Below are 467,254 nucleotides of genomic sequence, written 5' to 3' on the forward strand. Positions count from 1 at the left end.
ACCCAGACAACCATTTGTAATGAAGCTTTTATTTACTCAAAGCTTGATGTGACCTTTGGGTATACACAAAGCAATTAGCAGAAGTAAGGAGATTAATTTTAAATTAGAAAAGTGTTTGAAATAGTGGGACTGAAGGATGTCTGACGCATTAGTGTCTAAGTTTTTTAAAGGATTTGAAAACTTGATGAAACTGTAGAAGGATCTCTTAAAAACTGTGGGAAAGGTTGAGAAAGCCCTGCAGAATGAATCTGAAGGATACTAGCCTGGGTAAAATAGTAAAAGGAAGATCAGAAGGTGACTTGGGTTATGTGTGGGTGTCTTATTGTAGGGGAAACAACTGCAAGATGGGGCTCTTGGAAGTAGGTGAAATTGGTATTAGGAGAAGAGGTAGATGTGCAAACTGGGAAAAATAAAATCTGAAAATAACCGTGCTGCCAATAAGCCATTGTGAAAGATTGAATCACAGTAAATCACACATTGCTGGCTGGGTTCACTCCAAGACTAACCAGATGAAATTCCAGTGTGGATATGCAGCCAGACTAGATGATTTAATGGACTGTTTCCCGGCCTTGTGGATGAACGTATGTGTTCATGTTACCTGTTTTCCTAAGGAAAAAAAAAGAATGTGTTTCTTCTGATAGACATTTCCTCATCCTGCAGTCTCACCTAAGCATAATTTTCACCAACCTCTTCAAAGTGTTGTTCACACAGTTCTGTAAGGCCCAGGCCAGATCTCACTCTTGGCCCTTCTTCCAGCTCAGAACATGACTCTGATGTGTCACTTCCAGAGCTTCATTGCAAAGATCAAGACCTCCTTGGAGGATGGCAAAAGAATAAGCATCTAAAGGCACAAACCCATACAATATGCATCTAGAGAGACAATTCCTCACTTTCTCGGGCAAGCAGCAATATTTATCAACAGCCAGCCAGCCAGCCAGGGTTTCCACAGTTCTAAGTTTTGACCCATGGCAACCTTGTATCACAGCTTCCCAGAAACCCAGCAATGAAAAGCCATCTCGCCTTTGCTAATAGCAGTAACCCTACTGATGATGTCTCATAAATATAAAGTAAAATAGATTTTCTTACATCTCATATTTTCTTTTTTTCATATATCTAAAAATAATCCCTGAAACCCCCCATTTAAAGTGTTTCTTGGGAAATAACAAAAAACCCCAAGACACCTTGTAGTTGGTTATAAACAGACAATGGGAAAATCCTACACTTGACTAATTGTAGTACTGTGGCTAGGCTTTGTGTTTGGGGATTTCTCAAAGTTTAACTTCTGCACGAGTGAGCTCAAAGCCAAACTGAAAGTGAAAGTCAGTCTCTGCTTGGAGCCATGCTGAGCCAACCACCGGTGAGCTGGGTGAATCTGCAATTCTGCTTCTGACCCACACCAAGACAATCAAACAAGTATTTTTGGAGCTGGCTTGAAAAAGAAACTTGAAAGGAGCTTGATTTCTTAAGAACAGCTGCTCAAAATCTTATTTTTGGCAGGCTGCTGGGAACTTTGGTCCTGAAATTGGAAGAAGTGTAAGAAGTTGTCTCACATTTTGAATAGCTGGCGTTCAGCTGAAGAAATGCTATTTTTTTCAGTGAAAGAATTTTATGTTCAGTTAAACTTTTCATAATGCAGAAGTAATTTTTAGAACAGTTTCAATCTTCCCTTCATTTCGTGAAGAGACAAACCTCACCTGTTTTTCCTCAGCAAATGTCCCGCTTTGGCCCTGCTGGAGGCTCACATATGGATAGGTGGCTGGGGGAGCAGCACAGTCAAGTGGCTGCAGCTTTGTCCTCAGCACCTGGCTCATCAACCTGGACCTGCTAATGGGCATGTCACTGCCCCCAGGGGATCTGCCCACATCCTAACTTCAGAGAGCCTGCTTAGGACACAACTCTCCAGGCTGTTATGCTTAGGTTATAAAAACATTTCCCAGGAAACTGGTAACAGGTTCCTCACATGAAAAGCTGGAACCTTCTCCTTGCACAGACCTCAGGTACCTGTTGTTCCAGGCAGAAACCTGGTCCCTGTGTCACCTGGGGTGCTCTCATTTGGCTGAGCCCAGGCCCTGTGCTGTAATAAGCAAGGTCAATAATAACCATGCTGATGGTGAGATCAACAACAGCAGAGTCAATCAAGCATGCCCACCCTCGGACCACAAACTCAGCCTTTCTCTATATACATAACATACTGACGCAGAAACTCTTCCCTAACAAAGCAGTCAATTGACTCTTTGTAGAATCACAGAATCACCGAGGTTGGAAAATACCTCCAAGATCATTGAGTCCAACCCTTGACCTGATACTGCCAAGCCCACCACAAAACCATGGCCCCAAGTGCCCCATCTACACATCTTTTAATTACCTCCAGAGATGGGGACTGCACCACCTCCCTGGGCAGCCTGTTCCAGTGCTTGGCAACCTTTCAATGAATCTAGCACTTAAACATTCATCAATGAGTTTCAAATCAGCCATTTGATGTTTCTAGATATACATGAAGGGCTCAAGGTTTCAGAAGCGCAACTTGCATTACATCTGTGCTCACCTTGGGGAAATCATTGATATCCACTGCTCTTCCCCACTGGAGTTCAGCCATGGGCAGCTTTCCTTCTCCAGCACTACTTTTCTGGTTCAATTTCTCCACTTAGACCCTGGTAATACAGTCTCTGGTTCAGATGCTATCTGATGAGCAGATCCTTTGAAACAAATGGAAATGAGAGAGACATAATCTCTCTAATTTGAAGAAACTTTGAAATATAATCATTCAGGAAGACACTAAAGGCAGAAAGGGAATTTCCCTGGACAGTCTTAGTGTGAGAGGGGCTGCTAGCATAACTCCAGGGAAGTTCACAGCACAAAAAAGATTAAGTTCAACATTTAAATGCATATCATCTGCTTTACATATCATAAATGTTTCTCTAGCCCATTTGCTGGGTAAAATGCTAATTTCAGGATCCCAGCTCTTGGGTTTTTTTGTAAGCTTCACAGGAAAGAGGAAAATGGAGGAGACCAGGCACCCTGAGGGGAACAATGGTTTTAAAGATTTTTGTCCTCTCAAAAAAAATGCATCAGGAATCTAGGACATGGTAGACCATTATTCAGAAAATGCTGCCACTATAAACAGGTGCCAGCTGGATACATTGCAATCTAGTGTGTAAATCAATCTGACTAGTGACCCTTAGCAAAGCTTTTGCCCAGTGGACCAGGACAGCTCCATTGTAGTAACAGAAGGAAAGGCTTTCTGTACCCTAGCAGGCACAGAATGTGTTATGAAGTATGATGTTCCTGGCACCTGCTGTTTGTTTTTTGGTTGGGTTTTGGGGTTATTTTGTTTTTTCCTCTAACTGTTCTGCAGGCATACATCTAAACTCTGTGTAGCTCATACATGCAGTAAAAATGATGGCATCCTCCTGCCCAGGTAACTGTGCTGCATATTTAGAAAACCACCACTACAAATCAGACTAATTTTCCTTTTCCTGTCAGTATTGGAGAAAAGGACTTTGATCATTTTACAGCACACAAAGAATTTGATTTGATTCTTAGAAAGATTCTTTCCTTGACTAAAATTTTAAGCCTAAGCTCCAAATTCTTAGGGAAGAAAATATACCAGCTTTTCTGAAAGACTTGCTGCTACAGTCTTAAACTGCAAAGACCCCTGAACAGCCTTTCTCTTCTCACAGGCAAAACATCCAGCCCGCCCACAGGTCAGTCAGACCACTGCATTCACTGACTTTTTACTCTCCTCCTACATTCTACAAGTTAGTACTTCTTTGTAAAGCCCACACTTCTTAAATTAGTCAGAGGATGAATTAATTTATCAGTCTGAAGGGGTGGGAAATAGCAAAGGCTGCACCTACTGATTCAGCCTCAATTGCAGTATTTGTCATACTAATGGTCAAAGAGCATCTTCTGCTTCCCATCAATGCTCTTCATGTCTGCTGAGAAGTGACTTATCAGAGAGAGATGACTGAAAAAGAACAGAAAGACATAAATGCATAAATGCATTCTTATTAATTTCTTCTTAAAACCAGCTCAGATGTAGTTTTTCATTTCCATTGTTTAGAGTAATTAAAAAGTTTCAGTTATTGTTCAGTTATTGTATTACTGTATCAGATGCCCTTCCTATGAGACATTTCCCTAGAAGGCACCCAAAGGCAAAATTCCTAAAATCAATTTGCAATGCCACTTTTGTGATACCATGGTATAGGTCTGTGTTTTGGTTTTTTGTTTGTTTGTTTGTTTGTTTTGTTTTGTTTTTCCCTGAGAAACACAAGAAAGAGCAGCAGTCTTTCCTAGTTCTTTGGGGTTGTTTGGTGATGGGAGTTTTTTTCCCATTAAGTTTTTTTCCTGATAGGTCTACTGGAAATTGAAAATCTTTAAGTCTTTATTTTTATTGGCTGCTTCTCAGGTGGCTGAGGGAATTCTCAGGTGGAAGTGAATGGCAACACAGCTGTCACTCAAAGAAGAAAGGCTGTGCCTTTAATGGAAATGTTTTTGTCTACCTTTGTTAGCAGACAGCACAAAAAAGTATCATTTAAAGGTGCCTTTGAGGGAGAAATAGGGTAATTAAACAAAGAATGTTGAGTGTAGGCCCATTCAAGCATTTTTCATCTTGCTTTTGTTGCATGAAAAGACTAATGCATTAAAAGAACACATTAATTCACTTAGTGAATGTCCTCGTTCTTTAACATGACTGTATGCTGCTTTACAGAGAACAACCAAGGTAAGGATCTTTCTGGGTATGGCAGAGAGAACAGAGTGCTGAGAAAAGTAGAGGCTCTGGCACAAAAAGGCTCTTCTCCCTTCAAGGGCAGCAAGCTCACAGTCCCACTGCCAAGGCATAATGCAAAAGGGCAGCATATGTGGGACAGCTTGCATGGATTACACAAAAGTTTGTAGAGTGATTCTACTTTGGAGGGTAGAAGGTGCCCAGAAGAATGCTCTGACTCCCTACCAGCAATCTTTCCTTTGAACTTTCTGCTCTTCTGCTCATAGGGACAGAAGGTGATGCACTGGTAAAACTGGAATTGTTACCAGTGTACTATTATTCCAACTCTTTATAGGAAAACAGTCTTTAATTAAATAAGAAACTAAATCAGCCTACTCCTGTATGCTTTTCTCAAGAGTATATAAAAGTAATAAACTAGAGGCTTGGAAGAAAAACATTCTTATAAAGGTCTGCAACTATTTCTGTAACAAGTAGCTTCATTTGCCATTAGAGAGAGAAATCTGAATTAGGTGAATAATTCAGGAGAATAATCCAGCCTGCTTATTTCCTACATTCTTATGTTTTTATGTACACTAGTTTTCTCCAACAGAATGGCCCAAGCTGAAAACTCAACTGTGTTCAAGGCTTCTATGAGCCGCTGAATATTGGGGTGTGGAGGTTTGCTGTGGTCATCAGTAGGGGCTTACCACCACCACACATCTTCACAGGTCTTGGTTTCAATCACAACTACAAGCAGAAGTTCCAAAATAACCCAAGAAAGGAAGTTCCCCAAGTTGTTTTTAAAATCAGGAAGTAGAAGGATGCTACTAAAGCCTCCAGAGTTAATACAAATGCTAGTCTCATTCACAGGATATGCCATTCTTAATGAATGCTTCTGTAACTCAGACTTTTTGGGCTTCCCCATCCTTGAGTATATTTTAGAGACAATGTAAGGAGACTGTGTTTGTCTGTTCAGAAAACCACAGCCCCGAGGATCAGACTGCCATGAAGAAGCTTCAGATTAGGCATTGCCTGGGATTTGCTCTGCAGACACCTCAACACAGTCAGCATGGAGAAAGGGCAGGGTAGTCCCCTTAAACAGACACTGGATGCTCAGAACTAGTATTGATGTGAATTGTAAATGTAGTCTGCCAATCTGCCCAGGATGTCCTTATTTTTTTCCTCCCAGTACAAATGACAGAATCATGTAAGCACACAAACCCTGCCTACCTGTGTATATGGATGTCTGGGATTGATTTGTTGGGATTGATCCTGTTAGTTTTTGCCTTACACAGTACGTTTTTATCAGGAAATAAAGGTAATACTCAGAGAGACTCTGGCCAGCCACCTCAAAATGTAGGTTTTCTTGGTCAGTTTGGGATAATTTAGAACACCATCAGCTCAGAGTAGTGGCCAGGATGTTGTCTGTTGCAGTTGCTGTGCATCCAGTGTTGTCTGATAGCCATGGAAAACCTTCCTAAGGCTGGGAGCACTGTCTGCACTTCCCAGCACAGAGTACACAGGCTGATGGCAGCTGGTGCCTTGAGAACCAGTTAGAGCTCCCTGACCTTCCTCCTTGCCCCAGACATTCGGGACCTGGCTTCAACATCTTCTAGGTTAGAAAATATTTGCAAAAGATTAAGTTTCCTACTCTGAAAAGAAGATTTGTTTGTTTGATCACTTTTGCTCTGCCTCTGATGATGCCTCATACTGCAAAGAAAGCAGAATCATGGAGAGGTCTGTGAGCTGGCTGGCAGTGGTCCTGGGGACCAGCCAGGATCTGGGGAGATCTGGAGAAGAATGAAGCTACCTCAGGTCATGTCTTTCTCACCTTGCCTTGCAAAACCCATATTCTCCCTCTGTCTTTTGTCCTGGAAGTGGGGAGGATGGCAGAGGTGCTGCTGTTCTAACATTGCAATCAAATGAGGCTCTCATCTGATGGGACACTGAGGCACCTCAGGAACATGGCCCAGTGACTTGGACTGATAAATGATGTTCAGCATATTTTATGTACAATCTAGATAAGTGTTATGTCACAGAAGAGTTATTTGTATTTATGCTGATGGATACAGGTGTTAGTGTGTATGTGTGTATGCGTGTGTGTGTGTGTGTTTTTGAGTTTCTGAAGGTCTACAAAGGAAGTCATCTGTGAAAAGGTTGAAATCCCCCAAGAGAAAAATGTGAAAAAAAAAAAAAAAAAGCTTGAAGTCACCCAAGGTGGTATTGACAAATAACTGTTTCCCAGGCGTCCAAGAGAATTTTTGCCTTGTTTTGGGCTGACCGAAGGCTAGTGAGTGAGGCATGATTGTGACAACCATTCTTCTCTGTGTTACCAAGTAATCTGAAACCTTTCTCACACTTTTTCAAATGTATTGTGGTTTGTAATCACAAACCTAAGTCAGTCAGCTGCTGAGGCTGATAGAAGCAATGGTCATCTCAGCACTGGGGGAAGACCGAGTGAGGCAATGATGACCAGCATGTCTCAGAAAACAGAGAATTCTGGTCGTGGGAATGATCAGTTCAGCAAATTTCTCAAACAACAAAATGCACACAGTTGCTTTTCAAGAGAAAAACACAAGTCAGGCTTGACTGGCTACAAAGTAAAAGCAAAAGCTCAGTAAAAAGAAGTTGAGTGTATCTGAGTTGTAGAAACCTTTCATGCTTGCATCTGAGTTGTAGAAAACTTTCATGCTTGCACAACAAGGCACTGGGTGTTGAGGCAAGAGACCGACCAGCTCACACAGATCTTATGATGCTGTCTGTCCCGTGAACCAGGTTTGCAGAGAAAATCCCTCTGATGTGCCTTTGAGACAGTTACTCAGAGATCAGCTGCCATGGCCCTGGTGGAAGGCTTTCTCTGGCCCTCACTTTGTATCATTCTGAATGCTTAAACTTTTGCTCTTAGGAGCAGCCTTAATGAGAGAAATGGACAAAAAACCCAGTCTCAGCAAGGTGAATGAACCTGGGCAAACTCTTACCTATCTGTACTCTCTTGTAGATTGTTGCAAGTCTAAAAGTTACTACAACTGGTCATATTAAAGGGACTGTTTGTTCCTGCTTCCTTGTTAGTTCATTGCATGGAAGCAGACCCCACTTGTAATTTTATCAGCCTCCCACACACAAACCTCTCAGATCCTCTCTGAGGAGGAGGATGATGTGAAGAAATGTCACCAGTGATTACTTTTTGAGTGCACAGTGGGCTGGAACATCCTCTCACTGGCACCTGCTATTATGTAGCCTTCACAGGAGGCCCTTGCTGACATGTGCAGTCCCATCTGCCAATCTGCCTCTGCTCTCACTCCTTTTTTTGCCTGCTTTCTGCTTGGTCTGGAGGCATAAACCCAGCTCCTGTCCCGAGAGTGTTTTGCACGCTGTGTCCTGGGCAAAGCTGAGATCTGGACCCAGCTTAGGGCATCTCCAATGGAATGGCAGGCTAAGGCAACTATTACAAAACCATCAGGAGAAATGAGACATGGGAATCCCAGGCTTCTTTTGTCATAAAGGAGGCATGAGAATGGTATGGACTCATGTTGCTGAAGGGAACCTAGGCAGGTAAATGAGATGCACTTCAGGGCACAAAAGAGCAGAGTGAGAGCTTCTGCTGGGAAGAGGAGTTTAAGAGCAAGGTACTACTGTTGAGTACTGTGAGCAGTATGGGTGGAAGGAAAATGGTGGCGTTATTTCCTAATTGTCTTTGACAACATTTGGTACTTTCTACCTCCCCATTAGCTTAGTGGGCTTGAAGAAAATAATGCAAAGATATTTGCATCACTCTGTCTTCAGGCCTCTTCTACAGAGAGCTGCAGTCAGCAGGGACCACAAAGGTTTGCTACTAGCTGCTCTTCAACTGAAGTGTAACCATTCTAGGAGGTGTTGAGAGAAGTGTGAGCATACATGCACTCTCCCATAGGATAGCTGGTAAGCAGGATTCAGGTTAGCCAGCATTAATGGGGTGAGGCTCAGTGACAGCTGGGGAGTCTGTAGGACAAATCAGCCATGATGTGTGCAATGCCACTATCCGTAGTCAGATGATACACTAGGATGGCTTCTTGGTTTTCTCTGCCCTTCTGTTATTATTTTGTATTATACGGGAAGATCCCAACACCTCCTGAATTCCTGCAAGATCTTAATGGGATTTGTATTTTACACTTTGCAGTGTAACACTGTTCATGAAAGAAAATTATACCTTCCTCATTTTTCTGGGGTCATGTGTATCCTTTTTTTAATGCAAGGCTTGTGAAGAAGGAATGGTTCCTGCCTGTGCACAAGATTATTAGCATGCCAAAGTCCTGTTAAAGGCTTATACATATGGTATGATGGTGAGGATGTGCCAGAGGATAGCAGTGATTCAGTGCCCACTTACAGTAAAGGATATTGTACTAAGAGAACCTCTCACTGTGGCCCCATAAGTTAGTCCAAGGCAGAGTTCATTCAGAACATCTACTCTAGGGACAATGAAATCTCTCCATTCATAAGATTTTGTCTGGAACTAGATCTTTGAATCATACTCATTTTTTTAGAGACTAGTCATTGACTGAAAGCATTATTTACAGCCATTCATCTCTGAATCCCAGCTTTGCGATGTTTTTGTGCCATATTTCTGTGACAACTCAAATCAAAACCTAGATGCTGAGCCACATCCCTTTTCTATCTGTGTCCCTAGACCTAGAATTCCAGGCAAGCACCCTGATATTAAATCCATCTTCTATATTATCTGGTGCAGTCTAGGTCATGGTTATATGGGTTTTTTTTATATCTATTTTCTATAGAGGTGATTTGGGGGCTGTATCAGGTAGACTCCCTGTACCTTTCACTGGTACTGAAAATCAAAAGGATCAAATGGAAAGCACTGCCTAAATGCAGGTTAGTTTTATCTCAGCCATGCTTAGTGCACAGTAGTCATGAAGAAGAGCAAACTGCAAGGAATAATACCTCAGGCTGCTGGAGTCTGCCTGACCTCTCCCTGACACTAACCTCATCCAAAATTTGCCAAGGCAGTTAGATTCTCAGCTCCTGTTTTAATTCAGGGTGAGTGGGTGATTAAAAAGGCAATAGGTCCCTAAGCACCTTTGAGGATTTGGTCTTTGGCTCCACTTCCTCACCAGAATCCCTAGTGGTAACTCCCCAGCACAAGGATTCCCACAGCCACCAAGGCCAGCTCCAGCCTGCTCCCACTGAGATGGTGTGGAAGCTGGGGAAAAGGAGATAAAATCCCACCAGTGGGCATGTGCTGTTTCCATACCCTCTTCTCTTCCAAGGAACAGGGACCAGGATGATACCCATACCATACAAAGCAGAGCGCTCAGACATGTATCATTGTGAAACCCCCATTCTGTGGTTCCTAATGGAAATTCCCCATTTTGAGAACAGAAGTTCACTAAAAATAATAGACTATTTCGTGACAGCAGGCTTTTATAAGTGCTCTCTCAAACAGCCACAATCCAAAAAGAGAGGCCTTGGATTTTTTCCCATTTTCTGTGGAAACTTATCCCTGTTTAATTTTGAACACCACCTAAACAAAATGGTGGTATTTTTATACCTGGGATGCCTGGAGAGCCAGGCTGTAGGAATGGGGCCCTATTTGGTTATTCCTACACAAGTACAGAAACAGCCACACAAACCACCGTGAGAGAAGGCAGTTTTGGCGGGAAAATTCATTCTGCAAGACTGGTGGTGTCTTGCACATTAAGAAAAAGAGAACAAACAAAAACTGAATTTTGAGGAACTAAAACTTGGATCTGCTAAGCAATTGTAAAGAATAAAAAAGAGAAGGAAGAGAGGAGAACAACCAGTGTCTGACTGTAATTTCCTTTTAATGAATTATCTCTGTATAAGAAATTAGGCAACTACTTTCAAGCTGATGAAACTTTTTGATTTTTTTTTCAGTAAGTACAACATCATCCAGCATTTAGAAACTAAACTGGAAAATACAGGCATGAGGGTTTTTTCTTATTTTCATTAAAATCACTTTATCTACACAGAACACTGGCCAAACCACATCCAAATTTCTCTAAGGTAAGCCAAGAAAAAACACTGGTTGACCAAAGAGAGGATATTGTTCCCATTTGTTATTGGATTCTTCCCCTGCTCTAAAAAATAAGCAATCTCTGGGGTATAAAATGGGCCTTGTCTCTCGACCAAGTACATTTTCAGTGTACTGAAAATGAAAGAGCAGAATTTCAAGCTCTTAAGGGATACATTAGCCCAAATGCAATGATTTTCATTGGTTCATGATAAGAGTAGAGGAAAGGGACAAACCTACTAATTACAAGGAGAAAGCAGTGATTTCTGCCTTGGTACCAAAAGTATTTAGTTCATCCTCCTGCCCAGAATTTCAGCTAAGCACTTTTCTGTGCACTTTTCAGCAAAGTGATGAACTGCATCAAATACTTTGGCATACTGAGCATCTCAACCTTCACAAGATGGTGTCACAGTGGTGGAAAGGAGTGTTCACTGGCTTGTCATTGGGATGCAGAGTAAGCAGTCAACCTCCATACATATATCCATCCAGTCACTGTCCCAGTGATTTTTTGAAGATTAAATATGAATTTTATGGAATTTGCAGCTACCTCTTACCTTCAGCACTTCTATGTTGAATATATAAGGCAAGGACCTTCTTAGGAACTTGGAGATAAAGTAGTTGCAATTACTTCAGTGCCATGCAGCTCTTTCCAAGCTTGCATTGAGGGAAGCAACTCCTGATAGAGCATGTAGACATCAGGTGACACCATTTCCACTATCAGCCTGAGGATGAAAGCATAGCCTCTGCTCTGACCATGCTGGAGCCCCCATGTCAGATCCCCTGCCAGAGGCCAGGCAAAGAGAGGGGAGTTCATGCTCAGAATGTTTCTAATTACACAATCCAGACAAAATGGCTGGTTCAGTCACCATATTGAATGTTTATTTCATTGGTAGATGATAATATGTTGCCACATTTTCATATATTATCCTACCATAAGCTTCATGCTTAAAACAAATGTGTATGTGACATGGCCAGAAGGTGACTGCTACATTCTGATGTGGCAAGTAAAACTGCAAAGACCTTGGAGGGACAAGCTCTTGTCCCAACAAATAGTGCCCAGACAAAAATGTAATTTTCTCATGAGTGATGCACTTCAAAACATGCTTTTATTTGTCAAAGGTTTGCCAGTAGGGCTAAAATTAAGGTCTTCTCTTTGCTGTATAATGCATAGGAGGCAGGAGAGGGAATACTGAACTATTTACAGGCTTCTCCTGGATGTACCAGTTTTCAACAAAAGATACCAAAGCACGTTATGCAGTAGAGTGACCTTTTATTTTCAGCCCATTATTAATAAGAAACTGAGGCAGAAAGAAAGCAGGCTACCTTTCAGATGTTGCATGGAAAATCAAAGGGCAAACCGAAGCATCTCCCAGAGTTCACCTATAAAATTCCAACACGAAGATGCAATTACAGTCTTTGGTTAGTCTGAAAATTCCCTAATAGGGGGATTACTGTGTTGTAGCTTGTTTACATTTAGGGGTTGATTTCTGAGTGCTGAGTAAGCATATTCCATTGTTAATGTAATGACTTTTTCCATGCTTGTGACGTTCATTAGGACTGTTCCTTTAAGGCCAGAATGAAAATATTATCTGCATTGTTTATTCATGTCAGTCTCACAGTTATGATAGGTTTATGTTGCAGCACACTCTCATCCAAAGAAAACTGTGAGAACGCTTGGTTCTGGAAGCAAACAGAACCAGGGAGGAGGGAGGAGGAACAACCACTGGGACATAAGAAAGGCCTTGCAAACTCCTCTTCCAGCAATCCAGCTCTCCTAAAACAGCCCAGACAGGTGTCAATTACTATGATATGTTGTATCTTCAAACATTGTTTTGCTGAGTATAGCACTGGAGGTGGTAATGTAATGATTCCAAAAGGTTAAATTTGAAAGATAAACTCTGGAGATTTTTGTATAATGCAATGATAGCCACTTTGCCCTGCCACGTACTAAATGGAAGAAGAACTCCCTGACACATGTACCATCATCTTCAGTTTGGCATAACTTACAGGCTAATGAGTGTTCATGTTTGTTCTCTGAATACTAAGTTTAATTAAGTTATACAAGGAAAATATCAGTTCACAGTGTTGCACAAGTAGAACTAAGATTCTGTAGTAAATATGGTATCTAGCTTACTCAAATGTTACAGCAGTTGCTGAACTGTACATCTTTTGGCTTAGCATTTTGAGATCTTTTGGTGCCTAAAGGAAAGAGGATTTCATCTCTCTTTGAAAAGACCCTTCTTGAGGTACTTCTAATCTTTTCTTAACAAGTAACTGATCAATGGATCTGGTAAAATTCAGAGCATTTCTTCTCAGCTTGTCCTGAGAGTGAAGACAGACATTTCTTTTCAGACCTGAGGAATGGTTTTGTAGCTGTATCATTTGGCTTGGTTAAAGATATATCCTCCCCTCACAAAATTTCTTGCTATTTCTCAGTAAAGCAGTGTGTGACTGTAAGAACACACAAAGGGACTGCTTTCAGAGAAAAAAATCCCAAAGAAACATCCTCTGCTGAGTGGGAGAAAAGGTAAAGCTCAAACACAGCACAAACAAACCTTTAAAAGGAAATGGAAATGGAGAACAAATTCTTCTTTTCAAGCCTCCACCATCACTGAACAGGAAAATGAACATTGTGGCATGCAGGGTACCTTCTCTACATACTCCTTAGTGTCATCTCTGTGCAGTGACTGCAGGACTGGAAGCAAATGCAGGGTCCAGAGCAGGCACACACAGGCAGAATGAGTAAAGGCAGTGTAACAGCACCTGGTTTGCATGTCAGCAGCACAAATTAATGGCTGACTTTGCAGGAACGCAGGCCTGAAGGGAACAGCCTGACCTTCAAGCTGGGCCCTCTCCAGCAATGGGTCCAACAGCTGAACTCAAAAGTTTTTGTCTTCCTCTGACTCCACTCTCCCAAGGGGGAGATCCCAGCTCCTGCTTGCCCTGCAGGGTGGGAATTTCTCCCTTTTTCCTGGCCTGGAAGTGTCACTGTGCTTTTGCAGATGTGAAGGTGAGGACGTGGCTGCCCTGGCTCTGGGTGCAGCAGCCCTCAGTGCCCTCCAGTTGTGCTGGTTGGGGCTGGTGCCTGAGGCCAGCCTGGCCTGCCCTGGGGGCACCTCCACTCCCTGCACGGCCCTTCCTCCCAGAGACCTCGTGATGATCTGCAGCAGGAGGCAGAGCCCGTGCCATGAGAAGCATTTGCTCTCAGAAATCCTCATAAGGTAGTCATGCTTTAAAATGGGATAGCAGTACAGAAGTGGAGTGTTTATTTAAAACACTAACGGGGCAGCTGTTGCTAGTAGCAACAATATGGCAATCACCAGCTAATATGGAGATGTTTGTTTCAAATTTATCATCTTGAGTTTGATGGGTGGCCAAAACTTCACAGAACATTTTATTTTGCAGTGTGTGGATGTGCAAGGACAAGGACAGCACATGTCAACAAATAATCCTTTCGAAGCATGGGGTCAAATGTGCTCAGGGGAGTTCAGCTGTAGTTAGCAGAGTTGTCCCTGGAAAGATTTGCTTTGCCTGACACTGCTTTTGCCTGGAGAATGAAATCTAGATGTGTGCTCATAAAAGTTCCTATTCTTGGTGGATTTAGCGGTGTTGAGGACCTGGTTACTGGCAGTTGTACTTATTACTTAGGAAGCAGGTGACAACACAGGAATGACAAACTCACAAGGGCAAAACAATGATGAAGAGCTTGGGGATGCTCCCATCAAACCCCTGGGGCTCAGAGCAAGCCAGCTGGAGAGAAATGATGGGCAAAATCCAACTACTGGTTGTTTCTCCTGGGCACCTATAATAACAGCTGTATTCATGGCACTTGCAATGCTTGGAGCCAGGGCAGTGGTAAGGTCTTGCATTGCCAAGCCTGCCTTTCTTTTCTAGTTTCTGTATCAACGGGACACACGTACAATGAAACCCCAAATTATACTTTGACCAGGTTTTCTTGGTCTTATTCCAGACTGGCTCCTAGGCCAGTGCCCGTCTATAGATCATAATAAATGTGAAAGTGAGATGACTTATGCCTGAAAAATCACATGCAAGTTAGAATTCAATGTCAAATCCAGCTTCTTTTTTGTTTCCCTTAATTCACATTTTGAGATCTGAGATAATTTTGATGCTGAAATTCAATGCAAAACAGAAGGTGCAGAAACAAGATATATACAAGCCTATGTTTAAAAAAATCTAAAAGAAAATATTAGTGTTAATCCTGAAAAGTAAAATCAAGATTTGCACTGCTCTGTATTTGGTAGGAAGCATAATTGGTCCCTGATGGCAAATGAGCTTGGCAAAAAGTCCTATCTCATTTTCTGATTTGCAAATTAAGAGCATAAAGAAGCAAATTAGGTGAAAAACCTGCTGGAGTAACAAAAGAAAAAGTAAGCATATCACTTTTCAATATTGTTTGAGTACCTTCAACCAGAGATTTTGAAAAGAATAGATTTCAGACTGAATTATACATGCTCTCTACTATTTTCGTGTAAGTAAGCAAAAGTTTAGCTCTGCATCTGCTCAGTCAGAAACAACGGGCAACTTCAATTCGCTGATTCCTTTGGGCTAGTCACCTCAGGGAACCTAAGGAATGAGTAATTCCCAAGTGCCACAGAGATACAAAAGCAAGCTGAATGCAGAAGAGCCAAACAGCAGCACAGACCCTTTGGGAAAATGGCCCATATGCACCTGCCCTGCACAATTGAAAAAGCATCCAGTGGACCCAGTCACCTGAGGATGAGTAAAAACCTTTAGAGCTGCCAACTTAGTCTTGGGGGAAGCACCCATGAAAGAATAAACAAACCATACTGCAAAGCAAATGCAACCAAAATGGTGTCATGGGAAGGGCATAGAATACACCCTGTGCTGTATTTATAGAGTTATTTTTGATTTGTAGCCTTTTCCCATGCAGTAGTAGCACAGTGTATAGAAGGGTGGTGCAATCTAACCCCCACTGCAATCTAATCTTGATATCTAATTTGGAATAGAAATCAGCTGAACAGAGCTGGGAAAAACTGACAGTGCGTTTCACTTTCCAAAGGCAGGTTTAGCATGAGCCCAGACTCTACCTGACTAAACCTGTAGGAGTTCAGCACCGGCTGGGTTGATGGTTTCTGCTCTGAATTGTTACAGGTAGGAAGCAGAGACTGATCTGATCAAAGGTCTGTCTGATCTCTTTTCTGTGATCAAACCCTGAACCATGTCTATGCATCCCACAACAGACTCTGGAGAGTGGTAGGAAATCAGAGCTGCCTTCAGAAGGCATCTATAAATGTGGCCTCTTTCCAGGAACGCAGTTGCCACCTTGTTCTTTGAGCTCGTGGACAGCTTGTACAGAGCTTTCCCTTCCAAAAAACAACCAACCCAACAGCTTTCTGGGTTTGGCACAACTGCTTTCCTTATTTTGGTAAATGTTCCTATTGCTCCCTGGGGAGACTGCAGCTGTGGCAGTGAAGACAAAATGGGAATACAATCCCTTTTCCACATGGAGAGGCACTGATGAAGGCACTGCTCTATATGGGCTTGAAAGGATCCCTGCTCCAGGCTCATTCCACCGTACCCTCCTCACAGCTATGCTCCCACTGCATCCTTGCTGGTATGATAACAGGGCAAAGGTGAGTTTCAGGATTCATTCACACAGTCCCTCCTTCCTAAAAGCCATGCTGTCAAACATTTGCAAAAGTAAGAGAAATAAACAACAGTGAGCTGTGGCTGGGGTTTTCCCATTTGTGGTTTGATAAGGAGAGAAGGAAACAGTCTTCAGTCACAGCAGATTTATTCTTTATTTCTTTTTTCACTGTAAACTCCTGGCTTCTTTCTCATGCCAATCAGTGTTGCTCTTTCATTGCTATTGTCTAAAGTCCCTCACATAGCCACAGTGTAAGAGAGAAAAGAGGAGAGAATGCCTAGCTTGACTGGCGCTCACACAAAGGGGACAATCACCAAAAATCACCATTGGTCCATGTTTGCAGCAAGTGCTACATAAGCCTTCTCTCCAAACACTGGCTGGGCTGAGGGCTTGGGAGTGGACCACAAAAGCAGCCATGGTCTAGGGGGAGAAAGGGGCTGGCTGGGATCAGCCAGTGGAAGCAGAGGCATCAAACTGTTGTCCTGGAAAATGGTTCACACCTCAAGGGGCAAATACAGTCCTTAAGAGGGCTGGATCCACCCAGGCTTGTCTGCTCTGCAGGACCTCCCTGCTCCTGCTTTCTTTCCAGTGAATGTAGAACACCTCAGGAGAACTGAGGGAAGCATCCTGGTGCACAGCAGGGGAAGAGCTTCTACACAGGCTAGTCCTACAAAACCCTTGCAAATCCACTGCCTCTCCCAAGCCTTGATCTTTGTGTAAACATCCAGTGTTTTTGAGGGACGGTGCAATCACTTAGTCAGGGATTGACTGGGAGAAACACATTGACTGCAAACAACTCCAGGTGTACCCCAGGCACCTGCCATCTGTTCTCCTTGCCCCAGGGCAGTGGCTCTGGTACAACAAACACATTGCTCTGATGTATCGTGCTGTAAGATCTGTACCAAACTGAGGGAGGAGTGGACCACAGCAAAAGTTTCAAGTCTGCAAAGCAGAACTGGGAGGTAGAGATGGAATCAGCCTCCTCAGGGAGAGAAGTTGTTCATATAAGGGAACTTAACATGTGAACACCTCATATGACAGGCCTCTTCTGTTAATATTCAGGGTGGAGACTGGCTTTGGGGCCTACACCCGTGTTGCCTTTTCCACGCTGATGGGGAAGCTGTGAAGCTGCTCTGACAAGTAGGTGTGAGAGCAGCTCTTCTGACCCTGGAAGCTTGCACACAGCTCTGTGGTGCTTGGCAGGAAGCAGCACGTGCTTGCTTACTGCTTTTCACAAAAACTGCCAAGATTCCCTCTGTGTTGCCATACAATTATTCTGCCAAACCATTGCATTTTAGGATCCCTGCTTATTTGTAATAAAATAGGCTGCTTCAAAGTAATTTTGGCATGACTTAAGTGTTTGTGACACACACCATAAAAGAGCTATTAAATAAAGAATGATATAAGGAGGGTAAAAAAATAAAATTGTTTTTCATATGGGCAGGCCTATACACACACCTTCCACATACAACAGCCATTATATCCCCACAACTGTTAATGGATAAGAACTAATTGATAGAGATACAGCAGTGTGTGCCAGTGGACAGCCTGGTGATGTGCTACCAATACATCACCCATTACCGTATTGTCCCCTGGGAAACACAAAGCCCAATGCTCTGTGTACAGCTGGTGCCAGAATTGAAATCTGAGCTTCTGGCCTGGTTAAGCACCACCCATTAAACTCACAAGTCACACATTTTCCAGATCAACCCTATGTCTTAATCATGGAACAGACTGAGCTCAGACATACTTGTCTGTGCAGAGTGCTGGAAGTGAGGGGAAAGCAGAATTGAACTGCATAGGACCCCTCCAAGATGCTTAACAGACAGGTATGTTTGGATATACATTTAACAAATGTAATGCAAAATAGATCTTTCTTGTTGAGGAATCCCACTGAAACTATCAGCAGTGATGCTGCAGCTGCCAAGGATCCTTAAAAGAAATTCTCAGGAGAAAGTGACATAGGATGACAATATTTCTGCAAGCATGTGCAGCAGCCCATGGAATTTAGTTGAGAAATTACAAATGTCATGGGACTGATAATTAACAAAAAAATCAGCTAGAGCAATGAGTAAAAAAATCAGTGGTAAATGCACAGGGCTGCAGACTAGTTGATTGATATTGCTGTAAGTTTCAGCCCTAAACAAGTCACCAGACCAGTGCCACTACAATAGCATGGAAATGATGGGCCTCAGGAGGACTTAAAAGGTGACCTATAGCAACTCCTCCCACAAAAACAGAGCAAGTCTCCATTTGCTCTTCTGGACACATCTCTATCAAACCAAAAGTGAATTTGTGCTTTGGATTTCTGCCAGAATCAAACCAAGATCACCCCTCTGTTCCTTTTCCATTCTGCATGAAACAGGGTCAGTAGTACCCTGGCTGGGTCTGATGTGGCTACACAAAGAGGCTTTGAGGGTGAATTCAGCAGCAGATGTAGCCATTACGTGCATCTGCAAAGAGCTGTGCTAAGACAGCCCCATCCTCTGCACATGTGAAACAGAGCATCCACGAGGGAAGCAGCAGAAAGGCCACAGTTTTACAAGGGTGCTTTCCACCTAAATCCACTACTGAAGAATTCCCAATCTTGACTCTCAGCCTTAATTCCTCCTTTTCATAAGATCAGTAGACTGGCACCCAGAACAGGGCTGTAATTTACCTCAGTCAATAAATCAATAGAAATAATATCATATGTTTAACATCAAATCTTAATGAATTTTCATAATGGCCTGGTAGAGCGAGTGCTGTATTCCTGATATGCTCAAGCTGGGGGGCAGTCAGCAACAGAATGGTACAAGCAGAGGTAGATTTTTCCTAGATTTTTTTTTTATCTCTTTGGTTGAATCAAATTTTAATATGTGCACACAAATATGTCTTACTGAGATTTATTTTAAACAAGACTTTTTAATTACATATTGTCATACATTACTAAATTACTACATAACACCACTTTGTCTATAAATGTCCAGTAACTAGATTCTCAAGAACTACTTAGTACTGACAAAATGTGTGTCTACATCTGCTTGTAGACAATAAACTGTTGCAACTAGCTTTAAAAAAGTTATAAAGAAACATTTCTCTGAATCTTGTCTATTCCATCGCCCCATTGTTTTCACTGCTCTTAGTGTAGCTTGATCTGGCAGTGCATTTTAGAACTGCCAAATCTAATGAGTCTGAGCAAAGGACAGACTGTACCCACTGCCCTTTAATGGTAAAGAGAAGCTGCCCACACTGCAGCCCCCTCTGCACATCTCACCTCATGCTGGTGATGATAGCTGGAACCTTTACCTGGCAAGTGTCTCATCTTTTCCATCCATAATAGCTACCAGAATTTCTTTTTTTTTTCTTTAAGGGGGGGGAAAACCCAGAAAAGCATCTCCTCTAAAAGGAAAGAGGAAGCCAGAAATTCGGTAGTGTCTCGGTCCTGCCCCATGATGCTTCTTCCTGCCTGTGAATTTCCACCTGCCCCTTCTGCATATATAAGGCAGTACACGCAGTATGCACTGTTTAGTCGCTGCCTCTGTCCAAAGGATTAGTAGCAGTGGGGAGTGATGCTGTTTCTCCTTTCCTCTGCAGTTCACGGGAGGTGAAGGAGCTCTGGCTGGATTCACTTCTTGGGTAAGTACTGCCTTTGAAAAAATCTGTGGCATCATGGTTGAAGTCAGTGGAGAGCTTCAGATGCAGCTGCACAGAGATGTACAAAAAAGTACATGGGGGAGAGGTGCACCCACTAAGCATAGCTCATGGGCAGAGCTGACGGAGTTGCTCAGCCTCGGGTGCGCAGATTAATGACCATACATAGCTGTCACCACTTGCTCACTTTTTGCATGGATTAAAAATGGAAAACTGCTTTTATTTTGTTTGAATCAGGAGGCAGATAGGGCAGCAGGGCTGAATGACCTTCCGGAGAAGGGCTTTATAGTTTCCTTGTGTGGGAGATCTTGCTGGTTCAGGATCATACACGCTAGATTGGCTTGCAGAGGAGAAAGCCAAGCAGGGTGCAGTTTTACAAGACTCTTTGTCCATTCCCTGTTCAACAAACAGGCAAACAAAAGGACTGAAGGAAACCAGACTGTCCAGAGCTCCTCCAATCAAACTCCTAATGAAAGTGTTAAGCAGCTGTAATACTGTGAGTATCTTAATTATTTCAGCTCTGTCAACCTAGTGACTTTGAAAAGCTCTGATTTCCAAACCTTGGGATTCAGTTACTCAAAGTGTCTTTGTTTTCTTGCCTAGTCAAAGACACTCAATGCTGGGAACATGGAGAGTCTGATTGAGTGCCAGACAGAGGTAAGCAGCCCTTACATTTTCCTGGATCCTTCGTGGGTACTGTGTGAGATACCTTAGCAAAGTGGGGGTGACTCCTCCAGCAGCCGCTGGCTGCCTACCCTCACCCAGGAACGGGCAGAGCTCTTCAAAGGCACCTCTGTGCCGCACTGAGCAGAGGGAGCAGGGCATTTCTGTGGGCAGTCTGTGCATTCCCCTGGCTCACCAGGAGTTTTGCTCAGGGATTTTGAAGGCTTCAAAGCCATCAAGGCTCCCCAGAGGAGTTTGGGAGGAAATTTCCAGTGCCGGGGAGGACACAAAAAAGGAGGCTGTGTCCGACTATGGCTTCTCTGGATCAAAAGTGCAGCTTGACACAGCTCAGGGTTGTGACCTGCCAGCATGACTGGGGTGTCTGGCTGCAGAGTTTAACACAGACCCCTCTACCAGGCTGCGAGGCAGTGTCAGTCCTGGGCTGAGGCACACCTTTAGCAGGTGTTGGGCTTGTCTGGTTATTCCTCAGAGCCTCCCCAGATTTCTGAGGAGCTGCAGCAATTTGCTGGTGGTTCTCACTACTGTGGCAGCTCTGTAACCTAGCATATTTTTTGCAGGCTGATGCCAAGAAGTGTCCTCTGTCAGTCCCAGCAGATACTGAAGACAGACTCTGCCTCTCCAACGGTGAGTTTCAAAAACAAACTGAGGAACTGCCTTCTTATATAACGTTTGCAAGCGGGCACTTGTGCAAAACCACCCGAAACTGCCTGCTCCCCCTCCTGGAGGGCAAGCCACAGTTCGCACCCAGGAGAGGGCTTAAGCCCTGGAATGCCACTCATTTGCAAGCTGCTTCTTTCCTATATGCTCACTGGCAGAGTGCTGAGTGCCAGAGGTCTTGTATTCCCGTCCCCTGGTAGCAATAGGAAGTAAATGTGTTTCTTTCTCACTCAAGCATCGCCTTTGAGGTGTGGCAGTTCAAGTGAGTACTGAGTACTGTAGCAGATGTTGCACACCACAATAAATAAACCCTCTTGGCAGCAGCACCAACACTTGTTTTTCCTCACCATACAAAACCTCAGCAGCTGTAAACAACCCAGAGCAGACCATTAATAGGGCAGGGTCACATTTGGAGCAAACAATCAGATCAGTTTTTAAGAGTATCAGAAACGAATATTTTAAATTACACTATAATGTTAGGTGACTTTCTCAAATTTTTTTAACCCCTACCTACCAAGAGCTTATGCTAAATCACAAACAGAGGTCCTAAGAATTTCTCATCTGGGTAAGACAACTTAATTTTGGAGTAGAAGGCATGACATTAATTGCAAATTTGCAGAAGGCAAATCCTTTAGAAATCTTTTTCACAAAAGGTTCCTTCTCTCACTGTTTGTGAAAGGGGAAAAAAGGCACACCCCACCCCAATACAACTATCCTCTTAAAATTCCTGGCCCTCCTCTTGATGAAGCAGATGCAAAACCCATGCTAAGAGATTTCTAATCGTGAAGCCAGTGAGCACTTTGATGCTCCCATCCTCTGGAGCAAGTATGTTCCTCTGGCGGGGGGGCAAGCACCAGCTCTAGGAGCATTGTCATTAGAGCTGGCTGCAGAGCTGGCAGAGCTGGATCCACATGTTTTCCTTTCAGGCTGTGAAAGAGGTCAAAAACTAGAAGCCCCTACTTCTACTGCTGCCCTAAGGCAGGGGCACAACCAGAGCATGTAGTGAAAATTGTTGTCTTTGCCAGCTGCTGAAGCGGTATATCTGCCTCAGAGTTATCAGAGAAACTACTGCAATATCAAAAATCTCTATAAATGTTCTGTGCCTTGTATGTTCCCACTCTCTAAGAAGAAACAGTGACTAGAATGTAAAAAGCACCCAACCCAAAACAGGAAAGGTGGTGGCCTTAGGGCTATGGCCACAGTTTTACAGTTTAGGCAGTTGTTTCCCTAGTAACCACTTAGTTGTCTTTCAGTTTCCCCCAGTTTGGTTTGTTTCAACATACATCCCTGCACTGCACAAAAATGAAAGACCACATAGTGCTCTGGGTTTTGGGGTTTTTTTTAATTTTTAATTTTTAAATTGATCTTTTGTTTCCCTTTTACTTGCAGCAGATGGAACAAAGAAAAGAAAGAAGGTGATATCGCAGTCATTTACTCTGAGACAAAGCCTTACCAAAAGAAATTCCTCAGGACAGCTAGACTTGGGTGGCAAAATCCCTCTGTTTGGCCATCCTCTGGCACATATCTGTGGGGAAGATGACACACTGCCCCAGCCAGTCCAGGTAAGGAGGTACCATTATAGTGGAACTGTTTACAAAGGCCTGAAGTGTCAGGACAAGGGGGAAATGTCTTCAAACTGACAGACAGCAGGGTTAGATTGGACATTGGGAAAAAATTCTTAGCTGTGAGGGTAATGAGGTCAACCAGAGAAACTGTGGCTGCCCCATCTCTAGAAGTGCTCCAGGCCAGGTTGGATGGGACTTGGAGTAACTGAGTCTAATGAAAGGTGTCCCTGCCTATGGCAGGGGGTTAGAATAAGACAATCTTTAAGGTCCCTTTCAGCCCAAACCATTCTATGATTCTGTGATACCTCTGACTTAAATGTCAGGCAGGATACCCAGTACTTCTGCTGCATCATCCAAGAAATGATACTGGTGTTTCCCAACACACACACCCCTGATAAGCCCAGGGCCCATCCCAGATGTAGAAAGAGTCAGATCTGAGGGTTTTGCCCAGCCTTCACTGGAAGTAACTTGGAATGTAGAGAATCCAGGACCAGGAATGAAAGATCTGCTTCTTAATATAATCATCCGTGATTTTAAATAAGTAATTTAAATAAATCTTTCAGAATCATAAACTTCCAAGGATTTCTGTATTTCCATGCAAAACAAGCATTCAGCTATGGACTGTCACAAAAAAATACCTAAACAATAACTTCTGAATAAAAATGGTCTCGTAACAGTTCTTCCACTGAACTGGCTTTCCCAATAGACATGCATTTGTCTCTGCTAAGTAATATTTGCCTGGCTTGTGAGAGAGGGAATGTGAACTTAGATTTAAGCCATCCCTTGCTGCCTTCTAAAAGTCAGCAAGGATGGCTCCAGTGAAGTTAGTGGAATTCATCAGTTCAAAAAGAAGGTGGATTAAGGGAAAATCAAGACTACTTCCCATGTAATGTACTTGGAACAAGAACTAGATACTGAACTAACCACAGTACAGTGTACCTCCAGACAATTTTTCTTCCATTTCTAAATACTCATCTGCTAACTTCCTTCATCCATGTAACTGTTCTTCCATTCCTGATTTTTTCCCTGCAGGATCTCCTAGCCATATTATATATGAAAGGACCTTCTACTGAAGGGATATTCAGAAAAACTGCCAATGAGAAAGCACGAAAGGAGTTGAAGGAGGACCTAAACAAAGGCGGGAATGTTGATCTGAAAAGCAAATCTGTGCACCTGCTGGCAGTGGTTTTGAAGGTGAGTAATTCTGAGCTACACTGGAGGGAAGACATTGCTAATATGCACAGGATCAATCCAGTGCTCTGAGCTAATCTAGGTGGGACTCTTGGCCAAAGCCAGAACTAAGCCAGACTGAATTCTTCAAGCTTAGGGAAATTTGGCCTTTTCTATCTGATTGTCAGTCCTACTTGTTAGGCTGCTGATTTCCTGAGGGAACTCACTTTGTTCTCTTGCTCAGCATCCTCCCAGTGAGCAATAGTGAGATTTGTGAGCGAAGGAAAAACAACTGAAAGCTGGATCCTGTTACTACACAAGTGCAAGTGCACTTGTGCATTGTACTTCTCTGTCAGTGCTGATGGTCAGGTAGCTCAAGTCAGCCTGCTAGAGCCCAGGTGACAGTAATACCCTCTCTGTGCTCGGGGATAGTGTCAAAACTTCATCTAAATCTCTTGGCCTTGCAGGATTTTCTCCGAAATATTCCCTCCAAACTCCTATCAGCTGACCTCTATGAGAAATGGATGCAAGCTCTAGAGAAGCCAAGCAACCAAGAAAAAATTGAAGAATTGAAAGAGTAAGTTTTTCAACCAGGAAATTTTGCAACCAGTGCCAATGTAATGGAGCAGCTGGTAGAGGCCAACAGTGTCTTTCAAAATCAAGAGTCTCACTTAAAAGCCTGTCATTTGTATCAGCTTGCTATTGCTTCACGGGGCTTGGTTTAGAGGGCTCCAGCAGCAGCACTTCCTGAAGTCACTTCAGATTGCTTTATGAAACCACCAATGCAGGAACAGGGCAGAGGCTGCAGTGCCTCAGCTAACACAGTCACGGTGCTGTGGGATAGGCACTGACACGGGGCCTCCACAGCTGCTGGGGGTGAGCTCGGGCACATGGAGACCACCACCGTGTTTTGCTCTTCAGGAACAGTAGCTGTGGGGACTGACTGGGAGTGCTTTGAAAGCCCCATAGCACAACCATAGGCATTGGGAAGCCTCCAGGGACATCTCTTGGCATCATTCCATCTATTCCAGGACATGTGTTGTTCAGTGTTGCCTTTCAGTCAAGACCTTGTCATTCAAGGTCTCATAATTATAAATAACCCCACACTCAGCTGCAGATGGGGATTTCTGAAAGATACAGAGAGCACACACATGCCCCTTTCTGGAGGAAGTGGTATCACTCTAAGTTTAATTGAGACTTGCTCAACTCAAGAAGCAGAGGCCTCTGCACCATCAACTAACGTGACATTTTGTTTGTGTTCCCACAGGGTGGCTGACAAGCTGCCGAGACCAAACCTCGTCTTGCTCAAGCTCTTGCTCTCTCTGCTCCACCACATCAGCCAAAATGCTGAGACCAACAGGATGGACTCCAGCAACCTGGCCATCTGCATTGGCCCAAATCTGCTGAGCCCAGGCACGGACAGCGCGCTCCCGCTGGAAGTGCAGAAGGAGATGAACGACAAGGTGCGCTGGACTCACCGAGCAGCCGCTCCCTCGGGGCAACTGAGAGCCATCCATAGGGATCCATCCCACGGCCATGGCAGCAGCTGAACACAGCAGCACCCCTGGGCCTTGGGGGTGCTGAGCAAAGCAGCAGCTGCCCTGCAGCCCCCACAGTCACAGCACAGCTCCTGCAGCCTTTGCACATGGAGGGCCAGGGGCACCCGTGGCCATTGTCACCCCTGGGCCTCGGGCAGCAAGGCCAAAGCTGTGGCTGATGGTGTTTTGTCTGTATTGTTTGCAGCATTGGGCCTTATTCCCCATGGGGGACTCACCCTTAGGCCTCAAGCCAGGATTTTGGCAGAAGCCACTGTGCTCTGTGCTGTCCTTCCTACAAAGATAGCAGACAGGTTGGGGAAAGAATTTTCAATCTGTCTTGACTGAAATGGGCTGTTTTGTGTGTGCAGGTGACAGTGCTGGTGGAGTTCCTCATAAACAACTGCATGGAAATATTTGAGGGGGACATCGCCTTCCCTGCCTGTGCCTTGGCTGAGGAGTCACCAGAGCACACAGACAGCTCCACAGGTATGAGAAGGGGCTGGGGATATCACCAACTGGGGCTGCTGGGCCAAATTATTGAATTTGATATGTGAATATATCTGTGGAAATACAGAGGGTTCAAGATTGTTGAAGCCCTCTTCTGAACTCTCTATGTGTATTTCTCTTTCATCCTCAGGTGGTCAGCGAAAACTAATGTCTGCTTTCTCCCCACAGAACAACTCTGTGCAGCTCATCAGAATGACTCTGCCTATGACAGCCCAGATCCTGAAGCAGAAGGCAGCCCCTGTACCCCTGAAATGGAGCAGGCCAAAGGGAGGAGTGCTACTGTGAGCAGAAGATATCCAACAAATGTCTCTGCCCCTTCCCTGACTAATTTCAGAAATGACATCAGCATAATGGACAGGAGGTACTCAGAGTCAGACCTGTCCTTCCAGAACTGCCTTGATGACACAATAAGGAAACAAAGGCTAAACAAAAGTGAGGACAATTTTCCAGTTCAGCAGAAACTGCTATGGATGGAGGCACTGGAGGAACGTCTTGCAGGCTTACCTTCACAATTATCAACTGACTCCCTACCCAAAACATCCTCCAGTTGCTCCCTGGAGAGCTCTGATGGCTCAGTTTTCACCAGCTCCCCCATAGTTTCACCCTCTAGTCCCAAAAAAACCTTTTTAAATAGGCCTCAGTCCTTTTCCACCAAGGCCACTGAAGATGGCAGTACACCTAGCAGAGAGATCAAAAAGCATTCCATGTCATTCTCTTTTGCAAACCGCAGGAAAACACTAATAAAAACCCAGAGCTGGGGGCCTGGAAAACCCATGTTTTTTCAGAGGGACAGTTTCACAAAGAAAGAAGATCAGTTCTCCTGTAGAATTGTCCAGGAGGGCAGCTGTAATGATGACAAGCAATTGCCTGTGGAATATCAGCAAAGGCCCCGTCTCAGGTCGGTTGATGAAGTGTTCAGAGAGGTAGACCAGAAAAACCCTAGAAGACCACCCTCTTATGAAGAGGCTGTTAAAAACTGCCTGGCTGCTAAAGTTCCCTCTCAAAATCTCACGGTTCAGACTCTGAGATTAGCAGCGTCAAACCAGGATGTTTTGCTGCCTTATCCATGCAGCCACAGTGCACAGGACACAGCACATATGGATCTGAGGGATCTACGCAGTGCCAGAATTTCTGCAACAAAGGATTCTGACCTGGAAACTGAAACCTTCAGCATCACCGTAGGAGTAAACTCCCGTGTAAATTTACCCGTGACCCCAGGAGTCTACCGGATGAGAGCCATGTCTGAGTCTTGTCAAAAGAACAAACTTGAATATGTGGCTCGGAGGTGTAGCCAGCCGGTTTTTGAGGTAGAGCAGATCCAGTATGCTAAGGAGTCCTATGTATAAAAGGCCTGTCCTTCCTCTTTGCACTGTACAAAGTAAATATTGTAAAAATAGACATCTTGCTAATCATTTGTAGGATTTTACTTTCAAGAGATAAAGAATAAGCTAGCTCTGCATAAACTTTTTTTTCTGAAGTGTCAGTCAGCTTGACATGTCACATCCTTTCACCACAAGAGTTGTTGCTGGTGAAGACCTGTGTATATTATGTAAAAATATAAGTTAGCATGCTGTACATAAGCTGTTGTGTGGGAAGAGTAGTTAGCAGATGATAAACAGTGTTGTGTTTGTTTTCCTCAAATGACAATTACAAGGTTGGCAGGTCCAGAATTTGTCTCACCTTCTTCTTGTTTTCTGTATGGTCACAGACCCTGTACCATTTTCCATGTGTATGTTGCCAGGCTGATGCAGTGCTCTGCTGATATTTTGCATTAAACGTGGGTTGGCAGTTGCCTTAATGGGGGAAGAGCTATTCTGTCATCTAGGTCACTTCAGCGCTCTTCCCTGTACCTGCTGCCATTTCATCTTCCTGCTTGCTGGTGATAGGAATGATCTGACCACTATGCAGCATAGTGTTGTACACTGAGCCTGGGGTTAGAGCCCTATGAGGTCATCATGGGAAAGTATGAAGTAACCCTCATGTGTCCTGAGGTGCTTTTAGACTAAATAAACTGGACAGGCAAAGAAAGGAAAAGCAAGAAAGAAAGCAAGAAGGAAAAAAGAAACCAAAACTCCTACAAGGAAATATTCTGGATTCCAGCTTTAAATAGTTATAGTTAATTGGAAAAAAAAAAAAAAGACAAAAAAGAAAATAGCAGGTGTTCTTATAAACTTGTAAAAATGACTGGAAGTGCAATGTGCTTTTATGGGTCAGCATAGCCTTAAACCAGAAACAGGGAGACATTTTTCGCCTGTGTAACTTCACTACAATAAAAAAATTTTCTGCATGAATGCTTAAGTGTCCATTGTCTGATTTTAAAATACCCAGGCCCTACTTGTACTGTACCTCCTTTTCTACAGGTACTGCAGGTCTGCTTGAATGATGTGGCATAGCTGAGTAGCAGGAAGCAAAGTAAATGACCAGCAGTATCACTGCTATTGTTGTAAGAGGCTGCAGGCTACAAATCCCTCTCTGACAGGAAAACAACTTATACTACCATGTAAGAGCAGCTAAGCTGCAAAGAGGTGATGCTGCTCCAAAAGTGAAACACATTAAAAATGGCATGCCATCTTCTCAGGACTTATGTTTTCCAGGTGTAGGTGTTCCCAGGACACAGAGAAGAGGGAAGGTGGCTGCCTGACCTGATAGAAGAAATTATGAGAAGGACCATATTGGTAGGCTGCAACTAGAGAAATCATCACTTCTCTCAGCCACCTGAACAGTGGCACTCTGCTTCCAAGCAAGCTGAGAGAGGGCTCTGATGCAAAAGGTGTTTACCTTTTTCTAGAATCTGCATCTCCTGAGTCACAGAACCAGTGAGGCTTTAAATCCTCCTGTACAACCCTACTGCCCAAGCAGGGTCAAATAAAACAGGTTGTCCAGGATTGTGTCCAGACAGTTTTTGAATATTTCTACAGATGGAGGCTCTACAACATCTCTGGGCATTCTATTCCTGTGTTTGACCAGACTTACAGAGAAAAAGTGTCTCCTTGAATTCAGATGGAATTTGATTGTATTTCAATTTGTGCCTATTGCTTCTCGTTCTATGTTAAGTGGAATTATATTTTTCTTGTGTAAAAAACACAGTTGTCTTACCCACACGGCACAAGTATGAAGAGATAGTCCATGTGCAGTGAAAAGGCTCAGAAGCCACAAAACAGAAAACACAAACCTTGAAATGTAATCAAAACCCAATACAGCTCCTTCTTTGTTAAGTGACTCGTTCTTTTTTGACTGTGAGAAGACTAAGTCGCCCAAGGAGATGCCTGCTTTGTAGCCACACCAGAAAACCCAGGGTGAATAAGCCCAGTCACTTCACTAGAGATGAGGAAAGTCTCTAGGTCTAAGGTGTCCTAAGGCATATATGACAATCCCACTCAGAAAGCTTACCTGAGCTTAAATATTCAGTATAGATGAGTCTAAATCTTCCAGCTTCTGGATAAGAAGGACCATTTGGAAAAGATCACCTTCAATTGGTGAAGGAAAAAGAAGAGAGAGAAGCTCTACAAATTGTAAACAAAAAAGGACTAAGGTGAAGGAGTTGTATAGAAGAGTGGCCTAGTCCCTCTCATCCTGCTCTTCCATTTCTTGAGGTCCAGGGAACACCATGATTAAAGAAAATGGGAATGCAAACAGACCCCAAAAGATACTTACCTCCTCATTGACAGATAACTTTTGACTTCCTTCATCCCTTCAGACTTGACTGTTTAGTCAGCATTATTTTCATGTCATGTCTCTCCACAGAAGTGATTTTTCTTCTATACAGGCAGATAAGAGATCTCAAAAGACTAGAATGACACAGGAAGTAGAGAACTTTGCTTTAGCACTTACTTATCTGCCTTTGGTTGAGAAAACCATTTAATCATGCTACCAGTCCACCCTACCGCATCCTAGGATCCAGACCAATTATCCAGGACTCCAAGAGTAAGGTCCTTTAACTCCTATATCCAACAAGTGGGTTATCTGTTTTACAAGTGCCGTGCCAAAGCTGCCTTTGACTCCTCAGCCAGAAAGTTCAAACACCCATTTACAACTGGGTCAACTGGAGATGGATTTTGGAAGAAGAGTTGAATGATGGCAGCCAGCCTCCCACTCTCCACAAGTTTCTCCATCATCAGTATTGCACCACTTGCTTCACACACAGCATTTTCTAATTAAATTTCATGACGACACTCCAAACGTGAATTTGGAGGTAGGACTGGAAGAGGGGGAAAAAGCAATATTAAAGCAGGAAATCCAAGCCATTGCTTTGTTAGGCAATGCTGGAATTAAGGCTAGTGATGCAGCTTGAATTCAGTCCCTTATGTTTGCATCCCACTGTTGTCTTCAAACACATGGTGCACTCTGTTCTTCCCCACAGGATTTTTCCTTACCTGCACTGGTAAGGAAAAAAGGTTGTCCAGCAAAGGAGAAAACTTTAATTCTGGCATTCCCCAGTACAGTTTGCCTAGCAGACATCCAGGTTTTGGACATACAGCTATGTCTCATTTGCTAGGATTTGAAAGAACAAACAGAAGACCAAAGGAGTTCCTCACAGAGTACCTCTTTCCATGTTGTGCACCCAGAAGTTGCAAATTCGTTCCCTGCCACTTGAATTAGGATGGCAACTTAACAGAAAAGGGATGATGGTACCAACTCTATGTCCAAACATTGGCGAGGATTGAGAGAAACATCATGCCTGCAGGTTTCACAAACATTCAGACTGCAGGAATTCAAATACTCAGGTGCAGAATGCAAATGTAGACACATACATTTATTTATCTGTATGCAAGGCTTATATTTATGTAAGCTTGTGCTTTATCTTCTGCACAGTCTGCAGAAAATGAGGCATAGGCTCTCTGTGTCCCATTTCTCTGGATTCTTGGAACTGAATTGAGTGCAGGTAGAACGCAGTTGTCTGAAATAAGGTGTCCCTTCAGGTCATTTGGATATCTTAGGACCACAGGAATTTCCTAAGACATCAAAAGTGGATACAAATCCTGATACTTAGGTTGTAAAATCCTTTCCCAAAGTCTTCTCTGTCTGTGATGTGAGCTTAGACTCCCACCTGACACATACATGATACATTTATACCTTGAATGTAGGTCTCTATAATCTAGGGCTGACATTTTTGCTGCCACCAGAGAAATAGTAACATTTGGGATTTTAGGCACCATCTAAGCCTTCAAAAGAAGCCTTCTTGAACTTAAGCTCTCATGCTTACCTCCCACCCCAGAGTTTGGTGTTTTCTGCTCCATCCCACCATAGAAAACTATGACTCAGACCTTTATCTTTTCCATCCCTACCCCTTATCTCTGCCTCATTTTCATTCCCTCTCCATTCCCAGCCTCCATTCCTGATCTCATCCAGCTATTTCTCTTTTAATTGAACAAGCTCCAATCTTTGATTTGCTCTCAAAGTCACAATTTCATTTCCTGTCCATCCCTTGACCCACTTTTTTCAGTCAGCCAGTTTCAGTTTACCCCTTCCAATTCTCCCACATTTTCCTGTCTTACCTGCACTGGTTGTTATTGCAATAAGTCCCATCAAAACTCGTCTAGCCTCAGTCCCACCCACATGCTCCACCTTGTTTTAGTCTCTGAAAATACAGAGAATCAGAATGAGAGAAGGAAAATCCCAGGAAGCTACAAGAAAAAAAAAATACAGAATTCATAAAGTCCAGTGATGACCTCAATTCACAGCTGTAACCATAGAAAGCCTCAGGATGAACCTTCCATGGCTTAGAGGTCCTTGAATTTTTGGGATTTCAGCAAGTGGTCTGCACATCTCTTGTTGTATGGAAATATGGGCTGTCAGCTAGGATGGAAGGACATTTGGAACTAGGTTAAGTTGAAATAAGGAGTCAAAATAATCTGTTGCCCCTGTGCTTCATGAAAGCAATGCATCAACTATGATGTAAGGGATATTTTCAGTAATTCGCTCATATTCTCTGAGAAGAGGCATTGTTAGGAATTTTTTTTCTGCCTCTGCAAGCACAGTCTTGGGGGAGAAGCCCTCTCAGGGTCTGACCTCTTCTCAGAGCTATTATCTGAAGGGCACTTATTTCTGGGAACTGTGAAAACTAAAGAGATAATGAATTCACACCTGAGGAAAAACAACTTCTAGTTACTTAGCAATGATGCACAAGAGAATTGTTACTGCCATGGTCACTTTCTGTGATAGCTGCCTTGACATAACCTAAGAACCAGTGGTTCTGTTCCAGACACAGTCACAGAACAGAACCACTGCTCTACGTAAGATCTTTCTTCTGCCTCTTCCTTCCATGATTACTACCTGTGTATCCCAGGCACAAGATGCCACACTGATGTAATGTTTGCTGATACAAACCCATGGCAAAAATATTAGTGAACAGAATTTCACCAACCTTGTTGCCCACACTTTGTATTTCATATTTACCTCCTTACAACATGAACAGTTGGCTTTCCCTTTTGTGTGTGTGCATTTGGCTCTTCAGAGTTCCTGAAACTGTATCCAGTTTGATGAAATAGGATTTGAAATCTTCTTCTTTGGGCATCATGTAATTGATGGACAAGACTGCATACCCTGCATTGACAGGGAATGTAGAGCATCCTGTTGATCACACAGAACTCTGTTGCTTTTGAAACTGAACCACTCCATAGGATGTGACTGTGGTCCACAATTCTGACACTTATAACAAAGCCAAAAACTTTGGAATTTTTTTTTTTTTTTTTGTAATGGGATTATATCTCTTCAGTCTTTTGCTTAGAACTAGATCTCTAATTTCTTCTATCACTAAAGCCAAAATGAATAGTTTAGGGATTCTGCTTGGGTAATGTACACTTTAATGTTAAAAAGCTAATACTGATGTTAAAAGCTAATAATAAAATTACTGCTTCATAGCTCAGTTCCATATTGTAGGGAACTCCACACAGTTTTTATGTATGGTTCCTCTTATAATATTGCTATCAAATGTCTCCAATTACAGCATGAAGTAGTATCACAGATGATAAAACCCCATCTGTGCTGTTTTTTATCTGGGAATAGGAGTTCTTATTTCTGTACTGACTGTTCTGGTTTTGGTGCTGATACATCACAGGAGACCTGTGATGGTGGTTTGCTACAGCACCACACCAGATTATTCCATAAACTGCAAGTGACAATTTCAGCTTCCCATTGTACCCAGGCAGGTCTCTTAACCTGAGAAGAGAATATTACTTTTTATTACAGTGAGGCCACTTGGCCATCACAGGGGTGAACTCTGAACAAACAAGAACATGATGCTACTCTGGTAGCAATGTGGCAGACCACAGTGAGTGTGGCTATCGTGTGTTTCCAGGAGGACAATTTCTGACTACAGGAAAAGGAAACCCACCTTCAGTAGGCTTTCTGGTTACATTTTTCTCTGAATTTTGTTAGCAGTCACTCCTTATCACATGTGTCATCAGAACAGAGTGAAAACTTCAGAGGACCTTCTGAAAGCTAAAAATTCAGAAAAGGGAGCAATTTTTAAATAAAAAATTGACAATGATAGAGAAAAAGATCCATGGGAAAAGGGCAACCACTGTCGGAGAAGTGATGGAATGCTCATATGGACAGATGACTATCATATAGGTAGCTGCCTGCAAGTCTCTGTGGATGCTAGGTAAAAAATTGCTTTTTCTGCCTCCCTGCTATCCAGAAATGCTAGTTATCTTATAATATTTTTCTATAAATAAATTGATTTTATTGTTTCAATCAGTCTTTATCATTCACTGTGATAAATACAACAATTTAAATCTCACTTCTGACTGAAACCCATTCCAAGTTCTACCTCTTCTTCTACAAAGGGAGAGGAAAACAGATTATTTTGTTCCTAACCTGAGGTGGCAGCACATAAATCTGAACAAATGGTTCACAAACTCTAAACACGGCTGACTCCATTGAGCTCTGCTTCCTCTGCTAGGTAATAATATGAAAAGATTTTTGTGAAGGGTTTCACACTTTCTAAACAAAACATGCTCTTCAGCCAACGAGTCTATTTACAGAACTGATCCAACGGCTGCTCAAAACTCTTCCTTCCTACAACCCACAAACCTCCCACCAACTTCCTTGACAAATGCAACAGTTCATGTTCAAGCCCTGCACCTTCAGTATCCCACAGGTTATGCTGAAAATTATAAAACTGTATTTAAAAAAAATAAATTTAAAGCCAAATCCAAGTTTCCAAGTCAGGTGATCAGAGAAGATGTTCTTATAACACATTAGGGATTTTTCTGGTTTTCCACATGCTTGCTGCACAGTCTTGGGCCATGCAAGTCTCTCCACCATGAAGATTTAGCAAGGGCACCTGTGCAGCTGTGCCTGTGATTCACCTACCAGATTTCTTCAGCACAACTGGGACCAGGTGAGAAAGCAACCACATTATCATTCAACAACTTTGCAGGGCTGTACTCTGAGGCATACACAATGTTACACAATACAATACAGAGATGCACACCCATCTTGTGAGCTACAGACACCATGGCATTTGAGAAGTCCTTGGGTGTGAGAAAGAGCACAGCAGCCACTATTTCTCCACAGGTCATCAGGAGGATGATTTTGAGATGAAGACCAGAGACTTGTAGTTAGGAAGTTCAACATCTGGATCTGCTTTTTCCAAAAGGCCTCCTACCCAGTGCAGTTTTGGACTGTGCAGTTTATCTCAAATTAAGCATGGGTGATACTGATCTGCCTCCCAGAGATGTTAAGAAGGGCAACTTATATCAAGATGAAAAAACACCATGACTACAATGAAGGACCAACAGAAGCAGATCTGTCTTGTTTCTTACTCTGCAAGTTTAGTGCAGTTGTACCATTGCCCTCAATACAGGGAGATGCAAAATAAGGAGGCAGAGCTTCCTGAGGTGAAAAGATGGAGAGGGAGAGGGCTGTTCAAGGCAGGAAGAGGTGAGAAGGGGCTGGAGCAGGATAGCAGCACACAGTCTATTTGAGCTTAAATAGGAAGGTCGCCAACAATTGATTTTCCATTTGATAGTCTAATGAATGATAGTTTAAAATTCAGTGTGCTCCACTCTCTAAGGTACTTTATCACCCTTTCATAATTTTTCTAGTCACTCTCTCTGAAAGCACATGGTAGCAAAGAATGCAGCCTGAAGAGCAGGCACACTGAAAAACAAAGGTTGTGGGGAACGTGGAGGAAAAGCAACCTAGGGAAAATGGTGCTGCAAGTCAGAGGGTGAATTGTAGGGGAAACAGCCTTGTAAATTTTGGCTGGGAACCATGATTAATAAGTTCTGTTTTTTCACTTGTGTTGGAGAAATTAAGGTCTTGAGAACTGAAACTTTCCAGTCCTGCCCAACCCCACAAACTCAGAACCAGAGTCAAGAGGAAGCTGTGCTGCTACACAGAAAAGGAAGCTCAATAATTTGGGTTGAAGATATGAGGGATAGGATCTCCTTTCTTCTCTATTAATGTTTATGTATTACTATTTACAACCCTTATTAAAAAATATTGATGGCACCAGCAGAACTCAAGTTTACATCCGGTATTTATTTTTCATGCTGTGTCTCTCATCTGGGAGTCAATACTCCAGGATGGCACATTATAATTTTTTTAAGCTGAGTATCTCCCTGTTGGGACCAGGCCTGTTTATCTTTGATGCTCTGAGCCCAGCACCCCTGAACAGCAGCAAAGACACCATTGGCTGGCAGACACCAGCGATACAATACTGACACAGTATTTGCTAATTCTCTTTGATCATGTCACTGCAGCAAGTTGAAACAGGTTTCAGGGCACTTCTATTAATTGTTCTCTCACAGCATCAGGACAAACAGTACATACACACCCCACTTGGGCTCTGTGATTTTTTCATCCTTGCAGTCACACTGACTGCATGTCTGTGCTCTTTGTGTTTCCATCAGACATCTCAGGGCATGGATTAGCAGTGGTATGATGATTTCTGGTATTTTCAAGGCTATTTCAAGCATCTTTATCCCTGGAGATTTTCAAAAGCTGGCAGGGGAAGGCCCCGACCAATCTGATCTACCTTTGAATTTGTTCTGGCTTAGGCAAGAGGGTTACACTAGAGAGCTCCAGAGTCCTTTTCAGTTTAGATTGCTCTGTGATTTTTGATGTCTACTTGAAAGCAATGGCATTTTGGCCTCAATCAGAATTGCTTCCAAGACTGGGTAGATCCACGTCTTTAACTGCAGGCTCAAGGGGATAAGACTCACAGATTAAAGTTCCATTTCAGGACCATGGAGAACCAAATCTAACCCAAATTTCATATAATTACACAGTTTTACACCAGGGAAGCATTCCTGTGATTTTATAAGCAGCCATGGTTCTCCTCCAGACAGAAGGAGGACCAATGCTCTAGCAAGGCATTATGCCTCTCCCTGTCCTTTTGGACAATTAAGCATTATGCCTAGATCCATAAACCTCCTTCCTTTCTTAATTTTGAAATGCTGCAGAAAGTTAAGGTGGTGGAAACTGGACTCAGCTAGTCTGCTCAGCATTGTATTGTGTAATGAATTGTGGCAGAAGGTCTCCCAGTCTAGCAGCATCCAAGCTAGGGCCCCAGGAAGACCCAGGCTCGGCACTGCAGATCCCTCATATTGTATTTCAAGCTGTCATTCACTAGTTACAGATGCATCCCGAGTGCTGCAGAAAGAGTGGGTGTACATCTTCTGTTACTACACACTGACACCTTCACATTTGCTTTGCTGTGAATAAACTTGCTTCACATCCAAAAAAAGAAAGCCAAGGGCATGCCATAAGGCATGGCAGAATGCCAGGAAATTCTTATGAAAACAAACAAAAACCTAAGTATGTTCAAAGCCTTTTAACAGACCCACAGCAAACCTGGAAGGAGATAAAGCCCTCGTTCTGCAGCTTTCAAGTCAGCTGAAGGCACTTCAAAAGACCTTTCTTAGCTGCCATATGGGAGATGGGCTGATTTATTCCTTGCTAGCTAGGCCCATTTCCGAGGCAGCACCTCTGGCACTGTGATTGTGCAGGGCCAAGACAAACCTCCACAGAATATGTGAAAAAGCCATTGATACTGTAAGATCCAGAAAGCAACAAATGGCAGGAATCTGATTATAATCAATGTGGTTTTGCATCCTGCTCCACTCAGTCTTGTGATGACACAAAGTGTTCCAGAACTCACCATGTATTTTTAGAAAAAAAAAACCAACCAAAAAACAAACAAAACAAAACAAAAAAAACCAAACCCCCCCCAAAACCCCGCAAAAGCCACACTAAAAAACCAAACCAAACAAAACCAACCAACCAAATCAATTCCAAAGAACAAAAAAACAAACAATCAAACCCCAAAAACTCAAACAACAACAACAAAACAGCATAAAACAGGGCAAGGGAGAAAAGCTGCTTTTTTTTTCTGGGAATGGGTCTGTCACTTATAAACCTGCAGAGACCTTTGCACTGAACTGGTAACTCAGGAGGCAGCAGTGTTTCACAGAGATAAAGAGGAGAGTTGCTGCCATTCAACCAATGAACACATCAGGTGAATGAGAAATTCCCCCAGAAAGTGAGACACCAGCTGGGACCAGCCTAACAAAATGAACTTGTGATGCAACATCTTCATCTTCACAAGATTTGTGGGCAATAAGGAACAGGCAACTCCTCAGGAATCTTTGCTCCAGTGGTAACAGGCTGTTTTCTTTTTGTCTTCCTATCCAGTCCATTCCAGCCAAATTTCTAAGGTTATTCATCAAGCACATTCTGGACAGCTTTAGACTGACATTTTTTAGGCTATGCTGCAGCTGTTTTTCACATGAAGAGAAACACCAGATCCATAACAATCCTGGAAAGATCTACCCAGATTTCAAGTTGCCAGTCTAAAAGCAGTAGAGCCAACTCTACGACCAAACTTAAATTTTCAGCAAATATGAGTCTGGTCTCCAAAATCAAAGGATTGTATTGGTTCAGATCAAATTTAAGGACCGTAGTTCTCTGACTTGGTTGGACTGAGAACCCATTCATTAACTTTGCTTGCCCAGACACAAGCAAATATTGAAGGACTACCTCAATAGGGTTTTTTGTTTGTTTGTTGTTTCTTGAGGGTCCTTTTGTTTTGTTTGTTTGGTTTGTAGTTCAGGGTGGGTTTCTCAAACTCGTTTTTCAAATAGTTTCTCCTGCTCCACAGCTTTCCCCATGCCTTTGAGGCCTCCTGTGAAGTACTCGGGGCTGCAGTGGAGCACAGATGTCTCAGCAGTAAGATAACTGAGCTGAAATAAATAGAATTTAAAATAAGAATTTAAAATAAGAATTATATTTAAACCAAAGGATTCAGAAACAAAGGGTATGGGCTATTTTATATGCTAAGTCTTGTTAAAGGAATCCCTACCCACACAGGTTAAAAAAAGGGCTCTCACTGTTTCAGTAACCCTTCAAAGCTTTCATGTTTCTCTTAATGGAAATTTTTCACAGAGGCTGAAAACGGGTGCTCATGAGTTTGCCCTGGCAGGGAGCGCAGCTCACCACGGGTGGGACAGCACACTGAGGACTCACCTCATCTTCCCTCTGCCATCATAGCACACCTTTACAGGATCCAAATCTCCTGCTTACGTGGAAAACACAAATTTGGGGTGCAGCTGTTCGAGCCGGTGCTTCCAGGACGCCGGTACTGAAGCCACCACCACGCCACCCAACAGGGTTCCGCGTCCCCCCACGCCAGTGCCAGGGCACCCCGCGTGTCCCTGGGGAGCTGCGAGTCCCGGGGAGCTGTTCGGAGGCGGCGGGAGGACGGTGACACCTCGCGGTCCGACGCCCTCATTGCCCCGGCCGGGCGGGCCCGCCGCGCTGCCGAGCGAGCTCGGAGCCGCTGTGGGTGACGGCGGCGCTTTCCCGGGCCCGGCACGGCCCCAGGCCCGGGCTATGTCCCGGCAGGAACAGCTCCGTGAGGGGCGAGGGCCGCGCACCGCAAAGGGAAGGCTCCGGCGTGGCCTGCCGCTTTCCAGTACCGGAGAGCCGACAGGAGGGGGGCTTATTACAAGGGCATGTAGTGACAGGACAAGGGGGAATGCATTCAAACTGGAAGAGGGTAGATTTGGATTAGATACTAGGCAGGCATTGTCTGCTGGGACGGTGGTGGGGCACTGTAGCAGGTTGCCCAGAGAGGCTGTGAATTCGCCACCCTGAAAGTGTTCGAGGTCGGGCAGGACGGGGTTTTGAGCACCCTGCTCTGGTGGGCCGTGTCCCTGCCCACGGGCGATCCTTAAGGAGCCTCCCAGCCCCGGCCGTTCCGCGACGCCCCGCGAGCCCGCGGCCGCCGGCCCGCGCACGCGCGGCGCGTTGCCCGGGAGACGGACGCCGTTAGCGCTCCCTCAGGCGCGCCCGCGGCGCGGAGCCGGAGCCGCAGCATGGAGCCCACCGTGGGGCCCGTGCAAGCGGCCGCCGACGGGCCCTACAGCTACTCCAGCCAGCCCCGCTCCCTGCCTCCCCGGCCCAAGTACCGAGAGCAGTCCAATGGCTCCGAGACGTGAGTGCCGGTGTCCGGCAGGCCGCTGCCCCGCTGCCTTCCTCGCCTTCCCCCGGGCCCAGCGCCCTTCCCCGCTTTGCCTTTCTCCCGCGGGCCGGGGGAAGCCGCAAGCGGCGCTGTGTGTGCTGTGCCGCAGGGAGAAGGTGCGCTACGGCAACATCATGGTCGACCCGAGGGTGGTGCGCGGAAACGTCCTGTCCTCCCGTCCGACCCCACCGCAGGTACGGGGGTTCGCTAAAGTGCATCACGCTACGGTTTTGTTGGAAAGCCATAGGTAGGGCGGCGAAGCTGTTCCTCATCTATAATGAAGCTGTAATTGAACTTCCAATGTTTCACGTAAGTCACAGGCTCTCCAGTTAAACCAGCCTGTGACAGTTATTAGCTCTTCTTTAAAACACTCGGTTTCATACGAACTTCTGCAGTTCTGATTTTTTTACCCCCCATTACATACTTGATGACTTTATTTTCTTTCTCTGTTTCTTTAGGGTAGTGGTCCTGAGCACAAGTCATTACTCGATAATCTTTTATCATATGCAAGGTGTCATCAGGGGGAATTGCAGCTCTTGGGAAGTTGACTTGTGGCATAGACTTTGGTTTATCCTACCACAGAAGCAGAGCTAAATGGTCCAGCTGTATGCAAAAGCTGCTTGTGAGGATGCCAAAGTATTTTTTTTTTTTTTGGTATTACTGCTATATCCTGATATAATAGTAAATCATAGAATCTTAGAATGGTTTGGGTTGAAAGGGACCCTGAAGATCATCTAGTTCCAACCCCCTGCCCTGGGCAGGGACAACTTCCACTGGTCCAGGTTGCTCGGAATTCCACCCACATGTGATACTTTGTTTTCAGAGAATATTTCTACATAGATAATTTGATCATATAGGAATTTAAAGCAGTATATTTTAAAAGCTACTGTTTGAAAATAGCTTTGTGTTGTTCAGTAGCCATTTCTTAGAGTGAATTTTACGTAAGTTTTGTTTAAGAAGTTCAAAGCTGATCTTTATCTCAATCTATAAGTAGAATACTGAATTTAAATGTTATTATGAGTTTCTTTTGTTTCATTAGCAGTAATTGGTCTATTATATAGACCAATTATATATTAGTCTAATTTTTATCTAGCAAACAATTCTGTTCATAATATGATAACTGGACTTAAGTCCATTTGACCTCTCAAAATTTGAAAACATACCATTTTAATATACTTTATCTAACAAAGTTCTGTATACAATATTCACTTTCAAATAAGAAAATAATTAATTATTACTCTTAGCATGAGATGCCGTTATTATGTGCCTGTAGGCAGCTAGCATAACTTAATCATTTTGTGCCATACAGTCTTTAAGTCTGTGAAAATTTAGGGCCAGGACCCAGGAAAGTAAATCCAAAATACTAGATAGCTATCATTAAGATCAAAGAGCAACCTTCATTTTTCTGTAGAGGCAATTGAATATCATTTTCAAGTATAAAGTGTGTTGTGTTTTGTGGGTATCTTCCTTCTTCACCCAGGCTCAGAGTACCGAGCCCCTTGCCATTGAGGTTAAAAGGCCGAGGAGAGTATCGAATTCGAAACACATCCCGGTCAGAAGGCTCACGCTGGAGCAAATTCGGCCAGGAACGCCGGAGCCTGTGGCAGGCAGAGTACATGTTCACGTGCAGACAGGTAAAAGGCTGCATTTTTTTTATATCTGTCTGAAAACAAAAGCTTGTTGATCTATATTTACTTGCTAAATTGGTGATGAAGTTGATAGAATCACACAGTTTAAAATCACGGAATGCTGGAATCAGAGGTTCTATACTTGTCTAATTAGTGACATTTTCCCAGAAGGTCTATTTTTCAGTGTACATTCTTGAATACTAGTCAAGACTGCTTCATTTACTCTTTCCATTTTCAGTATTATTAGAGAAATTTCATATATGCTTAAAATGGAAAGTTTTAAAACTTTTGCTTAAGGTGAACTACTGTTTTTGGAATCACTTCTATGAAGTGCACCTGACATTACAGAGAACACAGCATCAGATGGCCTTTGCAGCAAATTGACCTATGTTTTGAGAGGCCTTTTTTCTAACTTTATAGAAAGCATTTTATTGCACTCTTTGGATGTAATTCAGAATATAGAGTCATCTAAAACAGTTGAAAGCTAAAATGAAAGGAATCCCATGTTGTGTATTCATTGTGCTTTTGTTTCTAGAACTGTATTTGGAAGAGATTAGTGATCGGATAATAGAGGTTGATGGAGAGTGTCAAACAGATGAATTTTTGGACAGACCTCCCACTCCACTCTTCATACCAGCCAAATCAGGAAAAGATGTGGCCACTCAAATAGAAACAGGAGAGGTATGAAATCAGGTCCACAAGTGCTGTCAAAATATCTCTTCCATCCAAAACACATTGCTGATACAAAATTGAAGTAGAAACAGAAAGAAACTAATCCTCACAGAACATGCCAAAAAAGCCCCCACAAACCACCCAAACCCAACTCACCAAGGTTTGCTTTGAGGTTGAGTGCAAAATCAAGGAAGTTGTGCTGCCGTGTGCACTGGTTCTGCTGCTTTCAGCTGTGATACAGTGTTGAGAAATGATCTCTTCTGTAAAACATGTCCAGCCCAAGAAGGGACTGGGAACACAGAAGTACAGTCTAGGCAAGTGCTCAGCTTCTCCCTGGCAGTCCCCACAGGGGCTGTGGGAGGCTGTGTGGTGTCTCAGGCCAGCCCACTCAGGCCATCCCACCCATCGCACCCCCAGCAGCACTCATGATTCTCTGTGCCTTAGCTGACACTGGTCCCCCACCTCCACTTCCCCAGCCTGACTTCAGTACAAGGGCTTTGTTCATCCTGCTTTTCTCCTTGCCAATCCTTGTTAAGAGTAATTGTGATCAAGAGACATTTCTCTCTGTTTCTCTGACTCTCATCCTCAGTTGTTTGACTTTGATATCGAAGTTAAGCCGATCCTGGAGGTGTTGGTTGGAAAAACAGTTGAGCAGGCTTTGCTGGAAGTCATGGAAGAAGAGGAGCTGTCCCAGCTGTGGTCACATCAGCGTGCCTTTGCAGAGCTGCGTAGTGCAGAGTTTGCTGAGTTACAGCGCTTGGAAGAGCAGGACAGGCGGATCAGAGAGGAGAAGGTAGGACTTCCTAAGGGACTTCCTGTCAGAAGGGAGAAAAACATTTCCAGTACTGAACAACAGCCTGTGATATAAGCTGGGTATGCCCAAAAGGGTACTGTCAGCTTTGACATGCCTTAAAGCATTTTGATGACATACAGCTGCACTCTGCCACTTGCTCTCATACAACAGCACCACACTGTTGTGTTTATTGGGAGCTGTCATGCTTGAGTGACTTGGTCAAAAGGTCAAAACTAACAGCATTTTCTTCTGTACCTGGTATAGCTGTTTCTTAAGCCTTTTCGTTGTAATAAGTGCTAAACAAATAGTCAGAGTGCTTGGAAGTAAGAGAGACACCTCCTGGTCTTTCACACACAATGCATGCTCTACTCTGTGTGCACATCTCAAGATTGCAAAGTATCATGCCAAATTAGTAATCTTTAGTAAATAGGAATAAACAGAGAAGGCAAGTGTTAATTACTTACTATTTATCAGCCGTGTATAATTGTGTTTTATAATGGTTTTCTGAACCAATTTGAGTTTTAATATTTTGGTATTTGCAATATTATATAATACTGGAAGATTAAATGTTTGGGAAATACTTATCTGAACTTCATCCTATTCCAAGGCAAATAACCAGCTTGATCTGCAATAATAAAGCAAAAAGTCATGAGATTAATATATATTAAGGCATCAGAGAAGGGTTTCATTTGGCCAGCTGTGATGCCCTTATTTTACAGACTTGTCAAATTGAAAAAAAGGAATACTACAGAAATGTGTTTCTTTGTAATTTGGTCTAATTGATAAAGTACAAACTTGCTTTCAAGCACTCTTTCATGTGAGGAATTTCAGTGGAAGTTAGAGGCTGCAAATACCAGGTAGAGATCATACTATCTTTGCTATTCATGGGACACACACTGTGATAATTCTTCAAAATCTGGATCAAAGGAGTCACAGCTAAAGGCCTCTAAGTTTTACATGCATAATTGCCTTGACAGGAACGTCGCAGGCTGGAGCACCTGGAAAAGCTGCGGAAACAGAAAGAGACTGCAGAGAAAATTGCAGCTCGGGCATTTGCTCAGCGTTACCTGGCTGATCTCATTCCCTCAGTCTTCAACAATCTTCATGACAGTGGATTTTTTTATGACCCTATAGAAAGAGGTTTGTTTTGTTTTTTTCTTTTTAAATATGTGGGCAAAGTTATATAAAGCTCAAAACAACCACGAAACACAGCATATTATCCTATTATTTAGAATAATGTCATAAGACTATTCATTTACATTTGTGGCTGAACACAAAAAACATTATTGCTCATCTGTACAAATAGTGAAGAATAAGCAAGAGCTGGCAGTGTGACAATGAGAAGAGCTACTTTGGAGCTAGACAGAAATAAATGGATGGTTAGGATTGGGAGAGAGATCCAAACTGAAGTACATGTATTTTTATAGATCAGACAAAGAAATCAGTATGTCATTCTGAATATTTTTTAATGATTATCAGAGCAAGTGAAAAATTAGTCAATTGGAACTGAAAACTGAAAATAATTTTGGAATTGTATATCAGTGACTTCCAAGCCCTTAGAATCAGCAGCATTTCTTATGAGTTATCTTGCTACACCTCACTTATCAGTCTCCACAGACCACAGCTTGGGAATGGTTGCACTCTCTCCAGGGTAAATCATGAGATCAGTGCAGAAACTGAGTGTGTTTTGCAACCAGGGCAGGCTTTGGGATTACAGTGTTCAAAAAGTATCATTTGAGAAGTACATAAGTGACCAATAGCTCCTTAGTCAGAGAGAACAAATGCCTTCAGCAGACCAGAAGCCAAATGTCTTTGGAAAGCAAGGCAGGAAATGTTATTCTTCTGACTTGTTCAGGATAGTTATTTGGATCTCACTAGAACATGGCTGTGTATCTCATCTGTGCTGAGCCCTTCAAGGGTGCCAGACCTCTTTGAAAATAACTGCAGTTGAGAGGACTCTGAATCTATAATGATCATGAACCTCAGTAAGAGAAGCTGGAGATAAGAAAGAATAACATCTGAGAGATTTCATGTGATTCTTACAGAACAAGTGCCTTTTGGCTGGGTGTGGGGTGTCATCCCTTAATTGTTGTAGCAAATAAAAAACAGCCACCAAGTCCTGTTGGTCATCCTTTATAAAGTGACATTTTCCCTTTGTTTCTTCCTCCTAAATTCCGACAGATATTGAGACAGAATTCCTTCCATGGCTGATGTCAGAAGTGGAAGAAGAACTACAGAAGAAGGTCCTGGGAAGAATAATGCTTGACTGTAAGTTACCAAATCCTGGAATGTAATCCAGGCTGCCTGATGTTCTTGATTGTTTTTTTGCTGGTCAGAACAAATGTCACGTTTATATGGTCACTGTGGGTTAAGGTAGGAAGTGTCATTTTAGGAAAAACTCCATGTTTTTTTGTGTTGAGAGTTTTGTTTGCTTGCATTTGTTTGTTGGTTTGGTTTGGTTTTTTTACTATATTAACATGTTTTAATGTTGGAAAATTACTACTACAGACAACTAGGTAACTGATTTTCAGCTGAAATAATGGAAGTGTCAGTCATGTAGCACTATCCACTCTCTTCTGACTTTATACTGTTTGAGGTTTGTTAATGCTGGGAGATACAACACCTATGTCAGGAAGAGAATGGTTAAAGAACATAATTTTTTTGGCTATAAAGCTTCTACTTCCTCTGTGTTACACTGCTGTAGTGTTCTCTGTAGTGCACCTGATTGTGCCAGTGGGAACAGAAAAGCCCAGCTTGTGTATTGCCACATGTATACCATGAAAGCGTCTTAATTTGTTGTGTAAGCTCATGGAGCTATGGATTATTTTCCTACATTAAAAGGAGAATGATGGTGAGCCATGGTTGACTGAGAAGTGAGGTGACCAATATTTTTCATCAAAACAAGGGCTTACCTCCTTATCAATCAATAATAATGTCCTTGCTTTTGAAATAGATTGAAATATCAGTCTTCTTTGGCTAGTTCAAGGTAAATATTTGGGCTCTTTTATTAGTTTAGAGGCTGTAGTTGAAAAACCTGAAAAACCTGGATTCTGTCTTGTGTAGGAACACAAAAGTATGGTATATCTGTGCTCAGCAATGTGCTCCTAGATCAAACCACTTTTTTACACTTGCATAACATCTTCATTCCTATAGTTTTCCTCTTGCTGGGATTTTGGGTTTGTATTACAAGTATGTTTGCTTCCTTTGGTTTATTTTTAGTTTAATTAGGACCCTGAATTTTACTTGTTAAGGTATAATATGATTTGGACAATTAAAGCTGGTGTGTTATGTATTTTATGCTGATTCATGTACACTCAAGGATCACTTCTTAATGTAGCTCTTCAGAAGGAAGGGGAGTGTCTCTTCTTTAAGAAAAAAATATTGTATGTGACTACTGAATAAACATCCTAAGGAGAATGTTGCTGCAGGATATAATAATGATAAGAATATCTATTGTATTCTTGTTAAATCTGTTTAAACTTTTAACCAGATACCATTGTCTTGCTCCAGTCCTTAGATATTTCTTCATTTTCAGAGTTATTTCAGGGTTATTTCCCTGAATATTCCCTGGATTTATAGGCCAGTAATATATACAAAAAAAATCTCAAATTATAGGGTTTTTCTTCTGTGGTTGTAAATGGTGGCTATCTCTGTTTCAGCTTTGATTCGTACGGTGGTAGAAAAGCGCTTAGATGAATTTAGCCGTCCACCTCCACCTGCTCCACCTGCTGAAGAGCCTGGGGAAACAGATGCAGCTCCCAAGATGTCTGGTGAGGAGGATGATGCTGACCAACCTGTTGCTGAGGAAGAAGAGACTGACCAACCTGAGGAAGGTGCTGAGGAAGAACCTTCAGATTCCAGTTAGAAGAATAAGGTCAAGAAGGAGCAGCAGATTTGGAAACTGAGTAACAAACAGGCAAGTCATCAAGTAAATGGAGACCAGTGGCTTAGAAATAAGGAATTAATTCCTATCTATTTACAGGTATTGTGCCCTAGCCATTCTGAAGGGTGAACCTAAGCAACAGTAGAGCATTAAAACATGTTTTCCATATGCTGGAGTTGCTGATTTCAGGCTGCTAGAATCAACAGAGAAGTTACAAGTGCAACGAATGGCACAGAAATTCTGTCTCCTTTTACACAATCCAATCCATCAAAAGTTGAAAATGCTGTCCCACACCCTGTGCTAGAAGGTCATGAGAAGGATGTTGAGAGCATCATAATAATCTTTGTAAATGCTTTGATAATGTTCTTGGAACAATATTTCCTTACTTTCCTTGTTTTGAAAGGTAGTTACTACAGCAATTAAATAAATTGCTTTTGACTCATGTTAGTCTTTTCTTTCCTCACAAACTTGAATGGACATCTCAGCAGGTAATAGAGCCGAAGCAGCTGTTCCTCAGCCTTGCCAAGTTCAGATTTACCTGCCCGTGGGAGTTTCTGCCTGTGCAAAATCCTCCTCAGCATCCTCTTAGAACCCCTCCTGGAGGTGAGGGGCTGGAGCTACACGCTGAGTCCTGTCTCGGTTTTCTTTGTAATCGTCCTTTCCTGCCGGTTCACTGGAAGCGGTACCAGACATGACTGACAAAACGTGCCTTCACTAACATGTGTAGTTAGTTAGTTGTCCGTCCACAGGCCAGTTCCTCAGGTGGGGCCGTCCCCCTCACAGAAGTACACCTGTGCTACATTGCAGCAGCACCGTGCCTTGCTGGGTCAGTGTTGCCAGCAGCAGCTGTCCCCGTCAGGCACAGGGCCGCAGGGTGGACAGCTCTGCACGCACGGGGCCCGGGGAGTGCACGGGGCTCTGCAGCTCCTGGGGGCGTCAGTGCAGCAGGGAGCCGAGGGAGGCCGGAGGGAGCGGGCGCTGCAGGCACTAGAGGGCAGGACAGCCCGCGGCAATCCGCATGGAGAAGCGCCGGGAAGGACACTGCTGGTGTCACCTTTTCTCATTGCACACCCTGCGCTCGTGACGCCCGTCGGAACTTCCCTCCTCTGCTGAACCCCAATGGCGTCGAACTTTTGCAAAATTTACTCATTTATAGCATGAGAAGCCAATACTTGAATCACCCAGTGCAGTCCACACCGGCTCATAGAACGACAGAGCAGTTTGAGTTGGAAGGGGCCTTTTAGATCATCGGGTGCAATCCCACGCCTGCCCTGAGCGGGGACATCTTTAAGTAGGTCAGGTTGCTCAAAGCCCCATCCAGCCTGGTGGTAACGGAGAAGGTGGAATCATCTCCTCAGGGCTGACCCGTGACAGTACAAGAAACAGACACTGGTTCCTTCAGGGGAGGTGCACGCCAGCTGGGGTGCGAGTCTGACACCGAATCCCAAGTAAAGGGAGCAAAACCGGGACGTGCGTGCAGGACATTCTAAATGTTGTGAGTTGCCTTCCTGGGAAGTTGCTAACCACCAGCAGCGCAGGTCAGGACGTTCTGTGGATCCTCTCAAGCACGGGCAACTCCGCGGCTACGGCAGAGACGGTATCGACAGCCGCGGCACCCGCACTCCCCTGAGAAGGAGCTTCCCGCTATCGCCGCCGCATAGCGAGCGCCGGGCACCGGCGGCGGGGCCGCATCCCCGGGCCGTCCCCGCACTCCGCCCGGGGCTCACCCCCCGCCCGTCCCGGCGCTCCGCAGGGGCGGAGCGGGCAGGGGAGGCGGCGCGGCCGCCCCTCGTCCCGGCCCTCCCCCGGCCCGCCCGCCGCCGCCCCGCCGCCAGGCGTCTCCCGGGGCCGGGCAGCGCCGCGGGGACGGGAGGAGCCGCCGCTGCCGCCGCTGCGCTCCCCGGCCCGGCGCTGGGGGAGCGGGCGGCGCTGGGGGAGCTGGGCCATGAGGTGAGCGGGACCGGCGTGCGGGGCCGGGCCGGGGCGCTCCGCCGTCCCGCAGCCGTGCCGGGGCGCTCGGGGGAGCGGGGGGCCCGCTCCGGGCGGGGCGCTGGGGGGCGGGCGCCGAGCACCGCGGCTGTCGGACCGGGCCCGCCGCCGCAGGAAAACTGTGCCACAATGTGTCCGCCTTCAGGAGGAAAGTTTCGTCTTTACTTATTTGTTTTCCACTTGCCCCCCTCGACTTTCCTCACGCCCCGGGCGCCGTGCAGGCTCTCCCGCTTGTCCGCCCGCAGCGCCGCGCACCGGAGCCCCGGGATGGGCGTCCGCTCCGGCCCCTGTTGCCTCTGGGCACAGAAAGGCCGCAGGACCGCGAATTTGGAGGAGGAGGGGACATCTCCTCATCTCTCCTTGGTGTCTCTCTGCAGCCCGCAGCCCTCACGGCGCTTTCAGGGCAGGGCGTGGGGCGGCGGGCGGTGCGGTGACCTGCGGGCGGCGGTGGCACCCCCGTGACGCGAGACACGGGTCGTGGTCCGGGAGGGAGGTTTATTCCCGCGTGGAAAAACAACTGCGGCTCCAAAGGTGCGCCCGCCGCTCGCACACGGGTCTCGACGGCTCCATCAAACCCCCGCCGACAGAAGCCGCCGCAGCAGGGTTTACACAGTTCTCCATCTCTCTTCAGGAGGCTGACAGCTTGCCGAGGTCAAGCCTTGAGCTGTCATTGACTCCTGCGGGACATACAACTTTGTAAAATTTTTTTAAAATTTTTTATTGTGTGGAAGAGGGATTTACTATATTTACTACTTTCTACTACGTAGGATTTGTTTTTTTCTTAAAGCACTTAACTTGGTTAAAATTTAACTTTCAGTTATTTATTTTTTTCTCTATTAGAAGTTTCTGTCCCTTAGTCAAATGACAATTCATTTCTGAGAAAGGGGAATATTGGACAGCCAAACTTTTCTCTGGTGGCTGTTGCTTCCTGTCTGACTTTAACACAACAAGTATGTCCCACCTTGCAATGCATGGCCAGTAAGGCAAACTGTTTTTGTAGAAGGTATTTAAAGTAGCTGATGAAGAGCAAAAGTACTAGCTGCCTTTAAAGTGTGAGTTAAAACACAATCTTCCCACCTCAGCTGATGTTTTTAATTTATAAAGCATTATATAGGACAGAATCCAAACCATGTTTTTGCGTACATTATATATCTACATGCATGTTTGTGGCCACTTTGACTAACATGATGAAGATCTTCATGAATAAATAGAAATGACATATATGTCCTATTTCCAGGAATCAGTAGGAGAGGATGTGCCTGGCATTATTACCAGGAGATTAGCAATCCAGCTCTGACAGAACAGGGAAGAGGTTTCCAATCTGAACACTCAGATTGGATTGCATTGCAGTCACAAAATTAACGTCAGCAGGTATAACCTGATTCTTCTTGGTTGTCCCAAAGCTTAGCAGAAAATCTGGCTCTTTAAGTCTGAGATACCTTGTTACATGCAGCAGCACAAGGTGTCAAGCAGTCCTGTCCCTTCTTGGCGCTTTGCAGGAGTGTCCCTTTTTTATTGTGAGGTCTTCAGTATGCCATTGACCCTGCAACATCTCTCTGTGCTCTGACCCTTCATCGGGGAGAAATAAAGATGCTGTCATTGGGAATTTCCCTTCCCTGGTCTTCCCGTCCCTGTTGTTGTTTGGAGAAGCAGCTCAAGGAGCACTGCTCCGCCTCTGTGCGTGGGGAGTGGTCACACAGCGCAGCGCAAAATGGGGCTGTAGGGAGCAGGTGGCTCTGGGTGGAACACAGGGACTTGTGCTCAACAGAGGTACAGGTACAGTCACAGGACTGGTGACAAACTGTGCTTTTATTCCTCGATATTGTGTGTGCTTGCTGCCCTGGTGCCACTGTATCTGCAGTATAGTTTCCACCATTAGGGTGTTACTTGCCCTGAATTATAAGTCAAAGCAGTTAAAATCTCATTTGCAAACCTAATGGGAGCTGAAATAGGTCCTGGAGTACTATCTGAAACAGATCCTGGGGTACTATAACTGTGTAATGTGCTGACTGCCGCTGCTTTTTGAATTGCTCAGTGCTCTGACATGCAAATAGAAGCTGGTTGTTCTGATCATGCAGATGCTGAAAATTGATAATAGGATTATTTGTGTAAGAAGCAGAAGATGGGATGAGCAGAAATAAAAGAGAAATAAGATTAGAAGGACTGTACCAGTCCCTCTGGACCTGTGTATAAGAGTGGGAACAATAGTGGGAGGTTTGCAGAGTTTGGTACAAAAAAATCACATAAATACAAGAAAGTAATTATTTATTTCATAAAAGGATCCATTAAATCATGTAGTTTATTCTCTAAGTTTAACCAGGGCAGGTCACAAATTCATGGTCTCTAAAGTCAATAACTTCTATTTCCTCTAATTTCTATAATTTTCTCTGCATCAAGAACCTCCTGTTGTGAAGTTCTGTGAGCACTTGCATGTCCTTTTTCAGTGCTCAGTGGAAAGGAAGCATCATAAGATAATTCCCCTCCCCTTGACTATTGAGACACATTTAATCTACCGTGTATTGCCAGGGCTGGGACCTGATCTGCTGTCTCTCCCTCAAATTCCTAATTTCTTGAGTGATGATTAAAGCCCAAAAAACATTGAATCTCACCCTGCCCATAAGGGAACACACGCACTATACTTAAGGCAGTCATTGTAAGTTTGATGTGTTTGAGCACTTGACTTTACACCTAACTTTATGAATCTAAATCATCCTCTTCAGTAAGAGCAGCCTGGCCCACAAGATGTTTTCAAAGCTAGAGTATTGCCAGCTAGTTCCCTACTGGCCCCTCTGAGCTTTTATTTTAAGATGTTCCTGCTTTCACAGATAAGCATGAAGCCAACAAGACACCAAGGGATCAGCAGTCACACACTTCTACTTCAGCCTGTGCCACCTTGCAGGCGGCTGCATCTTTTAATTTTCACAACCCAGAGGAATCTGTTTGTTCTTTTCTTGTGTTGTGTGGAAAGAAATAGGAAATCTCTTTGATTGATGCCAAGGATACTGCTGTTTTGTGATAACTAGCAGGAAATAACAAGAGTTAGGACAGAAAGAAGGTCAGTTGACTTGAATTCTGTGTGGGAAAATCTTGAAAGTTGATAATAAAATTTAATTGCACACATATCCTGGAGATAGTCAAATAAATATTTTGCTTCTAATTTTGCTGGTTTTGCTGATTTATCTCTATGTTCCAATGCATTCTTCTGTATATGGGCTATTTGCAATTTGCTGTGAGAGAGTGTTTTGGGTTTCAGATGTCTCTGACATGACAATCCAAAGGAAGAGCTATTTCCAGTGGACTTTACTGTCTCTATGTTTCTCACATTTCCTCTTTTTCTGCTTGTACTGATTGATCTTCTGTAAAATGGCATGAGTTTCAGTGCTAAATAAGGATCAAGGATGCCTTTGTAAACTAGTTCTGTCTTGGAGGACCGAGTAGATCTGCTTTTATCTTTCTGTGTCTTGCACCTAGAGCACTATTTCAGAAGCTGTTTCACAAACAACTTGGGATAGAAAAATATAAGCTTAGGAAAGCACTTAGGAAAATATTAGTGTAGCAGTATTTAACCTGTGCTAACATGCACAACACCAAGGAAATGTAGTGCATTGAGCAATATTAAATTTTGCTCTTCCACTCACTCTCTTGTATCCAGGTTTCTGTTGCTATTAATGGTGTTGAGGGACTCTTGAGGAGAAGCAAGGATGTCTTCTGCATGAGTGACACTTGTCTTTCAGAGAGAACCACAACAGCACAGTCCCATGTGGTTTTTTTTTGGTCATAAACTGTCACTGCAATTTTGTTGGTGTACTTTAGCTGGAATGTTATTTCAATCACTGCAGCTGTAAAATGTGATGGACAGCTTTGGTTTGTCCTGTCCTGCAGAAATAAGTAACTTTAGATTCAGTATGGCTTTTTTAAAGATTACAATAAAAGTGCTGTAAAATTGAGCAACAAACAAGTTGTTTATATGGCATTACAATTCTATTTCACCAGTGCCTTGATAGGTTGATGCTCAAAGAAGACACCAAGTGTCTAATCATTATATTGTCCTGCAATAATAAGCGGTGGAAGGACTGGTGAAGCACATATCAAAGACATAACTAAAGTAGTTCAATGCTTATTTTGTCCCTGAAGAGGTAGAAATTACTTCTTTTCCAGGTGCAATTTCCTCTAGAGTCATTGTCACAGTTATGGCATGCAGAGAACCAAGAGGATTTTGAAAGGAAGGGAAGTAGAGGTGCTAAATAAAGATCTGCAAAGAGGGAGTAAGCAAAAGGCAGAGGGAAGATAGTAAAATGCTGGCAAGTATTAGCTGAGGAAAAAAGTTACCAAAAACATAACTGATGTTTGATTGGCATAACAAAAGAGAAACTTGTAGATAAAAGTACAAAACCCTCAGAGATATGTTTTGTAATCACAAGTTCTATTTCAATTCAATTTTCATTTAGTCTTAGCAACCAGCTTAACTTTCTGTGCAGAGAGGCAGCCTCTGTAATGCTCCAGAAATAGTCCATACAGCTCTAGGATGCTTTGTGACTTCTGTTTGTTTTTTTTTTTAAATGTGCTGAGAGACACAAAAAGACATTAAACCCTTTAAAAGTGGTTAAGATAATCCAAGAAGACGTAACAGAATCTTTTTCTGCTTCAACTGAACTTAGGTATCACTTAGCAATCACCCATATTAATTAGGAAAGTGATCTCTCACAGTAAGAAAGAGCAGCAGATTATTTGCCTGCTGAAACACTATTTTTTTTGTATTCTCAGGGCTCACCCAAGAAAAGACCAGAGCTGCTGGTCAGAATGAGTCCAAATGCACTAAGACAAAATCACTCCTCCCTCTTACAGTGGAGGAAATTTCAGAAATTTGAAAACTAGCACATGAAGTATCCTGAGTAGGTGCATCATCATTTGCTTCCTGTAAACCTGGCAGCCAGACAGCCCTTCCTCATCCCAGTGGTGCCAGGCACTGGAAGGAGATCACTCAGTGTTGGTCCTCAGTGATGGATGCCAATGAAAGTAAGAAAAAATGTGTCAGGTGAGAATTTCCACAGTTAGGCTGTTAGACCCCAGATGAAGATGAATTAAATTTCTCTTGTCCAGAAAAGGGCAACAAAGCTGGTGAAGGGTCTGGAGCACAAGTCTTACGAGGAGCGGTTGAGGTTGTTTAGACTGGAGAAAAGGAGGCTCAAGGGAGAGTCTCCACAGCTGCTTTAGCCCACTGGGGGTTGGTCTCTTCTCCCAGGCAACAGCAACAACGAGGACATTGTCTCAAGCTGGCCCATGAGAGTTTTAGGTTGGACATTTGGAAGGAATTCTTCACAGAAAAGGTGATTAGACATTGGTATGGGCTGCCTAGGGAGATGGTGGAGTCACTGTGCCTGGAGGTGTTTAATAAAAAGCTGAATGTGGCACTTAGTGCCATGGTCTAGTGGACATGGTGGTGTTTGGTCATGTTGCACTCAATGATCAGAGCTCTTTTCTCACCTAGCTGATTCTGTGATTCTGTAACTAACAATTTCAGCAAAATGTAGCACAGCCTGGAGCACCAAGTCATCACAAGCCAGTGAAACTGATACAAGTCTGCAAAATGTTTTGGTTTCAGTTAACTCAGGGTATTCAGGCAAAAATAAGTTCACTGGAAATATTTTGACTTGTTCATGACTCACTTGTTTTTACAAATCTAACACTCCTTTCCTCATGAAGCAAGTAAATATGCAGGCAAAGCAAACACATTTACTATAATATCTGTGATACCAAAATTCTGTAGTTCTGAAAGGTATTCTCAGCCTGCCCTTATTCGAAACCATTTGAGGGGGTCAGGGAGGTGCTCATGTGGTGACAGTCACTATGTCCTGGCTTGGAAACATGTTGCTTTGGATTTCTAGTTTTGCTTAGAACAAAGGATTGGCGAGGCATTTTGTGTCTCTTGGGGGTTGCAGATGGATTGTAATGATATTCTTGTCACTGGTTGTGCCCAACAGGGCTTCTGGACCTTGTTACTTCTCACATAGCAGCTGCCAGGGACAAGAATAATTTTCACACTTGGAAATCATCTTTACTTGACTTGTGCACATTTACATGCTGCTCTTCTCTCTGAAATACTCTTAGTGTAATTGATAGAAGGAATTGTCTCCCTTTTAAATCATTGCATTTGCAGATTTTTCACTGAGTCTGTGGAGAGCTCTGGCTAATAAAATGCATCCTAATTTTTAAGCATTTGTTGAATGAAAAGAGGAAAGGCTGCCCTGGCCTAAACAGAGAGACTGACAAGATAGAAAACAAAGCAGGGATAAATGGGAGATTAAATTGCTTTCCACCCTTTGTCTTTCTCTAATAGAAAAGATAAGGCTTGAATATTTTTTCCTTTAAATTGTTCTTATTGTTTCAACAATTTGTCAGTGTTCATGCCTGAATCTCAGAACACTTCAAGTCTTTGCAGGCTTCTGGACCTATACAGCAAATATTTACAGATTTGTAGAACTCTAACAAAAATAAAATACTGAATTACAGAGTGTATACTGCGATGCTAGAGGTCATCAAAGTGACATGATTGAGAAGGGGTTGTGGTCTCAGTCCTTTCAAAAATAAAATTACCAGATTTTTGCTATATTTTTCATACCACTTTTCTCAACATCAAAAATCTCAGCATTATAAAATAATTTTAAAATAAGATATTACAAAAATGAGTACAGACTTCTAAAACTAACAGAAAACAGAGAATATAAATAAGATTGTTTCATATATTTTTTACCCAAATCAAAAAAAGCAGTTCATTAAATAGTTGAGACAATGTAGGGTCTTTTTTGATCTGTAAAAATATCAGCAGGATATATTACTTTGAAAATTTTTATTTGTCAAATTCACTAATTTTTTCAACTGTATAAGTTCTGAATTATCTTTGTGGTCAGTGATTTGCACTGATAACTTTGTAAATTTATTAAGTAATCATCTAATTTAGAAAAACCCATAGTCAGGTTATAATTTTTAATATTAAATTCTAGCCTGATAGCAAAAATGGTCGCACATCTACTGAGGTGTTGTAGTTGCTATCCTACTTTTAATAATATATTTGAGTCCCAGAATCTGAAATTGCATTACATTTTAATTTGAATATCATGTGTTTTGATAAGGATATTCTTCCAAAGTTGAATCCACAAAGTTTATCAAACAACTTAAGACAGCATAATTGTGGAGAGTGTGACCTGTGCCTAAGTTTGTCTCAGCAGAGCACTGACTCTTGAATCATATGGGTTCTCCCAATGTGAATATGGTTAGCAAGTCATTAGCAACCATTTATTAGAGATCTGTTAGCTTGTTATTGAGATTGCAGTAAATGTTGGAGATTAGAATGTCATGGTGCAACAAGGAAAATGCACTTTGGTAGCTGTTGACAGAAAACATCCAAGTATTTGACAGTGGGCACTTTTAGATAACCCTAAGTTCTTCCACTTGCAGACCTCACATGCTGTATAAACATCTGACAGAGTATGTTCATGTAGGTTTTTGTAAATTACTAACCCAGCCTTCTGGTAACTTGGGGTGAGCATCTGAGTTGTTTCAAGTTACTTTTCATTAACTCACAGAACCATACTAAATGGATGTTTCAAAAGTCAGAGCTGGAGTAAGAGGTCATGCAACTCAGTGAAGGAATGAAGACAAGTGCCCTCTCAGTGAATTTTAATAAAAGGTTGGAGATCATTTAGCTTGTTTTTTTCTAAATTATTGTAACTTTTCTATGTCAAGATCACTTTTAAATGAAGAAATGGTGTTCTTTGCCTCTGTTGTTGGAGTACATGGAGAAGTTAATCAGGTTCCAAGGCTGTCTCTGAAAAACTGGCATACAGACAAGTGACTGCAATAAAAATGCCAAACTGCTGAAATACAAGGTGTATTTTATATCAGCCTGCACTTGGCATTCATTAATCTGTGGTGCACCCTATTCCAAGCTCTTTATTTGGTACTGGCAGGGGATTTAACAGTGACTTGTTTATGTTTTTGTCATTCTGTGGAGGTAGTGGCTCTTCCTTTACTTTCAGTCTCCACATCATTGACCTTGTTATCCTGTTTCCATAATTCCTTTCATATTCTCTTTCACTGAAAAAAGAGCCTTGTGTAGAGAAGAGACAGTCTCCTTTAATTTATTCAAGTTTCAGTTTTGCTGGACAAAACAGTAGAACAACATTGCCCTGCAGGATGAAATTTTAAATGAGCATGAACACTGTGTGTGTAATGCCACTTTTTTTTGGCTTCTTGTTTGGCTTCTTGTTATGTGCAAGAAGTGGCACAGAATTTCAGACAGGTTTGTATACCATGCAATTCCAGGTCTGCAAGTCCAGACCTCAGAAGGGCAGGAGTCCAGTTATAACTCTGTGTGACCAGTTGTCAGTATGGGAGAACAAAAGGTTCAATTAATCTTTAGTTGACAGTGGGGAGCAACATTTTATCTCCTTTTTATCTGAGAAAGAGGTTACTGGGCTGAGTATGAATTGTCTGCATTTATCTCTGCTTTTATTCAACAATAATCTGTGAGCCACAATTTGCAGATCTTTGGAATTATTAAATGGCTTGATAACCAAAGGAAAAATTAAGGAAACAGCCAAGTAATATTTAGGAACATGTGTAGCTTTCATTATTAAAGCATATATGCACCATTTGGAGGATTTGGTTATTATTAGAGCAGTGCATTCTAGGCACTGCTATGAAAATATAACCCCTAAAACAAACATACTTTTTAAGAAAAGGCAATAAGAAATCTCTCCTCGAGTTACAGTTTAGTTCCAATAGAATCAGTCCCTGACAATTAATGTGATGGCTAATTTCAGTAAATTAGTTCTAATAATTACCCCTTGCCTCTGTGCCATTTGAAGTGGCAGCTTGCATTTCCCATGCAGTATCCTGCTCCAGCCAGTCCACGTGTGAGAGCAGGAGGGAAGGGATGTGGGTGGTTTGGCTGCCGAGTTTGCCACTGACAGGTCCAGCTGCTGTCCAAAGGAAATCTGAGCTTGCAGGTTGAAGCAAGCAAACAAATGGAGCAATGTGACAGGCAGCTGTTACCCAGTGCAAGTCTTGTAGTGTTAATTGAAACAAATCAGCTCCTGCTGTCTCTGCCTCCAGTATTAAGTTCTCAGTGAAAACTTTGCCTATGCTTCAAAGTTATAAGGATGTACTTGTGTTATCATTGCCTACTTCTGGCAGCTCAAGCAAATCTCTGAAGTATAGAGCCTTTGGGAGTGGAGAGGAAAAAGAAAACATTTTTACTAGCCAAGAAGCTGTTAACAAACAGTGAGGCATATTGTGGAAGAGCATTACTTATGCTTTGCCACATAATTTAGGTATAGGGACATCCAGCTTTTATGAAGCAACTAAAGAGACTAAGCTGCTAAACCCCTTAGAATCACTGTAAAGATCACTTTGCATCTAAAATAACCGAAAAATACCAATATTCTTGACCCAAAATCTTTTTCAGATGAATCTTCCTCCCTTTCTGAATGAAGTCATTTCACAGCATTGAAATTTAAAACTACTGAAAGTGTATGAGCGTGAGCAAAACAGAGAAGTGAAATTTGACCAAATAATTTGTGAGTGTTTTTATAACATAGCAGCAACATTACACATTGCATCACCTTGTTGCAATAGTGCTTAGGTTGCATATGTTGTAGATAATGTGCAAGATTATGAGCATTTTGAGGGTGGGAGGTTTTAGATTACCATAATCTAAGCAAGATGTGTGAGGTAAGGTGTTGGCTTCTAGATGATAAATCTGTTTTTATGATTTCCTGAAATTTACTGACATTGCCAAAGTACCGACTAAAAGCCTATCCCCCGCTCTGGTCACGGGAGTGACTTTTGCGCCGTGTGGGAACTTGTCTGTTTGTCTGTCTCTGCTGTGGGTTTTGCTCACCACATTTGGAAAGTTTTCAGCTGCTAGTGTGTGTTATTTGTATCAAACTTATGAAAGAAGTGAGTGTTAAACCCTAGGTTTTTGTCAAACCTTTTTTGAAGCCACAGACTTGTTGACTCTTTGGGGACAGCTGCTTGAGGGTGATTGCAGGAAAGGGACAGGAAATCTTCCTGCTGACCAGTCTGTCCAGCAGAGGAGTGGCAGTGCCCTTCCTGAAATAAGTGTTGGGATGCAGCCTTGAAGTGATGAAAAGTTTAGCTAAGGTATTGAGGGAGAACAGGAAAATGTGCTTTTTCATGTGACCTTGTACAAGTGGGTTTGGTGTTTATTTTATGCTGGGGTTCAGTCCTGAGTTTCAGCCAGTAGACCAGAGTCCTCTCCAAGGGCTCATTGAAATGGAAATGGTTTTGCCCTGCTGCTGTGGAATGCAAATTATTTTAGGAATGTTCCTGGGTCTTGAGGCTTTCTAAAGCTCACACTTACAAGATTTATTTTTTTTTTTAGCTCATTTTATCCAATTCTCATAGGAAAATAAGGATCCAGAAAGATGATTGGTGCCTTGATCCTGACCCAGCAAAATATGAAGTGTAGGTTTGTCTTCATGTGTACAAATAGTTCCCTTCAAGTTAGTGGTGGGAAAACATGGGAAATGCAGAATTGCTTTGCTGGATCGCAGTCAAAATTCTGAGTGCTTTGCAAAGCCAAAAAACAAGAGCAGCCCTCAGTAAGGCAGGCTGGCATGAGATGCTGTTTGGTATCTTTTCCTAGGAGTTTGTCTCCCTTTTGTTACTGTCTCTTTTAAAAACAATCTATATAATAGCTTTTCTTGTTATCAGGGCACTGGAGATGGGCAAAGACTTGTGTTTGATGTCTTGTCTGCCACAGATCTTCTGCGGACCAAAATAGACCAGTGTCAAGTGATACAGGCTTGGAAAATATGGTGAGAGACAGTGCCATATTTCAGAACAGGAAGAATTCACTTTGAAACATGGAGTGGGATTTGTTAATCTTTGTGTTTCTGGTATCAGGGCACAGGATATAAGGTGTATTTACATTTAATGAAAATTGGGGTTTTTTTGCTTTAAACTGAAAACAGACTTGGATAGATGAGTTGCCTGTGTGTGGACCATATTTGCTGATGCTACATGTTGAAGTGATCATAAGCTGGTTAGGGTATTGATTGGTTGGTGGAGGGAAGTAAGGCGGGATTTTTTAATGTATCCAGATTTAATGCTTGGTATAGCTTTGCAGAAATATTAGCCGAGGGATCCAAAAATTTTCAACAGGATGACTCTTGAAGTCACTGGGAACTGACAGGGCTCTTAGTTGCTTGCATACCACTGCATTTAATCTGTGGAGATGTGTATATAGTTATAAAGTTTCCTTCAGCAGCAGTTTATGTACTTGTTTAGTACATAAACTTGTTTAACTTCAGTACAGTTTATGTACTTGTATAGTGTTTGTGTGTCTGTAAACACAATTTAAAACATTATCATGAAGGTATACAAAATATCCTTAGTTAATACATTAGAGAAAATATCCTTGAGCACATGACTTTTGTCCATTCACAGTCTGCCTCATGATTTTGTACAGTTCTTTTACCTCTGCATAGTCCTTTGTAAAAGAGAAAGACATTACGTTTATAACATTGGGTTTTCCTTATTTTTTACACTCACAAATGAGACTTAGGGGCCTTCTGCAATATTAGTGAGTCAAATTTCTGGATTGTGGACACAAGCTTTCATATGTTGTACTTCACAACCTTTTTTGCTTGATCAAGGGAAAAGATGCAGAATCCTGTACATAAAGAAAAATATGATTGCAAATCAGTTTTTCTCTTTTGCAATTATGAAATAATACCATGACTTGAAAAAAAAACCCAAGTAATTATAAAAGTACAAATTATACTATTTTATGTTGTAAATAAAGTGATTTATAATTTCATCTATTTTCCTAGTGAGAGACTCTACATATGATAGACTAAAAATGCACAGAATATTACTGTTGATCAGTGACATCAAACAAACATAAATCATATGTTTGAGGGGTTGGACTTAGCATGGACTAAATCCTGATATGGAGGTACATGTGGGACTAACACAAACTTGAGAAAATCTATGTGGGTTTCTTTACATGAAAATTTTGGCCGTGCATATAATCTTTCCTTGCTAGTACTCTGTCAATCTTAAGCAATTTCTACATCATTATTATTGTCTTTCTTGTTCATGAATTTGGGAGAAGACAAACTATGTCAGCAGTTAGCCCAGCACAAGCACTAGCAGTAGCCAAAAGAACACAAGCAGGGACATCAGTGGAATGCTAACGCTGTGTGATAGATTCTTTGTCTCCTGAAGGTGTTTTCTTCTGAGGGTTGCAACCTGAGTCATCAGGTGTGCTGAAAGTTAAACCCCCACAACTGATTTCTGTGGTGGTGGAAGGAGAGTCCTTCCTGATTTAATCTCAGTGTAAGTAGGTTAAGTGTGGTTTTCCTGTCACTTCTTTGCTTGTGCATTTTAGACATCTGCAACTCTATTACTTACCATAGATGTCTTGAAAAAATACATTTTCTTGTGTTTTACCTTTACTCAGTTAAAATATGATAAAAAGGTACTTAGATAACAATGTCACTTACATGAGGCAGTTGTGAATCTATAAATGGCTTGTGCTGGGCATTTTTCTGAGTATCCAAGGGATAGCAGTGCCCCTTTTCAGCTGCATGAGTAAGGTGGACAGATGACTTCACATGGTGAGATTAGTCTTTTGGTGACTGGTTAATTAATGTTCCTCTTTGGTGGGCAGCATGAAACTGAGGTGCATTTGGGGGCTGTATAACGTCAGATCACTACAAAGGGTGTGCCTGTGTTGACAGTTGTCTTTGTTTTTGGACATTCTTTTCATGTGGAAAGCAATGTAAGGAATTCTGTAATAACCTCTGAGGACTTGGTGGGGGACAGAAGCTGACTGGTCCCAAACAGCCATGTTTCAACTCACAGTGGGTTCATAATTCAGAGGCTCTGATTCAAGTCTTTGTCTCTGCATGGCACAGATCTCTTTTGCAGGCAGCGTGTTCTCTTGTTATCTACAGATGGCATCGTGTTGCAAGCACAAGGTATCACCCCACAGTGTGAAAGCTTTTCCTGTTGCTGCCACTTTTGTCTCTTCCCATATCTGGGCCTGCTTTTCCCTTGGCTTTCTGTGGTATGATGCCAGGGAAGATAGATGTACATCTTCTGAAAGAGAGGTCAGTGCAAGAGCTCTGTCACATGAGCCCATGTGAGAATCCTTGGGTGTTACATGCAGGGCAGCTGTCTCAAACAGCAAGTTGTGGTCTTAGGCTGCAGAGATTGCAAAGGTGCCTCACACAGCACTTTCCTGGCTTCCCTTGCCGTGGAGTTTGTCATCTCTGGTAAAGATGAGCTTCAAGGTCAGGGAAACAAGTGTTTTTTGATGAAACCTTGTCATCCTCCTGGAACTCTGCCGTGACCTGCAGCAGCTGGAGAAGGTGGAGTCTTTGCTGCCCTTCTTGCTGGCTCCCAGTGTGAACACTGGTTAGCAAGGAAGTTATCAAGGTCATTGCTGGCAGCCTTCATGGATGTCTTGTGCATCATGAACAGCCCCATGGGTCCTGTGCAGGCTGGTTTTCCTTACTGTGCATTTCCTTGTGGACTTCACCTTTCCTCTGGTGTAGCAGTGACTTTGATCCTCATTGTAGATCCTCCTCATGGTTCCATACTTCAAAACTGCTGCCTATTTTCATTGCTTCCATGTCTTCTGCACCAGAACAGAGCAAGTAACAGGCATTTTATTTCCCAGTGTGGGCTCTGGAAATATCAGGACTGTCCCTTGAGACTGGATCACCATTATATGTATCTGAGTCATACATGCCCACAGTGTGCCCACTACAATCACGTATAAAACATAAAATGCATGGACTGAATTTTTGCCAATGGTGGAGCAACTGAAAATAACCCAATCCCTAAAATCCTGTCTCCTACACAAAATACACTGTGACACGTCCTTCTAAGCAGTGCAGAACCCATCCCCACTTCCTCTAATGGGTGCAAACCACTTTCCACCACCACAAAGCATTGAACTTCTCATCATTCAAAGTGCCTGTAATCACTGCTTTGCTATCTTTTTACTGTTAACTATCTATTATATTTAACCCATCAAGTCTTCCTCAGCCTAAATGAATAAGTTATTTTCCTGATACCTGAAAGCCTGTAAAAACCTCATTAAGCTTTGCCTCACATTTTCTAGGCTGCAATTTTCATGTATGGGAAACATCCCCCACCCAGCTTGTCTTCCTCTTCTGCCCATTCATTGATGAGAAAGGAGGCTACTTAAGAGCAACTGCAAACAACTTATTTTGGCTGTGTGGGCAGCACAGCAAATTTGGGCAGTGTGGCTCATGGCCAGGCACCTGAGTTTACATGTGGCCAGAAACTGCCTGGCACCGTGCCTCCTTGGCACAGTATCTATGGCTGGCACAGCTCTGTGTGTCTTGGAGCCCCCTGGGTCAGAGGGCAGTACACTGCACAAGGGGAGCCCTCATACCCTTGAAGAAGGAGAGGGATTTACAGTATGGTTTTGTGCAGCTAGGATGATGGGCAGCTCTGGGTCCCTGTTGAGGATAACTGCAGGTAAGAGCTGACATAGCTTATGGAAGAGCTTGTAGTTCTGCTTAAACTCCCCTGCCCCTGCAAATGCAGGTCAAGCTTTGTTGTACTTATCTTCACCCTGTCAGAAAGAAAGTCTGAACCAGCTGTTGGGAGAGGAGCAGTTCCTTGTGGTGGTGTGCCTGCTGTTCTTCTGTCCTGAGAGTGGGTTGTGTTGCAGTGACTGGGATGCCCTCACAGAGGTGCTCCCTCTTGGTCTGTAGTTTCTGTGCCCTTCCCAAGGGCTGGGCTTGGGCACTCGGGGTTGCTGTTGCTAACACTGTTTCATCATAGAAATGTACAGGGGGAAGAATTTCTCAGGCATCAGTGGCCTGTGGAGAAAAACGTTTTGGTGATTTACCTCCAAAATGACATCATAGAACAACTCAGCCAAAACTTAATTGGAATGTTCATGGACCACAGTGTCACTGTAACAATGGAGGATATGTGGGGGCCAGAGAGGGCATGGACTGAGGCTGCACTTCCTCATGGCAGGCCAGTGCTGCACACCAGATGTGTGACAATGAAGCTATACTACTGACTCAAACCATATGGACAGGAAGAGCTTGTGTTTTGGTGGTTTACCAGGTAATTACCCTGCAGATTGAACGCCAACACAATTAAATAATTTTATCACAAATCTAGTTATTGAGTAGGGGAAATGAAATCTCTATTAGTTGATGGCACTGCTTTGACAGTGATAACATGTAGCCTGCTGTTTCTGGGGATGACAGAGGCTGGTGTGTGTACAGTCACATATGGATGCCATTAAAGTCCACTGTTCCCCCTGCAAGGGCTATATTTTTAGAAATTAACACCCCAGACAAGAGTCTTGCTCTCAGCCAGAATGGCATGAAACTGCAGAGTAGATTTTTTTCAGAAATAAAGTCTTTTCTGGGTGATGGAAATCAGACTAGGACACTTGCTGCTTAGGAAGCCTGCTGTCAGGATGCCTATTTTATCTGGAAAGAGGACTCACTGATGTCCCTCTAGCATGTGGGCCCCTTTACTTCTGCTTCTCTCAGCACAACTCAGTTCTTGCTACCAGCCCAAGTTAATTTGGAAGTATCTTAGTAACTATCGTTGTGTTTTTAAAAATGAAGATTTTTTGGACCCATTTCAGTCCGTAACAAAATACAGTTGTCTTCATCAGAGTCATGTTTTCATAGAATAATAGAATAATCTAGGTTGGAAAAGACCCTTCAGATCATTGGTCCAACAAGTAACCTAGCACTGCCATGTCTCTAAGCACCATATCTGCATTTTTTTAGAAAAAATCCACAGAAATGGGGACACTTCTCATGGCAGCCTGTTCTAGTGCTTGGCAACTCTTTTGATGAAGACTTTTCTCATAATATCTAGCCTAAACCTCTCATGGCACATCTTGAGGCTGTTTCCTCTTGTCCTGTCCCTTGTTACTTGCGAGAAGAAACTCACCCCACCTGGCTACAACCTCCTTTCAGGTGTTGTATAGAGTCATAAGGTTTACTCCATACAACAGAACTTCCTTTCCCCGTAGCTTCCTTTTCTCCAGGCTAAACAAAGCCAGTTCCCTCAGCAGCTCCACACAAGCTCTGTGCTCCAGACTCTTCACCAGTTCTCTTGCCCTGAACTCACTCCAGCCTCTCAATATCTTTCTTGCAGTGAGGGGCCCAGAACTGATCATGGGATTTGGGGTGCAGCCTCACCAGTGCCGAGTACAGGGGGACAATCCCTGCCCTGCTCCTGCTGGCCACACCATTGCTGATCCAGGCCAGGATGCCATCGGCCTTCTTGGCCACCTGGGCACAGCTGGCTCATGCTCAGCTGCTGTTTTCCAGCACCCCCAGGTCCTTTTCTGCCAGGGCACTTTCCAGCCACTCTTCCCCAGCCTGTAGCACTGCCTGGGGCTGTTGTGACACAAGGGCAGGACCCAGCACTGGGCCTTATTGAACCTTTCATTCACCCTGATTCATACACACACACACACCTTTAAACACTGCCTTAAACACTGCCTGATTTATACAGGACATAAAATGGCATACACTGATGTGATTTGTATTGTTATTTGTGGGTCCCCTTACTAATACAGACATTATTATTTCTGTAGCTCCAAGTAGCCTTATTCAGTCATTGGGATACCCGTGTGTTGGGGATTGCTCAGACAGCTACAGAAAACTCAGATTCTACTCCTGTGGTCAAAAACCAGCTGATGAATGGGAAGGGAACAAAATGAATGAGTTCAGCAAAATCCAAAAGCCTCCAGAAGTCCTTCAAGAGAGCAATTAACATGTCTTGCCTTATATTTGGTTAATATTCTTTTTGACTCTGCAAGGGTTGGGACTGTTAGAAATATGAGGCCTAAACACAGAATAGCGTGCAATGGGGTAAAATACACGATGCTTGAAAAGTCTATTGTAATTGATGCCTGGAAAATACATAATAATAAATGTTAATGAAGATGTGGAATACAGTGAACTGCTCTTAATTAAAATGCATTACATTAAGATTGTCAGTTTACATGGTCTGTGAAATGAAGTGAAATCAGTTTTTCTTCTCCTCTAAAAACTGAAGTTTTTCCTTTTTAGATTTCTGTAGCTATGTTCTTATTTCCTAAAGAACTAAAAGACTATGCATATGATTATTAGCATGAGATATAAACATGAATAGCCCTAGTTCAGAAAACTGATAATTCTTTTTTCATTTATTTTGTGTAGGTTTCCTTTGCCTGATCTGTAAACATGTCCACAGACCTGCTGTGTAAGTACATTTCCATCATCCCACAGTGATTTTTTCGTACCATATGTTTTTATCGGATTCCCAGATGTACTTATGATTGATGTCTTTTATCTGAAGTATAAAGTCTGCTTTTACATTTGCGTTTCTTCTGGGACATCTGTGAAACAATATTACCATTATAATCAATGAGATTATTCTTGGAGTAAAGCATGACTTAATGTGAGTAAAATTGAAAAAATCTGGCCCAAGTATAAGAACAGACTGGTTCATTGAGATTTAAAACTGTAATTCTCTCTAAAAGGTTTTATCTATCTTTGGCACAAATACCATCCCAGATTACTGCAGAGTGATGTGCTCGGGGTTTTTTAATCATCTTGGGAATTTAACTCCTGTGCTTCCAAGGCATCATTATCCCAGTCACATCCAAATCTCCTGCTGTATCACTATAATTTGTTCTTCTTCTTAACAAACAAGTGCTATATCCTTATGCTTTGCTGTCGTGACTGCCATGGAAGGTTTTGCTCACGTTTCCCAGATACTTGCACTCTCTCACTCCAGCTTAAGTTATCTGAAGCATTAGGCACATTTTTTTTCTGCTTGTTGATGATCTGATCTACATGCTTTCTTTTGGAGTCCCTCCAGTGCCTCAGCTGCCTTTTTTTATCATTGCCTCCAAGGGCTGCCCAGCTGCTCACTGTGCAATATAAGAGATGGAAATTTCAGACACACGTTTTATCATTCTTCGGTACTTCCTTAGATGAGCAAGGAAAACAGGATTGGAGGTTTATTCATTGAAACTGCAATCAGTTAATAAATATAAAACCATCAGTGGCTTAATGGAAGGTAGCAATTATGTGTGGAGATCAAGTTATTTGTTAAAATGTATTTTTAAAGTTTTTACTGTGAAATGGAAATTTCGAGGCATGCTTAAATGCCATTTAGATACAGAGAGAACTCTAAAACAAGGAATGTAATATGCCTGACTGTATTGTATTCAACAGGCAAAACTATCATCAGGAATGAAATATTAAAGAAAGCAGAGGGCAGGGTGACTGCACGGGGGTCGTGGTCAAGACTCCTCAGCTGTACTCCGATGCTTGTCTCTTTTAGGAATTTTATCCACTGGCAGTTTCATTTTTCTTTTATTCAGCTCAGCAACAGTGCCTTTCTCGTGTTCCCCCAATGACCAGGGAGCTAGAGAAGTTGTCACCTGCGTAGAGGCAGAAGGAGTTGGGTGTGCTCTGCTCAAAGAAGAGGAGGCTCAAAGGGATCAAGTCATGGTCTTGCAGTACAGAAACGTGGTTATGGAAAAGGAGTTAGAAGCAGCCTTTCCCCAGGCATGCACTGTGACAGGACAAGAGGCGATGGCCACAAGCTGGAGGAGGTGCTTGTGCATGCAAGGGGCATTTTCAGTGGGGGATCAATCAAACATTGGAATGGGCTGCTCAGGGAAGTGGTGGAGTTGCCCACACCAGAAGTTTTCAAGATACAGCTTGACAAGGCCCTGGGTAATGCTATTAAAGGACCTGCATTCAGCAAGAGTCTCAGCTAGTTGATCATTGCAGGTCTCCTGCAACTTCAGTAATTCTGCAGTTCTGTATTTCCTTGTGTTCTCAGCTGTCTTCTGTGCAGTGAGCCGTCATCCCTACCAGCTGTCCCTGGTCTTCTCAGTATTGTACTGCTTGTGCTGTGCCAGATCCTGTGATACTTGCTTATGTTAGTGGGATAGACATTTGTCTTCTCACTTGGAGACCTGTTAGTGGCCTGGAGGCAGTGCCAGTGCTGAGGGAACTCTCCAGGTTCCAGCTGGTGGGTGTTTGTAACAGCCTGGTAGTGCCTCCGTAAAACATCAGTGCACAGAGAATGCTAAAGAGTGACATGGCAAATCTCTTCAGGTGTGAATTGACTTCAGAGCTTTATGTCTGTCTGTATATAAATAAATATTTCAGGGCCAGCCTGTGAGCTCCGTACTAGCATATAATAACAAGCAACAAACACTAGGGTGTGAGGGATAATATCTACCAGACTGTGTACCAGTTAAGGAATTTGGATATAACCAAACTGTTTGTAGGGGCAAAGAGAAGGAGATGAGGAGCATTTAGACTTGTGGAGATGGTGCCAGGTGGTTTCAGCACCAGGTCTCTGGCTCTTACTGTTTAGCAATAGATGTGAAACCTAACCACCAGTCCTTAAGCTTGATCATGACATTGTCTTTTTGTTGAATACAAAGTCAAATTTTAGCATTAAAAATCTTGTTCGAGGTTACAGGAATGAAGACAAGATGTATAATGAAAAAAAGTAAAAATTCTACGTAAACTGGAACGAACCCCTTTAAATTCCTTAGAAGAAACCCCACTGCAGTCTAGGGCAAATTGCACAAAGAAAATATCATGGTTGCACAATACGAGGGCTGCTGCAGCTAGACCTTAAACTCCAGCAGCTAAGTCTTCAAGCTTGTGGAAATAAATCAGAAAAGCCAGCATTCCAGAGAAGTTTCAGCACAATGAATTTGAGGTAGCAAACATTTCTTCGGTTTAGATGGAGAAGCTAAGGAAATAAAAGACGTTTATGAAGAGTCTGTCAGCTACTGCGGTTCGGCTGGTCGGGGAAGCAGCAGACTTCCCTTGGAGCTTGTTTTTCTTTTTATCCTTGGATGAGCTGGTGTGCAGTACATTATGCTGCCTGAATGTGGGGTTTGTCACGGTTAGCGCCGGGGCTGCCCCAGGAATGCAGGAAGGCGATGGGCGTGAATGGAGCGTGCAGCGCTCGGTGGGGACCGAGCCCACTCCTCAGGAAACCTGTTGCTGCTCCTCTCAGCCCAGCCAGCCAAAGCCAGGCAGGAAAGGAGGTGGGTCTTTGATCTCTTTGTTGTAGCTGCTCCCTGGGAATTTGCTGAAATCAATGCCCTGTTTTCCTGAAGAAATGAATGGCTATGCCTAACTAGCTTTGTGAAGCGCTGGGGAATTCACTGCTTCTGTTTATTGACAGCTGAAAAGGAGCACATGGTCCTGAATGGGTCCTCCTGGCGAAACAAAACAGAGCAGAGTTAGACTTAGTTGAATACAGGGGCATTTGGAAAAGTCTGCCGAAGGAGGATGACATGGTTCCTTACACCCTGGACTAGCATAGCCTGACTTTTTACTAAAATTTCCATTTAAAATAAGGTAAGGTTTGTTTTGATTTCCCATATGTAGTGCGATTATGAAATGTTTGCAGTTCTGTTCTTGAGTGCAAAACCAATGTTTGAGTTGTATTCTGTCATGGGAAATACCTAAGTAACTCTTGTGCTGTTTCTAGCCTCTGTGTGAGTTCATTTGTTCTTTATCTAGTGGTGATTAATGAATATGAAAAGTAATAGAAAATCAGTATTTGGGTCTTCCAGTCAGGTCCTGAACATCAATCATTCATGCACGCTATGATATGTAATTTTTTGTACCTTTGAAAATCAGCTGAGTTGCATCAGATGATTACTTAACTGGTACAGACTGCTGTGTCAATACTTACACACAGGGCAGTGACTAACAAGAGACCCTGTCTGGCAGACAATCTGAGAATCTCAAAATCCTTTGAAATGTATTTCCAAACCTCTGTTTCCACGTGTGGACTTCGGGCAAGAGGCAGACTGACCACTATGCTTGCTGCTGGCTTTAGGTGCACGTGGGTTTTATGTAAAGACAGAAAAGAATAGCGAGAGGAGGATGATGATGAAGAAGCAGTATTTTCATTGTGCAAGCTCAGAACAGTTTATTAGACCAAGGGCATTTAGTGTGTAATTCATATGTAAATTTTCTACTGAAAACAAGAGAACCAATTGCCAGAGTTTCTACATTAGTTTCTGTGGTGAGTGAAGGAAAAGATTTCTGGGCTCATGCAGATACAACTTCCAGGTGTGGCCCAATTATGATAGCAGGAAAAACCTTAAGTAATGTCACTTCTTCCTTTGTTATTTTAAGTGTGAGGGCAAGCTCAGAGCAGAATAATTGCTGCCATGCAGCCTTGTTCTTACATGGCAGTAGGAATTGCTGGGGTTTTGTTGCAAACCCCATTAAAATTGTCCGTGTGTGGGTGCAGTAGTTTGAAAACTCTCAAGTTGTCCCCTCATTTTGAGAGAAATGCTTGGGAAGTTTCATGTTTTGTTGTAATAATTTGTGTTCCTCAGTCTGGCATTTTTTTCTCCGAGTGATTTTGAGCTAGTATTCTTAACTAGTTTTGTTGCATTTTGTGCTTTTCCCAGCAGATAACTTGTCTGTTTTTCTTGGAAGAGTTTGGGCTCCATATGCAAACATGCTTCCTTTAGATTACTTTGTGGTCCTTAAAACGAAAATACATTGCTTAACTGTAGAGCATCAACATGTTTGCTTGTAGCTTCTACTGTTAAGTTTCCAAGATTTTCAGAGAGAAAAAACAAAAAAAAAAAAAAGCATATACGTTTATAATTTTGACTAAGATGTGGAAACACTGAACTCAGTCAGGCACATATCAAAGTTTGTAGGCTCTGTTGTCATTCTTGTTATCCAAATGTGTCAAGACTATTTTTTGACCTCACTTAAGTGTATTTATGCATGATAGGCATTGGAAGCCATTAAAATGTAAAGCTAAAGCTAATATAAAGTTAACATTTAAGTTGGACATGAGATATATTTGTAGGTCCTTTTAGTGCTGTAATCTAGATGTGTTATGAAAACACTGACCAGTGTGGGCTCCTGGGTACTTGTGGAGTGGTGCAAATAGAAAGGAATTGCAGTTGCGGAAAGCGCAGTTGATCGGGGCTTTTTTAGTTGGTGTAATGGGGAAGCAAGTGGGTGATTCATGTGTGACACGGAAGGTGGCACTTGTTCCCTGTTCCCTGGGCGATAAGACAAGGCAGAGTGTGTTATGTTTGACGTACTGGACTGGAAGGTGCTTAGGCAGATGTGAGTGGGGAGGTGCGTAGGGATGTTCTGGCAGGACAGTTGTCCCTTCGCCTCTTCCAACATCTTTATAAAACATGAAATTGTTTTTACCTGTTGGCAGAGTTGAAGGGAAAGAAGTATAAAATGTTGGATTTCTAACCAACAAATAAAATATACCAAATACAAGGTGAGATATGTACTCATACACAGCTTTAAGTAAATATGTATGTTAAATAACCAGAGTTATGTAAATACGTATCTGAGGAATGGTGCATTTCTCCCAAGGTGATGCCTTTAACATCTGTTCATCTTGTTCTTTGAGCTAGGAAAGTATGAAAACAGGAACAAATTCTTTGCAACTTTGCATTGCAAGATTGTTTCTTAGATTCATGTAAGAATTTATTTGTGTGTGTGCGTGTAACTTTTGCAAAGTTTTTTTTAAAACTACAGATTAATCAGAAATCTATAAAAAGTGAATTTTATTTGATCTCAAACTAAGATGACTCTCAGCAGAATAAATATAGCTGTATGGAGATACTTTATAATCTGAGTGGAGAGCTTAATCTATAGAAAAAATCTGCAATTTTTTTAAATCCACAAATTTTTGCAACTCTTATGCAATTCTCTTATAATAATATATAATCATCTACTTTGTATTTCTGTGTCTTACAGGGCTGTTCTTGTGCCTCAGGAGAATAGTTATTGTAAGGAAAATGTACTACACTGCTGTCTAATTTGTTGCTGCCAATCTTATCAGCCTTTTTTAGTCGGTCTGTTGAAGAAGTGCAGGTAGAGATAATTTCTTTATTACAATATCAGTCAAGACATTAGCTAATTATCATATGGTTCCCCATAAAAATATTTTTTGTAGGAAAAAAATAAATGTTGGATCTTAGGAAAAAGAAAATGAGTAAATGGAAACACAGGCATGATACTTGCACATGTGAGTATTTTTTCACAGAGATAAATTTTTGTCTCTGTTCAGCAGCAGAGCTTCTCAATGCCTATGTGTTTTTTTTTAAAGAAATCACTTCATGCCTTAAAAGAGGAAAATAATTTAACAGGGTCATAAAGGCTAAGGATGAGAGTGTCCTACCCATGTTGTTCCCAGAGAGGCTGGGAATCAAGCATGCTTTTCCTGTTGGAAATGAAGCAAGGAATAACAGAAGTTGTCTGTTATGAAGGGGATGCATAGTAGGAACTAAAGCTGTTCTGCTAAGCTGTTAATGATCCTTCATTTACAAAAGCCAATTCTTTTAAAAGATGACTCCTTCATTTTGGTATTTTAGATATATACTTTAGGGTTCATTGAGAAGAAAAAAAAACCAACTTTTTTTCTCTTGGGTGAGTGGGAATATCAGCAGGAAGTTTGGATGGCTCACTGAGGAAGTTAACTAATTTTCCAGTTTTAATAATAGCTTCTACTGAATGTAATATGGACTGGAGTATTCTTTTAGGACTCCAAGGTCTCAGCCCTGATCAGTCCTAAGTGTCTATGTGTTCACTTCTCCACATGGACTTCTTTCTTCCATAATGTGGCTACTTGCACATCACTGGAGCCATGTGCACAGACTAATACCTGCAGAAGTGGGTCCTGGGGTGCCAGCACTGCACTTTGATTCCCAGTAGCTGTACTTGCTTCATGTTGTTGTATGTGCCTCTAAAGACATCAGCTTCTGCAGCCACGGGATGAATGTGGTATCTCTACACTCTGCATGCCATGCTTCCTCTTTGCATTCTACAGTAAACTCATGTTACCTGCTCCAAAGTGGAAATATGTCCCAGCTGCTAATGTCTTTGCTGGTAAAGTTCCCTCAAGTCCATGTTGAAAGTCACCAATGGAAAATAAAGAATTGATTTGGGCTGGTTTCCTTATGAGAGGTAGCTTTTTCACCAAGTTTTCCACCAGTCTCTTCAATGCAACATCTGGATTTGCTGGCCACTGACAACCAAGTTCAATGAAGGAGCAAGAGACCCAGTCTGGGGTTCCCTTTTAAGGGAATGTTGCAAGGCTTGGAAATATTTCAACTAATCGAAACTAAGCTTTAGTTATTACAATTGCTGCACTTCCTTTATCAGAGTTCAAACTGTGGTGTTGACCTGCCATCAATAAACCTGCTGACAGTATTAGTGCACTTAATGTGGTGTGTGTGTGGCTGTGTGGATGTGTATTTATACATATATGCATTTAGGAAGATCTATTATATGAGGTTTTTTCTGCTATTACAAAGGTGGACGATTCTGGTGTCTGTGTTAAACTGCCACAGTAGCATTCACATTTTCCACTAAAACACCTCACACTAAAATAAATCAACTGTCCTGCCAAAAAATCTCTCCAAAAGGAAAGTGCTTGAGATAGATAAAGTGCTTCTGCTGTGGTAGGTAGAATTTGTGGTGTGAGAGATGCAGTTTAGGGGGTCCAACATGCAGCCCAGGAGCCACAGGGTGCCTATGAGCAGTTTGAATATGACTCTCCTGGTGGCTGTCTCTGTTTCTGTGACAGGGGGATTTTAGTCTTGCCATCTACAGTATAGAAGCAGGGCAGTTTGGACAGTGCCAGTGAAGACCTAAAGCAAGCAGAAGGTGTCACAGACAAGGAGCCACAGCCTTGCACCAGGCTGGACTGCTGCTGGCTGCTGGGGAAGAGTTGCAGAGTGCAACAGAAAAGCTTCCCTCTCAGAGAGCTTTTTGCTGGGCATTTCATAGGACCATGCTATGCTGGCTCAGGTTCTTCCTCACAAAAAGTAGTAGTTGTTTCTGTGAATTTGCTGTTAACCTCCTTCCCTGTTTCTGGATCGAATTTTATATGACTTCATGCCAAGACAGTGGAGGGAGAGGGAGAGAAGGAAAAAAAACCGCTGGAAAATCCAACTGGATTTTTCAATATGATTGTTTGAAATGTGCTCAGCTTTCAGCAGAACGAGAAGTCTCTTTGTTTGCACTGATTAGAAGCTATTACATGTAAACTACGGGAGGTGACTTCACTTGAACTGTGCTCATTTATGTGTATGGGTTCTGATAACAACCAAACCCCATGTGGTGTACTGGAAATGGGACACCTAAGTTTTATCCCAAGAATAACTAGAAAATGATTATTTTTTAAATTAGCTTTCAATCAATCAATGCATTTTTTGACCTCAGGTCATTTTTAGATGAATGAACATACCAAGAGCTTTGGTAAACAAGTTGATCAGACTACAGTGAAGTTTGTACCTACATACTTTCCCTCCTGTTTGGTTTGTTGGGGCTTTTTTTCTCCTTTAGTTTTGCAGGAAAGACGTGTTAAGCCTTTTCAGGTGTTCAGGCAGTGAAGGTAACTTTTTTCTGTGGAGTTTGTAAGATGCAGCAGAGCACAGGTGTGCTTTTGCTGCACAGCCTTCATGGGAACATGCCAGAACTGCTGAATTCCATAGCCCAGCTGTGCTCCTTGAGGTTTCTCTATCTGTTTTGCTCCTCAGATTTGCTAGACAAAACGAGCACAGTAGAAAGCCTCATTGGGATTGGTGTGAGACTGACTTTTTACTGAAAGCTGTTTAAATTCCTCTGGGCTATGCCTGTTGTAGTACTTCATGCCCACCAGGTGAAAGACTTACTGTTCCCAGATGAGCTTGATTATCGTCGTGATTGCTCCCTATTAGGAACGAGTAATGAATCATAGTGTTTGTTATCTTGTATGTGTTTGTATAACAAATTGTTCTGCAGCTTGGAGGAATTTACATATTGGAACTTGTGCCAGAAGAATGGACATGTGCTTTGTGTGAGGTTTCTTTACAGTCAGATAAGTGCTGAGCCACCCTTCTAGAGGCATTCTTCCATAAGAGCAGCTGGTCAGGATCATAGTGCTGTGAGGAAGGAGCAGGTGCCTTGACTGATGATCTCCCACTGCTGAAAACCCAAGGGTGTAACTCTTCTTCCAAATCTTCATTCTTCTTGGGAGCAAAGACAAGCACAGGGAGGATGGAGGTGAGGTGAGGGAAGGTGTCACAGCACATCAGAGGCTGGGTCAGGGTGCTTGAGGGGCAGGTTCACCTGCAGTGCTGGGTTTTAGGGAATCAGCTTGACTTGCAGGTCTGACTGAATGTATGGGGTGGGGTGGCAGTGAGGCATGTTTGCTGTTCTCTTTCTCTGTTTCTGTCTCCAAATATAGTAACTCCTTTTTAAAGTTTTACATTTTAGTAGAGTGAGGTCATGTTCCCATGACTATCTTTAATGTTCAGAATGATTTCTGGGATGTTTGCAAACCACCTACTGTTCTCCTTCCCAGGGAGGGGGCCGCAAGAGCAGTAGGCATTTACGTGCAGGGTGCCACTAATGCCTGAGCAGGACCAGGACTCCTCCACCCTTCACCTTTGTCTCAGGAGCTCCCATCCTCTCACCAGAAACCCTTGGCATGGCAGCACAAGGCCTTGCTAAGGGGCCAGTATTGCCCCAGCAGCGTGTCCACAGTTTCTGTGCTGGTGGTGCCACCAGGTAGGGGCTGCAAGGCTTCAGGGTTTCTGTGTGTCAAAGACAGAGGGACTCTGCTTGAAATCTAAAGTTTCCTCTCAAGCACACAGGAGTAAAAATCTGCCTCCCTTTTTTTTTTTTTTTTTTCATTTTCTTGTCAGGATGGTGTTATTTTTGGGTGCCAGGTTGTGGAAAACACTGCACCTGCTTTCCAAATAATACAGTGTCATGCACAGAAGTGCAAGTCTTTATTCAGGTGAATGATTATGATTGCAAAGTCAGCCTGTAGTGGGCTTTCTTGATTTATGTATTTTTTCTTTTTTTCCATGCAGAGCTGAGCAGTTGTACGTCTCTGCTAATACAAGGTTTTGTTGTATGACATAGAAAAGAGATGAAAAGGAGACATTGAGGAAATGTTCACCTGTTTTGATTCTGGACTAGGGATCAGTTTTTCCAGTTAACAAGTAAAGATCATTCTGTAGACAATTTAGCATAATAAAATATCAGAAGTTAATGGGATTTGAATACAATTATTCTGAATTCTGGTAATTATGACAAGTTCTATTTTGCTTCAATATAAATAGAAACAATTATTAATCAGTTAAAAGCTTTGTTTTGCACATCCAACTTAGGCTATAAGGCTTCTTTCATAAACTTTTTTTCAGAGAAAATGTGTGTCAGTGGCCCACAATAATGGGAAAATAACTGTTTGCTAATTGAGTACTTTGAATTTTTTGCCAAATAAATTGTGGAACAAGGATTTCAAGTTTTCCAGCACAGAGTGCTGCAGAACAGACCTCGGGCTGGAAACCTTCGTACACCTTTGGCTAAGAGAACCAAGACTGGCCTGTGCAATGTACTTCAGAAAATATCCAGGAGGTGTTTTTGCAGCGTTCCTCTCTGTGAAGGCTGAACAAGGCTAACGGAGTGCTACAGTTTTACTCTGGAATAAATTACTGTTGTTTGCTATGCAAATCTTATGATTGTAATTAGGCTAGGATTTCAACTGCTTGTGTACACTGATCTTTGTTCCCTCTGCGCATGGGAGCTAATTCTAATGCTGCAAAACAGCACAGCACATGCCAAGGTCTGCTCAGCCTCTGATCATTTCTCACAGGGTGCATTTGCTCCAAGTGGACAACTGAAAAGAAATTATTTACCTCTGCCTTCACAGGGGACGTAATTGCACCGCAGGCATCTTGTGGGCCGCTGAAATGTTCAGGTACTGTAGAGTCTCACTTGAAAGCAGGGGTGGGAGGAAAAGGCAGGGAGGAGGTCCTGATAGGCATCTAGTTTTTAGCAAACTGGGTTTAAGAAGCGACGTTCTGCTGCTGACTGGCTGAGGCTCGGGTGGCATGTGTGAGCTGTCAGGACAGTGATTGCAGTTCCTGGCATGGCTATGTATAGCTCCCGTTATCTGTGCAGCGGGGCTCTGTGGAACCGCAGCCCGTGGCTGCTCGCCCACACTAATGAGCTCTCCCCGAGGCCGGGCCTGTGCCTCTGGGGGTGGGTGGCACAGTGCTCCAGCCCTGCTGCTGTTTTGGAAACCAGTTTGTTGACTGTGCTGCCCAGCTTGCCCAAGCTGCCGTGCCGGCTTGGCTACTGTTGGCTGCGGGAGCTTGTCCCAGTGCAGGGTGGTGGCCCCAGAGCTGTGTGGAGGACGAGGCAGGCTGGCAGCTGGGGCTGCAGCAAAGGAGAAGTGTCACCAAGACCTGGACTGGGGCGAAGCACCAGCATGGTGAGGCCGGTACAGGTGAGCCACACTCACAGCCACCAGTGTCCAGCCAGCTCATGGGGTGGGAGCGCATCCTGCGGGCAGCGGGTCTCAGTTTTGTGATGGCCCAAAGAGCAGGGGAAAGCCAGGGGGTGGCTGCTGCCAACCATGCCTCCCAATATGTGGCAGAAGTGGGAGCAGAGGCATTCAGGTGCAGGGGTACCAGCTGGGGGTGTTGGGGAGATGTACCCACCCTTCCCTTAGCCCCTCCATGGTTTGTCTGTGTGATTGAGGTGGTGGCTGCGCTCCTGCAACCTGGTCAGAGCCTGCACCTGCTCCAGGGTTGGGCTCTTCTGTATACCTGCCTCCCCTCTGCTGCAGGATGTCCAGCAAAATAAAAATCTTAACTGCAAGATCTATTAGCTTGTGCAGTTTTATATACAGATAGATAAAAAGGCATTATTTGGAGTTTTTTCAGAATCATTGAGAGGACAGAGGAAGAATGAGGAAGTACCCTCTAGGGGACAATATAGCATTGTTTTTCTAAGGATGTAGTAAATGACACGGTCTAGTTTTTAACAGCTTGTAACTCCTGTAAATCTTGTTTATTTCTTTTTGCTGCCTACTCATCTAAATCACAACAAAGCAAAAGAATAGTGGCAGTTTTACTTTACTTTTCTTGCATGTTTGCACATGACCTCGAATCCATTAATTTTATTTGTGTAAATACAATTTAAGGGAGCAAGGAAACTGAAAAAGTGTCGAGGTATTAACGTGCCTAGCAAAAAGCAGAAGAAATATTCTTTGCAGAAAGTAATTTTTCTGACCAAGTGTTTTTCATTTCTAGTGCTAGTACAACAAAGTGTGTGTTGTTTCCATAGCTGGATGAACCCCTATTTCAGAACAGGTTTGAGTGTGTTCTGAAGCTATTGTTGAAAAAATATATTTTACTTAATTAGCCAAGTTAAAAAGTGGCATAAAATCTGTGTGAGCTTTACAAACTCTGTGCTGTGGCTCTATGTACACTCCTTTGTCAATGGCATCTGTAATTTAGCATTGAAGCATAAAGGATCGTTACTTGGCCTGTAATTGTCTCTGAGAAGGAATGTGAACTTGACAGTTTTGCACTGTTAGTTTGGGGGAGAGAAATTACAAAGATCGCAGTTTCCTTCAGTAGCTCTTAAAGTTATTCTATTTGCAGTGTTCTAATCCTGTTTTTCTGGTACACCTGGCAATTTTTAGAATACAGTAAATTTGCACTCAGGGTACTAAGATGTTGGTATGGTGTCAGAAATGCTTGTAGTGAATGTAAATCCTGTATGCCTGTTATTTAATAACTTAAGTCATTCTAGATATCTTCATGACCTGTATACATAGAAAACCTTAGACGAAGTGTTGGACAGCTCTGGATATTTCACAGAATTGCTGAATATTCGAGTTGGAAGGGACCCACAAGTGTGATCAAGTCAAACTCTTAGGTGTACAGGGACTGAACGCACAGCCTTGGTGTTGTTGGCACCATGCTCTAACCAACTGAGCTAATCTCATATTTCAAGGTGCTGGGCAGCTGTGCCAGGTCAGAATCCCAGGCCATGCTGGCTATTGAGGTGCTCAGTAGTGCTTCCAGCTCTGCAGGTAGTTTGGTGCAGGGCTGGCTGATGTTTTTGTGCTGCTGCTGCTGCTGCTGCTGCTGAGGTGTGCTGTGGGGCTGCTCAGCATGGAGACCCTTGCTCAACACCCGGTTAGATGCAAAGTGGTTCCTGAATTTAGAGGAGAGCCTCTCTACTGCCCATGTGTGAATCATTTCAGACCTTATGTCCTGGATCTGGAGGACCAAGGTGGGTTAGCTGATGGAGAATTTGGAAGCTGATTCAAGGGATGTCCTTTTCCCGCTGCTTTCCCTTTCCAGCTTTCCTGGGAGCTGCCCACCCTGGAGCCTCGGAGGTGGGCACTGCCTTGGGGCAGCTGGAAGGTTTGCTCAGGAGCTTGCTAGTGATGAATCACAGAGGAATGGCATAGATTGATAAGGTCGTGTACTTATGATTAGACACATCCTTCCTCCAACAGCGGTTCTTTGTCTCCATTTTGCTTTTGGTAATGTGTTTCGGCCGTTTGCATACAATGACTCTCCAAGCAGGAGCTGTTTGACTTGAGACAAAGTCACTATTATTCCAAGCAAGCTCAGGAAGCCCTCATAATTTTGTTGCCCTCAGAAGGGTGAATTTATTTAAAAGCCAATTAAGTTAAGTCACCAAGGAAATATTTTTATTTTCTTGCAGCCTTGCAGCTGTAAAGGGCTTTTGGGTACATAAACAAATGTATAACAAGAAAAATATACCTGGCAGCTACATTGTTGGGCTTTTTGTGCATTTTAAGTGATGGCTGTAGGGGGCATGTTCTTTATCTGTAGCACTAGCAAAAACAAGTAATTTGATTAATTTTGAGCTATTCACAGTGCAGGTGGGTAGCCTGGAAGGCACGGAAGAAGAAATTATTGAAATTATTATTCCACATTAGTCCACAAATTATTGAAATTATTATTCCACATTAGTCCACAAATTATTGAAAAATACTGACTATTGTAGTGCTTACAGCCTGCCCAACACACAAGTCTATCTATGTCCTCAGCTGGAGTTGATGGAGAGCCCAAAGCAGTAGGTAGGAACACTTTAGGCTTATCTGGGGAGATTTTGGACTAGACTCTCAAGGTGCATGATTTAGTCGAGTGCCTGCTTGTGTTTACAAACAGAAACCTTTTTGGGGTACCCTGAATATGACATTTCTGGTGCTGCTGTCCTTTTTCCAAGCCCATCTCTGATGTCTCCCCCGGCAGTGTCTCCTGAGCCCTTGATGCCCCTTGGTTATGATCCCCTGCCTGTGATGAAGCCTCACCTCTCCTGCTGCAGTGTTCCCTTGGGCTCTCCTGGCTGTTCTGGCTCCCCTCCTCTGCTCTGTATTGTCACTTACTGAATAGACTTGCTCAGCAGAGTTTTCAGAAGGAAAACAAAATGAGGTAGTCATGGATGACCAATATCAGCTTTTCTTTTTAACTCAGTCGTAAAGCATTGTTGGCTCACTGGTTTGGCTTCTACTGTCTATAAAAAGGTTTTGTGCAACAAGTCCCCTTTTTCCCATCGCCCTGTGTGACACCAGTGCTGAGATGACCTTCTGCTGGAAAGTCTCATTGCTCAGTTTTGTCACTGCTCTGTATGAGTTTCCCTGGCAACCAGTTTGAGCTGCACTGAACCAAAAATATCTCACTGTGCTGGGGGAAAGTCAGTTTGCAGACGTGTATTTCTCTTTAATGGGTTCTCTGGATGGTCCATGTGTTCAGCCTGCAGATGTCATTATTGGGAACCAACAGCTGGGAGATGCAGTGTGCCCCTTTTCCTTCCTTCCACAGGCAGAGCAGCCTATGAGGAGGCTGCCCTTGCATGATTGTCAACTGAGCTGTGGCTGTAGGACCCATCATACTCATTTCTCATGGTACCCTGAGGGTCTCATCTTCTGCTGAGAATGGTCTGTGCAGCAGACACAAAGTCTTTCTTGCATTCCTTGGATCTCTGCAAATTTCAGAATTTCTTAGTCACAGAATGGGTAAGGTTGGAAGGGATCAGCCTTACCTAGGTTATTGCTAACAACTTTGTCCACATTTCTGTATAAATACATTCATCTTTACAGCTGGGCAGGCACTGAAGTCCAGTTTTGCTCCCATCCTAGTCTCTAAAGGCACCTGAATGAGAATATGTATAAATCTTTGGAGGTCGAGACGCACCAGTTTGCTCAGGAGAGAATGCACAAACTGGAGGTGTTATTTTAAACCTTCCCTGTTTAGTTTTGATTTGCAGATAATCTTTTCACTACCTAATGTAGAAGACTGATGTGAAGAAAAGCATTCGTAATTCCAGATGTGTTCTCAAGATGACAAAATTAGAAGAGACAGAATTGGAAAGCAGTTGGTCATTTTTAGTAACAGGTTCCCTTTTCTGGATTTGTAGGGTGTGAGGATTGCGGTAAAAGCCTTATAGGAGAGTGCAAACTCCACGGACCACTCATCAGGGCTAAAGATAGGGTCATTCCCAGCCGGGCCCGCCTCACCCTACCTCACTACCTCACTCTGCGAGTCTTGGAGCTGAGAGCTGGAAACCAGCAGAGTAAGTACTTTAGCTCTTTTTCCCACATTTGAGAAAAAAGGAGACAAAGACACTGGCCTGTTTTCATGAGTAACTCAAGGCATAATCATTGGGCATTTGTGTTATGAAGACTGTTTTCAGCTGAGCACAGCTAAAGCTCACAGTCAGCCACTGTTTTTTGTGACTGGTTTCTGGTAACAGACACATCAACTGATGGCAGGACATTAGCCAGAGCTGGTGTGACATTTAGCTGTGAACAACCAGTTAGCTCTGTTCAGTCAGTCCAAGTTTAATGAATGCTGAATTTGTATTTAATAATAACAACCATGCACTACTACTTTTTTTTCTCTTTTCCCCAAGCATGCAAAACAGGAAAGAGTATTCAATGAAAGGTCAGAAACAAAATGGTAAATGACATCCCTTATCCACCCCCTGCAAACTCCAGAGATCACAGGGGGGTAATTTACCTTTTGCAGCATTTTCAGTTCATATTGTGGAAAGACTGTTGTTTCCTTGTGAAAGCAAAGCAGTTTGAATGCCCAAACATGAACAAAGGAACGATGTTCTTAGTGTGCAAATTTGCCACAGCTACCTGTGTATAATTAGTCCTGCCTAGATTGCTTTTCAGACAGAGAATGACAAGATGCCTACGCTGTCACTCCATTGATCTGGCAATGGAATAACCAGAATGATTAAGAAGGCTAATACTGTGTTTTTATAGATTCTTTCCACTCTTATTGGGAGAGAACAACCTCCCAAATTATGCCAAAAGGCAGAGAACTACAACAACATGGGTTTGTAGATTGAGAAGTATCAACACGTTTGTGTTGCATACTCAGTTTAACATCCTGTCATGGATTTTTGGTAGTTTTTTATTCAATGTAGTTCCCATAAAAAAAATCAGTACCTATTTACATCCTTTTTAGATTCTTCACCTTAGAATTATTTAGTGGGCTTATTTGTCTAGAAAAAGAATCCATGTGTTCTGCACTATTTTGTCTCTGTTTTCACAACTGTAAGCATACAAGAAATAGTTTGTGATGTCTGTACTAATATTAGACTGCTCTTTGTTTTCTTCACAGTCCTTGGTGTATTTGCAAAGAAAGTAATACAGAAGAGAACACAATTTGGCCCTTATGTTGGTCAACTGTCCACAAAACTGACCTGCTATGATGAGAGCAGACTAGTCCTGCAGGTAAAAACCCATTGCCTTTCTATGGAGTGCATGTGTCTTTAGCAGCTCATACTTATTTAGGTATTTTAATCAGTCAATTTGCCATCTGATCTAGTTCATTATTTGTACTTTTGATGTGTAAGTATGAGTGTAAATCACATTATTAGGCAGTACAGAATAACCTGAAGTACCCAAGTGTTCCTGTATACTGTGTTTTCTAGAAGTTTGGTTTCCTGCTTTCTAGTTTTACCATCTCTAGGGTGTTAAGCCTATCAGTCTGATAGCTCTTGATAAGCTTTTCAGGGAGCATGGCTACTGAACTTTCTTCCCAGGTAACACAAAAGGATTTGTGCTTTGCACCATACCACTGGGAGGTTTGAGTTTGTGCACTGAGTTAGTGAGAGTGACAGAAATATGCACTGAGGCACTGGCTTAGTAGGGAGAAACAGATAGGGAAACACTTCTTAATTATTATAAATGCTATTGTTATTAATTAGTAATAATTGTTAATTTATATGTAGACTTTGATGCACAGTGCACTACCTCAGTTTGTTTAATCAGATTGTTATTTAGGGCTGGTACCTTCTGTTGCTGCACACATAGGTACTGACTGTTGCACCTGGACCATGACACTATTACTTGTACTTTATCCAGCAAAAATCATGGCCTCTCAGGACTAGCCCAGCTTAGACAAATGTACATGGACATTCTTTCCCACAGGAATTCCTTGGGAGTTGGTTGATTGCAGTCCTCTGGGCCCCAGTCTTTGCATTTTGCTGTCAAGGTCGTGGCTGAGCACGACTCTGTGTCATACAATGAACCCATGGTCAAGCCACAGCCTGTGTCAGGACTTCCCAACAGATCATGGCTCTTCCAGAGTTTGCAGTTCCTATCAGGCCCTCTCACCCCCAAACAGAGAGGCACCAGCAGCAGCTGTCCTGTGACACACTCTGTGTCTTCATTTGAGCTTTCTCCAGAGGCCTGGGGCTGGAAAACGCTGTGTTGTGAGGAAATACTTCTGAACTTTAGTTTGAGAGCTTCAAAGCAGTAACAACTTCAGTAGTTGCTGTAAACTTGATTTGCACATGGAAATCATGGGAATTATCTGCCAGGAAAATAATGCTGTCCTTCTATGGGATTTTCATAGCATGTGAACACCAGAAAAGGTTTGTTCTTCTCTATTACTAAATATCTTCAGTCTTTTGATTAGACACCGAAAATGTACTTCTCTAACAATGGATGGATGAGCTAAGCACCCAGTTCCTTCCTTTTCACCAAGCCATTGTAAACCACACCCTATCCTCTATCAGTCAGCACCATTTGCTTAAAAGTATACAGTGATAAGCACAGCTCTGGCTGATGAATGGACTGTTTCTTCAGAAGAGGAGATTAGAGTCCCAGATTTCCTACATGACAGCAGTAGCTGCCTTGACTTCTCCCTAGCATGAGTATGTGACCAAACTTGTCCAACAGGCAGGTGCTTTCATCAGAAACATGATGAAGTTAGATAAAATAGTTCCCAGAAGCAATGAAAATGCAACTTTTTTTTTGCAGTTACTTGCTCAGTTATGTGGTTAGTAGAAAAAATACAAACTGTGCTGATATCAGTTATGCAGCTTTGTCTGTCCATGTTTGAGACATTTTTGCAGAAAAGCAATAGTCTTGTTTGAGGTCGGTAGTTTTTGCCTCATAGGGGCATTCTCTTGGAGGGGAATCTAGGAAGAATGAAGTAAAGGAAAAAGATCATTCTGGCACAATTGTTCATTTGTATTTACTTTTGCATTGTTAAGAGGAAAAAGAGAAGACTGTTAAAATGCCATTATGTTATATGTTACCTCTCTGGACTTATTAACACAAGCTATACAATTGTTCCATGCAAAATGTGGTAGCACTGAGGCTTGAGATTATCGAGTGCTCAGGAAGTAGATTAAGGCATAAAGCTTATCTTTCTACCTGCCTGCACTTAGTTCTTAATATTATCTTTATATAACATAAAAATGATGAACTATAAATGGAAAATACATACAAAGGTCTACAGTTATTTTAGTAGCAGGGTGCTCAGCAGGTATCCTTTCTTCACTTTCTTTTGCACTCAGTGTTCATTAAGAGTGATCTATTTCTAAACAACCATGATTTCAAGGGACATATGACCAAGACAAGATAGATAACTGATTGCAAATTAAAGAAAACTAATGTGTCTTTATACAGGACTTGGTTTTATCATATTAGTCCTGTTCCCCCCACTTTGTTTCAGGTGTTGAAAGATGGAGGGAAGTACTTTCTGGACACTCCCAATGAGGACTGTGGAAACTGGATGATGTTTGTCCGGCTAGCCCGGAACCAAGAGGAACAGACTCTTGTGGCTTATCAGCACTGTGGAGAAGTCTACTTCACAACAGTCAAGGTAGTTAAACCTACATTGCTCCACTGTCATCCAAAAGGAAATTTATAGACAAAGGTTCTGAAGGATTAACTCTTTTACAATGACAGATTGATTCTATTCTGCTAACTGGATCATTACTTACATACCACCTTTAATGTCATTTAATCTGTAGTAAAGAAAGCAGTGTATGGGGTTTGTCAGGAAAAGGTGTTGTGTACTTGCTGCTGTGGGTAGTGAAGAAACTGAGCTGAGGGAAGATAAAAAGCATTCCTGCTGATAATGTTTGAACTAAATGCTCTTTAATGCCAGGAAGGTGTATATAGTGGGATTATTTGGCATTATTACATTCTACAGTACTTCATTCTGGAAATAACAAAAAAATTCCTTTCTCTATTACATTTCTGGACACAAATTGTTTTCTGAGCACATTGCCCTGTGCTCAGGAACAAGGTGTTGAGTGAATCTTCATGTACAATTTTCCTTGCTCCTTAAATCTGAAGACTTAACTGCAAAACTTAGACTACTGCAATGTTGCCATGAAATGATCAGTTTATGTAAGAGATTCTGAACTGCATCTTTGTTTGAAAAGAGAGAACAAGGTACTCTATGTTTATAAATGAGACTAGAACATACAGTCTTGGTTTTTATTGTTTTGGCCATTTTCTTAGGCAGAGTTGGTTTCAATCAGAAGTAACTCTTTTGCACACTTGGGAAAAAGAAATCTATCTGTTGAACATAATGCTTGTATATCATTGTGAGCAACATAAAAATTAAAAAAGAAAATAATATTAGTGAAAAGTAGTTACTATGAATTAAAATCCAGTGTTTCAGTTTCATATCCAAGATTGGCACATATTTCTGTGGCATAGTAGTATTTACATTTTTTATTCCATTTTTGTTTCTCCACCTGCACAGTGAGAAAAATATTTACTGTATAGTGGTGATGAGAGAATAACATTTCATACCTTGAAGTCTTTTATAACAGTATGGAGCATAGTTGATTCTAGAATTAATATCAACATAATTATTAAGAAAAAAAAGAAAAATATAAAATAGATATACTACCCTGAGACATATTTAGGTTGTGTTTGAGATTCTCATGCAGTCCATATTATTTGAGATTTCAGCTTGATTTGAAATGCATTATATGCTTGTAAAATTGACAGGATTACTAATACTATATTTGGGAAGCATGAACTTTTCCAAGAAGTAGTTGTTATAAACTAGTAACTTAAAATTTCCAGAATAATTTAAATTCTATTGAACCAGCTCTCTGCTGACTTCAGCAGAACTCTGCACATTGGCATTAATGAAGAGTTGCCTCCTATACACTGACACAAAGAGTGTCCTAGGATGATGCATGTGGAACCTTTGCTGTGCTGTGGGTCATAGGGCATTATTTGCATTTTATTTCTCCCAAGTCCCGGTATCGTTCGGGGTGCTGTGGCATCCAGCAGATTTTGTCCTGGTCAGTGAATGCGATGGCCTTGTGCTACACTTAGGCACACCCTGCTGGTCATGCTGTGAGGCTGGCTTAGGGCTCATTCTGAAGATACTTTCTCAAAACATTTTTAGTAAAGTAGATTAAGATAGGAGTAGGATTGGCTCCTTTCCCCACTATTTTACAAAGAAATGAGGTTTCAGTGACATGAAAGTACAGCTACTAAAGCAGATGTGTAAGTGGCATTCTGACACCACCATTAGCTTACTTTCTGACCTAATCACTGCAATCCTTAGAAATAAATGCTTTAAAAGATATGGAACTGTGGAGAAATAAAAATAATCCATGACTGCTCTTGGTCTGATCCCAGGAGAGTCTCATGTGTGCACTGCAGTTTTCTTATTGTCACTGGTGGCACAGAGTAAGACTACTTGTAGTGGATTTGCATATTGATATTTAATGTCAGTTTTACTGAGATTAGAGCTTTTGAATTACTTGACTGTTTCACACACTGATGCACTTGCTCTCCCTTCAAAGTCACATTGACCAGTTCTCAGCTTTCCATTAAGGAAATGGCTGCTGGTCCAGGAATGCTGGGCAGAAAGCAGTGACAGTGTCATGCTGTGCAGTTTTTTTTTGTGGGTATCAGTCTCAGCTGTCACAGGCCAAGCTCCCAGACATCCTTAAACATTTGTCTCACAATGCATGATGAGCCTCCTCCTTAATGGCTCTGCCTCATGTCCTTAATTGAGTGGAGAATTCAGGACAGACCATTTTTATTTAGGCCAGGTATTATCAAAATGTACACCCAACCCACAGGGGTTGTAGTTGGCAGGCAGGTTTGTGCCTGGGAATACAAAATTCAGTTTTCAGCATTAAACTCACAATTAACCCCTCACCTGTCTGCATTCACAATCTACATTGTCTTTTGCCTACTATGCTTATCCCACACCAATATTACAGAATAAGTGGATTTTATGATGGAATAAGACTCGGCTGCTCTCTTTCTAGGCTAGTTTGCCTTTTTTTTTTTTTTTTTTTTTTTGGTGGCACATGTTTATCTTAGTTAAAATAAAAATACAAGTACAGTGGTGCAGTTTGGCTCTACCCTTCTTGCAGCAATGATAGTGTTTATTATAGATGAAGAGAATTGTGTACAGGGTCAGGGAGTCATATAAATCATGTTTAGTTCTCTCCTTTGCGTTTAAAGAACTAATAGATCTTTAGCCAGCGAGTGTAACCATGCCTCTCCTTTTCTCTCTGCTATATTATTGACTGAAAGTATTTGTCAGAAGAGGTCATAGTCCAGTCCAAGGAGAGATTTGGGCAAGCATGACTGGATGGGAGACTGCAGATTATGGGCTCCTTTAATCCTGTGGGGGAAGGCTTCAGTGGAAGGAGGGCAGAGTTACAGTAAAGCACGCTCACAGCAAGCCAGGCACATCAGAGCCAGCCCGGGGAAGGTGCCAATTTGCCTTGCAGTGCACATATTGATCAGCTCTGCACCCATGCTCAGCAGAACATGTCCAGGAGGCATCCAACATCTTGTGCATTCACAAGGCATTTTTCCTTTGCCTGTACCCTGTAGTTAAGTGTTGTGTCCAGAGGGCTTCCAGACATCAAGGAATGGCCATGGGATATTTCTTGGAAAGACCGATGGATGTCTCAACATCACAGGCAAATGTATCTCATTGAGCAAAGGTTATGAGCATTGAGGCATACCTCCTGCTACAGGGCCCCCCTGCCTCTAAACTCTGTGCATACACAATTCCACTTTTAGAAACAGAAAATGTCAATCAAGAAAGCAGGCAGTAATGCTCAAAAAGTGCTTGAATCTTGAAACTAAGTTACCAATAATTTAAACAGAGTCAAAAATGCAGTTTGGATAAGGACAAAACACTGCACACCCCTGCCCCTCCTGTTTTTCTTATTGTTTGGTTTAGGAAAATTGACACAAGTAAACATGTGCTGGTTTTTTCCATTCACAGCCAATTGAACCCCACACAGAATTGAAAGTATGGTATGCTGCCGATTATGCCAAATTTATGGAAGCTTCTGCAGTCTTCATTAAAGAAGAATCAGATGTCTCTCCTTTGCCTCCAGTAGCAGTAAGTACCTCTACTCTGCATTGAAGCCATCACTAGACATAGTAAATTATGGTTTATTTACATGTTTTCTTTGTTTGTATAACTCTAGTGATGCAAGTGTAGGCCACAGAGTGCTTTTAGCAATTTTAGCTAAGCAGCTGCCCAGAGAAAGGCTGCTCTTCCTGTCCTGTGTTTGTAATCCAATGGAGCCATCAGATACAGTCAGAAGTAAATGGCACCACTTGATGTATTGGAAAGACTTAGGATGGGCACTAATTTTTGGATAACCAAGCTGTCAAGCCTCAGAGTTTTTTCACCATTTCTCATTCTTTTGCTCTGACTGATTGGCCAGAGTACCCACTAATTATTTCAGTCTTTCCTGTTCAGTAACCCTTCTCTACTAATTCAAATACCTTCCCCTCTGTATCATAGCAGAAATCCTTAAACAGATAGGAGAAGTTTGTTAAGTGTTGAAAACAGGGCTGTGGAAATCAATACTGAATCTAGAAAGAATGTGAAACAAATGAACCAGGAATACAAATGAACCAGGAATTCATGTTCCAAGAAGGCTTGTGAGGTGTTCAGAATATTCCCCAGAAGGAAGGTGAGGGAGAGCCACAGCATCAGGCACGAGCATTAGCGGAGAGGAGAGCTCAGTTTACTTATGAGAAAAACAACTTATGAGAAAAGGTAGATGAAGTTGAGGAGGTACATGGTCATGCATTAATTGGAAGTATATTTCATCAGTGATAGGAGTTTTTTGGTAATTGTTTTTCATCTGAATGTTTATAATGTCAGTATTTAAAGTGAATTCAACTGAATCCAGTAGAGCTCTTATTTCCATGGAAGTAATACTTCCAAATAATACCCTGTCTGGAAAAAAAAAAAAAGCTTTAAGTCACGATAGGCTTGAGATCCCTAAACCTAAGGTGTTTCTTATCCAGTTAATGGAAGTCTAATGCCAAATGTCAAGCTAAGTGAGGAAGCCTCTCCTGGAGTCATTGACCATTGCTGTGTGGTAAAACATGGAGTCAGCACAAGACACAAGGAAATCTGTATGGCTAAACTACATTTTTGTACAGAAACCCATTCAATTTTTGTGTGGCTGGAATAGCAGATAAACTATGTCAGTCCAAGGATAAAAGTACAATTTACAACTGTTTATGAGTAATTTCATAAATGCAACAAATGTAGAGACTTTGAAATTCAGTAAGCACAGATAAACAACGGTGAAGAACTCAGGACTGTTACAGTAAATGCTAAACAAAAACATATGAACCAGTATTTAGCCAGCCTTACCTTACCTTTGAGTTTTTACTCCTAGACACAATCTATTGCCAGTCGAACAACTCGGTGGTAGCACATGGAAGTAAATACCACCAGGAGACAATGATGGGTCTTAGAAAACCACAGGAGAAGTTGAGTGAGAAGAATATGACCCTTCCTTAGAATGTTTAGTAAGAAAGACCTGTCTCTGTTCTCATTGCAGAAAGAGCCTGTAGACTCTTGGATATGCTCCAGCTGTGGAAGCACTTTTGCAACTTTTGCTCTGCTGGAATCTCACCAGTGCATCCATAAGGACCGAGTCCTTCCTACAAGGTTCAGACCACCAAATAAATTGGGACCTGTAAAAGCAAAGAACAAGCTCAAAGGGAAACTGAGAGGAGCATCATTAGGCAAAAGCATTACTCAATGCTTTGGGACCATTTCCTGTTCCTCTGCTGCAAAGTTCAGCTGTGCCAGCTCAGGAAGCACTTGTGGTGCTCTCGTGAGGTTTATACCTAAATGGAGAAATGGTCGGTCTTCACTGCTGAAGGGAAAAGAAGTGAAGCAGCCAGATAGTTTTCCCTGCCGACTCTGCGGGAAGATTTTTGATTCCATTGACAAACTCACGGTCCACACTTATGCGCACAAAGGGGAGCGTCCCTACAAGTGTTCCCAGCACGGATGCACAAAAGCCTTCATTTCCAAATATAAACTGCTCAGGTACAGCTCTGAAGGCATTCCTTTGCTACTGGGGGTGTGTGTGTGTGGGGTGGGGGGGGAAGACATCTTTTTCCTTTGGGTTGTTCCAGTGACAGTCAATCCCTGAGGTTCAGTTTTTATTATTACTGGTTTTGGTAGAATTGGAGACTAGTCTCCCTTAATTATGGTGGCTACTCAAAAAGATTATGTTGAGCAGTTTTAAGCTGCTCTGTACTTGATGATTAACACCTTCCTTCCCGCCTACGAAATTTAGGCTTTTACTAATAACCTGAGAAGTAGTGAGAATGCCTTCCTTCAAGAATTCCAGTGTTTTCAAGTTCTGAGGCTGCTAGAGTAAATGTACTAGAATAAATGTGAACACAAATAACTTTTTTTGTATCCGTGTTTTGTTTCTTTTCCTCTTAGGCACTCGGCCACTCATTCTCCCCAGAAATCTCACCAGTGTGGCTACTGTGAAAAGACCTTTCACAGGAAAGACCATCTAAAGAATCACCTTCAGACTCATGACCCCAACAAGATGGCCTTCAAGTGTGAAGAGTGTGGCAAGAAGTACAGCACCAAGCTAGGCTACAAGAGACACTTGGCTCTTCATGCTGCCACCAGCGGGGACCTCACCTGTAGGGTGTGTGCCCAAGAGTTTGGTGGTACCGAGGTTCTGTTGGAGCACCTCAAAAGTCATGCAGGGAAGCCGACTGGCAACATGAAGGAAAAGAAACATAAGTGTGACCACTGCGAGCGTCACTTCTATACCCGCAAGGATGTGCGACGCCACATGGTGGTTCACACAGGCTGCAAGGACTTCCTGTGCCAGTTCTGTGCCCAGAGGTTCGGGCGGAAGGACCACTTGACACGCCACACTAGGAAGACTCATCCCCAAGAACTGCTGAAGAGCAGGTTGCAGAACGGTGACTCAGTGGGTCTCCTTGACCAACTCTTTTCATACAGACTGAAGGAAGATGCCAGCATGCTGTCCCCTCTTCCTGAAAGGGTCCCTGTGCCAAATGGGATTGTGAATAGTTCAGAAACAGAGGAATACAACTGTTCACATCTTCATTCCCAGTCAAGCTTACAAACTGCTCTTCCTCTTGAGTCTTCTCCTCACTTGCAAAGGATGGGCTGTGCAGACAGCCTCCCAGCTGTCCCTCCCGCACCATGTTCAGCAGCTGTCCCTGTCAACCTGAACCTTCATCAGCCTAACAAATACGACCTTAGTTCTACCTCATTTGCCGCAGGAGCCCTCAAGAATCTGCCAATAAAAGTGGATGTTAAAGGTTACAATGTGCATCTTCTTGAGGACCTGCCGTTACCAGAACCTCAGTCTCTCCACAAAATCAGTATGGAAGAAGCTTCCTCAGGGCCTGTAGGGGATACTAACAAGTACCCAGTGCACAAAGAGACAGAGGCAGCAGCTGAAACTGCAAGCCTGCCTTTCATGGATCTCACTCATTTGATGGGCTTCTGGCAGCTCCCACCAGGTGACAACCAGAACACTATTGGGGACATCACAATGGCGTTTGGCTCAGAGGAACCATCACACAGGCTGAATGGCCTTGGCCAACAGCAAGGTCTTCAGCTAGCAGCTGGTGGGATGGCCATAAACCAGCTGCACCATCTTCCTCGCTCCTTTCCATCCACTACAAATTCTGTAACATTGCCTCACTTTCACCATGCCTTCAAGTAACAATCATCCTGTGTGGGTTTTTTCCTTTTTGTTTTTTAAGACTGTGCTTCTTACTTAAATCTGTTAGGACCGGGGTGTTTTTGTTTTGTTTTGAAGAAAAGCTGCCCCAGATGTTTTCAAAGCACGTTATGAACATGGTAGTTAAATTCAGGATGTTAATAAACAAGAAGCTCTATTTTTCATACTGTTAGTTTTTTAGCATATGACAACAGTAGAACTAACATGTTTCCCTCAGCTCCCTCTATATTTTTGTTTCTTTTCATGCAAACAACTGAATAACTATCTTCAGTGACAGCAAAGTATCATAACAGGCACAATAAAACTATGGCTGCTGCAATAGGAGAAATATGGTTAGGGTGATTGGGAAGAGGGGGGAAATCACAAAGAAATCAATTTAATGAGCCATAAATCACAGCAAATTTGTACACATGGCAAATGTAACAAACAATTTATCAACATCAGATAGATTTCTATTAAGCACTTAATTAATGAAATTTATTAATCCTTAATTTAAATCAGAATCATTCCAAGAGTAAATCTTACGTCCTTGTTTCACTTTCTTCAATGATGTTTATCACTATTATGTTAAACTAGATTTTGTTTTCCGGCAGTTCAGCTGTGTGCCTTTTTCCTGGGGCTGGAAATAACCACCACTTCTGAATGGCTGTGTAAGAACTGCAGTCTTGGATACATGCAGTTCTCAGAATGAGAAGTGAATTGTCTCAAGTTAGAACAAAACATTAATTTTCATTTAGAGCCGGATCTGTCAAGACATCAGACATTTCTCTTTCTCTCTCTTTCTCTCTCTCTCTGTTTCTAGTAAAGCATTTGAACATTTGCTTAAATTTAAGCTTATGGTATCCCATTGGGTCAACAGCTTGATTAATTCAACACTTAATAAAAAATAATGCATCCTACCTAAGGGGCCTTTATTCACCTTTTGTTGATAAAAATGGCCATTGTTTAGTTGGAGAAATGATTAATAATTGCAACCATCTGAAAATATGGGCTTTCACAGAAATCCAGCCCTGGTGCAGGGGAGCCTGTGCTCAAGTGGTACCCCTATGGAGCCAGGGACAGGTCCATGCACAGAGGGGCTGTGGTGCTGAGCTGACACTGGGCCCTGTTCAAAACCAGGTTCTGAACCTGCCTGACGAGTGTCAGCTGAAATTAGTGGGCATGATAATGGTTGAAGCCATTTTACTCATGGGGGTTCTGCTCAGAAACATCAGGACTGCTGCAGTTGGACTCCAGCCTTTGTTTATTGCAGACCAGAGCCATGGGGAATTCTGGTTGTTTCCTGGGGTAAATTGTCCATGAACAGTTCCTGTGGACAGTGGGTTGGTGTGACAGTCCTGTGCATGCATGGTGTGACAGTACCTGATGCATGAACAAGCAGAAATTGTAAAGATCACATTTTTCAGTAATGACATTATTGAACAAAGAAACAAACTCTTCACAATTTAGTTTGTTGCCTAACAAACTAGTTGCAAAAAAATAATAATGGTTTTAGTGGATGGCTCAGTTACTAATGGATTCTGTTTCATCTGAAACAGACTCAGAATTTCTGAATCTGAGTAAATTCTCAAACCCCAAGAACTACTGTTGTGTTAAATCCAAAGAGAGTTCGTAGTACCAATGGCCATTACTAATATAACATGGAGCAAGCATGTTCTCCTCTCCCTCATTAATCGCAGGAATAGTTCCAGAGAGCTTCAAATAAAAAATAATTCTTAAATTATTGATGTTTTGCTGTTACTGAGCTACAGATCATTGTAGTTGTACAATGTCATTGAATATTCTTACAAGTTGATCGGTACTTGGATTAAGGATTGTCTTATTGCAGCTCATGAAAGAATATGTTCTGCAGATGCAGTGCTGAGGGGATTTTTTGTCATGAAAATTTTTGGCATAAGACAAACCAAAAGGAATTTTAAGGTCCTTCCTGTAATGACAACTGCAGGAGGCAAACAGGTACTTCATAGTCATGTCCAGTGAGTCGTTATTTAAATTATGAGTTCCAGAATAGGGAAAAGGTTGCAAACAGTGTTACATGCACATTCTATAGCTAGGCTTGTATTTTCATCTGGACTCGGAAAGAGGTGTGTGTGTATATTCACTTAACTGTATTTTTTTCCTTGTTTGTGCAAATTGTATTCGCTTGGCTTCAAGCAAGCTTATGTACTTGTAAAAAAACACAAAAAAACTAAATTACAACAAAAAATTCTTTGCTACAAAAAAAAAATTGTAGCACTGCCTGATCATACACATTTTGTCATTTTGGTTTGTGCTTTCATAAGGGTTGTCAGTAATTACCTAAATACTTGTCCTTGAATTTAAATGTAATGTTTAGAAGCAAACATTATGCAGACACTGAGCACGTTCTTCCAGTTGATCTTTTAGCCCTGGAGCATGGTACCTGAGATCTGGGCTGCCAACAGAGGTGCTGCTGCCTGATTTCAGCCTCTTCCAAAATATGGAAAGATGATAAGCATTCCTTACCAATGCATATGTAACTACAGATTAAAGACCGTCTCATTCAAATAAAAAGAAAATAACCACTTCTGATGCATTTTAAAATACTTTAAAAGCACACAGCCACGGTGTCTGCAAGTAAAGCACAGAAGCAAACCTTAAATGTGCAATGCTGCTTAAACCCATCAGCCCATTCAATTTTCTTTTTCCAGATTCTTGGCATCATAGATGTAGCAGAAGGTGATGATGTCCCCATGACAAAGAAAGGCAAAAAGTTTCCAAAAGTTATGTTGTCAAAAAATAGTTTTGTTTTAAAATTCTTGCAACTCAAGAGACGTGAGATACCCCCGAGTCATCTAATACTGTAAGCAGGACTGGACCTTCTGAATGTGTTTGTGAGGGAGACCTCTGTAAACATTTCTCAGAGGCCATCAGTGGCTGAGGCTCGGGCTGCAGGACACCTCTGGTGGCACTGCCTTTGGCTCCTGCAGGGCTGTGACAGCTCCAGTGTGGGGAGAGCAGCCCCACGTCCTCTGTGGGTACGGTGGGGGAAGGCAGCAGCCCCAGCACGGACCAGTCCTCCTCCAAAGGTGAGAAGGGCATGTAAGGGCAGAGAGCTGCCATGGCCATGGCACAGCAGGTAAGGGACCTGGGAGATCTTAGGATATTTTACCTCACATTCAAATAGAGATAAAAATACTCTTTTATCTGAGCTCTGCTTGAAAACCTGTAGAAGCAGAGCAGTGTGTGGTGAATAAACAACAGAATTACTATAATCAAATCTTACTGTAAAAGAACAAAATTTAGTAAACATTTGGTCTCATAAAAAGAGTATTCTTTTTATGAAAGAAGAAAAAAGACCGGAACCTGCTGAAATAATGTCAAGAAGCTAAAATTATACTACATGGAACAAAAGACTGCATCCTCTATGTAATCCCAAGTTGATCCATTGCTAAGTTCCCATCCTCTATCAGAAACCAAGTTCATTTCTTTTTCCTTCAGTTTTATTAATGAACTTTTCCTGTTAGAACTTTCCATTTCCTTAGTCAATGTTTGCTGTTAGTTTCAGAAAATTTTTCATAGCCAGTCTGAACTGGGGTGGTACATTCCATATATTAATAATTGGTTCATTTCTAGTGGAATGTTTAAAATGCTTTTCCTCAATACACCATTCCTGCCCTTATACATAAATATATATATATTTTTTTTGTAAGATACTGGAAACAAAGCTATGAAATCCTACACTTCTGTAAACAGACAGAAAATAATGGGGACACACACACAGCAGCAAATACAGTAAAACTTGCTCTAAATTTGAAGATTCATTTATTTGGTTGTTAAAGAAAGCAACTGTGGAAACATTGCACAGTATGGTTTGGAATGGGTTTGGGTTTTTTTCCCTCTTCTTTGAAAGAAAGGCTAAGCAGCACTGCTTTAATATATTGGGGCTACTGTCATGCCTGCCTTTTCTAGCTCTAGGAGTTGCAGTTGCTTCAGTGTCATCCTTTCTGTATCCATCTAATCATTATTAGCTAGAGTCTAAGTAGTTCAATTAAACTGTTTAAAATATGGTATTTATTACTGCTATGTCCAACTACTTTTCATCTTAATTTACTTAATGAGCATTTAATAGGTAAGAAAATTCCTTATGGATTTTAATTGAAAGCCTTACTGAAAATTACTGGGCTAAAAAGCCCCTACTTGTTGCATCACTGAAACTTTATGGAAGGTGATCCAAGGCTGACAGTGGATCAAGTGACCAAAAAAATAAGAAGGGATATACCTCTACAACATTTCTGTCTTGCTGATGAATTTTTAAAAGCAATTGAAGTGCTTAATGCAAGAATGAGATTAGGTTTTAGTCTGAAATCAAAGTGCTTTGAAGAGATGCACAGCACACATGGCCATTTCTCATGTATCAATCACTATCATTTATTGCTTACTGGAAGACTGTATTAAATATTCACATGAAGTTCCACAATGTCCACTTGTCTTGTTCAATATATCAAAGCATTAGGGCAAAGAAAAAGACAATCACATGGTACTGCATCTTCCTGCATTTTGTTAAAACCATTGAATGAACTGCTGGTAATGTCCACCCCTCTAGGCAATCATTTAATTAAATCTTGGCAGCAGATGCAAATAATCTCACAACTTTAAACAGGATAGCATAGTAAGATTTGTAGCCTAGAGAGAAAAAGCCCCAGTCAAACCTGAGCCAATGAATTACAGTTTGGTAATTTTATTGGTAACTGTAGCACTTCAGGGGGAAGTGGTGCTGAAAAACTGCTTTGCTTAGGATCTTCTGCTTTCCAGCAGAAAGCCTTAACACATCCTTGCCGACCCATCACTCTTATCTTCTGTTGTCCGCTTGTGGTCTAGAAGCAGCAACAAGCCATATACTTGCTATTTCTTATTACAGAAAGAGCTTTTATATTTTACTCTATTTTCTCCAAGAAGATTAAACCTGTATTTGTGGGAAGGTGATGGAGCAGCTCATCCAGGAAACCATTTCCAGGCACATTAGGGATGAGACCATTCATTTGCACCACTCAAAGCCAGTTTCTCACATCTCCTTTCTCAGCTAAAAAAGGCTCGTGGATAGCTCTGAAAATGATTTCTCACCTGCCCAAAGTGCTCTGTAAAGCACTTGGCAAAGCTCAAGTGCTACAGAAAATGCAGCAGCAGTTGCCAACACCCAGCACCTGCAAGCTCACCTAGACCAGTCTTTTTCACAGTTCCACTGCCCTCTATTTCAGATGTGAGTGTGGATGTCTGTCCCTGGGACGCACTGGGGGCAGTGGCTGTCCCAGACCTCTGCAACTACAACCCCAGTGACACCTGGACTAGCCACTATCCCCGGGGAAAGGAGGTGTCAAGCCCCAGGTTTCAGAATTCAGTGACTAAACGTTGAGAATGGTGATGGTATCAATAAATCCCTGCTGGTGGGTGCAAGACCCTGTGTGACAACCAGAGGAGTTACTATGCTGTTAACATGGTCCCAGGTGACACCACAGGGTACTGAGGGCAGTTTTACTGTGGTGTCAGGAGGTGGGTAGAGCTGACATTGGCACTGTGGGCTGGACACTCCCCTGCCCATTGCAGTCTCCCCCACAGCTGAGGGATCCAGCCACTGACCAGCAGCAACCAAGGACAGTAAAACTGCACACAGAGGAACCTGCAACAGCTCTGACTGTGAGTCTCTGCAACTGACTGTTCTGTGCACATTCCTTTCATCCCATGCTCCAAGGACTCTCACAAGCGTCTCTCCCAGGCTCAAAATATCTTGCCAGCTACAGGGAATCATTCTTGGCTATATTTCCTGCTAAGGACTCATGTTCTGCAGCTGTATGTATTTCAGAGGGGTGCAAGATGCTGACCATCTGAGCCATCCTCTTGAGCAACTGCACCACAACCACTTGAACATGGGCTGGAAGGGCTTCTTCCTGCTCTGACATGGCTTGGCAACCCCGTTGGGACCCCCAGTGACTGCATGGTCTGAGGAGCAGGAGCACCAAACATCATGGTCTGGGAAACAAAACATTAAGGAGAAGGAAGAACCTCCACACTGTCATCCTGACATAGCTGTTACTGAAATGAATGCTTGCATCTTCCACACGTGGACAATGGGAGAACATTGCACAAGATCTGCTGGAGAGGTTTGCAGTATTGAGAGGCAAATCCTCTCGAGCAGAGCACAGTCACTGCCTACTTGGGATGGGGCTGTTCCAAATCAAAGAACGTTCAACGCCAAAATTAGTATTCTCAGCAGCCTACACTGGGGCCCTGAGGAGCTCTGCTGCAGGTTTCAGTGAAATTGATTACTTCAATTAATACAAAGGAGCTCAAACTGCAAACACTGCAACAGGATATTCTATATAACCAAAGCAAACAAGTTCTTTTTGCATTACAATATTGAAATAAAAAGTAATAATAATTTCTTACCCAGTCTTTCCTGAGGATCTTCTCCCAGCAGATACACTCCTAGATTTTTTTGTTTTCTTCAGTGTTTCTGAAGAGGCCTCTGCAGATCATTATTTTTGGAATTTACTTGCCATAAAACATAATAATCTACATAAATTCTCAAACCTTAGAAATATAGGGATCAAAGATACTGATACAAGGAGCAGTGTGTATTATAATTCACAGGTTATACTACAAATAACCTTTAAAATAACTTTAAAAAAACTCTTCTAAACATAGACTGATACAGGTCATGATTACCAGTAGCAATGGTTCCTATAAAACACATTATGTGGTATCCTGCTTAGAGGGAACTATTTTAGGAAGTGGTGATGTTAATTTTAAAGCTAAATCTTCAAGGGCATTTGGAAAAAAAAACCATACACAAAGCTTTTTATCTCATCCAAATGGACTTAAGGTAAAAAGGATGGAATAAATCTCAAAGTTGAAGAGCAAAGGTTATGGAGTTCTTTATGGGCAAAAAGAACTTCAAAGCCAGACTCTGTATTTTAGGTCTATATAGATACTTCTGCTTGAGGGCCTCTAACTCCTGAGGTCCCTCTTGAGGAGCCAAATGAAAATCTCTGTGCATACAGTCCACACAAGGGATCAAGATAATGACCAGCAAAGCCATTAGATTCCAACAACATCCCCTTGGAATCTTTGTCTTTTCTCAGTTATAGCAAGTGTTGTGCAGAAATAAGTTCAGGATTTCATGTCAAGACTTGCAAAAAAAAGCCCAGCAAAAAAAGTCAAACTTTATAATTCTACATTATTCTATCAAAAAACAGGATTCCAAAGCCTAGGATCTGCTTTAAAAAATGTCTCCCCCACCTCAAATACCTCAGGGTTTGTTATAAGAAACACATAAATATGACTAAATGAACTCTTTGCCTGGCTTTTGTTTCTCTTTTTGTATTCTCTCCAGAAGTGCTAACACAGCAGGTGTTAATGTTGGAGTTTTTCTCTCCATCAATCGTTGCTTGTCCTAGTAAAACAAGATGCACAGTCATCACTCAACTCTAGCACCGAGCTTATGGGCCCTAGTGAAAACTCTCCAAATTGCTGTTGATGCAGTGCTAGGAAGGAACAGGCCAAAGGCCCACCCTCTCACATTTGCAAGCCATTTTTCCTGCTCTCAATAGGTGGAAGAGTAACAAGATTTTTCAACATATTTAAAAAAATAATCCAAACCCCCCTAAACAGCAGTACTCTCTTAAGGGAACTGCTTATATTATTCTCTTATCTATAAGAAAACAGGATCTCACTTCAAGACACTGATGGTTAGCTCTACTTTTCTGATTCCCCCAAGGGGCTCTGCCCTTTGGTCTTGTGTCTAGTGACTAGGGAATAGCAAACCTTCCAACAGGAGGGAGCCCTAAAGAACAGTAAGAGCTTTCTCAAAGCACTGCAAAAGCTGCCAGGTATCTCATTCTCTACTATTCCAGCTGTTACCCTGGAATATAACTGCAGAAGAGTCTGAAGAAGTTGTTGTCCCAAGTTTTTTGTACTGTCATATTCTGTCACTTTTTTGATCAGAAAAAGAGCTCCAGTTATGGGCAGCTCCCAGATGATATTCAGCACGTGTTCTAAGAATTTATCAACTTCTCTGGAATTTCAATTCTTATATTAATATAGGCCTTTACTGGCCCACAAATTACAGTTTAGCAAATCTGCTTCCAGGACAAGACAAGTGTGACTGTGTTTGCTTACCAAAGCTTGTCTGACGGAGATTGCAGCATAGCCAACAGCTTGCTTCCCAAAAAACTCCATGTCCCTCTGTCGGGGAGCCTCAGCAAACCTTTGAGAGCATAATAGACATTGAATATATAGACTGACAGAAAGACAGGAACAGCTTGTGTCACAGTTTATACACTACAGGAGAGGAATTCCCCTGCTTTTCTGGAACACTCAAGATGCAGTTCAACATCTGGTCCCACCAGCAGGTGCCCATGATGAATTCCCACCAGCTGCCAGAGTACAAACTTAGCAGAACTACAAAACCTTCCTCTAGAAAAACACTTGAGACAGTAAAATGAATGCTTATGGTATCAACCCTGCAAACAGTAATTGCTTTCAGGAATAAATCCTGGGGATTAATAAAAGCAGATTTTATTATCTTTGTCCTAGTCCTACCCCTTCCCAACCTCACAATTAACTAGTCTGAGCAGAGCTCCTCAAGAAGCGTGTGAATATCCAGGCCTCTGGCTGCAGGGAGTGTCTGAGCCCAGTGTCGGGTGCTGCAGGACAGTGGGGAAGAGACCTGCATGCCCAGAGACCTGCTCAGCCTGTGGCAGAGTTAAAGAGGAGGTGAGGAGGCTGAGAAGTATCAGAGAGTGCAAAAGAGATGTAGACTCATAGGATTCCACCCTTCCAGCCCTGAGAGAAATGCAGCGGATGGAAGATCAGCAGGAGTCTGAGGAACTCCACCTCTCTTGCTATCAAGATGAAGGAGGAGACTTAAAAGCAGGGAAATGGAAACAGGTCCCTGCCCAGGGAGGCAGAAGAATTCCCTGTTGGCTTCCCTTGCCTTCCATGGGGCCCTTACAGAAGAGGTGTGAAGCCTTGGATCCCGAGGGTCAGGCAGACAGCAGTGGAGAAGCAGCTCTGTCTGGGGGTGTCCCAGATCCGTGCAGACAAACAGAGGGACAGACAGCCAGATAACAACTACAGGGAACAAAAGAAGGGTGGATGTTGTGGGTGCCCTGCTCCTGAGGGGAGCTAAGTGTCCTGTATGTCAACCAGACTTAGACCATGGGGAAATCTGCTCCTTGCTAGAGCCTGGGTAAGGGATATTACTTGGAGGCTCTCTGGACTAAGTCAGCACACAGATTACTACACACCAGTGACTGTCCAGGTGGGCAGTGACAAGGACATTTGGTCATAGGTTGGAATCTATGAACTCAGAGGTTTTTTCCAGTCTAATTGATCCTGTGATTTAGCAAAACACTGCTGCAGCAGTTGTGTCCCATCAGCTGAGGCACATCCAAGAGCCAGGTTTCTGGGTGTGAAGCAGCCTTGTGAAGAACATGAAGTGGTGCTTTCTAAAATCTCTTTTGGCAGTATTGCTGTCCTGATTCTGCTAAAAGCTCTTCAGCAGCTGTTATGGCAGGTACAATCCAACTCATTGCAATAAACAATCAGTGTTCAGGGTCACTGCAATCACATTCAGCCATTACCCTGCCCTTGATGCTCTCAGACCATTCCTCTGTGTCCAGTGCCTTTCACAAAAGCAACTCAAGCGTCCTTACCTTAATACTAAAGATACAGTGTGTTTATAAATTATTTCTCTCAGTAACAATACTGAAAATATGGCCCAAGCAGCCACGAAAAACCTGCTCCAAACCAGTAGCATGGGCAAAATGGTTCTGAGCACAGGGGAGGGGATGATGAGACAGGGCAGATTCAGGGGGGCAGTGGGGATGCCTGGAACTTCAGGGAAGAATGGGGAGTTTTGGGCTCTATCTGGAGGAGGATCAGATAAAAACTAAGTCTTCCTCTCCTTCCCACAATCCATGTACTTTCTCACCAGTCCTGTAGTATAGGATATACACCCCCACTAGAACTCTCAGCAATTTGTCCTTCCTAAAAAGCAATTCTCCAATTTCTTTCTCCACAACTACTGCTGCTCTTGCACAGCTTGGTTTCCTCCAAGAGGGAGAAGGAAAGGGAGGGTCTGCTCTTAGAGTTGGTAAAGTAAGACAGAAATAACAGAGTCATTAAAGCAGCAGTGGAAATTCAGAGAGGAGCTTGACCCTAATCAAGGAAGGAAGACGTGTCCTGCTGCTTATATTGCATTGCTGTCATCTAGGAGAGGAGAGAGGCTGGAATCATGGCAGCTGCTTTTGCTATCAGTAATGGATTCCTGCTCCAGAGGGGAGCCCAAAGAGCCCCCCTTCTCCCTTCTGCCCTCTGCCTTCCTAAGGCAGGCAGGACTACACTGACACCCTTCTCAAGATTGCTCCTACATTTTATAAGCCACACTATCATGAGATATTGTCCGTGTGTGCATCTTTTTGGAGCTGTGACTTTTAACACAGGGAGCTCTGGGCAGAGGCTGAACTTGGTATTAAGTAGTAAACCAGACCTGTCCTTTTCTAAAAGCCTTTCCCTGCCTGCAAAGCTGGCTGGAGAAAGGGGCAGTGGAAAAGGCACCCTGTGAGAGTGGGGAAGCCTGTGTACACTACTTATTTTGATTTGAGAAAGGATTTATTTCACCCTCTGTTATAGGATAGTACAGCTATCCTGACTCTCCTCCTGAAGTGTTAATATCAGACATTTGCTGCCTTTAAATTCAAAATGTACGGTTAGTATTGTCTTCCATTGCCTCTGCCTTGCATCCTTACTCAATTCAAGCCAAAAAATAGAGCTGAAAATCAGAGTTTATGGAGAGAATTAATATTGTGCCAAGGGTGCAAAGCCGAATCCTATCTGTGGTTAATAAGATGTCACTGCCTTATCAAAGATCAGTACAAGAACCACAATAAGAAAGCAGACCACAAATCTGGATTGGTGCTTGGTGGGGGAGAAGGTGGAAGGTGGCCTCCTTCACAGTTTGTGTGACCTGCTTGGCTGATTGAACAGTATTAAGAAATACTCATAAGGCTGCTTCCAGTTAGATTTCTTCCCTGGCTGTTTCTGCAATAGAAACAGGAAAAGGCACAAACTACACTTCCCTCTTGCAAGGGACAGAAATATCTTAGAGCAAGGGTTCTTTTATTTTTATTTTTTTTTCTGAGGGAAAGAGAAAACATTAGAAACAAAAGAAATTTTCATTTTTTGAAAGGCGTAGGGAAGCTGGTTCAGCCCTTCACTGTCTATTGCCAACACCAGAAGAAGGACAAAATAAACCAATGCACTCCAACAAAATACCATGGTCATGGCAGACCTAAGAGCACTTAGGAAGAACCAGAAAAGACATTATTAGAAAAGACACCTTCCCTTCTCCCTTTGTCACATTCTTTTAACTTTAAACCTTTGTGCATTTCTCTTTCCTGCCACAACCGATTTTAAAGGACATTTTACAACAGCAGTCGAACAAATCAGTAGTGAATTGGCATCTCTGGATAAAATAATATCCATGCATGTCCATGTGTATTCACCTCCTCCCTTGCAAAATTACTTGTTCCAGTAAGAGCTTAAGCATCCTTTCCCTCCATCTCTGGTAAATAAGTTCAGCTCAAACACATTTTTAATCCTTCAGTAAAATGGCAGTGAATCTCTGCAACTTCATCTCTGAAAGGGCAGCTCTCAGATTCAACCTTGGGCATACATGCATCATTGAATCATACTCTCTTTCAGATTTAGGTGAAGAGAAATCTATTAGAGATTCACATTGTCTTTAAAAATATATATTTGAACATTTACTCGAAGAGCAGAGACACTTATGTGCCCAGGGCAGACGTGATATCTACTGATTTGGCTCTTCATATTGTCAAACACTAACAGCACAGGGAGGGGGAGGAAAGAATTTGGCACCCAGTCAAGCACATATGTGACACTCATCCACAACATCCAGGCTTTGTCCTTGGAGGAAACAATAATGTTACTGGATGAAAGACTTCATATGGAGATAACACACAAACACACTACAGTTTTAACTATACCCTTTGCAGGGGCTGCTTCTTCACAGTGGTGATTTCTCTTTCCTATACTCTCTGTCTCAAAATGCTGAAGGGCTTGCACTTCCTGTTGAAGGCTTCCTTGGAACACTGGATCAGCTGGGATGCAAAGAAAAACTTTTGCTTATGGGTTGGAGTGATGCTTTGTTAATAGTACTTTCTTACCCAGGCTTTAAAATAACTTCTATCCAGGAGCAGGGAGCTGCAGCAGTATTTGTTTTGGGTTCAGTTTAACTCCTGAAGGATTTCATCAAAACTTTCAAAAGCTGTCCAAGTAAAGCTGTGGTTCAACACAAATAAGAAATAAAGGCTATTTCCAGTTTATTCTGCTCAGGAACAGACTGGAGAGCAGTCCAAATGTTGATGTGCAGACAAGAACAGATTGGGTCTGTGAACAGGAGCTGTCCCATTGGACTCTCCCCACACACACCTGTTTTTCTTTCTTTCTTAATTAAGGTGGAGACCAGTCTGATCCTGCTCAAAGGGCCAATATTTTCATTATTAGTTCTCTGAGTTTAGATGTATTCCAGAGTGGGGTGTCCCCTGACAAACAGCAGTGGTGCCCATCCCACCAACATCACTGAGAGAGCCACAGCCCCAGGCTGAATGGGAGCGGGAGCAGCTTCTCACCAGCACCTGTACCACCTGACAAAACAGAAGGAAAGCTAGGGATAGCACCTGCAGCTGGAAGCACTGGAAATTTTAGGTAGATATTATATCCACTGCCAAATTTGTATAAGGGCCATGCCTCACAACAAATGAGGTTGTAAGGTTCAGACATGTCTTGGATTTTAGCATCACTCTCACTCTTCCGCAACAGGACAGGCAATGCCCTTTGTAAGGAACACCATGGAAGCAAGGACCAAACTAAAGCCTCTTTCCTGTACTGTGAATTGCATGAGTCCATCCACAGCTGGTAAGTTAAAGGTCCTGTTTGTATCTTATTTTGCTTACTCACCCTTTCTTGTTCTCAGTTATTCTCTTGATCTTCTTAATAATTTCTCTATGCTGTCCACTCTTTTTCCATAGTAATTAAGTGGATACTCAAGCAAGGCATTTTGGTTACAGCTCAGCTGGACTAGAACACTCCTCATTCTACAAATGCACTCACTTCCAAATCCTCATTTCCCTTTGAACCTTCTACTCCTATGACTCAGGTCCTTACCTTCTGTTTCTAGACATTTTTGACAGCAAACTTGAGAGGAATATTCCTCTGCAGTACTGGAAGTGCAGCAGACACCTGTGCCCTGCTCACTGAGGAGCAAACCAGTCCTGCATCACCAGGGCACGGAGAGCCACTGCAGGAGTTGGATCTCACACCAGTCATGGTGACACAAAACTTCTCACCTCTCTCATAACACACAGCTCTTTCTTTTCAAACTATTTTGCTAGATAAAACCATTATGCTCTCCACAAATCTTGAGATACCAAACATGGGACTAAGGCAAAGTTATTGCACCTTTGTCTTGGTTCTTGCAGTCACTCGGATTTCAGTGTATTTTTTGTTTTGTTTTGTTTGGGGTTTTTCTTTGCCAGATCAGGTTTTAGCCCTATTGTAGGGCTGATCTGATCTACCACAGAGACACAGGATCAGTGACACAAACTGAAGAACGGAGGGGTATGTGCAGAGCCCCACCCCTTGCAGAAAACCCCTGCATTTGGGTTGTGCCAGGCAAACTGTGCAGTCACGCATTCAGTTTGTAATCCAGGGATCAGGGAGGTCAAGGGGAATCTTTTCATTCACTTCAGCAGGCTTTGGAACAGAGCCTGGTACCCACACTATGCTGTCAAAGGGACTAGTTATCAGATGGTTTATTAGTCTATTTTTTCCAAGAAGACTGAAATAACAAATTCAGCCTAAAACCCTGGAACAAAAAAGGAAGCTGTAGGTTAGTAATTTATGCCTCACCAAGAGAAAATACATTCTTTTAAATTCAGTGTACAGTAAACATGCTTTGGACAAGCAGGTAAATTAAGACAGTGCAAGACTGAAGATGAATTCACAGTGTGTCTGTGCACAATAAATCCTCTAATCAAGTTCACTAATGGAAGCAGTTACTAGATAATTTGCTGTTTAAATTTGTTCAACTCACTTCTCTACCAGCAGTCACCTCCTCCTTCCTCAGCGCTCATTACTCATTTCAGCTAAATGCATTGAAATTCCCATTAAAAAGGAGGAGTTTTTACCACAAACTATGCAAAGTGTTTTCCATGGGTTGTAGAAGGAGCCAGACCTTGACTTCAGGCAGCTGTGCAAAATGCAAAGCATGCAAGAGCCTCAGTTAGACAGCACAGGATGTCATGACCGTGGCAGAGTTGGCACTTGGACAGGGCTCTTGCTGGAACAGCACTTCATTGTCAGAAAGGGGCATCTCCACAGGATTACAGAATATCCTGAACTGGAAAGGACCCAAGAACTATCAAATCCAACTCTCCTGTTGCATACCAGGGTTCCCTTTTGCAGAACTCCCTCCTCATGTATCCAGCTCCAACAAAGCACAAGCTCTCCTTTGCTATGACAGGCAGCATTCTGTTTTCCACATGACTGCTCAGGTATGTGCTTTCACAATGACATCACAGTTGGCTGAGGAGATGGTGGAACAATACTTACGTTCATCACTGCCTAAATTCAGGGCAGGTGAGCTGCACCCACTCAGATTTATGGTTTGGATGTCAGCTAGTGGATACCCAGTAATGGCTCAGGTAGAAAGTGCCATGCAAAGTGTGGCATGATCTTCATTACTAAGGTGGAATGCTTCCATGATATGCTAAACAGCATTCCAAGATGATCTTATTTTGTAGATGTTAAATTTGTTGAGATTTGCATTTAAATCACTTTTTTTTTTTTTTTAAGTAAGTGTTAAAGTTACATGGAAAGTAGTTTCAGGCCCTTCTAACTCCAAAGACAATCACTCATTTCAGAGCAGGGACATGACTTCTATAAAAAAAAAACAGCCTTTAGAAAAACTTCAGGAAAAAGTCCTTTTCATTTGACTTGCAACCTACAGAGGTACTTCATTAAATTAACTTCTGTAAGGACTTCTCATGGAAGTGTTCTTTACCTCCTCTTGCTAAAACAAAAGAAATCCTTGTCTTGCTAAGCAGATGAGTGACTTCTTTTGTTTTTTACCTTTTCCTTGGGATTTTACCACACTCCAAATCACTGTTAAGGTTACTGCAGTGTTTCACTGATTACAAGCGAAGAGGAACAAAGCAATTCTGAAATCTGTTTGACTCCTTTCCTATTGCCTCTGATTAAATGTCTTTCCTCTTTTGTTTCCAAGTCACAGCTGTGTCTGTCCTTAATCCAGACTCCACTCTTCGTTTCAAGTGCCTTCCTCTGCCTCCCCCACCTCTTTATTCTGTTCTCATTCCCTCTAGTTGTTTGTTTGTTTTCCCTTTTGTTTTTATTTTAAAGGACTTTAGGTATAAGCACAGTACCACTGAATCAGTGATGAGAAATCTAGCACAGAATGTGTGCACTGGTTTAGTCAGACTGTCCTTTTTGGTAAACCACAAAATCACATTCCACCCCAAAGCACTGAACAGCATGTTACTTACTTGTTCCATTGAACTTATTTCCTGGTATCTGACTCACCTCAACAGACTTGCTTCTCAGATTTCCTTTTCTGTTTTGCTGTCAGGAGTCATGAGTACTGGGTGGTCAGTGTTCCAGTTACCACAGTCAGTGATTACACAATTAGCAATTAAGACACAGGCAGATTCCACTTAAGCTTGTCAAACACATGAAAACTAGTACAGGCATCAGTTAATGGAAAATGCTGAAACTTTTTCTAATCTTACAGATTATTTCTATTGATTCTGTTAACAGACAATTCTAGAAAATGAAGGCTTAATCTAGATGTGTATACTGTACATGACACTTTAGCTTTCTGAGCAGTGATCAAGACTTGCAGATTCAGATGCCTCTTTATTCCCTTCTCCATAATCAAAATATAAGAGCTTTCTTCCAATAAAAACAAGTATTTTGAATTTTCTGTACATTAAAAGTCTTTATCAGTCCCTGTTAACTTGTCTCCATCTAGTATTCACACACCTATGGAAGGAATATTGAAGATGCTTTGAATGCACCAGCAGTCAGGCCACTGCACTGATGTACTGCTGACCATGTCCCTTCCAGTAAAAGGGTTAACTTCTCACATAGAGGATTGTCTGTAACATACAGACATGAACCTGAGGGGGATTTTATAAATACAGAAGGATTCAGGACTGACTACTAATCCTATTGATTTCACTCACATTATGAACCAGTCACTATCAAAATAATTCATGTTCACAGTACAAACATTCAAGTTCACACCAAACCTACAGACTTTGGCCCTCAGCTCATCTTTAGAAGTTTTTACAATTGTAGTGGGTATTAAGTTTGTATTCCAATTAAACCAAGTTAAATACAAGACCTGAGGAAGGGTATTCCAGAAACACCAAGATGGTGACTATCTGCCACACACTTTTTATCCAAGCATCTGCTGCATGTTTGCCATCCTACTCAGACTGAGTAATTCCAGCAAAGCCAATTCCAATGGCAACATTAAGGGTCACTGACTACTGTAACTGCAACACTCCTTGGGACAGATTTTATTTGCCAGGAAATGCAAAACTCGGGTTAGGTAACAGTGATGTCTAACTGCAGAACAGCTTTTCAGACACCTTTGTTTACAAAAGGGACCCATCATAGTACCAAAACAATAAATAATCCACCCAAAAAAAAAGAACCACGGAGGAGTGGGTGTAAACTCCTTGACTTATAAAACTGTATCATATCAAGCTACTATATTCAACCATCAGTATAAGAGAAAAGACATAAATGAAAATACTGTTTTGTAAATTGAAATAATTTAATAGAAGAATCTAATCAGATCAAATCTGTAGGATTCTGCTGATTTGTTGAATACATTCAACAAATATATATAACTCTGTTCAGTGATAACTTGTAAGAAAAATATTCGTAATTTTAATACATTTCTACTGTAATGAAACTTTGCAGCTATTGCAATGTCACTCATTACAGAACAGATATCACCAATACATTATTTTATATAGAATTTCACTTCAGAAAAAATGACAAATTACTGGGTCTTGTTATAGTGAGATTTGAACAATCCCCTTTGAGCAGGACTGGCAAAGGTGTGAGTTAGCAGTTCCCTTCTCAACACAAATGAAAAAATAGGGATATTTCCACAATAAGTTTCTCAGTTTCATCAGGACAGCTTCAGACCTTGCACATTTTGTTTCAGATTGAGCAACTCTTTCTCTTGTCTCGTTTTCTCCTGTTTAAAGGCCAGCTTGTTGGCTTTCTTCTCCATTCGGCGTTCCTGTACATAGGAATGATGAGAAATTTACAAAATAGGAACTAACATGCAAAATCAAACTATTCCCATTGACTCTCCTAGATCATGAAAATAAGAGCAATCTGGACAAAAGTATTATTTATGGCACTAATTATTGGTAGCCAAATTAATACATGTACAACCAGGATAAACATCTTTAGTTAGCTGAAGCTTCTAATATGCTTCTAATGGCAATTTCTGTTCCTACATAAGACAGCTAGGATTTCACTGTGACCAATGAGGATTTTCCACATTTTTTTCAGATATGATGTTTCAGATCACACAAAGTGAAAAGTAACTATTTTCTTTGCTACTCTAGATTGCAAGGAAATCTGATGTTCCTCCAGCAGTTGTATCTGCAGTAGTGGCCACAGACCTAAAGTTTTGATACTGGAAATCAGAAAGACAAAAGTGTGATGTTAAAAAAAAAATCTACTGGAAAGAAAATTAAGAAGTAATAACTAGTACTTTGAGACCATCAAGATTCTCCCATTACCTTCAGACATGACAAGTGAGTTTTAAACAAAGTTTTTAAGACAGAATTCAGGTAACACAGAATGCTCTGCATAGTTTTATTTGCAGTCAGGTGTACCTTTCTCTCCTCCTTGATTGCCTGTTTCCTGGCTTTGCGATCCTCTCTGCTCTCAGCTTTGGAACGGGGCTGTGTTGATGCTTTTGGCAGGTCACTGCCATTTATCATTTGCATGCGCTCCACCTGCCTAGCAGTGAGACCTTTCTGAGACAGGACGTGTAGGGGAATTCCAGTCTTCTGAGAAATCTTGATTGGTTTGGGCTGAAATAGAGAGTGCATAGGAATTAGTGGCCCCTAGCTTTCTCTTCAGGAAGTGCACATGGCACTGCCTTATCAGTGTAAAAACTTCAAATCCAGATTTAACAGTAATAAATGTTAAGCATCCTCATACTATTTAACTCCCCCACAAAAACACACATTAATCCCAAAGTAAGAAATAAAAACATCTGTGACAAAATCTGGCCTTCCAGAATAAGAAAAACATTTTCCCCTTCTATTTAAATATTACTGAAAAAATAAAGAACTCAAGCAGTCACTTAATATTCCTTTTTAAGTTTGCAAAAAAAAGATTTAATTTCAAATTTGGGGATACCAAGCTATGCTCTAATGATGGGGAACATATGGAAGACCAAAGAACTAGAATAAACTGTTCCAGACCATAGAAAAATAAACCTGAGCAAGTATGTGGCTGTGAGACACAGATTACACAAATCTCACAGATAACAAAGGAAATTCCTCACTGTTTCTGCCTAGCTATTACAGAAACTTTTAAGTGACTCAGTTTTCCTTAGAATAAGAAAAAATATATCCAAATTCCTCTTTAGTGAAGAAATAATGCCAGAGCCCTCCCCAACCCTCATTTCTGCTCCCTGTCTTTTAAAACACATACCCATTGAAAAAACAAACACATTTATCTCAAGTTTTCCCAGTGTTATTAATCAGAGTAAGTTTAACAATTTTACCTTTGATGGCTCCTTAATAAGTGTTGGGTGATTATATAAGTTTGAATAGGTACCTAAGTCGCAAAGAAAAAAGAAAGTAGTTAAGAAAGGCTTGCAAATAGCAATTATGAATTCTACTGCTACTTAGGTTTTGGGAATTTCTCCTGTTGTGCTCAGAGAATAAATCATTTTACCTGAAGCACTGCCAGGGAAGTTCTGAAATCACCTATCATTTACCTTGAAATCCTAAGAAAAAATAAGCAAACTCTAAAATACTTACTCAAAATGGATTCACAATCCCACTTTTCTTTTGGCTCCTCTATAACTACAGTTACTATTTCTTCCTTTTCCTCCTCACTTTCTTCATTGACAAGAGAGTCCAAATCTTCATCAGGTTCAAGAGCATCCAGTTTCACACAACTTTTTCAAAGTTCAGAAAACAAAAAAATATGTTTTATCTCTTATTGAAAATGTATAATTATTTAAGCCCAGACTCCCTTAAGTCAAGCCCCAGACCCAATAAAGCTACTTCCAATGAAATTTGCAGCAAAAATGAAGTTTCCATAAGTAAGTCTCCTCAAAATAAACTAAAAACATTAGGACAAAGACACAGTCAACAAAAGAAGTATTTCTGCTTTTCAAGAGGATGATTGCCTCTAAGATACTGCTTACATTAAGTTCAACACAACTATATAAAAGGAGCATAACCTACTCAAACCAACAAAATTCCTCCACTTAATTTTATCATGCAAATGGATGCATGATAAAATGCATGCAAAAGCAGCTGCTTTTATTGTGGGATGCAATCTTTTGAGTACATGAACTTGAAACAACACACCCAAAACCTCCATGTAAACAGAGGATTACAGAACTACTTATGTGAAGCAGTACTTCTGAGAATACATACTTCTTTGCTTTCTCTCTGTAGTAATCATCCAGGACTTCCTGCAGCCGAGTATTGTCTGTGTTAATGTAGCCTTCTAACTCCACGTTATCTAATGCTCCAATCTCATCTTCATCAAATTGTTCATAAAACTAAAATAAAGAAGTGGGTATCTGTAATTAGACCACATTTGTCATGCAACTTCTTGACAGCTTAAAGAAGAACCTCACATTTCTTTTTATTTGCCTCTTTTTCCTCTCCCCTTGCATTTGCTGAACAACTGCCAAACACATCTGTCCTTCTTACTGTCCGTGCTCTTTCCACACAGAACTCTACAAAGTTATCTTATAATAATATAAAAACCAGCTTCTAGAAAACGTTTTTTATTCTGATGCATTATTTCAATCTATGCCTTAAGAAGCCTGTTACTGCTCAGGACAAAAGTTACACCCTATTTCCATGCTTGGTTTGTGAATGAGCCTCTCAGACAAAAGTGTAACACTAATTATGAATGCTCATACAGTCATTGGAGTAATTTTGTTTACTTCCCATCAGTGCTAGGCCTTGCAATAGCAATTAACACTACAGCCTAGGTGACACAAGCCTCTAAATGTACCCAGGATTAAATGCAGAATACATGCAGAGAGCAGTAGCTTGATGCCCTGACTGCTAAAATCACTAAAATCTGCACAGGTACACAGGACACTGTGTGATGAAAAAAATCAACAGACAAAGAAGCATTTATCACTCTTCACAGTTACACTCTTGAGCAGCCTCACCTTCTCAAATCTGTCATCCAACAGGGTTAACTGCTCATTCCGTCGTATCACGGAAGATGTCATAGAATATTCTGTGAAACGACTCCTGGTTTCTTCTTGCATAAAAAGGAATTCTTTAGCCTGTCCATTAACCTCACCATCTGACAAAGCACCTTCTGAATCATAGTCTTTATCAGTACTGCAGCTATCTTTCTCATCACTATCATCTTCCATATCTTCCCATTCATCTTCATCCTCAGCATCTGGTCCCCTGAACAGAAGCACAAAATAGTTTTAGAATAACACATGGACCTTTACATAGCTCTGGCCCATGCTGGGTTATCTGAAACAAATTGGCAAAAACAGATTTAAATCTTGAGTGAGACACTTGTCTGAGAGCTGAAAGCATTGCTAGCTGGACCATGCATCTGTGCACTGAGACTGAAGTTATTTTTATATTCAGCTGTACATGTCAAAGCAGAAAAATATCAGCTGCATTTTTGACTATTAAAACAAGCAAAAATTCTTACTGTTCATGAAATTATGAGAATGATACCACACCTAAGCAGATAAAATTCAGTGGGGTATCATATAAAGCATTTGTAAAGGGTTCAGAAACACCCATTAGCCTTCATCAACACTATTACTGATGTATTTTACATGTAATAGATGACAATGATTTAAACAGTTCAAGAACACTATTATTCCAAATACTGCATATAATCCATAAGCTCAAAGTAACAAATGAATCCCACTTCTTGGATAATGTAATAAATTTCATTTTGCAAGCTGCCATCCAAGCAACACAAGGTAATACTTTTTTCAACACACCAAAGTATTGAAGTTGAAATCTGAAACCACTGTGGCTTCCTACACCACCACATCCAGTAGTAAATAGCATCTCTCCTATTTACATAACAAATATTTCAACAAAGCTCTATCTACCGCTTCTGTGGTTTATTTGCTTGCAGAACAAAATCATCTTCCAGGATATTTTCTGGATTGTCAAAGTCAAAATCATCATCAAGAGCTGCAACAATATCGGGGTCAAAATCTAGCCGTGGTCCTAGAAAGTTGAAAAAATGAAATGTAAATATTTACATTTCTCTGACATTACAAAGCTACTTTCCTGGATAAAAACCAACCCAGCTGGACTGTTAATTTGCAGTAAGGAAAGCTTAAACTAAAGAAACACAAAACTCCTCAAGAATATTTGTAGATCTGATAGAAGCCAGGGCATGCCACCAATCTCTTGTCAATTTTTATCACTCAGAAAAAAAAACATTTCCTAGAGGTCTTCCATAAATGCATTTTAATACAGAATAATGTAAAAGAAAAAAATATCCAGATCAAAACACCACATGATCAGCTACCAGCACTAGCTCCAACCCTAAAATTCCCTATATTACAAAAGGTTAAAAAGTGTTTCTCTGCTGCAATTAACAGAATTGTCTTCAGCATCCTTCTGTCAGGACAGAGAGAACTGCTACAATTGCTTACTGTTAAGAAATATGGAGATAGCTGTGGAGTCAATGTCCAGTGCAAATGTGGACACATAACAAAAACCTACCTCACAGCATGTAACACTGAAATAACACTAATGAAGGGGTGTAAACACTACTCAGCATTTGAAGAGAAACTGAGTGAGAATCCAGTTCCAGACTCGGATTCAAAAATACAGAATAATAAATTAATAGTATTATCTACAGTTTCCCCCTGTTATTAGTTTGTATTTGCTATGCCATAGTAAGAGATCATGGATTCACCCTCTCCAAGCAAAGCTAAAGAACTCTCATTAGTCAATCACAGAATTAAGTCTCAAATTGAAACATGGGTCTCTGAAAGATCATTCCTCATGTCTGCTGCTGAGCCTGTTCTAAGCCAAAATAAAAATGACATCACAATAGAAGCCCTAATTACCATCTATTTCCTAGATGGCAACTCACATCACAAAAAGGTGAAAAATACCTGAAACAGGAGCAGCTTTATTTAGCAAGCCCACATCCTCTTCAAACTCTGTGGCAAATACTGAGGAAGGCAACTTAATGGATGGAGCCTTAGAAAAAGAAACAGAAAAACAGGATCATAATGTATTTGTTCTCAGCTTCTTATTTGAGCTCACATTAACAAAAATCATGCAGACACTCCTGTGACCAAAAGAAACTCTGTTAGTGCCACTTAAATGTTACAAGTGCTGCATTATCTACACCAAATTTCCAGAGCTATACGATAGCTGCATAAACTGCTAGCAGCATCAATTCTCATATTGTCAGTATTCTCCAGGTACAGGAACAGTATTTTTTGCATCTCTAAAGCTTTTTAGAGAATAGTTGTACAGCAGTCACATGGAAATTGTAAAATGTTTTTGGCTTGTTTTGGAGAGCACTAGCACAGATTTGAATTCACCTCTTTATTGAAAGTCTTGTTAAAAGCTTCACAACATGCACATCTATCCTAACTTTAAACCTTATGTAGTCTCACCAAGCTGTACCTGAAAGGTACCTCTGACTAAGACTATTGGTTTTGACTAAAATGACAATATTTGATTAAATCAAACACCCTCAGCTATAAGTGACTGGCAATGGCATGCTTCACTGCTTTAAAGCATTTACTGTTTTTCCACTCCAATGTGATCCAGCATTGTGAACTTCTGCAAGTTATGCCAGCAATTGAAAAGTTTGCTTTTATTCTGTCTGGCTTCTATTACATTTCCCTTTAAAAACATGGTGTGCTGATAATACAACCTGGCATATTCATAACTGCCAGAGCATTCAGAAGTTCTAAAAAACCTTAAAAACAAATGCCCATCCCAGAAAAACACAACTGGTTCAAACAAACCCCTTTGCAAGCCATCTCTGTAGAAAAAACGTTTTTTGTGGGTACCTGAAGTGTTTTAACACTGTCCTAGCAAAACAATGTTCATCAGTAAATGCCAGCTTGTCAGCTTCTGAGTTTGTTTGTAGGAAAGTCAAGTTGGTTATGGATCAAAAGGATCCTTACACATAAATATAAATATATATACACACACACAATGAAAGTGTCTAGAAAATGTTAATGCTCCAAAGAACAGTGTTACCATCAGCAAAAACACTACTTACTGAAATTCTCTGAATTTCATCCTCTATGTGCCCCTCACTTGTGATGACAATTCTGCTTTGCTGTCCCTGCACAGATGGGACAAGCTCAGAGGGACCAGAGGCTTCTTTGAGGTGCTGCAAATAGTCATAGTCATCATCAAAGAAGACACCATACTTGCGCTGCTCTTCTCTTCTCCGCTCCTCATGCCCCTAGGAAGAGGGAGGAGAAGAAAATAATCAAAAAGAATACACTTAGTTACTTAAGTCCATGTAAAACTTACTAGCAAAAACAAAAGCAACACATCTACTGAGTGTCTGACTGTGTAGTCCTCTCTCCACTCCTTACCCTAATCCACAGCCAATTAGAATGTTGTAATCAGCTGGTTCCATGTCTGGGTGCTGTCTGAGCAAGACCTTTCCAACAATGCCTGTTTTATCACAGTGAGTCAGGCAAGTTTCCTTGTTGCTTCTTTAATACATTTACACCTCAAATGCCAGTTAAGTCATTCTTCAACGATCAGGTAATAACTCATAACTATGAAATTCCCTACAACATCCCTTTTTCAATAAGCTGAACTAAATACTACCTTCTCTCAGGCTGTTTTTGAACTGTATAATTGCATACCAACTTTTTTTCTCCAAGGTGTTTCTTATCTGAATGAACCTCAGTATTAAAAGCGAGTATTTACTTTCTGTGTGGGCAGCAGAACTCTCTGGGGTGCAGTATCATCAGCAGCAAGAGGATCCCTCTGGCTTCGGTGCACCAAGTGAAATGTTACTGCTTTCTTCTTCTCTATGAAGGGCTTTTTCTTCTTGTGAGGCTGAAAAAAGGAAATTTGGTTAACTGTTAACAAAAAATTAAATATTAAATGCACCTTAAGAGAATTTGTAGTGGGCTGTATTCGTTTTAAGGCAATGCCTTACTAACAAATGCTTGAAGACCGGCGGGAGCTTAACTTACCTCCCCACACGCACAACAAATATTTCGTATGTTCTAACAGCAAACACAGCTTATTCAGCTGCAAAATGGCAATGCATGGAACAGTACTTATCTGATAACAGCACACACAGTTTAACATACAGCCCTAGAAGAGAATTCTGCAACGCACTTCATCCAAGAAACACGGGAAACTGATAAGGAGATTCATCTAGACACACCTTGCTTCGTGCTTTGGATAGCTGCGCCTAGAGCAGCAGTCCCACTCCAGCCATGAGGGCCATCGGCAGCACCCCTAGCCAGGCACAGCTCCAATATCGGCACACACCGGCGGGCTGGATCAACAAACCCACCCAGTATTCCAAGCGGCTGAACGCCTTTCCTGCGAGTTACCACACCTGACCTGGAAAACACTTCCAGCAAGGCTTCCGGCTTTACTCACCTAACAAACCGCGCTACAGCCGATATAGGATACCCGGGGGCGGCCCTATCGCTCTAACCTTGTTCCCCAGGCAATTGCGCGTACAGAGCACGGCACACTCACCATGGCGCTGTCCCCCGGCCGCTCCCGCTGCACCGAACCCCGCTCGCTCCCACGCGGGCCAGGCGTCAGCGCTCCCGGGCTGTGCCCTCCATCTTGGGAAACACCAGTGACCAACGGGGGGAACCAGATAAGCCGCCAGTCCGGCCAGGTTTGTAAGATTTTGTTTCCCAGTTAAAAAAAAAAAACAACAAAACAACGAGACTTCTCTCAGACGTAAATAGTATTTTGATAAAAGAGAGGCTCAGTGGATGTTCGTCGGAGACACATTTTCCCAGTTCTCCCCTCAAAATTGTGGGAATGGTTCGGGCCGCCAGCGCTCCCAATGGCAGAGCGCGGCGCAGGCGGCCGTGGGGCAGCGCGCGTGCGCAGCAGCCGGGGCGGGCTGAGGGGACGGGCCGGTTGTGGTGACGGGCGGGCTGTGGGGGCTCAGTCTGAAGGACCGGTGGTAAATGACGCGTGTTGGTATTAACAGTGTTTTGCCATGTTTGAGTTATTATTTCGGACGAGAAATGGCTGGGGGAACTGGGCCTGTTCAGAGAAGAGACGACCAAAGTGGGGGACGTCATCAATGTCCATAAGTATCTGAAGGGAGGGTGTCAAAATTTTGGAGCCAGGCTCTGCTTGATAGTGCCCAGCAACAGGACAAGAGGAGACAGACAGAAACTGATGCACGGGAAGTTTTACCTGAGCATAAGGACGAATCTCTTTACTGTGCGGGTGATCACGCAGTGGAATAGATTGTCCAGAGAGGCTGTGGAGTCTCCCTCACTGGAAATACCCAAGAGCCGCCCGGACGCAGTGGAGTGCCATGTGCCTTGGGGTAGTAGCACTGCGTGGGCAGGGAGGTTGGAGCAGATGTTCCACTGTGGTCCTTTCCAACCTGAACCATTCTGCAGTATGACACTGTAGCTGTATAAATGTTACCTACACCATGTAGCGGGGCTGGGCAGAAACGTGGGCACTCACGTACAGGCTCCTTGCTGAGAAAAAGAAAAGTATGCTGGGTATTTTAAAACCTGCTTTGTTACTTTTCAGAGGAAAGTATAAAACAGAGAGGAGCAGTTTTTCCCCATGTGTTTACAGGCGACTAAAACAGTAACAAGCTAAGAAGAGGTTTTCACTGAAAATTCAGAAAAGTTGTCCACACTATGTGTATATGGATGCAGCTAAATATATATGCATTCATTTACCTAAAGTATTAGCTTTACTCATATTTGGGTGGATTTCACTGGTTTTCAGTAGGTGTCACTAGAGCTCCGAAAGAACCCAGATTTTCACTCTTCTGGCTGTTTTCTGGAGTCCTGAATCTTTACCCACTTTCATCACACCACTCTTGCAGAAGTGCACAATCTGATTTGATCCAGTCCATCAGCTGAAATAACTCCCGTACTCGGAGGATTCAGTTTATCTCTGCCTATATCTGTGCAAAGGCTGGACTTTCCTCTGCCTTGCAGCAGGTCTGTAGTGCCAACCCAGCGACAGCTGGAATAGCAGAGCTGGATTTTCGCAGAGTAATTAAAAACAGAGTCACTCAGCTGTTGAAAACACAGTACTTAGCATTTGTTTGTGGGGTAATGATGTAGATTAGATTACTCCTTATTGCTTCCAAGTTCCTGGCATACCTCTCTGGCATCCACAGAAGTGCATGTACATAGACTTGGTGACAGGATTACACTTCACAATCCCCTGAACCTGGCACCTCCATATCTGGTGCTGGCAGTACTGTCATTCCACACACCCCAAATCTGGTATAGGAGCATTGTGTCAGTTTGGATTTGGGAAACATTAACTTTTACTCTCAGCTGTTTCCTACGTGTAAGTTTGCCTGTTAAGTCTCTGTTTTCTGTTTTTCTTTAATTTACATCCTTCCCCTGAATTTCCTGGTTAGATTCCAGGTATTTAGGGGGAAGGATATGTATTATTTGTTCACACAGAGATTAAGACAGGTTCCTCCCCATATCCCAGAAGATTGCTAATGTATACTAACAGCAATATATCTCTATACTTCAGTAATACATCTGGGGATGAGTTTGAATCATGGATTAGCAACAATAGGCACCACATTGCCTCTTTTGTTGATACCTGAGGGTGAGTCATCTCCTGATTTATATCAAAGTTCAATATTTAGTATTACATGTATATAACTGTGTATGAGAGGGTGTCTCGGAGACTCTGCTGAAGCTTCTATTTCAGCCAAGCCTTACAAGGCCATCCATCCCACTGCACTCTCTCACTCTCAGATTCTTTGCAGAGACTGCTAACAGAGCTCAGCAAAGAGCATCTACAGAGACTGAGGGGGTAAGTGCTCTGGTCACTAACTACTCCTTTTATGCTTGCAGAAGAAAAATGGTCAGTATTGAAACAGTGTCACTGTCAAGGCAGCCACTTAAAAGATAATATGCTGGAAGCACCTCCTTAACATAATCATCAACTTGCCTTCTGTGTGAGGAAATTTATGTTCATTTTTGTTCTCTTAGTTCTTGCAAAGAAGAAATTATTTCAAAGTAATTAAAACCAAAAGTTATTGTCAGTCACTTTGCAAGTTAAAAGATAGGCAGATGCACTGCTGTCTAGGCTAAACCCTCAGCTGTGCAGATCAGTTTTGTTCCTCTGCAGCAGGTGTATTTCCACTGTAAATTTGCTGTCAGTGAAACTGCCAAGAAACACTTCTTGCTGATAAAAAAGGGGAAACTGGGAGCACAGGGAGCTGGGAGCTCCAAACCATTGAGCTACAACCCTAACTTTGTATTTTTAAACCAAGTATCACGTCTTTCAACACACCTCTCCACGAATACACCACACACAGGGAATTTACCACATGTGTTTGAAGGACTGCCAGAAAACAAAGGAAGGTTTCAGGAAAATTCTTTCATTTCACTTCCACAAGGAGGAAATTTAATTTGGCTTCTGGAGGCTCTCTGAATTTAACTCTACTATGTGTGCCCATGTACATGCTAGAGATTCAAGAAGAAAATATTTTCAGTAAAGATTTTCTGAACAATTTTCTAGAGGCAATTTTTAAAATTTTCTATTTCTGTATATTCATTCATATATATCTATAGTTCAAAGAGCTAAACAATTGTCTAAAGTGCTTGGAACTGTGCACAGCAGAGTATCCTACAGTACTGTACAACTAGGCAGCACACTCTCAGTTTCCTTGTTTAATACAAACACCATAAAACAAGCATAACATATGTACTGTATATACCCCCCAATACATTCTTTATGTTTTTCAGGTGATGATACTGGACTATATTTGTGTGTGTGTGTATATATATATATATATGTATATATATTACATTACAGATAAAACCTCAAGAAGTAGCTATCATTAATTTGTAACAGTTACTGGCATTCACAGGTATCACAGACCTGTATAAAATGCAGTATCAGATCTGCCACTTCTTCAGAGTTACCATATTCAATCACACTGAACCAAGTAGCATTAATTTTAAAATTGTAACAAAAAATCCGCTCTGCGTAAGCTGAAAAGTTGTCGGTGTTGATTCTCCACAGCCTTCCATCTTTTGAAAGTAATGAAACATGTGGAAGTACATTTTAGATGGACAGCAATTCTAAGCTGATAATGTTTCAGATACATTTTTTGTAGTTACCAGTAACTATTTAGTTACCAGTAACTATTGAGCAATGGGGAACCAAGGTTTGAAAATTTTTTTGCCTTACTTGACTTGAAAATGGGAACATTTAATCAAAAATCAAAGGAAGTTACAGAATAATTTTTCACTATTTTTCACCGAAGTAATAGAAAAAATAAAGTCTAAGAACTGGCCCAGTGTGTATGAATGGGTGACACTCTGTATGCAAAATTTTATTTGCAATGAATTGACGTGACAATTCCTATGCAGGTGATTGTGGCTGCCTTAGAGTCTCTTCAGCAAGTAAGAATCTTGTGGCTGTACTGGACCCTTGGAAGACCATCCTGGAGCTCAGCAGCCTGCACTGCTGTGGATGTGTGATCAAGCTGTCCTTACTGGGGTCATGTCCATGAGGGTTTGCTTGGAAGAGGCAGCAGTGCAGTGATTCCTACTGCTGAGCCTGTCCTGGTGTACTGCAGCTCTGCCAGAGAAACACAGCTTTGTGATCTCCCAGCCTTTAAGGTGCAGCTGGGGCCAAAGCAGAGCACACAGACCTTGCCATGATTTACTGTTTGAGCTATTGTGCCACAGAAAACACTGGGAAGGGACACAAACCTACCAGCTTTGTCAGCTCCTGTGTGCACAACAGTGTCTGTGCTCTGCAATCTTCTTGTGCCTCTCCCAGATTTGCAGTTCGGTTGTTAATGGAATTCTTGTTTTTGTGTTTTTTTTTGTTTTGTTTTTTTTTTTTTTTAAGGAAAGCCCCTCTTCCCCCCAAAACTTAAGAGCTGTCTAAACACTTGCAGGCAATTAAGCATGTGCCATCTTCACACCCTTCCCCCGCTGCCCATGCAGTCGAATGCCGGTTCAAACAAGCCATTGATATTTTTGTTTCAAATCACACCAGCTAAAATAATAATTATCTGAAACACAGTATTCCTTTAATTCCAAAATTTGTACAAGTTTACAAATCAGTATGCTACCACACAAAGTAGTGAGTGTATGGAAGATATGTTTAGCAATGTTTTAACATTTTGCTATATCATAACAATGTTCAAATATTGTTAAATTTGACATAGTATTGCAAGATTTTTTTAATATAAAGAATTTATGCTTGAACAAGAAGATACAGATAATACCATTGCTTTCTTTGTTTCTATCCAGTGCAATATGTAGCTTCTATAAAATATTGGTGAAATGCTGTATCTAGTTCATATGAGCTTTATTTCCATTAAAATCTTGAAATGGGAACACAAAGTAAAACAAGACCTTATTAGAGTTTATAAATATAAACCTGTTTGAACATTACAGCAAATATATGTTAATTTCACTTCATTTCTCCCTTTCTCTGTATAGATACAGTTCCATAAGTTTTGGTGGGGTTATTTTTCAGATTTCTGTTAAATAGAAGTTTTAAGCTATACTGTGGGCTGCTTTTTTTTTTTTTTTTTTTTTTTTTTTTTTTTTTTTTAATTTGACCTTCAAAATATTTTTGTATCATCCTTATAAAATCTTTCAGAATATATAGTTTTTCTTTTCATCATAATCTATGCCCCATCAGTGAATATTGCACTGATCTTGGTATAATAAGACTACAGCTAGCAACAATAGCGGAACTAAATGTGGAAGATCCTAAAGGCAGGAGGCAAGTTTATCCACACTTGCTTTTTCACCCTGAGTATATTTTCAGTTTAGTTTACAATGGTGCAGGTCTTAACTCCTGAAGATCATTAAAACCAGAGGACATGAAAGTGTTAAACACACGGTTCATGTGCACCTGTCAGTCTCATGCAAATGCAGGCATTCAGCTTGGTTTTGTCATTGAAGCATTAAACAGACATGAAGACATGGGCCAATATTCTGGTCTCTGTTTAGGATGCCAGCAGTGCTCACACAGGCCTGTGCTGCCAGGTACCCAGGTGACAGAGTGGCTCTCTCTACCCTGACTCCAAGCCCTGCCAGCTGCAGACAGTCAGGGAGTTTTGCTTGATTCCCAGGCTGCCAGACTGGACTAGATGTTTTTAGCCTGTTGCTGGCTGGATCTTTTTGCACTTTGTGATGATACAAAATCGGGGGTCAGACTGAGTTTATAGTCAGGTTAAGCAACTGTTAATTTGAAACAAACTCTCTCATATTATTAATTATAGGTCTGAGTTTGAAGCATCTCTGCAGGAAACCAAGCATTCACTTCACCTGGAAGGAGGGGTCTAATTTCTATAATATCAGGGATACTTAATCCCTTTGTTTCAAAGCTTTCATTTGGTTTTCTAGTTAAAACATGGGTGCTTATCTGATGTGGTTTTTCCATGTCAGCACTGAGGCTGTGGTGCTTCTCTAAGAGGTGCTCAGGTTGGCCAAAGCAGATGGTGGTGTGAAGTCCACCACAGTAAGGGTGGTGGAATACACAACTGTAGGTAAATGATAAACCCAACAAATAAATGCAGTCTGTAGAACTACAAATGGCCAAGAATATTTTCAGTGACTTTGAAGAGATCTATCTTCTGGTCCTAACATGTTTCAAATCACCAGTTGAAATGGTATTAGCTTAAATAATCATTAGCTTTTTTTTTTTTTTTTTTTATACTTGTTGAGTCAACATATATAGCACAATTAAAAAAAAATCCAGATAGACTGTATCTGAGTTACAAAGACTAATATGTGTTACCTGAAAGAGGAGAGAGATGAGACACTCTAGAACCATTTCAATTTTTTATGTGAAGAAGAAATAAGGATTTGATTAAGTACCCATTCTTTTGCACCCACAGCCACATACTATGATGTGTGATTATACTGATAAATATTATATGTGAGATAATTTCAGAAGCCACTTCAAGCTGCTCATTTTCTCTTTCTGTGGATGTAGACATACCTGACTCTGTGGGAACACAGGTATCCTGTGTGTAAGGTTTGTCATGTCTTGTGCATGACTTTTAAATGATTCATCCAACTTGATAAAAATTATCATACTGATCCCTCTTAGCCAACTGGGCTCTACTATACTTTGCATGAAAAGTGCTATTTTTTCTTTGCCTGTTTAACATCTTTTTATTTTTAACTCTAGGATTATTAACTCATTAATTTCTCAGGATTACCCTTGTAGAAGGCATGCAGCACCAAAGCAGGTATATGGTGTAGTATTTCCAATGGGTTGTTGATGCAACTGGAAAACATTTGAACTTATCAATACAGACAACTAGGAGAGGCAGCAGAAATTGCTTCAGGCTTCTTGAAGCAAACTTGCTTCACTGCACATGGTGACATACCAAATTCTCATTATTTTTTTTTGCATGGACAACGCTTTACAGCTATTGTTTTTCTGCCAAAAAATTCTGCCACAAAATTCTAAATTTCTAAATTCAATTTTTCAATTTTAAAATTTAATTTCAAAATTCTAAATTCTAAGTTCTAAATTTTGTATTTAGAATACAAAAATAGTACATACAATTCTGTGTCTCTGTGTAGCTAAAATACACTATGGATAGTTTGAAGTTCTAATTCTGCTACATCTTATAATAATGTTATGTAGTATACTACATAAGATTTTACATAAGTTCCCATAAAGGTAACTCTTTTTGTCCAGTTACATAAATGTGTTTAATTAGTTCACTGAACTGTAGGCCACACTATGCATCTGATTATTACCAAAATAGTAAGAAATTAAAAATTATTTCAGCATCTCTACCAAGGCTAGAGTCCTGCAACTAGAAATGGCTTGGAGGGAATACTTTAAAAAAACCCCTCCAACCCCAGAAGGAAGATAGGAAAAGCCTAAGTGATACCTCACCTATACATCCTTATTTTTTATGACATAACTTCAGCTTGAAGAAGTCTGAGCCAGAAGTTGTATCCTCATCTTTGTGTTATTACTCTTAAAACAATAAGGTTGGGACGTGACTTTCCATCCATGGTCTAGGCCTAGTATAGAGGAATGTCTTCTTTGAAAGTCAATTTTTTCACTTCATCCTAAGAGTTTAACAAGTTTTAGTTTGCTTGTGTAAGCATCACCTTGGCATGGTAGTGGAGCTACTGTCTTATATAAAATATTTATAGTCTGACCTTACCTTTGCCCGAGTTATTCTGCCTGTGTAACAGCTGTCTTTCTGCCTTCAGTATCTTGGCTGCTTTCAAATGTTTCAATGGGATTAATGCAACACTGAGATCTATTTCATTGCTCCTCTCATTTCCTTTGAAGTGAAATACTGTGCTTTATACTTCAAAGTCAATATAGTAGACCTTTATATGATTTTGGACACACATTCCTACATCACACATTGGCAACATCAGCAAAAAAAAAAAAAAGTTTAGGCAGAACTATTCTAGTGTAACTTTTGAGTTTACTCTTCAAATTTTAAAAATAAAAATTAGCATTCTACCAGAATTGCTGACAAACCTAATGCCCTGCTAATTCCTGTATGATTTAGTGCCAAAGAATACATTTTCACTGCTTCCTTGATGTCAGAGTGGTGTTTCTATATTTATAAAATGATGGACTTTCCAGAAGCTTATTGTCTGCAAATGGAATCCTAATGGCTCTTACTGATTCCATTAAAAAAGGAAGGTTCTGCTTCCTTTTCTTTCCTACAAGCATGTAGATGGATTTTTTTATTTGGTTATTGATATTTTGTAGCTTGTACATCATTAGATTTTTACCAAAGTGTAATGGATCCTAAAAGTCATTTAAATTTTACCTTTTTTAAAAAAGCTTTTCCAATGTCTTTAAAAATAATAGAGTGACAGAGAGTGGCAGCTGTTGGAAAGCACTCTTCTGTTACTAGAAGTGTTCTTCATTAAAATAATCCACCTCATTTATGCAAACCTGGTCTTGTTGTAAATAGCTCTAAAGAGGGATATCTAATTTTAGCCACCAAATTGCCTTCCTGCCTTCAGGCTGACATCTCTAACAACAACCTTCAATTTTATAAACTGAACACATTCCACAAGAATCTATCAGAGGATCTGAGGTAAAAATCACATCTACACAGATCTTTTATTGCCAGAAAAAGAAATACTTACACTTCATAATTAAAAACTGAACAGGACACATAAAAGACAAAAATAAATTGTAATATGTACACACATTAGAAAGGATAAATAGCAAATATATTGTAATACTGCATTAAATGTATGCATATGTGAATTCCAGGACCCCTCCCCACAGTTGTGTACACTAATTCAAAGGATAAATAAGTGCTAATATAGGACAGAGAATTTCTTAGTGTAAACAATGCCACAGGCTTTTTAATAGGCCTTTGGGCCAATTTAGAAAAACCATGTATTGCCTTTCACACTCCATACCACTTAATTTTAATAGTATTCTATTCACATGTACAATTTCAAGATAGTATAAAAAATTAGGAATCTAAGACGCATTCTTCACACTCAACAAAAACAGGCTGGAGACACTCCAAGGATTTTTCTTTCACTTTTAAAGGACCACTAGCTGAAGACACGCTGATTTGTTTGGGAGCTCTTCCTCAAAGCAGTGCAAGAGTCCTTAAATGTAAAAAGTTACATTAGTAGTCACTGCTCAGCCCTACTAATAAAGACTTCTGTGCCTAATTTCAATTCTGACTTTGGATTCACACTAGCATGATGTCAAAGTTGTCACTACTGCCTGCTGTGGATGACAAAGATAATGATCCCTCTGGTTTGAATGGCAAGTGACAGACAGCAAGGAGTGTTTCTAAACACAAAGCATTTCATTGCATTCATAGTGTCACATGATTTGTCCTTCAAATCCTGTTTATGTATCTCTGAGGATCCAGAGTATGTCAACATTAAAAAGCCAAAAAATATATTACTTGTTCTGTATGAATGTTCCATGTGTTTTCCTGAAGCATGTGCACTGGGATTTTAAAAAAGACAGTTGAGTTATACTAGGACTAATTTCTGGCAACTGTATTTACTGGCACCAAAGAAAATGACAGTTCTTCCTAAAGTACTGATGACACAAGGACTTATGGCTTGCTATCTTTTTAAGACAGGTTGCATCCACTGAAAAAAACCTACATGCACAGTTGCTTACAGTCTTTCTTTTAAAAAATAATTCTTCCCACTGGCCAAACGCATTGTTGAGCAGTCCCATCGATTCCACTTAGCTCTGTGGACTGACAGACAAAGTCTCTTTTCCCCCAGCTCTCAGTTCTTTTGTCACCCCAGCTCCCCCTTTGTTCCCCTCAGCCCCAGCCCCATGAAGGCGGATGAGATCCTGGCAGCAGGCTCTCCAGCGATTGTCCTCAGCACTTCCTGACTCGTGGAGCTCTCACAAAGAAGTCCACTGGCTTGTCCGTGTGGGCTGGCCACAGAACCGTGGTTTGTCTGGACATGGACAAACGCTTCCTCTGGGTTCTCCTCCTAGACTAATCATTTGTCCATTGACAAAGACAAGGGCCACTTTCTTCATTAGCCTCAGGGTAAGCTGTAGCACACACTCATAATCAAGTTCCAGTGCAATTTCAGGTCTTCAGGACGCAATGATTTTCCCAAAGAAAATTGTTACTTGAAATATGGGATGCAGTCAAACAGTTATGGACGATGAAACCTGAAAAGATAAATTAAAATCTTAGAATTATGTGTATTATATTTCAACTGACAATGACACTGATCCTCATCCCATTCTCACAGCTGTTTCCTTCTGTCGGCCAGTTATTCCTGATTTTCCTGATCTCTATTGGTTTAGAGTCAGACCTGTTATTTCCTGCTGTCCATCTCTCTCTGCTTAGTAAAGCAAACAGAGATTTGGTGTGGCTCAAGCACTGTCTGTCTGTGCCATTAGCCTGCCAGTGTGGTCCCTGGCAGTTTTCCTTGGGTCAGCCAATGCTTTCAGGTACTGCCTGGGCATGGCTGGGGTTAGCACAGGACAGCAGGCAGGCTGGGAAGGGGGAACATCACCCTGTTTTGAGGTGAGGGCAACAGGTTAACTGCATGGATTCAAGCTATGCCAAGCTTGCTGGCTTCGGGGCCAGAGAAGAGTGTCCAGTCTGTTTGCCAATACAGATTTAGCTACAACTGCATCCATTATTTGCAGATACTGTCAGTAAGTATTATCAGAAAAGCCTTGCTAAACCATAAAAATTAAAATTCTGGGGTTTTAATCCTTGTGCAAAATGAGGCTAACAAAAACTTTGTATTTTCTTTTAAGTAAGCAGCAAATTTTATAGCATTTAAGATGCTTTCTTCTTATTAACAGCAGCGAACTGAGGTACATGGAGACCCAAATATACCTCACTTTTTTAGGCTTTTAGGTAGGGCATGTACATCACTCCAGATTGCCTGTATGATGGCTAGAGAAGTGGGTTGCACCAAAAGGTGTCACCAACCCTTTCTATAATAAGTTGGGAACCTACAGCAATTGAAATTCTAAATCATGTTAAATGTAATGAATCCAAGCAAAAGGGTAAGGAGGGCACCAGTATCAGGTTCTTGGTGTATGGACATATATCTCTGTTTAAATGGCTTTAAAAATTTATCTGTCCATGAAGTAGTAAAAGATGCAGCAGCCTGAAAAAGGCATAGATAACGATACATCTACACAACAGATTTACCTGAGTTTTTGTTTGACACATTTTCTCTTAATAGTTCCATATATTATCCCTGTAAGTTGATTCAATCCAATACAGGGATGGATTTCTCAAATGAAGATGTGCACAAAGCCTGACATTCACAACTATGCAGCTGATCTGCTAAATGAGGGCACAGAGGATTGCTAAAAAGACACAGGGGTTTTGTATTTTGTGGAAAAACACTATACTGGACTATATATAGCATTTTCCTTAGAAACTCTTCATCAACACCTGCTAATATGCTCCCCCCAAACTTGTATTGATTTCTTTATTTTTAGAAACTAATTTTCTTGGATTTTGTTATGAAATAACAGAAAGAATCAGTCTAATTTACTAGGACTAGAAAACCAGTCAAATAACAGTCATTACAGTAAATGATGAACAATGAAACCCATTGTTCTTTCTTTTTCAAGTTTGATATAAATTTTTAACATTTCAAATATATTGTAAATACTGATTATAATATTAAATCATCTATATTTAATCTGCAATAATATAGGAAACCATATACTAGAAACTACTTTTGTTTATTAAGCAGCTTCCTTGTTTTCTCAGTCTATCACAGAATAGCCTTTGCTAATCAGGTGCCAATGCAAGTGTCTTTTGGTCTGCATAATCTCAGTGATCTTGAAAATAATTAATGTATGAGAAATCAATTCTCTGGCTAGAGAATTCTGTATATGGTTTCATTAAATCACTTTTGTTGTATCAATCCAATATTACGTAGCAGAAAACATAATTTTTAGTGAGACGTTCCAGGGAAAATTAGATCTCTTTATTTTCAAAATTGCAATTGACTTAAAACATTTGCATGTTATTCTGCTCTTAATTAGTTTTTTCTAGTGTTACTCTTCTGACTTCTATGTAGTAACTCCACAACATGACCAGTGAAACAAAAGAGCAGGGATAAAGAACAGAAAAAAACTGACTTCCCTCGGGTTGAAATTCTTTCAGCAACCTATAGAATCATTGCCTGCATTGATCACAATTTGGCTGTTCCTATTTTTAACTCCATTTTCAAAGGCCCTCCTTGAAGAAAATAATCCACTTTTTTACTGGTTTGTCACTCCATGAGATTCCTGGTTCAGCTTTCAAGAATCCAGTTGTAATCAGCCTCAACTGTTCTCAAAGCTCATGAAAAAATATCCAATTCTTTTTGTATGAATCATGCCTGTCTGTACTTAGGCTTCAGTATTGCAAAGCAACTCAAGAAACACAACAATATAAGCAGGGGGTTGGTTTCTATACCTGCTATTTTTATTCTCTCCCTTGGGATGCTCTTTTTTTAAAAGTAGTATTTTTATACATTCTGAAAAAGATATACTATGTGCTACCTAAAGAGAAAATGACATCAGAAGCCAAATCAAAAGATGCATCTGCATGTTTGAAAAATACATTTTCTAGTGGTCAGAATGCAACACTACATTAAAACCCTGCATCCTGGTTCATCTTCTGGCTTAGGTTTGCTGTCTGTGAAGCCGGTTTGGATTTTTAAAAATGAATTTGTTTATGTTGTATCTACACAGAAGTGATAAGTTATTATTTTTAAAAACTCCAGGTTTTGGGGAGAAAGAGATCACTGAAGTTGTGAAATCAAACAGTGAAGTAGCAGATACATGAAACACCCATCATGAATTTTCCTTGTGATGCATTTTTTAATTTGGTGATTCACACTCACTAGCTCAGATCCTGAGTTTGGTTGAAACAGTAGCAGGAAACAGAAGGGACCCAGTCTTAGACAATTGGTTCTGTCTGACAATTTTCAGCAGAAGCAAAGACATTAATACTATGGTCACAATGTTGGCCAATCTAACATCAAGTTTTGATTGCTGGTGGCAATTTTCAGGCTTTGCAACTTCCAAGAAAAATGAACACAGCCATGGAGATTTCAGAAAGTGTGTCCCTCCCCCTAGGAATAATTCTGCCAAATTTGAAACCCTGCTAAAATACTGTGGACACTTCAGAGCTTCTTCAAATAACAATGCTTCAGACAACATCTTGGTGTTATCCGAAGCAAAGAACAAAACAAATCCACATGAACACATTAGAAGTGGCGACAAGGGAATCTATCTTGTTCCCCAGAAACTGCTGCCAGGAGCCTAAGTGACCCTTAGAAAGCTTGCCAAGACACTGGTGAGCTTTTCTGAAGTTCAAAGCATCACCTAATTTTCACTTACAAAATGCATCTACACAAATGTATATTTTAATGAGCAAGGGAGTGCTGCCAGAGAAGGAAACCCCTTTTGTTTTGTGTGCTTGAAGATCACTAACTTCATCTGTAAGAACTGATGGGTTCTTGCATAAGATTATTTTTTAGATTCCCCAATCTTTTTCTACATAGTGACCAATCCATTGCAGTCACCTGCACTGCTGTATAGAGATGGCACCAGCAATAGTGGGAATTCCAACAGAATCAGTGGTGGGATTCAAGGGGACTCATGATAGGAATCCACACAAATCATGACACAACTGCAGAGAACTTGCAGGAAAGCAGAGGGTTGCTGTCATTTCTCACACTTTCACAAGAAGGGGGATTCACCCACCTGGTAAATTGCCGACTTTCCTCGTGTACTTCCATTTCTGTGCTTTTGAATTCATTCAGTTCTTTCCGTATTGCTGCCTAATAAGCCATAATGATATATGCAACCATAAGAAATATGAATTTTCAGGAAAACAAAGAGTCTGAAAGAAACATGGCCCTACCATTACACGTGCCTTACAGTTCCCATTTCAATTTTTCCTTACTGTAATCCACAGCTCTCACACATTTCTGATCACCAACATGAATGACTTTTCAATTAGAGCTGTTCAAAGTACTCATCCACAACAAAGAAATGAAAAGCATCAAGCACCAAAAGTAAACCAAGAAACACCAAATCAACTGCAATGGGTGAACAAAGCCCACACTGAAACAGAGCACTTCTACTGACAAAAATGGGCAAGGGGTTGGGTTACCCTGACAATCACTTGCTGAGTAGGCAGACAGGAGGGGATTCTATCTCCAGACACAGCCCTGAGGAGCTGGTGAGTCACTCTGCCAGCACAGGCACTGTGTGCACAGCAGGGTCCTTGTATCTCCCCTCTGGAGACAGGACTTCAGGAGTGCAGGATGAAAAGCATTTTATTTTTCAAGTGGAATTAATCACTTGGTTTGATTAGTTTTATTTAAAATGATATTAATATTTGGACATTTCAGGCTTGGATTTTTAGTTGGCAGATACTAAAGAACAGCAGAAATCCAGTACAGTTTGTAAATGCCTTGTTGCTTATGTTAAGAGACTGATAGCAATTTACCTCATCAAGTAAATACAGTTTCTGAAATATTCTAATATATACTACAAGAGGTTTTGTTTCTATGCCACACACCTTTCTACCTTCACTGTTAAAAGGAAACAACAGTTTATTCTTCCTCATTCTTTCATCAGTTTAAATAAAGACAATATCATTTCATTAATCCCTAAAGAAACGTCATCTAGTGTGCATGCCTTTCAGTGCAGAGCAGACAAGCAGCATGATAAAATTATAGCATCAACAGGCTGCAGTCTTATAAATTATAAACTTTGCTTTAAGCAGGGGTGGTCGTGTTTAGGCACAACAGCATGCTTACATGAGGCTGCTGTAGAGCTAGTGAAGAGACAGTGACTTCTGAGCACCAAATCAGCACCAAAGACAGCAGAGCTCCAGTTCTGTAATAGAGCTGCAGCACAATTTTCTGCTCCTACTGGAATTAGAAGAATGATTTCTCTTGGAAAAAAAGGACAAGGGAGTTTTCAGGCAACCGCAAGTCTGCTTTTCTGCTAAGGCAATAAACTTGGGGCTGAGAGGATCAGCCTTGGGCAGCTGTTAATTACAAAATGAATTGAGACTAAAACCTGCTACCCTGAAGTAGGTAGGCAACTCCATTGTTTTTTTCTAGTGCAGTTTACCCTGGTTGGACCTCTGTCCAAGTGGAGGTGCTGGGTCCTCTAACCTCCCACAAACTATGGGAGGACTAGACAGTGCTCAGCATCTCCCATAACCAACATCTACAAACTCTTCTGACTACATTTTTAACTATTTCACCTTGGCCTGAGACAACTGTCAGATGAACTGGCAATTTTTAAATATTAAACTTTAAAATACTAGCTGAAATAAAATCAGTGCTTCACTATCCTTAGCTAAAATAGAGTGGGCTCTTGCACACACCACTTTTCATATCAAGCACATCTCACAGGAGTCCACAGGTCTTGGTTCAGACCAGTGCTTTAAGACCCAGCACTCTGGGCTACCTGAATCTTACAGCTCTCCTTTCATTAAGTAATGTAGGAGGGAAATGGAAGAGTACCTTATGGTAACCTTTGACTGATGTTTTTTAAAAATGAGAATCACAGGATAATTTATCTCATCCTTTGTAGTCAGGCAGCAGAGCTTTATTAACTGTAGGATGTTAGGGGCAGTCTTCCCAAGAAGCTCTGCTGCATGCACATGGTCATTCCCTGCACTGGTGGTCATGGCCAAGAACCTTGAGGAGGATGGAGGAACTTCTACCTTTTTTTCACTCAAATGAGTGGCAAAAGCAACTCCTGGTAGCAGTGACGCAGACTCCTGCCTGCAAATCCCTGCATGAATTCCCACAGATCAGGGCCACCTTTGGTAAACTTTTATCTGTCTTAGCAAGGTTTTAAAAAATAGAAAACAAAAATTAGAAATTCTGGCTCAAACTGTCATAATGGAGGTGTAAAATATGCTCATAATAGGCACCTGAGTGGGTTTTCTTTGCTGCAAGCAGCAGACACACAGTAGCGCCATGACAATCTTGCTGTCAGCAGCAGATGTCATTTGTGATGCTGGCAATCAAGAGAATGTAAACCAGAGGAAAGCTCCCCAAAAGTGACAGATGAAAGCATTTTCTTATAATCTGCATTTGTGCCTTGCCTTGTCTGCAGGAGTTAGCCTGGCCCAAGGCTTGTCAGCACGACGGTCGTAATCTGGAGATTCCGTGACCTCCACGTACTCGTTAAATCGAAGGATTCTTCTCGCTTGAAGTTCAGCCACTGTAGGCCTCAGACTGAGCTGTAAGCAGGAGGCAGAAAATAGTATGCTTAATAAGATGAAATGAAATAAAAGAGGAGGGTATGATGTAATCTCAAGAGAACTTTGATGGTATTTCTAAATAGGGTCACTTTCAGGTGTCTAAAAAAAGGCACCACCCTGGGAGTGCTGTGCAGGAATGGGGAGGCAGCCTAACCTGATTTCTTCAATTATAAAAATAGTCTTTGTCGGGCAGGTCACAGAGAATCATGACAGTTATCCCTGGAATGTTAATTGTGACTTTGCAACTGGCACTACCCCACTAGGCCATCTGCATGAACAGTTATACTGTGTTAAAACCGTAATATCAAAAATACCTGACATTTGGAAGTATCTGCCCTGGTTTTGACCATCTAGTGGTCATTATAATGCCAAATTGTTTCAATCACCTCAAACAATATTCCCTTTAATTAACTAAGGATGATCATATTAAGGAAACTGTATTTTTGCAGACACAGGTAGACCAGGGATACTTATGAAAACTCCCCCCATCCTCTCCCAGAACAGACCTGTAACTGCTCCATTTCCAGGGACAATGAGCATGATCCCACCTGCACAAGCTAAGACCACTGATGTGGTTAGAAAAGCACTGAAGGGATGTCATAGGGGTCACATTGTTTTGCTGCCCTCTCCACTGCTCTAGGGAAGAGTGGATCTGCAGGTGTGGCTGCCCCTGATCATATGTGACAGGGGGTGGTCCTGCTACAGAGGAAATCTGTCACTTATGTCCCCTGCTGAGAAACAGCAATATGGCCAGACTCGGTATGCTTCTCCAGGTGTGGGCAGCTGGACAGCATGGGGGTTCCCCCAACAAGGGCTTGGCTTGTACTGCTTTTCAAGCAGATTTCTAATCTGGGGAAAATGACTGATGGACATTTGCAGCAATATCTACACACTGATTTTCAGATTCTTATGAAACATAATTCTATGTACAAAAAGACACAATACAAAAAAGCACATCATCACCTTTCTACTGAGTCTACGTTTTATTTCTCTTTTGGCTTCCTGTTCCTCTTCTTCATTCTTCTCTGTTTTCAGAAGAGATAAAAAGGAGTGAATATTTAAGTATTATAACTGCACATACTGTATTTCTCTTGGTTGAACGCTTCAGAACTCCAAGTCCTGGCTCATGTTTCCTCATATTTCTGGATGATGCCGCCTGTGTTGTCTGCTTTTTGGATTTTGTCTGCTCTCATTCTTTTCCCTATCCGCATTTCCCCTGATTCTGTAGACATCTCAGTCAACTGTGGGTCATGAGCACAGCAAAGAGAAGGTGCCTGTCATTTCCTTTCTGTGTACCAGCAAGCAAGTACCCTGAAAGAGTTGCCTGATGTTTCAATAACTTATTTTAGCATTACAATCACTGTTGCTTTTACTTCCAACATTGACTTTAGAATAAGTGCCTAATTTATAAATGCCAAGTGAAAATTTTACTCTGAGTATTTGAATTACCCAAGTTCCTTCTACTGCTACAGACATGAATCAATGACATTTGTTTCACTGTCATTTGTCAGCAAATTGGTTTTATTATATAAATTTTTTTCTGGTTTTACAGTAGGGGCATATGATCAAACACTCAAGCCCTCTTGGTTAAGGGCCACTGGCTGGACCAGATAACCAGTACAGCAGAAAATTATGTCCATTTTTAGGATGTATTTGGGCACACAAATAAAACAATTTCCTTTTAACAAACTTCTGTTCTAACCAAACTTGATTTTTCAACTGCCAGTGAAAAGCACACTTAGAAAGACATGTTTGTGTGTGCTCAGCATATTTTTAAATTGATGTATGGTTCGAAGGACAGTATTTGCTCTTTCAGTCCAACTCTGATGGTTAAATGCAAAGTTTTGTGGCTGAAATATCCCACCTAGAGAAATACATAAAATTCTGATCCTGTTTTATTAATGGTTGGGGATTACAGACTCTGCTTTACAGTTCAAGGCTAACTTTAAATTTAAAGAAATTCATTTGTTCTGGATACAGCCAACTTGTATAGATGAAAAGGGAGTTTTAAAACCTGGTATAGTTGTATCTGCCCTGTTTCCTATGGCCAGCCTGCTGTCTTAGTAGAGGTGACCTGGCCTGAGGAGAATTTCTGTGTAATGACTTTCACAGTGGAGAAAATGCTACGACAGGACATCTCGTGGTACTTGCAGATATCCTTTGCTTACTCAAATGCTTTCATTTAATAAGAATATCAGGGAAAGGAGGAGAGGACAAATTATAAAAATAAAAAAGTAAGAAGGTAAAAAATAGGAAAAAGGCAATGCTTGCCCAAGATTTTCTCTGTGAGAAGATTCCAACACCAACATCAGGTTTCCAAGAGCAAGGTGCAATCGCACAGGCTTGCTGCCAGGATTAGGTTGGATTTCAGGTTGATGGTGATGTTACTGAGATACTGAAATATGGATGTAATTTATGGTTTATTAATTGCTTTCCTGTTAAATGGAAAAGAAATGGATAGCCTGTTTCCATAGAGGAACTGTAAATGGACTCAAACTGAAGAATAACTGTAAGTGGAGAGTTCTAGATTAATCTACATTTTAATTTTTTTAATAATGTATCTATCAATAAATAAGTTGGGTATTATTTAAGGAATTATAACTTTAAAGGATAACTAATCCCATAATATCCTCATCTAAAAAAGTCAAAAGGTCTCTAGCTGTTTTGAGACAGATAAATCATCTGTAGGCTTTTGTTTAAACATCCTGTCTTTGCAATCAATAGACACAGCAGCTGAGGTAATTAAACACAAACTATTACTTTGGGGTTCCGTTCACTTGGGAATCATGTGACATAAAGAAATTTTGTCCCCTCATGAATGGAATTGCTTAAGTCCTACCTCAGACAATCTCCAGTAACAGGAAAAAAAGACAATTGAAAGTACACATCACTGTACTGCCCTTTCCTTACTTTAGTTTGTAAAATATGCTGTGCATTATTCATATCTTGGCCTTTCTTTTCTATCTAAACTACAGTGTTTCCTAAGATGCTTCGTGTAAGAAACAAGGGCTCACACTGCTTAATGTATGCCTTAAGGAAGAACTACCAACAGCATGGCACCTGAAATAGTGTTTCTCTGTATTTTGGGGGAGGATAAAACACCTTAAAAATCTTTCTCTAGACATTTAGGAAGGTTGAAGGTTAGCTGCCTATTCCAAGCTGTGAAGCCAGATCCCTTTGGAGAGCAGATGACTGCACAGCAAGATGGGAGACAAGGGAAAACCCCCCAAAAAGGGCAAGCAGGTTAGTGACTGGGCAGAGGGTGTTGGTACCCCTTGCAACAGGCCATCTTCTGGAGGCCAATTCCAACGTGAGCTTCCTTAAATCCTGGGAAAAGCAGGAGAGGATCAAACCCATGGGGAATAGACAGTCTTCTGCATGAGAGGTCAGGGACAGGATTTTATACATTCAAACTGGTTTACTTCTAGGAATAAAAGTCAAGAGCTAAAGGAAATGGACTGAAATCTTGTGGCTGCTAGTATTATACTGAATCTGCTGTTTAGCACATGGGCCCCTGTCTCTCCACTGACTTGTACCTAAAGCACCAATTTCCCACCTCCAGCCTGCTGGGCAGAGTCTTGCTTTAAGCCTGGTGCTACAGAAACGCTGCCTGGATACAAATTCCATACTAACAGTAAAAACTACAGTGTGTTTTTGGTCTTTTAAGGTAAAAGTTTTGAAAGTTGCTGTAGGGAGTTAAGAAGATGTGTGGTGCTAAAAATAATGGGTCTGGTACTCCTGGTTCCTGTAGGTGTTGTGGAAAATTCCAGCCAGAGGGCCAAGATTTGGCTGCAGGTATGAAGTGACTCACTTGGCCAAACAGGAACACATTAATGCACAGGAACACACTTATCACTGCTTTCCACCTTAAAAGCAGATCTAATCTGTGTGATGTGGAGAGAGAAAATATAAACACAGCGTTCTCAGCTGCAAATCCCCTCCTCAGATGTCCTGCTGCTGCCCTACTGGCAAAGAACCAGCCCAGCAAGCGCCCTGTGCTTGCAGAAGTCTCTGATTAGATCCCAGCAAAACTATGGCTTCCCTCTTTCCCTCCCTGCAATTCCTAGGAGGTCAAACTGGGATTTGACTCCTAATTGAAACAATTTTGTTTAGCATCAGTTATTGTGGCTGTCAAGTTAAATAATCCACCAGTCAAAGCCAAACAAGCAGCTTCCCTGTCAACCATACATTATTGCTCCTGCACTTTTACCACATTACATCTGGTCACCTTCTGTGGGACATCTGTTTTGTAGCAGAAGGGGAGAAGAAAAAAGACAAATTTTCCTGCCTGAGGACTGCTCCATTCTTGACCAAAAAGTACTCCTGGAGCATAAAACCGAACTTTCCATTGTGTCCCTATGGGATTAGCTATGTTTAGAGTTCTCTGTGGGCTTGCTAAGGAAAGAGAAAGAAAAGACAAACAAAGCACTTGCTTCTTGCAGTGCTCTGAAATGCACAAAGCTGTTTCTCTTTCCTGGTCTTACAAGCAAAGATAACCATTAATATTCCTTAACAAGCTTTGAGAGCTAAACCCCATTTTCTACAAAGCCATTACTGGCAGGCATGCAGGTGCAAGGTACAAGAAATTCACTGTCCCTTACAAATACAGGGAAAAATTACAGTTATCTTAATCTGAAATTCTTGGAAGACTAAAAAGTTTCTTTGCCATAATGCAATACTATAAATACTGTTGGTTCAAAGCCAGTGTACAAGAAGCCTGCCTTTATAAAAAACACAGGGCTTTATGTATTCCTTCAAGTGGACTCTTAAGTTGTCGTAACTTTGTTTTAGTGTGGGAAGTCTCAGAAGTCTGGATAGTTTTATCCAAACAGTTTTTAAACAAATCCGCCTGCAATGTCTTGCGATGGTACTTGGAAACAGGATTTTCAGTAACTGGTTTATCTGGAAATATTATCAAAACAAAGCTTCTTGCAAAACAAACTTGCTCACTAACTGGAAATACAAAAAAAGAAAAAAAGTAGGGATTTTTTTTCTGAACCTCTTAGAAGATTTGGGCTGAACTGGATCCTGAAGTAAACATTTGGACCTTTACCACTTAATGTAACCTCAAAGTCTGATAAATATGACTCAAAACAATAAATCCCCTTAGCTGCAGTTTACATACACACAATAATATAACTCTTTCTCCCCATATACTGCTTAAAAAATATGAGGAAGGAAACTTTATGAAAGAAATCCCAACTTACTCACAAAAGCTCGCTACACCAAGAAAGGCATTTAAGATATGTCAACATTTTCAAATGATCCACAGTAAGGAATGGCAAAAATTTTGATGTAAAATATAAGTGCCTTATGGTTTAGAGAGAACTTGCACCCTGAAAGGACTCTGAGTCAGACTCTTATCACAAACCCTGTCTTGGTTTTGGTTTGCTTTAGTTTTAATAGATCACTTTCAACTTGAAATATTTTACATCTCAGTGATGAGCAAAAAGCAGTTCCTTCATGTGCTCACAAGGGCCTCTGTGATTTTTTTGTGATTTACAATTCTGCTTCCCAGCCTTCATTTTTCGCTCTCCCTGGCCTCTTTAAGACACCCCCCAGCAGCAGCAGGGGACGATGGTAGGAGGCACTGAGTGCAAAGCCTGGTGCACTGCCAAAAGCTTAAAGTAAACAAGCTGAAACAGGAGAGGAAATCTATTAACTGCTTTCCAGTCTTGAGCTACTTATTGCAAGAGCAGTGAATGGAATAAACACTGGCAAAAGGGGATATTAAATACATCACAGGTTTGCTGCTGGCTTGGTCACCTCGAGATAAGCGAGAAAGGGCAATAAGGGAGCCCAGCTGGTGCTCCCAGCCCAGTGGCTGTATCCTGGCCCACCAAAGATGCTTTGGATTTATGCTTCTCACACAGTCCAGCATGAGCGGTTTGTCATATATAAAAAAAGTTCTTATTTCCAATTTCATTTTTATTTATCTTTGAAATTTAGAGGTTTGGAAATTACAGTTTTAGAAAGTCTAATCACATTATGTGCTGGACAGGAGTTCCCTGATCCCTCTCCTGTGCAAGCATGAACTGCAGCTTCCATTTTCAGTAAGATATGGCACTATTTGGCATTTGAGAACTCAAACAACAGCAGTAAGATTTTATTAGCATTTTATTGTCGGGATGGTTTGCCTGAAAGCCAATAATTGCCCTCTCCCTGATTTGCTAGGCTGAGCAAGTGACAGAGTCATCAGTCCGTGGATGCTGTCAGGTAAACATCCCATTTTCTTTTCTTCCCTTCCATTAGCATGCTACACATCAGGGCTGACACCAGACCTGCATGGATGAGCTCCAACTTTACTGAACAATTGCTGGAAATACCGTAACAGCATCATACCAACTCTTTGATCAGGTGTGAGAAGTTCTCATGCCTTAAGAGTTTTTTTGTTTGCTATTTGTGTGATTTTTGATTTATTGCTATGAAGTGTCTTTTCTTCATTTATTTCTTCTACTTAACCATCAAGTACTAGCCACCTCTACAGGATGAACACAGGACTAGGTGGAGTTGGGCATGGCACCGTGTGTTTAGGTAACAGCTTCATTGTGGAAAGATTCATAAAGGAGGACAAAACAATGCTTGTTCTGAAGAGTTTGCCAGCCAAAGAACAGAAGCAACATAAGTAAATGGCAGAATAGGTATAAATAGTAAATATCTAGTGTACTTCCTCCACCCTTGACTATTTGAATTACAGACTTTTTTTTCAGCATAGATATAAGGAATGATTTAATTAATGGGAAGATATTCAGTGAGATTCTCATGCATGTTTCAGTACAGAAGACATTTATGAATACGAAGGCCAGCATGCTGAAGTAGCTGACATATACCTATTGACTTTCTGCTGAACACTTTGCCTTTCTTCTTTCTACTCCTCCTTTCAACCTCTGCCCTTCCATCCCACCTGCACCTCCAACTCATATTCCTTTCTCCTCCTCCTCCTAAAAATCAGGGGGAAGGTTAACTAGCCTAGAACTATTTCTAAAAGGTATCCAAGTCATTCTTGGTCTTTGGGACCAGCTTCAAGAAGTGAGATTGTGACAAGTAAAATTTGGCATATTCAATAAATGGAATTTTCAAAGCTACAATTACAGGTTAGTGTATAAATCAAGTGTTGAGACATTATTTTCTAGAACATAATTTCTCTCTAGTTATGGTTCTAATACTGGAGCAACAATGATGGACTTCCATATGAATCCAACACCTGCTTCCTTTCTAAGCAAATACTGTATGAAACCTGAATGAAATACTTACGCTTCAGGATATTTCTTTGCTCCAGCTCTTCAGTTGTGGGCCTCTGGCTAAGCCTCCTGTGAGAACAAAGTAAATGACTGATTTAAAACCAGATCTAAATGACACATTAGGATTTGTAATACAGCTTAAAAAACGTAATTTCTGGAAGTAATTTCCAGGCAGTTATAACAACTGCTTATGTAACCAGAGTGGCCATTTGTTTTAAAAGATGTAGTGTTGTCATTTGAACACATGAATAACTGATACTTGAATAATATTACAGAATTTGTACTAGCAAATTTATAGTCCTCACAGGCATAATTTTATTAATAAATCCATATACCTTTTTTGTTCCCAAGAACCATCACTATAATCAGTTGTGCAATTGTTAGATTATTCTCAGGTATTTTGAATGAATTTTTATATTTTTGATATTTTGAAGTCTTACTAAAGTTTTTTAAAAAAGCAAAACCAACAAAATCCATAAGCTGTTCATTCCTCATTAATTTGTGTGTACAATACAATTGGGAGCTTCACCTGAAACCTAATTTTATTTAGTTACCTAAATATAACAACTGCCATTACAAAAACCCCAAACTGAGATAATAATTTTCTGATTTGTACATGGTTGATGTTGTCTCTGTGTTTACTAAACAAGTCCACTTGTTCACTTGAGGAAAGGAGCAAGAAAAATTTCAGCAGTAAAACTTATTTTTCATGTGTGTTCAAGACAGGTGTCTATTCATCAACACTCACACAGCTCACTACAAGCTGTCTTTAGCCTCGTGACACTCATCCAATTCAAATCACTCTTGGACTTACAGATTTGTCCCTGGGGACTGGCAGGTTTACCACAGGTGACCAGTCCCAGCTGTAGGAAGTCCCAGGTGGGGACCTGACTCAACCCTGACTGAGCTGTGGGAACAGATTTTCCACCAGACCTCGATGCTGCCAGGTGCTGACCACCAGGCCAGGAATTTTTAAGAAACTGGCATCAAACGTGGATGTGATTTTGGGTATGAGCACAGCCCTGATGTACACAGATCTTTCTCCTGCCACCAAAGCAGAGCTGTGTGCATTGCCTTTCAGCTCTCCAGCAAAACCCCAAAGCAGCTTCTGCAGTTGCAGCCCCTAAGGGAGGACTGACAAGCAGGATGTGATCACCAGAGCTGGGATTTGTTCAGGAGAGTGATGACAACAACCACACCTCTTTATTGGCAGGAGAAAAATGACCCTTGGGCTCTGCACAGTAGATTTACCACTCTTACAGTTCAGTAATGAAATAGCTGCCTTGGCCAGACACCCAGTTCACAGAGCAATTCAGCTCAGCTTCTGGGTGTTGATGCAGGGCTGTGTACTCTGTACCGGAGCAGTACCAACAGGACTACCCTGTATCTGGGAATCTCCAAAAAACACAAGACATCCTCCAAATCTGGACAACATTCCTGAGGCAAACAGAAACAGGGACAGGTCTAGCAAAATACAGGCATGTTGTAGTCTATTCTCAGAGACCACAAAAGCCAAAATAAACATGAAGATTTTTTTAAAAAAACCTGTAAAAGGCAAGTGAATTTTTAATGCAATGTTCTCAATTCCAGAAGGAGAAAGTAATATACATCCCACAGCAGTTTAACAGTTTGAGAAGATGTGTCTCAGCACTGGGTACAGTAAAACACTAAACACTGACCAGCTCAACTTCTTTTGCTGGAATCAGCATATGATTGGAGGACTTGGAGAGCCAGAGGAAGAGGAGAAGGGTCAGAATAGACAACATGCACAGGCATGCTCTGTGGGTCAGGAACTAATGCTCTGCCTGAGATGGGTATACAAGTGAAAGTTCTGCTAACAAATCTGAGAAAGAACCAGAACCACAGCATTGACTGTTGTGGACTCATTCTTACCCTCTTCCTCTTCTTTCCCTTTTTAACCAAAGTACCCAAAACTCCAAAAGCTCTCCAGTTTTGTTTCTTGCAGAACAGAAAATCTATTATTGACAATTTAAAGTTTTGTGAGAAATAAAACCACCATTTTCCAGACAGTTGTACCACAAAGATCCTGCAGTGCACATTGGGCTGCATTTAAAACATGAACCCAGTGTTCTCAATTCTCTTCCTCCATTTCCACCCAGTGAAACCACATTGACCCTGTGACTGATACCTCACAAGCTTTGTTCCAATCTGATGTCTGATTTCCTGCCTCTCCTCTTCAGATGTACGCTGCAAGATGTTTTTGTCTTCTAACTCTTTCTTAGATGGTCTGTTGCCAAGTTTGATAGCAAGAGTATCCCTACGACGAATTTTACTTGCCAAAGAGCCTGAGGAAAGGAGGAGTAGGGTAGATTTAGTTCATTCATGCTCAGGTTACAGACACAAACTCCCAGTGAGAACTTTAATACCTCCCCAAAGCAACCTTGTTCCCACATGCAGGAGAGGAATTTTAATTAACATCAGAAGAAAAATTTTAGCTCAGTTCATGAAAATAAAAAGCTAAAAGGCTTGGAGGGAAAAGCTAAATTGATACAAACATCACTTGTCACCTGTGAAGTGATAGGATAAAAATGACAAATCTACAATAAAATGTCTTTGAAGTCTAATACATTACAGGTTGGCTTATTTATCTACTTAGTATATTTAGCAACCTGCTGCTCGTTTTCTTCAGCCTTAAATGGCTTAGTCTCATTCCATCATCATTTCCCTCATTCTTTCAACTTTTTTTCAATCAATTACCACTTAGTTCTTTTATAGTGTTTTCCATCTCTAAGTTATTTGTAAACTAAACCAAAAAATACAGCTGAGAAAGGTGCTCTGAGTGCCTGCAAAATAACCTAGGCAGGAACCCCCAGACACTGCAGCAATCTGTTCTGCATAAAACCAACACTCTAGGGACAAGGGCTTTGCAGCTTGGCCAGCATTAGCTTCAGGCAGCTGTGGAAGGAATGACATTTTTCACAGCCTTTATAGTATTTCCCTTGTGTCTTGACATTCTGACCAAGGTGGGCTACAAATGCCTTAGGTGGCAGATTTTCCCTGTGTAAGGCAGTTTGGTAAGGCCACAGGCTCCCAGCTCATTTTTCATAAGACACCGTGCTGCGGTGTGAACACAATAACTTTTGGTTTCTATCACTTTGGGTTGTATTCAAACCCAACAAAGAACTATAGGAGACTTCAGCCTCTTGAGCTACCTAGCACTTCACCTCCTCCTGCACCAGTGGCTAAGGAAAAAAAACAACCAAAAAACATGTCCATTTTGCCTCATGCCACTTTGGTACACTGGACCGTGGAGTTCAAAACTTCTTTGTTGAGCACAGTGAGGCACCTCCAAAAAAGCTGTGAGCAAGGCTCTCAAACCATGGCTTGATGGTGATTTCATACTGACATAAAGCCACCCCCGAGGAGGTAGAGGGAGGGCTGCTCTCCTTTGTGCTCCTGACAGCCTGCTGCTGCCACCTTCTTTGCCCAAGCAAAGGAGAAGCCTTTGTGTGAGCTGGATCAGGGAACCACAGATTCTGTTGAAAATCAGCTCAACGACAGCTGCTCCTACAATAATAAACATGAACTCTACCCTAAGGGAAAAACAGCTGGGAGAAGGGATTAGGCAGAATGGGGGCAGGACAACCCCTTCAGCACCGCAGGGCTTCTGCCCAGTTAAGGTGATGGTAAGAGTCATGACCCCAGAAATTTCAAAGCTGTAAAACTTAGACGTAATCTACTGTGATCTGCTCTGCCTGCTAAGGTTGCTCCAATGCTTAAAACATCCTGATCAAAGAGGAACTAGTGACTTTCAGACAGTGAAGCTGCTGACTGATGGGCCTCCTCTGTCATGCACCACACCTGTAGCTCCCACAAGGAACTCATGGTGTGGGCAAGCCAAATGAATGGTCTCCACCTTGTCCCTCCCCGACATCCTCCTGAGCCTGTTCCTCCCACATCTGCTCTCCTCCCTGCAATGATTGATCTGCTCTTCTCGGGTTTCTGTGGTTGAGATGACCCCGAAGTATTAGAAAGTATTTCCCAGCCTCGTGACTGAAGAAGTCGAGTATTGTCGGTTCTGCTTTTCAAGGTTGTTTATTTTTTTCTTATCTATTACATTCTTTCTCTGACCTGCTGAGATCTGTCCAGCAGGTTGGGCTGTGGCACAGCACCTGGCCTTGGGGTGGTCTTAACATTTTATACTACAATCTACGTGTACTTTATTTACAATAATTTTCCAATATCTATCATCTATGTCAGTCTGTTTCTACTCTAAACTAATCAAAAAGTGTCACCATCCCAGCAGAAGATGGAGGACAAGAAGAAGGGGAAGAAGGACAGCACACACCCAGATTCCTCCATCTTGCTTCTTGAACCCTCATTTGAAAACCCAAAAATTCTGCTTTTTCACCCTGTGACAAATTAACTATTATTCTACTCAAACTCTTGTGGGTTGTAAATCTTCAAACAAAGTGGGTAATTTTTTCCATGGAATAAAATTGAAGGCACAGATGTTTTTGACTCCGTGCCAAGGTCTCTGAGCCCCCTGCCAGGGTCTCGAATTACCCAGGGCAGCCAGAGGAATGTCCTGGGTCCCGACATGCTCTCACCCATGCACAGGCCTCAGCAGGTTTCTGACTGTCATTGCCTGGGAGAAGCAGGGCACTCATTTCTCAGTAGTGACAAAATACTAAATCCCCTTAAAAGCATTCCCTGCAGCCATTCCTCTCTCTGCCTCACACTGGCATGGATTAGCCACGCTCACAAAACGCAATCTGTGAACAGCAGCCTGCAGCATTTTGAGCAGGATACTTACTTTCAGTACTTGCATTCTCATCATCATCATCATCATCATCATCGTCATCATCTGTGTACAGGATCGGCCCGTCTGAGTCCGAGTCACTGCCGTGGCTGTCTCTGCTGCTTTCACTCTCAGGAGGGGCTGCAGCGTCAGAAGCCTCCTCCACCAGCTCAGAGAATGCTTCATCTGGAGCCTCCCCTTCCTGATCTTCTTTGGGAGCCAAGCTGTTTATTCATGAGCAGGTAGGGCGACACATCAGTGCAGGCAGAACAAAACACCAATGAGAAGCAATTGAAAAAGCAAGGATGAAAATAAAAGTTCTGTTAATAAAAGTAATTCCTTTCTAAAAAACATACATATATAAGACATCTTTAACATATGCAGATATGTAAATGTATCTATGTATGTGTGTTAGGAAAAAGGATACAAACAATCCAGAATTATGTGCTGTGAAGACTGCATTAAGAACAGTTCACAAAGCTGGGGATGAGAGGACCAAGTTGGAGAGCAGATGGGACGGCAAAGTTTCCTGTTCTGGAAGCCTAACCCTATTTATTGTAGATACAGTCTCATTGCAGTTGAGTTCAAAATGTTCATGCTCATTACTAATGAATTTGGGGATCAACAGCAGGTTGCCCTTTGCCTTGGGAAAATCTTTACGTAAAGGAAGGGTAGAGCAGGGGGAGATGCTGCACTAGAATGTAGAGCTGGCAACAGATGTACCAACAAGAATTTAAAGGAAGGTCTCTAGGCTACTGGCATTTAGACTAAACCCTCTTGGATTTATATAAAAGATGCTGATTTTTGTGACAGGGAAAAGACAAATTAATAAGCTAGTTTCATTTTCCTGCCAACTGTTTTGCTTAAAAAAGGTAATTATGACTCTTCTCTTGACCAGTTTCTACAATACCTGAGATTTACACAAGTTATTAGGCAGTAAAAAACCAAACACCTACTAACTGAAGCCTGAAAGAACCCTCATTTTCAAGTGTTCAAGCAAATTCAGCTATTGAATCGAGAACTTTAGCAGTGAGATATTTAATGACATCTACAGAAAAAAAAAGACATCTACAGAAAAGAACCCCTTTATAATTTGGAATCATTTCTTGTTTGCCTTTATGAGAGATAAATAAAAGTGTCACCAGCTTTGAGCTGAACTGCTGACCCCAGTGCCAGCCACACAATGAAGTAAGAGACAGGTCATGAGCGACGACCTTCTGGGGAAACATGAGGTGCTGCAGGTGAAAGGCTCGAAGGCGCTGGGAGGGAACAAACTGTGCTGGGGGCCACACAAACTGTTCCCTGTAGCAGGCTCCGAGCTGGCTAGGGCCCCATGCAGGGCCGAGGCTTAACCATAGGAATTGCTAAGTCATGATGAAATAGCAAAAGAAGCTCCTGTCTTCCGCCTTTTGGACCCTAGCTTATCTCTGTAACCCCATAGGTCACTTTCCCTTAACCCCTACTATTGGACAAGTTTGGATCCCCTTATACCCTATAAAAAGAGGCTGTTTTAGCCCATTCTGGTTAGAAGAGCCGTTGCTGGAACCCTTCACAGACCCCTCAATAAAACCATCACTGTGGAACACCAGGACATTTTCTTCTCCTCACTCATGTCTGCTTCCCGCCTAGCCTGGACACCTTAGCAAGCTCGAGCTGAAATCCTAAGAGAGCTGATAATCACTAAAGAGCTGATATCCACTAAGCTTGCTAAGGTAGCCATCGGCTGAGAGCGGCCTGGGTACTCGGACGCTCTGCCCCCATGAAGGACTGAGCTATCCGGCCCGTGCTGCCTGCTTGGGAGCAAATCAGCCCAGCAGGGAGTTGAGATTAGTCAGCAGAAGCAGCAGAAGAGATCCCCACGTGCCTACAGTGCAAACAAATGTGGCTTCCTTGGCTGTGCTCTCACAGCCATACTGTCTCACCTTTCCGTGCGGTCTCCTCTGGCACCTGGAGCGCTGCCCGGGGCCGCACTGCTCGGACTCGGGTCTGTGCCACGCTCGGTCGGGAGCAGAGCCTTCGTGTCCGAGCCTGGCGGCCCTGCCACAGGGCTGTCTGACACATCCTGCCCATCTGAGGAGCCAGCAGGCTGCTGAGGAGCTGCAGCAGGAAAAGGGGGTGGAAGTGGAGGTGGAGGAGGGGCAGCGGTGGGAGGAGGGGGCACAACAAGCTTGCTGGGCTGGTCCGCGTTGTCCATGTCAAAGGTGACTGTGGGAGTTTGCTCGGCCTTGGGTTTTTCTGCCTTCGCTGCCACACTGTCGGCCGTCGCACCTGAGGGGGAGGAAGCAGCCCCGTCTGGTGCTGTTCGTGGGGCTGACTGCTTCCCAGGTTTTTTCTTGCCCCTGGGAGTCCCTGATGTGCCAGATTTGCTGGAAGTCTCCTTAGAGGCTTTGGGATGAGATGATGTGGACGAAGGAGATGGTGACGAAGAAGACTTGGAGACTGGTAGTTTTTTTGCGTGAGAGGAACCAGCTAAAACAAGAAAATAAAAGGCATTTTACAGTCTTGCAATTATATGATTTTTGCACTGTATTTTCTGCATGAATTTACTTGTGCTGGTCTTAAAAAAATACATTTGATACTTCTACAATACATTCACGTAAATGCTTGAGATGATTAAATTTTGCAGTTCCAATTTCACCTTTGTGTGGGAGACACTGAAATGATGAATACTTGACCAAGAACAGCAGAGAGGACCAACCTTACAAATGGATAGGAGTTTGTTTTGAGCATTCTGAATTGGCCTGTTACACCTGGCCTGGACATCTCCTAAGAAGTCCACAACTTATTCTAAAAATATGTGTAGTGACTTAGCTAAAAAAAAATTTTACTGCAACTGGTGTCCTCCTATGTAATGACAAACAGCAGAGGGGCAGAAACCACTCCTGCCGCTGTGCACAAATGACCTTCAGAAGGGAGCAGGCACTGGAGGCCTCCTGCATGTACTGGAGGCACTGGAGGCCTCCATCTTACCAGTGACAAACCTGGGCAGTCTTGAAAATGAAGTGAAACAAGGTTTTGACAGCAGCTGTACAAACTGGCCAAGCTGGCTGTTTAATCCTGTGATGCTCATCATACTGAAGCATATATGTATAAAGAATCTCACTAAAGATTTCAGCTAGCCCACATTTCCATGTGCATTCCAGCCACATTTCCAATTGCTGCGTCAATGTCATGCTGTGTCATCACCTGAGATGGGAGCTTCAAACTTCTGACTTCCATTTAAAAAGCAATAAAAATGACAACCATCTAATGGTTCAGTCCTTTTCATCAAAATGCATCCAACTCAAATACTTCTGATGTAATTCTAAAAATTCATTAAGTTCCAGAGAACAAATGAAAGCATTATAAAGTTAAATAGCAGCCTTCTGGCTAAGCTTACTGAATAAAACAGAAAGCTGTAATAGAAATCTGCTGAAGGCCCTACTTTACTTATAAGCATTTAAATAAAAACAACCCCCCAGGAGACTGGGAGAGAATCAAAGTGCAGATACTGGCCATAATAAGTTCATGATATAAAAACAGTTTTCACAGTTAGACTGTTCTCAAAGGAGATGGAAATTAATTCAAGACACTTTACTGTTCTCTTCTCTAGCTGTTATGGTTTAAAAACATTTAGAGAACTGTGAAGCTTTCAGTGTATCTGAAAAAATTTATAGAAACTTCAGGCAAATCCCTGTTCCTCTCTGTGCTCCCAGGTGACAGTAAAGGGCACTGTCCCGAATCAACTGATATTGTACTCATCTTCCCACATCAGGTAAAAATCACTCAATTTACATGCAAAACGAAATGAAGCAGAAAAATGGCATCAGCAGAAGTTCATAATTACAGCAGAAATAGATGGTGGTTCCAACCTGCATATTATTTAACAGAAATCTTACTGAGTAGGTGGATGGTAGAAAGAAAAGGCTCTGGTTCTGATGCCCTTCAGCGCAGGCTGGAGGTCAACAGAACCAGTTACATGCTTGCACTTAAGAACTGCAGCACAGTACAAATATATGGCCACACAGTTATGGCTGAGAAAATGTCAAAACATGTTTCCATTGTAAAAATCCTTACATTATTCTCAGAACCTCCAATTAGATACAGAAACTTAAAAGATTTCTCCCACAGAAAACCCCCCTACATGTCCACATGGGTCAAAAGTGCTATTGCTGCTGTTGTTTTTGACTGGGCTGGCTGACAATTTTCTGTCATGCCTCTTTTTCAGTAGAAGATTTGAATTCTGATTAAATGAAAAATTTAATGGCTGTTGTTTGCCTTTTGGCATACATCCACCCCTCCATTTAAGTCCCATTCTCCCAGTTCCACTATTTCAGTATGGAAACTTGCAGGAGAGCCATGGCTCCGCTGTTACTCATATTCCTCTCCTCCTTCATGAGGCTTGATCACGAGCTGCATCATGTGCTCACTTTCATGGTGATTGACAAACCCCTTGTACTGACACTGTTCCAAACCAGTTCTGCTTATTAAGTACTGCCCCATTTTGAATGAACACAATATATTTTTAATGTTGGAAGAAATTACCAGTAGAATAAAGAATAGATGTGGATATATTTTACATCTGTATGGTCCGCAAGCACTGGCTGACATTGCAGCAAGGCTAATAGAAGACAAATCTGGAAACTGGAATGTATTTTAGTCTAAAAAGTCAGATACCTGACAGCTTGTTACCAACCACTGGTATAAACAGTTCTTTATGTGATGGATTGCTTTATTTCTGAAAAGTCTGCTGTTACAAGGCTTCACCTAGGAAGAGCTGAGTTTCCCAGTTGCATGTGAAATACAAGCAGCAAATTCTGGATTTTCAAAACGTTTATTCTTGTAGTCGTCTGATGTAATAGGGACAGTTAATACCAAGTTAATGGATATTTTATGGCAAAGTTATTATTGTAATTCTAGAAGTCTTGCAATGTTTTCAAACAGTCCTCTTCTGTATGCTTCAAATACAAAATGTGCCAAAATGTACAAGCTGCGAAGAGAAATACTTGCAGAGAAAACTGGAGGGACTGAAGGGCTTTGAAAGACAGAGAATGAAAATACAGGGCTTGTATAAGTTTGCCAATACAATATGGAGCCCATTCATCACAATACTGCTTGTGGTCAAAGTATGTGTGGATGTTTTAATTATGGTCATTGTCTCCACTGCAACCATTCAAACTCACAATCAGTACCTTAAGAGCACCCACCTATAATCTTAAATCTTGCATCACTGCTGAATTTTGATGTAATAGTGTGGTGATAAACACATGCTTTGTGCCTGATAAGTGATATTTTCCATTTCCAGTATGTACTTAGAATCACAGCACCTGAGGGAAGCCTGGTCATTTCTAATGGTGTCATTTTTTTTTGGTCAACTAAACCAACTGCTATTCAACAATCTTTTAAGATGCTTCAATGGTTTTATTCTTAACTTCTTTGTGATCTTGTCATATTGTCAAATTAATTGGAACAGTTGATACTTCCAGTAGAAAGTTACAGCAATATCAAGTTAGTTTTACTTAGGGGTAACTTGTGCTTGGTTTCAGAAGTCACCTTCTATCCTGCTTATTCTTGAGCTGTTTCTCTGGGTCATTTTTTTGCCAGCTTTCACACCTGAACTGGGAATTCAGTGCTCTCTCTGCTGTGCTTGGTGTTGTACATGGGTACAACATGCAGGGGGTCTGTGTGTTGTCTGGGGTGTTTGTGGCCAGCAGAACCAGAGCCCAGCAGGAAGCTCTGTGCAAACACCCACGCATGCTCCTCAGTAACACTGCTCTGTCCAAAGGCACGAGTCACCAAGCCAAGCAGCCCCATGCACATGCACCCACGGCAGCTGCACTGCTGGGCAGTACTCACCAGCTTCTCGATTTGCACTGGCACCCGTTGGCTTGGGTGGTGGGAGAGGAGGCTGCTTAGCAGGAGCCTTTCCCTTTTTTTTAGCGTGAGGTGCTTCGTTACCCTTATGGCTGCTGGCGGTGGAAGCGGCAGTGGCATTTTTTGGTGGTAGCGGAGCTTTTTTAGGTTTAGGCTTAGGCTTAGGTAGTGGTGGAGCATGGGATGTCAGAATTTCTGGGCAGTGACCAGTGCTCTCTAAGGGTAAGAAAGTGAACAGAAGCCAACTGACACAGACATACACCACATAAATTCAACAGCAAGCTTCACAACAGTCACTATTTCTGCTGCTTGAGCTCTTGGGAATCAGGAGAGACTTCATCTGCTTCTTAAGGCAGTATTACCTCAGAAAAAAGTTACTGTTTACCTCAACCCAGGATCTTCTCATGGAAAATATTTACCTTGAACTTTGCTCAGACTCATCTATCCTAGACCTCCAAGGATCTGCCTTTACATTCAGTATCCCAAACTAAAGTTTGGGATAAAAACTAAATGAGGGAATGCTATTTACTTCTCTAACAAATCTCCTCAGCTTCATTTCAAGCCTAACCACCCTAAGATCAACAGTTTGTAGAACTCAGATTCATGTGAACCTGAATGTGAACAGGGCCATTCTCCCAGCCAAAGGTTTGCACATGGCTATGCAGCGGAAATTTTCCCAGTTTTCCCCTGGAGCAATTAATTATTCTGAGCTGCATATTTTTTGCTCTTAGCAGCTTTATTTTGGGTAACTCCCTCAGAGTACTTTTACTCTTCAGAAAAAATGAAGCTAAATAAGATAAGTTATCATTTGGCATGGAAAGGCTCTCCCCTCCTGCAGGTTCTTTGTTACACAACTGCACTTTCAAGAGTCTAGAGTTCATTAGTCAGCAGGAATTTGGTCTTTATCTAAATTGTGCTTTGCAATAGGAATGGCTCTGCAGAGTGAAAGAGGTAGCACTGAGGACCCAATAGCCACAATCTGCATTTCAGGATTTGGACTTTCTTCAGGCTAGTTCTGTAGATGAACTAGTGGTGGAGGGAGTACAAGTTCCTGAATGCATCTTTTGGCTTAGTTTCTTCCAAAAACATCCCTGGTTTGTTTGTAGCCTGCAAACCAAAGCAGGGTAAGTGGGGATGACCAGGAAATTAATTTAAAAAGTGCATGCCTAATGCCAGCTGTAATGTTAATGTAGGTGAGCCATTTACAGCCAATGTATAATTTTGCAACATGATCACTACAGCTGTAAAACTTGGTGCTCCCAGGTGGAAGAGCTGAAGTTCCCAGAGGGGAATCTTTATCCATTCAACTAAACCAATTCTATGCCCATTTTGTCTCAAGATAACCTTCCCAAACCTTTCTGAAAAGGGATATTATAGAAGCCAGAGCATTCCATCAGAATCATATAGACTTTGTTTGCATGTTACTGAAAACTGTGATTGGGGAAGAAAGGACACAAGCTAATACTGAAAAGACTTTTAACAGTCTCTTCTATCAATCAAGAGAAAACCATTTCATTTCTTGCATTATGTTCCTATTAGAGCCTCACTCTTCACACACATTAAATGGACTTTCTCATCTCTCTTCTTTCCCATGTTAAAGATTCCCAAGAGGTAAGCAACACATTTTAATTTTAAGATTAGTAGATGAAAAAACAAATAATGTGCTAGACAACAAAGACATTCTTCCTCTCAGAAACAAAGCCTTTCCAACCTCTAGCTTAAGGCTTTTTAACATGAACCTAATGCATCACCTGCAGTTATTGTAAGCAACATGCACACATGTGTCTTCATAAGCTGAAGGAATCAAATGTCCAGTGTCTTCCTCCTTTATTTCCAGCCTATTATAAACTAATATGCTTTTGCTAAAGCTTTGAAAGCACCGTCTCATAGAAACATTTTACAACTTTCAAACAGGTTTTTTTTGAGCACAGATTCTTGTACCATCTCTTTGTTTCCCATAGAAAGACTTTGGATGGAGAAAGAAACATCCTTATTTGTTACATTTTGACCTCCTTTCACAGCAAAAGGGGCTCCTTGTGAAATTCTACCTACCTTCATTCAAAGTTGAAATGGTGATATAATTCTGAAAAAGCAGGACATTTTAAAATTTGAAGTCCATTAATAATAAACAGGGTAAGAGAAGATATGATTTTGTATTTTGAAGATCCTGAAGGACATGATGATCAGAAATAATATAAGTGTAAACAACTATGAACAACTATTAACTAAAGATCCATAATGCTAAAATTTTATGGACTATTAAGAAAGAATTTAAAACTTGTTTACTTATATACCATTACTGTGTTTTGTTTCAGTTCATTAGTAGAGAAAATGTTAATAAAAAGAATGACAACCTAGAAAAACTAATACAGCATTCACCATATTCTAAAGTAATACAGTCAATCTACACTAAACTATATAACTGATTAAATAATGTATATCAGAATTTTTCTTTTGAATCAGGAAAAAAGGTACAAAATAAAATATAAGGCTAAAGCTTTATTTAGTTGCAAATAAACACATCCTAGTGACAACCTATAATTTTCAATTTTTCTGTAGACAAATAACTAAAAACTATAAATGAAAACCAAAACCATAGCAGTTCATTCACACCAAAGTTCTTGCTTGCAGACTTCATGTGTGATTAAAACTGGCAGTTTATATAGCATTTATTTTAACAGAAATGCCTTGCCATTACTGGAACCCTACATTTGTCTAAGACAGCTCTTTTCATAGTGTTATGTACCTCATTCCAAAGACTGGCAGACTCCTGCCCAGCTGCATCCTACTTGCTCAGATAGTTACACCTCTCATCCAGTCTTGACTGCCCCTTGATTACAGCAAACCTTCTTCTTACTCACAGCCAGGAGGAAATCTGTGGTGAAGATTATTGTCTTTGACCATATTGTTCCTCCTGGCATCTTATTGGCTTTGTTGCTTTTATCTTTGTAAGCTCCATTTTTTTATCTCACTGTCAGTCTGATTTTGCCCATGGTACAGTTTCCCATTTACTTGAGACAGAGATTTCCAGTTCCTACCTGACCAGTCCATTATATCAGCTTTTGACAGTGACAAGCCAAGTTTGAAGCAGATGCTTTTCATTGCTTTTCCTCTGCTGACCCTCAGGCTTTGTGAATATTCACTGACTGTCCTCCCTTAAACTCCCCTCTGCTGACAACATTTAGGCTGCCATTATTGTGCTTTTTTCTCTGGTCTGGTGTCCTCTTGTTTTTCAGTGCCTAATCATAGTGTTTCTTTCTTTTACTGCAAGTCCATTGGAAAATTCTTGTGGTTTTCTGCATCTATGTAAGATGTTGTAATAAATGTCTGGTATATACAGTAACACTGTAGTAATATAAATAACTAATAACAGCAACAGGGGCTTGATCTTGAACAGTGACAGAGATGGTCTGATGTCTGTAAATGATTGCAGATACAATTACATTGTAATTGTACCTCCCTAACATGATTCTGCTTGAACACGGACCCTTGGTCTTCATGTCTGCTCTTTCTTTTGCCAAAACAAGGGGGCATCTGAATCAGTTCAGACCCATCTATTTGTTCAAACCAATCCCCCAGGTACCTCAGTACCAGCTGCAACACACTTTTATTGCTGTTGTTTTTCTTAATTTAGACATCCGTTCATCAAGAACTGACCTTTTAACAAAAAGTCTCTGAAACATATCAGATAGGAATATCTTTTATCCACTGCTGCCTTGGTAGAAATATCTGCTGTAGAAGCAACTTGCTTATAAATTACATCTTTAACAGGAAAGCAAATGTTAATATCTCATTAAGCATTTGGATCGATGACATGTTTATGTTTAGAATAAATTTTCCAAAGGCCAGATTTTCAACAAACCTCACTTTCAGACCAGATTTTCTTGTTTCCAGAAACTGTGATTGGGGCCAGACTCTTAACAAAACTCTGTTCTCATGTAAACACCTAAATGATGGTCAGAATTACAAATTACTCAGTGTACAACAGATCTTGTGGGGACTCAAATCTGAAAGACTTTCAGAGAGATGCCAGTGTGCCACATGCACTAGAAAATCAAATTACTTATTTTGCAAACTAAAAGTGGGACCTTTTGCAAATTCTGGACCAAATGAACCTATGAAAATGCTGGGCATACTTTCAGAGGATAGGTTGTAAAATACAACAATTTTTTCTTTGCTTCTGTGAACTTCTAAGGAACATGAGGATTTTGTCCTAGAGCACTGGTATTTTTGTTGGTACAGTTCGAGCAGGGCCATGGAGTTACCTCACAGAAGAGCAGCACTGCTGCAGCACCAGTGTATGATCTCCATCAACTGCAAAGCACCTTCCTTCTGGAGGATGAACACAACACACTGGAGAAACACTATGTAAAATAAAAGCTGGAAGTAAAGTGTTTGCAGTCTTCTGCAGGATGACTCCCTGCACAATGAAACTCTGTAAGAGTTTTGCAGATGGTGAGTTTCCTTTCCAGACTATGCAGAGAACTACATTTTGATTAATCAAAATCCAGGAAGCTGTCAGTCAGGAACATGGGACACAGGACAAGACAAGGTGTCTTTTGTCACTTTTCTGGACTCATTGATTGTGCTGATGCAGGTGGTCAACTCAGACAAATCCTTTCATAAACTTCAGATTTAACCAGCTCCATTTTTTGTTCCTGCTATTGCTAATAAAATTCTGCCCAAGAAAAGACCCATTCTAATTGTTAGAAAGCTTCCTTTAATTTCCACTCTAACTCTATTTCAAGGCACTGTTTATTCCTTTCTACCTGTGCCAGCATTGTCCTTCAGCCATGCTCTCTCTCCTGGCTGTTTACCAACTCGAAACATTCATCTAATGCACTCTGGCTCTTGCGGGCTCTGTTTTGCTACACTGAACCAGGACAGCTGTCTCACAATGCTGTTTGCACTCTCTCTGCAGTTTTGAATTCATCTTTCATTAAGATGGATAAGCAGATCTGCAAATCTGCAGACATCTAGATCTTACTGACTCCATAATTTCAACAACACCAAGAGCAAGAGGCCTTATAACAGAGACGGTAGAAAACAGGAGAGGGGAGAAAGGGACAGGTGTAAAATCTCACCTGAAGCAACCACATTCAGGTATTTTGCATTAGTTTCACAATAAAAAAGGCAAAAAAAAAACCACCTGACTATCATTCTACATTTTTAACTGCTCAATCTTTGTGTAAGAAGTAAGCTGCTAAAAAAAAGAGAATGCCTAAGACATATTCAGCTGATCTGTGAGAACCTTGGAACGTGGAAGGCATGGAGGTTTCTACATTCTCTCATACTTTCTGTAAAGATAGACATAAATAATTGAATAGTTAGTTTCTAAAAAAAAAAATGCACACAATCTTAATTCTGGAACCACACTAGGATATGTTTCCTATAAAAGAAAAAAACTGAAACAAACAAAACAGCTTCACAAGTCAGGAGCTTTCTTTAGGCACTCATTTTTTTGGTGAAAGCCTGTGCCTCTCTCATCACTCTACCAGCATGAGCTAGCCCTGCTGACCTAGTGGACAGGCTCTGGCCAAACACAGCTGTATCTAGCTTTCCTTTTAAGAATACTTGGATTCAGCCTCATTTACATAGTTCAGGTGATGAATTGAAGATATACTATTCTTAGAAGAACTGGTTTTGCCCAGCAAATAGCTCAGCTGGAGTGAGAGATTCTTAGGGAGTCAGGCAAAAAAGCCCACAGCCTTTTCTGTATGCTGCTCATATCAATGATCTACAGAGCTCAGGAGTGCAGGAATCCAGCAAGGCACACAAGAGGGATGAAAGTCTTCCCAGTTTCTCACAGTGGCTGGTTTGCAGGTTTAATCTTCTGAGACAAAGCAGGCTCTTGTCTGAGACCCTGGAAGATGAGGGTTACTACTTTATATTCAAACAGCTTCTGTTCTGCTTTGAGGAAATAAAGAAAAGATCTCTGAGAAAAGGAACCTAGAAAATTAGACTTTGAAGAACATTCCTTGGTAGACAAACTAAAGCATTAGAGAGCAACTATGCATGGTTGTAAGACCACAGTTTGTGCCTCCAACCTTCTTTCCTTTGGTTACCCATAAAAGAATATTAAATTTAACAGCAGACTTAAGGACAGCAGACAAAATATAGAGGAAAGAACCTGTAAACAACATACTAAGGCCTGGAACCTTTTCCAGCTCTCATATGAGACTTAACCTCTTGGGGAAAAAATATGCACATGTAGCCCAACAATTCATTTGGAAACAGGACTAAAAACTGTTTCCTTTACCCATGTTTACTTCAGAGATGAGGAAACCTGAGAAGATTGATCTCCTGCAAATGTCCCAGGAACATTCCAGAAGCTTATGCCCCATATCACCCACATCACCTGTAACAGAGCCTGGCTTTCTGCGATGCAATTATTTATCAACACAGCACCTAACACATCTGACTGATGGTATGCAAAACAGAACTTCTTACTGTTTTTCCAGTCAGTATCTTGCTGATGGTTACTGAGCCTTTCACTTCTTCAAGCCCAAGCTAACTATGAAATCTGGAACCATCTGCAAGAATCATTAAAAGATTTAGCTTGCTTTGACAAAAATGAGTAAGACCGACGTTTACAAACTGAACTCGGATTAAAAGTAAGGGGTTCTCTCATGCATATCTGTGCCAGAGACATCTTGGGAGGTTTGAAAGGAGAAAAGCATCTCTGACACAATACCTGGAGGCTTTACCATGTGCAGCAGGCATGCTGCATCACCACACTAGTTCCTGATATCCAGGGAGGCAAACAGTGACAATTTTGACACCTATTCTACTGATGTGGCTTTTGATCTTGTCCAACACTGCCACAGGGGGCAGGAGGCAGAGATCCCCTTCCTTGGATCCCCTTTGCAATGCTCAGACTCCCCCTGGAATGTGGAGCTCTGGGCATTGCTGGGGATCCTGCAGCCCAGTGCAATGGCTCAGGAGCCCTGGCACAGTGGGAGATTTCAGTCTGCTGCCCAGACACCCAGAGCTGTCCTTTGACATTGGTGCCTGTCCACTTGCTGCTGTCAGGCTCACAGATAAAACAGCTATACTTTGGCTCTTATTTTCTGCAAAAGATGCTAGTGGCTTTTCTTAGTCAAAACAATAGAATTCAGAAGTCAACCCAGTGCAAGCACAACATGAATAAATGATCTCAGAAAAAGATTCATCTGATTTTTCAATAGCAAGGCTTTATCCATCAATTAGCTGCTTTATGTTAAACTGTCACTTGTTTCTAATCATCCTGCAATAAAGGAGAAATTTTCTTTTAAATACCCTGCTTGTATGACTGTCATTATTACTACAAAGAGTAACAGTTACACTATTAAATTGCCCAAGAGAATTTTTCACCACATATAAAAGGCACCTGCGAGCTGATAGGCAGCAGATGGGTACACAGCTTATGGAACTGCCTGGCAGCAAGGGGAACAGCTTTCAGGGGCTGTCTTCTTCACTTGCTTCTGCTTTACTCATTTTTATATGCATGGCTGAGCCTATTGTTTGCCTTGTGGATACTGTATTTCCATAACTCATGCTGAAAAAACTTTCCTCCTTTAACTTGTTTTAACTCCTAATATATTCCACATTCTACAACCTGCTGCTGCCAGCTCTCACCATACTATCACAACGTGCCTGTAACATGTGCTCTTTTTAAGCTTCTGGGTCCTGCAGTCATCACATTTATATGAGAAGGCCATTTTCAAGACCCAGTTGAACAAGAGGGCAAATAAAGACCACTACCATTTCTTAAGAGCATTTTAAAATAACCCTATAACTTCACAAGGCTGAGATGCATTTTTTTGCAAACTCTGATTCATTGGGAGTTGGAAATGCAGCACAACATTGCGCTACTAAGCAGGAGGAATTAATCCTGTCTTTGGGTCACACACATCTTCCCTCAAGATTTACACCTGAGTTCATGACTTTGGAAGCCTCACATTAGCCTCGCTGAAGATGAACTTGCAGCCATTACTCCTGACTGTCAGGTAGTGTTCAATCCACCTATCTCAGTTCTCATGATGGAGGGCTGTGATCTGAAGCACCAGCACATTTTTTGGTCCTAGCAGAAGAGTATTCATGCTTCAGCTCTGATTTGGGTGCTCAGTGAACATTAGCAAATCTCCACTCTGCAGCTGTGGATTCTTTGCTCTGCCAGTGGGCGTGGGGGTAATGCAAACCTACTGCATGTGCCATAAAAAAATCACCCAGGATTAACCTGTCAGGTGAGACGCTGTGGGCCTTACTCTTCCACTGAGTTCAGCAGGCTGGCTCACCTTCTTGCCTAGTGTGCTGTATATAAATAAAGAATAACTGAAGTGTGCTCACCATGACCGGGGGTGGCTTGTACTGGGTCTACACATTGTAGCATTTTCTGATGTGTGGAATTGATACTTAACAACTTTTGTGGGGAGAGTATTCTCTGCAATAAATCTACCTCCTTTTGTTTCAGGGGACTCCAGATGTTAACTCCTAGCAGAACTTAATGTTCAGGTGCAAGAGGAAAGTATACTTTAAGGGGTTTGCATCTTCTGGATGCTCATACTGAGATTCAATGAAGCCTAGAATACCAGTTTTGCTCATTTTTTTGTTTTTCTCCATATATTCTTAACTTTCTGAGAGGGACTGGAGTGATAGCTATACTTCTTTTGTACTGAATCTCCTTCTGTACAATAATCATTCTTAATTTCTCCCCATAAGGTCAAAAAAATATAGAGAGTGCAGAGTCTAATAAGAAGTTGAAATAGATATTGGACCTCTCCTGCTTCACTGGAGTTCTGACATTCTGCAAAGTCAGCTAGAGGGGATTTCAACACAGTTAGAAATGTGTATTTCTAAAATAATAAACTGTGCCTTAGGAAAACTTCCAAGTCCTGACAATTCTAAAAGGCTGTATTTAGTGATGCACAAAATAATAAGTGGTCTGATCTAACCCCAAAGTTAAATTGAACCATTTTAAAGGAGTTTTCCATGGCTTTTATAACTCTTTTCCCCTGACCCAATACACATCTGGTTCTAGTTGGCACCAAAAGAAAGACATATTTAAATGTCATGACAAAGGCTAATCTTGTATTTCTGCCTTGTTGGGAGACAGGAAGTACTAGAAATCTCATAAGATTCTCCTTGCACATCTATCCACTTTTTAAATAGTCAAGTGATTTACATAGCTCTGAGAAGAATTCAGATTTTTTCTGTTAGCTGAACTGACCCTCTCAACCTCCAGAGGATCATTCATCACTAGGTAGAGTTTAATAGAAGACATTGGAAAGGCTGCTCTGTCCTGCCTCCATGGCTTCAGCCAGCCATGAAGGTCTTGATCTTTTGTATCTTTCTGCTAGGAAAATCCAATAAATGAAATACTGGTTAAGAACACTTTTAGACAGGGGAAAGAACTGGTGCATTATTCAAGAGGGTAGAGAAAGAAAATAAATTTGGTTCAAATCCTGTGATAACACAATAATCTTTACATTTCCTTTACAAGTCAAACTCAGGTAGATCTGAGTAAAGGTAGCACAATTAAGATAGACATTGGGACTGCTAAATAGTTACCAGTGTTTACTACAATTCATCTATAGAAAACCCTATAAAGTGGGGTTTTATTTTCCAAAAATGGCCTAGTTTTTGATTGCAGTAGTGACACAGCCCCTTGAATGTGTGTGAAGTGCTGGACTGCATGTGTTTAAGATTCCATGAAAACCAACTGGAATGAGTTGCTGGACTTACTTTCAAAATGATAGATGGTTTCCAAGTGACTTAAACACTTTTGAACATCCAACCCCCGAGCCACATCTACAATGATGCTGCAAGGTGATGCATATGCACTCAGTGTGCTATTTCATAAGAGGAAACCCTGACACCAAAGCTTGGCCATGGCTACAAGGAAAGGCCCACAGTGAATTGAGAAACCGAACCTCCCTGCATGCACTGTGATGTTCAGATCATGCTTCTCTTTACTGCCCTACCACATGCACAGGAAAAGGCATGCCTACCAGTGAGGGAATACTGGTGTTTCACAAGTCTTATCTTCTCAGCAGGTTCTGCTGGCATCCTTGTGGCAGGACAGAACTCACAGCATGTATAGGTGCTAGTGGAAGAACACGTTAATGTTTAAAGTATGCAAAAAACAACCTGTGAAGAATACTTTAATTTACCTTTCTGATCTTCTTTTTTTCCTTCTGATGCTGATGCTTTCTCTGATAAAGTGCCATTATTTCCACTGGCTTTTACCAGATTTTCCTCCTGTATGGTTTCTTCACCAATGGCTACAGTGTGTCCATTTGAAGTTTCAAAATTTACTGTTACATCACCATCTGAAATGAAAATTAAAGAGTCATTGCCCAGTTTAACTACTTACTTAGCACCTACTTACAACACACAGCATCCCTCTGCTTTCAAGCTTCTGTGGAAGAAAAGCAGAAAGACTTACTGAAACGTGAAACATCAGGCTGTAGATCTGCTCTGGAAAGTAACTCTGCAAAGAAACTCTACAGGCTTTCATGTTCTTTGGGTAGACACTCCTGCAGCAACAGGCTTGGAAGTCCATGCTAGTTTTCTCCTTCGTGTCTTTCATGAGTGCTCTGCTCTCTTATCCCTGCAGCTTGGTTTACACAGCAAAGAAATGTGTGCATGGACCACAACAAAGCTGTAACATATTCCAGCATGTTCCAAAAGTGGACAAAGGGGGCCAGAGTTGCAGAACTACTATGGTGCATTCCCAGCATGTAAATAAGCCAGGAATTTGGACAGAACTTCTCAGAATGTATGTGCCCATTTCCTTCATAAAAATATGCCACAAAGACATCATCCAGTCTTAAGAACCAAGGTCAAGTCTTCCTGTATCACACATCATATCATAATTAAATTCTGCAAGTCAAATTCTTTCTCAGCTTTGATGATTCTTTACTCACTTACCCAGACTAGCTCAGCTTCAGAGGTTTCCTGATTCTGAAAAAAAACTTATTTCCCTATTTGTCTCTATATTGCTGAAAAGTGCTATTCTTGCTGGCTTACAGCTTTCTCTGTTCCATGAACTTTAAAGTTGCTGCTGATTTTCTTCTCTGGTAATTTCTTTCTGCAGGATTCTCTTGCTGTCAATACAGAAAGTAAGCAAATCTACATGGTATCTCTTCTGATTCCTCGCATTGATTGTTCACTAACTGTGGCAATTCCACTTCTCTTCCTTTCTGTGTGTTATCAGACCTGGATGTTTGGCATTTCCCTGGTTTCAACACAATTATGCAGCCTCTGTCCTGCCACGTTGGTGCCCCCACTCAGGTGATTATTTAATTACCTTCTGCACTCTAACATTGACTTGATTTGTAAAAAATTAGTTCTGCCTTCCTAACTTTGTCTAATTTACTACAGCTGACACTTGAACTTACCTTAACTGCAACATTCAGTTTCTTCAGCTTCTCTCTTCCAGGGTTTCTGAAATCCACTCTTTCGTCTCCGCCTCCACATATGACACTGCCACCTCGTATTCACGGCTTGCTTCTCAAACACCTCCTGCCTCCGAGTGGCACTTGCCACTTTCCACTTCATTCTTCTTCACTCCATGTGAAACACTGTCACTTCTTTACATTTCTTACCTCTCACTTCTCAAGTCTCCGTGTAATTTCCTCTTTTAGCTTTCATCCTCATGGCCATTCCTTCTAACTACCTTCACACTCCTCAACTGTCTTTCCTACCTCTCTATTTTTAGCACCTTCAAACTAACCCTATATTCTTTCAAAATGTCCTTAAAAATTACGATTTTCATCAAACATGAAGTACAATGTGATGAAGATAACACAGACCAGATTGATATGAGAGGAAGAAGAGAAAATTGTTTATACTTGTATCCTTTTCTCATTTTGCTCAATCCCTGTAAGGAACTCAAAGTCCCATTCCCTTTAAGAATGGAAGAGAGGGTCAAGGACACTGCTGACCCAAGCATTCATACTTTTATCACAAATAACAGTATTTATGTTCAGACTGTAACCAACCAGAGAAGTTACCACATTTCATTAACTGTTCCCACTGTAAATACAATTTACAACCTTCAAAGGACAAGGTCACACAGGTCCCCAGTAAAGCACGTGGCAAAACCCACAACAAAGCCACAGATGGACAAACTGATGTATGGAGAGTTTACAAATCTTGTTTTAAGACAATGACAGTAGCAGAGACAAGTGCAGAAGCCAGCCATGCTGAATGTCATAGTCTGATAATTAGCCAAACTCTGTATGGACAGGGGATGTCACACATCAACAAACAGACCCTTTACTGCTGAGTATCTATGGGTATGATACAGCCCATACACACTCATACCTCACTGACTCTTCAGATCACACAGAAAAACACAACTTCTAGGAGAGAATTATTTTTTGGAAAATGTGGAGTTCTTAGACTCCGTGAAAAAATGACAAATGGTTTAATTTAAGCTACAGAAAATTATTTTACTTGCTTGACTTTTATTTGATCTGTATTGATAAAAGATCAAGAATATTAGAGAGAATACCACTAGAAACATAATAGGATGTAGCATAGATGTATCTACCTAGGCTTACTCATGCTTTTCAAAATGCAAACTGTGGCTAATGCCAGATAATAAACCTTAGAGCATTTTGAAACAAGTGATTTCTTGCCCACTGTTTAATGCTGGTACCATTTGTGATTGTGGCCTGTGTGATAGCAGTTGGATCCATATGATCCCAGCACTGGTACTTTTTGCTACCTGAAATGCATTATATTGATTTTTCTGGGTTCCAAAGCCCCTAAGTTTTCAGTCCAAATTTCTAATTTTTTACTCTAGTGGAGTAAAAAAATGAGAAATTTTCTCTTTAGATAGCAGACCTTGACTCAAAAATAGATCTATCACTAATTTGAAAAAATTCTGGCAAACAACAGGCAGGAGCCACAGAAGTCACATTATTTACAGGGAGCATTAAAATATTTCAGGATATGACCAGAGGTCAGCTGGGGCTCCTATGGCAGAAGTAGTTACAGAGCACAAATTCCTTGACTTAACTTCAGTTGTCAGCTGGCCCAAATTACCTCTCATACTTCTCAGTTGGTCTCCTCATACCTATTTATACTACAAGGAAACAATGCAACAGTGTCTTTATTATACATGTTTAGTGCTTTGTAGCTAAATTCTAGTCAATGTGTTATCACCTTGCTCAGGCATTTCCTTCAGCACTCCCCTTCTTATCAGCTCCTCTCTGCTTTGTCTTGTCGAAATCTTCCTTTCCAACACTAAAGAAAAAGCACAGTTAAGAACAGATTTATTCTCTACTGCTGATGATTGTGAAAAAAATGTAGAGAACTATTTTTATTTTATAGAAAGAGAACACTCGTTTCCTCTGGTTCTGCAGAAGTGGTCTGGGTTTTCTTGGACAGTCTCCAAAAATATTGCCCTGCAATTTCAGGCACCGAAAGTGGGGACTCATAAGATCCAATATCTTCAGCTCAGCAAGTCTCCTTGAGGCTTCTTTTATGGTCAGTGGAAAAAGGTACTTTCAGGGTGAAATTGAACTCATCCTAGCATAGGCATTTAACATGTAAAAGTACATTTTTCCCCCCGACTAGACTGAGTAGCTCAGTTGGAGATATCTTCACCTGCTTTGTACAGGTTTTGAGAGGCGAGACACAAATCCTGCTCAGAGAAGGCAATTCACAGAGTAGCTCTTGTGACATGCAAGCTGTTTAAAGGGAAAAAAGACATGTAAACAGAAACAACCTTTAACAGAAGCCAGAAAGTTGTGTTCTAAAAGGAAGTAACACCCTCATCGACTGATGCTGGTTGACTTTCATGGAAAAAAATGGAAAAAATACAGCATCCTGTTTTTAGGTTAAAAAAACCCAAACAACCTCATACACAAAAACCCCAAGACTGTGGCACGAAGCATTCTAATTATTATGTTTATTTCCCATGGGAAAATTGCTGAACAGTTTTATAGGGAACAGCATTTACAAATGTTAGAACAGAATAGTTCCACATTGCATCCCATCCCCAAACTGATGCTGTGATCTGGGAGATTACTGTAATGATCCATGGGACGATGGTGCATAATGTTCACAAAATGTGAGCATCACTTGTAAAGTCCTGTCTCCCCTGTTAGGAAAAGGTAGTCTCACATTTTCCCATCTCGATTCTGTTATCATACAGACATCAAAATCCATGTGACATTTGGACCTCAAGCTGAGGGCAAGTGGTGAAGTCCAGCTGAGCCGGACTTCATCCTATTAATGCTATGGGATAGGGTTATTTGTCTCATTAACCAATTCAAACACTCTCTAGGGTCAGTCTAATTGCTGTATGCAGAGTGATAATACCTTGTGCAGTGTTTAATCTCACTTGTGCCAGCCCAGCTGGAGTGGCTCAGCCATACAGGGGAGCGACAGGCTCCTGGGAAGGCAGGGAGAAAGGCAGTTTGACTCTTTGGAGAAAGCTGCCCTTCATGCCCAGCAAAACACCTTTCCCAGCAGCAGGTGCTCAGCTGCTGGCACAACCAGACTGGCTGACCTCAGGTGCCTGAAGGCACCGCTGCTTACAGCTCCCCACTCCCCTTCTCCACCACTGAAGGGGATGGTTGAACAGAATGATAGAATTTGGGTTTCAGCTGGAAGGGAACTTAAACCATCTCATTCCAACCCCTCTGCCATGGGCAGGGACACCTTCCACTAAGCCAGGGTGCTTAAAAACCCATCCAACCTCGTCTTGAATGCCTACAGCAATGGGGCATCCACAACAAATCTGGGCCACCTGTTCACTGCCTTACCACCCTCAAAGTAAAGAATTTCTTCCTAACATCTAATCTAAACCCACTCTCTTCCAGTTTAAAGCCATTTCCTCTTATTCTATCGTTACACACTCTTGCAAGAAGTCCCTCAGATTCCGTGCTCCCTGGAGTTACAGTACCAGGTTTATCTCATACTGCAAAGTGCAGGGATTCAGCAGCTCCTCAACACAGGAGGCATTTCCCCATCAAAACAGCACCAACTCCTGGCAGAAGAGCTGGAGGGAGTAAATATTTTAACCAGTCCAGCTCCAGCTACTCCATGCCTGTGAGATCAAGAGCTCACAAATGCAAGCATTACTGGCTCAAGAATGTAAGCTGGCATTAAGCCTGTGTCTATACACCCAGGTACTTTGAGGGATCTGTCCATTAAAGGTCAGGGCTCTGCAGCATTCACATGTGACAGCACAAAGGAACCCATGAGCGTGGCTGCAGACTCTCAGTACAGCCAGCCTCCTTGGGGAGAGTGTGGTAGCCTGAACTCTGATCAAGTTAGGCTGCCTTGGGTCCCACACATAAATTACTCACAAGCTCTTCCAGTTTCTCCCCTGCATATTTTAAAGCATGTGCCTTGTCACACACACTTGCACAGGAACACACCCTAGGCTTGCAAAGAGTTTTTTGTGTAGGGGAGCACTCCCACAAGGACTGTTTTAAGAGAGATTAGGAGTCATGGAAACAGAGGACCATGTGGGCAGGCATGGATGGAGTGTCTTGGTCTTTCTAGAGAGCAGGTGCATTCACAAGCAGGGTGAAATCTCCTTTGACACAGCCCTGAAGGATGAGCACCTTACACATGCACTTTATACTTGTTTTGTTGCTGGCACTCTAAATATTATTTTATTAGTATTTCAGCATTACAAATATTATTTATTTCCCACTTTTTTTTTTCCTCTCTGCTTCCTTTTTACATCTCTTTTCTTGGGGACTGTGAAACGAGGTGATCTCTTACACATCTATGGGACAATTCAATGCCACCGCAAACAACAATGCTTTTTCCATCAAGCTAAGAACATTGGATCAGACCTTGCCCCATCAATGTCTCTCTAGTTTTCAGGATGATATATTTTTTTTCAGTTCTACAACACTGAATTAACAACTGTATTGAATTAATTATCATGGGAAATGAAAATTGTCATTAAAAGGCATGAGCCTCTTAAACTAAAAAACCTCAAAGCATTTCATAAATTACACAGGTTTCATAACAACCCTGAGACATAACTATCTCCATTTCACATATTAGAAAATTTGTGAACAGATAAGAAGCTTAAGTCCCAGTTCTCCATCTTCAAAAATGCTAGCCATGATTGGTGGTTTTATTTAAACTGATTAAGCTCAATTAATTCAGCTTGAAAAGCTAATTTATTTTAAACATTATTGGCCCCATGGAAAAAAACATAAAAAAATCAAGCTAGTGATCACCACTAGTACCATAATTTCAATTCATACAAAGAAAAAGGCAGAATCTTAATTTGAATCAAAGTGGCAAAAAAATGTCCCCTTGTATAAGAGGAATGAGTAGCCTGTCAACTTAGGAACTTATACTGGGAATTATTTAGTTAGTCTGGACTCATCATAAGAATTTATAGTTTATTGCAGACTATACAATATATTTGGTTTATTTTAGATTGTGCAATATATTTCACATTTACTGTGTAATTTAAAATACAAAAGTATTTTGTGCCATCCTGTCACCCAGAACCATCATTGAAACATTTCCTGACTTCTGAATGCTTGACTTTGTAACTCTATCATTTTAGGAGAGCTTACTGAAACATAACAATAGTCAAAAGTAATTAGCTCAGCAGACTGGTTTGAGATTCTTAAAACTCTGTGCAATTAGGCTCAGTGACCAGCTGATGCTATCAGCACAAATCTTTTCTGCAATATGTGTATATAAGAATGTATGTTTATCTATCTATGTGAATATATATATATATATCAACATGTCTATCATATATATGTGATGTAGATATATATGTGTATAGGTAAAGGTGTCAAAAATATATAAAATTTCAACATGAACACCAACATACTGTTTCTAACTTTAGGCAATGATAAACTGTAAAGAACAATTTCTCTGTGTACATGTATGTATTGATATTTTTTACAAAGAGATCACTCCTGACTGTGAGAGTAACTGGTTATGCGTCCTTGCCTACTGAAGAAGGCTGAGGTGAGGCAGGCAGGCAGTCTCCAGTCTCATGATCCAGAAGAATCATAAAATTCCAGGTAAAAATCCTTCCCCTGCTGCAGTCAGCAGCAGAACTTGCCCTGACTTCAGATGGAACCATCAGAAAGGATGTAAATTTATTGTATTGTATGCAACCCTCATTTACTCCAGTAAATCTTACTGCCCTTCACAAATATTTGCTGTTTTGCCCAATACAAATAATAACAATACTAATAATGGGAACAGTTTACCTCAAAAAGTGTTTTCTCTCTCTCTCTCCTCCGTTCCTCATCCCCACAAAAAAGATTGCTTAGTGATGGTCAGCAGCTGCAAACCTCAGGCAGTCTTAAAACCCATTCTTTGACTTGAAGAGTGCTGTGGGATTCTGGGTACTCTCCAGTACTTGGTTTTGTTCTTCTAAGAGAAGCTTGAGAGCATTCAGATTATTAAGTTTTCTCTGACCTAGTAAGAGCTAAAATTGCCTTCTGATCCCTCTCTGTATATACTTTTGCAGTGAAGCTTTGAAGTGGCATCTACTTTGTGCCAAGACACAAACTGCTGTCCTTTCCTTCGCAGCAAAACATTGCAGAGGAGAGAAATCTTTGAGATTATGGCATTTTATGTTTGTTTTTCCTTGATTCTGAAAGCCCTCCAGGCAAAAAGCATACAGCCAGCGCCCAAAGAACAGACTTTCTGAGATAGAGCGTGGAAAACACGGGAAAAAGGGAAAAGTTCCAACCATGATTCCCACACTGGCACAGATATTAACATCTAACATCTAAACATCCCTCCTTTTTTGATGCTTGTGGTATTTGCTGTTTATGAACATCTTCCAGTTGCTCCTAAGACAAAAAGTGCTCCATGGAACATGTCCTGGCAAGGCCATAGCAAGAACCTATTTCAAAAAGCCAATTGAAAACCCAGAGAAAGTAGTGAGAGTTCCTTCCAATAGCCCACATTCTGTCTCAGAAGAAACCTTTTCTTCAGCTGCATGTGGATTTACCACGCTGCAGCCCTGTTAGGGGACTGGCAACAAATGAGGATCATGGTGCTCTCTCCCATGGTCCCAGGCCAGGAAATGGGCTTCCTGCATGTAAGAGGCAGGCACACAGACAGCCCCCACTTGGTCATGAATATACACCTCTGATTGAGTACTGTGAAGAAGAGGATATCCTGTAGGATTTTTATTTTGAATGGATGTCTTCCCGTTTCCTTCTCAAGTTAGATAAGCAAGTTTCTTCTGCCCTGTCACTGAGCAAGCAACAAGGGGCAGCTTGCCACGTCAATGCCTCTTCTCAGCCTCCATTGGTCCTGGGTCTATTTCCTCAAGAAATACAGGGAATACTATTTTTATTCATCCCTGAAATTACCATCTAAGGCAGGATGAATGCAATTCAAACTACTTCTCAATTCAAGTTCCAGCCTCACATGAAGCACATACACAAACACAAGTGATCCCATGCACAGTTTAAAAGCAAATCAGTGTCTTGAGGGACCACAACATCATGAACACGACCAGCAAATTAAGTAGAAGGAGTATCTAAGGAGGCACTTTTGGAAATGTTGACCTTAATTTCTTTGTGCGTAATTTCCTGCTTTTGTAAAAGAAATACTAACACCTGCTCTGCCTTGGTATTATAAGAATTGATGTGTCATGCTTGCAAGACTGGATTCAGGCCCTCAGAAGAAAGACAGTACAACATAAGAAATACAACCTTTAACATGAACTTACCAGATATTAATTTTTTTAAAAAAAATTGAAAAATGATACATGCGTTATTATTTAATAGCATAACAGTTTCACACATGCTAATAGGTTGTGAAAGTTTAGGGAATCTGTATACATAGCTTATGAATGGTCATTATTCTGAAGAACTTGTTGCATATAAAATCACATACCTGTCCAGGAGAAGCTGCAGAACATTCAGGAGTCATTAACTAGAAATAACTTTGCTTTAGCAACATGATAAAGTACTGGGAAAGCTGAAGGAAACGGGAAGCCATTAAGGAGATTTCAGACTGATGGGGTTTTTTTTTAATTGCAGTAACAGAAGAAATTGTGAGGGGGTTGTTGCAGGGGATGTGGGAAAATGAAAAAAAAAAAAAAAAACCCAGAAAAATGAGAGAAAGAAGGATTTGAAGATCTCAGAAATCTGTTCAAAACTTCAGCTGGCATCTGGAGTGATAAAGACACCAGAGAAAATGGCTTATTTTTCCTTTTTGTGTAAAAAAAGTTTGTTTTAGAAGTTTTGCTGTCAAACCATAGAGCTCCTTACTGTAACTGTCAGGGGTTGGTATGGGTTTAAAATGTCAAACAGTGTACCTCTAAGAGTTCAGGGGAGCTACTGAAAACACTTCAGGACACTAGAGCTGGCTTTATTGCCTACAGCCTTGGAGGACAGTAGACAGAGGGCTTGCACAGTGACAATGAATCTAAAGAGAGCTCACAGAAGCTCACTGGACTCTAATTAGATTCAAGTTTAGGAAACCACAACATCAAATGTTTGAATCCCAAACCAGAATTTTGGGATTTTTGTAGAGAAAGTTTGGCCAGAGCAGTGACAAAAAGACACACACACACACATATGCAGGGTGGAATTCAGTTTTCTAAACATGGATGTCTACAGCCACTTCAGATGCCCCAGAGTTTTGGAGCTGTCTGCAGAGGGATGACAAATATGATATCAAACCTTCTGGGAGAGCAGCCAGGACACCCAGAGCATCTCAGGTGGCCCCAAACAACTATGTTTGGCTAACTAAATTCCAGCCTTTAATACCCCTCTTTTCAGACAGAATATAATGCAATCACAGCATTTGATTTCAGACCTGTCAGTCAGTGGGGAAGTGAAGGGCCAGAGCAGCCTCTGTGAAGGCAGGGGCTGCAGAGCTGATCCTCGTTCTTCTGCTGGGCATGGCTACATCTGCTTCTGTCCCAGACTTATGTCCCCACAAAGGCAAGGTTTGTTTCATAATTCAAGTCACTGACTACCCAGAGTACAGAGAGATTTTCCAATATATTTGAGGACATGTATAGTAAACAAATCAGCTGTGTATTTTAGGGGATAGGTTCAAGACAGAAGCTGAACAAGGTATGGTTTTTCCTTGCCAAGGATCAAACTGTTTTTCTGTATGTCAAATACCATGCCTAAATAATCTTTGCCATCTAACAAGTTCAAAGAGCTTTTCAAATACTACCCTGCAAAACCATCACAGTGTTTTCTACTCTTTGCTACCAAAGGGCCACAGACATACCTGCTGATGTTTCTCTGAATTTGTCACTGGTCTTCTTCTTCCGCCATTTCCAAGGTTTAAAGATTTTGCCAATGTTGGAGAGTTTGCCCTTCCTCTTGAAGGGGGGAGTTTGGGATCCTGGGGCTGGTCCATCTGAGTTAGCAATTGAAGCCTTGTCCAAACCATCAACTGTATAAAGAAAAGAAATAAAAATAACTGAAGGATGGAAAATGAAATAGTACCAACAGCTAAACTCCACCACTACCAGACTGCAACAGGCTGTATGTGCATCAACATGGATTTTTCCTGTTCCAGAAGGCAGCCCTGGGCTTCAGTGCTTCTCTGCAACTGCAGCTGTGCAGAACTTGCATCTCGTGATGCTCATCTGGTGTATTTGCACAGTCCAGTGGTTTTCTATCACTACAGGAGAATTTCTTCCAAATTATGTTTGGGTGAGTTTTTCCCAATCCATGGTGAAGTTGAATAACTAGCTATCATCACATAGAAAACAAAACCCTTGCAATGTGGAAACATAAACTGTTTCTTTTGGGTAAAATTAATCCTTTCTTAAACAAACTCTAAAGATAACTGTTCTGACAGTGGAATGGGACCAGGTCTGTTTGATATCCCTGGTAATCAGTCCTTCCCAGCACAGCCTGCCATGAGTCAGGCTTCTTACTCACAAAGCGTATTTAACAATACGCTTTTGAACTGGAGCCAAAACTTATAGAAGGATTTCTTTACTGCAAAAACATATTGAATTATATGAAAGCCAATACTTAGCAAACTTTGAGTTTCATGAACCAATTAAGACACATCCCACAATGTCCTGTAGCATACAGTTAAACTACCCTGAGAAATCTACTATTATTTATTTCTATTGAAGAATTAGCCTTCCATTTGTAGTCCTGCAAACAATTCCAATGTGCTGAATTTTACTCCTATGAGCAAAGAAGTAACTGCCATTACTTAGAGAAACAAAATTAATCATGGGCTTAACTGTTTCTGGCATATAGGCTCTGTAATTGCTTTCATTCATCTAAAAATTCTAATTATAACCAATTTGGAACAGAGTTGATGCCACTCTTAACAGTAGCAATGATAATCATAGATCATTAAATCAGAAATGCTATTCAAAGAAAGAAATACCAATGTCCCCATTTCACAGATGGAAAATATGAGGCACAGAATTGTTAAGTGTTTAATTTTATGTTTGCCAAATAGCTTCCTGAATCCTGGTCTTGTGACCTAACTGCTAAAAAGATACATATTCAGCCACATAATATCATGGTGCAAACTTATTATTCTGTTTCTCAGACAAATGACATGTAATGAATCCTATATTTGTCCTAGGCTTAAGATTGATCCAGGATGTTAAAAAAAAAAATTCTGTGAGAAAGCAGATGTAATGCAAAGAGAGTCCAAAAAACTTTATTTCAAATATTTTGAAATAAAGTACTGACAAGAAAGATTCATTATATAATTTCATTGAAGTCTATGAAAAGTAGTGATAAACTTCCTCACCTGTGTGCCCTGGAGAACAAGGTGAACTTTAGAGATATTTAAAATGAGACTGCCTTAAAATAAAGCAGCTCACCCAGCACACCTGAGAAGCCAGGTGAGAGATGACAAGATCACCAAAGGCTGTGGGCAGTTTTGCAGAGAGGCACAGGGCAGCACAAGGAGCCCTGCACAGGTGCCTTGCCTGAAATCAGGGATTGCAATCCCCTATGGAATGCAGAAGCCTCTGCTGGAAACTGTGGATCTAAGGGAGAATTACAGTTATTTGGAGTGTATGTACAAAGACAAGAGAGCAAAATTTATCTCTGCAATTCCAGTGGCTCAGAAAGGCTGTGCTGCTGGTGTGAAGAGCCTGCATCCTGCTGACAGACAGCATGGGCTTGTAAGCACTGGAACATTGAGTTTTTCAACTGCTCCTGAGTCATGGAGTACAGCCCATTGCAGGAGACCACTTTCACAAAAACCTCATCCAGATTTTTTCACCCTCTGCCTAGCAGCAGAAATGGAGGAGAATTAGGGCTCCAATAGCTCCTCACAGACAAATACAGATTTGCAGTGGTCCCTGTTCTGCCCTCTGCTGAGAAACTGGTAACTCCAAAATAATCATATTCATCCTAGCTACAGAAATCTGTCTGCTTCAAACTGAGCAAATACATGAAATTCATGGAAAATAATTCTATTCCGGAAGACTGAAACTTTTGAAAACAGATGTCAACATTAATTCCTTCAGACAATAAAAGGCAAGGAGCTGATTTATCTAGTGAGTTCAACAAGTGTTCAAAATTGGGAATTTACTAATCCATGGACCTTGCACCAATTCCCTCATTTGAAATAGGTATTTGAAAAGAAGGAATAAGCACAGCCAGATATCACAGACTAACTTTAGAAAAAGAAACTTATTTATATTCAAAACTGCATATATTATGTGTATACATATATATTCACAAGCTAGCACATTTTATCAATTAATAAGCTATTTAGAAAAAACCCCACAATTTCAGCAAAGATATTTCAGAACATTTATAGAAAGATCTTTACAAAAGTTATTACTCCTCTTGCTTGAAACATTCCACGGGAAACTGATGCTTCAGATGCACGTTATTTGCTTTATAGGCCATGTACTACTTAAGAATAAAGTGGTGTGGTTTTCACCTCAGAGAACTTATCTACCTTTTATTAATCATTATAAACATACATATTCACTGAGGGGAAAAGAAACATCTTAGCTCTCTGAGGTTTAGAGGAGCTTGCTGACTTGTACTACTCCATTATTTGCATATATAGTGTCTTGAAGTTCCGCCTTCTTCAAAAACCCAGTGAGTCACATTGTTGTCTTCAATAAACATTGACACTAGGAGTTCTGGCTATAGTACCTGCATAGTTTACATGACCATATTCCAGTCCTTTGCCCTAGGTGAAGATTTTCCAGCTGCAGGATCAGCTGGGTGCACAAGAAGGACAAGAAGTGAGGATATGAACCCTGCACATCGATGTCTCACAACAAGGAGATCTTGCTCAAAGGCCAACAAGGCTTGCATGGACACTACAAAGCTGAATCTTGCCACATGGGCTGTCATCAGATGGAATGTACAAAAAGGACAGCCTCTCCTCAAGCTTGTGGGCAGCCAGAGAAGATTAGATCAGCCTGTGGATGAGCCTGACTTTCCTACAAATGCTTAGAGATGACTGAACACGTCTCATCCCAGGAAGGCTACTTGCAATAAGCAGCGCTGATCTCTGTAGCTGCTGAGGAAACATTTTAGGGCTGTGAATGATTTCCAGAGATGCTGTGGTTCTGAGGCAGGTGTGTGAAACCATCACAGTTTTCCCAGGGCATGGTACACTTCAAAACTAAGACGTCAGCACTGACACACACTAACACTTTTTTCAGATAAGAACTTACAGCTAACTTTATAAGAGCAAAATGCAACAGAAGAATGACCCACCAGATAACTTCAAGCAAGTCTAATGTCAATTATTGTAAACTAAACAGTGCGTTTCTGCTGGTTCCAGGCCTTGTGATCAAAATGCAGCAAGACCATTTTTTAAAAACTTTGAATTAAAGAAATTTATTATCAAAAGAAAAGAGGACTATATTTATGACTTTGGATGTTCTGTATTTTTTGCTTCTGTATATTTTTTCTCTTGGCAGTGAAAATGAAAAGCCAGCAGAAGAACCTAACCTAACCTTCGCTCCCCTCACCAGCACCTTTCTAACCCAATCCTGCTGCAGTACTGGTATATATTTAAGGGATTCTTTCTCACATCAGGGCTGTTAAGTACAAGAAGGTGCCAGCAGAATGTCAAGTTCTCTCCTTTCCCCACCATGCTGCTCCTTTCATGCTGCAATCCCTTCTCTCACCCACATCAACCAAGGCTTATCCACCTGCACTGCAACTCTGCTCTGGATCCCTGTCATACAGCAAGGTTAAAAGTGGCAAGATGAAGGAAAAGTCCTCCTCCTACAGCTGGACAACATAACCAAGAGGGAAAAAGGCACAGAATCAAGTGCCCCACTGATACCAAGGCACTGAGGTAGCATAATACTTTCACTAGCAATAGCTCTCTTGCAGTATTGCTGTGGGATCACCACATCACTCTTGAAGCATCTGAGGAAAACCTTTTCATCCTTTCAGAACACAGGTGACTCAGGGCATTGCCTCATCTAACCATGAATGAATTGAGAAATGCAGCAGAAGGTGCCTTGGTCCCAGCTCAGAGTTACCTTACATCTGGATTTGGATACAATTTCTGTGCTTATTAACTACCAGTTAGCTAGTACAGTTTTTTTTTTCTCTTCCTCCCACTGCACCCTGCTGCCTTGCAGGGATGTGCTGCAAAAGTCCTCTTGGTTGATTGAGGCCTCAAAACCTCTTCTGACAACAATATGATTTTCCATACCACCTTGCCAGAGGGCACAGAGTTGGAAATAATGGTTTTTATGCCAGCAAAATCAACATGTTTTTGCAGCTGCCTATTATCCCCAATTAGCAGTAAGTCATCAACTTACTATAGAATATAAGCTGCTTATTCCTCAAGCTTACTGGCAAACTTCAAGACACTGCATGATAAAAGGTTTGATGTAGTCATTGAAAATCAGAAGTCATTCTGACACAATAAATGTCATTTTTCATAAGTATCTCAAATTATTATTTTTCCTGACCTGAACCAGATGGAATTTTTTTTTCTTTCTCACATTTTTGTTTTGTGGGTGGTTTTGTTTTGTTTTTTGTTGTTGTTGGTTTTTCTTAACCTACTTGAAAGGGAAAAATACAGCTAATCCATGGTGGATAAACTGCTAAATGGAAGAGATATAATCTACCTCCAGGCAGCACAATGAATTGGCATCTCCATGCTTTTGCCTTGCCATACATCTGGAGTATAACTTTGGAGAAACTCTGTCATGAGCTAATTGCCTTGATTGTGTTTTAATTAAATGAAAGGAAAAAGCTGGAGTTCAAATGTGGGCGGCAGAGTGGTAGTTTCCATATGGAGCTGCCAATGTTGCCAAATGTTAACTGGACCTCCTGCTGGCACTCAGCTGAACAGGCTGGGTAGCGGCTACTCCATAGGGAGGCTGGCTGCTGCCCTGGAAGAGCCAGAGGGAATCCTCCTAGGATAACCACAGCAGGGATGGAGATGATGGCCTGAATACACACAAATGCCTCTGGGGTTGCTGGAATCACACTTGGATCAGCAGTGCCAAAGCCCAGAAAGGGTTTCAAGTCTGAACCTTGCAACTCCCACTGCTTCCACGGGCAAAATGTTACCTTGCTGCAGAAAGTCAAACCTGGCAAGAGTGGAAAGCTCAGCTCAAAAGACCACAATCTGTTCTGCCTGTGATGAGCCCCTACCTAAGCTCTGCAAAAAGCACAGGTACAGCTACACAGGTACTTCAAAGGAAAAGAGGGAAGCCTGTGCTTCCCTGAAATTCATAGCATGGATGCTCAGGGCTCCACGTTTCAAAGAGCCATGTGGCTCAGAGCGATGCTCAGCCACACTTGTTCTCTTCTGCAGTGTGCAGAGAAGAAATCTGACCAGAGTTCCAAACAATGATGTATTTATTTAGTTCTCACTTTCTTAGCTCTACACCTGGGATTGACTGGCTGAAAAGCTTATTTAGTTATCTGTCTCTTAGGTAGAAGGCCCTAGTCCTAAGAGACAATGATCCCAGCAAGCAAGCAGGAGACCTGACCTGGGTTTCCCACTAATTACACAGGAAACAGGACATAAAACAGGGTTAGCTTTAGGGTTGGACATGTGCCTGCTGCATCATTGGGGTAAAGTGCAAAAAATGTTGCTTTTTCTTTTTCTTGGTCACAATAACCACCTCAGCTTAAGTGCTGGTGGTTGGTTTGTCAGGTTCCAGGCTGTCATTACCACAAATTGTCTCTTGCTAGTGCATCCCAAATGCAGATAACACACTTGTAACCTCCAGCTTCAGCACTACTTTGCAATATAGCTTTCACTCCCACGGGGTTAATTCTACAGGGAAAAAAAGCTAAGTTATGATTGTAGGACACTCTGTAGAGACACTAAAAATATCAAAGGCAACACAGCCAGTCAGGGCTGCCCAGCCTCACTGAATTACACTTCCCATGCAGGAACTTCATGGTTCAGAGCTCATCTGCTCTATCTACACTGGCATCTGAGCTGGGTGTGCTCTACAGCACTTTGAGCACTGCAGTCAGACCTCTACAATCACATCACCTCTCTTCCCAATTGTTTCTTATGTCAAAACACATCAGGGATTCTCTTAAGGTCTGGGGAAAAAAAAAATCTCACCTATGTTTGCAATATGCCCACAAACATGTGTTTGTGAAATAATTATTGACATTTTGGCAACATGCAGTCCTTATTGGAACAGCTACACAACTTCTTCCTCCTCTTCAATAAAATGCTTAACTTCCACACTTCCAGCTTCCTGAAGAAGGAACAAGCAAATGCTCAGCCATCCTGTAATACAGGTTTGAAAGCAATCTGGCCAAAAATCTTCTTGCTACCTCCTCTCTCACCCTGGACACAGCTGGCTCCAACCAGAAGGAAAGGGATCATAGGTTTAATGCAGGCTGCTTATTCTTTTTTTTTCAACCCCAATACTTGAGGAAAAAATCAGCAAATAGAAAGTTTCCAGACAGTTACATTTTCCAGATATACGAAACATCATATCAAAGGTCAAAGCAACTCCTCCACAAAAACAGGGGGGAAAAAATCCAGGCACAATAACAGAGATGGGGGGGGGGAAGAAAAAACAACAGCTAAAAGCATTGTACATAAAAGAGCAACCTAACTACTTTGACCAACGGAACTGCTAATTGAAAATTAATGTTTCTTGTGTCTGAACATTAAGGGATAAATCTACTTGGACTACAATGGTATATATTTCTATTTATAGTTCAAATATTTTTTGGATGATTTTGTAATTTCACCTAAAAGTAAGGTGCAGGTACTAATCTTATTAAATTCTGTATTGATATTTTAAAACATCACATCTGAAAACCAGAACTGCAAAACTGGAAATACCTCTTTACTGACTTTTCTTGGCATAGCCTTATTATGGGGGAGAAATATAACTGCAATAAATTCACAATGAATCTTTTTAGCTGCAGGCAAGTGGTAAATCTCCCCAGCAGATATTGGCTAGAAGTGTGAAAATAAACTGAAACACCTGTGGCCCCTCTTCAGTGTGGTGATAAAGAAGAATTAAAAGCAACCACCTTTGCAGTAGTTAATAGGTGTGTTATACCAATGCTGAGATAAAACTGGGTGAGGAGAGTCACAGAGAAGCCTTTGGCCCTGGTTTCCACCACCCCAGATGGCAGCAATTTACTCTCCATCTGCCCCAAACAGGCCAGGTTAAAAACCTAGGAAAAGAGTAAAAGCATAGCCAAAGTTACTCTGGGCTGTTTATCCCTCCTCTCCTCTCCCTAAGCAAGCCTGAAGCTGTCACAGGTCTCAGCTGGCTGGCTCCGCTGCAGGTGTACACCATCCCAAAGGAGAAGCTGCAGGATGTTAGGAGATTATTCTGCTAACCCCCTACTCTGCATCACTGGCTAAAGGACTCACTGCTGACCTCTCTTCGATGCCTTTCAGCCATGCCAGATGCACTTGGAAACTCAGAGGCATTTCCCTGCAGACCTCTGGCTGTGTCCCCAGAGGCATCACCCCTGCAGGCAGAGGCAGCATGCAGGTACAGCTTCACAGAGATGCTGCCCACACAAGTGGCCTTCCAGTCATCTCAGCCTGTGTTTCTGCACCAGCACAACAGAAACCCTGGATGAACCGCCAGCTACGCTGGTGACCATTTGTAAGGCTGCACGTTATTGTAGGGGGGTGGAATATAAGAAAATAAAGATAGTGTAGAGTAATCTCACCCCTAAGGAGTTGCAGCTGATTATCAAAGAGTAGGAACAGGCCTGACTTTAAGAGGCCACAACTGTAACCAGAGAGAAGAAAAGTGCTATAAAAGAGTGGGGTGGCTGGTTGAGAAGGGAACTGGAGTCACTTGGCTGCTCAGTGAAGAAGAAAGAGTCAGTGCTCTGAGGAGTTGCCCACAAGAAACACCAAGAAGGTATGAAACTTTTGGATAAGGAGATAACAGATGGAAGCCCTGCAATAACATATTATCACTGCACCGAGACAAAACAGCCTTTTGTCTGGGCTTCTAAAAGTGAGTCAGCTCCTACTTCTGAGCTAGAGAATGTACCACTGAGCTGGGACAGGAACAGAACGGGAGTAGAGAGAAGTTTGTGAAGAGAGGGAAGATTTCTGCCAGGAGGTGATCACCTGAGCTCACTGCCAAGAGGTGTGAGAGATGCTCTAATGCCTTCAACACATCTAGTGCTGAAGCAATGACCACCTGAAGAGATAACATCATCAGCTGTTTTCCTCTTCAGCATGAAAAAGGTGAGGAACCCACTCCAACTCGCTCCAGACCAGCCAGTGCCCTTGCCAAACACAATTATTTACAAATATTACATGTGGTTTTCCCTCTATTATTACTACTTTTAATCAAATCTTTCACAATTAACATGTTTATGTATCTGAAAGCAGGTTTGGTTTTGTGGGCTCCCATCCCAATGCTTCCCCACTCCTATGACAAGGAGTTCCTGATCTACAAATAACAGCATGAACACACCCAAAACCTTAGGAGCAATTTGATCAGTCATGTAATTAAATGACTGGGACAGGACAGCCCAGAGCTCATTGTGCTGCCTTTCAAGAGCACAATTTTCTTCTATACTGGCACCATTTCAACACCTTTTTTCTAGCACAGGAAACAGCATACTGCATTTGTCTACATGTGTGCAAGTCAACCTCAAAGCAAATAGACTCTTTATGTGACCTTGCTGGCCTCAGAACCTGCCAGGGAGGTCAAGAACACTTTTAAACCCAACCAACAAATTTCTGATTGTTGCTGTCATTACAAATATTTGTACATGCTTTTAGCTCTGCTGTCTTTGTAGAACTATGTTTATTTTTAAGTTCAGTTTTTAGCTGCCTTTAAAATGCTCGTCTTTGTTGCTAGACACCAGCTTGAATAAACAATAATAGTGAAGCTCCAAAATACTCAGAACAACCTGTTAATGATTAAATACAGTCTTCTTAGTCAAAATACTAATTTGACAACTCTAAAACCACAGCCTATAAAAATCATTTGGTACCTATAATATCATAAATCTTAATACAGTCCAAGTTATCTTCATTGCTATGAGGAAAAGGGAGTTGCCAAGTTGCAGCTTTTATTCTGCATCATGTTTCATTACCCTCTTCATCCCCAGCCACACAGCAAACAGCTGTTTTACTCCCTGTAACTTGTTCTTTACTAGGGCCAAGGTGGGGAAAATCAGGCACAAGCTGATACATTTGTCAGCTCAGCTGCCCTTCTCAGCAGGGCCTGTTCATGTCCTTGTCACAGGATGAGTCTGTGCAACTGCGATGGGATTCAGTTTTACTTTAAAAACCATTATGGTCCCTTTCCTACACAATCAAGAAACAGTAATTCCATCAAGCAAGGTGATGGCACTGTAAATCACTGCAGTAAAACCCAGTGGAATTGTAGTACCATCTTCATGAAGGTTTGAGGCTGTATTCATGCATATTTTTTTACTTCAGTCTTTCCATGGAATCAGTGTTTATGGAGGTGAGGTGCTGGCAATAAAAAGACCTTTAGCTGGAACAAATTACAAATGAGCAAGCTGCTGCCCTGCAGCTCATTGCACTGGGACGCTGGGCTGGAGCCTGCCCTGCTCACAGCTCAGCCTGGGGGCACATGTGCCTCTCACTTGTGGAGGCAGGGCTGGAAAACAGGATCCCTCTTCCCTGTGGGAGAGCCAGCAGTGCTCTCCTTTTAGATCCAGGCACCAGCCCAGGACAACGCAGAGCATCAAACACTCCTGGGAGGGAAAGGGGCTAAAGAAAGGGGCTTGGTGAAGCTTCAGGTGGGGAGTTGTCATCTTGTTGTCAGGGGAGGCACTGAGAACATGCTTTGCTCTCCCAGCGGATTCTTCCCTTAGGGGAAAACAACTGCTCTGTCAGAGCATCATTAACATGGCAGATACATAATTGATACCTTCATTTCCCCACTTGGCTCTTCCTGATGTATTTGGGGCCTTCCACTTCTCCGCTCTCTGTTAATAATGAATGACTGCATTATCACAGTGCTTAAAGAGGGCCGGCCATAGATCAGAACCTCTTTGTTTAAAGAGCAGTATGGACAAACACCAGAAAGACCATTCTTGTTTCAGCTCCAAGTATAAAATGAGAGACAATAGCTTGAACAACAGATTTCTGATTTTCATTGACACCTGCTCAGCTGTTGCATTTAAAAAAAAAATTAGCTATCCACAAGCCCCTATGAGTTTGTTTGTCAGCATGTCCCTCTCTAACTTTCTCATTCAGACACTGGCATTTTAAGCAATCATAAAATACATCTTTGCTGTCTGCAGACTAAAACAAAATGCCAACTTCAACTTTTATATGCCAGCTTGAACTGAACTGCTTGAGCTGGAGTTGGATGAGCATCCCTTGAGCCAGAAAGCAAGCACCAACAGAAAAAATGCCAGACCCCATCTCCTCCCCAGCAGTGCTTTCCAGCACTACACTCCCCCATGGCCTAATATATTCATTCAGTACTTAGCTTCAGCACACAGAGCTTCAAAGGGCACCAGAGCAAATGCCTGTTTGTCTGTCAGGGGCACCTGAGCCCACCCAGCTACTCCACCATGCATCAATACATTGCCGTGCAGGAAAACCTTTCATTTTTCTAAGTGGAATTAGAAATTAGCAGTCATTGTAGCCCAATGAAACATTTTAAACCTTCCAATTACCATTATGATGCATTCAGGCCGATTGTGAATCAGATAATATATTAATTTTTTACTTTGTACAAAACCCAGTAAAAACAAGAATAATAATTTAGCCTATTTTAGTGAGATTAATGTGGACAAAGGTCACTCCAAACTGTACAGAATGACACACTTCACTGTATTTTGTATTTTCTTTAAGACTGTCTTTAAACCTTTAAACAATTTAACTGTCATTAAAAAATATTTTTATTATTCCTTATTTATTTAGAGGTAAACCAGGCTACATTACCCTTGAGTACTTACAAGCCAGAATAGAAAACACTGACATGAATTACTTAAAAACCCAAATGAAACAGAAGCTGTTCTCACAATTATCAAGTTTCTTTAGTTTTATGATTACGAGGGCCATGACCTTGTTGATACAGATGAATTGAGCACAAAAGCTTTATTATTTACCCATGTGCTTAAGAGTGCCATAATAAGAACTTGATTAAAATGAAAGAGGTTGTGCAAAAAAACCCGAATATGACTGGCAAGCCCTGGACCTATTGCCAGCAACTCCAAGCAGCACTGGAAATTCCAAATCCTTGCAAATAAAGTATGTACAGCATCAGTCTTCACCAAATGCATCTTTGGCATTATTTAAGCTCTATAAAGCTTTCTTTTTTAAACTACTACCAAATGTTTTCCTAGAGAGGGAACAGCGTGTGCCAGAGTGCTCGCCTGTTTCCATCGGTCCCTGGGAAAGCAAGCTGTTTCTTAGGAAAGCCCACAGGAATACTTCAGAAATTCCTGCTTGCAGTTTCTGCCTGACCCTACTGTTTCTCATCCTGGGCTTTCTGCAACTCACCCAGCAGCTGATGCACCCAGCAAGGGAGAGAAAGAGCTAATTATCAGCTTGGTTAACAATGAATCGACACATGGCCAAAGTGTCCCACAAAGGAAGGAGGGAGCAATCACTGTTTCCACCGGTGGTACTTCCACTTCCACAGGGTCTCTCTCTAAGGGATTGCCCAGAGGTGAGCAGCCCATCCTGGCAGGTAGGGCTTGCTTGGGTTTCTGCTCTTCCCAGACCCAAAATAACATCACTGTGGGGATCCAAGGAGGGAAAGGAAAGCAGAGATCCCATAGGTGATGGATGATCTATTCCCCATGCCCAGGGAGCACAGAGGGAACACTGGAATGGCAAGCAGGAGTCAAATCCAGTCCCTGAGCCCCTCTGCAAGGCACAATGTCTTCACAGCCACTCCCCAGTGTTACTTGCACTGTGTGATTTGCAACCTGTTGAGCTCCAACCTCAACTGAAGGAGCAGAGGGCCTTCCTGCAATCCCTGGAAATTTACCTCCCTCAGGAAATAACTCGTGAAAAATTCTATGCCATACTGAAAAAAACTGCCTTGTAATTCCATCTCCAGTGAAAAATGCTTTGTATAAGAACAGGTTTTGAAATAGAAAGGTTAATAACTATTCTTTAAAAGAGCACCTTCAAGTAGCTTACAAATAAATGATGGCAACTCTATTGAGCTTAGCAAGAAGCTGTGACATTTTGGAAATGAAAAGAAATGATAAAGAGTTCAATCATTTTGCTTGCCTTGAAAAAGGTTTACAATTTCCCTTAAACCTCCCTCCCACTCTTGCTAACATTCAAGTACTTGGCACACATTCACATACATATTCAACATTTTTAGAACCTGTACTCACTTTTCACCCTAGCTGGATGCTGAACTTTGGGAGAGAGTGGTAATTTTAACACCAGGAGAGACCCAAAAAGTGACTGGTGCATTACACCATGCAACTCCTTGCTGTGGGCAAGCGTTTCTTTCACATGCTGTGCTCACAAGAGCTATGGTAGATCAGAGAAAAACCTGGAATTGTGATGAAACATATATAAGCCACGATAAGCAAACCATAAGATTTCTGTATCTAGTAGGAAATTTTCTGTATATCAATACAAATGAAGAATACAAGGAACATAGGTTAAATTAAATCAAGTGTTAACTGGCTCTTTTTTTCTATTATTTTTAAATTCCTGTATAGGATCATGAATAACATGCTAAACTGGAAAGCACAGAAATGCAAGAAGTGTCCCACTCAGAAGCTTTTTGACAAACTTTATGACATTTCATGCATTTGTGAATAGTGGTAAATGAGAATCAGTTCCATAAGTATTCAGTGCATAAATAAATAAAGTATATTTAAGTTTCACTTAAACCAGAAGACTTTAGTTTCATGTTTGTGAACACGTACACGGCCCATACAACAGGGCTGCACACAGCCTTGCATTTCAAAGGCTGCCTTTAGTTTTTGGCCAGATGTCAGCACAGGAGGAGCAGCCTGGCCAAGCATCCAGCTGGTGCTGGATGTAAATCAGCCCCCGCCAAATCAGCTCAGCAACGCTGGAGCAGCCAGCTAAAGGCAAGGTCCATGGATTGTGTCAAGATACCAGGGAAAACATGATCCTCTTTCAGGTAACACCTGCTCTGAGGAGGATGAAAAACCTTCAGATGTGTCCTCAAAGCTTCCAATCCAAACAGCTCCATCACCAACACTGCCTTCCCACTTCAGTCAGCCTCTCTGCTAACTTTAAACTTCTGTCTTCTAGACCACGTGGGAATCAAAGGTTTGAGTGGACTTCTAATTATCTTTCATGCCAACACAGGCTTTTAGAGAATAATTGAATTTTGTGGGAAGTTTAGCTTTGAGAAAAGTTAAGGAGAAAAATGAAATTAATAACAAGAAAAAAAATTAGAAAGATTACTACAGCACACACATTTTCTTCACACTCACAGCAAGACAAAACACTGTATTTGCCCAATTTGCTCATATGCTACAAATACTGCACACTTTTATGCAATTAAAAGGGGCAGCATACAGGCTGGGAATGCCCCCTGGCTGGAGTGTGGCGCTCACAGGGATGCACAGTTCCCTTCCCCAGCAGGGGCAGCACTCCAGGCTCAGCACCTGCTCCCCAAGGAGGCAACTGAGCACAGAAAAGCACAAACACAAAATATGAAGTGACTCTTGTTAGTCATACAGAGGGAAGTGCCTCTTTTCTAAATACTCTGGAATCCATGGCCCTGCATGCTGGCTTTTAGAAAGGACCTTTGGTGGCTTTATTAAAATATTATATAAAAGATACACAGTCAATTTCACAACTAAAACAAGCCAGAGTGTAAAGCCAGGGCTAAATGTGCTAGAATACTGCCCTTGATGTGCTTTGGTCAAGCTGTTGAATGTAATCTCAATTTTATATGAAGTCATAGTACTTGTCCGGGCTGCATCTGGATGTTGTTTTTATAAGTACAAAACTCTGCTGGTAGGAAGAGCTGAGTAATTGGTGAAAATACTGCAAGTACTATAACTAAAAAACATGTAGGCTTTTGTGCAAGGAAAAGTTCTCATTACTAATTTCACTGACATGCAGTTTTTAATGCAAGGTGCTCTTTTTCCAGGCAAATACAGACACAGTGAAGGAAATGCAGAACTGGATCCACAAAATTGAAGGATCCAATTTACTTCTTGCGGCACCTACTCAGAACTGGGGAGGCCCAGAGCAAATCCCTGCTATTGAAAGGACTCCTACCTCATGTCCTAAATCTGCCTTATTCTACTACTGGGGAGCTCTGGGAAGCACTGCTCTATCTCTCACCTTCTCTCATGTTCCCTTCCTACAGCCACAAACAATTGCTAGCACCAGACCTCTGGCTTCTCTATTTTCACGGACACAACAAATATTTTGAAAAATTGTCACTTCTCTTGAAAACTGTGCTATGGACATTAACTGTGCTAGGGACATTAACAGCAAAATATAACATCAATCCTGATGTTATATTTTTAGTCTGATGCTAAGAACTTCAGTGAGTATATGTGACTCCACACATGTACACCATTCAGTGAGACTTCACTCATAATTCCTGGGTTAGAAGAAAAATGTCCCTGCCAATGTGTCAGAAGAAGAGCCATCAATATGGTACCAACAATATCATTGAAATAACCTAATGGTTGTCTCTCTCATCTAATTGCTGCCAGACTAAGAGGGCTACTGGAAGCCCTCATAAAAGACTTCCTACTTCACTACCCATCTCCTTGAAGTGTCATCTCTTGCACCACCTCAGCATCATCCCAGTTTCCCTCCCTTCTCTCTCAGCTCAAACACAGTCCTTGCTTTTCTTACCCCACAAGAAGGACATTTTTTGTCTCAAAACTTTTGCAACCACTCCATACACTAAAAAATAATTAAAAAAAAAGGCACCAAACATGGTAGGCGCAAAGACTGAATTATAAGGAAATACACACAGTAAGAAAAAAATAAACCTCTACATTTGCAAGTTTTCCCTGAATTGGCATCTGCCATGTAAGTAATCACTTAAACCAGAAAGAATGGGCTTCATGCTGATATTTTTTTTAATGCGACTGAAGTGCCTGCTATTTGTTTTTAGGAAATGGTTAATTTAATTAGCAGCATCTGTTCTTCCTTTACTCTTCACTCAGTCTTATGTGGAATTTTCTGCACAAACAAGAAAAAATCTAAACTGAAAGCAAGAAACCTCTGGGCCCGTATAGACAGAGGATGTATCAATTTTGAGGGGGTTAAGAAAAACTCGTCTGTGCCACCAGACACCTCCCTGCTGACATGAGGGCACTGGTCTCACTTCTGCCCTGCTGCTATATACAGGCCCTCGGGGGAAAAAACCAGGTTGCCAAATATGCTAACCAGTAGCATTCCCACCCAGGGACTGTCAGGGTGTAATGATGTTACCTGCTAAACCACAGGCAGGCAGGGGCTGAGGAGCCTGCTCCCCTGCAAAAGCTGAATAAAGAATCAACCACAGCAGTGGGATAATTCACTAGCTGTCTTCAGCTGATTCCCTCATCACAGTGAACTCACCTAACTAAGGATTTCATATAGCAATGGTGTTTTGTTCATCTCACCTTCTGCTGGTGTCTCCTGCAGTGTTTCTCTTCTGTGGTTGAGGAAACCCTGAGTGCAATGTAGGATGAGCTACAGAAAGAGAGAGACATGTTTTCTCTACGAGCAGATCCCTAAGGACAGCTGGTGGAAAGGTAAAACCACCAAGATCCATGGCATGACTTCAACCATTTGTTGAATCACTTACATCCATGGTCTGTGACTGTCAGGTCTGACATGATCCATCTGCAGCTAAGTGGGGAGGAGGGGGAAACAACATTTAATTATCACACAAAACCCATCTTCAGGACGGATTAATACTCATGGAAGATTTCAGAGCTGGGTGACATGAACCCTTCCAGATGATGCCAGGGTGATTTTCTGTGGCCTTTATTCTCACGTGCTATCAGATCTTGCTGATTTTGCACTGAGGCAGCTGGGAAAGGCTTGTACCTTAACAGGGCTGAGCTGCAGCCATTGCCAAAGTGAAAACTGGTCTGTGCAACAGAGACAGTGTTCAATGACACAGATCACATGTTGTGTCCAGCTTCTCCTACTAACTAGAGAAACCTGCAGAGTCCCTGCCTTTAGTTAATGGTTTAAAATGTATTGAAAATAATGCTTTTGTATACTTTCTAGTGGCCTAAACTTGTATTCTCAAGGGTTTTCATCATTCATGGGTCTCAGCTAGAAAGGTACATTCTTCTTCCTCTTTTTCTCTTTAAAAATACATCATCCTTGATATCCAATTGTGACATTAAATGCTTTTTTTCCTTCAACACATTTTTTGCTATGCACTTCAAACTAAGCTACACTTTCCAGGTGCATTAAACGTTTCAGAAACACCGTGTTCATCTTGCTGGATCTGGCTAAAACATGTTCTCCTCCTTTTCTATCCCCTTGCCTCCGGTAGCAACGGGAAAATTAAATCAGCTGGAGGAGACGTGCAGGGGGAGTTAAGAGAGAGGTGCTGCTGTAAGTGTCCAAGATTTTTTTTTTTCAGTTTCAGGTTTCTGAGAATTCCCCTAGGCTTTTCCAACACAAACTTTCTTCCTCTTTTCAGAATCATGTTTTCTCTGTAACATGACACAGTTACATGACAATTCTGCCCAACAAAAAGATTTTAAAGCAGAGTGACAGTCAGGTAATTTCTACAATGCTTTGTAGTTAATATCTCTTTCTTTTTCTTGCTGGCTCATGTTTTGCTACTCTCTTATTACTTTCTCCTCCAGCTAAAGTATATACTATTTCTGCTTGGTCTTTGTCCAGCTCTCCAGAAACTGGCTTTTTCCCCAGTCTTAGTTGTCTACTTAACTGTTCATTCCCTTGCACAGACACAGCCTCTCCTACATCTCACTTATTTCTTCCATACACTACTTCTGTGTGTCAAAAGCAGCACTATTCAAGCAGGAATAAACAACAACATTGTTTTTCAAAGAAATCAAATCTAGTGTACTCTTATAAGAGTCAGATCAGCCTTCCAAAACTTTCCTTCAGGAATTTAAGCACAGGAACTACTTTGCAATTACTGCAATTGTTTTAAGCCTTGTACGGATTTTTAGCTCTAATTAATATTCTCCTTTTTTTATCAATCACTTCAAAAATTCATGAGAATAGGAGAGTTATGCATGGTGGTAAAACATGTAAGGCAGGAAAACCACTACACCCTTCTCTGTATCAACAAAAAGGAGGCCAGATTTGCAGTGCACTAGAACACTGCTTCACATTTTCAGAACAAGAATATTCTTAGCATCTGTGCCAAAACCAACATTTCCTTCCCCTCAGAAACGCAATAAATCTATAAAACTCCAAGAAACAAACCAGTAATCTTCAGACACATTGAATGAATTTACAGGGTAGGAAATGTACAGCCGGTTCTGAATTATTAACAATGAAATAAATTATAACACATTATAAATGCATAATTTAAATACATCTAATTTCTTGGCAATGAACTGTTTGGGTTTTTTTCTTCTCATAAAGACAGATAACATCTAAGAATCATTTCCCAGCAGCTTAGGGGGACTTTAGGTTGTAATGTGACTCAAATTACTTGATTGTATCCCACTAAATCTCTTCCATAAGCATGCAATGGAAGTGTCATTTCTTTGCTGATTCATCCAGGATCTTGGGGGGGAAAAAGGGAGGGAAAAGAAGCCCACAGAGATTGGCTTTCAGCCTGGGTGACTTTATGTTGCTTGTTATGACATAAATGCTTCAGGTGAGTTGATCTCTGGGGTTTATAAGCAAGGCGAGCAATTGGGGGAGGAGTCACAAACTGGATCCTCTCCTACTGCCCACATCCCACCATGTTTTTAACTCAGGATGCTGCTACTGAGAGAAATTCACTTGTTTGGTGCCCAGCAGTAGAGGTGAAAGATGTACAAGCCACGCTGAGGCTTTCCACGGGCTCAGGGGCAAACACTGCCCAGGAACATGTATCCTGGGCATCTCACTCCCTACAGGAACTGCAGCTGGGGCTCTTCCAGGAGCTCCTGTTGCTCCAGACATCCTCCCAACAGTATTTACACTGGGGTACACCAGCAGAGGCTGCAGCTGGCTGAGGAGGCAGACATGGACACTGGCACATCGTGCTGGCTTCGCAGCCCTTGGTTTGAGAGGGAAGATCACTGCTGCACCCGACTGCAGTAGGCTGAGCTGAATGCAAAGCCTGGCTCTTGGAATCAAAAGAACGTTTGGGGCTAGAAGGGACTTGAGAGATTATATAGTCCAAATCCCCCTGCCACAGGCAGGGAACCTTGCACATCCTGGCTTCCAGGCTCCCATTGAGGTAGTTTGTTTCTTCAACACACCATCCTCTTCCCTGTCAGGCTGAGTTTTCCTGGGCATTCCAACCAAACTTCACTCATAACAAATGTTATTTTATTTAGTTGACTTGACTACCAAACAGAAATTGGAATCCAAATTGCTTTCCTTCTGTTGCCTTGCTCTACAGCCATGCAGGCAGAGGGCACAAAGAGCCAGCCCTGTCTTCCTCCTCAGCAGAAAAGGTCAAGTGAAACAACAACAAGCATTTAAGCATGCATCAACAGTGTTGCAAGCCCCAGAAATAAAACCAGCAGTGACAAATCCCCAGTCAAGAGTTCACTTTCTGAGCTGAAGCTTCCAGCAATAAAGAAAAGCTCTTAAGCTTGAAAAAGAGTCCCTGTGTGTGTCTGAGTCTTGTCAGCAATGTTTTAAAGTGAAAGTGTAAATTACAATAGCAGTGAAAACACCATGTTTCATCATATATCACAGTTATTCTAACTGTGCAAATCACTAAGTTGGCTAAAATCAATAATAGTAGAGATTTTCTGTATTTTTTGCAAATTAGATCATAAACTACATGATCTGTTTGCATAGATCATGCAGTAGCCCAGGCTCTAAAGCCCAAGCAGCATCCAAGGCCTCTGCACCATTCTTGGGCTTTTACTGGACAACATATTAAAACATTCAGATTCAGAAAATACAAAAAGGATTAAATAACGCTGAAATGACTATGATGCATCTACCTGATGAGGATTTGCCAGCAGTTTGGGCAGATGGTCAGAGTGAAGACATGCTAAAACCCTAACAAAAAAGCACATTCTCAGGGGTGAGGAATGGAGGCTGATCTTTGGGATAGAACCAGCTTTGCTCATACAGTTTCAAATGTTAGGACAGCTGCATCACAGCCTAACTCTGCTAGGCAAAACATCATTCTAATACATATTAAATCAATGCAGGAATCAGAGAAGGAAAAGGCAAGACAGCCCTTATCTTTTCATATGAAACTTCATTTTCACAAAGCTATCATTGACACAGATTTGGTATTAACCCTCTGATGATCTGTCATTCTCATTCTACTGACATGCAACCTGAAAGCATACCCTGTATTTCCACAGAATGATGGAGCAGCCATAGATCCTCATTTCTCCCTAGCTTTTTCCCACTTACACTGATTATCACAGTTGTACAAAGCAGAAATAGAACAAAAAGGTAAATAAAACTTTCCTTCTGGACAGAGACTTTATTTCCAAGTCTCCATAAATCAAGTCAGGGACAGAAGAAATTCATGTTCCTTTGCACTGACCTTGTATCATGCCTTGCAAGAAACTAAAGTCTTAAATCAAATTTCCCAATAATGAGCTATCATAGGATTAACAGAGATGATTTCAAGGTCCCTGCTGATTGCTAGCCCAAACCACTATGCGGACTACAAAGAGGCAAGGTTAATATTATTAAATATTACATATTGTAATATTTAAACTCAGAAAAAACCTCCAAACCCAGAAGAGAGGACACCCCATCCCTGTTACCCATGTGATTCTGGTCAAACAGAGTGAGAAGAAAAAACAGTCCATCTTCATACCCTGCATCACCTGGATATCCATGGTGACCTTCCTACCTAGTTCCTACTGAACCATTTCACAAGACACTACAGGAAATGGCATGCTCCAGACCTCACCGTAATTTTACACCTGCCCAAAAATACACTTGACAGTGCAGGGCTTGTAGAGTTCATGTACAGGGGGGGATACAAATTACTCAGTGTCACTCTTTGATTTGGCTTTGGGACATGAAAAACTAACAAAAAGCACTCCTTGTTATCTGGCTTCTTTCCCTGCCCATGGCTCATAGTCACAGTTTCTCCTGGCTCAGAAGGGGCACCAGCAACCAGCCTCCCTCTCTGGGATCTGCTGGGGGCAAAACAGACCAGAGCTACCACTGCCTGTTATTAGAGTGATTTTGTCATCACCAGCTAACTACCTGCTTTCTTTTTTCCTAAGCCTAGCACTGGCCCGACTCAAAAGTCAATCCTTACATATCAGAAAAAGAACAGGATCAGGAACCTGCCTTGTGCCAGCTAGAGAAGACAACACATGGACAGCTCAGAAATTACTTCTCCACATGGGACTTAATGGCAGCTAACTGGAGTATTTCTGCATATCAGAAAAAAACTTCTAGCCACTGTTACAATTTTAATACAATAGGTAGAAATAAGTTCTGGGAGGAGGCTGCTTGCTGAAGTATTTTTAAAAATCCATCAGTGATTGACCCAAGGCACTAAGAGCACTCAGCATTGTGTTTTAAAACAATTAATTCAGTGAAAAACAAATTAATACCAGCATCGATTCAGAAGTATTTTTCTGCAATGTTACGTTTTTTAAACCTCAAAAAGCATCACTGTCCAAAATGAATAAAGGACAACTTTAAGGAAAAAACATACAAAGATATAAATGTGTAAGTCCTTTCTGTTTTTAATAGGCTGGACTATTTGATATGATGCAAACACTGATGAGGATTTGAGAGCTCTTTGGTTTCATCCTGGCTACCTTAGGTGCTGTGCTGCTTACTTCTGATAATTCACAGAATTACAGAATAATGAGGTTGACAGAGACCTCTAAGATCATCGAGTCCAACCTATGCCCTAACACCTCAACTAGACTATAGCACCAAGTGCCATGTCCAGTCTCTTTTTAAACACATCCAGAGATGGTGATTCTATCACCTCCCTGGGAAGATCATTCCAGTACTTTATCATTCTTTTGGTGAAAAATTTCTTCCTAATATCCAACCTATACCTTCCCTGACGTAGCCTGAGACTGCCCCTCTTTAAAGGATACATTTAAAGGACTGTGTCCTTTAATTTAAACTAAGGAATTAAATAAAAAGGACTGGAAAGCATTTTGAAATCTGTAACAGAAGACACCAGCTAAGGATGAGGCCATATGACTCAGGAGAAATTCCTCAGGAGTAAGAAAGCCAAGGAGGAGGATCTAGGAAGGAAGGACAACTGATCCAAGGGGTGGCTGGGATCCAGCGGCGTGGGATCAGTTGTCAGCGGGGCTTAGCACAGGGGGCTCAGCAGGAAACAAGATCTTTTCATCTGGGGGAAGTGTCAGGGTGGTCATCTGAGAAGACAACCCCCACACAAACACAGGCAGCCAGCAAAGGCTCTGCCCTGCCCGGGAGCCCCTGCTCTCCTCATGGCAGAGGAGGAAGCTGATGATTAACGCTGTGAACAGGTGATTAGTGGCTACCAAACATCAGCACATGAAGATATGCCAGCCAGCATGCCTGACGTGAAAGGTCACGTACCATGGCAGCCAAACGAGGAGACATTCTGGTCATGCCTGAGGCAGCCTCCGAGCAAGAGGAGGTGAGACGCCAACCTGTTGAGCACTACACCTTTGCTTTCACACACACGTGGTCCCCGTGGCGTGGCTGGTGCCCTGTGTCCCTGTGAGACCCGTGTTCTGGCCGTGCCCCAGGGTGCAGGCTCAGGTTGCGGCCTCCTCTGCAGAGGGGGATTGCTGCAGCTGAGGGGCTCCGGCGGATCACAGCGCGAGCGGCAGCACGGGCACTCTGTATTCCACACACATGCTGCACTCAAAGGGTGCACAACTTTTTCTCTGTAAATAGTGATCCATTCCACACGCTTACATTCAGACCCTCACCAAGAGCTCAAATCAGAATCATGGTGTTGGGAACATGATGAGACCCACACTTTCAGCAGTTGTCATTGCTTTTCATATTTCAGCTCAATAAACACAAGCATCAACTTTTAAAAAGAGCTCTTGCAGTTCTCATTAGTAGCAGGCAACTTCATGGCTACCCATTCTGTCCAAAAACCTGGCCTTTTTGTACCTTTGACCAGGCATCCAAAATATCCACTCAATCAGCCTGAAGTCTAAGGCAGATTACATACTTAATTAACCCAAATTCTGAAGCTGTCACAACTGTAGTCCCATCTGACAACACTGGCAGGGTGAAGTGTTTCCCAAAAATAGCTGAATAGCTTTGGATAGAAATTTAGCACCAAATGAAAACAGTACACCTTTACATTGTACTTAAAACTCTTGCATAACTTACAAAAGCATTAAAAAACAGGGAGAAATGAATAGGATTCCCAAAGTAGTCTTACGAGAGTTCAGCCTCGAAGTCCCAAGGCAATTTAAATCTCAGGGAAAAAAATAAGGAATATGAGGCTCTTTGCTAAGAACGTCCTTTGTGGCTGTGGACAAGTCATTTAGGGCTTCACATCAAATGAAACTTACCATTTCATCTCAATAGCTCTGATTTCCACTCTTTCAAGTGCAGCAAAACCTGAAATGACCAGCTGACAGGTGTGCTGGGAGTAGCTCACTTCACCTGTAAGTGCTTTGAAATGCCTTCCTGTAAAGTGCAAGGAGTTTCAAAGTTCTTCCACTTTAGAAAGGAAAAACAGCCAGAGGAGAAAAAACAATTTCCTTTTTAAACCCTTTAAGAATTATTACTCTAAGGGCTTTTCTGCACATTCGGAGTCATAGTGGACTGAGTCAGGATGAGAATTTAGGTCTCTGGCTGAGCATCTCCATGTCCAGCTCCTCAGGAACAGGAGGGCTGGCTCCACAACAGTGCCCTCAGTAAGGCTCACAAGCAGTTACTAATGCAGAGCACCACTGGAGTAACAACTTCCACTAGACAAGTCTTGGAATTTCTCTATGGATAACCAATTAGTTTCTTTAGCAGCACCTAGAAGGGCTGAAGCAAATATTAATTTTCCATTTCATGCCAGGATTATGACAAGCTCGCCCAGTTTACACAATTACAGTTCCTCTGCACAGACACAGGTGAAGTTGCTGTTTCCTCGTCCATGAACAGGAAATCCCATAAAGCCAAGAGAGATGAAAAGCAGCAGTCTGAGAAACATGTTCACTGCTGACCTATGAGAATCATTTCACCGAGTGCCAAGGTCAACAAACAACAGGATCCTACCAGGGACTGCTTTCATCTCATGGGGGGAGCTGGGTGGGAAATGGTTTTCCTGTGCTGTTGAAGTACATTTTCATGCCCTTGAAAAAAACAAAACTGTGTGTCTGTAAAAGGATGAAATGCAAGCCAGACAGTTTGTGCTCTGTTTCTGCAAAACGCATGTGAGGAGAGGAACTCCCCCAGCACTGAATAGCAGCCCTGCAGATCTCATCCTTGGCACAGCAGGTCAGCGCAGGGCTCTGACCCCAGTGAGCACCCTGACCAGGGGGGCAAGAGTTTCCCGGGACCTTCCCTTTGCAACTTGTCCTACCCTCTGCTTGTGCTCCACATTCCAGGCTGAGCTGCCTGACCTATTCCTAGGAACACTAACAAGGTCTGTTTTTACTGGAAATTTCATTCTTGAAAAGGCATCGCAACTCAAGAAACAACAAAAATCTTTTCCCACCTAACTAGTTCAGCTTTGAAATGCTACCTTCCCAATATGCTGATCATGTCTCCACTGTTTGTTTCTCTGTGCTATGGTTGGTACTGAACTACGAAAGAAGAAATCTAGAAGAGAAAAGAGAAAAAGAAAAAAAACAACCTGAAAAAAGCGCACAGCTCTACTGCCCTTTGATAAGCTGTAGATCAGAAAGTAGAAGAGATAGCTTTTGCACACAATGGCTGATAACCTCCAAAAGCACTCAACTCCAGGCAGTAAATGGGGAGAGATCACATTAATGAAGTCCTGCCAGGCGTGGGAAAATCAGAGAAGAGGAAAGAAAATGAACAAGGATATGTGCTCCCCATTATCCACATTATCTATATTGTCTTCCCAAGCTCCTGTTGTGATTGATGTTTGTTCACATTTTCTAACCATGGCAAATAACAACAAGCTTTAAAAAACTTTCTAAGTGGCTGGAAAGATGTAATCTGGGAGAAGGAGCAAAAGCTGCTTATGGACACCAACCAGGCAATCTAAGGCTTGCTTTGCTGCCCATCTACCACTCATAGTTATGAGAGATGATTAAAGCCCAGATCCTCCTGTCCAAAACACTTCAATACCCACTCACATGCAGCTGATGGCAAAGTCTAGCCCGACAGTATGGCTAAAGAAAGTTCCAATGGAGTATGAAAATCTGAAGTTCTTCCTCTCTTTATAGGCATGCTAATCCATCTGGTATGAGTCTACATCTGCCCAGTAGAGAAGGACTTTGAATTTTATGATTAGACCTCAGTCCTGCCCTTAACCCAACAGGAAAGTGACACTGGGACCTTGATCTGTTGAAATACTTCAACATATATTTACATTTCCAAGAGTAAAACCTTTAACTTAAAGCAAATCTTAAAAACCCAGCCCTTCAGGACACTGGCTGAGGTCCATCCTAAGCATTGTGTTATGTATTAATTTTATCTCTTCTAAGTCACTCTGTGACTTTCAGGAAAAATCTTTTACTTTAGTTTGCTACATCAAACCATGTTCACTTGAGCAGTCTACCCGAAGGCCCCGTGGTGATTTATCAGTGGTGCCTCCCCTGCACAGAGCCACAGCAGGGCTCGTGGGGCAGGGTCTGAGCCCTGCAGGCTGGCATGGCTGGAGGAAAAGGGAGCAAACAGGCAAGCAGCTCCTCACAGCTGCTGTTGTGTGGCTCACTGGGGATCTGAATGCACTATTGATTCCCTAGCACTAAAACAGATTTGTAGCCCCTGCGTGTGCAGGACAGATATCTCCTTCAACTCTAATCTCTAGCAGCTGTCAAACACTTAAATGGCTTGGAGCTGCCTGGAACACCAAAATCAATGAAGATTTTAGGCCTGCTTGCCTAAAGGGCAACCCATGGAACAGGAACCAGTGAAAGTCATTCTCCTGCCCTGATCACACATGGATAGGGCCTCCCAAACTTCACAATGGATTAAGCATCCAGATCATGTCAGTAAAAAAGACTAGAGAAAACAAATGAGTGCACCCCATCCATGACACCCAGAAACCCACTTGCCCCTATCATTCCTTGTTGAGGATACACCCTACCAACAATTTCAACAGCAATAAAAGTGCAGTGGGATTACTCTGCCAGAAACCTCCCAGGGGCACTGCCACTGTCTCATCACAAACTGCAGTGCTCTTAAAATGAAGATAACTAAAATTTACTTGGCAATATTGAGGCAGCATCATTGGAACTTTCATCTTCAGATACCTGTCTCTCACTGCTCCTGACTGAAAATGTTCTTTTCAATCAGGAAATAATTCAACAGTGATTATTTTTTCTTTGAGGCAAAGCTAGAAATTCAGCGCAATTATTGTCCATTATCAGCCAGCCAAGCAAACACCGGCACCACAGTTATCCTTGGTCAAGATACCGGCCCCCCCAAGGCAAAATGCTCTCACAATAGACTTCTGAACTCGAGTTTGGTCACTGTTTTTGTACAGGAAGTTTAACAAAAATTTTTAACCAGTCCATCTGTTTCCTTACATCTGCTTTCCAATGACTACCTTGAAACAATCCTAACACACTAGCTGCCGGGTGAAACCTTCAACAGGATGGTAACATTTCTTGGAAATGGTCCAATTTTTCTTTCATGCAATGTTTGACAGGTGAGAAAACCATCCAAGGTTTTGACTGGGATGGTGTGACTAGGAATATAACCAAGTTTGTCTGAAAATTATGTGTTAATACTAAAACTATCCTCTGGAACAGCAATGAAGGAAAAATAAAAGGGGAAAAGAGAAAGTTTGTTGCGCTGTCTCCCATTTGACAAAACATTCCCACATTAACAGCAATAAGCAAATTAAGGAAAAAGTTCAGTCTTCAGCATTAAAGTCCCCAACAGGATTTTTGTTGGTTGGGGGTTTTTTTGCTTGGTTTTCAGTTTGTTTGTTTGTTTTGTGGATTTAAAGGAAACAGGCGTTGAGGAAAAACAGGCATGCAGGAATTTCGCAGGAAACTTCAAATCTCGCTCAAGTTAATTCCGATTCTACATCCTATTATTGTGGGAAGAGACCCACTCTTCAGTAACTAAAACACACCGGATTATCTTAACAACATTCCCAAGAAGCTCGTACTACCTTCAAAAAGTTGCCAACAGCCGGGACTGCTTTACTGGGGGGATGGGAGTGGGGGGATGGAGGTGGCGGGGAAAAGGACCCGAAACAGTTCCACTCACACGCTATTTATTTATTTTCAACAGTCTGCTTACACATAAAATGTCCTGGAGCTAAAAGCAACCAGCTGGGCGGGTTACTAGCCGCGCTCCTGGGCGAGGTGCCAGAGCTCCTTCCCTTTCCCTACGAAAGGGAAGCCTTCGCTCTTATTTATTTAATAACGGGAGAAGAAGGAGCCCCGAGCCCCGGGGAAGCTGCGAGGCACGGCGGAGCCCCTGGCCCGCCGGGGAGCCGGGCAGTGCAGCGCCGGGAGCGGCCGCGCCTCGCGTTCCGCAGCGCTCCGAAGGCACGGGCACCGCTCCGCCCGCCCGGGACCGCGGGCACCGCTCCGCCCGCCCCGCCACCAGCAGGGACCCCCGGCGGGAGCCCCCGCCCCGCCGCCCCGGTACTCACCGCCGGCCGGCTCGGGCAGCGTGGAGACCGAGGTCTGGCCCATGGCTCGGCCGGGAGGCGCTCACGCCGCCCGCAGCCTCCGCCGCGGCTGCTGCCGAGGGCACATCCCGGGGCTGGCCGGGCCCGCGCTCCCCGCCGGCTGGCGGGGGGCGGCTGCTCCGGCTGCGGGCCCGCGGCTGCCGCCTGTCATCCCGCCGAGCCGCCCGGACACCGGGCCCTCAAACCCGCCCCGCTCCGCCCCGGCACCGCCCCGGCCCCGCCCGGCCCGCAGCAGCGCCCCGGTCGCGGGGGTCTTTAAGAAAGAAATTAAAAATATTTAAAAATTAAAAAAATAAATATCAAAGGCAGAAAACCCCCCTTTAGCTACACGGAGTTTCCCCTTTAGCCACTCGGAGTTTGGGAAGGACGGAGCGCTACCGGCGGGGCTTCCCGCGCCGCTGGCGTCCCGCTCCCTGCCTCCCCCCGCCCTGCTCCAAAGCCTTAGTCCAGACACGGAGTTATTCTCATCCCCTCTGAAGGTACAGGGGAAACTTGAGACAGCCTCAGGGAGCGATCCCATCGCCCTGGCTGGAGGTGCTTTGCTGTCGGGAGCAGTTTCCAGGCTGCGCTGCCGCCACGAGTGGAAAAGGAGCGGCCGGGCAGGGCATGGGATCCTGACCAGGCTCCTTTGGCTGTGGCTGAGCTCTGGAAAAGTGCCCGGCGCTCGCCACACACTCAGGTACATAATGGAAGACAGGACTACTTTTAGTTTTGGGAGAAAGAAGATAGCCAAAGACAGCGGTATCCAGACAGCACTCTGCCGTAACAGGTGACAGAAGGGACAGAATAAATGGGATAAACTTATGAGCAAGATGGGGGAAAACAGACATTGTGCATATAGCTCCAGGGCAAAATAAATTATTAATTTGTCTTCCTTAAAGCATAAGCATCATCCAAGCAGTGATACAAGCTTAACGCTAAAGCAAACAAGTAACTGTTACCAAAAATAAAATAAAAAATAAAAGCCCCCAAAAACTTGAGCACTTAATAGCTATTACTATGCAGCATCTAGAAATAAGCAGGGAGAGGCATATATATCACAGGAGGACACCTAAGACCCACCTAAAGAACATCTATTAGCAAAACAAGGTGAAATTGCAATTTCCTAGCGGTCTGGAAGTCCCAGAGGAAAATCCTAGAGGGGTTGAAGTGTTTTCTGGCTAACTGATCTTTGCCTGTGTTGGCACTGTGGTGGTGTTTCAAGGATGGAGAAGTGTGTTTGTTAGTGTGGGGCCCATACCAAGGACACAAAAGGAGCGCAAGAAGTTGCTGCTGCCTATGTGGAAGGCAGAACTGTGATTGTCAGCTAATACATGGAGAATACAACTAATGCTAGTCTTCATGGTTTTTTATAGAAAATAGGTCCTGGTAAACAGCTCTTTTTTTCCCTCATTTTATATGATTATGCATTAAATTGCCAGAGGCTTGAGTGTAATAGACGTCTGCTAGGTGCTTGATTTAGTAAGAGAAAAAAAGTGAGTACAGCACAAAATTAATAAAGCACAAACAGATGAAGAGCTAAATGAAAAGCAGATCAACTGTCCAAGCAGCACTAGCATTTAATGAAGATGTTGGTGAGCTGCAGGGAGGCTCTTCAGAGTTTTCATCAGTAATCTAGAGAAGTATTTTTTCAAACAGCTTTAAAAAGACTAAATAAATCACCACTGGCAGCAGTTTTAGACAGTAAATATTAACAGAGTGATAATGAGAACAAGGCAGTCACAGAGTTATCTGGATTATTTAACAAACTCAGGTCTTTCAAACAAGTTTTAATAGAGTCAAAATGAGAAAAAAGTCAGACTTGGAGGATGAAACCACACAACCTATATGGCCAAGGAATGTATCTTTGAAATTCACGCCATACAGGAGCTTGGAGAAATTCAACATGAGCTCCTAGTGAGCTAGTGCTGGTGGAAAAGGGATTGCTATGTACATATAGCTGTGCAAGTAGAAAAGGGTAGGTAGAAATCCCATTGCCTTGTTGTGCTTTTTATCAGACAAAAAGTGCTGTCCCATATCCAGTGTTGTTGTCTCTCCCTTAAAAAGATGCTGTGTGGTGTGAGAGAGCTGGAAAGAGATCCACAAGATAAGATGGAAACCGCAGAAAGCGGTCTCCAACAAAAGGTGTGGAAAAAGCCAATGCACTTGGGAAACACAGACATGCTGCACTTTAACTCAAGAGTGCCCTTGCAAGGAAACAACATGTTGAAGCACTGAAGGAAGGACTCTGACACCCCCAAATCCAGGTTGCATACAAAGCACAGTGTTGAGGACAACTGAGTGGGGCTTATGCAGAGAACCAGACTGAACTGTGCAGTGGGAGCCAAAGGCAAGGGAGATGGCCTAATGGTCCCTTTGTCCACCCAAGAAAAGGATTCCAGAAGGGTGGCTTGTTGTATTATATGACTTCTATCATTAATTTCTCAGGATTTTTTTTGCATGCCATTTGGCACATTCATTTTTCTTACCTTGAAAAGTTATTTTTAAAGGGTTTGTTTTGAGAAACTCGAGTTACCTCTTTGGAGTCTCTTGTAAACAGGAACATAAAAGTTTTCCTGTCTGCCTCTGGTGAATCTCATTAATTTTATCAAAGGAAATTGTGTTCCCCTCCTGCGTAAATGCCCAGTTTACAATGCAAAAGTGTATACCATCTGTCTGCAATGCTTCATGTGACGTAATAAAGTCCTTAAAGTCAATTCATGAGCTAAATAAATGAAATTTAGTTACCACATCCTTCATGTAACTCAAGTAGTTGCCAGTTTCCTTTGCTTTAGTTGTTGTGTTTGTTTCTGTTTTTTTCTTCCTAAGTTAACTGATGGTGACAACTTTCTTTTCTGTGAATGGTAATGGACACTGGGCTGTTGAAAGATATATTACATTTCTCATATGCAGGACTATATTTATGTAATTGCCTCCATACAGAAAGATTCTAGCATCCTACTGACATTCACATGTGAGCATCCACACAAAATACACACATTTAATATTTGCTTGTCTGTGGACTTTAATTCTGCAGTATGACAGAGGTGTTCTCATCTGTGCATTAGGTTTCTTGCCATGTTGATAGCTGGCATGTAGAACAGTTGACAGTTTAAGGATATAACAAATTATTCTAGCAGAGATTTAAGATTACAATTATGTAGATAGAATACACTTTTATCTGGTATACTTGTCTTTTAGGATGTAGATGATCCTATGATATCTTAAGCTGTATATTCCATTTTGCATCTAAACATCTAAGAGGGTAAGACACACAAAGAACTTCTAAGCATTTTGCAGTATTTTAGTCTTCTGGGGTTTCTGGAAATCCACAATCGCAAGTAAAGCAAAAACAGGCAGGGAAAGATTAAAGAAAGAATTTCAGGATTAAAATTTCCATGATCATTTTATCCAAGGTTAGTCTTGTACTGAAGGAAATTCTGCAAAAAGATGCTAAAATATGAGTGTTTTCCATCAGGTGGTGAAGCAGCAGTTCAGCTGATGGGTACAAGAGGTGCCAGTAAGTCATGCCAGACTGTTCTGACACAGCAGCATCAATGCGGTTCCTGGAACCTGTGTCCCAGGTAGATTTGAGATCCAATGTGAGTAATAATGTTGATTGCTACATGCTACAACACAGAACTCTTCTCTTCTTGCCCAAAGTTACTTCTTGCCCAAAGTTACTGCGTTGATACTGTGAAGAGTACTCTTAAAGAGGCACTCTGTTGAACCTCAAGAAGGGAAATATCCCACCAAAAGGAAAAAAGTTAGCTTCTCCCTGAATTTCAGAGGTGTTTGTAAAACTAGAATGTCTCACTTGTTGAAATGGCTGGACGAGGTCTCTTCGTGGAAGATGATGTAAAACTTCCAAATTTTTCCAAAGTCAGAGTGAGATAATGCACACAATGATCTATCTCACATATGAAAGTGTAAGCTCCTTCCCTTCAATAAGACATCAAAGACAGGTCTATTTCAGTGTGTTTAATATACTGGGATGATGGATGGCAATAGATGACTTACAATTTACAGCATGTTGTTGCCTGGTCTTTACAGTTCTATAGGCTCATGTTAAGAGGCATTTTAGAAAGGGGAAATTGTATTTCTATTCTCTCAGTTACCAAGATTAATTTATGGCCCTAAATATAACAGAAGCTATGAGGAGGGTCTATCACATTTAATCCCAGGTTTTGTAATGCAAGACTGGCAAATGTAACAGGAAAAGACTATTTCCCAGGTGCTTATTAAGAAAAACCAAGAGGATGGCACTGAGTCCAGAGCAGAAATGATCCAAACAGGTCATTTCTTATGTGTTCCACTCACTCACAACTCCTGCAGAACTGCTGGAAGATGATCAGCCCGGTCTCTGGCAGGCTGCAGAGCTGAATGATCCAACAAACAAAGCAAAGGTCACGGCATGGAGCAAACATGAGCAAGAAGCTGGGTCCTTTTTTTAGCCATGGTCACAGTAAGTGTGACCATGGTATTGAATTTGTACCTGTCCGTAGAGAACCTGCAGTCATTAGGGGAAGAGTTTGGGGAGGATACCTGCACAGTCTCTTTGCTTGAGACTGAAATATCAGCTGTGGTTGAGCAAAAAGCTAATTCTGTTTTCTGTGAAACTGAAAGCAGTTCTTAAACAGGCACCATCAAAACCAAGTCACAGGCCATATTAATGGATTATACAGGCAGCATATTGGGCATTTAGGCCATTTCCTTGTAATAAGCAGAGACTTTTCAATAACTCCAGAATCTTCTCTCATTTGAAAATGTTTAAAAATATTTTTGTGTGTCCTTTCTTTACTTTTAATGGCTTAGCAATGCTGTGCTTTCACCAGTGTCACCTACCATTTTCAGTGCCCAAGTGTAAGGAAAACAAAAAAAAACTTGAAATCTTCCTTTAAAAAGAGGCTGTTGTTTTTGTGAGTGATCATCACCGGTTTTCCTGCCACAAAAATCCCCATTGCATTCTGTCTACATAGTAGAATGGAAGGCAACTATACAGAACTGAGAGGAGCTTCTGTAGTTCAGTCTCTAAATTTGGAAGCTAAGGGTTCAGAACTTTAGGTCACAGGAGGAGTTAATATGCAAATATGGGTTATTCTGATCAAAACATACAGCAGAAGTGTTTTGGATGAGATTTGTTTGTCCACATTAAGATTGCCCTGGGTGATGGGTAGCAAGGCCGTCACCTGTGGAAGATCTGAGGGGCTCAGACTTGTTTAGTATTCAGATGATCTCAACTCCTGTTTCAATGTCTGTTCTTATTTATCCATACTAGATCTTTCTCATCAGAGGCAGGAAAACCAGCACAACTGGGCAAAGCCATTCCTGGTGATTTGGCACAGACGGGTTTTCTTTCTGCTCACAAATTATCTCCGAATTGGTTCTGCACTTGCAAACCTGTTTGCTGCTCTAAATTATTCACCATAACGGTTTGCAAGCCAGTTTTGAACACTGAGAAGCAGGTAAACAATTAATGGCAACAGGATTTCAATAATTTATCACCCAGGCTGTGTGCTAGGTGCCCTCAGCCATGGGCATCTCTTTGTGCTCTCTGTCTCAGGGATTTTACCTGTGCCTGGAGGAAACTTGCATAAAAACACATCAATATGGTCTTAAAAGGTTAGTAATGAGTGCTTATAGATCTACTTGTGTGGTTTTATCATCTGATCTGTGGCTTTCTTATGTTGTATCCTTTAACTTGACATTGTTCTTTCCCATATTAAGTAGCTGTTCAGCAAGTTTTTCTAGGAATGACTTTTACAGACTTGAAGAATGCAAGTACATTTAAAAATCTCCATTGTCATTTTAATAACAGATTGCAGTTTCTGTGGTATTGTTTACACTGGACTTTTAAAGTAATTCACATACTGCGTGTGGTTGAAAGGCAGAAAATAGGAAGAAAATGGTCCCAACACAAATATTTAGTGAGTGGTGAAGAGCAGACCTGCTCCTCTCCTGTGCATATTCCTCAGCTGCAGAAACTGCCCTACACACCCACTGTGCTTTCTTCCTACATTTCCATTTCTACATGCTTCATCCCCAGCCAGTTCTGTTCCACAATATCTTTCAAATGTTTTTTCTTTCCCTAATGTTCTTTAAGGGCAAATTCTAAAACTTTAAATCCCTCTGAGATTTTAGACCTCCATCCCACACTTGTTGCTAATATTTGTTTACTTTGCTTGTGATGATCTGGAGCCAGTTCCCTTGCTTCACTTCATTAAGCCTGGCCTATGCAGGAACCTTCATTTTCTCACAGACTCAGTATTTCACCAATTGTTTGGAGTACTATTATGTTCACATCTATTTTTTAAAAATTATCAGCTGCCTAAAGACTTCTGATACAAGTAGTAGAAGTGGTGTCATGCAGATTTTGGAGAAGTACTTGTGTAATATTATGGAGGTGAAAAAATTAGAGATTAATCAGACCCATCTGACACAAGTGTTGGAGTTTTTAAATTTGAATTTACTGACAATTAATATGTTTTAAGAAATGTGTGCTCTTCAGGATAAGACTCTTGCCTTCTTTAAGGGCTAAGTAGTGTTCACTTAATGCTGGAAAAAGCTACCTTCTGTCTTTGTTTAAAGCATCGAGGGGAGCTGGCATACTGGATCACATGATGTCCCTAAGCCTAAATCAGATATTCCTGAAAAAGAGATGAAGAACCCCCCAGTAGGTGACATGACATATTACCGAAAGTCTGTGAGGTCACACCCTAATATTTAATAATGTAAATTGCCATAAAAATGCCACCGTCCTGGTTTAAATTTTACACCTTGAATTTTCAAAAACTCTTCTACATGTTTATGACTGTTAGTTGCAAGAACTCTTGATATTAATGTACTTCATACATGATCATTTCCTCTGTGCCTCATTCTGGCTCCTGGATCCCAGCACCTCCTGTTGTGTGGCAGCGCTGTGACACCACAGGACAGAATTTCCTTTCCAGGCAGAAAATAACCATCAGACATTTTCTAATCAACAGTGTGTTTGTCACCAGATTTCAATTTTGTCCAGGGTTCCAGATTTATGATGAAAGACAAAAAAGGACTACATTAGGAATTATAAATAGCATCCTGCCTGTCCTAGTTCAGGCCACTGGGGAAGAAGAAAGCAGTGGCATAACAATGGCACTTTGGAGTGTAGAGTTCCTCAATAGTCGGGTTTCTGCCAGGTTTTCACAGGCTTTAGCTGCTGCTAGAGTTTGTATCAGTAGCTACGATAAACAGAATGAACAGGCCCCTTTACTGATACAAGCTGGCATGTCCCCAGCTGGGAAAATGAAGTAGGGCAGCTAAAGGCAGCTGGAGGCCTGTTCTTTCTCCAGGTCACCACCTCTCCTCCTCCACCTCTTCTCTCAAGGCCTGTTGCACCTTTCATTGTGGCATGGTACTGGAGGTCCCTAATTCATCATTCACGGAGAGGCTCCTACCAGCAGGACCAACTCCCCTTCACCATTTTGCATTTTTCCTCTCTCCCCTCTGGGCCTAACAGCAGCCTCTGGCTGCCTTCTGGCTGCTGCTGCTGCTGCAACAAAGCCAAACTACCCAGGAGAATTCCTGTGCTCTCCAGCCTTCCCAGCTGAGAGAGAGAAGCAGCCATGACACTGATTCAGCTGCACTAACCATTTTCCTTAGAAAAACACAGCTCTCTGCTCTTCGGGGCACGTGTGGTGGTTGCTGGCTGTGGTTTTTCCTCTGCGTTTCCAAGCTCCTTAATGAATCACTGCTTTTTGGCGCTGAAGCAAAATAAACACATCATTTTGGATGCCTTTGCCAAATGTATGTACATTTGGAACAGGTTTTGAATGATAGAAAGCAAAAGGTTTAATGAAATGTGCAGGCTGCATAGTTAAAGTTTCAAAAGAGCCAGAAAATATGAAACTGAGGGTCACAACAGTATCATCAGCCCCCAAGTTGTTCAGATCTTGTGGATTTTCTGGAATACATGCAGAGGACTTACTAGTAATGTATCCACTAGAACTCTCAAATGGGAGAAAACAGTAATAGAAAGCAGCACAGGGGTGCAGGATCACTCATCAGCATGATGGTTAGATGCCTGCCTCTTTCCTTTCCATTTCCCTTTTCTGCTTTTTAACTGATTCAGTGTAACTACACATAGCACAGTGGAGTTTTGCACTGATGCTTCCTAGCCTATGTGAAGGGGAAAAGATATCCAACAAATAAATTGGCAGCTGTACTGAATGAAGTTTCTCATTTGCTCAAGCCAGTCGTGTGTACATACTTTGTCCTGCACTTTGGCCCTTCTGAACTGCATCAGCCTGCCCATGATTTCAACAGTATTTGTTTGCTCTTGCTGACTTGAGTGAGAATTGAGAAAAAGTTTCAAAACTGTTTGGCACCAGTGTTCTTCTAGTTCCTCTCCATTCAATTAGATTTTAGAATGAATGCAAATGTATTGCTGGACTATAATTAGCTCTGAAGGACAGAAGTCCACTGGGGACTGCCTCTTTTGTTTTTAAATGGCCAGCTGTAAAGACACTACTTTGAACTGAATGTCAGCAAAGTTTCAAACCTGGAGCCATGCCTGCCTGATTAACTTCCAAAAATCAGAATCATCTCTGCCTTTGGCAAATCAAAGTCCTTCCCTATGAAGCTGGTTTACTACAGAACTATCTGGACCAAAATGCAAGTTTCAGCCTTCAGTTTCCCTTCCCTGTATGTTTCTACTACTGTGAAAATGTGGACTTTTTTTTTATCCTACTGGGAAAATGCATTTTTTCCACTCTCCCATGACTCAAAAACATCTGAAAGATTCTCCCTCCAAGCTGAAGAAAAAGAAGAGGGAAAAACTTCACCTTTTGGCAAAGATACAGATGGAAATTTTTGACTCAAAAGAGGATTTTCAAAATAAAATAAAAGAAGCATGTGAAAACAAGGGGTTATAGTGGAAACTATTTTCATAGCCAGCTCTAAAGTAAGCACTGCTGTTCCAGAGACACATGGTACTGATGCAAACATTGGTTTGAAGCCAAAGCCCCATGCATGCTAGTGGAATCCGGAAACACTACAATATTAAATGCACCTCAAAATATATGTCAGACATCTCCCCGTGTCTGTTCCACTTATTCTTCACAGCAAGACACCGTGCACTTAATTCATCAGCAGAATAAAGAGCTGGTGGTGGACATTCTTTCCTGCACCACACTCATCAAACAGTCTTCTGGAAGACTTTGGGCTTATTATTCCCATTTTGCAAATATTGAGCCAATATCCACTTTCCATCTGCAGCACTTACACAGCACCTATTATTATAGCATGTGAGCAGCTCTTGCTGGTTCTAGGGAAGTGTTATTATCCCCAAGGTACCATTTCCATGTTTCATTTGGGGTGATGGCAGGAGTGAGTGTGCTACAAAAGGTGTGAGGGCATCCTGCTCAGCTGCACGCCTCTTTGGCAGACTCTTTCTCCTATCTTTTGTCTGCTTCTTTCAGATGCTATAAAGCAGTTGTCCTGGCCCTGGACAGTTTTCTATCATGGCAAATCCCCTTTGTCTGCTCTGGTGAGACCCCACCTGGATTACTGTGACTCACTCAGCACATGGAAGACATGGACCTGTTGGAATAAATCCAGAGAAGGGCCATGTAGATGATTAGAGGTATGAAGCCCCCTCCTGTGAATACAGGCTGGGAGAGCTGGGGTTATTGTACCAGGAAAAGAGAAAGTTCAGGGACACCTTATAGCACCTTCCAGTAAATTAAAGGGGGCCTACAAAAGAGCTGAGAGGGACTTTTCACAAGAGTATGTGGAGATGGAACAAGGGGGCAACGGCTTGGGTCTGAAAGGTAGTATGTTTTGATTTCATGTTGGGAAGAAGTCCTTTGCTGTAAGGGTGGGTGAGACACTGAAACAGTAGCCTGGAAAGCTGGTACTTGCCCCCATCCCTGGAAATATTTAAGGCTGGACAGAGTTCTGAGCAACCTCATCTAGCTGAAGATGGCCCTACTCATTGCAGGGGTGTTGGACTAAATTACCTTTCAGAGGTCCTTTCCAGTTCCAACCCATTCCATGGTTACTTTTGCACCTACCATGATTAAAGCTGTGGTGCTTGTTCTACATCTTTGCTGATCTGTAAGAAAACCCACAGCCAGTTACAAGTGTCCAAAACAAAGGTGTAAAATGAATCTCCTGCATTTGTGCAGACTGTCTGTCAGATTCACATTCTCTGAACAGAGAGAGACAATTCTCTCTCTCAGGTTTTTTCCTGGAGAAGCAGAAAAAAGAATGGTCAGAACAATTCTTATCTTATTTGCTGCCCCTGTGTTTGTGCACAAGTGGAATGTGTTATGGAAGATTGTTTACCAGGGATCTGGTAATTGGATTCTGGTGTGCGTGTTTTGTTTCTTTGACCAATCTCTGCAAGGTGTGTCGTGATGATCAGTCAGGAGACAGTCACGAGATTTGGTTCAGTTGAGTTCTTGTTAAGTTTCAGTTTAGATGTAGTGTAATATAGTGCAATATAGTATAGAATAATATAGTATAATAAAGTAATTAATTAGCCTTCTGATATCATGGAGTCCTGCTCATCATTCTTCCCACCTGTTGGGCAAAATTGCACTGGTAACTGTCTTTCCTGCAGATTTGAGGCTTTTGCTCTCAGGTCTTGCCTCTCAATCAAATGCAAACACTAACTGATATTTTTCCCAGGAGTAGGCTGGTGGAGCATCCCCCTTTCCACTTGTATTCCCAGAGGTTTAACAGGGAAGTGATGTCCCCTCCCTGCTGGCTCTGTCATGGTCTGGATGGCTGCAGAGGCACACCAGCACTAGCAGAGCACAGGCTGGGGCTGTTTCTTCTCTGCCTGTCGGGCCCCAGCTCCCCACAAGGCTCTCCATAGACAGGATCCACAGGGTTCACAAAGAGCAGCCAGAGGCAAGCAGGTGGGGCTGGCAAAGCTCCCAGGCTGCTCTGCCAGGGATTCATGGCACCTCTGGAACGGGAATGTGTTCTGTGAGCGTAGGCCCTGGTGGCTGGGCCCTGTACTTTGAGCAGCAATGTCAGAAAGGTGTGACTGGTTCAAGGATACCATCAGATCCAATTTCATGCTAACATGCACACCATGCACCTCTCTCCTCTCCCAAGCACTTGTTTGGGGTTTTGTTTTGAATCAGCCTTCAGAATCAGCCACTTTGATTCTCCTAACTGAAGGTAGCTGTCTTTGCAGTAGGTTTTACACACCGCTTGTTTCTAAAGCCATCCTTGACAGTGGGAAACAGATCATGCCTTTTTAACTTCTGTATGACAAAGTGTGCATGGCTGTGCATAGGGAGGGCTAAGAACAGGTGGGTTTTGCACCCTTGCCAGTGTGCTGGGGCAGAATTGTGATCTGGTAACCTGCTAGCATCTCCCTGCTGAGGGCTGCCTTCAACGGGGCAGAAAGCCTGGTGAGCTTTGCCTCCAGCTCCTCCTGTGTGCGTGGCATTTGGTCCTTACATGGTGATTGTATAAATCAAATGTCAATCTGTGACTCTCATTTTGCTATTTAAATCCTTGTGTGTCATTCATTGACTTGCTGGTGGCCAGAGGAACCAGCATGCTTTAACCACGCTGCTCCTGGGGGTCTTTTTTATCCTGACTTGTTTTGGGTTCTTTCAGTTGCAAACCCACACATAAGGAAATGAAAACAATTGTATCAAATAAGCCAGGAGTGGTTCTTGGGAAAAGTGCTTTTACCAAGACTAAACATCAATCTTACACATTTTTTTCTCACTACTTTTTAATACAGCAGATTATTAATGCAGCACATTTAGTCAGTTCAAATGAAAAAATTTCATTAAATTAAAATTCAGAAACATTAGAGCCAGATGGGTTGTAGGGGCAAAAATGAGGAGACTTTTAAAGCTAATGTAAATGTAATATTATTGTTTTCAGCTACAATCCAATTAAATTGGGCTGGCAGAAGAAATGCCCAGGAAGATAACTTCTCTGTGGGGAAAATCCATTTAAAAAATAATGCATCAGATGTTTTCATGGTGGTGTGGCTCACTGAATTACATTCCAGTATAGACACAGCAAAGCTGATGTGGGCGAGCCAGTAATAAGACCTTTACTGGTATGTCACTTACTGGGAGACAAAGGACTTAATTTCACAGTGTTTTTGCATGTATTTAACTGTAGAAAACATTAACCCAAGAAGACCCCTTGTGAAAGGAAGAAAATACACATTTCTGAAAACAGGACCTACTTGGGGAGCTCTTATGGCCCTTTCCACAGTCCCTGGTAGCGCTGGGAACAAGCAGCAATGCCAAACTCCCTCTAAAACCTCACGTGGGTGCAAGGCACAGCCCCATGCCATGCAGAAATGCCTTCATGTGCGCTGCAGATAGCTTGTACTGGGCTCTCTGGATGGAGGACAAATGCCTTTGGTTGTGGGGTATGACCCACAAAATCCAGCTTGGCATTATTTTCTGTAAAGTCACTTGGAGAACTGTGCTAGCTGGTGGTAAAAGAAAAGGTATCCTACATAAGACTCCCACAAGCACTCCATTTCTCTTTTTAAACAGTTACCCTTTCCAGAATACCTGAGACATTTCCTTGTATGTTAGCTGTGTGGCACAGTAAATAGTTGTTTCCCCCAAAAGCAGTAAGCAAGATTCTGTATAGTCTCACCTGCACAGGTGATGGAGCAGGACAAGGGGCACTCCAAAGCATTCTCAAGCACAGATCCCACTCACTTAAATTACTAAAATACAACACAAGATGTCTTTAGGGTTTTCCCATGATCCCATTCGCTGGAACTACTAAAATACAGCACAAGATGTCTTTAGGGTTTTCCCATGGACTGCACAGTAATTATGAACCACAACCTTGACTCACACATGGTGATAAAACCCAGTGCCTGTAAATCTGTGAATGTAGCTGGCAGTCATAAAGTAAATTATGCAGAGCTCAGGTCAATGGTCCCTTCTGTGTTTATTCCTCTTATTTAATGGTCCATTGCTGGAGACAGACTGAGAACTTTCTGAATGTTTTACAATGTTTTTATGCGACCAAGAAGGGTGCCCTGTGCTCTCCATCCCCATTATCCTGACATGTTGAACATAAATCAGAGTGCAGTACGCAGATTAACATTTGAGGAAAGCAAAGAGCACTTTTTAGGTTTTTAAATAATGTATACAGAGAAAAAATGTCTTCCTTTCTAGAGTAGTCCTTAAGAGAGATCATCTTTTGGTTAAGGGACAAAATAGGGCCACCTTCATTTTGTGCAGTTGAATTTCACAAAAGCTCAGTGTCCCAGTCTGGGGAGCCAGGCAGACATCCATTCAATTCAAGACAAAGTGTGGTTAAAATAACATTACCTTGTCAGGGGTCAGATCCTTGCAGCTCAAGTGAATAAAAGTCAATTTTTTTAAAGGTACAGAGACTTAACCCTTGTTCAGCACTCAGTACGAACTCCTGGCCTCACAAGGCAGGTTGTGTTTAAGTAAAATAATTCATTAAGTGAATGTATTTACAATTATGCATATATCCAAGTATAGATATGTGAAATGAGTGCAAGTCAGTTGCATGTGCTCTCAGGTAAAAAACTGCAAATATTCCTGTGTGGCCAGCATCACTGAAAACCTTCTCAGTGCATAGACATTTGTGTTCAACCATCCCATTCATCCTACAAAATTTTTAGAAGTCTGAAATGGAGTTCCAGCAGCAAGACTCCTTGTAGTTCAAATTTATGAACCGTAAGAAGTATAGAAAGGAAGACATATTAAAGATGTCTATTTACCAGTCTAATAGAAAAAAAAATCTGCATTTTAAGGTATTTCATTATTAAACTAGTAAATTAAACACTTTAATAAAACTAGTAGTGTTATTAAACTAGTATGGTGCTAGTAACCTAATCAAATCTGACATTTCCTTATGATATGATAAATATTAGGTGTTTTATAAATAATTTGGCCTATCAAATTAACTAATATGTGACAACTGGATCCACAATTCATGCAAGGCATTTTTTGTTGGTATGAGTTGTCTAGCAACATTGGTTAACTGATGGACCATAACACTTTAGTAAGAAAAATCCATACATTTTCTGACTTTTTTTAGGCTTGTGTGTTAATTTTTACACTGAACATAATTTGTCTGACTGCAAACTGTTCCAAACAACAAAACATTACGTTGCTCTCAGGTTATTGCTTGCTAGAAGCTGAGTCAGTCTAAAGGACAAAAGACAACCCGGAATATGGGGGAGGGTGACCTTCTCCATGGACAGAACATTTCCGTGCACACATCAGGACCCGCTGCCAACAGCCTGGTGCTGGGCTGCCAAACACACTCACCATTCTGCTCCTCTTTGCTGCTGTTTCACTCAGGTCCCTACAATGTATTTCACTGACAATAAGTTTTGTACCTAATATGCTACAGATTTGCTGGTTCAGTAAAGACCGCTAATGCCCAAGCACATGTGCAATGCAGCAGCCACATGGGAGCTCTGGGACTCCTTGTTTTTCCCTGGCAAGGCACTCAATCAGCATTTGTAGCCTCAAATACCATGCAAGGCCCAGGCCGTGTATTTTTCACACACACATGAAAACCCTTTTCCCCCATTATAATTGCAATCAAGCCTTTATGAAAGCTCTACTACCTACACCAGGCTATGCATTTGCAGAGAAGAGATGTATCAATATAACTGACAAGTGGTAAAATAGCAGAAAAGAAAACAAACATTGTGTGTCCTTAGATATAAAATCCATTTCTTCCTGGAAGCTTCCAAGTTTCAAGAGTTACAGCAAAGTTCCATGTGCTCCATTTTATCCAATTCTCTTTCTTGTGCATTTTAATCGACGCTTAGAAAGTTGGCATGTTTTATCACATTAGAATTCAATGTAAGAAACCTGAACACATGCTCATGCTTCACTGCTCAGTGGTTATTAGAATAATCTGCAGGAAACACCACAATAGGGCATTGTTTGTGAATGTAAGCAAAAGGTTACAAGGAAAGCCTGCACCCAGAGCTGACTCCTTGGCTCCCATCCCCTTTGCTGTGAAGAATGCACATGTTATTTGGTGGCTATCTCCATCACAGTCAGTCTCTTCTGCATCCCAGGAGGGAAGAAGGTACAGCAAGAGCACATTTATCCTGAAAACCCAGAGTAGCTGGAGCACTGTGCTCAGTGAGAGGTGACCAGCTATGGCATAAAGCAAACCTCAGGCTCCTCCTCACTGCAATATTTGAGTACCCCACAGCACCCAGCAGACAGATCTGCAACACGCGTAATATAGACACAGCTTTGTGAGAAATTATTTCCTTTAACTGAAATTTGCTTTGATCTCTCAGCTCCACAGTCCTCAACCCCCTCCTTCATTGCTGCCCAGCCACACAGGCACCAGAATGAGCCGCACACTGGAGCTTTCCTCCTTGGCAGCTGAACATCCCCCTGGGAGTCCCACCACAGCAATGAGCTAGCACTCACACTGGTGGAGATACAGTGCCCAGTCCCTTTTGAAGAGCCCCAGAGAGTCCTGAAGACTCTTCTTGCTGAGGAGCATTTTCAAGTGACCTGGGGTTGTCCAAAGAAGGCATGTTTGGGGAAAAAGCTTCTCCTCTCTCCTAGAATCTCCATCTCAAGAGATCAGCTTAGATAGCACAGTGCTGGGTAGTGAGGCTGTCTGTCATCTGTGTTACAGGAACTCTATTTCCAGCCTAAATCCCACACAATACCAGCATTTAGATGGAAAGACTCTTTCTGTCCATCCATGCAATAGCTTGGGCGGGACACAGAACTGTTTAGGGGGTGGTTCTTGACTCAATATTGTTTTCTGCTTGAAAGGATTAATTCCTGCTTCTCTGACTTTCCAGTGACAGAAACAACCTGATCTTTTTGCTGGTACAGTACCAGCATTTCAGGACTTTTATCCTACCAACTGGGATTAGGGGGAAATACTGGTCATGTTTCTGCATGGAGAATAAAGTACTGTTAGCATAGTGGCATAGGGCTAGGCTCTTGTGTCTAGTTCTCCTTGCAAAAAAAACTCAAAAATCCAACAAAACAGCAAATAAAAAAACCCCCCAAAAAACCAAACAAAACAAACCAAAATAAAAAGAAACCCAACAAAACAACAACAATGACAACAAAACTTCTGCATTTTAAGTAGGTGCAGAGAAGGGCAGATGAGGGCCCTGATCAGCAGGCTGTATTATCATATACATTGTCTATTTAAGGCAAAATGAGCTGCTTGTTATTTTAGGCACTGTGCAGTTTGCAGACACTGCCTGTGTGCTCCAACAACAGCGTTCACCCTCACCACAACCCACCGTGCTGCTTCCAGCTCTTCTGTCCCAGGAGGCCTCTTCTGGCAGGGGTGACCTGTGGTGTAGGATTCTTAGCTGCCACACAAAGAATGACATCGAAAACTCAGGATTTACATGACTTGATTTAAAAACAATTAAGAAAACAATCTCTGGAGTACCCAGGAAAAAGCCACAGCACCTGCACAAAGCAATGGTATTGACTGGAAAGTGTTGCCTTGCAGTTTGAAGAGCAGCACCCGTGCCCTAGAAGTCAGGTTTAGCCAGTGAAACCCTCCTGCTAGGTGTAACACCCAGGCAGTGCCTAACCATGGTTTCTGGGCAGCTGTGTGAGTTCCAGCTACATTGCCAGGCTGACAGCAGCACTGAGAAGCAGGGAGGGTGCCTGATTTCAGAGCTGCTGGGATAATGCCAGGATATGCCCCTCCATTGGTGTGAGTGGGTATAAAGGACTGAATTGGTTCTGGCTTACCCCCGCCTGCCCCTCTTGTGAGCAGCTACCCCTTGAAAGGAACAGGAGTGAATGCTTTGTACAGGATCTCTGGCTCAGGCTGGCTCTGGGGTGACGAGAAAGAATTAAACTTCTTGCATTTAGCTACCTGTGCACTAAAAAGCAGTACAATGGGCATCATCTCAGCAAGCTTTCCTGGTGCTGGGAAGGCAGAACAGCCAAGGCTCGTGTGTGCCAGCGCTGCCGTTCTGTTGTGTCTGACAGGTGGCAATTACGGCAGAAGCAGCAAGATCCAGGGGAAACAAAGCCTTTATTAAAACTGGAAGGAGAAATTCTGAGTGGGTATTAGGAACCATCCTGCTGGAGGCTTTCTAACACCTGGCACCCCTCATTTCCGGCCTTCTTAGCAGTCTGTCTGATGTAAGTTGTGCAGTATTGTTTTTTACTTGTGCAACTTACTAGTCACCTTCCTTTTTCGAATTTGAAATAGAATCAGCATCACCAACGACCACTGTTTTAAACTTATATAGATACACACAGACATGTTAAAGTAGATATTTATTGTTGCTGCCAACAATATACCTCTACAGAGAGATCTTTGTGATATTTCTTCATAAATAGGAACTAAGAGGTCTGAATTAGTATTGTCCAGTAAGAAGTCATGGAACAATGTGTAGGATTATTACAGTCAGAAAGCTGCAAAGGGATTTTAGGGCTAGGTGCAAAGGAGATTCAGAATTTAAAAAATTTCTTTCACAGTAGCTCAGATTGCATTGTTGCAAGGCTTCCTGATCCCTCCTCAGATTTTTTGTGTTTCAAGGAAGACATGGGACACCCAAGATTACTTAGTATTCCAGAAGCAGTCACTCCAGTGCTCCAACTAGAGCAAGACAGCACCTTTCAGTGCTGCAAGTACATGTGAGGAGTGTCTCAGCTCTCTGAGACAGAGCTCATCAGCTGCACATGTGCCTCCAGCATAATGTCATTATGCAAGTATTTTCAAAAATGACTGCCTCTCAACATTGAGCCTCCCAATGTGTAACTATGATCTAATTAGTCTTGTCCCTGATTATATGGCCTTTCCTTTGTCCATACTGAATGCATTCATTTCTTGCCTAAATATAATTTTGTATTTTCTTGCTAGTCAGTGCCAGTAGCACCATACAGCTGGAGCAAAGGACCATCTCTTGCTGGATGCCTCCCTGATGAGTGGAATCACACCTGATGAGTGAAAAAAATTCCCAAAATGCACTCGTATTTTGAAACCTGGCATTTGGGTACAGAAGAACCCATTTGATACATAGTGTATAGGTTTTGCAACATTTTAGGTTCTACAAATCAGAACTGAGGCAAGCATCTTCTCATGCAGCAAGACAGATGTATGAAATATTTCCCTCAAACTTGTTTTTCCTCCAACCCGTGTTAATTGAAATTATTTGTGTTCAATCTCTTAATTCTTTCTGGCTCAGTCTCTGTATCATCTGTTTCGCATTTTTGCCTGGGACTGATGTCAAGCTCACTAGCTAATGCTTATAAGTCTACCTCATTTACTCTCTTTAAAAATTGTTGCAAGGCAAATTTATAATAATTTCTTCAAGAGCATGCAGTTCTCTCACAAGGGAGACCAAGGGGACACATTGTCAACCTTACCTGGTTAACTTCAGAATGTTCCTGAGCCCAGGCCACTCGTTGGCTTCCCAGACCACAAACACAAGGCCAGAAAGCCGTGCCAGCTCCATCTCAGGGCTACAAAGTGAAAGTCAGCTCTGTGCCTTCGTGTGGACAGCAGTTTGCAGCTCTTTTGCAGCACTCTCCCTACTCACCACTGCTACAGACTGACACAGTGCAGCAGGCTGGGAGCTCCTGCCTCCCTGCCATACTCACACCCCTCCCATACACACAGGAAAGATGCACCCATTCCCTCTCTGAGAGCCTCCAAGCACTGCAAACTCTCCACAGGGTCCAGGCAGGGGCTTCTCCCATGCAAGTCAGTCCTGCACATGCTGAGGAGTGCATTGGTGTGCTTGGGAGTCATCTTTGTTCCTTTGTGTTTGCAATGTCTCTTGACCTGCATAGAGCACGTGGTGCAGCCATCCATAAATATCATGAGAACACAGCTTGTTCTATAAATGAACACATAATGGAATTTGATTTAGTACCATGAAATAGGAGGAAAATATTGGGAGCAAAGTGGAAATGTTCATATGCTTAAGAATGGTAAATGTCTTGGACTAGTCACCTTTGACAGGACAAAAGCTGAAATAGGTTAGGGGCCACTTCTCAGCTGTGGGAAGTCCTTTCATACCTGTGTAAAGAATCTCTAATTTCTCACATTTGGATGGAGACAATGTGACCAGGGAGTTGGCAAGCAGGCAAATCATGGAGCATGTGAAAATTTTCTTTGCTTTTTCCCTTGGCTGAGAAGAAGCCAAGTTTGATACAGGTAAGTGTCGTCTTACAATTTTGTTTCTGTTCCTAGAAACCAAGCTAATATCTCCCCTACTCCCCCCTCCAAATAGTATGAGACAGCCAGTGGGTGATCCCTGTTGGCAGCAGTCTAAATCAGCAATGCATACACTGAACTGACTCAGAAGACTCAGAAAAACCCTGGATTTGAGCACAGCAACCTACTTTCATGGCATCACTTGCAGAACTGGAGCTCTGGTGCACAGTGCAGAGCAAGATAAAGGGAAGTACAGAGCGTAAGCACTCCAAATTCCTCTGCAAAGCCACGGGAAAGCTTCATGGTTGCCAAGCTACTAATATCTTCAAAATACTTTTTTTTTCCTTTTTTATTCTGCCTGTAATACACTATGACTGTGAAAATGGGGAGAAGGAAAAAAATAAAAAAAAAAAAAAGAAAGAAGAAAACCTAAATCATGCAGATTCACACAGAGCATGCAGACCAGCATGAAAATGTGAAAGTGAAGGGGACCACAGTAGCTATGGGGACCAATCCAACAGAGTAGCAGACAATAGGTTCTTTGCTGTGGGAAGCACCACTTTTGCATCCTGTGGGCACTTGGGTGCTTTCCTGAGAAGCTGTAAAAGGCAAATGTGTAAAAGACTGGTGTGGTGTGCCAGAAGCAGAGCAAAAGAAAGCCTGAGGTCACACAACTCCATCCACCCTGTGCTGAGAAGTTTATTTGTGGTGCTTTTTCAGGCAAGCACTTATCAGCTGCCACGGTGGCAACACCCTTCTCCATTAGCAGTCTGATCAAATGCATGAGGCTGCACTTATTGCCCTGGGGGAAAAGCTTAAAGGCAGAGCAGAGGAAAAGGAGATCATGGCAAGAGGCAATAATGACCCTAAAGTGTAGTTAAATGCTGATCTGGGAAGGATTTTGACTCCTGCCTTCACCTTGCTCACCCTGAGAGTGCTCCTTTGAAATGGATGCACACCCTATCTGCACCTCAAAGATGTACACAAACTCTAACACTGCTAGAGCTGTCTGCTCTACCAGGGCGAAAAAACTGAATTTGCCCTCAGAATTTAAAATTTTGTTTAAAAAAAAAACCCAAAGAAGTCTAGCTGTGGTTGCAAGCAGTGATGAGGGAACTTAGGGCAATCTTGTCCCCAAATTTGCAAGCCATTCCACAAAGCAGCTAAGTGCATTTCTGTCACAACAGGCAATGGGACTGTAGGGAGAAGCAGACTTCAAGGCTTCACTGATGCCCACACAACATTACTAGTGCAGTGGAGAAACACTGCCCTCAGAAAAGTGTTCTTAAACCATAGCTGCACAAACTGCCCCCTTGGCTTCAGTAACATATCGCTAGCTTCTTCACCTGCAGTGCAGAGTAAAGCAGGAGGCAGGCCACCACCTGGGAGAGGAAGGAGACCCCACAATCATCCTTCTTATTCCTCCCTGGGAGAAGATAACATCCTGGGAAATAGCACTGGCTCTACTCTTTCTCCTGCAACAACTCAAAATAGGACTCCAATGGTGCTGAGCAGTGCCCCTAATTTGCCAGTTTGTACCCCCCTGCTCTTCCTTGCACTCAGGCTTCTTGAGACACAGATAAGAGAATCTACACAACACTCAGAGAACCTGAGGGTTTGCAAACATGACAGAAACTTGTGTGAAAATGAAGAGCTTTGTGTGGAGTTGCTGCATCTCCTCTAGTGCTTGAGTTAAAGAATTGTCTCGGTGTGACAACATCCACAGCTAAAACAAGGAACATTGATGGATATTACATTATTTTGGGGACAATATAATAATATAATGCACTGCTCGTCACCCTCAGATGTTGCAAAGTAAATTGTTCATCTTCAGGGATCTCAAAATCTTGCTCAAGACTTCATCACATTTACTTTTGCCCTAGAACCTCCCACTTGTAGGTTAAAAAAAAGTATTTCTTTCCCACTACCTAGACTATCTAACTTCAGGAACTGCTAAGATACTCTCACATGTCACTGTGTAACCTTCCCAAAGTTTCTAAATTAGACAGGTAATTCATCAGGGTGAATAGCACCTCCAAAACCATGGGCAGGGGTAGGCTCTGAGGCCTGTCTGCATCAGTTAACAGCACAGTGGTGAAAGATCCTCAACTGGAACTGGAACTAGAACTAGAACTAGCACTAGAACTAGAACTGGAACTAGAATTAGAACTAGAGCTAGACCTAGAGCTAGAACAGCTGTTTCCTGAGCGGGATGCTGTGCAGGTGTAAGACCCTGCATCCCACCTCACCCCAGCTGGTCACCAGTTGGGGTCCAGCCCCCAGTGCTGATGTGGCTGTGCTCTTTAGGGGCTCACATTAATGTCTGCTGGCACCACACCACACCACACCACACCACACCACACCACGCCACGCCACACCACACCACGCCACGCCACGCCACACCACACCACGCCACGCCACGCCACGCCACGCCACGCCACACCACACCACACCAACATGCTCAGGGCTGCCTCAAGGACCTCCTGTCACCCAGAGCAGACACGGCCTTTGCAGGGTACCAAAAGAGAGAAGAAACAAACAAAACACCCCATTGCTGAGTTTTGCAGAAACACTGAGAAAAGCAAATTCTACCATGGCTTCCCATTTCCCTTTTAACCCCAAAGCCATCGTTGTTCCTAAATTCTGTGGTGCTTTATGCCTCTTGAAGCCACTCATGCCAAAGTAAACAGCTACTTCAACTTCTCATGGGTGCCTTAAGCTGTTTTGTAGGAAATGCATGTTTGTGCCTTACAGAAGGCACATAATACATTACAATCACTGTGCTAAGTGACACAAACTGGGGGATTTGAAAGTTACGTTTGGCAACCTGCCCTTACTGTGCTCTAATTATTCCTTAATATCCCAATTTAAGGGCAGCATATTGGCCCCATTTATAAATTGTCTGGCTTTTATGAGTTTGTGTCACAGAATTAATGTTGAACAGTTTTCAGATTCTTTATTGAAAACTGCTGATTGTGTATTGCCTGACAAAGCAAAATGTCTCCATTAGAATAATGATTTATTGTAAATATGGTAGTATTAAGGCTGACTATTCTGGGTATTAAAAATGCAATGGAAAAAAAACATTGTAAAAAGTGTTATGTGAGCTGTCATAATTTGTCAGTTTAATATCTTTGTCATTTGCATTTCTTTTTATAATGCCAAGAGCAATTAAACCTTATTTCACCGGTAGAAGTTGCCAAATTTCACTTGAAATTAAACCAGAATAATGTGTTATGTTAGTTATTTTAATAATATTAAACAATAAAAACAGAATCAGAAAAGAGAAGAAAAAGGAGACATACAGCAACTGCAGCTACAAAAAAAGCAGCTAAAATATATAGCCTGTTTTTGTGATAAAATCACAGTCATGAGCTCCATAGGCTTCCTCCATCAACAAACCATTTTCCCTGACAGTAGGGCTATAACAAAGTCTTGCTGAACTATGATTTAAATGTCAATAAACAGCTCCCAGAAGCACAAATTTTATGCCTGAGATCGCCATATTTTCAGTTCATCTCTCCACATGGTTACCAGGCAAGCCTCCATAATGAAATATCCCTTGTTTTTTGGACTCACTCAAGTCCCAGTGAGAAAGACAGAAGGGACTTGTGAGTCAGCAGGAGCTGGAGCTGGGATGAATCGATCACAACTTTGTCTCCTGTGGAAATACCAGCTGCTGTCATATTTCTGTTGGAACTACATTGTGCATGCCCTCTAGCAATGGTCAAGCCATGGGTGAAAAAATTGTTTCTGGGATGGTCTCCCACTGTGCCTGCCTCTCTACAGAGACATAGGGTTGACTTTATCATGAAATATTCTGTTGCTTTTCAGAAATACATTTAAAGGGAATTTCCCATACAATAAGTTGTAAAATAAGCAATCTCTGGTAGCTACATTACAGAAAAAGTGCTGCGGAGAAAATTGAGCAAACATTTGGCCCTGGCCAATTCATTTTCTCCTAGACTTTTGCTTTCTTTGAAAATTAGATATTAAGAGGGACCCAATTCTTCACTCAGGTCCATTATTTGACTCATATATTTCCAGCAACTCAATACCTCATTGCTGACAAGCCTGGGTTAAGTATATCTCCTCTGGGAGGAAAGCAGACAAGTCACCCCTTCTTGTCTCCTTTGCAGAAGTTCCTGTGCTGGTAACACTGCCCCCAGGGTGCTTGGAGAGGATGCTTCTGTACAGGTGTCAATACAAACCCCAGCAGCCTCAGTCCCCCAGTATCTGCAGTCAAGGTGATAGATCTGTTCAAATGGATGTGGCTGTGTAGGGGGATAGAATATAAGAAAATAAAGATAGTGTAGAAAGTAATCTTACCCCTAAGGAGTTGCAGCTGGGGCTGGGCCAATTATTGAAGATTAGGAATAGGCCTGACTTTTAACAGGCCACAGCTGTAACCAATGAGAAGAGTGCTATAAAGGAGTGGGGTGGCTGGTTGAGAAGAGAACTGGAGTCACTTGGCTGCTTTGTGAAGAAGAGTCAGTGCTCTGAGGAGCTGACCATGAGAAAACACCAAGAATGTATGAAACTTTTGTGATAGATAAGGAGACAACAGTATGGAACCTCTGCAATAAGATGACAACAGCTGTTTCCTTCTTCCTGCATCCCCAGCAGCAAATGGGGCATCCCTTCTGATGTGGAGCTGTGCCCAGAGTCAGGCACACACAGCTCTGTGGGTGCAGGGTAACAAACCCATTTGCCCAGTCTTCTCCTGCCTCTCCATGGGCACCAGTTGGGGACACTCGCTTTGGCCTGGGGACCTTCATGCTCACCCTGGCCCCACTTGCCAGCAAGATTGATGAGACACAAACTCAGCAGTTTTATTCAGGATTTGCTGCTGTCTGCTGGGAGAAGGTTGCTGGGTATTCTTATAGTCCTAAGCTACTTACAGTTTCCAATTATTATACCTCAGGAAGAAATCTCGTAAACGTTTTATGTGAAAATATAAAAAAGGCTTAAATAGTGAGACAAAGGGAGGGGAAAAATAGAGAAAGTGAGGATTTTTTTGGTAAAATTCCATCCAGTCTACTTTTTGAGCCCATAGAAATACCCCTGCAAGTCACCCCACAATTAAGTATCACATTTCATGCAAGATTCACTGTTAGAGACAATGAATGATGGTGAAACAGCAGCAGACTAGGTCCTTATTATCAGCCACCAGCTCTTTGATCATGCAATCTTGCTTTCCCCCTTGTCACTCTCTTCCAGCCCCCTCAGTTTTGGGGTTCAAAGCCCCTGTAACACAGGCTGGTTTTCTTGGAACGATTTGTGCCAGTGCCTCTTAACACAGCCTTTCCTTGTCTGGACTTATTTCTTGTACTGTCAAAATAATTGGCTCCTGCAATTTTGGCTTCATCCTTGCTAGAAGCATACGGAGAAGTGCTGCCTCTCAAACTTGGATTGCTACTTCTGTGCACAGCACTTGCTTCTTCACCATAGGTGGCAGTGATGATCCAGAGTGCAGAACAGAGGTCTGAAAGGCAGCAGGCCAAAAATGCCACACAACCAGCAGATGTAAACATAAGGCATGAGCTCAGAACCAGATGGTTTGATGCTTGCCAGCTTTTACCAGAAAAAAAGAATCATAAATTATTTGTAAGTAAAATCAGTGTTATACCATCTCTCCAAACCAGCTAGAGTTCATGCTGCTTCTCCATAAGAAGCACTGCAGCAACTGGAATCATTACTTAAAATATCATGAGTGTGTGTCAGCACAGTAGAACCACAGCATTTCTAGCTAAAGAAAACCCTTTGAAGGAGGGTGGGTGGACTATCTCCACATTAGAAGGTGCTCCATCATTTTGGTGCTGCATGATGTTTGGCTACCTCTAGTGCAAGTTCCTATGTAATCATTCTGTGTGCTATGTGTATAGAGACTTGAAATTAACACAGGGAGCAGCAGCATCACAAGGAAGTTTAATCCTCACAAAAATGTTTTCCAAGGTCATGGATTTATAAGCACACTATGCCAACTCCTGGGTAAAGGGGCAATAAGCCATGAATAATTTTCTAAAATTACAACAAGAAGAAATTCAACTTTCTGGTAGACAGTGACCTGTGATACACTAGTGTTCACTTCAGCCGGGAGCATGGGTGAAAATAGGAGGCAAATTAGAATACACAATGTAGTATAAAGGAGTTGCTTATTGCTTTTTACCTTATTGCTCATGAGAAGGCAATTTTGTGATCTATAGAACATGCCAAATGGACCAATAAAAGCAACATGGCACGGATAGCCCCATTTACATAAGAGTGGGACAGAGAGAGGAGGTACTGTTGTCCCCTCTGAAAACACCTTCACACTTGGGGAGAATATGGACAAGGCACCATCAAAGATCAAAACAGAAGCTGCCAAAGGATGTGACTGGTTTTGCCTCTGGAGTTGGGAATTGTCTCAAGGGCTCACAGACCTGTGGTGACACTGCTGCCGTCTCCATTGCAAGTGGTTTTGTTTAATGGGTTTCCTAATTCATAGGGACAATTCAGACAGCTTAAGCCTTAGGTGGCCAAAGGATTTCAGAGCCCTTTATGGGCAACAAATGAACCTTACAACTCACTGAGATTGTTATCTAGCCTAGTTCTTCACACAGATCAGCTCAGCTACATCAGAGGTTTTTGAACACTATGAATTGATGAGAAATCAGGGTCATAAGCTGAAATCCTCCTCCCAGTTTTGTTCTTCTGCCTGTTTTTCTTTCTCCTCTGTATTTTAGAAATATGTACCCTGTTTGCCTCAAAATAACAGATAAGACATAACAAAGAGTCTGTAAGGTCAAATCCTCAACAAGCATTCAATCCCAGCAGTCTTACTGAGTGCTAAATAGGTCCTTTTGACTTATGGAAAGACAAAAGTGACTACTTACTTCAAAAGCAAGGGAATTTCCATCCACAAATGGTTTCCTGTGTCTCTTACCCTTCCTGTGAATACATGATGTCATGCAGAAGGCTAAAGTGGTCACTTGCTATCCTTCCCATCCCACATTATTTCAGGCTTAAAGTTAAATTCTCACCTCACTATAGTTCAAATACAAAGTTTGATGTTGCTACTGGATATTCCTCAGAGATGGCCTATACATCAGAGAAGACCTCCAGTCCCCTTAAAACACATTTTTTACTTGAAGGCATAGCCTGCAGCCACAGCTGCAGAACCTACATAATTCAGGGTAACAATTAACCACAGCTAGCTCATTACTGCTAAAATAATATTTCAAGTGCAAAGAAGTCATATAAATCCCCAAGAAACATGAAACAAGGCCTCCTGGTTTTGTTCACTACTGGTATGGTATGCATGACACAGGATCTCGCCACGGTGTCATTCACCCCCATGAGATTCCTCCTCCAGGCCTTTGGCACCTCACACTGGCATTCTTCTTGGTAAGAATGGGTGCACAAGACTTGTCTTCTTTAAGGTGAGATGCCTGTCTGATCAGGACACAGCTGACTAGGAGCTCTGGGGGAAGGGATGTTGCTGATCTCACTCCTTAAAGGAAATCCTCCCCCAAATGCATCACTTGGGAGCACTTCTGTTTCCACAGCTTCTTTCTTCCTGCCACTCCAAGTTTCTTGCTTGGTTTTATACTTTCTTCCCTGCCCCCCCTGCTCTACCCCACAAGTTATTTCCAAACCTTCCTATTTTTAAAAAATGAGTTTTGTTACATCACTGCTGTCCCCAGGCCTGATGTGTTTGCCCAAAGTCGATGTGTGCGGCAAAGCTGGAGCCCAGGACCTGGCAGTGGAGGCTGCTGGCTACCCTCCCCTGCCCAGATCAGCAGGCAGCCTTGCAGCTGGATACCTGCAGACAGCCTGTCACAAACAGCTGATGCCAAAATAGGCAAAAAACACAACTAGAACTGTCCTGTTGTGCCCTACACAGATGGATGAATATTTTATTGTTATTCCAGGAAAGGCTTTTAAAAGAACACACGAGACAACAATTATGTGGAGTTGTCTCCGTACACAGAATAAAAATAAGAGCAATCTAACACTTAAAGGAAAGGACTTTTAAAATGAACACATTGTTTCTAAACCCCACAAAATGGCATCAACCATAGCAGCTAAAAATGTACGCAGGTGACTTATTAGCAACACCGATCTTTTTAAATGACAGTTTTGGCCAGAAAATAATTTTAATGATGGCAGAGGAGAAGAGTGATGAATTACAGAGATATTTCTGTTATGCAGAGCAGAAGATGGAGTTTTGCCCAACAATTATCCATGGTCTGACTTTGAAAGTCTCTTCAGCAGCTTGATGAGTTTAATAACAGAGGCCTGATTCACTGACACTGATACTAAATTGTTATTTCTAACACTCAGTAGCTAAAACACGCAGCTTTGCTAATATTCTGCAGTTCTGTATCGCCAGAAATAGCATCTCTCAAGGAAGAATTCGGGCAGGTATCCAGTTTATATACATCAGTGTGTTTACATTTTAGTTGGCAGACTGCTGAAGAACAAATTGATCAGGCAGTTGGGCTTAGGCATGCAAATAATCCTGCTGCTCTGTGATCTCATAAGTGCCCCAATGACACCACAAGGGTTTTCAAAGGTGCTCTCCCATCCCTCCAGATGTCTGAGGGACAGGACAGACATACAGAGGTATTCAGCTGCACAATCCCCACACTGGCATCCCAGTCAGGGATCATGAGCCCTAAACATTCCTCTACAGACCTGGCTGTGTTAACCCAGCACCCTGTGGGCCCTTTGGAAATGATGTATTCCCAATACCACTCTCAAATCCTCTGCCTCTGTAAGGCAGGGGAAAGGCATTTGGCAAAACCTTTTCCCAACACCGTTTCCCAATACTTTCCAAAGTATGGAAGTGGCAGGACTCTTAGAAGAGCTGCCTGGAGAAGGGAGGGTGTCCATACCCCACGTGGGGCTGAAGCCCTCTGGGAATTTGGAGCAAGCTGACCACAGGCAGCAGGAAGATCAGTGGTAACCACGGAAGAAACTGGATCACAGCCTTAAACCCTGCCATGATGTCTTCAATATGGGTTGGTTTCATCTGTTGTTGGGTTGGTTCGTGGCTTTTTTTTTTTTTTAACAACTAGATTTTAGTTATTGTCTGAAAGGGTTATTTTAACCAATTTTAATGGTATATAGGTTGTTTTCTACAAAAGGAAAGCATCAGTAACTGTTTCCACATGAGAAAAATAATATCTGGAGTTATTCAGCAAACTAATGTTGTAAGAAGTGTTGAGAATAGCTGGTAAGTTGTGCAGGCATCAAGTCTTACCTATTTTAACTTTTTTCAGATAGTAACCAAATTGGATTCTTCCTTAGGACAAAAACCAAGAAACAACAGAAAAACTAAACAAAAAACCCCAACGAACCAAAAAAAAAAAAAAAAAAAAAAAAAAAGGAAAATCTGTTTCTATGGTTTTCAGACACTAGCTTCCCTCTTCATCCCCCCAAAACTGGCCTTTAAATAAATATGACTCATTCCAGAACAGATTCTTATAGCTGGATTAAAGTGGTATCTCCATCAAGTCCCCATTACTGTTAGTTGTTGATGGTGAGGAGTGTAAAAACCTGGAGGTTTTTACAGGTTTTTTTTAGCAGCTCTGCCTGCCAGGGTATCTCTTGCCCACAGATATTCTGTGTCAGAGAGCAGGAATCCTTCTCCTCCAGCAGAAAATTCTGCCTCGTCATGCAATATCAAACACAAGTAATTATCATTTATTATGTTAAGGCTCCCTAAAAGCTAGCCAAAGCACCAAGTGCAAAGAGTATTGCTAATCTTATTTATTTCCAGAAATGAACATTTTACTAGGACCATGCCAGATTTCTTTTATATGCTGGCAGTGTAATTTTCCATGATGTTACATTTTAAATTCTAGATTTTTTTTTTTTTTGGTCCTGGACTTTATAGAAATTAAGGCAGCAAGACCCTTTTATCTGTTTGTCACAGAAGTTTATAATGATACATGTGAGCTGAGAATGACCTGGGCAGCTTAGCAGACATAAGCAAGAGTTTTACTTCTACTATTTAAAAAAAAAATCAATCCAAACCACCCACAACCTCCCAAAAATCACCGAAACCTACCATAAATCTTTGACACATGCTGTAGAGGTAATTGTCACTTTTAAGGTCAATATTAGACAAATCTGATGAGCTGAGCAGGTTTCAAAGGGCACTGAATCTACTGCAGATACTCCTAATATATATTGCATTAGTACAAATAAATTTGTGAGGTCTTGACATATTCAAGTTTCACAGCAGTTAAAGCAGCATGCAAAATAACTGTCCCAAAAAACTCTCTTTTTTCTCTGCCTCATGATACAAGGTAATGCAAAAGGGGAATGCAAATAATGTATTTCATCACCGATGTAAATGATGTGTGCTCCTCCTTAGAAACAGTGAAGTGCATTATTTGGGATGAAAATGCATGATCTAAAGTTGGAAGATCAAAGAAAATAAAAAGTGCAAATATATTCAGTATTTTATGTACCAAACATGAAAGAGAGTAAGGCATTATTCGGAGAAAACAGAGCCAGCTTAAAATGAGACAGATGGGAGCTAAATATTATCTACTTTTTGTTAGCTTTATTAGTTACCTATCCACACCTATTTCAAACTGTGAGAGATATTTCTTTCTGAAGTACACACATTTTCCCTTCCTGCCACATTTCCTGCATATAGCTTCCAAAATAACACTGAATACCTTAAAAAGGCAGATCCTACATTACAGTTTAGGTTAACATTTCCAGGAAACGGAGCAGAAAAAAATCAGACTGTTAAGGGGTTAACAACTTAAGTGTGTCACATTTTAGACATAAAGATTTGCTTTAATAAAGGACATTTAAAAGAAAGAAGCCACAGAGGCTGAAGAAACACATCTCCTGCAGCAAGTGAGAGAGGATACAGACGAACCCCGGAGCTGCCCTAGGAATGAGGATCTGTTTTATTCCACTTACCGGTATTGTCCATTATTCCCTTTATTCCCTCTCGGCATTCAAAAAGCACAGTTCCCCAGAAAAGCAGCCGGCACGGTCTCGGGCTCGCTAATGAAGCTGGCTGCCCTTCTCCTGGTTATTAGACCTTGCTGGCAGTCAGAGCATACTTCATGTACTGACTGCAGTAGACATCACCAGGAAATTTATATCTCCAAGGATGACAAACAGCCATTAGCTCCATTATAGGCTGATTAAGATTGTGTGAGCCTATCAAGTAGATACGTAAATCCCCCAGGGTTTTGCATCCATGGGGGGGAAAACAAAAGAACTCCTAGCCTGTAATACTGAATATTTGTTTCTGAAAAGTAAAAGTAATGCTGACGAGGAGAGCTTTAATGGGTAGGAAGGCAAAACCTTAAATACAGAAGGGATTTATTACCGAGCAAAGGGCTGTTATTTATCAGTGACGCAACAGCAAAAGTTTTAGGGAGAAAAAAAAGGGGGAGGAATCTGTGGCTGACGAAGTGTTAGGTTAGGCTACAATTTGAGCCATTAGCTTTGTCTGTGCTTTAAATCCTGCAAGTTCTGCACCTGATGTTCTCTACATCAGGTGTTCTCCTTTTTCTGAGAAACACAGTAGATGTGCTTATCTGTGAATGCATATCAATATATTAATTGCGTGGAAACGTACATTATTATAGTGATCAAAGCTGAATGCAAGGAAAGGGTAAAAAGTAACTACAGGGCTTTACTTCTTTTAAAGTCAAAGTAAAAAACACTGGATGCTGGAGGGATTGGGCTCAGCAAAATCTGTGACATGCTGAAATGAAGAGGTATTAATTCTGAATTTTGAGACTCTGAAGAACAGGCTTTTCCCCCACAGAAGTAAACAAACAAACAAACAAACAAACAAAGTACAGACCCATGAAAATTCCCTTGTACCAGGATATTAGGGTTTCATCCCCTGTTTTGGAACTGATTGCTGTGTAACCCTAAACTAGGCATTTTGTGCCACAGTGTTTGCTCAGTGGTGACAGGGGCACCATCACACACATGGCCTCTAGTGAAACAGAGTGCCACAAAGTACTGACACTTCATAAATGCTGCACAGTATTTTCTCAGTATTTGCACCTTCCATTAGATAATTCACTCCAGTCCTCTTTATTGCAATGGAGAAGAAGGAATACAGGTTTTTTATGTCTCCATTATATTGACCCTCTGCCTCACAGCATCACATGAGCAAAAAATATATTTTAAATTCATCGCCCCTTAAACGCCCTTTTGATGTAATCTGTCTTTTAAAATTTTTAAATAAAAAGAGTGTTGCAGCCATGATCTATTTACACTGATTAAGAAATTGAAAGAATCAATGGCTGAGAGCTAAAAGTCATCAGCGAGAATGGAGAATATCTAGGGCACACTGGATATATTTTGTATTTCCAGAAAGGAAGCGCTTGGAGGGCTAAGGAGAGACTAAAGATTAGAGATCTGTCACATTTCATATTAAGCTTCTATTTATAAGTGGCTTATGAAGAGCTTATAAAAAATAGAAGTTAGCATAAGCATGTTGCATTAGTACATGCCACAGATAGCTACTACCACACTAATACAAAGGGTTAAAGATGACCAGTAAGGAGCTTATTCATTTGCTAGATCCTGTATCAGTTAATGGCAATTGATTAATGTGCCAATTTGGGTAATTGGTTAATGTGCATTTGGTGAAATCTAGTTGCAGAGGAGCACTAAACTGGAGGCTGTGTGATGACCATCTGATAAAGGCAAGCACTTTTCTCCAGCTCCTGTGTGGGAAAGAGCTGCCTTAGAGTGCTGGGTTCCTGCAGAAAAGAGAAAAAGTGCAGGGTCTTGGTGTGCCTTTAAAGTCCCATGAGTCCTGGAGAGAGCTAGGGGATGTACTGCTGAGCTGGCAGACTGCTCAGGAGAGAAAGGCAGAGGATTGTGCCTTTGTGCTAGGATGCTACTGCTCTACTGTGGAGCCAACCCAGGGAACAGCAAGCTGCCTGTGTGAAAAGAAGAGATGGCTTGGTTTGGAGATGGGGCTCTGCAGAAGTGCAAATGCTACAGGTGCCTGAGCTCAAACAGCCCTGTGGGATGGTGACAAAGCCACTGCAGGGCAGAAGAACAGATATCTTAAACCCCACCAAGTATGCAAATATCTTGTGCTGACTAAAACTAAAACTAAGTTTGAATCCAACTTGTTTGCTTTGAGTTTCAATGGAAGTTGGAAATGGGGAGCTCTGCACTTGAGAGGCCACCAGGCAAGGGTGCAGCTCTAGGAAGCCAGTCCTGGCCCTTGTGGCTGGGGAATAGAGCTGGGTAACTCCCCCTGCCAGAGACCCCAAAGGAAGATGCAAAGCTGCACCCACATAGACCTCAAGGAAGTGAAGAGCTCCAGACAGTGACTATTTCTATGTGCAGAGCACTCCGAGTGTGCATGCCATGGCTGAACCTCAGCTGCAGGGCAGGTGGCCTTCATGGTGTCCTGCAGGGTGCTGGTCCCCCAGTCACACAGATGAGCAGACCTACAGGAGCACACCACAGCTCCCCTCCTGCCCACATGCACAGCTTTCCTTCCAAGGATGCCCTGGAAGAGGAGAATGGGTACCAAGGTCCCTGCCTGACATGGAATTCAGATTCACAGCTTCAGGTCAGATAAGGATCAGGATTATAAGGTGCTAGCTAGAGTATGGGAAGTCCCAATTGCAACAGCATTGAGATTGGGTGCTTCATTATGGCTGTGTGACAGAACTGTTAATGAAATTAACTATTGTTGGAATTTATTAACTCTTGAAAGCTAACTATAAAAGGAAATTTCATACAACATGTGATGTAAATCTCCTCCATTTAAATAGAAATTATCTCACCAGGGAACTTAAAAAAAGAGAAAGCTTTACAAAATATGTGAGTTAGGGTGGATTTTAAAAAATTATAGGTAATTAGATTATTGCATAGAAATCAACAGATGGGTATAATCAGATGCCATTGTTACAGGATTAAAGCAATGTTGGCCTGGCTGAACATGGGAGAAAGAAAGCTACAGATAACAGATGGAATTCAACAAGGAGAATGTGATTGTTATTTAGAAGTAAAATATACATATACTCCAGGCATACATTTACTGAATTTGTGAGTACAAAGCAACCCCATCACCATACACAGCTGCATGACACCAAAATGGCTGAGTCTTTTTAAGGACAATTTTAGGTAAGGGCTAAGAAGATCAGATCTGCACATGTGCAAAGCTCTCTGCTCATCTTGCAAGAATCTCATACTCCACCAGACTGTATCCTGGTTTTCTCACTTGTGAGGCTGTCCTGTCTAACAATCCTTTTCAGCCACAGGCACTGAAGACCTGGGCTCAATTCCTTGCTCATCTTTGTGCAGGCTCCTCCAACATCTGACCTAGGAACAGCTTGTACCGTGCTCGCTTCCCACACCTCAGCTGTGAGGATAAACACCCTGGAGGTCGTGTGAGACCCCAGTGCAATGAAGGAGCTGATGAAGTCAGCCAGATAATAACCCAGATAATCAGGGCCAGCCCCTGGAGAAGAAAGCATTGCAGGGTACATTAGTAGCACTGCTAATTACACAAACCCTAACGATCCCGCTCTCCAATATACCTGATGTACACAGCCTGCTGCAGCAATGACATTTCCCTCCCAGGAAAATCAATGAGCATTCACGGAGGCACAGAAATCTGCCCAGGTAAGCAGCAAATAGAGAAACCAGGGTAAACAGACACCTCAGTGCCCAGCCATCAAAAACACTTGGAGTTGACAAACCTGCAGAATCCATGGACAGCTTCAGCTGTGGTGTTTCCAATCATGACAGAGATGCCTAAGAACACATTTAGAAAATGTGAAATCTGGCTCTGTTCAGTGCACATTTGTCACTGCAAAGATCTGATTCTGTGAGATGCCATTTCGGGCAAAATGTTTCACTTCCCTTTCACTGTGTCTGTTCCTTCCCACACAGATATCATCAGGCAGGTGTCTCTGGGATAAGCTCTACTTGTTTTTAGATGCTGTGGGTTTGAATAGTCATCATCAATACTCTAAATAGACAACTTCATGCAATTCTTGTAAGTATCCACCAAGCCTCAGGGCAACAGCTGTGCGGAGTACAATGGGTCTGTAGCCCTCCAGAAGGTATTTCCTTCTCTGAAGTGCCTGTCCATGGTGACATTGCATGTCACCAAAGGTGAGGTGGTTTCACTGGGAGGGAAGGAAGGACACTTTGAGAAAGAAAGGGAATGACAGCAAAAGCTACAGACATATCCCAGTATTTCAGTCGGTAACAGAGATTGATGCTTGTCACAATGTGGCTTTGGTCCTCAAGAACAGCACCAAAATCCAGAATTAGTAACATCTATAAATACAGAGTTGCTAGATACACATTCTTCAGGCTTTATGTGTATGAAAGCTGTCTCTGGCACGCTCTTGAAAATTGCTAGGCAAAAGGGAAAACCTCTTGAGGATATGCTGGGCAGTAAGCATGGAATAGGCTTCCCTGGGTAGGGGCTGAGGATTTGCCAAAGAGCAGATGCAATCTCTAACAGAAGCCTTCCCTAAGCCTCACTAACATTTCTCAGCAGTGTTGGGAAAAGGTTTTTGCCAAATGCCTTTCCCCTGCCTTACAGAGGCAGAGGATTTGAGAGCAGGACAGTTACAAGGATGCTCTTTCCAGGGAAGAAGCTCCAGTTCAACCTGGAAATGTTGTGAATACCAGCTGTAAGTGCAGAGAGTGCTTTGTTTTGCTGAGCAAACAGCAGGAGCCTCTTGTTCCCCAGGAAGACTTTATCCTTGAACAGCCTGGGCAGATGCAGTGGCTCTGACTCTTGCTGGAAGCTGCAAGGGGAGAAGCAGCACCTCTGAAGTCAACAGCTTTAAACTGAGAAAACAAGTAGAGAGTGGGATCGAGACAGCAATATGGGGTCGTCGTAGGTGGGGAGTTTCACAGCACAGATGGGTTTTCAGAGGGAGCAGAAAGGGCCTGGGTGTATGTTGAGCTCAGTGCAGAGAGAGTGGCAGGGCTGAGTGAGAGGAGACAGAGGAAGTGCAAGGGGAAAGCAGGGACATGGGGACAGGTCAAGAAATCGGTTTCAGCATATCGTAAAGAGGGCAGCTCAGCAGGAGATAAAAGCACAGACAAGAAAAACATCTCTAAATACTTCATTATTTAAGGAAATGGTAACCTTCTTTCTGTATCCTGGATTTTAGTGAATTCATCTCTACAAAGCAGTATGGTACATGTTTAGTTTGAAATATCTTGAAAAATAAACACAAGTTTTTCCTCTATAGCTTTCTCACTGATTCCTTTATGGGGGCTTTGCATGTGCCTAACTGCCTACCTGGCCCTGGAAATCTTAAGAGGATTTCTTGGATTTGGATATTCTTGAATGTATTGTGCCTGGCATGGCCAAAAGTAAATATATATTAACTATGTGCTGGTGTCACCAAGAGCATGGCTGCACAGCTGGTGACGGGGGCCTCACAAACAAGATGTTTAATGGCTTCAAGCATTTTTTCTACTATTAAACCAGCTCAGAGCTATTGGCAGGCTGTGTGCCTTCAGAAAACAATTTTGTCTACTCAGAGTCAGGTCTAATTGACATGCTGGTAAAAATGCCTCAAGTCTCAGACTTGTCTGTGCTCCATCCTCCTCGTAGCCAGCCATTACTGCTGCATCACTTGCCCTTCTTCCCTTGTCTTGCCCTCTCATGAGCACACATCCACACACAACCCAAGCTGTGGTTATTCCTCTGTGCCCTGCCCTTCCTGCAAGTCAGACTCTCAGCCATGTACCAGCTTGAGCAGAGCCAAGGGTGGCTGCTACAGAGGGAAGTTCTGTAGATCTGAAACTCTCACATGTCTTCCACAGAATTGCCAAGCATTTGCTGTCAGAATCAAAATGTGCCCTTCTGTTTGCTTTTTAAAGTCTCCCAAAATTGGAAATTACTTTGAAAGGCAAATGGCTACCAAAGGGGTTAGGGCTATGATTTGGGAAGGTCCAGAAGATGTACTTTCCTCTCTGTCAGAAAACTGGGTAAGTGTTCCAGGTGAAAGGCTACAAGCCCTGGGCAGCCATTTACAGTGCTTGGCGTGGGTGTTCATGCATTAATATAACATATTGCTCACATAAATGAATTCTGTCAAGCAAACTGAAATAACCTCTCTCCCTTTCTCTTTAAATATCACAAACAAACGCTTTGGAACAAGTTACTATTCCTATGGAAACAGAGATGAGCTCCAATCAAAACCTTACCTCATGGCATGGCCTTTGCTACCCAGAATGCTAAGCTAAATCAGGTATGGAAATAGGGAAAATCCATTCAAAATAGGAATTTTAAAGTGTAATTTTAAGGTATCAGGCTCCTATAATCCTCAGTATTATATTATTATAACAAAGAATAAAAAAATTGCTTCCACATGTCCACAGAAATAATTCCACACGCAAACTCCATTTTATGAGCTGTAGGCTTTTCACACCTGAGCCAGACAGTTACAGAGCCTGTAACAAAATGTTCTGACTTTGGAAATCTAGTAACATCTTTGAATGTTCTGAAACCATTACAATATTTGGCCAGACCTAGTGTTTGTCTCAGCACAGCTTTGCTCCAAAGGGGCCAAGCTGAAGCTGTGCATGCAGAGACAGCCAGTTTTGGGTCCCACTTTGCCTCTGTCTGAGGCTGCTGTGGTGACAGCTCCATCTCAGCATTTGGCTTGTTTTACAACAAGCAAAACTACTTCAGCCTTCTACTGCAATGTGAAAAGTGAACACACTTTTGAGTCATTGGGACCAGGGCACCAAGAAGAAACAAAATGCCTTTTACTCTCTCAGTGGAAGTTACAATAAAAAACTGGTCAAAAACTGAGACTAAGCATGTTCAAGTAAAAACATGTATCTTTTGCAACAGCAAATGTGATTAAGTTACCAAGGCTATCAGTGGATTTTCTGTCTCTGGAGGTCATCACATCAGGACTAGATGTCTTTCTGGATGAAACACAAATCACTGAGCTCAAGAAAAGTGTTAATGGTCATAATTTAAGGGCTTGTATCACACAAGTCAGACCTAATAACCCCTCTGGCATTAGTGCCATGAATCCATGTAAAAAGGTCAGTCTTCATTATCCTTGCTGAAGTGAAATGTCAGATTTTTATCATGCCTTAATGACTGCATACAATAGATTTATAGAACATTTTACCCTACTCCTTATCTCAGAACCTTATTCTTACCATCTGCCCTCCACTTTTCGTCTTGTGTCTTCTGTAGATTTTTCTGTTGCAATCTTATGTACAATAAAAAGAGAATGACTTTAACCTCACTGAAAGGCATAAACATGGCTCTATTTATATTTTCCCTTAAAATCTGCTAACAGATAATCCAGTAAAGAAAAAAAAACCAAGGAAAGACAATATATCCTGGTCTGAGGATCTGAAGTGATACCAACTTACAGTGAAGCCAACAGCAAAACTTCCACTTAGTCAGGCCAGGACTTTGAACATAAAACATGTGGCCACATTTATGTTAGGGATAGGGAAGATTCTAGGGTCTTTCTGTTTGTTTTAAGTAGTGTGAGTCAAAATACATCAATAAAGTCTTAGGCAATGGAATAGGAGACTGCATTTATTGGCATTTGTCTTAACCCTGTCTCCCAGCTGAAGTAAAATTTAGGAAGGAAGAGCTAGATAATGATCACTTAAATGTCAAATGCCACCCTTAGGAAAATGAACAAATAAATACCAAGAAAGAAAAAGCTTTTCAGACTCCAAAGGCTGACAAACAACTGCTGGTGTGCAGCCATGTGCTGTACACAATGCACTGTACATTTAGCCAGACAAACTTGACCATCTCTTTGGGGTTAATGTTTTGTAACTTGCTTTTTGAGACACAAATCCAAGCAGACATAAACTGGAATCAGAGGACACACTTGACAAGATGCACTAGAGTGAGATATCACTTCAGCTTGTTACCTTGCTGTCTCTTCCCTCCTGTTACTGCTAGTTGTGATATAGATCTTGCCACTAACCCGTATTGCTTTTGAACTCCATAGTGCACATTATTGAAGTAAAATCCATTATCCAGAAGTGACCATCAAATAAAGGACCACTATTAGGTGCTGCCAGATATTCTGCAATAGTTGGAAAGGAGAATGGCAGAAGAGCCTAACTAAAGCAGAGGGAAAAACACTGATTGAGAATGTTTTCCTAAATAACTGTTAAAAATGTCTCTTTCTCTATATTTATCTATTAATTTGCTCTATATTTTACCATATTGGGACTGCACTCTCACTTAATTTATCACAACTTCTGTTCCACATGGAAGGGACTTGCTTTTACATACCCACAGCCCAATCTACGCTACGCACATGAGCAATCAGTGTCTCTACAAGGTCTGATGGAATTACATCCCATCTCCTCAAGCTCAGGGTTACTCTTACTTCAGTCCTTGGGTTTCCATGGAGTTGCAATGATTGCTTTTCTCCTTCACTGGCAGGAGCTCAAGCTGAATGGGCTGTGTAACTGCAAAGAGTGCCCAGCATGCCTGAATGGGATCTGTCTGTGTTCTGCCAGTAAAGACCCCTGAAACAAAAAATCTTTTTCCCCCCCATATCTATTTCTCCTGCTCTTTCCTGACTCAAAGGGAGAGATTTATGATTGAGAACTTTGTCTGCATGATACACCTCCTCAAGGGATCCAGCTGGACTAGAATCACAGCTCCGGATATTGTACAAGGTGCCTCACACTCACACCAAAGGATATTTCTTTTAAATCACTAACAGTCAGAGATTGACTTCACCTATTCAAGTGCTTAAAGTGTGGTGGGTTGATTGCTGGTGTATGTGTAACTTAACTCTCAGCACTCTGGTCCATTACAGGAATGTCTGATCAATTTGACTTCTGCTCCATTCCTGTCCTGAACTTCTCTAGGTGCCACACAGAGGACCACTTTATCTTGTGCAGCTTGGTGATATTCTAATACCAGCAACAGATGTCCAGATGCACCTCAAAGGTACTGAAAGGATGAGTATATTTTTATTATTATACAACACATATTTTACCTGCAGAAGATCGTTAACAACACCAGTTATTTTAATCTTGTTTGGTAGCTAGTGTGCTTGCCAGAACTTGCTGTAAAACGTGTGTGGCAAACACAGAGCCTAGCTGATATCAGCAAAGTACTTCAGGCAAATTCACAAGTTGGAGATGTGTCACATGCAGGTGTTGGGAAAACATGCATTAGAAAGAGTTTGCTTCTGCTGAATGAATAGACAAGGTGAATATTTTCCACTTCAGGATGTTTCTGTGTCACCATAGGCTGTACTTTTGTTAGGCTACAGCTAGCCAGTATAGCAGAAGCAAAACCCTGGAATTGTTTCAGGTCATAATGCTGGTAATTCAGCATCCCAAGAGTTTTTATTCTGAGTCAAAACTCCAACTGTACTCCACTGTAGGATGGAGCCAGAGGATAAACTACTGTTTATACAACAACATAAAAACTTACAGTGCTGAAAGGTGCACTACAATGAAATAACAACATGTTGTAAATCTGGTTCAGACCAGAACCAGATTTACAACATGTAAATCTGCTTGGTTGCTTTGCACAGAAGTGTGCGTATCTGGGGAAGAAAGGCAGAAAGGCCAGAGAATTTGACCAAAGAGGCAACAAGGAAGCCAGGGGAACTGGAAATGCACCCTGAGGAAAACCTATGGCCAAACACCAGCTGAAAAAGACTGTGCTACTAACAGTGAAATGATGCCCTTTTGTTTGACTCCTGCTGTTTTTGGGAAACAGACTTGGTGTATTGACAGAGGAAGAAATTGAAGACATTTCTGTTTCTACTGTCAGTTTTTCATCATAAGCGAAACAGCACATAAAGTTGTGTGAAAGCTCAAAAAGAGGTCAAATCCACATGGCAAATTCGTATTTGAAGTTTCTCTCCTTCCTTAGCTGTTACCCAAAACACCCTGTCACTGTAACATGCCTTTCACCAAGGCATCCCTTCCCAGGGTGTCATGCAAGGCCATTTAATCCCTTTTGTGGCAAGCAAGTCAGTGCTCTTTTCCTGGGGTGGGAATAAGATGTAAAAAGAACCCCAAAGTGACATTTGTATGGCATTGTTCCTTTTCTTTTCCCCTTACAATAGCACCCACTGGCAGTTGCAGTGCCTATTTTGTGCACAATCTGGGATGCTGCAATTAACTTCTGAACACAGGTCTTTCCATAAAGGCATCAACAAAGGGGTAGGAAGGGAAATTATGTATCTTGCTTTTTATTTCTAAAAATAACAACATTTCATCAAGAACATGATGCTTGAATTTGCCTGGAGAGCATATTTAGATACTGCAGGGAAAGGTGCCCTCTTGAGAGCAAGAAGAAAAAGCTCACTAAAGCTGGTGGTTGAATATTTCAGAGCTATGTTGCCCTTCTCTTTGCATTGCAGAGTGGTGAGACGTTTAAGCTTCTTTCCTTCAATAAGAAAGAGAATATTATAGAAGGATGCTGACAAAATAGTATTTGAAATATTTTATTTACCCTATTAATAGTGGTTTCATTATTAAAATGTAATGAATCTGAAATAGGTAATTATTTTACTACTACTGTATTTTTCTTTTGTTTCTGAGGTCAGCCTTGACAATGGGATTGCAATGAAGATTGTTTCCTCTTTGATTCCCCGTTTTCCATTGCGGTTTTAAAGCACAGGTGTGCTGTCTTTCAACAATTTCCTTCCTCCAATTTGCATTCAGTTCAGCAGTGTGGGTAAAGGGCACAATCATATGCAGTCTTAATCTCACAACTCTCCTGTTCTCTACTTGTTCTCTCAGGTTGCAGCCTTCAAGTCTGGCAAGCCACCCAAACTACAAGTATTTTGATGAAGCCTTGAAATAGTACATTTCTTGTGGTTAGTTTCAGCATTTCTCTAAAGCAGTTTTTCAAATATCTTTAAATCCTTGCAAAAACTTAGTATTGGACATAAATTACTTGACAGTGACTAACCTCTCAAGTGGCTTGGAATTTTACTTGGATTTTGATAATGTTTTCTTTGTGCACCCTAGTTATATGAAAATCAAACCAAAAGAAGAGTATATCAATTCACAGAAAGCTGTATTACCTCTTTTTTTGAATTTGTCAAGACATTTTGACTCCCAGGGCTATCCTCTACAGTGTTTGCAACTTTCCTGGCTTGGCAATAGCTACAAAATTTGCAAGAATATTATGTAATCCTACATTCAAATCAGAACTGAAGCATTGAGTAAGAGCTGGGCCAGGGGCTGCCACATGCAAGACCCAGCAGGAGATGCCCTTTTGGACTGACAGAAAACTATGGATACATATTTTTGAGAGCAATTTATCAAACTGTTGTACACTTACTTCATGAAGATAATATCTAGGCCTTGTTTCCATGACATTGATTTCTGAACTAGTCTACAAATACAGGACAAGTTTAATAGTTACATTTCTATTTTATAAAGGAAATGTCAATTGAAATACATAAACATTAATGTGCTTAGTCAGGATATGAAGATTCTCTGCTATAAATCTCCCACAGGTTTTTAAGTCAAACAATCAACCAACCAACAAAAAAAGCCTAAACAAAACAAATAAAACCACAAAACAAAACAACAACAACAAACCCCACACAAAATAAATTTAAAAAACCAAAACTAAAAAAACTCCAACCAAAACACTGTGGTTTTCATCCTGACATAAGAATATGATCAATTACACATTCCAAGACCTGGATGGAATTGCACGATGCTATTTCCCACAGTGTCCAGGAATGAAGAATTTCTAGCACCCTGCTCCAAAACAGAGCCTGCCCCAAAGCTTTCAGAAAACCTACAGCAATCCCAGATATTCCTGAGCCACTGGAGCTGAAACACACCAAGAATTTCTTGTGGATGCTGTGGAGGGAAGGAACTTTGGCTCCTTAGTCTGGCAGGTGCTGCAATGGTTACTCAGATGCGGCAGGAGGAGTGTGGCAGCTCCAGGCTTGTACTCACCTGGGACCTGGCTGAGTTTGTTTGGGTTTTTTTGTAAGTTTCTCCCTCTCTCTCCATATTCATCTGCACATATATGTGGGAGATGGCCAGGACTTAGACATGCAATTTTCTAAACATGGATTACATTCTATCAAATGACACAGTCATTTTTCATTGAGTCACTTTTTATGATAATTTCAGGCAGTATTGAATAAATAACAGAGAAATGTTTTGTAAGTGAGTAAGAGTGCTCTTTTCATGTTTCATTTGGTGATATGTCATGGGAGAACTGCTTTAGCTTACTTTTAGTTATATATCTACTATCTATAATCTTTTTTACTTCATGTAGAAAAAAATTTCTGTTGCAGATGGACTGGTATACATGAAAACTTTGATGATATCTTTGATACTTATCAATTGTATATGAACCACTTAACATTACTGTGGGGTTATTTTTCATGAAATACACTCTAAAAGCAAAAATCTACCAGGCCCTCATCCTCCAAGAATAAAAGAAAAGAAATTGAAAAAAGAAAAGAAGGAAAACAAAAGATTTTTCCTGCAATAAAACTGTTTTGAGGTTGGAAAGAATGAGTGATGTCTCTCTTTTAGGCTTCTGGGGAAAGTCTTTCCAATGTTGGAATTTCCAGGCTGGGAGAAGGAATTACTATTTTCAGCCTCAGTCTAGTCTAGGGATTCTGCATCTGCCCTTAGAGCTGCATGTACCAAATCTAAATGTCCACCAGGCCAGGAAGCCATCAGGGTACTTCAGCGCACAATGCTAGTCAAGGCCTAAATGCATTTCTGAACACATTTTATATAGATCCAACTGAATTTTGCTTTAGAAAATAGTACTTCATGTCCAGCACACACAGAAATTTTAGTCCAATTATTTTAATGATTTCTTTCTCAGAAGACTATGTAATAAAGGTGCAACTCAGACTGAGAGTCTGCCTTTGCAGACTGGCTGAGGACTGGGGTCAAAGCAGTCTGCACAAATACTGGAAAACCTGGTGCTAATTAAAGCCAGATTCCCTCATAATGAATCAATATCCAAGTGTGCAACAGGCTGCTGGCAAAACATAGGAGTTTTGTTAGTTCCCAAACAACACAGACAACAGACCTTGCTCCCCCACTCCTCAGCAGTTTCTTTGGCGGGTCAATGCAGAGTCCACAAGCCCTGACCAAAGTACATCAGAATCAATGCAAAAGGGAGATCCAATTTCACCAGCACGACTGATAATGCCAAGCTTGCAGCATTACCTTGGCCGAGGGAAGAGCAATGGCTGATAATAACATTTTGTGTTGTTTAAATCGACATTTTATGGATTAAAAACAAACAAAAAAAAAAAAGGGCGGGGGGGGGGGGAGCATGAGGAAATTTAAAATGCTGACACACCATCCCCATCCCACCCCACTCCAGCTTTGTGCCTTTAAAGACACTTAAGGCACTGAAACTAATGAAGACCCTGCTGCGACTTCCTCTGGGAAGGAGCAGAAACCAGCTCAGGGCAACCTGCTGCTGCTGCTCACTCCCTACAATACATACAAGCCCGTATTTCAGATCCTGGCTGGGGGCAGGTGCCTGAGCCAGGCAGAAACCCAGCACAGAGAGGCAGGTTCTGCAGGATGGCAGGTTCCGGAGAGAGGCAGGTTCTGCAGCTCAGCATCACAACCGCTCCATCTAGTGTAGCAGCCCCGCACAGCAGCACCTCCCTGACACAGAACCTCTCCCCGCAGCCCCTGGCAGGGCAGGCGAAGGCACCTAACCAGGCTGATGGGAGACACCCGTGATGGGAGGCACAGCAAATGGGTCTGAAGGCAGAGGGGGAATTTGGGAGCACACGGTGTGCTGCTTTCGGTGTGTGGCTGGGCTCAGGAGAAGCTCTTTGGGCGGTGACAAGGCAAGATGCTGCAGTAATTACATTAAGGGTGCTCTTAGCCCTATCAAAAATGACTAGAATAAGGAAGATGTAACAAAACAGGAGGCATAAGGGAGTTAAATCTACCTTATTGCTGGGCAATATATTCTGTTTTTATCATATATTGATGAACATAAGCATAGTCACAATATCCAAAAAGCTTGGCTTTTCCAAATTTTTCCCATTTCCCTCCCCCTGAAGGAAGGTCACTGAAGCTGTTGGGCCTTGTAGGGCAGGAAATAGCACAAACAATAGCAGAAGAAAGCTCCATTACTTTACATCTTCATTACACAGGGAAAAAATGAAAAACATTGCTTACATAAGGGATGCTTTCTTCAAGCAATTACTATAACACAAACAAATTGTTTAAAGCCACCAACCTCTTCGTTTGCTGCTGTCTGTCAATATTTTCAGACTCCTCCCCAGACCTGTTGGAAAATCTCAGTCTATGGACAATTATCATATCTATAGCAGAGCAGAGCTGGAGCTGGTAAGGGTCCAGCATGTCGTCTCTGCTGGCCACCACAGGAAGATGGACTCCTCCAGTAATTGTTGCTAGATGGAGAGCATCCCTACTTTTCCCACACTTGGTGGATATCATAATACAAAAAACCTGGAGAATAAAGATTTTCCACTGAACAGCAATCAGAGATGCTGAGCCAAAAGGTCATTTGTTGGAGATAAAGTGAAAGAAGCAGAGCAGAATCAATGGATTTTTCTAGATAAAGAAATAATTTGCTCTGATTGTGGACATCAGGGCAGATTAACATAAAAAAGGTATCAACATTTTCAGTGAAGTATTTTCTTCTGTTTCTGATGGGGATCTTTTATATGTTAAACTATTTCAAATTTTCTTAGCTATATGAGTCAGTACTTTTTCATCTTGATTTCTCCTGGCCCTTCCTACTCCTCTTGGTACTATAATAAAAGGCCTAGCTGTGTGGAGGGAGATAATACTGCTCACACCAGAGAAGAAGAGCTAGTACGCTCCTCTCTCCCACTCACATGCAGCAGAGGAAGTGAGTCACAGATAATCATGGACAGTCCCATCCTCTTTCTGTCCTTACCTGAGTAACAAGGAGCAGGAGCAGGGCTCTCCTACCATGAGGAGATCCTCTTCTCTGAAGGCTGCCTGCCTGCAGACTCCCACATCACCAAGTGGACCTTCACAGGGCTTTCACAGGATGAAGGCAGAAGCTGCTGTGTATTTTTATCTACTGTGGAATTGCTCTAGATGCTTTGTACTGGCTCTTTGTCTAATTTCCTTTGGAAAACAATCTCACATTTATTTTGATCCTTATTGACCCTGGCCAATCACAAAACCTGTTAATGCATCTCATCCCTGTTAATGCATCTCATCCCTGCTTGCATCAGGATTTTCTAAAGAGGCTGGAACTGAAAAAAGCCAGTCTGCTCCCAAAGGGACTTTTGCCTTCTACAGGACTATGATATTTAACTTCAGGTCACCTCATCTTTGTAAAGTGTTGTAAAGAATCCTTCCTGGGATAAAAGCTGCAGCAATCTATTCCAGCCCAAACCTTTGCTTTGACCCTTTGGAGTCAATAGCTGCACTGCCAACCACAAGTGCACCAACATCATGAATCAAGCCTCCAGGAACATGGAGATGCAGTAGAAAGCATATTATAACTTCTCTTGGAATAAAAAAAAAAGCAGTCATTTTTCTGTCTCCTTCTCCAAACCTCTGAATGCCCAAGCATGGGAGAATTTTCTTTTCAGGAGTTTTCAACACCAAGGAAGTCCAGCAGCCACTGGAGGGGAAAAACCCCACAACTGAGAATGTGAGTGTAAGAGCCAAACCAAAACAATGTTGAGCACTGGAAAGTCACAATGAAGTCACAAGTCCAGACCCATGGCATCAGCCTTGACTGGCAGGGCACTCCTGCCTCTCAAAGGGGCTGCACAGCACCTGGAAGGGAAGCTTGGGTGGGATGCAGTCCCAGTGATGGCTTGGCTGGACCTCTCTGGCTTAGCCTGGGTGGCATCCTCACTGAAGGGTGCTTGGTCCACTGGAATTGCTGCATCTCCTGCTCTCAAAGCCAATGCATTTGCTGAGAGATCAGAAAGTTTGTATTATCTACCCACACTACCTCAAATCACAGAAATGGGAGGGAAAGATGACAGCATAGACTCAAGAGGGAAAGGAAAGGGGTTCCCAGCCCCTTTTCCTTCCATGGCAATCTCAAAGTGCAGTGACTGAAGCCTGTTGCCCTGTTCAGAGCAAGGGTCCCTGTGGCCAGTCATCAGCATTTCTCTTGGAGATATTCAATAGCTAAGCAATTCCTTCCTTCCCTGTGGCTTTGTACCTGTATTTTCTAGCAGAGAAAGTAAGGCCTCACCAGTCTGGTGTTTATATTTCAGTGGTTTAGAAAAATGTCACTTAAATGGACTGCAATGAACTGAAGCTGGGTAGCTATTTTTTAATATATACACACATTATCATACCCAAGAGCTCTTCATTGCCTATGTACAGGACACCCTTGACATGCTCTTCTTCCTCGTGTGCTGTGAATTCCCAGCAGGAGAATCTACTGAAATTTTACAGAAAAAAAAATACAGCTAATAAAAACTGTCCTGCAGTTCTGTGGCAGCATTTATTTCAGTGCCTGCTGTCCACATGACTCAGCCAATGTTCAGTGCTATTATAAAAATTCCAGGGCTCAGAGAAATCCACTTAGGGATGTTACATCCCTCAGACTGGCACAGAGGGGAAGTATTTCATTACAAGACAAACAAGGAATTTTGGTTCCTTGAACCATACCAGCCCTTATCCTATAGGAATCTTCAACATCAGTTGAACTTGGCTTCTGATCTTTCCCTGGTATAATTATTAGACTGGCCAAATTGCAGGAATCCCAAATTGCTGCAAAAAAGTTACTCTTAAAACTCTGCTTCTATAGATTAAGCTCATATTAACAAATGGAGTTAGGACTACTGCCAAGTGTGCATATTTTGATAGCTGTTATTGACATGTAAAATTATTAGAATCAGAAAACATTTGAATTTTTTTTAAAAAAATCCAGTCCTTCTTATAAATGTGCATAATTTGAAGCATCTAATTCTGAGTCTGAGAGAGATGCATATTGCCATTTGCAGAGTTCTTTCTGGATTTTTTCCCCTCTCTCCTTTTATTATGATAATCAATATTTATATGAAAACATTTTGTATCAAATATCGCTTCATGCATGATATGCATGAAGTTTAGTTTTCTGGAATTTATTTTCTCTATGGGCCATATATAACTGAGACAAGTTCATTGAAGGAGAAGTATGGAGTGCTAATAAATATTAGAATTCACTTCATTAATTAGTGCCTGAATTAAAATCTCCTTAATATCTTTAAAGAAGGTGATATTCTTAGAAAGCAGAATAAGCTTGTTTATTTAAAGTACTTCTCACTGTCAAAACCCCCTCATCTAGAATTCATCTAAATATTCACCCAAAATCATCTAAAATATATTTCTATTAAGCTTAGGATAAAACTGTGGGTAACAGAATTCCTCATCCAAATACTAAGAGTAGATTTGGCTTTGTCATTTCGTTTATCTAACTGTCAGTTATATATTTGCTGCTTAGGAGAACTCCTTTCCATCTCTTTCGCTTCTGTCTGCTTTTAAAGGAGGCAGAGAGGACACTGTGCCACTGAGGGTGGGTCATGGATGTGGCTCTTCCATCCACTAACAAAGCAAGATCCATCTTTATTTCCTTTGCCCCGTGAGTCTGGCAGATGGATGGCTTGTATACTCAGTCCTCTGTCCCTCTGCTGCCATTCCTGACTTGGCCTAAACACAGCAATAAAAAAAACAAACCAGAAAAACCAAACAAAACATTCACGACTGCAAAAGACCCTGCTCATTGTTGCTGTAAAAAGTTTATTTTCACATACTTTTTAGTATGTTTCCAGCTCTGGTTTCAAGTGCTTCCAGAACTTAAGGGAGCGCAACTTTCATTGTTCCTCCTGGGAGGCCATTTCCCAGCCCAATAAATCTCACTCCCAAGAAATTTCACACATCCCCTCCTGTGCTTACAGCACTTTTCCAATCTTGGCCTATCATGAGCAGAACAAATATCTTTTTCCCCACAGAGTTTATATAATAATGCAATAAAGTTGCAAAAGCTGTGCACTCCACTGAGTTACTTCCACTCACCAGAAATTTATGGGATAACAACTTCTGTGTTGCCAGCAAGACATAATTTAAAATGTCAATGAATTACAAATTTCTACTGAAACGCAAAGCCATCCACAACAGACAATATTATTACAAACCTCACAGAAGACATAGGAAAAGAAGCATGGAAAATCTTTAAACTGCTGACACCAAGGTAAAGTCTGATGGGTTGCTCTCCCCCTGTATTCAGCAGACTGGTTACAGATGTCTTGCCAGCACTTACTCTGTAATATTTTCTTTCTCTTTTTGAAAGACAAGCAACTGAGTTATTTTAGTATTTATAAAAAGAAGTGCATTGGTTACATTTTGCTTAACCTAGCTTGAATTAAAAGTGATTTCAAAATAATGCTTTAGCTGCTGTTAGGCAATTACCTTGCCATCTTCCCTCACCCAAGGATAGGCAAACCTGTGGAGCTGCCTGGCACTGCCTTCATGGCAGGCACTGAGAGAAGGGCAAAAAAAAAAAAAAAGAAAAAAAATCCCTATGGAAATTTCAAGGAGGAAAACTTTCTTCCAGGGTCTGGGGATGATCAGGACAGCTATTTGATAGAGAGCCAAAAAGGGGGCAGGCAGCACATCCGAAGTCCTGAAGTCTTTGGCCCCTGTAGCTGAAAGGAAGTCATTCACTCTGCTCATTCCCTCCGGGCCTGGCAAGTGCTGCACTGCAAGGGTGTAGCTTTCACAGCTTCTTTCAGGTAGACCACTAAATGCAGGAGTGTGTACAATGCTCTCATTTACCATGTGGCCAGTGATAAACATCTGCACCACAGAGAGGCTTGTGGCTTAAGAGCTGAAATCGCCTACAGAATTGCACACACATTCACCAGTGTGCTTCAGGAAGATCCCATTAAACAAATCCCAAGATGACCAGCGAAATATGAGAAAGCTCTGAAAATTACTGCATCAATTTTTTGAAAATCTTTCTCCAAAATGATTTTTGATATTTGTAACCATTGTTTATCTCAACTTCCAAAGAAAGGCAAAATTCATAGCAGATTTGTCTCCAAATACTTAAAGAGCTGGGTGGCAGACTTTGCTTTTTATTTGCTATTCACTAAAATAAACATGATGTGAAATTTCCCACTCAGTTTTGTTTGCAGGAAGACATAACAGGAAGGCACCATGTTTTTTAAAAAAATGTTAAGGGCTCAAAAGTCAGACAGCTGGAAGAAAGATGCCATGCCCCTGGGGAGGTGTAATTCTCTCTCTTGGCTCACTCCTAAGGATAGAGAGTTGAGAGTCTACTCAGAAACACAGGCAGAGGTACCTATAAGCCTAAGCAACAAAGGGAGCTTTGCCATGCCTCATCCTTGGAACTGGAGCAGTTCTTAACCTGGTTTGGGATGTCCACTAGTCCCTGATCAATTACTCTGGCTCTGGCTGTGTAAGCAAAATAACATATTTCAAATCCAGCTCTTCTGATCTTGCCAAAACTGCTTTAAATCAGAAAAAAAAATCGGAATTATGTCTTGCAGACTCTGCCTTTTTGTGCTGTTCCTTGGTATCACTAATCTTTTTTCAGATAAAAAGTCACAGTTTCATTGGTGGTTTAAACCGCTAACATTTACTGGCAGCCCTGACACTGGGCAAGAGAGGACTTAAATTAAAAAGTGGCAAGCAGAAGACTGCTAATTATCCTTTCACTCATAAAGTTTAAATATAGCTGCCTGTGTTTGAACACAAAGAAGGCCTGCAATTAGGGCACATTCAATTGCAAATACACCACAACCCTTCTTTACTGTGCCTGTAGAGGATGCAAAACAATACCTCAATACCAATTCTACTTAGTGGCTGTAATTTTCTTCAGTAATGTGTGTATTAGTCACAGACATATGTTAAAAACTGTGATTTTACCCCCAAAAACAAGAAAAGCAAACACACATGCTCTGGAGGGTGAGCTTTGCTCAACATGTTCTTTACAGTCTGGTTCTCTGATATATTCAACATCCTTATTCTGTCAAGAAGGCATTTGCACGTTTTGATATCCAATAATTTGTAAATGAATCTGGCAGTGGTTACCCTTGCCTTGGAAGGGTGTGCACTTGATGGACAGGATCCCTCAGGATAATCACATTTCTGTGGTGGGGAAATTCTGGCACTTCTCTGCTGCGACAATTCCTTTTCCTGATCCCCAAACTAGAAGAAAAAAAACCTACACCAAAAATCTGTATGATGAAAAGCTATAGAAACCTCAGTTAATTTTTTGAAGTGACAATTTACCATTTTCAAAATTTTTTGTCAGATATTTCTCCTGAAAATTAATAAACATGCCTGAAATTAGGATCTTCAGAAAAAAAGGAAAAATTGATTTTCACAAAACTCTTATCAGGAAAAAAATTGTATTCAAAGAAACTTAATAACTTTAAATAAAGTAAGGATGATGCCAGAGTTCATGTTTCCTGATCCTTGCCATTGTGCCAAGCTTTATCTTGGAAAGGCTCTGAAGCACTTCTCCTTCATTCCCAATACTCAGCAACCCTTTCTTTTAGAATTTTTAGGAGACCTTTTACCCTTTCCCAATGAATTTTTAACACTGAAGGAATCTTTGCTTGGCCTGTACAAGTTCTCCTCTGTCTCTCTGTGACAGACAGAAAATAAACTTACTGTTTATTTACTTGATGTTATTAATTGCAGGTGATTGCATTATTATTTTATAAACTTAATGTCATTAATTGGAGGGTCCTAGTCCCTTCACATCTCAGTGCATTAAACTCAGATGGGCAGGATACAGCAACCTTACATGTACCTATCCAGACCCCAACAGAGGATCACCCAAAGTGATGTTTAGGCTATCAACACAATATAAATGACATTAACTGGAAGCTATGGAGAAGGCAGAAAAGAAGTTAGTAGGAAAGAGGGGGGTGAAAGGGCAGAAGATGAAAGCAAGAATGAGTTGAAAGGAAGAAAGATGAAAGAAAGAAAGAAAGGAAGAAAGACTCTTACTTCCAGTACAGTTTGGATAGGCGCATCCTGCCAAAGGTGCCAAAACAGAGCTGCTGGCTGATGAATCCATCTAGGGTAAATTAGTGTGTGGTGCTGTGCAACTGGTCAAATTCCCCAAGTGGGAGACACCACAATTTTTGTGTGAGACTGAACTCATGCCTGAAGTTAAAGGGAAACAAAAAACAACTGCTTTTAATGGGAGTCCACTCTCTCTAAACAAATTTTCTTCTGGATACTGTAAATTGTGCAAACGTTAGAAAATGTGGGCCAAGCTACAATGCACATATTTAATTCAAAATAACTGTTAAATGCTACATTGTCTGAAAAATATTGTAAAAATATTATAATTATTTTGAAAAGATTTTTTTAAAATGTTTTATCTCATGTGAAGTGTCACCACACTGCCATCTGTGGTTGAATGCTTCCTCCTCCACATTTCCCTCCCAGCCCCGCCCTATTAGGTCCTGTATTTCTCTGAATAGAGCCTGGCGTGAGAAATGTGAAGGGCAATGCAGGATGTGTCAGAAACATGTATGAAATGTGAGAGAAATGGGAGAGGGTAGAAAAGTGTCTCATCAGCAAAGGATGCAGTGGTTTAAGCTGCTCTGTAGCTCCTCTGTGGATCTCTCCCTCCACCTGAAAGCGTGGCCGACTTGCAAAGCATAGCAGCTTTGCAGCTTCAGGCTGAATTCTGAGCCCATTGTACTAAATCCTTGATAATGATAAAATTTACTAATATTTCACTGTTTCAAAACTCAAAAATCGTGACAACATCTAAGACACAAACAGAATTTGTACAACACACCATCTTAGAAGTCCAGTTCTGCATCAAAACCTCGCAATGGGAACAAATTTTCTTAGCTCACCACCAAGGGAAGTACCTACAAACTCTGCTTGCATTTCAGGAAGATCACAGTGCTTTCCACATGAATGGAGAGCAAGGGCACCTCTTGTTGTGGTGAGATTTAAGACTGACAATTTCAAAGATAAAGTGAGAAGAGAATGAACTCAGAACACTGAAGTCAGAATTTTCTATTTTCTTCTGGATATTTTTCCTTTTGTGCATTCAGTTTGTACCTGTGAAAAAGCAATTTCTGCATTTGTTAAAAGTAGCAACATGCTAGGTAAAATCCTAGGGGAAAAGGAAGAAAAATAAAAGATTATCACTAAAAAGATGTTTGCTTTATGATAAAGCATATTCAATGAGAGTTTGTGAAAATTCAGAAACATAACTAGTATTGGTGTTATTGAAAGCTGAACTCTTACAGGATTTTTGGCACTGGAAAGATTCTGATTTCAAAAAGCCTAAATAAATTTTAAAAATGTAAATTCTTCATGAACCTTTAAAAAATCTGCTAATTCTCCCCAGTTTTTTGACCGTAAGTTGTGCATGCTTTTTCAGGAAACAATGGCAAAAAGAGAAGGACATGCAGGAGTGGGGTGGGAAAGAAAGATAAACTATTTATGCTAATGATGAATTTGGCTAATTAAATATTTAGGTTTTAAAACCAAAACAAAATCTTTTTTAGAACAAGTTGCTTACATTCAGTAAGAGAAGAACAAATTTTCTTCAGCCATTCTTTGAATCACTTCTTCAGCCCTCATACTTGACATGTGGTCTGATATTAAGTGGTTACTTGCTAGGAGCCACAGAGCAGCAGGAAGTGCTAAATGCCAAAGGGCCTTGAGAAACTAAAATACTCAGCAGCAAACCACTAAGCAGATCTCACCATCAGCTACTGGTCTAGCTGCTGCAAAACATGCATTAAATACTATGCTGCAGTTCTTTGGAGTTAAATTTCTACTTAGCCAACCATGAAGATTATCATCACATGTAATTTTTTTTTTTTAAGCCTGAACCCAAGTCTGAATATATTATTATAAAGCTTTTGCCTCAGAAACTATGCCATGTGTAAATGACATGTAGAACTCATGGTTTATATTTGTAAACCATTATATTCCCAGGGTCTCCCCTTTCACGCTTAATCAAGCTGGGCTAATTACAAGAACCTACTCTAAATATGCTGCATGAGTTGGTGGGGAATAATGTCTTTTAGTCTAGTACAAAACAAGCAGGTTCTTATTTTGTGTATTTTTTGGTATAAACTCACATTAGAAATGGCTGACTATATTCTGACACATGCTTCTTCTCTATATGCCCATCTAATTTATAAACGGAATTGTTTTTCAGGCAGACTTGAACTTTGTCAATGTATGCAGTACAAATGATTCCTAAACTTTTCCTCAGCATCATTCTGAAACTACAAGTTACATGTAAGGTTGACCATGATGGGATGTAACATTACCATATGATGGCCTAAATAGATTATTACAAAGTAGCTGCTTCAGTTCTGTAAGGCATAAGGCAAATTTCATTTGGTTACGCTTGTTGCCTCTTCCTGATAGTTTGAATTTTAAAATTGATGCAAAAATATTAATGTGAACTTAGGACAGGATACACTAACTCTTGGTAATGACCTGGTCATGCTGAGTTGAGTTTCTAAATTCCCACAAATTATTATTTGTCTTAACTTGTACTATTGATTTCTGCCAAAAATTGTCTGCCTTGGGCTTCCTGCAAAATTCTGTGCCTAAATTTATGTAGTAAACAAGCCTTGCTTAATATGATGGAGAATCATGTTTTCCCATAACTCCCATATTTGCATAAAATGTATCAAAATCAGCTGCTTTATTTATCGTGTTCTCCCACAGCATGAATATTCTCCCTCATCAACCCCATCTTAGGACTGAAAAACAACATTTTCCTAGCTCCCAGACAGCTTGGTAGGGCTCTTTGTGACTGGAATCTGTAGTTTTTTGGGGGAATACAAGTGCAAAAGGAAATACAGACACACGTTAACAGCTACCCACCCAAAACTTCCCTTTTCCCCTAGATTCCACACTCCCAGATAATCAGGTCAATGTCTAGAGTGTATTCTGGGTTTCACCCTTTCTAGATTCTCAGTTTCCTTCTGCTGTCAAAAATGTGTCCTCTGCATCAACCAGAAAATTTTTTCAATAAAAAGAGAATCTGACATTTGTTATGTTTGCAAAGTGGGATACCATATTCATGAAAAGCTTAAGTAAGTCCAAAAATCGTAAATTTTCTTCTCATATAGCATCAGCCACTTTGATGCTCTGATCACTACAAGAAAGCTTCCCCAGCTCTTCACTTAGCTGGGGGATTTTAAGTAATCTTTTCACCCACCCTACTTTGGAGTCAGCAGCAGATGGCATCATAGATGTCACTCATTATCATTTTGAATAAATTAACCCACAAAAATAGCCAAAATCATCCTGGGATGTACAAGTTTTGAGGCAGGACTGCCATTTGCACTCAGGCTTTCATTTTCTTCTTCAACCCAACATCTGGGCTAAAGCCTGAGGTACTGATGAATTGCTGTCTGAATTCTTAGGTAGGTTTTATTTTTGTCTGTCGTCAGAAGGGCTCAAAGAACCCATGAAAGAAATGGAAAGGTGCGTGAGTAGCTCACCCCTCCATCTGAAAGGTGCATTTCTCACTAATGGAACAAATTATCTGAAGCTTCTTGCTGCCAAAGAGCGAGACCTCAAGAGGAACTGCAACATTTCGAGAGCATCAATCCCAGAGCAGAGAGATGGGTGGTTTTCTGACTTCTGATCTGAGCAGCAAGGTTCCCTTTTCACCAAGACGTGCCTCACCACAGACCTCACCGCCTTCGGAACAAAGTGCAAGGCTGTACAACAAAACCCACAACACTGAAAGGAGAGCAAACTGGAAACTGCACGGACATGCAGATCAGTGCAGATAAAGAGCAGGCACCGTGGCAGCCTGAGGTCTGTCAGGTGCCTGAGGGCTGTCACAAAGAGAACCACTGCCACTGCTCTGCCATCGGATGTGATGTGAAACAGCACCTCTTCCACCCTGCAACCCAGGACCCACAGCTCGTGCTGACAGCTACCTTCAGCCTCACAGACACCAAATCTAGGTTTTGGATGAGTTCTGGGAAAATGTTTGAACAGAGTCTTTTTTTTCCAATCGCAGTTCTGTCCCCATCTGTGTTGGACACACTAAGAAACTTGACTAAATTGATCCACCTTTAAGGTGGGTTTAAATCTAGTCACTAAATATGGAAGACTGCTTAAAGGTATGTAATTCAAGCAGCTTTCTGCAAGTGGCTCTGGTGTTGGCCTGAAATTTTAGAAGAGTATATTTTGCTTTACTCATCTCTTTCAGATGCTCTGACGAACCAGCCAGCTGTCAGCTGGGGCATACCACAATGTTGAAGTGATGCACAAGCTATGCCTGCCACAGAGGTTTTGAACTTTGCTAACATTACACTTTTCTGGGGTCTAAATCAAAATTCTAGATCATGCCACCCATACTCGTGATGAGTATCACTTTACTCCTCCCAGGAGCTTACCACAAATAAAACACTGACAAAACAGTGGATGGAGGTGATAGCCCAGAAAGAGAAATGAAATAATCTTCTGCCACTAGCATTAAAAGAAAGGTCAGCTTGAAGAAGAAAATCCTGAAAATACATTGTCCTCACATACTGGATAGAAGCTAATGAAGTGAGATGCTGTGCAGTGATACCGGGAAGTTGTTTCTGTCAGTGTGCAGGAGCAGCAGAAGAAGGAGTGGGGCTAAGAGAGCACAGAGAGCATAAACATGGGGACCACCCAACCAGCCTCACGGCACTATCAAGATACATACAGTACTGACCTAGAATAACAAACAGATGCATTTCATGGACCACTGCCAAAGCTGCTTTACAAAAAGCCATTATATTTCCCCTAGCTAGAAGGGTCTCTAAAAATACTGCCTTTTAATAGATCCTGCATTGAGAATGGTGGATCAGAAAGTGGTAAAATAAATGAGTGTGAACCTCTACAGGGATACCAACCCATCACTGGAAGAGTGTGAGGAGACAACATCTTCTCAGCACAATTCATGTCAGGTTCTAGAAAATGGAAACAAGCATGCAACAGAAGCTGCCAACAGTTGCAAGTGACTCAGTCTCGGAACAGGCATAAAGTAAACATTTTGCAGGTTAGTTAAAATGCAAATTGTTCTTCTATACATGCATCTGTTGGAGCACAGGTAACATCTGATGTAAATGAGTCACCTACTTTAATCAAATGATATGGCTAGAAAAAAAGGCAGAAGCAAAACACAATGACTCATACTGTTTCTTCACTTTTCTGCCCCCATTAGAGTTGTTCTCCAGGTTAGTAGGGGAATGAAAAAGCAGGTTATTTTAATGGCACCTCAGTATAAAGCCAATTCTCTAACCACCATATTAAACATTAAACAGCTTTGCATCTTTAATGCATACTTTCCTTTTTGAAGACAGAATCAACAGTTGTGTGGCCATATGTAAGTGTTTTTGTGGTGTCCAATGAGCAACTGCAAAAAAATATTCAGGAAGTAGCAAGGGAGAAAATATACAATTAAAAAATATGACCAAAAAAATTAAAAACAAAGAAAGCAACACTTGTTCCCTACTGGCAGGAAGCACATCCTCAAAATTAAAATAAAAAATCAAGTCAGGAAATGAGGATGCTAAAATGTCATGTGTAAGAAACTACAAATAACAACACATATTTGAAAACACTGTCATTTAACCTCCACTAGATTTGCCAGTCTCTCAAAATGACACCTCAGTTCATTGTCAGGTGTCTTAGTACTTAAGCCACCAACCAACAGAGTCTACATTGGTATGGTCTCAATCTTGTCAGTCTCTGTGGGGATCCCCCTGGATCCAGGGTGTACACATCCAGTCACAGGGCATTGCTCATGCAGTGCTCTCCAGGTGGTGCTGAAATACACCTGAAAGTAATCCTTTTTGAAGAACTAGAATATCCTCCCTCCTCCCTGTCCCAAATGTCCTTCACCATAAATTTTAAGCAGGCACAGAAAAAGGTAAAACAGAAAATTATACAGAAAATGGCATCCTCTGGCCCCATAAGCTGAATCTACTCGCTCCTATGTGACTAAGCAAGTTTTCATTCCCTCTCTCCTCATCAGGAGGAGGGAATGTGTGCACTTGATCTTCCCCAAGCAAATGTTCTACTTCATCTTAAGATTCCCTGAGGAACAAACATAAGAGAACATTGTGGTCCATTTCAGGCCCAACCACGCACTGCACTGCCCTGTGCTGCAGCAGAGGAGGTCCCTCAGTGCACTCTGGAGCTTCTCTGATGGTGTTTCATGGGTACCTCTGTGCAGCAGTGTGTGAGTGCATCCAAAATACCAACATCACCAGGCTGCGTGTGCCTACAGACTTTTCTAGTCAACAGAGCAGGGCTGATTTGCAACTGGGCAAGCACACATTTTCAAAATGTGCTCAGCCCTACAGAGACCAGAATGTCATTTTCCTTAGTGCCCTACCTCAGGAAACAGACAGAATAAAGCACAGCCAAGAAATGCACTTTGGCAACTTTCAAATTTCTGCACTGTACACTAGGACCCTCGCTTCCTCTCGTTTTATACAGTGAATCTTCTCCAAATCCTGCAGGAAGCCTACTCTGTCCCAAAGGGCTAGCTTCCACTCCCAATCATCCTGTGTGCACTAGCAGGGATTGACTCCTGAAGGAAGATGGTGGGATTCTGACTTACACAGTGGCTTTTCTCACCTATTAAAATCCCAAAGCAGATACAAGGGCACGAGGTAAAATCCTGACATGCAGTTGAAGTGTAATGTGTGAAGCAGCAAGATGAGGGGCTTTGATGTCCTGGCAATACATCCTGAAGCTTTCATGAGACTTTTCTGCTCTTGCAGTCAGAGATGCTTTGGCACACGGATGTGAAGCCACGATGCTACCAGGATTCATTCATTCATTTGTGTGAACATGGGTATAAAACCCTGGAACTCTCCAAACATCTTATCAAGGAGAAGATCAAGCACCGCGAACCCCAGAAATGCACACCACCGGCCACCGAGAGAAGACAGGTCCTACGCCTGGGAGAGCAGGACAGGGTATCGGCGAGGATGTCATTCCCCAAATTCCCAAACTCAGCTCGGCTCCGAGGTCTCGGACACACGGACCCTTCCCTCCCTCCCCCTTACCTGAGCCGCCCACGTTGGACCGCAGCAGGCAGGTCCTCCGGGAGGAGGAGAAGGAGGAGATGTCGCTTTGGGAGCGGCCGCGGGGACCGGGCAAGGACCAGACGGGCAGCGGGGCCGTCCCGCTGCTCCCCGGCCTCTCAGCCATCGTCGACGGGCAGCCGAGAAGGGCAGCGAGGAGAGAAGAGGACGGAGAGAGGCGGCGAGGGAGGGGACAGGGAAAGTTTGCAGAGGAAGAGCCGCCCCTCTCCTCCGACCGCCCCGCCGGGACGCCGGCGGCGATTTTGGGTCTCTGGGAACATAAATTTTGTGTTTGCACAGGGGCAAAGCAAAGTGGGGGGCTGGGTGCGCGGATGCACCCATCCCCCAGGGTGTCTTCATGCTCCCGCCATTGCCATCTCTCGGGGGGAAAAAAAAAAAACCGGAAAAAAGGGAAAAGAGAATCAGTTAAAAAGAGCCGAGTAACCCACACCGCCACTTCTGTTTTGTGTAACACGGTGCGCTCTCCCCCGCAAAGCCGGAAAGTTGCACAAGGCACCGCATCCCTGCGAAAGAGCCGCGAGAGAGACGAGTCAAATATCCTCCCCAACCCATCACCTCCCTCCCCATCTTTCTTAAGGATTGGGTTGCATGTCAGAGACTTAACTAACTTCGGCAGGAAGGTACTGCCTTTCAGATCAGCCACACAGACCTAGGCAGAAGCAAAATCAAGCTTCATGGTTTCGTTTCCTGGTGTTTTACAGAAACCCTTTTACAATAAGATGCACCTTTAAAAGGAAATTTTATGCTCACTCTGCTCCTTACAGGCAAGGCATATTACATTCTACCTTGAATAAAATCCTCGCTGCTGTGCAGCCACAATGACAAACACAGAAAAGACTGCACCCTATATTTTTAATTCATCCAGAGTTGCATTATCTAGTTATCCAATGTGAAAGTTGCATTCAGGCTGCATTTTAACAACTACGACTCTCCAGGTCTGAATCAAAACCTATCAAGTGTGAAATTTGTCCACGTGAAATTCAGTTTCTGGTTTCTGCTTCCACCCAGGCAGGCGAGTGCCCTCATCTCAATGCCGAGCCCGCGCAGCTCCCCAGGCGCAGGGGTTTTGTGATCTTCCAGCCGTCACCCTCCGCATTTGTCGAAGCAATTGATCCGGCACAGGAGTCTCGTATGTCAGCCATTAGTCAGGTCGAAAGGTCTTTTCTGCTCAGCTTCCCTCAGGGGATTGCCTTCATTATTTCCTCTCCTTGTTCCCTCTGCTGACAGGCCAGCTTGCTCCTTCCCCAGCCGCAGAGCTTTCCCAGCGGGACCGTGCTGGGAGAGGGAGAGGCACGGGCTTCCCGCAGGGCACGGCAGCGAGATCCACGCTCACAGCCCCTCTCACGGGCCCAGAGGCTCCCTGGTCACACGGGCAGGAATCTTGCACCGATGCTTAGAGAGCTTTCTGCAGCTGCACGCCAGCCCCGTGTTATTTACAAAATCTGACAATGAGCTATTTTTATTATTTACCCTTTGCAGCTTGCATCATTACCAATGTGATTGTACACCAAAGACCTTTTTACCCAACAGGGATTTCTGTACCTCGGCGTGTGTGGGCTGGTGACATTTTCTGGACCTCTTTATGCCTTAATCAAAAGTGTACTCATCACTGCTGTTTACTGAAATGTTTGCCACTTTCCTTTTCCCTTCCTTTTTAAGAGGTATGTTCAAGTTTAATATTGAAATATACAGTCCCTGCTCCAAACCTCACCAAAGTTTATGGCAGGTCAGCAAGCTTTGGGTCAGACTCTGACTTTTTTTAACATCATTTTTTCTTCCAAACATTTTGTGCTACAGAGCAATTGTAACTTTGTCATGCTGTACAGAATGTATGCTTCAAAATTCCCACATTAAGGAGCTGCTCAGTGTCTGCAATCCTTTGGTGCAATCAAAAAGGAGAACATGAAGAAATCGAAAGATAAACTAGAAAGGATACCATACAAGAGGTCAAAGGCATCTAAAGATTCCTTTTAGAAGCGACACCTAAAGGGGTGAAGCAAAAAAGTGACACCTAAAGGGGTGAAGCAAAAAGAAGACATAAAGTAGGTCAATGGTGAATGTAAAAGAGATATGAAGAGGCTCCTGTTGTAATATCAAAGTGCTTTGGTAAATCAGAGTAATGTGAACAGTCAGAAAGAATAATGTGCTGGAAATCACAATGTTTTTTATCTGCCTGTAACTTATTATCTTAATCAAGGCATAGAAATGAAAAAGTTACAAAATCATGTACATCTTGTACACCTTTAAATATTTTTTGATGTACACATCATGTACAAAATCATGTACACCTTTAAATATTTTTTGAATTAGATGTAACAGCTGTGGTTAATGGCTCTGGAAACTGAAGCTCTGCTTCCATAGAACAGCAGTAAAGTATATGTCCTTCCCAGTTGGAGAGAGATTAATTCAGTTCCCTGAATTAATTTCATTCATTTTTGACTGTTCTGATGAGATTGCCAAAGAAATTTCTATTTGTGGTGCTGATTATGAAAAGTTAGTATTTGCTGATTAAACCAAATTATTTCACAAAGTCTATCCCACGGCATCTGGGGGTGAAGTAAAACCTCAAAATTCGGGCATCAGGAAAGACCGGAGAAGCACCAGGGTGGGCAACAAATTGCTGGAAGATGTATCTTTTAAAGTATGTGCCCGCTACCCGTGATCTGCAGCACAAACGCCAAGTGTCATCTACTGAACTGAGGCAGCTTCCGCACAGGCCATGCTAATGATGGAAGAGAGAAATGTTTCCTTGACAGGCTTTGGGCCACCTCTCTGCCTGGGAAGCCTCCACGTTCAAGTCGGCTGGACGGAGCTGCAGAGCGATGTTGCACCCTGTGTTTCTTGGGAGGACGGGGGAAGCTGAGCCTGTGGTCGGAAGCAGGCGGGAAGGGCAGACCCAGCAGGTGCCGAGGCCACCGCCGGAGCGGAGCGGAGCGGCAGCAGATCCAAGGCCCGGGCCCGGCTCCGGCCGCAGATCCAGCGGACACCGTCAAGCCGCTCTGGGGGGAGGAGCCGGCGGGGCGGGGGAAAGCACGGCGGGATGCCGGCCGAGGCATCAGCCAGTTACTTCAATTTCTTAAAATCCTCAAAATCCAGGGGGCAGTTTGTGCTCCAGCAGCCAGATGGAGCGGCTCCGATGGGGAAGTGCCCCCGGGCGGCGGGCGGGCCGGGGGAGGAGCGAAGGGGCCGCGGGGCCCGCCCTGCCCGTGTCCCGCTTCTTTCCCCTTCCCTTCCCCAGCCAAGCCCAGCCCGGCCCGGCCCGGCCGAGCAGCGCCGCGAGCTCCGGCCCCGCCGCCGCCATGTCGGGCCCGGGCGGGCGCGCCGCGCTGGCGCTGCTGCTGCTGCTGCTGCTGGGGCTGCCCGGGCTGCCGCACGCCCGGCCCCGCTACGAGCCCACCTGGGGCTCGCTGGACGCCCGGCCGCTGCCCGCCTGGTTTGACGAGGCGAAGTTCGGCGTCTTCATCCACTGGGGCGTGTTCTCGGTGCCCAGCTTCGGCAGCGAGTGGTTCTGGTGAGCTGCAGCCAGAGCGCTCCGGTCGCACCGGAACCGCCGCGGCGGACGGGCCGTGCCGGCCGGCCCAGGGCTCTGCCTGGGAAGCAGCGCTCGGGGCAGGCGGGGATGGTGTGGTGGCCCCCCGGACAGCGGAGGTTTGGGTTGGAGCCCCTCTGCAGGCTGACCGTAGAGCTCAGATGTGTGGGAAGAGCTCTGTGCCCACCCGAGTCACGGACTCCATGGCGTAGTTTGCAGAGGAAGTGGAGTTGGAGGTGCCTCTGGTGTGTCTGAGCGCCTGTCTGCCCAGCCCCAACACTCCCGAATATCCCCGCTGAAGTGACTAAATGAAGCAGAGAGCTGGTAGAGCTGAGACAAGGGCCTTGCAGCACAACAGTGCTGGGGAGAGGTGGTTGGTGAAGTGGCCAAAAGGGCCCTCTCCAGGACCACCATGAAGGGATGGGTGAAGGGGGTCTCCCTTGTGGGGACAGGCGTTTGGGATGTGCCAGCCTCTGGAGCAGCCTTGTGCACCTGCAGGAGTTATGTGGGGAGCACAGAGCCCATCGCTACCCTTACCTGGCAAGCAGCCTTGCTGTGTTCTTGTGCGCATTCTGTGCTGCTGATGCTTTTCTTTTCTTCTCTCTCTCTTTTTTTTTTTTTTTTTTTTAACAGTTATTACTATTATTTAAGAGTGCTTTGCACTTAAGACAACCTAAAACTGATCCTTCAGATAATTTTAGTTCAGAGGCTCAATGAAATCTTTGTACTGTGAGTGTTTATTGGTTCAAGCCCCTTAGTTGTAAGCATGTTTCTGCTGTCACCTTTCCATACTCTACCAGGTACTTCCTGTGAGACTGCAAGTGACACACATTATTATTTACAGTATGAAGATAAAGGTAGCTTTATGGCAGAGCTACGGCGAACCTTAATTACTATATTTGCAAAACAAACCAACATATATCTAATCAAACCAATGTTTTCTGACACCTGTTCTTTTCAGAATTAGGGTCAAGTGTTTCAGCGGGTTTTTAATGCATACTACATTTACTAATAAATTACTTTTAGAGAGCTGGGACAGAAATAGGTTTGGGTTCAAGCCTCACTCAGAGTGCTGTACTCTGATAGTGGTGTACAGACTCAGGATGGAGCATTTGGTTTTTGACCCCAAAACTTGAATTGTTTTTTATATTCCTGTATTCTCCTATCCCATGGCAGGTGTGGGTCTAGAGCTGCTTCAGGGCCTTCTGACAGCTTGTGCAGTCAGATGACTGAGGTCCTGCATTAGCAGTGTCAAATGGAAGGTCACAAACTGTTACCGCCCATCATGTGTGCCTTCCCTCAGTGCTCCACAGCCTTGGTAAGGATGTTTCTAGACAGCATGGAAGTGTTCATGTCAGCAAACCATGTGACTATGGGAGAGAAGCAAGGTTGTTACTTTTTAATTTAAGAAATTACATACTTTGAAATCAGAGGGTTTTTTTGTTTTTATTTTTAAAAATTTGTTTTGCTTTATTGTTATTTCCTCTGCCCTTGGCTCTTTCAATGAGGAAAGCTGTCTCAGCCTCTTTCTTCTAAGTTTTTTTCCCCTGTTGGCTGCCAGAGATTGTGTTGGTTTATGCTGAAGTGTTTTTGGGAAGGTTACAACAATAATCACACTGTGATCTCAGAGAACTGAGATCAGAGTCCAGCTCAGGACAGGAGAGAGAAATTAATTTCAAACATTCAAATTCTGGCCTGTTTTATTTCTTCACTTTACAATCTATTTTCATATAAGTCTAAATTTGACAAGAGGATTTGTGCTGCTTGGTTTATTCATAAAAAGGTGACAGAGGTGCATTTGTAAGTGTGTGGTGTTCTTGCAGGGGCAGGTTTTGGATGGAGGATGTGCTTTCTTCTGGCAGGGTGGCCTTGCTTGCAGGGCTCAGGTGTGCAGAGTCTGCAGTGACCTGGTCTCAGCTCTCTCTGGCCCTGGGGCTGTGGACATTGGGTCACTCAGCTGCACTTGTGTAGAGGGCTTGTGACTGTCAGAGAGGTAAAGGTGACGATCCCCATATTTGTGGGTGGCAGGGATTGCAATGCTGGGGGCAGAGCAGAGATGCCTGATGGCTGAGGTGTGAGACTTGAGGAGGTGAGACATGCAAGTCCAGGAAAAATGCACTTCTTGTGCCACCTGAGCTGCTTACACAGACTGTCTGTGGTCTCTAGTACAGTTTTGAGATTTGGGTATTGACCAGCACTGTAATTTTTCCATCGTCAAAGTGTAGCTGCTTTTTTCATTGCTTCAAATGAAATCCTGAGACCTTTCCAAAGTGGAGTACAAAGATGTAGAACATGGACAAATAAGATAGAAAAAATGAAATCTTTGCTAATCAATACTCTTCTGGAGCAATTTCATCTTATCACCAGTGTCATGTACCTCCAATGCCTCTACCTCTCAGTGTTGAATAGGAGCTGATCATTTAAATTCTCTTTTCTTTGCCAAAAAATATATCAGCAGACATGCTTTGTTCTGTATTTTGTAGGTGGTACTGGCAGAAGGAAAAGAGAGAGCCCTATGTGAAATTTATGGATGCAAATTACCCACCTGGCTTCAGCTATGAAGATTTTGGTCCTCTGTTTACAGCAGAATTCTTTGATCCCAACCAGTGGGCAGATATTCTGAAGGCTTCAGGTGCAAAATATGTTGTCTTAACTTCAAAACATCATGAGGGTAAGTGGAAGCTTTGTGAATGTTAGTAATTGCTGCATTTCTGTCAACAGATGTAAAAAATATGTGACTTTTTTACCTTCTAAGAGACAGAGAAAGCCAGGCAGGCTTACCTGCCCCACCACAGCCAAAGAGGAAATAAAAACCCCCCAAGAGATGTGCAGGTGTTTTCCTGACCTTTGCACAAAAGCTGTGGCCATGGAGTTTGCATAGGAGGAGCAGTAGATTGTGCCACTGTTCTCTTGCTGTAGGTAAGACAGCCTGAAGTGGTGGTGGCAGCTGAGCTTCCTGCAGTGGCCACAGTTTATTTTTTATTTCTGTGCAGTTTATTGCTGAAGGAATCATAAAAGTGAATTCTGCATTGTTTAATATTTGGAGAGCTGCTGTGAGCAGGCAGTTAGCAAACTCCCTTGGTTTCTCCAAGGAATTTAGGAACATGTTGCAGGAGTCAAACTTCAGATTTCGGAAGGTATAGCTCTTCCTGATGTAGTGAACAGAAGCCAAAACCTTGAACCAGCTCTAGCTTTTCAGGCACTATTTTTTTTAGCAATGTAATTGTAAGGTACTTTGCCGAGAAAAGTAAAGAAAAAGAAGGCTTCTGGAAGGAACTACACTAGCAAAGGAAGTATAAAATATTAAGATATTCTACAATACATCTAATGAAGTTTGTTCATCTTTTTGAGATGTGGGTTCAAGGCTGGCAACTTGTGAAGTGTCAATTTTAATCTCAGCTCTGACACACATAATTCTGATCCTGAATTTCACTTGTGGTGAAATTCCCAGTGACTTCAAAAAAAAAACAGGATTCATTTAGTCTGTCCAATAGCCTTGTGCATGAATTTTTAAGTTGTTTAGTCCACACAATTGCATGTATCCAGTTCACAGAAATAGCACAAGATTGATCAGACAGTGAGTATAAAGGGGTTAGAAGGTGAGAGGGGAGCTCCTCTGGCAGTGGTCTGAGTCTGCAGTGCAGCAGTATTTGTAGGTGGTTGTGCTGGACTGATGGATGTCTGAAAGGTCAAATCCCTTCTGATATTTAATCTTGATGTTTTAACAGCTGTTTCAGGAGTTTTTGGTCTCTCCTCATACATGTACAGAGTAGCTGATTGAGCTGTTATAAATATCAAGGCAAACAAAAAGTGAACATTTGCATAAGATGGAAACAGAAAAGAGAACAGTCTTTGAATGCAAATGATAGCTTGGGCATTCTGCAGCTGAGAAATAATTCTATCTTTCACTTGCTGATTGTGTATTTACAGTTCACATTTGATGTAGATGCCTCAAAAGCTGCGGTATTTTTGGGTAATTTCAGAGTTGTAGAGTTAGAAAATGCATTGTGTTGGAAGGGGCCTTAAAAGTCATCTCGTTCATTTAATTGGCACATATGAATAGACTGAATAATAAAAGAGAAGGAATAATTATCCTAAGCAGTACAGAACTGGAAAATATAAATGTATATGCATACATATAAAAATACATGGTGTTCTGATATTAAAACTACTACCTTTTTTGTGCATAAACAGGTTATAGGCACACCTTATACCATAACAACAATATTATTACAGATATAATTTTTATTATTTTATTTTTTTTCAACACTTCCAACCACTTTCCAGAAAGAACTGTAATGTCCTCGCTTCTTCTTTTCTTTCTTATCCTCTGATTTTTCTCTTTTTAGGCTTTACTTTGTGGGGGTCCAAATATTCTTGGAACTGGAATGCTGTTGATGTGGGACCAAAGCGAGATCTTGTTGCTGAACTAGCAACATCTGTTAAAAACAGGACTGACTTGCATTTTGGGTTATACCATTCCCTGTTTGAATGGTTCAATCCTCTCTTCCTTGAGGATGCCACCAATGCCTTTAACACAAGCAAGTTTCCCACCAGCAAATCATTACCAGAACTCTATGAACTTGTGACCAAGTACCAGCCAGAAATAATTTGGTCTGATGGGGATGGAAATGCTCCAGATACTTACTGGAACAGCACTGGTTTCTTGGCTTGGCTCTATAATGACAGGTACCTAATGATGCTGGTTTAGCTCCTTATCTGAAATTCTGCTGTTTGTTTTTTTTGGAACCTGCTACTTCTGCTTAAAAGGACTTTAAAAAATATTAACTCTCCTGAAATACAGAATCCAGATCTTTCCTAGAACTATCAAAGCTGGCATTCGAAAAAGACTGTTTTGTATTTTTAAAACACATTTGTAAATTAATAATTTAAAATGGTATTGGCTATTCTGCTTAATCACACTCTTCCCTAAGTATTTGCTGTTGCACAGAAACACAGGATAGCAGGACAATTTGAGAATATGAGTACATTGTTGTCATCACAGGCTGAACATCTGGCAGCGGATATGAAGTGCAGAGGGATTTCTGGCAGAGCTCCTGTTAAAGTCTGGAACTTATTTCCCTAAGAAATTCTGATCTGGACCTTTTATTAGCAAAGCATGAGAATAGAATTCCTGACGTTGCACTTAATCTTATTGTAATAAATTAATAGTACAGAAGTCATCCAAAATGTTAGTTCCTGGGAGGGATGCGCGTGGGAAGGGATTACACTGGCTGTGACCGCGTTTCACGGAATAAAAATAATAAAACTCCTCTGTTCCCAGCCCGGTGCGGGACACAGTGGTGACCAATGACCGCTGGGGAGCGGGCAGCATCTGTGCCCATGGCGGCTTCTACACGTGCAGCGACCGCTACAACCCCGGGCGCCTCCTGCCCCGCAAGTGGGAGAACTGCATGACCATCGACCGCGGCTCCTGGGGCTACCGCCGGGACGCGCGGCTGCGGGACTACCTCCCCATCGAGGACTTGCTCAAGGTACCGGGCCACAGCAGCTGCTGCCGCTCCCCGCTCTCTCTCCTGATTGCTACACTGTGCTGTTTAACATATCGATTGTCTATCTGTTTTTATGAATAAGATGATTTTAATTCAATAGTGAATCCATGAAACAATAAATAATTTTGTTAATTTCCAGCCTTAACGCTGGCAGGATGGAAAACCCATGTAATTCTTAACCTTTCTCTTAGTTGTTTCTATAGAATGAATTTCTAGTAGAAATTCAGTCAGTTTCTTAGAAGCTGTTTTCCCTGTGAGTAACTGGCCAAGGACTGCTCTGGACAGTCTCATAATTACCTTTTTGTCTAAGTTTCTCTGGTAACTGCATAGGCAAGCTGATGGGAAGCAAAGAGTTTCAGTTTCACAGCTCCTGTCTAGGAACTCCTGCTGGAAGGCTACATCTTTCCCCCTTTCTACAGATAGAAACAGTTTATGACTCAGCAGTAGTTTTACTTTGTAGAGAGAAACTTTCCTTACAGAACATACAGATAAACACTACCAAAAGCAGACTTCTGATGTTGTTAAAACATTGATTCTTTTACGAGGCTGAGGTATTAAAAAAGATCTGAATCTTAGGAAAACTGAATGAAAGAAGACTGATCTGTCTTCCAGAATAATGCATTCAGTTGCAAACTTCAGCTAGTAAGGGAAAGATTGTTACTGTTGCTTAATATTGTTGCTGTTTCTAGTGCGGTCCTCACAAAAGACAATTTGAAATTGAAGTTACCTCTTTTCAGAGGCAGAAGGTTCGAATTAATTCAGCAGCATGTGTGCAGCTGTCTGTTTCTCAGACTTATGCATCTCAGTCCATGATCTCTGGAGGGCAGTGTGGATGTGAACACAAATTTTGTAGGCTGTGTAGGACGCTTCCTTGTGTTTTACAGATGTTTCTATAAAATAGGAAAAGCATCAAACAGGAGGAAGGACGAAGTTGCTTTTCTAAGATTCAATAAAGATGAAGTAGCAACTATTCACCTTATTCTACTCTGGTGCAGAGAAGACATCTGTCCTATTAGTAAAACCCTCAATACATTTTTGCAGAAGTTGAAATGATAAAGAGTTGCAGGATCTGATTCTAATGTAGATTCAGGCAGACATATTGGCACAAGAAGGTATTTGGGGCTGGTTTTGGATGTAAAAATTGACAGTAGAGCTTTGTTTTATGAGAGCTTAAGTTTTGTATTAACTTTTGGGATGAACTCCCATGCTACTGCATGCAGCATTAGCATAACTCGTGGTTTATCATTCTGAAGCAGTACAGCAGACTTTAGAAAGTACTGCAAATATGTGATTTCATTACGCATAACCATGTGCTCTGTGTGTTTAAAAACACTTCAGCAACTTGTAGAAACAGTGTCTTGTGGAGGAAACCTCCTGATGAATATCGGGCCCACCCACGACGGTCGCATCGCTGTTGTGTTTGAGGAGCGCCTGAGGCAGGTGGGCTCTTGGCTGCAGGTCAACGGAGAGGCCATCTATGGAACAAAGCCATGGAGAGCACAGAACGACACTGTCACCCCTGGAGTCTGGTAAGTCTGCTGAGCTAAAATGCAGGCTCTGGAAAGCAGCACCAATGTTATGTGAAGCTTTGAAATCCCTAAGGACTTGATGCTACAGAAATCACCGTCTTAGTTTGTATGTGGTGAAGGAATTAATGCCTTTTGTAGTGTAAGCAACTGCATCTAAAATGTGTATAAAGCTGCAGGTAGAGACTAGTTTTGGGATGATGCTGAGGCTGAAAGGAAAGCTGCAAGCATTTCTGTGGTCATCTTTTGCTTCTTGGTGTAGGCTAATCTATTAGGTAATTCTATTTGCTTCTAGTGGGCAACAGAAATGAAAAAAAAATCTGGAAATACAAGATTGTTATGAAGTGTTTATCTGAACAAAGGAATACTCAATGTCACTTGGAGTTTAGAAAGTGGTAAGATAACAGCAATTATTTGGTTGCTAGATACAGTCAGTCTCTGGCCTCCCCTCTGCCCTTGTTACTTGTAGCTTCTCTAACATCTTCATGATCCATCAGGGTTTTGGTCTTAGCCCTCTTGTCTCAGTGGATGTTTTTATTCCCATTCCCAGCAAGATTTGGCCATCTGGCTTTAGCCTGGAGATGCTCAACTGTTGACTGTTAAGTAAAATCCCTTTCAAGAGCAATAAAAAACTGTAACTAAATAGGAAGGAGGGAGGAATGTTTCAGGGGTATGCCACAAGATTTCCAATGGCATAGTGATGAAAATAGGAATTTTAAAAACTAGCTACGCAAAGTGGAAACTCTGTTGCCCATACTATTTTTAAATTCTTTTAGTCTGCATGTTGGTGTATAGATGGGAGTTACCATGTCTTTCTGAATATAACCTACAGTTATCTGTTAATGATTCCCCATCCTGCAAGTATCTCCTTCCTTCCTATGGCTGAGTTGATACACTGTGCTAAAGTTACAACAGATGTTCACCTCTGAATTCAGTTCTTTAATAGTTTTCATTACCTCTAGTATGTTGAAAAAAATTTTCAAGGAACAGCACATTATTAAAGGGCCAGGTGGTTATGTGTGTGAAAATGTAATAAATCCTGACCTTTCCAATCCATTTTTCCAGTCTTGAAAGCACTCTTATTTATCAGTTCTAAAGATTTCCAGGGAAAAGCTGACAATGCCTTTTTGGTCTCCATTTCCAACCAGGTACACTTTCACCCCTAAAGAAGGGAAAGTCAATGCTATCTTCCTTAACTGGCCAGTCTCTGGGATTTTGGAACTTGGTGAGCCACGGGCTAAGCCTGGAGAAACACAGGTAAAAGAGAGTCCCTCCCCTCCTTCTAGGATGTGTCATGTTCCATGTTGTTTATTAAAGTTTCTGGCATCTTTGGGAATGCATAGCTCTTGGGACAGAGTACTTTGGAAGAGACCCAGCCAAATGTTTGTTTTCTTTCTGGGACCTCCTTGTCATAGTCCTCTCAGTGGGATGTTTCTTAGAGTGAGATGTCGCTGGGATATGTTTTAGCTTGCAAACTAAGAATCACAGAGGCCAAGGAGCAGGGGAGAAAACTGGGCCACTCCTCCTGTTTCCTGTGTAGACTCCTAACTCAGCATAAAGACAGCTTTTCTTTAGAAGCAGCTGTCCTCATGACTTGGGTGATACTGGAGTTGCTGTAGTGGTGCAGCTTTTGAAGTCAAAGCCTTGCAGGAAGGGGATGTACACAGAGGTTTTTGTTGCCCAGGGAGGCTGAAGAGCAATCAGTGTTACTCTAGATGTGCATCTTACACCAAGTGGAGGTCAGTGATGCCACACCTACACTGGCAAGTAGCAAGTAACCCAATGGAAGCAGAAGTTGGTATCAACTCTGTGCATTTAAGGGAGATTCACTTTGGTTTAGCTCTGCTCTGGTCTCATGCACTGCATGTCCATTAGCTGCTGAAATGCATTAGGAATGTTTCTGGACTGCCCCTTCTGGTCTAGTTCCATATGAAAGTAGTCTGATTGGTGCCAAGACAGCTCTGTGATAGGGGAGAAAGAGTAATTTCACAAGTGATGGAGATGCCTCTGGAATTTTAGGGGGGCAGGTAGACTCTGTGTACACTAGAAAGTACTATCTTGAGCAGAGAGACTGGTCTGCAGCCACTCCAGCAGGTCACCAGCTGGTATGACAGCTTACCTATCAACAAATCAACCTATTTGTGGTTCTTAGCTCTCTCTGAGATACCTGGCTTCCCTCTGTAAGAAACAGTCACGTTCTTTCAAGACTACAAGTTTCACCATGGGAAGCAGGCAGTTTGGAAACAGGGAATGCAAAGCTCTGTACTGTAGCTGCTAGATCTCTGCTTAGACCTAAATCCTACTCCAAATGTTTCCAAAAGGTGTTTATTCACTTTCTACAGCCCTAAGTCCTTCTCAAGACCCAACATGAGTAGCTTTTTTACTTGCATATCTACTTGCAAATGTTTTCCCATTACCTTTAATAATTATCACTCATTTGGTTAGTAAGTGGCATTTTTAGGATACTTGGTGAGTAAGGTAGCTATGGATCAATAATTACTTTGTCAATATTGCACTTATATGTACTTTGGGAAGGCACTGTTCTAACTATAGTGTGTGTTTCTATTTTAGGTGAAGCTGGCTGGATACAGGGAACTGCTGAAATGGGTTGCCCTGGGAGAAAAGGGAATGGTTATTGCTCTACCTCAATTGACTCCTCAGCAAATGCCATGTCAGTGGGGCTGGACCTTACAACTGACTGATGTAGACTGAGCCATACTCTGCTGGAGCCCTGGCTAGCACGGAGTGCTGATGCTTTGCTCTTTCTTATCACTGGTTTTAAACTTGATTGACTGAGAAAGACCAATAAATTCACTTTTTTTATGAAAAGTGGGATGTTATGAAAGGATGGAATGGAACAAACCTCACAAAGTCTAGCACTAGATAATTGATCCTTTGCACACAGTTTGGTTCTCTGAACTTGTGTGAAATATTGAGCAGCTACCTCTACACTTGGTTTAGTCACTTTCTGGCCAAGTTATGTGAAGAATGAGGTGGGGGGAAACAGGCACTAGACTTTCAGAGACAAAAGAAGGAATAAAGCTCAAGCTGGTGTTCAAATGCACATAACTCAGTTGTACACCCTCTTTAATGCAAGAAATTTACCTTCCACAAAAGTGCACAGTAAAATCTGACAGTTTTAGAGAAAAAATATTCTTTTTCCAGGTGTGTTTAGCTAGTAGTAGCTGAAAGTTTCAGCTGAATAAGGTAATGTTTGCAAGAACAGGCCTGTAAAGGTTAGAAATTAATCATAAATGCATACAGGCAATGCATATGTACATCATAATTTCTCAGCATGGAAGTCATTAATTTTACATGTTCCTACTCTTGAGTAACTCCATCCATTATTGGCACACAGGTGAACTGGGGGAGGGTTGGGTTTTTGATATTTTGTATGATTTTACATGGGTAAAACTTGTCCCTTGCTTACACCCTTTGTTTATACACAGTTACCAGGGTGCCTTCTGTGGACTATTAAACAAAATATATACTTCAGTGACTAACTTTTGAAAAAGAGAAATAATCAGGAGTTGCTAAGGATCTTCAACTCTGGCAAAGAGACAACATTTTAAGCAGAGTAGACTGCATCCAACTTGAAAAATTTCCAAACTCATCATGTGTCATGATTTGTAGGGATAGACATACAAGGTGAAGCTTGCAAAGAGGAGGAGATAAAGGACAATAAAAACCATGAATTATTTCTGTTTCAATGTAGAGACTGAAGATTTATTTTCCCTGAGTAATGTTTGTGAGTGCAAATTAAGTACTGTATAAGTTAAATTTATTCTTTCAACTCTGCCAGGATTTTGAGTTGACTGGCCAGTCAGGTTATTCTCTTTCCTAGTAATGTTAATACACACATAAATTGTACATTAAAATATTTTATTACAATACAGACAATTGGGCTCAAAATTAATACAAATTAAGATAAAATATTTACAAGGTAATGTGTACAGTGTAGCTGTTTGAACAGCATAAACAAGAGTATGTCTAAAAAACCACATTCCTTTAGTATTAAGTAACAGAGAGAGCAGACCCCCAGCTTGTTCAAGGGGAACATGCATCCATTGGCAAAGGCTTTCTGAAGAATGAGAGACTTTGGAACAAGATTTGTAAAGTTAAGGGATAAAAGATTTACTTTATAGAAAGAAAAATCTGGGGGAAGAAGAAGAAAAAAGCATTACTTCATTCTGCTGCTCTGTGCTATTCTCAGATCACTATCATTAGTTCTTCCCCAAACTTACACACCCCGGGCAAAAAAATGGGTTTTTAGTAACTTGCTGTAATACTGCCACCAGATGCCTTTTAGATGCAATAAAAAAATAACCCAATGAATTACAGAAGAGTTTAACCACTTTTTAAATAGAAAAGTCTTCATTTACCATGTTTCTTTCAACAAGAATATTTTTAATGGGTGAAGTGTAATTCAGTTAGAAGAAAATGTGGGCTCACTCCCACTTTCCTCAGAGTGCTCTTTCTGCTGGTCTGCCACTCCTACACCATTATAAAATTAACCCAAGTCTCATCAGTAGTCACCAGGGATTTGTTAGAAATACACCATCCATTTGTAAAAATGTGCAGGTCATTTCTCTAGTTGCTGAGGGGTACTAAAAGCTTCATAAACGTTAGCAGCAAAATCTTTCACTTGTTCCATCATCAACAGGTCCTGGAAGAAATGTATAAAATAAACTTCCTTAATCAAACACATTCCCCACTATTCTGCCTGTACTGCAGCACAGAATTCCTAAGAAAAGCACCTGGCACTCCCACAGGCACAACTCAAACTTCTTGCTTTAGGAGCAGATCTGCAAGTAGAACCAAGGCCAGAAGTCTGTGCTTCTGCGCAGTTCAGCAGAAGAAAGTTATAGAAAAACAGTGTATTTTTGGAAGATACAAATTGACAAAAAGTTTGTTATAGCAACTGTTTTCAATTTATTTAAGTCACTGAATTGAACAATTATTAAGAATAAATACACAACATTAATTTCAAGATTTTACTTGGGATACTGTAAATAAGGCAGATTCTTACCTGAACAAAGTGACTGGGTGTTTCACTGCATACTGAATGGATCTGTCCATTTATTATTGGAATTATCTTGGCTAAAGGAAGACTGACACTGGAAAGACTAGGAAAGAACAAAAAATACTGACCCGCTCAGACACAGATGAAGCCACTAAACTGTGATTATATAATTCTAAGTAATTACACTTAAAAAGTAAGAATTGAAAGACTGCAAACTAAAATGTATGGATGAAGGGATTTTTCTCCATAACAAGGTTTTCCTTTAATATAGAGAAGTACCAATTCAATTCCAGTCCACATTCCTATTACAGTTTCACACTTGCTTCTCATGCAAGAGTATTATGGTTTAGTCAGAGTCTTTGCATGTATGTAAGTAGACAGTTCATGGAAGTGCCTGTCTACAATTTCACATTATTTCAAACTAAACCAGACTTAGGCAGATAGCCAAACTACAGACTCTGGGGTATTTTAAGTGATGTAAATAGTATATATTTAAATTAAAACATAACTTTCTGAAAGCCAAGTTACTACAATAAACATACATAAACCCAGTTATCATTCCAGGTTTTAATTTTAATATTGGAGAAAGATTATTTCAAGGATTTGTAATGCTCTCACCACACTGCTTAGAACTCAAGTTAGCTTCAGATTAAAAGCTATTTTTAGACATTCTTCTAGGAGGATGTAGAAAATCCTACATGTAACTGCATTTTATCTGCATACCAGTGAAACCTAAGGCTCCCTGTCACTGGATGATCAGGGCACTGCCCACCCCCCTTCCTTGGGAGCCACAGGAACTGATGGAGGCTGGGGTGCTTGGAGCTCCAAAGGGGAGGGTGGGGAAGGGCTCTCCTTCTCCCAGCCTCACTGGGCACATCTGTCAGGAGTCACCAGCACAAGGAGAACCCTCCCCAGCCCAAAGACAGCCTGACTGTAGCCAGGCAAGACGTGGGCACAGGTCGTCTGATCTCTACTTCTAGGTGTGCAAGTAATGGTGGGAAAGAACGTCACCTAATTCTAGGGAGGGAGGAAACATGAATCCTCCTAGCTGCCTACTTGGCCAAAGTGAGGAGAACCCAGGGCTCTTTGAAGAGCAAGAAGCAGAACAATATTTCCAGCACAAGAACTCCAAGAAGGCAGGAAAATCAAGAGCCTTTTTGGAATTTACTATGAAGCCAAAGCATTACTGACATGAGAACCACAACAAAAGAAAATATTTACCTATTTACAGAGCTGTTTTGAGAAAGGTCTTTTTCAGTAGGTCTAAAAAATTCTGCCATATTGTCCAGCAGCCGACTGAATCCTCTATTTAAACATGTGCTCAAAACTGTACTGAAGTCTGGACTAAGAAGAAATAATAATACAAAAGAAGATTTTATTCCTAGGTTTAAATTTTTTCAAACTAAAAAGCCCTGCAAGTGTTCAGTGCTATAGGTGTCCCTCCCCTCACAGGTGATGTGTGAGCCAGACAAATGCCACTAGCATTGCCACCTCATGAAACACCAGCTCCCTCAACAACCTGAACTCTGCCCTAAGATTACTAAAACCCAGATAAACGTGAAGCATTCCTCACTTCTATTCCTTACTAAGTAATAACATAGAAGGGATTTAACCTTGAAGTGCCCCACATCCCTAGCAGCCAAACTGTAAGAACAGTTTGACATTTGCCTCAATTCCCTCATATCCTATGTTTATCATAGGAGCCTCACTTTAACCAGCTCTCTGGTAAATGGGCACCTACAATCACCCTCAAAAGCATGCCTTAAAAATAAATTCTGATAAGCCAAAACTGGTGTTCACTTCATCAAAGCAAGTAAATCCAATACAATTACTCTCAATTTACTCTGCTTTAGCAGAAGAGAAGTACCTCTCTGTTCCTACATTACTACAGAGTGGGTAAGGAAGAGATAATAGATCTGATTGCCAAGGACATTCTGGGTATCTCATTAAGGCAGCATTATTTCTTTAAAAGTTTCAGAGCTCACAAATTTTAATAATCCCAGCCTACAACTGATAAATAGAAAAATTTAATGCAGAATGGTCACATTTCTCAAATGAAAAGTTGTCAGCTTTTCGTAAGGAAGTAATTTTCTTACATAAACAAAAGTTTTGAGGAGTTTTATGTGAATATAGCATATTTCTCTGTACCTTTCTAGCATATCTCTAGTTTCATTCAATAATTTAATTGTAGCAATGTCTCTTTCTGTGAGTCCACAGGCCTAGAAAAACCAAAGACAGACACCATTAGCAAGTGCCATCAGCAACCGTAAGAGCAGAAATAGGAAAGTTGAGTACCGTGGTATTAAGTAGAATGCACAAGTCAAATATAAAAGAAATTATTGTTGTAAATGAGATTCTTTATAATTTGTGTTTTAAATGGTCACTGTAGGGTTTTAACTAAAAACAATACTAGCAGGAAATACCAGACTGTTTGAGGAAGTAATTTTTCCAATTCTGACCTTCAATACTGAAATCATCCCTGCGTATCAGATATCAGATAAAGTTAAAGCAATAAGTGCATGTAGGCACATGCTGAAGCCCAGGTTTCCTCATTACACCACTGTAACACCAAATGCAGAATGAGTTTTCTCCAGCCTGTGGTGTGGATGGAGACAAACACCTTCACAAAATTCAAGAAATTAGTGTTGCAACTGAGATTAGACACACTTTTCTCTTGACTCCTGTTCATTTTTCAGCCCAGAGGAGTCCAGCACACCATTCACTTGAGCACCAGCCAAGATGCCCCAACACTCCATGAATATTGCCAGTACACAAGTGTGGATGACACAATTTATCTCAGGGCTGAGTTAAGCTGTGCTGTGTCACAGCTTCTTTCACAGCCTAAAGGCAGTAACTGGGCTGCATTTCTGAGCACAAAGCTGACATTCTGAGGGTGACACTTGTTTTCTATCAAATCTGAAGAAAATATAACTGTGCCTGGATTAAAGAGATAAGGACATTTGATTTATGACAGAAGAGGCTTCACCATTTATTAAAGACACAGATGCCATGGTGCACTAGAGGACTGTTATGCACCCTTCCTTCCCCAAAAAAAGCAGAACGAAAAAAAGGTGAAAGGAACTGAATCAAGTACCTGGCTAGCCAAAGGGTTTTCTTCATCTGGCATCAGATAATGACATAAGGGAGAATAAGATGCAATCTGATCCGAATCTTTATGTTCCACTACTTCCCTGATATCTTTAAGTTTCTGTTCCAGTTCCAGAAGAGACAGGGTCTGCTTAAGGGAAATACTGGAAAGGAAAAAGACTACAGTTTTGATTGAAAAAATGAGTAATGCTGCTTCCTCTTTCTACCAATAACATGTTTACAAGTAACAAATTTCCAATCAGCTACGTGGGTTTGCACTGGCAGACACAGCCTGCTCTAATAAAAACATTGTTTTGAAAAAGTCAATATGCCTGCTTTTGTTTCCCCCTAATTCTTACAAAACTCTTTATTTTGGGAACAGTCATCACAATAAAACTTAAAAGCTAACCACAAAGTAATACAGGCTCTTACCTTCCAAAAACTTTATGCACAGCTTGTTTAACAATAGTTATTAACTCAGTCAGTCCTAGAAGTAAGAAAGTAAAAATTATTCTAATGATTTGTTCAAGTCCCAAAAAAAAGCAGAATTTTCTAAGTGTAGTTAGCTCTTAATAAGCAGCATACCATCTCCCAAAAGGTGCTGAATGCTTGATAAATATTGCTGCTGGACTTCAGGGGGTGCTAGTGGTGTCTGTGGGGGAAAAAACCAACAGTTCTGTAACATGTCAACAGTAGAAAATGCAAAAATAATATCCTTAATCTTTGTAATACTCTTCAGCAAACAGATTGCCCCACTCTCTTCAACTTTGTACTGACTCTTCCTACCCAGCAACCCCTGTATGTGTCATAAGTCTTCTGGCATTCCTTTCTTCAAACCTAGACAGATTTCTCTTCCATCTTCAGTGGCACAGAAAAATCTTTCACTTTTCATTCACCTAAAGGAAACTCTCTTAAAAACCTGCATTGCAAGTGAAACTAGACTCTCCACCACCCCAGAAATTAAATCTAGTGGAGTAAGTTATTTATGCTGAAATCTATTAAAAGCTTAACTGACAGAAAGAAGCTTTCAGAGACCAAGACAGGATTCCAGTCAGTCCAATGGAATGCCTCAGAGTTGGCCCTGTCAACCCACTTCTCTATGAGAAACTAACAGAGAGGAAATGTTTCTAGTTCAAACTCATTCTGCCCTTCTAAAACAGCTTTTTCAGGTTTTACAAAATGAAGCACTACCTCAGTCAACTCTGGCCTTCCTATTGAAAGCTCTTCTCCATCCTGCATTGACATGCTGTTCCTTGACTCTCAGCAGGAGCTATCACAGGGGGGCAGATGAGAACTAATCAGCTTGTATCCATTATTTTTAGATGAGCCACCCAGCAATTTGCAGGTCCCACTCTCTACAATGGGTACTTGCTTACTGTGGGAGTGATCTATTTTTACTGAGCAGTGATACACTATATCAACAAAAACCAGCTCTTCTACCTTGCTTGACCCCACCAACAGACATTTATGTAGATGATCTTTTGGAGCAAAACCAAACAGTCAAAATTTCAAAGACAACATTTTTCTTCTTCAATCTCAGAAAAATTTAAGTGGAGAAATTAATGTATGTACTAGGAAGACCTAATATTATTATATACATTTGCTTACATATCTTGAATCATTCACATAGTATTACCATTTCACCAAAAAAAAGCAAAGATAATTGCATGTCGGCATTTAGATAGAGAGCAGCCTTCTTTAGGCAAGACAAATGCAGACAAAAGGCATTCTCCAATATTGCTGGTATTCAGGTAAGCAACAGTATCACCACATCATCCAAATTTAGATGCTATTAAGGACATCAATATATCGCACTGCCAGTAATGCTCCCACATACCCCCCTCTTGCAAGGAGCCTTGTTTTCCTTGCAGTAGTCCTGAACTACGCCCTACTCATCTCACCAAGCAATCCTTTCCCTTCCAAGGGAGTGCAAGGCCTACCTGTGACCCCCAGCAAGACACTTACGGTGCCGTTCTTGCCGAGCGCGGCGTTATCCAGGTAGATGTAGCCGCCGATGATGTTCAGCTGCACCCGCAGGAGAACCACCAGCATGCAGGTGCTGTACACAGCCACGATGCTGCGGGTGAAACCTGGCAACACAACACGGGGAAACAAGGTGAGCCAAGGGCAGACAGTGCTCCCCAAGACTCAGAAGTGCTGATTGCTTTTAAATACGCAGTCACATTTCTCTCACGCGTTTTCACAACATGTTTTCACAACACATACCCAAGATAATCACGAGTCTAACGTGCTGGATCTACAGCTAAAGTGTCCCATTTAAAGTCCTACGTTAATATCACTTTACGCATTACACAAAGTTACACAAAACATTAACAAAGCTATTTCTGAGAAAATAAAAATCACAAGTTGTTCAAGAAACAAAATGTTTAGCGTCAAAACATCTTTCTTCATTAGGCCAGGAAATACACAGTTTATATATTAGCCCTCATCATGCAATCTAGACACAACTTGCAGCTTGTCAGAGTTACCTAAGACAGGAGCAGCTAAGATCTGAAGAAGGAAAATTAAAATGAGCATCAGTTACCAGTGGCAATGAGGGTGTGTAGAAGAAGCAGGGAATAGCAGAAGGGAAGAAAGGAGTCAGAACAAAAGTAGGATCTGTAAAGGTGTTATGAAAAGGAGAAAAGACGAAAAGGAAGCAAAGAAGTAATGGTAGAATTTCACTGCATAATTATCTGAGTTTACTTTTTTTTCCCCTTCCACTGCTTCCATCAGCCAATAAATAAGATGATCCAAAGGCTTCATGACCACTGCTATAGTGGTTCTCTCTAACAGGCTCAAAAAGAGGGAACTGCTGGCCATGTAAAGGCTAACCTACATTTCTGATTGAATTTCCACTACATTCAGCATAGAATTTCTGAAACTAGTTTTATTTTATTGTAATGACACAGAAAGGTCTCACAAAATTTTATTGAGTAGAGTAGCAGGAAGGCCAATAGAATTCTTCATCTTGGTCTCTGAACTTCTAACTTCCCATGGAGCTAGGAAAAGTTCCTTCATGAAAAGCCTTTGAGGGGGCAGGGACAGAGAGGAGGTTTGCTGTGTGTGTTACACTGTCTTCATATCTACTGAAACAACCCAGTGTAAAGTTTGTTTTAAATGGTGTGAAAGAGATTATAAATCTACACTAAATAATTATGCAGACATAATCTTTCATTTCCACTTACTTATTATCTTTAAATCCTCCCAGATTTCTAACTTGTTTGCTGGCCTATGGGAAAAATAAATGGAAATATTAAGAATTGTATTTACTTGGAAATTAACAAGTATGGAAAATGACATAGTAGTGCTTTAAGGCAAACTTATTTAGCTACCATAATTACTCAAATCATACCCAGGTCTATATCTCATTCAAGAAAGGCCTCGTTCAAGAAAGCAGTATATAAACAGCACACTATAAAGGCACAGAAAAGATATTCAAACATTAATGTATAAATGTAGCATTTAGTAATGTCAATTACACACTTACATGATCAGTTTTGAGTTACTACAGTATGCAGTCAGAAAAAGCCACTGATGGTACAAAATGGTCTTTTCTGGGCCCTTGACTCTCTATATTTAATGTTGACTCAGTTCAGCAGGACTTTCTGTGTGTAATAAATGCAGGATCAAAATTTCACTGTGCTACTCTCCTGCAAGATTTACCATTGCCTGATGTTTTTTAAGTTCATGTATGATCATCAAAACCAAAGAGATCACAATCATCCATGGAAAAGAAGTCTTGCACCATCCACACCAACACATGTTGATCTTTTTTCTTGCATTGAGGCGTGTTCATTCTTTTGACTGACCAGCTCCTAGAAGTTTATATTCTGCAGTCAACAAAGCAGGACTGCAGATTGCATGGATACACCTGAACTGCCTGAAGTACATTGCCTATTTACAACTACTATTCAGAGGTAATCTTAGCAATACAGCAGCAGTAGCGGCAATAAGAGCAAGCTAACCACCCAAAATTTTCACCAGCCATTCTCACCTGTTAAGTACTGTCAGTAAAGAATGGCTGCTGTATGTCTATTGTGGAGGACAGATATTGTAAAAGTCACTTAGGGAAACATTTGGTAATTTCTTAGGATCAGAATTAACACTAAAGTATTTAGAGCCAAGAGTTCAAATTAACCTATACTTTACAGTAACCCAGTTTATTAAAAAAACACCCAAACCTCAGCACTTCTCACCAGAAATCATTTCTCCTTACAGGCACAACACGTGCACTTTGGCATTAGTTTGAACATTCTATTACTTACATATATAATTTTTTTTTACTTTCACCACTAACAAATAATACAAATAAACTGATACAATAAACTATTAAGTCTACAACTCTGAAAACTAAAGAGACAGATTAAATAAACAGTAGCTGAAAGAGATACATGGATCCATGGCAAACATAACCAATTCACATATTTGTTGCAAGCTACTTTGCAAAGCTTATCTGACAGAAAGAAGCTTTCAGAGACCAAGACAGGATTCCAGTCAGTCCAATGGAATGCCTCAGAGTTGGCCCTGTCAACCCACTTCTCTATGAGAAACTAACAGAGAGGAAATGTTTCTAGTTCAAACTCATTCTGCCCTTCTAAAACAGCTTTTTCAGGTTTTACAAAATGAAGCTTTTTACAAAAAATTACAAAAATTTTTTAAAAATTACAAAAAATTACAAAATGAACTGCAAACTACTACAGCAAGTTCTTAAAGCTTTGCTGAAACAAAACAAAGGAAGAACTTTATAAAAAAACACTGTAGTATTTCTATACATAAAACATATAATGGGACTCAAAGCTACTTATCAGGGCTAAGTTCTTCATGCAGAATGAAGAGATGTAGAGAAGCCAATACATCATCAGCCAACCACACTTGCACACACTATATCAAAACATTTTCTAGAGCTTACAGAGCTTCTCCTTACAGCACAAGGCAGCAACCAGATAACAGTTAAAGTCTGCAAGTATTAAGCCTAACAGTGGAAATTAATTTTTCATCTCCTGCAATTTACTAAGACTCAGCTGCTACTCAAAACTCAACTTTTACTTCATAATTATTTATTTGGAAGGCCGTTCTCACTATGGAAGGAAAGAGCAATGCAGACAGAAACCAGAGGTTTGGAATAAAGCTAAGTGCTGAAGATGTGCAACATCTGCAAGGCTGCAGAAGGAGGGACTTCACCTTATCTCATTCAATCACTGGGCTTTAAAAGAGGAGGACAGAACAAGCAAGAACATCTGTAGTCTTGGGTGCTGATACCTCTTCAAAAATTTCTCTGAAGGTCTGAAAACTTCAGCTTCCTTACACCCCCAGTGTACCACTGGCCACCTCAAACTTAAGGAAATGAGTGGATTTTAAGTTAAAGGATATTACCTAAAGTATAATATGATGTGTAACATATGATAACACAGATCCATAACATGTTAAGCCACAACACAGATTATGTGAGAAAACTATACATTTTCAGGGACATGAAAGAAAGGTAAATCTCCGTGTCTGCTCTTTTGTATAGTCAACAGCAGCACTCAGGGATCTGGAGCTGTTTGGTTGATCTCAAATGGAAGTGGAAAGCAAAGAAATCGATATCTCCATGCATAGCAGAGCTTCTTCAAAGAATAACTTCAAAGCGGAGTGAGCTTTGATGACTGATTCCATGATTTGTGCCTTCACAACCCCTTCCCTACATTTTAGTTCAAAACTTTCAAGCATGCAGTTAAAACTTCCTCAGTGTTAGTAAAATAAGAAGCATTAAGACAAATTCCACTCTAAATGGCCATCCATGCTTACAGAATGTTGCATGTAGCAAGCATTATTTTTTTTTTTTGTTTTTGTAAGTGCATACCACTAACAATGAAAAAGCCTATCTCTGTTTTCAGTAGGATTGTTGGAACTCAGAGGTACAGCAATGTACCCCTATGCTGTTTCAACTGGTCAAACAATTTAGAGACAGGAGGCGTATCTTGATAAAAGATTGCTTGTTACAGAGAACAAACTAAGGTACTATTTGTCTTCACCACTGAACAAAGGATTACAAAGTGTTGCAGACTATTTGCTGCACAGTTCAGATGACATATCTGGTGACCCACAAGCTCTTTTGTTCACTCAGTTTAATTTTTTCATCGAATAAGACTTCTGTTATGATAAATACATTTATTCCGTTAAAATTAACTTTTCCCACTTTCTTGTTGTTTGGGGTAAATAATATTCAGTAACAGTTGCAAATACCCAGAGTTTATTATAAAAACATTCAGGCTGCAATTCCCCCTTTAAATCAGGCTGCTCTGTTGTGGAAGTTTTTGGACTGAAAAAAGCAGTGACTGAATAGGTAACCTGTTAAATGCTGGACAGCTGAAGTTATAGCTGTATAAATAAACTAGTTGGAGGTAAACTAGAAAGACAGTCTACAGTGGGTCAGAAATCCTGTGGTTAATTGCCTACATAACACTCTTACTCTGTGCCATATACCAAGCAATTTAGGTTTAAGATATGCTGTTATGTACTTTATGTATTTAAAAACAGGCTATTTGTCCCTGCAGTTGCAAGGAATTCCAAGATGTTTGCTGACAAAGAAGCATTTCTGTTAATGTATGACATGTCCCTATTTGTTCAACTTCAAAAATAAAATTTAAAAAATTACTTTTCATCTCTTACATGCATTTGCAATCTCATCTTGGATACTTTCCACTACTACTCATGTCTGAACTTGGTAAGATTACATAAACATTTTACAAACACAACATCAACATCTCAGTCATACTCTATCATAATATTCTGTTCTTTTTAAGAGAGAACTAGATCCTCCAAGTACTTTTATCTACCTATTTTATAACCATTTCAACAAAAAACATGGCTCTCACTGCAGCACATTAAAGAAAGTATTGTTTCCTGTAATTTTTGGAAAATGCCATACTTATCAAAATACATGTAACATGACAAAGTATTTACATAGTGATTTCAAAACACCTTTAGACTAATGATTCAATGGGACACTAAACCAAAATTCTGCATACTCTCTACATGATATAAATTGAAAAAAACTTGTCATCAAAACAAGTGGAGTTCAACTCACTTAAGACAGTCTTACCTATTTTTAAGAAGAGATGTGAGACTCTCAGAGTTTAACTGATGCATTAAGGCATCCCTCAGTGTTGGAAGCATTGACAGTACTGTTATTAAAAGGAAAAAAACCAAACAACAAAACCTGTTAACATCAACAACAACAAAAAAACCCCCACATTATAAACCCATCCTCAGCTCACACTCAATAGCTGCTATGGGATGCACATCCCAGTGCTCAACAGGCAAAGCTGGGAGGAGAAGCAAAACAGGAAGCCCAGGAAGTACTCAGAAGGGCAATAACCCCAGTGCCTCTCAGGAGCTGGGGCACAATGCTGCCCTTATGTGACCATGTGGTTTTACTGGCTCAGCTGCAGATGTGTATCCACATCCTGCGCATACATGCCTCCAACGCCCCAGAAGAAAATATGGCAAAAACCCTCACTGCTGCATTTCTCCCAGTGAGAAGAAAAAGATCTGAGGTTTGTTTTTTCTAGCAAGAGAAGTGGAGAAAGGTATGTTATGAATGACAGAAAGCCAGTAGGAAAAAAATCGTTTCATTTTAGAATAATGTCTACTTGACAGGAACAGGAGATGGAAAACATGATAAATACTAAGAACAAAGTATGAAAAATCTTCTCAGGAATGCATGCTGCCAAACATAAGATTTTGCACAAAGAAGGGCAAAGAAAAACCTAATCCTTGCAGTAAGATCACTCTCAGCAGTACAAAATGGAAAAGATGAAAATAAAATACCAATTGGTCAGGGTAAATAGGTTGGACTTACAGCCACCCAATAAGCCATTACAAATTTAGACAGAATAAGAAAATACTGCCTAGTTTGTTTAATAAAAATAGTTTTGAATGGCCTGTATTTACAGTGATGAGGAATTTGTTAAAATTCTTCTCTGTCATCACCTTTCCAAAAATCCTAAGACCGGTGCTGTAAGAAAAAGTACTTTTTCTTTTTGCACTCCAGCTAGTCAGGAACCTTCACACTCTGATGGCTGATGTGCTTCTTATTAAAAATTGCCCACCAAGCTCTCCATGCAGCTTACTAACAACGTGATATAATGAATAACAAAATCCTGTTGTAAAGTCAGTATTGTTTGAATCTAAATGCTGTTTCACACCTCAGTACTACATGCAGTTTAAGGCAAAAGGTTCCTGGTCCAAAAAATTGTAACCTGCATGTATACTTGTAGATTTATTGATAGTAAGGGTTCAGATGCTCCCTAAATTCCCTTTAGTCCTCTACTCTTCAGACTCTTTATCTGCAAAACAACTCTATTTTGTATCAGTATTTAATTAAGATTTTGAATTTACCTACATTTCTTATTCCTCTTCCATCCTGACAATATGTAGCATAAATCCCCAAACACCTCCCCCTTATCTAAATCAGTAGCTACTTCTTTTCCTTACCTGTCATATTGCAAGTCCTCTGATTACTCTCAAAATGGTACTGCCTTCGTGCCTGAGCAATGTACTCAGCTGCCTCTCGCTCCTGGATTTCTCTGATTTTCTTCTGCCCATATTTTCCCAGTAAATAGACTCCTACAGAGAAATAGCCATATTAGAAGAAGCTTTTGAGAAGTGAGAAAGGTCCTTTAACCCCTTTATTTGTTTTTAAAGCATAAGGGTGCATAGTGGTTTGGGGTTTTTTTTGATATGGGGGTCTTGAGTACTTTAATAATTATTGGCAAAGCAATACTCAGAAAGAATGTTTTCAAAATTAATTAAAATGTCAAGGATTATGACTTGAATCAGGAGAAGAAACTTTCCTGAGAAGAGGTATCTTGCCATTCATAGAAGACATTTTTGGTACTACTGCAATGTGAACAACTAGTACTGAAGAGACTGAAACAAAATAGAGAAACAATGTAGGGTAAGGAAAAAAAAGAGATAAAGCAAACAGAAATGCACAGGTCTAGAGATGGATGAAAATGAAAATATTTAAAAATATATATTTCTAAAATTAGTAGAAGTTAGAAATAAAATTCAAGTACTAAAGATCACATATGAGAAAAATGTTATAGATCAACACTTCCTTCATTTGGTCCTGAAACATCTGTAGGAAGAGCCTGAGTTTCAATGGGGCTTGACTGTGCTTGTTCACACAGGCACAAACCATTCCTACTTTCCAGTCACACTCTTGAGAGTCTGACCATCCCTCACCACTCTCACTAGGAATCTTCATTTCCATTAAGACACATCAAAAATCTTTGTTTTGCATTTTCATCTCTTCCAGCATCCATCCCTGTGAAGATTCCCCCAACTGCTTGTCCCACACCACCAGGGGCTCAGATATCCATCCAGGCTGCCCACAGCCCTCTTCCCATCTTGCCTCATCTCTGCCCCCTTTCCTAAGCCATTTCTCAAGATGCCACTACACCTTCCAGGCTTATCCTCAGCACCTTGGCCCACTGTAAGCTGCTTTCCATTAATTGCTGCCCCTCCACCCAGGCCTTCTTACAGCACCTACCATGTGTCAGGCTCATCTGCTGCCTCCTGTATGCACTGGCAGCAGCAGGTTCCTACTTGGGTGTGTAACCAGTGTTCTCTCATGAAAGATTTGGAGGGGGCACAGAGACAAGGGAGGAACAAACCCATGCAAAAAAAGACTGCAGTAGAAGTATAATAATCTGCTGTCTGTGTGGACTAATACTTAAATTACTGAAGCTCCTCTACAGACAGCCAGCTCCACATCTGCCAGGTCAGTAACAGCACACAGAAGAAATGCAAGTAACAAACCAAGTATTTTTAATTTTTTTTTTCTCAAAGTACTTTCTAAAGTTGTAAACACGAAGTTGTCTTCAAAGTGCAATTGTTAAGCCAATATTGGAACAAACAAGGCATCTAACAGTTGCTGAAAGCTGAAAGTTTCAAAACTAATTTTATAAACCAAATCTACAAAAACTAAAAAAAAAACAAACAACCCTCCCCCCCTCCCCAAAAAAAACCCAACCAAAACCAAACACACAAGTACCATAAAAAACCCCAAACTTCCCAAGGTTTTGAATTCAGCTACATTTTTTAGGTAATTAAAACCTTCCAAAATACTCCCCAAAACTATTATCAGTGTTTGAAAAGCCTTGTCAACTTTGTGCTCCATAGTTGTAAGAAAATCCAGCTATTTATACTGGCATTATGTTTGCTCACAGGCAACAACAAGCCAGACCAGTCTGGAACAAGCACAGTCACTTCCATTTCCCAAAAGCCTCATAAAATAGAAATGGGTAAGTCTCTCCCTCACTTCAGCCTTTGGGCAGACTAGACTGCCCATTTGCCACATGAAATACTCACTTCATTAGATGCAAACTTTAATATTATGGGTCCATGTACAAAAAATGCAATTCCACCAATTAATTGTTAATCAAAAATGAGACTTCACAATCAAGATTATTTTAATCTAAAATGTTACCAATTCCTGCCAAAGATATCTATTTAGAATACAACTGTCAGGTTACTGACAGGTTTTTTTCAGCTAACATATTGAAATAGAAACAATTTTGTAGCATTACTGATCAATTCTTGAACACATGATTTTCTCAATCATTTTACCCCACTATGTTTTTCACATTACATTAACATATAGTCATTTGTCCAAATTACTACTTTTGTTTACTTTCCCTACACCCCAAAATAAATCCTTTTAACTTCAGGTTTTGTAGCAGAAAAGTCATAAGTAGAGCCTATTTATCTCAAATCCAAGTGTTGCTTCCAGAGGATGTAGGTGCTATAGACCCCAGGGTGCTTCCCAGCTGGCAACTAAAGCACCACAGAGCCACTCACACACACAGAAACACAAGATTTCCTGAATGCAGACATGAGTGTCATAGAGTCATGCAATCAGTTCAAGAAGAATCATGTGTGTGCCTGGAGGGATGCACAGGAGCAGCAGCTCTGAGACTGAGACAGCAGGAATTGCTTAACACTGGATTGTCAGGGCTGTGTGCCCACTCTGTACTCAGAGCTGCTGCGGCCTGGGAGGGTACAAAGTAGCTCTCACTCAGGTTTAACAAGGAGTCTCCACATAAAAACACTCGTCCAGAACAACGCAACACATCGTTTACACAATACAATACAACAATACAATACAACATTGTTTCTCCCTCCCTTCCCTGTACTAAAGTATTAACTTTGACCACTGTTAACAGATGGTGCTTGATCCAGGATTATCCTCTTCTCTGGAGAGTGATGCATTACAAGTTAACCAAAGGAAAAGCTGCTGAGCACCACCCTCCCACTCACCCACCTGAAGCAAACCCAGCAAACAGCAGTAAGCTTGAGGTATGGCTGCCAGCAGCAGACTCCCTCTGTCACCAGCTGCAGGGCTTGTAAGTGTAAGTAAGTACCTTACAAGTGGCCCGGAGGACACAGCAGTCACTTGTGAAACTCAAGTCTCAGCTGTGACAATGAACTTTTGCCCACTGCACTCACTCCTGAGAACAGCAGTGGAGCCTCTGCAAGTCTCTGGCTTATGAGACATTTCAAGGACTACCATCTGGGGGCTTGGCTTGCAGGGTGTTTGCATTTTTCTTCAGGACAGCCATGTGTATCTATATTAATTTGTTGCATTAATTCAGAGGACTTGACAATGATACAGGCTCTAAGTCCAGAATGAATGCATCACATGAAATCATCATGTGGAGTTGGAAGCAGGACCAGAGAAAGCCACATCCTAAAACTGCCATGATGTCAAGTCAGCTAACAAACCTGTAAAAAACTAAGCTGACATTTTGAAAGTCTCTTGCTATAAACATGCAAAGCCAATATAAGCTTTTTATAATAACTAATATAACTTAGTTTTGCTGCTCAGTATAGGATAGGAGGTCTGCAAAAAGTTACAGCAGCAAGATATATTCATGTCTAATGAGCTAAACTGTTGTACAGGTGAAGTTTCATGCTGAATCTTCCCATATGTTTCACACAAAACCAGGAATTAAGAAAATTCAGAAATAGTGAGGCTGTGCAGGAGATAATTCCTACAGAAACTTTTTTCTATCTTCATCAAAATATGAACTACAGAAAATACTATAGTCCCAACACATCTGATTTGGAGGGTTCAGAAACAGATGACTGATAAAAAAAACCCATCACCTGAAGTCAGATGCTTCAAGAACAGGAACCTCAGTAAGGATCTCAAACTACAACTGATCCAGTTTTACAACTGATCTAGAAGTGAAACATATTTACACGTGCACTGGCTGTCTGTGCTGGATTTGGCTGGGATAGAGTTAATTTTCTTCACAGCAGCTGGGATCAGTGCTGGCAGTAGAGGGATGTTTTGGAGTTGCTGAACAGGGCTCACACAAAGCCTTTGCTGCCTATCCCACCACCCCACCAGCAAGGAGGCTGCAGGTCAGAGGGAGCTGGAGGAGACACAGCCAGGACAGCTGATCCCACAGGGTCAAAGGGACATGTCACATCACAGGATGTCATCTGAGCGGTAAAATTAGGGGGGGATACGGGGGGGGGGGGGGGGGAGGGCATGTTCAGGGACAGCTGAGCATTGGTCAGGCCGGATTCTCTCCCTCACCCCACTGGAGAAGGGGTGTGTGTGTTTGTGTGTGTGTGAGTGGCTCGGTGGTGCTTTAGCTGCCAGCTGGGAAGCACCCTGGGCTCTGTAGCACCTGTAACCTCTGGAAGCAACACTTGGATTTGAGACAAATTTGCTCTGATTTGTCTCCATATCCCTCTTTGGCTGTAGCACTGTAAATCTCTTCCCACCTAAATGTAAGCAATGCAAGAAGTTTACAAACTCTGCAGGCTCTTACATGATCACCTAGTGGCCTCAGAGAGGTAGGGGGGATTTCTCACATCACAGAAATTATGGCTTCCCTCTCCCTCAGCCCTTCCCCTTCTTCACAGGTGGAATGGAGGGCTGAGCAGAACAATGGGATGCGTAATAAGGAGGCATCAGTTTCTCAGGAAACCTCTTTTACAACCCTAATTTTGCCCTCACTGCCATACTTACCTCAGGGAAAAAAAAAAAAAAAAAAAAAGAAAAAAAAAAGGGAAAATCTCAGTTTTAAGAATTTTATTAGGTAGAAATTGTGCTGACACATAGAAGCCTCCATCCTTCCAGGACACAAACAGCTCCATAAGTTGTGGTTTATCCTTATGTTCAAGCAAGCCATGCATCAAGGGACATAAAATTGTCCTGTTATGGAACCATCTTTTAAACATGCAGGTACTAAAGCCTTATTCTCTGGGTAACACTGAGTCTCACCAGAGCATACTTAATGCCCCTGTGCTTACTCACAAACCAAGCCAACTTTCTCTGCTAAGCAGAGAGATTTCTGAACTGAAATGCTTTTTCTGCAGGCCAAAGGTTGCAACAGATTAAATTCAGCAATAATTAATGAACCACTGAAATCAGGACCATACATTCCAGACACACCCTGAGCTTGTTCTTCCACTGCAGCAACAGAATTTCAATGGTGAATCATTTTGCAATACCTACTGAAATCTACCTTGAATGCTGAGAAATAAAAACTAATCAAACTATCCAATAAAGACCTGAACCTAATGTGTCCTTGCAGCTCCATCATGCTCTGTATCTCTCTACTTTCCATATTTCTAGTGGGTTAGATCACAGACCACTAGATTTTGCTGGCAAGAAAAGATTTAAGTCTTTTCAGTATGCAATGTATTTTATATTGTCAAAGAAATAAACTTCTGAAGAAAGGGTTTGTACAGGGTCTCTGCTAAGGTGAGGCCCTCTCAACCACACTCTGTGGTTAAGGGGGAGTTACACATTTTTTCAGTTGCTTTTTCCCTCAATTTGAGCTCTTATTTAATGAGATTTGTATCTTCATAAGTAGTAAAATCTGCTGTAGTGTTGGGATTGAAAGAAATTGTATGAAGAATGACAGCCACTGATAACACACATGGAATCCACTTCAGTAGAGAGAAAAAGCTAACAATCAACTCTGATTTTGGTGCAGTAATTCAGTAACACAACACTGATACAATACTGTTCAGTAATAATGTAGAAACTCTTCTGTATTGTCTAATGAATCATTAAATATTCACATTAATCTCTGACGATGTGCCAGTTAAGGACTTAAAATCACTAAATTTTCTGATGTCCCATTTTCCTTGCTACACCCTCCTTCCCAGAATATGCACCTGTAGCTCTCAAAAAAACACCACAGAAATGTAGATTCCAGGCCCTGCTATTAAGGCAGCAGATTTGGATACTTTCCTTAAATCATTCAGCCACTTCCAAATATTCTTTGTTTAAAAGCAGTAGGTGAGGCTGCATTCCATCCTTCAAGATTCAGCAGTACTTTTTGGAGAGTCCACCACAGATCTCAAAGTTCTGATTCACTGGTGGTGGCATTGCTGTAGCTTGTGGGGTTTTTTCAAGATCTGAGCCATACCTATGGAGATGACCAAAGCACTCAAGGTTCAGCTGCTGAACAGCTGTAAAGCAGCACTCTGCAGTAATTCACTCCATCTCCCTGCCTCCCTTAAAACACATGGTGCAAAGCTGCTGCTGGTGGCAGCTAATGGTGTTCACCTGCTTGTGGAAACCCAGATTTACTTCAGTCTCAAATGCATAAAAAGCAATTCTTTACAGTCCTCAAATACTACATGGCCTGAAGAAACAGATAATTGATCCATGCTGCAGAAAATGATAGCATGGTTTACATTAATTTGGGCCACAATTATTAGTTTAAGCACATTTCAGTGAGTAGCATTTTAGTGAAAGGGACACTGAGCTGTATATAAACAACACCAATGATAAGGAAAAAAACTGCAAACTCAGTTATGCTAGCTTGGTTTGCAGGCTGGCAGAAGGCTGCTCATGCATGAGGAATTTAAGATTTCAGACTATGAGAGCCCCAAGTTCCCAGATACCTGCTTTCCCACTTGGGAACTGATCCATGTTTAGTTGTTGAAACTGGGAGAAGTGATTTTTTACTATTCCACCACTCTCACACAGACAGCTGAAGGAGAGAGAACATCTTCCAGGCGACAGCCTGGTGTGTGAAAGCAAATCTGTTTACTGAACATGGTGGGCTGCAAGTGTGGTGGTAAACATGACAGCTCTGCACTCACAGAGCCACCAAACCTGCAGGTGAGGGGGTGAGCTGGAGGAGCAGCCTGACCAGTATGGCAGTAACCATCACCCAGCCTGTTATCATGGATTAATTGGCACTCTTTGGAAAACCCCAGAAGGAATTGATGATGAAAGAACGCAGATGACACAAGAACCACGGCAAGCCAGAAGTAAATGCAATTCACCTTCACAGGGGACTTCACCTGAATATATGACAAAATGTACTATAAAAGCCCTGTAGCCCTCAGAACATTCACCTGTTCAGGCAAGTTCCAGTTCTGTGTCATTTACACTGGGTATAAGAACATCTGAACACTGAGTGCACAAAGACTTGGCTGTGCCTTTTGAGGAGCATCTAATCTCCAGCTGCACAGCTATGCACTTCATCATTAAACAGAGAGACAGACCCAATGTGCTCTTTTAAATCTACTTCCAGCTAAAAACAAACCAAAAATAACTTCAACAGAAGGTGGAGCTTACTAGACCATAACCACCCTACAGGTTCTACAAGAGCCTTAAGGGAGAAATTGCTTGAATAATTAATGCAAATCCTCTCTGTGAAAGTTTTGTGTCTGCAACTGATGTATATTTGTCCTGAGAAGGGCAACAAAGCTGGTGAAGAGTCTGCAGCACACGGTCCTGTAAAGAGTGGCTGGTTGGCGGTGTTTAGTCTGGAGAAAAGTAGGCTCAGGGGGAGCCTTATCACTCTCTACAAATACCTGAAAGGAAATTGTAGCCAGGTGGGGTCGGTCTCTTCTCCCAGGTAACAAGTGACAGAACAGGAGCACACAGTGTGCCAGGGGAGGTGCAGGTATGCCATTAGGGATAAGACACTGGAATGGGCTGCCCAGGGAGGTGGCGGAGTCGCCGTCCCTGGAGGTGTTTAAGGGAAGACTGGATGTGGCACTGAGTGCCATGGTCTAACTGCCAAGGTGGTGTTCAGTCAAAGGTTGGACTCCTTGACCTTCTTTCCAACCTAATTGAGTCTGTGATATTTCACAATTCACCTCAACACACAAATGACATATGAAAAGTGGAGGTTTTCAGCCTCCATCCCCAAAACAACACCAGTGTCACCCACGCTTTGTGCGCTTCAATATTGTTTCAAAGTAACGCCATCACTTGCTGTGCGAGCACCTGGGCAACCCGAGCTCCTTCCCGTCCCGTAGAGCTTAAGGGACGGCGCGCAGGTTCCCTCCCAGCCTCGGGGGAAAGTCCTGCGGGCTCTCTGGGGGCGGACGGGAGCACTCCGGTGTCCCCAGAGCCCTCCAGCCGGCGCGGGGCCCAGCGCCAGCTCCGAGGGGCCGCTCCGGCGGGAGCCCCGCGGGGAGGCCCCAGGGCCGGCACCGCCTTTCCCCGGATCACCACCCCCCGACCGGGCACTCACCGCCAAGGAAGGTGCCAAGGACCAGGCATTTCTTCTTGTGCCGCTTAAGGAAACTCCAGAGCGACCGGAGCATCCTGCGAGCCTGGCCCGCCCCGGCGCGGCCGCCCCTCGGGTCCCCGCGGCGGCGGCGGAAGGGGCGGAGGCGACGGCGGCGCCGCCCGCGGTGCCCCGGAAGCAGCGCCCGGCCCGGGATGGCGGAGGCGGGGGAGGCGGCCGTGCTGGCCTGGATGGACCAGGCGCTCGACGTGGTCAGTGCGGGCCGGGGCTCCCGCCGTGCCGCGGGGAAACCGCGGGGAGCCCCGGGCCCCTCACGGCAGCGGGGCGGGGCGGGGCGGGGGATGGGGCCGGCGGAAACTCGTCCCGCTGCTGTAACGCCGTCCTGTGCCCCTCGCCAGTCTGTCCGACTGTCTGTCTGTCCGTCCCGCAGGCTAAGGAGGCGCTGGAGAAAGGGGAGGTTCCCGTGGGCTGCTTGCTGGTCTACAACGGCGAGGTCATAGGCAGGGGCAGGAACGAAGTCAACGAGACGAAGAACGTGAGTGCCGCGGGCCGGGGACACCGCGGCTCGGCCGCCCTGCCCTGGCTTGTGCCGGGGCTGGCTCTCAAACGTGCTCTCCTGAAGTCACCGGGGTTAGGAGTGAGAAATGACCGTGCAGCCTCCCCTGATGAGGTTCTGTCCGCAGGCCAGAACAAAAACTATTTCCTGCACATTTTAGACCTGTTGCAACCTTAACCAACTATAACACCTGGTGCTGAGAGACCCATTAGTGCCAACAGGGATTTTGTATAACTGGAAGTTGTGGATAAATTAATCTGACTGCAGGGTCTGGCTGTAATTTATGTTAGATGTCTCAAATCTGAAAACATAATAAAAAGTTAAAATGAGTCTTCTAAGCTGAAAAATATAACAGTAAAGATGAATCATTATAGTAATTTGTTCTGCAGGACAATCTGTAATGTATTAAGAGAATTCTAGTACAGCTTTAAGAAAGCCAGATGAGAGAAAAGTTAGGGGTCTCATGTTACACAATTGTAAGCACTGTGGGGAAGCAGACGCTTCTTGGGAAAATCATGCTAGAGATAGTAATATTGTGTAGAAATCACATGTTAATAAACAGAACATAACTGACAAGACTGATTACAAAATCAAAATCAACTTCAAAATGTCAGGGAAGCTTTCAGGCATGTTTTGTGTCAGGGCTGTCTGAAGGTACAACTAAAATGCAAGGAGCCTGATTTAAAATCAATCAGCTGGAGTTTGGAAACAGTAATCTGTTAATATCTCTGAAAGCAAAGCTTTTTTCGAATTGCTGCTCAGCTCAGATTTCACTTCTTTTGTGACTCAGTTTTCATGAATGTTTATATTATAGTGATTGGAAATGCTGGGTACTTAGTGCTTCTAAATTTTTTATCATTTTAATTGCTCCACGTAGTCTGAAAAAAAATCTAAGCTTGAAAGCAGTACTTGTTATGAAATGTGAACGTAGGAAATTGTTTTCAGTTTTCTCCTAACGATTTCTGGCATTATTTAGGGACCATCCTGGAGAAAAAAACAATCTTCTTGAACCATTGAGGCAGTTCCAGCAGACATCATAAATGTCAAGGTCTGTTTTAAAACTAATTTATTGTCCCACCTTATACTGAAGGACTTCTCCAGAACATCATCCCTCAGATGGCTAAAAAATGTCTAATTTCCAGTTTCAAATTTTTTTATGTTCTGTTCATATCTCCCTGTTCTTGTGCCAGCACCATCCATTATTTTACATAGCTTGGATGTATTTAAAGTCTTATTCCTTTTCAGCTTTTGTTTTTCTCAAGCCAGCTGTTTAATTTCCTCTCAGAAGACAGGCTGGCTTTCTGTGTTCATTAGAATAATTCTTTTATATAGCCATCCCAGCTTTGATTCATTCTTTCTTGAATTCACTTAACCAGAACTCTTAAGAACACTTAACTGGAATTTTATTCCAGATGGACTTGTGCTTTGTTTGATAACAATAGTAGTTCACATTCTCCCTGGAAGAAAGTCCACCCATGTTTTCTGGAGCTTCCTTGGTCCTTTATGCTGTTTTGTTGGGTTTTTTTGTTTTGTTTTTTTTTGGTTTTTTTTTTTTTTTTTTTTTTTGTAATTTTCTTTTTTCTTTACTCCTGTCTTGAAGGTCATCCACCTCCTGAATGACCCTCTCACCCTGTCACTTCTCGTGATGTCTTTCATCGTACAAAAGACATCACATCATCAGCTGCTTTCTGTAGGGGTTTTTCCAGTTAATGCCAGTGACACGACTGGAAACATTTAAGCCAAATGATCTTTGAGTGTCTGTGGTAATGAGTTCCCTCTGGAAAAATATTTCCCCTGTCAGTGCAATGTCTCTTCTTTTCTTGCTCACCTTACATTCCTTGCTTTAGGCTGTTTTCCCCACTCATAGTAATTTCGCAGGTTGTGCTGTGCCAGATGCACTGGAGATGTCCAGAAAAACTGATGTTTCTCTTGCCTAGAAAAAACATTTGTCAAAGGAAATTACTAAGTTAATTTAGTCTCAGCTATCTTAATATCTTAATTAACTAAGTTAATTTAGTCTCAGCTATCTTCTTGTTAAATTTACCTTTTATAAGGACTAGCCCTTGTAACACTACCTTTAAAGGTTTGTTATGTTGCCTGCTTTACTATTGAGACCCTCCTGGATAGGTATCATACAATCCTGACACCTGTCCTTCCTGGTTTTTATTTCTGTGACTCTGTTTGCTCTGAAGGTTTCACTCATTTAACACTCTGCCTTGATGCATTAAAGCATTGCTATGAGACTGGCAGTTTTTAGGCTGCCAAAAATGCAGCTTTATAGCATACTGACTTTTTGAACTCCATGAAAACTTTGTTCCTGCTTTGAAGAAGTAATCATTTATCTAATTAGATCTTCAGTACTTCCCTGCAATTCTGCCTTTGGTCAGGAATCAGCTTGCCTCTGAGCCTTTTGTCAATAAATTCTGTCTTCTCCTTAAGCAGGTCCCTGCGTCCTGTGATGTAGTGGGCTGAAGTTAGGAGCAGGTAGTGTCTTCTTTATGCCCTCTTTCATTATGTTCCTAAACTGCTCATTTTGGCAAAAAAAAAAAATCAGTTGCCAAAAACTTCAGTGTTTTCAGGCTGTCTCCTGTCACCCTGCATGCCTTTTTTTTTTTTTTTTTTTTTTTTTTTGCCTGCCATGTCCACAGCAGGACACATTCATGTCAGAAATACTGCTGCTTACTCTGTGGAAGGTATTTGCAAAATTTCTGATCATTGCAGTGTTCTGTGAGGAGTTGATTTTGGGAGAAGGGAGTATGTGTACAGCTGTGTTTGCTTTATTTTTTCAGGAGCATAGCTGTGGCATCAGCATTTCAAAATAGACATGACACTACTTGTCTTCCTTGGGCAACAGTGCAGCAAGTGTCTGTGTAAGACATTGGGTTTGGACAGCCTGGCGATTCGTTCACAAGCCTGTGCCAGTGCTGTGTTCCCTCTGGAAGCTCCCACACTTGCTTGTTCACAGTCTTGCCTCAGGCCAACCTGAGAATTTTCTCCCTTACAGCATATGTGACCCTGCCCATCAAGAAATGTGGTTTTGGCATCTTTATTCCAACATGTGATCAAATAATTCACTTCCCAATAAAATGTTCTCTGTCCTGGGTCCTTTGTTGATACACACAGACATCTCCTCTTTGTTCTGTTTCCTTGGGTCATTTTAGCAAGTGTCCTGCAGGCACTGTAGGGGATTGAAAATGAAGTATTGTTTTTGTAGTGAAGCCACAAAATAACGCAGAGATTTGAGCTTTGGACCCCTTTACTCTCGCTTGTTAATTATGGTCTAAAATTTAGAAAGTAAGCTTTTTAGGGCAGTGGTGATACCTTTATTGTCTGTGATACCTTTATTGCCACAGTTTGGGGCACTGTCAAGGCTTTTGGCCCATTGAGTCAGCTTTTTTCCCTTGGTACACCATTTGCCACTCTGTGACAATTCTCATTTTCCCTTGCCACTCTTAACCTGCTTTTGCTTTCTTGGCTTTAGAATAGTGTGTAATATTTGGCAAGTTAAGCTTATGAATTGAATCAGTGATTCAAAATTAAAATAATCTGTTACTTTATACACAGCAAGTCAAAAAAAGGCTATCTGGTAATAGCTTAATACAAAATAAAATCTTAAGACAGACCTGGAAGGTTAGTTTTTCCCTTTTATCTTGTCTTTAAGATGGACCTTTAATAGGTTGAGTAAGGAGGGAGCTCAAGAAACAAATGTAAACCTTCCCCTTGCGCATCCTTTCCACTTCTGGAAGTTAATAGCTTGGGGACTTCCAGAGTCCAAGGCTATATCTGGATCATTGTTTCTGGTAGCTATCCTCCATGCACATATCCTCCATGAATTTGTCTTAAACCTTTTTTGATCTCATTTTTGGTTCTGGCTCCCATAGCATCCTGTGGCAATGAGTTTCACAATATAATTTGTGAAAGAGTACTTCCTTTTGTTTGTTTTATATATGCTGCCTGATAATTTCATTGGGTGCTCACTTGTTATGAGAAATAATGAATCACAGTTATAACTGTGATTTTTCCACATTTTTCTTGATTATTTTAGAAACCTCTACTGTAGTCCTCTTAACTTGGAAAACTATTGACTGTGTCTGTTAAGAGCCACAGTCTAGTTAGTCTCTAAATGGGGATGGTTTTGTAACTTGGATAATCCTTTCTCATCCTGAGGTGACTTTGTCCTGATGTTCCTGTGTCTTCAAGACATGGCATGACCAAAGCAGTGTTTTACTTAAGATATGGGTCCACTGGTGTGCAGTAGTGTTCCATATTAGTGTAATCTTGTCTGTGTAGCTGTCTTCTATTACTGCAGAAGCTGGTAGGACCTGCAGCAGCTGCATGGCCTTTCTAGGAGGTTTTAAATGTATTTGAGCAATATTAAACACAGCAGTAAGTTATGAGCCCTTGGCCGTGTATTGCAGAGCATCTCAGTGTTATCACCATAGATCTTCACAGTGCTAAAACATTAACCCAAGTTCATGTTATGAGAGGAAGCTATCAAGGGTCGTGTAAGGACATACAAAACAGAAGTACAGATATAATCTGGATTGATTAAGTCTTACTCTAATGCTCATATCAAAAACCTTTTTTCACAATAGATAGAAAAGGAAGGAAAATACTAATAGTCTTCATTCAAATAAGCATCAGGTTCTAACTGAAGAGTCCTTTCAAAACTAGGCCTTCCTGAAATTTTTGCTGTCACATTTCATTGGTGTAACACAGTGCTGCAGGCATTTCAGAGTGCTACTGGGACATTGGTGATTGTTTTGGTCTCTCTGCTAATAAAGTCAACGCTTGTGTTCACATTTTTGTGACATAGATATTGAGATACTAATCATTCAGTTATCTTAGATGAAAAAAGAGAAATTAATATTCCTTTGTCTTTTTGTAATCAGTCATATGCTGAAATCCCTGCCTGTTACTTGAGGGACTTACTGTACATGTATCCCCAGGCAGCATTAAACCTGAGGCAAACTGTTCATAGTGTATTCGTTCCTTGTGAGCACAGGAATATTGTCAGAGAGAGGAAAAGGTACCAGCAAGGAGCATTTTGTTAATATTTCCAGAGAAGGTAATCCAGCCTGTATTCTTGCTTTTGGAAGTAGAGCAGGCTATGGGCTACGTCAGTTGTGCCAGTGAGCTTTGTGTGTCCCTTAAGCCTCAAGCAGAGCTTTCATGTCCTGCCTCACTGTGCTGGCATGAGTGAGAGAGGAGAACAACTGACTGTGCTCCTCTGCCTTGGAAAAAGTAGAAGAAAAAACTGTCACTTGTAGCTCTTGTGTGCTACACACAGGAGGTTGGAGTTGAATATTTTCTTTCTTGGATTGAGTATTTCTTCTGCAGTCTGGGTGCTATAAAATGTCTTTTGCAACTTGAAGCAGCAAAGAGCATTACATTACTTCTATAACAAAAGTGAATAAATGCAAACTTTAAAGAAAATACTTGTTTTTCTCTTCAAGGCTACCCGACACGCAGAAATGGTGGCAATCGACCGGGTCCTTGAGTGGTGCAAGCAGCACAAGAGGGATTATCGGGAGGTGTTCCCGCAGCTGGTGCTGTACGTAACTGTGGAGCCCTGTATCATGTGTGCAGCTGCCCTGCGCTTGATGAGTATCCTTTCCTGCTGACTCACTCTGGGAAGCTGGCTCAAACCATTGCTGCTTCCACTGTGGGCCCACAAAGAAAGGCTGGACAGTGTCAGGGAAAGCCACGAGGGGTGGTTTGAGGGTCTGCACCCACCTCCATGGTGAACAGCGAGGGACTCAGGGGTGACAGAGATATGGTGCAGTTAGGGCAAACAACTGTTAGAGATTACAAATACATTTTAGAGATGTTTCTTAGGATGTAAAATGAGTCAAATGCAGTTCTGTGTTCAGCTTTGAATGTTGTATCAATCAGTAAACCATGTCTTTGTATGACCCTGCTTTGGAGATTCATGTTTCCCCTTTTCTGAGAAAGGCTGGATGTGCCTCTTCAGCAGTACATCTTACATCATTCAAAAGTAAGTTCTGATTTTACAAGGGAGGAATTGTAGCTCAAGCTAATTTAGTTTGAAGAGTTCTAGCGCATTTTAGGAAATTTGATGACTGCCTAGATCAGGCTTCTGTACTTCCTGCTTGTTTTTCACTTAATACCTTGACTCACTCCCATAAATTCCACGGGTCGTGTACGGCTGTCGAAATGAGCGATTTGGAGGCTGTGGCTCCGTTCTGAGCATCTCATCTGATGATATGGTGGACTCAGGAGACCCATTTGAAGTAGGCTGTAAAATGTTTCCTTTGTTTTCCAGCTAGGGTGCTGTGCCTGGCTTTGCCACCAGGATTTTAGAATCTTATGCATCACTTTAAGAGGACATAGATGGAAGATGATCAAAGTCAAGTAAAGTTGGCCTAATCAGAAAATAATGTAAAAAAAATTAGGTCCTAAAAGAAAACTGAGGAAACCTTGATGACAGTCTTAAATTATTTAAAAGGATGTGTCAAAGGGTAAGGGAAAGAATTATGCTTGTGGGACAAGGTAAGAATTAAATATATCTAAAATACGTGTAATACTTAGAACAGTAAATATATGCTACAGGAAGAGATGGGGGGAAATGATTTTAAGTTGCAGAATGTACAAATACATAATCAATAAATATCAAGTAACAGCAACTTATAAAATTACTGGGTTTTAGCTGAGCCACTGGAAATTATTGTATTTTTGTTTTCAGTCTGTGATTTTATGAGGTAAAATGTATTAGCTTAGACTTACTTCATGTAGTTCAAATCCCAAAATAAATCTGAACTGCAACAGTAGCAGAGGAAATTCAGTTTAGCTATCAAGAAACTTTCTGAATAGTAGGGATACTGAAAGACTGAGCAGTGTCTGAGATACTTTAGGCATCTTTGTCATGTGAGAAAGGCTAGACAAGCATTCAGTGGAGGTAGAGTATAAATAAATCTAGGTGCTTTACAGCATGATACTACCTGTGTACCCATACATAGATGTAGAGATTATTTATAGCATTTTATTTATTACGTTATTCACAGTTGTACATGATTTTGCCTTAGACAGTGATACTGATTCCTGGAGTTCTTTTCCACATTTCACATTAATGACTTAATGAATGTAAAAAACAAGTAGCGTGTTTCAGCATTGTAAATAAGCACTAAAGGCTCAAGGCTCAAAGAATTTCAGTCAGGAAAACAATACTGGTTGGCACTCCAGTGTAAACATATTAGGCATCTTTCTGTCAGTGTGTCAGTGAGACTAACATCTGAATTAATTGGTGTAGTTGGGACTGGAAGAGTGTTCATTTGCTAACATTGGCATGTGGTATTTCATTTTTTAATACATTCAGAAGACAGAAAGGAGAAGGTTCTCAATACTATGAATCTTTTGTTTCTGTAGGCAACTGCAGTGGTATGTATAGGAGTAAATACTTGTTTCCTAGCATGGGTGGAGATTTATTTAGTGTGAGTGACATTTAAATGCTTTGTCATTAGTGTTCATGGCATAGAAAAGTATTTTAGAAGGACCAAAAAGATCTGAAAGGTGACTGTTAGGAATAAAGAATAGATATGTGGATGAGTGTTTTCTGTCAGGAATCTTATCTGCAAATACCTAGGTGTATTTCTCTTATGTTTCCAAGTGCTTGAGGAGTATGGGAGGTTGGAAACACATTCATAAGAAAGAAATTGTAGATTTCATAAAAAATTTTACAGAATTTACTAAGAAAGTTTGTTTTACCTAATATTAAGTTATTACGGAAATTACTTATTCTATTAAGCCTCAACATAGTGTTTTTAAAGTGTATTAGGTATTAAACCTGAAAAAGAGATTTTTTTTGACCCCTAAGTTGACAGTACAGTTGTTTAAAATTATTCTGTACTCAAGGCATTATTGTGAAGCATGGAATATGTTATTCTCAGATGTGCTCACTAACATCATTCTAATTTGAACAGTGCTCTTCTGGCTATCGTGCTGAAGAAGCAGTGGAATTGTTAAAAGCTTTTTACAGACAAGAAAATCCCAATGGTAGGTTTTGCATTAATGCATCCATTTTGATCCCAACCTAATTTAAAAGAATGTTGGCACTGGAATTACTGTAATTCACTTCTGATGATTCTTCTCCTTTCCTGTTTCTTGGCAGCACCAAAATCCAAAGTACGGAAAAAGGATCGTCGTCAGTAGCCCTACACTTACCAAAAAATAATATGTGAAGGTTTCTTCAGCATGCTGCTTTTTGAAAATGTGCAGTTCAATCAAACTCTGTTTAATTTTCTCTGCAGGGTTTTTACTAATAGGATACTTAGTACCTGTTCCTGCATTTTTATATTTATGATTTCTTGTTATCATGAGAAATCAAAAGAGTAAATGGCTGTTTTTAGAAAGAGGAAAACTGGTGGTTCAAGTCCACTTGTTTACAGACAGATCCATTACAATGGTATTCTGTACAGTACATTCTAGGATATTTTTTTCCTTCTATGTGTGGAGAAGCATCTTGCTTTTCAATAGGAAATGTTTGCTTAGGCAAGCAAGCATCTCTCTTAGAAGGTTACGTTTGTAAGTCCTTTACAGTCTCTGTGTGTGTAAATTCATTCAAAAGGCATATAAAGGAATTGTACAGTCCTTGAAGACTTAAGACCATTGCAAATGTTTCCTCATTTTTTTCTACCTTAGCACCAGCCAGATTTTCAGAGGTAATTTCTGAAAGTCACATACCTGTGTAGACAGGGACATACAGACAATCACACGTCCGTTTGTGTCTGCTGTTGCTTAATAAGGATAAGCAAGTATCACTTGACTGCATAACACCTTCATACAGAGTTGTGGAGAAACTCTCCACAATTCTCTTTAGACTGTCCACTCCTCTTGTGAATATCAGCATAAGAAATACTTCATTTTTAAGAATCCACTAAGAAGTTGTTCTGAGCTCCTAAATTATTTACTAAATATATATATATATTATATATATATATATGTTAGTATATATATAATTATATACTAAATTATAGTAACCAAAATGGCCAAATACAGGGGAAAACCCAGAAATTAAGTTGGTAATAATATGAATAAAATGTATTTAAGACACTTTTCATAGTGTTGGTTGGCTTTGTCATTTCCATGTACTTTGCCTGGCCATGCAGTAATTTATAATCCAGAAGAGGGCCTTCAAGTTCCACTAATGAATTAAGAATACGAGTATGGTTCAGTCTTGATTGTATACCTCTTAGTGGATACTTACATGAAGGATGAAATTATTGGTAGTTTATTTGGCTGTTACTCAGAAATTTGAGAAATGCTGTAGCTTTTTTTATTTTATGCAGAAGAGTGTTCAAAATTTTATAACTATAAAAACTAAATACAGTTAAATTTTTTCGGTATTTCAAATAAATGCTTTCAAAAGTGTTTTTAAGAAGAATATTAAAAACATTACTTTGTCACCATTGTTCTTAATAACTTGTATTTTATGTTTTTACTTAATGTTTACAAAATGACATGGGAAAGAAGCGTTTTTACCATAATAGGTATTTTCGGAGTTTAGAAATAATATTTCTTTGCTTAAGCCCTTTAACTGATGTCAGTAGCCTGTCCTGTTCTCCTGACCATTACTTCGAGCTCTCTTTGAGTCTTTCCCATTCCATAAACAAAGGTTATGACTGTGTTTGTAGATTTAATCTGCCTCAGAGCTCAAAGGGCTTGTGAACCAGACAGCTAAGCTGAAAAAGCTATTTAGGAACAGACCATTTTTAATGACTGGGATGGATGGCTTTATTGGAAAGAAACAGGCATGCCTGTGATGATGGTATTTGGCTGGTGATAAAAGATGGCAATTTATCACTATAGATATACTCACATCTCAGCTGGACCATGATTTTACTTATACCTTGAAGAAATCACTGAAGCCCAAATTAAAGACATCAGACATCTGGCTCGTCACTGACATCAGTGATGGTAGGAATCAGAGCCTTCATACTGTTTTGAATCAGGACCTAAATCTCTCAACATGGTTTCCTTTTCAGAGGGGCTATGAATACTTTCCTTTCTCATTGCTTTCTTTCACAGAAGGATGTTGTTATTGGGACATGTGGGACAGTAGGAGCCATGTAAATAAGTAGAAAGATTACTGGTAGTAGGACAAAACACATTTTAAAAGCTTTGTCCAATTTTTCAGCCCTTAAGTTGGAACAGATTTTTTTTGTCAGTGGTAGCCTGTCACTTAATAAACAGTTCAAGTCTTGTGCAAAGCCAAAAGAGGCTGAAGAGGATGAGAAAAATAAAAATTTCTTTTGAGAACGATCAGGGCTAATAATGTGCATCCTGGAACAGAGGCATGGAAGAAAAATAGTGTAGCACAATAAAAACGATCATTTTTCAGAAAGGTTATAGAAGATACTTCTGTTTAATGTAATATGTAATCGAAAGAAAAATGGTCTAGTATTGAGGTAAGTTTGGATGGGGGAGGGGTTTGTTTTGGCTCTTTTGGTTGGTTGGTTGGGTTTCAGATTTTTTAGCATAATAATTAGCTTGAGGAACAAACTGCTGAAAGATTACACTGGAAGCAAAAATGGAACCTATTCCCTGAAAATCCTAATAGTTAGCCAACAAATGCAGATACACAGGTATTTTTATAAAATAAACAAATAATCTCCTGCGTGAACACAAGCCCCTCCTCAGAGCCGTGCAGCTGGCTCCTCCTGCTCCCCAGGCTGTGCTCTCCTCCCTCCCTGCAAATAAATGGCCCTGCCACCACGCTGCAGGGGCCCAGGAGGCTGCTCCTGTGCCACTGCCCTCGGAGGGGCCTCAAGCTGGTGTCCCTGCCTGCTGGGCCACAGCTCTTCATAGCCACGGCTTTCGAGCTTGCCAGCATGTTTTAGAGTCAGGTTTGCAACCTTGAGAGATCCGCAAGGAATTACAGAGATCCTGGGTAGAAGGTTCTAAGTTCAGGCTCATAGAAACCTCCCCGTGACTAAGCTTATTGCAGGGGCTGGAAAAAAGGCAAGAGGAAGCTATGGAAATTACAGCCTGGTGGGCTCACTGGTTTCAGTGCTCTACATCAGAAAGTGAACTTAACAAGAGAATTAGAGAATACAGAAAGAATGCTAGGAAAAGAATCAAACCATTCTTGGAGGCTTATTCAATGAGAAGATGCTTGGTCATGGCTGCAGAAGCATAGGCTGTGTTTGGAACTGCTGCTACCAGGTGAAATCCTGCAACAAACTGGGTTTTGGAAGAAGTATTGCTGCCTGTTTGCTGAGAACCTGGTGGCAGGCTTTGGCTCTAGCTTAGAGGAGTGTCAAGAGCAACAACTTTAATTGTTACTGACACCTGGAAAACTCAAGAACAGCAGCATATAAATGGTGCTATTCATTTTCACAGTGCTTTTATTTATTTTTATCTATTTGTTTCTAGGTTGCCACATAGCAGACTCAAGAGCAGCAGTAAATATATTCAGCTGGTTTATTTAAAGAAGTTCAAATGCTTCACCATTTTCCCCTTGCTGCTTGATAAATAAGTGTTTGTGCTTCAGGGTTACATTTACCTTGAACTGCATTTTTGCCAGTTCATTACAGGTAAACATGATTTTATTTCAGCCTTTGGTTTGCTTGTCAATAGTCTGACATCAAAATATATTGAACCAGCTAGGAGGGCAGGAAGCAAAACAATACAGCTTTGTCTCTGCTAAACCGATTACAATTGACAATCCAAGGCTATAATAAATATGTCTTGTGACTTGCACACTAGAGGAGAGCCTGAATTTAAATTATAGCTTTGGGTTTTGAAATGCTCACTGATCCATTCCATTCCCATTAAGAGTGCCTTCCGCTCTGCAAAATTAAGTGATATCTTTACATGACAGTTTAATTTAATTAATTTGTTTTTCGATAGGTACATTTATGGAGTTTCTCCATTAGGCTTTTGAAATGTCTGTAGGTCCTATGCATTAATGTAAATGCGCCATGGCCCATAATTACCTTTGGCAGGCTTAGGGCACTGATAAAAAGATTATATTTTTAAAAACTAAAGTCTTCAAACTTCCTCAGTGCTTGGCAGGAAATCTGTTTCTGTGTTTTATTTGGAGCAAGGCTGTGGAGCCTGCAGCCAACAACTCCAGTGTAGGCAGTAACTGTTACATTTTAGAAGAAAATACATTTGAGGCTAAATGAGAGAAAGGGAGAGGACGACAATCAGTGCAAGAGTACTAGAAGCAGCTGTTTGTGTGTTTTGCCTTGTGGCTGCCAATATATACTCTTATCATTAAAGTGCATCTAGAAACAAGGTATTTTCTATGAAATTGCTTCACAAAACATGGATCTTTGTCTTTTTAAGAGGCTGCTCCAAAGTGAGTTTATCTTCCTTTTTCACAATAGCTCTGCACTAGCCAAGAATACTGGATTCTCCCTTTGCCTCCTCCTCCCTCCTTTCTAAAAATGAACTTTTCAGGAAAATAAGGAATTCAGAGAAGTTTGAAGGAGAGCAGATGGCCAACAATGATCCAATAAGATGTAAAACTTCAGTTAGGTAGTTGCTTGGCAGGCAAGTGCAAGTGAGCCTGTGATGTTTCCATAGTGATGTTTTCACATGGTGCCTTCCTTTTGTCTTTTAAAAATCTAAGTGGTTTAAAAAAAGAAACGGGGGGTGTGGGGGTAGATGAGGGGTGGGGAGTAAAATAAAATGAAGGGCTCTGCCAGGGGCAGAAGCTTGGGCTCACCTCTGATTTCTGCCTGGGCAGTGATGCAGTGTCCTCAGCTGCTGTGGTGCCTAGGTGTGCTGTCTTGCCAGATAAAGCAGGAGCAGCTTCTGAAATTATGACTGAGATTGTAGTGTTCTTGGAGGGGCACTGATTTTTCTGGTGCCAGCATTTTCCATTTACCTGTGGGGCGAGGTTTGCCATGGCACTTTAACCCTGAGAGCTTTCTCTGCATGCAAGGAGGCAGTGCAGTAAAAATGAATGCTTCCCATGACTCAATTCCTACTCTCTCCTCTCAAGCTTAGAGGTGGCCATCGCAGCCACATTAGTTTGGGAGGATATAAACAACAGCCATTATCTGTGCAGTCTCATTGCGAAAGAGAAACAAGGTTTGCAGGAAGGGGCAACATCTTCTATTGAGCCAAATGACAGTCATCAAAAAACAGGCAAGATTTTCAACATCCAGCCATGGGGACACTGAGTTCAAAAGCTTGCCAGCTTTTTTCACACGTTTAAAGTGAAATGAAGACAGTAACAAGTGTTCCATCTCCCTGCAAAACCTGCTTTTCTTGAAAGAAAAAAAAAAGACAATTTGATTGTTTGCTAGTTTGAGCAGGAGAGGTTTGGTTGGAGGCTGGACTCACAGTCAACTTTCCAACTCTCCAGCAGAACCCTCCACTGCCTATGCACAGATGTGTCAGCACTTGTGCCAGCACTCTGTGAGGATCCAACAAAATTTTCCCTTCTCCAAAGCTTCCCAGCAAGGTGCTGAATGCAGCACTTCATTCACTGAGCCCCTCACCCTTGAGCAAGCAAGACTCTTCTGGGGAGAAGCAGGTTCCTAGAGGGAATGCTGTGGGACAGGGGGAGAGTGGTTCACATTACGAATCACATTCACATTATGAATCCCAGCATGAACTGCCCTGGATGCTGAGGTACAAGCAAACAAAGTCAGTTTATCCTGTGAACAAAGTTACCTGGCTGCCCTTCTGTGCTCTGCCTCACCTGTGCGTTCAGAGCTGCTTGGCAAGGGAGCCTGCTGCTCCTGTATTCACCGGCCTGTGATTACCTGGCCCTGGAGACAGAGAATATGTCCTTTCTTGCCCCCTGCAACCTCTTTCCAGTCATGCTGTGGAGCACTTGCACTGGCAGCAGCCTGAATGAGTCATTCAAAGCTATACCTGTTTATTGCACTTCTAAATATTTCGATGTGTTTATCCTGTCAGGGTGCTCCATAAGGATGCTTGAGCTACCTGTGATAAGGGGGAGGGCTGAAGGCTCTCAGCCGTGGCAGCCGCAAAATTACAAGGTAGGACACTTCAGAAGCATTTCCACTGCACGGGAAATCTGACAGCTCTGGTGTGGGCAACTGCAGCTCAGGGAGAGACAACCTCTGGATGGACCTACAGATGCAGCGAGTCCTTGCAGTGCTGCTGTGCCCCAGAGGACAGTTCTGAAATGGCACTGCAGCGCTTGGAGCCGGGCAGAGCTCAGGCTCCTGCCCATCTTTACCTTCACCGTGTGCCATGGCTGTTCCCTCAGCACTCACTCGCTTTGGCATGTTGTCCTGGGAGTTTATCTGCGAGCCTTTGATGTGCCTTTATCCCCTGCGACAGCGCTGCAGAGCGCTCCCGTTTGGAGGCACGGCCCGCTCCCGGCAGCTTTCAGAGCAGCCTGGGCAGCGCCGCTCGCAGCCATCAGCACCTGCCGGGGCTGCAGCCGCACGCCGAGCTCCGGGACATCTCCGTGTCTGCTCCGCGACGAGCTTACCTCGGCTGTACCGTGGAACACGCCCCCCTGTTGATGTCCCCTGGCATATTTTCATTTTGTGCCCTCATCTCCCTCCTGCTGCCCCCCGAAAAGCAGCCAGGAGCTGCATCGCAGGGAGAGGAGCTTCTTCCCTCCTGCCTTTCTGCTGCTGCAGCTAGAGTAATGCCAGTTACCAAGAAGGAATAACTCACAAGGAGCCTAATGAAACAGCAATCTGGCATTAAGATGTGTATATAGTTGCCATTTGTTAAATTGACAGATGACATTTGGAACATGCAACCCCTATTCATTTTTTGAAGCTAAATACTCTCTTGAAATAAAGTCGTTGCCATTAGTGTAAAAGCTGATTTGCAGCCCAGACAGGGCCAGCTGTGCTTTTACACATTTCTGGGCACCAGGTCAGATTCCTAGCAGCTGTAAGATTTTCTTTTGTATTGAACTGGACAATTCATGAGCAAGATACCCCAAATTACCTCAAGCTCTACCTTTATTTTTCCCTTCCTACTTTTTCATGCAGAATTCCTTTGACAAAGGAAAAACAGGGTTTTGACAAACAGATTTTAATCAACCTAAATTTCATCATCTGCTACCTAGTCCCACTCCTCTACATTTTTATGTGCCTATAATAACAAGGTGCCAAAGAGAAGTTCCAAATCCCTTCAGCAGTAGTTCAAAATTTATTCTTAACCAACAAAAACTCAGCTTTCTTAGAGACAAATACCTCAGACATTGTATTTTAGGAACAGTTAAGAGTATGGAGGGCTCAGCTCATCCATTTCAAAAACATAGAAATCATGGTAAAGATGCAGTATTCCTTTACACCTTCAAATTGCTGTCAACACTTTCATGATGACTTCCATTTCCAGCTCCAGAAATACTCAGAAGAAATAGGTGCCCAAACTTTATCAAAGTTGTACTTTTAGACAAGAACTTGGCTGTTACCTCATATGCTGCTTCATCAGTTGTATCAATAAAGGCCCAGAGAAGTCATCTGACGTGTTCATTTAATGTTTTTTCAATGTCAATCCATTTTAACACCAGGATGTCATTCCACTAATACCACTTCAACTTATTTTTGCACATAAAAGAGCAAAAAATTAAGCCTTCCAATATGCAGAAAAGCTGGTAATTACATGGTTAGTATTGGCTGAAGGAAGTGAAACACCTTCCATGGGTGTATGATGGGCAGGAGAGTGTAGAAGAGAGCAGATCTTCACTTCACATCCCTTCAATGACTGACCCAAGGCTGGGAAAAGATAAGGTCTCTTGGCAGGTGCTTTCTCCAGCAGCTAAGGCAAGAGAAGGTGAGAGCCTAGCCAGCAACCTTCCCACTCTGATTTGCCAGGAGACACAGATTTCCTAGGAGTCACAGCCACACAGGAGCCACAAGAGGAGCAAGAGCCTGCAGAATGTTTGAGTCACAGGAATGTTTTCTTTCTTTAAGTTAAAAAAAAAAATCTTAAATGATTTACATATGAATTGCTTCTAATGAGGACACACAAGATCAGTTTTCCAGCAGACTTTCAACAAGGCCAAAATTAAGGATACAATTACATGGCAGAATACTAGACTGAGATCTTCATGGTTTTTATGTCAACAGTGAAGTCAGCCACTGCTGGTGGGTGGGAAGCAGCTCTCTTTAGGGATGTTGAGCTGGTTGATTTTCTGATTACTTCAGAGAATTTTAAAAATAGCAAATTATAATAACAGGCCTATAAGACTCTCTAGCAGCTTTCTGATTAATGTCAACCCCAGGCTATATGCTGAGTTCTTGTCCGTAAGGTACTCTTCTCAGACATTTTCTAGATGCTGTTTCAACCTGTGTCTTCTGAGACACATTAGTCAGAAGAACTGGTCTGTAATTTAATTATTGAGAATGGTGCATTGCTGAGTTATTTCCTAGGAGAGAGAGTTAAGAAAACCCAACACTGCAGTTAATGTTGAAATGGAACCCTTTTGCTTTGGCCTTTCGAAAATTTTTCCACATGTCAGAAGCCAAGTGAGACTGAGAGAGTTTAGAAAATTCTATTAGAAAGTCATCTTCACCCAGAGCTTTCCCAGAGACCAGAGGTTTTATGACTCCTTTTTATTTCTTCCTCTGCTTTGGGATTACATAACTCTTCCTTAACTTTCTGCAGAATTACAGGTATTTCCAATTTACTTCAGAGACCTTAAGTCTGTTCAGCTATACGAATGACTCAGACTAGTTAAGGGATTTTAGAATTCAGGAGAGATGTCTTTAAGGTCCGCAGTGTTTGTAGCTTGTACAACAGATGACCATCACTGCAATCATATAACACCCTGTGCTTGCTTTCCTTCATGAACTGTATGGCCAGCAGTTCACAGACCTTTCCTCATGGCTCTTATTTTCTTTTTTTTCTACTATTTTCTAAGCAAAGGATTCTCCACTTTTAATTCCTATAGAATTGGAATTATGGTCTGAGCCCCAATAAGCAAGAGATCCTCACTCTATTGCTTCTGGTTAACCACACAGCTTGAAAACTTAGTACAGAAACATTTAGAACCTGAGCAGATTAAACAACAAAATCAGCAATATAAGGGATTCTCAGTGGGGTTCAGTTCCCAAACTGAAGCAAGAAGCCTGGGAAGGGTTTCAAGTGCTATGAAGTCCAAAATCACCATGAGGTGAAAAGCACAGCATGCTCTGTGATGCAAGCCTCCAACCTTCCTTCTATGCCACCCTCTTCCAACTCCTCGGTGCAGCTTCTGGGTGCTTTGGGCCATCCACGCTCTGCAGATGAAGAGCAGGCCTTGCTGCCCCTCCGGGTGGGCTGAGATGTGGCTGATCCAGACAATCTGGGACACATGCTGAGCTGTAATCTTGTCCCTTCAGAGACCTGCAGGGCGCAGCCTGCAGCCATGCAGCGCCAGTGCCCCGAGCTGTGCAGGTGCACACGGAGCTGGGACAGGAATCAGCTCCAGACCCCCCTACAGACACCTGTGTGAGGACTCTGCCCCTCAGCAGCATGCCTGAAATGGGCTACCATTGCCTTAGCTCTTCTCAGTTACTGCTCTCCAGGGATAGCATTGCACACAACCCACGAAATAGCTGTGATGCTTCTTTTTGGCCTGTAGAGTGTGTTTGTCTTCTGTCTGACAAAACAAAAAGATCAGAAATAGAAGGGAATTGAAAAAAAATGACAGAATAGAAAAATCCAAATAAATGCGAAAGATAGGGCAAGAGAGTGCTACAATGCAAAATGCCAATATGCAACATCTCTGAAGCCTTGATCCTGTGACATGTGTAGGACGTACATGGGAGCCTGCTTTACTCACAAGGAAAGGAAACAGTCCTATTTTCAATACATTGATTTTCTAACTTCCTTTTGCTAAAAACATATTTGTTTTTAAAGTATTTACATTGGGAAAAGGCAAGAGAAATGGGAGCAGTTGATCTGGAGGAAAAATAAATTCCAGTTGGAAAAAATGAAATGTGTGCCTACAGAACATGGTGGACACCAGGTTTCTCCTCTTCAGATACTTCTGTAAGCTGAAGGAGAACAAATGGGGTGAACGGGTTCTTCCCTTCATAGCTGGTTGAACCAGAAGATCTGCACGCTTTATCCTCCAAAGAACAGAGGAAGACACAAGGAGATGTAAACATAATGAGCCACACAATCTACACATGCCAGGTTTTTTACTTCATTTTAAAACATGCTGCTTTTGGAAGACTTGAAGCCTGGCATGCCAAAGCTTGTGGTTGGACTGGAGGCAATCTTTCTGCTGTGGCAGAGCTAGCTGTTGAAAACTATGTCCAGCAGTCCCTGCTCTCCACCACCTCTAGCCACTGTCTATAAACTGGTGAGCTGGTGCCTGTGCTGGCAAAGTGGCTTGGCTACTCCAGGGGGACTCATGGTGGGAAGCCCCACCAGCTATAAAAATCCCTTCTCTCTCACCCCCTTTCCCTTCTCTCTCCCCCTAAAAGCCCTGCAGGATCAATGTATCTGCATCCCACTGGAGTCAGATATATTTCTCTGGTTGCATCCCCAGCTCCCTCCAGCGAGTGTCCTGCAGCCAGGCTGGGCTTTGGGGGTCCCGCTGTGCTGGTTCTGCTCTGCACAGACCGGCCCAGAGCCTCAAAAGTTCTGACCACCATGCCTGTGTTTAGTTTTAAGAGAAATTCAGACTTGTGCTTGGCTCATCTACCAGACATAGCTTTTGTTTCCAGGGTACATGCTTTCAGTGTGTCCTACCTGGCCACAGTTTTCAGATCAGGCTGTTCCTGTGTTGCAGAATAATAAGCAAAGGCAGATGATCCAGTCCTCAGTGGTTTTGCCTGGAGAGATATAAATCACAGTGTTGCTATTATTTCTTCACATGTTGTGTCATTTGCTGAACAATTAAGTGCGTGCTACTGAAGGATTAATAAGTGAGCCAAGGCTACAGAACATAATGCAACTCACAGGAGGAGATGACAATGCAATTTTTTAATACTGTGTTATTATTTAATGTAAAACCAGCTGATGCAAAAATCAATTCCATGCTAAATTGTGTTTTCCTCTTTGATCCTTTTAAACTAATTTTAAAAAATGGGAAAGGTACCAACAGCCCATAGACAATCTCTAAATAATTTGTTACAGACTGATGGTAAGTGGCACTCTCACAAACCCATACTTATATTAAAAAACCTCATATGTGTACATTATATAGACCATCAATTATAACAGCTGAAATTAAAGTAAATGTTATGACTGTGCATCTACTTTACTATGCATTACATCTCATCTTGAGAAAATGGTATTGTTATTCTAAGCTATATACCTCATAAAGTTATCACAGACAAACTGTACACTGCTGATACTGATCAGCAGTATCAAAATCTAAATACCTACATCCAAAACATGCACAATTACAAAAAAGTGTATTATTAACTATATTTAAATTAAGAAAACCTATTAGTTTTAGGCCTTTTCTCTGTGTAATTCTATTTATCATGTTTTGGCAGGTAAATTAATAGATTCATCCACACTAAATTGCACTTCTTTCAATAAAGATGAGTCTCTGGGGTGTGATTTTGGATGGTATGTTTATAATCTAGGGCAGGTCAACATTAAGACCACTGGAACCCAATGAGGGTAAAAACCCAATCAGACAGTTCAAAGGTTCACACTCATGGATCTCTTTTCAATAAGTGCATGAGGCCAAAGGGTGCTGGTCATTCCCAGCTCCCAGGGTGGAACCACAAGGAGCCCATCCCTGCAGCCAGCACTGGCTCTGGCAGCCCCTGCTTGACAGAACCCAGCAATCACCTGTGGAACATCGTGTGGGTGATACGGACGGTGGGATCAAACACACCCCAGCGAGCTTGCCGATGGCACAAAGCTGTGCAGGGCAGCTGACACACAGAGGGAGGGGATGGCATCCAGAGGGACCTGGGCAGGCTTCAGAGGTGGGACTGTGGGAGCCTCATGAAGTTCAGCAAGGCCAAGTAGAAGGTCAGCACCTGGGTCAGGGCAATCCCAACAGATACAGACCGGGCAGAGAATGGATTGAGAGCAGCCCTGAGGAGAAGGTCTGGGGGAGATGTTCAACATGACCCAGCACTGTGCACTTGCAGCCCAGAGAGCCAACCTTGACCTGGGCTGCATCAAAACCAGCATGGCCAGCAGGGTGAGGGAGGGGATTCTGCCCCTCTGCTCTGGTGAGGTATTACCTGGGCCCTCAGCATAAGAAGGAGATGAAGAAGGAGATGAGACCTGTTGGAGCAAGTCCAGAGAAGGGTCACAAAGAGGAGAGTCATCAGAGAGATGGGCATCTCTCCTGTGAAACCTGGGTGAGAAAGCTGAGATTGTTCAGCCTAGAGAAGAAAGAGAAGGCTCTGGGGAGACCTTAGAGCAGCTTTCCAGTATCTAAAGGGAGCTACACAACAGCTGGAGAGGGACTTTTTACAAGGGCATGTAATGGCAGGACAATACAGAATGGCTTACGGTAGGTTTAGATCAGCTATTAGGAAGAAATTCTTTACTATAAGGGTGGTGAATTACTGGAACATGATGTCCAGAGAATTTGTGGACGCCCCATCCAGCCTGGGATGGGCTGGGGCATCTGAGCAACCTGGTCTAGTGAAACCTGTCCCTACCCATGGCAAGAGGTTAGAACTGGATGATCTTTAAAGGTCCCCTGCAACCCAAACCATTCTATGATTGTATGAAATCACTGTACCCTCCCGGCAGAGAGTGTTGCTCCCTTCATCTATGGCATATCCTCAGCTGCTGCCAGCACAATTACACTGCAGGAAAATCCTGTTCCAAATAATTTAGTCTTTATTTACTCAGAAGAAAAAACTAAACAGTTAGAAGGTAAAGGCTGATGAAATACCAGTATGGGAATTATTTTACAGGAATAAAATACTTGGCCTGTGTCTAAGAGCACCACACCGTACACAGGTCCTGAGAGAGTCCTTCACAGCAGGATTTCCTGAGGACCTTATATGTGTTGACATAACTTTATAGTTATGGGAAAGATGCTGGTCCATCTTCATGTCCCATCACAGTGAGAAGGCAGGGTACAAGTAAATTGAAAGGACTAGACACAGCATGTGCAACTGGGGAAAGCAAGCAGGCAGAGAAAACGAGTAAGTGCCTTTTATTTTCATGTTAAGATTACATGCAAAATGAGTTTTGAACCTGAAGCTGAAAAACTATTCCATATTCCACCTCTGTTGGTCCCACTGTTTGTCTAGTTTACAAAGCTCCTTCTCACATATTTGCAATGTTTCTCATTTGGCTGCATTTTTAATTAGTATCTTCATATATAAATAAGCTAATTTAGGATATGCCTTATCATGTAACTGGCACAGTGAACTGGGGAATAAGCATGCTTGCCAAGTAGTACCAGGAGCATAGATCAGGCTCCTGGCAGCACGGAGGCTTTGGCTATTCATTGTGATGACACCTAGGAGAGGAATGATGCAATGCAGAGCTCGAGGCTTTCATGCCTTGCCTCTGCCACCATCTCTCTCAGACAGGGTGAGAGATACTCAGTGCCTTCATTTGCTCCTCTGAATTACAGCACAGTCACTAACACATCATCTGAGGGGTTTGAGGCTAAACTCCAGTAAACCAGTTTTGATTCCTTCCATCATGTCTCTCATTAAGTGTAAAGTGCCTCCAGGGAAAGGCAGCTGATTAAACAGATTCCTCAGTGACATAATGAATTTACAAAGCCCTCCGGTTTTGCTGGGGATGTTTTGGGAAAAATATCTTCAGCCACCGAGGGCAAAGTCCACTGAGAGGGGAGAATCACTTTCACTCTGCCTTGGGGCCTGAGAAACATTCCCACCCAGCCTGGGGGCTGAGAGGAGATCATTGTTGGGCATTGGAAGGGAGGAGAAGGGGCAGGGACATGACTGACCATCCATCCATCCATCCATCACAGCACACTCTGTCATCACATTGAAGGGTGGGGGTCACAGCCTCCTTGCTTTCCTTGGCAGCCCAGCTCTGCCACCCTTCTCCCAGCAAAGCTCTCCAAGGCAAGCTCTGCTCCCAGAGAGGTATTGCCTCTCAGCACAGGAAAGAAGTATGAGGCCTTTTCCAGCACTCAGATCTGTTTTCAGTGTGACTCAGCTCTGCAGAGTCCATAAGGAAGACACGGGTTGTGCTTTATTAGCACTTAGGTTAATGTTTGGAAATAACAAGACTGATGGTTTTATCTGTTTAATCATTTGGTGCTGCCAAGAGCGACCATAAGCACAGCCCAATGGTGCATGAAGGGAGTACAGCCTGACATTAGTTTCCCACCACTAAAATCCAAACATTAGCACACAAGTTGTGTAGCAGGCTGGCAGGGGCAGGCAGCCAGATCATTGCTATTGCAGTGACTCAATGATTGTAATTTTTCTTCATGGAGATTTTGAACCTCCTTGCAATGGAAGGAGATGGGGGCAGATGAGGTGGGCTAATTTTGAAGTTCGGCAGTCCAATTTGTGTTTGCCCAGCTTTTCTATGCCCTCAGCTGAACTAGGCTACAGAGCTAAGGACGGAAAGACTTCTCTAGATTTCCCCAATATTATTTCATGTGTTTTTCGGTCCCCCCCTTTTTTTCTGAGCTCTCCTCAGGTACATTCTTTAGCAAGCAGCAGCTGCAGTGCAGATTCCCCAGATGTAACCAGGCAATGCTACTGAGCTGCCATATGCAGCCAGCAGCAGCTGTAACCATCCATCACCAAAAAAGCAATCAGAGGGCTGGATCCTGTGGTCAGCTGGCACCCAGACAGCATTGGATGTGGCAGATGCCATCAGTGCAGAGAGCAGAGTAAGAGACAACAGGAGTAAACAGACACAGGGATGTTTTCTTAGCAGAGGATAGCTACCTCAGATAGTGTTTATCACCATTTATCACTAAAGAAGTGCAGCTGTTAGACCCACTGATCCTTTGAAATGTGTGGAGCAGAGTTTGGAGAATTTTGGCAGAGTTACTCAGAGCATCTCTCCTTCTGTACACAAAATCAGGGGGAGAAAAGCCACTGAAATAATCACAGTGGAGCTGTGCTCCAAGTAAAGCTTCCTTGGACGTGCAAACACACCTCACCCACTGCTGGGAAGGTGTGTGGCTGTACACACCATGGTCTGGCTGCCCAACACTTCCAGCAAGGGCTGCACGGCTGGCACAGCACTGCAGAGCTCAGAGCTGCCATGTAAAGTGCTTTTTCTAAAAGCTCCTTAGAGGCCACAGAGGTGGGCTGTCATGTAGGGGACTGGCTAAAAGAGACAGAGAGTCTGCAGGGCTGGCAAACCTCAAAGACCTGGGACTCTTAAAGCTTCCACAATTGCCCTGCATCTGATTTCTTTCTCCTGTTTGTATTCTGCTGGTATTTACACTTTCCAGTAAAAAAGGGCAGTAGCAGCACATGCCCTTGACCACCTCATATGTCTGAAGATGCTGTCAAGAGCTGCCCATAGCTTTAGCATGTCAGATCAACACTTTAAATCCTTTTTCCTCTGCCAGAGCTATGCTGTTTGCTAGCACAAAAATAAGCAGAGCCTGAGCTCTGCCTACTCTTCCTGCTTTTCCTCAAATACGTACCAGAAAAATAGCTGGAGCATAACTCCCACTCACTGTACATGATCCAGACTTTAGCAGTCCTAAAACAAGCTTTTTCCTGTCCCAAGCCTATGCTGGAACTAGTCAAAATTTAACACTTGCAAGATCATAACATTTTTAGAGCAGAGGAGGTAAGGGTGGGAAATCCAAATAAGCCTGAACACAGCCAAAACATGCTGCCACTTCCATAACTAACAGAAGCCCACAATGCTAAGCTAAAATAAAAATAGAATAGTCTTATCACCTCCTCTTTAACCCTAACCTCAAGGCCACCTCTGCTCCACAACTACATAGTTTCCCTCCAGGTTCACATTTTCAGCCTTGCCATCTTAATGAGAAACTTCTGCCAGCTGGATCCAGCTCCCAAAGCACAATCTGTAATGAGGACAGGCACCTGGGGACCTACCTGCCTCTCTCAGGAGAAGAATTTGGTTTGTCTTTCCAATCCCCCGCACTGCAGAGTCCTTTGAGGCTGAGATAAGGGAATGCCAGACCACCTGGCAGCAAGAGCAGATGCAAAGGGAGGGGACTGATGAAACTGAGATGTGGGTGGTAGCCAGGTTGGAGGAAAGGGTTAGAATTAGAGAATTGTTTATCAGAAGGGATGTCTGAAATTATCAAGTTCAGCTGTTCACTGCCAAGTTCACCACTAAGCCATGTCCCCAAGCACCACATCCACATGTCTTTTAAATACTTTCGGAGAGGGGACTCAATCACTTCCCTGGACAGCCTGTTCCAATGCTTAACAAGCCTTTTAGTGAGGAAATTTTTTTTCTAATTTCTAATCTAAACCTCTCCTAGTGCGATTTGAGGCCATTTCCTCTCACCCTGTCTCTTGTTACCTGGGAGAAGAGGCTGACCCCTACCTGGCTACAACCTCCTCTACATCGTTGTAGAGAGTGATAAGGTCATCCCTGAGCCTCCTTTTCTGTAGACTAAACACTCCCAGTTCCCTCAGCTCCTCCTCACAGGACTTGTGCTCCAGACCCTTCCCCAGCTCCGTTGCCCTTCCCTGGACACGCTCCAGCCCCTCAGTGTCCTCCCTGCAGTGATGGGCCCAGAACTGGACACAGGATTTGAGGCACAGCCTCACCGGTGCCGAGTACAGGGGGACAATCCCTGCCCTGCTCCTGCTGGCCACACCATTGCTGATCCAGGCCAGGATGCCATCGGCCTTCTTGGCCACCTGGGCACAGCTGGCTCATGCTCAGCTGCTGTTTTCCAGCACCCCCAGGTCCTTTTCTGCCAGGGCACTTCCCAGCCACTCTTCCCCAGCCTGTAGCCCTGCCTGGGGCTGTTGTGACACAAGGGCAGGACCTGGCCCTTGGCCTTGCTGAGCCTCGTAGCCCTGGCCTCAGCCCACTGGTCCAGCCTGTCCAGATCCCCCTGCAGAGCCTTCCTGCCCTCCAGCAGATCAACTATCCCACCCAACTTGATGTCTCAATCCCCTCATCCAGATCATCAATGCACATGCCAAACTGGCCCCAGCACTGATCCCTGGAGAGCACCACAAGTGACAGATCACCAGCTGGATGCAACACCATTCACCACCACTCCCTGGGCCCAGCCATCCAGACAGCTTTTTGCCCAGTGAACAGTGCACCAGACCAAGGCATGAGCAGCCAGTTTCTCCAGGAGAATGCTGTAGGAAATAGTGTCCAAGGATTTACTGAAGTCCAGGTAGACTATATTCATAGCTTTCCCCTCATTCACTAAGTGGGGTCACCTTATTGTAAACTTAAATCAGGTTGGTCAAGCAGGACCCATCTTTCACAAACCCACCCTGGCTGGGCCTGATTTCCCAGTTGTCTGTATGTACCCTGTGATGGCACCCATGATGATCTGCTCTACAACCTTCTCTAGGACCAGGACTTACAGGCCCGTTGTTCTCTGGATCCTCATCCCTCCCATTCTTGTAGATGGGTTTGACATTTGGTAACTGCACCTCCTCAGTTAGCCAGGACTGCTGGTGAATGATGGAAAGTGGGTTGGTGAGCACTTCTGCCAGCTCCCTCAGCACCCTTGGGTGGATCCCATCCAGCCCTATAAACTTGTGTGTATCTAAATTGTGTTGCAGGTCACTGACCAACATCCCTTAGATCATGGGGGCTCCATTCTGTTCCCCACCCCTGTCTTCTAGGTCAGGGCACTTGGTGCCCCAACAACCACTGGTTATATTAAAGACTAAGAGAAAGGCATTAAGCACTTCAGTCTTCTCCTCACCCTTTGTCACTTTCCTTCACATCTAAAAAAAGATGCAGATTCTCCTTGGCCCTCCTGTTGCTGATGATGTATTTATAGAAACATTTTTATTGTCTTCTACTGCAGTAGCCAGATTAAGTTCTATTTGGGTTTTGGGTCCTTCTAATTTTCTCCCTGCATAACCTCACAACATGTTTGCAGTCCTCCTGAGTTGCCTGCCTGCCTCTTCCTCTAAAGGTCATAAATGCTCTTTTCATCCCCAAATTCCAGCCAAAGCTCTCTGTTCAGCCAAGCTGGTCTTCTTCCCCACTGGCTCATCTTTCAGCCTACCCCCACACCTTTGGGATTTCCTTCTTGAAGAATATCCAGCCTTCCTGGACCCCTTTACCCTTGAGGACTGACTGCCATGGGACTCTGCAACCAGTCTCCTAGACAGGTCAAAGTCTGCCTTTCAAAAATCCAGCGCCTTCTTGGCCTTTACACAGATTCTTATCCATAAACACTCAATCTTATTGCCATCATCAGTAAGCTTCAAAAAATCTAAACACTCCCTAACATACAGGGATACCACACTTCTTCCTTGCCTATTCCTTCTGATCTGTGTCCTCATATATGAGCATCTAGTTTGCTCCCAAGCCTGAAAAGAGGGTGTAGGGTGCTGGTGCCCATTTGGCAAGACCACTTTTTTTTTTTTTACAGCTTTGTTTCTTTATTATACCTTTGTGTTTTTTGCCTCTTTCACTTGCTGCTTTTAAGTCACAGCTTGCTGGGAAGGGAAGGCTTCAGTTTCTCATGAAGTAGAGACTGTTCAGTCAAAGCCCAACTTTAAAAATACATTTTCTAAATATGCACTATTCACTGGTGTGCTCAGTGATTTGATTGGCAGAAATAAAAACTGCAAAAGTGGATCTTGTCAGTCATTCTTAAGTCTTCCTTAATATGGAAGCAATCACCTCCCATTTCAACCATTTTCTGCAAGGGACACAGTGGGCTTAACAAAATGCACATACCTGCAGTCTCAACTTATTTTCTGGTAATTTTTTTTGTGTGTGGATTGCAGATGTGCAAGGGCAAGATAAGAGACCCTTCCCTGTGACATCTGAAAACCCATCCTGGCCTATATTCCATCATTTTCTGGAAATGCTCTGCATGTGTGCACACTGGCCCAGCTCTGAGTGTCTGTCTCATGAGATCCAAAGGACAAGAGTACACAACCTCTATGTTGTGCAACACCTGCTCATTTCAGACTCATCTTTCATAAGTGGTGAACATCCATGGTGCTGTCTGTACTCTGAGATACATTGAGACACCCACCAGCTTTTAAAGAAGACCAAGGTGGCCTCATACTGAGGTTCCAAATTATGTTTAGAGAATGGTCCCAGAACTCTTTTTTTCCCCATCATTAAAAGACCTCCTAAGGAAGAATTAAACTGGTAGTGCTCTATGGTAAATTTAGCTACAGTGTTTCTGGGACAAGATGTCCATAGAACAAGCATCTCTCATTTATCACCCGAACATCTCAATTCTGACCTGAAACACAAATTTGGTGCCACGTGTAGCAATGTGTTTGTGGTCTGTTGCAAATGCCAGCCAGCGAGGGAATATGTTGGTTTAAGGCACGCAAGTAAAAAGCACAGCTTTTAAAAGCTCAGCTTCATTTTCCTTTGCTGGGAAAGGAAATAATTATTCTATTTATTTTGCTCCCAAGATGGGAATAGTAAATGTATTTCTCACCTCACTGAGAGGGAAAAAATCACACCCAATATGGTTAAGGTGCACCCCCTTTTACAGAGCAATGTGACAACCTTGCAGCTTCAATGCTTTAGCTGCTGCCTTCTGGATTTTTTCTTTTTAATGTGGTTTATTCTTGAGAGATCCCTCATGCATGAGCATCTTGGATTGTTTCCTACAGAACAGCAGAGCTCCTAAATAAAAGGAATGGGTAGGGCAGAAGTGAAGCTTATTTCAAACAGGGCTTTAGAGGAGCTGATTTTGCTGCCATGTGGAGGCAAATATTTGGCCACAGAGGAAGAACATCTTAAAAATGAGCTATGCTCCAGGGGTGAGCAGATCAGTCCTTCCTAGAGGCCTGTGGTAATTCATTTCTTGGATGATGTGAGCTGTGATTCCGCTGAGGCTGCTGCTTTGTTTGTTTGCTCTTGCAGCGAGTGCGCTGCAGTTGAGATCGCCTTTTCCACAGCCCAGAGGCACCTTCTGGAGAGCCAGCGCCCAGGAGAGCATTTGGATATTTGTGTCCTGTGATCAGGGACGGGGCTCTGGGAGAAAAACTGGAGCACAGATGATGTTCAGACCAGGAGTGCACACAGCACTGCTCCTTTTTGACCCTTTTAGGGAATGCTTCCTTGTTTTTCAGCCACTGGGTGCTGTGACACAAATTTCTCTGTATGTAGTGTTGCTTCCCATGACCAAAAGTCCTGCAAAAGAGGAGCCAGTTGGGACAATTCCTGCACAAGTTTCCCCCCACTCCTCTCCAGCTCCAGTGACAGCAACCTGTGTCTTCACAATACTTCTTGGCCTCAGCTCCCTCATAGTGAGGTGATCCACAAAGTGAACACTAGAAGGCATTCTCTGAGCCAAGGGTTTTTCCCCAGCAGCTTGCAGAAAGGCCCATTTGCCTTCCTCAGGGCTGGTGTTGCCTCCATTCAGCCTTCACATCTCTGTGCAACTTTTGCTCTGAGTGCAATGATGCTGGTGACAGGGGAGGAAACCTGGCTCTAGGTAGAGATGCTCAGAAAAAAAGTTGCATTACATGTAAATCCTAAAACTTGTCTGAGTGGATGAGGGCTCCAAGGCACAAGGTTTGCTGCTCCCAGGGGTGGTGCAGCCTGTTTCCTCCCTGGAATAGCATGGGAATATGGCTCAGCTGGAGGCAGTGGGGCCAACACACCGCCCAGGCGGCCACACGGGCACGCAAGTGGGTGAGTTAAGGACATACTTTCAGCCTTAATTCTGAGTTTCCTAGGTTTTGTCAGTTTGAGCCAGATTCCTAATGTTATTTTAATGCAGTTGTTTTGTGTGTGAATAATATGCTTTCCATGCCAAACCACAAGCCCTGGAACTAATATCTCATAAAAATGCCTAGAGTCCAAAGCTAATAGTTGTAATTCAGCTGATCGAGTGGTGCCTAAAAAGTTCCGGATTAACGCTGTTCTCCAAGGGGAAGTAAAATTAAACTCGCCTTCTGAGGGGCTGGGTGCTATTTTGCACCACAGTGCCTTAGCCTGGGCTGAGGGATGCAGCTTGCTGCAGACCCTGGCCATCCCATGGCAGGGCTCAGTGCTCTGTGGGCAGAGGAGGTTGGGGCTGTGGGGAGGGGGTGTGAGGGGTTTTCATAATTTTTTCCCTTCAAAAGCTCCCACCCTTCCAGCAACACCCCACCCATGCTATGTCACTACAGCTCATGCTTGCACAGCCCTTATGCTGGGGCAGTGATTCAGATGCCAAATGGGGCGGGGGGCTGGTCCCTCCCTCCCAGGCCGGTGGTGGCAGGATGAGTGGCAGCTGAGGTGACATCAGGAGCTGTGCCTGCCAGGCACGGTGGGCAGGAGCTGGTGCTGGACCCAGCAAGGGGGCAGGTGCCCCTTCCCCTCCCAAAGAATTTGGATGCAAGAGAGACTTGCAGAGAGGGGACACGGAGGGGCAAAGCTGTCCCTTGACGCTCTTTCCGTGCGGGGAAGTCGTGCCACAGGATGTCAGTGCAGCCTGTGAGAATGCCATGCCTCCCGAAAGAAAGGACTGTCTCCTCTCAAAAGCACACAGGAAGATCTCTTTCCCAGAATATCTTATTTAGGAAACTTGCATCACAGCAGCAAAGCAGAATGCTTATTTGGGAAAAGAAAATGAGATGTGGCCCCAAGTCAGCGCCTGCCTGTAGGCTCTGTAGCAGAAAGTTTGAGGAGGCACCCGAGGCAGCTGCTGGCTCGCAGTGCCAAAGGCAGAGCTGGGTGAGCTGGAGGCCCAGCTGGTGTTTGCTGCCTGTGCCGTGTCCTCCAGTGCTGGCTGTGGAGCTGTAAGGTATCAGGGATTTTCCTGTTACACCAGAAAGGGATCAGCTAGATTAGCTTCTGCAGAGGTGAGAAGGAAATGTGTCATGTTGACTGTTTATTTTGCTCTAATTGGATTCAGACCCTCTTTCTGAATAAATCTTGGTTTACTCCAGCTCCTGTGGTTTTTCATGGCTGTGAATGCAGAGGAGCTGTTCCAGGGATGGACAAGAGATCCTCGGCTGCAGTGGGGAAAGCAAAGGGATCACGGGATCACACTGTGGTCACTAGAGGCAGGCAGCCTGCAAGCAGCACGGCTGCTTCAGGAAGCTCTCATGGTCACATCCTGCATGAGGCTTTGTGGTCATGGATAGCTTCAGGCAGCACGAGGCAAAAGCTGCTCTTTGAGCAGGGAATTTTAAGCTTTTCAGCCTTTCAGATATGACATCTACAGCTGCTCTGGGCAAGCTGCAGCAGCACAACGCTCTGACCTGGGGGCAATCCTGCCTGTAAGAAAGCAGCACATGCCGGTCCCCTTCAACAGAGAGAGCTGCGCTGTCAGCAAATCTGCTGCACTTCATCATCCTTCTCTAGCTGGTGTGGAACTCTGTAGGAAAATTATCTTGGTCTGCTGTTTTTCTTGGCCTGCTCGCTCAGAAACACGGAAAGTACCTGCAGCAGGAGTGGCTTCTCAGGTTCATCCCTTAAATCTCTGGAAACAAAATGGGCTCAGATGGAAAAGAAGAGAGAGCACAGTTTAAGAACCATAGGCCTGGGTATCTGCAAGCTACTAATCGACCTCTCTAAACCAGCAAATACTTTTCATTTCTGTGTCCCTTGCACTATGGAAACTTTTTGACGTCTCTGTACTGGCCAATGTGGTTTGAATCCATGCCTCTGAATCACATGGGTATCAAAATCCTCAGACCAGCTGGACTAAGTAAAGCTCTCTTGATGAGCACAGCAGAAACAAGACATAAAATAAATCATTAAATCATTGACATTTTTGGGTGATCTAAATTATGCCTGTATATGTGTTACAGAGTCAAGATTTGATTTTGAAATTCTTCCACTTATTTCTTGTTCTTACAGGTGCAAATGAATGCTATATAAAGAAGACACATTTCTCTGGAGAGCATCTGCTCCTACAGTTTCCTAAGATGTCCTGTATTTGCACATGTCTCTTCTTGTACATGAACCTGTGACTTGTCTGAGAGTTCTGTTGTCTTATTGGAATTGGACATTAAAATGATCTTTTATTGTTCTTTTGGTCACACTTCTCTCTGTGACAGATGATTGTGTTTTCTGTTGGCTGTGCTATTCTTTAACTGATCACTGAAGGATCAAATCCAGATGCTGGGTACATTCTCTGTTTGAGGGGGGTATTGGAGTACTTTGGTAAACAAATTGTCATCATTTTCGATGGCACCTTTGCCTTGATCATTTGCTCTTGCAGAACTCATTTGTTTTAGTACTTTTAGAGCCCATGGGAGGTGCTAAGTAAACACTTCAAACTTTAAAAGAAGTTACTGGCAAACTGCGAGGTGGTAAAATTAAGTAAAATACCCAGCATCACACAGGTAAGCAGAGCAACTCTTTTTTCTTCCTATGTTGTCCTGATTAATTTACAGCACGTCAGATCAGGATTTTACATTCTGCCTACCTGCAGAGTTTCCTACAGCAGTATCCATCCTGATTAAAAAAAAAAAAAAACCAAAAAAACCCAACCAACCAACGAAAAAAAAATCCAAAAAACCCCACCAAAAAACAAAAACCAAAACAAATTAAAAAAAAAAAAATAAAACCAAACACCAACAACCCAGTATGATCAACTAATTTGAAGGATTTTTTTATATAGATAATACAGTCTGGTTTTGCTTATCTTCAGTTTTGGAGTGCCTGAGCCATCTTAGAAAATTTAGCCTGAATCAGACATGTAGAATTTCCTAGTGAAGAATATCCCAATTACAAAATGAAACTTAGGTTAAAGGAAAATAGCTGAAAACAGAGACTGCTACCAGAAAACATGATACAACATGGACATTGGGAGACACTGTAATACAGGAATCCCTGCATCTACTGAAGTTTGCCACCTCTACAACAAAGCTGCTTTGCTTCCACGAAGCCGTGCTATTATACAGGTTTTTAGGGAAGGAAGGAGCACAGAGCATTATTTCTAAGGGAAATCACAGGTGCAGTAGGAGAGCTGCTGGTGCAGGCATCCCTCTCCCACGGCAGCACCCACACAGCAAAGTGGGAATGGCTCCATAACAGAAGCAAGGACAGGATGGGCTCAAGGGTCACCCAGTGAAAAAATTGGTAGGGGCACCAAGAGGCTGCCAGTTCCTCTCCTGCTGTCCTGCCAGGGGAAGCATTAGAGAAAACAGGTTACTATTCTGCAGACTGAAAGTAAAGATAAATGAATTACTCAATCCAGAACTTCACAAAAAACAGCAAGATGTCTTTTGGAAATGCAGAAAGACCCATCTGTCTGTTGCTTTCTTAGCAAGATGAAAATTGAAGGACATTGTATAAGCCAAGGGAAAACCCCAACACTCTCCAACACAAAATTCAGTTAAATCTCTGTCCTCAGCAGCTTCCAAATCACATAAACATCAGGAATATTGGAGAACTGGGGCACAGGGTCTTAAGAGGCCAGGGCAGAAAACAATGTTGTCTCCTTGCAAGAGAAGCTATAAATAGTATTTAGCATCTTCAAGCAGGCAAGTTCATAAGTGAGCCTGCCTGACTGTGAACTGGCTTCTTCGACAACTTAGTATTCAGGAGAGAGAAGAATTGCCATAGCAACATTCCCATCTTCTGACATGTATCATGCAGATCATGTAGTCAAGGCAGCACAGCACCCTCTCACACATGTGCTCTGTGAACTTTTGTGTTCCTGACAGTATTAAAGAGAGAACTGTGTCTCATGATTGACACACTTGCCTGTGTGTCTTTCTGATTCCTTAAAAAATATATGGAAATGCTTCCCTTCCCCCATCCTCCTCCTTTGAACTGTTTTCTCTTTTCCATCCCACTGTAATGATGAGAACAGCTCCTGTCCCAGATCTGTAGATATATGTTCCTGACAGTAGTCCTACGCTATGCAAATGTGTAAACTGCAAAATGTAGAGGGCTTTAAAAAATTAAGTATATCCAGCAGAATCTAAATTCTGAGGGCTGAAAGGGACTAGAAATCTTTCAGTACCTGCATAATTAATGCTCTATTAAGCAAAGGCCTTACGTCTCTTTTCTTTTGGGTTTTTTTATTTATTTTTTGCTTTGAGTTAGCCTGAAATCTCCAGACACACGAATCAACCATTCCTATGGCACATGCCAGTATATATGCCACCCTGTGTGGGAGCTGAGTTCACAAGCAGAGCAGAATACCTGTTTGCAGGCAGGATCTGGCTAACCCCTGGGATGGCTTTGGCTGTTTGGACTTCCCACGGCAGGAAAAGCACTACACATCACACAGGGCTGAGCTGTGGGCCACTACAAACGGGAGGCTGCAACACTGTGCAGTGACACCCATGTCTGTAGCCCTGACTGCAGTGACAGCCAGGTGCTTGACTTCACAAGTGCTCTTGGTTTGATTGTATCATAGGTCCATCCAGTGGACCTCTTTCTAAGCTTACTGCCTAGTCAGAATTGTGGCTCCTTTCAAAACCTCTGCAATGCTAGAAAGAGTTGGAATATAATGATACCAATGTATTTATGTGTGTCTCTAACTACAGCTATCCCACCAGTGGTTCTGACATTAAAAGCACCACAATATACAGTCATGTACCTGCATACTTTCCCCTCAGACCTTGGATTTTACACACTGTGCCATCCTTGGCAGGATGTCTATTGCACAATTTCTGCAGACAGGTTGGCCTCAGTAAACCCCTTCTCCAAGGAGTGGGCTCAAAATCCTGCATAACTCTAAGGCCTTGGCAGAAAGAGACCAAAACTCATTTTGACTGAGTGCTCTCTCTGGACTGTATGCACCTAACTGTGGGCTACAGCTAGGCAATGTAATTTTTCTAACCATGTTATTTTATCCTCTCTTGGCTGCCTTCTTACACAACTCCCCAGAGCTGCCTAATAAGCATTCACTGCAAAACATTCCCATTGGATGGTAAAAGCTCCCATTGTTTGTGCCAAGGGGGCCCCTTTGTACAACTGTCTGCTGGAGGCAGGTAACCTTTGGATGGTAACATCTTCTTCCATCTTTCCCCCACCCATATTCCTGTCCTCTCCACCTCTCTTCCCCAGTGTTTAGGGCTACTGTACAAAGCTTGGTACCTTACATGCTACCAAAGGAGCCAGGACCTCATCACATCCCAAGCAGGTGAATCTAATTATGTTGTGGTCAGTTTTGCTTAGTGGCTCAGCTACGATTACATCTCCAATGAGCCATCTCCTGAACTTCACCCATGCTTGAAAGCCCTCCCTGCCTTGGTGTACTTCATTCCAAGACATGAAGATTCAAGAAATTCCCTCTTCATAACTTGTTCCATGGTAACTCTTGGCCAGAATATGCACAGGTAGTTGAGGTCCTCCATTATCGTAATTTTGCTGCCTCACCAAGTATTGTGTGACTAACTGCCTCTTCCTACTCCATGACTAACAGCACTCCTGTTAAGCCACTCCATTCTCTAGAGAATGGTTTTTCAGTTTAATACCAGTCACAGAAAAGGGGTGACCTCCCTCTCTTTTATCCCATTTCATCTGTCAGGTGTAAACTTCAGAGCCAAACTGAGAACCATTATTATATAAGAACAACTTATTGTATTGTACATAGTAAATAAGCTAAGAAAATTATATATAGACAGATAGCCAGGCACTGTTCTGCCTGCAGAAATGCAGGAACTGCAGAGTCCTGCAGCCACAGACTGTTTCTGTTGCTTTGGGCAGAATGGCCAGCAGCTGACCAGCCTTATTCCCAGGAGAAAAGTATGAGGAGAAGGGGCTGTCAGTTTGGAGTTATGGTGGCATTACTGTCCCTGTCAAAAATGATGCCTTCCACAGTGCCTGATTTTTCCCCATAGAAAGTAAGTAAGTGCCATTTAACATCCAACTGTCATCATTTGTTTCTGCAGAAAATCGTGTGTGTATACACATGTGTATATACGTGTCCACGTGTGTGCTGAACTTCTGTCTACACAATACACATACAGAGGAGCCTATCTGCATAACAGAAAGCAAAGAGAAATTCAGTCCTAGAACTGACTGCACTATAGCAATCTCTACATTCAGAATGCACACTGCAGAGATACTTCTCCAGCCTAATGGTAGGACATTGATTTTTTAATACACAAGCTATATATAAAATGCTGAATTTGAACACCATGGCTAGTTGTGACATTAATAACACAAAAAAGATGCTATTTCACTTCTATCTCATTTTACACAACTCTAAGGAACAGCAGATACCTTCTCCAGTGGGCCACAAAGTCTGTGGCCTACCTTTCAAATTTCTGTACTGGCATTTATTGTGATGAGGTTCAAATCCCTTTACAGCTGTGGTCTGAACAACAAAGGGGTACTTAAGGGAATAAAACTACAACTTGCTCTTCTGGGTTACATTAAAACCCATTGATTTCCATCTGTTACTTGAACAAAACAGTGTGCATTTTGATAAAAATAAAATTGCTCATTTTGGAGAATATATGCTAAATATATTTCATGTTTGTGGTCTGCAAATTGGGCAGTTCTGTTCTTCCTAGTTACTTAAATAATACAAGCAAGAGGAAGTAGCTATGCACAAAATGCATATTTTCACTCTAAGCTCAAACCCCTATCATTCCATCATTAGAAGCACTACACAGAATGCCCCACCTGCCAGTCCACTTGACCCCTCATTCAGCAAAGCCCCTGCAATCAAAAGCACCAGTGCACGTGCTGTGAGGTCAGGATGTGCCCAAGAACTTTTCTAAACAGACCTCAACAGCTACATCCTTTTACTTTCCAGTTTAGTTTCATTCTCCCTTTGTTCTTACTTTAAAGAGGAGGGAGATTGTTGCTACTGTAGAGAGCTGACCAGCCAAACTTCCAGATGTTCTTTTCTTCCCTGTGACTTTGGCAGTAGTCAAACTCCCGGGTTTCTGTCCTTCCCAGCAACACCTGTGACCCCAGTTTAACCATCTGGCCACGGCAGCAGGTGAAGCTCTGAACCACAGGAGCAGAGCACTGGGGTACCCTAGTGGAGATTACCTCCTCTACTAGGAGACACCAGGCTTTGATCAGGAACTTTCTTAGGCTGCTGCAGACAGAAGACACCTGTCACCAACATTTGACCCTACTCACATGACAATAGAGGGCATTAAAAGATAGCATTAGTAACACTTCTCTAAGTCTGCATTCAGAGGTGACCTCACCTACACCTCTTCTATTGCTTGCTCCTTTACTCCCAGGGCAGGAACACCCAACCTGCCTTGGTGGTGCTCGTCTCAGGCTCATGGTCTCTTCAGGACTATACATCAGCTCACATTTTAGATGATGAATCTTTTCAGTGCTCACTCTAATGGTATCTGAGTCTTCAAAGGCTACTGAAGTGCGAATCAGAGCAGACGGACCAATCCTTGTAGAAAATAAAAGGCAAAGAATAAATTATTGTTAGGATTTGAAGTAGTCTTTGAAAAGCAAATTCAATAGGAAAAATGAACTGAGAAGTGCCTGAGTTATACACTGCCACTAGAAACTGCCCCCTGGAGCCTGCAGAATGGTGAGCCATTAGTCAGTCTACTCAGTGGCCAAGCGCCTTTGACATGCACTGGTGGTGATTTTGCTAATATTACTCCCATGGGCAGAGAAGCAAAGACTATGGAAAATTAGGGAAAATATTTGTCATTTTTCTTTAAAATAAGGCAATGGTAGCTATACAAAGACATCAAATTACAGTTTTATCTCACACAAGCCAAATCACAGATTGAAATAATTTAATGTTGAGATCATGGCACAAATTTGTAAATTATGACAATGCCTTTGTAACAGAATGGTATGGGAACTATGAATACATGTTTTGGGGCAGCTACATGCAGGCAGAAAGTCAGGATGAGCTTTCTAATGCCAAATAGGGGACATAGTCACAATAAAATTCATGACAACATGGTGGCTAGACTTTCTAACCAGCCTTTTTTTCTAACCCCTTATTTTGTGTTCTATTACTAAAAAAAGAGATTACTAAGTTTGAAAAGTTGGGTATTGAGGAGTGAGGTAATGTCAGCATTTAGGCTGTCTGTTCAACCTTAATTTGGCCCCTTGTGAGTATGAATAATGATATTGCCTTTAATTAGATGATCACACAACATTTTTTCCTGTGCCTCATTCGTAACACTTGATGGATGGTGTTCACTGAATGATGAAACTGTATTTTGTTTTTTCCTCATGGTTCAAGGTGTGGCAGCCTTTCTTATTTACTGCACACTGTGCTCTTCTCTGACAACAAAACTAATGATTCCTTCCCACAGTTTTCTATGTGGTTTATCATTACAGCTATAACATAACAAACACTACTAATTTCATTTTATTGCAGTCCTCAAGGGAAAAGCTAGAGTTTTTTTTTCACTTAGCTCATTAATCTAGAACCTATTCTCATTGCTCAGGTTGTCATCAAAGTTTGGCTTCCCCCACACTTCAATGCAGCTTTATTTGCATCAGCTCTGGGGAAGTATTGACAATACATGGGAGGCAAAGTGGCTTCCCCAATCTGTCTGTGTCTTGGGTAGTCAAGGCATGAAGAGGATCAAGAGACCAGGGATGGCAGAGAAAATCCTATTCAGCCACAACTTTAATTATTCGCAAAGATAATAAACACTCTGGAGAATTATCTGTGCACCACAGGGAAATGCAGGCTTATTATTTTTCCAAAAATTTGGACAAATAGGCATTCCTCATAAATTCAGAAAAGCTGCAAATATAAATGTTGTCCTCAGACTGAGTTCCACAACAAAATTAGAGAAAAGTTTTCTAGACTTTTTTTTTTCATAGACTTTCACTTGTAAATAAATTACTTGTTCTGACAAAAAGCTTTCCACCAAAAAAATAGTTCCCCCAAGAGAAATACCTTTCAGGGACAATTTCAGCCAAGATGGTTAAAATTTGGCAAGTTTACAAGTGACTTTTATTTTAGTCATCATTCATCCATCATCTTTCTTAAGAATGATGGATTGTGTAATCCTAAAGGGAATGAACACAGTCTAGAAGAGTGCTCTCTGGGTACACAGGCCCCCAAGTTATTTATAACATGGTTCATACATCAGAGGCTGGATTTAATGCTCTAAAATGTTTTTGACTTTAAGTACGATGATTCAAAGCTCACAGGAGGTGGAGAACTTTTTGAGATGTGAGAAGACAAATGGAGTTCAAACCTTCTTGGAATACTATAAATTTTCTTAAACCAAATGGAACCCACCACGTTTTGTGTCACATATATTGCCTTTGGCTAACACTGCCAACCTCAGGGGCTTAACTGAGATCTAAGCTTGGTGTCTATTTTCTTCAGGTGCTGAATATTCACAAATTCACAGATATGAGGGTTGACAACTTTAGGCATGCCTATGCAATACCTCTGAAAGGGAGCCTTCTTTCACTTGGACACCTACCTATGGATTTATCTATGCAATCCTGATCTCTGACAATTCTGTCCTCTTTATATTCTTACTCTATTTTCCATATTGCATATAATGACATGGTATTAGAAGAAAAACCTATCTTGAGCAGGTACAAAACTTGCTGAGAAGGAGGAATCTTTCCATCAATGTCAGTTTTTGAGATCTCAGACATTCAGTATTCAGTGGTGCCATATATACAGCAGACATGAGAACAGTGTGCTCTAGCAGAATGGGTACAGCTGTGTGGCATTTTATTATTTTTATTTAACACATTCTTCCCATCAGAACGAGTTCTGGAATTCTGTGAAGGAAACAATACCCATGAAATAAAATTTAATAAAAATGGTCTAGATTTAACAGCAGAGTAAAGGTTATGCAAATTCTTCATATGACAAAAAGTCAACAGGATTTGTGCTTCAGGCTTCCTGCCCTAAGCCACAGTTGCTGCTGTTGGAAAGTACAGCCAGATCCCCCAGAACATTCATTGTCCACCACTACTTTCATGTGCTACCACAGCTTTCAGAAGCAGTGACTTTAAGCAGTTCCTAGCTCACTGAACATGACTGAATCCATGCCTTCTTTCCTTTCTGAGTTTTAAAAGCAAGTAACATTGTGCACCTCTAATGAGGAATTCAGGAACAGCTGAACATAATATCCTTAATGCAAGGCCTCATGGCCATGGCCATTTGCTTCCAAATTCTACTGGTTTTGTGTGTCCTGTCCTCTCCCTCTGTAGGATCATTAGAAGAGCTCCTTCTCTATCTGGCCACTTATTTCCACTAAATTTCTAGCAATTTCCTTAGCTTTGAAATTTTGATCATCAAGTTAAAAATAATCTAGCAGATGGACAGACAAAGCCAATACCATTACTGAGTCTTATTTTTGAAGGAAACAAACCAAAAAGTACATTGTTGAACTTGTGCTGTTTCTTATGATAGTGTGTACATAAATATGTTTAAAAAGTACTGTGGAGGCATGTAATGAGTTGCAGGAGATCAGTTTTCCCCAGAATTATTCCAGAGCAGAAACATTGTTAAACAGTATTAGAACTGTGCAGGAATCCCGTTACTAAAAACAACACATTAGCACTATATATACTCAAAGTGCTCTGCTTGTGTTAAAATAAATGACTAAATACACTAATGAAAAAATATGTGATATGAATACCAATACTTGGATTGTAAAGCTACTTTTTAATAAATATTCTCTTGTGAAAAATTATTCACTTTATTTTAGTTCTTGACAATTTTTTTCTGCCTACTAGAGTTACTTCTTGATTGTCTAATAATTAAACAGAATCATGTTAGACTTAAACAATCACTAGTATTTTGCAATTGAATTCCTTATACAAACATGCATATGCTTAACTTCAAACATTTGCTTATGTGCCTTCCTGACGTAAGACTTAAATGCTTTCCCTTTTAGACACAAACAGCCCAGCCCCTCTAATGAGAACTTACAACTTGAAAATGCAGGATTTGTTATTTTACTATGAAAATAAGAAGGAAAATCCTCATGTAGAAATTATATCATCTACAGTTTTTTCCAGACACTGGAAAACCTGAAAATGTATCATTCAAATGCCATCAATCCATCTAAAATTTCAAGAATCAGCATGAAATAACAGAAATGCAAGGATAATTTAATCTTTATTTAGGTCTTAAGATCTTAACACTGCAAGTAAGATTTCACTGGACTGGTAAAATTATTAACATTACAAATTTAAGGCAGCTGTTACATAGTGTTACATTAATATTTCAGTCAGACTGAACTCTTCTTTAGATACATTCATGCAATTAACTTCTACGCTGTAATTTGAAATATATGGGATTGCTTTGTTTCTTTGTATTAGACCTATCTGGTAAAACTTTTTTCAAACAGTACAGAGAATGGACTCATTGTTTTTCTTGGCAGAAGTAAAAAGATCTAATGACTTAATGGTTAAATGACTTATTTGATTCAAGAAATGCATGTTGAGAATGCCTTGGAGATAAATATACATCTTATATGGGTATGTCACATGCAAGCATGGAGAAATTGAAGTTTAAAACATTAATATTATTTAGCTAAAATCATTTCCCCCCCCATAGAAAATCCAAAAATATCCTTGCACTGAGAAGTGGGCCCATGAAACTTCATCCTTCCCAAAAGATTCTTCTCCAAGCCAAACTCTGTTGGGATGAGAAATCTTCCATGCAGCTGTAAACAATTCTCTGTGTTGTCTCTTATGGTTCACTCCGATTTCGGCTTTTCTCTTCCTTCTTCAATACCTGAAAACATATAGAGAGCAGCTTCTAAAAATCTCTCAATAAAAACAACCCAGTGAAGGGTTTGTTTAGAGAGGTTCTTCTAATGCATTCATCTTTCTTTTCCCTTTTTCCATGTTGTTTCTCCTGAACTTGCTCGCATGTGTTACCTCACCTGCTGTGAAGGAAAAGAGCAGCTGCACACCTGATGGCAGTGGTTGTCCAGTAATGAACTGCACAACCCGCCCTCCCTCACTCCCATTTTCAGATCAGCCTGACCCCCTGCTGCACACCCAGCCTTTGATGGCTGCAGGGGTCTGGGAACACTTAGTTCCTTCACCTGCTCTGCTTACCTACTAGCAAACTAAAATAGATGTTACTATAGCTGAATCTAAGCAAACAACTTGGTTTGAAAGAAAATTTTAATAACTGTGTTTCAGAATTCAATAATTGGAAGCCCCTCTCCATTTCAGCATTGGATTTTTAAGTATTTGCAGGTACATCTCCCTTTTTCAAAAGTACAAGAATGAATAAACAATTACTACTGAGAGGGTGCCTTTCTCTTCTTGTAGTGGCCATTTATTTCAGTAATATCAGGAGGGCTGAGTTGAGTGTACAGCTCCTTAAAGAAATTATTCTAACTGCAGGACTCGTCTCTTTTCTATGCTGGGCTGGGCAGCAGACTGTGTTTTTTCTGGCAATGGAAACATTCAGCTATTTCATATGCCTGTTCCTGGACAATGAATTACTACTGGTATCTGACAAAAGTATTGTTCTTCTGACTAAGCCCTCTCTGCCAGACATCTCAAATACAAATATTTCTTTTGGAGGTTTTCAGGCCTGCTGCATGCTGGAAAAGAAAGACTTATGATAACCAAAGGCAAAAAAGAAGCAATCCTTGAGAATACTGAGAGGAAAATGCAGTCACAAGTAAGATCACCTGCTAGTGCAATATATGCACAGGCGGTAAGTACACCATAAATCACTTTAAAAACATAGTTAAGGAATTCCAATATGGGAAACAATAGGATTCATCTGCAGTTAGAAAGCACAACTGCAGAGCTGCCTTGCTGAAAGGAACAACACCGAGACAAATGGGTCCGCATGTTGCCAGCAGCCCAAGTACAATGGCCCTGGGGGTTGCTGGCACACCGGTGTAATGGGAGAGCCACAGTCAAAAGTTTAACAACCAAAACAAGAGACTGGGACCAAAAGATTACAGACAGTTTACAATGTTGCTCCAGAGCCAATCTTATGTCTTCTGCTTTCTCCTAGAAGGAACTTTTCCAATAATTTTAAAAGCTATTTTATTTGCTTTTTTGAAAGCACCTCTTTCCTTTCTTCTGAAGCACTCTACTGCAGATGCATCAAATAGTTTGGCAGGAATGCAGATATCCTCAAAATTGTGGACAGACGCTGGCTTGTACAAAGGGCAAATTTTTCCTTCCCTACCATGTTTGTGGTTTAACTTGGAAAAACTAACTGCAAATCATTTTGTCAGTAGTGAGGTTCTATTTAATGCATCTCCAGAGACAAATAAAAAAACTCCAAACCCAAAACAACCCCTTCTCACCCCAGAAATCTTCTCATGGCAGACTGTTTTGATTTGCAGTCTTACTGCTCAAAAGCCCCTTTTAAGTGTACAGTTTTCACATAATATTTTCCCAGGTCTTGCATGGTGACAGACTGGCACAATTTTACATCTCTGCTGTTTGTGGTGTTCCTGCCATACACTTTGGGTTAAGTTTGTGCAAAGTGTTTCAAGCCCAGCAAATGAGCACGTGACCCACACAGCATTTTCTGTTTTGCAAGTGCTTGAGCCACAAAAGACTTGGGATCAATATTCCTTATCTATGTGAAGGAAATGATGGAGAGGACAATAATGCCAGGGTAAACCTTGAAAGATGTTGGGAGAATGAGGAAACTAAGTTAGCTCCTCTAGGGCGGCAGGCTGCAAGAAGCAGGGATTTTGTTATGTATACTTTGGAATAGTGCAGGAGATTTTCCACCATCTACTTATTCACGGACTTGTTAAGAATATGTGATTCTTTACCACAATATTATTCTTCATACAGGACTTAGGTCAAGTGAAATTATTCCTTGCAGCTGCCTTTTTTGGAAACATCTTTCCCGAATTAACTTAAAGACGTTAAATAAATGTGAATTTGACATCAAACTGAGGACTGAATACCCATCTTGAACACTATGACCAGTGATTGATGGTTCTAGAGCAAAAACAAAAAGGTATTTTACACCTGGATGCTAATATGGGCAAACAGAAAGTAAAACTGCTTTGAGCTTCTAGCATTGGATTCTACCTAGTATTGAAGGACTTGTTAAAGAGAGTTGTGTGTGCCATTAACTACCATGTGAATTTCTTTCCCTCCAGCTGCGATTTGCCACAGCAGCTATTATGAATGCTGTTCGCTTATTTCATTCAATTTGATAAATGAAGAACATCTTTCATAGATAAAAGGAACATACTTTTAATCTTGTGTTTTTTATTTTCCCTTTTCCTCTCCTCAGCAATGGGTGGCCTAGGCAGGATAGATGGTGTAGAGTCTGCACAGTTAAGTTTACCCTGCACTAAAGTGATCTTTCATTCCTGTTATTTCACTGACAAGAACCTGTTCATTTTCTCTGAGTAAATTTATATGGTGAGAAAATGCCTTATACCTGAAAATACTAAAGGACTATATTTTCATTTCTCAGTCTAAGCCTACCATTAATGGCATTCATACAGAATGATACTTTATTCTAGCTGCATTTAATGGGTTCATCAGCTAATAAGTGGGCTGTAAACATCTCAGGTAATTGCCAAGAGCTCTTAAATTAGTACTGTAAGTTATAAAAGAGAATACATATTCATAGCTCATCAGGCTCTCCAGCAGACATTCTGTTCATCCGTCTGTTTTTAAGGGCAGGCAAGCAAGATGTTTCAGTGAAACTTCTGTCATTTTCCTTTGTTTTAGTCAGCTTAAAACATTCTAGGCTTTCAGAGAAACATACTCAAGTCCTGATGGTGTATGTCATGAGATAATATCCCTAAAACAATACTCACATTTTTGCGTATCCCAGATGTAGTTGTTCAGGACTTCTCCCACCAAGTAGAATACGTTAATTACTACGGTAACAGCGGCAAAAAAGATTATTTTGACACCTGGGCTGAGGTGCTCAAGAAGCGGGTACACCCACACTCCTGTAACGTGGTGAATCCAGCACACCCTGAAACAAAACAAAAATAACAAGCACTGACTCTTACAGCCCTGTTTTACGAAAATGGCTTGGTCTGTAGGCTTAGCTACTGTAACCCAAAAAGCAATTATTTGAAAGGCCTGCAAGTTGCAGGTGAACTGGAGCATGTGGATGACACCCATCCTGAATAGACATCACAAATGATGAAACTATGACTGATTTCCCACATTCTTACTGATTTGCTTTCAATTCATTATGAGCAGTTGGCCTGTTTTCATTTCTGATGTAGGCAGGTATTTCCTTGCTCACTTATATTTCTGAGGAAATCCCTGTTTTGTGCCAAAGATGGAAACTGCAGCAGCCTCTGTTCCAAGCAGGTTCTTTATCCTAAAAGCATTCAGGGTTCTACAGGCTCTCCTACCATCTCTCACTGCTTTCTGCAGTTCTCCTGTTTTCATTTCATACACATTTGCGTTTTTCTTTTGCTTTTCCTCGCTACACATGGTAATCAGTTTTTGGGTTTGCCAGAAGCATATGGTTTAGATTCTCTTGTAGAGAATAATTTCTTCAGCAAGTGTGTTTTAGATTGGCCCTCCTTTTCTTTCAGCTACCTGCTATAATTTGGAATCTAGTAATTTTTCTCTAGGTAAGATAAATATATTTTTTAAAGACCAAACAAAACCACACCTCAAAAGTAGTGCCCAGCCCCACAGCTAGTATACAGTAAAGGAAAAGGATTGATGGTGGTTTGCTGGTGACACAGCGATTTTCAGCATTCATACAGAGGACATTGTCAGTACACTAACTCAAGAGACAGACTATCAGCTTTACTGCAGTGCAACCTGAAGAAGCACTCCAGGTGTGTGGTTTTGCTGTGTGTGGCTACATTGGACACCTGCATCCTCTGATGAGATTGCTTTTGTGTTGAGATCTGATGCAGTGAGAGGTGAAGTCAGAGGGAGCAGAGAGAGCCCATACATTCCAGTAGGTGGAAGTTAAGAAAAGCAAACACTGGCAAACAACTGAGCAAACATCTCAGAGGCTAACTGAGTAAAGCGCTCAGTGAAGGCAAGCTGGGGCTTTGCTGGGCTCTCTTCAAGAATGTAAATCTTTTCATTTCTGACCTGAAAATTTGAGTGAAAAGCTCACAGTGAAGCACAGCTAGAGTGACTGCACAGACTGTACTACATGGGGATTTCCATGGTTTGATTCACTTGCTGATGTTTCTATTTGCTTACGGAAGATTTTTGATCACTAGATCAACAGTCAAAGGCTCCTAAAGGGCAGAGATAGAGAAGTCCACAGAAAACTGTTACCATAAAATTCTGTCACACAGGGAGTACAGAATCCCTGTTTAACAATCACCCTGGAAATGTGCATGGTTGTCATAGCTTCTCTCCTCCTTGGAAAAGCTTTTATTACAGCCCACCCCTTAACAGTTGGACACTTCACTTGGGAAACTACATGTGTCAGTAAATTAATCTGCATGATCTAAATGCAATTAAACCCCCTCTCTCCAAATCAGTTCACATATGGGAAATTATCTCTGTACTTTACAGTTATTTTCCCCAGTATTCTTCTGTGATAGAATTAACCTGACAAGATAAAATTATCTATGAAAAAATGAAGGGTTCCTGTGTAACCCATGGTAACAGGGGACACCTTGTTCCTTTTGATGAAAGAAAAAGATGAGACAGTTGGGTAGAAGGTAGTGGGATGTCCCCTGCTACCAGGTCCGCTTAGCAGGGAATGTCTATTATCGACTAAAAATTTTCAGTTTCATTTACTTTTTTCAGTTTTCATTTGCTTTTTTTCCTAATGATCACTCTTTGAAAAACAAGCTCTAAGGAAAAAGACTGAAAAAGAGCCAGTCTCTTTCTGCACTTATTCTCTCTGGTGTGATGAAACTTCCAGGAGTATAAAGTACCTTTACAGAGGGACTTCTCAAGGGACCTTCTAAACAGCATCTACGTAGCCAGCTTCATGAACCAAGTAGAAGTGGCTTTTACTAGGTCACATTTATGCTAGAAAGAGGAAGCATTTTCTAAATCCAACCAATGAGTCAGTGATGAGCTTCTGCATGTCAGCAATACCTGGTTAGTTCAGGCTTTGCAGACAGGTCCCATACTCTGCTCCCTGCTGCCCAGCTCAGGAGCCCACTCCCTGCATGGTGATGCTGCTCGTGCCCTCAGTGTAGCTGCTGTTTGCCTGTCCTCGGAGTGGTCACACTAGCAGAACTGCTTGGAGCACAAGAGGGACCACTCTGGAGACAACAGTCACAAACCCACCTGATCCTTCTAAAAATGAGCCACAGCACGCTGCTGGCTATGCTGGGGTGGAGTAATATTAGCCCTCTCTCACTGAGCAGTGACACACTGACTGCTCCAGCATTGTCTGCACTACAAACGAGAGCAGCAAAGGGACAACTGCTGCCATGGAAACCTCACCTGGTGGCCTTTCTTAGTGGGTTTGCTCCTGCTGCAATACAGGCATTCTCGAGGCTGCACTATAAAGGGCTGATCAACCATTCGCACAAAGCTTCCACACCAGAGTGCTGATTGCCAACATTAATGAATGCCTTCAGTGCTGCCATTCCAGCAGCCTTTACTCCTATCCAACCTCATTATTAGTTAAGCACAGGGAAGCATGCATTAAGATTTACTTAGGAGTGCAAGAACTAGATCAAATTGAAGACTTTGTTATTGAACAGGTGTAAAAAATGTGTCGTTTAGATAGAAATAAACTGAGGAGAAAAAGGAAAAGGAGAAAAAGAGAAGTAAAACTGGACTGGCTACTCTGAGAAGATAAAATTAACCTGAACCTCCCTCTGATTTGGAACAGTAGCAGCTGTATGTAGACATAACTGTGTATTTTCAAAGATGAATGTGTTACAGGTCATGGAGTTCATCTAGCCATTTGTTAGCAACAGTAAAAAAAGAAGGAATGAAAATATTCGCATATTGTATTTAAATTAAAATGTCTGTTAAAAAAAAAGTCGTTGTTTTTAAAAATTTTCAACCAGTTGGTGTAGAAATCAGAAAAAGCTATTTGAAAATGCACAGTATTGCTTTTTTTAACAAATCTGTCAAAAAAATGTGGCTTTGTATCTAGTTTTCATTTCTCCTATACTACAGTAGATGTTGTATATCTCTCCTATCAAAGTAATCAGGAGAAAATGAAAACTATTCAGGGAACATCCATTTACATTTATTCTTTGCATAGAGATCTTTTGTTAATGAGGAAAACTAAGCACAAAAATTTGTTGGAACCTTGTGGTTTATGTTCACTCTGTCAGTTTAAATGATACAGCTGTAGCAACAGCACGTGTAAGACCTTAGGCCTGGCAGAATCAAGCTCAACAAGTGAGTATAATGGCAGATAATAACCATGACACCTCACTAATTTTTTAATGGGAGATGTTGCAGAAGATGGTTGCTCCTTCATGGTGGCTGCTCTCAGCTATCATAGCTCAGCAGTACTTTGTGGTCTGGACTCTCAGAGTCTCCACCCATTTCCTGCCCAGGCTGGATTCCCTCACATAATCTGTCATCATCAACAACCAGCACTATAAGTTCTGGAAAAAGGGGCTGCTAGATGAGGGGCTATGTAACGTCTCAAGAGCAGCAAATGAAAGCACACAGAATAATAATGCATGACATAAAATGGGTGAAGAGCTTCCAATTTTCTTCCTCATGACAGAAGAATCACTTCAATGCAACTCAGAGACAAGAAATTCAAATCTGATAATGGAAATATCTTTCTGAATGATGCCTAATCAATCTCTGGAATGCTCTACCCTACCTTTCAGTGACAGATCACTGAAATAGAGATATTCAAAGAAGTTTTGAAATATGAAAGTCTGGAAGCCTATTTAGTCCACTCTTCTCTAGGCTCTATCACGCATTTCTAGCCAGTTTCTGAAATCAGGAGATTGTACAAGCAATAAGAATGTGCACAATTATGCCTAAGTTTAAAAGAGTACAAGGTATATAAACCACCAAGACCAGAAGATCTAAGCACCTACATTTTGACATAAGTTTTGGAAGAAAACTCCCCCTTGAAGGCTGGTTGTTTCATAATGGTCTGCTAAGCTCTCCTGAAGCATCTGACATTAGCTCTACCTGGAGCGTGGGTACATGACAACTCTCATCTACGAACAGCAGTTCCTTTCTGGTTACTTGCAGCAGCAAATCCTCTCCCAGATCTTCAGTACTCTTCATATTTCCAGTGGCTGGCACAAAGGAAGGCTGAATCCTTGGTTCCAGACAAATCGTAGATGAGTTCCCAGTGGCTACTCTTTAGCAAACAGAACATGGGCATTTTCTATGCCTTTATTTCATGATCTTTTCCAGCATCACTCTCTTCCTTTTCCACCAAGAGTGATAACTTTACCCAGAGCTATTAAAATATGGAATGGCTTCCAAACAAGGTGATGGGCTTGCAGCAGCTGAGACATTCAAAACAAACAAACAAATAATTTGTGGTTGTAGTGCAGGTCCAATCTTGTGCTTTCAGGGACAGGAGCACAATGACCCACACTAAACTTGTTCTGCTTTTGGTTTCTAATACTGGCTGATGTGAGACACATCTTCAAAATTCCCCCTAAAAACACAGGAGAGTTTGTTCTGCATCGAATCAGATTTCTTAAGATCTCAGCTATATTAAAATGCTGGGCTTCTTATATTAACAGCCAGCCAGACCTAATACACCTACACCAGGAATGTACATAGTTTAGGAATTTTAAAGACTAAAAAGAAAATTCAATAAACAGTCATCATTTAGAAAATAACAGCAATCATCCCCTCTTGTTCCATTTTCTTATTGCTGGATTCTTCTCCATTCATCTGAGTGGAGAACAATACGTGGGTCACAGGACTGTGCTACTGGTGTGGAGTGGCTTATGCAACAAGACCTGAGAAACTGCAGCTGCAAATAATGTCACATCCAGAATGTACTCAGTATGACATGGTGCTGGCATCCTCTGGGAGGAGCAAAGCTTAGCAGAAATTTGTGTTTATGTACAGGTAGCTCCAATGACAGAAATTTAGCAGATTCACAGCAAAGCGCTGTCATCTCTGGAAGTCATCTATTTTGATAAATAATTTTTAATTTTAAATATAGTAATGGTTGCTATGCCTTCTTGAGCTATATTTGAAGGAGCTGCACAAGGAAGTGAGAACATATTACCCATGCATGTCATCTGTGATTGTGCTGTTGCTTTGACTGAAACATTTGAGGATGTGGAGGTGGAGGCAAGCCAGAAAGTAACAGTCCAAAATGGCTATGTGAGACCTAACAGGTTGGGGATCCATACAGCCTTCTCTTGCTGAAAGCAATTCTGCCCTCCTATCCACCTTCTGGGTCAGTTACAAGGGATGCTAATCTTCCCCTGGCCTATTTCTGCTGCTTCTGTTTCTTCCTACTCTTTCCTCTTTGGGGCAGCTCTGTGTTGTCTCATCTATCATCCACTTCTACATCAGCCTTCCATTCTGGTTTCAAAGCCTGTTTCTCTCTCCCTCTCCCAGCATTCCCCACTTAGTTCCACGATTTCAGCTTTGAAGCTGCCGACCTGTGAGCTGTATGTTTCCTTATCCACTTCTCTTTTAACCCATGATTTTAGTTCATTTCTTTTACTTGCCTCCAGGACATTTTACTTTTTTTTTTTCTCTAACCATGGACTCCTCTGATCTTTATAGAACTTTTATCCCCAGTGCTCACTTCCAAAAGCATGCATGATGCCCTTCCTACATACAAACCCTCAGCACAGCTCAGCAAAGACATATCGTGTCTCTCCCGCTCCATTGCCTCCACCAACCTCAAAAATCCTTCTGGTTTCTCAATCCTGTCCTTCTTTATCAACATGACTGTCAATTCTCACCAAGCTTCACACTCTAACCCACCACCCCTCTCTTCTGAATGTCAAGGTTTGTCCTAGCAGTCTGTGCCAACATCTGCTCTTTCTGATCTTCCTCTCCTTCTATGGAGAATCGCTAGTGGAAATCCTACAGCAAGCCTGATAGAATCAATCTCAAATTCATTCCAAACCCTCAATGTACATTCCTTTCTTAAATTTGTTCAAGAAGAATTCATCAAATTACCCTATCTAAATGCTCTCCCTCAGCGAATCTAAGGAACTCTCCTAAAGTCCCTTCAAGAGAAACTTTATTTTCAAATCAAAGTTTAAAAGCTCTTTAAATAGATTTATAAAAGAATGAAAGAGTGAATCAAGTCCAAGCTTGGCACATGTGGAGGCAGCTCCTAGTAGATTTGAGATAGTTATAAGAGAGCAGATCAAGTCTTTTGCTCCCAAACATGCAGCCCAGCACGACTACAGCAGTGGAGTCAGATTCTTATGGTCTGTTTTTTTTGCATCCTGAAGTGCTCAAAAGTAGAGGGAAAAGGAAAACCATTTAAAATAAACGTATTTGTCTCAGTTTATTTTAGGGACATATTAGGCTCTGATATTAGTTACCATGATGTCATTCTTGTTACAAGGAGCAACACATTTTTGGCTCTTTTCTGTTCCTTGACAACTAACTCCATACACTCATTGGCAGAATTTTCTGGTAGTACTGGCAAATGCTCTGGTTTTCTTAGCACTGTCTAGATTTAACAATTCAATACAAACTGTGACCTTTTCAAGCCATGCTAAATAAAGCCAATAGGCTTTTCCCATCTTATCCCATGGCCTCGGTCCTGAAAGTCCATGTATGGTCCGTAGCATGCAATGCAAGTCTGTGGATGTTCTGCCTGGGCACTGTTCCTTGTGAGCTCCCTCTCACAGAGAGTGCATAAGCTAAGTGTGCCCACTCAAAAACTCTTTGAGTGAAGGGAGAGAATGCAAAAAAAAAAAAAAAAAAAGCTTTTACTCTTCAAGAAAGGATGTTTCTCAGAAAACAAGTCTGAATCATGCTCAGGAGATATCAAGTTATGTAGCTATGTTCTTCCAATTTCAGTGATGCTATTCAGAATTGTTTGCCAGTTTTCTTATTTACCAATTATACATTAAAAAGCACTTGCTATTCTGCCACCTCTTTCATACATGAGAGATTCAGTAACATACAAAATAAAACAAGCTTTCCTCTAACTTGGAGTTGAGAAAAGCATTCACAGAATCAAACCTAAACAACATCCTCCTGTATATTCTTTTCCTGTAAAAAGTGCAACACAATACATAAAACATGTAGGATGGTAAGAAGGTTTCAGCTGAGATGGGAAGAGAATTCAAAATTCAAGAACAAAACATAGAGAACATCTGATTAGCAACTGTCTTCACTTTATTCTGAGAGATGCAGTGAAAACACTTCTGCTTAGGGAAAAATGGAGTAGGCAAAAGAACAAATTCTCAAGCGGCAGATCCCTAAATTCTAGTTAAAAATACAGAAAGCACAAACTAAGGCTCAGAACGGGACCCATGGTCAACCCTAGATACAAAGGAAGGAAGTTCCACCAGACTGTATGGACCTAGGTCATGTGCAGGTATAGTCTCATTTTAATACACTGTGCTAACCTTGAGGGTGCTGCCAACAAGGACAACAAATTTGAATTCAGCAATTCCAAGCCCTCTGAGTGATTAAGGTCTCTACGGTAATGTGGTCATTTGGCAACAGGAAGACAGTGGACTTCAGCTGTGAAAAGAAGCCACACTCTGAAGAGAGGGATGACTAACTCCTCACTTTTCATACTTTCTGGTAGATTTCTCCAACCTGTGAATACGATATATCATATTGATGTAATGGGACCAAGATTTGGCTTGCAGCCTCAAGCACATCTTGTATAGAGTCTTCAATAGCACCTGCAGGCTGAAGATATGCAGAACTTTCAAGTGATGGCACAGTGTAGCTTTTGTCTGCCTCCACTAACCTGCAAAGGCCTCCTTCCATAACAGTAGAAGGAGAAATGGGTTGTATGTGCATAATTTAGCAGGATGAACTTTTAAGATTGTCTCATCTCATTTAAAGAGAAATCACAACTTGGAAGAAGGCGAATCAATTGAGAGTAGCCCTATTTGTTTTGGAAATTATACATGTGTAGGCAAAACCAATAAACAGCAAAACCACAGGGAGATAACCATAGTCTGTGCCTGGGTAATTATTAATGCAGTAATTATTTAAGGCAGAATCTGCTTCTCCTGCTTTACTTGTCTACTATATTCTTTAACCTTGTAGCTGCAGGATACAGATGCACTGTAGTAGGCAGGATCAAACTACATGAGCATCACACTGATACTGTAACAGATTCTTAAAAGATTTTAAAACACATATGGTTTTGTTTCGCTTGTAAAACTGGGTTGTTTCAATTTTAAATTCTTATTAAATACTATTGCATGTGTCTACTTAGATGATTTTAGGAGTTGCCAGAGGAGGTCAAGCCATAGGTACCTGCCAATATGTCTCCAGGCATCATTAGAGGAAGGTCGAGAATTATCACATTTAAGCATTACTGTATATGGGTAAAGAACATAATTACTTTTTCCTGAGGGAATAATCATATGCCTTTTTGCATGAGGCGGCCCTTATCTTACAATTACAAATATTATTCTTTTTAAGAAGGGTATGTATGTTTACAAAAGCAAATGGCAGAATGTATGTGGCTCTTGCCCTGGGACACAACATCCTACTTCAGCTGGATTAATAGCATTGTGTGATTACTGAGTGTGTGTGGATATGTATGAATAATGACCTCTCTTAGCTGGATCCAAGGGACAACTTGCAAAGTTGAAGCAGTGTTATAGTACTGCCTTGAGACCATGCTACTCTCACATTAGTTTCATCTCTCTTGGTTGGTGGAAATTTTGGAAAATACCTTCTTAGCTGAGAGAAGGATGTTGTGAAGTGAAAACAAAGAGTATGAACTGGGGGTCATGAAATGCAGAAAGGATAAGGAATAGATAGCATCAAAGGAGAAACAGAAATAAAACAAAGGTTTAGTGAAAAATAAATACCAGGGTGACCAAAGTATATTAACTCTGCCATGCAAGTCAGGTGCTTGATTAGAAACTGCCCAAAGACTTAATTTAATGTTGTGTAAGAAAGATTATTTCTGTTTTAGTTTAATTTCTCACCAACATTTGCATTTCTTAAAACAAACTTTAGAGTGTTTGGATTAGTGACTTATTCTGTAATCAATTTTACAGAAAGAATTTATGAATCAGTAAAGAAAAAAGATAGTGTTCTATCTTTTCTCTTGATGCTTAAATACTGATGCAGGAAATCATTTGCCTAGTCTCAATTTTATTTGATAGAACAAAACCCCCAAGCAATAAAACTAAGGTCCAAGAAAAACATTTAGTTTGAAAAAAGGTTGAAAAATGTACCCTTGGAAAGACCATTGCTTATATGGGATTGTTCAACAAATTCCTGTTGTGTGAGGTTTGGCATATACTTTCTAAAAATATAAGCATCTGGGGAAACCAGACAAAGCCCAGGTCTTGGACCAAACGAGGCATGCAGCGTGAATCTGTTAGCGATTATATCCATAATGAAATATGTGCCCAAATTTAGCAGTACAAAACCCCCAATACAATGTGAAAACACAGCATGTACAGCCCTTACCATAAAATATAGCCAACAGCGAAGGTGCACACTGCAGCCAGTCCACAGCTCCTGCTGGGATACTGATGATGTGTTGTTCTCATCTCGATTAATACAAAGGGCAAAACTGTTGTGTGCTGGAAAAAAACCAAAACAATTGGGAAAATCAGGTGATATAAATGGTTCTCTATATTTTCATTTCAATTCTATAATAAGAAACTTAATTGCAGGAACCTGAAGACAATTCTTGATGGCATGAAAGGCAAGGTAAAGTAGCTATAAAATTGATCAATAACCCAACCAGTGTCATCTCTGTAATGTCCAATTGTTTGAGAGAGCAGAGGAAAACTGAATGACCAGAATGTGCTTTTGTTCAGGAATCCAAGGCAGATACTCAGTGAGTAAAAAGGAAATGTGTCATGAAGGGACACAGGTCTCAACCCCAGTCTGGCCCTGTGGTTGCTCTGTGATCTCTGCCATGTCACTTCAGTTATTGTCACCATTCTAGTTGGAAGGCAACACATCTGGTTTTCAGAGACTAAGTACAAACAATGCCAAGTGAATGAATATAAATGGAGGTATTTAATGCTTCTGAGAATTAGGTTTAAATGTATCTTAATCTGGGGACTTGAAAACAGGGGACATATTTTCAAATGATAGCATCAATACCTCTGTTTCTCCATCTGTAAGACAGAAGCAATTATATTCAGAAAGGTGTTGTAAATCTTAATTTTTCAGTTGCACAAAATTGTTTTAGATTCCTAAATGAATCATATGAAAGGCAAAGCTGTAAAAACCATTTTCAGCCACTTGTCTTTATTTAGCTGTGAAACTCCTTATTTTGTTATTTTCCCATACACATTTCCTATACTGCCCCTTCTGAGAAGGCCTGTTCATCCAATTAATGTCAGCAGCATGAAAAAGTGCATCCAGCCTGCCCCCAACACTCAATGTCTACATTTCAGAGTGCTGGCAAGCATGAAAATATACATAAGTAAAGAACAAACGTGCCAGGAAATAAACCCCATAATTTCTGAATATACAGCTCACTTTAGACCAGCATTAGTGGTGACTCCAGACACATACCCTGCCTTGCCTCCATGGGGCCAAGTTTTTGCTGGCATCTAAAGGGAATTACTTCAATTGAGAGGTTAGCTCTAGGGTTTGGTAAGACTGACTGTGAACTCTTCTGCCCTCTCCACAAGAAGGCCTGGAGGTGTAAGGATTGCAAGGGCAGCCTAAGTCCTAATGCAAGTTCAGTCCTTCCCCAGGTACTTCATCACCAACTGGAAAGGAAAGTTGTGGCATACACTGGCCACATTCTGTCATCATGTAGTTCTGGGGGATGCTGGAGGTCAGATTTCTAAGTTTGCAATAATTACAATGTAAACCCAGACTGATATTCACCTGCGTGCAGATAGGAGAGGCATGGAGTAGAAATATCTTTATGTGGATTACAGGTTCATCTGAGAAGCAACACAGTGGGGTCTAAGCCTTTAAAAACTGCAAAGAAGAATGGTTTGAATGGAAAATGGTAAGATAATGGAAATGCTCCTGCTGAGACATGTAACCTAACTGAATTGGATACCTGCTCTGATTTTCAAGGCATTGGTAATTAATGACTAGCATTTGGAGAATGTCAGGTAGATAATACAGCAGTTAGGGGAGCTTTCAATTTCTTCATCTTCTAACAACTTGTTCCACCCCGATCCCTTTAAACAATATAAATCAGCATCAAGGGAATGCAGAGGTGTTTTATAGCAGTGTCGTCTGCTATAAAGGTGCCCACCATTAGATTAGAGGTCTATGAGCTGCAGAGGACCTTCAGAATCCATGATCAGGGACTGACAGCAAAGCAAGCCCTGGAGATTCACCTGCACATCTCGTGTCTGTATGGAAAAGGTCTCCAGGAAAAGGGAGATCAGTGCCTCACTCCGCAGAGCCCCCAAAGCAGAGCAGCTGGAGGCTGTGCAGATGTCTCCTGCCCTGCCCCCATAACTTATTCAGAGAAAAAAAACAGAAGAAAAAAACAACTATAATACCAAACTCCACCCTTGATACTCCTTGTACAATGTATTCTTGTAATCCAGTCACTCAGTTTTAACTCTGTACTCTCCGGATGATTGTTACAGAGCTTGTGAGCTCAGTTGCTCCATGTAAATGTTTACTGCTTGTTGATGAGTTCTTCATTGATGATAACAACTCAACAGCTTGCCAATTAAAAAGTAGTTAAAATAATTTCAGCAATCAAGCCTTAATCTCAAATACTTTTCTCCTTTCCCTCCTCCCAATTCTTGTGGTTATATAATAAAATAGATTATTATTTTCCTAAATTCTCACTTCTGCTCTTTTCTAAACGTAAGAAAAGAGCAGAAGGAAAAGCAGATAATGAGCTGTGCCACTAAAAAGTTTGTGTACAAGATCCCGTTAAAAGTACAGTGGAATTAGAAGTCTAAGGAGAAAAATATATGTAACTTTAATCTCAGTCTGTTAGAGCGAATGTCAGTGCTACATGCAAACACTGCAGTTTTACAAATTTGGAGTATGAACTTTGGTTTAAAATGCTTTTGTGGAAGTGCCACTCTAAAATGCTGCTTCAGATCCTTTACCAAACCACAACCAAGATAAAATTTCCTTTCTCTACATTTCAGCTCCTCCAAAAACCTTGATTTAAAAAACATGAAATTCTGTAGCCTGGGATGCCTTCTATCCAACAGTGTCAATAAAAACTCTAGACTGAAGCATAGTGGAGATGGTCAGGGGTCAAATGTGCTTGCAGTGGGATCCATCAGGGCTGGGTATTCTGCAGAGGGCCTAAGATTTCATATCCTCTAATGTTTTTGCCACCTGAATTCTGAATAAATAGGCCAGTGGGAATCTGAGGCTTAGAGAGAAAATAGCATTGATATTTCCCTGACCTGCCTAAAGATCACGCTGTGCCGATCAAACATACCTGACTGGTACCTCTGGGACTGATCCCTTTTACCGACTGGCACGCGGGGGGACAAAATCACATTTCTCACCTTGTTTGCCAAAGTATCTCCTGGGGCTCGCTTACTTCAGAGAAGAATGAGGAATGAGGAAGTTCAAACAACAAGGAGAAGATTTAAACATTAAGGATGATTAGCTGCTCTAACAGCTTTCCAGTAGTTGCCATTTTGCACCAATAAAAGTTTTTAAGAAAATAACTAATATATAATTAGAGTATAACGACTAGTATAATATTACAATAGTAGTAAACTATGCTAGCAATACTAATTAATGTTATATTGATAAGGATTTTTAATATGGACTAAGTAGTTACAAGCAAAACTGTATTTTTACCTGGACATCCTATTCTTCTCCCACTGAGACCAGCTGCCCCTGTGAGATGGTTTTGCCTGTATGACTGTGCTGACACAAGAGATTTGTGCTCAGCACTGTTGTGGCCACACCAGGGAGCACCATTCCCACTGTCCCAGGAAGGCAACCCTTTCTGCACCTGTTGTCTGTGGTGACTGCAGGCTCAGGGTAGTCCCCAGCCCCCAGCACGGCCCAGGCAGCAGTGGGGGAGATATCAAACCATATAGCATTAGCAGGAGTTGCTAGACTGAGCTTTTTCAGGGCTAGTAACTGCATCTACTTGCAAGAAAATGCACCCTGTCAGCTTCTCCAGTTGTGACTGTGGTGCTATCTGCAAAGTGTCCTCACAGCCACAAATCCTTTTTTCCTCTGGAGCGCCAAGACAGCAACCTCAGACCCATTATTTACTCTTCTCTGAAGGGTAAATAATCTCTCATATGCCAAGACCACTTTGTGGGCTGAAGGGTTGACCATAAGCCCCCTTTACCCAGCCACAGCATTGCTCTGCTCAGACCCCTCACTGCCGGTCCCTGCTGCTGAAAAGCCAGCTCTGATAAATCTTTTTGCTAGGAAGTGCTGCTCTGAGCAGAGTAGAAAACTCCAACTTCCTCTGATTCTGTGTCTACCACATGGCATTGCTTCCCAAGGACCCACCACCAACAAGTGGCGAAGAAATACAGCTTGCTAAATCTCCAATTGCTAGAAAACAGAGAAACCAGCACAATGCACAGAGCCTGGATGAAATGTGCAGGAAGGTTATCATATGGAGAATCTGACCCACAAGACACTCTGGAGACTAACTCCAAAGAAGCAACCTCTGAGTGAAGCTGAATTAGCACACACTATAAAGCAAGCCATCCGAGGATCTTGCAGGTGGAATAATTCCTAGAGCCACTGTCACGGTGTCCTGAGAGAAACTCTGCTCATTAATAACCCTTTAAAAGATATTATGAAAATATGTATCACCCCCCACATGGTATATATGTGCCTAATGACATTTGAGACCAGGAAATCACATTACAAATATGCTTCACAGCTGAAGTGCTGGCTTGGGAAACTGAGCTTTGATGGAGGACTGTGCTTCCTCGTTGTAGGTGTGTTCTGCAACAGTTACTTGGAAAAAAAAATTATGCAAATTAGGTACATTAACAATGAGTTCTGTAATAGTCTTTACACAATTAAGTGCTCATTCTTGAAAGCCTGATTATATATTTTATCTTTCAACCAGTAAGTGCTGCTTTTTTTAACACTGGTTTCAATAGTACCTTACTTGGCCTTCTCTCCCTTCTTTAACTGTGTTTTAAATGGAATCTTAAAACTTTTCAAAAGATGCTAAATTGACTGCTTCATGTATTGTATCCTCAGCATAAACAGGGTAGTGATGTCTTCCCAAGTCAAACTCCTGATCTGCACCGACTGTCCAGAACTACCTTTATGACAAGGAGCTCAGTCTACAGAGGCATCTCAGATGGCCAAGGTAGCTCACAGAAGTTCTGTAGGAATGGTTAAACTGAGGGTCACAAAAGTTGTGATTATAATTCACTTCAACCAACAGACTGTGGTTCATTACTCAGTTTAATCGTACTGAAAACTACAAGGTATAGGACATTTCAGCACAGCAAAATACCATGCACCTCTGAGGTCTCCATCATGACATTCAGCCCATGTTCTTAAGAATCAGCAAAAGTCCAGTGACAAGAAAGGAGGCCTTGCAGTTTTGATGTCCACCAACGTTTTAACTGATGGACTGGGAGCCTCCTGGGAGTGCTAGTGTGTCCTGCATCAAGGAGACTGCAGAACTTGTGCAGCCTAGGACCTGGAGGGCTACATCTGCCACCCAAAGCTGTGTCCATGTAAAAGCCTCTGCCCTGGCAAGGACAGCTGCTTCAACATCTGCTAGGGAAACTACCCTGCAGCACACTACCTCTGTGCCTGAGACTTATGCTGGTGTAAATTTGGCAGTGTTCCCCTTCTTTGTACCCTTCTGTGCAAACTGCTGTGTTTTCTGTCTGCCTCTGCTTTCTTTTAAAATTTGCCTATAAAATACAGTTTCCATCAGCAGGATGTTATCCTTCCCCTTTTTTTTGTGAACTCAGAACAACATTATGATGTTAAACAGCTGCTGCTCCATGTCAGAATGAGTGGAACAGTCTGTCTGCCACTCTTTCTTCCCTCTCAGGGGTTTGTGCAGCACCTTGAGATAAAGAAAACAGAAACCAGCAGCAAACTGACCTACGCCTATTCCTCTAAATTTAAAATCACTACTGGTGTGTTCATCCTGGGAACCAATACTAATAGGCCTAAAAATCCCTACAGTTGCAGTCAGTGCCATTTATAGAGTAACAGTAGCAATAAAGGTCATTTTTCTGCATGCTCCTAGCAGAGTACCATGGAAAAACCAGATCAGGAACCAGTAAAATAGAGGCATGATTATGATTTACTCCTTGAGAAACTTCTGAGAAAGGAACAGCTGGCAAGAGAGTATTTATGTGTTGTCTGAAGGATGATACCTTCCACCAAGGCAGCCTAATCCATAAAGAGAGCAGCAGGATATCAGAGCTGGGTGCATAATAAATTGGAACCCTTGAGTAAGTCTGAGCCCTTATGAGACTGAAAGTGCTGGTAGCACTTTTCCTCTTACAAATGAGAAATTATGACTATTAAATGAGACATGCTGATGCACAGGATGCACTCCAAGGCAGCCACAGACGGCTCACTAATTGTTATGGTAGGTTGGAGGGAGGAAGAAGTATTATATGATCTAAACGAAGACCAATACCTAATAATGCCACAAAACACACAAGAGCCAAAGATAACCATTTTCAATCAATATGAGAGTGTAGAGTTCTTTGAAAAGAAAATCAACACTTCCTCTTTAATGTTACCCCTTCTTTTCCTTTTTTCTGTAAAAACCACAGTGGACATGGCATTCCTGACTTAAGAGGATTTCTATCACTTTATCCACACATACCTGATGTTGAAAGCTTTGTTCTTGTTTCTTCAGACACATGCAGTATATACTATATATTGAAATAGCAGTGTCAATCTGATCTCACCCTATGACTGTACTGGTGTCAGGGAGGTTATATATAAGTGTTTATCTATAGAATTTCCACAGCGCCAATCACTGAAGCACTTCAACACCTCAAAAGCATTACTAAACATACCCTCACAGCAGCCCTGATCTGTAGGAGCAGGATATCCTATCCTCATTTTGAAGAAGGGCAAGATGGAGATGGCATGCCTCACTCAAGGTCACATAGGGTAGCTATGGAGGAATGAAGAACCACATCACATTCCTCAGTTCCATTCCTGGGTGTTTGCCTAAGAAGAGCAAACATGTATAGAGAAATAACAAAAAATTTGGTATGAAAGCCAATCTAATCCTTCAAGTTTACAGCTCTGAGACATCTTGGCCCTTTCAGCATCTATCAGTTGTTACCCTGATTGACCCCCTGTCCTGGTTCCCCTCTGCTTTTGGAGGCTTCTTCAATTGCCTCCCTCTGAGCTATCTGTCTCTCTTTCATCTCAGCTCCTGCTGCTCCACGCTGCTTTCTTGCAGCTCCCATCCTTAATACTTTAACATGACACACAGAATCTTGGTCTCTTGGACTTGAAACAAGAAGAGGGTAGGGACCAGACACAGTACATACAGTATAGCAAAACTGTGTAAAACCAGCGCCATGTTGCCGAATGGAACAGCATCGCTATGTGTTTCATTTTCTTTAACTTTTTTAATTCAACGTAACTACTTTTAATGCCTTTCATGTATGCAGATATCATTAAACACATGCCAAGTGCAATGTCACATAAATCAACTCTCTCCTTTTGCTGGGATCCCTTAGCCAGGCTTTCTTGTTCATTCTGTGCCATGCCCAAACTTCCCAGTCTGCTCCTGCCAGCAGGCACTGCTTGACCCTTAGCAGGCTTTTAAAATACAAGACAATCAGCAAAGACCAGACCATCTCCTGGTTCTGTGCACTCAGCCACAGCTGAGCAAACCCTCCAGACCCTAATTTACTTTCAACCCCAAGTCCTTATTTTTGTCATGAAATCCTTAGAGAAAAAATGCTACTAACAACTTGGAATATACATACAGATATATCCTCCACAAGGAGCACTCATTAATCACAGTGTTATGCAAAGTAATTTTTCTACATATTTTTCTCACTTTATTTGCCAGTTGAATCACCTGCTCTAGAATTTCTTAAGCTACTATTTGCAAAAAGGTTTATCTAGGCAAAGAAATATATTGTTGTCTCTTAAAATTATCCTTAAAATTAAACACACACACACTCGGACTTTTACAGGGGTTACCAAGATTTAATTTGCATCAATGAATATTTGACTGTTTTTGCAGATCATGCTGAAAAAGTGCTTGTAAAGTCATTGATCCTCATGTATTCCTAGCAAAAAAATCACTAAAGAGAGCTTTTTTTAAAAAAAATATGTATTTTACCAATGGTTTAAATGAGATTACTCATATGGAAAATAGTATTCCTGTCCCTGAAAAGTGAACTCTTTCCATACTCGAAGGAGAGAAGGGAGAAAATAATTTGTATCAGTATGTTTTCTAAATCTCTTTAACTAACTTGAAAAGTTTATCAGTACATAAAATACTTTATGTTAAATTCTAACATCTGGCAATCTCCCAGGACTAGTACTAAGGCTTTCACAGAGGGATATTTTTGGCTTCATGATAGCCAAAGTATCCTTTTTCCAACCTGAAAACATTGGACTCTGAATCTGTCACTGGTCCAGGACCAAATATTGCTTGTCCTGGGCTTTGGGCCAGTATATTTGGGGAAAGAAATTTCACATTTGGGAAAATAAAAAAACCCCATTATTTCTCGGTTTCTTTTTCAAGTGGTGACTCTTTGATGCTATTCAGAAATCTGAAATCTTGGAAGTGGTTACTGAGGGACTGGATTTATTGGGTGTTGTGTAGGTGAGGTAGCCAAAGGTCAAACTTTGGTCTATCACATGGTGATTGCAACTATCTGCAATACGGTTCAAACAATTTATCTCACAGATATTGTTACTATCTTTATTTCATTATTTCTTTACATTGTACATGCAAACTCCTTTAACAAATAGCTCTAGAGGACGGAACCTCCTAATCTTTTTTGTTGTATTACAGAAAGCAGTAGCAGACTAAGGAGAGAATAGTCTTACTGCTGCACCCAACACTGTCTGTCTGTCCAGTTTTACTGGATGTGCATTGCCCTGAGTCTTCTAAACAGCACATACTCCACTGCAAGGCAGAGGTGCATGCCCGTGCAGCAGTGCAGGGTGAAGCTGTGTGACAGCAGCTGCCCACGAGCAGCTACTGCCGAGCCACCCAGCAGGCGGAGACGAGCCATGGCCAGGCACCAAGGCAGCTGCTGGTCTCACACTCTGTGCTCAGGATGCAGAAGGCCAAGGCTGGGCTTAGTGGCATCACAGATTCCTAAGAGCAGGTGTGTCTAAGGCACTAGTGTGTGTTGAGGTGCAGGGAAGAAGGGGTACATGGTGGGGGCGTAGGGAAGCCAAGAGGCATGGGCTGGGTTCCTGCACTGGCTGAAAGGCAGATGGAGTAACAGGTATGGCTGGAAAACTTATTGAGGGTGAGAACGAGTTTGTGCAGGAAGGCAGGGGAAGGACAGAGATGCAAGCAGCCCTGCTTGTGTGTCTCCTAGAGCTGCTTCTCCTCTGCAAAGAAGGCACATGAGCAAACCAGCCTGGGGAACATCCTGAATGAACACCTGCCATGAAAACACACTGACATTCCCTACTTGTTTTACCCACACACTTTATTTAGGAGAGTCATTTTGCTTCAAATGCAATTAGTTGTAAATGCTATTGTTCATCTTAAAACACCTGTTATTTTGATCAATAGTAAAAGCCTACCCACCATAGTGAAGACAGGAATGTCGGGCAGAAAGACATTACAAAATCTATAGCCTGACCCTTTAAAACCCAACTTGAACCACCAGATTTGACTTATGAGACTAGTAACAATAGTGCTTCATGCAAAAAGCATTAGGTTAAGGCTGGATCAGGCTAAGTTGCCAAACACACCCTGGCATAATTAATCAAGAATATTTCAAAACCAGATCGCCTCCAAGAGGTTATTGATCTCCTGTCATGACACGTTTTCCTCATGAGGTGTTACAATGCTATGTAGCTGAGATGTGCTGGCGTGTATTTTTCAGTGACTAAGCCTTGATCTATCTTCCTGGATTCCTGCCACTGGTGCACTGACATCTGCAACTACTCATGTTTGACAGTCTCATGCATGAGCTACGTGGCTTCCAACTTGGATGGGATTAGTATAGGAGACTTTCAGAATACTTCAAATGTAATTGAAAGCAGATAAATACAAGGGTCTCGAGAGGGTGGCATGCTTTTTACAAACAGAATCACATTAAATCATGTGTATAAATGCTTGGACTAAGAAAGATCTTAGTGCTAACCAGTATACTATGCAAGAAAGTGTTTGTCCTTGCTCTTAAATATGTATGAATCCTGATAATGTCATTGCTTTGTAAAATCCAAACACAGTGCATGGCTGAAGTGCAGTTTAGACAAGCATGATAAGGTACATGTTTGGGGAGCAGGGCAGGAGAAGAGGAATCTACTCAGAGACTGACAGGTGCTCTGCCTTTCACCCATGCCTGCACTGAGGAATTAGTATCTTCTGTGAACCATCCCTGCCAACAGATGAGAACTGAAAACAATATATGTCATGTAACTACAGGTTATACTGTTATAGTGTCAAATATCAATAAATTACAAGTGATGTTTACTTTTAGAGCAAAATGCAACCTCATTCCTTACACAGAACACATTTCTATGTATCTGTTTTTTCTCAGAAAATGTGGACATTGACATTGTAATCTGCAAATGTATTCTGCACACATTTATTGAATACTATAAAATAGAAGATGCAAATAAAACTGATGTTAACACTACTGTAAAGAGTTTATCTTTCACATTTGTTATTTTTTAGACTCTGAACTCTATAAACATAAGTAATCTTGCTTTAACACAGAGCTTGATAAGAAATAACAACAAAACCTTTCAGTGGGAAATGGCCTTTCTTGCAGTCAAATACCTTTTTGAGATTACAGTGATGGGCAATATACAAACATATGAGAGAACAGTGACACTGAACATATATAGTATCAAAGGGCTCCAAGATGATCAGGGTGCAGTAGTACTAAACCTATGGGCTTCTCTGGGCTCTCTTGCAGACTCTGGCCTGATTTTTTCTCTTCAGTTTAATGTTAGTATGCCTGTCTATGCTTCCCTCACTTACAGCTCTGACCCAAGCCAGGCAGATCTCACTGAGCTCTGAGTGACCTGCACAGCCTTTCTATTTTAAATGTGAAAACGGAAGGAGAACTGGAAAAAAAATCTGATTCTTCTTACCACATAGTAGCATTTTTCCTAGCAAGCAGAGGAGCAGAACAACAGCAGTCACCGTGGGAGAGAATGTGTGTGCAGTAGGGTTGCAATGGGATGAATGGTTTCTTACTCTACTTGGTATCACAGCTCCTATCATGGAGTAAAGTCCTCAACAACTTCTGCTCCATCCTCCGAAGGTAGTTAAAGTGAAGTAACCCTTGGTTTCCTTCCCATGATGCTGATAAATGTGGCCTCAAATTTCATTAATTTGGTGATAATTGTAGTATCATAATGTATTTTTGGTACTATAAATTTTATCTGTATTCTCCTATTGCCACAGGGATTCCAGACAGAACTTCCTCTGCAGCACCTGCTCTTAAAGCTGTGCTATCAGTCTTCTGTGAAGTTCTGTCATGTATGCTCCAGCTGGTCTGAATTCTTCTGTGCTGTGGGATGGATGCCAGCACTGGGACAGAGGTCACCCACACATGCAAATGGTTCATGAAAATTCTTGTTTAAACATAAGAAACACATTTTTTTCCTCTGAAGGCGATCAGACACAGGAAGTGGTTGCCCAGAGAGATTGTGGAATCTTCATCCTTGGTGGTATTCAAAACCTGACTGGACACTATCCAAGGCCATTGGCTCCAGCTTACTGTGCTTGAGCAGGGGGTTTGGACAAAACAATCTCCATGGGTGCCTTCCCATCTCAGCAAGTCTTTGATTCTATGACCCTAAGGGCTTGGCTGTTATGGTCACTGGCCTTTATAGCCAGTCTTGTGAGCCCCTCAGTGTCTCTTGTCCATCTCCACTCCCTGGACAACACTGGGTCTGAAAGAAGTTGCTGCATCAGAAAAAGAAGGAGAGATGAACCAACCTGATCTGCAAGTATTTCTGCCCTTTGCCCTTCAGAAGTGTCTCTTGAGTATTTTCTCTCTTGAAGACTCTCGATATTTTCTTAATAGAAATGTAACTCACCATTTTTTAACTGGGGAGCAGAAAGATGTCAAAAATCCTCAGTTCTACATGTTTGCCTCATTGTTAATGGTCAGACTAGTAGTGTGTGAATGTGTGTTTGAAGCAGAAGATTTCAGAAATGCCTTTGAGGTGGGAATGGACTAACCGGTCACTAGATGTATTTTGTAATGTTAGCTCCAACATTGTTCTGTTGCAGTCCCCAAGTGCAAGAATTGCAGCATAAACCCTTTTAAACAGGGAAGATCACTACAATGTGATCCCAAGTTGCCTGAGACTAACTGATTGACCTTATACTGGGGAACAGTGTCTGTTGGGAATAGGAAAAGACACACTTAATTAGGAGCACTTGAACTCCATAGCAGTGATATTTTCCACTAGGAAGAAGCACTAAGGATAACCCCATTGCTAAGAGAAAGACCTGAGAACCATCTCAAGTGCATCAGGCAGCAGTGCAGGTGTGGGAGCCAGCATGGTGGGCTAGGCTGTACGCAGGAATCTGGGTGAGAGAAGGGAGACCTCTTCCAAACAGCAGGCTAGCTGAGAAAGGCAGGTTAGTGCCTCTCTCTCCAGAACTGGAGCTGCAGCCACCTCAGCTGCGCTGGCTGAAGACTGACTGGCTCAGATTTGGGTCAGTGCCAAGCCAAGCCAAGAAGGTATGAGGAGCCCATGGTGGAGACCAGAAGGATGGCAGCTACTCTCCCAGAACTGAGTAGGAGGACTGACTTAAGAGGATTGCAAAGACAGGCCAAAAGAAGAGGAGACTTACCTAATACTGCTGGTTTGTTGTACCTCCCCCCCATAAATAAGACTCTGTTTGAGTTAAAACCTTGGAGCCACTGCTAGCAAGCAGTTAAGCACTGCTGCTCAGGGGCACCCAGGTGTGTAATTCACTTCTGCAAGTTTCTAGGCAGGGTCTTGTGCCAGTGTTATTTTCAGCAAGAACACCAAAGTGATCGTAGCCGGCCTGTGTGACTGGCAGCAGCGCTGGGCACAGAGAGGGTACATCATGTACACACACTCTTGTTTCTCCTTTGCTGCTGCAGCATGTTCTTAATGGGTTACTAAACTCTGTACTGGCACTTCTGCAGAAGGGACCTGGCAGTAGAGTAATGTTTGTATTTTAATTACTTGACCTATTGGACTACCTTGTTGGGCAAATTCTTCAGCCATATAACCAACTTCTTAATGACCTTCACTATTAAACAAAATCAAAATAATAGGAAAAGCTTGCTGCTCTGCTGCAACGTCCATGGGCAGAGGAATCACTAAAAAAAGACTTAATATTACCTTACGGTCCTTAGATAAATCTTAAACTTTAAACAGCCATCTCTTATATGTTCTCCAGAGCATGAGACTGCTTTGTCATCTCAGGAATATCAATTACCACTTTGCCATTTCACTGCAAAACAAAGGAGTGAAATAAACCAAAACTCCAAACTTTTTAGCAAACTGGGACGAGAAGTGGAATAAGAGACACTTGACAACCTTATGCAATCAGCTGTTAGGATAACCAGAGCATAATTCTCTGTAACAGTCTTATTAATTAAAATAACTTCTGACTGTCAGCATGCTTTATAAAAATTCCAATTAACCCTTACAATGTTTCTGTGAGACAGTGGAGAAGAGAAATAAAAGCATTTTATCAGTTAAGACATGCATACAGAGAAAGAAAAAACATCTTGACCAAACCAAAGCAAAAGGCCAATCCTCCTCCAGTGAAGGATTTTGAACTGGAATGCAGGTGCTGGCGATGCCTTCCACTGGACTCAGCCCACAATAACACTCCCTTGTCAGAAGGTCAGAGTCAGAGCAATATTGGTGGGAAGAGCACAGCTACTTAGGGGCATCAATGTACTGACCTCTTACATTCATGGCAACAGAAGAAAATCATGTGGATCAAATCCAATAGTTTAGGCACCCTATCAAAGCCGATTATTCCAAAACTTTTAATTGAATGTGAGCTCATCTGCCTCTCTAAATGTCAATGTAAACAAGCTAGAGGGAACACAAAAAGGCCAGAGGAATACTTGGGCTGTTGCCTGTTAAATTTATTCCTGTTCTGACCCCTCTCTTCTAGTGAAAGCAGAGAGCAACCAGGGGCTTAAAACCAGTGCACTTCAGCTTCAGGGCAACTTAGGTTCCATGAACCTGAGCCCAGGCTTAGCAAGATGCATCTTAGTGATTCATATGGTTGAGATTCAAGGATTCATGGCAAGAATTCAGTTAGGCACATCTCAGAATGCAGAAAGGATGCAGCTCCCTGACTAGGGAGCCACAAACATCATCATAGTATTTGTGAAGGATTTTCTGTACTGTTTCCCATCTCCTCTTCCCAGGAAAAGTCAACAACACCTTTAGGAATAACCACAAGTCTAAAGAAACTAATAGAAACAATGTGTTTTAGAAACAGAACTGAGATTTTGTAACTACAACTTATTTACATACAGTGTGTAAGTGGCAGCACTAACACCTGTGCCTTGATCCTTCAGGAAACCCCTAGTGATCCTTTGTCTCTGGCTAGAAGGTGACACAAGCTCCTATCCCAGGAAGAAGGACTGAAGGAGATCTCTACTGTACCTACCCCAGGATACTTAACAGACGGACTGTTTTAGCCAAAAAGTGGAGAGGCCTTCTTACTCTGCATCTGGGAAAGGTCAAGAGCCCTTTTGGCCAGTAAACCCTTTTCTAAGTGTTGAAAATTGCAGAAAATCAACTGCTTACAGCTCTTTTTGTGGTGTAAGGGTTAATACAAAAATATTTTATTTCTGTGAAATGCAAACAATGTGGATTTAGTATTTTTTTTTAATTTTAAAGTAAAAACAACTCTACTTTTCGCTCCAAAATAATAAAAAATATTGAAGTATTTATTTAAGCCAATCAGAAACACCTTTTTACATTAAGAAGTATAGAAACAGAATATCCTGAATTGGAAAGGACCCACAAAGATCAATGAGGTCCAACTGCTAACCCTGCACAGGACACTCCAAGAGTCACACAATGCTCCTAAGAGCCTTGTTCAAACACTCCTTAACTCTGTCAGGCTTGGTGCTGTGAGCACTTTCCTGGGGAGCCTGTTCCAGTGCCCAACTACTCTCTCCATGAGGAACCTTTTCCTAATATCCAGCCTAAACCTGCCCTAACACAACTTCATGCCATTCTCTTGGGTCCTGTCAGTGGTCACCACAGAGATCAGGTCCTCCTCTTCCCCTCACCAGGGAGCTGTAGAGAAATATGAGGCCTCCCCTCAGTCTCTTCTTCCCCAGGCTGAACAAACCAAGTGACCTCAGCTACTCTTCATATGGCTTGCCCTCACTCTACCATCGTGGGTGCTCCTGATTAGAAAGGTGTGAAGGCCGAAGGCAGCAATGCTGGTGCCCTGCAATAATTCCTTTGGCATGACTTTTCCAGCCCCTGAGTCCCCTGAGCTGAACTGGCTTTCTGAACTCTAAGCCTAATCCCAACAATAATGGAACCTTGGTGCTAAGGCTGAAGTTGGTATCACCATGGGTGACCCAGATTAGAAGGGTGTGAAGGCAGAAATGTTGGTGCTCTGCAGTGATCCCTTTGGCATGACTTCTGTGGTCACAGTGTCCTTGGACCTTTACGATTTCTGACTCTCTGAACTTTAACACTAACTGTAATGGAATTTTGGGGCTGCTTCTGAGGTCCTCAGCACAATGGTGGCCCAGATTAGAAAAGTGGGGAGGCGAAAAATGTTGGTGCCATGCTGTGATTCCCTTGGCATGATTTTTCAGCCCCACCGTTCACAAAGTAGTAGGCTTTCTGTCTCTGAGAACCATAACTTTCTTTGAATTTAATATGAGACCAGCCCTGGTGGTAATGTAATTGACCAATGATGTTGAAAAATGTCCTAACGCCTGCTAGAATTTCTTTAAGAAGAACAGATGCATGTAGTGGGACTGAAATATAGTTGAAATTGGAGGAAATATTTGGAAGATCTTGCTAAAAGTCATTTTTCATCAAGGCCATTAGCACTCTATTTGTCAAAGCATTCAGAAAGCTCCTTAATTTTGTTGGACTCATTGCTAATGCTGCTGCCTATGTTGGGACACTAATAATCTCCCATTTAACAGGAAGCCACATTCTTTCATTTTGGGTGAGGATTTGTAAATGGCAATCTATTCATTCATTTATCAATTCCAGATGTATTTAATAGTCCTTCAAATTGAAAGTGAGAAAACAAAAATTAGATTAATTGTAATATGGCAAAAGTCTTCATTATTTGATATCATGCTTTCTGCCCTCTAAGGACTCCTAAATCACTTCAACTACTGTTTTAGTGTCTTGGTTGTACTGAGAGCAGGGAAACCTCCAGCCAACTTCATTCAGATGAGCCACCACAAGCTGAAATGTTCTTTCTCCTCCCACCTTACACCTCTATCTCTATAAAATCCCTTTTCTCCTTTCTGCTTCCAGCTTCACATTGCCTGGATGCTGCTCAGCTTCTCCACTCTCTCTCCACCTGTGCTGAACAGTGTGAATATGGGTGTTAACAAAGTCTTTATCAGTGGAAGACCTGTCTGGCTTTTGATAGGAAAGAAATTGCCTGCCCTATCTTTCTTCTTTATGCTCTTTTCTGGTACCACTTACAAGACAAGGTGCTGCTTCATTCATAGACACAGCAAAAGGCAGGCTTTATGGTGATTGTGCAGCTATGAAGTCCTCCAAGGAAGATAGCCTATGGAGGTTGGAAAAGAAGTATTATTGTTCAAGGATGTTCTGGTTTAAATTGTGGACTGGGAGAAAAGAAATTAACCACATCATTGATATTTTTAACATTGCAAAAATCTTTCAGGGACAGGAAAAAAGAAAAAAAGAAAGCAGTGGCAAAAACCAAGCCAACTGGACATCCAGAGCTCAGGGAACAAAAGAAGGGTAGGCAAGGTGCAGAAGTCACTAGAGACAATGCAATGCACTTCATAAGTGCAAGTTCTTGCTATTAATGTGGCAAAAAATATTTATACTCTCTGCTTACTTCTCAGTAGAGCTGGGCAACTTACCTTGCATCTCAAGCAGATGTATGCATGACAAAAGCACAGACAGGCGGAACAGAGCAGATGGAGAACATGTGAGTCAAAGCACACTCTATAAACAGATATTACAGAAGTAGATAGGTAGAAGACTTTTTTATTAAGTGCTCTTAGCATTTCCTTAGAAACCTATTCCTTCAGCATAAGTTTCTTTCTTGTAAGGAACCAAAAAAGTATTTGCTTTACTGATTGCTTTCGTGCAAATTTAAGTTTTGGGAATCAGACCTATAGGATGGAAGCTCAGCACTACTAATGAGGTTTTTGGAGGATGCATGTATCTGTAGTTGACCTTGGTGGGACATCAGGTGCCCACCAAACTGCTCTATCATTCCCCTTCCCAGTGGGACAGAAAACAAGATGGAAAACAATCAGTAAGTTGAGATAAAGCATTTTACTAAAGCAAAAGTTTGCATGTGCATTAGTAAAGGAGAAAAAAAGTTTAATCTCTACTTCCTATTGGCAAGTGATGTTCAGCCACTTCCCGGGATGCAGGGCTTTAGCACACACAGGGGTTGCACTTCACAGGGGAAAGTGAACATTGTAAAATAACAAATGCTCCACATTCCTCCTCCCTCACTTGGCTTTTATATCTGAGCTGACATCATATGGTATGGAATATCCCTTTGGTTAATTTGGCTCAGTTGGCCTGGTTGTGTCCCCTTCCAGGAACTTGCCCACTCCAGCCCCCTGATGGTGGGGGGGGGTTAATGTTAGACAGTGATGATGCTGTGCCAGAGCTGCTCAGGGAGATGTTTTGTATTTATATAATTCCTTCCATTTTCAGTCTAAGATACCAGCAATTTTAAAGTGCCATGCACTTTCAAAAAAAACCACACATTGTTTTCACCCATTAGCATGTGTCTATGAGAACTACATGGATCTTCTTTAAATCCTGATGAAGTATTCTGGTTTCTTGAGGCACACCACCTTTTTGTAATATTTTCAGAAAGAAATCTATTGTAAGCTTTTCCTAAAGCCTACATGCAACTACCCAGTAAGTATGTGTCTCCTTGCAGGTCAATTATTTTCAAGGTTTCCACTCAAAGATGAAGTCCTCTAAGATTCACTAATTTCCCTCCTCTCTCTTTGCCATGTTTGAATTCTGACATTTTCTTGCTGAAAGGATGAATGAAGTCAAAAGCAATGCTGCTATATTTTATCTGCCTAAACAATTACCAGCAAGGAGGTTTGCTTTATTTTGCTCAAAGCCACATTGCCATAATATTATATGCATCTGCCCATGTCAGATAACTCTGAAGAGTCCACACACAAACGGAAATGATCTTCCACTTCTATATCTCAAATAATGGTTTTCACAATTACTGGATTACCTAAATCCACTTAGATAACCTTGGTGCTGTTTAGATATACAGGAGAATTTAGCATAACCAGGGTTTCTTTCTAAATGTTATTTTTTAACACTTCCTCCTATGAATCCAAAACAACTTTTTGTTATTCATCTCACTAACCATTCATGGATGAATGACAATTACTGAATGCCTTAGAAACAACACCTTGAAAATGTCATTCAAATCAATTTTCAACAGCATGAGAGGCTAGGAGGTAATTCACACTTCTTTTATAATAATATTCTATAAGAGGTACTGTAGTCATCTGCCTTCCTGCCACCTCCTCCAGAAGTAAAAGATTATAAATTCACTCTGATTTAGTGCAGCCAAATGTATCAGGCAGAGAAAAACACTGCAGAATATGCAATTAAGACTGGTACATTACGAAAAAAGCTATCTCCATTATTGCCCCAAAACTAACTTGTTCCTCCCACTTGAGCAAAAGCATGGAAGAATTCTGCAAGGCAGAGCTGGAAAATGTCTTTCCTTCTTTAAGAGCATTTATCCATGGACAGCAACTCCAGAAGCATTTAAGCCTGGTATCTTGAACTCTGCTTCTTTCTAATGAGAGAAGCTCAGAACCCTGCTTTGTCCTCCTAAATATCAGCTGCTTAGTAAAATCCAGAGTTCCTCTTCCTAAAGTGGTGCAATATACCTTAGGGGTCCACTGTACTCTGAATTCTCAAATATCAGGACATCATTATTCCAGCATTTGCTCATATCTAACTCTATCATGATTCTAAAACCACCATCAATTCAAGCCCCCAAGCTGGGACAAAGGAGCTAGAGACCTTCTGGCTAAAAGATTGTTTCATCCTTTCAAAGGGCCACTGAGGAACGAGGAGATGCCACCTAAGAAGTTCATGCCACAGTATCTGTCACACATCCAACACATAAGAATCAGTTTCTGCTGTTGGCACAATGTCCCCAGACCGCTAAGCCAAGGCAACAACAGACTTGAACCACAGCTGAGAAATGTGTGAAGCAATGAAACCCAAACCATTTACTTTCAAAGTCTGCATGTATTACTGAATGCAGACGTAAAAGAACACCAGCACTGCTAGTGCTAAGTTAATTTCCAAAGTATATTCTACATACACACAAAGATTAAGCCAGAGGAATAAAAAATAGAGGGAAACATTGCCTATTTCCCCATATCAGATATGCAGATCAGGCATCTTCCTGTAAGTCAGTTCCTTTCAGGGAAAACCTCGGATAAATCTTACAGTTAAGAGTGAATCCACTCTTTAGCCTAACATTTGAACCCAAGCTCTTTGCTTCTGATGACTTCATATGAAGGATGCTGGCACCACACAGTCAAGGACACTGTAGTTCAAACTCCTCTGGAGGTGGATGCTGCATAATCTCTCCTTCATTTGATGGACAGAACAGCATGTACTTGCCATGAGTCTCAGCCTTACAGGGCTGCTGGAAAGGCAGCAATTATTCTGCTGTCTTCAGGGTCCTCTCCAGTTCTCCTGGTCAAAACTGTTTATCAGTCTGTCAGTCTGACCAGTGTTAGTGCCTCACACAGGGAATGATTCCTCTTCCCATCCGTCACACCTGGAAGCAACAAAGCTGACTTGGATGCCAAAAAAAACCCCAACCCCAACCTGTTTCAATCCTTCTATTTTTCAGCATGTTCCAGAACAATTTCTGATCTTACCATGGGGTAAGAAACTCATCACATGCTCACCTGATGTAATATCCTCTTCCCCACAGTTCATCTGCAATCACTGCTGAGCACAACCACCTCTCTGTGCAGCACCTCCCAGAAGATGGAAGACAGAGAGAATGGACTTCTATGGGGCCTAGTTCCTGGGTTGCCGCAGTGCCAAACAGGTCCCACGGGCAGATCAGGGGACTTCAGAGACTGCCCACCCTGAGAATAAAGATGTGATATTTTGGTACAATTTTTGAAGTGACTTCTTCATGTTGTTTACAGGTTTGAGCCTTTCCATTATCAAAGCAGCTGAAGATTTAACCTCCCTGTGGTGCTCTCTAGCAGCACTGCAGCTTTTGAGCTGATCACATGTTGTCTGTCTGTCCCATTGGAGAACATTTCCTGTAAAAAGAATTTTTGGCACGGCTGCTTCATTCTCTGCCAGGAGCAGAAAGTCGATGCAGAGATTAGCAATCGATTTTCTAAGAAGTACCCCACAAATCAGGTCTCCTCTCTCTGTTTGCCTTCACATTTCTGCTGGAGCCTCTATAATTAATTTAAACAGATACAAGCACTTCTCCTCCTCTCCTTTTTGATGTGAGCTGTTCCAACAGACTGTGCAGTGAAGCTGCAGCAATTTCAAAGGCTTCCGCTCCCTGCGCAGAAGGGAGCAGCTGCAGGAATAGCTCTTTGAAAAGGAAATGGCACCCAATGGGACTGGCAGGCGGCTCCAAGCTGAGCTCAAAAAGCCCCCAAAGTCCTTGGGAGCATCTGAGGACATCAAAAGAGGAAAGAACTAGGCTGGGAGAAGCCTGAAGAATGACTTCCCCTCAACCCTGAAGCTTTTTTTTTTTTGTAAGCAGCAGGGTCTGAGAAGAAGAGTCTTCCTCATATTTGGCTCAGATGATCCCACTTATATTGAAAGACTGGAAGTAAGCGCTGAACACTATTTCAGTCCTGGATTATTCATTAAACTGTAAATGTATAAACATCTATACAAACACAAACATATCCATACAAATTCTGGACTCCTGTATATTATTTAAAAAGCCATTATATTTCTATTAATGTAACTAAGTATGCAACCATATTTCATTACTATAAAGCACTCATGGGGCTTCATGCATGTTTAATTGGTTAACTGATGAACTCACTGATGTGATTTATCTCAGTGAAATGGTACTTTTTTATGATGATTGCCAGTATACTCTGTTATTTACAGCACAGAATACTTTTCTACTGTTCCATTTAAGTGATTTATAGCAAATTCAATAGACAAAACAAAGAAATCTTTGTTTCATGTATATGAATTTGTGTACAGGTACATACATATCCTCTCTGCCCTGAAGTGGGTAACATCACTGACTCACTGCTTAACTTTATAACTGATGGAAATTTCTAGTGCTGATTTAACAGGCTCCAGGCCTCACAGGACAGTATTCATTGAAGCCCTTTGGCCTGTGCAACTCCTGAAGAACTACTCCAGCTGAGGGGTAGTTCGAACAGCAGCCAGTTTTCAGTGGCATGCCTGCAAAAGCAGTATTACACCAAATGCATGTTCTTTTATGAAAGCTGCATCCTTCCCTAAGTATTTATGTATAAATAAATGCCATTTTACTACACTGCTACTGCGCATAACCAACATGTTGTCTAGAAAAAGAACTGACACAACACATCCTGTAAATGCCTCTTCCTTGTCAGATTGTACTAATTATACCCTGCATCAAACTTCTCCATCTTTATTCTCCTGAACTGCAAATTCTGACTTTCTCAATCAATTTCACACTGCTCTTCTCTCTTCACTTTTCAATTTTACTTTTGGAACAACTTAAGTTCATGGACATACAAACCTGAGATAAGTGCTGCACAGAGCTACTGCACATATATTTATGCCCACACTTCTGCACATCCTTTGGCACAGATGTGGATGGCCTTTATCTGAGACCATATTGACTTTGGCAGGACAACCCTGCATCCTGGCAGGAACTGCCCTCAAACAATTTTTCTCTAAATAATTTTTCTCTAGAAACAGTTTTGCTCTGCTATTAACATTAGGGTTATTGTTCTGATATTGCCCAACAAATTATGATAAAACATTATATTGTGACTATTTTATTATACATTGCAATCAATTGGTTAGTGAACTCCATTAAAAACACTTCTCTTTTCCTAAGTGTATAGGCTGCTTAACTGAGTTAGATGATGTGGATGAATGTAGGGAACTAAGTTGAGATCCGTGGAATAATTATAATTTCCGCTTCTCTCTGAAGTGAAAGTTTTGCTGATACTCCTTGACACCTCATATCTTTGCTGTATTTTCAAGGTCTAACGGGGTTAGTTGTTGAGAGACAAAAACTCTACAGCCAGTTGTTTATACTTCTGAAAGCAAAATTAGAATGCAGAACAGGAAATAAACTGAAATGGTCTCATACTTGAATGGAATATAAACATTCTGCTTAATTAGGTCACTAAGCATATGTTTGTTTACTTGGATATTTTCTATCTGGCAGTTCATCTCTGGGTAACACAACTATCTCCCTGGAGAGCGTGGAATTCCCATGGCAGATAACATGAGTTGGCAATTGGGGGGTCAGAAAAATATGCTTATTAGCATACTCTCACATAATGAAGGGAGTTAGAGTGTGAACAATACATGCCTTGCTGCCTTCTGAGTCAGGCTGGTGTCCACACAAAGGACAGCAGGGCCATTAGGGAGTTGGTTATAGCTCTACGAATTTCTGCCTAACCCTGATTTAGCTTCTTGGATGATTATAAAGCAGAGAATGGTACAGATGTTAGTGATGTCTATTTCATAGATATGGAAAATCTTCCTTTCTGGTAAACCAAAGGGCAATATTGCCGCCTACACTCATCTCTATAACTCTGTTATTTTTTTATATTTAATTTTTATAATTTTCTTCTACATCCTCCATGCATTACATTTCTTTTTTGTTTTAAGACTACTTGGAACATGTAGCTTTTTTGTCTTCAGAAGTACAAGCAGACTTCTGGTGGTACATGTAAAACCCAGTAATTTCTGTTTCTGTGTGCATTACAGGCCACAACCGAGACTAAAGGAAATCCTTCAGAGACAGTCCCAGTACAGACTCAAGTCCACTCAAGCATTGTAGAGACAGCAGATCCCCTCACTACCACCAAGACCTCTTTTATGGGCCTATGTTGAAAGCAGGACAGGGCTTACAGAAAACCATGTGTGCTGTTCCCTCCAGACCACAGTTCCAGGGCACGGTGCTTTATGGACAGGCATGTTTTACACAGTGAGCCAGTATTTTCTGGATGTAGCACCTCAGCAGTTGTTCCTCCACTATCAGTCTCACGTCAGTTCCTGGGATGAGTTCTTCTGATTTCTCGATAGAGATTACTTGCACCTGGATGGGAATGATGGGGTGTTGGCAGGGACACTGAGCAGATGAGAGGAGAGGGGAGAAACCTTGCCAGCCTTTGTGTGTACAACTGCTGAGTCAGTTCAACAGAATCAGAAATCCCCACCCCCACAAACACAGGTGCAGATGGCCATGTAAAAGTAATCTGAATTTGGCTGCTGCCCAAATTCCACATTCCTCTTGGCTCCACTGGAGCCTTTTTCCCACATGACCTCATCTCCCATACCCTTGCAGCGGACAGCCAGGCAAGCAACGTGCAGTTTTTCCCAAAATATCCAGGATTTTTTGCAGAAGTGGGAAGGAGATGGGAGTCCGAAACAGGCAAGAGGAAGGGCATATAGGCATGCCTGGGTCTGGGCCTTTGACCCTCAGACCTCCCACACAGCCACTGAAGTCTGGAATCCAGATCCTTGGAGCTACCAGGCTGCCTTTGTGTCCTTCCACTCCAGCAATAATGCACAGGCTGCAGGAAATCCTTCCATGCGAAGGACTCTGCCAGTGTAAAGCTGCTCTGCACAGAGCCTGGCAGCTCCTGCTTTGTCCCCCTCTAGGACAGGATTAGAGGTATCAGGATGCCCTTGCGGGAGACTCAAGCTGCTGCAAGCCAGTTCAGCTGGTCTGGCCCCTGCCCCTCTCCACACACACTCCAAGCAGCTCAAGACTGACATGCAGCTACATGAACAACAACTTCAGTGCCAGCTGGAGGGCTGAGGGCGAATTCCCACACCCATCTCAATGCCTGAGTTAATACTGAGTACAGCTACAGCATATGGAGCTCACAGACTTATTGAAACACAGCCACTGAAGATTCAGAAAGTTAACTTTAACTAAACAAGCTTTATTGATCCTCTTAACAACTTTGGAAGCTTTACCTGAAAGTGACAACACTCATCTTGTCTGCAAAAGAAGAGTAAACTCCTTATTTTACCTTAACTTAAACAATTAACAATTCCACACATTCACCATGTGCCAGGGAGGCTAATGAAGCCAAAGTCAGTGGCAACGAAATACATGATGTCTGACCAAAGACTGCTTCCACGCTGTGTTTCAGTTTCCAGAATGAAGCCACTTTGTGTGCACAGATAACAAACTTTGTAACTTGTCTGATTTGATTTTGAGGGAGTCTTCAATCATTTTTTTCTGAAAAAGTTAAAGAAAATTGGTTGACTTTGATTAAAGTAAAACAGAGACAAAGGCTCGAGTACTTCAGATAGAAAAGTTTCAGGAATTCACAAGCAGTTTCAAAAAGAAAACTGGACTAGAAATCATGATACAACTTCACTATAGGGACCAGTGCTTCAGCTGCTACAATTGGTAAAGGAAAATCAAAATTACTCAGATATGTATCATATTTCATGATGGATATCTAAGAACGACCCATTCCTTCATCTCATGTTTAGCATATCCCATGTGTTAGGGCAAAAAATAAAAACCTGAGCAGTAGGCATGAGAATGACAACACCATCGGGAGCCTCCTGCTGTTGGAGGCTTTATCGAGGGGAACTTTGACTGTCAGCTTGGCTGAGCTTCAAATCTGCCCTAAATATGGTGCAACTGGCTGAGAAGAGCTGGGACAACAGGGTGAGAACGCTTGCCACCACAGAACTATCAACATAAGAGGGTGGCTACCTTCCTGTTTGCTGGGTTCTCACACAGCCCACTCAAGAAGGGAGCGCTGATACAAACGGCAGCCAATGCCGGGCTCCTGCAAGGCTGCTAATGCAAGGCAGAGGCTGTGCCTGTGTGCACAGGGGACACAGAGCAGCACACAGGTGTTTGCACAGGCACGGGGCAGCTTGTGGTGGGATGGAAAAAATGAATTGCAAGAGGAATTCTGTTGTTAACAAGTTATTATAAGTTGTGCTATGTGCCTAATTAAATTTGAATTGTGTAAACAGTGGAAACAGAAAAGGAATCGTGAGCAAGGTTAGAACTGCCCGTTAAGTTTCCTGGACTGGCTAGGAAAAAGTCCTGTCTGGCATCTGAATATGCTGCAGGAAGCACTTTTGATGTTGTGTCTATGTCTTTAGCCTCCTTTAGGGCTATTGCTGTATGTCACAGAGCTTCTCATGGTAGCCATGAAGATGCTTCACAAAAGTGGAAAGCTTTATTCTCTCTGTCAGTCTCAATCATGGTCACTGCAACTCCCCCTCCCCGTGGCTGCAAACTGCTCCACCGAGCTCTGGGTCAGGCTCTAGGCTGTAATCATGCTGTGAACCTGGGAGAAAGGAGGTGTGTGGGAAGGAAGAAACAAGAACAGAAGGAAATGACACTGCAAGAGCCGACAGCAGGATGGAAAAATGGAGATACACAAGGAACCTGTCCTTGTAAGAAATGCAGAATAGAAAACTGTTGACATGACACCCTACAGGAAACAGCTACATTAAATACTATTAGCAGCTTTGGAGGTGTGCGTGATCAGAGTAGCAAGGAAGAAACATCCTGAATCTGAATCAGAATATATATGAATGTGAATCAGCTGTCCCCAAACCAGACAGCTAATTAATTTCTGGTTTTAAAAGCTGTAAGAGATCACTGAGAGATCATTTGAGCCTTTTTCAGCATAATTGAAAACAAGTAAGGAAAAAAATAGCTTACAAATACCAGCAAGTCATGTTTGGGATGCTTTGTTTTTATTAGAATTTTTTTTAGGAAGAGCATTTATGAAAATCCAAATACAGATTTTTGGCTCCATATGTATGGTAAGAAGAACATTTGGTTGCACTGTGGTCATCTCAGTGGTATTAATCTGGAATCTCGTCATTCATTATTTATAACATCACTGCCTTTATCAAGTACCAGGTCACAATCACCATAAATCCCAGATACTTCACTTAAGTACTAAAATTTTAATCAGTCTTTCAGAGTGAAAAAGAAAGAGAAATTAAGTCACCCAAACAAGCAGAATAATCAGATTCTGTGGGAACATACAAGAGGACAAGAAGATCACGCCAAGAATTCTGGCTCTAATAAGCTAAAGTGTGAATAAAAGTTCTTGTGCCATGCTTGTCAAAAGACCATATGCAATAGCTTGGCCATGGAGGCAATTACCATAACCTTCTGTGGACATGTCAAGTATTCCAGAAGTGAACCAACATTACTGATCTCAGCTAGTAAAATTCAGCCCTGCTCCCCCTTCTACAAGTTGTAGCAGTCCACACTCTCATTAGACAGCAAGAATTCAGGGCCAGGATCATCCTCTAGTATGTGCTTTGTACAGTGCCAAGCACAAAGGGTGGAGGACTTCAGCTGTCACACAATATAAATAACAGTGATTAATCTTTCTGATGCCTCCCTATTAGCTTGATTACCTGGCTTGATTCAGTCGAGGTCTGGAACAACTTCCATGGGCTGTCAGAAATCTTATTTCCCCAAGCTGTTTTTGTTGAACAAGACATCAACACACCTGCCTCCTGAGAGGATGGATTTGAGACAGAGCACAACACAGTCTCCTCCTCTTCACGCCTGAACTCAAGTTGGCCTGAGTTGCTCTTAAGGTGACTATGAAGAATGGGAATTCAGCCTCTGTATCTGCAGCCAGGAGTAGTTTATCTGTAGCTCAAGGTGAGACTTATGCTTTGGGGGAAACATCACCCCCCCAAATTGTATTACACCTTCTCACTCAGCCCTGCAAGGGACTGGAAGTTCTTTTTGCTCCCTGAGGACACAGGGGCATGTGCAGAAAGCAGGTCCTGTTGCCCCTGTTCAGCACTATACCATGTCCTTGGCACCACTAGTTGGTGCAGCAATTTTAGGGAAGCAGGTATTTTTCATTTCAAGAAAGGCTTTTCTCTATTAATCAATCTTGTTCACATTCTCATCAAGATCCAGACTCTCACTCTGTCTGGGATTCCAAATGTCCCAGACATTTGGAACAAAAAGCAATGCTTTCTTGCTCCAGCCATATTTATCTATTGTTTTCACAATGACCCATGCCACCTCTTTTGTTTCATTAGAAGACCTTCTCACAGCTTCATCAACCCACTGCCTATTTCTACCTGCCCTTTTTTTTTTTTTTTTTTTTTTTTTTTTTTTTTTTTTTTGCATTTAGGTATTGTGCTTTTACCTGTACTGGATTAGAATTTAGCAATTTTTAACTCAGGGCCAGGGGCTTTCCAGGTTTTATTTTTTTTAGGCTACAGTCTAGCCATATGGTTATTCATCATGTCCCCCTGCAGCTCTCCCAAGCGCTAATGATTGCACCGAAACAGCATCCTTGATGTAAGAGTACTGTTCTTTTCAGTAGAAAGAATGGGCTGGTGAGGAAAAAGTAAAAATACAAAAAATTTTTGATTATTTTAATACAGTCTTCAAGTCTGACTCTTACTGAAGTGCTAACGAAGTCTCTACCTACCTTTGCAGGTCAAAGGTTTGAAAGGGTTGGTGTTTTTTCAGTAACCAGGATTTCACTGAGTAAATCCTTGACACAAAGACAGGATTCCCTTCTAATTCCTACATCCCTTCAGTGCATACTTTTCTCCTCATCCCTTTCTGGCACTGTCCTTTAAACACATTTATGAAAAAATACTTGTGGAAAAATCACACTTGTCTTTGGCCTCCATTATTTTCCTTCCCTTTTGTCCAAAACCCATGACCAAATCCCTTCCAGTAAATGAAAAGGTTTCTAAAAAGTACAATACTCAAAGAAAGACAGATTCCTTTTCAAGTGCATCACAAAATTAAATTGTAATCCACAGCAATTTCACACATACTATCAACCTCAGCAAATTATTTAGCTGTGAGCTGTTTCAAATGCTTTCTTCTCACCCTCCAGCTAAAGCAGGGGAAAACCTATGAAATTAAATACTTGCAACTTCTAAAAGCAATGTCACTCTCCTCCTGCTGAAATGTGATCAGTCACTCAAAATGCAACTCCAAACACCTGCTGAACATTGGCAATGTGGGGTAGACAGTACATCATACACTCTTGAAGAGTAAAGGCTATAAATCTCTCCTATGTAGCCAGTGAGAAACAATTCCCTGTCAGCAGACATAGAAGAGTAGACATGAAGACAACCTTTCCCTATCTGTGTTGCTGAGGCTCCAAAGGCTGTAAATCTCCCCAGAGCAGCCACTACAGTGATGGTTCTGCATGTTGTGCTTGAAGAATAGTGACATTTCATCGGCTGCCTACAAGAGACGCAGAATCAATGGAGAAGTATTTTACAGTTTTCCAAGGGCACACAGGCCCAGCAAAACATGCTGCTATTGCATCTGCTAAATCTTTTGCACTTCCCACTCGCATGTTATCAGGAATTTTCCCATGTGCTTGTAATGGACTTATCCTGACACCTCTGTCAGAGGTACCTTTGCAACTATCTCACTATGCTGCAGAACCTCTGCTCAAATAAACAGGTCAGCAAAGGCACACTTCGGCTTCTTGCTTCCTGGGCTTGCAGTGATGGCTTGCAATGGTCTACTTCTCATGCTGGAAAATAGTAAAAGCAAAATGGCAGCATTTTAGGCCATATGCAGTCAAGCAAGGCCCATCTGAATCAGGACTGATGATAGCTGCTGCTTTGTTCTATGTCTGAAAGACGCATTTCCTAAGTTGCTAAGCATAGGATAGACTTTTCCAAAGCTGAGGTGTGAAGGGACCTCTGGAGATTCCCTAGTCCAAGCTTCTTGTTCAGACAAGGTTTTACCAGAACAAATTGTACGGGGCAGCATCCCGTTGAATTTTGATTATCAGTACAGATGGAGCCTCTCTGGGCAACCTGATCTAGTGTTCAGTAACCTTCACAGCAAAAAAGGTTTTTCTTATATGACCTTAGCTCAGTATACCATGTGAACATTTTTTCTCCCACCTCCAAGGAACTGAAAAGTTGCATATACATTTGAGGGAAACTTTCTGCAAAACAAAGTATGAGCAGGAAGGGTCAGTTCCCTGTCTTCCGTGTATCATTGTGAAGTTTTTAAGACAAGCATTCACACCATAGGTTGCTAACTTTGAAAAGAGGCATTTAGTATCATATCTATATTCTAACTCACAGGCAGCAGAAGTTAAACAAACATCACAGAGCCAATCTACCAAGAAAGCCTACTTCACAGCAGTCACCTTTGTCTCTCTTTGCCAGTTTCCTGTTGTGGAAGAAGATTTATATATGATCCTGATGATGCCACCTGTCTCTGAGTTTCTTGAGCAGGATGAAAACGATGTGTTTACTTTACCCATCCCTTGGTACCTTAGCTGAGTACCTCAGTTCAGGACATCACACAATGTCTATGTTCTGCACATCTGAAGAGGAACCAGGGCTTTCAAATGGGTATTAGCCACCAGAGGCAGCCTTGCAGCCAGCCATCAGGGTCAGTGGGATTTTTCACCAGCTTGTCCAACAAATTTCCACCCTTATCCTCTGAAGATATTTTTGTAGCATGCTTACTATTATCAGGACTGGATGAGGAATCTTCCACACCCTATCTAGCATTTTTTCACAACTGTGTTAACTTCAGGGGCTTGTCGCTCCATTTTATGATACTTAGCTACCTATGATGGATCTTAGTTATGTTTCAAGGTCAAACCAAACCAAAGCAAACCAAACCAAGGAGGTGGGAAAGAAGTCTTCTGAAGTTTGGAAGCAAACCTCACAGCTATATACAGGATTACTGCTAAAGATGTAACTGATGTGATATGCTACCTGCGCCAACCATATTAGAGAATGTCCTAAAAAATATCTAATTATGAAGGAAGCATAGGGACTAAGGGGCTGACATGAACATAACCAACTGCCAAAGAGTACTTAAGGCAATGCTACAGGATAGTCAGGGAGGGATTTATGGGATTTTCTTTTGTAAAACCAAGAAGCAGACATGTTGGATAAGCCATACAGAACAGAAATAAGACAGCTTCCAAAGTAAGTAGAAAGCATAATACTGTTTGCAAAGGTTAAAGGCACCTGGGGAAGATGGGATTCTTTTCCCTTAAATTATACATTGAAATTTAAAAAACGTCAGCTGAGGACAGCCTCATCTATACCACAAAATTACTGCCCATTAATATGTGTAAAATAACTCATCATTAAAAGATTAGGGCAGACAAAGACTACTAAGAAGCTTGATGCTAACCAGAACAACAGATGATGATATGAAGTTAAGGATGACAGTGCTACATGTCATGTCAAATTTAGCTCCTGTAAACTAACATGATAGTTAAATGATGTTCATGTATAGATTCCAGATGGAGAAGGGAAGAAAAGTCAGAAAAAGCCTATGATCATCAGATGATTTCTGATGATTTCTGATTTTTTACTGGAAAGACACAATCAGCCAGTTAAGACTATGGTAAAAAGAGAATGTAGTGTCTTGCAGGAATATTATCCCACCAAACTTTACCTATATGCACAGACCTGGTGACAGATACTGTGACAGAATAAATATAAATAGAGAAAATTGCCCCAGATTTCTACCACTTTTAAAAATTCTGAAAAATGCAACTGAGGGATGGACATAACTGAAGTAAAGCACAACATGCCAGTTTCTCAGGCCAAATAGCAGTTATTTCCGACTTCACTGTTTACTGCTGCTTTTTGGATAAGATTATGTTCTGTACTGCTTTTCAAGTAGAGATTCCAAAAACTTCTAATTGCAATAGATACATTCATAGTGTGTCTTAGTAAAATCAAAATAAAAAAATATGAAAACATCTAGAAGTTCTTAACATCTGAGGTACAAAACTCAGTTAAAGAGCTGTACTTGTTAATCAATAGATATATGATTTCATTACAGACAATTATACCTATGTCTGAGTCTTTAAGCAGAATTTATTAGATTCCTACAGCAACTGACATACAATAATACCATTGTCAAATATATTATCAATTAAGGTATGTATATGAGAAACAGTCTGACTTCCACAGCCAAAGTACAGCATTCACTCCTTAAGGAGGACAAAGTGGTCTTTAAGCACATCCAGCACTAGAAATGGGTATTAGGTAACAATTTCTGTCTTGGAGTATGGGTAGCAGCTTATTTCAGATAATAGCTTTTCACTGATAAATACAACAACTGTACCACTACCCTCATTACAAAGTAGGAATGTAAAAGGAGAGCAAGAGCTATGCTGGAGCAGAAAAGAGAAGTACGGAAATGAAACACCGCTCTTCTCTCAACAGGAGGAAACACATGTTCCAAGGCTGTCCATGTCAGGGTGAAGAACCCATACTGAAGGGGAGAGCAAAACTGCTGTACTGAATTTAAAGGTGACAGTAAGGGCCCAGCTCTTCATCACACCCATGCTCTTGTCAGCATAAACCCAGAGCAAGTGCTGGCTTGCAAACATACAAACCCTTCACCTTTTGCACTACGTGGTCCTAACTAAAGTCACAGGTGTCAGTCTCCCAAAATATAATGCAGGTTATGAGATGTATCTACACAGACACTCCAAGTAACCCCAACTCTGCACAGGCGGTTTATGTTGGCAGAAAATTCCTTGACCAAAATAGGCTACAGTGACAAAAATACTTTTAGACGTATAACCATATCCACTTTGGTATAGAAAGGAAGCAACACTGGGCAACCTAAACCAACACTGCCACAGCATCCAGAGTTTCATAAAGAGCCGTCTTTCACATATGTTAGCTATCACATTTCTTCTAAATCAGTCTCAGACGCAGATGATGGAAGGGGCTGGAAAATGGTGGCTGTAGAACAAGAAAAGGACTTCATTATATTCTGTTGCAAGTGATTTCCTTGCTGCAGAAGAAATGCTTCAGCAGCCTTGTCCATGTTCAGATTCTCCCACTATTTGGCCACTACAGGTAAAAATGTGAGATCAAACTGGAGAATGCCATTTACACTCTCTTTTTTCTCAACAAGCTTTAGCTTGGGGCACTAGGGAAAGAACAAATGAAATAAAGGAGCTATAAAAACCACAATACTAACAGTAGCATTTTGCTAAAACTTACGAGAAAAGGCAAAGGAGAGCATTCATTTCACGCTCTTCTTCACATTCCTGTCCCACACAACTCGTCTCCAAATACATGACACAGCAGAGCAGCATCAGTGAGCTCCAGTCCCCTTCTGGCTGCCCCACGGCCCTGCACTGACTAACTTGAAACTCTTGCAGCTTGCTGAATTGCTCGAGGCTCAGGGAGGCAATCAAGCCCTTAACATGCACTAGGTATAGGACATTATAAAGGCAATGCTTTAAATGTACAGTACAGGTATGTTAAGTTCTGTTTTCTTTTTCAGAAGATACAGAACGGCAATATTATGATCTCTCTTTGTAGAATTTTTTTTTTCAGATCTTTTTTTTTTCAGATTCTTACACATTTTCAAAATCTTCTAAAGCAGTTGATTTGAGGAACAACTTGAAATGTGGCAATTTTATCAGTTAATTTAATCAATTATCAGGAGAAACTGAGAGTTAGACAAAGGTTTTTGTTATTGTTGTGTTTTGATTGGTTTCTTGGTGTGGTTTTGTTTTCAGGCACGATGGGAATAAAATAACTTATTTCTACAACTGACCAGCATTTCTCCATCACATCAGAAAATATTTTTGAAACCTGGATAAAAACTGAGGGAGCAAATGACTAAATGTGCTCCACCCCCCTCCCCCCCATAAAAATTCCCTGTGTTTTCCCTTAAAAACCCGTATTTTTAAAAAGCTGGCAGAGGCTTGGCCTGACATCTATTCATATTGAGAAAAAAAGGTGTGGGCAAACCTTTTAATGCAATTTTCTGAAAATCTCAACCCTTGATAAAACACTATGCTAAAACAAAAGTAGTAATAATGTGGTCAATGTAACATGAATGGTTCAGTTGTTTGAGAATTAACTGATTCCATGCTTCCTGAGTATGGATAGTTTGGTTTCTGGGATAATAGCAATTTAGATAGTTATTTCATTATTTCATCTCAACTGGGTTTTTGAGGAAATGTTGGTTGATTTGTGGGTATGTTGTTCTTATTTACCAATGAAATATTATATTCAAATACAGCACAGAGTTTTTCTCATTTGTTTTATATAAAAATAATAACAATTCAGCTGTATCCCTGGAGGAGTAACTGACAAAATCTTTCTAAGGGTTACTTTATCTTCCTTTTTTGTTCATGCTTCCAGTTTGTCAGCAACTGAAATAGTAATTAACTTGGACTGTCATGTTTTCTGTACCATAAATAGAACTTTTAAACAACCCTGAAAAGCCCTATTTTCTTTAGGTTACACAACATCTCAAAAAAAGCAAGTGACTGAAAACCACTAAACAATGGATTTTAATGTTTTGAGTTCCAAGAGAAAGTCAGCTGCAGGACATCCATGTCTGTTTTTCAAGCCTCAGGGTGAATGAAAAGTCAGCACTTTTCACTGTTTTTTAAAACAAGTGTATGGAATTGTTCTTTGCTTTTCCACCGCCATGGAAGCGGTGGGTTATTCCTAGTCTTACAAACACCTTTGATGGATGGTTGAGGACCCCACAAAGAATTTGCTTTCTTAGGGCTCAAAAAAGATGATAACAGATAATTTTGCAGACAAGTCAGCCAATATACCAACCCATGTGATTGTTACTTTTAAAGACAAATGTATAAACTATTACATAAATAAAATTAAAAAAAATCCCCACACTTATCCCCTCCCTCCAAATCTCTACAGCAATAGTAGCTGTGCCACGTTGTTTCTTAGAGAGTTGGGACAGCATATTTATTATTTTAACAAGATGGGAAAACAGTAACATGACATCAATGGATATAAATGTGGTTGTAAGAGAAGTTTATTGTAGTTTAAGTCTGTCAAAAATATTTTGCTTTATGAAAACGGTTCTCCTTAGTTTCGGAAGGGGTGAATTATTATGCCTCATCATGTCTGATATATTTTATTGGGGGGGAAATACACTGAGAATAAGGAATCTGCCTTTCAATAAGAAATATTAACCAGAGTGTACTGCATTTAAGCACACAGTGGGATCTGATCTTATTTTGGGACATATCCTGTATTATTTGGACTAAAACAACCACGTACCACTGTCAAAAAGACAATGGAATATAACTGAGGAGGCTCTTTTGCAAAGGATCACATGAAGACAGCATAAAATCATAAACCTATTATTAGAGTTTTGTCACTCTGGGCTTTTTTGTACTTAAGTTAATTTACTACAGTTTTTCTCCCTCCATGGTTTCTCAAAAAAGCGGGGTGAAACCCCTGAAAGAAATCCCACATTTTCTAGATTAGGAGATGAACAGCACACCACACTACAAAACTCCAGTCTGGTTCTAATAGTTTAATAATCCTTACCCCAGGGGAAAACTAACACTCTAAAAATACCAAAACAGAAACAACACTGATCCAGCTTGGGTTAAAGATTTTTTTGTTCAGTTTAAATGCAGAAGATCAGTTTAGGGAAACCACCTTTTTATGAAGTAAACATTTAATAAACAGTAAAGAACATTCCTCGCTGGAACTGCCTATGCAAATATACACTTAAGACTTCAGTATCTACAATATGCTGTCCTCACTACTGGGGACCTGGCTGCCCTCTCCACTCCCATATCACAAGAAGCAGCTATGCAGCAAGTAATTTCATAAAGCTCTTTCTCATGACATTCTGGAAAATTATTCAACTAATGGCTTGGTGGGCAGGTCCAATTTTTTGCCTCATTGTCTGTGTTCTGACTCCAACTCTGTATAATATTTTGGAGAAAGTTCGCCTTCTCTGCACTGTGCCGAGTAAATATTTTGTCAGTTGTTAAGGATGAGCTACAAAGTAAGTCCCAGCAACATATCCAAATTCAGCAGCAAGACTTGGAACCATATTAGAACTTTTTCCAGATTGTGATTTGTAATGTATTTCAGAAGCCAGAAGAAAACCAACCACTTGAACTATTACGGAAAGGCTGAATGAACCCTTTTCAGAGCTGTGAAAATGTTTTTCCCCACAGTTAAAAAAAAAAAAATTAAAAATCATTAGTGCCAGGAGAAAGGGCTGGGTAATGAAGGGGGAAGTTTCCTTTCAGTGCAGCATATTCTCCAAGGAAGAACCAAAATGTGACAGCAAACTGTCCATGTCAAAGACACATCCATTCCACTGGCAGGTGCAGGAAAACACTTAAAAGAGGCTGCCCTCCATCCTCCTCTATAGTGGAGGCATAAATGAAGACTAAATAAAGACTTGTTTCAGGAACATAATTATTTGATCTCTGTTGAAGCCAGACAATTAGTAGAAGTGATGAGCACCAAAACTGAATTCCACTATTTAAGCAAGCAAACATCCAGCTTATAAATTACTAAATAAAGAGAAGCTACATGAACACAACCATAGGGCTCAGCACACATCTACAACAATGTCATGGTAACCACTTGTTTGCAATTCTAGTGTTATGTCTAACATAAAATGCCCACAGTAATAATCTGTGGGGGAAGGAGGGGGGAAACCCTACAGACAGGTGCTGTTATTTGGACCAACTAAGAAGTAAAATAAAAAAGCATCTTCCTTCTTGAAGAGTCCTTCTTCATACAATTTTGGATTAAAATAATATGTATCTTGAGGTTAGTATGCCAGAGATTCCGTGTCTCTTATACTATTTTTATTGGTGCCAGAAAAATATTTTTCTGTCTGCAAGGCAAAGTACAAAACCCCTAAATTGGTGAAAAGAATGCAAAGGATGAAGAGGGTCACAAGGAACACAGAGATAGAGCAAGAGGACAAAATCTGAAAAAATGATGTTGTATATCTGAATGTTTATTTGAGGAAATTTCTGTCACTACCCCTACTACACAACACTAATATAAATGGCAAGCCCTTCCCTTCCCTTCCCCTCCCCTGCTTTTCCATTTTTGGTGCTTTTTTTGAGGTAAAGACTATATACAGGAGATATTAGTAGGCTTTTTATAGAGAAGAGAATACCACTTATTTAAGCAGGAACTTTTTTTGGACAGCATTTACAATCAAGCCCAGCTAGTGGTTCTAGTCCCTGATTGACCTCTGCTACTTCTGGCATGCTCACAGCAAAGAACACCAGTCCTTCAGGAAAAGCCGTACCAAAAAGCTAGTAGAAGGCCAGAAGGATTTAATTTTTGCTTCAGCTACACTTTGCTATTGGCAGTAGCATCCAAAATGTCTCATCGAATCATGAGGCAATAAATTGAGGCATAAACTGATAACATCTACCAAGTTCAATTTTTAAAAGAGTTATTCTTGACTGTACTTACTATTTGCACTGAGAACTTCTCCAGCTTTGTTTCTTTGGCACATTCATAAGCTACTATTCAGCTACAGGGATATCACATCAAACAAACATAAACACTGGTTTCCCCTCCTCCAAACCAACACCGTGTCTATATCAGTTTAGCCCAGAAGTCCTTTATGTGGCATCCTCCCATTTGATTTTAGGGCCTTCCTGCCATGCTCTTAGGCCAATGGCTCCTCTCTATCACCACTGTCCTTATCTCCATCCACTGGGCTGGACATGTGCTCTGCACAGCTCTTCCCTGCCATACCCTGAGCCTTGGCTGTCCTTTCCCTGCCATGTCACAGCTTTCTCTTCCTCGTTCCCCTTGCCTGTATCATACCTATGCTCTTCTCCCTCACTTTTTTTCCTTTTCTTTTCCTCCAGACAACTGCTCATGTATCAGCTTTTTTTTTCTAATTTATCAGAAGTGAAGCAGAAGTGACACAACCAGCAGAAGAAGCCACAACCCGGTGTTTGGTTGTGGGAGGATCGATTGTAGGAGAATAGAGACAGCGGTGAAGGCAATCTCAGCCCTGAGGAGTTGCAGCTGTACTGATTACCAAAGAGTAGGAACAGCCTTGCCTTTAATAGGCCACAGCTGTGTCCAATAAGGATGGGTGCTATAAAAGACTGGGTTAGCTGGTTGTGAGGAGAATTGGGGTTTGCTGGCTGTGCTGTGAGGAGGTGGTGGGTGGTTTTGCAAGGGACAGGAAAGGATCAGTGCTGCAAGAAGCTGCCCATGGGGACTCACAGAGAGAAGGTATGAAAGTTTTATAGTAAGATGATAAGCTGGTGGTGACCATCAGATTGGTGCCAAGCACTGATGCCAACAATTGGTGGCTTGTATGGGGACGAGTCCTGACATTTGGTTGTGTTCTGCTTTTCTCATGTATCTTGTGCATTGGTGCCTGCCTGTGACTGGGAGCTCTGTAGCATGGCCAGAGTGCAACCAGCCAAGCTTCAGAGAAACTCAGGCACTGGTCAGGCATGGCGGTGCTCCATGCACAGCTCTGTCAGTGCTGCTCAGGAAGGAGAAATGCAAATCTTCTAGGGTAAGACTAGAGAAAAACAGTTTGTGCCTCATAGCATATGCTGGTTTCTGGTATAAGAATAGCTTTTTGATCACCTTTCAAAAGTAGTCAAAACTATAGATAAAAAGGTATATAATATGATTCTGGGCAGACATTGCCTTTTTTTTACCCTTGTGTCCTTTTCTGGCTCAGTTTTACAACTCCACTACAGACCAATCACAGACCAGAAAGTTAACAGAGGCTGGAAGATCCACCTAGGCTTCATGGTACTTCAGCTCAGGACAAAGCCCACTGGGTTCAGGGACAGAACAATTAAAAAAGAGGAAGGGACACATTTCTGAAAATGCTAACCCAATTAAGTCACAGAATCACAGAATAGTTGGGGTTGGGAGGGACCTCTGCAGATCATGCAGTGAGACACCTCTGCTAAAGCAGCTTCATGTACATCAGGCTGCAGAGGATCACATCCAGGCTGGTTTTGAACATCTCCAGGGAAAGACTTCACAACTTCTCTGGGCAATGTGTCCAAGTGCTCTGTTACCTTCAAAGTAACCCTGTAACCCCCGAAGCGAAGGAGCTTCTCCTCACAATCAGATGGAATTTCCTGTATTTCAGTTTGTGTCTGCTCCGTCTTGTTTTGTTCCTGGACAGCACTGGCTGGTCTCATCATCTTGACATCCATCCTTAAGATACTTGTGTGTATTGATAAGATCCCCTCTCAATTATCTCTTCTCCAAGATAAACAGGCCCAGTTCCCTCAGCCTACTTCATAAGAGAGATGCTCCAGACTCCTAATAAGCTTCATGGTCTTCAGATGGATCAGGGAACGACGTTCTAAGAATGTACTTGAATACTTAAAAAATTATAGCTCACTTATATATATTTATTTTCAGATAAAGCCAGCAATTATTCTTAATGAGTAAGTGCAGTCCAAATAAAAGTCATTGTTTCAACAGCAACAAAAAAGTTATTGCTCTCCTCAGCAGCCTCTCTCCATAAGGTATTCCATGTGTTTAACAACTATAAAACTTCACTGAGGCCAAGTGAATGAGGGGATAGAGTTAGTGATTAAGCAGGGAGACAGCAGGTAATGGGATCAGGAAATAAGGTATATGCCAGCAGAGGAGTATAAGTACACAGACCCAGAGCTCTGACCTGTTCTGTTTGGCACCTGACTCAGAGGCATGCACAGCGTGCGTGCTCACTACCTGCATCCAATTTCAGCCATGAACATGCATTGCCTGTCCCTTCAGTTCTGCCATATTTCTGAAAACTTGTAGTTTTCTTGCAACACGCCATGTTCAAGACACTTCGTTAGAAGCAATTCACCACTTTTGGTATATGTGGTAATTTAGACTGCAGTACTTAATTTTTTAAGCCCAGAAAATTTGACCAAGTTTCTGTAATTTTGTTTACTGCTGTGAAGAAATTCACACTGCATCTTGACAGCACATAAGATGACATATGATGAGGAAAGGCAGGTAAATATCAAACAACAATTCAGTTCAACTCCAGAAAAGCATTTTAAAATTTTGCTTAGAAAATTTAGTTATATGTAAAGTCTGTGAATGTGTTTCTTAAGAAGCAAATCACTGGACAATATCTCACTGCATTGAAAGGAATGGCCTAACTTGTATTGATGTCAAAGGCATAAGGAAAGATGCAAGACAACCTTTAGAAAACCTAACACCTCCACTGTTTCTCTATTCTCTGGAACAAGTTGAATTCTTCAGAAGCTCAATGTAAAAATTTACCCACAGCTCCTACACCTGTGAATTATGTGTTTCTTAATTTTTAATTTATAGGTGTCTTTTATATTGCCATCTTCCACCCAAAGACCTAGTCAAGTCTACTTCTCCCAGTAATCTGGTAGGACTGGAGTGCTGTGATTCAAGCTTTGGCTGCATCTTTCATCTAGATATGCTCTTGATTTTGTTAGAAGATTGCGTTTGGGAAAGCGGAGAAAAATTAAGTTAACAATGCCATGGACTTAAAGAAAAATTACTTCTATAGCTATTTTCTGCCCTTAATCTTAAAAATCATATTGGGCTTTAAAAATCTATGGAGAGAAACTGATGAATTTTTAATTATTTTATTCTTTTCAAAGCATAATTTAATATTGTTTCCAAAATTATCTTCCACAGACTACCAGAACAACACCAGTCCATGCCGATCAGAATATCATCTCACTGGCTGATCTGATCTCACAGAGAGAAAGGAGGCTTATAAAAAATGTTTAAGACTAAACAGTACAACTAGTGCCAAGTTTCATTTGACTCACACTGTATGGAAGCTGAGGCTCAAATAGCCAATGTTCTCTGCCAGATGCCCACGTTCTCAAATTTAAACAGATTTTACATTTACCAGTAATACTTAGAGTAATCACCAAGCTCTGCTAAAGAAGACATTTAATAATTTGTATGACACCATATGCTATATTTAATTTTCTCTTTAAAATGCATTAAGAAATGTTTTGCAAAAAAATCAAATTCTTCATAAACAAAATGTAATCAGTACGGGTGTGTGTACCCAGATGTCTGTATGTGAAAGGAATTTTGGAAACTAAAGGCTCTAATTTCTCTTTCCTGAAAGGCCCTAGATTTTACAAGGTCAGAACAGGAACTTTCAAATAAAGAAAAAAACCATGAATGCACAGAAGGAACACGCATCTGTTGTGCTGCTGTTCATACTGCAATCCAAAAACAACACAAGGAGAGGTTTGCAAACAACATAATAATTTTGGTGTTCTGGTGGCATTTTAAATAATGAGAAAAGTTTTGGTTGAGAGCAAACTGGAAAAGGTATGAAAACAGCATATCCCAGCTCTAGCTTCTATGTCTACATTGCTCTAAAGAGGCTGCTGAAAAAAAAAAAAGACAGAAACCTCTGATATTTCTATTCCTCCTTCAAGAGGGAAGCAGAGAGTCTGTGAGTATTCCTTGTCTCAGTTTGGAGGCTGTACAAGCGCACAGTTATGTTTTAAGACAGAATAGGGAGGTACCAGAGGTCAGAAAATCCCTTTCTATGGGCTGTTTTCAACAAAGCAGAGCCATGGGATAATGGCGAGGAGAAGCAGTCTCAGGTGGAAGCCCATGGCTTGGGAAGAGTCCAGCTTGCACCTGAAGTGCCCTAGAGCAAGGACCAGGACCTGCACAGGCTACATCTTCACTTGATCTCATATAGAAGGAATCCTGGAAAATGTAATCCCAGTATCTGCTGGGATTTGCAGACATCCACAGAAAGGCATATTTGGAAAGAGTTCAAGATAGATGCAGCTTCCTTTCTAGTAACTTAGGAAAATGTGAAAGAAACTAAAGATCATGCTCATCTCCCCTGTAAGCAGGGAAAAATCCTCCTAGTTTTATCTGGAATGTCAAAGTCAAGGAGGCAGCCATTAATTTAACTGCAGCAACACCTGGCACAGTTTTAGCCCAGTGAGCAGGCCTTTTTATTTTGTTAAACCTACTAGAAGTGCTTTTACTTGCTTGTTTAGACTTTACCACTAGAACTCTGGGGAGAAATGTCTCTTCAGAGAGAAGCTGTTTGTTTGCAAAATAAGCGGATAGGCAAAGCCTGTGGGGAAAATTGGCCTCTAACACGTAGGAAAAACAAACAAGACTGCTAATGGAGTCAAAGGTTAATATAGAGACAATGAAGAAATTAATTAGGTTAATGAACACATCCTGCTACCCACCCCTCCATCAAAATATGATGGCATAGCTGCACCCCAGTTCTGGGCACATCCTCAAGAGGGATGAGAATCAGATACTGCAAACAGTGTGAGATGCAAAACATACCCAAGTTCCCAGAGTGTCACCCAGGACAGGTGACGCTTTCACCTGCTAGGCTGCAACAGCAATACCTTGCAGACTGCCTGCCTCCAGGCTGGGAGGGCCCTGCTGACAGCTCTTTTACTTCCATCTGTGCACAGACCCCAGAACTTTTCTCTGCAAGTGATGGAAACCATTATTTTCAAACATGTGCATTGCTGTGCTCACTGTGATATGGCTGAACTACAGACTCGTATCAAGACTTACCCATTTCCCAACCCCATCTTTATAGCTGGATTTTCTGACACTAGCTCCTGAAAAGCTTAAAAGCAGCTAAATCAACTTCCCAGTGCAGCTTAAATTCAGGCAATATTTCTGAAGTGACTCTCCAACCTTCTTTTCCCCCATTTGGGATTTAACAAACTCCACCCAAAATTCCACAACACATCTGGCAAACAAGTTATTGTGACTGGCTTATTTAACATTATCACTTCTGTACTTCCATGTTACCTCCATAAATTACCTAGAAACTGTAAGATGCCGTAAAATCTGTTTATGTAAATTTAAAAAAGACTAACATTCTGCCAATTAATTCTATAATATGATAGCAAAATCAAACCTCAAGGTAATTCAGGTATCCCCAAAGCTGAGGCTGAAAAAAGCATCACACTTAAAGTAGTCACAAAATTGCATGTTTGGGTTAGAAAATGTCTTTCAAAACAAATTTTTGACGGGAAATGTTGTTTGGGTATAGCTGAAATTTTGTTATTTTAAAAAATTTTCCATGCTTATAAACAATCTAAAAGATCCATCAGGCTACTTCAGTATGGCTGCACTGGTGGCATTCTGCCTTCTCCCAGCAGTTCTCCAGAACAACGTAACCTTGGAAGAATTTAGTTTTCAAGCACCTGACAGTTCTGGACAGTTCTGGACTGTGGGTTTAGCTTCTGTCTCTCACAACAGTTTTTCCTTCTGTCAACCCAACCAGTTTGGAGTGCAACCTGAAGTACCCGTATGAAGATGCACTTCATGTTTACACTAACTCAAAGGAAATTATTTTGTGACTTGCAGATTTAAAATGTACAAAATAATGGAGAAAATCCCATCATACAACAACAACAAAAACCAACCAACTAAAGGAAAAAAAACCAGAAAAAGACTACCATTACAATTTTTTTTGCCTCCATTAATAATATAAAGAGTAAATACAATCCATAAATGTGTGGAAAATGGCTGTGCAGACTGCTGGGTGTCTATAGAAATGATGTGTTTGGGTTTGTCAGATGTGAGACCTTGGAAAGCCCTACTGTCCTGCATTTATGAGTAGGTAAAATATATTTTTGGTAAGCTCTATCATTCTATCCAAGTAAGAGAGAAACAGAGGATGGCTTATTTCAGGCTGCATAAGAAAAAAAAAAAGGAATAATTAATGCAAACTGACAGTCAGGTAAACTAAAGTGCAGAGTTTGTTGCGTGCAATTCCATTCCCCTCACGTGGGAGATGTTTTTAGCATGCAACAAGAATAATGGACTGGGAGAGCTTTAAAATTAGTTTAAGGCAAAGGAACTGCATGCAGACATAAAGTGGCATCAACAAGTGACAAACTCACATCTGTCTGTAACAGCACCAGAAGCAGCTGAAGCATTACAGCTGGTGCTTAGGTCAACCACACGTAAACAGTTTACCATATATAACTCACCACATGTAAACAGTTTACCATATATAACTCATTTTCTCTGTCAGACATTACTCCCAAAATAAACAACAGTGCTTCATTGAAAGTAGGTGGTGACCATCTTACTTTGCATTCGTGCTGATTTGCTAGGCATGATCAAAATGACCTGCGAGGGGACACCAGACCCATGGATTCATGTAGGTCACAACGTAAGGATAATTCAGGTGCCATCCATTAAAAGAGGGTATGGGAACAGGGGTAATAAGAGATATTGGTGCCTGGAAGATTGTAGATCATCTCCTGAGATGACACTTTCAAGGGTCTTAACCTGATCACCTTCTCCAAAAGGAGATATAAGATCTCTCCTTGTATGGAAAACCATGATACAAGATGAGGAATGAAAAACTCTTTTTAATAGAGCAGTGGAAAGCATAACAAGCTGAAGCTGGACAAGTTAGAAATTTGGAAAAGAATTAGCAGTGACAGTGAATAATGACAGGAGCAAGCTGCTAAGGAAAATAGAAGATTGCTATCTTTTCAGATCATGACCAAATGCCTTTCTGGAAGACAAACTTCAGCCAAATGAAAATTACTGGACTCACTACAGGTGCAAGTGAAATGTTATGGCTTGTGCTAAGCAGGAGGTCAGACAAAAACGCCTAATATTCTTTCCAGACCTTACACGCTGTAGATGTCTGAGTTTGTCTGTACGTATTTTGTTGGTAGGTGAGGACTCACTCTCTTGAGTCTGGATGAATCCTTGCCAGCAATGAATTAGGAGTGTGTAGCTGTGGTTAGCATAATGCACAACCAACCTTATAACTCGCTCCTGACTGGGTATCAGCAAGCTCACAACACAGAATCAAGCTGCATCTGTCCGCAAAATACCATCCAGACACACCTACCCCTACGTTTGCAAGTTGACAAGCCAGCCAACCTGGTGCATTTTTACAGATCAGGAGACAGGAGGCATGCCTGTGCCATGCCCTGGATCGTGGTGCAAGGATTTCTGAGATAGCACCAGGGTGTTCATGCTGGAGCCAGCAGCAGTACAGCCATCTCAGCACCAAAAAAGCCTGGCCAAGGAGAAGGCTAACCTGGATGCAGTGCCCTCAAGCCCAAGAGCTGTACCACGTGGGGACAGGCCAGGCCCAGCAAACCCCAGTGACTACCCTGCTGTAGAGGGCAGGTGGGCATTAGGTCCTCTTGCTGCATGTGGTACTCAGAGGCAAATTGTGTCATGGATTCTCTTCTTCTGGAGCAAGAGTGGCTCATTGGTCATAACTGGACTTTAAGTGCTCTCAAAGAACAACCTGCATTCCCTTCCATCAAACTCTCAGCACCTGCTTGGTGACCTGTCTCTTTTTCTCAGTGTAAAATGAATGAAAGCAACTCCAAATGCAAAACAAATTATATAGTCACACTGTTTTCTATGCTCAACATCTAAAGAGTAGAAAAATGAACAAGGTGCTAAGAATATGCACTGGACATGCAAAGATGCCAAATAAAATGATAATGATGATAATATAATTGCCACCACGTAGTTTGTCTTTATAGAAAATACAGTGAGCAACACATTGAAAAATCCTGGTTTCTCAGCACAGAGCTCTACACTGACGAGTAAAACACAGCTTGAAGGAACAAGACAGAACATGGTCCTGAGTGAAAAATGTTGTCCTAAAGGACTTATGCCACAGGATTGAATGCCATGAAGAAGTATTGAAGTAAAAGGGCAAACCAAAAGTGAAATTCAGATGTTTACTCTGCCCACCTCTTTAGGGTATCAGATACTCAATTTACATGATTAGTTGATAATCTCAGGTTTTATTTATAAAAAAGGATTTCCAGTCCTTCATGGTGTGAAGAAGAGCTTCAAACTGAGACTGTAAGGGTTAACCTATCAAGATAAAATTCACAAACTTGCACATTTCTGGGCTTCTGCTAGTTTTAATCCTGACCATTTAGACTCTAATATTTGCAAGCTTACATCTCAAAACCACTGACACCTGGTGAAGAGCCCCAAAATAATGATACCAGTGCAGGATGCTCATGATTAATCTCTATATTTCATGGAGGTATGTAAAGAAATGCTCAAGGAGGACTGGTGCATGAGCAGTACAAGCACATATGATGCATTCCACAGGATAGCTCCTGAAAGCATCCTGAGTCACTGGTTTTGTGGGAGGATAGTTCCTTGAAAGAATAATGTCCATCTGGAGGGGCAGAGTAATTGGAAAGAGGCACTGGGGATAGGATTTAAACAGTATCACAGCTACTGGTTATCAACTATAAAACATGGTAAACATTTCAAAAACACTTAATAATTGCAAACCAGAAAATTTTGGCATTATAATAGTATCCTTAAGGTTGAGTTTTTCTGTAATCATAGAACCTTAAAAGTTGAAAACTTGAAAAAGTTGTGTAGCAGTATGATTTCCACAAACACATCACTTCAGTTGCTGTACTAGGAACAAAAACAGGATGGGTATTAGACATTGGAAACACTCCATCTGCGTTTACCACAAGGGTAGTTTTTCCCATGGATCATAACAAGGGCAGACGGGCATTCCCTCGAGGCAAACAGAGATGTTTTCAGAACATTGTGCAACAGGAATACTCCCTGACAACGTGTCTATAATATTATGTTCTAAATACATCTTTCTGTACGGCACCTTAGGCTGTTTGGTGGTGGACATATTTTTCTGCCCATTCATTTTCCCTGAACTTGTGTAGAGACCAGCTGAGATAATCAGCCTTTTAAAAGCAGGACATCTCATTTAACCACAAAGAGTTCCTTACAAGTCAATAGGTCCATAAAATTTTCTGAAAAACTATCTGTGTATCATCATTACCCAGTTTCTCAATCAGCAAGGTGGAAAAGGTTATGATGAAAGAAATGTACTTAGTCACAGAGTATCTTGTGAGCAGACAGATTCCAACCCACTCCTTGTCCCAGCATCCAGTTTCCTTACAGAGCCTCTATGTGGCCACAGTTTGATAAAGACGTGAAAAGTGAGACAGTGTCAAATGTCAACCAAGGCTTCCCTGTGGACAGACTTGCAAAAGAAAGGAAAGAGGATTCTGTGCTCATTTCAGTCCCACGAGACTTCACTCAACACACAGCTCATCTAAATGCCACCCCAGGAGGCATTCCCCAAGCACTAACAACAGGCAAACATCGATCCCTGCCTCAGGAGCGTGCTAGAGAGCTCAGCCTGGCTCTCCCTGGGTAGCTCACCAGCTCCTTGGCACCTCTATTAGCACAGCAGGTTTGGTAAATGCCCTGCAATGAAGACAGCAAGTGGAAGAAGATTGTTGATTCTCACAGTCTGAGCAGCTAGCTTCCCTTTGCATCTCCATGAATTCCAGCTGCAGTAGCCCTCCTCACTGAGGATAAGTTTTTCTGTGCCGCTGATGGTCCTTTCCATTTCACATCTGGAGATTGTTAACTGTATCCCACGGGGTCTGAGTTTTAGCAGTAAAAACACTCCAACAAATTCTAGTAAAACTGATTTATTTACATTAACTGGACATTGGATACCCACATAATACTATATAGAATCATAGAATATCCTGAGTTGGAAGGAACCCATGGAGAACTATATTTACCTTCCTTTTCACATTGACATTTCACCTTGACCTGTCCTTTGAAATCAATACTAGGGAAACCTCATGTTTTAGTGGTTGAAAGTTCAGAACTGAAGAGGTCAGAAGCTGAAAATAATTTAAGCATGACATCTCCTCTGTTCAGGAGAGCTTAAGTACATATGAGGGGCGGAAGTCCCAGCTAAAACTCAAACTTGATGCTGTGAGGCTGTGACTTCCCCTGAGCTTATAGCAAACTCTCTTTCTGCAAAGTCATAATTTTCTGCCATGGAAAGAATTATATTAGCAGACACTGAGCACACTGCATCTTTTACCCTCTTGCAGTGTTTTGTCCTTCATTCTTTGAAGGACAAAACACTGCAAGAGGGTAAAAGATACATATACATTATTAAGCTACATAAAAGAAGAGATAAATAAAGTGGGGGACGTGCTGACTAGAGCTGTAAAAATGGTTTTAAGTTGCTAACATGGAAGAAAAATTACCTATGTGTTGGATATAAAATTTACTACCTTTCCAGAAGGTTATGAATTTGATATCAAAGACTTATTTGGTGCAAGCACATTTCTGCACAAATATCTTTGTTTAACATTTGAGCCACTCTTTGGTAAAAGCCAGAAGGCTAGTTAAATGTTCTTCAAAAGCAAACTACCACAAGTAACTAAAGAAATAAAAATATTATATTTATTTTAAAATCACCACTAACAGGGAGAACCAATTGACTAGCTGCAGAATGGTTTCCACTCCATTTAAATAGGAAAAACCCTCTTGCATTAGGTCACCAATGTGCCTAAGCTTCGTGGCAGAGAAACAATTGTTAGAACTGAGAATGTGAGAATGAAGATGATGGTTTGCATCAAATACTTGTTCTGTTATTTTACTTTCTCAGTTTAACTTAGTTTTGAGCCCATCACTGCAAATGTACCAGCTATCAGAGCTTCTTGATGTCCTCAGTGCTGCATAAATGTATTGCATGAGGTGGCAGAAGACATAACACACCCCAGGGCCACTGCCTGAGGCTTGCTGCTGCTGCTGCTGCTATGGTGGTGGAGCATACTCTCACTCAGACTCTGCCAGGGAGCATGTATCACTTTGGGATTCATGTCATGGATAAAGATGGTGTAGTGCAGGATGCAGAAAGGCTGTGCTTGGCTGCCTTGTATCTAATTTATGGATAGGTGAATGAAGGCATGAAGTGTTAAGAGAATGCTGCAGACCACACAAGGCTGCAGCTGTTCTGTGGTGCAACAAACTTAAACAATATCTTTGCTCCAAGGAAGGACTGACTCCTGGGGAAAGCATTTATTGCCCAGAATTCATCATCAGGAAAATGAAAGAGAACAGGTTTTATTTGTACTGTAAATCATGTACAGGACCAGAATACATCACTGCAGTCAGAAGAAGATTGAATTCTGGTGTGATATCTGAGAAAGAGGCAATTCTGTTTTTGTAACTGAGACAAGTTGTATCTTTGAGGATAAGGGAACCAATTAGCATTTTTGAAGAGCCTTGTCATTTTCACTTCAGGAGGAAAAGGTATTGAAATCATAAGATAATGCAGAGGGTCCAGTACTGTAAGAAACTAGCTTTGAGGAATTTGAAGGCACCACAATTGAGCCTTCTGCCTTGTAGGGCCAGTGCAGGAAAGCTGATGCAAGAGCTCTGACAGGGAGTGAATGCCTGCCAAATTCCCACTAATTGGTAATAAGGATAGTTGAAGAAACTGGTCTCTGAAAGGAAAAATAAAGCTTGAAACCTCAGACCAACTTCTTCAGGAGCAAAACTACTGCTAAAGAGAGTAGTAGATCCACGTGTGTGGATAGATGTAGGCTAATGCCTATAAATAGCTCCAAGCTGGCAGTGCTATGGCAGGAACAGAAGCCAGACTGTGGTAACAGCCGGCTTCACTATAGAAATTTTCATCTTAATGCCATCTTCCTTCTTCCTGTAGGAGATGCATTAAAAACAGGCCTGGGTAGTATTTAAATACTTTATCAGGCTTTTATCAAGGTTTCATATGGTTACATGAGCAATTTTAAAATTTCATTCTAGAAATTCAGTTCAATCTCTATGCAACACTTACTAAAATCCTAGGTTTCACTGTGTACATGAAAATGCCAAGTAATATGACCCTGAAATAGAACTTTTACATTTAGTCTAATAAGTGTTCTCTACAAAAGTAGTAATAGTGGTAAGAAACCTTATACAGAAATTCTTTAGATGAATTTGCCAGATTAAAGAAGCAAATATCCTTTATTCCTTTTGCTGCTGTTAATTTAAACCGATAGGCGATTTTAATCCTCCAGAATTAATGTTACACCTCTCAATTAGGAAAAGAATATACAAGCCTAAATAAACTGTCTTTAATACTCTTGTAAAGTTTAATTCATTTGTTTGCAAAGTGATCTGAGATATCTGGAAAATTAAGTATTATTTTCTTTTCCTAGCAAAGGTTAGAATACGGTTGGGAATTCTGCGGAAGTAATACATACAAGACTAGTTTCCATCAACGTAACAGAAACACTAGATTCTCAAGCATATTTCATCTGCATGGAGTGCACTGAGTTATACTTACAAAAGTAAGAGAGAAGAGGAAAATCACAGTGCTTTTCTACCCTTCTGAGGTTGCTGGGGTTCACATTTCTTGCAAGAGTGAATGAGGATAGTCATGCTATTCTAACTTGTACTGACAGGAACTGGCAGGTCTGTGTCACCAGTGAAGGGACCAAGCAGGGGCTAGTTCTTTTAAAATGCTGTGCAGTTAAAACATTATCAAAGAATTTTCAATGCCAAGGAATTTTACATATTACTATTTATATTTTGAAATTGCAGTCACAGAATGTTCAGACTTGCCCTGCTCTGCTTGGCAATGTATAGGTGGGATCTTCCATGAAAAAGTCAACTCGATAAAATACACTTTCAGGTTCGCCACAGAATTTTCTTCCTGACGCTGTAAAACTTACCAAGAGGCTGTACAGTATTATATTACATGGTAATGGTATTTCCAGAAAAAAAAGAATTGCACATGAATAAGGCAATGAAAGTATGCAGGTAACCATGGCTACTGTTGTGAACTAAATAACATTTTTTATACAGCTGTGAATATTTGTATTACTGCCAGCTAAGCTGTAGAGTTCAGATTTGAGACAGAACTGGTAAACACTGAATTCTTGCCTGAAGAAAGGTACTTCCCAAAGTTGATCCAGGCCTCTACATCGTGCTGCTACTCATTGTGGTGTAGCTTTGTCTACTAAGCACACACCTTATTACATCAGTCAAAATGATCTAAATACAAGGAGTTCCTCATGGCCACTTACACTTCACTGTCAGTGACCCACTTCTGCAAAAGCTATTTTCTGTCTTTTGGGTATTTTTATTTCCTCTTACCCACAATCACAACTATTGAAATAACTTCTGAAATAGCTTTGACTCCATAAATGAATTTCATACTTTTGAAAGATCTTTAAAAAATTTGCAATTTCTCAGCTTTTCTTGATCTTGGTTAGTGGTAACACCCACCCATCCCCTTTTGCCCCTTGTCGCCCACTTTGGTCCCAATAGCATTCCTGGACAACAAAAGAAAAAAACATTTCCAAAATGACAGGGCAAGGGCATATGAAAGGGAGCTCCTCTCCCTTGACATATTTTCAGTTTCCAAGTTCATCCTTCTTAAATCATCCTTCTGTTTACATATCAGTGTCTCTCTTCTCAAATCAATCATCAGAATGAATGGAAACCTAGGGGATTTTCCTCCTTACAGAGAAAAGGTACGCCCAAAATGAAATTATTTGGAATAAGTTGTCAATAGTTACTATACTAAAAGAAAACATAAACACAAAAGCAGTTGGTGAGGTGAACCTGTACTTCCAGTGAGATAAACAAAATGAAAATAATGAAACGCCTATTGTAACTAAGTGAAGCAGGACTTAGAGCAACATCTCCCTATTCAAAAATTGAGTCACTTCTTCCTTCCAATAGAGCCTAAGTTTGAAACCCAAGTGAATGCTCATTCATAGACTATGAATTTGTTGTCTTTGCCTGGTTTGTAGATAGTGAATAATTTCTTAACAGAAGTACTGACTAATGAACCAAATGCAGATTCACTTTGAAGTTCAATCTTTAATAACCTGCCTGTGCCTTCAGGCAAACCACAAATTCCATGTTTTTGTTTCTCCTCTGTAACGCAGGGAAAATACTAACTCTCTTCTGCTGCTCTTTACCTGTCCATTCATTTAGGCTGAGATAAATTTAAGGACTAAACATCTTTTGTTTGTATCAAAAGAGATCAGCTTAGATAGAATTATAGATATTCTTTACGATTGTATTATCTACCAACATAATTATTATTATAATAGCTGAATGGCAATATATATCAAGTATTTCTCTCTATGTATGGTGTGTGTGTGTGCATATATACACCTACATACACACAAACACTATACATACACTATATATACACACTATATACATACATGCATGATAAATATATTACTAAAGATTTACTGTATATAATAATCCTACCTATAATAATTCTCTCATGTAATGGAGAATAAAGCTATGGGAGGCTCAGTAGCACAGTGTTCAGACAACTGGGAGATCTAAAGGCCCACAAACTCTGGCGACAGTAGAGGCACCAAGTGTGCGGGGCATTCTTTTGGTGTCTGCATGCACAAAGAATGCTGGAAAAAGAGAACTGTTCTGTAAAAACACTGGCCACAAGAAACCAAATGAAGCTACATTTCTGCATGTTGGTCTAAAATAAACTATGCATGCCATTTTCAATATACACTGGGTACTTCAAACTTCTATCTCAAGCTTTTTCTCAGTGAAGTACAGTACACACAATTATCACCTCCACATTCTATGGCTCTCTCCAGCTGACTACTATTAGCACCTCTTTATTTCAGCATTTGGTTTCCTCTGCTTTGTTTTCTGTCTTCTTCTTAACAACCTATAAGGCTATCACTTTTTCTCTTTTAGATTCTGACACTTGATTTTCTTTCTCCTTCAAACTCCCTCTTCTTTTCCATCTTTCATTCCTCTGCTTCAGGAGCAGAGACCAAAATACCATCCACCTTAGTCTCTGATCTAAGAATATGTATATTCATCTCCTAACATGATTTGCAGCTGTATGAATTTTTAAAAAACTTGCAGCCAAAAAAAATTTGTTTGTTAATGGAGACATCAGTAAATCTGTGTGTTACTAAAAAGACACTTTTAACGGATGTTTCCTTAATAGAAAATTATATAATTTCCCATTCCTTTATTTTATAAACTGCCTTAAAATATGAAGTTCAGTAGACTGATGTGCATATTTCCTCTTTCTCATAAATAGTTCACCAAAAAAAAAAATCTACATTGTATATTGCATTTGTAAAAGAAGCCACAAAAATGTGCATTGCAGTGACTCAGCAAGTTGGAACCCTGTATACTGGCTTTATAGAAAGCTGGTAAAGCTCAAAGTAACAGAATAAAAAGCTAAAAGCCCCAAGAAGCATATAAAATTTCTTCCTGTTGGAAATAAAGTGAAAGATGTGATTTGACTGTTACAGCCATTTTTATAAAGAATTTCCTTTCTAAGTATATTTGACCTTCTACAGCATGCCTTACATCAGCCTAGAATTTTTATGATATACCAGGAGCACTAAATTTGTACATAACCATGGGTAATGTTATTATTTGTAGTAGAGGCCACTTGTGCTGTGCAGCAGAATGGATGAACTCTCTTAGTTGCATTTGCATCCATGAACCTCAGAGGAATCTGCAGCAGGCAATTCCTCTCTTCACTGCAGCTGAATGAATGGGATGCTGAGGCACGTGAATGGGAAATCCCTCTGAGGTCCCAGCAAGCCCCAGCATGGTGAGGAGCAGAGGGCAGGCACAGGCACCCTGGTCTGGCACAGCAGCCCAGCCCTGCCTGGGACACCTCACAGCCAGAATCAGAGGCACAGTACCATAAACCCTCTGACAGACAGCAGTGTTTTTCCAGCTACCATCACAAAGCTCCACAAAACACAGGCACTAGCTTATGAAGACATAAAAAATGCTTTTGATCAAACACTACATATTTTCCCTCAGATTGTTTAGTAAAACAGATCTAGGAATAAAAATAGAAATATAAAAATGAGGTTTAAAAGCAGCACTTCAAACATACTGGATTCCTTGTTTTGAAGAGAAAGCAAGCTGTGAAGAGCTGAAGGGTATCAGTTAATAATGCAATGGAGATGAAAGAGCAAATCATGTTTGGTCTGTCTTTTGGTCCGCCACTTGTCCGCCTTTTGCCACTTTGAGACACTTCACACCATCTGCTATTTCTCCATGAGAAGAGTTGTTTCCTGCTCAGATAACTGTGGTGTCAAAGGGAAGGCAAGGGTCACCTTAGTCAGACTTGTGGTCTCTGGCAGAAACAAGACACCTCTGAAAGGTTATAGCTTTTCCTGAGTAGGGCACCAGGATGGAACTTTGGTGTGTTATGTAAAGATCCAAAGGTAGAAGAGACAGTTGTAGAACTGCATGACTAATGGCAATGGCTTACACATCTGTCAAAAACATTCTCTGTGCTACCTCCAGTCACTAAAAATGTACACTGTTTTTACTTCTTTGTATCTATGTGGGAAATTTTAAAATATGAGGTTGAACATAACAGTTTTAAAACTTAGTCTTCCAAGAGCAGAGGTCCCAAGGCTGTCCCCAAATTCTTGATTTCTGCCTATCAGCATGTATAAAACATTACTGCTGTGGCACTATTTCAACATATTAATCATCTGAATATGAAATGACTTCTGCAGAAATGCTGTCTGTTTCCAAATACAAAGACACGTAGAAGATAGCATTTAACAAAGAAAAAGCTACTTCTAAAAAGTGGTAATTTTTTACAAAAACAATGTCAAAATATTTCCTTGTATTAGTTTTCCTGAAGCAATAATGTTCTCTGGATACAGGGAGAAGCAGTATTTTTTATTCCATCAACTTCAAGGGCTGGAAAAAGCATATAAGCTTTTGGGCTCAGATTCCCTTCCCCAGGTCTGCTGATTCTTCTGGTATTGTGTCCATGTGAAATAACCCACTTTCCAACAATGATAAATAGGTAAAAATCTGGTCACTGAGCTAATACATATGCCTTCAATTGAAGGAAAAGCTGTCTGCCAAGCTTCAATCAAGTAGATCATAGGTCTGTGAAAAAAAGAATCTGAAAGGATGCAATTCAGTTGCTATAGTGGCACATTAAACAAATAAATGAGATACCATGGAATGCTGCAAAATATTTGTGGTCTGATTAAGTCATATTTGCCACATGTGTGAACACTAACAGCACAGTTTAGTAAAGTGGGTACAATATAGTACAGTCCCACTTTTACTCTATGCAAAGTCTAATTCTTACCTGGGTGCTAATGGTAACCAGCATGCCCAAGGGTACATAACATTGCATTTTACTGTAATAATAGGGCAAAACTTAGTCCCTTAAATACACAAAGGTATACAATAAATGCCTATTAAACTATTATACCTTCAAAGAGATATTTGCACCCTTCCTCATGTTTGTGAGACCTGCTAAGGAGACAAAGCTCTTCATCGTGATAGCCTCCAGGATGCTCACGTATGGAGTGTTTATTAGAGTACCTAACTTGTAGCTGGCAGTTGACATATTAAATCTTCATCAATATAACCCATCCTCCTCCAATACATTAATTTTTTCCATTGAAATGTTCTCTTTTCTTGATAAAAGACTTTGGATATACTCATTATTAATCATAACAATCTATCCCATAATGTTTGACCCTACTATCTGCCTATGCTCTCTGGAAAAAAACTCAGGGAAGAAACCAGAAACCTATTCTGTTAAAAGATAAAACAAGTGTTTGATTCAGCAGAGAGAAGAAAGAACATATATTTTTTATTGAAAAATCATACTACTTATTAATGCATTTTGCACTGATTTTAAAGTTGAACATTTATTCACATTTATAACCTGTAAATATGTATCTGATAAATGGTGCAGTAGCACCCAAAAATGTACCATCTTAGGCATTACAGAAGAGCTCTGCACAGCTCCAGCAGCATCTATGGCAAGCAATGTAAGCTGCGCAAAAAGTGAATGTTAAAACAAAACCAGCACTCCTAATATTGTCAGAACTGTGTGACTGTACCAAATGCATGTCCATCCCACATCACTGCTGGTGTAACAACAAACCTAACAGTCCAGGGCCAAACTCTGCTTCTAGGAAACATAGCTCAGTACTTCACACTCAGAGAAAGGCTACAACTCCCTTCATGCGTCCTTTAGGGGTTTTTCTTTGGTTATTTGCTTTGTTTGCTAGTAATCACTCTAACAAACATTTGCATGAGCAACTTCAGCTGAAAATCTGGCTTAAAGCTTTCATTATCAGTATTATTACTATCAGCATAATTACTACTTCCAGAGTTACATCTAGTTTTGGCTGTTAAAGGAGGGCAGTTTGAAATACAGACAGAACACCTCCTTACCCCTGGTATTTCAAATATGTGACTTTCCAGCTCACCTGCAACCCTCAGCAAAGTGCATCTGTTTTAATGTGCAATGCATTTCACACTTCACAGCTGATATGGAAAAAAAAGGGTCTTTTCCAAACAAAGGACTCTAGTTTTGAGAGTCATACAGATTATTAAGATTATGTACAGCCTTGCCAGATAAAAATCTAGACAGATGCAAGGACATCAATGTCATTCTACAGATGTCACACAGGAAGTTTTATATGAACACAGGCTTCATACTCTTGTGTGGCTGCAGATGGTTTTAATCTTAAATTTTTCCAAGGTTTTGAAACTCCTGCTACATCACTGAGCAAATATTACTTTACCTGATCTGTAAACCTACATCCAACAGCAACAGAAACAATACTCCTCCTCAGAGCAGCACCCATAAGCCACTTCCTTGCTCTCAATTCCTCAAACTAATACATCTCAGGGAAGTCTACCCAGTGAAGAGATGGAAGAAAACATACTCTTCATTTAATCTTACTGTTTATTTCCTTGCTTCTCTCTTCCTCCTCCCCCTTGAAGTCCTCTTTACCATTTTGAGTCTCTTCCAGCTTGTCTACATTATTCTGTGGCTCCTTTTTTATTCACTTGCCTCATCTGTTATTTTTCCTTGGTTTTTTTCCCCCCTAGGTAGGAGTTGGAACAGCATAAGCTGACTACTTAATTCATCTCTTTCCTCCTGCCTGTCTTTTCCTCTCATTCAACCATCCTTCCCTAACCTCCCTTTTTGTGCTCTCTCACTGGCTCTATCCCCTTCTCGCTTCCTTCGGTTATAACTCCGCGACTTGGTGTTGACACTGGATGCTCTCATGCTCTCTGCTAGCAGACCGAGTTACGTGATCTTGTCAACAGAAGGTGGTTAAACTTCTTGAAAGAGATTTCATCTGGGGATTTCAGCTCTCAGGCCTTTCATTTTCAATGTTCACACCCAGAATAGGGTTTGCAGGTTTTACTTTCATTAAGGGCTCGAAGATGTTTTAAAAAAGGTTGCTTGTTACTAAGGTTTTGGGACGTTTATATCAGGAGGAGCCTCTGTGTGGATTTTCTCCAGATTAGTGGAAATAGCAAACAATCAGAAAAATTCAGCATCTGTGTCCAGTTAAAAAGCTGTCTTCACCTTACCCTGATGAGTGTTATCTGGCAGATATGTAACATGGTTAAGGCCAGCTTCCCACTTCACAAAAACTGCTGTGCTGTTACTGTGTTAGGTAAAGGGGATTTCCTAATGCCCCCAGAGGATGCCATTTAGACAACAAGGACTTCTTCACCCTAGCAGCCTCTCTCAATTTTCAGGTGCTATACTATCACAGGTTTTGACATACCACCAATTTCCAAGACCTTCATATAAGTAAGAGAAAATAAAAGAAAATCTTTTAAGCTGGTGCTGTTTTTCTCCCCAGAGCAGGGAGATAATTGATACCACTGTAGTTACGCTCCAGTGGTGGAACTGGCAGATAATGAGGAGAGATAACAGACGGAGCCACATAACTGCAGCACAAACATTCAAAAAGTGTACAAATTCAACAACATTATTTTCATGGGTTTTGCAAATATCCTAAGTCCCCAGGCAACCAGCTTCAATTGCTATTCTCTCCATCAGATGTTTAAATAATAGCCGTCTAGGAGTGGTTAGTCTGTTGGAAATTAAATTTAAAATCTTCCCTGATTTTTATCAGAAAACCTTGCAACTTATGTAGAAAGTGGGAACGCCTTCCTGGAGCACTGAAAATTTTATTCACACTTAATATATGAAAATATTGTAAATAAATTAAGAAGAGCACTTGAGTTGTATTAACCCTGAAACACATTTATTTGATTTAGAGAATAAATCCCAGAAAAATGTAAATATCTTCTAGGCAGAAGCATGAAGCATTACGAAGGTGCACTACATTTCACAAGCAGAGCCCATCCATGGGATGTGCCATGTTAGGAAGGCATCCCCAGGAACTAAAGTGCACTGTTTCAAATTAACAATTGCTGAAAAGGATTTTTAGGTCTACATGGAGAGAAACACCCTGATGAAAAACAGAGTGACCACTGTGTATCAGAGTGACCACTGTGTATCACCTGACCAGTGACTAATGGAGAGATGGGTTTGTCAAATAACTCACCACTTTTGGATGTTCCAATCTTTATGTTCAGGTCACTATGGATTTTGATTTTTGCATGCCTTTTCTATTGTTCTTGGTAAATCATCAAGGAAAAAAGATTTACACCAGAAAAACAACTTTCATAAAATCACAGAATGATTTGGATTGGAAGGGACCTTAAAGATCACCTAGTTCCAACCACCCTGCCAAAGGGAAGGACTCCTTCCATTAGATAGATTGGTCAGAGTCCCATCCAACCGGGCCTTGAACACTTCAAGGGACAAGACATTCACAGCTTCTCTGGACAACCTGTTCCAGTGCTTCACAACCCTCATAGGAAAGATTTTTTTCCTGATGTCTAATTAACTAACCTGCCCTCTTTTAGTTTGAAGCCATTGTCCTGTCACTACACAACCTTGTCCTGTCACTATAAATCCTTGTAAAAAGTCCCTCCAGCTGTCTTGAAGAACCACTTCAGGTACCGAAAGATTGGAATAAAGTCACCCTAGAACCATCACTTCTCCAGGCTGAACAATGTCAATTCTCTCATCCTTTCCTCATAGAAGAGGTGTTACAATGCTCTAATCACCTTTGTGGCCCTCCTCCAGACTCATTCCAACAGGATTATGTCCTTCCCACCATTAAAACAGACACACAAGCCATGGCTACCAGGACAAGGCTACTAGGACAAGGCTACTAGGACAAACAATTGGAGAGGTTGTTGGTGTGACTTTGTACCATTCTCCAGTGGGCTCAACTTTTCAGCTGACTAGTCAGCAGCAAGAAAAGAGAGACAACTTGTGAAATTGAGATTCATCTCTTGGACAGGCTCCTTCCTCTTCCTTCTTCTCTCCTTCCTCCAACTACTATTTGTCCCAGTTTTTGTGCATTTTCTTGAATACCAGAACAGAGGGTAAGTCTTTCTAGAAATGCCTTTGTTTCCCATTTCCCGAAAGCAGCTTAAAAAATAACAGAGTACAAAACTGGAAGAGCTTATATAGACTGCAGTGGCACAGAACTCAGACAATAATAATTTTTCCAACTCCACAGATGCAGAGCATATTTCTCTTCCTCCCTTCCTGACCTCTCCTCTAGGGTCTTCATATGAAGACACTACTTTGTTTCTGACCTCCAGAGCATTTCAGCTCCTCAGTAAGTAAAAATTTATCTCTGTATTTTGCTTTCCTTCCCACAAACAAAAGATGATTCACATTTTTAAAACAAATGTGAGACAATGTCTGCAAAAACCAAAGAAGGACTCTTGCTGAAATGGTATGCTAACTTGGACAGATACTGCAGGCAGTCCTGCCATGTAACCTGGCTCAAAATCAGCAATGCTCAAGCATAAATTAATTCAGTCTACATATCTGTTTATGTGGGCATTGGTTAGAACACGGGCAACCTCTAGTTTTAAAGTCTGTGCTAATATTGAAGAGAATATAATTTCTGAAAAAATTATCCATGCATCAACCTGGCCAGTCCCAGCACAAAAAGTTGCAAGGAATGAGCTGATAAAAATCCTACTACTATGACACATCCATTTTACACACTAAAGATTAGTCTTCAATTAAAATTCCTCATACTGCTAAAGATCAGATAGCCAGCCATCAGAAAGAGTATTTCCCATGGAAAATATGCATTTGGAATTATGAGCTGATATGGTTCCAAACTGCAGTACAGTCTCCAGAAAACAAATGACATCTTTGATGAAAGAGTTCAGCAATTTGGCAACTGAAATTGTAGCCCACGAAGATGAATTCATCTGCATAACTAATAAATCCAGGAAGTGCACTTGACAGTTCAGAAACAGATCAAGGCTGAGAGACAGCTCTATTCTCCAACAACTCTCTTTAGACAGGTAGTTATATCTGTGGACAGAAGCTTAGCTTCAGCTACTCAAATGTGCTCCTTCAGATAATAAACAGAAATTAAATCCTTGTGTTGGTCAAATCCGCAGCAACCCTGCTATTGATTTCCATGGTCATTTTTCAAGTCATAGTGATACCATTGGTTATGGATTAATGAACTGACTGAGATGATGCAACATATCAGTTTTATGGCACAGTACAACTCTGTCAGTGATACCTTTCACAAGTGTATGAATCTGCACATATGAGGTACTGTCTGGTACCATAAGGCATCACTTTATACACAGATTGTCCCAAATACAGGAATTATGTTTGTAACTAATGTGTGTGTATATTTCAAATATAGATATAAATATAAATAAATGTATGTAGTAATAGAAAGATGTTCTTGAAACTATATGGAATTTTATGCTGAATAGGTTCTGCATTGCAATAAGCCTCTCCTCTTTTTCTATGAAAATTTATAAAAAATATTAAAACTGAATTGGTAATGGGACTACATATTTCCAAGGTTCATTTCCCTCATGTTTCCCATTTCTACAAAGGAAGTTTTTCTATAATTCTGATTTTTTTCAATGTTGAAAAAGTGTTGCTATGAAGGACTGGTATCTCTGAGTATTAACAAGACATTACAGCGTGTTCAAGAAAATAGGGGTTTAGATGTGGACGGTGTTGTAACTGCAAAAAAGGGATGGGAAAGAGGAAAAGAAAAAGGAGAAGGAGAACTAATTACTATAAGCTTAAAAAGCAGCAGGCTCTTCAGCCCAATCACTTCTTCCTGGGCTAAGGCACTGAATTGGATGAGCTTTTCAAACAACTTCTTCACAGAGACTTCAAGATAGTGACCTAAGAACGCTTCTAAAGCATGAATACTCTCAAATATTTTAATACATGCCCATATTACTAATGGAAATATGATTGCTGTTTTAACATCCAGATTTCATGTCTTTTCACTCCTTTTCTATGTATGGTTTTGCAGGTTGATGTTGACACTTGAGCAAGTTGTTACACCTGATCATAATACAGTAGAAGGCTTTTTAATTGTGCAATTTTTTTTTTGGAGGGGAGGGGCTAAAGAAATATTTTGGGGAAATTGCTGTGAAAAAATTCTGGATAGAATGTTCACAGGTGAAGTAATGTTTGACCTCATATCCTTAGGAGCTGTACCAGATACTTTGTGGGAAGATTACACAAAAGTGGGATTAATCAGCAACATGACAGAAGCTAAACAACCCACCTCTCACTGACAGATGAGAGTCTCTCGTGTGAGTTTTGTTGTGCAAGGTTGGGCTCCAGCATGGCCACCCTTGCTTTCAGAATAGTTATCATTCCATGAACACAGCCGCTGTCAAAATGTGCAGGAATACATGAGAATAAATGTTTATTTCAGTATAAAGCAATAGCCAGGGATTCTGACCTTTTAAAATTATTCCCAGAGGTGCTACCCTTTCACCAATTGGGCCTCTATCATATTCTCTAAAATCTGACGTCAAAATTTTAACTACTACTGAGTAGGGTGCAAGCATTCTCAAGGTAGTTTAATAACCCTTTCATACTATGATGAGCAATGGATCAGAATTAATTAGCATGAAAGCTGGTGAGGATAAAATGATGGATAAAACATCAGAAAGAATGCACTAAATGTGGTGAAAAGCCCCACAGCCATAAACTTCCCTTGTGATCTAACTGAAGAACACTTGGATAAATAGAGACTGACACAGAAACCAATTCCTTTACAAAAGTCTTTCAATATTTCTACAATATTTCAAGTTAAAAAAAAAAAAAGTCTAAAATAGTTGGACACAATACATTTCAGCAAACTCTATGATGTCCAAAAACCTCAAACAGAAGACCTCTTCACATATTTCACTAAGTATACATTTCTACAAAGCAACATGAGCTTGAGTTGCCTTTTAGTTAGCACACAGAGAAGACTTCCTGAATACCTACGGCCTTTTGCTGCCAACTGCTTCACAATGTACATTCATGAAAAATGTTATGAGTTAGACACTTCCAGTATATGGAATGTCTTCCTGAAAGAAATGTCATCAGAACTGGGACTGATCTGTTGCGGGGAAAAAAGTCAAGATGAGCATGGTTTAGCACTGTTTGCAAGTTTTCAGTTTGTAACTTCAGAGCTCAAGGGAGTACAGCCTGAACAAACACAGCAGGAGTCATCAGACTCTTTCCTCAGCTCCAGATACACATAGTATCACGCTGTTCCTTTCAAAACATCATAAAACAGTACAGTATCTAGCAGAAGCTGATGCTCCTTTTGTCGGTAGCAACTCTCACACTGCTCCTTTGATACAAAATCTGGGGAACAAATAAACAGCAGTGTCATCTGCCCCACTCCACAAGGGACCCATTTATCAAGCACAGCAATGGTGGGCAAATCTTGATCTGCCATGGTGATAAAGTTCGCACACCTGGAAGGATGAACTCTGCTGTCGTCTAGTGATGAACAGCAGTGCCAAATGGTTTGCCACATCTTGATGAGGAAATCAAATAATGAAACATTTTGCACAGATGCAACTAGAGAAGCAAACATGACACTTTTCAGCTCCAAATACTGCATCAACAGTGCAAAGTACCTGATGGCAAATTGTGGCCTTAACTTTCCCTTGGCATTTAAATATATAGTTGAGAGAAAGGATGTCTAACTTCACATAGCAGAGAGGGATTAAAAGGTCAGTTTTCTTCTCAAGGAACTACCTTTATGAATACCAATGCATCAACTTTAAAGCTTTGCATTGATACATATAATTCCACATTATTAAAAATATTCAGATACAGGTTCTGCTACGTAAGTTTGGTGTGCTTATTTTTCTTAAAACACCCAAGTCCAAAAAATAGAGATTTTTTGAAAAAGCATTTTAACTAAAAGTTCTCATCATGAATTATTCTTTGGTAGACTGGTAAAGAAAAATTCAATTAAGTGTTTCTGTCATTTTAGAACAAGATCTGTCAAAATCAGAACCTCTGTTTAATGAACAGTCTCTTCCTCATGACCACAGCGACATTTCTCTGGGAAAGTTACCTTACACAGGAAAGAGTTGACCCCCATAAGCCTGGGATACAGGACATGTAAGTTCAAATCTCCAGTTTCAACCTAATAAGGACTCAAATACAACTCCAGAAGACAGGGAAGGAAAGATGTTACTGTTTCTTGCAAAACACATTCCTTAATCAGTTCTGAGGGAATTAGCACCACGAGTATGCAGAATCATGCACAGAGAAATCAGTGTCTTTCTTACACTTTTGTTTATGCAAGGAAGTGTTTACATTACTTTACTCACCATTCCGTGATTTAGCCATGCTGGTATAAAATTATCAAGGAGCTTTGGGTAAACCAGTTCCCTGTCATAGATATAGATGCTCCAAAACATCGTCACAACAAACTAAGGAGAAAAAAAAAGACAAGACATTTTTAAATATATGCTTCTGAAAAATAAGTTGCATTCTTTAGATAGCAAAATGGGTCACTTAGCAAAGGATTTAGAGATAGACATGGGCATTATTGTTCTTTGACCAAATACTGTTATAATCAACAGTTTGAATCTGGATTACTCTTTGCATTCACTGAAGTTTTAACTTTTCTTCTTTTTTTCTTTCCTTAACTTTTAGCCAGGAAAAAAAAAAAATCTCATTTTTTGACTAACATGCCTGTGGCCAAATTACAAGTGAATATTAGACTTTAGTAGCAGATGTGGCACATAAATAATGTTTCTCCACTAACAGGATAGAAAACAAATGGAAAATCAGCTAAAATATCACTTGGAATTCATACAACATATCAATATGAAACATTCACTCCTGAACAGAAGCCTGTAAATTCATATTTGCACTTTTCTGTGTCAGCCATCAAGTCAGCTTTAAAAAAACCAAACCAAAGAACTTTTGATAACTCTGCACACAATTCGCACACAATTCTCGGTGGACTGGGATCCACAAAGAAGAGGTCTAGTATCCTGCTCATTTGTCAATATGAAATTTGGTTTGGTTCTTCTCAGAGGCTATTTACTAGGGGCCCAGAAAACAACCATTATTTCCTGTAGACTGAGGCCAGGACAAATGGATCAGATAAAGTTTACAGTAGGCTAAATTTTTGCCGAGTGTTCACATATTCTTTCAAGTTATCCTGATGTCTGAAAGGCAAAGACAATACAAACACACAAAAATGTACAGAAATAATAGTTTTAGCTTACCTTAGCTGTGGCAAGTAAGTATTTTTCTAATTAAAACACCACTGCTTTCTTACCTTGGATTTGAGTCACAGTTTTCTAGTAATAAAAAAGGCTTATTGTTCATAGCAGTAAAACCTAATACCTGGGCAAGGAGCTTTTCAATGACCATTTACAGGGGCTCTCTAAACAGAAATGCTAAATCCAAGTTCAAAGATTGAGAGCCAAAAGATAGAACTTTCACTGAGATAGAAGGGAAGTATTCAGTTACGTCCAAACTGATGTGGCTCATGATCTTACAGATCATTTATAGGATCAGTGAAATAAACATGGGGTGAGCATAGAACATCCTGCAAATCAACAGCGTATATAATAGTGTAGGCATAAGTTATTTCATTAGCTTCTGACTTCAGAAAGTTAAAACTGAGGTTTGCAGTTAATCAATGGCACCTTGTTCCAACCACAGACATGCAGACTTCGGCCAGCCAGTTATGTGAATGACCTGAACCAGTACACTGCTCCCTCAGTGTGCATACAGTACACAGTTTCTTGGTTTCCAGCACAGTTGTCCATCTGTTACGACAGCTATCAGTGCCTGCTCAGAATAAGCTTGGACTATTTGACTAGTGCACAGAGGCCAGGAAAAAAAAATAGGTTATGATGGACAGCCTGAAAAGTATGGCAAGTGTAAAGCACCCCACAAGAAATCTCTCTTCTGGGTCAGTCCTGGCACTGGCACAGCGCTGCTCTTTACGCACCTGCTGACACGTAAGTGCCAAGATATGAATAGCTGAACAGCAGGAAAAATGGAAGCAAAGTATCCTCTTCTCTATAGGCTTCCTAGAAGTCATGTATTATCACAGTGGGTCTCTGAGAACCTGCTAAGATCAACTGGGGCATAAAAACATCTTCTCAGGCATATGAAGACCAAGATTGATAATGTTTTTTTCCGAAAGGAAGTCTCAAAACAAGAAAAATCCACCAGGATTAGACTGAACTTTATTACACTGACTAGAACAGAGGTAGCATGTTTTGACCTGTGATTTTTGTGTAGAGCAGAATAAAACAATAGACTTTGTCAGGGAGGTAAAGACAAGAAAAGAGGGGACGTGCCATCTGTCCCTCAACCAAAGTCAGCCAATGGATGGAACAGGATCAGCCTAGCTGGTTGCAACCATCTGGAGCTACAGACGGCAAATGCTGCTTAGCAAAGCACTATCACAAGGCAGACATAAGGTAAAGGAAGTGTGCAAAACCAAATGTGTCACAGAGCTAACCTGTCCCAGAGGATGACCTGGTATGAGACTTAACACAACATCCTGGGGAAGATCTCTTCCAGTGTCTGAACAGTTCACCTTACTCTTTACAATTAGTTCATTTGGATAAAAAGAACTATAAAAATTAACTATTCTAATAAAAGGAATTATAATGAGGGCTTGTGACATAGTTACTTTGGCTGCTTCTGAATTTGTTTACTTTGATTAATGAGCAACTGTTGGTCTGGTACTTTAAGTCCCCTCTACTATGCTTACACTTTGCCACTGGCAGACTTTTTATTTGGGCTGGGCTCTGCTAAGATCCCAGGCCATCATGTAGTGCTAGACCATGACACAACTGAGCTGCTTCTTTACACTGCCTCTTGTACAGTCCCGGACCTGCAGGATGAGTTTCTTATGCTTTTTTAATACACAAGGCAGCACACAGGAGAAATGAGACAACATAGGAGGTTAAACAACAAACTTTCATTCGCAAACATTAGAAAGTAAGGGTACTTGGCAAATTTTAAAGTAACATTCATTCAAAATCAAGCATTTCACAAGGCATTGGCTTAGTGAACTCCAAACCATACAACTCTTAAGTTACCCAGATTTTGAGAAGAAGAAATGGGGGGAGGAAGAGAGAAATATTAAAAATCATTGCTTGAATTCCAGTGTGATTTCAGCTACTGTGAAGTCCTAGCAGTGGGCTGTGACCACATGTGCCTATGCAACTGCTTTTATCTGCCCTGGTCTCTCAGGGCATTCCCCCTTTGGTGGGACTTTTGCTGTCCCAGTGGTTAATAACCATTCTGGGGCTGCACTAGAGGCATCAGGGCAGTGGGGGTGGAGCAGTGCAACAGTCCACCTTTGCAGGACATGCCCTGCCCCTGTCCCTTTGGTTAAGTACACTACCCCGAGGCTCAAAACAGTGACTGAGACCAGAACAATGGGAAACAGGATCTTCTTCTTCCATGATGGCAGTAGTGGGATTCTAACCTAGCAGAGAGAGGGAGAAAAAAAAAGGAGAGGAAAAAGAGGAAAGTGTACAAGAAATCATACAGAAGACAATTGCTACTTCAATAATCAAAAATAGAAGTCCAGTCAGTATAGGGATTCCAGACTATGCAAGCCTTCATCCCTCACTGTGTCAGTTCCAGAGATGGCAAGAAAGATGCAAATCAGGATCTGGGGGGAAGAGTTCATGAAACCAGTCTTTTGGCTGCAGTGATTGGAAGAGTTCAGCAGACTGGTTGGCAATTTACTTTACTTTTGCTTGTGCTGCTTAAAACAGCATTTTCCTATAGGTGAGGTTCAGCATTTCACATATTTCTTGCCCATTTAGTAACAATTTATTGAGGATTAGACAATTTTATAAAATAACTTTTGATATTTGCTGGACTTCTAAGTTGAGCTCCTAAATGGCCTAATGAGTCCAATTTAAGATTCTCTATTGCAATGTAATTGCACACCTCACCAAAAAATAGAAAACTTAAGGATAAGTCAAATTTTCAACAGTTAGGCAGCCTTACATTTTGGAGCTGATAATTTCACAAGTCCAGGTGTCATTGTAACCCAAACACATTTCCTGTATTACCACCCTTATCCCTTCCACCAATGTGGTGTCGGGGGGGTCCCCAGAGTCCATATTACAGTCAATTATCTTATTACAATGCTAGAGATCCAAATGCCAGGATAAGGGGGAATATCAGGGTGCGCCATGGGAAAGTTACATCAAGTGAAAGTTCTTAGTCTGGTTGCCTCAGGGGATTTAAAGGTATAACAAACATTCAAGCCATTTCTATCTATTTGGCATATTTTTCTAGACAGGGTCTTGGGTTCAAACCAAATACCTTCCTAACTTACTAAACCCTTCACTGGTTTCCAAATCCAAAATCCTTTCTTCTGACATCTTGGCCACTTAGGACTTCTTTGCTTACAGCTGGAGAAAACTTTCCAGCTGCTGCCTCAGTCTCTGTCAACCCCCTTCTCTCTACGATCACGCTTCATGCATCACTTTCCACCACCACATGTGGTTCCTCTGGCATCAAAGTACACTTCTTTCTCAGTTCAAAGTAATTCTATACCTTGTTCTGAGGAGGTAGGAAGGAGTATACAAATCTGATTTCATAATCATATAAAATCCTGTCTGAGCTTCCAAGCTAAATTCAGGAAGGAATCTTTGCCACCTGCTGTGGCAACCAGAGAGAAGACACAAACAGCCCAAAACAATGCTTGTGACATTTATACACATACTGCAAAACTACTAAGGCAAAACAGATAAGAATATAAATATCACAAAACATATTAAGCTAAAAACATGTACAAACAGTCACTGCAGCAAAGAACTGTGTAAATCTTCAGTCCTGTTGCCGCTTCATCTTCTCACAGCCACATCTTTGCATGGAATGCTTGTAGAAGGAGAGACAAAAGAAAACACAGTCCTACTTGGACCAGTTTTAAAAAGCAGGAATTATCCATCTGCTGTTAATTTTGTGGTTCTCTGCCATGGGCATCTTTGGTTACCTATGCATGCATGTTCAGGGGGGTCTTTAGGACCAGCAGGACTTCCCTGATAGCTGGGAGGCCTTCCAGTACTGGCTGACCAGGAAAATGTATGGGGTTCTGGAGATCATCAGTCCTTTTGTTTCTGGAAGGCATGGTAGGTGTTGTGGGAAAAAATGCTGTAAGTCATATACATCCACTTACTCTCCATGGGTCACAGTGTCCCACAGCTGATCAGGCACCTTTGGATCCTGAGGTCTCAAAAACCATTTTAGGAGACCATCTGTCCTTTCTACTATCCCACTGGCTTGTGGATGTGGTGTAGGGGGTATGGAACACTCACAGTATCCCTTCAGTTTTTGCCCGATCCTGGACTATTCCTGCTGTGAAGTGACTGCCATTATCTGATTGCATTGATTTTGGATTAGGGAGGAAACAATCATAATTGTAATCCTTTCACAGTACTTTCCCCTGTAGATCATGTCACTGCTTTAGCCTGCACCTCACTTGACACTATTTGTACACCTGTCAGCACATATTATTTTGCTCCTGATTAATTAAAAGGACCAATGCAGTTTACCTGCCAAATTTCCCTCAACTCCCTTCCCATCCTTAGGTGCAGGGGGGAAATGTGCAGGGGGTATTCCTCCAGTCTGGGTGCAGCACTGGCTGCAGACAGAAATGACTGTTTCACAAGCCCTTCAGGTGACAGGACATCCCCTACTTACCATCTCTCTTAACAGGTCTTTCATCCCAGAGTGGCCATGCTTCACATGCAGCCATTCCAACAAATACCTCAATTTCTCTTCTTATTCTGTTTCCTTTTCCTCAGCTAAGATAGCCAATTGAGTGACAGAGTCTACTTGGTCATTTAAGATGTGGGCTGGATGATCCTCCTTCTGATGGGCTGCTACCCATCCAACTGATACCATTTTGGATCTTGCACTTTTCAGAATTTCTCCCCATTTCTCTTTCTTTCATACCAGCAGTCTTTATACCTGTGTGTGCTAATAGCCAGTCTGGGTCTGGATTAGAGGCTCCAGGGGGTGTGGTAACATCCCACCTATGCAGGACTTGCCCTGCCCCTCTTCCTCCCTTCCTTTAGCTCTTCTGAGCCAGTACTCATTTTCTCTGGTCTCGCACACCTACGTAAGCCTCAAACAGAACTCCAGCTCTTGTGCTCATGTTGCCTTCCTTGTGGCATAATTCATCACCCCCATGGAGACAGACATTGTACTGTATTCACATGCCAGGCTGAACAGGCTGCTCATATGAAACAAAAATTTCAGAGAGCCCAATACTTTATTTTTCTTTGTTCCTAAGGCAAACTGGCACAAATATTACCCTTCCATGTCCTCTGTAGACACAAAGCTTTGAATTCAAGGAAGAAAACAGGCACCAGAAATTGTTTTTTACATTTCTTTGCACAGGAGCCTCCTAAGACTGACAGATTTGCAAAAAGAGTACTGGGTTAAACATAAAATGAAGCAACATATAGAACAGAAAAGTCTCTCATTTGCAGCTTATCCTATCTAGAATCTGTAAAGATTCTATCTGTCTGTAATGATTATCTATCTATGGTCCAGTCATAATAGACCAAAGGAAACAGTTTTGTCAGAAGACCTTGGAACCTGGAAATATGGAATAGCTCACTTATTACAGGCATCTGAAAGACTGCTGAACAAATACACGGTGGCAGAAAAAAAATAAGGCTGAAAACAAACTGCTGTCTTCCCACTTATGGAGGTATTCCTTGAGTGTTTGTCCTCTGTCTCTGAAGCTTCAGAGGACACGACCACAGCATGTGGCCCTGTCAAGGGAAAAGTTTTAAAGGACAAGTTGGAAAATGGATAGTTATTCAAAAGAGAAATCAAGTGGCTTTGTCAAAACACTACAAATGGAAGCAAAGAGAAACTAAGAAAGTAAAGCCAACAAAAAGAATTTTACAATTCGCACTTTTACATGAGTCCAACCAAAAAATGTTATGCAAACGAAGAATGAACCCTGTGGAACTTTATTTTCCTACACTATGTGTTTTTGGTTTTGGCTCGGCTGCACAGTTCAGTCATTTCCTGGATGGCTAATGACAAGGGAAAAAAACCCCAACCCTTGTGACCCAGACACAATTTGTTAAAAGTACAGTTAAAGGTAAGCTTTCTACCTATCTCCCAAGACACTTGTGGTTAACTGTGGGTATAAATATGTTGTTTGTGAACTTCTTTAACAGTTAGAGATATTACATCCAGAAGAAAAGTGGTGTTAAAGGCAGACCACAGTAGGTACAACTTGGCATGGTACTGTCTTTAGGTGGGATTGAGAGCTAGCACAATACACCAAAGGGATTTGAAAAGCACCAGTGACAGGAATCACAAGGAGTGGGGGAAAAGCCCAAGGAAAACCACTCTCAGAGAACAGACTTCAGGGGGCAATCGTACCACTACTCACTAATTATCCCATCACAAGTCATCTTGTCACAACAGATGAGGGTAAAATCTAGAAGAGAGATTTTTGCATGGTTGAGTTCAGTTATGGAAATAAAATTATGCTATAGTCTGGTCAAGCAACGAGGTAACTAGGAAACTGCAGCAAATGCCTACACATCTTTTCTTGGCATAAGATCACAGATCAGCATAATTGATGATCTACAGAAGGCTGATCAGCTTTCCTTTGACTCTACTACACAGAGAAACATGAAATAATAAAGCATGCCTGATTTTCTCTCCTTTGTATCACAGGTTTTTAAACCCATAAAAGTATAACAGAAAAAATGAGGTAATTCTGGTCAGTTTAGACTCTGATTCAAACACAGCTGTTGATGCCACATGATAAAAAATGTCTGTGGTAGAGTTTGTGATTTTCTAGGCAGCAATCTCTCTTTTGATATGTAACAAGATCAATTATTATTCTTCCTATTTTTAATAAACACAGTCCTAAACAACCAGAAATGCCTGATTTATCTCTTCTTCCTTTTGTTCAGTACAAATTACAAGAAACATATTGAAAAAACCAAAACACTAATTAAACATAGAAACATGGCAACTTAATTATTTATGTCAAACAAATAGAAAAAAAGTAGGGATAAGCTAAACAATTGGTGTAATGTCTGACTTTTAAGCACGTCTCACATCACTCTAGCAGTGTAAATTACTCTTAATATATACCTCCTTTACACAGATAAAGGATGGCAAGTCCAAGTAATTACAGATGAAAATTGGTAATGAACTTCTAAAATGCCTATGCAAGCAATTTTCTTCAGTGGATGCTTCCTAGTCTCTTAGGCATTTGAATAGTATTGCAGGTTTATAATGAACTAAAAAAGGGCTAGGAAATGTTGCCCACAGACTTTTTGTGGTGTAAGGCTTTACTGCACAGAAAATTATTCTGCTGATTTCTGATTTGATTCTCTGAAGAGTCATGTTACAAAAAGCAACAATAGGTAAATAGTAGCCATTACACCCTTAGAAGAGGTTCATGTTTATTTCTTAACTCTCCTGTGAAATATAGGTTGGCAACTCAATTTTATCAGAGTCCCTGGAGATACACAATGTGTATCACAACACTGGAGAGATGTGATTTGCTGCACAGATTTTTCAGGCTTTGATTTGTTTGCAAGATTTGCTTTGTTGTGAAGCTACAAAAGGAGATTATTTACCCTTGGGCTGTTCTTTCCCTCCTTTGGAAGGTGGGAAGAAGCTGGTGGTCAGATTTCCCAGATGGTTTGTATGCTTAGTTTCTCAGGAAGTCTTAAAAATTAAGAACTTGGTTACATTTTTTTTCTCACATCACTGTTTAACTTGCGAGTGGATACCCCTTTTCTCATCTGTTTTTCAGAACAAGTCATCTCAAGGGCTCCAGTCAGCAGGAAATATAGAAAAAAAAAGCGGTGAATTGCTCTTGAAAAGCTGCAGTTATTAGGCTTTAAATGCTCCCCTAGTATTTGCATTATTGCCTAAACACGTCTTGTGCAAAACACCGAGCAATAAAAATAATTTAGATGTTAAGGTAACTGACAAATACTTAAGCATGATCACTACTGTTACATTAGAAACCCAACAAAGATTTTATTCACATCTGCCCAGTTTTTATGTGTGAAGGTTCTCTTGTGTCACTACTGGAAACCACTGAGAAGCTCCGTGGAGAGCTAGGTGGGTGAGTCTCAAGGAAAGAAAGTTTGCATTTACAATTATTTTCTTTTTCTTTTTTCCTTTTTTTTTTTTTCTGGAGTGAGAAAGCTGTTAAAAGAATATGAGAAACAAGGGAACTTTTAAATTTTTTTTCTGTAGACACTGGTGTTTAATACCTTCCTTCTAATGAGAACCTCCATCATAGCAAAACTTCACTATTTTCTTCCACATAAATAGCTCTTGGATGACAACATCTGCCTTAGATGTTTGCTACTTTTGGGCCCTGCACTCTTCCTATCTGTAATCCCACCAAAGCAGAGCCTGCAGTGCCTAGCAGTCTCTCAGGCACTGGCCAGACTCTGGCAAGTGGCAGCTGCAGTGTGGTGAGATCTGCTGCTGGTGAGGATCAGGTTTCAGGAAGGAGATGAGACCAGTGTAAAGTCAGGAGGTGATGCTGTTTGTCTCTCAGTAGCCAGGAGAAGAAATGGCAATGAAAACAACCTTTTTAGGATTTCTTAGTAGGAGGTAAAGTGGTAAACAATTGTTCCCCCTCGGCACACAAAGGTAACACTCGGAAATGGAGCATATCTGTGCAATGAGCATAGAAATTCCTTACTATGTTTGTTTAAGACACAAGTTGCTCTTATATGAAACCCTTGGGAAAGCAGCTATCTCCAGATATGTGACACATCTCTTGGGAATTGCTAATTTGTCAACGTTGCAACAACACCTGTAGTGCAGGCAGTGGCTAACTGTGAGTCTTTGTGTACTGAGAAACATTGCCTGCCTCAGAATTGCCAAGACAAAGTGAAGCTGAAATTCTCCAAGATCTTGAGAAGTTTCAAGGTCAGGAGCATTGCAGGAGTGGAGGAGCACACAGACAACAGTATGAGCTAAAACAGTGGCAGGAAAGAATTCCTGAATCCTGACAGGTGTGAGAGACCCAAGGAGAGTGTGCTTTCATGCATGTGAAGGAGTGCACTTTTAGAGTGAAAAACGCACTTAAAATAGTTAAACATGGACAAATAGTGGGAAGTTGTTCTCCTTTTTCACTTCTACTATCAACACAGGAAAAGCATCTATTGCTACTCACAATCACAACTACTTGTAACTCCCCATCTCCCTTAAAAACACAACTGCAACATAAATCTCTGCACCCATAGAATGCATATTTGCAAACTTGTCTGTGGACAAATTTTCTACTGGCTGTATTACCTGATCCATTCTCCTCTACCATTGCTGGAAAACTGCAGTCTGCTACCCCAACATGAATTGTGGCAGCTCCCAAAAGGCAGCCCAGCAAGTATAATAAAGGAAGGCTACCAGCTGGGTTTTTATTAAAGAAGTACCTGCAGCGTTTCACATATGTTTTGCCTTTTGTAACTCTGCAAAAGCATTCTCCATGTATTGTGAAATTCCACATAAATGGTGAAATGAAATTCTAATGAAGCATCACTGAATATATGAAATTATAAGTGATAGATTGATATGTTAGCTGCTGTTAACTGACAGAAAGTGATCAGCTGTTGTGAAAGTACAGCTTTAAAGACCTCATACAGCTTTCTAATAGTCCATGAAAAAAAATCTGCTTCTAGTGAATTTATTTTGAGCTACTGTACAATGAAATAAGAAAAAGAGAATTAAAGATTGATCCTGAATTACAATAAAAGCAATAACTTTAACAAAATGTTCACACATTTTTGCATTGCAGCCTAAGCTTGGAACTAGATCGACATAAATGACACTTCCATGTAAAAACTCATAAAATTTTGGATTTTTAGCAGCTTTATTAGCTATGTAAAGACAATGAACACCTCTTGCCATTGAAAGTGATGTGCAATGTCCCAGCAGAGCAAGATCTGATCCAAAGAATATTTTTCTTATTTTAAAAGACATGTCAATCCCACATTTTCACATACCTTCTGTGTCCTTTTTAACATTACTAACAAAACCCCTTTTTTCTACCTCCATTATTCTGCCAGCTCCGAATCCCTTGTGGAATTAACAAAGAGCAACCTGGAATTTGCTTCTCTTCTTGCCCATGTGAAACTGTCTTACAGCCCAGATTCCCTCAGGTCATTATGGTGTAAAACATGCCACAGTCAGCACTTTCACTTCTCCTGATGATGACATGTGGAGCAGAAAAAGTCCAAATTGAATCTCAAGATGCTGCTGGTACAATACACATATAAAATTACTTGTACAATCAAGCTCCTATTGTAGCATGGCTTTTTTATAACAAAACAAGAATTATTTCAGCAACACACTGTATATTTTGTTCCCTTACACCTGAGAAAAACAAGAGAGTAGTAAAATCATCTCTCCCATTTTCCCCTTTCTGCATAGTCTTTCATATAGTGATGGGAAAACCTTTCAGGAAGAAAACATTCAGTAAGTAACACTGTTCACCCAGCTAGCAAAGACATGCACAGATTAACACTGTACTTACCACTCCCACAGGGAAAGCTAGAACAGCCATCATCCAGTCACGGAGGGAAATGAGTTTTTTCAGTTGCCTCTCTTGCTCTTGACTGTCATTCCCTCTCGTGAGAAGACTGGACAGGTCAGTCAAGACGCAAATTCCAAAAAAGACAGCCTGGATAACCTGCACGGAAGGGAAACACACTCTTGAACACCTCTTAATCTTTCTGTGCTCCTTCTCCCATTTCTTCTTCTCCTGAACAGAGATGACCAGCCCTTCAGCAGAGGGCAGGTCAGACACAGGCATGCATGAGGAATATTGCCACAGAACTGACATGGGGAGTGGGAATACACCAGTCTCTTAAATATGGGTAGAGTTTATTCACATAAAAGCCACGTGTGCTTCAAAGTGGTGCATCTATAGGGGGAATCCATGTGAGTGGAAGGACCATTCCAGAGGTGGCTTTCCACCCTCAGCTCTGATATGTGTCACCTGCTGGGAACTGAACTGCAGCCACCCCTTCCTGCGTCACTCCATACAGCTCATCCCCAAAGCAATTGCCTCTGAGGCAGAAAAGTGAGGAATGCTCCCTGTGAGAAGGGAAAGAAACAGAAAGGAGTGTTTCCTTCCCTTGTGACAGGAGGTCTCTCTTGGAGATTCTGCCTGTCCCGGACACTCCACCTAAAGGCAAAGGAAGTGCCTGAGACTTCCTGACAGACACAGCACATGGCCCGGGTGTCAGCAAATCTATCTCTACTTCATCTCAGGTAGTGATGATAGAACAAGAAAGATGCAGGAGTTATTCACTTACTTTTCCTGATGGCAGTCTGTAATTTTTTTTTTTCAAATTTTCCTTTTTTGCATTTACGTATTTGTGTGCAATATAAGATTATCTGTGATATTAAATCGTTAGTTTAATCATCTGAACCCACTGATTTGGTTCAAACTTGACTCAATCTTAATGTGATCACTGAGTTTTTCTCCCTTAATTGGCTTAGTAAAACTGTAATAAGTTTGCTCAGGAATGCTCTTGCCTGAGGACTTGCACATCCTTTCTAGTACAGTTCAGAGGAAGTGCATGCAGCTTGTTTACTCCCCAAACTGGAAGCCCAGGTCACAAACCCACACACATCAGGTAATCTCAGGTAAGAAATTAACAAAACATGGGCTTGGTTCCCAAATTAGACAGTGATTAGTCAAAAAACATAAACACATGTATGCTTAGAATTCATACTTCATGTATTTTAAAGCAAGCATGGAGTTTAGAAGTCTTACTGTAAACTAAGTGTTCCACTGACCAAGCAGAAGATTACTCATAAGAAATAAGAATAGCATATACCCAGATGCTGCAATATACAATTTATTATTTGCATAGATCTTTGCAGCATTTACACTACAATAAGGCAAGACATGCAGGCAGGAAGGATGGACAGAGAGAAATACCAAACAGATGTTGGCTACAGAATTGGATGGATTAAAGTACACTCCCTTCCTCAACAATCTTTGTATGACCCAAACACTTGTAAGTTCTGGCTGTAAAGCTGGTGAATGACAAACACTCAAATGGCCCCTGGATCTGCTTGCAATTCCGTTGCTGTTGCTTTCTCCTCTCCAGGCTGTAGCTACACAGAATTCGCTTGATAAATAGATGAAGCAACATTACAAAACATTCCCTGAAGCTGTGAGATGTGACAGACTACTAGTGCTAGAGCTGTATATTGCGCTAGAAAGAGGTATTACTTTTTCAAATGACTGCCTGGAAAAGTTACAATCTTCCACATAATTTTTGAAAAGCCTTTTAAATGTAAGTTGGGGCTTCTTGGAGCTACTAAGAACTCCTAATGCACTTTTTCATATTATTTGTTTGAAACAAGTACTTAGTAGAAAAAAAATCTTCCCATACTCAGCCCTGTTTTCCACCAAACAGATGGCCTATTTGGAGAGCTGAAATAGAAGAACTAATTATGCATTTGCTTGACTTATGAGGAGATATGATACCATCTACTATTCACTCAAGAGTGTGAATGCCAAACAAGAGGGAGATGGGAAAAAAGTATAGCTAACAATAATGAGATCAATCTGGGTGTTAAAAAGTTTAGGCTGAGTACCAGGAAATATTTCCTAACAGTTAGCTCCGTCAGACCATGAAATAGTTTCTCAGAGGAAGTGGTGGAAGCCTCAAGGCTTGAGTCACTCAAACCAATATTGGACAAAACACTCAATAATGTACTGCAGGGAACAGCATTATGCTGGCAGACTTTGGAAGAGTGACTAATGGATTGTTTGCAGCTCTAACTACAATTCCCTGAAATGGTCCCTCTCCAAAGAAACACAGATTCAAACAATCACACACCCACTTTCCAAGGGAATTGAGATTGTACATCCACTAATCAATCACAAACAGAGCAACTTCCCTCCCTATTTTCCTCTTATGAACACAGAGCTTCCAGAGAAAATGTAATGATATCATTGGGAATGAAATCCCAATTAGGAGTGACAACCCCTGAAGGGAAATACCCAAAGATTTCAGAGGGTAGGTATGAAGCAGACTACTCTACAAAAACATTAACAAATAAAAATCCATATAGGAAAGAGAAAATTACATCCTCACTGAGAACATTCAGAGCAAATGAAAAACTTGTACAATGTTCAAGGAGGAACAGTTACAGCTTAGTCATACAAATAATGTACATACATGCACTCCATTTATTCTACTTCCTTTCCTTTCTAGAATGCACAAGAAAACTCTTCTGACACCTATCAACCTGGGATTAGAGTTAGGACCTCCAGAGCTGCACGAGTCTCAGCAACATTAATTAAACAGAATCAGTGATGATTTACATCCTTTGTGGGTCTGGCATAGGAAAAGCACAGCGTGCAGCTAATGGTGTTTTTTGGTATGAAACAAAGTTTTAAAGCCCATGCTCCTCAGTATGAATGCTGTCTAACAAATATGAAAAAAGCACGGCAAGGAAATAGAAACTCTCTAAACAACGTTCTTCAAGGTGCCCTGGTGTTACCTCAGATTTCAAAAGAAAAAATTATTATGAAAATTTATTTTTATTATTTTGAAAATCTGCAAGTGGTAAATCTATACATGAAACATCCTCAAGCTGTTTAACACAGCTGACTTTTTTCCCCCTTGGAAATGTAAGCAAGAACAGTATTTCAGAGGAAATACTTTCCACTTTTGCCTCTAACTAGAGCTTGAAGGAAAACAGTGATTTAGAAAATGACAAATTTGACAGAAAACAGACAGAGCTTCCCTGTACCATGTAACAGTATAGATAAATAGTATAGATAGAATCAGAAACTTATGAGCAGAGTATGCAATCCCAAGAAAATAACTGAACAGGTATAAAATACTGCTGATCTTTTTTCTCCTAGAAGCCTAAAGGGGCCACTGCTACTGGAGTTGATACTACAGTACCTTTAAACTGTGATAATGTAATGACAAGTAATTAACAATGGCCATGTAAAGGATGTCAGTAAACAAAACTCAGAGCAGAGAAAACACTTGATAAGTTGCTGCAGGAGAAAAACAGCTATAAACATAAGATGAAACCAAGCAGCACGGAAACCTTCTCAAACAGTGAGCTGCGTTGAACTACATGGTATAAACTAATTGTATGTGTCTATCTACTAAAAGAAAATAAAAACTTGCTTTAGTAGGACAGTTTTTTCACAAGGACTGCAGCTAATGACCTCCTCATACTACCCCTAATTTGACTTCTTAAGAGTCAAACAGAAAACCTATTTCCTCATAAATCCATATCCAGGGCATGGAGACCCCCTTCTCCCCCATGCCATGAAGCTCCATAGTGTGGACAAGATCTCTTGAGACTATGAAAATTCTGTTACTAGTCTTAACAAGGCAGAAAATCCCTCATTAAATTCACTGAGTCTGGAATTTCATTCTCTTTCAAGTTCACTCTCATAATCAGAAGCACTCCTTTGAGCTCTGGGCAGAACTGGAAAAGTCTCTGCAAGCACTAATACCATCCAAGGATAATTATTCCTCTACCTACCTGTGATTATGAAAACCCACTGTCCTTAAAAACACTTATCATTTTAGAGATCAACACCACTTACTTCATGACCTTCCATGAAATAAGGCTTCACTCTAGGCTGGCAGAAAGACAGCACTGCCAGAATAAAACATGGGAGCGACACTCACAAAATCCACAAGAAGTAACAAAAAAGCACTAAGTAACCAAACATAACCCAGATGATAAGATGACTAATTCACAGAAGGGTGTCAGGGAAGCCCTACTGATCCATGGGGGCAGGGACTGGCAGGGGGCAGTCAGGGCACATCCCATCCCCAGCCAGGAGCCAGGCAGCCAGCGGCACAGGGGCAGTCCCAGCCTCAGGGAATCGGGCACCCCCTTTGGGACAGGCCACCCAGCTCACAGGGGGGGAACAGCCATAACCTGACCCATCAAACCACTCAGGCTTGAGACACATGTTGTATTTCCACAAGAAGATGGAAGTTCAGCTCTACCAGCATGCAAAATCAAATTGCTCAAAGTTGTAGTTTTTCTTGTATTTCAGGTTTTACAATCTGTCAAATAAAGAACATGGTCTGATTTTCCTCTTCAAACAACAGAAAATTATTTATAACCTTGGAGTATCTAATACTGCTCACCGTCACCTTTAATTTCTCCAGCCTCTAGACACCATCAATTGCTGTAACAAATGTACTATGCCTCAGCAATTAAGATGACTGTTTCAAGTGGTGTTGAGTATTTGGGCTGTTTGCAGGCACCTGTGGACAGGCTGCATCCTTAGCAACAGCTCGGTTACCTGTACTTGCAACATACAGAGGAAGTCCAGGATGAGGGATGGAGAATAACAAGATATTTTCAATAGAAAATGCTTCAAATGAAGTCATGGGTTGTAGCTGCTTAATAAATGTTACTGTTCTTGATTGTATGGAACTACTGATTGTTCTTGCCCATTGCCATTCCACCACCACCCACAGGCACACTGCTTTATTCTTCTCACTTCTCCTCTTCTTGCTGTATCCTTGTCAGTTATGACAGCAAGCAGAAGCTGGACAACATTACAACATGAAGTCTTTGAATCAGAGATGCCACAGACTTCAGATAAGAAAAAGGTAGATCTTTGTGTCTACAGACAAATGAAAGAGAGACAAAGCAAAAAAATGCAAGAACCAAGAGCCTTTTAAATACTAAAATACAGTGTAATACATCTAAACACAAAATTTATAATTAATTAGGGTGCAAGAACCGTGAAAAAGTACACTGTGCTACTCAGAATCAATATGTCTGTGCAAGGAATAGGGAAAAGTATTCGTATTTCAAAGGTCAGAAGTAAAAAGAAGCATCACCCCAGAAGATTCACTGACAGTAAGCTGAGGCAAACAGGCAAGCTTACATCGCATCTTTTTCCATACCAGCTGCAAGTGCCGTGGTTGTTTTAGGTTGCTTTGTTTCTTAAACAGGTTTCAACATCATAGGTCACTTCAATACAGAAAAGGATGAGCCCCTGGCCCATCAAAAGCCAGTAGTCTCAGAAAACAAATACATCATATACAGAAGAAAAGTAACAGACAAGGCAACGAAAACAGAATAAGCCAAAGGAATAGTTAACACAAATGCCATCTACTTTACTTTGAGTTGTTTACTGGTTAGGAACCTTAAAGTATTTCTCCTATCCCTCCTTTCTCTTTTATTTACATAAATTAGAACTAAAAACTAAACTAGTAAAACACGACATTTCTATCAGAAGAGACATTAGAACCTCAGTAACTGGATAAAGGGACAGCCTTATAAATGTCCAGCACTGTCCTCATCCAAGCTAATGACTCATGTCTCCCTTTGCAGCCTTCGGGGGGGACGGCTCTTGTACCCAGCATGTTGCATATGAAGACTAGTCCTTAGTAGGAAATTTAACTTCATTTTCATGGTTTAGTCATAAGATATGAATCAGCTTATAAAACATGCCTAATCCCTCACCGCATTATGTAAGTTCAGGGACTCCTTTAAATATAATCCTTTACATTCTACATAACCTCCTGTGGTCTCTTTCTTTGAAGCCCACCGGCATTGTCCAAATATAACCAAAGACGGGTTTTTAAACCACTGAGATTATATAGATATAAAAAAGAATAAAATCTACTAAGACATGAATATGCATAGAAGAAAAAATTGTTTGACTCTTGGGTCTAGTTTTTATAGGTACTACACTGTTCAACTCCTAGTGATTAAGCACCTATTATGAAGGTGTGGAACGGGGAGCAAGCTGTGTAAGATAACAAGATCTTGTGTTTCCTTGACAAGAGATGCCTTTTAAATTATGTCTGTTGGAATACAAGATGTGTTTTAATCTGGACAGACAAAAAAGCAGCTCAACAGGCTCTTCCTTTGTCTTTTCATCTTCCCTCCTCTTAACCCAGGAAAATCCCTTACTCTGTTACTCTTACTGGAAAGGTTAACTTAGACCATTCAGTTTTAACATGATTCTTGACTGTCTTGTAAAATTTGAAATAATGTATTTGTGCTAACATAGTTTTAAAGCAGTTTTTATAATACTTTAAGTACTTCTGTAAGGACAAATATTCCTTACTACAGCAAATTAAACCGAAATTCGGTACACTAGCAAACAAATTTGGAAATGTTATAGTCTTCAACAGCAACAGAAGCATCTTTATTCTTTTTACATGGGTGCAATACCACCAGAAAAAAAATCCATAGTGGACAACTGAGGAATTCATTTTTAAGCGCTACTCTATCTCAGCTGAGTTGCATAGATGACATTTCTAACATGATCTCAGCATGACAGAGTGTATGCCATCTGGCTCAGAAGTGCTAGCAGCCTGCAATCCATTGCACATATCCAATGAAGAGATGGAATGGACAATGTACTAAAGAAATATGAATAAGAATTTGAACAGATGCTGAGAAAGTACTACATTTTCTCAAATCCTTTGCAACTATATCAGCTGTGTCATTCCACTCCAACATCATGTCAGTCTTTTTCTTAGATGTTCATATATCTTTGATCTTGGCTAATACACTCAAAGAAGCATGAAGCTTATTGCTGCAGTACTTAAGAAATTATTATTCTATTTTTATCTTTATCTTTTTAATTGTTTTGACTAAACTCATTTTCTAATAATCCCCATCTTCTTCCTTGCTCTCTTACACTGTCTATAGAAAAGCTGCCATTACTACTTATTGTATCCTGCTTATAAGACAGTGTAATTTCATTAAATTTATATAATCCATTCAGCAAACATGTATAATACAGTTTATTCAGAATAGATTATCATTTTATTAAGTTATATATTTTATGTTTTTCTTTAGTAAAGCTTAATCCTATTAGGATTATACACTGCTCAGAAGGTTATGTCATTATTTTGGCATAAATGATCATTTTACACATTTTAGCATGATTGGTACACTCTCTGCAGTAGTGCCCTTGCAGTTAAGGCAGGAAAAGCAGCCCTCTAGACAATGTTTGGGACAGCTAGCTAAGAAGGTAAGACTTGTTCTACAGCTGTCTGTGCTAAAATGAGCTTTAGGATAGGGTTTCCCATGGCTGGAAAGCCCCATGCAGTTTGTAAATGAGCTACCCCCAAAAAGAAACTGCATTTTATTAAGTACAAAACTTTATTTAAAAAATGGTTTGCTCAAAACCCCAGAAACTTCTACCTTGCACCAAATTTTTCATGTTTAGAAATAGAGTTTGAATACCACTACAGGGAAGCAATTTTGACTAATCAAAGAGTAACTGATTTTGCTTTTAATTTCTTCCCTTTTTAATGAATAAGGTAATAGCTGCCTTCTAAACTCCTGAATTTAGATAAGGCCATTACAAATGTATCTCAGCAACATGGGGACAGATCTGGAAATGCAAATGAGAAAGTCACTACAATCTTCTGAGACACAGCAACCTCACTGCTGTCCTACTGTAGCTTAGGAAATAAAAGGTTTTAAAGGTTTGTTTCCTGAGCACTGTGAAAATAGTAATGAATGATTCCACACATCAGTCCAGAAAGACAGGCTTTACATGACACACATCTAAGTTGGGCAATTCTCCTTCTCTCCAGGGAAGGTAAGGGAAGGAGACACTGAGGGCTTTATCCCACTTTGTCATTCATCCAACAATACACAAATAAGTCAGCTGCAAACTCATATTGCGGAAAACAGCTCAAATCTCTGATCAGGTTCATCTTCAGCTTTTGCTTGAACTCTTCTTCCTTGCACACTGCTGCAGCAGCTGAAGCATAACTTGTGACAGGTAAAGTATATTCATAAATAAAGTTGTTACTAAGATAAGGATTTTCTGCAATTTAGACCACAGCAAAGGATGCTGCTATTCAAGCTCCACTTGAAGAAAAGACAGGACATAATTTTGAACATAATTATAAAGCATGTGGTTCAATGAAAGGTGATCTAACATGTTATACTGTCCTCATAAACAAGACTGTTCTTTACACAGCACTTCAAGGAAGACACTGTTCTAAAGAGTTGCATTTTGGGAGAAAAAAAAAAATCTCATTATCTCACATCTCTAAAGAAACCATGGGAAAACCCCTGATATAAACTAACTGCATTTAAATTAAAAATACAAGCGGGGGTTAAGCGTTCACTAGGTGTGTGGCATTCCAACCACAGATGATAACACTTCCCTGCTTTCATTGTCTTTCTTATGAATCAATCTCAGAGGAAATGAAGGATTTGTTTCCTGATTGTTGTTGGTGAAAGCAAGGCAGGGGGAAATGAGCTGGCCAAGGCAGCAAGGCACTCCAGGAGTGAACTCAGGTGTCCTGACCCCTAGGCAGTTCTCCAGGCTTGTATCAAGGTTATTTTCCACACACCTACACTCATTCTTATAGAAACAGCCATTTCCAATGCACACATTTCATTCCCTTCAAATGCAGCCATACTTCTGTATGTATGTACTAATAGTGTAAATCCAAATATTTCTCCTCTTATGTAGCTCACAGTGATCAGAATTTTTAAAGACCTTCTTTAGTGCACTGTGTCTTTAATAGTTAGATACTATAATTCTGACCAGCTGATCTATTTCTGCCAAAAAACTAGTGTTACCAAGGTGTCTAATACCTTTGGAGATCTTCTTGTCCATTATACCACGCCCGACTTCACTGCTCTTACATCATATTTCGTACAGCAAATATTGATTTTGAACAACACCAGGGGTAAATATGTATTTTTAATTTTTCCTCTTGTTTTGCTCTATATGAGTAAGTTTGATGCACTGCAATGTCAACGTGGGGTACACTTGGTTTCTCAGCATGTCTGTAGGACAGATTAAAGAGTAGAAACAGCACAACAACCTCATCTGCTACCTGAAGACTGTCTTTGGAGAGAGTGGTCTGAAAAAAAATCAGCATAGAACCATATCTTTCCTTATTTGCTCATGAACAGACACAGCTCAAACCTGTCCCACTCTTTCTTACTGTAACCAACTTTAACTGTTTCTTGAGTTTCCAAACTAACCTTTCAGACATACCTGTTTATTGTACTTCTGGCTTACTCACTACTTTACATTTCATTCGCAAAAGAAAAAAGAGATTAACTATATGGAAGTTTAAATTTACATCTCCTTACATATTAGGAGAAGCCACTTTATGACAACTACCTGATATCAAACCAGGTTCTAAACCTATGAGATTCAGATATTCTCCATCAGCAATTAATGTCTTTTTCAGTCAGTAAGCACCACAAGTTCAACAATAGGCTGCCCTTTCTTCTCGAAGAAACAGAAGGCTCAAACAACACCTGTAGTAGCAGGTAAGAAAGTAGCAAATCACTCCAGTAAAGAAAGCTTTGCTGAAGCCCAGTTCTGGTAACAGCGAGCAAGGTGGTTTTGATTTTCCATGGCAGGAAAAGCACTTTGTAGTAGCTTGTAAATATGGCAGCCTGGCATGGAAAAAAAAAAGGCATTTGTGCCTACCAAAGAACACAGCCTACTAGTCAGCGGAGCAGGACACACCACGAAATGCCCAAGCATCAACCGGCCACTGCAAAACTCTTGGTCCTCCCAACACTCCTGCCTCCATGCTCCAGGTGGGTACATGCACGTGCGCTCCCAATTAGCACAGCAGCTGTAATTGTCATGCAGCTGGGGACAAGGGCTGTGCCCCTGCACATGCTGGGCGTGCTGAGTCACCAGAGGAACTCCCTGGGCAGTCCCGGGAACTCCCCAGCTAGTTTCTGTACAGATGAGATAATTGATTGATAGCTACTGGAACCCGCCCCGGGCAGTCCCAGCCCCACCAGAGGTCTGAGGCATCGATAAAAGAACTGCACAGGCAGTCCCAGCACATGCTAACAAGAAAATCAACTGCGTGTCAGAGAGGAGGCAGGAGTTCCCAGCAGCCATGGGAACAACCCAGGCAGATCCTGCTTTGCTCATACGATGTAAACGGTGAACTAATGGACACTCTTTATCTATTGAGATATGTATATCATTGAACCAGACAACTTTTTGCACACAGATGAGATGACTTTAACTAGAAACTCATCATGTATACACTGCAGTGTTGACAAAGGGCTGCAAGCCAGCTGAAGCAAACCAGAGGTTGGGGTCGTTCTCATCCAAATGAGCTGAAAATGCTGCCATGAGGATACCTGTGATGGAGTCACCTATCATCACCTGGTGAGAAACTGGCCTTACTGTCACAACAGTGACAACAGCAACACAACATTGTTAGCTAACATGTAAACCAATGTGTGTGTAACATGAACCAGAACAGTTTCTTAAGAAAATGAGTCTACCACCACATAAACTGGCCACAGTGAAATGCCACACAGATTTAAAACATTATCCTAGAGTATAAGAACATTGGTCCAAGTAAATGTATCCAGTGTTACTGTCTGATTTTATGTAAGGTACCTCTAATTCCAGCTTGCAGAATACATACTCTTTTCCCAAAACACTTTGTAAATACTTTACAGTATTCTGCCCAGTTCTTCACAATACAAAAAACCAGCTGGTTGCCCAGATAATGTTTATAAACGTTGGAGGCTTTTAGGCCACGCCCACTTGTTTATAATCTGGCAGTAGCCCATTGCAGCACCAGGCCCAGACACCCCTGCAACAGAACAAGAACCTCAGCAGTCCAGGCCACCTGTAACCACTCAACAAGAAACTTCCCACCAGAGTCCCGGAGCAGAGCTGCTGAGCAGCCCCTATCAGCATGCCCATCTTGAGACATTCATTTCTGACTAACAGCGAGACTGGGTCACATTCAACCTCTAGCTGTGAATCAGCCAGGAATCCTGGCTCAGAGATGTGTTACAAATTTTATATGAAACAGCCTGACCAGGGCATTGGATCCTTCCTTCCATGTCATGAAATGAAGGCCAACTACTCAATGCAGAGTTGAGCTGAGTCTACCTGGACTTTGAGCACCATAAAGGGCTGTTCTGTTTACACTCAGCAAAGCTAGGTTTGGATTATGCCTGTACCCACCAGGAGGTTCAGGTGGAGTACAGTGGAGTACCTAAAGTGGAGTAACAGCTCTCACACAACACTAATTTCCAAGGAGCAGACCATAAAGTGAGATGAAAATAAAGCAAAAATGAACTGGATATAGTAAGGTAAAGAAGTATGTCTGGAATCCCAACCTCTCCTGCAAGGCACATACCTGCAGAATTTAAGTGACCTCAGTCAATTTCTTGTGTGAGATGAGCACTCACACCTTGACAACCAAGAAGGGCTTTATGAGTCCAGCTTTTAACTTTTGGGACTACTTGCTGTAACATACAGTGGAAAGAAAAGACAAATTCTTTGTATCAACTTTTATGCAGTATCAGAGTATATTACTTGCTAACAGATGCACCTTCTACACCCATTTCAACCCAAACTGAGCTTAAAGAATAATTCCTGTCTTCAAGAAGATACATATTACTGGCAATGTCAAAGACTTTATGCCCACCTTTCCTGATAAGTTGTGCTAGTTTAGGAGAGAGCCCACAGATATCTTCGGAACTTATACTGAGGTTCCAGCCCTGTGCTTGTATTTCACTATAAAAACTATCTGCTAAAACACTTTATCTGGAGCAAGAAATAGGAATCAGAAACAAGGACTACTTCTTCCTGTCCCATCCTTCCCCACACAACATGCAAACTGGACAGCCATGACTCTAAGTACAGCTCCTTGTGAATGCTGTCTACCATCTTGCCACTAAAGTAATTGTTTTCTTGGGTGAAAACCAATATATTTTAGAAGTCGCACTGCAGAGCTCATAAATATCACATTTCTTCATGCATTCCTGAAACATCAAGGAAAACACATGCTGAAGATGTTTTTTAAGTTCTTGAGTTAACGCAATCAGTTTACTTTGTTCTTCCCACTCCACTGAAGGGAAGAAGCATGTGTGAATGCTGGCCATACCCAAAGTTTGCTGTCAAGATCAGCCATTTTACTTCTTTATTTCTATTTATAAACACAGTTAGGTATTACAAGAGCCAGACTATTTAGCCATGAAGACTGTCAAAACAGATAATGTACTGTGTCTCACTGAATTATAAACTGGCTGGGTGCCTAGCCTATTGACTGCAAAAGTCCATTCCATTACAGCTCCAGCCATGTCTTCTATCTACTTCAAAAAGGTTTTTAAAAGCAGACAACTGTGAAATGACTATATGGATCATACAATTTTATTTTTTTTTAACCAACTCCTTCTGTTGGTTACCTGCAATTATTGACTACTAGTTCTGATGCCAACTCAGGAAGAGTAATACTTTACCAGAAAATCTAACTGATGACCTTCAGTATGAGATACCACTCAGCAGTAATCTCCCACAGTATCCACACAGATGTGCGTTCACTTACTCTGCTGGAATTAGTGCTCTAATAAATTGTTTTCCTTACGTGTTTAGGGAACACATGTGCAGCCACAGTGCAATCAAAATTAGTATTACATTTCAAGGAACCGAGTCCTTGGTGTAGTAGCAGTTACAACACAGTGACAGCTCTCAGGAGAACCATGAAATTTTGTTTGACTCACTGCAGGCATTGCTTGTATCCGCTTCCAAAATATGCACAATTAATAACTAAAAAAATAGCACCTGCAAGTATGGCAAATTGAATACAGGTAGGCAAGCATCTCCTTTTGAGTGGAAAACACTGAAACAAAACAATAACCCAGAAAATGCACATGGATTCCAAGTTAGAATACCAGAGCTTGCCTTTATATGAAATTGCATTATCTTTCAGAGGAAAATACAATTTAAATACTGGTTTGATTTATAAAATGCTTGACATTCAATCATCAACTTGCATACATGCAGTGAAGTAAAAGCATATTGTGCTTCCCTGCAAAGGGCTTTCTTCTCAAGAAGCATTGTTTATCCAGCTATGAACATAGTCAAAACATGTACTTCATCTAAAAGCAAAACATTATATAGTATTGAAATAAACTAGTATTACAATTAATATAAAACTACTACTTCAGGAATTTCCTGTCTATAATTACAACACCTGTATTAATGCCAAGGTCAGCATGTTAATCCATAGTCAATTTGAAAAATAAGCACAAAATATCTACAGCAAAAATGGTCATATTTTAACCAAGTGTTTATTGCCCTTGTATGGTAAAAGGATAACTATCATATCATGATGTCCATATTTTAAACGTATTTAGCTGAAAAAAAAAAATTTATCAATCTGCATATCACAGTATTACTACAGCATTATGATTACTTCTCTGTTGCAGTGTGTTTGTTAAGTCCATTTAATTCTTCCCCCATTTTATGTATCTGCTCCCCCCCATTTTGTGTAAAATGCTTCTGCCCTCCTCAGTTTTCCCGCCACAGCCCTGCCAGTTCTATTGTCAATCTTTTAGGTTATATAATTCCTCCTCCCCTTCTTCCCTTATGTGTATGCTTTTCCTCCTCTCTGGGCCAGTCAATCACCCCCCCACTCCACCTAGTATTCCAGAAGCTTCTCCTCTTTGGGGGTTGTGGTTGGCTGTGGTCCCGGGGCCCCTCCCAAACCTGGTACCTATTGGGCTCTCCACTGTGTCATTTGTGTTAAGCTCATCCCCTCTTCTCCCCCTATTGGTCTTCTGTAAACGCCTGCCGGATCCACCCCTTCCCTTTATAACCCTGAGGCACCTTTTGTTCTGGGTCATTCGCTGGTACGTCAGGGCATCCCTCCCTGGCTGGCATCGTGGGCTTGTCAATAAACCAAGTTCGCCCCCAGCGAGTGTCCAGCTCCTTCCATCCTGTCGTTTAGCAGCGATCCAGTCCGCAGCCAGCTCAGCCCGAGGCCTTACGACGCCGAGGGGTGCTGGCAGACCATGCAGCTGGGTGTCGGCCTTAACCTCAGCTGGCCGGACTCTGACCTTCTCTGCTCTTGAAGGCCAAATACACCTCGCTGCACTTCTCTCCAGAAATTTTCCTACCCTTATTTTGTTTTTTGTCATTACCACTTCCCAGGTTTTCAGACTGAAGATGGAGAAATTATTAGAGGGACTCTTGCCTCTCCAAACAACTCAAGAAATCAGAGAAGGAACCTGAAAGGATCTCAAGTACTTCAGTTCTAGGTTTGCTTTCCCTTAGTAGCCCTCAGTAAATTAGAAATTATTTTGCTGCTAAATACACAGAGAGCCAGCTTCAGATAGGAGTTTCTCTTTGGTGTTACCAGACCGTTATCATCTTTTGAAGAAACTCGAAACTGATCAAAGAGATTATCTGTTTATTTCTTATGCAGCTCTTATTTAAATTATTCCAAATGTCATATGGAAAAGATGCTTTACATGGAACTGTCATAAACGAGCCTAAACAATATCAATGCACATTACTTAGCAGTGTAAACTGAATGTAAACATCCATATATTGTAATATTTCTCTCCAGCTATGATTTTTTAGAAACCAACAGAAAATCATGAAGCAGAGACCAATAAATTGCTAACTATATTAATAAAACCTCAAAAACAATTATGTCTGCTTCCCCAATTTTAATTTCTTTACTCTTATCAATGGTAATCTTTTTAAAGAACTAATAAAAGAGATTTTTCATATATAATTTTTTCATAGGCCATCATATTTATTTAGATCAAAAAGAGGAGTAAGATTTACAACAGAGATGTTCCCTATCAGTGGCTATTTCATAAGAAGGCAAAATAGTACATCTGTTAACTGCACTGTTGCATAATAGCACAGGAAGAGCAACCAAGAGCAAAGCAGACAAATCTACAGCAATTTGCTGTTTTGTAACCCAAACCAGAGCTTTAAATTCAGCTTGAAAAAAATACAGGAAACACTACTGTAGCTGGACAAAACAAAAAAAAAAAAGCAATTTCCTTGTGGTAAGATATACTTAGTAAGCAGACTGCTACATTTTGCACTATTTGCCATTTTTGGATAAAGCTTCTGATGAAGGAAACTGCAGAGAAATAAGGCCTAAGGCATTGATGCCATGTGAGCATTACAAAAACGTGACACTGAACACAACCACCTAGTCAACCCCAGGCAGCAAAAAGGACTCCAGAGTTCAGGAAGGTAACCAGACTTGCAAGGGCCAAAACCAAGTAACACAATGGCAATCACTTCCCCTAAAAAAATGAAATCTTGGTTTTTGCTATACTGCTTATATTTTCTTGTACTAGAAAACCGTGACTAAAATGGTGCATTTATTTTACTTCTGTTAGATAAGTATCATGACTGGTGATAGGCTGGAATATGCTAAATATCTCCAAGCAGAATTCTGGACAGTTCTGAACTAAATAAATGATCTTAACTTCAGATGTGTTGGAAATGTAAAGAAAAACATAAAATAACGCATTATGTATTTAAATTACATACTAAAAAACTGTATGTTTTCTGTAGTAAGTAAAAACAGATTTAGTATTTCTTTTCACAATGCTCTACAAGATTTTAGAGGTAGTAGATATTATCCTCCCACACCTCATTGTTATTCGCAGGTGAGTAGGAGGAAAACCAGTTTTCCTACTTTCTAACTCCCAGCTGGTTTCTCACTGAATTGATTTTTCTTCATTCTGTGTGAATGAAATAGTTACTGAACTAACCTAATGAATAACAAGAAATACTTTCTCTGTATCTGCAGAGGAGAGCAGTGTTGTCAAAAAAAGCAATTAATACTGAAGGAAACTCTTAACTTTGGTCCTTAACCATTACCTTTAAATAGTTCTGTGGTGTGGTTCCTGTTAAAAACTTCAATAGCACAGTCTCCATCTAGATTTAACAGGAACTACTGAAAAATCTGCATGTGTAGTACATGCTTATAAAAGTACCTGAAAATATGCTGTACTAGGATACATGATGGATTATGAGCATGTTACACTATCACACGTGCAGCAAACAGGATCATCACCAGTGAGATCCTTAGCAGACAATGGGATCGAGCAGTTCAGTACAACACAACAGAAAGAGATGGATGTGTAACTGTAGAAGAGTGGAGGTTTCCAACTTATAAGTCAGAACTGAGGTGGATGAAGTCCTAGGCAACCTCGGTCAGTGTTAACATAATCTAAAGGGTTGGACTAGATGACCTCATAGCTTCCCTTCCAACCTGAGTGATCCTATGATTACATTACGTCTGGGGCTTCATGTAAGGAAAGTGTTCAGCTGCACCAAGGATTGTGAAATCTCTTCATTGTTTGTGAAAGTCTCATATCTCTTGAATGACTCCAGCTGATCACAACATTTTAAACACTTCTGAACTATTCTCACAATCTACTGAAGGAATTTTCCTATGGTCATTACAGGTTTAAACTTCACATGAGGATTCTGGTGAACTGACACTGGTAAGACTTCAAACATGTTACTCAGAGGGCAAAAAAAAAGTCAGGGGACACAGACCAACTAAAGATTTGAGTGTAAAGTTGTATACTAGACTATCATTAACTAAGAGGTACTCAGTAGCACCTGGTTGTGATTTTATATGCTTATATAGAAATTTTTTTGAATCAAAAAAATTCAAACCCTATCCAAGTTGTCACCCATGTAAATCTGGAAATCATTCTGCAATTGCAACATCTGCACTTGACAGGTTCAACTCATCCATTAGAATAAAGAAGAGTTATCTGTGCATGTTTAGGCATGTACCTTACTGATTCTTTCACTGTCATTTTCTGTCTAAACAGGTCAGGAAGTTTTTACACACACACATACCAGAACTGCCTTTTAAGTCTATAGTGACTGTTCAAAATCTGTTTCTATCTCCATGAAACCGAAAGACATTGAAACAAATAGCTTTGTCTTTTCTATGTGACTTTACAGTCCACTGTTTTTCAATCCTATGAAGAATTCTTACTCATACCATGTCAAATTTCTGGTTTACATTAAAGGGATGCTATCCATTCATTGGTGAGGTCTCCATTATAGATCCTGGATCCACCTTGCTGGTGTCAGCAGCAAACTAACCAATTCAGCTTTTAACCAAGATGTGCAATGTTGATAAAAAAGTTACCACTTCAGTATCAGCCAGGCAAGTTGTATATGAAATGCAGCACTAATGTAATTTCTTGAAAAAGCTTATTAAAGTTTTGCAGGTAGTTTTTCCAACAGCTAATGGTATGTTATGAAAGTGCTTATCAACTGGGAGAATAAGGATTTGAATTCCCATAGGTGGTTGCTCATATAGACAAGACAATAACAAACTAGTATGAAATTATCTTTTCACTTAGTTGAGTACTTTGTTAGTTAAAATATAAGAGGCAAGATACAGATGTAACCAAAGTTATTTTCTCTGTTGCTGGAACCGAAAGCTTCAGTTTGTCGTGGGAGAGACTAGAGTCTTCCAGTTTAATACCTTGGACATGTACACTCCTCAAAAGGAGTCTGCCATTCCTCACCACTGATCCTGAAAGCTGGAGCTAGAACCCTGAACCCCCTTAACCCTAATAGGGGATTACATTTTAGATTAGTGCTGAAGAGTATTGAAAATAGATATTTACATTATTGCTGAGCAGTGCTTGCACCAAGTCCAGGCTTCTTCTGCCTTTCACACTGCCCCACCAGTGAGGAAGCTGGGGGTGAACAAGAAGCTGGGAAGAGACACAGCTGGGACAGCCGATTCCAAGAGACCAAAGGGGTATCTCACAGCATATGGTATCATGTTCCTTACATAAACTGGCAGGAAAAAGAAGGAAGAGGGGAATGTTTGGAGAGACGGTGTCCGTCTTCCAGAGTAACGGCGATGTGTGACAGAGCCCTGCTTTCCTGAAGATGGCTGAACACCTGCCTGCCCAGGCAAAGTGGCAAAAAAACTTGTTTTCCTTTGCTTGTGTGCATGGCTTTTGCTTTTCCTATTGAACTGCCTTTACCTCAACCCACAGGTTTTCTCCTTTTTACTCTCCTGATTCTCACCCCCATCCCACCACAGGGGGATGAGCAAGGGCTGCATATGGTGCTCTGTTGCTGGCCAGGGTTAAATCATGACTACTCTACCACTGCTGCTGGTTACTGAATTTTAACTGCAGCAAAGTTTCTGAAAAAAGTAATTTTTCTAAGCATTTGGAGAATGAAAGCATAGAAAATGTCTACATGAAGGACTTTGAGATAAGCTGCACTGAAGGGCCATAACCGATTCCTCTACATACTGTGGCAAAATTAAGCTGCTGATTTTTCTTTTATTAATTTCTTCCTTGATGTTCGGAACATTTGATAAAATATCCTACATATGAGGGCAACAAATATTCACTAATGTAGTAAAAAAATACTGTATTACTGATTTGTCTGAAGAAACTGTGAAGAAGAATTACAGCTAGTATTTATAAGAAATTTAACATTTAACATTTACAGGTAGGACTTTAAACTGATAAAGAAACCTACTAGAATTCATAGCCCAAGGTATAAAGCAGTGGAAAATAATATTTTACCTGAACACATCATCCAGGGAAGTACAATAGCTACTTTTATGGTCAATTTTCTAGATTAAGTAAAGCCCAGAGAATTTACTCCCTGTGATGACATCTTATAGCTCAGGACATTCTGGAAGAAGACAGTCAAAACTCTTGATTGACCAAGACTCATTAAATTATCCTTTTGACCTTGATAGAAGTCAGTTGGCAGAAATTCTTCATGATTTGATTATCTCCCTCTCCTATAGACATCTTTTGAATGCTCATATTTAAATATAGACATACACACTTCTAAATAAACACCACTTATATCTGTCTTTTGCTGATAAAGCAATGCACAGATGATAATTCTATCATGGAAAAAAAAAATATTTTCAGTTACAGACCTTGACAAGGAGCTCAAAAATTTAAATGAGTGCTTCAGTTTGCCTGCTTACCAGATTAAACAGGTATTTCTAAATGGTATCTGCTTCATGGAAGAAAGAAAATTAGACTGACTCTGGCTAAAGGCCATGTCTTGAACTTTCCATTTCCTCTATGTCTACATACAAAGTGAAGACAAGCTGCAAGCACTACCAGACGATAACGATGTGTACTTGTATTGCTAAGGTGTACATGGCAACACCAGGTGGAAACTAGAGGCCTTAAAACTGGATGAAGAATGCAAAGAAATTCTAGCAGTAAAAAAATTACATCCTCATTTGGAAAAGAGTAGAAAAATAAAACAAGCCTGATTTTCACAGTAAAACTGTTAGAAGCAGATCTGGGCTATGATTAAGAGAATATAAACACCTAAAATCCTTTTGCTGCCATGATTGTTTACTACTAATTAAGCAAATAATTTTTTCACACTCCATTTGCAGCAGCATCTTCTGTTTGAAGTGTTGTGAAGACGTTGTGTTTGTCCAACACAAACACTTGTAAATTTCACTTTTTGATGGTTCTACACTTTGATCAATTCAGTGTCTTTCATGACTTCAAGAAAATTGGATTTTAGAGACTTATAAAATTTCCTAAGAACTGGCCATATGAAACACTTGATGACCTCTAACTTTGTCTCTTTACATGGTTGTCCATGTCACAGATGAGGTGAGAAAATGAAAGCAGTGGAAAAGTCATAGTGAGAATAAATAGCAATGTTGCTTCTTTTTGTGGCTATGGTTCTTTATAAAATACTTGGACATACCTCATGATTGGCAAAGGTCTGAAGCACAGTTTATTCAAAGACCAACAAGAAAATGAAGAGGGAAGGAAGGATGTTTATAATAGAAGTCTGATAGCTGTAAGCTTAAAGCTCAAATCAGATTAATGACTTGGGATGTAGACTTTCAACTGATAAAAATTTGGAAGTTGCTGTCATATGATTACAGATTAAAATGGCAGCCACTCTCAAGATCAGGTGTATCTGGAAACCACTCACTACATTAACTGGCATTCTGCAGAGGTAGATACCCCTTATCTGAGTATAAGAGCAAAGGCTCTTAGGACAGCACAGGACAAACCAAGCACTAGCACAAAATAAAACACACGACACTAAAACTGACTCTCTGATTGTAGAAGTAATTAGGATTCATGCCTTCTTGACATGCTTTTAACAGAAAACTCTAGATCTTCAGACTTTCTTTTTAGATCATTTGCTTTAAGTCAAAAAGCTTTTTGGGCCACATAGCTCAAAGAGATACTCGGGAATTATTCAGAGAATACTAATTTCAAGCTCTGGGATGGGAACGCAAAAAACGTATACATAATAAAACATGCTTAGAAAATACTCTTGTGAGAAAAAGAAAAAACCATGAACTCTTATTCTCCTCACAGAAAAGTGTTAATTAATGAGATAACTGAAAGCTGTAAACAAAAATCTAAAGTAAACATAAACCCCAAAGGAGGTTGTGAATTAACTTGACCCTATCCACTTCACTACATAAATGCAATGCTTTTTGCTGTGTATGGCATAACCTCCTCTCTTTTATAATCCTAAGTACATATAGTCTCTCTCATGAATCACTAAACCTTTTGGCTAGGGTTGGCATTGCCTTTTGTCCTGAAAAGAGGGGGTGCACTCCACAGCCATGAAAGCTGAATCTCCTCCCAGGCTGCCCCAGCTCAGCACCACAGGTTGCCTTTCCAAGCAGGGAGAGAAGGGCAGGCACCCAGGAACCAAGCAGCAGGCCACCTGTAGGCAAGGCTTGGCTGGAAGGCCTCAGTAGTCTGTCCCCAGCTGCCCCCACTTCCCCATGAGGAAGAGGGTAAGCTGCACACCACTGCCTTCAGCCAGGTCTCACCTGCAGCCACCCCTGAGCATTACTGCCAACCAGTGACTGCAGCAGCAACAAAACACGGCCCTGACACCCAAATGCCAGCCCTACAGAGGCTTAACCATTTACATAACCACGGACTACAAAATACACTAATAAATAAGGGCACACGCAATATTCAAGATCAGAAAGGCTGACAGGGCAATGCATTCCTCCCCAAAGCATGCACACAGCTGCCTCAGCCCAGATCCATTTGAAGATGGATCCTTCAGGCAGAAGGGCCTGAAATCAGGGATTGATCCATGGGGATCCAGGAAATATGGATGATTTGTCTTGGCAATCTCTTTCACTGCAAATCACTGATCCTTTATGAATTTTCAAACAAGTAATGAATATTGGGAGAGAAAAATTGTCCAGCACAGTGAAGCAATAATCCACAGACATGAAACACATTCCGCATTTCTCTCCTCATTCAACTCCACAGCTACAAGAAGACAGTAGCACAGTAAACAAGCCTCCTCCTCCTCAACACACTTCAACTCATTCTTCCCACACACAGCTGCCACTATCATGCATATTTCAAAGCCTCCATCTGGGCTTGACAACTGTACCTTCCTTTCTTCCAGCCAACAGAAATACACGTCCTACTCAAATCGGCATGGATGATACTGTGCTGTTTATTTCAAAAAAGAAGCTGTTCCACAAGTAGGTCATGTGGGTGGAAGCCTCCATGCTAACCTACATGTTCGCTGTGTAGGTTAGAGCTGAGCTACCCTACATTCATTTTTCCCTCTTTCCAGCTAGAAATTGTCTTCAGGCAGCATGTGAGGACTCATGGTACTTGTCCAGGCTGCTGAATGCCTGGTTCTTCTGCATAAACACCTACTGTTCACACAGGGATTAACTTCACAGTATACACCCAGCAGGTTAAACATTTCCCAGAGATTCTTCATTTATGCCACATATGGTGCACAGTGCAGGTACACCTCCTTCTGTCCAGAAATATGTCCATGATTCCAACAGCTGTTGCAGACTGAAGATGTCCTGAACTCAGCATGCACACAGGCAAATCTTCAGTCTACAGCCCTCATCTTTTTTCTCTTAAGGTCAACTTGCCCTGCTGGAGCTATGCCTCTTGAAGTGCTGCTGCAGCAGTCACCCACTCTGCACCCACAGCAGCAGCCTACGTTCTACTGTTTAAATAGCTGTGTCTCTTCCTTCTTCCCCCATCAGCAGCTTGTACTCAGATCACCCTTCCTGTACCATCCAGCATGTAAACATGCACCCTGCCTCTCCTGTCTCTTGCTCTGCAGTGCCTGGGTAGGCATAGGCTGAAGACAGTGCCTCTTGCAACACCAAAAAACACCCAGGCTGTGATTCTTATCTTGGACAGCAGAAGAAGGGGGGGCCAAAGTGGAGTTGGGTTGCTCCTGATCCACCAAGGGGGGAGGACTGGCGTTTATTCACACCCAATAGCTATGTCCACACATTTCCCATATCTTGGTGAATAGCAGCAGCAGAGAGTCACCAGGTGAGACAGGGCAGACTGGAGGTGATGCTTAACAGCCCAAGCCGAGCAGGTTGAATAGCCACCAGCCCCACCCTGCAAAAACCCCAAAGACTGAACAGGGGTAATCTGTGGGCAGCCTGTGCCCCACATCACCTCCTAAACCACCTGAGATTAACATACAGATTACACAACTAAGGTAATTCCTAAAGGATTTTAATGACTATATGTCCAACCAATTTCAGTGTCTTGTCTGCTGTGACTGCATTTGGTTCAAAACACACTTCTCCGCAGAGAGATGCGAGGCTTTAGTTAGCAAATATTTCTTAAATGCTTTGAGAACTTGTAATAAAAGGTACAATGGCACTACAAAGGAATTTTAGTAAGACGCTTGCTATCAGAAGACGTTAATTTTTTTTGGAAGGTCTCTATGTGTGTACTGCTTATTTCTTGGAAAAAGGAGAACAAAGGAGATGGTACACATGTAAGCATCCCTAAAGAGAACAGACAAGATTGATCATTTAGAATGGTCAATTAACTGTTTATACTATTTACCTGGGCTTTCTGTTGGGAAGACCACCAAGGAGAAAAACTGCAAAGCAAACTCCAGTGGAAAGATATTTTCAACCCAGCATACTCATTCATTTTAGGTCATATGGAAAAAGATGTGACCTAGATCTTCTGCCACTCTGCAGGCACTACCTGTCTTCCTACTTTACCAGTATTTCCAACAAACTGAGATATGGCCTTAATTTTCCTTAAGCTGATCATACAGGTTTAAAATTTTTTCTTTGATATTTATCATAGTGCTTCGGAGGTCACCCAGGCATTTTATGCAGACTGCTGGTACACTTAATCATTTCAGTGTCTTCTTGCAGTAAATCAGAAGACATTATATTAATAAAAGATGGGTCTGTTCCAGGTCTGATTCTGAATGCTGAACCTCCATCTACCTGGCTTAGAAAGAGTTCTTTAAAAAGGTTAGTTTACTCTATGGAATTCTTGAGTATCAAGGCTATGTCTTCTCTCACACAAGATATATACACTCGAGACCAGCATGAAGACACTGGAGTGATTCAGAATGAGGCTCAAGGCTGTCCATAGCACAGCCTCGCCAAAGAGACCTTGTCTGAAAATACACCACTGAGATACAGGCACACCATGCAAATAGGTATCTCATAAAACAAGTTTACCTCCATCACTACAGTTCTTTGTCTGGCAAAGACTGTTTGGTCACATTCACTTAACACATAAAACAAGACAGGCAAAATACAAGGTCTGCAAGGGCAAGACTGGCCAGAAGAGAACATGTACCCATATTGTTATTTTTTGGTTTTGCCTTCAAAATACTTACTAATTCTTGTAATCAGGCTGTACATAATTAAAAAATAATAAATAAAAAATAAAAAGGAAAAGGTTAAGCAGTTGTTATTTTCTGGGCTTGGATTTATCACACTCTTCTGACTCTCACTTTCAAATTTAAGCTTGCATTGACTATTCCACACAGCACAGGTACAATTTCTATGAAATAACGTAATATTTATGATTAAGTCACAACTTTCAGTGTTATAGTCCTCTTGTGACCTTGATCTGTCCCTTGCCAGAGGGAAATTTAACACATTTTCAATTAATACCACTGACAAAATATTTCTGAATAACAGTTTCTCACTGCACTGGCTGATTCCTTTCTAACCTCGTTTTGTCCGAGTATTTTAATGAAGACAATCAAATGTCTTGTTTTCACTTGATCAGTTCAACTGCTCTGAAACCATGATTTTGAAATACTCTTCCTAAATCTTTTTCCTCACAAGAAATTGTAAGATTGATTTTTTTCTTCCCTTCTGGAACAAATTCGTAAATTTACAATCACACAAGAAGTGGCATTAAAAAAAAAAACAACCAAAAAACAGAAAAAACCTTCCTTCAGTATTTTATGTCTTATCTTACAATGTGCTGAAAAATCACATATTTCTAAGTCACATGCATATGTGGATGCTTTGTATCTACCAGAACTGGGAGTCTGACCTCAACTCAAGTGCAAATTACGCAGAACCCATGTGAATAATACAGAGAGAATACCTTCCCATCAGCTGTAAAAATTAACACCAAAGTACCCCTGTAGATCAAGATCTTTGTTACCTTTCCATTAGCTGTTGGAAGTAATATCAAAATACGCCTGTAGATCTGGACCTTTGTGAGATGCACTGACCTCCTGGGACATTGTATCACAAGGCAGTTGTGAACACTGGTTCCAGGGAAGTGCCACACAGGTAGGCCCTGTGCTAGGGCTGAACTCTCTGACAGAAGTGACATTGAGACCAAAGTGCTCCCACCAGAACACAGCACCCTAACAGCAGCCCAGCCCTGTGTTCAGCACAGGAAGGCTAAGCAGGCAGGTTACAGACTCTAGGGGGGTCATATGTTGAGCATTCCTTCTTCCAAACATCATTTGACATCCTGGCTGACATATCTTAAAAGATATTGACTCTAAGCCACCTAGTTCAATCAAAAGTTTATTTGTATTGACCTGGATTACAGACAAACTGATTTTATACATCTGTCTCTGTATGTGTCCACTGGGCATGCGTTCAGCCTTGCTTATGGTTGGAAATGGGGGAGTGGAGCCATGGCAGGCTTATCTCTATCTGGTAACCCCTGACAAAAATGAGTATGTTTTCATGTGGGTTTGAGGAGAAAGTTATCACTGTGAAATGTATATTTCTCTCTTTCCTTACTCCTAAATTGCACTGGGTGTGTTGCATACAGCCAAAATTTGCACCTACAAACAAGGTACAAGTACTTGTATACGTTCACATGAAAAAAGAGAAAGAAGCTGTTTCTATTAACAGCTGAAAAGCTAAGCAGCTAAGCAATGTTCAAAAACATTTTTGTTCATTTCACTGAAAGTAGTAGATTTCAAACCTCACAATGCTTGTTAAAAGACAAGTTTTCTTATTAGGAAATATAAAATACAATTTAAATAATTTTGGCATCTCATTTAAAACAAGTACATTACAAAAAACAAAGATGGAAAATGTTGGAATAAATATTGATTGCCGATTCTGTACATAATTTTGATTTTTCATGTTAAATGTCAGTTTTTATCAAGGACCTCCTTCTGAATTGGAAATTTTATCATAAAAAAATTGAATGGCAGACTACCAAGAAATGACAAGATTTTAACACCATAATAAACATTAGGATCATGATCCGTTATGCTTAACACTTACAGGCTTTTTTTTCCTGTAACCAGGATGCTTAAAAACTTGTTCAAAAACAGAAAGCAAAGCTAAGAGTCTTATGTAACAGCATAATTTCCAAACTGGTTTATTTAAGGCCACACCACAGCAAGATCAAGTTTTTCTAATGGAAGATGGCTTATTTTTTATTGGTTTGGTTCTATACAAGGTGCTTTAAAAACACGAGAGAATGAATGACACTGAGTAGGTCTGGTATTTGGGAAGGACAGGGTGAGAACACAGAATATATGAGAATGAATGCACTGGGAAGAAAGTATGTGTGAATGGTGGGGAAGGAGTGTAAGGAGTACGTGGGGTAAGAAAAGCAGCACTTGACAGGAAAACACAGGCTTCTGGAAGAGCACTGGGAGTGTAATTAGAACTGCAATGCAGAGCTGAAAGACCAAGGAGATTGCTGGGTTAGAAGATACTAGAACAAGAGAAGAGAAAACGGATAGGGGGATTCCTGTAAAAAAAAAAAAAAGGCACAAAATATACTGATAGCTGACAGCAACTTGTAACTGAGGAGCGTGACAGGGTGATAAGGGGCGCAAATGGATCAGGGCAAAGGGACAGTACTTTCACTGACAAAGCCAGCAGTGGATGAAAAGAGTCATCCCTTGCACACCTTCAAGAACATTCATATTTCGCTTTTATATTGCAGGTTGAATTTTAAAATCAAAAAGTTCAGATCCCACTGGTCCAAATCCTCAAAGTAACAAGAGGTCCCTCCAAGCTTTTCTAAAATGCATTGTCATAAAATACATCTCATCATTTGAACTCAGCCTTGTAATTAATAGGGAGCAAAACAGCTTTGAAGTATTTTGGTAATATTTGGTAATAATTTTAAGTAGCTTCTGCCTTAAACCATGACAAAAAGAAAATAAAACTTAGCCTGAAATTATACATAACTTAAAAGCAGAGAATACAATCTATGGAAAACCAGAGGTATCTAGCTTCTGAAATTATACTGGCAATGAGTCAAGGAGATTTGAATGCTAATCTTCTCTAATAATATATTAGAATTAGAAAGATCATTAGCTCCTTAATAAACACAGGAATATTCCTTTCTAGCCACGGTAGGTCATGAGACAGCTAACCCAAAAGCTGTCTGCTCTCTCCTGTCCTCTACAGTCGACACTGAAAAACTTGAACAGCATCTTGAACCGCTGTAATCTTTGACCCATTGTTCATTAATTGGTCACCTAGACTGACTTCAGTAGTAGTAGGACCAATTTACCCTGAGATGTGCACAGCATATGGAGAGGCTATGGAACAGAGTAGCTCTTATGACAGTTTGGTATTTTCAAATTATGCGCAGCATAGGTAAATAACTATTATATCAAATGTATATGAAGATGTGTATCCACACCTGAACACACCAAATCCCTTCCAGCCTCCCGAATGTCCAGTTTAAAAGTACAGTGCCATGCAGTTCCACACAGCAGATTTCCACTGTGACTCACGCATTCTTGGGACTCACTTCCTGGGACCTACTGGAATGCAGACAATTGTGTCTACTGCACAGTCCTTGGAACACAGAACAAGTAAACCCAGGTTAAGAAAGTTTTCACAGCATGGAGTCTCCGTTTGTTTGTAAGCCTAAGTGAACAGCAATGGGGACCTCTGCATCTGTCAGCGCATATGGCTTCTAGCTAGGGACAAGCTTTGCAAGCCCCCTGCGCTGAGCACAGCTTGCTAAGCCAGACACGATGCGCAGAGAAGTGGTGCTGTGGCACCAGTGCCCCCAGCCAGGGGGGCTGTGTGGGGAGACTGCGTGGGTGTGCGGGAGGAAGAAATGACAGTGAGGAAAAGGAAAGAAGGGAAGTCTGAGGGAGCTAACACATGCTGGTTTAGTCAAGAAATACCAGCCACCCTGCATCTCCACCCTTTGCTTTCCCTCACTTTGTCCTCATAGCTGGCAGTCAAATACCTAAATACCAGTTTATCACAACACAGAACTGGTCGGCACAGTGCACTCTGTCACCTACATGCCCCAGGTACAAAGTGCTGTCATGTCTGATTCCTTTTCTCCCTCACTTCCCTACTTCCTTTCTTTACACGGCTGAGCCTACACAAGCCGTGGCCACAAACAACTTGTGTCCTCCCTATGGGCAAGGGCCCCACTGCCATGCCTCAGGATCAGCCACTTGCCCCAACATCAGCTGTCTGAAATGCTTCCACCCCTTTCACAGGCATGCGCTTGTTAAGCGTCTCGCAGGGAAAATATCCCTTCTGTATTCTTGCATTTCACCAATTCATATAGCAGCAGTTCAAGTCAGTTTCTTTTCCTTCCTTTTGCATCTGATCAAGTACATTTAGGAACATATGCCACCTGTACTTTGCATGTGGAACTCCCACTCGTGCTGAATTCTAATAATATTAGCGATAATAATAAATAACGATTTATTACTTATGTGCTGTCAGGACCAGAAGGCTTCAAGACACATTATAAAATATACACAAATATAGGAAAGAAAAAAGTAAATTTACCCTCAGGTACAGAAACCCCTTAGGTTTAAAAAAATATACAAATACAGACAGCATGGCCTGAAACCAAAAATGAGCCAATCAATCCAGAACAGATTAAAATTTTATTTCTCAGCTAGGTCCCTCCCTACACAAGCAGTCTGAAGAGTCTAGCAGCATTTGTAGAGTTAAGATTCAGCCTCTTAAATTGTTTCAGTTGGACCAATTAATTGCAAAAACCCACTACCCCTTGTGCATTGCTTTACATGTAAGGAAGAAATTAGTGAGGGATTTTACATCCTGCTCTCCTGCACATTCTATTCTACTTTACCAGGACACCAAATATTCAGCTAGGAAAAATGCAGCAGCACTAGTTTTGTTTTAAGCTACACTGCAGAGTCCTCATGCACTTTAAAACAACTAACCTGACAGACCACTGCAGCAAAAATACCTGAACCATGTCAGCTACAAACAGATTAAAGTGGAAATTATTATACAACTTCATCTTCTGGCATATTTGTTTGGAAAACCTACTGTAAACTGGATGCTTGTATGGGCAGTGGCAAGACAGGATGTTCAGGGAATACAACTAGAGGCATTCAAATGGTACTCTGAAACTCTCAAGGGAGAAATGGGATTTAGCTACATTGCCAGAAGAAGCCTTCATACAAATGAAAATCAGGTTCTTATTTTCCCCTAGCATTTCACATAAGCTTAGCCTGTTTTCAGCCAACAGAATTCCTAAAACTTGCAGCATAAAAGCAATTTTGCAGCATTAAAAAAAAAAAAAAAACCCAAAACTTAATCACAGTTCTAATTGGGAGAGGGGCTTGTTTTTAAGTCTTACCAACACATACTTATAAATTTTAACTTAGAGTTTCTTCCTGTCTGAAAAGTCTGGAAGTTTTACTTCCAACAGATTTTTTTTTCTTCAGAGTTGGGTTAACTTTTCCATCCACTAAAGTTAAACACAGCTTTTTCAATGGTAGCATATTTAACTATGCTGAGTTGAAAAAAATCTTGCATTATACATAGTAAGAGTAATGGAACAAAGCCTGCAATGCTTTGAAGACTAATAACAAATTCAGAGCCTTGGAAAATACAGTACAGGGAAAATGTAATTATACAAATAAATGCTGGCAAATAAGGCAAAATTTGAAAAAGCTTTCATTGGAAGGATGAAAGCTTTTCATATTCACTCATTCAAAGAGTTGGTCTACAAAATAATTCAGTTGTCAATTTTGTTTCTATCTTATATGCCATATTTACCCATGTATACATACATACAGTGGAACACCAAGATGAGAAGACTAGGCCTCATATTCAATTACTTTAAAAATCCCAAAAACCTACACTGAAAGGAGTTTGATATTTTGCATGAATGTTTTGCAAGCAATAGCATCACTTTTATTTCAAATACAGAAATATCCAATGTGAACTTTCTTATACACCAATATTTATTTCACTCTTGAATTCTACAGAAAGCATACTAACCTGACACTGGTGGTGATCGTTTTTACATCTACTGTCTGGAATTGCATTAGCAATTAGAACTCCAAATGACAAGAAATTCTCCACTCATAATGAGCTCCTCCCAACATCAGAGACTATATTAAAGTAGCACAATTGGAAAAATGTTTTCTACATATTGTATTAGGATATGCAGGCCCTCACAAAACCTATTATTACATATGGAAGGTTGCAACTTAGAAAATACTTCATCTAATAGAAGGAATCTAATATTTTTTTTATTGGTTTGTTCAGGTAAAAACACACTCAGCATAATCCTTCATAATGAATCTCATATATTGTGCTCAACAGACTGCAGAATTGCATATTTTTTCTTTATTACGTTCTATCGTTTTACTTAATTCAAATCTTCAAACTTATATCTGTGGAACGTGAAGGTTTTTTATTTTCATAAAGGCTTTTTCTTTACTTATAGGTCAACTTCAGATTTGTTGTACAGTGGCATATTACCACATATTCTTTTTCAGCCCAACGACTATCTACATGGCAATCTACCCTACAAATCCTGGTTCATGTAACTGCAAAGAATCGAGTGTTATTTGATTTTTATTACAAATATATTTAATTTAGAACACTAAGCTGGAAATTTCTATATTAGTTAAGAATATTATTTGATAGGCTATATAGATCTTTACCACAGCTTAAGAAGGTCAATCTTCCAGAATCTATTTCTTGTATAAACTTACATGGCTGCATTAACACAACACAAATATAAGGCCAAAAATACATTGATCAAATAATTTTTAAATACTTATATTCACAATGGATTAGGACAGCTCAGAACCCAAATGACTTCAGCAAAGCACACTAACGTAGAACACTAGACATGTTGTCCTTGTTTAAAACAATTTTTCCATATGAAGGCATATAAGATTATCTGAATTGTCCTTATCACTGTAATAAAATTTTAAAGAAGTTGTCATTATTTGAAACTCTTCTGGCAAAACTCTACAGACAGTACACTGGTGTAAAACACAGCACTGCTGCATATCACTTACCTACTCCAAGTTATAAAATAAAATTACTGACATTAGTTAAATCTATCATCATAGAAAGTGATCCCAATTTTTCCTCTCTTCCATTCACCTGCTTTATGCTGCCAACCCTATTGCCAACACAAACAGTCAAGATAGCCATAACTTCCCTGAGAATTCTCAAATTAAATGTACATCATACTTAAGTACAACTGTAAAATAAAGGGCAGACTAATGCAATGTGAAAACAGAACACTTCAATGTAGTGCTCAAATTCCACTCAATTTGTAATAGCGCTTCCAACAGCAAATGGAAAATACGGATCTATGAATAAAGAAGGGTGAACCTATTACATTTTTATTACTGCATCAACAGCACTATACATTACTCTTCCCCAGACATGTTTACAGCCCAAGAGTGAAAAAAAGCTCTGAAATACTTAAAAGGCTCTTCTACATATATTATCACCTTTTCTCTGAAATACCTTAACTATCATTAAGAATCATCTTGTTATTCCTTTAAAAACTATCCTTTTTTATGTAAACTGATACATTCTCCATTGACTTATTATCTGTAACACCACAGAAGTATTTAGATATGATGGTTAATTACTACTGGGAATAATGCATAGTAATATTTTACACTTCTGGAATATTTTCACTCAAAAGCCATAAAACACTTGCATATCAGGCTAACTTTACAGATGATGAAAAAGGAAATCATAAGGTGAAATATATTTTACTAAGGGAAATCCTGTAAAAGAGTCATAGTTATATTCCATAGAGTGTGGAATGTGTTTTCACTTTTGTCCTCTGCTTGTGGCAAGTGTAACCCATACAGTTAGCAATGAAACTCACTCAGTTTCAAATAATACACCAATGCTACTGTTTATTATTCCTTCATTCTGAAACTATTAGCCTCTAGTATTTTCTGGTCCTTTTATTTCCTATCAGCTCCACTAAATCCAAATTGGGCACAAATCACCAAAATTTTTTGCTTCATTTTGCTAAACTGATATCTTTTTTTGTTGTCCAATAACTGTATCACAAGCAGCTTAATAACTAATACACTAATTAAATAAATTCTAAGTCTAATAACTTGAATTTCTAGTCCTGTTGATAACAAGGTCCTCTGAAAGTTTTCAGAGACAAGGATATAAGTTCTGATCACTTATTTGAACTTAATCAAACTAAATCTAAAGGTGTTTTCTGAAAAAAACCTCCAGCATTTACTGGCAAAAAAATGTGTGCTGGGAACAGAGCACATACCTATTTTTTGTAGAACTCAATCTGCCAGGCAACATATAAAAAGTTCACACAGACATCCTGCTATTTCTTTCAAGAGAATAATAAATGTATAACTCAGGCAGATTTATATATGAGCAAAATCTGTTCCTCTCTAGCTTTGGCTGCGCTGAATCAAGTCATAGGAATACCCAGGTTAACATTCTGATATTCAAAATGGGACTATTAATTTTATGATGTTAATCATAAAACATAACACTTGAGACTGCTTCCAAAAATCTGGCCTTGCTTTCTGTCTCTAACTATCCTGTGCTGCCTATCAGGGAGACCTTAAGATTATAAAATATGAAACCAAAAAACCATAAATTTATTAATATATGTGCACTTGTATCTTGGTTTACTCTACTTTCTTTGAGGAATAAGGTTTTCAGAAAAACTGCACAACTAAAACTAGAAGCTATTTAGACTAGCACATCCCTTACTAAGGAGGTACATACTTAGAACTCTAAGTTACTTTTCTGCTAATTATTACACACACCCTAACACATAAAGTAGATTTGGTCTTCTTTTGGCACCCACAGGCTCTCCACTTTATTCCAGAAGACAAATTCTATTTAATTTTGCCTCCTCTCCCAACAAAAGTAAGAGATCCAAGAGAAATTGAAGAATAAAATGCAATAGCAACTTTTAAACGAGTGGGTGCAATGGATTCCTCAACAAATGTGCATTTATAAAGGCAAGTGTGTGATTGCAGTGTATGCAGGATGACCAAGCACTATTATCTTTAATCCAGGTACTTCAAGTACCTACAGAACTGCATAAGGAGAATTTCTGAGGGATTTCCTCTCTTCCGGACACGTGGACATCAGGGGGCTCTGAAATGGGATAATAGTGGAATCCACCATTGGGGTGAACTCTACTCGTGGAATTCCCACTGGAATGGGATAAGAGTGAGATCTGACCATGAAATTTGATGGGAATGTGATGGTGGCAAGATCTACCCATGGAATTCCCACAGTAATGACCATGTTCCCAAGTCCTCCATTCCAAAATTCCAAATCTCCTCAGGAATTCTGCTCCCACCGTATTTGCTGGCATCATTTCCTGCCTAACTTAAATTTCAGCTATGAGGCTCAACAATGTATTTATGGGGTGCAGCACAGGACAGTGCTGCCCTGCAGCATTCTACTATTAAAGCACAAAATTGTGAATTTGAGTTAAACAAAGGCAGCTAAACAAGAAATTTTAGGCCCATTTCTTTAAATATCCCATCTGTATCCAATTCTTTGCTATTTTCACATGAAGTAACCTCAGGGCTTTGTTTGTGTTTTGAGTTTAAATGAAAGCAACACGTAGTTTTGAACTAGCTTGAATATTCAGTTTCATAATTCCATCTGCTGGGTCCACCAACTGATTCTGGCAGCAACTCTACCTCTTCACACCTTGGTTTTGCACTCTATACATGACAAAGAAGACACTGCTGTCTTTTCTGGGTGGGCTTTGGAATACACAGGTACTAGACCGGTATCTTTACCACCTTTGCAAAAAGCAGGGTAAATATCTACCACCTCTATATACGGAGAAGAAAGGCTGAAGTGGAGATATTATTGTTAGTAGCAGCAGTCAGGAGCATCTTGAATATAATGTCAAAACATATTGCCTGTGCATTGCTTCGTAAACCAGAAAAATACTCCACTGTCACTGGTGTTTTAGGGAATGCTGCCACCAGATTTGCAACTCCAAAAAAAATATTAAGTCATAAGAATGACAGCAGTTAAAATTTATTGGTTGCACTTATTTTCTTTCCTAATTTAAAGACAGAAGACATCAGGGATGAACACTGGTATCCAAAACACTAAACACTACTTAGATATGAACATCCAAAATACTTTGGATCGACATGGACATTACATTTGTATTTAAAAACTTCCTCTTAATGCTCAACTTCTGTGAACAGTGTGAGGGTTCAAAGTCTACTGTTCAAACCACTGCATACACTTATAATGTTTCACTGCCCCACGTTTTAGAGTCCAAACTACTAGATTTTCATAATTCAGTTCAAAAGTATAATACCTGCTGATAACTGTAAATAATTTATCACAGCCCCTCTACAAAACTGGCTACTTAAGACTCCAAGAGATTTATGGATGCTGAGACTGGAACGAACATCCCTTTGCAAATGGACAGATGGAAAAAATTCCAAATTACTTTACAGATTAAAGTAATAAACTGACTTTTCTCAAAAACTGGTAGCAGTTTTTGGAAGCAGAAAGAACTTCTACGTGCTTCTGTGATGTCAAAGATGAAATCTCTGTTTGTGGAGGTACAATCTGTAGCAAGAACACACGTCTGCCAAGACTCTGGCATTGATGATATTTTGTCTAGACAGCCTTTGAATGTGACTGACACAGGAACACTGCACATGGCTGAGCAAACTGAAACTTATGGAAGAGCTTTTCAAGACTTAGTCAAGATACAGGATTTTGGAAATATGCCTAACATCCTCTAACCATGCCTCCTGGTACCCTCCTCAGGAATCTAACTGGTTTTGTTTTGTCAAATCTCCTAGCAGTCCCAGCAAACAAAAAGATACAATTGCTCACATAAGATACTGGCAGGGCCATTTGGACATAAAGACATATCACTGGCAAATGGAGAGCTCTGCATGCTGGCTAGTCCCTGAGAAAGGCATTCAAGTCACTGAATTGTGTGTTATTTTGAAGGACAGAACACTGTAAGAAATAGCTAAATCTTTCCTCAACTACTGGGCTTGACTATGGGAAACACATGACAACTATTAGCTAAAGGACAGAAATAACTAGCTGCAGTTGATAACTATTCTAGCTATTTTAGAAAGCACTACATATTTACCATGACCTTTTGAGCCCTGATAGAAGTAGACTGGACCATGTACATACTTTGATGGAAAAGCCCATGTGAACTTGCCATTGACAAGGCTATAATTTTTGGGAAATGATGACTATCATTTACAGTTAAATTTTCACTGTATGACAGCTCCAGTTGACTTAGTCCTCAAGCAACTGTCAGGGCTAGGAGAAAAGAGAAAAAGGTGAAGGAGACTCAGAGAGATTATCAGCTTTTAGCTTTGGCTGGTTCACTTGCAGTTCAACTGTCACTGAAGTCAACAGCTACCCCCCTAACTTACTGGGATTTTATTTTAACTTCTATTAACCAATATTACAGACAGTACTGTTCAGCAACCCAAAAGGTAAAAAAACATAGATTCTAGTTTGTTCTCCAGATAAACATCAAGCCTTAAGACACTAATTTAGAGTTACTGCTGTGGAACCTCAGAGCTCCAGCAAATTTTTGCACCTGCAAAAAAAATTATCCTGGCTAAGTGAAAAATATAGTGGATTCTTCTTCTCTGCAAATAAAATACAGATCTCAGTGAACCTCAACCTAATCCTGATACAGAAATTTGCCTGCTTGACCTGCTTGGCCATGGGTGTTTGAGTCTTTGGTCTCCAAGCCCACAAACTCAACCTATAGAGTCAGTAACATGTGTGTAGGCAATAGCAGCAGTACTTGTGAATGTACAATGAAGTTCTGAGAGAGGTGTTATCACTGGGAGGCACTGAAATACTTGCATTTTGGGACTTTTCAGTGAGTTGGAACCGCAAAATTTCTCACCTAGTTACACCGTGGATACAAAGAAAAAGAAGTATTTTGATCTAGGTACTAGGTGTAAGTTGGCTATCATATTTCTGAACCAGAAACGAAGTTTCTCCTCCCATCTCCTCTCTTCCTCCCGCCCCCTCTCCTCCCACCGGCACTAAGGGAACACTTGTTATGGGGGCGGCACGCCTAGGAAGCTCAGATTAAAAATAGCCCTGACTAGCACCTGGTGTTCTCCAGCAGGCCAGCATGCTGGTGACTCCAGCAGATCTGGACCCTTATGAAGAAATATGATGAAATGACATGTCTTTTATTTCATACATTCGTTCATGGATTTGCAGCCAAAACTAACTGGATATGGCAAGTTGGAGTTGCCTGGCTCTTTTTGCATCACTGACACACTTGCACCTGTCACGGATGGACTCCTCAGAAGGGCCAAAAGGAGCAAGACATATATTTTATTTTGACAGCACACGGGAGCCAGATGCTGGGCCAGCAGGTTCTGGTGTTCACTGTCGGCCATTAGAAAAGGCGAAACACATCAGCAGCACTGGTTCGGGTGGCAGGCTGTCAGGCGCACCTTCCCCGCGGCCGCTTACAGGCGGCAGCCGCTCGGCTTTGTCCGTGCCCGTCTCCGTTCAAACCACCCGGCTCCGCGGAGTCCGGCTGGCCCCTCTCACGGCCGGCCCTGCAGCCCCAACATGTCGCCGCCCCGCTTTAAGGTCACCGCATGGCGAAGCCGTCGAGCGCCGGGGCCGCGATGCACCCGGGCCGCGGCCGCTCCACGGGCAGCCCGAGGGAGGGGGCAGGGCCACGGCCGCCGCCGGGGGCACTTACCAGGTCTATGAAGGTCAGAAATTTCCAGCTGCCTCCATAGGTCTGATGCGCGGGCATGTCAATGGCCTTGTAATTGCACAGGATGGAGCAATAGGACAGGAGGATGGCGGCGTGCAGCACCTGGCAGGGCACCAGCGCCATGTTTGCGGCGCGGGGTGCGCCTCCGTGTGCCTGTGCCCGCGTCCGTGTCCCAGTGCCCCGCGTGTGAGTGTCCGTGTCCCGGTGTGTGTGTGTGTATCCCTGGGTGTGTGTGCGCGCCGTGCGGGCGGGACTCCGAGCGCCCCCGCGGCCCCGGCCGGGGCGGAGCGCAGGGCCCGCGGTGCGGCGGCGGCGGCAGCGCGGGGCAGGGGGGCCGCAGGGCCGGGCGGCGGCGGCGGCCGGGCGGGCTCGGCGCGCTCCCGAGCCTCAGCTCCGCGTCCGGGCCGGGCCGGAGGAGGCCGGGCCGTTCCCGAGGGAGGGGAGGAACGCCGGTGTGAGCACGAGTTAAGCGCAGGACCCGGCTGCCCGCCGGTTTTCAAGCGGGAGCTACAATGACTCAGCAGTTACGGGTTATGCCTGCCTGGCTCGGAGCAGCGCTCCGGCTCGTGTGTGACCCCCCCGCGGCCCGCGCTGCCAATGGGCGGGAGCGCGGCCGGGGACGCCCGGGAGAGGCCGCGGAGGGGGGGCGGCTCTGGCTGAGCGCCCTGCCTGCCGCGCCAGGGCTGCCCTTCTGTGTCCGTACCCCGCTTGTGTCCGTACCCTTCGTGTGTCCGCACTGCGGCCCCGCCGCGCAATGCATTTGTTTTGCCCTCTGTGTTCCTGAGGAACCTTCAGGTTTCTGCTCATCCACAGACTTTTGCTAGGAGTGGGCTCTCCAGTGCCTACAAGCCTGGGAGATGGGAGCCTCCTGGTCCCTGGGTTGAAATGAAGTACCAGCATTGTAAGGCATGATGCCCTGGGACATCATACCAATGTTGAGCATGTCTTACAAGGAAAGGCTCGGGGAGCTGGGCCTGTTCAGCGTCGAGAAGTGATGACTGAGAGGGACCCTCATCAATTTCTGGGAGTATCTTAAGGGAGTGTGTCAAGGGGATGTATTCAGGCTCTGCTCAGTGGTGCCCAGCAGTAAGAAAAGAGGCAACAGACAGAAACTGACGCACAGGAAGTTCCACCTAAATATGAGGAAGGATTTCTTTACTTGTGAGTGACTGTGCACTGGAACACATTGCCCAGAGAGGCTGTGGAGTCTCCCTGACTGGAGATGTTTGAGAACCATCTGAACACAATGCTTTGTGCCATGGGCTCTAGGATGATCCTGCTTGAGCAGGGAGGTTGGACCAGATGATCCACTGTGGTCCCTTCTAACCTAATGCATTCTGTGATTCTGTCCTGTCAGCAGAGGTTTGATCACCACAGGGATCCTTGATACTAGGAGAAATCAAGGGGGGGCTCATGTTTTGGACTCCTACACCTTAAGAAAGAAAGCTCTTAAGATGCTTGATTGCAGAGTAAGTATTAAATTGCTTCACTATCTGGAAAAGTTATTTTAAAGGGGAAAAAACCCATGAGCAGTGATGTCTGGGCTTGGATAGACAAATCACTTCTATAAAGTACCATCTCCGTACATCTGTCTTATGAAGTAAATATTTGAACAATAAGGTGCTTTATCATAGTTAAGCTGCTGGAAGGCAAAAAGAATCCGTGATTGTGCAATGCATTCCCTGCTTCTATTCCACTAAGTCAAAGCCCTTTCATCTGATACCAACTGTGCTCAAGTTCTGCAAAAATGAAGGGTTTTTAGGAGAACGCATGCTAGCAGCTATCCTCAATGAATTTAGCACTGTTCAAGGTCTCTGCTTATGCAGAGGAGTTGTATGTCATATGCATGAATGTATAAAGAATCCTCTAGGAGCACAAAGCATGAACATAGCACCAGATGCTTTAGATAATCATATCCATCAGTTCACAGACCCAGCAAGCACATTGGGCAATCATACCCTTGTTTGTGGCATGTGTTCTAGTCTTGCAGGCTGAAAGTCTTGCAGTCTCCCTGAAGCCTCAAGGTGCAGTGTAAGAGTCACCTGAGTGTAATGTAGTGGTCTGGAGTACAACAGGAGACCAGACTAGTGACAATTTCAGTGTGACCCAACAGAAGGGAGTCTGTGAAGCAGCATAGTTGCTGGTGGGGACCTGATGTCTGTTCTGTATGCATACAGGAGGTTTCACTTCTCTGGACCTGTGAATATTCATGAGTGGCTCAGGTGCAGAAAGTGAAATCCTGGAGCACATCTTCTGTTTTGGTTTTATTCAAAAGGAGTCCAGCTTGCTTTCTGAAACTGTGTCAAGTTGCAAAAGCTCTCAAAGGAAAGTTGCTCTGTGCAGAACTCTACAGTGTTGTGATCAGCCTCTTGACAGCAAGAGTTTGGGACTGTATGAGCCTTAGGCAGCCTATCCCCTAGTTTTCTTCTCCACCACCTCCTACAATATACAGGAACTCACTCCTTTGGTCATCTCTGTCAATAAGAAGGCACTAACACTCACTGAACATTACATGATTTAGTTGTGTTTGGGTTAAACAGTCTCCAAGATTACAGCACCCTCAAAACTTTTTTAAAACTGAAAAACCACCCAGGCATTTTGGAGCCCCGTTTGGACATTCTTCAATTTTACTCTCCACTCTTCAATAGACATCTCAGCAAGGCTCACAGAAAATCTTAGCCTCATTAGAAAAACTTTCACTAAACTTAAGTCAAGGTGAAAGTCTAAATGAAGCAGAATGTTGTACATTATAACACTCTTGTTCCCCATTTTTTTTCTTTAAGTGAAGAAAATCTCAAGGCAGGCTAACTATCATGCCAGGCTCAGCCAAAAACTCTTCTTTATTAGTCTTTAGTCAAAAACTCTTCTTTATTATGCATTTTTAGTTTCTACCTTTGAAAGGAAGCATAAGTGGGTGGGTTCTTTGAGCCTGTGTCCTTTCTAGAGGAGTATCTGTTGGCTCTCTGTACAGTATTCTTATAAGGACTAGATTAGACTGGAGGCTGCCATTAGTCTGTATGTGCTGCTGTGGATTTCATGCTCTTTTTATTGAGAGACAAGCAGAAAAGTCTTTTGTGACTGTTGTTGAAGTTGGTCTGCAAAGGATTTTATTTTCCTTTGGATTTGGTCTTAAATATTTCCCAGCAAAGTAAAATTTAGAAGTTTACTGCTTTGACCTTTACATTGCTGTATGAACGAAGCTTTTTTGTACTTTGGTAAAATGTTTACATTTCAGGTTTTGGATTAAATGCTTAATCATTGTTAGGTAGATTTTAACCATATAAAGTCAGATATGCAGGGCTACCCTGTCATTTTTCAGATTCCAATGATTAAACACTTGTTTGTATGTAAATTGTGAAAAGACTCACTTTTCATAAGCCACATACTGTAAATTTACTTGAAAGTGGGATTTTGACACAGGTCATAGTTGTCATTCAGTTGAGATGAGAGATGGCATTAGAAAGGAGAAAGAGTTCAAAGCTCTGGTGTGTCTGGGAGGGGAGATGTTAGTAAGGGCTGTCTACTACAGGGGAGGAAGCAAGATGCCTAAAAATCTGTCAGAGAACTGAGTGGGGAAAAAAAGGGTGGGGGCAGGGGATTCCCATCCAATTATATAAAATGAGTAGCATGGTGTTCTTTCTACTTGGCACCTTGACAGAATAAAGCATAACATCTTGGAGTCCAAGTTTTGATCTTTTCTGGGCAGGCTAGCAAATAAGAATGTTGAAGGAATATTTGGTGGATTTTTTATTTTCTTTTTTTGGAGGGGGGGGATTGTTTTGTTCTGTTTTTTGTTTTGCTTGGATTTTTTTTAATGTGTTTGGGTTTTGTTTGTTTTCCATTTTTTTAAACAAATGACATTTGAATTTCTGAACAGCATTTTATTTTATTTTGTGAATATCAAAAGATATTGGTGAATTATCTGTGTGAGAGATTTTGAGACCCACAATGGGCCTTTCTTTATTTGCTTTAAATGCAGATTATTCATCTACAAGGAATTATGCCACAAGCACTTCCCTCCACAGTAGTAGTAGTAGTAGTAGTAATAATAATAATAATAATAATAATAATAATAATAATAATAATAATAATTGAACACAATATGGTCATGATGATGCACCTGATACTGCAATTTCTAATATCTGAGGCATAGAGTACAAACTGTGCCAAGGTAAGTAGGTAAGTACTTGGATGTGTGGCAGTGTGACTCTCACATAAGGAGACATGCAAAAAATTAAATTTCTTGTGAGGAACATAAGTGAAATTACTGGAACAATGCAAGTTAAAAATCAACAGGAAGTTGTTGAAAAACCTTCTCAGTGTCTAAGAGAAGAGTTTTTAGAAATGTTCTCAGTTAATATGTATGTGTTTAATATGTAGCTCTTCAGTTGAATAAAGTACCACTCGGAAATGGCCTCTAGTATCAGGGGAGGATTCAACTCAAAATGTTTGGTAAAGACAGATGCTGTAACTAGGCCTGTTATTAAAAGTACTAATAAAGTTTAGGCAATTTTTTATTTCTTCATTTACTTTGAATAAGTATGTATTTCCTATATAATAAGATTGACGGATGGAGGAAAAAAGGTAATAAAAATTATAAAACTGCATTCATACCTAGTATAAAGAGCAAAATGTCTAGATTTATGGAAATTCTTCATTTTCCAATGACTGCTTATTGCCAATTTACCTTCACATTTAGGTTTAAGAATTACAGTGAAGTTACTAATTTGACACATTTTGTACTGCATATTGTACTGTATATCTATCTATATGTATTTAAAAATGAGGAAATAAGCTGGAGCAGAGATGACCAGGAGATTAGTGGAACAAAGTTTGGGGAAGATGGAAATTGAGTTATCCTCTCTGCAAGTTAAACTTGGCTTTATCCTAAAAAAACATGAACTTTCTTGCTATAAAGATGAAATCAGTGAAAAAACTCACTAGGTTCATCTTCCCTCTTAAATTATAATGCCCCAAAGGGATGATTTTTATAAAGAAACAACCTTATTGTACAGATCAGGAATTTTGAATGTGTAAGTGATTCAGGGATTCTGTAAGCAGATTAGCTTCTCTTCACATTCGGATCAGGTAGTTTGTGTGTAACAAAGCTGTTTCTTGGTCAGGATTTAATATCTCAGTTTCATATACTTTCTGTTGAGTACATCAGACAGTGTTAGGGCAGAAAGGGAAGGCAGGTACCAGGCCCTGAGGCACAAAGTGTGCTGCTGACTGGGAGTATTCCACCTGCCCACAGATCATATGGCCCTCTGTAAACCAGAGCTTGAGCTGCAGTCTCACAGAAGGATGTGGCTTTTGGGAAACAGCTTAGGAACATGCACAGTGCACAGTTATAAATTATCTGCTGTCATGGTTTAAGAGCTTATCCCTTACACTGCATCTAGCTATTGTCAAGTTCTTGGAATGAGCTGGATATTAGCACCATGCTCTAACCAACTGAGCTGATCTTGAAGTCAAAAGATTCACAGAATATTCTGAGTTGGAGGGGACCAACAAGGATCATCAAGTCCAGCTCTTAAGTGAATGGCCCATACAGGGGTTGAACCCACAACCTTGGTGTTAATTAACTTTGGTGGATATGCATTGTTGTTTAGGAATATCAGTGAACAGTAAAAAAGCAGAACTGTTTGCCATGGGGAAATATGAGTCAGCTTCTTATTCATTAAAAATGTAGAAATGAAGACACAGCAATTTTCCACAAATAATTGTAAAGCCAGAAAAATTAACCCTGTGTGGAACTGCACGCTAAGGATCTGCCTTCTCTTCTTATGGTAGAAGACAATCCTGGCAAAAGAATTTTTACTATTGAGACACATGAAATCCCATCTGGATGTAAGAAAATGCTCTTTACTCTCAGATTGGTTGCACATGGGAACAGGTTGTGTGGAAAGACTGTGGACTCTCTACATCTGTGGCAGTATTCAAAACCCATCTAGACATAGTCCTGGGTAAACTGGTGTACTTGACCCTACCTGAGCAGGGGGATTCAACAATATTTCCCTTCCAACCTCAACAGGTTGATGTGATGTGTTAGTGTAAATGGAGATACATTTGCATTTATACTTAGTGACTAATGCATGACTCACCGAGTCTGCCTAAACTTTCTAGATTAAAAGTTGTTAATTTGTAATTTTAACAACTAATTTAAATTGCTAACTGTAATTATTAATTTAAATTCTTAGATTTAACAATTAACAATAGATTAAATTGTTGATTGTTAAAATAATTTCTCTGATGGCTTAAATCCCCTAAGTTCATCACCATGCTACCTCCTCTGAGCACCTCCTCAAAGGAGTTAGTAGGATAAGAAGGAATGGGAGTGGTGCTCCACACCGCTTTTGTAGCAGTGCTTGCATAAAAAAAGTGATATAATTGTTAAGTTGTGCTGGAGACTTCACATGTGTATTTTATTAATTGAATTGCAACAAATGTCTACCCTGAAATTGCCCATCAGAAGTTGTAGACTTATTTGTTTGCACTGTGTCTGTACCCCAAATTCTTGTTCATAATTCTGGACTAGTAAAACTTTATGTCTTTGTTTTGACTGAAAGTTCATCTCAGCAAGAGCTATTTCTTAATTTATTTTGAAATCATAAATATGTAACTGTACTTCACTCAGTTACATCCTGGACCTATGAGGAAACATTAAATACTAAAAAATACAGAATTTTCTTAAACAAACAATGTTATTTTTTCTGTGATAACCAACTCATAGGCAGTACTGGGAAATAGAGTAAATATAAAATATTTTCTATTATGAATGACAAAATTGTCTGGTTCAGCTGCAGTAAGATTTAGCTGATCAAGGGAGAGCAGTAATACACATCTAACACAACAGCCAGGACAGAGAGAGCATGTTTCATTCAGTAGCAGAGAGACAGCAGTGGCTAGCAAGGACAGGAGTGACTTAATACCCATCTCAAAGATTTGGCGTGGCCAGTTTTTTCAACTAGTTTTGCTTTGATGCTTTTGCAGAAGCTTGTATTGTGTTTGGGCTGCCAAGCAAACCTGTAGGTGCCTCCCATCATCTGCTAGCCCCCCTGCAGGGAATGCTGATCCTTGCCAATTCCTCCTCTCTTGGTAGGAATGACTCTCAGCAGAATGCCACACTTCTGGCTTTTTGCTGTCTGCCAGACAATACAGCAGCAACCAAGCTCTTTCTGTCACCAGCTGGAAGCTCTTTTTCTATCTGATTTTTTATTCTAGTGCTCATCCTCAAAATGTCTTTCACACACCTTGTGGAAACTCTGTCATTTTTCAGTGTGTGTCCTTCCCATTGATACAATCTGCTGCTGAAGGCTCACATTTCTCTGGGCTGACAATGGCAGGGGGTCTCCATCTCACTGAGATGATATTGCACCACAGATGTTTCCGTAGGATGGTTTTCCTGGATACTGATGCTTTTTTTGTTTTGTTTTGTTTTGTTTTTCTTGTCTGTGTATCAAAAATTATTCAGATTCTGGAAAATAAGAACATGATCAAGAAATCTTTGGGTAAGGTATCTTCATGCCTCTGGAGCATCCTTTTTTCCCTTGCCTTTTTAGTTCGGTCCATGGCTATGTTGGTGGATTAAACTCCTTCCCCATTCACTGATTTACACTCTTCCAGCCTTCTTTCAAATCTTGCTCTTAGATGCACAAAGCCAGTGTGGAAATGGTAGACAGAAAACTATTCCTGTAATTTCCTCACTTATTAATCTGCCATGTGTCTGCATCTCCATAACTAAAAGCCTCTCTTAAATGAGCTTGAAAAAAAAATCCACAATAGAAACCTCAAAGTAGAAGGAAAAAGGGAAGGAAACACACATATTGATGTGACACAAAAAGTAAATTGCAAACTGGGTTAAGGGAACAACCATGAATAACTTTCTCCACTGTTTGTTCAGCTTTGTATGTTTTTATAGTCTGATGGTCATTTGAGATTAATTGCAGAGGATGGAAAGATAATGTGTGTTAAAGGAGAAAATGAAGGGAGAAGCAGGAGGTTGAGACCAACCTGCATAAAGAAACCAGTAACTGCATATTTGAGCTCTTACGTAAATCACCACAAATGCAAATGGGAATAAATGAACACACTGAAATTACTTCAGACTTCCTCAAAAATACCTTTTTTCATGTTATGATTATTGCTACTCACTTGCTAAAACAAAAATAAAAATTAGAACAGTTTAAAACTATTCCAGCTAAATCATGGGAATTTCTCTATAAGTGAATGAGATAATCATAATCCTTGTTTTCCTGGATGACAACAGTGTTGCACAATGTTCATAACCACTGCAGAGGACACACTGGAAAAATGGGTGTTTGCAAAGAAAACCTAGTACTTAATATCCATGGGGAATGTTTGGCTGCCAGAGCTCCCACCCATGAATCTCAGATTTACTAACTGAACGGACTAGCCACAAGTCACTTGGCCTTTTTTTTTCTGTTCACAGAAGGAACACAATTGTGTCCATTTCACATATGCATCATGAAGAGACAGCAGTTTAAGCAGATGTGGAGCAGCATTACTATAAGTTTTAGCAGAATAGTTACTAGCTAATAAAATGCAATTGAATGAACCAGGAGAGGTTGAATCAGGATGTCTTTGCTGGAAGTAACCCTGGAGACTGTAAATATGATAATTAAGGTACCTTTAAAAGCCTTTAGGTGCCTTTTTGGAGTATATTAACTGGTAAATCTGACTAGTTATGCTAGTAATATACAACTGCCAGAGATAATTGAAAATGCACAGGACTGCAAATTTTTTACCAAAATATTTGTGAGCATGAGGGTGGAAGAAATCCTGTTTATGAACATTTTGCAAAAAATATTATCTATTCTCAAGCATCTTCAAGCCTTGCATGAACTTATGCAGCCACTGACCTAGCAGCTTTATAATTTATGAGCAGCCCAGATGGCACACTGTGATTCAGAACACAATCTAAATCTTTGTAAGACTCCATTTAATTTTGGCTGATTTAGATTAATCACAAAATGTTTTCTTAACCTAGGCAATTCAAGGTTTGAGAGATTTTTTTATTTTGGTTTTGTTTGTTTGTTGGCATCTTAATATAACATATATCCTTCTTATCAGAGCAAATTATATCATGGATAGTTCCAGAAATGATTGGAGATAGGGATTTTAAAATTTTCAGACATTCCCGATGGCAGCTGAGAAAATTTTATGTTTTTCACTTTGTCATGGAAAACATATCCATTTTCCTCGTAATGGATTCACTGCAGGACAACAGTTTGGTGCTTATGAAAAAACTGACCAGCTATGATGGATTCACATGGAAGAAGTACACAGGTTTCTTTCAGGGCCAGCATACCTAGATAAAAACCTGATCAACTGCAAGATATAATGATTTGTCTCTTGGGAATTCCTGGTCTGTGGTGAGGATGGAGTGTAATGTGGATGAATGCAAATAGCTAACATTTAGCATTAGTATAAATTTTAAATGGTTACCTATGTCTCTAGGAACAAAATTCTCTTAATGTAGAAGTCATCTTTTTAAGATATTTAATATAGTGGGAACACTTATGGGCTTCTTTTTCACTTATTTGATATCATTGTTCTATCCCTCATTAATAAATTAGCATGCCTAAAAAACCTTGTGCTACTTTTATTAGAATTAATCTCTAAAGGTTCCTGATTCAACCAACCATCTAAAATTTTTGTCCAATTTTAACATCCTCAGTGGGTCTCAGGTGAAAATTTGACGCTTCTTCTTCTGAATGTAATAATGCAGCTTGCACTGATAATGATACATGATCAAGCCTGAGCTCATGTAACTGACTTACTCAAGGCCGGTGTTCTGGTATCATTAAAACATTAAAAATAATGCAGAGAGTGTGGTTTCCATGCCACAACTGGAACACAGTACATGGTGAGTAACAGAATTCTTTTCTCAGTGTGAGCAGATATTCTTAGTTTTCACTAATGAACCACTAAGTTTAAAGGGAAAATAAATGAGCATAATATTAAAGCAAAACAAAAAGCATCTCAGAATGAAAAGTATGCATGAAATGAAAGTATGTGATAGTGGCAGGAACTGATTGCATCCTAAGTCCTCTACCTTTTTTCCAGATTTTGCATTATTCTTCAAAATCTAAAATTATAGCAATGGATCAAATAATTTTCATAGAACCAAAACAAAACCCACTGTTATTCGTTTGAGCAGATATACCATGTGGAGTTTGTTACCATTTGCTAATTTTCAATTCACTTATTAAGATCATCTCTCATTTTTTAATTTTCAGTAATCAGTGTCATTCTAGTTATGAAAGCACCTCTGCAGTCTAGACAGTACATACTCATTTATGTGATAAATAATGGATAAATACTGAGTGTGCCATTAGCCCTTAATGCAGTAGATTGATTCCCTGCAGCACACACTCTCCATCCTTGTTTTAGCACTTATGCCACCTGTCTCTTGCACTTACTGTATGATGCTTCAATAATGTGAATGGGGTTCCCTGATCGTTCTTAATTTAGCTCATTTTATCATCTCATAAGTAGGCTGGCATTGCTCTGACAGATGTGCAAATCACAAGGTGCCTCACTGCTGCCTTTGTGATCACTGTCATTACCCTGCCCAGTGTTTTCAGCACAATGCAGATTGCATGAGGGTGACTGGATAGAATCACTAGGCCTGTTTTCTTTCCACAGATTTCCATTTTAACATATCACTACTGCTTTGGCAGTGTGGCTGAAACAAAGACAGTTTGCTTCAAGTCCCTGCTCCCATCTCCTTCAGCTATAGAAGCATGGATCCAAATGAAGTTAAATCAAATAGACAGATATCTGTAAGTCACCAGGGCAGGTTGGCATTCAACCAAGATTTTGAAGGAACTCAAATGTGAAATTGCAGAGCTGCTGGCCAAGTTGTCTCACAAATCTATAGAAACAGCCACTATGCCAGACTGCCAGTGAAACTTCCACTTACAGGTAGAAATTTGTGATTGTAATTCATCAGTACATAAGGAAGATTATGTACTGATCAAGAGTTTACATATAGATTTGTTTTCAAATATGTGTCTATAGTTTACATTTAGATTTGTTACAAATATAAGTCTGTAGTTCAGTGAAATAAAATTCTTCTGTTGTAGGTCCTATCAATCTAATTAATAATTTATTTGTCCTTACATAATGCCTTTGTTTTTACTTTGATGCTCCTAAGAGCCTTCTTACTTTTGATAGTCCATTGCATTTAATCTTTATATGGGTAATACAATATTCAAGTGCTGCTATCCTGTTTTGCATGGTTCCCTCAGTTCCTGGTGTTCAAAGTGAGAGGTCTGTGGCTGCAAGTGGGTAGCAAATTGCCATCAAGCTGTTAGTCTGTAAGGGCATATGCAAATAACTTAAACGTGGAAAACCTTTTTTATGTGACCTGAAATGAAAGATGGGTGAGAGAGAGCAGAGAAGAAACAGATACAAGAAACTGAAAGGGTAACATTTTTCCCCAAATAATCCAGGAGTTAAAGAAATCATGAAGTATGTGAGAAAGTTTTAGTTGTGCCACGTAGCAGAACAAACTATAATCTGCAAATTCCACTTCTTGTTCTGTCGTACTTTTTAGAGGATATACTTGGGTGGGGAAGGATTCTAATTATTTTTGATGACTATATATTTTGCATAAACAATAAAATACTTTATTTTGAAGTTTAATGTTCAGGTTTCATCTCTGAAGCAGGACTGAGGATTTATTGTGACCTTAGCTGCTGACAGCTTGTTTTATGCAAAGGAAAAAGTGTCAACTGTAGAAAATTTGACTGTTCTATAGCTTAGCCTTTAAGGTGCTCGTGTGATGATAGTGAGGGAGCAAGTCTGACTCTACTCTCTGCCACATGTCATGCTAGTCATGCTCATCACTTGCATTAAGCCAGGGAGCAAAGATTTGGGTTCCCATTAATAATAATTTTCTTCCTTGGTT

General features: G+C 41.3%; 9 protein-coding genes across 15 annotated transcripts; 5 read left to right on the forward strand and 4 right to left on the reverse strand.

The window, feature by feature from the left end:
- The first annotated feature begins 19,829 nt into the window (after nt 1–19,829).
- On the forward strand, nt 19,830–28,404 carry LOC134415696 (T-cell activation Rho GTPase-activating protein-like). Of its 2 annotated transcripts, none has more exons than XM_063151377.1 (10): nt 19,830–19,977; nt 20,404–20,488; nt 20,596–20,649; nt 21,234–21,300; nt 22,723–22,895; nt 23,931–24,092; nt 24,536–24,645; nt 25,336–25,531; nt 25,975–26,092; nt 26,282–28,404. In XM_063151377.1, the coding sequence occupies exons 2-10, from the start codon at nt 20,462–20,464 to the stop codon at nt 27,457–27,459; spliced, it is 2,085 nt and encodes a 694-aa protein (XP_063007447.1). In that variant the 5' UTR covers nt 19,830–19,977; nt 20,404–20,461; the 3' UTR covers nt 27,460–28,404. The 2 variants fall into 2 exon arrangements, with proteins under 2 accessions (XP_063007447.1, XP_063007448.1); XM_063151378.1 differs by having other exon boundaries at nt 22,726–22,895.
- An 11,009-nt stretch (nt 28,405–39,413) lies between these two features.
- RSPH3 (radial spoke head 3) lies at nt 39,414–47,002 on the forward strand. Its single transcript, XM_063153455.1, has 8 exons — nt 39,414–39,557; nt 39,694–39,778; nt 41,065–41,218; nt 41,748–41,893; nt 42,474–42,677; nt 43,655–43,817; nt 44,859–44,945; nt 46,337–47,002. The coding sequence occupies exons 1-8, from the start codon at nt 39,439–39,441 to the stop codon at nt 46,540–46,542; spliced, it is 1,164 nt and encodes a 387-aa protein (XP_063009525.1). The 5' UTR covers nt 39,414–39,438; the 3' UTR covers nt 46,543–47,002.
- Nucleotides 47,003–48,448: 1,446 nt separating this feature from the next.
- Nucleotides 48,449–96,219, forward strand: PLAGL1 (PLAG1 like zinc finger 1). Of its 3 annotated transcripts, XM_063151379.1 has the most exons (8): nt 48,449–48,510; nt 65,805–65,847; nt 80,877–81,032; nt 82,094–82,206; nt 84,440–84,589; nt 87,998–88,117; nt 89,586–90,082; nt 90,488–96,219. In XM_063151379.1, the coding sequence occupies exons 2-8, from the start codon at nt 65,829–65,831 to the stop codon at nt 91,761–91,763; spliced, it is 2,331 nt and encodes a 776-aa protein (XP_063007449.1). In that variant the 5' UTR covers nt 48,449–48,510; nt 65,805–65,828; the 3' UTR covers nt 91,764–96,219. The 3 variants fall into 3 exon arrangements, with proteins under 3 accessions (XP_063007449.1, XP_063007450.1, XP_063007451.1); XM_063151380.1 differs by lacking the exons at nt 48,449–48,510; nt 65,805–65,847 and adding an exon at nt 76,261–76,386; XM_063151381.1 differs by lacking the exons at nt 48,449–48,510; nt 65,805–65,847 and adding an exon at nt 76,810–76,917.
- Nucleotides 96,220–108,659: 12,440 nt separating this feature from the next.
- On the reverse strand, nt 108,660–116,967 carry LTV1 (LTV1 ribosome biogenesis factor). The gene is made up of 11 exons (XM_063151382.1): nt 116,846–116,967; nt 116,054–116,185; nt 115,386–115,574; nt 114,256–114,343; nt 113,233–113,353; nt 112,309–112,558; nt 111,554–111,681; nt 110,927–111,066; nt 110,668–110,720; nt 109,766–109,966; nt 108,660–109,158 (listed from the first exon to the last, which is right to left on the reverse strand). Exons 1-11 carry the CDS (start codon nt 116,846–116,848, stop codon nt 109,045–109,047), a joined length of 1,419 nt encoding a protein of 472 aa, XP_063007452.1. The 5' UTR covers nt 116,849–116,967; the 3' UTR covers nt 108,660–109,044.
- Nucleotides 116,968–121,360: 4,393 nt separating this feature from the next.
- PHACTR2 (phosphatase and actin regulator 2) lies at nt 121,361–256,464 on the reverse strand. Of its 4 annotated transcripts, none has more exons than XM_063151383.1 (13): nt 256,320–256,464; nt 171,138–171,305; nt 164,088–164,168; nt 161,084–161,242; nt 150,915–151,148; nt 147,002–147,548; nt 145,095–145,303; nt 142,467–142,623; nt 140,331–140,386; nt 134,040–134,101; nt 132,918–133,055; nt 130,547–130,623; nt 121,361–126,982 (listed from the first exon to the last, which is right to left on the reverse strand). In XM_063151383.1, the coding sequence occupies exons 1-13, from the start codon at nt 256,462–256,464 to the stop codon at nt 126,967–126,969; spliced, it is 2,049 nt and encodes a 682-aa protein (XP_063007453.1). In that variant the 3' UTR covers nt 121,361–126,966. The 4 variants fall into 4 exon arrangements, with proteins under 4 accessions (XP_063007453.1, XP_063007457.1, XP_063007456.1 ...); XM_063151387.1 differs by lacking the exon at nt 256,320–256,464 and adding an exon at nt 228,229–228,459; XM_063151386.1 differs by lacking the exon at nt 256,320–256,464 and adding an exon at nt 198,124–198,227.
- Nucleotides 256,465–259,383: 2,919 nt separating this feature from the next.
- FUCA2 (alpha-L-fucosidase 2) lies at nt 259,384–271,595 on the forward strand. The gene is given in 8 exon segments (XM_063151389.1): nt 259,384–259,593; nt 259,595–259,869; nt 262,371–262,558; nt 264,237–264,576; nt 265,172–265,382; nt 266,739–266,929; nt 268,075–268,183; nt 269,498–271,595. Coding segments are annotated over 8 exon segments (1,650 nt in total). The 5' UTR covers nt 259,384–259,398; the 3' UTR covers nt 269,639–271,595.
- On the reverse strand, nt 270,792–291,674 carry PEX3 (peroxisomal biogenesis factor 3). Its single transcript, XM_063151390.1, has 12 exons — nt 291,554–291,674; nt 283,518–283,649; nt 282,124–282,205; nt 278,225–278,268; nt 277,002–277,126; nt 275,622–275,688; nt 275,469–275,523; nt 275,044–275,200; nt 274,098–274,168; nt 273,171–273,293; nt 271,956–272,052; nt 270,792–271,592 (listed from the first exon to the last, which is right to left on the reverse strand). The coding sequence occupies exons 1-12, from the start codon at nt 291,624–291,626 to the stop codon at nt 271,509–271,511; spliced, it is 1,110 nt and encodes a 369-aa protein (XP_063007460.1). The 5' UTR covers nt 291,627–291,674; the 3' UTR covers nt 270,792–271,508.
- Nucleotides 291,675–291,718: 44 nt separating this feature from the next.
- ADAT2 (adenosine deaminase tRNA specific 2) lies at nt 291,719–301,528 on the forward strand. The gene is made up of 6 exons (XM_063151391.1): nt 291,719–291,801; nt 291,981–292,085; nt 297,563–297,713; nt 298,254–298,360; nt 300,047–300,119; nt 300,235–301,528. The coding sequence occupies exons 1-6, from the start codon at nt 291,745–291,747 to the stop codon at nt 300,273–300,275; spliced, it is 534 nt and encodes a 177-aa protein (XP_063007461.1). The 5' UTR covers nt 291,719–291,744; the 3' UTR covers nt 300,276–301,528.
- A 30,520-nt stretch (nt 301,529–332,048) lies between these two features.
- On the reverse strand, nt 332,049–455,581 carry AIG1 (androgen induced 1). Its single transcript, XM_063151392.1, has 6 exons — nt 455,299–455,581; nt 418,802–418,957; nt 407,583–407,684; nt 345,414–345,529; nt 335,726–335,889; nt 332,049–332,688 (listed from the first exon to the last, which is right to left on the reverse strand). The coding sequence occupies exons 1-6, from the start codon at nt 455,437–455,439 to the stop codon at nt 332,651–332,653; spliced, it is 717 nt and encodes a 238-aa protein (XP_063007462.1). The 5' UTR covers nt 455,440–455,581; the 3' UTR covers nt 332,049–332,650.
- Nucleotides 455,582–467,254: the final 11,673 nt, after the last annotated feature.

The sequence above is a fragment of the Melospiza melodia genome, chromosome 3 (genome assembly GCF_035770615.1).
Source record: "Melospiza melodia melodia isolate bMelMel2 chromosome 3, bMelMel2.pri, whole genome shotgun sequence".
NCBI lineage: Eukaryota > Metazoa > Chordata > Aves > Passeriformes > Passerellidae > Melospiza > Melospiza melodia.

What these genes read in the sequence shown, in the direction of transcription:
- PEX3 (XM_063151390.1), bottom strand. Translation starts at nt 291,626, where the DNA reads ATGCTCCGGTCGCTCTGGAGTTTCCTTAAGCGGCACAAGAAGAAATGC. An exon ending in GGAGGATTTAAAGATAATAA is followed by an intron (nt 277,127 to 278,224) that starts GTAAGTGGAAAT and finishes TTGTGTTGCCAG; the next exon opens with GTTTCACCCGCAGCATCGTG. An exon ending in GTGCATAAAGTTTTTGGAAG is followed by an intron (nt 275,201 to 275,468) that starts GTAAGAGCCTGT and finishes TTTCCTTTCCAG; the next exon opens with TATTTCCCTTAAGCAGACCC.
- RSPH3 (XM_063153455.1), top strand. Translation starts at nt 39,439, where the DNA reads ATGGAGCCCACCGTGGGGCCCGTGCAAGCGGCCGCCGACGGGCCCTAC. An exon ending in CAGTCCAATGGCTCCGAGAC is followed by an intron (nt 39,558 to 39,693) that starts GTGAGTGCCGGT and finishes GCTGTGCCGCAG; the next exon opens with GGAGAAGGTGCGCTACGGCA. An exon ending in TTATGACCCTATAGAAAGAG is followed by an intron (nt 43,818 to 44,858) that starts GTTTGTTTTGTT and finishes AAATTCCGACAG; the next exon opens with ATATTGAGACAGAATTCCTT.
- LTV1 (XM_063151382.1), bottom strand. An exon ending in ATGAAATTCAGAGAATTTCA is followed by an intron (nt 114,344 to 115,385) that starts GTAAGTAGTGTT and finishes TCTTTTTCTAAG; the next exon opens with GCTCCATCCATTAAGTTGCC. An exon ending in TAAAGCTGCTCCTGTTTCAG is followed by an intron (nt 113,354 to 114,255) that starts GTATTTTTCACC and finishes TCAACTTTCTAG; the next exon opens with GACCACGGCTAGATTTTGAC.
- LOC134415696 (XM_063151377.1), top strand. Translation starts at nt 20,462, where the DNA reads ATGAAAGTGTTAAGCAGCTGTAATACT. An exon ending in CACTGCCCCAGCCAGTCCAG is followed by an intron (nt 22,896 to 23,930) that starts GTAAGGAGGTAC and finishes TTTTCCCTGCAG; the next exon opens with GATCTCCTAGCCATATTATA. An exon ending in AGAAGGAGATGAACGACAAG is followed by an intron (nt 25,532 to 25,974) that starts GTGCGCTGGACT and finishes TTGTGTGTGCAG; the next exon opens with GTGACAGTGCTGGTGGAGTT.
- PLAGL1 (XM_063151379.1), top strand. An exon ending in GAGAGCTGGAAACCAGCAGA is followed by an intron (nt 81,033 to 82,093) that starts GTAAGTACTTTA and finishes TTTTCTTCACAG; the next exon opens with TCCTTGGTGTATTTGCAAAG. An exon ending in TCCAAATATAAACTGCTCAG is followed by an intron (nt 90,083 to 90,487) that starts GTACAGCTCTGA and finishes TTTTCCTCTTAG; the next exon opens with GCACTCGGCCACTCATTCTC.
- AIG1 (XM_063151392.1), bottom strand. Translation starts at nt 455,439, where the DNA reads ATGGCGCTGGTGCCCTGCCAGGTGCTGCACGCCGCCATCCTCCTGTCC. An exon ending in TAGCTTTCCCTGTGGGAGTG is followed by an intron (nt 407,685 to 418,801) that starts GTAAGTACAGTG and finishes TTTTCTCCTTAG; the next exon opens with TTTGTTGTGACGATGTTTTG. An exon ending in CATCTGGGATACGCAAAAAT is followed by an intron (nt 332,689 to 335,725) that starts GTGAGTATTGTT and finishes ATATGTTTTCAG; the next exon opens with GTATTGAAGAAGGAAGAGAA.
- PHACTR2 (XM_063151383.1), bottom strand. Translation starts at nt 256,464, where the DNA reads ATGGCTGAGAGGCCGGGGAGCAGCGGGACGGCCCCGCTGCCCGTCTGG. An exon ending in AGAGGAGACCGCACGGAAAG is followed by an intron (nt 145,304 to 147,001) that starts GTGAGACAGTAT and finishes ATGAATAAACAG; the next exon opens with CTTGGCTCCCAAAGAAGATC. An exon ending in AACGTAGACTCAGTAGAAAG is followed by an intron (nt 133,056 to 134,039) that starts GTGATGATGTGC and finishes TCCTGCTTACAG; the next exon opens with CTCAGTCTGAGGCCTACAGT.
- ADAT2 (XM_063151391.1), top strand. Translation starts at nt 291,745, where the DNA reads ATGGCGGAGGCGGGGGAGGCGGCCGTGCTGGCCTGGATGGACCAGGCG. An exon ending in TGGACCAGGCGCTCGACGTG is followed by an intron (nt 291,802 to 291,980) that starts GTCAGTGCGGGC and finishes TCCGTCCCGCAG; the next exon opens with GCTAAGGAGGCGCTGGAGAA. An exon ending in AAGTCAACGAGACGAAGAAC is followed by an intron (nt 292,086 to 297,562) that starts GTGAGTGCCGCG and finishes TTTCTCTTCAAG; the next exon opens with GCTACCCGACACGCAGAAAT.